The 487,587-nt window shown below is 35.8% G+C and overlaps 1 protein-coding gene and 1 pseudogene across 37 annotated transcripts; both read right to left on the bottom strand.

The window, feature by feature from the left end:
- Positions 1 to 304: 304 nt before the first annotated feature.
- DTNA (dystrobrevin alpha) lies at positions 305 to 330,328 on the bottom strand. 37 transcript variants are annotated; one of them, XM_016153932.2, is made up of 25 exons: positions 241,387 to 246,456; positions 178,507 to 178,633; positions 118,961 to 119,028; positions 106,057 to 106,137; positions 86,607 to 86,820; positions 76,478 to 76,563; positions 70,208 to 70,362; positions 67,338 to 67,443; positions 64,783 to 64,949; positions 62,358 to 62,482; positions 59,913 to 59,921; positions 57,451 to 57,534; positions 55,647 to 55,736; positions 48,518 to 48,595; positions 47,864 to 47,956; positions 37,733 to 37,820; positions 36,142 to 36,239; positions 32,255 to 32,368; positions 24,793 to 24,889; positions 15,751 to 15,907; positions 13,267 to 13,356; positions 11,800 to 11,968; positions 8,758 to 8,890; positions 6,832 to 6,880; positions 305 to 3,953 (listed from the first exon to the last, which is right to left on the bottom strand). In XM_016153932.2, the coding sequence occupies exons 3-24, from the start codon at positions 119,025 to 119,027 to the stop codon at positions 6,863 to 6,865; spliced, it is 2,319 nt and encodes a 772-aa protein (XP_016009418.2). In that variant the 5' UTR covers position 119,028; positions 178,507 to 178,633; positions 241,387 to 246,456; the 3' UTR covers positions 305 to 3,953; positions 6,832 to 6,862. The 37 variants fall into 37 exon arrangements, with proteins under 37 accessions (XP_016009418.2, XP_016009423.2, XP_036085827.1 ...); XM_016153937.2 differs by lacking the exons at positions 47,864 to 47,956; positions 48,518 to 48,595; positions 241,387 to 246,456 and adding an exon at positions 330,117 to 330,328; XM_036229934.1 differs by lacking the exons at positions 59,913 to 59,921; positions 178,507 to 178,633; positions 241,387 to 246,456 and adding an exon at positions 157,762 to 161,875.
- Positions 73,444 to 73,990, bottom strand: LOC107515302 (annotated as a pseudogene).
- Positions 330,329 to 487,587: the final 157,259 nt, after the last annotated feature.

Genomic DNA, 487,587 nt, shown 5'->3' with positions numbered 1-487,587 from the left:
TGAGCATGTAATATTTGCCAAGTACCTGGCTAGATGCTCTGGATTTAAAGGAGGAAGTGAAGTAACTTACAACAGTGTCTGATATAAAGTAAGCACTAAATATGTTAGCTGTTAGTATTCTCAGACTCAATCCCATATTGATTCCAAGGCTTTCTATTAAAAAAATTGTGTTCCCAAAGATGAGATATTTTGCCTCAGTTGCTTGATACTCTTGTTGCAGGTACTGATTTCTCCTTTGAACAGACTGACTCCATGTTACTTTAGAAAAGATTCACTGAAACAAAGGAATACAATATACAAGATATAGTGTTCTTAAAAACATTTTTTAATGAAGAAATAATTCCATTCCAAAATATAGACACACAATTAAATAGTTTAATCACTTCAAAATATAACATGTCCCCAGGAGGTTCCAACACACACACGCACACACACACACACTCACACACACACAAAACAATACTTAACAGCAATACAAAAACTCATATGATTGTAGTTGTGTTACAATACCAATGAATATTGTGAAATCTTTAGGGTCTCTGAATTGGTTATTTCAAATGGTGTCAAATTACAGTAGTCATAATCAAAAATGTCTTATAGTTAATTAGCCTCAACATGTAATGCTTCTGACTTTTTTTCTTTTTGGTTCAAAAGTAAAAATGCCCTTTCTTCTGAGGACACAGTGGAGTTCTTGTTTGTGGCTCCTTGTATGGAATCAAACCAAGGTGACGATTGCAGCAACCAAAGTTGCCGTTATTTACAAGGTTTATCTACAGTTAACAGCCAAGAACTAATAAGAGTAGACAAAGATGATCAAAATAAAAGCAGACATCAGTGCTAAATTATGATGCAACAGTTTGGCTCATGCATATAAGAAAATACATACTATATCACAACAAAGGCCACACTCTTATGCATTTCAGTTCACATTACTACTTACAAATGAACCTTCCCTGCCTTATCATCCGAGAGTCCATTTTTCACAATCTCCAGCACATCTCCCTCTGACCAACCAAACTTACCCCGACTTCCGTCCTGACCAACCACAACTGATTCCTGAATCCATACAGTAGATTTCACCCTCTTTTCTACCTCCATTAACAAGATGCTGTGGAGGAGGGTTGGCTGTGTTAGACCAGTGCTCATTAATAGGTTATCATCTCTGATGGAGACAGATGTGCAAATTCATTGTGGAATAAGAAAGAAACATCCCTCAAAAGATATAATTGTATCCAATGGACAGGACAGGTAAGACCTGCTGGGTTTGCACTTAGAACAGGCCCCAAAAGTAAATTTGGAGAGCCAAGGAAAGAAACCCACCAAAAAACACAAAAACCCAAAACAATACACGCCATTTTGTCTCGATTACAGGACAAGGGTGCTTGAGTCTGGTCTCATTGCTGACGTGGAGCTAAGAGAAAGAAAAGGTGGCTGGTTAGTCAGGAATTGGTCATTGGCAGCAGTTTCCAGAGTCCTTGCAATGGCTCTGTATGATGGTATCAACAACCGTGTGATGGAGCTGGCAATCAAAGCTATGACAAGGGAGAAGATTATCAGCAAAACAGTTCAAACCTTAGACAAACGTTTTAATGTAGAAACATAAAGTGACAACAGATGTCAGCTCGGTCCAGTCAATGACTAAATGTCACTTGCAGGGCCAGAGATTCTGAGTTCAAGAACTACCTGGCTAGGATTTAGAGCTGACAGCAATGTAGCTAACTGGGATGTAGTGGTTTTAAGTACTGAGTATGAGGCACCACGGACCACCTGCTCCATCTAGAGAGGTATGGTTTCACAGACGATGGGCAGTGGAAAGGAGATGAACATTAAGAAATACCAACAAAACCCGCAATAAAATCCATCTGTGCAAAGAAATCTGAGAACTGTACAGTTGTGCCACTTTGGTGTCAGCCTGTTCTCAGGGACATTCTTTCGAAGGAAGTATGATTAAGTACATCAATGGACAGAATGGTCTCCTTGCTAAGGCCAACCAAGAGCTTTACTGTCCCAAAGGCAAGTGATTTCGTTCCAAAGGGCAGCCAAGGAGATGATTTCTGACCAAATGCAGAGACAGGAACATCTCAGAGGCCTCTGAAGAGGGAGCTGGAAGATGACAGGACGTCAGTTTTCTCAGGCTGGGCACCTACCAACTACTGACTGTGTGGGTGGGAGGTTTCTGCCAGCCCTGGAAGCAAATTCGAATCGCTGAAGCTTTGAGGTTGACTCAGAACCTTTCTTATTCAGAATAGGCCTTTTCAGAGATTTTATTATACAATTTTATTCTAAAGCAGTGCTTCTCAACCGTTAGTGTGTATCAGAATCACCTGGAGGGTTTATTAAAACACAGATTGCTGGGCCCATCCCCCAGAGTTTCTAATTTCATATGCCTGGATTGGGGCCTAAGAATTTGCATTTCTAAATAAATTCCCAGGTGATGCTGATGCATCTGGTCCAGGGAACACACTTTGAGAACCACTGTTTTCTCTTTTAAAGGAAAAGCAGGAATTCCAGAGAGGCTACCAATTTAAGTATAATGTATCCAATATGTTGCTAGATTTTTATTTCCTCAAACCTTGAAAAAATAGGTTATTTTTTCATTTCCCAAGAATCCCTAAGGGAAGTCTTTAGCACTCCCCAAAGAAGGCCCTACCTAATAAAGGACCATCAACAGAGCATTTCATTCTCCCTTCTTTGACAGTTCTTTTGCACATCAGCTTTTCCCTGAGTGCAAAATCCCAACTCAACTTAGAAGAGTCTGTTTCCTTTCCCTTGACCACAGAAGGCTGCATGCAGAACACCAAATAGCCAGCTAAGGCAATAAACATTCAGAAATAAAAGGAGAGTGAACATTTTTGCAAGCGCACTTTAAGCCTGTACATTTAAAGCTGAAGGCCTCCAAACAACCTGATCGGGGAACTTGTGGATGAGCGGTGCTGTTAGAGACATGCTCCCTAAACCTAAGACAAGAGGAACAAGACCATGGAAGAGCAGATATCACTTTAGTCCGTTTGGGGGTTTTATGGCACCTGTGGTTTATAAACAGCTTTAGTAACGAGTATTTCAAAACATAGTTCACAGTTTTTTTAAAGAAGATCTGTGCTGATTTTAAAAACTAGATTCTATATAATTTGAATGTTGCCTTTTTTGAATATGATATCTATTTGGAAAAAATATTTACACTAAATTCTATGGCTGATTCATTAGAGTATCTTGAAAGAAAACAACCTCAAGTTGGAAAGAAGCCCCAGAGACTGGATTATCCTGATGTTTGGTTCAAGTCACTGCTCACAGAGACTTGAAGACAACTGCAGACCATGCAGGCCAAGCGCCCTTCTTGGCTTTTGGGCTCTGAGTTTGTACACTCAGGAACCAAATCCTTCAGGGCCAGGGAATAATTGCAAGTGGTTGTTTTTTCCCAATTGCTGTGAAAAAAAAAATGTACATTGTATAATAAACTGTTTTGCTAAAATCTCAAAGAATCCAGAAATCAAACTTCTAGCTATAAACAGTATTAATATTGTCATTGTAAACTGAACAGGATCAATATCATGTGCAAAGTTTTTAAATGCTTTTTAACACTGCCATCATGAGTAACAGCAGCATGGGTTTTCAGCCTGTGGTTTTTTTTGTTTGTTTTTAACCAGGGATGAGCTATGTTACAGAGGATGTAGCTGATAAGTTAGCTTTGAACAGAAGTATTTTTTTTTTCCTTCTTAAAACACACACTTATAAACTACAAATCTTAGAACAAAAAGTTAGCTGCACTATAGTCAGCAGAATACGTCTTTAGGAGTGTGGGGGGAGGTCTGTCAGGAGCTGCTGCGTGTGGTGGCTCCTCTCTTCGGTGAGGATGCTGTCAGGCTGCTGTCTTCTCCTCTGTGTGGGTGGGTGCAGCGCTCCCCTTCATCACCAGCTTTCGTGTTACTGTCATCATCTGTCTGACTATAGCTTGCCTGGGAATAAGGAATGTGTAATTTCTTTTTAAAAATGAAAACTGTTCTCTACATCAGGGTTATGAAGCTTAAGATTCCCCCTTCCCCTGACACACACACACACACACACACACACACACACACACACACATGCTCTACTCCCTTCCTCTGACAATTGGGAATGAATGTCCTGGGACACTGTATGCTATTGCACTTTCTGAAAGAAAGGACAAGAATCCTCCATGTTGAATCTCTTCCTTAGTGGATATCTGTGACATATGGGGGGCTAAAGCAACGTAAACAGAGATATTTGTGCTGTCCTTTGGACAAGGAGAGGAGAGCACTGACTCACCATGAGAATGCCATGCTAATTAAAAATATTTTTTTAAGTTCACTTTCAGTCTTGCGATCCTCCAATTTCTAGGAAGTGGCTGGCCAAGGAGCGGAACACCATATGGCCAGAGAAATGGACAAGGGACAAATCCAAGATTTAAGTGGGCCAAGATGGAGTTTTGGTGGACTCTAAGTCGAGAGCTAATCTTTATGTATACTGTTCCTTCCAAAGTGGCTAGATGAAAAAGCAATAAACCAGGTTTTACTCTATTCACTCTTATTAGTGTGTTAACAAGTCTATATTTATCTTCAAATAAGCCTAAAGCTCTCTTTGAGCAGAGGATGAGATGGGTCTTCCATGTCTCCGATGTATCCCTTTCTGCCCCTTGCCCGTGTAGGGTTTTGTCGGTAGATATGTAATTGAAACCAATGAAATCAGCTTCAGGACCCTTGGATAAGAGAGGCATATATTTTGGATGATATCTGGTCTTGCAGCACAGTCAGAAAGTCAAACAAACAGATTTTTAATACCATAAACTGCTCTAAAATTCCAGCTGTATTTCTTAGCTACATCAAGAAAAATTACAGTAGAACTATCTGCAAAGAAGAAAAGCCATTAGCTTCTGCCAGGTTCTATCAGGCTTTAAATTAATTTTGCCTAAGTGGTTGATTGAGTGACAGGCTGGTTCATGTTAAGAGTCCTGTGGAATGTCAGCTAGGTAGGTACAAGATACATTAAATGGCAGATGCCATAGTTATGTAAAATTTTCACTGCTAAATTTATACCAAAGATTTAAAATGGCCTAAGAAGTTTCAAAGTACTGAAATTTTTGGCTTTTAGGTATAAGAACCAAAAGCTACTTTTTATCTGGGTTTATGTCAAGGACAAATTATTAGGCTTTTTTAAAAAAATATATTTTTCTAAGAACTAGCTACTACTCTTTAAATAATGTGCAGAATAAAAATAATCAAATCGCTGGAGCTAAGAGAGAAAATGCTATTAAAAGAAAAGGCTTGCTCCTCTGGGGCTAGATTTGTTATAATCGGAGTGAATAATTTCAGAAACAGCCCCTGGGAATTTTTTCACTGTAGACATAACGTATCAGGAGAGCATGTGGTATAGCATTCTCCAACCCAAAGGAGGCAGAATAAAATGCAGTCAGTTAAGATCCTTCCTTTCACACAAAAAGGGCTTCACAGCTCAAAAAGTGTATTTCATAATAGCAATTATGCTATGGTTTTTACTTAATCTTAACCTGAAGACCAAGATGGGAGGTCAGTAGTATTTGAGCTAGAATGTAATCTTTACTAATCAATATGTCATTTAGAACATATATATTCCTTTTCTAATTTAGCAGCCAGAGTCAAGTCTACTATCAACTGCTCTATAGGCTTATTGGGATTCCATGGTTGGGAAAGACCATATAACTACAGTAGATACATACAAGTCCTTGGGCCAGTGCAGCCAGATAACTGTGAGAGGTATATTGGCTGTGAACTATAACGAAGGATATCTAACTGGCCATTAGCTGGAGCCAGAGAAACCATCTAGACTTTTGGAGCAGTGTAGCTGAAGGTGTATCGAATCATTGCACGTAGCTGAGTCTTAGCCTTGTTTATAAAAATAGAGGGAGCAAGCTAGTTCTGAGTCCCAGGGGTTCCCATACATCATAACTATAGCGGCTCGCAGGAACTGACTTGCTTGTTTGCACGTGCTCATTAAAATTATAGTGTGCCTGCCACTATGTTTAGTTCTTTAAAAACTATATCCCAGTGAGGACAACTCCTCTATGAGGTAGGTATTATGATGTATGTTGTATAGAAAAAATGACAGCTCATAGAAGTTTAATAATATGTCCAAGGCTATACTGCTAGGATTTGGTAAAACTCATATTTGAAATCGGGTTTAATAGAGTTCAGAGCCTAAATTTCAGATCACTACACTCAAGTGATCCTGTCAGTCAAGTGATATTCTTTCTCTATTGAGCAAATGCCACATAAATGATATTCTAAATTGTTATATCTTGTTGAATTCCACAATGCATTTGAATCAGCTAGTCCAAAAGATATAAGGCTATTGGGGTTTTCCTCTATGTTTTTTTTGTTTTTGTTTTTGTTTTGCTTTCACTTGTTAAGGGACACACTTTTGACTTTTGGGCCCTGAGGACAGCTTGACTAAGGAGCTGACCCATCTCTGGAAGTGCTGCGCAAGCCTGGACTTTTCCTTCTCAAATGATAGGCTTTAACTTGGGTGCTGTTATGGATTGGTGATGCAGCTTCATAGCCACGGAATATTTCTAGGGCATCTCTGGTGTTATAGACATTTCTGTGCCATTTTTTCTAATTAATAGAGTTAAAAAGTTAGTTCCCAAGGTTGTTTGCCAAATCTCCACTAGATCATAATGAAATGCTCCATAGCCTGAGAAGATTCTTTGACAAAAGCAAGGAAGGAGGATATGTTATCACATAGAAACACCTAAGAGAGAGTGATTGTGAATTTAGGTTACAAGTTATCAGAATTCGGTGTACAGTGGCCACATTTCCTTCTAAATAAGAGGGTACTTACTTGAGAGGAGAGTGATAAAAGGATATTGTATTCAACCTTGCAAGCTGACCTGTGGGTGACAAAGGACACAAACAAGAAAGGTGACATGTCAAGTCCGTGATGCAGTCAAGCCGGTGAATTATTTGGTTGGAAGCCATGCACAAAGACAGAGAGAGACAGAGTCCATTGACTGACAGTAGCATTCTGATCCATCAAACAATTGTATTCTCACAGAGCAGGCAAAGAAAACCACTTTAGCGTTCTCCAGGGCATACGTCTTGAGTGGGGACGTATCCTCCCAGCCCTTTGCCTTTCCCTGAAGTCACTGGGTATGGTAAGGAAAAGAGAGAGAGAAGAAGCTTAAGATTTACCAGAGATGGCAAAAACTCCGAATGGATCTTAAGCTAATCATAGAATTTCTCTTCATTTTACTCATGTAAGGTGAAATTCCTAATTCATTAAAATAAATCAAAATATAACATTTTATATAAAATGGCTGCCTCTCTTAAAAAAAAAAAATCCCTAGAATTTTAGTTACTGTTGTATCAAAATCCAGAAACTTACATGAAGTCAAAGAGGAAGGCCTAAGAGGCACCTCTAACAGCATGAACCGGAATATTGATTATTTAACCGCATCTCTCTTCTCTCTAGGTCACAAAGCCAAATGAGGTACGTGTAGGATTGCCATCCCTCAGACCTCCCAGAGACACCCTGGCAGCTTCATCCAGGCTAATTTCCTTCTGTAGATGGGCCAGAGAAGTCACAAAGAGAGAGCCTTCTCCATGGGTCTGTACTTCTGGAGACTTTGACTGTTTCTGCAGGGCTGAAGCATGGCATTATATATAGTGACTGTTTGGTTATTTTTTTGTATGACTGGGCCACCATTTAACTTGCTTCTGAAATGTGGCTGTTACACCAAAAAGGTGAATGGAACATTCCAAAGAGGCAAAACTTTAGTTTCATATTGTCAGGGTGGGGTTGGTGGGCTTCAATTTCTCTCTTGCTACATTCTTCTTGGGAAAATATTTCAAAGCTTAATCTATAAACATATGAACAGTAGAAGATAATTTATTCTCTTTGCTTCTCCTTCCTTCATTACTAGAATAAGAGAGGGCCACTGCTGACTTGAACATGAAAAAGCTTCTCTGGCCACTGGACTGAAAGCCTGAGAGTAAAATAACCCACTGGGGGCTGGGGAGCAGCAGGTCTCAACCATGTAAACATCTCTGAACTCCTGGAACCCCAAGGAAACACTGGAAAATTACAGGGAAAGGAAGCATACAAGAAAGACAAACATAGCAGTAGAACAATTTCCTTGGGGAAAATGCATCCCCTTTCAGATGTTGCTAATTATATTTATTCCCAGTTGCAGGTGTTATGTTCAGTAAATTTTCAGAGGGATTAACGTACTGCACTATTTATGACAATCTGTCCATCCATACGCTGCTGAACACGGGGCCTGTAGTCCCCCCAACATTTCTTAGTGGTGTTTGTCACTCGCCTGCTTATTTACATTTGACACAAGGTAGGCAGTGAAAGCGGCTGAGGACAAATGATTCAAGGGAACAGATATATTCATATTTATTCAGTTTCCTTGTGCTTTGTTCTCTGTATCTTATTTTCCCCTTCAATAAGAAAAAGCATCTTTCCTAATGATCTTGGAGGAATATGGACTGTTAGTCACCAAGTCTCCACTGACGTGACAAGGCCCCTTTTCACTTTCTAGATCGGCATTTATAAGAATACATGGTGAGTGACAGATATAAGAAGTATTTAAAATTTTTAGTGTCTAGAATACACAGACTAGGGAATATAGTCAGAATATTCTAGAAAGGGAGGGTAGAAAGAAGGAGAAGGCACCGATTTGAAAGACCGGTAATGCGAAAGACCCGGCCACGGAGGGGCTGGGGCGGAAGTCACGGGCGGTGTGGGCCTGGCTCCCCGTACCTGATACGCTTCATCCTGCAGCTTCTGTTTCAGGTACTCCTCCATCTTGAGCTCATTCTCCAGCTGCTGGACCGAGTCATTTTCATAGTTCTCATCCTCGGGCCGCACGTAGGGGTCCCCGTCTTCTGTAGCTCTGGGAATAAACCACAGACGGAGTTTTGGAGCAAATCTTAAAATAAAAGTCTAAGTGAACTCCATGTGTCAGCTGTAATTCTGGGGGCACATTTACTTTGTCTTCCACTTCTTCCCTTCGATTCACTTCAATTCCGCGTCTTCTGTTACCTAACAGAAAACTTTAAAAAATCTTTGGAAGTTTAAGAAAATATATAATCAAGGTATTCTCATATATAATTTTTTTATGGCATTACGGCGATCATTGGTTATCTGTGTTTTTGTAGGGTGCACAGAAATGAGTTGTCTTTTAGATGTTTGTTAGTCTTTAAAAGGTCAAGCTTGTCTTTTGAGTGGATATAGTTTTCCCAATCTGGGGCCTTTTTTTTTTCTTTTTCTTTTTTTAAATAGAATCCAAGAACATTTTCTATAAGGAAAGTGAGCCCTCTAGTGAAATAATGATTAAGGACATTTGTTCATAATTTAACCTTCTTTGTGGGAAGCATGTGTGTTAGCATGGGAACCCATGTGCTTTATTCTTATAGTAGAATCAAATCTCAGAATATCGGCTAACCAAACTCAGGAAGGCTAATACTCTAACACATAGCTCTTGATTTGAAAAATTTATACTAGCTCTAAATCTAAGAAATCCACTTAATTTTCTAATTCCACTATGAAATAAATAGATAATTATGACCTTATTCACTAATGTGTGACTCTATCTCCATCTATTCGTCCTGGGATATATAAAGCTCTTGCTGGAACTACCTGAATTGTATTACTAAAATATTCTCAGGGTAAAATACGATACATGTTTAGATAGTACAGATTTTAAAATAGCCCCTAAAATGAAAAAAGTGGTCAAGGAGAAGTTTCTGGATTGGAACTTAAATGTCAATGCACATGTTTATTTATATCTGTACAACATGTTCTTGTTATTTTTAGAGGTTTGGGGTCAGCCTAAATAGGTCTGAGGCCCCTGTGAACTCTCTTTCCCCAACTCCCGTACCCATATTGGTAGGTGGAACTGCCACCAGCATCATGGGGACAGTGAGTGAGGTGGCTTTAACTGCAGTCTTGGAACTAGGATTAGCACTAGGAAATTTTGAGTAATCACCATGTAAATGCTTAATTATCGAAAGTCAAACAGATATGTGTTAACCAGACTAAACTGATGACAATTACTGCACCGATTTGAATAACAAACAAATCGAGTAATTCTAAATTATAGAGGAAAGAACAAGAGAGCAAACTAAAATTAAAAGCAGCAGCCTACTGCCATTTTAAATTACATTAAAACGATTTTGTTTTGATCTTATGCTCTGCCTTTCCACAGCTGGCTTTCAAACCATGTCTATTTATAATTCCCCATTATTACTGGTCTTTTACTCACTACTTGGATTGAGAGCTAAAACACCAGAAAGGCCTATAAAGGCCTCTGGTTATTTTCTTCTTTGGGTCTTTAAAACAGCCAGTTTATTTTTGTAGACCAGTCTGCAGTACTTTTAACATTAAGCACCGTCACCCTTCTGTAGTTTTTTAAACGGTTAGCAATTCCCTTTCCCAGCTTTTCAGCGAGCCTCTGCCCACATTTCTCACAGTCCATGAGCCTCATGCTCCTGAAGTGCCCTCCTAAGCTCAGCTCTGAAGCTGTCTCAGCTTCATCTTTATTTCTCAGCTTTGGTTTCCTCTGCCTGACTACTTTGAGCTGATCCAGCATCACAGAAAGTCGAGTGAGTATGTCACTAATTCTGCAGGCTTCTGTCAAGCTACAGAAGCCTAATTAGGTAAAAACCTTTGCAAAATGTCTTTCGAGGGTCAGATTTATATACATTCAACATGTCAACTAAATTGGATTTCTTTATAATGAGGTTTGATAAATTTACTGTCACGCACCACATAACGATGTTTCGGTCAAGGACGGACCACATATATGCCAGTGATCCCATAAAATTATAGTAGAGCTAAAAAATTCCTATTGCTTAGTGGCATTGTAGGTGTTATAACATCATAGCACAATGCATTGCTCACGTGTTTGTGGTGATGCTGGCGTAAACAAACCTATTATGACTGCTAGTCATATAAAAGTATAGCACATACAATTATGCACCATACATAATACTTGATAATAAACAACTGTTACTGGTTTGTGTATTTACTATATTATACTTTTTATCATTATTTTAAAGTGTACTCGTTCTACTTATAAAAAGTTTGCTGTAAACCAGTAACTTTGGCAGTAGCCTCATACATCCCATATTCACTGTGTTTCTTGATTGCATCATTTTCTCTTGTGCTTGATTTAATCTTGTGTTGTTTTGTGCATTAACCTGCTGTAGAAGCTTGTAGCCTAGGAGCAATAGGCTGCAATTGCTAGGTGTGTAGTAGGCTATACCGTCTAGGTTTGTGTAAGTGCATCTATGATGTTTGTACAACAATGCATTTTTCAGAGCTCGTACCCATTGTTAAGTGGCACAACAGTATACTTATTTGGGTTCCTAGTGCTTTTATGATGCTGTCCACACCCATTCTGAACAGAGGCCTCTCCAGCATCACGGGATCCTCCAAATACAGCTAGAGTAACTTCAGAAGATAGGATGACTTATCTCCCAACCTAGTCTGTGAATCCTGGAAGGCTAGGAGCGATTTTTTTATACTATTTTATACAAAATTAGCACAGTGCCTTGGGTGAACCAAGTTCTCAATAAATACTGCTTGGTTTTGATTATTGATACGCTCTAGAAATTGTGATGGGGTAGGGAGATAGTCACAATGACGAATTTAAATGCAGTACCCTTTATCTCTTCTCGCAGAAAAAGAAACTGCATCATCCCTTTCCAGAATAAAGAATGAAGCAACAGTGTTTTCACTTTCTCATGCTCCCTGCGGGGCTCTGCTCCTGAGAAATAACCCCAAGCAGAAGATACTCACACATCACTGCGCATAGTGCTTGGGGTAGCTCCACTGTGAATGTACCCCGGTTTCCGGGCATGAATTTGTGCTAGAAAAGCCTTCTCAGAGGTTGGCGATGGAACCAGATCCTCAAATTGAGTCCGTGCGAATTCAGAATCCACGTTACTCTCTGTTTCACTCCCCACTTCTGTTAGGCACAATTAAAGAGAATAAAGAATGACTCGTTAGATATTTTTATGATCAGCAAATAAAGGGCTAAGCTTAACTTAAACACACGGGTGCTATATAAAACATTAACGAGTTACTGTATGTAGGTCAGGTGTTTATTTTTTTCTAAATGATAATTGACACTTGATAGGAATTACTATAAAGTCATTTGGTATACAGTGTTGTCTTTTTTTTATCTCAGTAATGATATGAGGAATTTTTTTTGTCTTAATAACTGACTTAACTCATTAAAACTTCTGTTTTTCTCCCTTTAGTCATCATTAAAACTGTTACTTTTGCTTAATATTAATTTAGAAAATACAAACCTAATGTATCACATTCACTTAGTATTTCAAAGTATTTTATAAGAGTATAAACTTGAAACTTCCACAAAAAGGATAACATTTTTAGTCATCACTTGCTAGGGCACTGGGTACATACCATTGATCATGATATATTAAATAATGTCATTTTTATCCTATTTAGTAATCTAAATCTAAAATAGAAGCAACAATTTTCATTAATTCTAATTATAGAGGTTTTATGAAATTTAAATCCATTTTTTTTTAATATTGAAGTTTAATTTCTTATGATTATATTATCAACTATATGACCATACTCCTGCCAGGTGAATATCTTGCTAGATGGTCTTTAAGAAATAGATGATATGTATTAGTAAGTGGTAAGATAGTTATTTGAATAATCATACTGTTAAAGTTTACCAAACTCTGTGTATTATTATTAGGATATAGAGATTCTCACAGTTTTGTGCTATTTGTTTTCTGGGTAAACCTTTCTTTAGAGCTACTACAAAGGTAAACTTCAGGTTAGCCTCATTCAATTAGCCATGCATTCCAAATGAAGAGAGTCTAAGTTAGTAATTAAAATATTTGACCTTATAAAATAACTTCAGCATCATGTCACTTTAGATCATGATAGATGTTAACAAAGTCTATCTTCGGCTTCTAGAAATGTCATTTTTAACATTTTTCTCTATTCTTTAAGCTTCTGTATTAAGAAGCATTAATTTTTAAGCTTTTTTAAGCATTAATTTTTAAGCATTTCTAAGCTTCTGTATTAAGCATTTATTAAGACTTCTCATCAGCAAAATATAAATATTAATTTAAAAATCTGAATATATCAACAACATATCACATAGATCTTTAAAAAATCTTTTCATATTTCAACAATGAGCAGATCTCTAACAGAAGCCCCTAACACTTTCGCGTTGCCCTGCAATGAACAGACAAATAGGAGGGGACCAGGGAAGGGACGCACCAGAATTCAGCTCTTTCACGAGAGAGGACATGGTGTTAGTGATGGAATCCGCTGCCACTAGTAAGTCGTTCCTTAAATTTCTTCTTGTACCTTAAGTGAGGAAGAAATGACAATTAAAAAAAAAAGAAAAGCTTTTTTTTCTTTTCTAAGATTTTATATGGTTTATCATTTCCACTGACATTCTAAAGCAAAAACACTTCCAAGACTTCTCCTTTTCAGATGTGCTTTGGTTCACTTCCTGAAAAAAAGAATGTTGTGCTTAGGCAGTGGACTCTGATGTGGGAAGACATGGCAACTGACGAGGGTTCATATAATTTATTGTCTAAATTGGGGCAATTCTGCACGTGAAGGGGAGTGGTATTAATAATAAGACTGGGTGACCCGGCACAAACTGGGATGGTCCCAGGTAAATCGGTATTTGTGGTCACCTCTCTTAAGAATAACCCACACATAAAAACACCGCTGTGCCTTCCTAGCTGCTGCTATTATTTCAGCTGTTACCTGGTGGCTGGGCCCTTTGGATTCTGATCTTCTTCACTACAGCCTCTGTCTCCCACCAGGACTCCCAGAGCTCCTCCTATTTTTACGGGTACCTCTTGGAAATGGGAACCCTGTGCAACAAATGCCCCCAGAGTGTGAAAAAGGGGCAAAGATTCTTGCTCTTGCTACCAGGAGGTGGGCAGAAGATAAATCTGGTCCTCTGAACTGGAACTTAGACCATGTTTCTTTATGGTAGAGAAAGATTATGAAGTTTCAGGCACACTAAGAGTTAAATGGATATCTGTGGGCTGGCCTAGGGCCTGGTCAAGGTGAAAATGAAACAGAAGGTTAATCATCATAATATCTTTGGAAAAAGGACTCAAGATTCCAAAGACCTGACTTACAGATGAACTGATGCCGCATAAGCTCTTTGTGAGCTAGGCCACATGTCATTCTGCCATGTGTCAGAAAGTAGAACTAAATAAGCAGAATAATAAATACATGTAAATTAAAATCAAAGTAGTTTGAGAAAACATTAATTGTAACAGAAAGCTCAAATTGATTTAAAATACTGTATAAATTTCTTTACAACAGTATTTAGGGAAAAGACATTTTTCCTTCTAAAAATTAAATACAGTTATTTTGTATAACAACACACATTTGTATAACTTAAATTATTTTCTTTTTCAGAAGAAAACACGCTTTATGGGTCGCCTCTTTCCTTCATAATAGAGAATATATCATTCTTTTACTTTAAAATGTTAGATTTTGTCCCCTATACATGATGGATGAGAGGGTCTGTTTCCTCACACTCTTGCTATTGGAGGATATCACTGAAGTTAAATATTTTTTTGTAACTGCTAAGTAAAATTTTTATTTCTACAGTTATTTTCATATATTTATTGGCAATTTATATTTCTTCTTCTTTCTGTTCATATTCTTAACCTATTTTTGTTTTGGGGATGTCTTTTTCTTACTGATATCTATATGTTTTATATCTAACTGAAATTATGAACTTGATTGTCATATATGCCAGAAATGATTTCCTCAAATCTGTTTTTTAAAAAACTTTTTACCTTGTTTCTTTTTGTCTTAAAGCTAGTAACCAAATATGTCTCTCTTCCTTAAATCTATACGTAAAGACCGGGAAGAATGTTTATGATATACTGCTAATTTAAGAAAATGCAAATTGTGGACCAAAATATGATGCATGATCTTATTTGTGTGAAAAATAAAGAGTATGTGTCTATAAAAACACACATAAACACATATGTTTATATATAAGGGAAAAGTTGAGATGGACCAAACTGTTAATAGTGGTTACTTCTAGGAATGAGATTGGCAATGTGAGAATCTGCAGGAGAATTTTTTCCCCTAGTTTTCTGTAAATTTAAAAAGTGATGGCAAGAAAAAGTTCTAAAAAGTGTTAAAATATTTCCCAATGAAAAAAACCACTTGTCTCCCCAATCCCCCGTGTGTAAATGGAAGAGGCAGCTTGAGGGTGAATGTCGTTCGTCATCTCGATTCACTCTTCACAATCCTCTATTAGCTGTGGGGTCCTAACCATGTAGCCCCATAATGGAGGCAGTGTTTCAACTCTTTAGGGTACCTGTAAAATGACTAAATGTCCTTCTTCATCACCTCAGCGCTAAAGAGCCAGATTATTTAATCTCGATCTTGAGTTTGCTTCAATGTAAAGAGAAGAAAGCCGGAAATAAGATCTTTTAGAATTTTAAAATGGATTGTATTTGTACTTTCCTGAGATAGTGGAAGAATTTCCGTTCCCTTAATGAACAAAGACTCATAAAAACAGTGGACGGCAACAGAAGCCAAAGGAAGGTAAGGTGGTGAGGCGAGAAACAGAGTTTCTCAGAACTGCCCGCCAAGTCATGGAATACTCTAGAACGTCCTCGGTGTGGCTCTGATGACCCCACACCACGCAACAGACTGTGATGACTTATTTGTCACATAAAAGCAGAACACACCAAAACCAAAGCCACTTACTTTGTGCAAATGCCTCCTGTACATCTCCCCCTACTCCCGTGAGAGAGTCCTGAGGCGTGTGAGTTGGGGTGGAGCAGGCCGACGACCGGAGCGGCATGGGGATGGGCCTGCTGATGGTGTGGCTGGGGGAGGAGCGAGGAGAACCTGCCCCCTGGGTCTGAAGAGACAATGCAAGCCATTAATTTGTTTTTCCAAGAAAATACCATCCCCCAAGTCCTCAAATGTTAAAAACCATAACAATGAAATTTCAAAGCAGGAGGAAATCCTCAGTAATTGAGATGGTCATTCTAAACTTGAGTTGCAAGTGTAGGTAATTTAGGACTTTATTATACATTATTTAAAGTCTGGGTTACGTCTTGAAAGCTAAGGATATTAGTACAGCATTGTTCAATAATATATAAGATGTGTCCCCAGGTGATGAGCTACTGTTACGCAGTGATAATTACAAGGTGTGTCTATTTTCTCCTTGAAGGGAAGTTCTATGTAGAATGAAAAGTCATTGAAGGAGAAAGTTTTAAGTATAAACTAGGAGACTCTCTTAGGATGGATATGGTTTACAGGCTTCCTAAATTTTCAACCCATCTGTCCTGGCATCATCTGTAGAGGATAATTTATATTTCAAATCATGCCATGCAATATTGTGCGTACTAAGTCTCAAATTAAGAATCAAACAAGGTATAAACTGTTTAATCTCTATTTTACAAAGTTGACTTTGTCAAATTGCTCTATGATTTGGGGATTCCAATGGAGAAGAGAAAGAAGAAACCTTGGTTTCTAATTTTGGGCTACTGTTTCCCTGTAGGAAATGCCCTTCTCATGGCCTATGAAAAAGCAGTATTCTAGCAGAAAGAATAGTGAGAGTTAAAAGTGAGTAAAGAAAAAGGAGAAAACAACTAAAAGCCGTTTATCTTTGCACTACAGTTTTCAGCACGAAACCGTTCTGAGACTGTCACACCTTGAATTTCACAGCTTTGTCTCTACAGTGAGGTCTCTTAGAAATATTTTCTCTTTTTAATAATTAGTTTGCAAAGGAAGTCAGTCACTAACGAATAAGAAAATGCAACTGAGACCCTCAAGTGCATACACAACAGATTAGGTATTTGTTTAAGTTCCATTTCGATCTGTTGGGTCTGGCCAAGGAGTGAAGACTCTGCCACGGCAAGGCCCAGAGGTTCATCAACCCATTCAACACCCCTGCGATGTGCACCAGGAGAGCAGTGCTCTTAAATATTCGATTTAGATCTTTGCTGTGGGTTCAGCTGCTTGCAGTTAAAACACACAACATCAATCCTGTACAATGCCATGCTGTTAGCTTTCTAGGGCTCAGCATCACACATAAAAGTCAAATCTAAAAATTGAGAAAAGTCCAGAATTAAAAAATGAAGCAAAACAGAACACAGACTCATGTGTTGCCCAATGGGCACAGGTTTACACTCTTTCACTCTCAACAATACCTTGGAATGGTCTGTCCGGGCCCAAGGAAGAGAAGTTTGCCCGCGTGCGATGCCTTGCAGCCTGCTTGCCCCAGCCCGCTCGGGGACAGGGATGACGGGTCTGGTTTTCCCCAGCAAACTTTGGCAGCTCAGTCTCATTACCATGAAACCTTTGCTTCTGAGCTACCATGGCCTCCCACTGCGTCCCACGCCAATAATAAACGACTTATTTGATTTGTGCTTTGCCATGGACGAAGGGTTTTGATGTTCATGATTTCTCTTCGATTTCTCTCCACCACCACTGAAGTAGGTATCACTACTCTAAATGCATGGTTGTAGATCCCAGTGCTTAGAGAGGTGAAAAGAATTGCCCAGGAGATGAATCAAGAATGTCTGTGCTGGTATCTGAGCCCAGGTGCTCTGAGTGCCCTGGGCTGTAGGGACCTGGATGACCTATGGTAGATGGAGGGTCTCTCAGAGAAGACAGACGTTGGTCAGGTGCCCTGAGGGCTTGTTCCACCTCCTTTCTGGGCTCTATGCCCAGTCTTTCTAACCTTCCCGTCTGTGAGTCTGTGAGTACGTTACCTCTGGTAATGCTTTCCTCTTCTGCCCCTGTACTCAGCTCTCCTGCTAACTATGTTTGAGGCATTCTCAGCCTTACCTCTCCCTGCTTAATGCCTGGTCTCCAGACCCAACTTTCCTTACTCCTTTCTGCCTGCTTCCTTTCTTCAAAACTCTTTAATGGTTCTGTGTTAAGAGAAAAATAATAGACTTGTAGTATGTGTGAAGGAAAAACAATTGACTGAATCTAAATTACATCAATGTGTGAATGACTAATAACCACCGTCTCCTAAATGAATATCCAACTGGTGCAATTTCAATCAATTCTGATTATGTGAAGAATTTTAGTGGAAGATTCTGTGCTGAAGAAAAGATTCAGCGGTATCTTACTTGCAACTTGCAACTCCCAAATCATGTCTGGTCTTTACCCAGATTTTTGTGGGGAGGACCCTGTCTCTCTGGGCCATCATGGCCCCATAGCTCTTTGTGAGGACGCCATCCAGTTTGATGAACAGTACCTTCCTAGGACCTACTGCCAGCTCTGGACTCCCTTTCTGCTGTTCTTGTAGGGCCACTCAGAAGAGGGCAGTTGCCTCTTGGCACTGGAGTAGATCAGTGGGGTAGATATCACTGAATTTCACTTTCACAGGGAGTGGCTTCTATAGAATGATGGCCTCTGGCCAGGTTATAAAACATGTTTCTGCTAACTACTTTAGAACATTTAGGGTGAATAATCTCTGTGAACATCCTTTTCTGGAAATTACTCGATGATTAATGGAGCAAAGACTTAAGGGATGATGGTCCATGCAGATCAATATATAGATCTAAAATTCCTGAGAAGGGAGTTGATTTATGGAAGAAGGAAAACATACATCATACTTGGCAAATTTAAAATAGCTCTCTTCCTAGAGAATAAATAAAAAATTCATTTCTACACTCCATCCTCTGAGTTCACTCAACATGCTGTTTTATCAATTTTTAAAAAGTCTGACAAGATCCATAAATTTTCTGATTTTTTTTTCCAGGAAGTATTTTGGTTTCCACTTAGCACCAGAAAGGAGGGATGCTTTAAGGAAAGGTCCAAATGTTTAACTGCTGAACCAGCACTGCCTGGAGAAACGGCAGAGGGGATGACCATGAGACAGGAGTGGGTGATGTTATGTACGTCCTCCTCCCAACCTGAAAAATCTGCCTCTCATGTTTGGCTGAGAATACAGCCTAGTCAGGTCTGGTTTGCTTATCAGCTTGGGAAGGTAGAGCAAACCAGTGGTTAGCTACATCCAACCCTCTTTTCATCCTTTCCCCCAATACACATTCACTGAGTATCATCATAGGGATTGTTGTGTACAAAGTGTTATGGGGACACAGATGAGGTGACTTCTGGTAGGAGGCCTCATTGGACTTGGGTCTTAATGGCTGAGATTTTTAGGCAGAGAAGAGAAAGTACTGGGCGAAGAGAAGAACATCCCAGGCCTTGGAGTATCATGAGCAAGGCATGGGAAGTGTGAAGGATATTGCAGATAGGGTTGGGAGGGCAGTATTGTTGAAGCGCCGGGTTCACTATGGGGAGTGGAGGATAATGATGCTAGGAAGGGGTAGAACTGGGTTAGGGGGCCTCCAATGTCATAAAAGGAGGTAGACTTTATCTTGAATTTGAGGGCCATCTTTCAATGTTTTAAAGCAGAGAAATAATATTTAATAGTTTTCTAGAATGAATTAACCAATCTCTAATTTTTAAAAAGATGTGTGTGTGTGTGTGGTGTGTGTGCATGCATGCACGAAGGATGAGATGAGAGAAAGAGAAAGAGAGAGAGAGAGAGACTGGGAGGGTATGTTTTTGAACGCTAGATGTGAGTCTTTATACAGCAATTGATTATTTATGATGTGTATTATCCACGTCCCCACCCTCACTTTTGATTGCTTCACTACTCTATTGAATACCCACCAGAGACAATGAGCAAGGGGAATAGAGAAAGGTGAAACTTAAACTGGTAAAATTGTCATTTCGGGTCTGCTCATATTTTTTATAGCTTTGTGTGAAAGAAGTAGTAACCTGAGTGACTATGACTTCCTGAATTAACTGGATCATCCAGTTGTAAATAGAGAACAGAACGAAGGCAGGAGATGACATTTGGAATGATGGTTAACTTTCTCCTCCTGACTGAAACTCTGTTGGTTAACTGTAAGGAAGAGGAGTGAATGCATGAGTGTTTGTGTGTGTGTGTGTCAAAATATGGGTCAAATTAGAAAATTTACATGTACCCATATATATGTATATACGCCCGTACATTCATATTTATATATGAAATGTATGGTATTTTCCAAAGTGCTTGCACATCCATAATCTTTTGAAATCCATACAACAATCTGCTAAATCATGTATCGCCTGTATGTGTGAAATAAATTACCAGGATGTGAACTGACTTACTCATCTTACGCTGTGACAGAAGAGCTGGGACGGGTATAATTCTTCCTAAGAAGTTATTATTGAGATCTTATTTTCTGAACTCAAAGTCAGGATGCTTGGTTTTAGACCAGAACATAATATTTGAAACTAGAAGTATACCAGAAACTCTGGAACATGCTGTCACTGCAATTATACCCCAGCCGCCTTCATTATTAAACTTTTTATGAGTGTTCTTTTTATGGTTCCTTCAATAAATCTTAAAAGTACACAAAGAAGAAAGAGGGTAGGATAATTTCAATTCAAGTTTTGTAAAAAAAATTTATTGCTTATGATATCATAATCATCGTTTTATATTACAGGCACTATTTTTAAAAAAATTCATGTTCTCTCCTCAAGGGGAATAAATTCATGCATTACCTCTAACAAGAAACAGTATAGTTAGGAATTATATATACCAATATAATAAAATACATTGAACCACACAGACTTAGGATAAAGCAAGTAGAGGCTATTAAATCAAGCACGACTTGTTGTGTGCAGTGTTTTAAATCTGATTTTACAAAGAGAATGTCCCCAAAGGGGAAAAGCTTATAAATGAAAACAGAATTTAGAAGCAGATGCCAGACTAAAACCTCTAAATTCTCTCCTTAGATCATGTTATACCATGAGAAGTCTGTATATTTGGATGGCATTTGTTTATTTCCTCGTAGAACTGCCTTTACGGGACTGGAACATGGGAGGCTGTCTTTAATTCTGACTGAAGGTCAGTATAAGTACCAGCCATGTGAAAGTTACTATTGCATTTGTCTGTTTTTTTTTTTTTTTTCAGTACTCCTCCTGTAAAGCTCCGAGAGAGACTTTCTTTTCATATTTTATGCCAACAGAAATTTGGTCCCCTAAGAACTAGACTTTCTGTTCTAATAAAACCACCAATATGCTTTCCTTTTTTGCCTCATTGCCAGAAATCTCAGAGCAACACACCTGTCCCTTATAATTTTTGATTTTTCTATTTTTATTTTATGAAGTCATTGTTTATGTCTTTTGTTGTTAGCTGCCTCGGGTCCTTTTTGAAAAGAGGTTTGTGTATAAAAGCAAATGAATGACTAAAACAGGCAAACTCGACCCCCTTCCAGACAATGCACTGCTGACATCTGGGTGTTACCAATAAGGGCCCTTAAGTAGCTATGCAGCAGTACTCACTGCAGGCTGACTTTAGAGATGCAGCAGCTGTTTCGGGCTCAGAGGGAGGAGCTGGAAGGAAAGGGGGCAGTAATGCTCTTATGGGTGCTGCCATGGTTTGGCTCTCTGCATCCATCTGTTTATGAACTTCCAGCCTCTGTGCATCCATCTGCTTATGAACTTCCTGGCTCTATGCATCCAACGGTTTATGAACTTCCTGGTCCTCTGAGTCTTTCAAGAATGCGTTGCCCCGGAAATGGTAGAGGAATCCCCGTGGGAAATGGATAAAGCAAGGCTGACCGATTACAGGATGATTGCCCTCTCTCTCCACTAGGAGGAGGAAGGTTATATTGGAGTCTTATCTCCTTTTTTGATGCACATGCTAAGTAAGAGACAGAAAAGAAAAGAGGCTGTTTGCAAAAAGAAGTGCCACAGCAAGGCATTTTTCTCTACCATGATCTAAGTGTTGGAAGAACATAGAAATACCCCATGTATGCATTTATGGGCAATTATACAGCTGTCAATGTGTGTCCCTCACCAAGGGGCACTGTCTCATTAAAACTGGACTTTATAGTTTTAGTAATTTTTTTTTCACAAAATACAAAATAATGTAATACATTGTCTTTATTGTCTGACATTACAAGTTAGTTTTACACTTTCCTTTTTTACAGACCATGGGAATAAAGGGTAAAAATGTGTCCAGCATTTTGCAAACATTCTTTGTTACACACAAACACACACAATGAATAATAGGAAAGAGAATACAGAAGAATTAAAAAGTAGGTTGAAATTGGACAGGCTACAGTTCTAATTGATCCATGGAAATAATGTGAAAATGTTTGATAATACTAGCAGGTGGGGTCTATTGTCATACACAGCTTGGTACATGCACTTGAAATTACAGCAGCTTTTATTTTTTTTTTCATTTTATTATTATTATTTTTTGAGTATGCTGCTCCCTCTGCTGGCTTCTGAACCTGACCACAGAGTTAGGTACAGGGCTTCAGTTTAGGCTACAGTCACAATGGCCCGATTTCTGGAGCTATATTTGAGGACCTTGTGAAATCCCAGAGCAGAACGGTTCTTGGTGATAAGAGAAAGGCTGAAAGTTACCTATTCTTTTGAGATTTTTTCAACCAACGGTAGGAATTCTGCTTGGGAAGAACTAAACAGTGGAAAGTGAACAATTACTGAGTAGTCTTTCTCTCTTAAGACTGAGTACATTTGGGTGAGCAGTGGGGGAATTGGGGCTTAATAATTATATAATAAAAAGAGATGTAATTGGCCAATTTTTATAAAAGAGATTCTACATCTTTTCAGTTAAATGGAAACTGAACTGGATACTCACAGTGTTAGGGGATGAGGAAGTTCGCTTTTGAGTGCTGTGGGTTTTACCTAGTGTAACTTTAGGGACTGCAGTGGGTATCCTTCTATTAAGAGAAGGGTTTGGTCAACAACCCAGAAAAGCACAAGACTGGTCTGAAATTTAGACGCCTGGAGATCTAAAAAGTGTCCAACAAATTACAATTTGTTCCCTCTTCTCAAAGATGTAATAGCTCTTCTTTTGATGCCGACAGTAGTAATAGTTATAAAAAATGCTAATTTTATATATCTCAATTCAAGCACTACATTGAAAAGGAAGCAAATTAGTATGATTTTTTTTTTCTCTTTCCAAACTGAAGCATGAACATACATTAGAGGCAAAAGCAATGACAAAAACAGCAGGACGGCAGGCCCCTCCACAGTTAGTTAAGACCTGCAGTAGGGAACATAACTTACTCCCTGCTTCAGTTCTTCTTCCTACAGAAAGATTGAACCAATAATAGTTAGATTACCCAGGGTTCCAATAAGAGCATGTTCCAATACAGTGTAAAGGAATGCAAGGTAGGGAAACATCAATACAGCTTTGATGGCAGGTCAAGTCTCTTCTACCTCAGTGACTTTAGTTCTAAGTCTTTTTAGGTATTTGAAACTAGAGACCCATCTCCTTTCTTCCTGTGTCCAACCTTCTTTCGACACCATCTCTCTGCCCTGGTGTTTGTACATCCTGATACAACGAACTGCTCAGTTAGGCCAGGTTGATGCCAAGATGGCTGGTGGTAAACAGACTCGTATCCCAATGCTATGGTGATAGAATCTATAGCAATATAAGCAGGGGGATGTTTTCAAAGCTTCCTGTCATTCAGTGAAGGGAAAGATAGGATCAACTTTATTCATTTAGTATATTTGAAAAGGAAAGCAGAAAGAGCTTTTCTGGATCATCAAATGAACTTACGGGCCAGAAATAGCAACAGGTTATTAATTATCTAGTCCTGTCCTAACATATATAGTACAACAAAAATTGAATTCTACACTTCGCATTTTGAATACACTGAAAAGTAAGTTTTGCTTGGTAAATAAAGACAAAGTATTCCCAACACTGATGGCAAGCAAGGTTGACTAAGGAATAAAAAAGTAAAGAAAACAAAAGAAAGAAGTGTTACACTAACAGCAGTGCCTGGGACACAGTAGGTTTCAACAAATATTTGTTAAATAAAAGAAATGAAGGAAGGAAAGAAGGGAGAGAGAAAAAAGGAGAGAAAGAGGGTGTTGATAGAGAGAGAGAGAGGAGAGAAATACAGAAACAATAAATAATGGTGTGTCAGGGATGTGGGGGAGCCGTGAACTCAGTCAGGACACCTTTGGCATGTCACAGTTTCAGTCCATACTGGTTCATGCTTATTTACATCAGGCAGGATGACCACACAGCACTGACACTTCTATGGGGCTGACTGTGGACATGTGGCCATAATTAGTCTACTTTTGACTTAAAATGTAATTTAGTGCACATTGAAGAAGAGAATAAGGATTTATGAAAGGAAGAATGCCACTTTCCAATGAAAACAACAGATTACAGCATTCTGCAGAGGAATTCTACAGATCATCATATTAAACACTTTATCTGAAGAATAGTAAGATTTCCATTTACATGTTGCATTTGAGACTCATAGAAGTTATGTGACTTGCTGCTAAAGCCACAGAGATAAAGTATTTTACTGAAATTAAAGTTACTCCTCTTAAACTATAACCACCAAAGTTATTTAATGGCTATCTTCATTTTATAAATTAGAGATTAGCTTTTTTTTTTTTAAATTTAGTCACAACTGATAAAAGCTACTAAATGTAAAATATTTCTAAATAAATCCAGTTTTATTACTTTCAAGGACATAAGAAACTGGAAATAAGCTAAGAAATTTCCCATGAAGGTCCTCAGTGGTCTGGTTCCAGAAAAAGAGTAAGAATGAGCCCTATAATGGATTGCTATCATTTGATGCATTTGTGAACAAATCCTTTATTTGAGTTTAAAACCACATGTTGGGGGAAATCAAATAATTGTAGAAGCTGCTGCACATTATGTGCAAAAATTTTACGAATGTCATAGTCCTAGGTCCAGAAAATGTCTATTTATTTGAAACATCTTACCTTTAGTAGCTTCATGAGACCTTCCAACTGGACCATTAGCTCTCTCCGGCTCTCCTGGAGAGCAGACATTCTCTGTTCCAGCTCATCCTTGCGCTGTCTAAGAAAGAAGCAGCTGTCATCAGAAACAGCAGTCAACTCACTGACTGAATCACATGTTCCAATCTTTTCGGACTAGCGAACCACCAGAAAGAAGGCATCTCTGGGTCTTTGACATGGTTACTAGGCAGGGAAATGTCAAATGAGTGAACAATTATAGCTTGAGGTGTACATTAATTTATTAGAAGTCATACTAAAACAGAAATTCTTTTAGACACCTCCCATTCTACCGTGAATTAGCCATTTAATGAAATCTTTTCTGAATGCTTCCTATGTCATGGCCCTGTGTGGTGCTTTGGGTTTCCTTGGGACGACAAACGAAAACTAAACTATCACTGAAAAAGGCCAATCCCACAGACCCTCCAAACCCAAGGATTCTTGTAAATCTCACAGAAAGTGCTGATTATCTTAGTATTTAAAAACTGGATTTAGAAAAGTAAATTTTTCATAGTTTTCAATCTTAATGTACAATGTGGTGCCTTTCAGAAGTGAAATATTAATGGAACACAGTTATTACAGTCAATATAGATTTTCTGTTTTGGGTTTTGCTTCATAAAGTGAAACCAGAATAAAAGAGTTCCTACATAATTGTTCTAATTGAAAATAATCTACAAGGGTCGTGTCTGTTCAATTTCATTTTGTTTCGTAGAACTTCTATTAAACTGTCGGTAGAATGGAAACCACAAAGGACAATCTATACTCTATCGCTGACGTTGATACTAAGAAGCATTAAAAATATCTTTTAAAGGGGAAAAGAAGTAAAACAGTTTGGAGAACATTAATGCTCCACATTTCTAACAAACATAGATGTATATTTTCAAATCAATTTAAAGTCTATTATTTATGACCATTAGTATAAGTAATATATACATTTTTTCTTGCCCCAAAGGCTTCTGAGTTCAAAATATTGAAACTTATATTTCAAAAATGTGTGGATATGTTAACTATATATACATTAAAGTGCGAACGAATATGCCAATCTCAATGGCATAGACACAGCATTAAGTGAAGCTGTAGCAGAGACTATGATGAAAAACCGACAGTATAAAAATGTCACAGTGAGTTAGGTCAATGGCTCATCCAATTGAAAGATATTTGGTGGGAGAACAGGTTATAGATAAAAATGAGACATTTCTTCTTTGCTTTCATACCAGCTTATTTAATAATAAATTATGAATTTAAAATTTATAAACATATCTCAACTAATTTTTAGATACTTATATTTTAAGCTTTTATGGCCACTTAAAGCTTACTACCAGAGCAATCCTTCCTTTGATTTCTTTAACAACTGCCTCTTTTCTGAATCCTGTGGACAAGAAACATCATAATTTTATAGACTTTAATAATATCTTATTTTAATCTTTATCTTACTGGGCTGCAGTATTCTAATTTAGAAAGTCTTGCTGCATTAAAAAATATTCTTCAATGACAAAATCATTAGTTGTTTTTTCTTTGATTTTCTCTGTATATGGTGTTTTGAATACATCCAACAGTAGAGTTTGGTAGAAGAGTAAACAATCTTTCTGATTTGTTTTCAGTTCTCTTCTAGATACTGCTCTGTAATTTTTGGCCTTTTGGCCGCGGGAACACTTTGAGAAGAAAGTTGAGGCAAAATTCTAATATTGTAGGTAAGAAAACACTAAGAGAGGCATCTAAAAACTATCAGAAATTAACTATTATTAGTTTAGAATTAATCAACATTAAAAAACTGATTTGTACATTTACCTTATAGTTGTAATCTTTCAAAACATGACATTTACTTTTTCACGCATTTGATTGAAATATATATATATATTTTAAAAAACACTAATTTGACATGTCTTTATTATTTATTTTGTGTGCTTACACCAGTGGTTATCATATGTGAGTCTGATATGAAATCTGCAGTGTAGCCTCTATTGTTCAAAGCAGAAATGAGAAAACAAGGTTAAATAGTGATTTTATTTTCATAGAGCTAAATATATTAATCTCTAAAGGAGGATCTTTTACTCTGATATTTTGTCATTGTATCTCTAGTTTTATATGTGTTAAAACCCTTTTAGGACAGTGTTGGAACAATAGAAAAAATTTTAATATAAATTATATATTGGATAATAATAAATATCATATTAACTTTCCTGAATTTGATGATGATAGCATGGTTATATAAAAGAATATATTTTTTCTTAGGAAATATATACATACGTACTTAGGGGTAAAGGATTATGATGCCTGTGACTTACTCTCAAATGGCTCATCAAAAATATATATGTGATATATATCTATATAAACATCTATAGAGAGCTAGAGAAGGTGTGGCAAAATGTTTGAATTTCTAGGTGAAGTGTAGAAGGAAATTCATTGTGATATTCTTATGACTCCTCTGTAGGCTTGTTCAAACTAAAAATTTAAAACATATAATATCCTTCATGAAACTGTTGTGACAACAGATGATGGTAGGTTTTAAAAAATGTCATTATATGGTAACACAAAAAGCACTCAACTTTATGCTGTTTCTCCCAAATAATTAAGAAACTAATCTGGTCTATGGTATTCAAGTCTGGAAGCCACAGACTTGAATCAGAGATTACAATTCCATTTTAATTGGTAAAACAAAAAAAAGTTACTTTATATTAACAAGTTGTCGCCAAGAATAATTTTATATATGTTGAAAAAAGTGCGATTTGGGGGGCATAGAATAAGATACTTATATTTTAGGCAAGGGATAGATATTTCTTTTTTTGAGATGTGTAGGGTGAAGTTAGTTGCTTCATAGTTTTAAAGAAATGTTTTCTTCAGGACAGAAGATGGTATTGTCTTCACACAGTTCTTAGCTGTCTCTTAATGGTTGTACAGTTTATCCATTCCATCTATTCAGCACTTTTAAGATACTGTAAATAAAATAATGAATAGGATACAGTTTGTGTACTTGGGTGAGAAGGAAGCAGAAATGAAAAAGTTCAAAACAACAATGGTGAGTGTATCATAAAAATGAGAACAACATGCTACACGTAGTAACACTAAGAAGAAGACAGCAAGTTTTATATGGTTGGGGAAGGTCGGAGAAGGCTCACCAGATCATCTTTCAAAATTTGTCTCAGAAGCTACATCTCATTTGGAAAGCAAAGGCCATGGGAAACCATATGGAATGTTTCAGACCCTTCTCTGCTTCATCTGTGCCTCCTGATTGCCTGATATTCTTGAAATCATTAGTAAAGCTCAATACTGGAATAAAAGCTCTGGTTCATGGGAGTCTGACTTGGCAAACTAATCCAGTATGTTAGCTCAAAATGTAACTCTCACTTTTCAATGGCTTCCTGTTACAGAATTAATAGTAATATCTTCATGGTCTGAAAGACTACAGAATCATGGTCTATCCCTACCTACATCTTTTTTTTTTTTTTTTTTTTTTTTTTTTACCATGAACCACTTCATTCACTGCACTTTAGGACTGTTTAGTTCATAAAAGAGCGCCGGATTCGCTCCTGCCATTTGGTCTTTGTACAGATAGTCTCTACCTTCCAGGAAGACCCTTTCTTCAGTTGTCCCAGCCCCTTTCCCCATCCTCAATCTTCATTCCTTAAGTTCCATCCTTCATATTTCAACTCAAACAAGCCTTCCCCATGGTAGCCCCTTCTGACTCTAGTGAAGGGCAGGTTTGAAAATTATGTTTTTTTTTTTTTCTTTAAAGGAAGAGTCCTTATAGCACTTATCTCAGATTTATAATTATATTCCTATTTGTGTGAGTTTTTGATTTATATCATTTTTTTACTAGACTACAAATATCGTGAGACTAGGGACAGTATTTCTTCTAATGCATTATGGTATAAGGTTCCCAGAAAAGTTCTGGGCATTCTGCATTTCAGAAATATTTGTTGAGTGAGTAAAATGAATAATAAAGTGAAGAAAGATAATTCTGATAGCAGTGCAGATGAACTAGAGGCTGGGAATCAATTAAGTGCTCATTATAATCGTTCAGGCAGGAGATAACATAATTAACACCTAAGCAAAGGTATGGAATCCACCTGTGCTACTCGTCGTCAGGCTCTTGAGAAAATTATTTAACTTTTGTGACTATTAGTTTCCATATTTATGAAAAGAGTATAATAGTGTCCATCTCCCATGTTCATTATGGCACTTGTAGGGGACAGTGTATGCAGGGCTTAGTGCATAGGAAGTGTCACATTTACACACAGACATGCCTACTATATAATCCTAGTCAGCTGCCAGATCTGGATTGCAAGCTTGGCTTTCAGCTTTCTTGTGGCTAAAATGATAAGGAAAATATGATTGTTTAAAAAGGTCATAGTGCTCTTAAGACAAAAATAAATGATGTGTTCATGAAAAGCAAAGCTCTGCTCCTTTCTCCCCAACCCTGTCCTTGAGGTGAAAGAAATTTCTCCTGTTGGAGTCTCCACAGAGGCCCTGGGAAGGATGTAATGCAAGAATATTGCTATCAAAGCTATAGCAAGGTGTTCCTGTGCCTTTACATGGCCACCCGTCAGTGTGAACTAAGGCCAAAGTTACTGTGCAAGAGGCCATTGTTCTGGAGAGCTTTCGATGTATAAAATGACTAAAGAATAAAATTTAGACACCCAGAGTGGGATTATTAAGCTGGAATGTCAGGGTATCTGTGAAATCTACAAATTGTGAAAGTACTTATCACAGAATAAATGGTTTATAAATATCTAGAGGACTACCCTTAAAAGAAGGGTATTTTTCCTTCTTCCAAGCAAAAGAGAGGTATAGAATAAACAGGTAGGCAAGCAAATCAGCTGGGATTTAGGTGTCTCAGGCCTTAGGCCTCAAGCCTCAGGTGTGGGCCACAAGCCCACACTGAGGGCCAAAATTACATAAGTTCCTATAGAGCCAGACTTCTTAATATAGCTTTGGCCTTTGCTAGGGCCATGGGAATGCCCACAAGTCAGGGCCAGATGATTATCAGTCTTATTAGAGAGCGACATCAAGGAGGGAAGAAATATCAGCTGGAAATATCAGTGACCCAGAAACATCAAGATGCCTTCCCAGACTGCATTATCCAAATAGAGCTAGATATTTTGGAAAGCAAATGCTAACTGGTGGGAACTGATAAGAATGCTTATGAAAAATTTCCAGTCATCATCCCTGTGCTAGAGAATGGGGCAACCAATGGCAGAGGCACAAAGGATATTTCAGGCAGAGACAGGTACTCTGATGTGTACATGACGGACTACTTACTCTGTTTCCAAGTTGGTTTATTCAGTTATATTTCTGTATATATTAGGCTTAACTTTCAACTTGTGAGCTTGAAGGGCCTACATAATCCTATTTTGTGAGAGATATTTTCAAGCAGTGATTTACTTTTATATACCTTTGAGAAGGAGCATGACAAGAAACATCACTTTTCCCTTCTTTTCATTTTCAGCCCTTTTGGGGTAATGGTGTAGTAGAATATACAAGGATTTCTAACACATCTCTCTGAAGGTAGGACCAGAAATCATACAGGTCAAAAAGGAAGAGTTTCTGTTTCTTCCATTAAATTACTTTGTTATTTTAAAGTATGATGTCATCTCTTCACCTCAAGCAGCCCCCACCAAGCTGCAGGTTCTGTGTGTTTCCTTTGTGTACCTCAGGCCTTTGCAGGGTAGGCCCCTACAGCCAAGTGCATGAGCCTGGAGGGGCTGGGCCACCCCTAAGAGCAGGCATGGCTTGCATTGGGGTCAGGTGTGCTGCGGTGCCCCGATGTGAACCTGTCCAAAGGGGAGGGCTAGAGTGGAACCCCTGGAAACACCCGCGGCTACAATCAGTAAGGACTTGGTACACTCCAAGCACAGCCACATAGAATCTGCTTAATTTAGTCTCCCTGTATGGAGAAAGCACATGGCACTCCAGTTCTGACAAGGGTTTCTGAGAAGAGGTTCTGTACAGCCATGCCCCAGTTAACAATGCAGATGTGTTCTCAAAAATATGTCATTAGGCGATTTTATCATTACGTGAACACCACAGACAAATCTAGATGGTACAGCCTAATCACACCTAGACTAAATGGTAAAGACTACTGCTCCTAAGCTATGAACATGTACAGCACGTCACTATACAAAACGAGATTAAATCAAGCACAAGACAATCATATAATCGAGAGAGACAGCAAAAATGAGATGTGTGAGGCTGCTACTGTCATAACACGGCATACTGTTTTACAGCAAACCTTATTTATAAGTAGAAAGGGTACACTCTAAAATAATGACAGTATAGTATAGAAAATGCATAAACCATTAACATAGTCATTTATTCTCATCAAGAATCATGTACTGTACATAATCGTACGTGCTATACTTTCATACGACTGGCAGAGCATAGGTTGGTTTACAGCAGCATCACCACAAACGTGTGAGTAATGCGTTGCGCTGTGTGCGACATCCCAGTGGGTATGACATCACTAAGCAATAGGAGTTTTTCAGCTCCGTTATCTATGGAACCACTGTCATATACGCAGTCCATCCTTGATTGACACGTTGTTGGGCACATGACTATACCTAAAAAGCATGCCTCAGAGTTAGATATACCTAAAATGTATGTGGCAACCAAACCAAAAGATGGGGAGAATGCTATACTTGCCAACTGAAAGTGCCTCGTGAAATATAACATTTCTACGCGGGAAAATCTTTGAATTTATGTTTGTTTTGTTTGTTTCAGAAAGGGCTGAGTATGTGCCACGTCCAAGGCATGAGGAGGAAGCCAGTTTGACCTGGAGCCCACAGCACGTCTTTCCTTTTACACATGGGTGTAGGGGAAGCCACAACAGTCCTCATCCTTGTCCTGCTACTTTCTACCTTTCCAACTTCGAAAAGTACACTGAAATTCAGGGGTTGAACCAGATGACCTGAGATCCTTTCCAACTCAAATATTTTATGATGACAGAGTAGGTAACACCATGTCTTTTAACCCATTTTCAGAACAAGAAGGTATGAAGTCTATTTTTAAAGACCTGTAAGTAAAGTCATCAGGGGCAAAGAAACATCAGACTCCCTTTTATAGGTTACAGGTAAATTTTTAAATGTAAAAACCTGTGATGTTTACTTAGCTGTTTATGTATTTGTTTTATCGATCACTTGTATCATAAACACATTGTTGATAGGGCAAATAACTATAAAAAGGGTTGAGTTGAATTTTTTCTAGTGAGAGATTTTGTTTTTGACCTAAAGAACTATTCCTTTTTCTCTGTATCAAATGAAAGAATAAAATATAAACATCTTCTCCTTCAAACCCTCAAATCTCATCAATTAGGTGTGTGCTATTGAAAAAAAAAAAAGCCAATAAAGGTCAGAAGCTGGCTGGACATTGGTAGACATTACTGAAGATCTTGAGTGCTTGGATCCCCTGAGACGCCTCTGGCTCCCTCTCTTACCTGAGGAGCCGGAGTTCTGCCAGCAGAGTGGGGTTTTGCTGCGCCTTCTCTGGAGTGGGCTGAGAAGCTTGTTCATGTTCCAGCCGCAGCCTCTGGATCTCCTGTAAGATTTCTCTTAGGAGAGAGGAGAGTGATAAGGAACCAGGGTCAGTTAACTTCTAGGTTATCCGGGATCTAACATCTGAGCATCTCAGAGCCACCAGAGAAAAGAAGGGTCATCCTATGTTTCTGAGAAGTACTGACCCTCACAAAACCAACTGTGTTTACAAGGCATTGGCTGTAGCTAGTTGGGTGCTATGGGTGAGAGGATTCTGACTTTATTTCTAGTACACACGACCCATGAAGATTCTGCAGTGTGTCATTGGAGTCTTCAAGCTGAGTGTTCTCACCAGGACCTATGATCTCTCTAGTAATAATATAATGCCATAGTAATGTGTGCAGCTTGAAAAGCACACTGCTTGAGAGAAAAAATGTGTCTTCCTATTATTTATGATCACAGTCTGACACCATAAAGTAACTGCAGCTAAGTAAGAGGTGCTTGGAGGGAAAATAAGGATAAATGGTGCTCATTTCATAAAACTTAATAACCTCATTCTCTCACCAGGAATGAAATTCCTCTCACTGAATTTATCTGAGAAGACCGTGGTTATGCAAAATGTTCTCTCTTTTTCTTAACATTTTCAGCCTTAACAATGGATCTCAACGAGGGCAGTCTTAGAAGTAAAGTGCTTTTAAAAGGATTCACTATAATTGAGTCTGTGACCTAAGAGTGCTCTTGGTGTGACCTCTCTCTGGGGTGAGATGTGTCAGTTACTGGTGTTGGGGCCTGGACTGCCCTGCACCGAGGTGAACGTTAGGCTGGCCATAACAGATGGGTGACCTGTGTAGGGCAAATTATCCCTAAGTGAGTTAAAAGCCATTAAGCAAGGTTATAGGTCATGTATTCTTGGAAGAGGGGTCAGTCTCCCAGCCAACAAAATGCACAAGAACCAAGAAGATGGAACAAAGCACCAAGAATGGAAGGTGAACTTGGCGAGCAAGAGGGAGGGCTTTCCATTTGAAAGGCTAATTTACAACTGCTTGTGCTTCACAAACACATCAGCAGCAGTAAGCTAATTACCAGTGACTACACATCTCATGACTATGGTGAAGAGGCTGGACTATAATTCAGTGGGTTTCAACCTCCTTTTGTCCTTCTCCTTTGTGAAAACCATTCTTTAAAAGAAATCTCCCATGGAAACACCATGTGTCAAACAGGAGAGAGATACTCTGGTTAAATATAGGATGGGCCCTGTGCTCCTAATCCTTTCTCCCCACTCCACAGAGCCCTCAGGGTCCCAGAAGGCTCAGTCTGAAAATCACTGTACTGAGATCTTTTCCAGGGCTGACACCCTGGATAGTCTATGACTCCCAGTAGTTCTTGTTGGTTTTAAGGACAGAACCATGACAGAACCGTGTAGCCCAAAGAAGCAGCATCTCTGAAAAGAAAAAATAATAGTAAGATATATAATGAACATTAAGTGCTTAGTCTATATCCAGGAACAGTGCTGTCTTCTTGAATCTTATTTAATCCTCATAATAATTCTTTTATCTATAGGCGCTACTATTATATTTGTTTCATGAATGAGGAAATCAAAGCACAGATCAGTTAAAAGACTTGCCAAAGTTCGATAATACATAAGTGATAGAGGTGATTTGAACTCAGGCTTGTTAGCCTCAAGGGCCACATATATTGGACTCCCTCAGGCTTTGGTACTTGCTCTGACAGGCGTAGGCTAGGCAGGCTGTGATTTGAAGAGTTCTGCTATTGCTAATACTAAAACCAACTGGCTTCTCCCAGGGTGCTGTAAGGAAGCACTATCTTCTAAAATTGTTGATGAAATGCCCTCTACTGCAGCTCAGAGATCTGATTACTGAGTTAATTACCACCTTGGAGAACATGAGACTCATGGGGTAAATTTCTATGGTGCAGAAGTGTGACCTGGATAAGCTTCTGGGATGGGTTTCTGGGGTCTTCAAAAGAAATGAGGCCACTGGCTTAGTTTGGAATGGATTGGAGGCTCATCAGCCTAAGGTGGGGAAATCTAGAGGCCATGAAAGAACTCGGGCATGGGATGGGGCTCTTTTTCTGCCATCTCATTCCCATTTCTTTATTCTCTCTCTGGTCCTGAAAAACATGCATTCAGACAGTACAATCCAAAAACATCTTAGAAACAAGCAGGAAGAGTGGTATCACCGCACAGCCAAGGCCATTAGAATATCCGTGGTGATTCCTGATTCTGGAATCCCACCAACAGGCAGATATCCCCAGGTATTTCCTTAAAGGAAGTCATGATTTCTCCTCAAGTATGTTATCCCCAGGCTGGGTGAAAGAAGAGGATGGGAAGGGAAAACAAAGTGCTTTGGACAGGCGGGGGAGTAGGTTAATACTGCAACCAAGATAAAATATGTGTGGGCTAGTGAGTTTTCATTTTAGTCTTTTCTCTTTCTAAGAATATAAAAACGTGACAACCAAATTTGTACCTTCCTTTAAATTTTTTTTTCTGTAGAACTTTAAAGAATACTATGACCATTTACTCTAAAATTTTCAGGTCAAACTATATAGGTATGAAACAATGATCACAACCTTCTCCTTTACCAGTTTGATCTCAGAAGTGACATCAATGTTTAAGAATGGAATTAAACATTAAGACATTTTGGTGCTCATCTAAGAAATGTAGAATGTACAAGCTGTTCCTTTGTTGGGCTTTCTCAGCATTGAGTTTGAGATCTTACTCAGCTATGTATTATTTTTTTCACTCTATATTTTTACCATGCTTCTACAATGTACCAGGCATGGTTCTGGAACCCAGCGGCCATTTGGCATGGCCTCTGTTCTTAAGAAACTCCCATTTCAGTCAGGGAAGACAGACAATAAACAAAAAAACAAACAAATAAATGCAATTATTTCATATAAGTCATATGCCTCCTCCCTGGCCCCCTTGCTCCCCCTCCCTCACAGGGCTGTAATAAAGAGTGGTTCCTGGGGTAGGAGGTAGTGGACAAGATTAGATAGGTGGTCTTTGAGCTAAGATCTGAATAATGAGAAAGAATCATCCATGCAGTGGTCCTGAGAATGAGATTTCTAAGCTGAGAAAACAGTGCAAAGGCTGTAAAGACAGAAAGAAGCAGGAGTGTAATGAGCAAAGTGGGCTGAGGCTAGAAAGGTAGGCAGGACCTTGAAGACCACAGTAAGAGAAATGAGTTTTAGCTGAAGTGTGATGAAAACTCATCAGTGAGTTTTGGACAGGAAATCACATGATATGATCTATGTTTTGTAAAATGGCTGCTTGGATTGAACGGTCATGGCGGAGATAGAGTGGATAGTTTTGGGGACAAGCTGTGGGAGTAGACTGTGAATCAATCTGTGTTGAATAAAGAAAGGACCTGCTAATGGACTGGACATGAAGATGTTTAGCTTGAACACCAGGGTGATGGTGGTCAGTTCAAATGCCTCTTTTAGTCTGGGGTCCTTACAGGGTCCCTCCTTGAAGAGCCTTCTATTTGTCTCTGGATGGTAAAGATAATTTCGTCTATTACTCAAGTAGGCCCTTCTGCATTAGATGGCTCCTTAACAAAAATAAGTGTGTCCAAAAAAGAGAAATGAGACTGTCTAGAGAGAAAAAATTAATTTTTTTGACATCTCAGAATTATATATGTTTTCTCATGAAGCTTCTGAAGATCTAAAGTCTAAAGACTAGCTTCTACTGAGCCAACATCGCTGGCTCAAGATATCTTCCCTTAAACATGCATACGGGGCAAAAACCTGGATATTTTAAAGCATGACTATAGGTTATCAATGAACGCACATTTTGATCAAAAAAGCCAACACATCTAAGAAGCCGTACCTGTTCTTATTTTCTAGTTCTGCAATCAGCTGCCTTTGTTGCTTATTTGCATCGATGGTGAAGGAAATGTCAGGAGCACTTCTCTGCTGAGTTGGTTGCTGTAAAACATGTGGTTTATACTACTTAATATTGGAAATGGGAACCCACATGTAACAGAGAAGACAGGAATTATGAGATATGCAGACAAGAAAGAAGAAACTATTTCTCTCAAAACACAACAACAAAAAAGCAAATACATAAAATCAGATTGCTATTCCTCTCCTAAGGACTAACTTTTCTGTGGATCTGGAGCACATCTATGCAATGGAAAGCAGAACAGAACCTTTGGCAGGCAAATACATACAGAAAACATAGAAAAAACTGCTCTTTTAACTTTCTGATTTGAAGTCTTTGGGGAGCTATTCCATTCTTGCCAAGCTCTCCACATTGCACCTGTCCTCTCACTGTAGGTGGGTATAAAAAAAACATTTCACTGTTGAGATAACACTTTCTCTAGAATTACTGTTCAACCACTGTAATGTACAATTAAAAATGTCACAGTTTTAAAGTCATATTTAATACATCTTTCTTTTCTTTTGGTCAACATACTTTTAGCATTTCTTCATATATACAATTTAATTTTGATGAGATATATATATATATTTCTTTTACATTTATACCTCATCATTCTGATCATGTAACTAGCTTTAACAACTGGTGTATATGCAGTCATAGCTTTCTCTATTCTTATAAAATTATATATATAAGTGTACACATATGTATATATATATACACACACACAAATTATATGTGTAATACATAAATTAGTCCTTGATTAAATACACATGTAAACATATACATGGTGTGGGATTACATGTCCATATGTACATCTATACATGTATATATAAGTAATAATATGTCATATTTATATATATGTACATATGTACATGTACATGTGTATTTAGTCATGGGTTAATTTGTCATTGTTCTACAATACCAAGGTTGATTATGTGTACTTTACTGCGCCTTGCTTGCTTTGCTTTACAGTACACTGTAGAAATTTCTGTCAATATTTATTGTTTTTAAAACAAATTATAAAATTCACGACTTATCTTTCTACCAAAGAATACCAAATTTTAAAAATGGCACCTGTTGCCTAAACCCAAGACATGGAGAAACTCAGCCTGCTTTTTACTGTATGGAAAAATGACTGGAGGAAACATAAGTATGGTAAAAACCTGTGACCCAGGTTTTTCTTCTGATTTCATGACATAATTTTTCTTGTATGTATTTTACATGGCAATAAAAGTAGGAACTTAACTGAGCCAGTTGTGAATTGAGTCACAGCTTTGCTCTTTATATTAACTGATCGGGAATTACCCAGATAAATTAGATGTTAGGCTGGTTCCGCAACGCTGTAATGAAATATTTCAAACTATGATTTATGCCATATCAGCATGAGAGCTGAAAAGGGAAAAAAATGGAAGCAGTGGAAAGCCAGACCATTTTTAGTTCTTGCAGACTGCACAGTAGCAACTCTTGAGCTCTGCTGTTATAGCACCAACTATAAGGATGACAATGAACATGACATCCTCTCACTCAAACTACTTACAGATGAAGTGGACTCTGCTGCCAGTCTTGCTGCGTACCTGGCAATCAGCCTGTGTTCTTCATCAAGCCGGTTTGAACTCTCAAGCATACTATTGAACACAGAGCAAGGAGACTGTTAGATAATGAGAAAGATACATGTATTTATATTACCACTAGGGGGATTTGCTATTTCAATTCTTTGGCATTAAAATTCTGAAAGCTATACAAAACCTGTTAGGTTAATAATCTCAGATTTCGATTCACAACATGATTTAATATGTGGCCAGGAAAGTCATTAATGAATCTTGACTATATTCAATTTAATTGTCTTACTAAGAAAGCTCTGAAGAAGAGTTACTTTTCTGATCAATATTTCTTACAAAATAATATTTTCTCTTTAATTTTATTGCCTTTAATGTTTTTATTTCCTTATTACATAGGTAATATATGTGCAAAACAGATGTGTTAGAAAATATGGAAGCTAGATTAAAAATGACAACCACCACCACGAACTGTGGTTAGCCTGGTGTGATGCCCACTTTCTGGTATTCACACTTGCATTAATCCTCTCCCTTTAGGAGATTTATGGACTTGCTTCTAATGAACAGACTATGGCAGAAGTAATGGAATGTCACTTCCAAGGTTAGGTTATTAAAAGACCATGGTTTCCATCTTGGGCATGTTTTCTCTCTCTTGAGCTCTTTTTGATTGCTTACTCTGTGGGAAGCTAGCTGTCATGTCATAAAGTGGCCTGTGGAAAGACCCATGTGATAAGGAAATGAAGCCAGTCATAGCTTCCTTGTGAATGAGTCCACATGGGCAGAGCCTGCAGATGGGATTGCAGCCCCAGCCAACAGCTTGATGGCAACCTTGTGAAAGTCCTTGAGCCCCAGGCACCTAGCTAAGCCAAACCCAGATTTCTGACCAACTGTGAGATAACAACTGTTTGTTGTTTTAAGCTGCTAAGTTTTGGGGACAATTTGTTATGCAGCAATAGGTAACTAATGTAATTCTCATGAATAATACTACTACCTAGGTAACTTGCTATTTTATATTTACTTCCAGAGAAGTGAAATTATAATAGTGGCTTCTAATGACACTAATGAGAATTGTTTAATGCCTCCTATAAATTTATAGAAATTGTACTAGAATAAAAATGAACCGAGTCTCTAAAAAATTAATGCAAATAGAAGCAAAAGCAATAAAAACCCACTAATACAAATATCAACTTTTCCATATTTCAGAAGGCCCTACACTCAAGACTAAGTTTTGGGTGCCATTAAAAAAATTCTGTGCAACACACCAGTAACATTAATCCTGTTAACAGATGAGTTGGTCAGAGTTTGGTTCATCAGTTATTACTGTGAGTAACAGGTCAGAATCAAGATTAGAAATTAGTTTCTCCATTTACTCTTATTCTTATGTCTGTTTCTTAAAGAAAAAATGAGTACTTGTTATACATTAACAATGACACACTTCTATGCCACTACGAAGGTTGTAAGGAATACCCAGTGCAAAGTTTTGGATCCATATAAAGTAACATACATTTATATTGTTTGTATGTACATTTACATATAAGTAAATATGGAACACAGTCTTTAAACCTTTGTTCTAAAGCGAGAACATGAGTGAAAATCATTATGTGCTTCCAGTGACATATTAGTTATCTCTTCCTTGGTTGGCTGAATCCATTATTGTAGCATTTTGTTTCTCATCATTTGGAAGACATTCCTGTATCCATTATCTCTGTACTACTCTATACTCTTCATATGTGTAAATAATACCTGTTCTTATCCTAAAGACTTCTGCTCTAGGTTTAGCCCTTTTCTTCGGGCTGTGATAAGTACCTAGAATATTCCTGAATTTCTCCATTTAACAAGTCACTTCTTCATCTTCAGAAAGAGTCTTCTCTTTCCTTTTGCCCCCCCAAAATGCATGTAAAAAGCATCAATCTAATATGATGCCTAGAACACAAATAAACAATTTAATTTGATTTTAACATGTTTATCATTTCTGGCTGGTATATGAGTGACTATAAGCCTAATTCGACATTATGTAGATAACAGGGCCCATTGCTCCAAGCCCACGACAGTGATTTGTTTGACTGTCTGAAAGTGACTTTGTCAAAAACACTTGTGAGTGTTTGATACATAAATAATAAAAAAATCTTGCTAATAAAACCTCATGATAAAAGTGTCTTTTATCATGAATGACCAGCAAGTTTAAATAATATGAAGGTTACATAAAAAAAGCCTTCTGGAAATGTAAGATGTGAAGTTATGGGATTCTGTCTAGTAAGCTATAACTCATACTTCCACGGCTTTCCTCTCCCCTAGCACTGACAGAACAAGGGGTGGAGTGATATATTACCTCTTTGTGCACACAAACGATTTATGAGTCCACATGTGCTATTTCAGTATGTTCAAATTATACAAGAGTGAATGAGCCATTTCTCTGATAAATTCCATTATTTCAAGACTTCAATTACAAATATTGAAAATAAATGGCCAATAATCCCTAAATCATTAAAGAAATACTGATTCCAATACTTTCTCCATCCCTGGATATTCATTTCAAGACTTTATAATCAGTAATCTTGCTACAAGGCTATGATGGATTAAAACCTGGCTGCTGCGTAGACTGCATTTGGAGTGGAAAGATCTATTATTTTGAAAGCTCTTCACTTTCTACCTTAAATACATGGCTAGTGGCTGTTGCCAGTGATTTCAAAATGGCATTCTAGAAGACTCGAGTGGCCCAGCTAAGCTAGGGCTTACTAAATTATGATTTAACAAAGATTTCTGGGAACTCAGGGTTTAGTTACATTTTCTTTTTCTTTGCAGGCATGTTCTGACTTCTAGAGGGGGAAAGTCAATCAAATAATAATGTTACCCAAAGGCCACCAGAACTACTTCTATGTTTTCCCCTAATATTTTTTCCATTTGTCTAAATGGTAATAGGAATTTTATTACTACAGATTAATTTTTAAGGTCATTAGGCTTCAGGTACTACTCTTCTATTAAAATGCAAATAGCTAATAAGAGGATTGCTTCCTGAGAAGGCATTACTAGTTAACACCAAATGGAGGATTACTTTATGAGGCTATATCCTATTTTTGCAGTTGGTTGAGAGCAAAATGCTTTGGGTTAGAGCCCTGTTCAGGTCTTTAGGAGTCTGAGCAGAAGGGTCAAGGTAGAAAAGAATGAAGTGATACTGGGCCCCAAGAAGTCATTTTTTTTTTTTTTAACACTTTAACAGTAAGGCGTATATATATGGCATATATATATTTACACTGTGTGTTCATCTACCATAGTTAGATTTCTTTCTGTCACCACATATTTGACCCCCTTTACCCTTTCTACTTCCTCCCTCCCCCCACTCCCCACTCTCTGGTAACCACTAGCATACAGTCCATGTTCATGAGTCTCTGTTTGTCTGTTCATTTGTTGCTTTTAGGCTTATATCCCACCTATAAGTGATATCATGTGCCAAGAAATAATTTTATGGGACTGAAGAATGGGGAGGGAAATGAACTAATTCTCAAAGCATCAAATGTTTAATGACTGGTTTGAAAGGAAAAGACAGGAAATCAAGAAGTGGCAATCTTCATGGATAATAATAATAAACGTTAGCATAATAATGGCTTCTCTATAGGGATGCTAAAGTTTATAGAAATGTCATTACATACATTTGTATTTACAAACATTAGATCTTCCCTACCCCCCATTATGGCAAATTCTCTTTTGGTTCACATGTTGTTGTTGTTTTAAAGATTAGGAAAGCAGATGGCATCTGAAAGGGGTAAATAAGATCCCACTCAAAAGAAATGCTTATTCTTAGAAGGGGTGAACCACTGGTAGGGATATTATAAAAGAATGAGTGGGAAGTTGGTTTAGATTGTTTCTGGATTCAAATCCCAGCCCTCTCACTTACTAGCTGTGTGATTCTAGGCAGGTCACTTAACCACTCTGTGCCTCAGTTATCTCATCTATAAAACAGGGATACAATGGTAACTTATCTCATGGCTTTTTAAGAGGAGTACCATGTAAAGTGCTTAGCACAGGGCACATGGTAAGACTGTGAGACTTCTTTCTACTCTTACCTCTAAAAAGTAGGTAACACTGTCTTGATATGACCATCTTTGCACCATCATTTTGTTATCTATAAATTAGCTTTTTGTTCAAAGAAATATGATTGGTTATTAGGCAGTATATTAAGTTATACCAAAAAGAAGACAGTTTAGTTGAATCAATGAACGACTTTACATAAACAATAGGTAGTCTTTATCTCTCTCATTTCCTAGACAAAGGGAGGAGTTAGTTTAACAGTGATGGCTTCCATTTCTTTCTCCTTGCTCCTGTGTGCAAAGCTGCACATCGCCATGAACTTGTAATCAAAATGTCCTTTTTGTACAATTTATCGAACAACATAGGAGACCATATCCCATTCTGAACTCTTTATTTTAGTACATTTGGAGAAAGCATAATCTGAAGTTTATCCATTCAACAATATTGATAAACATACATGAGCTATCTGCTTATTTCTACCCTATTATAATGGACAGGTTTTACAAAATAAAAATTTAAAATCTAACTTTTTATATGCCTTCAGACCTATTCAAAATTAAGGGAGGAACTAACACTGAGTTATTCCCATGTGTCCCAGCACTATGCTAGCTAATTTACATCTATAACCTCATCAGATTGGTACTGTCATTCTCATTTTCCATGGAAACTTAAAATGTATTAGACTCTATAACAGAGAAGTGAACTCATCTTAAAATCAATTTATCATCCGGTTATGCTAAGAAAACCTCTGTGAGTACAACATAATTAATGCAGATATGCACATTGGCAGTGTGACGTTCTTTAGATTTATATTTCTAGGTTTCTAAGGAAATGCCTTTCTCAAAAGTCTAGTCCTATAACTAAAGCTCCTAAACATTTTACTGGAGAAAAGGAGCACTGTTAACAAGGAAATGAAAACTCACGTAAAAAAAAAAAAAAACTGTCAGTAAGTGTAGATAATTTCCTTTCTCTTCCAAATGTAGGTTGTAATAAACCTACATTTTTCAAAATTAGCATTTACCGAAAAGAGTTGATCGAATCTTAGCCTAGATATTAAAAATATTAAAGGCATAAAATGCAGTGAATACAGTGTTGAAATGTGTTATAGACTGAATTATCTCCCCTGAAATTCATGTGTTAAAGCTCTAACCCCCGGTACCTTAGAATGTGGCTGTGTTTGGAGATATGGCTTTTAAAGAGGTGATTAAAGTTAAATGAGGTCCTAAGAGTGGAGCCCTAGCTGAATATGACGGGTGTCTTTATAGAAGAGGAAGAGAACTAGGGTTGTACTTGTGCAGATAAAAAAATCATGTTAGGACACAGTAAAGCGGCCATTTGCAGGTCAAGGAAGAGACCCCAGGAGACATCAACCCTGCCAACACCTTGGTCTTGGACTTCTAGTCTCCAGAATTGTGAGAAAATAAATTCCTGTTGTTCAAGCCACACAGTTGGTAGTATTTTGTCATAGTAACCCTAGTGAACTAATAATACAAAATGGAAGAGACAAGAGAGCACGTGAAAAGTGTTTTTAATTCTTGCCCAATATCACTTTTAGTTTTTTTTATTTTGCCCCCGTCAGTTGCTTTTCCCACATCAATGAATTGCTAGTGCTTGTCTTCATCCAAGTTTACCACCTCTCTATGCCAAGCTTAATACTTTACTTTTTCATCTACTTTATACTTTTACACTAAATGTTCGGTTTAAGGGCTGATTTATAATAGATGATTTTTCAATTGTAAAAATATTAATTTTTTACTAGTAAGAAAGACTTTCTGAGGATTCCTAAAACTTTTACTTAGAGTGAAAAGGAATTTTTACCTAAAACACTGTCAATATTCTACAACATCTACAGATGTTTTCTGGGAACCTCTAGTGCACCAGACACTGTGCAAGATGCCAGAGAAATGCTGGTAAGCAAGTCAGAGAAGGTCCCTGCCTGCTTGTCAACCAACCAACCAACCCACCCAACCAATCAACCAATGGTTACAGTTATGGTAAGAATGAAAGAAATAGTTGCCATGATAGAGACTAACATAGGAGACTGACCCAAGGAGATGCCTTCCACCTGAGATTGGAAGCCAGGGAAGGAGCCAGTGCACTCATGTGTGGAAGGAGAAGAAAGGGGTAAAATCAAGAAGAATGTCCTAGGCATAGGGTAGAACTAGCATCATGGTTTTGAGGCAGTTTTAGGAATTGTTTTTAGAAACTGATCAAAAGCTGATGTGACTAGTATTGTGACTGAGTGGGAGAACCCCTGACAGCTAAGGCTGAGAGATGGGCAAGCAGGGGCTAGACCACACACAGGGTTTGAGGTCGTGGGGAGAACGCTCTGGGTTATAAACTAAATGCAAGAGGAATCTACTTAAAGGGGCCAAGCAGTGAAGCCAATAAAAATTTAGACCTCGTATATGAAACCTAAAAATAGGCATCGAATGTATAATTTCTTGTCCTTGAGAATAACTTCTAAGCAGAACAAATTTTAACCTGGTTATGTGAGTTCAGGAGTCTAAATGACTGCAATTGATCGTGACGTAGACTGTAGTCTTTTATTGTACCCCTCTCTCCCTTACTCAAGGGGGCTTTTCAGAGTTGAGAGAAATGTGCCAGAAACTTCTGAATGGTAACTATGAAGGCTATAATTAAGGTAAGAGCTGGAAGTTCTGGGCTGATTTCTGATCCTTTGATCTGTCTGCCACAGTCAGTCCTCATAAACCACTAGCAAACACAGGCACTTGATAAGCTTTAGGGAAAGGCAGAAAAAACCCTCATGGTATAGCATCTTGAGACCCATTCCTCTCTCACTGGAGAAGGTGCTTGAAAATCATTAAGGATTTTAAAACTTCACTGAATTAGGAATAAAGCAGAAATTCTCCCTTGAGCTACAGCTTATTTATTTGGCTTCTCTGACATCAGAACCAACAATGATACCTAAGAGTTTTTTTAATTTAGCAGCAGACTATCTACCAATGAGTCAATTTTCCACTGTGTTAAGCAGTTGAGGTGGGGTAGAAGGTCCTCACATAGAATTAATTAGAAGAAGCATATATGAATAATTACAAAAACAAACCTTTTAACCAAGAACACCTATATGGTTCCTATTTGTAGCACAGATAGGAAGGCTGAGGAATGACATGGAAAACAGATGGGACCTGGTGTCAGAAGACCTGTGTACAAGCCCTTGCTAGCACATGACCTTGGATAAGTCACTTAATGTCTCAGAGTGACTTATCCAAATGGATAAGGCTTTGACAAGCAAACTAATTAATGTGTGGGAAAGGGCATTGTAATTTTTGAAGCGCTTCTGGTTCCATAGTGTAATGGTTAGCACTCTGGACTCTGAATTTTTGAAGTGCTTCATAAATGTAAAATTTACTCATATTCTGGTTGCTGTGATGAGATACAAAAGTCTGAAGACAAAATTCCTGCCCCTCTGAAGCTTATAATCAAAATGAGACATCACAAGGCATAGAAAAAAATACAAAAATAGTAACTCATTATCACCATTCTTATTACTAGGATGTGCTCCAAATGTTTGTTAAAAGGCAATAAAATACCATAGTAGAATATGTAATGTCAGGAAACAGATATGTGGTGGCTGCAATGTGGAGGAGTGTCCAGAAAAGCTTTCTGGAGGGCATGTGTTTATGTAGGTTTTATAAGTGGCAATGTTGCCTGGTGGTTATGAGCTTGTGATAGGGTGAAGAAAGATAAAAATCTCTGCTCCACTATTTAGTAGCCGTGTGACTGTGGGATGTAACTCTCTTAACTAATATCTTTACTTATCTATACAATGGGGATGATATATAGTATTATTTTACAGGCTTACTCTAAGGACTAGGGGAAATTATGTAAATAACTCTGTAATTATAAATTATGTAAATAATTTATGTGTTATGTAATTTGTGTGTTATTATGCAATACGCAATTTATATAATATTATGTAAATGAAGCTTTTAACACAGTGCTTAGCATGAGGCGGGTGCTTTTTAAAAAAGTAGCTCTTATGATTATTACCATTACAAATCTCACCACATTTGAATGATGGTAAAGGTTATAGCTATAACGATGATAAAGAAGGTGAGAGATCACCTCATTACTTATATAAGCATGGCAGGTGTGGAGAATTGTTAGGATCTAATTAAACAGAAAGGAAAGAGAAAGAAAAATGATAAATTTGAAAGAGAAGTTGGAATGTTTTAAGGACTAAAAAAAGCTCTGAGAATATAGAGGGCAGCAGCTATTAAAACGAAGTCTGCTTCATTGATCGTCTTAAATTCTGCTTTGTTTTCAAAATACAAATCACACCTAGCTTTCATCACGTAGATGTAAGGTGTCTCAGATGAGACAGTTTTATGGTCTTAAGTGACCATCAAGTCAATATGATTAATCACTTCAGTAGGGAAGAGGGCTGGTAGTAAGAAAATCTAAGGTTTCCTCTTTGGAAATTTCTTTGCTACAACTTTAATTAACAAAAGGTCAGAGAAAAGTGATAGAAATAATCAGAGTGTGCTTAGAATTATGGGGGAGAGGACACTTTTTGAGATCATATCATTGCCTTCAGACATAATTAAATCTATATCGACCATATTCTTCTTTGATGATTACTCATACAACTTTTTTTTTTTTTTGTAATTCAGTATTTTTAGTTCTATTGTTTCAGCCACCATATAACATTGTGGAACCAAACTCATTGGGAATAAGATTAAAGCAATCACTCTTTCCATCTGTAGTTTTGTGAAGAAGAGGAACTTGGAATTACAAGCATGGAAAAATTTGAACGAAGAGATGGGCTTAGCTGAAGAATCCATTTTTATCTCTTGAAAGAGTAGGAATAAAGTATAAAATTAAACTAGCATTCTGGTTATATATACTTTAAAAATACAAATTAAGATAAATATGTAACTATTAAATAAATTTCATCGATGAGTCACCTAAAATCATCTTATGTACTAATCATGCAAAAAATAGTTCTAAGTTATCAGAAGCAGAAATAGGAAGGAACTTTGGAAATAGTCAAGGGAGGAATGTTCTAGAAAAAATAAGTAGCTAACAATACCAAGTGATGTAGGTGATGAGCATTAAGTGTTTGGTGGTGCTTTCTATAATATAACAGAGGAAAGGGGGACCAGCTATTTTAAAGGCAATTTTCTCTAATGGCTCACTTAATAGTTATAACTGCAAAAAATCCATGGGCCCTTAGTTCAGAGAAAATTAGTTATTAAGAAAAATTAAAATATTTCTAAGGAACTAGTTTGTTAAACACGTTTGTAAAACAGTTGTATAAACAAGGCTGAAATATATGATATATATATACACATATATATGTATGTGTGTGTGTGTATGTATATAAATAGTCTGTCCATTTATTTTCATTCAAATTGGAAATGTACATTTATTATTAAAATAAAGTAACTAACCAATGGGGGAAATCTCCTTGGTCACTATTAAAATTGAGAAAAACTTTATGAATACCTTTATCCTAATACATAGGGCTATCTGAATCCACGCATTTAACACATTTGAAAGAAAGCTTTGCATATTCTGGGACTTAGAAGGAGGCTCTATGGAATGGCCTCCCAGAGATATTTGTAAGTAAGAAAAAAGTTGAAAGGTAATTTTCTCACTGAAATCACTGTTAAGGAAATAATTTTCATGCTATGATCCCATCTCATTGCTTTTCCTCTTTTTCACTTTTATCTTAGGTGAATGGAGCATTGTTTTCCAAATCAGCAGAGACACACAGATCTTTGGAATAAGACACAATCTTGCATCACCATTGTGCGGTATTTTGATATGGCACTTGTAACACAGAACTGACTGGTGTGACCCAGAGTTCTGCATCCGCCTGAACGGCAAGCATTGTATACAAGTTGTCCCTTCAGCTAAGATAAACGAAGATATCAACTCTATGAGACATTAATCAGAAATATCTAAATTAACATTACCAATGACGTTTTAATTGAATCAGTTAAAAATTGCCTTAGGGACACCTCTGGCATCCAGTGCCTTCACCCCTTGCTGAGACTGCTTGTCAAGAGATGAGACTGCTGCTCTAAGGACAGTCAAGCAGCCAAACCTGCACTAACCATGATGGGTTGTTCCGGAGCATGTTGACATACAACCCGATGAGAACATGTTCATCAGCTAGCCTGTCTGCCACATTCAGGCTGTACTGTATCCTGAAACAAGGCAGGAGGAAAGAAAGGGTATTGTTAGGAGATGCGGACAGAAATAAGCAGAACAGGTAGGAGTGAGTTTGTGGTAGAAAAGACATTTAGAAAACCAAGCGAGTGAAGGGAAAATAAGTGATGTTCTATGAAAAACACGAAGTCCAAGCAATGAAATTCACAATTGCATTTCACTAACTTTAAAAACAAAGACTTACATTTAGGTAAAGAAGCTTTTAAGAAAACAGATTGGCATTCTTTAAACCACTTAGGCCAAGAAATTCATCTGTACAGTAAACACATTGAAGTGGGTTGCAAGCAAAGATTAAGTAGGCTTTGGAAAAATCAAATCTGAAACTTAGTATTTAAAAAAAGAAAGGAAATCAGGGAAAGTCAATAACAACACAGATGTGTCTACTCAAAATAACTACTTGGTGCTGTTAATGGAGTTATAATGAAGCTGCTTTTACTAAATCAGAAATGGTCTTTCGAACACAAAGCATGTTGACAAAAGAAATCTCCATTTTTAGTTTAGTTAATTCAGGGTTCCAGTACACTCTGGCTTCAACTTACCCTTTACCCTTCAGAAAAGCCGGAGCAGCCCTAGCCAGCAGTTTGTTCTGCTCTACTTCACTGTCCTTGGGAGGAGAGCTGGTTAATAAGATGGGAAAGCCAAGAAGAGCGTAAACACGGCAATGCATTCAAGGATAAAACTGGCAACAGAAACGCCAAAGTCTAGATCCAAGCTCCATTTGGACGGCTCTCTTATTATTTTGAAACGTTCGGGATGTTTTCAGATTTCCAGAGTCGAACTAGGAGTAGAAGCCTGGCCTGAGAACCACAATTAGAATTACACAAGCCACCACGGTCCCAGATTTGACTTCTGCTACTTGCTTAACAAATAGACTGCACATGCCTAGACATATGAAAATTCATTCAACATTCATTACAGACGATAATGTAAACAGTACAATAGTTCTCTAAGTCCTGCCAATATTTAGATCTCATTCAAGAAGTTTCTCTATTCAACTTTCTGGGTTGAAAAGAGACTTGAGAATTACCTAGTTAATACATTACTGTCGTATTAGAAGTGCTTCAATACTTCAAGCACAAATCACCTAAACTTGGCTGTGAAGCTGCAAAGAAAACTTTCAGAGAAAGTGAAAAATAAACCTATGAGACTTATAAATATATATTCATAATTCCTGTGTCTATACCAGGTGAATGGACTTCTATCAATATAGAAAATTCTTAACATTTCAGATTCATTATGAGGTACGCTCATTTTATTTAGTAATTTAAGTGACATTTTAAAAAGTTTAAAATGTAGTTTTATTCAAGGACAAATATAAATATAAATATTAATAGAGTGTGGTCAAACCAGTCACCTAAGATACACTATAATGAATATGCACGCTTCATTGAGAAATAGAGTATTGATTTGTAGTATTACAAATGTACTTGAAACATGCTTAAAGAATTTGCTCCTTTGTAGGTTAAGCTCTACAACTCTGGCGTACCTAAAACTATCCTACCTCCTTCATGGAGAATACAAAATTAACTATATGACTTTGTTGAAATACCAAGTTTTTAATTACTGGGATTGAAATTATGAGGTTTACCACAGATTTTTACAACTTTTCAAGAAGTTCTGAATCTTATATATGTATGGCTTATAAAGTAGTTAAAACTTTAAAAAATTGAATGATATGCTTTAAGGTTTCACTACAAATACCACTCTTTCAAACCATGAAGTATTGAAAAAATAGAAATTTATAAATGCACATATTAGAATTCTGCACATTATAATTGAAATCCTTGTTTTATAATAGCATATACTACAAGATTCCTTAAATAGCAAAGTTTCTGGTAAATTTAAAATCAAACTTTATTTGTAGAGAAAATGTCTAGTAGAGAGTAGGCAGTCATATTTGTTAAATGTATGACTTCATTCAGCTTTTCAAGAATCTGCTATGACACAAAGTATTGCTGTATTTAACAAGTACAACTGCGCACAAACAAAACTGATGTTAAAAAATGAAATGATTAATGTTCTAGAAGAATTTATTATCCTGATGAACTTAAATATTTTTTTTCCAGCATACTGGTCTCCACCTTCTAAGACTATGGCCTTCAAGGCCAAATAGCCACTTTAAGCCGTCATAGTTGGTGTTTTCCCATCATCCCACCAAAACAGCACTCCAAATCTTGTTTCTTGAAGTATATTCCTCTATGTTCATTATCTAGTAAGTACAGTCTCCCTGCTGCCTAATTACCTCCCAACTTTTTTTTTTACAACTCAAGATTGATGTACCTACTACATGATTTCAGATTCCTGCAAAACCACTCCAAATGCTGTGTGATAAATTGATGATTCTTTCCTCCAAATTAAACTATTTCCTTTCCTTGTTATGTTTTTATGCCCCCTGACTCCCAGAAATTGTGGCGATATTTCCTAAATCAAAAGCCTAATCATAATTGCAAAGATACAACCTCTGATACTGAATTCACAGGAAGAAAGGACCAGTAAAGAAACACAGGAGGACCTATTAGAGAATGTGTTTGCTAAAAATTACATCTGGTGAAGTCTTATGAGAAGAAGATGATGTGTCAATAAAGCCCCAGAAGTGCCATCCCACCACCTGGCCAATGACAAGCACTACCACTGCAAGAGCCCTACTCAGTATGGTGCTGGGGCTGGTGGCAGGAAGGGAGCAGGTGTCCAGATTTGCCTTTGGTGGTCTTATTCTTTCTTTCAAGCTCTTTGGGTTTCTCTCTGCTTACTCTATCCCATTAGTCGGTTTACCCTCTTCCCTTTTTCTTCCTTCTTCCCAAGTCTCTTCCACCCTCAAAGGGATGAGTAGATGTTCTACGTACACACATCTCTTTTCCTTTTGTTGTCATCATCTTTGCATGGGTCCCTGTCAGTTTTAAGTCCTTTCATGTTCCTTTTCCTTCTCACATGAAATCTTGGGAAAACCAATTCTTGGAAAATATGGGGATGATACTATGTACATTTATGAATCTGTGGAATTCAACCATTTATTTTGTTTTGCTACAGTTGGTAATATCCAGTGCCAGAAGTACTTTTGAGTTTTGGTACTCACTGTCTACATAGTTTCCATACTTCCTAGAACTAGCCTCAAATTTTTCTCCTCATCAATTATTTCTGGGAAGCCAAAAATATGACTATGTATAGGCGAAGTCAAATATATGACAAAAACAAGAAAAAAAAGGCCATTCTTTCAAAATGAAATGAATCTAGAACTTAGAGAGTTGATGAGGAGGCAGGTCGCACCTAAAACTTGGGTCTATAAAGCCTTTTTGCATGAAATATTTTTATCAGAATTTCTTCTGCAGCTCCCAAGGAGCTTGAAGAAAGGATGCAAAGTGAAAATATGTTGTCCTGCATTCTTGTGAAGATAGGAACAACATGTAGTTTATTACAATCTATTCAAAGGAATACACTCTCATGATATTTTACAGAATAATTTAGATGTTTAAACTTTCATTTTGTAGCTCAGCAGTTTGTTTGGAGAAGGTAGGTGATATGTCCAATTCATTGGCTTTGGGATCAGGCACACTGGAACCTATGTTCTCACCAAGAAATGTGTGCTTCTGGTATGTCAGTGCATCAGAATGCAACAGTAGCTTTTGCATAAATCTAGCTCTAGAAGTTTCTATATCTTGTAAATTCTCTGTCTTCAAATCAAAATGCATCCTTCCTTTTAACTTTCAAAACTGGAAACTACTTGGAACTCCCCTTGATTGTGAGTAATAAAGCATTTTTAATCTGAGTTTCAAGAAGGAGCAAGTCTGCCATCCCTAAAATTTTATGTATACATATCTTTTCTCTTATTATCATCTTCTTTTCACTAGGCCCTGGCCAATGTATAAGCATGTTCCTTTGCATTCATATTACCATTGATGAGTGTGCTGAAAATTATACCCTGGAGGGTATGACAAGGTAGATTTTGAAGTTTATGTGTTCTGCTGAAAGAAAAGAGGCAGAAATTTTCCTGTAGACTATTGTTTTTCAAAAAAATTCTCTCTTTCCTCTGCAAAATAGCATATGTAAAGATAAGTACTCTTCTTCCAAATTTACACACACACACACACACACACACACACACACACACACGGTTCTGGAAGGCTAGAACAATTTTAAAATATTTCATATTTTTTAATTTAAATCCATCCTTTAGTTTTGAAGGGTGACAACTTATTGCAGTAGTTTTGCTTAAGTGCAAACATTTTGGGGGTATTCTAAGATAACAAAATCACACACAAAAACTCCCTGTATTTTTGCTTAAACCTGAAATATATTTTTAAAAACCACCTTTGCTTATGCTGGGCTACTTATTAGCTCTGGTCATAGACTTTTTTTCTTTTATAAAATATGAAAATGAAAGGGTTTAAATAAAAGTCCTGGATGCAGTCTCATAGAGCAACACTATTATATAAATTATATAATGTGCAATACTCATTATCATAATGGTTGATAGGAAAATGATATTTGAACTATCACAAATTAAGAAGGAATATTTTCATTTTTATTGATTTTAAATAATTGGTAAACTTGTGCAGTGTTTGGACTTGTAAAGAATCAGTTGTAAAGTTGGCTCCCTCCTAAAGTAACAGTCGGTGTGAATAAAACTTTACTTCTCACTATAATTAGTGTAGCTGACGTATATTTAAAAAGAGCCCACGAGTCAGTTTTTTCAGGAGATAATTTCTTGAAAAATTGTATTTCCCTTTCCTGTTCTAGCTTTCAAAATGTTTGATCTGAAACATAAAATATCTGCCACATGCAAATCAGCAAATGAGCATAAAAAATAGCAAAGTGTCTCAGTGGGAAAATTAGTTGCCGTCAATTCAGGCTGGCATGAAAATCAAACCATCTTAAATAGGTACCATGGAAGAAATAATAAGAATTCTTAGCTCCTATTTGATTCATTACATTTGCTATGTTGTTCCCCAGATATCATCAAGCCATATCAATTGTATTTTTGTCAAGAGAGCCTCTAGAAAAGTTGGCTGGGTACAGAGCATGCCCAGACAACGAAAGCAACTCTAATAGAGAATAAAGGTTACTGAGGTGAAAAGAGAGGTGACTACAGTTTTAATTTTGCACTAACATTTTAGTATAGGAAACAGACTTGAGTGTGAAGACTGGTTTATTTCAAGTTTGAAAAAAATCTAGTATATTAGTGGAGCTCTGGAGCTACACAGAATAAAGAAATATCTGCAGAGAGCAATTATTTCAAATTTCATGAAATTTCAGATAATGTGCCCAGAAAGTGTAAAAAAGAGTAAAGAAATCTTCATGGTGGTTGATTTATAAGTTCATCTGTTTTATGATGTTGATTTGTAAATTTATCTATTTTTCTTAGAAAATATTAACCATGGAGAAAACTTCAATTTCCTGATCAAAGGCTGAATTTAGTGCCTCAATTTTATTTCTATTCAATTATGATTACCAAAGCATAAATGTTTAAAATTTAGTTTGAACATTTTAAGTCAGATTAAAAATCTTGGATGTTAGGTACGGAATCTTTGGTTAAGCAAAGTGTTTGAAAAAAAAAAAAAGCCCTTGAAAATTAAAGATACAGAAAATGAACCTTTCTGTGGTTGAAAACCCAAACCAATTAACCAACTGACCAACTAGTCAACCAACAAAAATAACTCACGAAGTCTGCTCCACCGGGAACAATCAGGATTTGGAAAGTGTTGGGGGGGGGGGGGTGCCGTGCACTACTGAACCTAATGTAGTATTAAGTAATTAACCAAATGCTATTGTGACAAACCAGAAAACAGCATATTAGATTGTGTTTAACAAACTCTATGACTCAAGCAACTCTTTAATATTTGGGAGAAGGATCTGGCTAGACATTATATATCATAGCTAATGTGATTCTTTTTCTGAGTGGTTACTATTATAGAGGTTGCATCTATAGAAATATCTGTGAAACCTTAAAAAAAAGATATTTCTAATACTGGAGGTGAAAGAATCTAGCCATTTAAACTTTCAGAGTGTACCTGATGTGGCTAATGAAGATGGCTATAATTAAAAAACTTATTTTACATAGGAAAAGACTGGTTAAGTTTCTCATATAAACTAGACAAGGATTTTGGCGAGATACTAACGAAAATAGCAGACACTCAGAGACACACTGCTGTAGGCAGTGACAGGGAGGTAGGGCCTTTTGGGCCTGACTTTGTGTCAGTGCTCGCAATAATATTTACAATAGTGATAGACTACATTTCATAAGCTTAGATAATGTTGCTGCCTCACCATCCACAGCCCTAAAAGCTCTTTTCTAATGGCGATAATAAATTTCCATTGATACAGCCATTTTTAAAAATAAATTCATACATTTATAAGAAAACAATCTTGGTTTAGAATACAGTTATGATCAAGAAAATGAATGAGGTGAATTAGTCCACGAATTGTGTTATTTGACCCACATTCTACCTAATTGCTAATGAGCATTGAATACACACACACATACACAAAGACTTAAAAGGGTTAAGGGAGAATGCCTTTGAGAATTCTCTTTTTTTCTTCTAAGTAAGGAAAAAGTAAATCAAGTATGTAGCTAGAAATGGATATGAGAAAAGGGGATGCGACAGATGGTGGTGGAAACCAAAGTTATACACTCATAAATCTATGTGAGGCAGATCACAAGGATGTCAAGACTTCAAAGATATACCCTAGTGTCCTCTGAAGATCAAAATGGTGTGCTTGCAAAGGACTCTAGGTGAGAATGCCAGAAGTTGATAGGGAGGATTCTGGAGTGATTTCAATTCTTCCTCATTTCACTTTATCTTTCTAAGATGTGTCACAAAAGACTAAAAACTCAGGCTAAATAAAATATCTGCATGGCAAACTTCCCTGCTTTCTTAATGCTGCCTTAAGACTGATCAGCACCATTCATGGCTTGTTGAGCTTTTAGGTTTTATCTGATTTTAAAAGGGGCAGTTGAGGTGGATCAGGAATGAGGGCAGAACTCTAGGTCATATTTATTTAGTTCCACTCCAATCATAGCAAGAATAGCTCCTTTAGCTTATGCCTATATTTGGCATGATAGGTTTCCATCAATTTTAGTGTATAGACAGGTTAAGAAATAAATAGTAGATTATCACCAGCATTATCAAGTGATAGAAATTAAGCATTAATGAACTTGGTTTTGAAATTGCTACCTTAATAGGAATCAGACTGCCCTACATTTGAGAAAAAATGGCCAGGCCCAGTGGGACAGAATAATTTAAGTCGTCAAGTCTTTTACTGCAATATGGTCCAGCCATGTGGCATTGTCCTGGCCTGACCCAATTAGTGATAAAGGTCATTCCAAGATGCTCTTTCATTCAAGAATCTAAGAAATCACCATCTTGGGTCTTGCAAGCTGTATAAAAGCAGAAACTCATCCAAAGAAAGAGAGCCAGCTTGGTACTCTTTAAAAACACACATGTCATGTATACTGGTATAAGGCTACTAAATCAATAAAATAAGTGGAAAAGAGAAGAAAGAGCTAAGAAGTCCAGCTCAAGTAGGGAATTTTCAATGGAATCTCATGAAAACCCAGAAGATCTCTATCTCCACTAAGACACTACAAGATGATTTTAGTGATGGAGTAGAACAACTAGTAGTCTAGCTATGGAACTACTACTACGATTAGTGATTTAGGGCTCAAATACTGACCGTGTGCTGTGGTCAAACTGATTTACATAGAGCTTTATGAGGGAATGCTCCTCAGCCACAGGGCTGGATACACTTAACCCCTCAGGTAACCTGAGGGATTCAAACAATGAGACCTCATTAAAACCTCCCATGGACAGAACAAGGCCCATTCAGAGAGGAAGGACTTCAGCGTATATAGCTTTATTGAACAGCACCCTTAAAAGAGAAACCAGAGGCCAATCTCCATGGTGATTAGAAAAACTGCAAACTTTAAACAACATGTCTGTGATTCATAGGGAACATTCCGAAAAGAATAAAGATGAGAAAAAGGGAAGTGATCATATTTTGAGTTAATAGGTACCATGCACCCTGGAGGAACCAGAACAGCTCAAAGTATTATAGGAATATTTTAGAGTGGAGGAAGCCATGTTATCCATCTAGACGCATCCACCATAAGCACCGTCCGAGCTGAAATGATATAAAATGACCTTCAGTAAGGATGGGGTCTATCTCTGCTTGACACTTGCAGAATGAAGAGCTTCCTAGTAAACGCACAACATCTTTCTAAACATCATGCAAGATCTCTATATAGATGCACAGCCTATGTCTCTTATAGACTTTATAATTTGTGACTTTGTTTTAGAAAAGATGGTTGAATTAGCTGGTTCTGAAAAGGAATGCTAAAATGCTAGGGCCTAAACCATATTATTTCACTGGGAGGTTCTGTCATTCTAGTAGGTCTTCATTTCCATCTGTTACAGATTTGCTTAATTTATAGGAAGGAAATACCATAAACTGCCACATTCCATTTCTTCTACTAATTACGATTATGGGGAACACCTTCAAACTCAGGTTCCTGTTCATGGGCACGTACAGGAACTCAGGGTAAAAATCGCCAGTGTTCCAAGTCTCACTGTCTTCGAATCCTCACTAGAATGTACCAGGATATTACAGTGAAATTGGTATCTCAGAAAACTCTTCGGGGAAAAAACTGACTATGTTTGTTTTGTGAAATATGAGTCTGTATATCATTTTTCCTACTGGAAGTCATTTGAAATTTTATGTTCATTTACTCACTCCAAATTTCCCTACCTTTGTTTCTGCTTTCCTGTGAGCCTTCTCCATGTATTTGTAAAATAATTCTCTGGTGCTTTATTCATGATATTTGATCAAATGACCTGGAATACCTCTTGGGCCCTGCATATTTGTAATGCTAGCTCAAAAAGAAGTTATCAGCTTCACCTGTTCTTTGCTCATAATGGGAGCGGATCTTGTTCACAAAGATATTCACCATTATTTAAAGTTCTTGTTATTACCCATGAAATTATTTATGTGGGAACTATATTTCCAAGTTTTATCTTCAGCGTCTAGCCTCAGGAACTCCAGAGTTTAAGAAGAAGACAATTCTTTTATATCTGGAGCTTTAAATTAAGAGATATTTCATAATGTATATAGTAATTTCCCCAACTGTACCTTGAAATTCCAATTTCCTGCCTTAACTGGACCATTCTAAGTGCTATGAAAGTGACTTTCTCAATGAAAGAGAATGCATGCATGTCAGTACTAAAAGGTAAACATACCCCACATTCTTACTATAGATGCGTTGTAAATGCAAGTTTCCAGAAGGGACTTTAATATCGAAAGCTATACCCATTCCTCTTTAAATGTATCCAAATGAATGAAATGGAAAATGTGTGACAGATATTTACATAACTAGTTTCTAACAATAATTTCTGCTCTTGGCTTACATTAGAATATTTTTCTTGCTACAGAATCAAGGCTCATTACCAGAGAGGGCTTATTATATGATAGGATTGGAACTTACCTCCTGGTAATAAAAGGACTTCCTGAGGAGGGGACAGAGTGGGAGAACAGGGTGTCATTCATGCTGGTTACAGGTCTGGGCGGCCTAAAATAAAGTACAGTATGATGCAAAGTAAGAACAAGTAAAAGTCACAAGTTAAAAACTATCCATCATCCTTCAAGGAGAGGGGCTAGAAAGACCAGAGAGTTCTGTGTTACCCAGGATCAACATAAAATTTTACATTTTCCAATTAAATTCTTTAAGTGTTTTAAAGTTACAGTTCTTGAGAATATAGAATCTCAGTTAAATATTGTGAGGAAGATCTCTGGACACCATAGGAATGTTTATCCATGAGCTTCGAGCCTTGGCGTTGCACTGAGTCATATTCTCGAATGAAGCGAGGATTCTGAGGCAGCCTTACATCTCCTGCTTTCTAAAGGGAGAAGCTCTGAAAACTTGGTGATAATCAGAATCTACATCCCCTTGGAAAGAGGAGGATTTCTGAACCTTTGGAAACTTTCTCCTATGTTTTTCATGACAGTGGCCCTCTCTCAATATGCCATTTGTAAAGATCAAACTGCAAAATCATATTGTGCTTTATTTGCTCTTTGTTCAAAGTGAAGATGCAATTAAGCACCACAAGTATTTAGTAACTTTCTGTTATCAGGATGATTCATATGACAGGGCACACAGTACAAGGCATCCCTTAAACTTCACCTTTTTTTGTATGCTGAGAGAGAAAATAGGGTTCAGTATTCTTCAGAATTGTCCATGACTCTAAATATCAACTGAATCTGGTTTGTAATCCTGTTTTTTTTCTTTTCTTTTTTCATTTTTTCAATTTCTTTCTTTTCTTTTTTAAAAATTTTATTTATTTAAATTAGTGTCAAGTATACGGTACATTGGTTAGACATTTATATAGTTCATAAAATGATCCCCATAATTGCTCTTCCTCTCCCCTGGCCCGCCACTTAGCCATCATATTCATGCTAACTGCATTCCCTCTGCCATGCTCCCCATCCCCATGACCAGATATCAAGTACTAATTTGTACTTCTTTAACCCTTTGCCCCAGTCTCTCAGTGCCCCAATTTTTCATTTCATCCTGTCATTCTTTCCTTATCACTAATGTTTTAGTTCAGGTAAAATGACAGAGCAAAAATCCTTATCTCAACACCAAGCAGTTTCAGTTTGATTTTAGGTTTACTGTAAAATAACCCATGGTAAAATGGAATGGGATTTATAGTTCAGAAGATGGAGGATGAGGCAGAGCATCATTTTAAATCAGAAGAAATTTTTATTTCACTATATTTTTTATTTGAGCTTGACAAGGTAGAATTTTTTGAAGATGAAACATTAATTAGAGTAGCCTATAGAATCTACCTGTGTTGGCCTGATCAAGACCCAAATTTATAATGGTTTAATTTTTATCTTAGAGAATCAGAGTTTGGATTCTCCAATGAAGAGATTCTAGGAAAAAAGTAGACTCGTTTATCTCAATGTATTTATGGGAATGAACATGATGTTATGCAGTTTTTAAAATGTCAGCACTATATGCAAAAATTCATTGACACTTTGGTTCCTGGTGTTAAACTGTGGTCTGAGATTTTTAAAGACATATTGTTTTTGGATGAAGTCAAAACAGCAGGTTCACTATTTGATCTAGTCTAAACATGTACCCAAGTTCTGAAAATGATCTTAGTGTTTTATATTACTTATCTGGAATGCATCTTTGATACATGAGGCTAGCTTAAAACTAATTCTGCCTTGAATAGAACTTTTTCTCTTTACAAGAAGGATGCTGATTTTATAGAAATGTCCTCTATGAATTTTGAAAGGTATATCAGATTTTAAAACAATAAACAGAATGAATTATCTTACACAGTAGCTTTATAAAAAGTTAAAAATAATCAACTAGACTAATATTTCTGGTATTCTTTTTTCTCTTAAAAAAAACTTTTCCCATTTTTCTTGAACGCTAGACATAGAGAAAACAAGTAGATTTTGAATGCTTTTTAACTAGCCTGGTAAACTTACTCTATTAAACTTGGTCACTGCAAAGCTGAAATTGCAGTTTCTTAGTGAAAGGCTTCACGTTTAAGGTTCATCATAAGAATGTTGAACTTGCGACCAAATTGTGGCTTTCAAAGGGACAGAAGTGCCTATTTCCTTTATAATCAAATGACGAGTTACCTTATGTAATAAATAAGTCACTTTGGACATTTTAAACATAGTTATTCTTATGAAAAAGAAATAGCTCCACAAGATAAAGCCACAGGTATGTAGTGCAAAATCTCCTTTCTGGACACAACCTTTGCAGGGAACATTTTTATAAAACTGGTATTCTTCTTGTAAACTGAAAGTGTTCAGCTCAAGGCAGAATTCGTTTTAAACTAGCCTCTGATCACTCATTTGTTTTATGTCTCATAACCACTTATGATTACTAGTCTTTAGAAATACCCTGGGGACTACTGAATTACTTACCAAGTATCACTTTGGGCAGCAAAAAATTAAATAGAACAGAGACTGTTAATCATGGTAACATTTACAAGCAATACAATAGCCAAGAATAAATGTCAAAATACCAAAATGTCACCACTTAAGTGGTTATGATTGTGTCTACAATAATGTAAAATAGATAAATGAACAGCATATTTCTTAGGTATCCCCATGTAGAAAAAAAAAAAAAAAGAAGAAGACATAGATGTCTGTTCAGGGCACTAACAACTGAAAAACAAATGAAAAGAAAAATGTTTAAAGTCAAAAACAGAAAAATTATTCTGTTCTAATATAAATGGGACCTTCTGCATCCAGGATTTCTCATGTTATTTCAACAATTAAATATTTTTCACAACTTGCATTTTTAAATTAAGATCTTATGCCTGAAAAAATATATTAACAGTAAGTATAGATCAGTATTTTGATTCGAAGGCTCTTTTGAGAATCTGGTTAAATATATGGAACCTTTCTCAGAAAAAAGGTACATTTTGTGTAGAATTTTAAGGGAATTCTGAAACTCTATGTGGAATCCAAATTGTGTAGATTTTGTCCTCAGTTCAGTGAATAACACAGATCATATTGCCACTATAAACTAAGCTAAAAAATTTTTACTCAGCTAATTAATGTGTGTGGGCGTGTGTGCGCACACACACACCCACACCCACACCCATACACACACACATACACACACACCAACCCTGAACCAGCTGGGTACAAGGCCTGTGCTAGGTGATACTGCAGTGTGACTGCCTGTGCAACCAACTTTTATTTCACACTGCCTCATTTTGTAATTCTTTAAGTGGGGGGTGGCATTCTAATTTTGTTCTACTGCAAAGCTCTTAAGAGCCAGGCCATTCACGTCCACTCTCTCCCTCTTCCTCACACCCAACAGCTCTTATTGAACGCTGTCCTCTGGGAGTGAAATTCCAGGCAGGTCTGGTAGAGAGTGACTTTCAGGCAGAGCACAGAGAGCACAGACTTGCCCTCACTTCGTTTTGTTCATTCATTAAAGAATTAGTGACTGTCTCTGGCTGTGGGAAGGAAAGTCGAGACAATAATAAGAATAGCTCGTATGAGATCACTTTCTTAAAGTGGCTGGCCCTTTGAAACACTCCTCATGTTCATTTACCCTGGTTTATTTTAAGGCTTATTTTTAGGGGCAAAATTTCCAAAAATAAGTTAACCGCATTCTACATAATTGGTTTACATTAGTTTTTTGGATGTTTAGCCCATGTCAGCAACGAGCCTCCAGACTGCGTATTGCTGAGGACAGTGAACCCTCAAAGCCACTTGGGAACAAACCAAACAAAGCTCCGGAGTATTTATACAAAGCTCATGGACATGCAACAGCACAAATCATTTGACGGTGTTTGCTTAGTTCCATCAGAAGAAAGAGTTATTGCTTTCATAAGGGTCTCATATCCACCCCAGTGCTGCCTATGGGTTGTGTTCTGAACTGTCTGAAGCATGAACTTTGCATTGGTGAATTTCTAAGGCCAGTAGGTCTAATGGGCCCACCTCTTGACATCAAAATGTAAATATTAACCTTGCAGTGTGGCAGGTCCCGCTAAACTGGGCAAAAGAAAAGTCAGTTCATAAGGAGAGGGATCCACCTCTTCTAGAGGTTTTCTGAGGCACCTGTGTGTAATAACTCCTAATTCTGCATAGAAGCAGACAATGAGCTTCATTCTTCTTCTGAACCTAAGATAACACCAAAGAAAAAATACTTTCTTCTACCTAAGCCTTTCCTGTTTTCTTGACCACCTAGTCCTGAGAGAGGCTCTAGGGTTTGGGAGGAGGAAGGGATGGGAGATAGAACTTTTCTCTGGCTCTACTCCTTCTGTCCGCCAAACTCACATATACTTTGGAGAAACATTTTTTAAAAGTCTGATTTTGGATGTTTTGATGAATTTTCCCACCAACCCCTCTCTTCAACCTTCCTTTGCGCAGGTCATGAATCTCCTAAAGTGAGCTTGGGTTAAAACAACAACAAATTTCAGGTTTGCTGCCATCTTTAAGAGGACTGGCTCTTCAGAGAAATGAAACAAAGGGATTTTATATTGGAAACTCAAAGCACATATGATATTAAGGTATAGTGTGCTTTAAAATTTTCTTACTACAGTAATTACACTGATTGTTAACTTCCAATTGTGTAAACTCCATTAACATCCATATTTTATAACTACGCTTTTTGAATATTTTTCATCTCTAGGTGAATTACATTAGTGTTGCACATTTGTGCAGGTAGGCTGAAGTACTGTATACCTTTACAATAAAAAAAATTATAATGATATTATGTTCACTCTTTTTTTTTTAAATTAAATTTTCAAACCTGATCCCTGATGACTGTAATGAAATTGCCTTTGTATAGTTCCAAACATGTGTCAATGAAGAAAGATTTCTCTAATTCCGGATGGCAGAGATACTTACACGATGTGGGCCAAGTTGAGTGGCTTCTCTGGCTGGTCAGGGAACATGGGGTGCAATGGTTCACGGCTGGAAGCACAGCTCAGAGACTTGCTTAACGCATTAGTTAGCTTCTTAGCAGGTGATTTCTGGAAAGAAGAGGACAGTATAGAAGTGATAACAACTGATGTTTATGTAACATTTTATCAGATGATTTGCTTCACAGTAGTCATTCATTCATTCAAGAAATCCTCTTTGAGTATCAAATTTAGGGAGTTTGCTCAGTGCTCAACAAGCCACTAGGGTACCTGCCTCCTGCTGCTTAGTGTCAGCAAACACTGATAAATGAAAGTTCTCATTGTTCACGGGACACCTGGGCTGGAACTTAATGGACTAACAGGAGTCCTTCTGATAAAAATTCAGGAAACTGGGAAGGTAATTCCTGGAGGAAGTAGAGATCCCGTTCTGGAGAGGAAAGCAGGAGGCAGATAATCAAAATCCTTATATGTAACATCAAGGACTACGGTCATTATCTTGAATGCAGAGTTTAAATTACGGGGGTGACAGGATCAGATCTGATTCTAGAAGGACTGCTCCCACTTAAGAAGGAAAGAAGGACGGAAATGAGCAGGACATTTTGCAGAAATCCAGGTGCAAGATAGTTCAGGGGTGTCAGAATATATCCAATTAACAGTAAAAGGGGAAATTCAGTCCGAATCTTGAGAATTTAAAATTCATTTTCTTTTCAGAGCATCATGCTATCTCTTTTTCATTTAGACTGTTGGAATGTTTATCTTAATATTTCCCAGCCAAAATTATCAAAAATAATAGACCATATATATGTGGTCTATTATTTTTGATATTACATGTAATAAATCTTAACCTAAATTTTCCCTTTCCATGAGAAGCCATTTACAGTTTTGTCTTTTTCTTTTGTGTATGGAGCCTATAATTGGAAAGATAATGAATTGATTTTGTCCACATTATTAAAAAGCTAAGTAGTAGGAGCATTGTTCCAGAAGTCCCTCTTTGGCTTTTGCTAGGAGAGGTAATTCTCAGAACACTTAAAACATCAGGGCCCCTTTATCCTCTTGAGGAGTCTAATCCTACTTTGTAAATACATTGCTTTGCCATATAATTTTTGCATCCACAACCCCTAAGAAAGAGGCTCTTTATCTGACACTAGCATTTACATACAATAATGATTAAAAATGACTAGTTTTCAAACACCAACAATCCAGGATTTGAGACAGAAGAAGTAAGAAAATACATTGATAATAAGAAAATAGAAAATGTTTTCTCTCATCTTCTATACAAAATTGTATTTCATGATCTTTCTTAGTATATCTATCCTTAGCATATGACATAATCAACAGTAAAAAGTGGAATTTAAATTGGCACGAAGCACTCAGTGTACAAGGCCTTAGCGAGGAACTGTTACTTGAACTCAGAATCTGACATGTGCTAAACAATTAATATATCTATGCTGAATATTGGTTCCCAATAATTCTTAGAAAGAACATTTTGATTTTAATGGATATTCTGAAGATCTGTTTTTTTTTTAAAGTTACTTTTTAAGTAAAGACTATATATTGAATTGAAATACATTGAAACATAGAAAAAAACTCATAAAAGTTTGTATTTTCTTGTGGAAGAACTATTTTAAGAGGGGTTGGCAGGGATTATGGTATATCCCACAAAAAGCAATCTGTACATAGAGCAATACTTTCACATCAACATCACGGAAACTGATTTTGAGTTTAATTGAGACACAGGTCAGCAAACTGTAAACCATTTGAACAGCAAGCTTATGAAGTCAAATCCTTCCCATAGGCCTAGAACCATGTGCTCCTGAGAATACATCTATCACAGGGACATACTCTCAGAGGTCACCTTTAGCGAGTTGCTCACTTGCACTATTTATTGATTTATTACTATAACTGTAAACTCCTTTTCCTCCAAAAAAGTAAACTGGAACAGCATCACTAAGCCCACATGCTCACACATCTTTTCATTATCTTCTAGTCATGCACTTAAGAGAGCTCCAAGAATCTAAGAGAAAGTAAACTAACAATCATTTTAAAGTAATTCCCCCCACCCCACCAAAAAAAAAAAAAAAAAAACTTGAAAAGAACCTTAACTTACTGTGCAAATGAGATTATGCTCCAGAAGGTACTTGCTGTTCAGTTGTTACCTAGATTGATACTGAATTGCCTGTATTTCAAGATGTAACATAGTTTGAATCTTCCTATATTTTAAGTCTTGGGAAACTACACTGGGTTCAGATATAATAACTTAGACATCCTAGTAAGATGGGGAGTGGGAGGAAAGGGGGAAGGAATGTTAGACTACAAGGTGAGTTTGCCCCCTGAATCTGTCACCATCCTTGACATTCTGAGCGATAGCACTCATACATGCAACTTTAAATATTGCCTGGACCTTGCCTTACCCATGATGTATACTCTTTCATTTGGTGCTGGTTGCTATGGGAACCACCGGCATGTCCCCTCCAGAAGCAGTCCTGACAGAGCTGGTAATTGTGACACTGCTGGCATCGGTATCGAAATCCCATCATACTCTCACTGTGGCAGTAGGAACATTCAACTGGATGGAAGACTAAGCAGGCAGTAAATGAAGAAAAAACAAGAAAAACAAAGTATGAGCCAGAATAAGGAAAAATGCAGCCTAATGAGAATTGCATTTTTCTGCTGTTTGCCATGATTTCAGATGATAGTCAATTTTGGCTGAGAGAAGCATTATGTTTTTTCCTGGAGTCTTACCACCCTTTTCAAGTATATGTGTGGAGGTAGAATAAATGAAATAGGATGGAAGATTGGTGTTCTTTTAACAACAAATCTCTGTAATGCCATTTGCTCTTTCTTCTCCCATCTCTTACACTACAAGAATATAAATTACCCAAACTGACTTGCTTTTCCCCCAAACTGCTATGTCTCCAGGAGACCAGAACAGCACACTGAAGACTCAGAAGCACAATGGCTGAACATAGCTGACTATCCAGTGGGTAGAGAACAAATATTAGAGAAATGGAAAACCAGAGGAAGAAAAAAGAAAGGGAAATGGAGGGAGAGTAGATAAACTGGGTGAGAAAATTGAATTATTTTTTAATCTTTTAAATTCATTTTTCAATTAGAGTTGGCATTCAATACTATTTTATATTAGTTTCAAGTGTACAGCATAGTAGTTAGACATTTATATGATTTATAAAGCGATTTCTCGATTAATCTAGTATGTACTTGGCACTATACATAGTTACTACAATATTATTGACTATATTCTCTTACGTTGTACTTCACATCCCTGTGACTATTTTGTACCTACCAATTCATACTTCTTACTTCCTTCACCTTTTTTCCCCTAGCTGAGTTATTATTTTTTAAAATGGAGTAGCTAAAGGGCTTATTTAATGAGTGACATTACCTCCATTTAATAAGTAGATTTTTTCTTTCCTAAGAGGCAGATGGATAGGGCCCAAGGAGGTGTGTTCATCATCTGAATACAGTTCTAATTCAGATAGTTCGAGAGACACTTAACTTTCTTTGGCAGAAAATTTTAATTTTTAAGCAGGCCAGGTAAAATAGCTAAAATTTGAAGCTAACAAATGATCAAATCCAAGTAATTGTTTACATGCGGTGAGCTAAAGATATTAAACAAGAACAAGAGTTCTTGCCTTTGGTAAAATTATTTTCTGGGTAACCAGTTAGGGAAAATAATGTAATTGATAAAGTTAATTTCTGGGTAACAAGCTAAGGAAAATAATATAATTGGTAAAGTTATTTTCTGAGTATCCAGCTAGGGAAAATAATGTAAATAAGAATAAATGAAGATGAAATGTGAGTTGTTAAAGCAAAGACATAATGAGTTCTGGATCTATCATCTTCTGAATAAGCATCTTATCCTCCCTTCTCTGGCTCTTAGGAAAGGCTGAATGAGACCTGAATTTAGAGACAACTACTCTGGGACATGACCTAAGACATTAATTTCCTGCAACAGGAAACAGTGAGCAGAGGAATGAAATTACGACTTTATGATTGGAAGATGACTAGTTCTGGAATTATAAACAGTAATATTAACTCATCCTGCACGATCTGGACCTTGATTGCTTTTTGCTTCTGCAGATGAGTAAGAAGCATAAAAAATATATCTATGTTTGGTAGTGATTATAGAGAACCTAGTGAGTTCATTTAATCTCCGTGAGCTAAACAGGATAAATTTATAACTTAACTAAGAGAGCTAAAGGCAGATGCTAAAAGCTAACTTTACCCCAAATGTATATTAAAGAAATGTACAGAAATTAAGATTCTAGTAAGAAATACAGAATAAATTATTTTCTATTTAAGTCCAGAGAAACCTCAGAGTTAAATAATAAATAAGAGCATCTAAAGATTAGATGAAGGCACTGAATTGTTGCATGTTTAAATTTCTTTAAATCTTGTTCTGAACTGTAGTTCATATTTAAATTTGGATATACCAATACTAATTACTTTCATCCTAGAAATACTTTTATTATAAAAGCATGTTACAAAAGTTTACATTACTTTAATCTTTTACATAAATACAACCATTGAAAGTTTATAATTTGTAGCATATGACAGAAGATTAGTAAGGCTCTATCATCCAATTTTTTTCCTTATTCCTGGTTGAATGCCTAGGAAGAAAAATAATCAATGTCATGTATATCAATATTGGAAATTCATACCTAAAACAAATATTAGAAAATGTCACATTCCTATTGAGATTCTTCTGTTGTATCAAGTCTTTAAGCCACACGTGACTTGTAACTGAGATGTACCAGTGAGATTTAATCAGCTTTTAGAACTGACAGTCCTCGTTTTACATTGCACCTATAGGGCCTTACTGATCAGGAAGACTGGTTAGTTCCATTACAAACAAAGCTCAAAATGACCTTGGCTTAATATCTATAGACTTGATGGCCTAATTTCAATGATTTAAAAAATTGTCTTAGCTCCAAAGGTAACTACTCACCATTTTCTACATTTGCCAGTCGATGCAGAAGGGGCAGCCAGACCAGACACTGCGGGGGAGGATCTGACATGAGGGTGTCCAAGAAGCTGTTTAAAGTGACTTTTTTCTGCGTCAAAAAACCCACAAAAATTTAGAACAGAGAATAATCTTAATTTATCTGATATGTAGGTATCATTTGAGATTGAAGAAGCAAGACATTCCGTTAACCTTTGACAGATAAGAAATAGAACTTGAATTTAAACATTAATTGCAGTTTATATTTATACACAGAACTGAATTACCTCCACTGAGGTGGAGTCAATATTATCATAAGGAGAAAAGCCATTTTCAGAGCGTCACTTTCATATATGAGGGACAGTATGAAAATGATGAGGAAATATGAATAGACATTCTCTATAAAGTTTTACCTACTAGTGTGTCCTGGTGCACTCTGTTACTCCTATAGCGGTCTTCTAAATTTGTAGAGTAACTATCCTTTCAAACTTCCACAACCTCCATAAGTACTAAATATTTCATGGTTAACGTGAATGGTTCCACTATACAAGATTAGGAGGGAATCCTGTTAAGAGGAAGTGATCTCTCCTTCTTAGGAGAGAACAATCTACATTAAAAAAATTTTTTTTCTCTCCTTTCCTTATAAACCTTTCCTCTCAATTCGGTCTGCTTCTGTCTCATTATTCTAGTCTCTTCTGATGTAGAAAATGAATGTATTATATCTATAATTTTCCTTCAAGATGACAAAAATAAAGTTATATTAATACATGATATTGTAATAGTATGAATGATAAAAATTACATGTTTATATGCAAAAAATCATTTTATTTTGGGATTATGAATTATAATATGAAGTTAATGAGACAGTTTTTTTTTTTCTTTTAAAGATAAGAAATCAGTCCTGAAGAGCTGGAGTGCCTTTTCAAGGGCTACCCCTTATACTTGTCCTTGTAATTCACAAAACAACCCTTTTGGTACCTTTTAATTAATCTTCTTTTTTTTATTAGCAGCTATTCATGATTTTAGCCTTTCCTCATAATACTAAATACTTTAAGCTTTTTGTAGGATTGATAGCAACATTATTATTAAAGATAAATTATGTAAAGTATGTCATGAGGCAGTATCTGTTAAAAAGTGACCACAATTTATGTATCTAAAATAATGTTATTTTTCAAAACAATCACTTGGAGTTGCTTGTTCTTTTTCCAATGAAGCAATTAAAAAATTAAAAAATTTCATCATTCATACTACTGTTATAGCTAGTTTATAAAGCCCAAAAAATAAATGGGTCTCATTATTTTTATATGTGTGACTTTTTTTGCACTTCAAATAATCTTATGCATTTTGACCATTCATCATAAAACTCACTCCTGGAAGTCAAAAAAATGTTATTACGAGTTTAACATATATAAATTTCTCATCATTGAGGATATATACAAAATTATATCATGTGACAGTCTATAGGATATTTCAAAAGGAATTTTGAGCAATGTCAACATCTTATATAATTCTTTTTGAATATATGTCCTAATAAATTAAATAAAGTCCTATTATACCTAGTTTTTAATGTGAAAAATTCTAAAGCATTAGTATATTTACTAAGTGTTCTACAATACACGACTACCTAAGATCAACAAATGTACAAATAACAAATAAATTCAGAGGCAGAGAGATTAGTTTGGGGCTTAATACAATAGGCCAGATGATAGATAATGATGAAGGAAGAGAATTGAGAAACTTCTAGAAGGTAAAATCAGCAGGACTTGGTGAATAAATCCATTCTGATATCACCAACTCAAAAGGGAAATAAAAAGAGGACCACAAATCCATTCGCCTAGGCCTCCTTCTTTCCAACTTCATCGCCTAGACTTTCTCAGAACTGGGGGCAGAGATAGGGCACCTTAAGCCAATCTTGGTGTGGGGGCATGGGAAGGGTCAGAAAGACTTCCTGGGGGAGATGCCACAGAAGAAGAGTTAGCACTTATTGTATCAAACCGTCCCTCTCTTATTGAATGTATGGATATATTTATGATTCTACATAAATCCATGACTATTGAGATACCTGATATACTTTTGACCTCCTAGATCACCAAATGAACAGACTGATTAAGTTTATTAGCTGGATGGTAAATGCAGTTTTGTACTGGCTGCTATGCACTGATTTCTTATTAAAGGGATCTTTTCAGAGGACATCCTTGGTTAGTTTGGATTTTAAAAAAAATTTGAAATAATCCTGCAATTTGTGGATTGGTAAACTACCACCGTGTTGTGCTGGACAATGGTGCTAGACACGAAGATTTCCTACATGACTAGGAAGATATAAACATGGAGTGTGCCCGAAGCTAAGCAGCTTCCCCTGGGCTTTTACCCAGTGAAAGCCCTAGTTAAAACATGTCACTCTGAGTCCCAAATGTATCATGTTGTAGGAGATTTAGGTAGCCATGTCTATCATATTTTGGGTCTCCTAGAGTGAGATGTGACATGTGCCACATCCTTTTTTGTCTCTTTTGCTAAACATTAGTGAAACCTGATGCTGGGTCAGACCTGTGTTTCATGTGAGGCTGAGTGACACAGTTCAGTCCTTTCGAGAGTGTAGTGATAATAATGATACTGAGGCTAAAGGTTGTTATAATGATTAAATTAGACAACGCAAGTAAAGAACTTAGCATGGTATCTGGCTCACAGTAAGTAAATATTGCCTATTATTATCATCCAGGTGTATTGGGTTTTGTTACTGACTCACAGGTCATTTGTCAGAGGCTGGAAGGTACATTACAGGTCATGAAAAAGAACTGTCTAAGTTGTGACTTGCAGTGAGATGAGAAGAAGATCAACCATTGTTTGAAAGATAGTTCTTTAAACGCATTCTTTCCTACCTGTTGAGAGAAACAGGATCTAGCTGATTGTTCTGTATAACCAAAGGAAGGACCTTCAAAAACTGCTGTGGGTAGTTTGAGAACTTCTCGCAGAAACTGATCGTATCGTCCATAAACCATCACCCCACTAGAGTCAGAAATCATTGAGAAAATATCTGATGGAAGGAAAAGGAAAGATATTTATATATTCATCACATAAAAATTCCCTACTGTTTCAGTTCGACATATCTGCTGCAAATAACAAAAAATGTGGCAGAATAAATAATACTTATGAAAGAATAATATAAAAAGTAATTTTTATGCTGACCTATTCTTGGTATGGTGTTTTCTTTGTTGTGTCTTTGTAGATGAGTCTGGCCCATTGTATTAACTAGTAATTTGGGTAAAATCAGCATGTTTTGATAAGAGAACATCATATTGTTATTTTGGGGTCAATTATCCACTCATATATAACTCAATGGGAGAAGATTTTGTGTACATGAGAAATATGCTAACCTCATTTGAAATGCACAATGAAAATTTTACTATAGCATTGGTGTGTGTGTAGCTAGTTAGCTCTTTACTCATCTATGATATCATTAAAAGTTTTGAGTTTTAGTTTAAGATACTGAAAAATGAAAGACACAATGGGAATAAGGATGTAATGAAAACACTTGATTAACTCCCCACAGAAGCAGAAAACTTTCTACAAATCACAGTGTTCTGGGTGGAAGGCATCTGATTTACAGCGAAGGGTCTTTTGACTCATATAAGTAAAGAGAAAGCCTGGCCTTGTGGATGATCAATGAGGTAAAGTCAGGGTCTGAGATGATTCTCAGCAGAGACTGTGGCTTCACTGAACCTCTGTTCTTTAGTTTCCACCACTATGTGCACTTAATGAATATTAATGGCATAATTTCCCAAGGTATTTTATAATTCCTCTGTGGAAAACACGATTGAAATAAAAGGGTTTGCTAATGTATATTTTGTCACCATGCTAGATTGTAACTAGGCTAGCACGGCTGCTGGAATAAACTGTTGTAAATTCAATGTGCTACCTCTATTCCTTTTGGGCTTAAGTTTTCAAGGTCAAAATATAGTCCGGAGATACTGTTTTTACACTATAGTCAGATGCTCGGTATGTTACAGGCTTTTATTCAATTATGTTTCAGGGTGTGAATTGGTTCTCATTTTCTTTAAATACTCCAGTTATAAAGGATTTCCACTGTGCTTCAAATAGTTTATCAATTATGAGGCTACAGAAATCTACCTGAGCAACAAAAATTAATGTGGTTATCATCCACCTTCACAATATTGTTTACTTAGTGAATTTTATCTCTTATGTTTCATTAGAACTAGTCAAAAAAAAAAAAAAAAAAGGAAGTGCCAAAGGGGGAAAAACTCATACTACTACAGCAAAAAATTCTTTATAGGAACTCAATAATAGGAAAAATAATAGACTTTCTTATTAGAGCTGCCATTTTGTTTGTTTTCAAGCAGGTTGATTAACTAAAATTGGATCATCCTCATGATCTTCTAGGCTTGGATTTTCTAGGTCAGAACACATTTTCAAAAGTAAATAAGGACTTTCAAATCTCACACTGAAAGAATTTAGACAACATCTCTAAGTAGAGCAAAAGCAGAAGTACCAATAATGATCTTTCATAAATTTGAAGCTAATATTAGACTAAGTTATGTTAATGAAGTTTTGTAAAGCAATAGGTAAACTAGGGCTAGGTCACTGGGATTAAAGGGAAGTGACTGGTAATGCCATTCAGGATTTTCAAAAGAAATGAAAGGACTCTGAGGACGCTAACAAAATATGTGTTTGTACCTTAGTTCTTGGCCCTCTGTTTTACATATATTACATATATACACATACATACATAATATGCTTCTAATATGTAATATACATGTACGTATATCAAATAGAGGGCTATTTCCAGGATTATATTAGTTAATAGGTGAAAAACACAGCGATTTAAAGCACGCAGAATAGTACCTGACATCTAGTCCACAGGAAATGTTAGCTATTTTTATTATTAAATTTAAATCACATTTTTCTGTCGTTTACTTTAGGCTTTGCCTCCCCACTGGAATTATTCTTTAATGTTCCAAATTATCCTCTAAACCACCATTGTACTTCCCACAGTACCATGGAATGGTAGATACTGCAGAAGATTTTACATTCATTAATTCGTTCAAATAAAATTAACTTAGCACATACAAAATTGTGTGAAATTGTGCTAAGCAAGAAATATACAGAAAAATCAGGAAGTCCCAGTCTTGCCCTCTGGGAGGTCCTGGTCTACTGAGGATGACAGAGACATGCTCACATCATGCATCATATGACATCATCATACTGTAACATGGTAGTGTGAATATGGAAATAGGAGGGTGTACAGGATGCAGCAGGAGCTCGGAGAGCGGATTCTCAGAGGGAGTAGTGAGTTGGGGAAGATATTCTTACAAAGGTGATATCCGAGCCAAGAATAAATGACAATGAGGGGCTAGTCAGGCGTTAGGAAACTGGGTCAGGATGTGCATTGGTATGCTCACGCATGACGCATTAAAAAATCTTGAAGCGGTTCACTGTGCCAGGGGCTTGCGTACACATAAGGGCATGGTGGGAGATGAATTGCTTTGAAAGCTCTACTAAGGAGTTTAGATTGTGTCCAGAAGATGTTGGGGGAGATACTGAAGAATTTAAGGTAGACCAGTGAGTTAGAATTATTACCCTGGGGGTAGGCATGGAGGCTGAACAATCGGTTCAGTAATAGAAACTCAACAAATACACTGTGTTCGCCATAACGTAGTCTTTTAAGCAAAAACAAAACAAGCCCTTCCCAGAAGCTTTAGAACAGTGCCTGGCATGCCAGGCGTATAGCACTGGATTCAGAATTTCATAAGATCTTTAAGACTACCCAGGGGTCCCAAGGCAGAAATATAAACAAGCGTTTCATTTCATTAAAACAACAGGCTATATTGGGACCAAGAATAATTTGACAGAGTGTATTAGGTCAGTTTATGTTTAGGTTGCCAAGTCCTATGACCTCAGGGCATGCCCTCATATCCTAGGCTGCCAGGAGGTGCGTGATGAACACCCTGTATATTGGTTCCTTGCGGCTCTGAGTATTGGAAATAGTGGTTGCTGTCCCATTTAATGCATTTTAAAGCAGATTTTTAAAAAGTTTTAAATTTTCTATTGTTTTCTACATTTTCATTTTTTATTAATTTTATTACATATATTTTTAGAATTTTATGGTTTTATTAACACAAATACAATGTGCACACAAGCTGTCTACTCATTTTCCTCACTGAGCAGCCTGGCTTTGGGACTGGTGACTCTGATAGCCAGTCGGGCTGCTCTTTCCACAGTGGCTCTGCGGTTCTTTGAGGAGACATTGTGAGCAATCTCAGCACAGTAAGATTTGTTGCACATCGGCAGCACTTCAAGCTCCTTGACATCATGGACCAGCAACTTCCAAAAGTCACTGGGCAGCATGTGCTTTGTTTCCTTGTTACTCCCATAACCAATGCTAGGTGTCGGGATCTAGCCCTTGAATCTTCTGTGCGCTCTATTGTCAATGCCTCTGGTTTCCGCTAGTTACGCTTAATTTTGAGAAATCAGTCTAACTGGTGCCAGATAAACTTCTCGGTACTCTTTTTCACGATCTTGGGTTTCACGTGGGGTCTGAGGGCAGGCAGCCATGATGCTGAATAGGAGATGGACACCACCTCCTTAGGCAGTGCCGAGAAAGAGCCATTTTCGCTTTTTAAAACCTCTGATTTATTGCCAGCCAATTACTCTTGCCCTGTGCTCTCCAGCATTAAAAGGCTGGTTGGAACAAACAAAACATCCTTCATTTCTGTGCACAAAATCAAAACAAAAAAAATTGCCAAACAAGCACAGCTGGCATATAGGCTTATGATGAATCAGAATTAAAAGAAGGGAACACAAACCCCTCAAACCCTGAGAAATTCCATAACCTTTTATTTTATTTTTTCTTATTACAAAAGCAATGCAGAAAATCATTACTTTGCCTGTTCTATTATTAAATGCAAGCTGGCAAAAGAAGACTAGAGAAAACACCCACAAGCCCACTCACCAAGAGTCAGCCATTGCTCTCTGTGGGTGGATTTGCTCGTGTTTGCTCATTTGGTCAATAATTATCACTGGTGACTAAGAATGTTCATTTTTGACTAATTAACATTTTGGAGAGGTTCTTCTAGCCAAACTACTTTCATTTAAATAGTCTGTGGTCAAATCGCTTTCAACCAACTTACCTGGAACTATTAAAATTACCTTCCTGGGATTAATTCTATGAAGAGTGACTCCTTAGCCAGAGAACTGGGGACACATTAGCCTGTTATTCAGGTCCACAGTTCTGGGAGATGGCAAGATAACGTATTGTGATCACATTATCTGTGTTTCTACAGAATTTGTGATACCATGAAGCTAATTTCTGCAGACTGGAGAACACAGTTTACTTCCAATGGGACTCATGCATTTGTTACTTCTTCTACCATACTGAAGAGGAATTGGCAACAAGATAGCATTCTTTGCTCACCATTTGTGGGTTTTTTGGTGGGTAATGAGGATGGTGTGAGGAAAAAGCACTATAGCAGTTACATTGTTTGCTCTGAATTCATGGACTTGCAAGAGAACTAAAGATCTCGTCAGTTATATCTTGAGCTTTGTAATTGTGCAGACATTGTTCCTTGCTTACCCAACAACCATTCCCTTCATTTTTGTTGGCCTCAAATTTCTTCCTAAGCTAAGGGAAAGCAGTGGCCCTTCTTAGGCTAGAAGGTGAGAGTGGACTACTCTATGACTGTCAAGGTTATCCCTTTCCTATTATCAGTAACTGCTGTAGCAATTGGCCTATGATGCCTCCCTGAGCAAAGAGACTTTGGAGTGAGATGTGACTCCTGAAACAGCTATACCCACTCTCCCCAAGAGAATGATAAAATCTGACACTGAGGAAAGCTGAGAAGAAAGATGGAAAGCTCTTGGGTTCTTGATAGCACAGAATTAACCTGGTTCATGAAAGGCTCTGAGTTCTGAAGTGCAGAACATTGATTCTCTCAGTTTTCCTCAAACTTATTTTAATGGGACCTTTTCCCCATGTACTTATTGATATAACATTGAATGAGTATTTGGAAATGTTTCTTTAGACTTCTATGTTTAAAATTAGTCACATAGCCAGGCTTTCAATTTTGGACTCCCATTTCTCACAACAGTGTTCTTTCTCACACAGCCTTATAAACAAAACTCATACTATTTGGGTAAGGGAAAGGGTTAAATGGAAATTTTTATTTTAAACAGCAGCACGTACATCATTTTAAACTAGTTAGAAATGAAACTTCTTGCTCCCTATCCCCACAGTAGGCCTACTGAATCTAAAATTCTGGGAGCAGGACCCAGAAATTGATGTTTTAAAAAGTCCCTTTAGTATGTATAGAATCACATACATACATACATACTATGTGATTCTATACATACTAAAACTTGAGAACCTCTGGTACAGGGGGAAAAAGTCAAGGTTCAAATCCTGGTACCATTTTAGCTATGTGATTTACTTTAACTTTCTGAGTCAGCATCTTTACCTAAAACGAATGAACCAACCAACCAACCAGTGAACCAACCAAAAAACTCCCACTATTTTGTTGGTTAAAAACTCTACCACATTTAGTGACAAAAGGTACTTAAAGGGCTCATAGTCACTCGATGTACTGTGGTTATCCTGTGTTTATTGGTACCTAGTTAGTTCTCAGTCCATAGTGTCTCTATGCAGTTACTATGCTTCTGCCCTGGCAAAGCTTACTTAAAAATGGCTGGAGTTCTAGTGATTTGATCAGCTCTCACTGAGAAGAATGAAGAAACGTGCTGGGAGCTTTGGTTTTTAGATTACTTTAAAAAGAAAGGTGGTTGAACAAAGCCTTCATGTCCCTATGATGATGGATTTATGCCTGTAGGGCAGTACAGTACAAGGAACTTGAAAGAATGTGTATCTTACTTTAATATCAGAGTCTAGTTGGTGATGTTGAACAAGTTATAAATAATAAAGAACCTGTAAGTAGAAGGATAACATTCATTTCATTAACATTTATCTACTATGAAAACATTTCTATGACAAAATCCAAAGATCAATGAAGATCATATTTCTAACAGCTCTCATAGGATGCGGAAAGTCACAGACAGGCAGGGGGATGGGGCAGGAATGGTGGGGAAGGAAATGTGGTATGTAGGAAAAGAATAAGCAAAGAGAGACACAGAGAGTAACTTACATCTTAATTTGTCCATGATCTTCCCTCCACACAATGTAGCTAAAGCCATTTTGACAGCAAATACTGAAATTTTGCCATGGCCTTCCCTGTTTAATGATAATAGAAAAAAAAAAAAGATGCTATTTAGAGAACTTCCAGTAACAAGGTTTGACATTTTCTATTCTGTAAAATTCATAAGATGTTGTAGCTGCATGCATTATGTGACCACATCCACTTTAAAAAAGGCTGTGAATACAATTCAAACATTTCAAAAAAACTGTCTAATCAATGTTTCCTTTTTTCAAGAGATAGTGGCATCTTCAAGTTATTCTTTATATATATCAAACTTCTCAAAGCATGGACTGGAAGCCAGAGGGATATGTGCCATTTAACTATGGATTAAAATTACAAAGCATGCTTTTCATTTTGGATTCCATAAAATACTTTCACAAATGATGATTTCATGTTTCTATTAATGTATTTAAACAAGACTTCAGAATATACATTTTTTTTTGGGTCAGGGAACCAAATTTTGTTAGGGTAACTATGGAGACTTTTTCCCCATACATTTTTTTCACCCATCATTTTTTTCCCACAAGTCAACTACACTATGTCATACATTTACTTTTCAAATGGAGTTGGTGCTTTATTATATTTTATTAAAAAATGTTTTTTAAATTTACTTTTTATGGTGACATTGGTTAACGAAATCCAGTGTTTCAGGTGTACGATTTAACAGTAAGGCGTATCTATCTATCTATCTATCTATCTATCTATCTATCTATCTATCTATCTATCTATCTACCTACCTACCTACCTACCTTCCTACCTACCTACCTATCTATCTATGTATATATATATATACATATATATATACACACACACATATGTGTGTGTGTGTACATCTATATGTTGCATTGTGTGTTCACCTCCCATAGTTAGATTTCTTCCTGTCACCACATATTTGACCCCTTTTACCCCATCTACCTCCTACTCCCCCTACCCCTACCCTCTGGTAACCACTGGTCTATTATCCATGTCCATGAGTCTGTTTGTCCTAGTACTTTAAAGGGGGCAAAAATAAGAGCTCTGAATCATTCTCCTTTCACCGAAATGACACTAGAGCTGCCAAATCTTCATTGATATACTAGGTATAACTAACTTGCCCTTCACAAAATGTGATGTAAAGGGCATACTGTAAGAAGTATAATATTTAAGCTTAATGATTTTCCAGCTGGAATAAACTGTTTATTCTTATATCCTTGGAATCAGAAAGTGTATCATATTAGTAATTCACTGTTTTGGTAGTTGCTACCCTTTAGAATGATCAAAAGAGTTATTTAAAATAATAATGTGGCTGAAAGGTAAGTAAAATCTGTATTGGTAAGGGTTTAGTATATAGAATAAATCATTTATATGAATAAGATTCATAGAGCTGATGTATTAGAAGAGTAAGATAGAATAAACAGTTGTGTTTTTCTTCCTTACTAGACTTCAGAGAGAGATCATTTGCTATTCATCTTTGCCACTGTCATTGTTAGCATAGTACCTGAAAAAGATCTAGGTAGGATGTAAAACTGACTGTTCCTATGCTAGTGGCTCTTTCATTTATATTTCTAAGCCTGCCCACAAGACTTATTTATTGGAAATCTTCAATTGGATACCCCAGGTCAAACCAAGTGTACTCAAAATAGAATTTATCATCTTTACAGAGCTCTCCTCTAATAGCCAGGTCAATCTTATTACTGACCTGCTCTTCGTCTTACAGTTAGGTACAGGCTGTTAGGATCATCATGTACCTAGTTACCCAAAAATGAATCCTGCTCTTCCTCAATTCACTATTGCCCTGATCAAATGTCTGAGGAACTCAAATACACCTCTTCACCATATATTGAACCCATTCCCATCTTTCCATTCCCACTGCCATTTCTTCCATCAGTTCTTGCTTTAACAGTGTAATAATATCTCGAATGATTTCTCTGCTGGTACACTCATATCACAAATTTGGCCATATTATTTCATTATTTTAAATCCTTACTGCTGCTGTTAGCCTACAGGATATAGTTCTAGCTTTATATGCCTTCTCCATTCTCATCTGCTACCATTTCTGGTGCATTCCATGCCACAGTCACACTGTTTAATGGCCTTGCCCTTTCCCAGCATGATCTGCCCAGGACTCTCTCTCCCAGTCATCAGGACACAGCTCAACAGCATCATTCACTCTGTTCTGAAAACAGTTCCCACCCCCTTGATGTGGAGGCAATCGCTCTCTCCTTCATCTTTACCTATTATGTGGCACCTATCACACTATATGACCATGACTGGCTTATTTACATGTATGCATATGAATCCACACTGAGAAATTTTGGGGGGCAGAGATCCATCTTCTGAGTTACTTGTACTTTGTCTCACACAGAGTTAGTGTCTTGCACTTTGTCTCACACAGAATTAGTGAAAAATAAATTTATTATATTACTTAACGACCATTAATCATAATAGGTGCCCTTAGAATTCTGAACGACCATTCATTAAGTTGTTTATTAATTTTAGAGCAAGCAGCTATAATAAAAATGTAATAATTTTCATAAAAACCACCTTGTTCAAAATTATTCCAAGACCCCAGCATTCTCATTGCATGAATACCTGGAATTATCAAAAATTGCATTTTAGGAAAGAGTTAGCTTCTCTTCCTCAGCCGAAACATGATTCAAATAATAACAGGAAAGTCTATGAGGTGTGAAAGAATAGGAGTAATATAGCTATAATGTGTCTTTGAAATACAAAGAAATTGAAGAGCATTATTTATGAGACTTCAAGAACAATGAAAGTTTCTTTCAATGAATAAGAGAGAACAATTTAATTCAAGGAAGAGAATGGACCACAGATGATGTTGGAATAGAGCAATCTTCAAAGGATAAAATGATAGCTCACGAGTGAATTCTTAAACTTTAGCTTTTAATGATCATAGGGATACTGTCCATCCCGTATTGTTCCTTGAAATGCAATATATATGTATATATATGTATATATACATGTATATATATGTATATTTTGTATTTTTGGAAATGCAAGATTAATGCTATTAAATCCAACAGCTGTTGTAACAGAGCTATTCTGCCAAATTGACATAATAAATCTAGATAAATCACCAAGTGGAAGGCAGCTCAATGAGAGGTTTGCAGGAACTCAAGGGTGAAATTAGGCCACCGAAATGTACTGTTATGCAAGCTACTGTGCTAGACTGCCAATGTGACCCCTGTCAGGAAGAAAGATTCAGGGGACATGCATGAATGTAGGTCTTGGTAAGCACACCAACACTGGGTGAGCTCAGACCTTGCTCAGCCCTGGCATCGATAAACCTTTAAGGAGTTTAAAAAATGAGTGGAGACAGCTACTCCACAACGGAAAATGGGGGGATCAAAGACTTAAATACAAATGGTTCTTTTTAAAGAACATTTTCAGTAGATAAAACAGGATGAAGAAAAGGGAGGGGGTGATGGGGAGCGGGGGGGGGGGCGGGGAGGGGGGACAGATCTTCTAATGGCCTTTGACAAGATTCCCTAACAGAGGCTATTACTTAAACAAGGTCACCTTGGCCCCTTTCATTAACAAAAGAAGCAAGCAGTAGGGAGAAGTTGGGACATCCCAAATGGAGCTACTTTCATTACAAACCATCCTTAGGGTAGTTTGATTCACTAACAGTCAGTGAAATCCCTTAAGTGTCTAGGAATTAGAAAGTTAAGCTTATGAGGATGGATAACAGGAAGCTCCCAGGAGTCTTATGCAAACTGGCAGGAAAGCGGCATCTTGTTACAAAGTAAGTATGTTCATGCAATGCCTCTAGGAATAAAGTAGTAAAACTAAATATATGGAATATTGGCTGTTGGCCACAACTCAGGAAGCAGACCTGCCAGAGTGTATTGAGGATGAAAAACGTAGATTGGCCCTAATGCTGCAGGCCAAATGGCCTCAGCCGAATGGGTAATACTAGGGAGAGCATTAGAAAAAGTCTATGTTATTTTCCGGCTTATATAAAAAACTATGGCAGCAGATCTTCAATTTCATGTGCAGTTCTACTGGCATGTAACAGAGCCAGATGTGGTTGAGAGTACTGTGTATAGTACACCGTGTATCCATTTAGAAGCACTGACTTTTGGGGTGGCCTTAGAACCAGTAATCAGTGACATGACCATATAAGATTTTTTTTGTGAATAAAAGCTGCTAGTGCTGCTGATTTTTCAGTAGCATAAAAGGTAACAGCAAAAGCTTTAATTCCTGTTTAGAAAAAGAAAGTGCAGTTGCTGCCAGTGTAAATTTAACATCACACATAAGAATGCTATGTTTTCTAGGATTTGACATTTTCAGTGATTGAGAATTACTAAATTTTGTAAATGGAAATACCTCTACTAAAAACAGAATGCTATAAACAGAATGATGTCACTGGTTTCCAAAGACTATCGTTATAGTGGAGCGATATGAAAATAATATCAAAAGTGAGATATTATGGTGAACTTTGGAGGTAAGGTTAGGACTGTAATCTGTGAATTATCTCGGGGTAAACGCTACAGCCACAAGCACCTCCGGTGAGTATTCTCAGGGCAAATGGGAAATGGGTTAAAAAGATATTTGCTAATAGCTTATCATTTTTTTATTAAAGAATAATTTTATTTCTAATGTAAAGATTTTACTTGTTTTGGTATTTTCCCTTTCATTGGAGAGCAAGAACACAATGTGTCATGCATACTTCGCTCTTTTTTCCCACTATTTGTTTTTTGGCATAATGGAATATAGTCCATTTGTAAGCCAATTACCCTGAAGGTTTTGCCTGTGCAAACTTTATTTCCCATTCTAGCTTGATGTCAAAAAAATACCCAATTAAATTGTTATATTGGTATTTAAGTAATACCTAAAAGGGTTTTTAAGAGAACACACAGATTATCAAAGGTACAAATTGAAATTGCTCCATTCAATGTTTCTTTAAATCTTTTATTTCCCTTTTATACTTTGTTTTCTCACTCTAAAAATTTTCAAATTTTTCTGAGGGCTAACTGATTGAAATGGAAACAAGGAAGCACTTACCTTTTGGTTAAAATACATAGATTTTTAAAGTGTCTATCTTAAAAACACGGATTACTTCAAAGTTTGATTCATCATAATAAAAAGTGAATAACTGCATTATCCTAGGCTGAATTTTCCATGACTTTCAAAAAGACAAACAGATTTTTTAAAACTAATAAGATATTACATTCAGGGAAAAGTTGTTGGGGAGGGAAAATCTGCTTTAGACAGGAAGGAAAAACAACAAATAGATACAGATAGGTCTGAAATGCCAGGCTAAATTTGGAATAGAATGTAAATTTTCTCCAAATTGCCAAGAGTGTTTCCTGTTTGAAGTTAAAGGATCCTCTCATGAAATTTCAAGCTCTTGAAAGTGAGATTTGAATTCTGACTGATTCTTTTTTGAACAGGCTGGAGGGATTATTTCTCTTTTTAAGAATACTAAAATCAGAAGCTCTTATTTTACCAACATATTTTACAAAAACATTTGGTAAGTATTTTTGATAAGCAAAGGCATGGCAGTCAAACTGCTCTTTCTCATACATTCTAGTGGTTTAATTAACAGAGAATTGTTTTTTCCTCTGGCTTCTTTATCTGGGGATTATTTTGTTCATAAGTATCACTCATTCAGTAACTCAGATATTTACTGGCAATGCTTAAGAGGCTGGGGATATTTACTCATGGTCTATTATGGAGAAAAGTAAAACAAACAAACAAACAAAAAAACCAGTTAATTTTAATACAGCACATTTTTACAAAGGGCAGGGACCTCATCTTATTCAACTTTCATCCCCAGCCTATCATAGCACCTACTGGCACATATAGCAAACTCGTAATGTATATCTTAGTTAAATTAATGAATACAGAAGGGAAAACAAACTTTCTGATTTACCACTTAAGTTTTATATTGAGAAATACTAAGTGTTTGAGTAAAATTTCAAAGATTGACTTTAATGGCCCTTAATATTAGATTGTACAGTCATGTGATACCTTGAATTTAGACGTGATCACATACGTAATTACTCTTGCTTTTGATATAGTGAAATTAACATATGAACGTACAGAAACCCCTTTTCAGCCCTGGCATCTCTCTGAGCTGTCCATAATGTTAGCAAAAGGTCAGGGAAAAAAATTTCTCATAGCACCGGGCCAGGTGAGTTTGCCAGGAGTTTCTCCAGAACGAAAGGGACCAGTACTGTTGACATGTCTCTCTTACCGCTACGAAATCTCACTGCCTCTCATCTGAAGTATAAGTCCGGTAGAAAGATGAGTGACATTTAAGATGTTCAATTCATCTACAATTGTGAAAATTCTTCAGAAGAGATTTTATTTTAGCAACATGTAGGAATCTTGGAAAAAAATATTTTCTACCTCAAAATTTAGTGACTAGAGGAGAACGTTCTGTGGATATCCAGAATTTTGATGTGTAAATTAAAAAATCACCAAACCACATAAGCACTATTTAAAATATTTAGTTTTAGCCATATAGATATAAAAAAAGAGAAGAACATTTAGCTTCCTATGACTCATCTTTTTTTTCTTTGCTCTCACACATCTACATAGCCTCAGAATTGAACAATATGTTTTGTTGTCACACGGAGAAATGGCTGTGTACTTTGTAAGTACATCTCACGTTAAACATCAGAATCATTTTTAAAACTTAATAGGCAGAAGGATTTTGGCAGAGTTATAGGATTATTTCATATCTATCCATCTAAAATAGTGCTGTGGTACCTTTCCTAGTGCTGGGGGTGGGGTGGGGGCTCAGCAGAGGGAATAGATGTTCAAATGGCTCAGCGAGGTACGATACGTCAAACATAGAGAAAAAAATACCAGCATTCTGTATTCTCTGTAAAAGACGATTATACCATGAATTTGGAGTTCTGGGTGGCTGTCATAAAACTGACTAAATCTACGATGCAAAACTTGTTAAGTCTAAATATTTCTTTCATATACAGTCTGTCAAATTATGTCTAAATACCACACACTGAAAAGGTGAGAAATGTGAGTGTAATAACAATATCTTGTAATAAGTAGGGTAAGCCTAGGAAAAGAAGTACATTCATTTTCATTAAAAAAAAAATGAAACACAAAACATGAATAAATCTAAACTTAAACTGATTCCTGAAACAAAATGATTTTTTTTTCTCCACTCACCTCAACTGGTATGAAGCTATATGACTTGTGAATTATTTAACCTCTCTGTCTCAGCTTCATCATTTCCTCAACTTAGAAAACTATAATAGTTCCAAACCAGTGAGATTGCTGGCATGCAGTAAATGAGTACATTTTAGCTATTGTTACAATTATTATATTATTATTATTAGAGAATTGGCATTAAGAATATAGCTTGAACCCAAAAGTAGGAAAAATCACTGTTCCTTTTAATATTTGTCATTGTCTACTATAAGTTTTGAATGGCTGAATATATGTGAAAATAATATTTGCTAAAAACAAGGCCATAATCTATTTTATGAGGAACTGTCTTAAGAAGAAAGATTCTCTTGAATTGCAATGATTCTCTGAAAGCAAGTTCATATACTTCTTGAGTTTAAATTGCTATACTGTCTCCCCCATCCCTCTTTTTTTTTCTTTACATTTCTTTTAGAGTTCAGGTTCTTAAGGTATCTCTAACTTTTATTTAGAATTTTTTCCTGTTTTTTAAAAAATCTTCATTTAAAATACAGTAAATAAGGGAAAATTTCTTAAATGTTTCAGCGATTCATTGCATTGAAATTTTGTTAACCAATGTAACCATAATAAAAATTTTTAAAAAATTTTAAAAATATTTCAGTGATTCTATAATAGAAGGAGCATATCCTTGATCTACCAGTATCAGGCTCATTCATGTCTACCAAAATGTAGAAGGCTCCCTTAAACACCTGGGTTCTGTCATTCTGTCATGGGATAGGTGGTAGGAAGTGACTTCAAATTTCCATGCTGGATCTCATTCGGATAAATGGAAATTTACTATTGTAAGAAGTAGAATTAAACTTTCATTTTATTCTTGTTTCTCTTCTTATATTCACTTCTAAGTTGTATTTTCAGATATCAGTACTTACTGATGGCTTACATTTCCTATTATCTAAAATTTAAAAAGCTATCAGATGGAAAATTTGAGTATCAGAAGAACTGCTTAGACTCATTTGCTATGTCAAAGGACAGAAGGCAGAAGTACCTGCAGACTGGGATCTCTATGTGGATGTGTCTAAACATCTCTTCAGTGAGATTTCTTTATGTGGATATGTTTGTAAATCTACAATGAGACTGCTGAAAGTACACATTATGGGTCTTCCTATCTGTACGAAGACTAGGGACCAAACAGATATTTCTTCTGAACATTTGTGTGAACTGTTCCTTACCTTGGTATGGTCCTTAAGCTTAGCATTCATCGATCTTGAAATAATTCTGCCATATTATCATAGTTATTTAGAGAACATTTACAGTTCTACGTTTTTGAAATGATCTTCTCAATATTTCTCAACAAAAGTGAAAAATCTAACCCTATGAGTTTAACTCCCATATATTTTACAAAATCCCCCTTACTCATTGTTAATCTGACCCTTTTACTGTATTTATAGAGTGGGGCAAAATTATTCTTTAGCTTTGATTCGTTATGAATCCTCTAGCAACACTCCAAGGTTTAGCAGAACATTGTATTTCTCTTTTTACATTTTTTGTTGTTACGCTTATAACCAATCGATCCTCTGAAGACTTGAATGGAAAGTTTGAAAGCTGCCATGGTCTTGCTAAGGGGCCAGGGCGGAAACGCTGTTATAGCAATTCCATAGCCTGGTTCCATTCTGCTCCCTGCCATGTGGAACCACAGCCCAGCTACCTGCCCCGCGTTTGCCACAGCGATGAGCCCAAAGCAGTACGTTGGTTCTGAACTCTGCACAGGTGGAGAACAGAATCTATCACACCGGACTGCTTGTTTCAAGGTAGTTTATTTTAACTAGAGACTTTCTCAAAACATAAACATCACAGAGACAATAATATATACTGTTTGAACTGAGCACAAACAATTCTGCTACCACTCTAGGTCACAAAGTGACAGCTGGTGACTTTTGTACTTAAGTGGCATAATAACATTAGCCTGGCTGGAACATCTCCAGTGCTGGGCTTAAATATTCCCAAGCATTGGCCAGACATTGAGACTGAGAAAAGTCTTCCGAGAGTCTTAAAATGTGATTGCTGAAAGGTCAAGTTAGTAAATTTTCCTTTTTAATATTCAAAACCAGTAGTGAAAGTAGAGGTGTTGATATGATATCCAGACCAGGGGCTATTAGCAAGAGCCCCTTTGAAATTTTAGGCTGACAGTATAATTCAGGGGAGTTTTTACATTTCACAAGGCTGCCACATATGCATTGGAAAAGAAACCTTAGCTGAATACCTAAGTCCCCACTCTGCCACTAACATGCTGAGAGGCACTGGACAAGTGACAATCTCTTTGTTCTTTAGTTCCTTCATCCGTAAAATGAAAGGTTTGGAAGAACAGTCCTTAAAATCTCAGCCAACTCTAAAATCCTCTGATTCTATGAGGGGAAATTATAAGATAATGAGGCCGAGTTTCACTTGTGGTGCATGGATGGCATCGTGCTGTTTTATGTGGCAGACTGTTGACCAGTCCATTTAACGCAAGTCATGGCTACTTTCACTAGGCTGGTCAAGAAATCCTTTTTAATCTCTCACTGTTTGCTCTAGGGTCTTGTTATGACACCTCAGAAACACTGTGTTAGGCAATTTGCAAAGAAGAGAGTTAAAAAACATCCTCCTGCTTCATGCTTCATTAAATTGCTTCACAGGCATGCCATCACACAACACTTTCAAGTGTCCACAGTTTCTAGAAAGTGTGGGATGAGTTACATAAAGGTCAGCACATAAAATTGTATTCCATTTCCTGGCACTATTTTACTCTCTAGTCTTTTCCACAGCATTTAAAATTTATGTTAAACACATAGAAACTTTATTGAGATAAGTATCTGATCAAGAAAAATAGAGGCAGTAGGTTGCTCTAGAAAATTATTTGGAATAAAGACCCAGAAGGACAAGAGGACGTGCAGAAAGTAATAGATATTCGGAAGGCACTCACGGATCAAAGGCTGCCAGCAGGAAGTTAAGCAGGAGGCTGATGGACTGCTCCACGTGGATTTGGTGAGTGGTTGGCATCCGTTTGTTAAGCTGGTAAAAAATGGTGGAGAGCACAGCCTCCAAGCGGGCCACATTGAGTTCTATGTTTGGGTCCAGGTTGTTCAGAGCATTTTCCCGCAACGCTTCTATAACGTTCCAAATGTCCACCAGGTGCACTACATAAAATTAAAACAGAGTGAACACATCACCCCAAAGTGCACGGAAAGGCTATCTCATTATTTTACATGTACCACCTGTCCTGTTTTGTCAAGGTGCCTCAGGCTTCCACATGTGTTCAACTACTATAAGGGCTGACATAAGTAAGTGTACATAGTGCACGATCTCAAAGACTTGGAGTACAATGTATAATAGCAAGCAAATGATTTACTGAACACCACAGTGGATGGTTACTTCTAATCTTCATAATGACTCTTGAGATACAGCTATAATCCCAACATTAACGTGAGGAAGCAAGATCAGGAAAGTTAACTGACAAAATGCAAAGGTCCAAGTCAATGACAAAACAATCATTCAAGCCTCAGTCTATCTGGCTTCTTTAAAAACATTGACATATAATTGTCATATAACATTGTGTAACTTGTATAATGTGTTGATTTGATACATTCCTATATTGCAATGTGATTACACCATAGCATTAGCAAACACTATATCTTATATCCATCATATTCCATAATTATCATTTCCTTTTTGTGGTGAGAGCATTTAAGATTTAGTTTCTCAGCAACTTTGAAGCAGATACTAGTGTCTATAATTAACAAGTCTATTTTGCTTAAAAGCATTTTCCCATTGTACATCCTAACCCCTAAAAATAAGAGAGAAAAACACTTAAATCCGTAAATTCTATTATTTGGAAGGATATCAAAACTGTATTTGAGAATTTAAAATATTTTCGTTTACATATTTTTAGTAGTATAAGGTTTGAAAGAAGTAGAAAAGGGAAAGTTAAGGTAGAAAGGAAGATGGAGGAAAGGACAAGTTATCTATATATGCAGGAGCAGAATGAAGTCACAGATCACTTCACTATGCTGGTCAAAAACAAACAGTTTCTTGGCTACATTATTGACCAGCTCATTTATCTTAAGTCATGGTTACTTTCACTAGGATAGTTAAGAAATCCATTTCTATTTCTGTTTGCCCTGAGATCTTGTTATGACATCCCAGAAATCACATCGCGAATAAGGTAATGAATACATCCATCATCCCTAAAAGTTTCCTCATGCTCCTTTGTAATCCACCCACTTCCCATTCCAGGAAACCCCACAGATCTGCTTTCTGTCATGATTTGATTTTCTAGAAGTCTGTAGAGCTGGGATCATCCAGCGTGTAGGGGTTTTTTTTTTTTTTGGTCTGAATTCTTTTACTTAGTGTAACTATTTTGAAAGCCATCCATGTTGTTGCACATATTAATAGTTTGTTCCTGTTTGTTGCTGAATAGTATTCTCTTATATGTCAACTCACCTTTCGATGGACATTTGTATTAGTGATCATGAATAAAGTTACTATGAATAATCATGTACAAATCTTTGTATAGATACATGCTTCTATTTCTCTTGGTAAGTACTTAGAAACGATGTAATTTTTGAGAAACTTCCCAAGTGTTCTCCAAAGTAGTTGTACTATTTTACATTACCATCAACAGTTTATGAGAGTTCCAGTTTCTCTACAACTTCGTCAAGTTCAGGTTTACCGTTCTTGGATTTGAAAGTACAAGGCTTTCCTACTGAAGTACAGACTTATGTTTCAGTCCCTGAGAAACGTGCACTCCACAATGCTTTTCCACTGCCAACTCCCAAGTTTTAGTCTCCTACATCTTTGCTCATTTCTGAAACTATATTTAAAAGACCTAGGTCCAAATATGCCTCTTTTACTACAAGTGCATACCTTCGTAGCCTCAAGACTTAGACCCTCCTTTCTTCACCTAGGAAGTGGGGATGGTGTTCCTTAAATGGGAAATACATGAAGTCAAAAGCAGTAGTGCCTGGTATACAGACACAATACACGAAACAAAAAACAATGTGAGCCACGTCAAAAGAAAAAATTTTGACATAGCTCTGGTTTAGGGGCAAAGGAATACAAATCACTTTTCCAACTGAATTACTTCAATGTTAAATCTGGATGAATTCCGATTAATAGGGTTCCAAATTTGTAAACTTCTCTGTGTATCATGTAAGGAAATTATTTGTATTTTAAAAATATTATTTGTCTAATTTTTCAATTTAGCAACAAAAGCACTCCCATAGTGATGGTATCGACAAAATGAATTTATTTATTTAATTTTTTGAGGGAAATATCTGGGATTTCTATCATTATTCCCTACATATTTGATCTATAGGTCTTTTGGATCTAGTCCTTGGGGATATGTCTGGGTCCGGGATACAAAAGGAGCAGTAATGATAAGATCTGGCCTGTCATTCCTGATTGGTATCTGTGGTCGGGTCACTATAAAAAGCAGGCTACTGACCTATTCTCATCTGGCTTCTGGCTATGGATCATGTGAAATAGGTACCGGAGAAGAGGCACAGGAAGGAAATGGCTACAAGCCATGAAAGAGAAATGGCTACTGGCAGATGAAAGGAATCTGGATGCCTAGGTCTCTCCAGGTTGAGCCTTTGCAGGGCATGGGGAGGTTTTCAAGACTCCCAGAGGTGAAATCATACAAGTCCATGGAAGTGGCCAATATGCCCATGGGTATGGGGTTCCCTCAGGCACTTCAGCCTCTGCTCGCCCAGCCTATACTCATCTCCTCTCTGTCAAACCGACTTTTTCTGGGGTTCCCCTCCCACTGAGTGGCCCCAACTCTCTTATCCCTCCCTCTTCCTCAGCTAGAATCCAGATTTCACCCCTGGGTCCTCGCATCGCACATGCTATTGATGACTGAATCCCATGGACTCTTATCTCCTAAATATCACTTTAATTCCTTAATCTCGTGGACCCTTATTCCCACCACCAAATTCCACCACCCAGTGTTATCACCATTATCTCATACTGGTTGACTAAGTCAGTTCTTTCATCTCATTCTTTCTCCAACTCTATTCCTTCTAAATAAACACTGCAGCCAGGATGATATTTCTGAACTGCAAATCTGATATGTCATTTGTATAATGTGTAAAGTCCTTTAATAACTTCCGATTAAGTTGAAATCCAACTCTTCAACATAGCTTGCAAAATTCTTTTTGATCTGGCTCAACTGACTTCTCCTCTACACCTCATCCATCATCATACCTTAATGTCAGTACCACTTCTTTAAGGATGTCTTTCTGGATCTTCTGCCTCTAGGTTTTGTATCCCTGCCACATGCTACCTCAGAATGCTGTTCGTACCCATCATTTACTGGACTCTCTGTGCAGACCAGCTGGTTGTCTGTTTCCCCCTCTGTATCATGTGTGCCACAAGAAGACTCTGTTGTGAAAACTGTTCACACTCCCAGCCCTGTACATCATAGGAGCTTAATGAATATCTGTTGACTAAGTTAGCACATGACACGAAAATGACTCAACAGTGAAATAAGGTCTTCTGAAAATGTGTTTGATCACTAAAGAGCAATAAAGCAGTCATGAAGAATCACAAAAGCCTTAGTTTGAGTCCAATCATCTGTCATGTTACTTGACTTCTTTGAGTCTTCATCTTAGAAAAGTGAGCTGATAATAGCATCTACCTTCAGATGACTACTAGGAAGATTAAATGGGGGTAGTGCCTGTGAAATGCTTGGAATAGGGCATGTAACATAGGAAATAATAATATGGACAAATAAAATGTCCAGAAACCATATGAAAGCTACTAAAAATAACTGATCTATATTTGTGTTTCCACACATTTACGGTCTCAATATAAGGAAAAATAAAATACTAATTCTGACTAGGTAATTATAAATGACTTAAATAAAACTAGTTTTCATAACTATATATATGGCACTGTGGTAGGGCCTGAGGACTCGATGGCAAACAATGCAGATAAGGCTCCTGCCTCAGGGAGCTGACAGTCTGAAGAGGATGCAGACATGACTCACAGTCACACAAACAGATAATTGGAATTATGACCTACTCTGATATACACAGTGCTAGATACAAAACTGGATTATGTTATGGTCATGAAGGGGCCAGAAGCACTAGATAAGGCTAGAGGAGCACTGTAGCCATGATAAGGATTTTGATCTTTGTGTTGAGAGTGTGAAGACATAGATTTTAAACAAGAGAGAGAGTGATACAAACAGAAGTGAAGCTTAAAAATATCCTTTCTGAGTATAAGGGAAGAAAGGAATGGAGATGGACAGGCATACATAAGGAAGTAGCTGCAGCTGATTGCTTTAGTCCAAGTAAGAGATGGAGGCATTCTTGCACAGGGGGTGGTAGTACACAGAGAAACTATAATCATGCATATTTTATGAACTTATTTTCTAGGAGTAGCAAAGTGGAAAGAATACAGATTTTATAATCACTAAGACTGAGGTTTCACTCCTGGCTCTACTAGTAACTGTAAAACAGTGGGAAAATTATTTCATCTTATAAATTTTATTATTCTTTCTTTAGATATGAGGAAACTAATACCACCCAGAGGGAGTTATAGTGAGGATAAAAAAGAAAAGGTATATACAAGTGCTGACCACCGGGCTTGGCACATAATAGGTGCTCAACAAATGACAGCTATTAGTGTTAAAATAATTGAACAGCCTCTGATCCACAGCCATGCTATGCTACTATTAATTTACCAGATCTATGAATCCAAACCTAAGTTTTAGCCCAGTCCTTCAAATTCAGTAAACTAATCAACATATAATTTTGAGCATTTATTATGTGAGTACTATAAAAGAAGCACAAATCAGATCCTAGCCACTAAAGCAGATAGATACTTATTCAGTTTAGTTGTCATAAATCCCAAGTTAGTGGAGTTTGAATTGATTTTACTGCCTTGATACTTAGAGACCTAGTGAAAAAGGCCTTTTTCATAAAAGTTTTTTAGAAACTTTATTTCATTGGTAATTACTTTGGAAGGTGCAGATCACTGTGCAGAACAGTGCAGATTCCCAGGCATTCAGTTGGGTTTCGACTGGCTTCCCCTACTAGTTATGACCTTGGGCAAATCACTTAATTTCTATAAGTTTCAGTTTCCTCATCTGTAAAGTAGAGACAATAGTTCTTTCATTATAGAGTTATGGGAATTTTGGAAATCAGATGAGATAATCCATGTAAAGTACTTCATACAGTGCTTAGTGCATAATAACTGTTCACTACCTATTAATTACTATTGAGGAAGATAAGTATCGCAATTATTTTGCTTAGTCAAATAGGAACACTGAAAAATGTGCTAATTTGAGAGTCATTGGGAAGCTATTAAGAGGTCTGTTTCAAAAGTCTGACAGTTGTATAAATACATTGCTTGACGAGCTATTAAATCATTTTAGAAAAAGATGTTTAGGTTTGTAATAATGATGACATACCACTAGATGGCAGTGCGCACATTTTACTAAATAGTTTCTAAGCTGTAACTCTATCACAGAGCACCTGCTCTTAGGTACAGGTGATAGGAAGTGGAGTTTCCTCATTTACCTAACTGTATACATCTCATACTAATATACTAGAGAAGGCATCGGTTTGCACAGTAAAATTATTTAGTTCACATTAACCATATCAAGAATAAAATGTATTCTTAAAAGTACAATTTAGTATTTCATAGAATCTTAAAAATATTAGTGCTAATTTTAGAAAGTAATTATTAATGCCTCACAGTGGTTTGCCTTTGTAAATAAATAGAAATAGACAAAGTTTCAACAGTTTGCCTTAAATCCAAGAAATCTCAGGTTGAAAGGACTGGGTCAGAAGGAGTTGGGAGTGTTTCCACACTATTAGAGAAGAGCGTGGATCTCAAGCAATGTTTCTTATCTTTTGCTGATCTTATACTACTTTAGTAGGTAGTAGGAGATGGACTCTTCATAGTTAGAGAGGACTTAAATCCAAGTATTCCTGGGAAAAGTGTAAAAAAGCCAAACACATTTAAAATTAATAGGAATGACTGGCATCATAAACTTTATTAGAGAGAGTAGAATCATGTAAATAGGGTAAAATATAAAAGGGGATATCAAAAGACAAATTCAGAATTTAGTCTATCTCATGATTTAGTCCAGGACTAGCCTTCCCTGGACCACATCAGAGAGACTGGGTCCAGGTCAGTGAATCTAAGCACGATGTCCTTTTTCTAAAGCACTTGGAGATCTCAAAATTCCAAAGTTTAGGAAGGTGGGAACAGGTTTTGACAAAGCTCTCCAGGTGATTCTGACAATCTTACTCATTTACATACCTTTAGAAGGCTCTCAGGGGGCCTAGTTACGGAAGGTCAATAAACAACCATCTCATAGTGGTTTCACTTCTATCATTTTGGAGGAGTGGTTCTCAACCATGCTGGCACACTGGAATCACCTATGAGGTTGGAAAATGGCTCCCTGGTGATGCCGCCGTGGCCGGTCTAGACCCTACTTGGACTTTCAAGGCATCATCGGACTTGTTAGAAACACAGACTCTCAGTCATTCCCAACCCCCATACCTAGAGAATCAGAATCTGCATTTTAACAATATCCCCAGTTTGTATTTACATTAAAGTATGAGAAGCACTGCTCGAAGTCAGTCTTTTCGCACCAAGATTGCCTTCTGTGTCCTATTAGGTTGTGAGGTGTGTTGCAAGAAGATGGTAATTACCAATTAATTTATGCAGTTTAAGAATGATTTATATAATTATGTGTATACATATATTTTTAGAGGGTTTAGAGGTTTACATCTACATTTAACTAAATGCAGAGAGAGAGAGAGAGAGAGAGAGAGAGAGAGAGAGAGAGAGAGAGTTAGTTCTGCTATTGATTTACACATCAAATCCCATAGCAAAGGAAACAGGTTTTCTCTCCTGAAAGCTCATCTAATTTTCCCTTCCTTAGACCGAAGTTTCCTGACCTTCAGTGCAATATCCCCAGCATGCTTTTCCATTGTAAACGCTTCAGAGCATGACACCCCAGTTCTGGTGGTATTTCTGATTAGTTTATGCTGTAAGTTTGAAGTGCCAAATTGTGTTCATTCACATAGCAGATTCTTAAAATATGTTTGTTGGCTTATAGAAAAGTTAATTATGGGGACTCATTCTTTTATTATCCAATAAAGTCCTGATGTCCTTAGAACTAAAAGATGAACACACAAATAAGCATTGTCTTTTTCCTTTGATAACTCTCAAATGGAAATTCCATTTGGTATTCTAAATGCCAACTCGATTTTAAGTAAAAACACTCTTAAGGGGCAGCACACCTGGGTTAGGCAGCCGCAGGGACAGGGTGTGAGGAGGTAGGGGGAGGAAACTATCCTGTTGTGAGTGGAAGAAATGACTCTAGGTTTCTCTTCAAACTCATTACCCTAAGCTATCAAGTAGCCTTCTTTTTTTATTTTTATTTTCCTACTGTAGAGGCTAAAACTTCACTCATACAATTAGCACTAATGCAGCCCTTACCTTATTATGTGGCAGCACTGTTCTGGGTTCTAGAATTAGTGTGAAAGGTATAGGCAGGTTTCTGACCACATAGAACTTATAGGTGGTGAGGAATAGAGATATTTAGCAAACAAGTGCATTAAATGTGCACAATACTTTATTTTCCTCTTACAGAGAAAAAATTGGCTTAGAGATAGTAGACTTAGATTTGGGTGTTTCTTCATTCACACAATGGAATAATATTCGCCCTTTTTATCTTACACATGTTCTAGGGAATAGTAAACATTTACATGAAAAACAGGAAACTGTAAAGTACTATATACATTTTAGATATTATTTTTGAGAGAAAACAGGAATTAAAATTTACTGTCATGTTTGGATAGAATTATAAAACTTTCTCCCCTCAAATTCTCTCAATTTTTTGTTTCACTGTGTCAGTTATAAGTAGACAAGTTTTCAACTATAATTTGAGGTTTGTTTTCCTCTTAATGGATGTGACATATCATAAATCTATGAGAGATTATATCACAGTGATGACTATTTTAGTTCACTTCAGATCAAATACTTATCTTGAAATTCAAAGAGCCTCAGCTCATGAGAAAAAAAGAATATTTCAATGTATCATTAACTTACCACACATCTATTGCACATATAGACATTAACATATGGAGAAAGACTGCCATATGCCTCTAGGCACGAATTTGGAAAAGGAAGTAAGAAATGAGATTCTAAAATATTTTCAAAAGAAATGAAATCCAACCAGTAGTTTTAAAGATTCTACAATACATTATTCTTAATGTTACAGGTGATTTAACAAGATATAGGAGCCTGGCCATAAAAAAGGTTGTAATTCTCATGGAAAGAGACACTCAGATGGCTGAACCAAAGATGAGGACAAGACACTAAGTTATTAAAAGCTCACATTCATAGTGCAGATTTAAAAAAATAAAAAAGCCACTGCAGCTTAAAATACAGGGACACTATTGTGGGCTGGGAGCACTGTAAAGGTTTGGAGGAGGAGGAGGAGGAGGAGGAGGAGGTAGGGCTCAAGTTGGTTCCTGAATCACAGCAGGATATGAATGCATGTTGAGGAGGAGGGGAGGTACTCCAGGAAGAAGAAAACAGAGCGATCAGTGGCATAGTGTAGCAAATGGAGATAGTGCACTCAGATCTTATATTGTCCTAACTGGTCCTAGGAGTTTGTACAGGGGGTAATGGGGGCGGGGGGAGAGGTGTTATTGGAAAGCAGGGTCTGTAACTAAGTAACTTTTCTATTGCTCATTATTTTACCTTTCTCTAATTTTTCAGTAAGCAAATAGAAAGACTGGGAATTTGTAACCTATAAAGTTTAATGCTTAGTTTCTTTTTCAAAGCACCATGTCAGATAATTCCCATTCCCATTTAGAGTTAACTAGTCCAGTGGTGAAAACCAGAGGTGATCTATTGAGCAGTGAGCAGGTCTCACATTGTGTCTCTGATTCCATAGGTCTGGGGTATGGCCAGGGTATCCCTAGATATAAAGTTTGAGAACCACTGCTATGGAATATGACTTTAAGGATCGAGTTAGACAAGAGACAGGAAAAGCAGGAAACTGATGTTCATTTGATTCAGAGGAATATATTTAAAAGGTATCATGAAAATCTCAGAAACATGATGGTCAAGAAATCCATGTGCAAATTAGCCAGTTAAGATGTCCTTAAATACATTTTTTTTTTTTTACAGTTATTTAGGCCTTTCATCATGACAGAATAACATTGAAAAAGCTTTTGGGAGGGAGAACTCAGTTAAGTGATATGGTTAACTGAATCAACAAATATATTTTGATGTAATTACATTGACAATATTAGCTATCACTCACATTAACGAAGCATTTATTAAGCCTATTTTGGGAAAAAATATTAATAGAAGCACAGTTTTCAGATTTGATTTCCACTAGTGAGCCAAACTTTTCTAAAATATGAATCTAAACAACATCTGAGTAGTTCACCAAATTATCTTATTCTTCCAAACTTAACATCTTCTTTGCTCCCAAAGTATGCCTTCATCACCAAGATAGTTCTCTTTGCTAAGAAAAGCCTCATATCCTACAAAGATAACAAGTTAAAGTTTTACATTAATTTCTTGGTTAATCTAGATGATGTAATAGAGCTTCAGGAAAAGGTCTGTAACATATTTTTGGTATAAAATCAAACTGAATATCACACCAGTTCTTAGAGGCCCTGGCAGTACATCCACATCTACCAGGAAGACGTATTCAGTGGCTTAAATTGTTTGTAGACCATCATCATTATTCGAAATGAGATCTAATAATTGTTTGCTCAATAGCTGTTCAATTGAACAAGCATTTATTAAGCCTATTTTTTAAAGTATTGTACCAAGGATTATAAAAATAGTAAGAGTTAGTAAGAGAAGATAAGTGAAAAGAATGCTTAAAACAATAACTAATTTATCATTGCTAGCATTTAACTTTGTCCAGAATATATTTAATAACTTTAGAACCAAGGACATCTAATATCTTATCTCCCCTCTGGCTAGTAATTTCAGACTTCACTGGATAACTCTGTATAGGTTCTTTTACTGTACTCTTATTATTCTCTACACTTCAGCCCCAAGGTTTGGTATTTTACTGTCTTCGGGATTTGTACAGCCAGCCTCCTCACTCATCTCCAGTTTCTGCCCTTTTCCATCTATCCTAAGACATATTATAAGGCTCAGCTCTGGTGACGCCATTGTCCACTGCCTATTGAGTAAAACACAAGAAGCAGGAAAAACCAATGTTGGACTTGAGTCTCCTAATGTCTAGCCTCATCTTCCATTACTCTCCAGCTTCTCCCGAGTCCCATGCTCCAGCCACACTGGACTTCTTACAATTTCAAAATATGCCATTGGCTGTTTTATATGTTCCTTACTCAGCCTGCTCTCTTCATCGGATTTCAGTCCGCTATCTCTCAAGGTATTGCACACACGCATGGCCCCAAGGAGGCCCATTCTGATGCCCTCAGGTGGAATTACTTTCCCTTTTGTTGCTGCCTGATACCTTCACATATCTCTTAGGCCAATTATAACACTCTGCATTTCCCATGGTTATTAATCAATAAGTTGTCCCTTCCATTTTTTAGATTAAACCTTTGATTGGACTTCAGGGCAGAGGAAGATCTCTGAAATGATGAGCTAAATTTTATGCTGAAGGTCATGTGTGTTTTCAGGGAAGAAGGTCAGTGATTTTCATCAGAATCTCCAAAAGCTTCATGGGGAGAGAAGCTTAAGATCCACAGCACTAAATTAAGAGCAAGTTGAAGACAGGGACTATGTCTTGTTTATCTTTATATTCCTCACAGCTACTCGCATAATGTCTTATTCAAACTGAGTGCTCAGTAATGCATGGGGAATGAAATACAGTGCCTATTTTTTGCCGGATACTACATGAAATCTCTAGAAGCTTTCCTTTTGCCTCTTTATTCTAAGAGAGCTCAAGGGATGTATTGAGTATGGTTTCCCACAGTACCTTTATTATTTCTTGCATATCGTGACTTGAACAGATGGCCAGAATCTTAGGTGCCAGAGGCCACATTTCAAGAGAAAGAGCATCCACAAGGGCTGGCAACCATGAGGACTGTCTTCTACTTTTCCTCTGTAGCCACTGATCTCAGTGACCCTGCATCATGTGCCCTCATCTGGCTAACATGAACACTAATTTAAATAAAGTATGCAGGGACACTGAAGAGTTGGTAAGCAGCAATCACCTTGGCAGTATTATTTTTGTCTGCACTCACCCCGTTCTGTTTAAATATATAATTAATTGTCTTTGTGCAATGAGAGTAAATAATAGAAAATAGAAAATGCACTTCATTCATCCACTCAGAAAATAGCCATGGCCCAGTTTCCTAGTGCATGGAAAATTTTTGCGAGTTGGGCTAGCATTTGAGATGAAGAGATCTCTGGATGGCTAATTTGCAGTACAGATGATCTTTCCTGAGGTCAAGAATATGGGAAGTGTATCTTTGGTAAAAAAAAAATCTTTAAAAGTTAGTAGAAAACACTGATGAGAAAACCTCCAATGCAGAAAACCAAGGTACACAATAGGTAATGTTTCAAACATCTATACCTTTTCAAAATCTTGGCTCCACCTCTTTCTCCAGCCCTTGCAGAAGTGACTATCACAACACAAATCAGCTCTGGGCAGTTACAACCAGACAGCACTTGGCCTCAGGCTCTTGCTGCATACCTTTGATGCCTGAGCATGAACACCTGGAACTTACCTAACACGCATGTGCAACCCAGAAGTGCAGGGCTGTTAACTCATGGAGATGACCTTTGACCAATGCAGGTCAGAGCAACTGGATTAGTACCTCTTCCTTTTGTCCCCTGGGTGGACAGTCTTGGGGTGCTTTTCATAAGGATTTTTAAAAGTTCCTGCACTATCTACTGATTTTCCTTTCTTGTTCCAGTTCTGCTCTGGGCTCAGTATCTAAATGAGAGACTTCCATAAGCCTTGTCGTGGAGTTGGCCTTTGGGAAAACGTAGGCTAAAGCACTGATTCTAATAAAATCCCTGTCTTTTAGTGATTGAAGAACACTCCCAAAATAATAAATGAGAAGAAAATGATGATTTTGACCATGTTCAGAGTAGATTCTGATTCTATTTGATTATATAAATTTTCCTCAACTTTTCCTTCTTCACAATATCACTGTCTATTCAGCAGTGCCGATTTTGAAAAATAAAATGCATTGCATTTGATATTACATCTAAGTTCTTATTTTTTTTGAGATACCAAGCTACTTAAAGTTGGTACCATTATTATTAGCTTTGCAGCAGGCTCACTGGTCCACATACTTGTCTTTTGATGACAAGGCTTGAAAGGTATTGTAGGAAGTGACTCTGTTTACTATAGCAATTAGCTAACACTTGGAAGTTAAAAGTTGAGTTCTCAAGTGTATAATTTTTTCCGGTGTTTATCCAAGGGAAGCTACTTAATATCTCTAGTGCTATGCTCTCCTCACCTGAAACCAACAGAACTTTTCAATTGCTGACTGTAAAGGACGTAAAGCAGAATTCCTAGCCCAACACTATGAATGAGTAAAAATAGCTACAAACTTAACATATTTCAAAGTTACAGATACGCTTGATTTCTTTTAAACACCATACTTATAAGTAATTATTTTTCTTCAGAAGACAGTTTGCTTTGGGGATGAAAGGTAGATATGTTTATATAGCAAAGTTTTAGGGTATGTCTACCATTTGCTATTACAAAATCAAAGCTTTATAATAAGTAGAACACATTTATTAGATTCTAAACTTGAAGTTATTCTAATACTAACTTTGACCACTAAGGGATATCGCTGCACTTTTTCCCCCATGGTCTAGCAAAATGCAGTCCATATTTGCTGAACGATAACTAAATGAGTGACTGCTAATAATAACAAAATGTGAATAACACCTCAGTGAGGAGTAAATCAAGGTGGCATTAGGAATGACTTTCCTGCAGTATCAGGTGTGGTTATGTGGAGGAGGCCATTCTCCCATCCCTGTCCCCCTGCCCGTCTTCTCTTCTCTCAGTGTTCACCAGAGCCCCGGGGTCCCAGGAGTCAGGCTGTGGAACAGCACCTTCTGGGTTTCCCTTCATTGCTCTGCTGACTGGCTCTGGGCTGATCGGCAGCTCCTACACACTGAATCTTGCTTTGGCACTCATCCGGCAGGGTTGGGTTGGGAAAGCTTGAGAGGCATTTCTCTGTGTGCATCACTCTTTCCCAACTGCCTGGGGCCTTTAAAGATAATGCACTTTCCTAAATTGTGAGAGTAAAAGTGCTTGGTTGGCACAGCTTCCTGGCACAATGCAGAAACGGGAGAAAGGGATGAACGCTGATGGATGTTACATCCAGAAGCCTGGAAACAAGACTAAAGGTGTCGGCTTAGTTCACAGGTTGGGTAGTGGGAGCAGTTTGAGCAGACAAACTTCTGGCATTCTCTAAAAACAAAAATACTAACAAGAAAACGAAACCCTGAATCTTTAAGATATAAAAAATGAAAGTAACTGAAGGGCAGAACAACTTTAGTTAAACCCATATCACAAGCACTAGGACTTTGAAATTATAGTTTTTCTCTATCAGAAGTTTGCTCTGATTAAGGGGAAACAATTTTGCTTTAGGTCCAGGGTGCCCAGAGAGGGGCAGGTTTGTTACTGCCTTATGACACAGGCATCTTTATGGGTTTGTTTACGTTCTGCTGCCACTACCAACTTCCCCGCAGGGAATTTTTGGGAACCTTGTATTAAAGCAATGAACTTTTCATTATTCTAAACAAGTGTCTAGAATGATTCAACATCGGGAATGAAAATGTGTGTCAAAAACAGTTGGAGCAATACAAACAAAGATAATTATACTCCAAGGATTTGTCATCTGCCACCTTATTTCCCTAACTGAACATTCCTGCTCTTCCATCTGACTTCTTGACTGGAGAGAGTACTTCTAACTTTCTCTTTTAAATACATCTCTATTTGGGGATCTAGTTCTCTGACAGCTTTTATTCTACACTTTATTTTTTTATCCAATGTTCTATATGTCATTATCTGGAAAACGGGAAAGTCTACATTCTTGGGCAGTGTGACAGGCGGAATCCTAAGGTGCCCCTTCCCCACACCCTCTCCTGTTGTGTTTACACACCTTCTCTAAGTTATTCAATCAAACATGAATTTAGGTACTGATGCGAAGCGATTTTGCAGATGTAATTAAGGTCCTGAATCAGGTGACATTAAGATAGGGAGATCATCTGAGTGGGCCTGACCTAATCACACCAGTTCTTTAAAAGTAGAGAGTTTTCTCTGGCTGGTCACAGAGGAGGAAGAGAAACACCCTGTAGATGACCTGGAATAAGAAGCAAATATTTACTCTTAATGGCCCATGGGGGCCATGTGGCCAGAAATGCAGGTGGCCTGTAGAAACTGAGAGTATCCCCTGATTGTTAGCAAGGAATGGAGGCCTCAATCCTTCAGCTACAAAGAAATGAATTCTGCCAACAGCCATTCTCTTGGAAGAGGACTCTGAGCCCTGGATGAAAACCACCACACAGCCGGCATTCAGATTTCAGTCCTGTGAAGTCCTTGAGCTGAGAATCCAGTCATGCTGTGTTGGTTTTCTGACCTACAGAAACTGTGAGATAATAAATGTGTGTTGTTTTAAGCTGCTAAGTGTGTGGTAATTTGTTATGCAATGATAGAAAACTGATACAGGCAGCCAAAAGTCCACATATTTAAAAATGAAGCAGAAGGAAGGAATATGCTGGAACATTAGCTTGATGAAAAAGGAATGGGATGTTAGTATTTATTACTAAAAAAATACCTCACGGCTACTTCTGCAGCATAAGATGAGTCACCTGGCTGTTGAAAAACGAATCTAGTAGAGCATGTTCCTTCATTAATAGAAAAACATTTATTCAGGACCTACTACATGTACAGCACTCTCTTGGGTTAATTTTGCAGCGATAAAGAAACATGTAGGTAAAGAGTATCTGTAGTTTTTGGTTCATGAGATATCCTGAAAGCAGTTTGGGTCTTTTAAAGACAAAAGTATGTGTTCTAACCTTAAATTATATCTAGATGAATGATACTTTTAAAAATGCTTATTTATTAGAAGAGATATTTGGAGAAACCGAAAATTCAAATGCAAATATATCCCTTTGCGCCCCTTTTCTTTTAAACCAAATTTTAATTACATTTTAGTTGATATAAGCGATAGAAAGAAAATTCAGATTGTGATCAGAAGAACTACAGTGTGGTGCAATGTCAGCTGTGGGTATGCGGGAGAGCACCCCCTTGTCTCCTTACTTTTATTCCACTATTAAACAGGAGGGGTTTGAGATTCCTGATTTATTGCTCTTGTTGCCTTTTATTGTTCATGAACTGAAGGCTGCGTTTCATTGACTTCAAAGTAATTTCTGAAAAAAGATCTGCTGACATTACAGGGTATCTGGATCATTAACCATGTCGATGCTGACCGAAGAAATAATGTTCCAGCAGAAAACAGTTATTTGTTAAACATAAAGATTGAAATGCTGCTATTTGCATACATGCTTATAAATAGTATACAGTATATTTATTTTTGTGGAAAGTTACCAGGAAATCTGGTAGCCCAAGAGAAGGCTGTTGATTAGAAAGGAGTATTAGAAATATTATTTGTGTCCTCCATTCTGTTCCATTCCTCCTAGAAAATGAAATAGCTAACTGCTGTCCCTTAATTTTTAGAGACATTCACTCTTTTATTCTATTAGCTAATGTACTAATTATGGCATGGAGAAGGAGTATAACAGGGTGCAAAAGTGAATGGCAAGGGGAAGAAGCTAATTTGGAAAATAAACCCTATGGAGAAAAGTTGCCTTCAATTATTTATGTATTTTTTGCCTTAAAAATGGGCTTCTTACAAGTCTTCTTTTATAGCAGAGATTGGTAAATGTTTATGTTGACTGAGAGGCAATATGTAGATATTATGTTAGCATATATATAACAAGAGAGAAAATGCATTTCCATAACATTTTGGCAATGAAATTCAAATATAATAATTGAGTACAAATTTATTTTTTTTTAATGCTCATTTACCAATGAGAAAACTGGAATTCTTTCTTTGTGAGAATAACATTTTGCTTAACTGAGGTTACAAGTTAGTGTTTCTAATTTTCAAATCAGTTGTAAATATTCATCTGTAAAACTATTCTTAGTTCACAGTCCATACAAAAATATATTCTGGGTCCATTTAGTCCATGGGCCATAGTTTTCTGGCCTCTTTTTAAAACACTGGGAACCTGTTATTCTCAGCATCCATCAGGAAGTGCATTACAGGAAATGAACATGTCAGTGTTAGGAATCAATGCCCTATATGGGAAACCATAAACAGAGTCAGCAAGAGCTTTGGGGAAGAAAATATGGGAAATATAACATTTCTAATCGTTAAATTTAGATAAAAAAGAAATCTCCTAAAAATCTATAATGCTCCATGCTGTATCCAAACAATATTTTTTCTAGGTAATGACTTTACATGTGTTAGTTTTTATGTTTTTTTCCTCCATTACATAGTTTTTTAGTTCTGGTAAAATACAAAATAAATTTTACCTATATGTAAGGCCTGAACCTAAAAATAAACAACCTGTTCTCAGTTAAGGTCCATTGATTTCTATAAATACTATGGAAGAGTTTCAAATAAGGCAATGCACTTATAGACACAGTACCTGAGTTATTTTCTTATTTCTTTTATTGTAGAGTAAAATTACATTATAAGGTACCATAATTTACCATGGGCTAGGATTTATTGCAAACAAAAATTATCTTCCTCTAATATGGGGGTAGATATTCAATATTGATGAATATTATGTCATATAAACACCAGTGCTTCTGGTCATCTTCCTCAAAGGAAGGCTTTAACTTTGATTAAAGTAAGCCAGTCTCAATTGTGTTAGCATTTTGCAAGCATCTCAACATCACAACTCTTGTATTTATTGTCAGAAAGGAAAACTCAGCAAACATATAGTACTTGCCTTTAACACTTCTGATCAAAGTAGAAGTTATTTGAAAAAGAAACTCAATTTTAGCAGAGCATTCAACACACTCTTGTTTTTCTTCCTTGGGCCTTAGTTGTGTCTAGTTTGCAAAGAATGTAGTATCTTTTCTCATTCTAAGATGTATGAAGTTTGTAAAGCAAATAATACTTCTCTGTCTGATGTCTACTAATTCTTTAAGACTCAGCCCAGATGTCTCTGTGCTCTCAGAGGCCCCCAGGCCCAGGTCAGGGTGCTGCCTCCTTGGTCCTCTCATAACACCATGCACATATTCCTGTCGTTACACTTCTACACTGGTTTATGAGTCTGTTTAAAAGTCCATCTACCCACTTAGACTTTGGTCAGCTTCAAAGTAGGAATTGCATCCTATTCGCCATTTTTCTATCTCTGGTACCTAGCACAGTGTTAAACATGTAGTGGTTCATCATAAGATTACTAAATTAAGAGGTAAATGAATGGATGCACTGAAGGCAACAGGACAGGTATATGAAGGTTTTCTTTCACCCAGGAATGGACTATTACTGTTTTCCAAGATGTATGAATACTATTTTCCTTACTGTTTCCTAAGAAGGACAGTGTTGACTATGCCACGATTCTGGATATAGGATAAGAATGAGTGCCAGCAAAGAATAGGAAAAGGAAAAATAGACGTCCAAGAAGGAGAAAGAGCCTTTATCAGAGAGCAGGTGGAATGAAATACGGCCTACGTGTGGCTGGAGTCAGTTAGGGCCAACATGGTGTGTGCTCTCTGTAATGTTGGCACAAGGTTGACAAACTAGTCTCACTGTGAGCCCTTTTCTTTCTTTTTCCCTTCCTTCCATCCTCCCTCCTTCCTTTTCTCCTTTCCTTCCCTCCCTCCTTTTTTCCGTTATTTATTTGTTTATTCATTCATCCTTACCTTTTTGTAGTCTTTTTGAAATATCCTATTTTTAGTAAAAGTAGCCAAAGGAAGGCTCTGCTTGGCAATACTTTAAAGAGAAAGAATTCCTACCCCTACTTTTTCTCCCCTCCCTCTATTCTGAGGGCCACTGGTAATGATGTAAGAAAATGGGAGGATCTCATTACTTTCTCATTGCTGAAAACAGAGATTCTTCCTTTGGTTTACATATGGATGGGGCTGAATGGGAAGGGAAAGCTTTTCTTCTTTGGGAGCATTTTCCTTGTCCCTTAACACTAGTGCTAGAAAGAGATTTTATTGACCCATCAATACACAGGCCTGCAGGCACAACCACTGATTCCTTTCCATATCTGTCGTGCTCTTCTCGCTGGTTTTTGTTGTTGTAGTTGTTGGTGGTGGTGGCAGTGGTGGGGCATTAGTTTAGCTTCCTGTGAGGAGTCAAAACATCTTTGATGTTTGACCAACCTATGTTTTTTTCCTCCATTATTCTCTTGCCCCAAACTTCAGCCCCATATCTAGCTACTGGTGCTGGAGAATAAGCTGCAGATGAGTAACTTGAGGAAAATAGGCACATGGCCCATCCCAGAGTCACAATTCACTGAAAGCCTAGAAGCCTGGGTCTGGGGGTGGCCTGCACAGTTCCACCAGAAACATCTGCTGGAAACTCTCGGGGGGGTGGGGTGGGGGGTGGGTAGAGATGTGGACATGGCTCGTTTCTACATTCATGAAGTGCCTAGTCCCCATGGCAGTTATTCAAGAACTATGTGTATGTACTCGGGAGAACGTGATGGTTTTCATTTTTTAATTCATCCACTACTAATTAGAACAGAGAACAGTTTTCAAAACAAAGTAATATTTTTTTCCAAGAGATAATAAATGTAGTGATATGATGGAAGCACTGAACCAGCAGGGAATGTAGATCTGCTCACTGTGATTAGTGATCTAGCTTGCTGCTTACATTTTAAATTTTGGGAAAAAGCTGAAACGAGTTTCCTTGTTTCTTTAAGTATTGTTGTCTCTTCTCTTGCTATTGTCTGATGTTGGCAAATAATGTAAATACTCTGATACAAAGGGTGAATTTTCTAGTTTCAGAAAGAAACTTGATTGTTTTCCAGGAGCTTATGAACATTTTCTTATACTTGTAAAGGAAATACAAATATAAGGAGGACTTAATGTTTGGTATTTTAAGAAGTTCTTGGAAAACATTTTGATGGTTTGGCATTTTCAGTATCGAGACTAAAGAAAAGAAGAAAAACATCCATCCAGATTTAACCCATTACAATGGCAGGATGGAATACATTAGCAGTTTAGAGTAATTAAGCCTTCCGAATTACTTAGGAATAGTCTCTCTACTGTTTGTGTATCACAATACTTTTTTATTGTATAAACATAGTTTTATCAATATTGCAAGAAAACCTAGTTTTAGTATACTAAGTAACAAATGTAAACTATAGGGTTTATGAATATAATTAGTCCAAACAACAGGAGTACTTACGATTGCATTTCTTCTGAACAAACCTAAGCTTGCATGCTGTTCTGTAGGTGGAGAGTCGGATACGATCCAGATCTTGAGCCCCTGCAGGGAAAAAATGTATACACAGGGTAGGCCATCTCTGTGGGAAGTATTTTATAATGTTTATAAATAAAACAACTAAATATATAACCTATACACTTAATTTTGTTTTTATCAGAACATAAATATAACTTTAAGACTTGAAAAGGTCTGATCTGCATCCCTCAGGATCTAGTGAAGGAGGGCACACATAATCAGCGCTGGAGGGCAGGCTGTCAACTGTGTTCACCGCCCACGGAACACAACCTCAGCCCTGTAGAGTCTGCCACTTCAGAGAACAACTTGCTCAAGCTGTGACTGAAACAGCTAGATGATATCAGATAGCACTATCATCAAATAATCATTTTAAGTGCACTGTGATTGAGTGTTAGAACAGGCTGTGAGAGGAGCACACACTGAATGTTGGGCATCTTTTCTGCCTGACCTTAGGCCAGGTGTTTTTAGAAGTCTCAGTTTTCTAATCTGGAAGATGGGGATGATGATCATACTACTATTAATCCATAGTTTGTCACAAGGATAAATGAGTGAATATACCTAAAGCATGGAGAACACTGCCTGACTGCAGTGGATGCTATGTAAATATTCATTGTTATCACCGGTATCTTTCCCATAAGCTTTTATGTCTATCTTAGACAAGACTCCTTTCTAAAAACAATCACTAATCTTACACTGTGGCTTCCAGTTCCTTCCTAATATAGAGGCGCATGTTCCCTATATTCTTGAACTACTTTTCCTATTCCAGTTTTCCACTCAGGAATCCAGCGTGGCTCGCGATGCCTACAGCAGTGAGTCTGAATGTTCTGCTCAGAATGCAAGCCCCTCTCCAGGCTCTTTCCATCCTGTCTACCCAACGACAGTTCCCACTACTCTCCAGTCTGAACCTCTGTTAGGTTTGGTCTGTTTTCCTCATAATCCCCTGCAGATGTGCTGCTTGTTACATGATACTTGAATTTCTGGTAACCCTCCCACCCTCCTCTGAGTGAGCTAATCTCTAGAAGATGTCTAGAACATAGTACTTTAAGCAAACATCTGTTCTTCTCTGCTTCTAAATACCTGGCTTTCCTCAAGCCATGTTTACAGTTCATAATAGATATAAAGGCACATAGGTATATTCTGGCATGTATTGAACTCTTTCTTTTTACCAGTAAAAGTGCTATATAAATGCTTCAGAATATAATAGGGTAGCAAGTAAATGAACTGGCCTGAAAGTTAGTATATTAGGAGGCTAATTAAGTGCTTTTCTAGTGAAACTCGGGATGAATTAGCAAGTGACCCTCACTGAGAGCATTTAGCATTCCCTCAACTCAAACTGATCTCTTCTGATTCATTTAAAAATACTATCAAATTCCTATTACTTTGTGGTTTTATATTGCAGGTAATTAAACATCCATTCTTATGAATGTTTATCACTTGACAAGCAGACTCACTGATACTGAACACTTGAAGGATAAAGGAGGTAAGGACTTACCCTCACCCAATCAAGAATTCCCCTAAAACATGTTCTCAAGAGGTAGATATTTAGCTAATGATCATGGAAGATTATTTTTAATGATAGGGATGATTATAACTTAGTGAAAATGAATGTACTTTAAAGTCAGTAAAGCCTTATCTGTCACTTCTTAGTTGTGTGAACTTCGACAGGTTTTTTTTACTTAGTGTCCAATTTTTTCATGTATAAAATGGAGATAACAACACCAACTTTACTGGTTGGTAATCTCAGTAGCTGGTACTTAACGAGTGCTTAACAGCAGACGAGCCTCTTTAAAGGCTTCCTGTGCCATTTCTGAGCAATAATAAGTGTCAGATTTTTTTTTTTTTAATTTGAGCTTTAATTTGCCTCTCTGCAAGCTCAATCTATTTGATCTAGCTTTCATTCTGGAGCCACATAATCTTTTCTCCCTGTACTTGATAATTTATTTCTCAAACACTGGGAAGCCACTATCATTATCATTATTAACATCTTCATTACCATCTGAAATGTACAAAAGTCCTGTCATTGTGGAGTTTAGAGTTTAGCTGGGGAAGTAGCTTCTTCTTGACATTTTAGATTAAAGATGTTCAACTGCACAATCATTTCAAGTACAATGTCTACCACCGAGCATGGCACACAATAGGACTTTAATACATAAATGCAACTATTATTATTCTCGTTATTATCAGGCAAGGTATTGAGACCCTTAACCATTCTCATCATCCTATTCCATAGCTGGCTAATATCTCTTTGAAATGATTTATACAGAATTAACCCAAATGCCACAGCCAATGGCTCACCTGTATAGAATATATAGAAAGCAATTACTACCACGTTTGATGAGGACAATTACTAATAATTTTTTTTATAGATGACTCATTCTTTGGGCTCCTATTAAGCCTGTGGTTCTTTAAAAAGCAAGTTTTAAAAAAATCACATGTGCTTATATTAAGTCAGATCTTTTCTGTTTTCTATTTAAATGCTTATTTGGGGGCTAAAGGTAAGATTTCATATGTTTCTGATATTTTAAAAAATTTTGATTTTGTCATTAGCATTTCAAAGGGGCTTCCCAGTTTCATGTCCTCTGTAAATCTGAGATGCTCATGGGGTAAATGAACACTCTAGGATGCTGGATAACCAGACAGAACAGCTATCAGAAATACCTGAATGCTAAATCTGCCTTTTCCCCTGGATGAGGATGTCATTTTACTGATGCTGTGTTTGGTTCAACAATCAGGAGAATTTCACTATCTGTAAATAATCCTTTAAAAGAAGACATTAGGGGCATAGATTATTTGTGTTAAGTTCTTCAAAAATGATTTAAGCTCCAGGGCAAAGGACTGTGAAGCAGCAGACAATTAAATTTCTTAGTTACAGAAAGATCTTATCCTCTAAGAACAGAAACCCTGGCTCCTTTGCACCTCTCTCTCATAGATGTCTAGAGGCAATATGGAAAAGGTGCACCTCTTCAGGATGCAATAAGAGGGGAGTAGAGACGATGCTTAGAAACAGAAGTGCACTGACTGCTCACCTGTCCTATTATGATAGAGACTTAACTGACCCACTACTTTATTTAAAAATCAAGAAGGGGTCTGGAGGTCTGTCAATGTTTCCTATTTGTGTAAGTTTTTAAGTTTTTCCTGGCTGGGGATATAAGCTCTGATTGTTAAAAGGGATGTGGTGAAGAATGAAATTTAGCTTTTTAGATATAATAGTACACTACATTGCACAGACAATGTAAGTGGCAACAAGATTTATAATGGGTTCTGGGACTAACAGACAAACAAACAAACAAATAAATGAACGACTGACCTGAAACATGGTGTGCAGGGTCTTGCTCTGTCTATCTATGAACCTTGTTAAAATAAATTTCTTTGTGTCTGCCCCAATAAACCAGGAAGTTAATTCAGTTTTATATGAGAGGTCTCTTCTTAAAAGTCTATAAATTCATAGCCTCCCTGGGTATAGCTGCATGTCTTCTATGTCCAAGTTATTGCTTAAAACCAAGGACTTGACAGGTCAAGATGGCATAGCAGGTAGATGCTGTGCTCGCTTCCTCTCCCTACAACATCAGTATTAGAACTAAACTACAGAATAATCATCATTGGGAGTCACCGGAGGTCTGGCTGAAAAGAAGTCCTACAACTGGGGACATATATAAGAGATGACTTCGATACTGGTAGGAGGAATAGAGACGCTAAATGGACTGGTCTCACAACTGCATGTGATGGTTGAGAATCAAGAGGGATATCTTGGCTGCAGAGGTCCCCCTGGAAAAGGGGGCACAAACTCTGGCCATGAAAACCAGTAGAGCTTGTGGCTGAGCAAGACAGAAGGTTGTGGGAGCTGGAGACATTCCTCAAAGGCGTGAACTTACTCACTGACATACCACTTGCTCTGAGCTCCAGCAATGGGTCGGCTGCTCAAAAAGCATGAGGGACACATGGGGAGGAAATGAATTGTCTGGCGTCAGGGTGAGGGCTGGAGGGGCAGCTTTCTTTTAGACAGAAGTGCTGGCGGAAGCCATTATTCCTGTATTGAGCCCTCCCACCTCTCAGCATGCAGATGTAGGAGGCCACCATATCTGAGTCTCCATCAATCTGGCTAGCACAGGTTGCCTTGCCCAGGTGATTCTGTGGAACTGCGTCCCATCCAACAATTGAGCCCACCCAAATCACTTGCAGTAGCTTTCCCATACAAACAGTGTATCTTGGCTCATGCTGTACACTTTTCTAAAATCTCTCAATGGTTCACAAATTCCCAGCAAGCAGTATCTGGCCTTGGCTTGCCCTGTACCTCTTGCAAAGCAGACCCAAGCCTGGCACTAACGGCAGCTAGCCTTGGTTCACAGCTTACCCTCTCCCAAGCACCAAGTGGAACCATCTGCAGATCACTTTTTAGCTTTTACCAAGTGGCTCTGGCAGGGGATAGGCAATGGCTAACCGTAGCCTGCAATAGAGCCCCTCCCCAAAGGCCTCAGAACCAACACACCTGGTGGCCAGCTTCAGACCACAATGGCACCATCCAACCACTCCCACAAAAGACATACTCAAAGGGCAGACTGGGCAGGCACCAGAGGCCTGCTAAAGCAAATCCTGCTCCACAGGGTTAGGCCCTGCACACAGCTCTTCCGCTGTAGTTATAGCCAGTCCTCACAACCAATCAGCTTGAGGGTCAATCCCTCCCACTGATCTGCAAACAGCAACCATGGTTCTACTATGGCAGGAGGGCATACACAACCCACACAAGGGACACACCTGGAGAACCCAGTGCCGGTGACTAGGGAGACTGTGCCACTGGGTCCCACAGACGCCTACTACATACGACTACTCTACTAAGAGTAAGAGGCATAGCAGCTCTACCTAATACATAGATACATGAGGAGACAAAGAAACATGACCCAAGTGAAAGAACTGAACAATGCTCTTGAAAAAGAACTAAAGAAAATGGAGACAAGCAATCCATCAGATGCAGAATTCAAAACACTGATGACAAAGCTGCTTGATGATCTCAGTGAAAACTTCAACAAAGAAGAAGAACACACAAAAATGGAGATTAAAAAAACATAAAAAAGAACCAGTCAGAAATGAAGGATGTAATAACTGAAATAATACATTAGAGGGACTCAACAGAAGATTAGATGAAGCAGAGAACTGAATCAGCAATTTGGATGATAAGGTAGCAGAAAACACCCAATCAGAACAGGAAAAAGGGAAAAGAATTTAAAAAATGAGGATAGTTTAAGGGGCTTCTGAGACAACAACAAGCATACCAACATTTGCATCATAGGGGTACCAGAAGGAGACAAGAGAGAATAAGGAATTGAAATCTATTTAAAGAAATAATGACAGAAAACTTCCCTAAACTGGTAAAGGAAATATGCATATAAGCCCAGGAAGCACAGAGAGTTCCAAACAAGATGACTCTAAAGAGGTCCACAAGACACATCATAATTCAAATGCCAAAGTTTAAAGACAAAAAGAGAATCTTAAAAGCAGCAAAGGAAAAGCAGTTCGTTACCTGCAAGGATGCCCCATAAGATTGTCAGTAGATTTTACAACAAATTTTGCAGGCCAGAAGGGATCGGTACGAAGTATTCAAAGTGATGAAAAGTAAGGACCTACAACCAAGATTACTCTACCCAGTGAAGCTATCATTGAGAAGCAAAGGACAGATAAAGAGCTTCCCAACAAGAAAAAGCTAAAGGAGTTCATCGACATCAAACCACTATTACAAGAATATTAGAGGGTCTTCTTTAAGAAGACAAGAGAGTAAAATATGATAACATGGCAATAACTACATATCTATCAATAATTACTTCAAATGAAAAAGGAGTAAATGCTCCAGTCAAAACATAGGGTGGCTGAATGGATAAGAAAACAAGACCCTTACGTATGCTGTGTACAAGAGACTTCAGGTCAAAAGATACACACAGTCTGAAAGTAAAGGGATGGAAAAGGTCTTTTAAGAAAATGGAAATGAAAAAAAAATCAGCAGTAGCAATTCTTATATCAGACAAAATAGACTTTAAAACAAAGACTATAACAAGAGACAGACAAATCCAGTAATCCCACTTCTGGTTATTTATCCAAAGAAACCCAAAATACTACTTTGAAGGGACATGTGTACCCAAGATATGGAGGCAACCTGGGTGTCTATCAATGGATGAATGGATAAAGAAGAGGTGGATACATATATACAATGAAATATTACTCAGCCATAAAAAATTTTAAAAAAAGAATGAAATCTTGCTATCTGCAACAACATGGATGGACCTAGAGGGTACTGTGCTGAAAGGAGTAAGTCAGACAGAAAAATTCAAATGCCATATGATCTCACATGTGGAATCTAAAGAGCAAAATAAACAAAAAAAATATAAAGAAACTCAAAGATACAGAGAACATTTTGAGGGGTGCCAGATGGAAGGGGGTTTGGGGGTTAAGTGAAAAAGAGGAAGAGATTAAGAAATACAAATTGGTAGTTACAAAACAGTCATAGGGATGTAGGGTATAGCATGAGGAATATACTCAATAATATTGTAATAACTATGTATGGTGTCAGATGTGTACTAGATATATCAGGGTGACCACTTTGTAAGTTATATAAATATCTAATCCTTATGTTGTACACCTGAAACTAATATAACATCATATGCCAACTATAATAGAAAAATTTAAAAAATAATTAATCTGCCCCTCCCCCCCAAAAAAAACTCAAACCAAAAAAAACCAAGGATCTGAACAGGGTTGTAAACAGAGTCTTCCGGTATAGTACTAGAGCCACCCTCCAAGTTGGTTGACGCATTACTTATCTTACTGACGTGGCTACAACACTATAAATCTACCAAATCACATGGTGATCCAGCCCATGTTCCTCTAACACATGTACAACCTAAGAGATTTTGTCAGTATCTTGCTGAAATTAAAGTTCAATTTATCCTATGGTATTTTCCTGAGCTAATAGTCTAGTAGTCTTATTAAAAAGAAAAATTAGCTGACTTAATTCCTTTATAAAAAAAGATGGACTTTGAATATATGAATAAGACGACGAAGTCAATAGAGAATCCTTGTTCTTAACATACTGAAATATCTAGGATTACAATTATCTTTTGGTCATGATCAAAAAGAAAAAAAAATCCACTTATCATGAAACCTAAATCAAGTTCATACCCTAGACTCTCAAGAATCAATATTATCCCTTTTTAATAAAAAATGAGTACAGTCTTTCCCTGTTTTTTTTTTTTTTTTGATAATGTCCTTCTTCTTCGTTATTTCTCAAAATCATGGATAGCATTTTTTCTCCATTATTATTATATCATTGGGATATAATTAAAACATAGATATTCAATTCATTTAAATAAGGTTTGAGATTTGCTTCATAGTAATGCAGCGTGGGATGGGGTAAATAAGGGTAGAGCTGAATACTACTTTTCAGCTTTTATATGTATTTGAAAGTTTTCATAATAAAAAATTACGGTTAATTTATTTAAGGCAACTTGATGCTCTTACACCATCTCCTCAAACCTTTCATACCCACATCACAGTAGAAAGTGATAAAAATTAAAGCAAAGATACAATTAAGAAATTCTAATTGATCACACTGTTATCTCCTGCAAATCCTGTTTTTCCTCTATTTAGCTCTCCTTTTCAAGATTTTTTCTCTTTCTTTTCTTCCTCTGCTCCTTCTTTCCTTACCCTTTCCCTCCCTTTTCCCTTTCTTCCTTCTTCCTTCTTTCTTTTCTTCTATTCATCCATCCATTCATCCATCCATCCATCTATCCATCCATCCATCCATCCATCCAAACCTACCAACCAACGAGTCTTACTGTAGCTTCATTACACTCTGAACAGTTTAATACAATTTATGGATGTTTGCCTTCTATGTTTTGACAGCTCATTATAAACTCTTTTATATAGTCATTCAGATTCTGAAATATCTCATTCATTTTTCAACTCAACAAATATTTACAGAATACAGATGAAGCCTATGAACCCTGTGTCTAAACTCTTTTCTATACTTGGCGATTTGGTGATTGACTGGATGTGTGTGTGTGTGTGTGTGTGTGTGTGTGTGTGTGTGTGTGTGTCAGAGAGAGAGAGAGAGACAGAGAGAGAGACGGAGAGACAGAGAGAGACAGAGAGACAGAGACAGAGGCACAGAGAGAGACAGACAGAGACAGAGAGACAGAAAGAGAGAGAGAGAAGTAGAATGAGAGGTAAAGAAGTTTGAGGATCAGAGGCAATGCTCAAATTTCTTAGACAACTTAATGGGGTGGGATGCCTCTCACTACACAAAGGTACAAACAGTGGGGAACGGGTTGGTAGGTGGGTGAAGATGAAGAGTTTAGTTAGAGTTTGAGTTGCTTGTGGGATGTCCAAACGAAGCTATCCATTGGCAGTTGGATACATGCATCTGAAGTCCTGACTATGAAATACATTTCAGGAATTATTATACACAAACATATAAAATGTAACAACGTGTCTTGACTGGGCCAAGATTGTAACTATTTTCCCAATAGGAGTCTGTGTGCACAAGTAAGTCCATTCCACATTCTAGGTGATGAAATTGTGAGGCACACAATTGGGAACAAGAACTTCCTTCCCACTTCTCAACAATGCCAGGCTGTTTGGTAGTTGTTCAAGAACTGCATGGCTTTGGAAATCCTGGATGGCAGAAGCCTTGGTAGGGACATTCCTTTTTTGGAGATGGGTACTGTTACTGCAGTTAATGGTGAGCTCGTTTCAAACTGCTTCATCAGCAGAAGCTTTGATCAGGAGGAGGCAACGCTGGAAGGGACATTGAGTATATATGCTGCTAATTCCAGATAAGCTGGTTCATGAGAATATGGGAGGTTATTTTGAAGGAATCCTTGGAAGCTATAACAATAATGGTGAGGTCTTGAGAGAAAGTCAAATTGTATGTGGAAAGAACTTCTCAAGAACAAAACTTTGGTAAAATCTGACTTCAGGGGTTCTGAGAGGTACTAAGAGACAGAAAAAGAGAGATAGAAAAAGCAGGGGCCCAGACTAGGATGGTGATGTAAGACAGAATTTGCAGACTAATCACCCATGGTGGTAACATTTTAAAGTGGCTAAAAAGCCTGAGAGAAGCAGCGGCAAGTGAAAATGATCACTGTATCCACCAGGGTGGATCATTCATGTCCTCCTGAATTTTTTAAGTTTTTAAGTTTTTCCTAAAACTCATAGTGTGCATTGCAAAATCACGTTCTGGAGTCAATTCCAACTGTGTATCTGCTAACTGCAGTCAGCATTCTGAAGGGCTGTCTGCCTTTCAACAACGCAACAGTATTTGTCAAATACCTACATGTGTCTCCCTTTGATTTCCAGTCCCTTCTTCACTTAGAGGCCACTCTGCTTTCTCCCCAAGACTCTGCTCCTCTTGTGAGGCAGCCTTCCGAGTTCTGAATGAGTATTTGCCAATCACTTTCCCCTCATTAAAACCTACCTATCTGGTGCCATGAAGGCTTTTAAACTAACATTGATTCGGCATCTAAAGTGAATAGATTTGAAGGAAAATGTCTAGGGTCCGTCCCTAAGTAGGAAGTCATGATAGTGAGTGACAGGGATATGGTCTCAGGTAAGCATTCACCAGGCAGAGTAAATGTGCTCCAAATGTAGGAAAACAGAAAAGAAGGTGAGTTTAATGCCAAGGACAAACTATTTATTCTGCTAAAAGGCAGTGTGATAAAATTGTTTGAGTTGTTAAACTATTTCATGGTTGAAAAGGTCAAGGTGAAGATGATATTTACATTTAACTAGTCTTTTCAGCTTTAATCTAAGGTACTAGACAAACTCATAATTAGGACATTATACTGAAGGGACATTTTGGTTAAAGGCAACTTGGCCAGAATTTCTTGAATCAAAGTAGGTGGCTATAGACTTGCTATTATTGTTGTTTCATATATAAAGATAGTACTTTTTGCTTATTTGTAATTTTCTTTGCCATTTCTGCTTTCTGCTTTGTGATTATGAGTTTAGTGTAGATAATTAAAGCATATATGTTGCAATCACCTGAATTTACCCAAATTTCTCATCAATTGTTCTTTTTATTAATTGTTATTGTTTGTACTCTGTTCTTGGTCTTTGTAAGGCCAAGACGCCTTAATGTCCCCCTCAGCTTGATTAAACTTTAGTTGGCTTCTTCCTGACTCTATCTAACCTCTGACCTCCTTTTTCTTAGAGTATTTACTTTAGAAATCTTTACATTATAAATTCTTTGTCTGCCCAATTGAGATATAAATCTCCCAGCTTCTTGTCAGTTTTACAATGCAAGAATATCTTTCTCAAGCACCTGGGAGCCATCCCTTTGAGATGTAATAATAGGAGATCTTCCAGTCTCTGTGGGGGCATAGAAACCTAACTTTCTAATTGTGACAATTAGCAAACACAATTGACCAGCTTCCCACTAACAACCTCAATACTTTTACACTAGCTCACCCTAGTGCTTAAAAACCCTTTTGCCTTTTGTTCTTGTGGAGTTGAATTCAATCTCTCACCTCTCGAAATACTCTTGAATAAAGTCTTCCTTGCCCTCTTAACTCTTTCACACCTAATTTTTGGCACTTTCTTTTGCTGTTAAAAAAATCATTTCTAGATAATACTTAGCTGACCAGATTTACAACTTCCTCCTTCTTTTTTTTTTTTTTTTTTTTTTTTTAGCTCCTTGTCTAGACATCATAGATTCTTAGAAGAAGTTACTTTACAAGTCTCTATATAAGTGTTCTGTGGTAGTAGCTTCCTTGTCTTTCTTTGGTGTCCTATGGTTGGTAGACCTGGGGTATAACCCATATATTTTTTCAACTATTTAACATGTTCTCATTGAGATTACTTTTTTCTTTTGTATGACAGTCTATCTACCAAAATCAATTCTTCGCTTTGAAATTAGTCAATTGTTTTATGTGGCAGAATCTCACTTACTGTGGACCTGTCCTACTTAGTGTTAATCTAAACATGATGCTCACTAATGAATTGTTAAGGTCAGATGTGTTTTTGACCAACATCTGAGTCTATTATTTAGCATACCCAAGGAAAAAAGATAACATATTTGTGTGGCTTGCTTCGCTATTCTGATCACTAATCAAGAGAACTTGTGAAATGATTTAATAAAGCACATGATAACCCTGAGAAGTTTCTATAAAAGGTAAAGTCACAATCTGGGACGTTAATGCACAATTTTCCTAAGTCTCTCTTGCTTGAAACATTTAAAGCTTTTCTCTTTCTATGGCTATAAAATTTATGTTGATCTTTGAGTTGTACAGTTTTAATTCAAAAGACATGTATGACATATGTATTTTTCTGTGCCAGGCACTTCACCAGGCACAGAAGGAATTGAGATAATGTACTTAAACTCAGATGAGTTTAAAATCGTTAAAATCGTTAAAGAAGCACACTTTTATAATTCTTACAGTGTGTTTGCCTATATGATCTAATGTAACAATGACAAATTCAAAGATTTCCCCCAAGACATGACTGTTTTTTTTAATATTATATATTAACATATTTTTTCTTTTTCTGTCAAAACTGGCTCATGATGTACATAACTTTTGCCTTTTCAGTCTAAGAATCTATGATATGAAAGGATACCTGTGCTGTTTAAGATTTTGTTCAGATGGCCAGGGAATAACCAGGTTCCTTGCTCTGTTAGAGTTGTATCAACAAGGTCATAATTCCAGGTGACCAGCCATGCTAGAAGTTGACATATAGTACCAAACATGGCCTAAGAAATTGGAAGGTCATGGCTGAAACACTCATAGGCACTCTAGACATGTTTCTAAAAGTAGAAAAAGCAAGGAGCATGATTGAGATTCTCCACATCAATTTTAATTTTCTTTTCTCTTTGTTAGTTTTAACACTGTCATGGTGCCACCAGATTATTAGGAAATGATAAAGGTAAATATAAATTTTATTATCTGAGACTTTCCTTTATCTCCTCTGACCCTCATTGTTGCCAATCAGTTCCAATCTTCAGCAGAAACCTAATTTCATCTACCGCCCTCTCAGGGAAAATGGCTTACAACTCACTTCTGCTCATCCTCATTCTTTATGCAGGGAAGGAGAGAATTGCACTTTTTTTCTCTATATTATTTAATTTAGATATATGTCCCCCCCCCCATGTCAAGTTCTTCTTTATGAAAAAGAAACATGGTCTATAAGGGAGACACTACCAACCAATGACTCATATGGCACTATGCATTTACATAAGCCAGTAGCTTTTATTTAGTGGGTTCTCCCTTGGAGTCAGTAAATACAGTCTTGGTTTGGCTTCCCTTGTACAGCAGGTCATTCCTAAGCTCTTCGTAACTTCTGTTTTCCTTTTCATTTTTTAGAAATTGGATTGTAGGACAGATTCTCCCCCCTGCATGAAGTACAAATGACAGCTTATAGTTTGTTCTGGTAATCATGCCTGACTCTTGTTTCCAATATGAACATAAGATATAATTTTGTAGGTAAGACATTTAGTGATTCATTTCACAAATGTTATCTAGTGCCTATAATAGTGCAGAGAAATGTACACAGACTTTAAAGTTTAGTGGACTCTTTTAGTGCCAACACTAAATAGAGTTTATCAACTGTTCGTATGTGTATGTATGTATACATTTGTGTCCATGACACTTTTTCTTTCATATAAAATATACAGTGTAGTAAGGGATTATGATGATTCACGAACTAATTTTTACCTAATAGGAGGGAAAAATACCCAAATGTACATTTTATGCAAGAAATTTAGGATTTTAAGGAAAAGTACACGTGTCATAAAGATTAAGTGGTTATTTCTAGCTTTCCCATGAGTATTCATTGTTAACTGTAAAGTCTTCCTTAAAAGTTCCATACTTACTCATCTCTGCAAACAGCTGTCTTCTTTCTGCCATGGTATTTCCTCTTTTCCCACTATCTTCAATCATTCTACAAGACAAAATAGTTACAATGTGTATTATCCTCATGCTAATGAGGCAAAAAGCCATTTCTATGTAAACACACTTGCTGTAGTTATGCCAAAAACATAGAGACAAACTATTTAAAATTGTGTATTTCAAAAGGATAGTTTTACTTTCATTAACTTAAATTGCTGTACATATTTTTCCACATATAATGCTGTTGTTGTTGTTAGAGGGATTATACAATTTTTATTTTCTAACAAACAATAACTACAATGGTAGATGCCTTGTGCTATAACTTAATACAACCCTGAATATAACAGTCTACAATTGGTTAGGCGATTCATTTCACATATAGCCTCTCTTTCAATCTTGAGAATACCTATGAATAATATAGCAGATATTAAGGATCCCTTTCAACAAATGATGAGATTGATGCATCATATTAACCTAGTGAAGTGAATGGCACAGACGTTTGGACTCCAAGACCAGTATGTCTTCCACCACGTTCTGCTGCAAGTTGTTCTTTGTATACTCCAAAATCTTAATTTAGAAAGAGGTGATTTTCCCTGCAAAGAATGAAACTAGACTGTTGTCTACCATGGATTAAGGACCTGACTATAAGGACTTGAAACAGTAAAATGTATAGAAAAAAACATAGGAGCTAAACTCAAGGACCTTGGACTTAAAGAGGATTTTATCCATTTGACCCCAAAGGAAAGGGAAGTAAAAGCAAAAATAAATGAATGGGACTACATCGAACTGAAAAGCTTCTGCATAGCAAAAGACATCATCAATAAGATAAAGAGACGACCATCTGAATGGGAAAATATATTTGCAAACAACACCTCCAATAAGGGCTTCATATTCAAAATATACAAAGAATTAATATGACTCAATAACAACAAAAAAACAAATGATCCAATCAAAAAATGGGCAGAGGACCTGAACAGGTACTTCTCCGTAGAGGACATATAAATGGTCGATAAATATATAAAAAGATGCTCAACATCACTAGCTAGTCAGGAAATGCAAATCAAAACCACAATGAGATACCATCTTACACCTGTTAAAATAGCTATCATCAACAGGACAAGTAATAACAAATGTTGGAGAGGATATGGAGAAAAAGAAACCCTCATACACTGCAAATTCGTATAGCCACTATGGAAAAGAGTATGGAAGTTCCTCAGAAAACTAAGAATTGATCTACCTACCATATGATCTACCAAGCCCTCTACTGGGTATTTACTTCAAAGACTTGAAAACCCATATCAGAAAAGATATTTGCACCCCGATGTTCATAGCTGCATTATTCAGTGGCCAGGATATGGAAGCAACCAAAGTGTCCTATGATAGATGATTGGCTAAAGAAGCTGTGGTACATATATATACAATGGAATATTACTCAGCCATAAGAAGAGATGAAATACTGCCATTTGCGACAACATGGATGGACCTCGAGATAATCATGCTAAGTGAAATAAGCCAGACATAAATAGTTGAAAATCACATGATATCACTTATATGTGGGATATAAACCTAAAAACAACAAATGAACAAGACAAACAAACAGAGACTCATGGACATGGACAATAGACTAGTGGTTACCAGGGGGTAGGGAGAAGGGCGGAATGGGGTGGTATACGGAATAAGGGGTCAAATATGTGGTGACAGAAAGGAATATAACTATGGGAGGTGAACACACAGTGTAAATATAAATATGCCTTACTGTTAAAGTGTACAGCTGAAACTTACTGGCTTTCGTTAACCAACGTCACCACACACACACAAAAATAGTGTGTATCTATATATGTATATATAGAGAGAGATATATCTCCAGAAAAAAAAAAGAAGCAGGTGATTTTTAAATGTTAATTTCTAAGTTGAGTGTGTGAAACCTGCAATAGTTTTTCTATACATAATTTCATGCAAGGTGGTTAGGTTCACATTTCTCTACTTAAATGAAAATACTGTTGTCCACAATGGATCTATTTTAAAAAATACCAAGAATCAGAACAGAATATATATAAAAAGATACAAAAAATTAAAATTTGACTTGAGGAAAGAGAAAATAATAAGAAAGTTAATGGAAATGTTGTTTAGTCAGACCAAGGGTTTTGGGCTAAATATGAAGGGTTTTATAGGTTAATGGGAATTGATTTTTTATTATATCTAATTAAACTTAAAAAAAATAAAGTTCCCTCTCTCATACACACACACAAAGTATGTATACCACTTTGTTTTGATTCTCAAGCATGGTAAATGTAAGACATAGCTGACCTTTTTACCTGCTCTTTCTCACATATGGGTTTTTGTCCATGCTATTTTTTTTTTGGTCTGGATTGTCCTCTCCCTAGGCCTAGCTAACCTGCAGTTACCTTTCAGGTATCAATTTAGGTGTATCTTCCTCTGAAATTCCCCATAACTCTCTATGATTAACTTTCCTCTGAGCCTCCATACCCTGCCACGCCTTTTTCTTAATGCTAAACTTAACGAACCTTTATTGAGTACCTTCTATACTCCAAACAACAAAGTTCTGGGTATAAACTGTGATCAAGTCACAGCTCCTGCCCTCGAGGTGCTTACACTCTAGTGGGGGAGATACGAAAGCATAAGAGCAATGAAAACACAATGAGGTAACTACAGCTGTAGAACTGGAAAGAAAGGTATGCGAATGTGAGAGAGGCTGATTACCTGAGGTAACTTTACAGTACTACTTAGAAAAGACTGCTCAAAAGGTAATAACGATGTGTATAAAGTGACTCACTCGAGGGTAAAAAAAAAAAGATGGTGAAACCATTGTGATATCAGTTTAACTGCTCAAACAGCCTCACAAGTTGCTTTTATGAGTCAAGGATTATTTGCCTATTGCCTGGAAGGAAAAGAAGGGCATGAATCAGCCTTGGTTTACGTAGTCAAGGAAAGTATTTACCCATTTGCAATGGATAATAATATAACCAGGGTCAGGTTAAATATTAATTGGAAAGGGTTGTTAATAATTGGAAAGAGTTATTAATGAAGCTTTGATAACAATTCACCACTGAAAATGACTGAATCCTTTTTATAAGATTTTAAATATGTAGGTATGGTTGATATACAGAGATATGAAGAAAAACACACATTTCCTGATTCACTTAACTCCATCTCCTTTACCCCAGAGGAAATGGGGACATAAGAATCTGACATTCAAAAATAGTATGGATATAGCTCCCAATCTTTATTTCAAAAGATCAGAATGAGAGCTGAGTCAAAAGAGAAATAGGGGACAGAACCAGTGATGTGTTTCTGCGTCTACCTATATGTTGGAATGAGATGAAAAAAAAAACATTAAAAATAAATCACAAGGGATGGCAGGTTGGAAATTCTGACTGAAAATGTCAGGGAGGTAAAGACTGGCTTCTGAACTCCTGGCGCTTGCTGCTTATGTTGCTTTTTGTACTATTTGTGACATTTCTTTTTCAAGTTAACTTTTTGTGTGTCTCTCTAAGGTTTTTGAGGGCAATGTCAAAAATTTTAAATTCTTCACAGTGCCTAGCAAAATCCAATCAATAAATGTATATTTATTGTACAAAAAAAATAAAAACAAAGAAACAGAAAAGTAGAGCCAAGTCTGCTTTCTACGAAATGGACTTTCAATTATATTTCCAAAAACTGACTCATAGAAGAGTGAAATTCAAATTGAACTAGTTTTAGAAATGATTATTTGAAATGAGAGAAACTAATTTATATCTATTATAATCTAAGATAATATATTTTAAAGCAAAATCTTGTCTTATGAAACAGGAGTTGAAATAGATGCGAACTACACTGATGTCACCTTTTGGTCTATTCATCACCATTTTTTTTGGTTAATTAACTCATAAAAGAACCATCATTAGTTACACAATAGGTATTAAATCTCACTTCTAAGTAAAACATGTACCTTATGAGGAAAAGAAGAAAAAACTCATTGGTTTGAAATAACAGAAAGCATGAAATATAATTATAAATATAAAAGGAAAAATTACACATTTCATTTTACCCCAGAGTTCCTGAGAAGCAACATTGTTAGATAAAATTGAGAATACTCATTTATTACCCATTGATCACAGTCATAATAGTGAAAAACGCATGCTAGTTTACAGCCTACACTGATTCAATAGTGGGACTCGTGGACAAAGCAAGCTCATGAATCCAATAGGATTCACTTTGGGCGCCTTAGTTTCCAATTTAACTCTGACCAGTAAGACTTGAGACACATAATGCCTGACCACATTCTCATGGCTTTAGAAAGAGAGAAGAGCAACCCTTTCAGTAGGAGAAGGAGGCAGTGCTTGTACAGAGCAATTTTACTCTGAAGTTGTCAAGCTTGGCTTTTCATGAATTTCAGTATAAGTATAGCCACCCAAAGTCATATGGAGGAGATGAGGAAAAAATAATCTACTTCTGATACAATGTCACAAAGTACGTGGCTCACCAACAGGCCTAATTTGGTTGGTTGGCGTTGCCCTTTCATGTAGATGCAATGCTTACAACCTTAGAATTTACCAGAAGATTACATAAATGTCAAAAGAGTAGAAAAGAACTAATGGTATTAAAGAAGTGATGAGCCCCATCAGATTTTTTTTTTTTTTACTAGAGATCAGATCAGTCTCACGAATTATACAGGGTGTATGTTTTCACTTATAAGAATCTATCTATTATTTTCTTAAAAAATATTTATAACATAGCTATAATTTGTCAGACAGACACTCTGCTAGTTTCTCGAGATCCAAAGATCATAAGATACTACCCCTGCCCTTAAAAACTCACAGTCTAGAAAGGTAAACAAGTTATTCTAACAAATAATTACAATTTGGTATAATATGTACAATAATGAAAGTGCATACTGCTAGACACAGTAGTTTATTTCTGGAAAGATCTAAAAGAGGCATCACAAAAAGGGTGACTCTGGAATAGAGTTTTAAAGGATGAACAGGAATTTTCCAGATAGAAAAGAGTGAAGGAAGGACAATTAGAGTTAGAAGAATCATGCAAGAGCTTTGTGCTTTTAAAAGGGTACACAGCACCTTTGGGAATTGGAAATAGCTCAGTATTGCTGAGTGCAAGTGTGCGTGGAGATGCTGGAGAGGTGAACAGGCATCAGATCTACAGAGTCTCATTTGTCACATCTAGACAGTACAGGGCTTTCTTATAGGAGTGGAGGAGAAACTGGGTAGGCAGGAGGGGAGGGGATGGGAGCACATGACTAAGGGAAGAGTCCAGTTAGGAGGATATTTCTGTGATTCAGGAGTGAGAATATTCTGTTTTGTGCTAAAGGATTGATTTGAGAGAGATTTAGGACACATTCATTTGGGCCCGGTGATTGGTAGGCCTCATGGGGAAGCACAGAGGTGAGGACCTCAGCTTTTGCTCTCCCACAGCGCTTCACACATATTAGGAAACAATCTGCAGCCCTCATGGCAATAATGAGTTTGTAGGAGGTGAGTTCACTAAGTCACCCTTGTTCCACTCTAGTCATTAAAAGAGGGCTGAAAATTGAACAGGGAGAGTTCAAACTCTTTTCCCCTGTAGATGCGGAACGAATAAAATAGCAGAGTAGAACTATGTGGGAGACAGCAAGATATAAAGAATAAGTTTAATGTAGGGCATAGAGTGTTAGAAGAAACATGAATTGTATTTTGGCACACTGAGAATAAATTCACATTGAAATATCACATCCTCGAGTTACTTCCTTCACATCTTTAATCCAACGTCATCCATAATAAACATATATTTCTATTACACATGACATAGAAGACTTTTTAAAGGTAGAAGCTTAACCTAATGGTGTCTTATATTTGTATAAATTTCTGAAGATTATAAAATGCTTTTCCCTATAACCCCTTGAGGAGGTGTTTTTTTTTTGGGGGGGGGTATTCCCAAATTATAGTTGAACCTAAGGATCTGGTAGGTAAAGTAGATGCCCAAAAAACATACATGGTATTTTCTGGTAGAACAGGAAATTGAATCCATTTATTTTTTGCTTTTAATTTTTAAATTCTCAGGCTAGTATGAATTCTAATAACCAGTAATCTTACTCCAGCTGCCACTGTTCAACACAGTTTAAGATTTTTGGAAACTGGTAAACTGAAAAGAAGTTGATAGAAGTTGATGATTAACAGGTCAAAAGGAGGATGGAGAAGGAACGGGTCCACAGCTTTCTCCAATTTCACTGAGAAATTCCTGTGTGACACTTTTTAGTAGAATCCTCCTATTTTAAAACTGTTATACTGGAAATAATCATGGTGATTCAAACAATTTCCAGCATCTAGGTTTGTGTAAACCCAGACAACGCATAAACACACCAACGAGTCGCACTCTCACAGTTTCAATCCACAAAAGCCAACAATGCTTTTGGAAACGTCTGGCTCTACTTTGCTTCTGCTTCACTTTATCAAACACTTAAGATTTGCAGACTTTGTGTTTAGTACGATGAGACCGTTCCCATACTTTATTCTTGTCCGTTTTGCTCCAGGTGGATGACAAGAAGATGCTGGGTTCAGCAATCACCAGCTGCTGTACTCTCTGAAGTTAATAGCTGCAATGAAGGCCATTTCAAGCTCCTTTCCTCCTTTAATTGATTTATTGGTGGTGTATAAATGCCTGTTTCCATTTCTGTTAATAAAAGAGGCCTCTGATATGACTTTCTCAGATTTACATTCTAGCCCTAATCTTTGGCAATATAATAAAAAGAAGTATTCAGAGCTCTTTCCCGAGGCAAAGTATAATTGCATTTGCTTTTATTTCCTAGTCCTTTATTAAGATGAGCCCCTGAAAGCAGGAAAATGCTGTTACTAAAATAAATGGCTAAATGGGTTTCCAAGTGTGTCTTTTACTTCGAATGTCATCTTCTGGTCTTGGAACCTGCATTTTGTTGTGGGGGGCAAGGGACATGAGCTCACTATTTTAGCGTAATGACTTCCTGGATGTGTTATCACGCATTTGATTTCCCTGGAAAGTATCTGGCATAGTAGTTCTCAAATGTGGTTCCCATCACACCAGCCTGGAGACTGTGTCAAAAAAATGCAAATAGATGTCTAACCAATGCACTGTATACTTGAAACTAATTTAAATAAATAAATTTAAAAAAATCAAATACCTGGATTTACTGAATCTGGGTTTGGAGCTGAGCATTTGTGCTTTTAAAAAGCACCACAGGTGCTCCTGATATACAGCCAGGTTTGAGCTAGAAAAATGATGCTAGTTGAGTTTGACCATGAACTTATTTGTACAACATTAGGTTGGAATTCTTATGTTGCTTTGTAATATATTTCTCTAACTTGTAAGACACACTATAAAATATACTTTGCGCCAAAGGAGAAGATAATTAATTCTTTGGGGAATGTACATATACATATACATACACATCCATTGATACGGGCATGTAATGAGTCAAACTTCTAAAAATAGAAAATGTGATTAAAAATGAGAAAACCTTTCTTTTTTTTTTTTTTTTTTTCTGGGAAAACAAAACTACTGTCAGTCGTACTTTTAAGTCAGGCAGGAACCTGCTAGTCTGGGGTAAGAGTATATATGACGTTTAAGGATATTTGGTTTTATTTGGTTTCATTTTATTTCATTTGACTTGGTATGAAGCTAGGACTCCTGCTCAATAGCAGCTGGTATCACTGTAACCTCCTTCTTACTATTAGTTAGGGCTTAAAGCTTGCAGAGTGAGGCTGGGAGCAACTTGGCATAGGTAAAAAGGAACTTTTTGGAAGGAAAATGATCAAAATTTGGGCTCTGTCATGTGAGGTTCAAAGTTATAAGAACGTCGTTAAAATACTTGGGAGCCCTGCCTAAGCACTTTTGATTAAGTTGCTCAAGGGTCCCTAGGGGAGACGACCATAAGGAGGGTATCATCTGTTTGCTGCACTGTACTGGGACCTAAGATTTTTTTAGGGAATGATGTTTTATTCAATATGATGTGTCTTTGGGACAATATGGCTGTATCCCTCTCTCCTTCTCCCCCCCCCCTCTGTGCACATTTATATTTCTTAAGAGTAGTAATGCTATATGTATAGGCCCACTGGGTCATGGTAAAATGATGGCTGACTCTGATACTGTCTGAGAGTCTTCTCTGCCTTCTTGCTGGGATTGCCGCGGGCTTAACTTCTGTGGGGTGGATGTTAGGAAATGACTACCTTCTCAGCATTTGGAACATTCTCAGTTCAGCCCAAGATGGCACTCTTTATAAATGTATGTCTGTTTCTTTTTCCTAAATATCTAATATGTGAAAACAAATTAATGAAAATTGTTTTCCCTCTATAATTAGACTAATTATTTTTAATTAATCTTGCAAATAAGACAACCTTGAATTTTGTAATTGAATTTTTGAGCCCCACATCTCATTATAGTGGGATTATACTATATATATGTATATATACACACACATACATATATATACACATGCACATTTATAAAATATTTTGGAAAACTAAAGATTGTAATTCCAATTTTTTCAAGTGACTGAGTTAAATTTAGCTTCTCAATAAAAGGCCATGACAAGACAGACTGTATTAGCTAATTAAGCACTGTAAAGCTGTCTAATCTGTAATTTCTTTTAAAGTTTAGACCCTTTTAATGATTTGATAAAAGATATGGACTTTCACCCCACCAAAATGTTCATGTCTGTGGGTGCACAAATAAAGAATTATAGTTCCTTGCATGGGCTGGTTTAGGGGAAGAAGGCCAGGATTCGATAAGAAAACAAAGATAGCCTTATTTTACAGGCAGAACCAACTCTCAGTGAAAGGGAGCAGCCAGTCTCAATGGAAGCATTTACAGAGCAACTATCCAAGGGAGAGGGCAAAAAGGCTGGCGCTGGCTTTATAAGGCCAGGAAAAGAGGGGAGATGTCAAAGCGGAGCAGAGATGATGGGAGAAGGCAGGGATGGGCTCCTCACGTGGCAGAAACCAGAGTGGCTGGGTATACAAACTCGATGTTCAGGTTTTAGGCAATGACTCCCATCTGGGAAATTCGAAGTGCTTTAGGACACTACCAGCAAGACTCCTAGTGCTTGAAAGGATTCTAATTCATCTCTTGCTTTGGTTGATCTTAAAAAGAGTAGTAAAAAGAAAGAGGACCTCTCTGGTCTAACTCCCATGTGCTGAGAAAAACAACTGGGGTTGCTACTGACCTGGGGTACCTGTTATCTCAACTTCCATGAGTGTGATTTCCATGGAATTGGGAAAAGGAGAGTGAGAAGTAAAGTGCGCTATAGAACACTGAGCATCAAGACGTTGGCCAGAGAGGCCTATGTGCTTTAACATTTCCTTTAAAAACATTTTTTTAGGTTCGGAGAGTGTTGAGTTTGGAGAGGTAGAAAAAGGTAAGGCAGTTAAGTATACTATTTTCTACAACAGGACAAATTTTCTGCAATAGTACAAGAAAACCTGACTTTTTCTGGGAGAAGAAATAGGAATGATGAGAATAAAATTAAGAAAAATGGTCATGACACTACAATTACTATTACTAAAAGTTTATTATGTTCCAAGTACTATGCAGAAATTTTCTCATTTGTTTTTATAAGAACACCATAACGTTGGTATTATCATTCCCATTTTACCAATGTGAAAACCGAGCTTTAGAAAGATTAAGTAATTGGCCAGATGACCAATTTAGGGTTTAAATCCAGACATGTCTGAATACAGTGCCCACTGGGCCTCTTAAGAAAGACCAAAGTGGCATCGTATGAAATAGAACTCAAGGGAACTGCTCTTTTTTTCCTAAGGGTAGTGGTGGTAGGTCATTGCCCACATATACACACACCAAAATGGGCTAAAGCAAAATTTAAGATACGCGTTAGTGGATGTCAAGGGGAGCTGGGTAGGACGGAGTTAATGAGCTATGCAATGCCACAATTTCACTAAGGGAAGAGACTTGCATGTCATAAGATGTCTATATCCTCTGCATTCCCTCCCCCTTCATTTTCTTCCACCTCTCCTCTTCACATCTTATTTTTTCTCTAATTCAGTCATTCCTTTTTGCCCTTTGTTTTATTCCCTTAACTTAGCTCCTTTATTTAATATACTCATTTCTGTGTATTAGGGAATATCATTCAAACCAATGAAACAGTTCTTAGCTTGAGAAGGAAAGACCCAGCAAGTTCAGTAAAAAAAAAAAAAAAAAAAGTGTTGTACGATGAAATGATGAATAAGTTCTGAGGCTCTAATTAACGGTGACTGTAGTTAATAATACTGTATTTTAAACTTGAAATTTGCTAATAGCTATCTTAAGCGTTCTCATTGAAAGTTAAAAATTTAGAAAAGGTAATTGCGAGGTGATGGATGTGTTAACTAACTTGAATGTGGAAATCATTTCACAGTGTATAGGTATATGAAGCCGTTATGTTTTACACTTTAAATATATTACAATTTTATTTGTAATTATACCCAAATAAAGCTAGAAAAAATTAATTTTATTCCTGTAAATGTACAAATTTCCTTCAGAGAGTCTGAGACTTCACCTTAACATAATTAATTTAGTTGCTTTCTTTTTAATACCTGGCTGAGGACATGGCAATTTTGCTTGACTGGGACAAGGAAATAATCATGGCTCTCACGTGCTTCCTAGGGAGGTCAGATTTGTATGACATACACCAGAGGCCACATGAGGAAACTGTCTTTTGAGATAAGGGAGATGGGAGGGTAAATGGTAGAAGAGGGCTATGGTAGGTAGGTGGAAAGATGTCAATATGACCATTACCATGTATTTATGCATTCAGGACCAGTAACAAAGTATAAGAAAAGAGAGGTGTAAATGCAATTCATTAAGGGTATAAAAAGATCATAGGGTATATTTACCGAATTAAAAAATCCCTTTTTTTCCTACTAATTCTTCTATAGTCTCTGAAAATTCATTTATGCCAGAACAAATATTTTTATAGGGTAAATATCAAAAATTCTAGATTGCAGAAAGAGTTATTTTGTTCTCATTTAAAATGAGGACTTGAGGGAACCTATATTTAACCACTTTTCAATCTAGTTGTATGTCTCAGTAAAAAGTGGAATAAAGACCAACCCATAGCTAAATATTAATTAACATCATGATATTTTTTCCCTTTCCCTGCTCACATTCTATCTGTGAAGAATATCTCAGGCTGATAAAATATAAAAACAACTTAGAAAATAGCAAGGATATTGCAGGAACTCTGATGACTGCTATCTAATAAAGGCATAGCCAAGTGTATGGGGTTAATGAATGCACATGCCAAAATTAAGTAGGCCACATGGAAAAGAAACAGGCAGAGTGTATGAGTAGCCAAAACTTATGGCTGCAAGATCCCCAGCAATAAACAATGGCATTTTGCACACCATGGTCCTTTCTCTGAGACAAGTGTTGACTGGCATGACAGGAGTACAGAATGGAAAGAGAAGAAACAGAAGCAGTCCTGATTTCTTGCTTCCGGATCTGGTTCTATGAATTATAAGGCTCTTAGTTATGTTCCTTCCATCGCAGAGGATTTTGTCTGAAATTAAGGAACCCCTGGAAGAAATCTCTGTTTCTTGAGAGAGCCATGGCTCTAAGTTGGTTGCTGCCAAGAATTTGAGTGGGAAAGAATAGCTGGTGGGAACGCGCCTTCTTTTTCACTCTTGAATAACTCAGGCCTTCTGAATCACCCTGTTGAGGCAGGGGCATGAATGCCTGGGTAATGTAGCAGGAAGGGACAGTGAGATTCATTCACTGGTAATGATAACAAGAACAGTCAACATTAATTAAGTGCTTACCATGTGTGAGTAGGCTCAGAACTAAGCATTTTACATAAAATATCTCATTTATTTCTGTCTTAACTCTGAGGTAGGTCATATAATACTATCTTGTTTTATAGATGAAAAAAAACAAGGCTAATGAGGTAAAAAGAATAATGACCCCATCCCCAAGGATGCCCATATCCTAATGCCCAGAATTTATGAATATGGTACCTTACATGGCAAAAGGGAATTTGTTGATGTGATTAAATCAAGAATCTTGAGATAAGGAGATTATCTTGAATTAACTGGGTATAATTTAATTATAACAGTCCTTATAAGGGAAAGAGAGAAAGCTTTGAAGATGGAAGGAAGGCCCACAAATCGAGGAATGTAGGAGGCCTCTAGAAGCTGGAAAAGGCAAGGAAATAGATTCTTCTCTAGAATTTCTGGAAGCAAAGCAACCCTGCCAACATCTTGATTTTAGCATAGCCAGAACCATTTTGGATATCTGGACCTTCACAATTGTAAGACAATATGTTTGTATTGTTTTAAGCCATTGTATTTGTGATAATTTGTTATTGCGGCAACAGGAAACTAGTATAGCTGAGAAAGTTAAAGAAATTTTCACGAGATCACATTTCTAGTATCCACGAAACCAGGATTTGCACTTCCGAAGTCTCTCAGAGGCTATATACTTAGCTCTCATGTTGCACTACCAACCTATTCCTCCTGAGACTCTATTAGTTCCTAAGTATAATTTATTCATTTATTTAGACCTACTATGTTAATTACTAATTTTCGTGATCTTATTTAATCCTCAGATCTAGTGGTGTTAGTATCCTCATTTTACAGACGAATAAAGTAAGACGTAGAGATTTTAAAGAGATGAAATTTAAACCTAGGTTTGTCTGACAGACTCTCACTCCAAGCTTTTAGCCTCTTCATCCTACTGCTATATATGTTTGACCGGCATTTATGGATAGCTAAATGTTATCATAAAACAAACTTAAATTCAAGTACTTTCTCTCTCAGTAATTCTTGAACACACCTGGACAGCTCATACAGGAGTCACGATATCAACTACACTCTAGAAATATTCTACTCCAGAGGTTTAGTGCTGGAATCCTTGTACAAAAAGTTACCATTGACACAACGCTTTCAATTGGGGCTTCCTGGTTAAAATTAACCAGGCTTGCACACTGATCCCATCTCTATCAATACATTTAATTAGTTCTCATTGCTTAATTAGTATGGTCAAACTTAATAGAGGTAAATATAGTAAAGAATATGTTCAGATTATTAAAATATGAGCTAACACATCTGACTATCACAATACAAAAATCATTGGAACTCTAGTCTACCACATATCTAAAATCATCTGGATGGGAGAACACCCTGCTTATAATAAATAGAATATTCTGAAACATAAGAGTAGCTAGCTAACCAAGAGGTGTGGAAATGAGTTGCCTACTACTGGGAAATTTATGATCCCAAAAGCCAGTACCACAATGAATTACATTAACCTGATTAAAGGATCACATACTTTTATTAGGTTATATTATTCATATGCTAATATTAAAGACAAAGTGATATACAATACAATTGTGTAGAAAACAGACCTGCCTAGAAAACCAGAAAACAAAGCTAATTTTTGAATTATAATTCCTTCAAGTTAGTGTTTGTAAATGAGACAAATAAAACACACACACACACACGCACACACACAGTGCTTTTCTGACTCATGCCCATACCTCAAACTACCCCCATTTCACAGACATACTACTAGAAACAGTCACGGTGATACAAAATAAGAACTGTAGCATCTGAACAAAACATTTTCAGCCAAATAGCACTAACACCACTGTGTACATACTTTTGAGATTGTAAAAATCACTCTTGTGATGGTTTCATATGTGTTCACTCTTTGAATCTGTGAACACTGAAAGCCAGCGTTCCAGATTCATGCTTCAGTATCTGCATTTATGGAAACGACTGTCCAAAGACGTCATGAGAATATAGCAAAGAGTAATAGCAGCAGCTTCAGTGTCCCAGACAGAATAATCAGTTCTCTTTTAACAAAGGCTTTTTTTCTGAGGGGTACTCAAGCCATTTCCTGATGGTGCTGGGCACACAGACTAGCGCCAGTCATTTCATTCTCTTTCAATGCACCAGAGCATTGATGCCCCTCAGTGACTTCAGAGACTAAACGAGCCTAAACTACTCCCTAAAAACGATTAGGCACTGATAGAAATAACTACGAAAAAACTGTTTTTTAAAAGCTCCACAAGGCTGTTGAAAGGGATTCTGGGACTTAGGAAGTTTACTATATGTGACCAACAGTATCCTTTGAGCTCACACAGTATAGAAAGCCATCAGTCTCTTCAAGCTGTGAGCTATTACATTATCAGGCTTGAAATAGGAGTCAGTCCTGTTACATAAAGCCAAGTTACTTCAAATAAAAGTCAGAGCCTACATAACATTTCAGGAGCAAACAAAAATGGTGCATAAAGGAGTCAGATCACAAAGTTTCTCATCATTACTGTTTTATTTGTAATATATGTCTGTATTGGCGTTCCCCAACTTTATGGTTTCACTTTGTGAGAACAATGAAGCTCATAAGTCGAGCAAGAGGTCCAAGGCTGCATAGTGACATAGAAAAGCCAAGATTAGAATGTAAATTTCCTGAACCCAAGCTAGAGATGTTTTTCAACTATCATATTGCCTTTTCAAGTCCATGCCACTCTTTGTCCGTTTTGATTTACAAATGTATTTCTTTGAGAATGTAAAGACTCTCTGGAGATCTCCTTTCAAGAAATAAATACAAGGTGATACGGATAGGAGGAGGAATGAAGAATGAGAACCTTGGAGTTCACAAACTATGGTCACAACCACAAGGGTCCACAGAAGTCCTTTCAGGCAAGCAAGTCACTGCCCTGTGGCACCATCAGCCTGGAAATGCTTTAAAGATGAGTTATTGTTCTCTAAGGTCCATTAATTGTCTGCAAAGTAGCCAAGCTAATGAGACCTTGAAATGACAGAGCTTTTAAAAGTTTGGCGTGCCTTTGTTCATCCAAACTTTAGGATTCCATCATTATTTTATTTGTGATAGTGAGAAAACAGAAAGAGAACTGGACTTCTCACCTCCAAACAAAAGAAAAAAGTCATGGTCATTTTTAGTTTTAAAATGTCACATATGACAAATGTGTTTATTTTTAATATAGAGCCTGCTTATATCTTAATCATGTGGAATCAAAATCAGGTGTTTTTTAGTTTAAAAAGTTCAAGCTAATTACCTAGCTTTTCTCTGTAAAACTTGTCAAGAGTAATTTGTAACACTGATCTGGGAAACTTTCTCTAGAACAGCATTTTGCGGTATTAATCCTCCATTAATGTGCTGCTCGTGGCTCTGGGCTCTCAGAACCAGAACTCTTCCAGGACTGTTAACTCTGGCCAAAACTCTAGACATAAGGGGTATTGAAAGGGGAATTACTATTAGATCAGCAGCATTACTTACTGTCAAATGCTCTCCTCTTACAGACATAGTAGACTCCTGATAGTGGAGAGAAGGGGTTCGTCATAGCAGAACAGCAGTCGCCATAATGAATGAATGAATGAATGATTAGATGATTAGTCAAAAAAAAAAAAAAGAATAGACAGAAGGACAAAATAAAGAGGCTAAGGTGCAATAAGTGAGAACAAGAGAGAATGGAGGTGCAGGAGGATGATGACTCAACCTCAAGAACGTGTCCAGATTTAGCCTGGTTTACTTGGTAATTTGGGTTTTAATAAACTGTGTATTTTGAATGGCAAGTAACCAATACAGACCTCTCTGTTTTGAAAGAAGTTGGCACATTTCATTGTTTAATTTATGAGGACCTCGGATATTGTTCTCACCAGCTAAGCCTTTAATATGTATGCCTTCCTTGTTCCTTGCACTTCTGTAACAGCAGCTTGTGATTACATGAGCTAACTTAGCAGCCATGCATGCTGTGTCTAATGGCCTCTGTAGTAAACTAAGATGCATTTTGTAGAATAGCAAGTAAAAGCATGATGGACTTCCTACAGACTTTTAAAGTCCAAAATCCTTAAAATGGCTTCGTAGGTTCTGAGCAATCTGGCCCCTAGTTTCGTCCAGGCCCATGACTCTGGTTCCCTCACTGCATTGTAGTTATGCATGTCTCAAAGCTTCCTTTCTGCTGATTCCTTTGCCTGGAACATTCTCTTTTTCCTTCCTCACATATATCCCAACCCTGTCAGCCACAAATCTGGCCAGCTCTGTTATCATCACTACCCCAGAGTGGCCTTCCCTAATTTCTCTCATACATTCTATTTATCTGTTTTCATTATGCCCTCATAACTTACTTTTATAACAGTTATCACAGTTAGAGTCATAAAATAATCTATGAAATAGTTTTTTGGAGTCTGCATCACTCACAAGACTGTCAGTTTCATCGATGGCATGTACCACCTCAGCAATATTCATTGGAAGATTTCCATGCACAGGAGTTAAATAATGCAAGTAGTAATTACAGAATATTAACCTGTCAGTAAATATATAGGATAAACTAAAGATGAAGAGAGACTAGCAGCTTTGGAAAATTAGACCTGAAAGGGCTAGCAGTGGAACTCACATAGGGAGAGCTGTTCCCAAGAACTGGAGGGCTTCCTCTTGCTGAGTCAGCCTTTGGTCATATATACTGTAAGAGGGAGGACCATGACGGAGATGACTTAGCTGCTGCTAAGAGAAATTACTTAGAAATAAAATGAGATAAATCATTCACTTTTGTAGCTTCAAATATATATTTAAGAGCTGGGGAGATGTGGTGAAGAAAAACAGACCATCTTAGAAGAAATAATTAAGATTTGACTTAAATAAGTTGCGTTTCTTGATCAATTTACAAAATTTTTGCATACATATATTGTTCAAAATTTTACACTATATAATTAGACTAAATGTCTCTAATAAATGTTACCTCACTCTTTCTTTGATGATTAAGGCAGTTTTTATATACATCGAAAATCTATAGTTCTATTTCAGTTACGCCTCAAATATTCAATTTTGGATAACTCTGAATATTTTCAAAGCCAAATACCTTCAAATACTAACACTTTCTCAATATAGCTGGTTAAAAATGAATACAAATTAATTTTCACTACTCTCCAGTTTTGAATGGAGACACTTTCCCGAGTCAAAGAAGATGAGATGTATTGCTTTGAAGAGCCTTATGCTCTTCTTGATGAAACTGAGGATGTATGGCGAACCTGGAAGATTACATTAGATGAGGAACAAGTAGAGAATTATTCCTTGTATTTTGTACTTTTTAGACTCAAATAGGCTATTTTTAACTTTTTAAAATTCGCTACTAAATTTTCCATCATTATCTTCAAACAGGACTTACATTCAAACAACTTAGTTGATCCATTATTTTTTGGGTTAAATTGTACTATGAAAAATTTTCAGAAGTCTATAATCTCTCTCTTATTTTAAAAACACAATTTTGAGCAGCCCAAAAGCATGTGTAAAAATGTCTTTTAATCCTAAGAAGTTCAAGGAATATAAAGCCAAAAATGACAGAATACTGAGATTTCTGCCTTTATAAAGCTGACTCCCCTTCTCTCAGTCCAGCCTAGTGGTTTTAGAACCTGGAATTTAATTCTATGTGTACAATCATTCATTCTTCTCCCCTTAACTATGACTTAAGGTTTATGACACGATGGCTATGGAAAGCAATTCAATTCCTCATTTGGCGACAACTGTTTACTATAAAACCAATGGGATATGTACATCTTAAAACGTTTTGCCTGGCTGGATGTATTCATTTTTGTTATGGCTCATATATAATTTGTTTGAAAAATATCTATCTGCTACAGATTTTAGAAATAAAACCTCTAATGCATGGAGATAAACAATAAATACTATATGCACGTGTACATGCAGTGTGCAAATACTAATTAGGGGAAGTAACATTTTAGAATTTAGTGTGGTTTTGCTCCCTTGTGATTATAACTTTATCAGTGCTAATGGCAAATTTGAAGGTACCAAGTACAGTACTCCATCATCGGTATTTTTTAGTACTTTCTACATGCAGGGCATTGAACCAGAATTTCAAACTCCATGGTCTAAACGTTTGCTAGGTATATTTGCTGTAAAGTTAAATTCTGTATATTGAACCTTATTTTCCTATTGATTTCAATTTTCAATTGAGAAATAAATCCCAGAAGTAGTAAAGTCATAGGAAGTAGTCTTTGGGGGTGGGCGGCATGAAAATCCTGTACGATATAATAAAAGAAGGCAGAGAGGAAGGTGAGGAAGTGGCTAGTTTCTCATGCACAGTTTTAGTGGCCTCGTGTGGACAGTACACCTTAAAAGCTATGTCCAGGTAGAGCTGCCTCTTCTGGCTGGTAAGTGGAATGACAGTGTTGAAATGAGACAAGACAATGAAATAATGCAATGAATTTTCAAAAGCCATACTTACTACTACTACTACTACTACTACTACTACTACTACTACTACTACTACTACTACTACTACTACTGAGAAAATCACCTGCAAAAAAGTTCAATTTAATTTGTAATGTCTTTTTGCTCTTCTTGGTATATAATCATCACCTCCCATTCTCAAAGTGCCTTGTATATAAAGTTGTCAGAGTTAGCAAATAAAAATATATTTTTAGTATGTCTCAAATATTGCGGAGGACTTACTTAAATACTAAAAGTTATTATTTATCTGAAATTGAAATTTAACTGCATATCCTTTATTTTATTTAACAATCCTACTAATATAGCACTTTAGATGCAGAAAATATTTCTTGGGTGACTTAATTTTCTTTACTTTGAATTATAGAAGAGTCTCTTCCCCAGCTTTATGATGTTTATTTTTGCCATGGAATGTTTTCTTCAAATTAATTCCTTAACTGGAGCCAAGCATCTAAAACGGACAATCGAGGAGTTGCTCTGGCAGGGGTAGAAGGGCTGATCCCAGCTCACTCAGCCTCTCATCCCTTGTTACTATTTGAAATCCATTTCTTTGGCTCAGTCTCCTCATTTTCGATGAGAAAAGGAGGCCCACAGAGGTGGGGGACTATACATCCAAGGTCTTTGCAATATGCTGTCACTGCATATGTAGGCCACTTTGTAGTACAGGAATGACTTATATCCTCTAAGGTTAATTTATAAGCTTCATTATAGCACAGAGCACACTTTCCTGTTCAGAAAATACTATAATATTAAAGTTAGATTTTTAGGTTCCAACAGGTAGCTAAAAAGCAAAGTATCTGTCATGGGAAAATACTAGGGCAAAAAACCAGAACTATTTCAAAGAAATTATGGATAACATAGGTTTTTCTGGACTAGTCTGTAAATGTAATGATCATGGGTTGTGTTAGTGAGGCAATGCGGAGGTAGGCAAACAAATACTTCGGTTCCTTTTTTTTTTTTTTTTTTTTTTAGCTTCAGAGAGACCAATAAACTCAATAGGAATAGGTAAGAGACTAATATGGTGGAGAGCAGAAAACTCACAGAAACAAGGAGTGAATGAAAAAATTGAGGATCCGCTAATCATTCATTCTCACTCTTAGCTCACCACATTCTGAGAATATCTTACACCTGCTTTCACCCTCACTCACCTGCCCTGTCACTCCTCCTTCCTATAAAGTCACTAACCTTAAAGAGAGAGAAAAATCCTCCACATCTATCTATTTATTCCTTCATCCATTCATTAATGCAACAAAGAGTGAAATATGTGGGCCAGGCACTGCATGAGGCATTGGTGACACAGTGGTTAACAAGACAGAAATAGTCTCTGCCCTCAGGAAACTTACAGTCGTATAGGGGAGACAGACATTAAAATATGATTGCAAAAATAATTAATGATAATTATGAGAAGTGATACCCACAGAGGTATAGCTAGTGTAAACACTGGCTACCTAGTAGAGAATTATCATCGTCATTATCATCATAATTGTTTATTACGCATTTGCTATGTGCAAACTATTTTACATCCCTTACATCTAAAATTCAAACAAATCTTAGAAAGGAGCAAGGTCGGTATTATTATTACTATTTTAAAAAAGATAATGGAAAATTTCCTTTTTTCTATTTATAACTTTGTCTTCCAAGGAGGCCATCGGGATGCTCTTTGTTCTGCTAGCATCTTGATATATCTGAGTATGAAAGTTTGGAACGAGAACAGAAGAGCTAATTTTTCTGCATAGCGAGAGGGAAAATATTTGTAGTTTCCAAGAAACAATCTGGAAGCATGTGAGAAGAGTGAAAAAAAAGACAGAGGTTTCTGAAAAGACGAAAAAAGCTGTGTGCCCCCATACCCCACCCTCTCAGTCCTATCAGTCCTTGCCAACACTAAACCTTCAGTGAAGTTACTAGACGTGCCAGTGTGAATGGATTCTTTGGTGGACATTGGAGAGGGGAAAGAGTTTCACTTGCAATATGATAAAGGAGGAAATGGGAATACAGCTTGCATAATATTTGCGCCAGAGGAATAATAGGGTAAGGGCCAGTAATCCCCAAGAATTCCCAAAGGATGTGGGAAGGGTTTAGACTTTCCCATGCATTCACACCAACTTTATCTGACTCCCCAAGGGGCTAGGAAGTCTCAGCTGACAAGTGAATTATCCAAATGAGAACCTGTGGACTCAGAGAGGCCCCAGAGCTAGTTATTACATGAAAATTATATATGAATCTAAATCTGACTCCAAGGTCTGTACTCTTCTTACTTTGGCATGTTTTCCCAGTTTTGTCAAGAAGGGCACCAGGGGCCACAAAGATTTATTTCTCACCTTCTCTGGCTCCAGAAGGAATTAGCTCCAGATAGACCAGGGTATAGGCTGGCCATTCTCATGTCAGAGTCCTGCAATTTGGGTACTGCTTTAAAGCTTAAAGTTCAAAGCGCTTTGACATATATTACTTAATGTATAGAATTTTATTTCTGAATGAAGAATTAAACAAATTGTGCTAAACAAATCTCAAGGGTTTTTTAGTACTTTTTACTACAAATTACTCATCCAGCAGTTCCTTCATGGGCATTATCTACTGATGTGCAGCTTTGCCAAGAACAGACGCTCAGCTGGAGAGCAAATGTGAAACTTGCATTTGCTGTGCTTGTGGACAGACTTCAAGAGCAACTTGTACCTCCTGTAGGCTCTGAAAAGAAAACTGGGGACATAATGTCCTGGTTCAAGCAAATGCCTATATTTATTTTTGGAATCATTTCTTAGATGTGGGGGGATGAGTTTTTCATGCAGAACTGAGCACAGGAAATAAGAAGGTTAAGGGAACACAAACCTCAAGGTCTTAGAGCTCTGCTAAACTTATCTAGTGTGTCCTGGAGATTTAATCACTAGGTAGAGTAAAACCTCAGCAGGTATAAATAATCTTAGGTTCCTTTTAGATTGTCTGCTTTGGTTGGGAAACTGCCAGATCTTCAGAGACTATTATTTCACTTTGCCATTTATGTCTCTCCACCTTGAATTTCCTATCTCCTGTCTTTTCTCCGTGTCCTAATTTAGACTATGCTTACTTTTATATCTTTGAGAGCACCTAGCACGTTGTTGAAAACACTCTTTGGATGTTAATAAGGAACATACCCAAGCTTTTTCAAAAAGTTTAAAATTTTGAGCAAGAAATTCTTTTAATATATTTGAATCCTAGACCTGATTTTAATATGTGGAAAATATCCAACACTGTACCTAAGGCACACATTCTGCTATATTATTCTCTTCGTTAGCTTTCTTAAGCAGTGTTCTCAGGGGAAATAGAAGCAAACAGCCACCCAGATGTGTCATTCGGAAGGCATTACAGCTTCTGTTTGCACCTTTGTCATTTCTCATACTCAGAAACACAGAACATCTCTCTTTGTCCCTTGACTGCAGATGAAGCAGTCATAGGAGCTTAAGACAAGCAAACATTTTGGAGGGAAGGATAGGCTATGGCGTTAGACATACGTTAGTTCGAATCTCCTCACTGCCATGTGTTGCCTGCATGTTCTTGGGCAAATAAGTTTTTCTTGCCCTCAATTTCCTTCTTTGAAATTTCAAGAGGGAAATTTACCTTATGTAATTCCAAGAGGATTAATGAGGCAATTTTGTAATAAAATGTCTGGCGTTGTACCTATTAGTTTCTGTTACTGGCATCTGTCATACTGTACTTCTAGCATTCCCTTTCCTCCTCTCTCTTATAATCTGTTTCATGTGATTGTTGAGAGACTGAGTTGTTTTTTTCCCCCTTCAGATGCAGAAGTGGACAACTGAATGAGGCCTGGGGTCAAACCACCCTGGTCATGGTGACTGTTCCAAGTTGTGCGTACATCTCAAGCCAGCTTTTGCCACTTACTTGCTGGGATATTGTCTGAGTTACGATGAAAAATTTCCTGCTGGTGATTCGAAGGGGCTGGTATGTGATTTGGGGGCCACTTCAAGGAGTGAGAGTCACAAGATCTGGTTATGCTGGTTGGGTAGGACTTCCTGGGAATAAAGCTAAGCAGAAACAAGCAGAGCCTAGAAACAGGGAAAGACAGAGCTCTGGGGTATCCTCGGGGTCTCTGGATTTGAACAAGTCTGAAGCCAAGTGTACATGGGCTCTGTTTATTTACAAAAGGTAATTCCTCCTTTTAAACTGGTTAGAGTGGTATTTCTTGCTCTTGCAGCAGGAAGAGCCCATTATAATTCTCTTTTGTTCTCAGGCATTACTTTTCACAGATTAAAGAGAGACTTGTTTTTTCCCCTTTCTTTCTCAGAATGATTTTTGCCCTGATTCCTTACAATTTAGAAAAATTCTGAGGTGCTCTAAATTAAATTACAGTGGCTGGACAAAGAGAGAAAGGGACAGGACTAGTTAACCAGTTAATGGCTGTGGGCCAGTTAACAAGACTGCTCACATTCCTGAATGTATGTTGGAGCTTTGAGTCAACCTCTAGGCATCTGTTAGCTGACCACTAGATGCCACTGCATCCTGAATATGCATGAGCTTTCTGGACTGTTGCTGTAACCATACAAAAGAAGTAAATATTTCTTCCTTACAGACCGTGCTCCTATCATAGAACTGTCCCCGCTTCATCTTTTCCCTCTCCCCTTATTTGTAGCCAATGAAAAATTTTTTCAAAACAATTTACATCTTTCTTCCCCAAAACATAACTTATAAAAGTGCTTGTCAACTCCAGGACAGAAGACAAGTTGCTTTCCCCACCTAGTGCTGCTGCTGGTGGTTTAGACTTCATGCCCTAGTACCTGGTCCTTTTCAGCTAGCATATGGCTCAAAAAACCTTTTCTTTTAAGCAGATTTTCAGCGGTGGAAGTTAAATTTTTTTGTTTACCAACATAATGTTTTGCCTCTTTTTCCATACACAGCTTCATTCACACTGAGTATGTAATTTTAAATTCTGTCTCTACAACCTAATTTATATCACGGCACTTCAAAAGTACTATATAACCACAGGAAAAAAATTTAGAAAACACAGGAAAGTAAAGAGAAAAATTAACCTATTACCCATAGATTAATCATTACTAACATTTTACTTTCTTCTAACTTTTTCTACTTTTTAATTTCTAATATTAGGAGTTGATGGTGGATGATGTTTTATAAAAACATATTCTCTCTCACTAAACATTTTTATAAAACATTTAAAATGGTTTTTATCAGATGAATGTATCATAATTTAATGTATTAAATAATTTGCTAAATTATTTAATTTGTCCATTGTTGGGCATTTGGTTGCTTTAAAATTATTATTAATTTAAACACTGTGATGAATAACCTCGTTCATTAATTTTTGTGCAAAAGTATTTCCATTTTAGATATTCCAAGAGTAGAATTACAAGGTCAATGCTCATAATCATTGTAAGTCAATTAAAAGATTCTCAAACTGCTCTCCAGAAAACTTGTAGCACTTCTCACGCTTACAAATACTTTGATACAGCTTGATAAACACCCTTTTGGTAGCTGCATAAGATTTCTTAGTTATGGAATGACTAGCTATTAATTTTCCTATTATGAGACATTTGGTCGTTTTCAGTTTTTAACTGCTATAAATAATGCTAAAAAAAATCTCTGAATATATATCTTTATGTCCATTTCATATTATTTCTCCAGGTGAATCCAAATTGAAATTTCGATCAGAGGTGCAATTATTTCCAAAGTCAATAAAATTTACTGATACTGTCAAATTGCTTTCCAGAATTAGCATATTAATTTATACTTCCACCAATAAAGTATGAGAATGGCTTCCAACCTCACTAACGTTACATGTTACCATTATTAAAACAAAGCAAAACAACTCAACACCAAAATATCTAAAAATATTTGCTAATTTCAAAGGTGTTATAGGGTTGTTTTACATTTAATTTCTTTGATTAAAAGTGAAATTTAATATTTTTCATATATTTTTACTTCCACTTGGTTGCAAACTACCTATTTATGTCTTGTTTCCACTTTACCACTGTCTTAAGTATTTTCTTACAAATTTCGCATAAATTCTTTATATATTAAGGTTATTGACTTATTATTTCACATCTGTGTATCAGACATGAACATTTTATGAATTATTTTTGTTTTACATATCCTTTTACTTTTCTATGTTAGAATATGGAATATTTTCTGAGGCTGCCTTTAATAGGGATAGCAGTGCCTACCGTTTAGGACTGCAGTGAGGATTAATTGATACAACAGATGTACAATCCTTGCTGACTTGTCTATAGCAAGTCTTGCCACTTACATGTTTTCCCCAACAGATATGCAGAAATTTAAAATGTTAATGGTGTCAAATATAACTTTTTTCACTCTGAACCTTCATTTTTATACTTATAAAACTCTTTCCTTTCACACATCATTTAACATTCTTCTAGATGTTTACTCGAAAGAAAGGAAAATATATATCCACTTAAAGATTTTCACATGAATGTTCATAATGGCTTTATTTGTAATCATCAAAAACTAGAAACAACCCCCACGTCCATCAACAGATGAACAAATAAAAAATAAACAAAGCAATAAAAATGAACATATTATTGATACCTGCAATAACATGAATGAACTTGAAAATAATTATGTCGAATAAATGGAACTAGACAAAAAGGGTATATAGTGTATTATTGCATTGATATGAACTCTAGAAAATGCAAAATAATCTAAGTGACCCCAAGTAAATTTGTGGTTGCCTGTGGGTGGGGGAGGGGTGGGTGGAAGTATTGCCAAGGAGCATGAGGAAACTTTCGGGGATGATGGAAATGCTCACTATCTTGATTCTAGAGATGGTTAAAGTGTATACGCATTATGCCAAAACTTATTAATTTGTACACTTCAAACAATGTAGTTTGTTGTCAATTATATCTCCTAAAGCTGTTTTTAAAATTCCTCGATAGTTTATTTGAATTCTTATAGTTAGATTTATTATAAGTATTAATGTATTATTATAAGTGTTAAATATTATTATGTCTAATCTAGTTGGAATTTCTTTTGTAGCATGAAGACCTTTTCCTTCCAAATATGATTTAATTTGTTGCATAATAATCATCTCCCCGATAGAAATATATTGCCTCCTCTAGCATACATTAACACATATGCTAGTATTTGTTCATACTCCAGGGTTTTGTCTACACCACACGCTCTTTAATTATAGTTCAACTTAATTATAATTATAGCTTTATAATATATTTTATAGCTGGTAAGAAAAGCTCTCCTTTATTTTAATATTCTTTTCTTGCCTAACCCTAATCCTAAACGAGAGTCTCAGATCTTGGCATTACTGTCAGAAGAGAACATTTAAATCCAAAGAATTATTTTAATACATTTTAAATACCAGAGGTAATATATGTTGTAATTCAGAATGGCTTTTTTACACAATAAGGAAAAGTATTAGCAAAAGGAAGCGCAAATAGTAGCAGTGCTTGCGAAGTAAAGAACTTCAGTTTAGCCAAATGGAAAAACCTGTTGCTGATGTTTGTTGTTCTGGTTTTGTTTCTCCTGTCCAGACTTTAATCTTTGGTTCTCACAGAGAGTTAGCCTGTGGGTGGGGGCATTTTTGATATCTCTGATAGACAAGAAAGATAACTAAACTCAAGGGCAATATTGGGTAAAAAAAAAAAAGGTTGTAAAGAAGATAGATGGTGTGTAATATGAAGGCGAAACACACGCCTAGGAATATAACGGGATCGTATCAATAAGATAAAGCTGTATATATTGTTTGGTGGTTGTGTGAATACGAGAGAAAGTAGTGTGGGGCTCATAATAATTCCCTCTTATGAGTTTTACATAGGCATATAGTGGCTGCCTTTCTGTCTTTTCGTTTTGGCCTTCTGAGTTATTTTAAATCTGCTCATTTAGATGTTAGAGGTTAGAAAAATGAATTGCTTCACATTTTTCACCCACATTAGTTTCTCACACTGGGAATTATAATTGTTGACTATTTTCTTCTAGTTCAAAATAATCTTTTCATCATATATGCGAGAATCAGAATGATTACTTTTGAGGAGTATGAAGAGACTATAATCAGGCAGTTAACACTTATTAAATATATACTGTATATATAAATTACATTGAAAGTATAATCTGAATAATGTGAATAAATGCAAGTTCTCTTTATCTGTAATAGTATTTTTCTAAAGCCAAATAGCTATCTCTGAGGACAGTTTTACTTTCAGAGGTGAGAGGGGCTTTGAGTGAAACAGCATCCATTAGTAGATCAGTAAATTAAAATCTATGCTTTGCTTACTAACTCAGTGTCAAGAAATTCACTGAGCTTGATTTTCTTCTTCCTTAAAAAGAATGATGATAATGTCATCTTCCTTGCAGGATTGTTAGGAGATTCAAATATAATGCAATTGAAATACTTTGCAAACAGTAAATCACAATACAAATGTTAGTTATTATGATTAATAAAAGCTTGTTACTTCTCCAGATAATAACACATAACATCTGCAGAGATGAATCTGGAGACCCTGTGATTTACTGACATTATCGACACACTCCCTAACAGTTGAAAGAAACTATCTCATTTAAGTTCATGGAGAAGCAGCCATCTGAGATGTGGGTGATATAACAGAGGACAAACATCTAGAGAGAGATTTTCCCACCCCACAACCCCAGCCCGCCCTTCCCTGGTAGCAGAGCGGTGGGAGGTCTGTTGGCCTCTTTCCTTGTCCTCAAATTGAGATAGTTGCCTGGCATATTTACCCAATGACATCATTAGCTAAACCCTTTGAAGTCACAGATAAAGACAAGGGAGCGGTAAGAGTGACAGATATAGAAGACAAGGTATCTGCTTGTCGCCCAGACTTGAGGCTTCACCTTGCCCTCTCTCTTTTGCAGTCTCCTGATTCTCTCTAGAGTCCTCACGTATCTGCTGTCCTCAGCCATGGTGTCCTCCAACCTCCTTAGTTTGGTCTGTTGCTCATTTCTCACGCACAACCCAGAGCTGTATCATTTTCTCCAGGAATTCCAGCACAACAGAACTGTTGTTCTTGCACTGCCTGTATCTATAAAGTTTAAGCATCTTTAATTCTGCATCTGTTGACATTCTAACTTCACTAAGATTACAAGTCACCTAATTGCTCATAAAATTCTATACAGAGGATGATAATTCACCTACCCCCAACTAACTCATATTATAGGGAAAAGAGAATAGAACCTAAGTTCATACCTGGCTTTGTTACAGGGTCTGGTTGGGTTCTTCCTGCAACCACCCATGTGACCTTGAGAACTCTATAGCCAGTCCATCCCCTTAGATGATTCCCCTTATGTGGAATCAGCCTCTGGCCCAATTCCCTTTCCTGGCTGCCAACCTCTTACTTGCTCCCTTAGTTTATGCAAATGTCAGAGCATTTAATTCCTAGCAAGATCATAATGAACAAATTGATATACTCTCGAATACCCAGTGTGGATGGGGGATCCACTTGCTCTCAATATCAGTACCGTTAGCAGCAGTCACTCTCTGTGAAAAGGTCGGAAGTATGTAGATGTGTATATGAAACATTCCTATGAGGCACATTCTTTGAAGGTGCCAATCAAACAATGGATAGGATTGGGTAGAAAAAGTAACTCCCCAATTTATAATAGGCATACTCCTAAACAAAGCTTTACTCAAATTTACATAAGAAAAATCCAAAGCTGCCCTAAAATCTTATTATTTCTGAGCAGTGTGGTGTAGGACATAAATACCAGAACAATCTTCTAAATCGCATTACATAGTAATAATTGCTAATATCTTTAAGGATTTACTATATGTCAGGTACTTTGTAAGCAAATTACAAGTATTATCTCCACCTATAAGAGACTTTATATAGATTAAGAGTAGGCAGGATGGCTTAGTAGTTGAGCTATTAAGTGGTTGAGCCATTAACTAGAGCTCTCTCTTATCAGGTGTAAGCTTTTGGAGAGATTACTTAACCTCTCTGGCTTTAATTTCTTCATTCGTAAAATAAAGGTGATAAATAATCAAAGTACCTGGCTCATGAGGTTATTGTGAGGATTAACAAAGAGATCACTGCTTACGTATATTCAGTGATTCCTATGTGCTAGGTATTTTTCTCTAAATAAGAATCTGTCAACTCTAAATTAAATGAATTAAATGAAAAGTATTTAGAATAGTATCTGGCACTTAGAAAGTGTTCTATTTATTATATCTGAGAAGAATTCTCATATCTACTGTCACCCAACATACTGGAAAGAATGATATGACCAGCATCTTCCCAAGCGGCTGCTATTTTCTCCTCACTCCCTTTGCTGGCAATTACTACCAAAGTCCTTCTTACAGCCAGGCTGCTGCGCATCTCCTCCGACAGCCTCCTTTCAGCTCTTGATCGTCAAGATGACAACCCATCTCTTCTACTTTGTTCTCCACATTTTTCCCAACACTCTTCTCTAACCACAGTAATCATAAGACTTTGGAAGAAATCAAAAGTAATTTCTCATAAAACAGTGGAGGTTCTGATACTGAAAAGAATAGCTTCTATTATCTTCCAACCTGTAAATGAACCTGGATAAACTGCCAAGAGAAAAAAAAAATTACCTAAATGGGGCAAAGGCAGGGCAATAATGTATTCAAGTTAAAAATTCAATTTGAAGACTGCTTCCGCATGATAAAGGCAACTGTTTTTTGACCTTTCTAAATGAGCTCTAATGATATATTTTTTAAAAATTCGTATGTTGAAAAGAAAAATATCACTATTTGTCAATATCAAAGAATATTAAGATTTTAATGAAAGGAAAAATTTCATAAATTTCCCACCTCAGTTATATCATATCCCCAAACAATATTGTGATGTCGCACACATTTCAAGAACGTAGATGATGTAGTGTCTTCTAACTGGATGATTAATGCATGTTGGTCTTGTTAGGAAAACTTGTATATTATAAGATATGTTCTTTTCTTGGTCACAACAATTGTGCTCTAGTGCTTTATGCAGTAATTGGCAATTTTCAGGGAGGTTTAAAAAAATAAGTCAGATGTTCTCTACCTGACTTACCCTAAAGACAGACAACTGACAAAATGCCCCTCAAACTGACTCCTTCTCAAATTCTACTTTCACTCTCTTAGCTCAAACCTCCCTCATGCTTGCTCTGAATTATAGCATTAACTTCTTTACTTATCTCCATCCATCTAATACGGACTTCCCCTAATCTATTTTCTTTGCTGCTGTCAGTATGAATTTCCTCATGTGGCTTCCGAGAGTATTCAGGATAAAGCGGTTTAAATTTCAAAGACGAGAGACAAGAACACTCAGAGGAATGGAGACTCAGCATGGTTTAACAGGGCTGCCTTTGGTCTGACACTCCACTTAGCAATTACTGGCAGTTCAGTTTTATCATCAATAAATGAGGACGATATTTGTATCATCGGTTGTGGCAAGAATTAAATAAAGTAATACATGAAAATTATTTGTCCTAACACTAAATGACCTATACATGGTCATTTGTGATTGTGATAATGATGTGATGATGATGATGATGATGATGATGATGATGGTGATGATGATGGTAGTCATCATGACAATGATGGTATGTATGATGACGATGATCTAGTCCTTGGATGTTTTTTGAGCTCTAACTTACATGGCTAACTTATATTTCATGACTAACCTACATTTCCAGGGATTTCTGATTCTCATCCATTCCTGATATTTTCATACTGTTTTCTCTGTATAGGTCCTCCTTTCCCCAGCCTTCTATTTAATGTCCACTATTTTTATGATTCATTTCGGATATCACTGAGTTTTTTCAGAAGTAGCATCCTGAATTCTCTGTCATTTAAGTCACATATTTCTATGTCTGTAAGCTTATTTTCTGGAGATTTTTCTCTTTCTTTCTGAAATGCCTTGTCATCCTGGTTGTTCTTGGTGTTTAATGGACTATTTCTCTGCCTGAGCATTAAAGAAAGTGTGTTCTACTCCTCCCCTCCCCACCCCCCGCAGAAAGATTTATTATATAATGATTCCTAGCCTGTTGCAAATAGATGTTTTTCTTTTGGTTTCCAGTAGGTGGCATCTAAGCCTCTTGGATCCTTGCTTTATATAAAGTGTTAATAATGTTTTTTATCCCCTTATAGATGTTTAATCATGCACGCTACCCTCAGTCTCAGTTCCTGTCAGTGTTAGTGACAGTTTCAGTAGCATTTGCTCAGATTCCCCTGGGGCTCTGTGGTGTTCAGTTATGGAGGGCATGGGGGGGAGGGGCCCTCTGGGTTGGGGGTTAGGGGCTGTGGCTCAGCCTCAGTTTTGCAACTGCGGCTGGTCAAAACCAACTGTTGTTTCTCTTCTGTCCCCACTTTTCTGCCGTCCCTGTTTCTTTGCCTTCTGCCCTGATGATTGGGCACTACTGCTGGCCACGTGGAGCTCACAGCACTCTCAGGCAGGGCTGTTCATGGACATCGCCGTTCCTTTTCCCCTCCCCCTCCTCCTACAGGGAGCTCCGGCTGCAAGAGGCAGTTTCTTTGTTTCTCCCAGTGCACCACCTGACACCTGGGATTCTGACAAATGGTAGCTCCTATGCGCAGATCCCACGCTCAGACGTGCTGGTGTGCAGTTTGAGTGTTTTTTGTTGAGTGTTAAGTGTTCATCTTATTGCTTCAAGGGGAGAGATCTGGGAACGTCTCTCATGCCACCACATTTCTAATGCTCACTCTTTTTAAAGTTTGTCCCAGAGCTTCCTTTTACAGCAGCATTTTCTCACCCTTCCTCTATAGTAGCTGTGCTGTATCACATGACTCCTAAGCATATTCCAAGGAAACTCTGAATCTAGGGACTCTAGACAGTCATTATCTTTTAAAGGTCAAGTACAGTGCCTGACTGTAAAATAATAGAAAAATATATACCGATTTCTGTGTTTGGTCCCTAGTACAGAGCTCCTAAGACCCTTGCAATTTCCTAAGTGCTAAGGACACTAACGACATCTTTTGTTCTGATATTTGATCTTTGTTCCTGGTTCCTAACACAGAACTCCTTAATCTTTTGGAACAGTCCAGGTATTAGAAGTGTCTTCTGTTCCAATGATGTAGCTCTTGGTGAGCATCTGTATAGCTTCAACATGGGGGCTGTTCACCAGAAGGATCAAGCCATGATTTGAAGCTTGAAGTTTTCAACCTCATCCCCATCCTCCAAAGAAGTAGAGAAGAGCTGGAGATTAAGTCAATCATCAATCATGTCTACGTGGTGAAAACTCCATAAAAATTCCCGAAGCATGGGGTTCAGAGAGCTGCTGAGTTGTGAGCACATCCATGTTCTGGGAGGATGGTGCACTCCAAATCCACAGAGGTAGAAGCGTCTGAGCTCAGGACCCTTCCAAAGCCTGCCCTATGTATCTCTTCATCTAGCTGTTCATCTGCATCCTTTATCATATTCTTTGTTATATAATAAGTGTTCCTCTATGTTCTGTGAGCTGTTATAGCAAATGATCAAATGAAGAGGGGGTTGTGGGAACCTCTGATTCACAGCCAGTCAGAAGCGCAGGTGACAACTTGGACTTGCTACTGGCATTTGAAGTGGGAGTGAGGGCAGTCTTGAGAGACTGAGCCCTCGACTTGTGGGATCTGACACTCACACCAAGCAATTCCGAATAACTGCCTGGTGTGAGTGTCAGATCCCACAAGTCGAGGGCTCAGTCTCTCAAGACTGCCCTCACTTGTGGGATCTGACACTCACACCAGGCAGTTATTCGGAATTGCTTGGTGTGGAAAATTCACACATTTGATGTCATTTGGTGTCAGAAATATTGTAAGTATGGTAGTAGTGTGAGAATAAAGGAGAATAGTGTATTTTTTCTTGCACACTGACACATATAAATTCAAATTAAGTTTTTTTTCCCCTAGTAAGTGAGAAAATGAATGAATATTAGAATTCTTAAGTGAGCAAGGCTATAGACTATTTAAGACCAAGACTTCTCTTGAAAATCTTGGACTTATGAGTCACCAAAATCAAAGGATCTCCCTGATCAGAACTTCTTTGAATCGAAGAGAAATTTCACAAATTATATTCACCTTCTTGGGTCACCCTAATTCATCAGAGATGCTTGAAATGAATCCCCGCATTAAAAAAAAAAAAGACTATTTATTGTCCTTAATTCTAGGGGTGCACTGTCCAACAAGATGACGCTAGTCACATGTGGCTCTTCGAATAACTTAGCATTAAATAAAATTAGGAATCTGGATCCTCAGTCACACTGGTTACATTTTGAGTGCTCGACAGCCGCATGTGGTTAGGTAGTTACCATACTGGATGCTGCAGACACAGACCATTTCTAGCACCACAGAAGGTTTTATAGATCAACACTGCTCGAAATTGCCAGCTTTTCCATGATGCCTAAGTGCTAGGTTCTATGCAAGACAAATGATCTGCTGGACATCCTTATATGAGCAGAAATTTATTCTGAATAAGTTTTGAACAATAATAATTGGAAAGTATATATTATTCCAAATATTTTACTATTTTTCTATCAAAATCAAGACATCTGGATTTTACCACTGGGCACTACGTTTCAGTGAAATTTTAAAATTGTACCCTCTGTCCGCCATTTGATTTGGGACTTTTTATTTGCAACATTAGTTGTGAAGACAAATGAATATAGATGAATAAAAAGATTCAGACTTTTTTCCTACTCTCTAACATTAGGATTTTAATAATGCCTTATATTTGTATGTTTACATTAACTCAGCTTGTCCATAGTAGTGTTCAGGCATTCTAAAACTTAATCCAAGACTCTTATCTCTATACTGTGCTGCCTATACATGTTCTATCTAAAGACTAAAATAGTAGAACAGTTAGGAAAGCATATAGCCATGCCTATGACTTCTTACCACTTTATAGATATCAGATTGGAAATATGAGCTGGTGTGTTTGTTACATTTCTCAGAAGAAGATTTTTTTTCCTGAATGATTTCTATTATTTACACTCATAAACACTATAATGATGAAAAACCCTGCATATACAGTTAACTATTTCGTTAGGATATTTTCTTAGCAGTACGATTGTTGGGCCCAAGGGGATGTAATTTTTAAAGCCTTTGCTTCACATTGCCAGGTTGAACTCCCCCCTCTAAATTATTAATTCGTACTCTCAATAGCAGTGTACAGGAGTTCACATTTTCCACATCCTCCCTAACAACAAATATTATATTCCTCTCTTCATTTTTCTCTTTTAAAAATATTTGCTAAAGATTAAAATGATATTTTTTTTGCTTAATTTGTAGATGTTTTAAAAATATTTAGTGAATACAATACCAGAGACATGATCCATGAAAGAAATAACTGATAAGCTGGACGTCATTAAAATTAAAAACTTCTGCTCTGTGAAAGGCAGTATCAAGAGAATGAGAGGACGAGCCACAGACTCAGAGAAAATATTTACAAAAGACACATTTGATAAAGGAGTGTTCTTCAAAATATACAAAGAACTCTTAAAATTCAACAATAAGGCAAAAAATAACCTGATTAAAATATGGGTAATGACCTAAACAAATACCTAACTAAAAAAATACACAGATGGCAAATAAGCAGAGACAAAGATGTCCACATCAATGTCATCAGGGAAATGAAAATTAAAACAGCAATAGGGCACCACTATACACCTATTAGATGTCCAAAATTCATAATACTGAAAACATCAAACGCTGGTGGGGATGTAGAGCAACAGGAACTCTCATTCATTACTGGTGGGAATGCAAAATGGTACAGCCTCTTTGTAGGACAGTTTAATGGTCTCTTACAAAACTAAACATACTCTCCCCATATGATCCAGCAATTGTATTCCTTGATATTTACACAAATGAGTTGAAAACTTATGTCCATGCAACAACCTGTACATGGTACATGGGTATTTATAGCAGCTTTATCTATAATTGCCAAAACTTGGAAGCAACCAAGATGTCCTTCAGTAGGTGAATGGATAAATAAACTGGTATATCCAGACAATAGACTATGATCCAGGGCTCAAAAGAAATAAAACTACAAAGCAATTAAAAGACATGGAGGACCTTAAAGGCAAAGTACTAAGCAATCAATATGAAAAGGGTACATACTGTATGATTCTAACTATATGATATTCTGGAAAAGGAAACACTATGAAGATAATAAAAAGATCAGTGGTTTCCAGGAAGGGACTGGGGAGGAAGAGAGAAATATGCAGAGTACAGAGGATTTTTAGGGTAGTGAAAATACTGTATATGACATTATAATGATGACTATGTATCACTATATATTTATTCAAACCCATAAAATGTATAATGCCAAGAGTGAACCCTAAGGTAAACCATGAACTTTGAATGATTATAATGTGCTATGTATGTTCATCCTTGGTAAAAAAAAAAAAAAAGTGCCATTCTGGTGAGTGATGGTGATAATGGGGAATACTTTGCAGGTGTTGGGGCAAGGAATACAAGGGAAATCTCAGTACTTCCTCCTCAATTTTGTTGCAAACCTAAAATTTCTATAAAAAGTCTTAAAAATAATTAGAGCTATTCTTTTTTATTGATTTATGAGGCCTTATAGATGATGAATACTCACTTTTTCCCTTTTATTTATGTTGCAAAAATTGATTCTAGTTTGCTATTTTAAATTTTTGTTTAAAGCATTCCCCCTACTCCCTGCCAAAGTAATAACTTTTTATCTAACCATTTCTAAAGGAATGGTTTCTGCCATTTATTTATTTGTTTGTTCGTTTGTTTGTTTGTTTATTTTTAGGCGGGCAACCCTTGGTCGACCTCACAGATTGCAAGGACCTTGTCAGCTTACAATCTCTTATTATTTAATTTTTTATGCCTACAGAACCTGGTCTTCCTAGGTGTTCTTGCATCCAAGTACTAACCAGGCCCGACCCTGCTTAGCTTCCAAGATGTTTTCTGCCTTTAAAGGTGTGTTTTTCTATCTTAAGTTCTTTATTTTCTTCTATTACTTTGATGGATCCACATTTTATACTGGAATTGCCAATCTAATCCATCTGGTATTTTATTTTAAGTGAGAGATAGGTAGAGGCAAATGATTTTTCTGAGTATAATTATTACTTATATAAACCCAAATTGATAGGTGTTATATATGAATTATTGTTTGTTTAAAACAAATAATTTACAATTTAGAAAGATAATCAAAATATTGAAATACTGTCAATAGTTAACATATAAAACATGCAAGCCAGGTAATGGGAAATTATTATAATATTGCTCTAAAATGTATCAAGCTAATACCATGAAAGTGAAATCAATTGATTTTTTATTAGAAATGTAACAAATTGTTCATTCTTAGCAATAAGTTTATTCTTGATAGCTCTAATCATTATTGATAACCCCCCCTACTGCTTATTGAACAAAGTCGACATACTTTATTGCTGTGATAAGAACCATAACAAGCAGATCTATTGTTAGTGATCTCTAAATGTTATTAATGGAATTAAATTGTGGAGTAAATATCATACCACTCATTAGAAATTTCCACTTTCTAAAAACACTGGCCTTATATTACATACAAGACCATTTAAGAATATTAAAAAAAGAGTCCAGTTCTTTTCATACAAAAAATTATGTGATTATTAATAAAATTCACTTTAATGAAGTCATATGTTTAAAAATAGTAATTCCTAAAAATAGAATATCTATCTGATATTGAATCACCATTCATTTGATTGGTCTTCATCTATTTAGAAATATTGTTTTCATGCTCAAAGATTATTATTGGTTTTACAGAAGAGGCTACAATAATTAACATAATTTTTCTTTATCAAGATTCTGTTGAACACGGTAAATGTTTGCAGATAATTAGATATTTATCTGAGTGGCTAGAGAACCTGGAGGAGATATCTGCACTCCCATATTTATTGCAGCATTATTTACAATAACCAAAATATGGAAACAACCTAAGTGTCCACCAACACATGAATAGGTAAAGAAACTGTGGTATGTACATACAATGGAATATTATTCAGCCTTAAAAAAAAATCATCCTGCCACTGGCAACAAAATGGATGACGCTGGATGTCATTCTACTAAGTGAAATAAGCCAGAAAGAAAAATACTGCATGTTTGCAATTATATATGGAATCTAAAAAAGTCAAATACAAAGAAACAGAGTAGAATGGTGGTTACCAGGGGCTGGTAGGGTGGGTTGGGGGAAACAGAGGAATAGATGTTGGTCAAGGGTACCAAATTGCAGTAATGTAGGATGAACAAATCTATAGACCTACTGTACAGCCTGGTGACTACAGTTAATGATACTGTATATGATATACTGGAAATTTGCTAAGAGAGTAGATTTCAGGTGCTCTCATCACACACACATAAAATGGTAACTATTTCAGAAGATGTATAAATTATCTTGATTATTATAATCACTTCACTATATCTGTATATCAAATCATTATGTTGTACTCCTTAAAATACACAATTCTTTAAAAAAAATGTAAAGAATAAAAGTTTAAAAATAAAATTCCATCTTATGGACCCCTCAGTTATGGTGACCTCAGAAACGACATGTACATATGGCCTAATGTCAGGTGAAGAAGACCACAGAAATTTGGGTATATACTGAATTTTACACATTTCTAGCTCTAATTTCTAATCTGTCTGATATCTTAGCCCACAATATCAAGGACTGAAACAAATTCAACTACAGCAATTTGTTTTTATTTCAATCAATAGAAAGGAACTATCTGTGACTTAGCATGCACTTAAAACATGGAGTAGGGGAACAATAGTACTTTTTACTAATTTCATCTCATCCACACTATTCTACTCCTCTTCTTTTATTTATATTTAATCCATTCCAGTGATGGGAAAGAAGAGAGCTTGGTTAAGAGATCACTTACACTTTTATCTTTACCTTTTTCTCTTTCCTTTCTTGTGTCTTCTGTGTCTGTCTCTAGCTTCTTCTTTCCCTCCCTCTCTCGTTCATTTTTCCTTTAATAAAAACTGACCACTTCCTACCTCAGATATTGTCAGTATTGAGAATTTCACCCTTTAAAGTATTTTACCAGGTACCATCTTTCATTAATTCTCGGGAATTTCCTATTCTTAAGAAATAACTTATGCTTGTGGAAATGTTTTATGTTTTGAAGGACATGCTTATAGCTTGCTTGCTCTGCATTCAAAGCAACAAAGGAGAAAAGGAAAACATACAAACATGGGCATTTTACAAACGCTCAGTGCTATTATGCTTTTGATATTTGTTATCATGGAAATAGTTTCCTTTATTTGCAATTATGGCAAAAAATGTTTGAATAATGACTCTAACTTCTTGCTCAAATTTAGAAGATGTCCTGGACATATAAAAACTAGAGACTAAATAAATAGCAATGGAAATTACAGAGCATAAGTGGATTTAACAAAATCTAAGTAAGTATCCTTTTGAAGAAAGAGTGGTATAACACCAAACTTGTAATAATTTATTGACTTTTATCCCAATCAGTGCCAATTATTGGCAAATAACTGATTTTAGTCTAAAAAATAATTTTCAAAGGCTTTCCTAAATAAAAACACTCCAGTGAATACTGAACATTGAATATACTTGAATGACAGTGAGGCTCTGCTACTGTTTGGTTAAGTTTTGTCTCTAAAGCTGCCAAGTCAACTTTGTTCTAAGGGGAGAGAAGTTGCATAGATTAGATCTTAGCTAAAAAAATTAAAGTAAATCATCACATCTTATGAGAAAGCCAGACATCAAACATCAGTAGAAACCATGAACAAGAAACTAGATTAAGCGATTAATAAAGAAATGTTCTTCTTTAACTTGCTCTGTGCCTATCAAAGCTTCCCCCTCGGAAGCAAGCTGCTCGGGTGATCTGTAAACAAGGCAGGAGGAGGCTTCTGCGCTCTGGGAATTGATGCTTTTAGAAGCCACACTGAATTGTTTACATTCAGCTCTTACTGGTGTGTAAGCAAAAGATTTCATTTTACACGAACCCATGTTTTATTTACTTCTATTTTTAAATCTCCTAAGACACATACGACCACAATGCCTGAAAGAACAGAACACTAATGGAAATAAAATATGTTGTAAAAATGATAGATAAAAGTGAACTATTCATGTTGGATGAGGCTAGCAGTAATATGATGAAAGCAGAAAAAAAAAAGCCCAGATACAATAAATATACTAAATAACATGCTGGAGAACTTTGTCCTACCACTTAATTTAGTATAAGAGCCAAGCAACTCTGGACCAGTGCCACTAATAAGATGTCCTCTAAGAAAAGTGGACCGTTTTCAAAGAACAAAACAAGGAAACGCTGCTCAGTTTTACATTGGTCTGACGACACTAATCATCGCATTCTTCTTGCTTCCTTTCCAGTTTTCTTTTACTTGCACAAACACTCTCACACACATTACTGTAGAACTATAAAAATCCACAACGTTTATCCTTTTAAATGAAAAACAGATGAAATTGAAGGTGGGGGAGTTGGGTGGGGGAGGAACGAGAGAAATCTGTCCTGTGCCTATGTGGGGTTGGGGTGGGGGTGGGGGTGGGGGTGGAGGAGGGGGCGACAGTGAAATTCCACCCAGCAAGTTATGCCACTGCAACAGAAGAAGTAAGAGGAGTTCAGTTTCATAGATTCAATTGTACCTTACCTGGTTTTGTAGTTAAATGCACCAACATGCCCCTAATTCTTCCTCTGAAGTACTACATATGCTGAAAGCTACAGTATTTGACCTTACACATTTCCACAGGAGAAACTCCAAAGTAACCTTTAACTTCAATAAAATGCTGTGTTCATTCTTCCCCTTGTACTCAACACAGAGCAATCTAATACACCTCATCATGTGGTCCGTTACCATGGCAGCAATGAATCCAGCTGCTGAAATACAAAAGACTGACAAAAAGTTGCTTTTTTCCCCTCCACCCACCCTGACAAAGTCAGATTTTTTTTTTTCTGTATGACAAGGCTAATTTGAATATGTTTCTGTTGCTGACTCAACTTTGCGAATAAGAAAACAAAAAAAGAAAAATGAATAGAGGTATAAGTATAAAAGATCTCTAAAACTTTGAAACCAACTAATGAAACAACTATATGCATATTTAAGTGGCCTCTAATCCCTTGAAATACTGATCATTTTGTACTATTTTTGTCAACCAAGTATTTTTAAATGCCAGTTACCAACTCTATAGGAAATGCAGCAATAATCTCATAGCTCCTTTAAAAATATAAAAATACACTAAATAATTCAGTAAACACAGATACCAAAGACACTACTACGTCAGTATATAAAAGGCTAGTCTCAGAGTGTTTTTCTAGAGCAAACTTCTAAGATGGGAGGTAAAATTTTTTTATTTTTTTTACCATCAAAAGCCTGTGTTTAACTATTGGTTAAACAGATTAGGTCTCAGTTCTCTTTAAAATGATCAGAGATTTGGATTTGTGTAGATACAGCCTGCTAGAATCAACCGAACTATATTTGGGCTTCTACGTTAAGAGTAGGGGTCTTGCAGTTGGGACAATATCAACTCTGAACAATCCTTGGACCTCCCAAACCAAGGACTACATAATTAAGATTTAAAGAATCACCTTTAGTTTATTCCTAGTACTCTAAGGAAGGCTGATGGGCGTCCTAGGTGACTGGGGCTTCCTCTCATGTTAGCCACTGTCCCTCTCTCTCACCTTGGACATCTTTCACAGCTGGTGGACCCTGTCCTCAGCCAGAGACTGCTTTGTCCCTCAGGCCTTGCATTGTCACCTTGCTGCTTCCACAGCCTTGCTTAATGCTCCGATTTAGCTCATATTTCATTATAATTTGTTTACATAGCTATCGTTTCTCTTTAGACATGAACGAACTCCCCTAGGAAAGGGAACACTTTCTTACATGTCTTTCTCTACCAAGGAACTAGCAAAGGATTTGGTATAACATAGGGCTCAGTGGTTATTTCTTAAGTGGATAAAGCAGGGAATGAATGTTTTGCCTCAGTGCAGTGGAGGGAACCTCTCCTGCGTTTGCACCTTTACCTGCTGTGGTTAAACTCTTAAGGGATCTGCACAGGTGTTTTCTTAGTATTCCACACCACAAAGGGAGGCAAGGAGCCCTTCCGGGCAACTGTGAAGTTACACAGTCGTGGGTTTGAAACCAGACTCTCATCCTAATGTGGTCTTGGATAGATTATTTAAGCTCAGTTGTTTTTCTGTAAAATTCCTACTTTAGAGTTGTGAAAAAGTATTAAATGAGAAAATACCAGGGACTGAGCTGGAAACATACTAAGTGCTCAATAAGTTATTGCTAGTATTATTTAGTAAAAATGTTTATGATTTTTGAACAAGAGGGACAATGAATAACCTCACTGACACTTAACTTTCCTTTGCTGATAAAACTATCTTTTTCAATGAGATACACATTGCTCATTTATAACATGAGTTTGGTAATGACACCACATAAATACAATGACCATTTCAGATAAAGAGCAAGGGTTGTTTGCTCCTACCTAGAAACGAGTCAAAAGGTTACACATATTCCCAGAGCAAAAGGAACTGTGGGAAGAGTGTTAAAGTTGGTAGTTGATTTAAAGAAAAATTTAAAGCTAAGAGAAAATTACACTAAGTAAAGCAGTTCATTTTAATATTTATAATGGATTCTCAAGAAATGGTCTATAGGTTATTTACTGATTTTTTTTTCAAATTAAAATGGAGTAGATAGCATTTTAATTATAAAGAGCTTCAGAATAAAAATTGTTTCTCCAGTTCGCATTTTTGACAATTTACTGACGTTGTGCTAACAGTAACCTTTAAAAGGTCACCTCGATCTGTAACAAGAGCTGTAAACTGCTCACTAATACTTTTAGGTGCTTTTCTCCACAGTTATCTAACTCAGGAAATTACCTGCCACCAAAGCCAATTGCATAGGAAAATTAGCATTAAAATCCCTTTGAAGACTTAGAGCGGGAAGCAGCAGCCAGGGGTTAAAAAAAAAAAAACTGTGGCAGAGAAAAAATTTTCATTGCAAGATGTTGCCAGAAAAACATGAATGCCGAGCTTTGCAAGATTTCTCTATCATTAAAATAAAAAAAGCCCTACAACAAATCAGTCGAGATTATTAAAATAGCTTTGGCGCTGCTATAACTCTGAAAAACCCTTGTGTTGTGACTCATGATGACAGTCCCATAAAGGGTGTAAGTAAGGCAGAAAGGGCAAAAGGCAAGAAGCACATGCGCTGGAAAATCAGCACCTCCAATCTCTCTTCAGGACAGCTGATGAAAGAAAGACTAATAAAACCACAATTTGAATAATTCATAACTATTCTCATGTGTGGCTGGTTGAATAGCAACTCTTACCGCTTCCTTTAATTTCTTTAGGAGTCTTTACCTTGTGCCTTTTTTCTCCTACAGATTGATTACGCGTCTAATTGTTAATGTAGACTGCTATTAGAGAGTTTAACATGGTTAGCAAACATCTTTTGTCAGATTTTAAAGTAACTCGTTTGATTCTTTTAAGCATCAGGGAATATGATGTCAGTGTGTTTGGTTTCCCAAAGTTTTAAATCCCCTTTTGCAAATGTTAAGATTAGTTTCTTGCTCAGTGTGAACAAACTTTGTAACATAATCTGTGCTGGTGTGACCCACTTAATTTCATACGAAGAATCCAATCACCGAGGGAGAAACAGTTTTTGAGACATAATGCTTCAGAAAGTACCCCAGGAAGTCAATTTGCCTATCCCTGGACCCATAGGGAGGGGAGAAAATCTACAAGGTTATTTGCTTCTCTGCTCTCTCCTCAGGAGTGAGGGCACCTAATTTCCTACAAACTCAAGGTAATATGGGCTGAGAGGTCAGGAGCTTGAATTAAGCAGGATGGCTACAAAACAAATAAACAAACAAACCCCAAGACAAAACAAAACAAAACAAAAAACAAACAACCCCTCCCTCAAACCTAACAGGCTGCTAATGTTAATACAATTCAAAAAAGACATTTAGAACCTCTATAAATGCAATTTTCGGAGTTACTTTCAAAAATTATTACTTCTTTTACAATAGCACAAAGTGTTTTATTTTTAGGGCACTGGTTTAAATCAAACAAGAAAACTTAACAGCAGCAACAACAAAAAAGACTGATTTACTGAACGATTCTTTTAAGAATGTGATTTCTTGAGCTGCTTTTAGCAGCTGACCTAAAAAAATGTTAATCGCGTTAGTATCTTCGATTCAGGATAATTTCTTATGAAAGAACAAGGCTGTTATAATCTACCTCAATTTATATAACTCAGTATCAAGACAGTCTATTTTATCCTTAAGATGTTTTTTAAAAAATGTACTCCTCTTTTCAATTGTATTAATGATGCTTTAAATAATAAGGGTTTCTTTGTGTTTTTCTACTGTTGACACATCACAGAAAATAGCTATTTTTAAATAGAACTGAGAAATCAATGGCTACATATCCTATAGATAACTTATTGTGAACCCTGAATCATTTTGCCCCACTCACTTAAGGAAATTTATTCCCAAATGTCTGTTTCTGCACTTTTTACCTCTTTAAAATTCATTATTATACAGTTATTCTAGATTTTTTCTTAGTGAAAAGCATACTTGGTTTTCAAACTTAACAATATAAAGTTACACTTCTCGCCCCTTTTCTCACTAAAAGTTAATATCACATGTCCAGTTGAAAAATTATGAAATAACATTAAAAGCACACATGATTCGACTATCAGAGAAAACTAATATTTACATTTTGATGTATTTTTTCAATGTATATATTAAAACCCTTGAGTAACTTTGAATATTGCTTTCTTTTAATGAAAGATATATATAAATACAGTATGGTATTATATATTCTTTGGAAATATCTTTTAATGGTTGCATAAGATTTTACTATTTGAATATATCATAATTTATTTAACCATCTCTTATTATTAAAAATATATTTAGGCTTTTCTAGGTTTCTTTTTTATAAGCAATATACCTTTCTTTATAAAGTTTTGGTAATATCCTGGGTTATTTCCTTTGAATAGATTCCTGTGGGGGAGGGAGGTTGTTGAGTTTAAGTTAGAAAATCTAAGCACAGAATTTTAGAATTGGCAGGATCCATACCCATAATTTAGTATAATACTTTATTTATCTTACTGATGAGGAGACTGAGGCTCAATGAGGTGAAATAACTGGCTCAAAATTCTGCCATGATTTCTTCTAGCGCTAGACCAGAAACTGGGGTTTTTTGAGAGTTCTCTTTGCTTCCTGTAATTTCACCATGCTGACTCTAAATGGCAGTTCATCTCTGAGAGCCTCCTTCCCTGATCCATTGTGGTGTTATCTGTGAAACTCCACTAATGTGCTCTAGAGTCCAAGGCAGGAATGAGAGTTCCTTGGAGGTGGGCAATGCTAGCTCTCCTGTCAGGGACAATCCACATGGTACGATTTCTAAAGCTACCTTCCACCAATAGCAAAACAGAGTGGATACTGAGAAGCAGCAAATACATTCCTGGGCCAAAATCCGTCCTGAAGAGAAAAAGATTCCAAGAGAGTTGGGAGGTCAGGATGCTCATAAAGTTAGAGTTTAAACTGCTATCAAATTAGGCAGAGCTTTGTGATGGGCTCTGAGTTCTTTCATGGCCTTGTATTCTGTCAGGAAAATGGAAGATCTGTGTGATTTCAGTGTCAGACTGTTAGGTAAGTCATGAGAGAACAAGAATGTGCCTAGTATTCCTCTGTGACAATCTCATATCCTGTAAACCCAGGTGTCTTTGCATAGCCAAATGATATCTTCATTTGAAAGGATATATTTTTTTCTTGTCTAAAGGGAAAAGAGAAGGACATCTCTGAAAATCAAGTCTACCTGTGAAGTCAAGGGAACAGCAGATTCCTGGGACCTCACTCTTGAAAGAATTCATTTTTTTAGTCTGAATGCACAGTATTTAGAGATTTTTTTTTTGTCTGTTCTGTGTGGCTTATATTAATTCAATAACTTTTAATTAAGTGCCTTCTAAAAGCACATATTGTATAAGATGTAGGCGAGAAATATAAATGGCTTATATCCTAGATGGGGAGATAAGAGTATGGATAACAAAAATATAGCTGTAGCTATATGAAAAATATATATAATTAATTGACTTGACAGTACACAGTGAATTAGGCAGAACACTAAGGGGGAAAAAGCACGAATTCATTGTGCTCTAAGCTTGGAAAGCATTTGCTGTTGGGATATTAGGTGTGTTCCCCAAGATTTTTACTTTGTGTTCAGGGACTTGGAATATATCAGTACAGCAAACATTCTAAAGGCCTATGGAGGGATGCTATGTACTGTAAGAACATATTCAGTGACTAAGAGTAGATGTAGGACTGATAGAAGCTACTGAATTTCTCCCTTCCTTTGTAATGTATCCCTGGGTAAAGACAAGTAATTAAGTAGGCAGTGGCAAGTTGATGGGGGGAGGGTGGGCAGTAACTGCCTATGAAGCAATATGTGTATATATCACAGGTAATGAGATAAAGAGACCAGAAAGCAAATGCAATGTCATGCACCCAGTAGGCACTCGGTGAAAGATAATTATTGATGACAATTATGATAAAACTATTGTATCAGAAAATGAAACAAGTTAGAAAAATTAAGGCAGGACTGTAGAAGAATAAATTATTATGGAAAAACACCAATTAAATGATAAAATAGAAGGTGATTTAGGGTGAAAGATAAAAATAGAAGCATATATGGTTCAAGAGAACACATAGGAAAATTATCCAAAAAGGGTAATAAAAAAAGAATCCTGAAGAAATACATACTATTGAGAAAACTGTTTGAATAAACTGAGACAAATAACAAACTAATATTTAAAATTTTATTCTATATACTTAAATGAATTCCACTATTAGCATGAGTAAGAAAGGTTCATGTGGTAAACACATTTTATATAAACTGATCTATAATATAAAGATATTGGGCACTTTGGACCTTTCTAGATGTCTGTGGTGGCAAATACTCCCTTGGCAGGGATCATCCGCATTAGAGAGGGTCACAGTGAACTGGGTAGTTCACTGGAGTCAACCTCGGCAATATTATCTGAGCTCCACACTTCCCACTGGTCAATTCTTCATCAGGCCACTGCATTCTGTTTATAGCCCCACAGTGACATTTCAAATGGAGAAATTGGAAAAAACCATTATACGATGGTGAGTAATACACAGGAAGGGAAGTGGCATAGGAAGCCTGTGAAGGAGACACTTAAACATTTGAAAGGATAGCTGCACTTAAATAATGATGAGCAGGTATTCTTTTTTTTTTTTTTTTTTTTACTGAAGGCACCACAGTATTCCTTTTCCAGGTGAGACATTAGGACAGACCTCCTGCTATCCTATCAGGATTATGGCTTACAATTAATACGGGGCAGAGAAGGATTCACATTCTAGGGTGCTTATCAGAGATCAAAAGTGTCTTCAGAGGATACTAGCCACTCGTATTCATTATGTATTCTGTTTACAGCCTCGTAGTGACATGTGAAATGGAGAAACTTATGTGTTTATATGCTCCTATCCACACACACTGAGCAGAAACCCTAAGTTACACATTAATTCCTGTGGTTTGGACTGCCCACTCATATTGTCATACTTGTAGCAATAATATCCAAAGTATTAAACACAAACACTATTTGTTTGATCTATTTTAGGCTTCGGGATATCTTTAGTATAAACATTGTAGATCAATTAAAGAATAAAAGTAAGCAAAAATATTTTATGTTCACTGTAATCCCACCAAACATAGTTAACATTTTTTTGTGTGTATTTACCTATACATAGCTGTTTCTATGTAAATATGTAGCTTGACTTTAAAACGATTTGTTACTTTTTAAACTGCAGCCTTTTCCATATTCTAAGGGAGGCTACAGGCTTTATGACTATCTTTGAGATTGCTTTTTTTTTTTTTTTCTTTTTTGAGTAAACCTTAATGGGCCTACTGATTATATAATGCCTAGCCTGGAACACAGTGGTGGAGAGAAGAGAAACTAAGCCACTCAAAAATGCTGTGCTGATTACGGGTTGAATAGCTGGAAGATTATGAGTTATTAACTGGAATGGGGACGGGTCCAGGAACTAGATCTGGAGAGAATGGGCATTAAAGTTCTGAACATGGGGAGCAAGATCCAGGTCAAAGGGAACGCTGTAAGGGAGGCAGGCTCTAAAACATGGTGGCCCAGGAGGAAAGAACCAATATGGGACCCCTTCTGAAGGATATGAGTAAGAAATAATAATGCTGATGACTAATTTTCAATATTATGACTTGTATTATCTGTCTGTTGTCAAGATTTTAGAAAAGCCTTGAGAACTGTTCTTAACTTCACAGTGAATAATTCAGTCTCTGTCCACGCTTGGAATGGGGTATCAGGAAAAAACACCCTCTTGGAGGTGATTTGGTGGTACCTCAGAACTCTCTAAGGAAGTGACATTTGAGATGACACCTGTGATGGATGGGGAGGAGGCCTTTCCGGCAAGGGGAAAAGCACATCTGGGGTCTCTGATGGCGGGGAGCACCTGATGTGTTCCAGGAATGCGTGAAGACCGGTGTTTGGAGTGCTGTGGGTGAAGGGCAGGGGTCATGGCATTAAAACACTGGCAGGGACCAGGGCTTCGTCAGCCATGTTGGAGATTCTGAAACATATTCTAAGTGCAGTTGGAAAGCTTTGGAAGGATTGAAAACATAATAGTAACATAATCTACCTTTTATTTTTAAAATAACACCCTGGCTATGGTGTGGAGAATGATGGGAGAAGATCAAGAGCCGATAAAGTAAAACCAGAATGGAGGCTGACTGATGATGATGAACTAAAATGCTGACAAAAGAAACAGTGAGAAGTGGACACATTTGACATTTATTTTGGAGGTAGTGTTGATAGAAATCAGTCATAGACTGAATGTGGCAGGATGAGTGAGAATAGAGTATAAGGGAAAACCCCAGCATTCTGAAACAATTGGAGCTGCCGTTTATTACCACACAGAAGCTGGATGCGGGAGCTTGTTGAGGGAACGCGATGAGGAGTGAGGTGTGTGTGAGGGAAAGTGTTGAACTTGAGATGTCTGTGAGACTTTAAGTATCAATGTCACTTAGGCTGTGTCTATATATACCCAAAGCCCTGAGGATAGGGCTTGGATGGAAATATACATGTGGGAGTTGCAGGTACAAAGGGATTTTTTAAAGCCTTAGAAATAAAAGGACATAGATAGAGAAGCATGCTTAAGCTCCAAGACAGAATGCCAAGAAAACGTTGTGAGTGTGCTTCTATAGAAGCTAAGACAGAGGAGTTTTTCAGGAAGGAAGGGGTGGTCTTTGAATTGAAAGCTATGGAGAGTTTGAGTAATATGAAAATGGAGATAGGATTCATTGGCTTTGGAATATGAAGATAATGATGACCTTCATAAGAAACATTTTTTTTTTTTTTTTCTGGAAAGGTCAGGGACAGGAAAAGAATGGGAGGTGAGGAATTAGAGTCAGTCTTTGTGGACAAATTTTCTTTTCTTGAGAAAGTTGGATTTGTAGGGGAGAGAAGTGGGGTAGTAACTCAAAGGAAACATGAAATCAAGGGAATATTTCCCATATAAGAGACTAGAAAATACATGCTGAGAGTGGTCCACTAAAGGCAGAGAAGCTGGAGATGTGGGAAAGGAAACGGCTGATTGAATGTGCTCAGTCCCCGAGAGAGAAATTACCTCCCCTGAAATGAGGGAGGGAGGAGTCGAAGGGTGCAGATATAGGTATATTTGTACATTTGGGGATGGAAAGTTCCTATCAAATGGCTTCTTTCATCTCAGCGAAGTAAGAAGCAAGACTGCCAGCTCAGAATGAGGAATGGAGAGAAGAGGTTTGATGCAAGTGGAGAAATAACAAACTAGTCATTGGAGAGAAGGAGAGTGAGCAGACTATAGAAATAGTAGGATAGCCATGGAGTGATGAAAGCACATCTGAAGTAGCGATCAGGAGCCTAGCATAATACCAGAATACTCAGTTGTGTGGTTTTCTTTAACAAAACTCAACCAAACAGGTACAAGTATAGGTAAGCCAGGTGAGTGGGTTCATCCAGGGCTTAGCTATTACCTGGTGAATGTGATGGGAGGAAAGACATGCAAGGGAGTTGATGGTACCTAAAAAGGAAATTTACATTAGAGATGGGCCATGGAACTAGGACCAAAAGATCCTGTAATGAACACAAAGAATTGCAAATGTAGAGATCAGAGCAGAAGAATTGGAAGGGTATGTGGTGCTCAGAGAATGGGCATTTTACTTTCTGATTGCGGAAGTAGTTCAGTTTCTGGAGATTACTAGCTTCAGTGGTCAAAGAAGTAAATAGCTGATGTCAAATGAAGGGTTCTTTTTTTTCTGGATATAAGGAAGGTATCAATTAGATCAACCCATAGGTATAATGAAATAATCAAGAATGGAAATACAGGTTGGAGTTGGGATGGGTATGTGACCTATGCAGAGCCAATCAATGTCTTTTGGGAGACAGAGTCAAGCTCTTTTTTTTCTGTGATATATGGCCGAGTAGGTTATGTATGCTTAGAGGTGCTGGTGGCTATTTTTTTTTTTTTAATTTTAATCGTTGCATTGATAGAGCTTCCTTCCTTAATAATCCAAAGCCAGAGGAAAATAGGGCTAAGAAAGGAGAAAGAGCCAAGGTCCTGAGCCTAACTTTGGAATCCCTGAATCTACTCTTTATCTAAATCCTGACAGTTTCCAAGTTAACCTAATTTGAGTGATTTTTTTTTTAGTCACTCGCAAACACAAAGCATAAACTAATATGGATGTGTCTGTTTCACAATAAAGAAAAATATGGAAATGTAACAGATTTGTTATCTATTCAATTTCCATTCCCTCCACTTTTCTTTGCTGGCAGAACTGTTGTCCATGCCCCCACCACAGGTCTCAAGGAAGGGTCTAAATCAATCACTGTTGTTGCCATCCTTTTGCCAGTGATGCCAATAAAATATGAAGGAAAATCTGTCAAGGGAAATGTAGTAGATTAAGTAGTGTGATAGTTAATTTTATGTGTCAACTTGACTCCGCTAGGAAGTGCCCAGAAATTTCATTATACATTATTCTGAGTATGTCTGTGAGGATGCTTCTGGATTAGATTAACGTTTGAATGGGAGATTTAGTAAAGCAGATTGCTTACCCCAATGTGGGTGAGTCTAATCCAATCTGTTGAATGCCTGGATGGAACAAAACACTGAGCAAGACATTATTTGCTCTCAATTCCTGGTGGTCTTTGAGCTGGGACGTTGGTCCTCTCTTGCCTTCATATTCAGACTGAAACTTACCTCTTCAGCTCCTCTGATTTTCGGGCCTTTGGACTACAGATCTAGGGGCTTCTCAGCCTCAGTAACTGTGTGCATCAATTCCTCATAATAAATCTCTTTCTTTATACATCCTATTGGTTCAGTTTCTCTGGAGAAGTCTGACTAACACAAGCAGTGCCCCTCAAAAATTCATGTTCATCAAGAAACTCAGAATGTGGCCTTATTTGGAAATAGAGTCTTTGTGGATGTAATTACCTAAGGATTGAGATGAGATCATACTGAATCAGGGTGGGCCCTAAATCCAATGACTGGTACCCTTGTAAGAAGAGGAGAGGGCCTGGACAGAGGCACACACACAGGGAGAAGGCTATGTAAAGATGGAGGCGAAGGTTGGAGTGATGCAGCTACAGGCCAAGGAAGCCAAAGATTGCCGGAGCCACCAGAAGTTAAGAAGAGGCAAGGAAGGATTCTTCCCTAAGGTTTTCAGAGGGAGCACGGACCTGCCAATACATTGATTTCTGACTTCTCTCCTCCAGAACTACGAGGGAACATGTTTCTATTCTTTTTAGTCAACAAGTTTATGGTCATTTGTTACAGCAGCCCTGGGAAACTATTATATAGGGTTTATGGGAAGGTCTCTTCATTCAAGTGAGAGACAGAGAGAAACCAAAAAGCTGGTGGATTTTCTCTCTTGCTTATATATATGCAGGGCAGAGACCACATAAATTATTTTCTGATGAGTAGTGACATTTTTCTCATTTAAATAAGAAACCATACTTTTTCCAAGCACCGAAATGTATATCTTGTCTGGGTTACTTTAAATTTCCCTTTTGATGGACATGGGAAGGTGAAGTATTGGCAGTACACGAGGATGGGGTCTGACCTCAGAATTTCTTCCCAGTGCTGACATTTCTTTAATGTTCTATTTTTCCCCTTAAAAATTTTGCTTTCAACTGAATAGTATATTCATTACCATTTTTATAAAAATGTAATGTCCCTCTTCCCCTTTACTTGAGTAAAACATTTTAACAAGGAACGAGATTTCCTTCTGGGATGTCAAAAGCCCAGGCATACAACCCAGTGGCCCAAGTAGAACAGAACAGCATTATAAGGATGCACTTTGAGTTGTTGGTGTTTTCTTCCCAAAGTGTAAGGTATTTTTTATTTTATGGGTTAATTTCGCCATCTAGCTAAAAGTCCTTTTCCTATCCATGCTTCCTTTGCTTCTATACTGCTTTTTAAAACAATGGCCTTTCAAAACAGAGAGAAATGTTTGGAATCCATAAAAACTAAATTTGAAAAAGATTACACTATCAAACAATGAAGTAAACACTAAAATATTTTTTTAAAAGTACTGAAAAATCACAATCACAAACATCTGGAAAAAGCTGTTTGGGCGTGTGAGTCCTAGATGTTTTGTTCTATATTCTGTAAATATTGTATCAAAGATACTAGGATCCAGCCCCTTTGCTTCTCCAGTCATGCTCTGGACCCCTATCGGACCATAGAGAAGGACATTACGTTAAATGCTAATTCTTATTTTTCTGATTTAATGAGCTAGTTCTGAGAAAGCTACTGTTTAACCAGGCCATTAGAAACGTCTGGGATGGCTAGGGCAGAATTAAGGCTTGGGTCACCCAGCTGAAACTAATGTCAGTGTTTCAGTTATTCATTTACGTTCTTCAGACTTTTAGACACGCCTACACTGGTTACTAGGCAACCACAGTTTACAACGGCTAGTACACATTAAGCATGAATTCTATGTGTATAAAAGGAATCTGAATATTTTAATGAGAAGGCAATCAAGAGCTGACCTAGGCTATTGTCTTTGTTATTAGGTGAGGCAAAACATGAGGGCCTTAAGCATCTTTCAGAAAGGGGATTAATAATATCTTACTGAAAAGCCTTTGTGCTAACAGGTGACAACAGCCTCAGAGCTGGATGATATGGAAAATCTCAGCGTCCTTTTTATTAGATAGAGGAATTTTTGTTAAGAACTGAGTTTAGAACACAGAACTACCGGCTCTGCTTCTCAGGCCCTTCCACTCCTTGTGTTGTAGGAAGGGAGAATCCAAGAGAGCAGTGGTCCCCAACCTTTTGGCACCAGGGACTGGCGCTCCTATGAGAATCTAATGTCCGATGATTTGAGGTGGAGCTGAGGTGGCGATGCTAGTACTGGGGAGTGGTTACAAATACAGATGAAGCTTCGTTCGCTGGCCTGCCATTCATCTCCTGCTGTGCGGCCAGGTTCCTAATGGGCAATGGACAGGTCAGAACTGCTCTGTGCCCTGGGGGCAGGGTGGGGGCTCATGCAAGAGAGAATGAGAAGGTTTTTACACTAGAGTAATTTCACCTCTATGCTTAATATCTGTAAATGTTTCTTGCCAAAGGAGAATTCAAGGTACTGTGGGAATGTGCCAGGGATTGAAGTATGGCATGCTCTCTCAGTTGTGGTGGCATCCTTGGTGGTGGAGACGGTATATGAACTGAAGGGAACTAAATCTGTGGTAGTATAAAATGGGGGTCTGGTGAGCTGAGGTTATGAGAGGCTCATTTGCTTTGGCTAAATGGGAAGAATGTAGCCTTATCAGGAATGTAGTGAGGATGTTTTTCTCTCCAAGTGTGCCTTTTGTAGATGCTACTGCCCTGGGAAGAGATTCAACTTCAGAAGGAAAACCACGCGACACTTGAGTTGCTTATATATGTTAGGAAGGAATAGTATAATAATAAAGACCTGTTCTTAGAAAAAGACAGCTACCTTACTTATCCACGCAACTAGAATGAGAAGAAAAAATACATGTATTTATCTGAGTCTGAAAGCATTTTATAAACACAAATAACCACAGTAAAATTTCTAGTCCACTGTTACAGAATTGTTAGGAATTAAAAGAACAGAGAGCTACATTATTCACCTGCTTTGATAATTTGAAACTATGAGATTGAAAGTTTAAGATTTTGCTAAAAATCAGGTTTTAGAAGTTACAAAAATCAATTGACGGTTAAAATACAAGCTAAAACAATAAATTGTCGAGTTCTGATAGAAAAATATTGCTCCATCCATTCTTGTGATGATCACAGCTTTAAAAACCATACTTATGTAAAGATAAGTAGCATGATGCAAATTCTTCTGGGGAAATAAAGGGGCAATTGACTAACCAAAGACAACTCAACAAGGCAGGGACATAACCTGGGAATGTGAATGGAATTCTTATTTTTTCTAAGACATATACTTATCTTACTCAAAGATAGACATAACAGTGTATATAGGCTACTCATATTTTTAAAAATTCTTTTTCACTTCTGGAATGTTAACAAGTTATCCTTAAGACAGTAGTAGACCAAAGACATAGAAAGGTATCTTTTTGGTTTAATACATCAAAATTATGGAACACGCTGTTTTATATTTTTTCAAAGAAGTGAATTCATATGTCATAATCACTTTTAGTTGCTGTTTTTAGCATCACATTATGCCTGTCATCACCTGGACTATTATAGTATTCCCATTAAAAGGCAGTTTAGGACTTTCGTGCTCGGTTCTCTCTCTCTCTCTCTCTCTCTCTCTCTCTCTCTCTCTCTCTCTCTCTCTCTCTCTCTCTCTGTCACACACACACACACACACACACTCACTCACTCACTCACTCACTCACTCACTCACTCACTCACAGTCATGCACACAAGAGAGTAAGCAGGACGAGGGCCAGGAAGACATTTCTGGTTTTCTTCAGCAATATGTCTAACACCTAGCAAAGCTCCAGACATTCGCTTAACTCTCAATAAGTACTTGATGAATAGTAAATATAATTCTATGTGTTATAAATAAAAACCAAAATCAATCTTATTTTCTCAGTCTTTTCTCCTTCAGACACAAAACTTCTGTTGGGGGGAAAAAGATCAAGAATATAAGAATATTGGCTCATTTGTTGTATGGTAGAAAGTGACTAGGTGGTAGGAGTCTCAGATAGTTCTTAGTTGTGGCTTTGTTGCTAATTATTGGGGTAGTACTTAACCTCTCAACTTCCTCGAATGTAAAATTAGAAGTTTGCTATGATCTGAGTGTTTGTGTCCCAAATTTATATGTTGAAATCCTAATGCCAAATATGACAATATAGGAGGTGGGGCCTTTGGGAAATGCTTAGGTTATGAGAGTGGAGCCATTATGAATAGGATTAGTGTTTTATAAGAGAGACCCCACCCACAGAGCTCCTAGTCCATTCTACCAGCAATGAACCAGGAAGAAGGCTCATACCAGAGCACGACCAGGCTGGCACCTTGATCTTATACTTACAGCCTCCAGAACTGTAAGAGATAAATTTCTGTTGTTTATAAGCCACCCAGCCTGTGGAATTTTGTTATAGTGGCCTGAATGGACTAAGACAAGGGTCTAGGATAGACTTTCAGAAATATTCCTTCTGATGCTTAAATTCTGTAAGTCCAAGACCTAATCTGTGGTAAAATTAACGAGGGTATCACTTGGAATAATTATACTTTATTTATCTCAGGCTCTCAGGTGCCTAGCACAGAGCCAGGGAATATAAGAGACACATAACATACATTTAAAGAACAAATGAATGAATGATCCTTATAGGTATAAATGTGGCCTATGCATAATTAGGATTTTTCACAAAAGGAAAGAATCCTTCTCTATGGATACTGGTTTTTGCAAATAAAATGAAGTTAGAAGAGTGTTTTTTGAAAATTTTGAGTTTTATTCTTATCAATTATTATTCTTACATAGTACTTGAATAGTGTGATTAAAAATAATTCACAGCACATTTATGTGCCCTCTTAAAAAGTGTTAATAGTATTGCTATGTCTAGGGAAATTTTTATTTTGCATTCTAAACAAACCCTTTCATAATTAGTCATAAATATTCATTTTATAAATATTCTTAAAGAGGAAGAAAAAGAGAGACAAAATCCTTGCCTTCAAAAGCTCCCACCTCTAGTGGTGATTCTGGATAACATGCAGCCTTAATATCCTATGAGTCTACAGTTTTAGACATCATCATTTTCAGGCATATGCTCACATCGAGAAATGAAGTTTCTGCATAAATAGGTCTCAGACCCACAAGGTGCTACATCTTTTAAACTCTTGTTGCACAGGAATACTGCTAATTTTGGCATCAACCTAAACATAAACTTATTTGCCAATAAAAAAAAAAAAAGATCTGTAGACTTATAAATAGCTTACTCCTCAGGAAATACTTTAAATGGAAAAATCCAGGATTGTCTTACACACATATTATTATAGGATTAAATTGGAAAGCTCTTTCAAAATTGCAGTTTGCTGCAGTGAAAATATATGGCTTAACATTCTTGTTCTGCCACTTACCAGAAATATGACACTGGCAAGTTACCTAAACCCTTGGAACCCTAGTTTTCTTATCTAAATAAGGAGAGAAATAATAGCTAATGGGAAGGATTATTAAAAAGATTAAATAAGATAATGTTCACGGAGCAACTTCTTCAGTGCTTGGCACAGAGTGGCACAGATCCTCTCTGTAAGGTCCCTTTTTCTCTAAGGGAGCTAGCTCTCTTTTTGCTTGTAATGATTGGGTGAAATGTTAAAATCTTCATCACACTGGAACCACTCAAGCATACCTAAAAACATGACCCTCCACACTTCATCCAACACCAAGAAGGAGACTACTTTGAAGTTGGTACAGGAGATTCAAGGATAAAAGACTTGGTATTTGCCATTGATGAAAGTTTCAGATTGAAGACAGATACCATGAGAAATTCCAGCGCGAGCCTGTGAGCGACTGAACGAGTTTATTTTTCTGTCTATTGTCTACAACAGGAGCCAATCTAGAAATAGCTATGTGAATTCAGAGACAGAATTGATAACTGTTGACTCAGGAGAGGTTTATCAGTGACTTCACTGTAACGGTAACAGCAACAGCTGTGACCCATCTTGAAAGATGACTAGGATGTTGCAAGCCACTGAAGAGTTCATGTGTGCTTGCGGGTGAGGGGGTTTGGAGAGGGTTGTGAGACGAGTATAGTCAGAAGAACCAGCATGAGCAAAAGTAAAGGCACAGAGCATGGCTGAGAGAAGACAGGTCATTCTCAGGTTAGCAAAGGTCAATTGATGAGCAGCAGAGGTGGGCAGCGAGACTCAAGAGGCTTATTGTGCCTATATTATGACATGCTAAGGAATACAGGACATAGAACATGCTCGGTAGTTGATGGGGCAGCAAACATTGGCTTTGAGATGGAAGTGGGTGAGGGTTATTAGGTCATGTTGGCTACTGTTTTTAGGCATCTATTACGTACCTAGAACTTTACTTGGTTGTTTTAGTTGTTTTATGAACATTGTTTTCTAGTACAACAAATTAGACATATCTTCTCATGCGGTGAATCTGAGGTTCAGAGAGTTTAGGTAACATGCTGCTCAAGATTATACATTTTAAAATTAAGCAAATGGCATGAAAGGAGCAATAGGATATTTAAAATATGAATTTCAGAGCACAGCATTAAAGAATGGAAATGATGAGATCTGAATGTAAATTAGGAAGTTGATTTAATACTCATGCTTTAAAAGGAAAAGAGAGTAGGAACAATGACAAGAGAAAATCTGTTTTCAAAGCAAAGCAATTCAAGGTTTGGGCAAGATTTCTTAATATGGGTATATTCTGAAATAACTTCAGTTTGTTAATAATAAGCAATGTTGCTTCTGTGTTTTAAAATTATTTTATGACTATATTACATGAGAGACAGTGGAGCAAAATAATTAAGCTCTCAGGCTCTGAAAACGGACTTGAATTTTCACCCCATGTTATTTAAGCTTGGATAGATCATTTAATTTTTCTGGCTCTAGTTTTCCTCATCTTTAAGAAAGGAGATTATTATTACCTATGTTATGGGGTTGTTTAAGCATGAAATGAAGCATATGTGTATACAGAACAGTGTTTGGCATAAAGGAGGAACTCAGTAAGTATCAGCCAGTGTTGCTCTGTGCCTTTGTCTTTATTCACTAATTTTTTATTTAGACATTATCTGTAGTGTGCCAAGCACTGGGCTATTTTCCAGGGATAGGAAGATGGATAACAGATGATTTCTGCCTTTAAACACATTTGATTTTTCCCACACTATACTCTGTGATTCAGCAGAAGTACTACTGACCGTGTCTTGGTTAAAGCACTTTCCTGAACTATTTGGGCACCGGTGATGTAAAAACCTCAATTTGTAATGTCGCTCATTTGTGTAAGAACTGATTCCTCCATCTCTCCTTCCCCCTTCTCCAAGATGACATTGAGATATGTTCGGCCTGGTTATCTATGAAAAGTGTTCCCCTTGACCCACTAGGCAATATTATAAAGTTAGTGATATTATTTTGGCAGTCTCCTAACTTGTGTGTACCAAACCCTCAGAAGTTGAGATTTCGCACTGCTGGCCCAGGATTCTCTTCCTTGCTAATTCACTTCCTTCACCTATGATGTAATATCCATTATGAATGGATGCATTTCTTTCCCCAAGAGTATTTTATTTTAAACATGACTATAAAGCCTCACTTCCAGAAGCTGGAGGGAAATGCTAATGACTAGAATTTTCAGTGCTGTACCAAACCAAGGAAGATGTGTTTTGAGAACATCAGTTATTCACTGCATCTTAAACCATACTATAAAGTTACTCATCCCTGTGTCTCCCAATTTTAGGTTATGAAGGGGCATCCAAAAGTAATTTTGCTTCTTATAGTATTTTCACACTATTTGAAAGGATTCGCAATCAGGCACTGCATTGGTTGAATAGACAAAAATTGTTGGTAGTGGGGCAGCACGTCCCTTTGAGAGAACTCACAATATGTTAAAATGGGCAGATGAGCAGTCATGACGACCTCCGAGAAAAGACTGAAAAGGGAAATGTCTACATAAATAAATGAGAAGGAAATGAAAATAGCAAGGCACTTGCATTTAAAATAACCAAGTAAAGTGACAAAATGATTCAGTGAAAAGCTACTTTAAACCAAGGAAGCCTTTTAAAGTGAGTAGGATTGTTGATGAATTGTTTACTTGTCAAATAAGACAGACATTGGCATCCTGATCACTTTGCTTTCCAATATAGTCAGTATTTATTATAAGAAATATGAAATGTTCAGATCATAAGGCATCAAATAGCAAACAACCATTACTGAAAGAGAAAGGTCAGATCCATAATAAAATAGATCTGAAGTTCTAGATTTAAATGTGAATGCAGGAATGAGGCTGATACTCTAAGAAGAGGTTCTTTTATCATACATATAGAAGTTTGTGAAATGTGAATATTAAAAAAGTAAAAATCATATTTGCAATGTAGCTGAGAATTTAAAAATCTTCCTATTAATTTGATATGCAAGATAGAAATATCAACAATGATTTTATTAACAGTAACAAATTAACACTATGACATTGTATAGCTTAGAATATGGCTTTCAATATATTAAGTTACATTTTTTTCAGTGTAAAAAACCCCATTTTACATTTAACTTTAAATTTATTTCCTGAGAATCATTTATTTTCCTTGAGAGAAGCAAGTGATACCTGTTTGCTTTTCTTTCAATAATTTTGGAAGAAATTAATGAAGTCCTGATTGGTTAGCTAGGATCTAACCAGGAAAAGAGAAAACACTTAAAATATTTAAAACAGATAGAATTTAATCCAGGGAAATGATTATACAGATGATGAAAGAATTGAGACGCTAAACCGGGGATAGTGAGTCAAACTAGAGATTAGCAGCAGTAGAGAGTTCAAGACACTACCACCCGCAAGTCTCAAGAGACACAGGGAAGAGGTGATATTACTGCAGCCCAGAGTTCAAAGTCCCTGGGGGAAGCTAGAGGTAAAGGGTAAAAGGAGCTGAGTTTGGGGGCCAGAAAACCCAGCCAAAAGGAGTCAGACCACCATGGAAACAGCAGAGTAGAAACGGGGCAAGGAATGCAGGGTAAAGGTAAAAAGAGGTACAGAGTGGCACAATGGGAAAATAGAAAGTTAAGTAAATAAGTTTTCCATTTTCATTTTCTCCACTCAAGTAATGTCACGCTAGACAAACTGATTTACTGATATTTTTAAAGGGCACCAAGTTTAGTTCCTGGGAACTGCATCCAACCAATGTCTTGCATATAAATGAAATCACCATTTTCGTTCCACATACAATCCTAATAAACCAAATTTATAAACCCTCAAGAGTATGAGAAATTATCCACATTCACTTCGAAGTTAACCAAAAGTATAAAGAAAGTATTACTGTCTTTTGGATTAGATTTAGACAATGATCCATGCTCTGTGTTTTACTCAGAATTGTGAACAGAGGTATATTCTGACATTCTGGAAATTATCATTCTTCAAAGCAGATAATAAAGCCATACTTTGAAAACTAGACTCAGGAGGAGGTGGAAAGATACACAATTTCCTAAAAAAAGACCACCACTCTATTTCTCTGTTTTGCTGTGAAATGACAACGGCATATTGCAAACTAATTGTAAAGCAACAATTTGTAGGCTCATGTCTTTTGCAGCATGGAAGGGTAATTATGTACGACGATAGAAAAATATTTATCCATCCATTTTATGGCCAGGTAAAACAAAACTTAATATATGTGAGCATGTGTGTGCTCTTAATCGTACACAGGAGTTAGAAACTGCACCTAACCTAAACCATACCCTCCTTTAATTTAAGCATTATAAAACCTCCCCATGAACAGCCTCTGAAAAGTTAGCCTTTTCTCACACAGAGACTGTTAATAATTAAACTGCCATTACCACCATGAAAATTTCCTCTAGTTTATGCCATTAAAACAGGGTTTTGTCTTATTTTGGCTTACTACTCTGAAATTAAATGCATTGATATATTTTAAAAATTAGATGGCCGTTAATATAGAATGAAGTACTAGAGTATTTGCTTGATAGAAACCAGGAAGCGATGTTGAGGCCATTGCTACATCTCACGCCTCATACTTCAGATGGTTTCTGATAATAATAAAAAATAAACAAAGGCACAGAAACTAAGTCTTTCACTCTCTGGCACCTCACTAAGTACAAAACGTTGATAATATTTAATCCCATTTTCTTTTCATGAAAGGAGAGAAGCACTTTAAAGGAAAAGGGCTCTTTGTCCATCTTAAATTCTTTGTCTCAGACACACTCACCTAAAATTCAATGAAGAAACAGCATGAACTTTCCGAAACCATCTATCTTTTCTCTGAAATGGCAGTTGACTATGGCATTTAAAGACTTCCCAAGCACTTCATCCAGGGACTGGTAAGTTCTATTTATCTGCAATGAGAAAAAAGACTTTCATTTAGTTAAGCAACTCACACTTACATGTTTATTACAGAAACAGGAAGGAGAACAGGCAGATCTAGAGCATAATAATCAACTCAGAACCTTGGTTTTCACTTACTATAAGAAAATTTAGGAAAATGGACATTGTGCCAGAAGTTTTTTACAGATGAGGATGGTGAGGCCCAGAGGGGTAAAGTGTGCAAGATTAAGCAGCTGGTTAGTAACAGAGAGTGGCCTTGAACCCTGGGCTTCTAACCTAGCTCTGTATTTTAAGTCGATTAAAAACTCAGAAGAAGAAAAATATGGAATCTTCTATGTTTTCCAAGTAGGTAATTTTCTAGAATACCGTATTGCCACAATTTCTAGCAAAGCCAAGAAAATTAAAGTTGAATCAGTTTCCTAGACCAGCATTTCCTCTACTGGTTTAAGCTTAAGCAGCCAGAAGTGGATATCCATATGATTTATTATGTTGTACAGTAATAACATAAATAGCAAATAGTTCATAAAACTGTTATGTTTCTTAACGAAGCTGAACAATTTTAAAGCTTTTGCCTTCTGGAAAAAAATTACAGATGAGAACTGAAAGAGACTGTAGTTTCCAATGCACAGACTCCCTGTCCCTCTGCTTGGTAGTGACCCAGCCACCCTGCTCACCACCTCCCATCAGCTAGTCTTTCCCACCACTCTCTCTGCCTCTTTCTCTGTCCCTTTCCTTTTTGCCAACACACAAACTGGTGTCACTTTCCCAGGGGCTAGATGGCTGGAACCAGCAGAAATTTGAAGCACAGGGAATCCCATGTTAAGATGAAGGAAAAGAATGGGGTGTAGAGGGGAATCATGGAAAATAAAGGGGAGAAGTCTTCTGACGGCAGTGGGAGTGGAAAAAGAAGAGACAGAAGGAGCCTAGCTCTGAGTCCTGGGTGGGGCGAAGGTGCTCTCTGTCTCTAGCTCCACACCTGTGCTTTCCTCTGCCAATTATTTTCTTTCACCAAGGTTATTTAAACTTATTACAACAATTATTTAGCTTCATGGCTTTGGGAAACCTATAATTTTAGGTTCATAGAGAAAATTCTATGAAATAACTCCCCCTGCTTCTAATCCAAGTTCTCAGATATATTTATTATTGCATGAGATTTATTTAACAGAAGATGAAGAAGTTTTTATGACACGAATAACTTCGTTCTGCCATATCAGAATCCAACCATCCCTCTTTGTATTTAGATTCTAGGAACATACATGTATTTGGAATTCTTTGAATTAAATATATTATTATAATGGTAGTACTTTCAGATACCTTTTCATAAAGTACATACTACTTTTTAAAAATTGAGGTTCAGGTAAATTAGATCTATGCATCTGGGAAAAAATTATATATTAAAAATATTATCCCCCTCTCACGAATTCAGCTCTCCAAGCCATTGCATCAGAAAATACATGAAAAACCTTACAAATCTTATATATACATTTATTTATAAAGTAACAAAGTTATATATAAAGTTCACACACATAGATAAACTTAGAGCCAATTATATTTGGCAATATAATTGTTCAAGAAATCATTTGGTATTGGCCTAGAGACTCTTAGAATCATGCTACTGGTTGCTGCTCCTCTACGTGGTAATTTTGGGAAGGATATTTTGCATTTTATAATATAATGCCCAGTTCCCCAGGTCATCCCTGTTCCCCAGGTCATCGCAGACTACAACAGACTGGGAGAAAGATTAGACAAGGCTCAAGTAGAGACTCTGTGTTAAAGTACCCCACAGGATGGCTCGGGTTGCACACCTTAACTGGGACCTATGACTGACGTAAAAGTTGCAGCTTCGATGGTATCTTGATCGTAAGCTGGCTTTAGTTTTTGCTCTTCTTCCTCTATTTCAACCTGTTTCTCACAGGCAGTAATCAAAAGCAGTTGTCTAATCTGGAGGCAGCTCCATCTCTAGCCTTCCTGGCTTCTGTCTACCGGGACATTTGGCAAAATCTAGAGACATTTTCTATTGTGGAGGGAGTGTAGCTGCAACTGGTACCTGGTAGGTAAAGGTCAGGGATGCTATAATGCACATCCTATAATGCACAGGACAGCCCCCCATGAAAAGTAATTATCCAGTCCGAAATGACAGCAGCGCATAAGCTAGAAACCCTGGTCTGGATTGTTCAAGTCCCTATAATTCTTTATACTATCCTATAATTTTACTACAGGTCCCATCCAGACCTCTGGCCTACTTCCTCTTCTGAAGCCTCCTCCAGCTCTACAGCACATCAAGCTCTTTCCTGCACGTCCCAGCTCTAAGAGCTACTTTTCCATAGCCAGACCTTGGTTCTTCCACACCACCCACCGAGTTCCTTTACTGGAGCACATGTTACCATGTACAACTGCCATCAATTTTCTTCTCTCTCTCAATGTGTACGACTGGAGGGCAAGGATTGTCTTATTTATTTCTTCATCATCTTTAACAAGTCATCTTTAACGATGAATAATCCTCACTGAATGTTTATTTGATTAATGGTGGAATAAGTAGCAAACACGAAGCTCAGCATTTTCTCACTTGGTTCCTACCTAGAGTAGTGGTATAAACATATTTAGGTCATTTCACCAGATTATTAGTTACTGGCCTAAGAATGTCAAAGTGGCATAGGAAGCTATGGCAAAGTGGTTTTTGAATGGTGGCCTTTGGACTAAATTCAGAAGCAAGGATGCTAGGCCAGAGTCAGGGCGAGGACAGCTGGGAGATGAGCCTGTCTGCTTTAAGGCTGGAGACCTGGGCAGCCTCTCTGTCCTAAGATTTGTTCTTGTTGACACAGAGCTCAGCCTGAGCAACAGGAAGGTCTTGGATGTCTGAACATATTTCCTATTAAGGGCATAGATTGTTACTTCAAGCTTCTAGGATAAAAAGGCTGCAGCATTGGGACAGCTCAGCTGTGCAGACCCAGCGTGGCCCGTCACAGAAGGGCAAAACCGCACAGTCTGGTGGACCCTGCCGCCAGGGATTCTGGGCGCCAAGGGAAGTGCTGTTGAGACTGGCTCCATCTGCTCTGTGCTCTTCAGACACCTATATTTCTGTGAAGTTTTTAAGTCTTTGGCCAAATAATCGGGCAAATTAATCTGATCTCAGAGGGAGCTGTGCTTTTGTAATTCCTTTCCATCAAGTTATAGTTCAAGGGTAGCAGAAACGTGGGCTGTACTTTACAATTCTACAAACTAGGTACCTATCCAGGGAAAGCAGAGTCACGGCCTGCATCACTTCTCAGTCACTTACTTTAATGTTCCCTGTAATACATAACAGGATCGCAAGACGATATTTGAGCAAGTGAAAGACAGTAGCAGAGTACTGCATTTCACTTTTGACATTTCACTAATAGGCAGGGATAAAAAAAATCATACTTCATCACTTAGGTTAAAATAAGATATAGTAGAGAGAATAATAACATTTGGACAAAATAGCTGTCAGAAGGCACGAACATATACATTCAGCCCTGAATGTAGAATATTTTTACACCATAAAGCTAGAGTCCTGCTGACATTCAGAAACACTTAAGAAAAAATATGGTGACTTGCCTGTCAACATCAGTTTAGCTGGGTAATCAGTCAACTCTTTAAAGGTGCTGAGAAGCAAGTAGGTGGTTTATAAAGGATTTCTCAGTTCTGTTTCCTACATGGAATTTTTTTTTTTTAGAGGAAATACCTTTGTGTTCCTTTTTGTTGCATCTTACTATAAGGTTAAGGCAGTTGCTAACCCAAATGATACTTGTATTTTAAAAGAACATTTTTTCCCCATGTTTAATGACTTGCCCAGCACCTGCAGATGAGCTCACAGAGGAGCTCAATTGCTAAAAACTCACTTTTTTTTTTCTTTTTCAGAATAAGAAATGTAAAAAAAATTAACTACATATCGGTATTTATGAATAGGCAAGTTTAATAAAAAAATGGATCAAGAGATGGCTGGAAACTTATAAAGTTGTTGTTATTTTTAATCGAAGTAACTTTCCTTTTAGGAAATGTGGAAAATACAATAAATTATAAGAAAAATCCTATCATCCATATTCCCCTACCTAGAGACAGTTTCTATGAACCTATGGAGACTTTTTACACATTACTTCCAATTATATATACACATATAAGTATATGCACATGCACATATACACAAATAATTTTAATAACCTTGAGGAATTATAAACTATATACATTTTTGTTTCAAGTTTTTAAAAACCTTTTTGTGTCTTCCTATTATTAGTAATCCATAAATATTCAGCATAAATACTTCCTCTTTTATGGTTATGAGATTATTTTATCAAACTTGCTAAATAAAAGATATGACTCATATGAAGATATAGAACCTACATAATCATCAAATGCTTCTTTCGTTTATTTATGTACTTCATATACACTCATTCACACAGAACACATTTTTGCTACATTTCAGAGTAAGGCAGTAGATCATTTTATTTTATAGTAGTGATATTTGGTTGTAGAAACCTCTACTGTACGAAACCCATGTATCCCAAAATATCAGAGAATAGTCATTGTCTCAGAATACACTTTTAAAAAGAATGATTAACTCATTTTGTATCTTTTAAAATATACTATTGCAAAATCACTTAATCACTACACTGAAGTTCTTAAGTTTTCTTAGGTGGAAATCTCTTTTTAATTCTTAAGTATAACAATATGCAACCAAAATGTAGTACAGGCCAAAACTACCCCATAGGGGTGATCTCATTAAACCTTTAAATTCTTCATGTTGAAATTAATTCCAAGTAAGGCAGAAAGATTACCATATTTTTACTCACGAGGAAAAAAATGTTTACGCAAGTGCAGCCCTTTGTCTCTTGCAGCTCAGTACCCTTGCTCAGTACCCTCCAAAAAAAAAATGATTAAACTTTGAGGGTTAAATCAAAATGTGATGTGTCAAAGATTTATCCAATTAATTTTTTAAAGACAAATTTTTTACTTAGCCACATGCAAAATAGCATAGATTCTAGTGAAATTTCCCTGGTAATATGTGACCATTGATGTCTTGATCATATTATATATTTATTCATTTGTTGAAGTCCTGATCACTTGTAAGACATTAATGATACAATGTGATTTAATATAAGTGTGTCTGATTTTACCATGATGTAAAGAGCAAAACAAAAAAAAAAAGAAAAAGAGAGAGAGAGAAAGTAAGGAAGAAGGGAAGGAGGGAAGTCATAAAACTGGATTTAGGGGGGGAAAAAGCAAAAAAAAAAACTGTTTTCTAAGACCTTTACTGGTTACATTAATAACATTAAAAATGGGAAAGATGGATAGGGGAGTAAATGTTTGCATGCACGGTACCATACCTCCCACAAACATCCTAAATTAAATTTTGTACTAAGCACATAGAATTCTACATTTTTTGAAAACATGACTTTTCTCTAATGTGCATAAAACCTAATCAGAAAGCTCAGTTTCATAAAACAACATCTATGCTACCGCAGTGCTTATTTGGACACAATTTCAGTGACAAACTCTTTGGCAAGAGAACCAGGTGCTTAATTTTTTCTTTTTCTTTTTTGGCTTGCAATATATCTTGTATATTTTGTTTCTCCAGGAAAAAAATAGTTACATGTATAATATGGATGGGTGTTTTCTTAGACAAAGAAATGCTATTTTTGGAAATCATCAAGAGACAGAAGGATCTAATTCTGGGAACGAACATGTAGGCTTTGCCCTTCAGTGACGCATTTCTACCTTGACTGATGGCCTCAAATATGCCATATGCCTTAGTAGCCACCTGAAGGTTACTGGAAGCCTGATTTACCATTTTCATCTGACTCAGAGGGGATGAGTGTCTTTTTTAAAAATGGAGATATAAGATATAGCATTTAATTTGGCATTGGTAAGTCGCCGTGCCAATTTAGAATTAAAAATAAAAATGATACTATACCCTGCATCATATAGGTTCTCAAACATTTTGTTCTGAGGACCTCAAAGATCTTTTGTTCATGTATGTTACACCTATCAATATTTACCTTATTAGAACTGGCTTAGAAATTAAAAAAATATTTATTTATAAATTTATTTACATAACAATGATAAACCATTAAATGGCACACAAATAATAGCTATTTTTAATAAAATAGCAACATTTTCCCAATCCCCCCAAAATGTAGTGAGAAGTATAGCATAGTTTTACCTTTTTGGAAATCTCTTTAACATCTGGCTTAATAGAAAGAAGGTAGCCAGATTTGCATATCTGCTTCTGCATTTAACCTAATGCAATATGTTGTTTTGGTTGAAGAATATGAAAGAAACTTCAAACTTACAATGATAGGTAGTTTGAAAGGCAGAATATTTTCAAAGCCTTTAGATAACTGTGAACAAGTGGCTGTTTCTTAAAGGTGAGCTGAAATGTGGAATCTGGACCATATCAATGAATTTCACATAGTCCATTACATTAAAATCTATTATCCCATATTTTGTATAGATTTTTAAATTTTATGTTTTATTTTATAACAACATGAATCAGTTGTTTGAAAAGTATTGGTTCACTGATTTATGCAGACCTTTCAGATGTTGAGACACTTCAATAACAAAAAAGTCATATTTGTTAATATCACCATCAATCTCATCAGAAAAATCTTTTTAGTATTAGGACACTTTCAAGCTCACAGTGGCAGATGTAAGTTTTCCAAAATTCTAATTTTTATTTAACAGTTGGAATTTTATCTTTGCCAGAAAACACCGTTAAGTGATAGGCTTGCTTCATTTATTTTCAAGGAGATCATTCCCAGATACCATGCCTAAATAACCAAGTAAATATGTTGTTCTAAGAAAGAAGTGGCTAACTCAGTTTGCATACAAATCTCATTTCCAGACAACCACTGTCCCTCAGTAGTTTTACCCATCATTACTTTTATGTCATCAGTGAAAATGTCCACATAGAAAAAATTCCAAATAACATATTAGAGTTACTAGTAAAATAGTTTTGACCTCAAGAACCCCCTGAAAGTGTCTTGGGGACTTCACTTTGAGAACCATTACCCCAAAAGAAAAGTAATATAGTAAGGTGTTTGGGTGAAGGCTCTGAGGTTGAACAGACCCATTGGGAAATTTCTTCTCATTCCTGATTCAATCTCTGTGTGATATTGGGCAAGTTACATAACCACTCCAAGCTCCATTTTCCACACCTCTAACACAGAACTAAGAACAGCTCTTACCTCACAGAATTGTTCCAAGGATTAAAAGAGGTCACTTAGTATAGTGCATGACCCACAGTAAACTCAACAGATGTCAACTATGATCATTAATATTTACATCATCACTTCTTTTTGAGATCAAGAAGCAATGTGAGTAAATCAGAATATCAGCTGTGTTTGTTGTAATCTGTTTATCTACACCAATCCAATTTTAGTTCTGCATTTCCTCTGAGAGTACAAACTACATGAAGATACGTGTTTTTCCTTCTATGTTGAATACAAAGATGGATTTTTGCCCCTTGTGAGAGGATTTTGCAAATCCTTGCTTGCGTAGTCAGTAATGAGAGATAGTTAGTCATGAGAGATAGCTCTTGGTAGTTAAGAGTTAGACCCAGGCACACTGCATATTTTACCTGAATATTTTTTTACTGCCTCAAAGAAACATGCTCTCTCTTATTTTCCATGAAATTATAGGAGGTTCACTTGATCTATTTTTATTTTTACCACTTGGCTATTGACATGAATACGAAAAAAAAAAAAAAAAACCAGAAAAGCAAAACAGCTCTTAACAACAAGAAAACAACGATGTAAACTTATTTGTAAGTAACATGATATTTGGTCTCAGTGTTGGAAAAATAATAGGGAGCGGTAGTGATGGAGTTTCAATGAGTGTGCCCTGTTTAAAGACAGCACCACCCCTTTCACTGTGCCATGTGGAGAGGCAAGGTCCCAGGATGGCCACATCTTCCTATTTTCCAGTTCAGGGCACACTCATTGAAACTCCATCACTACCGCCCCTTGTGAGAGGATTTTGCAAATCCTTGCTTGCGTAGTCAGGTTTTTACATGAAATCTTCAAATTTATAAATGTTGCCTGAAACTGTATAGGACAAACGAAATGTTGGCAGAGTCTGTAAGCTGCCAAATTTTGGATTTCTCCAAAGATGATTTCATTTCCTGTCCATCTCAGGGACCAATAACCTTTGCACTTGACTCATTTCTATCACCACTCTTTCGGGGCACGAGGGTGGGAAAAGAGGTTAGAGAGGAGCTTTGATCTCCCTCTAGTGGTTAGAAAGTGCCAAAACAACTAGCTGAACACTCATTCATTCTGTTTATTTATTGAAAACTTTCATCAAAATAAAATTCACTAAAATCAGCAACACGGACTTTGGCTATTGTGTGTGAGACCTGAACCCCATGGTAATTCTACTATAAGTTCATATTTGACTCTGAGATAATAGGCTACAGAAATAATGAGCAGAGAAAACATCTCGAGTAGGGCTTGAGACTTTGAAGACATGAGTTCTATCCTTAGTCACCAGGAAGAGAAGAATCTAAAAACTTGCACTGGAACAGAAGACAGGGTCAGCAGTACATGCTGTAAGGTCTATGTTGTGTTTTATGTGTATAGATAAGTACAGTGTGAAGGATCATCCTATTTACTAGCTAAAGTGGTATCTAGTAGTTACTGGCTAATTTGATCCCTATTTTAATTATTTAATAGTAGCTCAGCACTTATAATTAATGAAGAGCATCTTATATCTTTTTATTTAGAAGCTTAACTTGAGGAAAACATTTTTATAGTGAGAAATGAGATAAATTTTGAAATTCTGAAAAAAAATAGAATTTCACATAGATCACCAATCTAGAACTAATAAAGAGTCTTGAGAAAGTTAAAAAATAGATTCCATGACAGCTTTGTTTCGTCTGGATGCCCATGTTATCTTAGGACACTGCCCCAAGTATAATCTGCTTGTAGCTCAAATGTCAACTTTTGAGGATGGGTCCCTCTGTATGCTCATTTTCTTGCTGTTTTGACCTCCTTGACATACGTAGATAATTTAAAGAACTAAAATACAACTGCTTTTAGAAGCTCAACACTTCATTATACTTTTGTTTTAAAAACTGTTTTTGAGTTGAGAACATGTCAGCAAAACCATCCCAAAGAATGTGGATGTTGTTACAAGGTCAGCTTTTCAGAAGCCGTGGGCAGCCCGTTACTGGCATTCTGTCAAACAATCACCACGGGCAGCAGGGCCATTCATGGGCGGTGAGTCAGCAGCTCTGATAACACTAAATACGGTAACCCATTAATGTGCAAGATAATAGGAACACATGCTCCTTCAGAAAGCACTGCAGAGAGGAAATATTTTATTTTTCAGGTAAATTTAGAAGGAAATCCAGATAAGTCATTACAGCCCAGCTTTTAGTTTGTGTATACGTTCATGTGTGTGTTTGTTTGTCTGTGTTAGAACCTAGATTAAAATATTTATATATGTGGACTTCTTCTGTAAAGAAAAACATGTTCAGATTGGGAGCTGAAATATTAGAAGGCAGGCATTTTAAATGGGATATTGTTGTGCTAAGGAGCCATGTTTTAGAGGCACACTGTGCAATCTAATAGCAGCTGGCCATGTGTGGCACCTGAGCACTTGAAATGTGCCTCGTCCAAACTGAGACGTGCTGTAAGTGTAAAATACATACTGAATTTCAAAGACACGGTACAAAAAATTAATAATATCTCACTAATAACTTTTTATATTGATTACATGCTGAAATGATGTTTTTGATATATTGGGTTAAATAGAATATAGAAATTAATTTCGCCTATTTCTTATAATTTTTTAATGTGGCTACTGGAAAATTTCAAAGCACCTATGTGGTTTACATTGTATTTCAATTGTATAGTGCTGTATTAGAAGAATATATTTAATATTTCATTCTAGTATCTCCTCTTCCCCTCGCCACACACACACATATGAAGAGATAGGAAGGGGTCATGGTAGTTTCAAAACTCCATTTAAGGTGCTGATTTGAAGATACCAGTTCTCTATGCCAAAGAATGGGTACAACATGAGCAACAGCACTCAAAGACATCCTACCCTGAACAGCCAGCCAATAGGCCTCGGCATTGGGTCCAGGGTTGAAAGGGTATTATTTGTCATAGTTCGTTTAATCCTGGCCATTTACTAAGAATGAAAAGGCACTGCCAAAGATGCTGAGAAATATTTTCTCCTTACCATTCTTATAGAAGAACAAAATAAGCTCTGTTGAAGTGAATTGGTGAATAACTTCCAGAACTATTCTGTTCTGTTTTAGAGTTGGATGCTCTCAAGAACATTTGACTATGGTAGTCAAAACTGTATTATAACATATTGAGTTAAAACTTTGACTTAATAAAGATTTTGACAACAGTAAAATCTAGACACTAATTTGGCAATTTAAATCAACTAATGGAAAATCATAATTTCTAGATATGCCTGAATATGGTTATTTTTTTTTTTTTTGGTTTTGAGTAGAATTTGGCACCGCTACTAAATTATCTTTCTGGATTCTGACTAGTGTTGAGAAGTTTCTAGCAGCCTTTCTCCAGAACCCTGCTGTGTGTGCCATTCTTTTTAGTTTCAGTCCTTGAATCAGTTGTATCTCCCATGTCCTTTTGGCTTCTTCTTAGCTAACATCTACTTTAAGGACTTTGGAAGATGTCAGTTTGGGGTTCCAAAGGCACCCACCTCTTTTCCTTAAGTTATTCTTTCATTTATTTTAATTTTAACTATTGACTTTAATTTTTATGAGCACAGCTAGCAAACAAACAGCTGAGCAGAGCTTTCACTAACAGTGGCTAGGCCATTCTGATTGATTGTCTAATGGTGTATTCTAGCAATAAGAAGATGGTAGTGTTCCTAGCTCCTGAACTAGTTTGAAAAAAGGGTGAAATTCCTCAAATCTTTCTTAATTTGGAGTCATGCAGTATCTCTCCTCCTTCCCAAACAAATACCTATTTTTTCTTTCAAATTCAGAAATTCGAACAGGTCTCTGGGGACTTTTTTTGGAGAATGACTCATCATGCTCCCCTAAAATCTCTTTCTAGTATTCTCCTTCTCTAAGTGGAAAATATGTGAAATGGATATATGTGAAATTTAGTGCGCTCATTATAAAGTTATAAAAATATTTTAGAGAAAAATAAACAGGTTTATAGTTTAATGATTTTTCATATATTTTCACACACATGGTTTCTTACCCCCCAAAAGTTGAGTATTACAGTATGAACATTTTCATAAGGGCTAAAAAGCAGATAAACATTTTTGGCACTCTTCAGAGTAATTGCTTTTTTAATTCTTTCAGTTTGGACAATGAAAGGAAATTGATTTATGCCACATTTCACTTTTTGACAAGTTTTTGTTTTTAAATCTAAATTCTTTACAAGCATTTCTGAGCAATACCAAAAGAAAAGCACCTATATCTGAAAAATATAAGAAAGAAAGAAAAGTCAGGAAGCTAAGACAAGCTTCCAGCCATCTGCAGAATAGCAACCTTATATTATCTAATTCTAATGGTTGAGATTAAAAAGATGCTGAGCAAGACTATGCAAATATGGAAAGATTATGTAAAAAAGACTAATGACTTAACTTCAATAAATGTTAAGACAACTGCATTACAGGGTTAAACAAAGCATTTCAACATTTAACAAATAGAATCTTACCTTCTCTTTATTCTACATTTTATTACTGAGAAATGTAATAAAAAACAGAATCCTATTTATTCTAAGATTTTATAGGTTAACAATACTTTTTCAGAGTCACCAAACAAAGGTCACACCACTGAAGGCTGTGACATCTGTAAAACGTGGTTTGGGAAACCTCACAGGCCTTGGAGGACTTCATTCTGAGAGTTTTTAAAAAGCACCTTTGGATTGCTCTCTGACCTGTAAGTTCAGGAAGAAAGGGGCTACTGGTGATTAGCAGCTTACCTCAAGTCCTTTTAGCACCCCATCGCCATCAATGAAAGAAGGAAAATGACACAACTTTCAGACATTTAAGGTAAGAAGAGCCCCTCTATTCTCTTAATGTGATTCCTAGCAGGACAGCGTGCAATAGATAAAACTCAAACTATGCAGCCTTGCCTGGTTTAACCAAGATGAATCACTTTAATGAATGGCTTCCTTCACTTTTTCTAGGGTTAACAGTTTGTGCTTAGTGTTTAGCAACACTAAAATTGGAAATAAAATCATGACTATATCTAATTAAAGAAATAAAAGGAATTTATGTTTATAAAAAAAACTTATAAACTGTGTTAAAATTTGGTAATGATACAAGCTGTCCTGTAATGAGGTTCCTCAACCATAGAATTACTGTGTAGATGGGGTAAAAGAGGTCAAATATGTGGTAACAGAAAGAAATCTAACTAGGGGTGGTGAACACACAATGTAATATATCTATATCTATATCTATCTATATCTATATCTATATATCTTACTGCTAAATTGTACACCTGAAACTGATTTTCTTTAACCAATGTTGCCATAAAAAAAAAAAGAACATAGAGTCTATTCATGACTTTGATTCTTTCATTTGCAGCAAGAGAAACAATGACAACCAAATATTACTGTGTGTGTGTTGTGTATATAAACATATGGGCGTGTGTGTGCGTGTGCATGTTTGGTCGTTTAAAGGTAGAATGTAAACTGATAAGTTAATTTCTTTGTATATAGGAATACTGACTTTTTTCTGTCTGTCTACTCTTACAAGACTGTAAGACTCCTGGAAAGACTGACCCATTCATACTCCAACAAAACAATTTTTATTATACTCAACTGCATCAAGCTCTTTGATTAGAAAAATACTTGGACAGTCTAACTTACAGAAAATTTTATATATTATTACTTATTAACAGTAAACCTACCTACTTATAGAAAAGAACATAATTTCACCTGAGTAGTGATCCTTTGGATGTTTTTAGGAATTAATACCTATAAAATTCTCTGAGATAAAATGTAAAAACATAAAAAAATTAGCAGCTGAGTGCGCAAAATGCATGAGTATATATATGTATATATGTATATATATATAAGCTTTTCCTTCTCATTTAATGATAGTTAAAGATGAACATAATACTCAAAAATCCTTACCTGCACAGCTGTGTCTTTACCCACTGTTGCATTTTCCAGATAAAGTTAAGCACATAGGATTCTGAGCATCTCTAAGCAGGGAAATTATGGTGTGAGTTAGGGGAAAGGAGGCCCTGGGGGTGGTGGTGATAATCTGAGTTACACTAGGGTCATGTTCATTTTACTCTTATTCTGAAGTACCACCAATGTGTAAGAGAGAGGGAGGCAATGGTTTCCAATACTGACCCAGAGAGGGATGTGGGTGAGTGAGTGCAGTGTGGGAAGATCAGCTCTTGGACCCAGAGGTTTACTTGCCTGTCTACCTAGACTGGGGTTTTCTTTTTCGCCTGGCTGAATGATAGAATAACATATGTTGTCAGAATGCTGTGTGGTTCTGAAAAGTTACAAATATTAATTTTAAAAAATAGTAAAAGAATTTTTCGATATTATATATGTGTATATATATAAATATAAATGTGTGTGTGTATAATTCTTTTGGAGATTTAGAGTCAACTTTCTAAACCTATACATAGTGGACAATTATCCCACATGGAAGATAAATTCCAAAATCTCCTGAATTTTGGGTTTGAAATATGAAGCATATTTTCAGAGTGTGCCTAAGAAATTAATTTTCACAACTAAGCTTTGTCCCAGCTCGTATTAAGATTACCTCATGTGCTCTGAGTTTATGATTGTGCAAAATGCAGGAGTATAGCATAGTGATCAGAGCATGGAATTACAGCTTTCATTTATTTTCTCTACAGGTATTTCCTTATATCTGTAATATAAGGATACAATAGTGCTTACCTAGAGCAATCCTGAGGATTGATTTAGATAATGAATGTGTTGTACTTAGTACACAGTTGTCACTCAGTAATTGATAACTGCCTTAGGATTATTAATCAGGATAGGGAGTGAGAGGTCCCTAAATAGAAATGGGACACAGGAGATTTCCAAAGAGTCATTTCTTAAGTGAACATCTCTCCCTATCAATTTGCAACAGCCCTATTATGGCAGCTAGTTGAGGATATACCTGATCCAGCTGGAACACTATAGTCCAATGACAGAAAAAATATTGAGTACAGTGACCAGGTAAATGACTGAGGCCACCCAAGCTTTGTAAGCCACTACCTTACCCAAGACCTCCTCTCTGAAGAATAATCTGAATGCTGGTTTTAGCAGATTTTCTGAAATGGCCTTCTGATAGCTGTCAAAGAAAATCCTAAGACTGATTTAGTTTCAAATAAAACTCAAATAGCATTAGCAAGCAAGGGTGGGGTCAAGCAGGCTGAAGTGGGCACTGTGTCATCTGAAGACATGTTCAACACTATCTGATAGTTCATCATGAATTCTTCACTGGTACTTAAAAATTCCTTAGGGTTAAGTGGTTTTTTCCTTCTTTTATCCAAAGAGATCATTAATACACTGGAGGGAATCAAGCCTCAACTACAGCATTCACTGTGGGCATAATCAGGATTCAACTCCAGTATTCACTGTGAAACACAGAACCTGCCAGAAGTATAACTGTTGTGCCTAGGAAATGCAGAAGTAATCACTAAAAATGCCAGTTGTGAACCCATGCAGACAGCTTGAAAACTGAAGAAGCTAAAGATAAGATAGAATTTTATTTTTAGCAATCAACAGGTAGAAGTCTATTCTATTTTTCTTCTTTTCTGATTTACCATGATTATAAGAATATACAAAAGACATGAATAAATGCATACTACAGAGTGGATAGTAGATAGTTTTAAGTACTTTAGATGAGTAATCACTAATAATGTATTACTCATCTATGGGGTTTTTACGCAAATCTTGGAATCCTGTTGGACTGATTTTTTTTTTTTTTTTTTTTTTTTAGAGAAACTGAACTAGATTCAGGTTTAATCATTTTGAACAAATAATTTAATTGTTCTGCTCGGTAATGTGTGTCATTAGCAAGTATCAAAATAAGGTTATTACTACCCATTTTCAGGAAAATGTGTTCATTTGTACTTATATTTATTATGAACATTGCAGCTCCTAGACTAATTCAAGGTTATAAGCTCTGGAAAATACAATGATAAATTAGACCTGGACCATGTCCCCCGTCACACAGAGACTTGTCCACTGAAAAACCACTGAAACTTCAAAGAGGTAAGTTTAAGATCCATAAAAGTTTTGTACTACCAAATATTACTAAGAGTAGGTTGAAAGTAGAAAATAATTTCCAAATATTCAAATGACTTGAGTCATAGAACTGTAATAAATTCCTAATGGACATTAGGATTTAGAGGGAAATTCTTAATCTGAGTAAGAAAAATAACTACATTCTTTCATAACATGCCTCCTGGTGCCACTTTATAGATATAAAAAAAAACACAGGTTTTTAACAGGATCAAGAGTCTAATTCAATGTACTAATATTATGTTCTTTACTGACATTAGAACAGATATTCATAAACACTCAACTGAAGCAGCTTTTTCATCTAACCCTAGTACAATGTCTGTCTCTAAGCTCGATCGACGTTCGTTGAATAGTAAGGGAGTATCCAGGGGTGCTATAGGCTTAGAACCTGAATTTTCATTCTGTTCTAAGGCAGAGATATTGGCTTCAGATCCAAAAGATGACTAAGAGCATCTAAAAAGGAAGGGATCTAATTACCACAATTACTATAAAAAGACTGTGTCCCAAGGGGAGAACAGGAGCAAAGCAGGTGTGTACAAGGAGAAAAAAACAACGCACACACAAGCGCGCGCGCGCGCACACACACACACACACACACACACACACACACACACACCTCTTTCACTGTTTTCAATTGATTCACATAACTGGAATTTTTCACCCTTGAGGTAGAATGAAGAGTTCACCTGATTCATAGTTTTTCTGCTTATGTTTCATTTTTAGTGTTTTGACAGTAAACCCAGATGTTTGGAAGGTCAACTTTTTCTCTTCGAATACTTTGCTTTTAGGATGTGAGGATTTTCATTTTCTGTGCCAGGTGCCAGGAAGCAGTGAAACCAGAGATGTTTGGCTGATCTGGACAATGGGGAACCTTAAAAAAATGTAAGGTTTCTTTGACTGTCAAGTTCTCCTGTGTCACTGACTTTCTCTAAAAATTTGAGTTCTGAATTTTTTTTTTGGTAGGGTGAGAAGTACCAGTTTTGAGATAAGTGAAATATGGAAATACCTAACTGGAATCATAAATTATATCTTGAAATTTGAAAGCAAGCTTTATGATATTTTATATTCTTATCCTACTTCCACATACAAACTAACATCAGAATAACAAAGTGAATTTACAAGATTCTCTCACTTTCCTACGGCTGCTTTGGATCACATAAGCACCACCTTGAAGTGAGGTGGCAATATGACAGGAAAGAGCAGGAACAAATAAAGAAATAACTTTAAAGATTTTTTTGGAAAAATATGTTTCTAAACAGAATGGGGGCACATATCAAAGAGAAAGTGAAGAAAATCCCAATAGATATGAAATGAAAAAATTGTTATAAACCTCAATGTGCATGGCAGAAACAATCAAATGTTTCTTTGTAAAAATAATGGTTCTAAGTTTTCTTCTCTGGAGATCAACAGGCAACCAAAGAATTTTATCCATGGACTTGTGGCTCAAAATAGCACATTTTGGGTGAAAATTATTCAAATAAACTATTTAAAATTGAAACAACATTTAACGCATATAAATGTCATTGCCAGAAGAGTCCCAGAAATGACGCTCTATCTTTAGAATGAGGGAGGGAATCTACCAGATGTATTTCACTGATTGTGGGTATGATGTCCCTGTCGGAAAGCTGCCTGGGCTTCACGGCATTCTCACTGCAGCCCTTTTGCAGACATATCAATTCCCAAGATCATAATATTCTTTTACTCGTATCATCCTAAAAGCCGATTGATAAACACTAAAACAGCCCCCCTAATGTCTCTGGGAAATCACTATGATGTCTCTTTTCAAGATGATAAATACAGACACATATCAATTTGCAAGCCAAGAATGAATGGGAAGAGGGAGGAGAACAGAATGGAATTCAGGAGCATCAAATTTCCAGTCTTCTGTACAGAGCGTTCTTATCTCCAAAGAAATTCTAATAAAGGCCTGAACCATTAGAACTAACTCTGACATAGAACCCTGGCTTCAAGGATAAAGTTCTGACATTATTACAATATCTGAATTACTGTTTAAAACAGTTAATTAAAAATTAAAATGGAACCAACAGTACCACATTAAAGATGGTCTAAAAATTACCTTTTAAAAAAGTTTTGATGGGTAAAATATTTGGATGCTAAAGATAAAGATATATTTACACACACACACACACACACACCACTCTACTAGAATTATTCAATATTCCTAAACAATTTCTTGAAGATGAAGAAAAACAGAAATACAACATAACAGAGAATGAGCTTTGAAGAACTCCAAGAATCTGGCCCAAACTTAAATGTCTGTATTTGACCCATATTTTAGCAAATCTTCAGAGTTGGGATAAAGGTTCTAAAAGAATTTGCAGGAAGTAACACTGAATGTCTTGAAAGGTCTAATTTAAAGGGTAGCACAGTCACTGTACTGACATTTTAAAAAGAATATTAGTGCAGCATAGAACCAGAGGGCTCCATTGGTGCATGTGTACATCTCCTTCAATTTCCCTTCAACTACAACATGTACTTCAAGTCTCTCCACCTGCTGTGCCTTTACCTCATTCTAAATCACTGCTCTGTTTAGTGATCCTATTTTAACGATATTCTCCTAAGTAGTTCCTCTGTTTCTACTCTTACCCTACTTCAACCCATTCTTCACAGAGAGCTGAAATGATCTTCAAAAATAAAAATAGGATCACGTTACTCCCTTTCCTTCTTGGTACTTTTCACTGGCTTTCCATTGTGTCTGCAGGAAAGACCAAGAGGTTAAACATGTCATGGAATCATTGCCTGGCATAGCCTTTGCCTACTTCCATCATTTCCACCCAGCCCATCCAGGTCCCTGTCATGTCAGCCACCTTTTAACTCCTTAAATGTATCAATCTCTTCCCAATTCAGATCCTTCGAACTTAGTATTTCCTCTGCCTGGAAAATTCTGTCCACTAATAACTCTTCTCTTTGTTAACTCTTACTTATCCTTCAGGTGTCAATGTCAATATAATTCCCTCAAAAAGATAGTCCTTGATAACCCAAATAAATCGAGATTCCCCTACTGCTTTCTTTCATAGCACCTACTCTCTTCTGTCATCTATTTTCATTCGTTCATTCACTCATTCATTCATACCTTTTGGAATGCATTCATTCAACAATTATTGTTGTGCCCCTACTCTGCACCAAGTACTGTTTTAGGTGCCAGAGAGGCATGGTCCATGCTCTCATGTAATGTAATTATACATTTATTTGTGTGTTTATTTGATGTCTGTCTTTTCTTTCAGACTGTGAGCTCTATGAGACCAAATAGTACAAAAGGCAAAAAGATGAACCTGTTAAATTTTTCATAACTCTTTAGTGACAAAGGTAGCCCCAGAAGCCAGTCCCTAGTCGGTTAGTGCTTTTCCTCTTTTTATTTATTTTTTTTTAGGAACCTATAAAATAGTACATGTGGCAAAGACCACAACCACGAGCTTTCTCTTCTTGGGAACACAGCTATACTACATTTTCCAGATTGCCTTGCAGTTAAGTCATGTGATTAAATTTTAGCCAATGGGATATGAACAAAAAATGATATGAGCCACTTTCAGTCCTGCCCCTATAAAGCTTACTTATGGCTGGAAGCAGAGGGCTCTGTAGTCTAAGAGGATGGCAGTGTCATAAGATAACATGAGACTGGCTCTCTGAATCATCATATGGAGGAAAGCCTCTTGTTTACCAAGAATGCTTACCTGAGACTGGCACATGAAAAAGAAATTTTGGGCATTATTTGTAATACAAAAGATATTACTACCTAATTTGTGATAAATGTGACTTTTTCACAAACATAAGCATTGAGGGATATTAGCCAAAGTGGTCACTGTGCATTATCCCCGTTTTGAATCCTGGGATATTTCCTAAAGGAGGCTGTTGGGCAGTTTCCCTTATATTCACATTCACTGAAATGAGACCACAGGTCACCCTAATTCCTCTCAGAATTCTGTGAACCTTCTATGCATAAAAATTATCAAAGTCAAGATCTATAGAGAACAATAAATAACTTGAATATTCGGCCTATTCTTTACAAGACATTTTAGCATGAAATTTGGTACTTCTGATGTCATATTATTTATAAAATAAAAGTACTGTAAAATGGCCATTTTATCCCAGACATTGACTTGTGCTGAACCAAGTTGTTAAAAGTTAAACTGGTGATTACTCAGTAAATCAATGTATAGTTGACCCTTGAACAACACGGGTTTGAACTGTGCAGGTTCACTTATACTCATATTTTTTTTCAATAAATATACAGCTGGCCCTCCATATCCCTGGAGATTTTACATTCGCAGATTTAACCAACTCCTAATTGAAAGCAGTATTTTTGATCCACAGTAGAGAATCTGAGGATATGGAGGGCCAATTGTATGAACTGTTCTATGCCATTTTATAGAAGAGATTTGAACATCCATGAATTTTGCCATCTGCAGATGCCCTGGAACCAGTCCCACAGGAACTAAGCGAGGACTGAATTTTTGGTGGAGTCAAAAGATATACACAGATAATTGACTGTACAGGGGGCAGCACCCAACTCCCATGTTGTTCAAGGGTCAAGTTTAATCTGCTTAATAGTCCAAACTGACTTTTGGACTATATATACATATCCATACATATGTATATTATACTAAACACTAAAATAGCCCTCCTAATGTCCCTTATCAAGATGATAAATACAGATATAGATCAATTTGCAAGCCAAAAATGAATAGGAAAAGGAAGGAGAGCAGAATGGAAAATTGTGTGCTTGAGTATGTATGTGCGCATGTGTGTGTGTGCATGCGTGCATATATACATACATACATATGTATGTCTCTGTGTGTGTGTGTGTGTGTATAAAAAATATCATACCTGGACATAAAATATACTTTTTTCAAATAAAATATAAAATATGACACATATGGTTTCTTATTATTCTTTATATAAGATGTATCCTAATTTTAAAACTGTCAAGTTGAAAATGTTTAGATCTACAAAAAAAAGTTTACTGGTAATCCTAAGTATAACTAAATTTTGAGTTTACTATAGACAAATAAGAGAAAGGAGTTTGAGTAATATGTCCAGTTTTTCACTATGATTTTTCATCATCCAATGAGAAATGTTTTCTTGTTATTTGGGCCAGTCTGATATAACTGAGACAACAAACTTTAAAGGTGTTGAATTAAAGGGTAAGTGTTGTTCAAAAATTAAGCACAATCAAACATCCTCCAAAATAACAACAAAATAAGCCAACTATGCAAATAGATATTGAGTCAATGCAATTAAAACAATCAGTTCAGAACATAAATAGAAAGGCATGGGATGTCTGGGATGTATGTCTCCACCTCTCTTTCTTGATCTCTTGATTAAAGAAAATGTGCCTAAAGGAACTATTAATAAATGAGACCCGATATTTCACAAAACAGTTACAAGACTAGGAAATGAGTTAAAGAGTAGAAAATAATGTTACCCAGCTTCTAGAGTCCATAGAGCTGAGGAAGCATTCCAGGGACTCTCCATTTGCTTCAGTCACATTTATTGCATGTGCTTGCTCAAAGGCCTGGTCGAGGAATTCCTTTCTATGCACTGAGTCTAGTGTATGCACACACTGTCTATATAATCTGACCCCTTCTTGAGGTCTATTCTTCACCTTCTACATATAGAGATACATATTTATAGATTATTCTATGAACAAAAATATCTAGAATGGAGAGGGCCTACTGTATTTGAAAGTTCATACCCCTTTAACAAAGCTTAAAGTAATTTTTCTCTTCCCTCAGTCAACAGTAATTCTCAATTACCTGCCCACACTGCAGGGTGGGATTAATAACACACTCAGCCTTTTCATGAATAGACTCAAAAAAACCACATGCAGGTCTTATTAACAATAAAGAACACTACCATAGCAGGTATATCCAGAGTTTACTATAAATGCACAATATTGAGGATAATAAACACCTCTAAAATCACACCATTCATCTAAGTCCTCCAAATGATGTAAAAATCTCCCAGCTAGAGCCTGGCTTTATGATAATCTCAATTTCTGGTTTGACAATGCCTACATTATGTCAAAAAGACTAAGTAATAAATAAGCTTGAGAAACAGGAAAAGATTGAATTTTCTTCCAATGTGAAGGTGATCACAATTAATGTATTTAGTTCACAACTTCATAAATGAGTACTAAGAACTCCTAATGGGCAACAATTAAAAAAATGAATTTATCATTTGAAAACAAATTCAAATACTTAGTATACATTAAAATATGTTCTTGAGTACAAGAAACATTCAGAGGAGTGTGATGAGCTGTTTAGAATCTTATGTCTTTTTATATTTACTATAATAAAGGATTTATTATGGAAAGGTCTACAGATTCTGGCAAGCTACAGCAATACTAGGAAACACTAATTAATGCCTGATACATTTTACATCCATAATAGGCTACAGAAAAAAGATTAGTTGAAGTGAACTTCAAATTATGGTTTTCTTTTACTCAAAATTTTAATAAAACATCAGTGATGTTCTCTTTAGATTACAAAGTGAGGTTCTAAATTGTATATTTCTAGAGTATTACTAATGATTATAAGTACACAAATCAAGAGTGACTAAACCAAACATGTAACTTGAAAATAAACTTAGAGATCTTTAAGTGACTATGAATCCTGAAGAGCCTTTTATCTCCCCAGGAGGATTTAGGATACATTTCAAAGTCTGTCATTCCAGAAAGTCTTTTGAAATGATGACAATGTTAAGCTAGAATCTTACAAAAGTTATTTTGATTGGCTGCCATGTAACCGTATTCTCTATATACCTCAACTAATAAATAAAAATATTATAGTTATCAATAATTAAAATTCACGAAAATATCCTCTTGATAATCACAGGGTTGATTCCAACATGCTCCATGAATCATTCGGCTTTGTAACTATTTGGACCGTCTAACTCCTTTCTTTCTCTATAGTTCATTCCCTCTGTATTTCCACTGCTTATTAAGAATTCCATGGTGAACACACAATGTAAAATATGGATGAGGTATTATTGAATTGGACACTTGAAACCTATATAATTTATTAACCAATGTCGCTCCCATAAATTTAATTTAAAAAATTTAAGAAAAAAATAATTCCACTAGAGGGTGAGTAGGGCAATAAAAGGATACGAATAGACTTGGATCTGTTGAGGGAAGGCTAATATAACTTACTCGAATGAGGTTTGGCTTATTTGTAGATTTCAAATATCTGTGTTATTCCTATTCTTTGTTATCCTCCATAATTACATTGGCTATGATACAAATAATAGATAATTTAGAGAAAAAAATCTAATACACAGTTGAAGAAAGGTGTACTATTTGATGAGCTATAGAGTTTTGTTTCACCAATTTATGTTTGGGTTATAGGAGTTTATAACTTTTACAGGTATGTAAAGATAATGCTTAATGTTATGTAAGAATTTAACAAATCATGTAATTAAGGAATATACAATCTGATTGCTATGCATTATATAATAATAATTTTATAAGATATTATATTGGCAACTAATCCTAAAAGAAAACATAATTTTGGTTTTTAAAAAAGACAGCTTGTATCCTAACATACATTTAAGGATATAATTGAGATGATGGTCAGATACTTCTGGCCAACAGCCCAGACAATGAAACTGGATCTAGGTGAGACAGATGCCACCATTTCTGGTTCACTCAGTGAATATAGCCTCAACACTCTGCAAATAATAATAATAAACAGATTTCATTAGAGCTATTAAATGTATGGAAATGCAGGTATATCAGAACTGAGCTAATTAGCACATCCATGATTGATCTTGTATCATACTATATTTTAACTTGGAAGTTGAGGCTAAGCTACTGTCATTGAAGAGTGTTTCTTGTAGATCCTTGTCACAAAATGAGAATGTGTTAGTGCAAATCACATACTTTTTAAAAAGAGTTAATTTTGAAAATCATGCATTCTGCTAACATTAATATTTTAAAATATTTGGACACTTGTCTTACTAACCATGATGAGAAACCATGGGCTCTGACTGTGGTCAAAAGCACCAGTGGTATATTTGGAGAGGCCCAGAGGGGCTAAGCAACATGACACATTTTGCCACTTGGCTTTCAAGTTACATATTCATTCTACCCACCAAAGTCTGGCAGTGTCCCCAAGTAAAAGAATGTTACCAGAAATAGCCACCAAATTTCTTTTTTTCTCCCCTACTCACAGGCTTCAGCCCAACCTAATATCCTGAGATGTTTTATAACAGCCTGTTGCTGAGTTATGGCATGCTAGTTATTGGCATGGATTCCAGGTTAGTGTTCAACAAGCCTGAGACACGGCAGCAGGGCTGTGACATTTCTGGGAGGGTTTAAAGCAAAGAGACTTAGCACTGGAGCCAAGGCAACATGATTCCCCAGGAAAGCCAGCCTGAAGTAAAGTGGAATGTACAAGCTGTTTTCCTGTCAGGAGACTGAGTTCCCTCTACTGAGGTAGTAAGATAGTGTACTTGAATAGCATTCAAGAGTTTTAAATAGTGAAGAAAGGTGCTCATTCTCAATGCAAGTGACTCTTAGAGCCCCAGGGAATACCAACATGGATGGTGGGAATTGCCTAGGGATGCCCAGGTTCTATTTGAGCAACACAGAGGCAGACCTCAGTGCAACTCCAGTGCCTTTGTTCTGGTCCTCGGGTATTTGGTTATCTAGGCCACACTTTTTGAAGTACCGATATCTGTTGGGAAGTAGAAGACTGAGTCAAAGGATCGAGAGAATTCCTCTAGAAAAGAGTCTTATGCCAGTAGAGGATGAGTTGATTAAATAAATTATTAGTAATGTTCCACCTGGAGAAGACAAGATTCTTTTGATTTGCTCTAGGATGCTTCACAGGATTCCAAGAAAGCCTCAGTTGCCCCTCACAGACTCTCTATTGTAGTGGAAAGGATGTAGAGAGACCTTCATTGGAAAGTTTTTGCCTACTACAGTATTACCTCATATCCAGCGGGTAATCAATATATCTTACTTGAAAGGCAGATATAGGTAATAAATAAAATGAGTGTCCTGAAGGTAATACAATCCCTTTTGAGTAATGGTGCTAGGAACAATATCAATGTCTATTTGGCGGGTTACAGTTTTCCAAGACTTTGCTCTATGTAACCGTTTTTCAGGGTAACTATTTAAAACTCTGCATGCCTGAAATCATGTAATGCAATCTATTCCACTTAATTTTCTGGCACGCAATGTTTTTTGCCTTTGCTTTCTGCCTCTTCTCAACATCTTTCAACTCTAAGCTGCAGGCTCTTATGTCAACTTATTTACATTGAAATAAACTACAGAACCAAAGAGAGATTTCCCCAGCACTATTCATACCAGAAATAACAGTACTTGGTTATCTAAGCCACACTTTTCGAAGTGCTAATATCTGATGGGAAGTAGAAGACTGAGTCAAAGGATCGAGAGAATTCCTCTAGAAAAGAGTCTTATGCCAGTAGAGGATGAGTTGATTAAATAAATTATTAGTAATGTTCTACCTGGAGAAGACAAGATTTAAGAGAAATACGATTGCTGTTGTCAAAGACTTAAAGGGCAACCACATGGAAGAGAGACTGGGCCTGCTTAACCTGTTTAACCAGGTTCTGGCGGGTGGTGGGGGGGGGGTTTGACAACGAAGGCAAGGGTGGAAGGTCTGGACATGATAACAGGAAAACTCACTCAGAGTTGCCCTGAAACATCCTGGGCTGCCCTTGTCAGTGGTGAGTTCCAAGCACTGGAAAGGACAGTTTTCCAGGATTAAATTATCTGAATCACATGCCTTGCTCATAACAGGGTATACATATTAGTCAATAAATGTTAACTATCACATAATTAATACTTATATTTGTTTTGAGATATAGGATTTGATAAATGACTAAAAATTTCCTGTTGATCTCTTAGAATCTATGATTTGATAAGGTCTTCCCGTCATTGGCTTAGGTTAACATATTATCTACTCTGGGTTCCAGAAATCTCCTAGAAGATTTTTAATTTAATATTTATTCATACTAGTAGTAAAATTTATTATGTATTATCACATCGATTATTTGATTATTAATGAAGTCTTCATCCCTAGACTAGATATATGTAAATTGACAATATCTAACAAAGGTTCAACTTCCTTCCTAAAAAAACAAACAAAAAAAACACAAACAAAATACACACACACACGCAAAACAAAAAATTAGTTCTTCATATGCAATGAAAAATAGCTAGAAGTCCATTGGAAAAAAAGCAACCCTTTGTTTGAAGAGTAATTTTTGACATTTTAATGTGAAAATAGAGAATTGCCAGTTGTGGGGTAGACTAGGTAAAGAATGGAAGGAATCTAAGTTCTGGTTTAATTTATATAGATGAAGCAAACAATCAGGCTGGGATCAGATGCAAATAATGGGAGATATCTCGGCACCTGGAAAAAGTATGGTGCCAGACAACCTGGCAATAAACAAGAGGTCTAGAAAGATTGATAGGAGTATCAAGGGTTACCTTGCTTACCTTGGTTCGGTCATAAATTCGAGTGAAAATTGTAGCCAAGAGATCAAGAGCAGGCTGAGACTTGAAAGGACAGCAACAGAAGAATTAGGAAAGATCACCAAGAATAAAGATGTGTCACCACAGACCAACGCTAAAATCATCCACATGCTTATATTCCCAATTACTATGTATGGATGCAAAAGAAGAACAGTGAAGAGGCTGACAGGAAAGTAACTGGTTCATCTGAAATACAGTGTTTCAAAAAAGCTCTACAGATGCCATGGACCATGAGAAAGATGAACAAGTGGGTTCTGGAGCAAATTAAGCCTGAAACATCAAAACATCACTGAAGGCAAAAATGACAAAAATTAAGCTGTCCTATTTTGGTCACATCATGAGAAGACAGGGTTCTTTCGAAAAGACGGCAATGCTGGAAAAAAACAGAAGGCAGCAGGAAGAGTAAGACCAAATATCAGATGGACCGACTCCACAAAAGAACGCATAGGCATGAGTCTGCAGGAGCTGAGCGGGGCTACTGGGTACAGGACACTGTGGACATCAGGCATTCATAGAGTCACCAGGAGTCAGAACTGATTCAGTGGCATGTAACACTCACACACTTGTACCTAGCATATAGCCTGGATTATAGCAGCATTTGATGAATGTTTATAGGATGAATGAGCAAACAAATAAAAGAACATATGTCTGCAACTGGGTAGTGGGGATTCTTGTTGTGTGTATTAGGTCTTCTTGGTGAAGCTGCTGACCCCATGAGAACAGAGATAAAGGGTGGGAAGTATGACAGAGACTGATTACTGGACCTGGGCACCAATACAGAATAAAAGCAGGACAATTGTCTAAATACCAAAGACAGAGAATTGTAAATCTGTAGACACCAGGGCAAGAAGAGGTAATGAAATGGTCTGTAATACAAAATGATGTTGATAATATGAAAATATAAAAAGGATTATTATCTCTGATTGTCCCCAAACTGCAGTTAATAACCGTTTCTGACAGAAATTTTCATCAAAGGCTTCTATTGGGACTTTTAAAATATCATTATTTATGTCTTAAAAGACAGCATATTTTCAAGTATTCACTGGGATGTGCAGAAAACAACCTCAGAACTATTAGGAAATCCCATCTCAGTGAATCTCAGGAAAATGTGTCCAAATAAAAAACAGACAGAAATTTAACAGATCCTCTATTTGTAGTTGTTTGGCCTCAAAAGAACTAGCATAGTTTAGAAAGCTAGAGGAGCCAAGCCGGTGCTCTCACGAAATACCCTGTTGATATCCGCAAGCCATCAGCGGACCCTGCAGTCTACTCTTCATCTCCAAGCAAGAGGAATGCTGTGACGACATGGAAGCAGGAGAAGAATTAGATCTCAAACACCTCCACCCACTCTGACTTCAATTTAACCTGTAGTTCTTTCCAGAGAGCTGGAGTAGATCAAGGAGAGACAGGTTTATAGCTTGAGTGTGAATCATTTTAATCCAAGCAGGCCCATAACAGTCTTTGCTGGAATGAGTTTTTGCATTACTATGTCATTTACCAATCAGAGGGAGTATTGTTTTAGAAGTGGTTTGGGGTGTGAAAAAGCTTGAAGGTGAGTGAGGTCTCTGATGACCTCATTTAAACAGGACCCTCCTCCACCATGCTTATCACTTTATTTTGATATTACCTGAAATTATATTACTTATCGCTTTTTCCTCTTTTTTTTTTTTTTTTTTTTAGCCCAATCAGATGTAACATCCATGAGAGGAGGGATGAGGCCAGTGGGTCTCAACCAGGGTGGTTTTGCTCTTTCGCTCCAGGAAATGTTTGGCAACGTCTGAGACATTTCTGGTTGTCACAACTGGGGAGGGGGATGCTACTGGCCTCTTATGGGTAGATGACAGAGATGCTGCTAAACATCCTATAATGCACAGGACAGCCCCCGCAACAAAAAAGTATTTGTCAAAATATCAATGAACTCAAGTTGAGAATTTCTGGTCCAGGCTGTATCTCTAGTTCCTAGAATAATGCTTGGAAACTGGGAAGCGATTAATAAGTACTTATTAAAAATATGAATAAATGTCAGGAAATATTCTTCCACCTAGGGAAATAAACTTTTTGTTTTCATTCTGGGTATGAGCACCACATTTCTGCACACTTACAAATAAAGTAAACATAAATGCTTATAAACTAACGCGATGGTGAGGCGCTCCCACCAAGAGCATAGAAACGGAGAAACTAAGATGTCCTCTGAGACTATAAAGCGACACATAATGAAGGCCTCCTTGAAGATAAACAATGGTGCTGAGGCAAGTCACACCCAAGTATCGGCGTAGAGCACCATCTAAGAACATGATTCAAATCTTCACCATTTTCCAGGCAGGTAAATCAGCTAAATATCAAGTCTTAGTTTCCTCTTATATAACAGGAATAATTATAGCAGTTGTCATAGGGTTGCTATGAGGAGTAAATGAAATAATGTATTAAAATGGTTTAGTAAATGCAATGACTAGTAAGTGCATAGTGTGCCCTCAGTAAATATTAGCTGTTGTTTACAAGGCTGAACTATAATTCAGGATATTAGCAGATCTAAAAAAATAAAGTTAATGAGAACTGTGGGGAGAGTCTGCAATGAAGGCATGGAAACCCTAGAGTCAGAGAATTAATATTTACTGCTTTCCTATCACATGCCAGGCATTTTCTCATGTTCTGTAACCATTACGTCATTTAATTCCCAGGGATAATCCTCAGCTAAAGAAGGCTAAGTGACTAATTAAAGGACAGACAGCAGTACGAAATGGCATTGAGATGCCTGGGACCTATCTGACAATGGGTAATCCCTGCTCTTTGCATTACAGCAAGAGGAGCTGCCCAGTCAAAAAATGACAATAATCAATCCACATGGAAAAGATTCTGATGGCAAATTTACCTTTGCTGTTGAAATATATGCTTAGCTCAACACTCTCAAATATTTTAACGACTTCAGTTAATTTCCCTTAAACTTATTTAATCTTATTAAACAACTTTCATTTTATTTCCCTTCCTACTCCTGCCCACAGATAAAGAATGGACATTTAGCCAATGAGAGTAGACGTGTAGCATTTACGTCCATTAGTATAAAATTTAATAAACTGCCTTGTGGTTTCGTAAGTTCATCTCTGTGAGCTTAGATAATAGGAGTCTACATCTGAGAGAGAACTCCATAAACAACAAGAGGTCCAGCCCCTGCTGTAACATTCAGCAGAAACACCATCAGTGGCCAGACTGAGAGCTCTGTGAGGTAGAGACTCAGATCCATTCAATTCTTTTTGCCTAATAGTATCTGAGAGCCAAAAGAAATGACATTTTAATTAACTAATTTACCATAGTAATTCATGTCAAAAGTTCACCTCTGTATAAATCGTCCTTTTGGGTACTTTTTTTCTTTCCAATTCTGGGGTGGAAATATATTATGTTTTCCTATAATTTCCTCCTGCATGGGCAGCATTTCTTAAGGCAACAATAGTTGCTTTATAATTTGAAGGATCTGATAAGAGCTGCTGAAGGGAGGCAATGAACTGCACTGAATTAAACCCTGGTTGCTAAAAGTTAAGTAGAAGAATGTGCCACTGATGGCGACGATGACTGACTGTAAGTCAAATTATACTTGGGGCTGAAGATACGACTAGTTTTTTTGCTCTTGGCACAATATTATGACAGAATTCCATCCATTTACTTTCTCTTGGAACAATTTAGGGGGGAAAATCAGCAAGTAAGTAAGTAGGGCATTGTGTAAGTAAGTACGGCATTTATTCACTTAGATGCTCCAGTCTTCCTGGAGGCTACCAATAGCTGGTAGGTACCAAGTATTTCATCCTCTTTTCTGGGCTAATTTAAGAAGAAATGACCTGGGAGTTGGGATCAATGACAAACATCATCAAACAGATAACTCATTTGAATCAACACAAATAATCTCCATTTTAGCTGACAAGTGCCTGTGCTTATGACATAGTCATGACTTTGGATTCCGTAATTTGATAACTTAAAAGCTGTGGGTAGGAAAAAGATGCTTTAAAATAAAACAGAACAAGATAAACTTAGAAAGAAGCATTCTGTACAGTAGTGTTTTTTCAAACTGTGGTTCACGGGCCCCAGGGGGGTCCCTGAGACTCTTTCAGGGTATCTACAAGCTCAATACTATTTTCATAATAATACCAGCATGTTTCATGCTTTACTCATTATGTTATCATTTGCACTGACAGTGGAAGAGCAATGGTGGATGACACTTTCAGCATCTTAGTATGAATGGAGGGAGTTTTATTAGACTGTACTAGCAGTTTTTCACTGCAGTTTTACAAAAAGCATTTGCTTCACTTAAGAATGTCCTTGGTGCAACAATAAAAATTATCAAATTTTGATTTTATTGAATCTCAATCCTCAAATATATGTGTTTTTAAAATTTTGTGTGATCAAGCGGGAAATACGCATAAAGTACCTCCGCTGCACACCAAAGTGTGTGTGTGTGTGTGTGTGTGTGTGTGTGTGTGTGTGTGTGTGTGTGTAAAGCACTTGAGCAACTCTAAGCTGAATTAGCTGTTATTTCATGCAGCACCATTTTAAGTGAAAGAAAGACTGACAGGCAAACTATGGTTATTAAGGTTTGGGTATTTCACAAATATTTTTTCAAAATTGAACGAAGTGAGCTGTCACTTCAAGTAAAACAAATGACAGTATTTGTTGCCAATGATAAAACTGGAGTTTTCAAGCAAAAATCAGAATTTTGGAAAGCTGGCATCTGTCACCATGAGCAGGACAGCTTCCCAATAACTAATAGACTTTTCTAATGAGAATGATGGTGATATTAACAAAAGTATTTAAAAAAATATTTTAAAGTGAAAATGTGTTAATATTTAGAAGCTCTGCATAACTCAGTAAACCAATATTTTCCATGATGCATGATGTTGTAAAATCAAAGGTAAAAAATTACAAAGTATGAAGCAGATAATGGATTTTAATATAACAGATTATGCAAAATTCATTGATATGGTTTAAAATTCCACACTGCATCTCACCTTTAAGAAACAATCACTTGTTGAGTTTAGGTGTCATCTAAAAATAGCCACAAATTATCTGAAAAGGCTACGAAAACGCTCCTGCACTTTCCAATTATATATCTGTGTGAGTCTTGATTTTCTTCACATACTTCAACCAAAACAACAAAACACAGAAGCAGAAGCAGATATAAGTATTCAACTGTCCTTTATCAAAATAGAGATTAGATTTGCAAAAATGTAAAACCATGCCACATTTCCTAATTTTTGTTTATAAATTAGTTCTTTTAGTAAAAAGATATTGCTTACATTAATATGTAAATGTTTTGTTGTTTTGAATTCATAAATAAAACATTTAAAATTTCTTAGTTTTAACTTCTAATTTAGACAATATTAGTAGATGTTACCTACACAAATAAAAGTTCTTTGGTGCTCTCACTAATTCGTAAGAGTATAAAGAGGCCCTGAGATGCAAAAGTTTAAGAATTGCTGATGTACAGAAATGAATTGCTCAAAGAAATTAAATACTTTAGAGAAAGAATGATGAATACGAACCACGAAGAATGAAAATAAAATCTCGGGAGGTTATGTTGTCCAAATCTCAACCTCAAATCCAAAAAGTGGCTTAAAATACATTAAACAGATAGGCACTACCTTTCTTTTCTTCTTTTCTTTGGTTGGGGGTTAGATAAGCCCCTCAAGTTTCCCCAGTAATACTGTTAACTCCCATCTATTGAATATGTACTACGTGCTGCACAATCTACTATGGATTTTGCATAAGTTATCTCAATTATCAACTGAATTGATACCACTCCTACTTAAGCCCATAGAAATCAATTTTAATGATGCCCAAACATTTAGTTGAATTTTAAAGAAAGACAGCCTCTGTTTTTCCATTTATTCTCCTTTTTCTTAAGGCGAAATCTTAAACTGCACACAACTCTAGTCTTTCAAGTGTCGGTGTCTTTGGATCTACTGCAACTCTTTTATCAATATATTGATGGGTGGTTAGATAAGGATGTAGAAATGTGGTGTGTTTCTCCATAAAACATATTACATTTAGCAATTATAGGAGTCCTTTGAGTGTATGATTGTTAATAATGTGCGTATTCAAATTTTTTTCTGCATACCAGCTCTCCTTCTCCCATCCCATCTGCCTTCTTTTCTGTTTCTCAGCTTGCAACTTTTCCACTTCATTAGATGTTATCATGCCTTATAATGTGCCTGATTCGGTCCCTTCCTTTCTACATTAGTGCTTTATATATTTCTTTATTTTATAATTAAATTTAACATTTATCCAAGCAATACTATTCCAGATTTTTTTATATAAAGTTTCTTATTGTTGTATGTTTTCTTTGATTTCTGACATTACAACATCATAGCCTCCACACTGGCTACTATAAATACATTGCATTTCAACTATTTAAAGTTTAAATAGGATTTTGTGATTGGATTATACATTATGTTGTATTCTGAACAACAAATAATTAACTTGCAGTGGACTCTGGGAACTCAACATGGTTGTAAAGAATTATCTTAATGCAGATATCAAAATAGTTACCACTGCTTTATCACAAGTTGACTTCGAATTCTGGATCTTCCACATTTATCAAATATGGCACAGCACTTAAGTGTTCTGGGTCTGGAGTAAGACTATCTAGATTTCAATATTGGTTTTACTTATTACTAACTTACAAAAATTTCTTCTCCTTTTTATGTCTCAGTTTTGTCATTTACAAATAGGGGCAACAGAAGCACCATAGGAATAAAAATTAATAAATATCTGGTATATAACATCGCAGAAGACATATTGACCTTTGATTATTGTTATTAATTGCAGGTGGGACTGTCTGAAAGAAAAAACAAAATCTCATTTCATTGATTAAAATGAAAGTAAGCATTCATGAGCTTTAAATGGTGAGTTGAAAAATAACAGAAAATCTTTCATGAATTAAATTTTTTTTCTAAAAAGAAAAAAAATGTGATAAAGGCTGAAATTCCCTGATCAAACACTTTGCTTCAGAAGCTCTTAGGATGCACAATTAGGGTAAGCTACAGTTGGCATATTCCACAGGAACAAAATTTACTAGTAAAGTGCTGAATGATTTTTGAAACAGATGAGAAATCCCGCTGATAGAAAGATTCTCCCTGACAGGGGACAAGAGTTCAAGCTGAGTTCTGGCATTTTCTGCAGAGGACTTTTCCAAAATAACACTAGGGAACTGTTCAGTAAGGCACCAAGCCCAGAGTTATGTAGGAGTCCACGACTAAGCACAGACTCAGAGAATGCAGCTAACATGGGAAAGAGCCGAATGCAATAGGAACCACTCCGCTTGCTTTCTAAATGATCCTCCCCTTAAATGAGCATTAACAAAGGGAATGTAGCTTTTTGGACTCATTAAAGAAAGTTGAAACAAAATGTCCCAAATGTACAAGCCATTTATGTTGGCGCCATCACACAAGCAGAAAGAAAAAGTGTAATGCCAAGTATTCTGCTTCTGAAACCAAAGGATTTACAATCCCTAGTGTGAAGTTCATATAAATTCTACTTTCTTTAATTAAAAGCATATTAGATTGAAAATATTACGAGACACAAAAGATGATGTTGATCTATAAAGTTCATTAGGCTGGTGCAAAGCAGTAAGCTAAAGACTGCAATTCTTCAACCTGGAGAATGGATAGAGCCATGAAAATGTGATTAAAGACAACACAATGCGATGACTCAACGTGAGGATAACCCAGCTGTCCCACTGCGTTGACGTAATAGGAAATCATGCCTCGAACTCTTCCAGGCACAGTCACTCTTGGGTGATGACCAAGTTTGTACATGGGAATCTTTGGTACATAGCTCAGGTTAGGGGCATAAATTGGTTCCTACTAGCTCATCTCCCAGGTAGTGAAAGCAGAATGTAAGTGTCCAATTTTGAAATCATGTTTTTTCACCAAAATCTTTGTTGCTGTTTTTCAACCTGATAAATCAGAAGAAGTGGGCTTACAAATTATTTTCATGACAGCTTTGCTGCATTTAATACAACTAATCACTCTCTGCTTAAAATTATTTTGTTTGTTTGTTTGTTTGTCTGTTTTCTGTAACATCTTTTCTTGCCAGTTAAATAGATGGGCTCCCAGACAAATGCTTTTCAAAAACCAGCTCCGATACTAACTTGCAGTAAGTAACGTTATCTTTTGAATTCAGTCTCCTCAATTGAAAAAATGGGTGTAATCATACCTCCATGTCGAGTTATTGTAAAGATTAAATAAATTAAAATAATAAAAATAAATGTTAACCTTTATACAGAGCTTTCTGGGAGTCAGGCACTGCTGTGTGTGGTACAATAATCCAAAAAGGTTGGTACTCATTATTATCAAGCTGTAGAAGCACAGAGAGTTTATGAAATGTGCTAATGGCCACAGCTAGTAACTGACAGAGTTGTGATTTGAACCTAAGTACTATCTGTGCTCTAAACCACCACAGTAAAACATTTAGCAAAATTGCTTGGCAATAATAAGCGCTCAATACATATTAGCTATTACTATTGTTTTCATCACTTTAATCTGTAGCCGTTCCTTTCTTCTCTGGCCCTGTAATTGACTCTGTCTCCTAGCCACTCCTACAATGTTAGTATTCTTCAGAAACTTATGCTTTTTATAATTCCATATAGTCTCCTTGGGTAGTTTCATCTACTTTTATAACTTCAATTACATTATGTATTGATGATTTCACAAGCTTTATCTTCTATTTTGACCTTCCTTCTGAACTCCAAACACATATTTACATACCTTCTTTTTGCATAGATTGACTAGAAATCCCTAAAATTTATTATCTGTTTCACTCTCCAGCTCCACTATTAGGGCTACAATCTAATTAGTCTCCCAAGCTAGATGCTCTGGAATCAGCCTTTACTCCTTACTTCTCTCTAACTATAAGAGGTTACTAAATTCTACCAATTCTTATCAATACCAAATTCTCATCTCACTCATGTCTCTGGAAATGGATGTTCTCCACTTTCTATGTTGCTGCTTCAATCTGTCCTCCCAAGAACATCTCTGTTGCCAATGAAACTGAATTTTCACTAGCATTTTGCTACTACTCTCTCCTCTTAAATTCTTTCAGTCACTAGTGAGCATTTCATTTTATCTTTAACTAACTCTCACAGCAACTCAGTAACATGTGATTACTGCAGAGTAATCATATTATGTATGACTGGCAACTGAGGCAGTGGGGTGCCTGAAGTAAAGTAGAGAAGATGGCTGGCTAGGAGGCCAAGATTCTAAAAGGCTATGGTTTTCATGGATTACCCACCTCAGATGTGATTATCACTTAAGCAGATAGCAGTTGCTGAGAGTGTGAAGATTACCGTGTATTGGCTTCTAGATTCACAATGATCGACAGAAGTGGACTTCACAAGCCTTAAGATGAGGTCTTTATCCAAGGGTTGTATAGAAAAATCTGCAAACCACTTTGGGGAGGGAGGGCAATGCCAACCACATTATCTAATCGTGTGGCAGAGAGGATGAGGTAGAAGCAGCAGCTTTCTCTGGAGGGGGCTGTTGGGGAAGCCATATAATCAGAGGCCCAGAAGGTTTCCATCAAGGCCAGGAGATAAAGAGATGCTTAGTGAAGAGAGTGGCAGTGTGGAAGGTTGTGGGGAACAGGAGTTAGTCCGAAATAGAGAGAGTTAGGAGGAAAGTAGTGCAGGATGTTGTGTCTGGTGATAGAAGTCAGGAGAGGAGAGGGACTGGAGGGATTTATCTGTTGGATTGTGGCTGACCAAAGGTAACAGGTATAAGTAGCATGGAGGATTGAGGAAGCTGTAGGTTTTCACTGGCGCTCATCTCAGAAGCCCAGGTGTTTAGGGCATCTTAGGTTTCCCTGGAATGATTTCACTAAGACATAGATTTAGCATTTTTCTGAAGAAATCCTAGCCCAGGAAGACAAGTAGCTTATTAACTGAATTTCTAAGACCAACACTAGAGACCCTTTGAATTAGTATGGAAAGTATCACAATTATCGGGAATCAGAACAACAATGGCAATAAGACAAAATAATGGTAAGATAAATGGATAAAAATCAAATCTATTCTGAACTCTCAAGCCCCAACCTACTTACTGACTCATAGTTCAGGTACTTATGGAAATTCCTTCAAGTCAGATAAACAGATTACACTTTGGTAAGTGTTGGTTTGATTGAAGGAGCTTCTGAGGCAATACAATAAGAAAATTGTTCAAGCACCAGGGAAAACCTCAGTTGTTTTTAAATATAAATAATGTAGTAAGGTTTTTGTGCTTTAGTTGAAACTGAAATTGAACTGTAATGAAAACTGAATTTTTTTTTTTATTAATTGAGAAACTAAAAGAACTTGTGTAAAACATAGGGGAGAATTGTTTTATTGTTGCAATATTTTATATGATATGTTATTTCACAATTTAATGGAACATTTGATTTGTAATAAACCATATGAAACTATGGATGTTACTAAAAAGGAGTAAATAAAATGAATAACATTAAAATGAAGAAACATTATATTGTGAATATCATACATTTTAAATAATCGATGGCTTATAAATACAGTAAGGTATAAAGTATCTCAACAAGTTGAAAATACAAGCATGTCAAGTGTGACAAGTTCAAATATGAAAAAAGGAAAAGTACAGAGCTTGAAAGAAATCGAGGAAGCCAATAATACTTCACACAGCTGTCTTTCTGTATTAGCTATATCTTTAGGAACTTTGAAGCTTCATAATTACAATAAATAATACTGTTATCCAGGGAATATGCAATTTTGAAATGCCAGAAGGTTACTGGAAATTCTCTGATAAGCAGTTCTTTGAAAAGGCATCAAGCAAGATTTTTCTGGATCAATGAAAAAAAAAAATCTCAAAGAACATAATGCAATTTGAACACTATATAGTAGAGGCCAAGGGAAATGGAGCACTAACCTGATGGCTAGCTTTCTTTATAAAATTGAATGTCATGTCTAAAGATCCTTATGGTAAAAGAGGATTAAAAGGAATCACTGTGTCACACGGATATGTGAATCCCTTACCAAAACACTTGAAAATATTTCAGTGGAATTCATTCGGCACAGAGCCATTTTATATCTTTTAACCTACTGTTTTATTAATAATAAGATGATTTAAAGATGATGGCTAACAGAGAAGGAATGCATAAGAATGTCATATGCCCTTTTTTAAAGCTAGAGAAATGACCTAAAGAAATGTCTGAGTGTTTAATAGCTACTGTAGAAAACTTGATTATTCTTCAAGATTAGAATTCATACTTTTAGAAATAGGATATGGCCAGATAGAAGATGTACCAGAAATTCCTAAAAGTAACAAATGTTAGAAGAAATGCTAGCAGTATTGGAAAGTCATTAATAATAAAGACACAGAATGAAGAATTTTAAGGAAAATCTTTCATATTTTGCCCAGGCTGAGCAGACATCCAAAATAAAGGCCGGGCTGTGGGTGGAATTCTCAATAAGCACAGCTGCACTGGTAAAGATCAAGTACTGCTTCCTTCCTTCCCAGACACAGGAAGTTGAGTTGAGCTATCATGTTCCAGTGATGCAAAGGGCAGAGACTATGGGAGAGGGCATTATACAGATGACTATGCAAAGCCTGAGAGTCATTGCATTTGCAGAGATTGAAGAGGCCTTTTCAAGTGCCATGTCCCTTTATTATCTCTAAGACATATTGGTATCAGTGGACCTAAACTTAATGGCCTGAATAGATATGTGGGCACTAGCTAGGAGCAGGCAACAGGGCATAAAGATGCTATGGAAACCAATGGGGACTTGGAAGGAGTGGATTCAGAAGAAGCAGGGGGGAACTGGGAAGAATTAGCTTTCTGAGACTAAAGAGAACAGTGGAAACTTCAGCAGTGGGATAAGAGAAAGTAAACACAATTTGTACGGGCACCACTTGGTATGATTGTTGGTTCCCCAACTGTGAGATGTTTGCACACAAACATTCTTGGTCTCAAGGGTGAATTAGTTTATTCGTTTTGGCTAATCAAGTGAAAAAAAAAGTTCAAGTCAATTAAACCATCAGCTTCTTTTGCTGTGGCAGGTATTTTGAATGAGGTGATGGGTTTTTTGACTGTCAGACTCATCTGTGCTTATAGACTTTTGCCTAAGCAGGATTTAAGGGAATTTTTTCTTCTAGTAATGATGGCGGATTTATTTTGTTCAATCATTCTTGTCTGGTTCCTCTAGTGACAACAAAATACACTGTGATTCAATAGGAAAGAGTGAGCCCAGCTAGTAGTGTGTAACTCTAGGACAAAGTGAGTCCACCTGGAGGGCAATTCCATTTCTTAGACAATCATTAGCATGAACTTTTGATCACTGAATTTTTCAGCTACAGAAAAATGTTTCCATATTAAATGGTGAGACATCCTTAAAAAAAAGTAACATCTTAATATAACCTTTATCAGCTATGCCCACATGCAAGACCCACAGACTATATCTGTGTTTCTTATTAAAAAGGATGCCAAGTAGAACAGACACTAAAGTCTTATGAAAATGTAGCCACATTATAACTTCCTTATCACAAAGATCTATTTCTATGTCTTGGGCGGAAATTGAATTGATCTGCCCTGATTTTCTCTTCATAAGGTCTTGTTTATTACCACCTACAGTAAATGCTCTGCTGGTTGCTGCCAACCTGTTGAATCTGTCTCTCAGATACTAAGTTGAGACAACCAGTTTGTAATTCGCAAACATTTCTCTCTTTTAAAAATTTTGCGAAAGGAAGTTCTTTTTTTCAACTAATCTTCAGACACCTTCTGAAGATTCCTAAAATACCTGAGATTGGTCCCTTTGGACATAAATCTTTTCATGAAACGTTTCCACTTCTATCTCTCTCACATTGTTTTAACAAATGCTAATCCATTGTATCTGTTTTTCATCTACTCCTTTATAGTAGAGCAGGCTGACTAAATGATTTCTTCTACATCTTAGTTACAAGATTCTACAGAACACTTTCTGCAAGTGTTAGGGTTGTATACATGCTCATTACTTCTCTGCATGCATCTAAGGTCATAATAACACTGTACATCTGTCTAATGCTTTATAGATTCGAAACCGTTTAGATGAACTTTATGTAAAACAATTCTTCAGAAAAGCAATAACTGCCAGACTAATCTAGTGTGTTTTCCACATGCCACTAGGCGGCTGGACAAATGACAGAAATTTCCTGTTCCTATCAGATTAAGTCTGGATTCTTCATCTTGGCATTCATGGTGCACCCCCATTCCACCTTTTCTAATATTCCTCCAGTGCTCCCCAAAGAAGGCCTTCTGCATGAATCAGGTTGACTTCTGAAGGTCACAGAACAGGCTATGGTCAGTCCAGTCTGCATTGTTTTCATTATTTTAGGTTTTCCCCTTTTCTGCTTCTGCAAGTACCTGCAGCACTTCCCAGACCATCTCACGGTCCATGTTCTCCAAGGTATCATTTATCATTGGTATCTCTCCAGTCGATACCAATTTCTCCCTCTCACGAACTCTTAGAGACTTTCTGCTTAGAGAACTTTTGTTCGTTTGTCTGCAATTGTACATTTCATATTTTCTCTATAGAGTCTTCTAACTATTCTATGTATGAGTCTTATCTCAAGAAGATGATAGGTTCCCCGAAGGAAAGGGGCATGCCATACATTTGTGCTATTGTTCCCTGTTGCACCTAATGCTCCACTTGGCATATATCATTTAAAAGGTTTAACCCAAGTGGAATTAACCTCTCCTCTCTCTGCCATACTTTCAACCTGGATATTGTTTATTCAGCTATTAAAGCATGTATCACAGCTGTTTCCTACTGTATACTGTGAGGTCTGGATGAGTCGCAGACCTGTCTAATTCATTTTTTTTCTCTCTCAAAGTATTTAAAACAGCACAGTTTATAAAATGAATTTAACAATTCTTGCTAATTTTCTATTAAATTTCAGTTTTAATATGGAAGCATTCTCTATAGCCCTCTTTTTGAGGAACAAACATTTCCAGTTAAAAATGACTGTACCTGAAGAAATTATGTTGACATTTGGCACGTGAGAAGAAGTTTGATGCTATCCTAATTCATTTATTCAAAAATAATGTTAAAGTCTGAGTTTAATATAAATTAATCAGTTGTGTTATCAGACCATAACTATTTAAGATGCATTTGCTATATCAAAAAAGGAAAAATAGATATTTAACATAGTCAGTAGGCATTTTTATAGAGACATTTATTTATTAATATGTTATGCTGTTCTCAGCATAAGATTTTATATCAGTGTTAGTTACTTGACTTTAATATCTTTATATGTTAACATATCTGTAACTGGCAAAAGTAAACTGAAAATTATCTTTCCATATAATATTCAAAAATACCTTATAAGTAATCAATAAGTGATTAGCTTCTATATTCTTGCTATCTTGATTTAAGTATGGCATTGTCTTTTTTGGGGGGGGGGTACAGAACTATTGATGGACTCAGATAGTCATGAGAAAACTGCCCACCATCCCTTTGAGTAATTTTAATTAAAATTCAGTTCAAATCATTCTCTTAAACTTAGCAAAAGCATCTGCCATGTTTTCACCACTTAAGAACTTCGAGTTGAAAATATGAGCATTTTCTTGTTATAAAAGTGCTGTGTCTGTATAAAGTTAAAATAGCTTCTGAGGACAATTTTCAACACATTTGGAAAAATTATGGCTTTAAAAATGCAACTTTCAGAAAACAACATTGATGGTTCATTCAGTTACGTGACTACATTTCTAGCTACACATAATGCTTTTTTACTCAGAATGTACTTAATTCCACTTTGCCTGGCCCATGGCCAGAACACAGCATATACTTGCCACATAACAGGTGCTCAAAAGCATGAGTTGAATAAATGAATAAATTAATTAATTGAAGGGATATGAAAACCTTGCCTTAGTCCCTTTATGTTCTTGTACCCGTACTAACTGTAGTTACTGGTTCTAGAATAGAAGGGTGTCCTAATATAATGATGCCCTTGAGCCCCCAATGACTAATTAGTGAAAATTGGATAGAGAAGCAAAGTCTTCAGAAAGACAAAGTGCTTTGTGCAAACAAGGGGACAAATTGTTTTATTATAAATTTTCTTAGAAAAGGCACTTTCATCTACCAGAAAATCCTCTAAAAATCCAACTCTAAGGAACATACAGTATGAATGAAATTCACTTTGCTTCTAATGTTTATTGCAGCTCTTACAGAACCAAAAGGAAAGTCCTGCAAAGTCTGCCTGTCTGGTTTTACTTGAGGCTCAGATTCTGGTTCCTGAATCAGATTGTTCCCCATTTTGGTGAAGCCTGCATCTTTTGGCCCTGGCAGGGTTGCTGTGTTGTGCGTCTCTAATGCATTTCATGTGAATGGTGTCTCTGCGAGTGCTGGCCCATGGTGGTCCTGTCACGAGCTGAAACACCTGGACATGTGTTTCATCCCATGGCAATTTTATATATAGGTATGTATTTATATATACACACACGTATATATATTTATTTATTTAAATTAGTTTCAAGTATACAGTACATTGGTTAGACATCTATATAGTTCATAGAACGATCCTCCCAATTGCTCCCTCGCTCCCCTGGCCCTCCATCTAGCCAACATATTAATGCTAACTGCATTTCCTATGCCATGCTCCTCATCCCCATGACCATCTATCAATTACTAACTTATACTTCTTTAACCCTTCACCCCATTCTCCCAGCCCCCTAACCTCCCCACCCTGGCCGTCTCCAAATTGTCCACTATATTTATGAATCTGTTTTTGATTAGTTTGCTCTTTTTTGTTCCTTAGATTTCACATATAAGTGAAATCATATTTTATTTATCTTTCTCCATCTGACTTATTTCACTCGGCATAATAACCTCTAGGCCCATCCATATCATTGCAAATGGTAGGATTTCGTTTTTTAATGGCTGAGTAATATTCCATTGTATATATGAACTACAATTCTTTATCCCACAGTAATTTTTTAGAAGAAAAACCTTCATATTTTCAGGAGAGTCTGATGTTACCCTTATCATAATATCAAACTGGCATTCTGGATTAAACCAGTGTGGCTTAGTGATAACAATTCAAGCTGTTCTTTTGATGGTAAAACACACTTGATGAAAACATGAGTTAGATGTAACATTTTTGTAGGCCTGTTCTGTTTTCTTTGTTAAGAATGCAGTGCCAGTTCTTAATTTAGTTCTTTCTAAATGTTTTCTGCTGAATATATATTGTTATAATAAATAAAGATTTTAAGAAATCTTGTTTCAAACATAATATGATCATTTGTAGAATTTAAAACAGGAAATTTTTCTGGACCAAAGGCTAGCATTGTATCTATCTATCTTCCCTTCATCAAGAAACAGTGGCATATGAAATTCGCAATAAATAGCTGAAGTTTTTTTTAATGGTATTTTCATGAAATAGCCTCCAAAGCAATTCAATCACTCCAAATAGGGTTTTCTTTTTAATCATAATTTTAAAACATAATCATAGGCCAAATACAGCAGCAATGTGCCTCTTAGTTTTTAATAAGTGAGCTATATTGCACACAAATGCCTGTTCCGTGGATTTTCCTTTTAAGACTTTTCTGGAATTTTATCAATTCCCCCTTTCTTTTATGAGTCTCCAAATTATCCATGTTCATGAACTCTTTTCATACAAGCAATTCAAATATTTTCAAGCCGTCATATTTAAAAGTGATATTAAAAAGAAATGTCTTGCAGTTTAAGTTCCCTTTTGGTCACCTTCTCTGAAAGCTGGTCATTTAATTGATCTTTCTTCCCCATTGAGGGGAACTCTTTCCAGCTGGAGAGTTCCCTCTTGGCACTGTGTAATGCTGGCTTGGGACAGGATGATGCAGACATCTTAGGATTTTTGTTCCACTGTGTTCCTGAAGTTTCTTAAGTGGACCCCAGAGCTCTCCCAGAGCTGCATTTGTCAATGGATAGATGACGAATTATTGATCTTTGTGGAAGTAATGGAGGCCGCCATTTTGGTGATGTCATTCTGGATAATTTTTTCCAATTCTCTTGAAGATGCTCTTCCTCTTCCTCAACCCAAATCACTAGTGTTCACTGGGTTCTTCCTCAACATTCTTTTCATTTTGGCATACATCTCCTTGAGATAACATACTTTTCATAGCTTTAGCCACCTCTACACAAATGACTTTTAAATCAGTGTCTCTATACAAGGCATCACTCCACGCCCCCTCTCCCCCCATTTATCCAGCTGCTTGCTGGATATCTTTACATGGCTATCCCACAAAAGCTTCCAACTCAAAATGTCCAAAGCTACTGTGCTCATTCTTACCATAAAAGTAAGCCTTTCTCACATTTCCTATCATCACAAATGACATTATCATCCAGCCCATTGCCAGATCCAGGATGGGGCAACCATACTTGATATCTCCTTTTTCCTCCTGGCTTCCTGCCCGATCTGTAAATCATATTGATTCTATTTATGAAATTTCTCTTGGATTTATCCTATTTTTCCCTCACTGATAGTATCACTGTGGCTTCCTTAGAACAGCGGTCTCCAATCTCTTGGCACCAGGGACGAGGGCTCCTATGAGACTCTAATGTCTGATGATCTGAGGTGGAGCTGAGGTGGTGATGCTAGCGCTGGGGAGAGGCTGCAAATACAGATGAAGCTTCACTTTCTTGCCTGCTGCTCATCTCTTGCCATATAGCCTGGTTCCTAATAGGCTATGGACTGGTACCTTGGGGGTTGAGTACTCCTGCCTTAGAAGATTAAGCTCTAATGTTTCTTGCGTGGGATTGGTAGTGTATTGCCTTTTTGCAGTTATTCCTGGTTTGGGGTTCCTTGCCCTCCAGGCTTTCTTCAGACTGGGGCGACAGTGGATTTTCTAACATTCCGATTGTTTATGCCATTGCCTGATCATAATTCTTGAATGTTTTCTCATTGCTTCAGTATAAATTTTAACCTTGTTTAGTATTAAAGACCATTTATGATACTTCCTCCTATCTGTCCAGTCTTATCGTGTATCACTTATTATGATATATTTTGTTTTACTAATACTAAACAATTTTTTATTTACTAACAAATATCACACTTTCTTACTCCTCTAATACTTTTAAATGTTTACTCCTTCCAGTATATTATCCTGCATTGATATTGTGCAACGTTTCCCCCAAATCTGCCTGTCAAACGTGGAGTCATCTTTCAAGTTTCAGCTCACTTATCCTTCCTTCTATTAATCCTCTGCCCTATTGTGCCTTTTGGGGCTTATGTTGTGGTATCTGTTACATGAAACCATCATGATTTGCTCGTGTATATTTCTTCCCCCTACACTCTGTGAGCTCCCTAAGGACAGAGATGGCATCCAGAGATCTCATACAGTAATTGGTACCTGGCTGGTGACCAAAGTAGACAGTGAATGAACGAAAAAAGGAATTTAAAAAATACGAATTATCTTGGTGATTCATTTTACCAATGATTTTATGAAAGTGAAAAATGCTAAATCATGATTGCAAGTAATTTTTTTGTTTCAACATGACACTGATTTGAAGTTCTCTCTTTACTCACAGCATGAAACCCTTAAAAATATCAAAGATACCGCTTCCTAACAATGACCAGTTTAGTCTAAGCCTCCGAAAGTAACACAGACAGAAAGGAATAATCAAAAATGACTGAGAAACTGAGAGGATTGTACTGCTCATCACAGAATTATGACCTGCTGCTCTAGCCTTTCAAAGATGTTTTCCATTTGCCTGTTTTATGTACAATGATCTGATACCATGTTTGAATAAAACAGTGAGTTATAGTCACTACTGATTTAGAATGCTTTACTGACCAATTTTTATTCTTCTGTCCCTAGTATTTCATTTTCGAAATGATGTCATGATATTGCCTACAATATTCCAAAGCAGGATGAACTACATAAAAGAGAGTAGCTTAGGTTGGCCAATCATTATTATAAGGGCCAAAGAAGGGTTGCCATAAAATTTTAAAGGTACCGAAATGTAACAGAACAAAACTGGACTGGGTTCTACTCTTGGTCCTTGTGTTCTTGGATAATCTTTCTAAGCTGTGGTTTCCTCTTCCATAGAACTAACAGATTAAACTAGTCACTAGATGATGTCTACGCCTGCTCCCAGATCTAAAATTTAGTGATTCGGTCCAGAGATGAGCTTCTTTGGACCCACTAAAATATTAGAAAATTCTATTATCAAAGAGGTAGGGGAGGTGTGCAAAGGAGTAGGTTCTCACAAAATTATGCGTACTAGTTTTTAAAAGCAATGAGTATAGCATGAAGACTGACTCATTATAATTGATTTATGCACTGAGAACTTTGCCTGTCATAATTATTTTCACAGGTATAATATCTCCATTTAGATTAAAACATATAGTGTTTCATAATTATAAGGCACGAGCAAGGCACACTGGTAGGGAAATGTTTACAGGTAAGCTGAGCACAACTGAAAATGTCAAAGCGCAATAATGTTTACTGATGAGTGTTAAGTGCTGAAAAATAAATCACAACAACCTTTCCTTGTTTATTGCTCATCAATACAGCTAATCACAGCATGGGCAGAGAAGATTCTTTCTGGTTCTTTGTATTTCAGTAGTGATGAGGTGCTATAGAATATGTCTGAAGTCTGAGATGTTATGTTACTATAGTTATACACCTCCATGTTTTTCAAGAATACATGATTCTTCAGAGCTTTTACTTTGCTGAAAGAATGACAGTTTCTGGGGAAGGAAATGAGGACCAAAAATCAAGATTTATAGATCTCAACATCTAAGAGTGGGGAAACTTCTCAGAACAGATCACATCACCCAGTACTTGCTAAATTTTCATTACACATGAATTAACTGGCCTATAGGGCTGGAAAGGATTTAGACTAGAATAGGAGGATACTATTTCCTTAGTGTAATTTAGATGTACACTAACAGGTAAATATTTGTACACAAATAAAACCATACCAGTTCCCTTCAAGAATCCAAGAATTGTTAAGATCAAAAAGAAGGAATTTTAATGGGTTGAGCGTTATTTTTGTGAATTATATATCTTCCTAAGAATATTTTGTATGTGTTTTGGAGAAAATTTGTGTTTATAGGAGATTACAAAGAGAAAATAATCTCTACTATCTCAAGACTTAAAGATACATGCAATTATTTCCTTCTAGGCTTTTTGTAGTAATATATCTACATAATTGTGATCCACTGTGCAATTTTTGCCCTCATTGTTATTGTTATATTATGACTTCAGCATTTTTCCAAATCATTAATATTTTTTATAGATATCATTCTACTATGTGCAATAGGCTGAGCTCATAAATTCTTTATATGGATTTATCTTGTGGAATCCTCTCCACAACCCTAGAACAAAGCTTTTTTAGTATCCTCATTTAATAGATGAAAATAAAAAATTAAGAAGTTAAACCAACGTCACACAGTTTACAGAAAGATATTTGGTTTAGCTCATGAAAGAAATGTACAAGCATAAATGCATAAAAGACAACGTAAGATTTTACTAAGTAGACTGACCATAGTTTTCATAGCTATTTCTTTTTCGAGCATTATCACTTGGATTGTCCCTCCCCTGACTGCACTCCCTTGGATCTATTCATTTTTTGAAATGTACTTCAAAGCGATCTGTCCGTGACATTGGCATGAGAGACGAATGACCACACCCCACAATCCCAAATAGTGGTCTGTATGACCATCTCAACAATGAGGAAATGCTGGGTCATCTTTTTTTTTTTTTTTTCCTCAATATGCTGTTTCAGAGAACCAATGAGACACATCTGAGGAGTATCAGAAAGAACTCTGAATTATAAATCAGGAGACCCGGATTTTAGACTGCCTATTAGAAGGAGTTGTTCTGGCCTTTGACAATTACTTAATCACTCTAGCCTCAGTCACCTAGATGTCAAAGACTTCTAGGAGGGAAACACTAGCCCCTAGAAATGACAGTCTGACTCGGCCAGTTCTCATATAGACAGCTTCACAGGTGAGATCTTCCTTAGCCTATAGAAATCTCCTCACATACATGGCTAATAGCCTTGGTTGCTAGAATAGGGCAAACTGATGACATAAACACATTGTAATCAAGCATGACCTTTTTGCTTAACTATTCTGTTAAGAGTCCTCTAATGCAAACTCCAAGAAAGTTAAAATTTGGCAAAAATAAAAGTCAATAAAATAAAATGTGACCTGACTGCTAACAATAAATATCCACTCTGAGAAAAATTGGAGTGGAGAATAAAAGAATATCACCAAGTTTTTTGGGAAAAACAAATTTCAAATACCCCTAAGAAACATTACTAATTTTATTTATTCATTTTCTCAACAGTCTTGTTAGTTAATCCTGATGGTTTAAATTTTACTTTCTATTATCAAAATGGAGTATTTTAATATTAAGAATGTACATGACATAATGTGCAAAAAAAATAAATTAGACCATCTTCTTATTCCATATATAAGAATAAACTCAAATGGATTAAAGACTTAAATGTAAGACTCAAAACCATAAAACTTCTAGAAGAAAAACTGTCCTAATGTCAGTAAACTCTCTGACATTGCTCTTAGTAATATTCTTTTTCTGACATATCTCCTCAGGCAAGGGAGACAAAAGAAAAAAAATTAACAAATGAGACTACATCAAACTAAAAAGTTTTTGCACAGCAAAGGAAACCATTAAAAAAAAGCAATCTATTGAATGGGAGAAGATATTCACCAATGACACAGCTGGTAAGTGGTTAATATCCAATATTTATAAAGCACTTACACAATTCAACATAAAAAAAAAAAAACCCGTACCAATTCAATTCAAAAAATGGGCAGAGGACTTGAATAGATACTTCTTTAGAGATGACATACGGATGGCTGAGAGACATATGAAAAGATGCTCAATGTCATTAATCATCAGAAAAATGCAAGTTAAAACCACAATGAGAAATCACCACACACCTGTCAGAATGGGCATCATCAACAAACCAACAAATGAGTTTTGGCAAGGATATAGAGAAAAGGGAACTCTCATGCACTGTTGGTGGGACTGCAATTTGGTACAGCCAAACAGTATGGAGGTTTCTCAGAAAATTAAAAATAGAACTATTTTATGGGTATTTTTCTGAAGAAATCCAACACACTAATTTGAAAAGATATATACACCCCTATGTTCACTGCAGCATTATTTACAATAGCCGAGATATGGAAACAACCTAAGTGCCCATCAGTAGATGACTGGAGAAAGAAGAAGTAGGACACATATACAATGAAATATTACTCAGCCATAAAATGAATGAATCTTACCATTTGAGATAACATGTATGGACCTGGAATGTGTTATGCTAAGTGAAATAAGTCAAACAGAGAAAGAGAAACACCATGTGATCTCACTTATATGTGGAACCTAAAGAACAAAATAAATGAACAAACACAACAGAAACAGACTCATAGATACAGAGAATAAACTGATGGTTGCCGAAAAGGAAGGGGTTTGGGGAAGATGGGTGAAAAAGGTGAAGGAACTAAGAAGTACAAATTGACGGTTTAAAAAATAGTCAAGGGGATATAAATTACAGCATATGGAATATAGTCAATAATATTGTAATAGCTATGTATAGTGCCAGGTGGGCACTAGACTAATGGGGGGGTAGAATCACTTTGTAAAATATATATATTATCTAACCACTATGCTGTACATCTGAAACTAATATATGATAATATTGAATGTCAATTGTAACAGAAAATTGAAAAAAAACATATAGGGCAGTGCAAAGTACAGTTAATTCAACAGATATTACTGTCTGCTCAATGATGAGAAAGTGGAGCACTAGGCAGTATCACCTAAGTCAGACATCACAAGCGGAGAAAGCATAAATTACACCCAAATGATATAGATTAATGTCATTGTAAAAGAGGAGGTAAATTGGGCTTTGCTAAGGTATGATTAGAAACAAATTTTCAAGACAATAACTATCTCAAGCACTGAAAATTAGATGATTAATTTAACTCAGCATTCAATTTAGCTCTAAGAATCTAGACGGTCACAATGAAAAAGGAAATTGATAGATTATATAGTATTCCTTGTAAAAGAAAGAAAGCTAACAAATTTATCTTGAGAAAATTTTTTCCTGGTAAAAATTCCTATGAGAATTGTGTGGCATATCTCCTTATTCTGAAGACATCAAGTAACATTTAGCTCTCTATTGCTGCGGTTATTCAAAGTCATTCTTTATTTTCACAAAGTGACGTGTATTTTGGTAAACTACAACAGTATTCAAAGGCACAAAATTAGTTACTCACTAATGAGTTATATGTATATGGATGGGGAAGGGAAGAGTTAAGACAAGCGCTATGTATGTAAGCTAATTTACTATAGCACTTACAGAAGATGTACTTGGCATATTCATAGTACAGTCAATTTAAGGTTAAATCTTTTGACAGCTATTAGAAGTGCCAGTATTTTACGTGGTTGATAGAAGAAAGAGCTGTATGTTTAAACAGCAGTTAAAAAGGCTGCAGAGTTGACATTCTGATAGAAAAATTAAGAAGCCTGACATATTCTCAAACAAAGATGGTCACTCCGAAATACAAACAGTAGTATAAACTTTTTATCAAAAAGAAAAAAAGTTCTGAATCTCCTCTTGTGATTTTATAAATTCCTTAAAGCATGAAAGAAACAATTTGGGCCTATACATTTTTATGGGTAGTTCTCAGTATTACACCACCTTAATCCTCAAAAGAACTTAAGAAATACTTTTGTCAACTACCTGAATATTTGAGTAGAGAGACATGATGATGGGCTCCCCAGAGCATTAAATGCTTCAAGAAGATGAAGAAACTGATATAGTAGAGTTATTTAGTATTGATCATTTGAATACTAGAGGATGTACATTTTATTTTTAACACTGTTAATGTAAAGTCTTTCTTCTTTATAGCAATTTGTAAAAGACATAGCTACATATTAAGAGCATTATTGGTTGTGATAGCTAAACCATGTAATCATCATAGCTCACACTGCCTATATTTCTGTAGGCTTGGGTATATGAGCATGTCTCCAATTCATGTACATACACATCCAGTTACTGAGATCTATAAAATGAGGAGGACATAGCACAATTCCTTTTATAAGACTTAAAATTGAAATTGAGTCTGTCAAAAGAGCATAACGTTTGGGTAGCTTTTTCAAGGATTAGGGGTTCCTCTTCTGAGTTCCCCTTACTTGGCATCATAGCCACTTAAGATTCAAATCACAGGAATTTAGAGTCATAGACATGTTCAGATTAAGCACTGAGATAGTCTCCATCTCACATTTCACTATTTATTAAACAGAGCCATCTGGAAATAATTTTCCTCACTGAGTATCAAAATAGTATCTCTTTTGCCTTTCTCCTAGTTGATCTATATAATTCTGGTGGGTTATGTGAGTGAATGAAGAACTGTCCAGCAAAACTCAGAACTTTAAGTGCTTATGGAAGACTACCACAAGATGCCAAGAGGGCATAAGGAGACAGGACAAGTACCTCTGTGCTGAGAGTGCTGATTATGGTGGCAAACATTTTCCTATCCTTCTTAATAGTTATTTACAGTATTGCAGAAGGGCTGAAACTATGAGAAAATACAGTATAGTCTCTTTTTCATATAAACTTTGCTTAGAATGTTCATTTAAAACTAGGTTAGACAGTATTCAGCTTATATCAAATAGATTTCTGAAGAATTCAACTTAAAAAATATGGGAACTCCCCTCTTCTTAGTGGTCAAAGTAATATTCCATATAACTAGGCATTATGGAATAAGTTAAAATTCCAACATTTTATGAGCAGACTATTGTAATACCCTCCCTTTTCTGCCTCCATTCTTATTTTTTAAAAAATCACCATCCAGAGTGATCAATTTACCTAAAATGCATTTCTTGCAACTCAGTACCTGCAGCTTGCTTCTCAAGCAAAGGATTTGCAATCAAAAGAAATTCTAAAGGACACCATCAATGTGCTGGGAAAATAGGAACCTATTGGATAGACATAGTGTATCTTTCTGGAAATTTGGAGAATACTTTTATGTTGACTGAAACAAAGATTTATTATGGAATAAAATGGAAATACATTATAACTTCAAATGCATGGCAGACCATTTTGAACTCCAGCTCTAGACCCTTCTTTGAGTATGCCTTCTTTCTCTCTTCTCTCTTTCTTTCTTTCTTTCTTTTTTTTTAGGGGGGGGAGGGCTGGGGAAGGAAGGAAGGAAGGAAGGAAGGACGGGACGGAGAGGAAGAAGATGCAGGACGGGGGGCGTGAGGGAGGGCTTTCGTTATGGAGTTCTGTGCTGGAGTTCTTTAGTTATTGATGTTCTTCATACTTCTTCCTTCCTTCCTTCCTTCCTTCCTTCCTTCCTTCCTTCCTTCCTTCCTTCCTTCCTTCTTTCTTTCTTTCTTTCTTTCTTTCTTTCTTTCTTTCTTTCTTTCTGCTTAGTTTACTTTTGGGGAGAGGTTTGGATCTCAGAAGCACTAAGTACTCTAAGAAAGAGAGAACATACCTCTTGGAATGACATAAAGAGCCTTCCATGTCCGGGTATTTATTTATCTCTCCAAATTCATCTTTCACTCTGGCTTCAAATTCTAGTAACACCAAACTGTTGATCATCCTCTATTTACACCATGCAATTTCCTCTTTGCTCATTCTAGTTCCTCAATCTTGAATGCCCTCCCATCTTTATTTAGGTAACTCCTATTCATCTGTCACAATCCAGTATAGTTGTAACCTTCTTCAGGATATCTCTGAGCACCTTAATTTTCTACCACTTCATACATTATAACTAAATTAGGCACTCCTCAAAGACAGGCTTGGCAAAGCATAGGTCACTTAAAATGTCAAATACAGGGTCTAACTCTGAAATTCAGGAATGTCTTACTTGAAAATACAGGTTGTGACTCACATAATTTTGACACGACTCTTGATTATGAAATGATTATAAAAAATAAGCACATGATTAATTTCTTTTTTGTTGTAAAATTTTTTTGTTGTCGTGAAGTGCTGAAAGAACACTGTAAATTAAACCTGATTTTTCTTTCATTTTGTATTTTGAAAATATATACCATTATATGAGGTGGAAGACTATATAGACTTTATATCACCACGATTTAAATTTGTTGTACTGAAGTTTCAACTATATCAAATAGATTTCTAAAGAATTAAAGTAAAAAAATCCGAGAGCCCTCCAGTGGTCAAAATAATAGATGCAAATAATCACAGTTATTTACTTGATATTTCTCCCTCCAAAGAAAACATTTCAGTCTTATTTTTAGAACAATGTGTGCTTTGATTACTTTCTTATCTTATTATTATATTACATATATTTTTTTTAGTACTACAGCAAAATAGATGGTTATCCAAATCATTTAAATAAACCACAGAAAACAGCAGCCCAAACCACCCATTTATCAATGAAAGATTCTGAGTAGTCACTAGAATTAAATTGAGGGGCAATCCTAAATCTTGTCCAGATATGAGTAATTGAATTCCTTCCACTGCAGCCATTGAGAGACATGTGGCTGTATATTAAAAACAAAAAAAACACTCAAGATAAAGAAAGGATCCAGTCAACCTGAACTGTGTCTGCTACTTCTGTGTTCCCAGGAAGCACAATTGTATTTTAATGTGTATATTCCTAGACTTGTAAAAGCACTGTGTATGTGTATCTAAATTGTAATTTTGATGGTTTGCATAAAAAATGTGTTAGATTCTCATTTAGCAAATGCATATCTAACTAAGCCAGACGGCAGCACTTATATTTCCTTCATCTCTTTTCATCAGATTACCAGTATTGTTTTGGCAGAGGGCCTGGAGTGATGTTTCTGTCTTGAAAATTATCAAGCTCTAGCATTTACTGAAATGCTGCAACACTGATTGGTGAGGGTATTTTTTGTTTGTTTTAATTAAATTCTGATATTACCTTCTTTTTTAGAAAGTAAACCTTGTTTTAAAAATTCCCATATACATTTCGAGTCATACATACAGTGTCCAATATTATAGGATTAAGATTCTTTTCTGCAGACATAGAACAATATATTTCATTATTATTTCCTAAAATCTTTATAGACTACCTGTAAAAAATCCATGCTTATTAATTTTAATAGCAACACCAGAGAAGGAATGCTAAAAAAAAAACTTATGCCCTATAATTTAATTTCTTACTGAGAATTTTTTTGCTTGCTTTTTAAATGTTTTAAACAGAAAGAAAATGTTCAGTTTTCTCTTTCATAATAGTAATGTATGCAGACTTACCACTTTAGTCAATGTTCCTAAGTTAGGGCGGGGGTGGGGGCAGGGAAAGGCAAATTCAGTTAGTGTCTATGAATGACCTTCAAGAAATTCAGCCTACTGCAAGAAATGTTATGGGTAATTTTCAGAAAGCGTACTCTCATGGAGTAAGTTATTGCCTAAGACAAAATTGGGCTTTTCTGGAGGCTACATTCTTGGGCATGTCTTTGAGGCCACTGGGGTACCATACAGGAGACTGAAGCAATAATTTACCCTTGTGCAATGAAAAATATAATGTAACTTGCACACCAGGATCCTCTGCCTCATTAAGTTAAACACTTCCCTCATGTCATTTTAAAGGAGATTATAGTACTGTAAATCTAAGTAACTTAGATTTATGTTCTGGTGTCTGGTAAATGGTTACACAGGATATTTGTCAGCATTCCAAATGTTTTAGGTGCGAGGCAATTTCAGAATGTAGGCAAAACCGACTTCAAAATTTGACAGACAAAAGACAGAGACAGAATTGCAAAGGAGCAGCCCTGCAATGCTGAGAAGAGATATTCAGATCCTGCTGCATGAATTTTTAGAGGTGTTGCTGATATCATTATGGTTTCTGAATCTTATTATAACCCCAGGCAAAAATATAAACAAAAATCAATCAGAGAAAAAGTGTGTGCAAAGAATTTATGCCACTCACACTTTTAATTGAAGTGATTTCTCCATGGTGCAGAAAGAAGAGAGATTCCCTAAATAATTTTCTTTTAAAAATGTATTGATTTACCTCTTTTAAAATGGAGAGAGGAGAACCGAAATGCTGATAAATAAAAAGCAGAATGATATTGCCAGAGTGGACAAGGTAATGAAAGTACACATGCTCCCTGTCACACATAACCTCCCAGATGCCTATAACTACACCTAATATCTAGGATTTTCTTTGAATAGAGTTGCTAATGGTATAAAAGTTAATGGAACAATTGGTCCATTTTAAGTGGTCACAACAGTTAATTGAGTACAACACACATTCTAAAGAAAAACATGAACATTTTGTTATTAGTCTATTATCTCTTGTTACACAAAAAAACCTCCCATAGATAGTATCTTTCATAGAGTATCTTTTGAAACCCAAAAGTTTATTTTTCCTTTCTAAGCTTCAAAAAATTTGAACTTAAAGGAGGTAGACAAAGAAAAAAAATCAAGCAACAGATGCTGAAGATGACTTTTCACAAGGTCTTTGTAAAGGAAGGATAACTAAGTCTAATAAATCGATATTCTAAAATAGAATAACAGTTTTAGCGTTTTGACTGAAATGGGTAAAATGGTACCAATCCTTTTGAATTCTGGGTTCTGATGAACATAGCTGGTCTCCTTATCAGTGGCTGTATCACAAATTATATGCCTCAATAAAATTAAACAAATAATATTGAATGACCTATCAGTTTAAAATTTGATTTCTGTTGGTATTTAAAATCAATGTCATTTATCAAGAGAATACAAAGTTCCCAAAAGTAAAAATATTTTTAAAAGTCCTTTAAAATTCTAAGCTTTACATTATCAAAGTATTACAAACTACCATATTATCAGAATTTGTTATTGATACAATTAACAAGGAATGATTTAAACCAGAATTTACCAAGTATGTTAAAATGTGTGTTAAAAAATGAGAGATGTATACACACATGTGTATATGCATAAAATATCAATATATGTTAATGTGTATTATATTTGTATATTCAAATTATATATATTCACATAAGCTTGAGAAAAACTGGGTTAAAGATAATCACACATGTCTCTTTAGTGTGAAACTTTAACAACCTTTAATGCTAATGGTTGCCTAAATCTCCAAGAGAGGAATACAGTTTGCATATAACACTCCCCAAATTCATTTCAGCCAGGATACTCATCTTTTTTTAATTCCATATAGCATTTCCTGGAATTATTGCTCCTACGAACATAAATTGGATTTGCTGATTTATATTAAAACCCAAAAGACCTTAAATTATTGGCTTAATAATTTTTCACCTTTTAAGTGTCTCATTAATCTTTGAATTCCCCAGTTTTACCTTGTTATTACTTAAAACTAAATGCAAAGCAAAAAGTAGAGCATACGAGTGATGGAAATGCTATTCAAAACTATGCATATCTCATAGAAAAAGACATAGGAACTAAACTCAGGGACCTTGGGCTTAAAGAGGATTTTATGAATTTGACCTGAAAGGCAAGGGAAGTAAGAGCAGAAATAAATAAATGGGACTATGTCAAAATAAAAAGCTCTGTTCAGCAAAAGAAACCATCGATAAGATAAAGAGACAACCATATGAATGGGAAAATATATTTGCAAGCAACACCTTCAATAAGGGCCTAATATCCAAAATACACAAAGAACTCATACGACTCAATAACAACAAAAAAACAAACAATCCAATCAAAAAATGGGCAGAGGACCTGAACAGACACTTCTCGCTAGAGGACATACAAATGGCCAACAAATATTTGAAAAGATGCTTAACATTGTTAGCTATTAGGGAAATGGAAATCAAAACCACAATGAGATACCATCTCATACCTGTTAGAATGGCTATAATCAACATGACAAGTAATAACAAATATTGGTGAAGATGTGGAGAAATAGGAACCCTCATACACTGCTGATGGGACTGCAAATTGATATACCCACTATGGGAAGTGGTATGGAGGTTCCTCAAAAAAACTAAGAATTGACCTACTGTATGATCCAGCAATCGCTCCACTGGGTATTTACCCCAAAGACTCGAAAATGCATATTTGAAAAGATATTTGCATACCAATGTTCATAGCAGCATTATTCATAGTGGCCAGGACATGGAAGCAAGCAAAATGTCCTATGATAGATGATTGGATAAAGAAGCTATGGTACAAATAAAAAAGGAATATTACTCAGCCATAAGAAGAGATGAAAGATTGCCATTTGCGACAACATGGAGGGACCTTGAAATAATCATACTAAGTGAAATAAGCCAGACAGAAAAGGTTGAAAATCACATGATATCACATAGGTGGGATAGAAACCTAAAAGCAACAAATGAGCAGGACAAACAAACAGAGACTCATGACTAGTGGTTACCAGAAGGGAGGGGAAAAATTAAAAAATAAAATGTTAAAGAAATTATGTATATATAGTATGAAAAAAATAAACTGGCAATTAAAAAATAAGTAAATAAGTAAGTAAATAAGTAAGTAGGTAAGTAAATAAATAAATACATAAAACTAGGCATTTCTAATGTATAACATAGATCATTATTCCTGTGTGGCATCTTCCCTAAGCTTAGTTCTTTTACTTTGCCTCTTGAAAATAGGGCGGGCTGGGGATTAGAATTCCATTCAATTACCCTTTTCTCCATTTCTGTGCTGCTACACATGATCAGTTCTTAGGGATGGAAAGTGTTACCATTTGGTATCTGCTCCCTACATCCCATAGGAACTGCTTTATCGGAGTCTCTTTTCTCTTTCCCAAACTGCTTCTGGGCAGGACTCTTTGAGAGAGAAGTGTGAAGACTGGTAAAAATGCTAGGATTCCAAAGTACTGGCAAAGCTGTGGTAGGATAGGTCAAATATATTTTGGAAATGGCAAAGATTTAGAGAACCAAAAAGTCTCAGGGGGAATGAGAGTCGAAGGATGTAAACAGACAAAAGTCAGCAGCATTAGATTGAGGATAGCTTGCCTACAGGTTATCATGTATGGAGAAATTACTGTTCACAGGTATATAGGACTTTTACTCGAAATCTCTCTTCTTCTGGGGGTTTGGAGTTGTCCATCATCCATTAGTGTGGAATTCATTAGAGTTCTTCATAAATATTTTAGCCCCTTCACTTTCAAGACGTGTTAGGATTGTATTCCTCACCCAAATATAGTTAGATGTGAACCTGTGGTATGCTTCAACCAAGGAAATGAGAGTATAAGGAGAATGGATTATTTGTCACCTCAGGAGACCAAATGTAATATATATCTGGAGTACTTCATATGTCTGCATCTTAATTTTATCATACATAGAAGAAAATAACAACATATGTTTCTTATCTACAAAACAGTATGAAACATTGGATGCATCTTAGAAGAGAATTGCTACACTTATCTGAGGTGTTAAAAACAACATCTTTTATGTAAATGTTTCTACAAATGTGTAGTAATGAACAGTCTAAGACTAGGAAATTCATATGCATTAGAAGATAAATTTAATTCGAAATTAATCTACATCTTTTAATAAAATTAGTAAAGGCATCTGTATTCCTCAACTATGATTAATTCAGTGGATTCATCTTTCAACACTCATAAATTTGTGTATTACCACACTACATAGGAACAGGATATAAAAAGTAATGAGAGACTAAAAAAGGAAAATAATAAAAATAACTCTCTTGCTCTCTTTAAAATACAAAGAGCTTTACAAAGCTTTTGTGATTCAGAGTGTCTCTGAGTCATCTTTACACCATATATATTTTGCAAGAATGCAAAGTCCAGCTTTATTTGTGCAAATAAGTGTACTTTTATTTAATAGTAAGATACAACAAAATTTCCTATTTGACAAAAATACATGTTCTTCTTAATTTTTTTTTTTAAAATTTGTGCAGGTCTCTAAGCTATTTTATAATGAAACCAGTATTGGCTAACTATGGGAGTTAAAGTAATTAAACTAATCTCAAGACTATTCTAATATTTGGCTTTCCGAGAGGAAAACACTAATTGCTGAAAAAAAAGACAAAGAGACTTTTTAAACAAGAGTGGAGATAAGCACAAATAAGTTAAGAATATAAATTAAATAATAATACAAATATTTAAAAAAATTAAAACCATTGTTTTAACACGACACACCTCAGTGTTAGTGTTCAATGAAGGAGGCTAAATAATTTCATTGTGCAGCACAACTAAGGCGCAAGGTAGGAGCTGGACAGAGATTTGTTGAATTATTAAGACAAAGTAGCTCAGCTACTTGAAAACTACAATTTTAAGTCAGCCAGTTTTCAAGAGTCTAGTACTAGTTTATCAGTGAGGCAAAATGGAAAAGGTTAATACGATATTTTCATATTTCGTGAAGGCAAATTCTGGGTTTTCATCTAAATATTGACTTTGAACATTTGATTATATTCATAGTTTTTTTAAGATAAATTTTGACCCTATCCATATTGGGGATTTTATCTTTGTGGAGGTCTGAGAGCCCTGTTTGAGAAAAAAAATATATAAATAAGCCAAGTTTCTTATTTTTCTAAATCTCAGAAGTTAGCATATCAAAGGCCTATAATAAATGAATGAAAAATTTATAAATGATCTGAGAAATATAAAGTTAGTTAAATAATCTTAAAATGTATAAGCTATATTTCATCTTCCTCTGGTCCCTATATTCAATTTTTAACAAGTAAATGTAGGGTTTTTTTTGTTTATTTGTTCATTTTGTGTGTGTGTGTGTGTGTGTGTGTGTTTTACTTAGTATCACTAAATGAGGTTAACATTGCTCATCAAGGCCCTAAAAATTAAAAAAAAAATTTTTTTGCCAACTTTAAGATTAAGTTCATAATGTCATCACAAAAGCAATCAACTGCTTTCCACTTATCACCACCCTGTGATTTTAAAACAATCCAATGTTTTCTGATATTTCAGATTCAGATTGTGTGCAATGAGATCATTTTAATTTAGTTGTGTTGATTGACTTTTTCCATTTGTGCTATCTAGCATTATGGACTAGATCTGTTGAAATGTCAGTTTTCCAACTCTACGACTTTCTTTTTGATTATAAATCTCTGATAATATATAGCTAATTTATCATTATTTAAACTTTTATCACCTCTCTTGTCATCACAATCAAGTTATATAGTCTCATCTGGCAAAAACAGAAATAGATAACCTCTTTCTCTACAAAATGGCAATAACCAAACAAACATATTTTTAACTGATTCTATTTGACATAGAGGACCATTAGTGATCATTATTCTTGAAAAAGAGTCTAAAGTCAAAGAATAATGATGTTTAGAAAGAAAAGGAATAGAATTGTTGAGGAATACTTCCTCAGAATAGTAATTTGTTCATTACTTAAAACATGTATTGATTGAATGGTTTCTATGTGTCAGTTACCGAGAATACAAAAATAAGTAAGACACAAATCCTGCCATCCGGGGTTCTTAGAATAGTGAGTGAGCTACACAATTAAAGAAAGTACATTGAAGATAACTTATGAGATCAAACTTGAAGAATTAGGTTTTACCCACAAAGAAGATGAGCAATGGTCATTCTGGGCCAAAAATTTTAAAAAACAGGAGGTAGACTAGCACAAAGGTATGCTAGTGTACGGAATATACTGAAGGGAGCAAGTATGTGTCATTAAAGTGTTGTTTATAACCAATGAAGTACTGGAGATGACATTAGAGAAACAGATTGAGGCTGTGTGACCGGCCTTTAAGACATACTAAAGAATTTGATTTGAAGAGTATGGTGAGCCACTAGAGATTTTTAAGTAGGGAAGCAATCCATTCACGTCTATGATTTGTAGAAGATAGGTGTGTTGGTGCTAGTGTGGGAGATGTGTTGCGGGGGGAGGGGTAGGGACTAGACTCAGGAGAACTGGGAGACCACAGCGATACTCAAGTGAGACGATGAATACCTGAACCAGAGCAATTGCGAAGAGAATGGAAAGGAAGGAATTTATTTCAGATAATTCTTTAAATCTAGTGATACTGGATATAGGCCAAGAGAAAGCAAGAAGAGTCAAGGTCAACAGCTGAGAGCCGCTGCAGTGGGGGAGGATTAGAGAGACTAAAAAGATTACTAAGGAAAGGGGCCAGCTAGGGACAAATAAAAGAACTGTTAAGTATTGTTGACAACTTAAATAAGGTTGGAAAACATGAATCTTCTGATCAGCATACATTTGCAAATTTTTCCAAAAAAACCTACACAGATCAGGTCACAACTAAAAAATAAAATCAGAAAAAAACCCTGAAATTATCAATGATAACAGCAGACTGCCTGATATCTTCTCTAGAATGAGTAATGTGGGCAGAAAAAAAAGATTATAAAAGCAGTAGAGTGAATTTCCATTTCTGGTAACAGTAATAAGATAACTTGGATTGACAATCTCACTGAGGTAACTAAAAATATTTAAAATATAAAAACAGTAAAGAGCTAATAAGAGGGTAAAGACTTTGCACATGGAAATTAGGGGAAGACCAGAATTCAGAGAAGAAAGCTCATCTTTGAAAGCTTTTGCCCTTAGGCATGTGAATATCAGCAAGGAAAGATGTGAGAAATCAACTACACTTTGGGCAGCCTTTATGGGTTTCCTGAGAATGTCAAAGTCAGTGGTCCTTTGGTTAATAAACTAACCAAACTTAAACTTGAGATCTCAAAAGTCCGTAACATCCATCAGGGTAGGAGGGAACCCAAAATAAGCCATTCCTCATGCAGATCTGCTGCCTTGTTTCTTGCATAGGAGTGATTCGGGGAACCTCGGTGTTGCTTTGACCAAGGTGACTCTAGTCTGACATTGCCCCCAGGTTCCCGGCAGAAGCAAACCATAGTCCTTTCTGGAGGAAAACATTATCACCACTAGGTCTCAACTTATTCTTACAGATAATTTTAAAATATATTCCAACAGGTAGTCAAGGATATCCAAGCAATCAAGAAAACAAGATACTATGAATGAGAACCGACAGGAACAAGAATTTTAGAAACAAATCCAGTAACACTTGAGATATTAGAATTAGCAGATACACATTATATAACAGCTATATTTACAATATTCAAAGAAATAAAATCCAAGCTTGACAATTTCAGCAGGGAACTAGAAACTATGAGTGACATAATAGTAGCAGAGAAACATTTGTTTGCCTCCTTTCTCGTCAACAGTATTTGGCCACATAGTTTAAAATTTTTATATGTTAGAATTAAAAACTTTTATATTCTTTTGACACATGGAAAACAAAACAAACCCCAAACCCATAAACCTAAAATAATTCTATTTATATTTATAATTCAATAGGAAATATATTAGTTAAGTAAAAGGTAAATCTACATGTGTTTGCATGTGTATATGTGTGTGTAGTGAGCACACATGCGCATGCACTCATAAATTTCTTGAAAACACTTATGATATGCGAGGCTTGCTCCTGTCAATAGTTCAGGATACAGCTGGGTAAAGCAAGGAGAACAGGTGTTCAATGTCACCAGGGAAAATTTTCAAAGGTACCAACCACTTGCAGAGAAATGAAAATTAATTGCAACTTTTACAACCTAACGGGTTAATTATAAGTATTAGGGAAGGTTAACTATGATTTAACAAAATTGCCTATACAGTTTGGAGGTTAAGTATTTATCTTGAACTGCAAATATTACTAACTGACTTAGTGCATTGACTTTAAAACACTCTACAGTCAGATTCTTCTTTGAAGATAGGTCTTGACTGCAAGAAAAGGAGACTACTGAGCAGTGATGTTCATCAGGGTTCCAGAGGGAGGAAGGCTGAAGGAGGAGAAAGAATGCGGGCAAAGTAAGGACGGAAGGAACATGAAAACTGAGCTCTGCCAACTTTACATTTTGTTTGGTTTTGCTGGATTATTCAGTAGTTGTAAAATCAAGTGGCTCTATCAATATAATGCTCATTTTTCATTTTAGAAGGGTAATGCAGTATATTTTTTATTCTTATCAAAGTTGAGTGAAACGTCCATATTAAGTCATTCATTCTTTGTGCCTAGTTTAGCCAACTTAGTTCATTAGAATTCGGTCTATTTAGCAGAGGAAAAAAAAAACTGGCCAGTTGCATTTAACAACTGCTCAGCCTCACACTTTGTAATAAGAATGTCAGCAGATTTAGTTTCCCCATATAAAGTAGAATTTCCAATTCACACCATGTACTCTGTGACTATTATGGACAGTATTTATTCTGAAGGAATGCTGTGCAAGTTTGGAAAAGTCGTCTCTAAAAGCAGAGCAGAGAGGTCATTTGACAAAACAAGAAACCAAACCTATACATGGTCAAAACATGAAGGGAACTAAAGTTTGTCATTCTTTTTTTTTTTAAAGAAAAAGTTCTGAAATTCTTAAAACAGTCAACACAGTGTGGCAACAGCAAATTAGACAACTCTTTCCCTCCTCCACTTGCAAGCTCTGGATAATCAGAACACCTCCCTTCACTTAGCAAATACCAGCTTTTTGGGGGAGTAGGAGAATCTGCTTGGAATTAATGAGGTGATACCAAAAAATAACTCCTATTAATAAACTGTTCTCTTCAATGGAAAATTGCCTATTTTTTTCTCTCTTTTTTTAAAAAGAATATCTTCTAAAGGTTCTGTATTTACTTTAGATCACCTTTTAGACTACTTCTTTTTCCCTTTTTGAAATATTTTTCCTTTCTTCATTTTTTTTTTTTTAAATTAGGAAGTGCCATAGCGCCATACAAGGGAAATAGCTCCATCTCATAACAATACAGTTGCATCCAGTGGCATCACAGACACAGTAACATTCAGTCTGTGTAGTGACATATAACTACTGACCCTGTAATTCAATAAATGCAGGGTGTTTAAGGAGGAGTTAATAGAGAGGAAAGTAAGTAAGGGTAAGAAGTTACAGATATGCAAGGTAAATTTCAAAACTAAGCTGAAGTACTCTATTTCTTTCTGCTCCACAAAATGTAAAATGCCAGATATCTTGAGAAAGGTAAGAAAGCACAACATTGGAAAATCTTCATTATCACTTTTCCATTCACGCAATTAAAAAAAGGAAAATTCGACATTAACGTTCCCAGAGAAGAGATGCGCCTTAAAACCAGTCTTTTCACTTACCCTAGAGTATGCACAGCAGGGTCTCTTAAATCCCTTTAATTCCAGTACATCCAGAACATTTATGGATTCTTAGCACATTCACTTAAAGAACAAAAGTTAACCAAACTATTCCTACAGCAGAGATCATAACAGATCTCTCTGAAATTCTAGGGAGAGATATGAGTTTAAAATCCAGCTTCTAGATCCTGGTGTATACTGTGTCTATCTTTAACTTGAAAATGATTTGGTTTCACATTCCACTGAAGTCCCACTGGCACATGCCTTTGGTAAACTCACCAATGGCAGGCTTTCAAACGTCCTCCCTTCACCCCCTCCTCCCTCAGACTGAGCTTCCGCTGTTACATCTAACGCTGGTTTACTTAGCTGTCTCTTTACCTGTCTCCGCGTGGGTAAAAGGAGATGCTTTCATTGATGGCTATTACGGAAACACTTGGAAACTGAAGATCAGCCAGGAGGACTCACTGTGCTTTCCCCTGTCATTCCCTCCCCCTACTGACTGCCAGAAACCAACTGACTTCCAAACTTGGCTGTCTGAAAAAGAATGTTCTCTGATTGGCATTCCTGGAAGCAGAAAGCAAGGCAGCTCAAGTTTTATTCTGTTACTCAGCATGAAAAACTCCCCAGGTATACGTAATACAAATAAGTAAGTGTTCTGCATTTTTCCCTAACTTTGAGGAGAATAGAGCAAATATTTGGGGGCATTACAAATACTTTTGTTGTCACAGAGCATTTAAGTTTCAATAGTCACACATAATTTTACCACGAATGGCTATGAATACAGTTAAAAAGTGAAATGACAAATCTTTAGTTAAAAATTGAATTTCCTTATTAATAAATGAGTTGGGTCCCATTAGAGGAAGAAACTGCCTGCTTGACAGTTTTCTGGAGAGCAACTGTAGCTTTTCTGTGAGAGAAAAATCTTGCTTACAAAATAGTGAAAACACTGATTTCGATTGTCCTATATTATGTATTGCAGACAGTAGGAGGAAAGAGAACAAATATTTCTACCTTGCTGTCAAAACTTTTTTCCAAGACAGTCTTGCAACTGAGGACTGGGAAAGAAATTGTGCGTGCGTGCATGCGTGTGTGTGTGTGTGTGTGTGTGTGTGTGTGTGTGTGTGTGATATACACATACCTTAAAGGAGAGAATATAACTGAATGGAAATGAGAAAAAAATACGTTTCATCAAATAAAGTCTGACAAGAATTAATGATGTGGGTTCCCTTTAAATCATTAAATAAACTTGTGTTTAATATTTATTTAATGGTCACTGAGGTCTAAAGATCTACTGCTGAAAATAATTTACCTCGTTATCATCAAGAGTGAATTTATTACATGCAATTTTATAGATTAGACAACTTCTTGAAAGGTCTGATTAAGGACTTATAATTTCAGTAATCAAAGAGACCACAACCCCAAGCATTCTGGGGTTTCCAAATCAGCTGGCTGTGGCTGCCAACTCTAGGCAACTGTAGGCTGGCAGGCTCAGGGTAGTGGTGTGGCTGCAGCTGCTCCCTGAAACTTGTACAGACATCTCGAAACTATTCAATGGCAAAAAGTTAGCTCTAAAAAGAAAGCTTTTTCTTTGTTTATTTGTGGTTGGTTGTAAATCTTCTGTTCTAGGTGGTCTTTTACCACATCTAGAACAAATCATTTTAGGGACCCATGAGTGAAAACATAATTAACCGGCGCCATATTACTAATTTATTTCAGTGATATTTTGATGTCCCATATAGGCTGGGATCTTACCAGCTTGCTCACTCTTTAACCTGTTACTTGATATCAAAGAAGGAGGAAGTGAAGGAAGAAACTTTCCTTACTCTTATTCCCAAAGTTTGGCGAATATTGTCAAGGCTTTATAGAGTGATAGATAAGGGCGTCCAAATGCCTTCAGAAATAAATAGAAAGACAGACTCACCCAGAGAGCAAGCGTGCCTGTCCCTGAGTTTCTTCTTCCCTCTTTCACAACCCTCCTCCCCAAAGCTAACAGATGGCGTCAAAACACATGTGAACTAAGCAGAGTGGACAGAGTTGGCGGCAGGCCATCTGGTTCTCATTCAGCCACACTATTCACTCATGCTGTACTCGGAGTGGACAGTAGCACATAACTGACACTCAAGAAATGTTTGTTGAAACTGATGAACTGCTTGTATGTTTTAACCTATGGAAAATGGTTATATTTTGGCTCACATTTTAGATAAATATAGTTTGCATTTTTCTTAATAATCTTTTTCATAAAAAAGTTGTCTCTTTTCAAGCCATTAACCAAAAGATTATATGGAAGGTATATTAGGTACTGTGTACCTTCGCTAAAGCCCTGCCTCCAAATATCATCATGTGTTTTGTGTCTGTTTGAGTGAATATTGTTAAATTATTTTTGTTGATTTTGTTGGCTTCCAAGAAAAAGAGAGAAAAAAGGAAATGTTATATCTTTGCAATATTTCACATAACTAGTAAGCTACAATAATTTTCTTTACTGAATTCTTATCATCCATCCCTTACAGTGCAACATTCATTAATCAAATATCTTCTTAAGTTCCCAATTTTATCCCCCCTTATATTTCATCTGTGCCAATCATGGAAATTCCAGAACAGTCTGCAACAGTAGTAGTAGTCCAAACTCAAGGTTGACTGAGCACGATGAGAATATTTTTCTTCCTTTTTTTCCCCCCTAATCTTCATAAGGCAATTGATAAGATTTATAGTGGCTAGAACTTAGTATTTATCATGAGTAAATGTTATTTTTCTCTTTCATAAGCACTAACAAAAGAGTTAGGATTTGATCAGAAAAATAGCTTCCAGGGCTTGCTTCCAAAGAAAACTGGGCATGTAACTGGCAAATCAAGTACCCTTGATTTATCATGAACAAGCAGTTAACCTCTGCACCATTCTCCAGGAATAGGCTGTGTTTGCACAGTTCTGTGGATGGCAAACGCTGGTAGCAGGTTCCTTGCAGAGGTGAACAATGTGTTCAAACTCAGGTCTTAGCAGATCTGTGAGGCATCCACGTTTATGAAGATTCTGGTCATCGAAAAACAATGACACTTATTTTTTTCTTCACTGTGGTCCTTCAGAGACAGGCATAAGGGATATTCTCAGGTGATGGTTTTGCAGATGATTTTGTCTTCTGCATAGCATTTATTTTTTGGAAGCATATACTATTTGCTATAGACTGAATATTTGTGTCCCCTCCCTCCCAATTTGTATGTTGAAAGACAACATGGTATTTGGAGGTGGGGGCCTTTGGGAAATGATTAGGTCGTGAGGATGGAGCCCTCATGAATAGAATTAGTGCCCTTATAAAAGAGACCCCAGAGAGCTCCTTTGTTCCTCCCATGATGAAAGCACAAAGCAAAAAGACAGCCACTTATGAGCCAGGAAACTGGCCTTCAAAAGGCATCAAGTGTTGGAGACTTAATCATGGACTTCCCAGCCTTAAGAACAATAAAAAATAAATTTCTTGGGTTAATAAGCCACACAGTCTATCATATTTTGTTATAATAGCCTCAATAGACTAAGACACTATGCATAAATGATGTTTTTCTGGGGGAGGGAAGGTAGGTGACTTAAAGTAGAAAAACTGTATATAAACATTAGAAAACAGATATGGAAGGGAGCCAAAACAGCAGCATACTATGTATAATCTTATTAAATGCTAATTAATTTGAAAATTGCATGAAATATACACCCGCTGTTAATGCCTATGGCATAAAAATAGCCCTAATTATGGAAAGGGCCATATGTATAAAAATACACATCATAACATCATGCCTGGTAGAGAAAAGCTAGGAATGATGACAGTTTTGATGACAAGAGACATGGGCTAATGCTTAGGTTAAAAATCATAGTATATAGATATATACACATCATGATTTCAACTATATTGGAACATCTGTGGTCACCAGAAGGAAAATATTGGCTAGAAGGAAACCTATCAAAATGATTTGTGGATATACAAACACACACAAAATATTCAAGTAAGAATAATTTCAGCCTTACTTTCCTCCTTGTCTTTGAAGAGGCATCTCTATTTCTCCTCTCTGGGTCTGCTGTCCTGCAGGTGGGCTGTTGCGAGGGGAATGGGAGGGGTTTAGGGAGGCTCTCCAATATGGAAGGAGACACGGAAAAGGCTTAAAGGGGCTTATGTTGATTTTAAGAAAGGTCATAAAGGAAAATGCCCAAGAAAAGAATGATTTTAAAGGAACCAGGGAGAACAAGGAAAGAAAGTGGAGAACAAAATCTGACACACTTAGAAGTGGAAACCAGACCATAAGCCAGACTGGGGAGCAGCTATTTTAATGAGGTTATTTGGAGGAGACCAAAGTCTGAAGGCGGGGTTTAGGATGTTTGGCCCTGGGATATCTGGCTGTGTGTTTTGTGATTTCTTCTCATGAGACACTTCAGATAGATTTTTCCTCTCAAGATCTGATAGTGTCAAATTCGTGTCTTTTGGACACTTCATAATATTGACATGGATCTTAAAATCTATAGATACATTTTGTTACACAAACATTCTTGAAAAGTTACTGCTAATTATTTTATCCTGTTGTGGTTGCTAAAATTGGTTTTCTTTGCTATGGGTAAGAAATCCTCCATACCCTTGTCTAAATATACTTTCTTCATCACTTTCCTCTACTTGCATTTCATTTCCTGTATCTCTCTCAAATCCCATGATGGGTATCTCCTACAGCCTCTTGGGCTGAGGACTATACGTAAGAAGACTAACCATATCCATTGACTGGAACTGAGGGATTTCCCTGATGCAGGATACTCAGTGTTAAAATCAGAAAAGTCCCAGGCAAACCAGAATGCATTAGTCACTCTATCTATGTAATCTTTAATTTTTTACATTATATGTATGCTTTTGTAAAAAGGTTGGCCTTTTTATTAAGAGCTGTTTGGCCCAAGTCAAACAATACTCCAAAAATGTAGATTTTCTTTGCTTCTACTCTCTGTCAGCCATGAAACCTGGGACGAGCCATCTCCAAGGGCCACTATTTCCTAATCTCTACATCTCTACAAGGAGAATAAAATAGAGTTGTTGTCAACCTCAAATGAGATGTGCATATACAGTAAGAAAATACAAATTTTATAAAAAGAATAAATCTATATTTTATACTTTATATAAACTTTATATAAAATTATATGTAGCTATTTTTCAAAGAAGCTTTCAGTTATTTTGGATTGAGAAAGAATGGAAACCCACAGAAGCAGTATAACACTTCAAACTGTGTGTATGTTGGTAGGGGTAGGAGGGGAAGAAAGAGAAGGAGAGATCGATATTGGTCGACTAAGGGAATCAAGAGTATCTGTTTCAGCATTTGATTTTTCCCTAAATTAAACTGACCAAGATAAGGATGCTTTGTTTTTGAGAGACTCTATAGCACAGAAAACAATCAATATTACATATTTACAAAAGATATGGATCATTCTCAGTATTAAAAATAAAGATTTTATTTGTATCTTTTCCTTTAAGCTAGGTAGGGGTATTTTTCCTTTGTGGGACCAAAATCAACCCTAATTAGAGCATGATCATAAACATATCCATCACTAGGCAAAACAAGAATATCCAACGTCATCCTAGGGACAGGGAGATACTGCTATTACACCACTTATTTGAACTCTGGCAGCATGTACCATATCTGATGTCTCTTAAGAGTGAGGGTGCAGTTTGGTATGAGAGCAAAACAAAAATGTATTTAATATCATCATTTCAAACCTCTGTAGATTTTCATAATCATACAACCAATCCATATCTGAAATCCAAACAAATGTTTCTATTCTAAGCTTCTTGAGATTTATCAAGAATTAGACATAGGACAATTCTGCTTTGTGTGGTAAAGGAAAATGACAGGTGATAGCCAAACTAGATGAGTCTGGTAATTATTATATTCAGCTTATTCATTTGGGAGCAATTTTTCCCCAGATAATTATATGACTAATGAGTGCTTTTCAAATTTGTTTGTTGGCGTTGTTGTTTTGCTATGAAACCTTTGTTCAAAAGAAGTAGTTAAATGAAACTTAACAATGACAGGCCATAGTTCCTTCAGCAGGAACTTAGGCGTGAGGCCTGGGGCCCAACCTACCCAGCTCCTCTTCCATTAGGCAGTCCCTCCAGAAATACAGGAATCTGAGAACAGCCTGAAAATGACTGAGCTCTAGTACTCACAGCATTCATTTTTTAATGTAACTACTATATATTAAAAAAAAAATCTATGTACTTATTTTAGAAGCCGTATAGAATGATAGAACTTAAAGGAATATCCTTCCCTTGAATTTCAGAGGCAACCACCTTCAATTCTTAATTGTTAATTTTGATGACCATTCTATTTCCAAAATTATATTTTCATATACCTATTTTGTGATTTTTTTCAAGTGCTGATAATATCTACTGGTCTCCTAGCATGAAGATAAAGATTTAGTTCTCATACACACTTCCTCCAGCATGTTTCTCTCTCTCTAACTTCATCCCTGTCTCTCTTTCCTTCCATTCTTCCCTCTCTCTCTCTCTCCCGCACCCACTCTTCTTTCCTTAATCCTCTCAATTTAATTACACACAACAGTTTTAGATAAAGCACTAATTGGTGTTTACATTATTTTGGCGAGATATATATGCTCATATGTAAACCACATGGGATTTATAGTTTCATTGCCCTTATACAGTTTTCTTTTTCCTGATATTGTAGTTGTATCATACATCTATTTGCTTAATTTTCTATGTGCCCATGTTTAGATTTTTTTCAAACTCCCCAAAACATTCCTCTTAATATAGACCAATACATTCATTATTTTTCTTCAGACACCTTCCTCCCCTACCCTAGGCCTTTTTCTGTGGCAATAGTGTACTGAGCTGTCCTCCTGGGACTGCCCTTTGTTTCTCTGCAGTGTTGGGTCCCATTTTCGGAATTCTTTGTTCTCCTCTCTGCTAATGGACTCCCTGATGGGGAGGTAGGGGGAGCCTGTACTCTGGCAGCTTCCTGAGAAAGATGCTTGAAACATACAGTTTTGGAGAACTTGAATGCTTGAAAATATTTTTATTCTCTTTCATTAATTGTCAGCTTGACTTGGTTAAAATGCATTGTTGAGAACTACTTTTCCCTCAGACATTTCAAGGAATTTCTTCACAGTCTTGTAGTTTCTCATGTCGTTATTGAGAAGTCATTCTGTTCCCTGATCCATTTATTTCTTCTTTATCCCTGGTGTTCTAATATCTCATGATGGTATGCTTGGGTGTCATATTGCCTATATCCCCACTGACTGTGTTTAAAACTCAAGGGACTTTTACTTATATCTTCCAATTCTGGAAAAAAATTATATTTCTTTAGCAATTTCTCAGCTCTATTTCTTCTGTCCTTTCATTCTGAAACGACACTCTTTTAAGTTGGATGTTGGACCCCTTAGACTAATCCTGTAATTATCTTTTTTTTTTCTCCATCTTTTTCTGTTGTCTCCCCTCTGGAATAATTTCTCATCTCTCACGTTGAATATGTTATTACTGCTAACATATGTTTAATATCTAAGAATGTTATTTCTAATTGCTCCTTTTTCATAACACCATGTTTTGTTTCATAGACATGATTTTTCTAATATCTATGAGAATAGATATTTCAAGATTTTTTTAAAGTTTCATCTCTTCCCTAAAGTCTTTGTTTCCTTCAATTTCTTGTTTGTTTCTTTGGGTCTCTTTTATGCTAGAGACTTTCTACCACATCTGGTATTCCTTAGTTATCTGCTCAAGTAAAGTTAGGATGTTACCATACTGCAATTAGACAAACTGAGCTTTCACTGAAACACTTTTGGGTAACCAGCTTTCTCCCCACTTGGGTAGTCAAGTATTCTGGAGAAACCCCCCCACTAATGTCCTATCTGGGAGGGACAAACGTGGTTGTCAGTGTCCTGGGAGCAAAGCTGGGTAAGAAGGCTTGGAAGAGAGAAAGGTTTATTACCATTCAGCATGCAGTTTTGCACTTAATCTACCAGACTTCAGTTTTACACATCACCCCCACTTGCTACTGTTTCCAATATTGTTGAGTTTTCAGCCTCTCTAGTTAAGTCTCTCCAGAGAATAATGCCTCCTACCATGTCTCCGCAGGGTGAGAGAGGGGTGGTATCTAGGCTGCACATGGTTGAAAAGGGCATTTCAGAGTCCAACCGGTCTTTTTTTTATCTATCTATCTATCTATCTATCGATCGATCTATCTATCTATCTATCTATCTATCTACCTATCTATCTATTTGTTTAATTATTTATTTTTCCAGCAGCTCTTTTTAAGACTTTCAACCAAGTTCTATGTCCAGCTCCACATCTCATCTTAGCTTCAAAGTCTCTTTTTCCTCCAGCTTTTGAGCTTCCCAGGGTTCTCTAGGGAGCCTCCATGTGCATCTTGTTGGCATCTCCTCTGCAGGCACCTGAGTTTCCACATCTCTGCTTAGCTGAATCAAGTACCACTCATCTATTCCCTTTCCATTTAAAAAAAAAATGTCATCAGCTTTCTGATGTTCTATGTTCTCTCATTTTATTCAGTCTAGTAAGTATTTATTCTTTACCATCAGTATAGGGCTGCTCTGGAGGGCAGAGTGTGAAATTAAGTGCATGTTCCAACCACAAATCTACATGTAATTCTCAACTTCTACTCTTTGGCACTGCTTTAAAAAGGGAATAAATTTGCTGACCTCCCTTGAAAATGATCTCAACAAATTCAGAATTTATTTTTATATAGGAGGAGGCAATATTATAATATTTCATAATTCTCTACAAATATATCCAATGCTAATATGAAAGCTAAATCTCAGTAAAGAATACAATTATTCATATCAGACACAGTGAAGAATGGCATTTAATTAAAATAAAGTTACCTCTTTATTCTGAAATGAGTCGTGGTCCCTTTACATTAAAATTTTCATCATATATAATTATTTAGGAACACATATAATTATAAATAATTTTTTCATATGCAAAAGCTATGTATCTTAAAAAGTAAAAATAAATATCTGAAGTTCTGCCTAAATTATCAATTAAACAATAACTAAGTAAAGATGAGTAAATTATCTTAAAATTATCTTGGCAGTCATTTTGTATTTGCTTTTGGTTGGAATACAATGTAAATATGATAGTGAAGTCATTTTCCTTTTAAGTTGTTATGATCATTCTAATATGAGCCAAATTTGTGTATTTTATTATTTGAGGCTAGCTTTGTCCTTGAACCATTTTATGCATTAGTTCTGTCCCCATCCTGGAGATACTGGTTTTCTAGACATTGTATCCTTTGTCCTTAAGAGTATCCCTTCAATACTGAAGGGAAAATGTATACATCTTATTATTTCTGCATCTATGAGAGTTGACCCTGGGCAAAGGGTTAAAGGTCATCCTTAGGATTTTTTGTTTTTCTTCCACATTTGCCCTCTCTCTCTCTCTACTATGTAATCATCAGCACCGCTCTTAGACCTAGGCAAGCAAGGGGGGAGAAGCGCCCCACCCTGGACTTCACACATCAGAGGAACTCATTAGTCCAGTCTTCCTCTACCTGTGTCTTTCCCCACAGAGCTATGAATTAGAAGAAGACCCAGAGACCCTCTTCCACATCATGCTCTTGGTACTTGGGACCCTGGAGTTCCTTGCTCAAAAGACCTACTTCCAGGTCTGCCTTTTATGGTGGACCTGCCTCTGATAAGTACACCTCAAAGACATAGGGATGGCTGAAGGGTGTTTGTTTATGAGAAAGTGGCTGCAGTAGGTATGAAGTAACTCATCGAATAGCTGAAGACCCAAAGAAACCTCAATAAATTAATTTCCAAAATGGGATTAACCCTTTGCTGTAGAGAAGAATTCTATGGTTTTTAGGACTCCTGAGACATGGTGAGAGGAGGGGCACATTTACCACATTGTTGTAGGGGGGACGTGTGGTGGGAAAGGGGAGGGCAGATGTAAGAATGGCCAGCCCAACTGTTACAAACTTTTAAAAGATACTCTTTCCTGCAGGCTTTCACTGAGTGTTTGGGGGTGGTTAAGATAGGCTAGGGCAGGGCAAAAGAGCTGACAAAGATACCCTCGAGGTAAACAAGGTCTTTACTCCATTCACTGCAGTAGCTGGGAGTCAAGGAAACATCGTGGAGAAAGATATCTTTAGGCCTGGACAGTTGGGGGCTGGAGTCCAAAGGAGAGAGATCTCCTGTGGTTCAGATATGTTGTCAGCTAGGCTAGACATAGAGACATCTCTAGAGCATTGCTAAGCTCAGTCTAGAAAAAGGAAAGTCATATTTCCCTCTTTAATACTTCTAAAGCCAATGGCGAACTGAATTTAACTAAAGTTGTAGCAAAGGCCAGGTTCAGATCCAGTACATATTAGATTCAGTCGCCCTCATCCCCCTGCCAAACACACACATTAGTGGCCTCATAGAGGAAGGTTTGGACCTTTTCTGGGAGTAAATATTATTTACTGCTATGTTTTACCCCTGAAGACCTATATATAATAAAAATTATAGAACAGATGAAGCAAAAAAAAAAAAAAGTGACTTCCCCCAACTAACGAAAATAAAAAATAAGCAATAGAAGCAGACCCTCAGATGGTCCAGATGTTGGACTTAGCAGACAAGGATCTAAAAAAAGCTATGATAAATATGTTAAAAGGATATAATGGAAAAAGTGGGAAGCATATATTAACAGTTAAAGAATTTCAGTAGAGATATGGGGTCAATAAGAATGAACCAAATGAAATTGATAAAATGAAAATAACAGTACTATAAATACAGGATTCGTTCAGTAGTTTGAATAGCAGACTGAACCAAGCAGAAGAAAGGATCAGCAAAATTTAAGACAGGTCAATAAAATCATTCCAATTAAAACATGAGAGAAAAAAAGTGAAGAAACAAAACAGAAAATCTGTGGTTGTAATGCAATGTCCAATGTTCTAACATATGTACAATTGGAGCCCAGAAGACTAGATGAGAAAAAAATGGGGCAGAAGAAATATTTAAAGAAATCATAGGTATTTTCCAAAATCGAAGGATTTCAACCCACGTATGAAAAAAGCTAAGTGATACCCAAGCAGCATAAATGTAATAAAAACTCAGAACAAACAAAACCTAACAACACACTGAGGCATTTTATTATTAAACTGCTGGGAAAAAAAGAAAAACAGTAAATCTTAAAAGCAGTCAGAGTTAAAAAATACATCAAATACAGGAAACAAATGGAGAACAATGTCTGATTTTTCCTCTACAGCATTTAATGTGGTAAGAAAATGCCACGTCCAGAGAGTGATGAAGGAAAGTACCTGTTAATACAGACTTCTCTGTTCAGTAAAAATATCTTTTAATATGAGGGTGAAATAAGACAGGCAAAAGTTCAGAGAATCCATTTCTAGCACAGATGTACCACAAGAGATGAGAAAGGAACTTTCTTCAAGGTGAAGAGAAATTATCCTTGATGGAAGCCTAGATCTACACAAAGGAATGAAAACCACTAAAATGAATAAGTGGATAAATATCTGGGTAAGTATCAAAGACCTTTGAAAAAACGATCTATCTATATCTATCTATCATTTATCTATCTAGTCACATAAAAAACTAATGACTATTTAAGATAAACATGATAATAAATTTCGTTGTTTATGAGTAAATAAAATATATAACAAAAAGAAAATAAAGAGCATCATGTGAGTAAATGGAATTATACTTTTGTAAGTTATTTGGACTGTTCTTTTAATTATATTCTATGAAGGCAGACAATGATAAATTAAAGATGCATATTGTGAACACTTGTTGAATATGACAGATTTCTCTGCTATCCTCGGAGATGGCATAGATGATGGTCACTAGGAGCTATAAATAATGTGAAGGGCAGAAATTGGAGATCACTTAGATGAGAAGCTTTGAAGACATATGTATGTCATCAAGCAAATGCTTCCTACGACCTTTGAAAAAATTAATCAAATATCTAGTAAATTAGCTAGAGAAGATAAAAGAGCTTACATATTATATTGAAACTCATCAAAGCAATTGTGCATCTTTAGGATCAAAAAATGCAAAGATTGAAAATTAGTTTGAAAAGCTTTACAAGAAACTCAGGGCTGAACTGTATCAAGAAAACGAAATAAACCTCACAGGAAATTAACTGTACAGGGAAGAAAGAATTGAGAGAAAGAGGAGAAATGTTCCCCAGAAGATAGGAAGTTCAGTCATGTCCCTGAAGAGCCTCAAATCTATAGAAAAGAATGATTTCCATCTGATTGCACTCTCTATGTAGTAAAAATATCATATTATGACTTGATGAACCAGACCAAAATAATTAAGAAAAATAGGCATTTTTCATGAACAATATAGCACCTAGACACATTTTGAAACGTTAGGGCTGTTTTGGCTTGCCAAAACCTTATTTTCTATAGTTTAAGACTATAGTTAAGTGAGCTTAAGCACAATTTTATTTGTTAAAAAAAAAATGTATCTGCCTTTTCCCCAGTCCTTCACCTGCTCTCATTATGCGTATTACTAGCAATGGCTGTTGCGGTGCCAGCAAACATGGAGCCATGTCTCTGATCTTTTCTTAGGTGAGGTCTGAAAAGTGGGTATTTTAGGCATTTGGAGAGACTGGTAGTGGGAAGGCGGTGGTTAAAAGGTTTTAAGAGGCATTTTTGTTTCTAATATTTTTGCAGTCCTGAAGTCACATAGGTAGCTCTCTAACTGGCAGGCCTTTTTATACATCCTTGGCTGCACCATTCAGCCTTTTAAACAGAAATGTGGAAGCTGAACAAAGGTTGCTGGGTACAAAGCTAATTGTGTATGTGGAATGGGAGCAGAGTAAAAAGGAAGGCAGACCACATATACTGAGACCCTACTACATGCAAAGGAACTTTATAGACGGTCTTTCTCTTAATTCTATAAAATCCTATGACTTCGGAATTATTATTTCCATTTAATGGATTAAGTAACTGAGCATAAGATTTAATTACTTGTCCTTGGCCCTAGAATTAATAAATAAAGGTATATAATTTGATTTTGTATTTGATTCCAAAGCCCTAAATTTTTCCATTGTATTGAGAAATAAAGAGGTTTCCTTTTCAGAGATTAATTGCCTACAGTACTTCCTTGAATCTTGAAGACTTAGTGCTATTTCACTGCAAGGCAACCTCTATGAGTGTGGGAGTTAGATGTCAGTGGGGAGGACTCTTATGGTCTTTATTACCTAAAAATTAGTGGGATTGGTGAAACTGTACCAAGGTTAGACTCTGCAGAAATCAAGAAGAGGGAAAGGCAACCGATGGGAGAGGTGGGATGACATAATCTGGTTTATTTCATAATATCATTTGAGGATATAAGAGTATGGGGTCCTGGAGTGAGACTCTGGGTTCACATTCTATCACTGCCAAGTCTCGCACTGAGTTACATAACCTCTCTATACCTGTTTCTCATCTGCAAAAAAAGATGATAATAATATTGCTCTTATAAAATAGCTGTTGTGAGTACTAAATGAGTTCCTATATGTAAAACAGTTGAAAAGTTGCTTAGCACATAGCAAATGCAATTAGAGTTACTGTTATTATTATCATTATCATTATCATCACTGATAGTAAATATATGAATCAGAATATTCTCTCATTTAATACTCATCTTCACAGCAGTGAAAGCTCACCTAGGGAGCTTTTAATACAACTGTGACTGGGTCCAAAATGGACCAAATGAATCAATCTAATCATTCTTGGGAGAGAGGGATGAGTTGTGAGCACTTGTTTGTTTAAAAAGCCCTCCTAGATTCTAACTTGCAGCCAGGGTGGAGATCTACTTAATATTATCTATTTTTATGGTTTTCCCTTAATATTTCTTATTGAGATTGAGATTAAACTGATCATTTTACTATATATCATGCATCAAAATACCTGATTGAATTTTGATATGATTTCAGGGACTTGTAAAAATGCATTTTATTTCACAGGAAGTTGGTGACCATGCACATTAGCTGCAAGTTTTTATAATAAAAAGAAATATTAGTTCTGTTTTCACTAAATTAATAGAATATCTGACTTTAAACTTAACAACTGCTTCACGACATCTACCATGCCCTGTTTCATTTGTGGGGTGTGTATGTCCCAGTATTACCTATTTTTGGAATATGAGAGGATGTACAAAGTATCAGCTGTGTATAAAACCCACAAAGGGAGAGTGGCACTGAGCAGAATCCTTTGTGGAAAATCAGAGACTAGGCATGGTGTAATCCATCCTATTACCTCAAAGTAACAACAGGATAAAACTCCCGCTAACATCAAAGCAGGCATCTATTAAAAGCACCTCAAATTACCTGGCAAATGTGTGACCATTCAGGCTCCCTTATCTGAATTTAAGGCAGATCATTCATAAACTGATTGAGTCAAGTCTTTTTTTCCTGGATGAGAGGACCTGTGAGCCCACAGCGTGAGGCCTGGCAGAATGGAGAGGGAGTTATGTTTGTAGTAGTAGTTTTCAATCCTGGCAGCACTTTAGAAACACTAATGGGATTTTGAATAACAGATTCATTCCTGGGCCTCTTACCTGGAGATTCTAACATATCTCAAATGGGGAATAGATTTAGGTACTTCCACTGTGCGATTAGGGTTGAGAATACTTTTGCTGTGGAAAGAACATAAACTTGGTATCCTCATATAGCCCTGACTTCCACAGAGATACCTAATGTTTTAGGTAACACCCTCCACTTTTACTATATCTAGTACAGGGATCTCCAACCACTGGGAGCACCTGCAGGACTGTAAAAACTGTTGATGTCTGATTCCTACCATCAGTATTTTCTGATCTATAATCCTAGTTGTTAATATAATTTTCCCACACAAAAGCAACGCAAATCTGTGTAAATTCTTCAAATTTTTATTTTTTTTTAATATTTAGAATAAAATTAAAGTAATCAGGGATAAGGAAAAATATGCAGCAAGCCTTTGGTAAGTCAGTTATTCATTTACTCCTTCAGTAAGCATTTATGGAGCTCTTAATTTGTGCTTGGTGTTGAGTATAAAAAAGTAATTAAGACTGTCCCTGCTTTCAAGGAGTTCATAGCGTAGCACAACTGACAGACATAAATTAGAAGCAATTCACTCCCCTATTTATTATCGACTTTTTATTGAGTACCTATGATATAGCAGAGTTTGGACTCACCAGCCTCCATCATCATGTGAGCCCAAATCCTTAAAATAAATCTTAAAATCTCTCTCTCTCTCTCTCTCAATCTCTCTCTCTCTCTCTCTCTCTTTCTCTCTCTCTCTCTCTCTCTCTCACACACACACACACACACACACACATCCTATTGGTTCTTTTTCTATGCAGAACCCTAATACGTACATATTTGAGTCAGATGAGTCTTTTCCTGTTCTCAAGACTTAAGTCCCACCATTGACTTTTTGCTGCTTCACCAAGAAACAGATACCGCCTAACATGATTTCTTTCAACTCCCTTTTTATTTATTTCAAAAGTTCCTCTATCTCTACTGGTTCACTCCTTCCGTTTCAAAGAAAAAGTACTCCCTTTCGTTCCTAAGACTAATCTTTCACATGTGCTCCAGACCCTTCTCAAGCATTCCTTTTGGAGTTTAGTCCAATAATATTCTCCTCTCTCACAACTGCAATTTCTTCTCTGCTTTCCCTTAAGTTGTGCTCAAGACTTCCTATGCTAATGTACATCTATACAGATGAATGTTCATGTGTGTACATTCAGGAACATGATCTAATCTCCCAGTGGGCTACATCCAGTGACTTCAGATCCTGTCAGGCCATTTCACAAGAAGGTGAGTGAATGGTAAGTGGCTTTGCATTGCAGGAATCAACGTTAAGGGTTAAAATTTGTGCTGGAGAGGACGTGAACTCAGAATGATAACATGAGTTTTCTCAGGCCAATCAAGTTATGAGCATCCTTGAGTAATGAATTATCACTTAATAAATGATGATTATTTGCAGATAAACTTTCAAAAGGAATAATAATAAGTGGAACCCTTTATGATTATGCACAGAGGAACTAAAGGTTAGAGAACGAAGCAGGGAAAATAAAAGGACAAAAGAGAAGGAGGAAGGGAAATATGGAAACAAAGTGAAGATGTGCGGCAAACGGGAGACTTGGGGGTAGTGAGCTAAGGCCTGCACAAAAGCACAAAAAGATGATTTCATCTAAGAATTTGAATCAATTTCTTTATAAAATAACATCATTTATAAACAAACTTCAGTGGAATTCTCTGTCTCTCTCAAATCTGTAATGACTGGACAAACCATAGCACTGTACACATACACGCACACACACACAATGTAGTGCAGTGTGGTTTGAGACTATATTATGCTGTGTTATTGGTAGTATAAAATGTTTGACTTCTGATAAACTATGAAATCCCAGATTTCATTTTTCTTGGCCTTATTTTTGTAAAATTACCCTTCACTTAGTGTGAACAACAAAGACTCAGATTCATGTTGAATGTGTGTCATTTTACTATCTATTGCTCATGAAGAATATTCCTATTTCTATAGAAACAATAGTTTTTATTTTCATAATATTTCAAAGATTATTTTCTCCAGAAAGCAGTATTTATATAAAGAAAATTGCATAATTGTCACATGTAGAAAAATAACATGAAACTGTATCTATAAAAAAACAAACCTGCAGAATAAAGAACTCGATAGTGACATTATAAGTAGGGCAAGGATAAAAGCTTTACAGAGATCAGAATTCTCTCTTGGGTAAAAAGCTTATTAAAGTCTAATTAGCTACATATATGTAGTTTGTGAATATAAATGCTAAAAGAGTAGAAACTACACTGCTGGATTTCTCTAAGCTGCGCCGAAGTCTTAGAATCATGCCTTAATTGAATTTTATATCAAAATAGCAGTAGAATAATAAAAGATCCATAACATTGTATGATTCAATCCTAAGATAAAGATGATGTTTATCTATTGACTTGTTAGTATAAATTACAAGTTTATAGGTTTATATATATACCAGTTATTACAGAATGGCATAATAAAACAGCATAATCATATTTTACATGTTCCAATTTAATTATTTCTTATTGACCCATATACTTTCTAATTCTGATATATAAAGTCTAAAACAAAATCTTTATATAACAAAATTTTAAATAATTCCCTTAAGGATCACATCCAAATTCTAACATTTTTAAATATGTAACAGTTAAAGAGTTCATTTTAAATAAGTTCTTTTATTTTGCCAGATTTTAAAGCTCAGCTTGTTAAGGTAAGTCATAGGAAGTCCATTTTTAGTTGTTTTTTTTTTAAACTAACACACTTGCCATAATCATAGTTCATACAGGAGAGACGATGATTCGAAACCTGCCAATGATTGTTAATATTTAAAATAACATCCAAAATGTCCAGATTTACTTTTCTTAAAAAAATTAGTTGACCCAAATGAACTATAGAACATGCCTACTATTGTTACTAATTCAAGAGTATTGTGGGTGAATATTAAGTTATTAAAAAAAAATGGCCATGTTCAACCATTTCTTAACACAGATGTGAAAAAGTCAAATTTGTGGCATACTGACCATATGCCATGGAAGTTTGCTCAGTGTCCTTCCAACAGATGAGATTATAGCCACTAGGGTTTTTTTTTTTCAGTTATTAACTTAAAAAAACCTAAATTCACATAATAGCAGATGTTGCAAAGGAAATAGCTGATGATAGTATCAAAGTATAATATGGTTTTAAATCTCTAGCATTTAAAAATGAACAGTCCTCTTATTCTTAATACATTTTACACTACTTGTCTGGAAGGCCTCTGAGTCCATGTTATTTATATATGTGCCTAACTGATGTTTTATAGTAGATTCAATGGGGTGCCTGGAGAACATTCTTTTACACGGAAGATCAGAGTCACAATCACAGTTTAGAAACTGTGTTTTCCCACTGTGCACGTGATAAGACGTCCTGCATCGAGCGGAGAGGTTACGAGTGAACACTCCGGCACAGCGCCTCTGACAATCTGTAACAACTTGCACAAAGGAGAGAGGTCAGGGACATGTGTCCTCACATAGAAAATTGTCAAAACTCTCTGAAACATGTACATTGGGGATTGTGGTAGGAAGCCTATGTACTTAGTTTAGCTTCCTTGTCCATTAGGAAATTTTAGAAAATGTTTGCCAAACTTCCTACCATTTTAAATCCACTGAAAATTGGCTTCAAAACTTCTGAATTGCTTATATCAAAATTCCCAAATCCAGGCTCTATATTACTTATCAATTTAACAAAACCTGACACGTTTTTTTTTTGCCTTCTTAAAGATTTTTTCTCTCTTGTCTTTTGTGCCACTCCTTTCTCATGGTTTCCCTCTTTTTTTTCCAGCAACCCCTTCTCAGTCTCTTCCTCAGCAAGTTCCTCAAAGATGAACTGTCTCTTGATCCTTGCTTCACTCTTTCCTGTTCTCCCTTGGTAATCTTATCCATTCTTCTGCCCAACCCAGGTCTTTCTCCTGATCTCTAGATTTATACGTCCATCCATCCACCGAACATCTTCATGAGTATAGTTTATTAAGAATCCCATAGCCGTGGAGTGCTTGCTCTGTGCCGGGCATTGGGCCAAAAGCTCAAAAGGCTTGAGTCTATCACACACACAGTCAATGCCTCAGACAGAATTCACAGCATTTCTCCCCTCTCCTCAAACCTGGTGTGCAATGGAGGTATCATCTCTGCTGGATAGCTACAGGGAGTCAAATGGTAGCCCCCAAAATATATGTTTACCCAGAACCCGTGAATGTAATGTTATTTGGAAAAAGGGTCTTTGTAGATATAATTAAGTTAAAGATCTTAAGATAAGATCATCCTGGATTAGGGTGGGCCTTAAATCCAATGACTATGCTCTTGTAAGAGACAGAAGACAGCCATGCAAAGAAGGCCATATGAAGATGGAGGCAGATTGGAGTTACGTGGCCACAGACAGGCCAAGGATGCCTGGAGATACCGGAAGCTGGAAGAGGCAAGGAAAGGATCTGCCTCTGGAGCCTCCGGCGTGTGGCTCCGCTGGGGCTTTGAGTTTGGATTTCCAGCCTCCAGAACTCAAAAATGGGAGAATAAATTTGTTGTTTTAAGCCATGAGGTTTGCTACAGCAGCCCTAGGAAACTGATACAGTACCCTTTCTTAATTTCTCCCACCCCAAGTGCTCCAACTCTCTATCTAAGCTGATTCATAATTGTGTTTATTATCCCTGTTGGCTATTAGACTACTATTCCTTGAAAGCAGAACTCTGAATTTTTTCTCTCTCCCTAATACCTAATACCACACAGAAGATATGCTGAAAGAATGAAACAAAGTAGTTGTGTTTGTTTGAATGGTTAGTATAGAAACAGCATAAATCTACAGACAATAAAGATAGAACTTCAAGTAGTCATACTTAATAGTGTCATAGTCAGCATAATATTTTAAAATCTATTCCTTATACAAAAATATTTATCATTTACACTGATTTTTAAAAGAAAACTCTAGCCACCTTAGGATTTCAAACTGCACTACCACTGTTAGATTAAAATATGGTATTGATCTTACTGTGCTGAGGGAATTGTCTGACAATATCTTTGAGATCTTATTCTGGCTCAAAAATATAATTGAAAAATACTAGAAAACCATAGAAAACAATGTTGACAAATTAAGCATGTTAAAAAAGTTTTAGGGGAAACTTGAAACATTAACAGATTCAGAAATGAGAGCTATAGAAATGAAAAATGGAAGAAAGCACAAGAAAAATCATGCTCTTAAACATCATGTTTTTAAATATTAAATTTAACAAATCTTTAAAAAGATAGCTCTTTTAAGTCATTTAAATTATTTTATCAAAGTTGCCTTATTAAATGTTTCTTTCAATTTGTATTAATTGTTAAAAGACATATTTGTGTATTAAAATGCTTTGCTAAGTCATTTGGGGGGAAAAACATAGCAAAGGAGTACATGGAACTATTCACATAAGGAACAGTCATACAAATACATTTCCTTGAGGCAGGCTACCTAAATATACCATTCATAATTACATGTGCTTTGTTTTGAAGACACAAAGTGCCTTGCTTGGTAAATCTCTATTCTTTATCTTAGATCTATAGCTGGCAGCCACCATACACACACATTCACACACTACTCTAATTAACTCTGTTTGTGGAGGTCGGTGCATTTATGACACAACTAAAACAGCAACAGAAGGAGACACAGATACACTTAGTAGTCTTAGTTATTTGCATATAAAATGATCCAATTAAAAGGCTTGGTGTATATTTGGACAAATGAGTATAAAGCAGCTTAAAAAACATAATCCACCTCAATCTACAATTTTACTGAAAGACAGATGGATGGGAGACAATAGGCATAATTTCTAACATAATCTGTGTATTTCTAAAAATACACAAATGCATTATCTCTCCACAGTGAAAAGGATTTGACATTTAATATTTTTTCTAGGAAAGTTTTTTTTTCTTCAATAATAAATAATAATATGATATTCACAGCTAAAGCTAGACTTTTAGAAAATCCTTTAAAAGAGTGGGGTGAATGAGCAGAGGAAGAGAGTTGAATTACCAGAGCTGGGAGGGGTGGCAGGGCAGCTTTCTTTACAGAGCATATTTTCATAAGAAGGTCTTTATGAAGAAAGAATAAGCCAAAAAATACTCATAAGATATAAACCCTATAAAGTCTCATATATTAGTTTCAACAATTTAGCAAAGAGTGGTTCACTTAAAAAAAGATATTTATTCTTTCAAAGTTCAAGAGGTCTAAAGTCCATAATCAAAGTGTTAGCAAGTGCTTCTTGTGGAACCTCTGGGGATAAATTGTATGTGCCTTTTTCTTAGCAAAGATGTCTGCTGGCACCCCTTTGTGCTCCTTGGTTTGTGTGGTAGCATAACTACAGTCTCTGCCTCCTAAACAGGGCCTTCTTCCCTGGGTGTCTCTCTACATGACTTTCTTATGGGGATACCATGCCTGCCCTAATCCAGTGTGACCTAATCTTAACTATTACATCTGCAATGATGCTATTGCCAATTGAGGTTATTTTCTGAGGTTCCAGGTAGACATGCATTGTAGGGGAGGCTATTCAATCCAGTATAACTCTTCAATCTCTGGAGTTCTTAAACCTCGTATCGTATCTTGTGAGATAAATGCCCCACAGTCACAATTGTTTGGGATAAATTGTCTTAATTTGTAATATGTTCAAAAGCACAGGACCTCATCCCATTAATTTTTCCCACAGTTACCAGAAACGTTGGGGGAAGATCTTCAAGGACAGCACTCTCTAATGGGCGATTGTCATGGTAACTATTCCCTAAATTGGGGGTCCTAGGACTGTAAAGTGCTCACATCACCTGGAGGCTTGTTAAAATACAGATTTGCTGGGCCTCGCCCTCGCAGTTAGACACTTGTCTTTCTAACAAGTCCCTGGTGATCCTGATGCTCATGCTTAGGGACTGCACTTTGAGATTCACCCCTATTACTTTCAGGAAGGGAAGTCTTTCCCCTCATTCCCTAGCTCCCTCCTTCTACAGTTATTATTAAAGGTGAAGAGAAGTAGAAGGCAATAGTGATAAAAGAAAGAAAATAATAATAATATATTTATCATTAACTTCTGATTGATGAAGAACTGTAAGAATAGAATGAATTAACTGATTATACCAACCTTTGGCTACTTCGAGGTTCCCAAAGAACTAGAATTTATATTTAAAAAAATAGGAAAAGTTTTTTTTCCCAAATTTTCTAAATGTAGCTTAGTGTCTCTAAATTTTGGTGGACTTAAAGCAACTACAGTGAAGAGTAATAAAAATAGTGAAACTGTACGTGGTTTACTTTCTTTTATTCAAATAGAGGTGTTGTGTGTTATGTGTTAAACTTTTAGCAAAATTGACTATTATTTTAAGAAACAGTTTTTGAATAAATGAATGTCCTGCAGCAGTTGAGCAATAGTTAACAGCTCCAAATTGGTTTTATAGAAAACATCATAAATACAGCCATATAACTTTACCATAGGCTCAACATTTGGAAAAAAAGGCAGTAATAGAAATGTCTTAAAATACTAATAATGATAATTTAGAGAATAGAAAGAAAAAACACATGTAATCGTCTAACTTTTAAATTTGCTATAATTGAATAGTTGTTGCAATACAGCAGTCTCCATTTTTCTCTGCATAAATACGAGTAGACAAAAATAGTTGTGAAAATGAAACTAAATCAATAAAAAAATCACAGTATGCAAAAACTGCCAATATAAGGAAAGTTATAAATCAGGATATTGCTATAAGTATATATTTATAAACTTTAACGATAGGCATATGCAGCAAAATTTTAATATTTTTCTATTGGTTATGAGGTACAAAAAGAATGGATTTTTTCTTATACAGTTAAATAATTCATTTGTGAAGAAACCAAAAATTTTCAGACATTAATAGCATTGTAAGAAAGTCATTACTCCGGCAGACTCAACTATCATGTTGGGAAGGCAGCAATATCAAATATATAATTTTAAAGGAAAAACAGGTTCCTTTGGCAGTACTTCAAAACTGTAAAGAATATAATTGTTTAGCATATATGTATTTTAAAATACTTGTAAATACATCCTTAGAGGGCAGTGGTTTCAGTTCTGAGTACTTCTGTAAAGTTCTTAAGGATACCAGTTTCAAATTTCATCTCGATTTTTTTTAAGGATATTAGGAACACAGAATATTCTTAGAGAAACCTATTTCATCTTTGAAAGTGATGCTAAAATCTGTTATTGTCATTGCCATGTTTGCTCTATTATGTGTTTACAAGAGTATTGCTACATCTCGAAGGACGAAAAACGTATTTTTTTGTCTTGTTTATTCTCTTCATTATCAAATGACATATCTTATAACTATCAAATTCATTGTGTAGATTGTAATGAGTATTCAATGCAAATAGGTCAAAATGGGAAATACAGAACTTAAAATGTTAAACCAAATCATTTTAAATATTTTTGTTCACTGTCAATGTTTAAAAAGTATACTGTCAAGAAATATTATTCAAACTTTAAAAATGCTGTAGATTCTCAATGACTACCATAAAAAAGTAAGATGTATAATATATTCAGAATATTCAGTGGAATCAAGACTCAGCTCAAAGAACTTATGATAACACTATTGTGCATTTATTTTAAAAGGAATTCTAAGTAGCAAATATCTTTATGGTCTTAGAATTTACTATATCTTTCTCATTATTACATTCATATTAAATAATATAATGTTTGTTTTGGAATTGTACTTGTTCAATCATTCAACAAATATTTAGACCACCTGGCTTTATGTTATATATTGTGGAGATAAGAAAAATTAAGATATAACCCTGTATTCAAGGAGTTTATTGTCTCCTAAAGAAGATGTATCTAAAGCAAAAACCATTGCAGTGTGTTAAATTCTATAACATAAGTACACAGAGCACTAAAGTGAAAAGAGGTACCTAAACAAAAACGGATGATTAGGGAAAGTTTACAGGAAGAGGTCACTTAAAACCTCAGTCCAGAAAGATAAATAGGCAAAGTGCAACTGGGTGAGGGAGGAAGGCATCCAAATAAAGGGAAATATCTATGTGAGCGGTTATGAATGAAAATAAAAAAGAAGCAGGGTAAAAGAAAGAATCTCTGTTGGTTTATTAAGGAGAGCATGATCTAGTGTATGATTATAACTATGAAAAGTAATATGTTCAAGCACTGTATAATTTGCACTTTTGCACATATTTTGTGGTTCAGTGCATGCAACGACAAAGGAGATGCAGCATTAGTCCCAGGTTATTAAGGAAGAAATGGATGGCAAAGACTGAAGACCTCTAGAAAGTGGCTCTCCCATCTTCTGATTTCAGGAGGAAGGAGAGTAAGAAAAAATAAAGATGAAGTATTTATTTTCTGTTTAAATTTGACCTAGTCGACATCAGATTTAAAAGTCTTCATTTACATGAGCCTGGGTGGATGAATGAGGTGATAAATACACCAAAGAGGAAACGGGCCAGTTCTTTCCTTTTGCATCTCCTGTCCAGGAAACCATTAATATTCGTTGTAGTATTAGATATGACATTTAATTTTTATCCCATATTTACAAAATGTGAATAAAACACTGGATTACATGTGCATTAAGTACAGTTTTCAAGTTTCAATTAAAAAATAAAAGATTGTATGCATTTAATTTTCATTTGGTATTTCTGGAATACATTAATTCTTTTTTTCTTTTTTCACTTATCCACAGAACTTGATTCAATTGCCTGCACTGGTTATACTGCAATATAGGAAGGCAATTAAACAACTGCGAGTTTGGAATTTTAAGTAACTTTGAAACAATTAGTTCATTTCCTTTTAGAACCATTTCTAATTACTTTTTAATAATTTGCCCTAATTATCTTTACTTTCTCTTCATTCTCTGCCTTCCTAGAGTCATCTAGGGAAATTAGTCTCAATAGTTGTCATGTATGTAGTATTCTTACAAGAACTTCAAGCTATCGAATGTTTTAAATTAAATCTCACCATACAGCTTGCTTCTACAGGTGACATGTTCCATGGGTAGTACTCTTAGTAGCCAGCATTAAGGATGGCCATGTGTAACAAACACATGCAGGTTGTGGTGGTTAAAGTCTGCGAATGACCTTCATTAATGGCCTTACTGTGGGTACCCCTCTGACCTCATCCTTCCCTCAGCCCCAGCTACCCAGTTTCCTGTTCCTCGATAATGACATATACATTTCAGTTTCAGAATAGCTGTCCTTTCTGTTCCTTCTGCTTCCTCTAAATGGTTGTATGGTTTGGTTCCCAATTTCATTTAAGTTCCTGCTCAAATATCACCTTATTATAGAGAGGCCTTTCTTGACCACCCTGTGTAAAATATGTCTATTTCCTGCAGATTCTAACCAATTTCTCTTCTCTTACCCTGTTTTACTTTTTATACTCATTGCACAATATATTACATATTTCTTTCTTATCAAGTAATTTACTTACTTACTTACCATTTTTCTCTCTTTATTAGAATGTATGCTCCATAAGAGCAAGGACTTTTGTTCATTCTTCCCAACATCGAGAATAGTGCCTGTTACAAAGTAAGCAAACTAAAAAATAACTAACTAAAATAAGCAAACTAAAACTAACAACTGAGCCTACGACGACATATTGGTCTATAACTTAAAGCCTTTTTTTTGGTGTTTGTTAATACAATGGTTGATTCTAATACACTAGCATTCTAAAATGAGGTATTTATTAAATGTATCCTCAAAAGATCAATGGCCATGTTGGAAATCTGTTTACATAGACTATGAAAAGTAATGACTGAAAATATGATTTACATTGACTCCTGAAGAACATTTAAACATAAAGAAAGGATGAGAATAATAATAGGTAGGATGGCTAAGGAGGGACATTATAAAGGAGGCAGCATTTAAATTGAAGGCTGAGATGCAGCCGAAAAGAGTAGTATTGATGACATATAGCCAAGACAAAGAAACTAACATGAGATGAGATTCTGAATGAGAAAAGAGTCTTTGTACATTCAAAGATATAAAAGGCTAACTGCCACAAGGTAACTAACTTGTTGAAGAAACAGACCAAGATCACATTATTGTGGGTCTTGTACATCACTGACCTATATTTGCACTGCATACTAAGAACAATGGGAGCTCACTAAAAAGTTTTCAACTTGGAAGAGGATACAATGTGATTTATGTTTATAAATGGTATTCTGGATTTCCAGGTCCACACCAGATATAGTAGATACATTTTTTTCCCTATTTCTCCTGCTTAAAATCCTAGACAGTATACACAAAACAAACATAAGAAGACTCTGACATAAGAAACATAAGAAACTGGAGAGAAAAAGACATATTGGCTAGGGACCTTGAAACCTGAGAACAATACAACATTGAGTTTCTTGGGTTTTCTTTTTGCCTCAATAATCCATATTGGGCACTGGAGAATAACAACCTGGAAATGCCAATAACCACAGACCAAAAAAAAGCTCCTATAAAAGTAAAATGAGAAAAGTATTTTGGCTGCTGTGTGAAGAGTGCATTAGTTGAGTGGCAGGACCAGTGCAGAAGATGCTACTACACTTCAGGGAAGAAATGTTGGTGCCTTGGATTTGAGTGAATGACTGTGCAGAGGTGAACACCTGTGGGGTATAGTTTGGAGGCAGAACCACTTGACTTGCTGTTGGTTCAGACATGGGCAGGATGGAAGATAGGCAAGGGACAGCCTGAAAATGAATGGCTCACAAACTCTAAGAATTTGAGTGAGAAATGATCAATTGCTGTGAAATAAGACAGGAGGACTAAAACAAAACTTTTTTTGTTCTGAGGGTTGACAGGATAGATCCATCAAGATAGCATGAATAGAGTCCAGTCTAGTCTCAGTGATGATGAAAATAATGTCAGACCAGGCTCAGCAGATGGCCTTATATTTCACAGCAAAAAAAATAAAAGATCCATTGCAGTGTGGATTAAAAGGCATTTCAGTTAATGTGGGATTAAAAGCAGTGCCCAAGGAGGTGCTCTATTGAACAATGCAGAATATAAGCGAAGTCAGCAAAGAAAGCTGTACAATGAACTGAAGAGCCATAGAAACAAATGTGGTGATCAGGAGAAGTGTGTATAAAACATAATATAGTTAGAAAATAGAAATGCTTTCTTTTAGAGGGTTGCAAATATTTTTGATTGGGAATGATACATTCAAAGCTATACTGGCATTTATTGCATCATGAAAGTAATAAAAGAAAGCTGAAGATCTCTGAATGACAATACAATGAAAGAACTTAAAGAGCTGAAATAACTTGATATCTTAATGACTTTTAGGTAAATAGAACCAGAACAAAACCAACTAGTTCTTATTCTTTTAACCATGTGATGAATTTATTACATATTAAAACGTATATGGATCTCAAATAGAAATTCTTAGACTTAAAGGGCACCTAAAAATTTAACTAGATAATTTTGGAAAATGTATTTAAAAACATGTTCAATACAATGTAAATATATATATGAAAATGTACAGCTGAAACTTATCAGATTTCATTAACCAATGTCACCATGAAAAATAAATTTAAAAAATAAGTAAAATAAATAAAATAAAAAGAAATAAAAATATGTTCATACACCTGCTTTTCACCCTAATGTAAGCACTAAATTGATATCTGGACTCTTTTCTGATAATCCAGCATCTTATTGTTACTTTCTTGGTAAACAAGAAAAATCCAGTTGGCACTGTGTTTAGATCGCCAAACCATAAAACAATAAAGCAACCAACCAACCTCATGTACCTTTTAATGGTCACAGCAGTACTCTTTTTGCTCGTGTGTCTCTTGGAAAAGAGTACATATACGGGAAATGCTGACTGAAGAATTTTTGAGAAAACTCTACCTTTGCCCTGCCTATTCATGCAACCTTCTAGTTTATAATAATATTGAAGGCAGCAGGTCCTTTTTTTTTGTAATTGTAGATAATTAGCCTAAATCAGCTAAGGTGGCATACTAACATAAAAAAAAGGATACTAGTACAAGCTTTCTGGAGGACATTTTAAGATTCGAAGGCAGAGAGGAAGAACATTTCTTTAATATAACCATTCTGAAACATTTCATCAACAACATACCAAAGGTGTAAAATATAACATCTGAAATAAGATAATACTTACTTCTAAGTTATTTTTTAAAGGCCAAAGTTCATCAAGACAAATTCATTCATTCATTCAATTTCAAAGTTTGATTTATCTGCCAAATATACCAATCATGAGATCAGATTCTAAGTTACTTTTTAGGAGACCCCTTTTAAGGACTAACTTTCAAAGTAACTACAATCATTATCATCAGTGATAAAGTCAGTAGTTGCCACAGATAATAATCTTATCTAATCTGTCTCTAAAATAATGTTCAGAGAAGCAAATACAAAAAAAAAAAAAAACAGCAAAAGACAAGGAAATAAATTATAATGAACGTTAATAGGAAAAGAAACAAATATACTGAAATTAACAGAATGGCAGGTCGATGCATGGAGCAATTCACCAGTTATCAAAAACTGACAAACATGTGTTAGATGACAGCCTAATGTTAATGTATATGTAAGTGACTGCAACTAAAAAGTAAGATACATTGCAACAGGTTCTAGGACAGAGTGAAGTGCTGGGTACTGAAGGGCCCAAAGGGACATCTCACTCACTTTGGAGTAAGGGAATTTCCACAAAGGAAAAAGTGACTGAGTTGGGCATGAATTACAAGTTGGGTGTATCTACTAGACAGAGCAACATAAACTGCACTGGCAATCGAGGTTCCTATAACACTGGGATAAAGGGAGTTAGGAAAGTATATGGTCAGGAAAGGGTCCAGATCTCGAAAGGCTCTGTGAGCTAGACTGAAGCTTTTTAATGTTATTCTGTAAACCAAGGGGGATTCTTCTATGGTTGGATTTAGGGAAGATACTGGTATAAGATTTATGTACTAAAGAAATCCCTCTGGCTGTGCTGTGGACAGATCATAGAGGGGCAGGAGGTCAGTAAGCGACTACCACTTTTATGAGAGAAGTGACTAGGCTCTGGTAACTATCTTGGTAGTGGGAGCAGTGAGAGGAACAGTTTGAAGAATCATCAGGAGGCAAGTCTACAAGGAGTGAGAGAGAGCGGCTAGAGATAACATTTGTGTCTGGCTTGGAAGGAATCTGTCAGAAGGTGGTACTCTTCCTTGCTAAGATGGGAATAAGGAGAGGAAACACCACTGTATGATAAGATTGCTGAAGAATCATTAGCATAATTGTTCTACAGATTTGACAGGTATCATAGGTTCAAAAATTTTAAGTGGGCCAGACACTTTCACACTTGCTTCCTGTTTCTCCTCCAAGGCACAATGGTTTTGACTGACCAGGCATTTATTTCAAAAACAAAGGGACAATTACAATGCCAGTATGCAGTCTTCCCTGTTAGTGAAGTTAGAATACCTCTATTAATATCTAAAGGTACTTTTGTTCAGGGACCAGTTAAAGCTTTTAAAGAACCAGGAGGCAGAGCCAGTTAGTTATTAGCAGTTTTGACTCCTGGGTTGGGATGCTTAGGGGACTAACTCAGGCCTACCAGGGATCTTGGTGTTAGGAAGAAGTATGCACAGATATGACCAAATGATATATATTTCCTTAAGCTCCCTGAAATCAAAGCACATGGTTTTATTTCCTTTTTAATCACTTGATACCTTCCTTTTAATACTTTAGCTTTTAACGCTGAAAGAAATGCTTCAATTATAAATTGCTCTGCATAATGTTAATTATCACTGTCTTCATATTAGATTGTTTCTACTGGGAAAAAAGAAAGGAAAAGGAAATAATTCAGTTCAAGAAAGACAGAGCCTACCTCTTTGGATCGACTGTTGACCCTGATCCAGCTCTGGTTCCCTGTCTGGGAGTTCCTCTAACCTGCATGAATAATGAAAGTGCATGAACCCAAGCAGACCGCAGGTAGATGGAGCACAGCTCTGTCTGTTTAGGCAGGGGAGGCTATCTACTTCTCAATTAAACATCCATTTGCTAAATTCCTTGCAGAGAAATGCACCTAAGGAAGCATGGAAGAAGAGGAGGTCATTCTTTAAAAGGGAAAAATCAGTCTCCACAGAATTATAACCCCAAGGGTAAACCCCTCAGACCTCAAGGAAACAGGAAGTAAAAGGCTGCCTCACCTTTCAAAAGTATTTACTCTTTAATCATTAAAATTTAGCTACATTTGTATGATACTCTTTTAATCTTTCATTAAATCTTGTTTAGTTTCATTCATTTTTGATTTATCTCAAACCATCCAAGAAAGCTTCTGGCTGCGTCAACACTTAGTTTGGTTGCTGTGATTACAATATGTCTGATATACGTAGGCACATATTGTACCTAAAATAGATTCAAACTTACATTCTCACAACCAAGGCATAATAGTTTTCTTCTACACAATCTTTTCCAACTATCATCCTCTGAGCCCCAATCTACGTTTTTTTTTTTTTTTTAGAAGTGATTTTCAAATGCTGAGTTTGTCTTCCTATATCTATAAAGAACACAGTTCACGTAAGCAGAAATGTTTTGTTTTCTGATGAAGAAAAAGTGAAAACAGCTCATTCAGGGCAAATAGTAAGGTACATTTCTAAGAATCCAATGTAGTTTGAAAGATAATAATGAGTGTCTTTCATAAACTTCTCTGCATCAAGGCAGCCTGTAATTTTCATCGAGCCATGCCTTATGCATGCAGGTCAACACACAGAGTAATTCTTGCCTTGTAAGGCTTCTCCCAGGACATCTTGTGGTGACACTTACAATAGAGCAATTCCTTGGTTGGTTGCAGCTCAGAGCAAAATCCATAGCAAGATCAATTTTTGCTGCTTATAACTCTTTGATGGAGGCACAGAAAAAGTAAAGGCAAGAGGATGACAGGTTGACTGAGGCTCCCTGGCAAAAAGAGTTAGAAATTTAATAATTTAAAAATTATCATTAGAAGATAAAAATAGGTTCTCTATGCTTTTGAAATATATATATATATATTTCTTTTGCTGGTGAGTGACAGCGCCTGATGATCAAATTTACAAAAGGCAGAATATAATTTCTCTCAAAATATTATCAAAATCTCCAATCTTTGTGAAAATTGCCTATATTTGTAGCAAATCTTCAACATATAGTAATTTATGTTATAATTATTCCTTCTATATAATTTTATAGACAATATAATAACTTATTTATAATCATATGAAATTACAACAAAATAAGAGCAGGTAATTACTAGGTAGCTTCCTCTCCCCCGTGATCCTTTCATAAATGACACATTTTACCTACAAAAGTCACTTCAACTTTCTTTAAAGGTTTAGTGCTGACTTGATGTTTATGAGCTAATGTTGGATGCATTGATTGTGTTTTGGGTTTTGCATTTCTTGGAGAATGGAACTTATGTAACTAATTTGTTGTTGGTTTACTTATTAGCATAGAGTTAGTCGAGCAGGAAGTCATGCCTGATCCTTGGTAATCTCAATCTTTGAGACTCTGCTCCTCACCTATTAAGGAGGTATGATTAATTTAAAGTTACAAAACTAAACTAACTAGTAATTTTATTGAAATCTTAAGCTGATCCTTGTCTGATAGAATGTGAGATGGGTAAATAAGGGCGTACTTACAACATCTCAGAATGTAAAAATGGTGGATAGTTCCTGTTTTATTCAGATAGGGTGTTTCAGGACTGAGGCACAATGCTGGATGGAATGAACCATGAGTGGTTTAGAGTCCATATAGCTATTGGACTAACTGGGCTCAGTTTAGAGGACAAATCTCCAAGTAAATTAAATACAGGATAAATAACTGTGTAAATTAGTAAATACCACTGATCCATGTTGCCAAGTGAACCCAAGTCTTCACTCAGGATGAATTGAAATTCATGCCTTTGGTTAGACAGGGGCCAGAAAGAGGTAGCATGTGAACATTAGAAGAAATTTCTTACCACTAGAGGCAGGGAGCCCCATGTTTTTCCTATCATGGGTAAATAAAATCACTTTTGAAAGCATTTGGGCATTTCTTCTGTGCTTGTGACCAATTTACAGGAAAATTGTATTAAAAAAATATTTCTATATTATGTAGCACAGAGCCGAGCAACTGTAGATCCTTAATTAATGATCTCTGAATAAATGTACTGCACAACGTGCTTTAAGAAAGCTATACATGCTTGGCACCTAGTGTTTTGCTGAAAATGATGACACAAAAGAAACAGATCCCACGAACAATAAGTCCTACAACTTGCCATGAGAAGTCAAAAAAATTACTTTCACCGTCTCACTATAGAAAAGGGGAAACTGAATTGAACAACTGTACTAACCTCCCCCTACTACCACTGATAATAAACTTATTATTAAAACTTAATGTTGTTAAGTGTAATCCAGGAAATCCTAAAGTTGGGCAGAAATTTGAGTCTACTAAGCAATGGGTAGTTCTGTTATTCAAACTGTGTATCTGAAAATTTTGTCACACACGTTGCTTAAACAAGGAGGGTGGAATAAAGGTACACGCCAGACCATTTCAATATTTTACATGCTACTGTGAAACCAAACTGCTAGATATATTTTTCTTAAGGTATATATTCTACATTTCTACATTTTTTGTTGTTGTTAACTATCGTGGTACCTGTTGGAGTTCGTCGCACATAAGATACATAACAAAAATATAACTGAGATGCTAAAAATGTTTAACAATTTTCTATGCAGTGAATGTCCTAGTAGGAACAGAAAGTTGGGTTCAAAGCATATCTTTGTCCTCCACTGTAATACTGTGCACTGTTTTTTTCCTTCCACCCCAAAGGGACTCAATTAATTGGGACTTCCAGACCGAACACCCATTGGCGAGTCAGACTGTAGGGGTTTTCATGTCACTGTCATTTCTTCTACTGCCACTCAGATCCCCTATTCTGACTGGCTGCCTTGATGCATACTTAACTGTGTCCCCTTTCCATTAGACCTCGACAAGCTTTACCGTAAGTTTGGTATCCTGCCAAGGACTTAACCAGCCCCGTCCTGTGACAGGATTCTGCACCTGTGCCTCCTGCACTCACTTTGTAGGGAGCAGCCTCTGGGCAAGGAGCTATTGACTATCCCTGAACTATCCTTGCCATCTGCCAGAATCATAGATTTCAACATGACCACATTTTCCTGAGGCTGCATCTGATGTCTGGATAACCCAGTCAGAGGCAACCAAGTGCTCTGACACTATCCTAAAGGCATTGGGTATTTATTGGCCAATGATTTTTACCCGTTACAAGTCTCCACACTTCCTCATCAACACTGAAGACCCAGACCTCTTTCTGCCTAGTGGAGTCAGGGTAATTACCATGGCAATCACACACAACACGATGCTTCCTCATGAATGCATAGGCAGATACCTAAAACTTCTCTAAATAGGTTTTAAAGGTGCAATAAAAAATGGTCATTCATTTCCCAAATAAAATGCCATTAATGTAATTATAAATGTATATATTCTCTAATTTAATATTCTGACATATCAACTAAGCTTTTGAGCTCTCCATAAAGTGTTTACGAGTATATGGCGAATTTCATCAAGACTGCATTCCTTGACATTATTCTCTACTTCTGTTTTAAGATCAAAGGCGGTTCCCAAATATGATTTTATTTGGTTAGTTGAACATTGTATAACTTTCTTTCAATGGATAGTGTCCACTGAAACAGGACCTTCTTAATATTACTCAATTATGTCAATAGGTTTTCAGGATAGCAAAAGTTTCTATTGTTATATCAAAAACCATTCTATTTAACCATAGACTTAAGATAGGAAATATATAAAACCGTAGTATGCTATGTTACGTGCTTTTAAAAAGGTAAACTGGAGTGCAGCATGATTTACATGAAAAAAACAAAACAAAACAATCTTGCCCTAACCTCTGCTATTCCTTTAACCTATAAATGATGCCACCAATGATGGTTTACCTGTGGTCAGTGGCCAGAAAATACTAATCTATACAGTCTAAGAAAATACTTTCACTTCCTGTTCGCACAGTTAAGATTTTCCTGTACTCACAAAACTAATTGGCCCTTTATGTGAAAGAATCGACCACTTTCACACTTGTCACTCTTCACAGCCACTGCTTATAATTAACAGCTGGCCTCAAAATTTTGTACAAAAAAAAGCCCCCATCCTTCACATCCTTCCATTGTGATTGTTACAGTTCAGGCAAATTTTTCTCATCTTTCTGATTTCCCAGGTCCAGTGCACCAATATTATGATTGAATTAATAAACATTCATTCAGGACTTATTAAGTTCCAGACATCATGCCAGGGGCTTTCATATATTCTATTTTACTGTGGCAAGCAGGCAGCTACAGCACTGGGTAAGAGGTACTGTCCTGGTTCTTCTTTTGGATGATTCTGTCATGCTGTTAAACTTCCATAAGAATTAATTGCAGGAGCAAATGTAATACTCTCCAAAGTAGATAGGTACCTGGGTCAGGACAGTTTTCCTAGACAAGAACAAATGTCAGGGGCTAACAATGCTCTGTGGACTTTTGGCTGCTTGTAGACTTTGTGACATTTTATACACACGTGGTCTACTATTTGCTAAAGCCGACTTCCTCAGATTTCTTTATTATCATTAAAATTTGGAGGGGGGCAATTATGTATTATATATGTAATGGTTTATGGCTCTGTATTTCTTGTGCTATTCTGGGCCATATGTGAGACTTTGCATTGACAGGGAGGCATATTTTTAAAACTTTAGAATTTGGATTCAGCCTGTGTTTGCATCTGGCTCCATCTCTTAGTAGCTAATGGCCTTGGATATACTTGACCATTCTTAATTTCATTTTTATTATCTATAACATGGGGATAATAGTAAAGTGGTATCACAGGGTCTGAGAAGATAATGCATGAAAACTACTTACAACATAAACAGTCAATAAATATGGTCAATGTAATCAATAACAAATTTTTATTTTTGTTATGTCAGACATAAGTGATCAAAAGACCATTCTGAACTCTAGGAAACAGACCACAATCTTATAATCAAATTGATATTTTATGAAAGTTCATTAAGGAAGAGAAGGTTATGAGAAGCAGGAAGAGTTTGCTAAGTAAAAAATCAGGCTTCATTTCTTAATGTCCCTAGATGAGAAAACTAAGTGGATTAAATTAATCTGAATTGCCCAAGGCCTGAGAGAGCCTCTGTAAGCTTCCCAAGGGCAGGGAGAGAACTTTCTTCATCTTTATAGGTTTGGACATATATAAAATCTTAATGGAAATTATTTATAAGTACTAATATAGTCAACAAAGGCATAGTGGATTTAAAATTTTGTCTATGAAATAATTGAAAATGGAATTCATAATCAGTAGTTTTATGTAATTGTGGCATATATTATAGGTGAAAAGATGGGTCTATAACAGCGTTTACTAGGATCCAATGAATCTATGTACAAATCAATTTAATAGCCCACAGAAATGAACACAATTCTTTGCATAGATAGATAATTTTAGAAATTTGAAAACAACATGAGTAATGCTGACAGGAAGACACGAGTTTGGAGGATTTCATCTGGAAGGCACTGATGAATGAACCTCTGACAGTGTAGAGAGCTGAACTATTTCTGGCAGTTCACATGCTTCCACCTCAACCCTGTCATCATCGGTTCATTTATGGCTGGGGGTTTAGGGGGATGGCGTTGGAAACAACTACCCCAATTAGTAAAAGGAACACACCTGGGAGGGATACAGACCCACAGAAGGGAGATCTAAAGTATTAATAGCTGGAAAAGAAGGGTTAAATCTACAAAGTGAAATTTTAATTAAATATGCCATATAAAACAATATAGGAATAGAAAAATTGTGGAGAATCTATGAAGTTATTAGTTGAATGTAAGATCTGCATCAATCCATAGTGTGATGTACTTGGGGGAAAAATAAAATTAGATTTTATATACAGAATTCAAAAGCGCTAATTCTATCGTATTCAGTGCTGGTTAAACCATCCAGAGTACTGTGTGGAGCCAGTGTCAGACTGACAAATGGGAAGACATTTTATGGAAAGAATCCAGACTATTGAGTGGGCTTGAAAACATTAGGGGAGTGGTAACCATAAAAACTGAAGATATTGAGTCTGAAGAGAACCTGAGAGGAGGAATGATGTATGAGGTTGAAAAGCCATCATACGAAAAAGCAATAAGTTTCTCTGTGTGGTTCAAGTCCAGAAAAAGGATAGATGTGTGGAAATTACAGGAAGCTATATATATGAAAAATAAAGTTAACTTTAGAGATGGCAGATAATAAAATGGGCTTCATGGAGAAATAGTGGATTCCCCATCACTAGATATTGTCAAGGTAAGGCTATAAAGAAAACTCAAGTGTCCACATGATGGGGTTAAAAATTGATGAGCTTTTATGTATTTTATAGACCTGAGAATCTACAACTCAGTGAATTTGCTCTATTTTTATGAGTATCTTTTGTGCTAATAGGTGTGCTCATGTACGTTACGGTGACAGCATTCAAAAATGTAAACCTATTCACAAAAATACTAGGTAATACCATAAAGAGAAAATATTAAACTTAAGACAAATTATGTATGATTTTTTATTGTAATTTTCTTTCAATGGTATCATTGAAAAAATACCATTTGGAAAGAAATTTTACAAAATTATTACATTAAAATATATTTATATTGGACAGTCTGAAGGGCTAGCTATATCAGATCTTGTAGCAATGCTTGAAGATGCTGCAGCAAAGTAAATATATAGAGAGACACCTGGATATAGATGATAATATCATTTCTGTAAAATATACTGAAGCTCTAAGTGGGCTTAAAGAAGTAAACAGAATCAAATACACAATTTTTCATACTACTGAATAATATTATCTTGGCATATCATGTTTGTAAGGGCTCAGAGTTCAGCTAATTAAGTTTCTTTAATTCTTTTCTGCAACTTGTTTTCATGAGTACATGATATAAAGAAGAAAAAATGAGGACAATGTGATATGTTTCTCATAATGTGAAATGTAGTCAATTTTTAAAGTGTGAAAACACCAATTTTTAATGAAATGTTGGTGAAAATAGGTGTCAGTAGTTTTTTTAATGGTTGATGATCCTGTGTCCACTTTTCCATTTTTAATTTTTAAAAATTATAGAGGTATGTGAAATCCCAAAGTCTGTTAACACTCATTTAAGTGATAATACCTCCTCATTCTTAATTCTTAAATTTGCACTTTTTATGAAAGAGAAGCAGACTGTCCACAGTCTCTCAACATTTCTTCAGCAACTGAACGACTTTGAAATTTGAATTAAGTAATGATTCACATTATGAACACCTCGGTTTCTACTTCTGCCTTGACTGGCAAGTTTGTGAAATGAAACACTTTGGCAACATAGATTGGACTTTGTCAGAAGTGAATTGTTATGTAGGCATTAATCAGTAGGCATAATATCAAAGAAGCATTCAGTTCAGAAAGAAGAAAAACAGTCCATGAGAGGGAATGTGTCACCACAGTACAGATTCCTGTCTACTTAATTTCTAGGAATTCCATAGATTCATTTCAGGGAGCTGGGAAACTTTATATCATTTAAGCAATTTGAAATTGGACCACTGTCCTCTATTGTACATTCTCAGTGGTACACTACAATGCTAAAAGTGAATGTAGAATTTTAGACTTGAACGATCAGAAAATACTTTCTGAAATATAAGGTGAAGAAAAGAATAAAAATCAATGGTGGCAAGAAATGGAATAGTTTACTCCATGTTTCTCTTAAGTTCTCTTCCCCTCCATGTACTCCAGCCTACAGAAGACACTGTCCACAGCTAGACTGAAGGGGAGGACCGCAGATTTCTGTGTGCTCCCATGAGGCCAACACTCCTCTCTGCCCCTTCCCCACTGCCACTAGCTTCTCCCTATCCCTCATGCCACAAACTTCCTATAATTTTCTTATTCCCAAAAAGGAGACATTAATTAGAATTGTTTACCTTTCATCCCTAACTGAATGCCAGGACTAGATCCACCACACCTTGTAGCTCTTCGCTCAGTTACCCCAGAAGTCCAGGGCTCCTAAGTCATCCCTCTCCTCCATGACAATTTTCTCCATTTGTTTCTGGACATCTGGACATTCTGATCTTATCTCTTACTACTTACTCACTGAGCCCTAGACAAGCAGTCCCCAAGCTTTTTGGCACCAGGGACCAGTGCTTCAATGAGAATCTAACACCTGATGATCTGAGATGGAGCTGAGGTGGTGATGCTAGTGCTGGGGGTGGCTGCAAATACAGATGAAGCTTTGCTCACTGATTCACTGGTCACCCCTTGCTGTAAGGCCCAATTCCTAAAAGGCCACGGACTGGTACCGGTTCCAGGGGGGTTAGGAAACCCTGCCCTAGACTCTTCCTTTGTGTTCACCATCAACAAAATCCTCTATTTTCTTAAATTCTTTTGTGAATGTTCTCATTATGTTCTTGTATTAACTAAAATAATTATCCTTTGAGACTACATCTCTGCACTCTGGGCCCAGCCTTCAATAAATACCCAGCTCACTTCCTCTCCCAGGTCCTTTTCCTTTCCTCCTTAAAAACAAACAAACAAATGAACTAACCCAACTCCTTTGGAGCTTGTGCCATCAAATTATAGCACTTAACACCTGTCCTGGTTCAATTATCTACGGCTCCGGTCAATTCCTTCATTTGCTAAAGATTTTAGCTTTGGCTTATTCTCCTTCTATATTTACAACTGTGAGTGGGCTTTCAACACTGCCTAGGAAAAAATCTTGCTCCTCTTCTCTGGTCAATTCTCAGCTCCATGTATGAAGGCTGTTTAATACCATCTCTTTTCTCCTCAAATCTCTACTTTCTTACCATTCCTCTCTTCCAGCTAGTGATTTGCTTTTTACTTCATTGCAATAATACAAACGACAAGAACATTCTCATTTTCCCACCACCATGTCTACAACCTGGTGACATCTGTAGGTACATAATTTGCTTTCTTTCCCACTATAGTGGATACATTTTCAGAATTACTACCTCAAGCTGGCGCATCCACACACCCACAGGTTCCCATACCTTCTTACCTCAAGCATTTATTCTTGCAATTATTCCATTTTTCATTAATTTCACTTCTCTATTGGATCATTCCTATTAGCTTACAAAGAAATATACTATATCTCTACCTTAAAAAAATATATATCCTTAACCCTATATACCCCTCTAGCTACTGTCACATTTCTATGTTCCACTTTATAGCAGAATCCCAAATTTGCTCTTTCCTTTTCCATTTTCTCTTTAACTCGCTGTAATGATACTTCCCACTACTCCATTGTAACAGCTCCTAACAGTGTCAATAACCTTCATGGTCCCAAATCCAATAGTTAAGTTTCAGTTTTCATCATTGCCAACCTTTCAGTAGCACTTGACATACTTCCTCACTGCTGAAATACATGCTTCAGTTAAATATCTTATTTCACCATCTTTCTTGGCTTCTCAGACTCTCCTGCTGGGTGGAGTTCCTGATCACAACATCTAGATGTCGGACTGTCCAGAAATTCACTACTCAGCTTCCTTCCCTTCTCTAAGCACACTCACTCAGTGAACTATCTCACCCAGTGCCCCGCCTCTGAAGGCAGCTATTTCTCACATTTATAACTTTGGCCATATATTCTCCAGGAAATCCAGGTTTATGTATACAACTGACCAGGCAATATCACCTTTGGATGACTGATAGGCTGTTCCAACTTATGATGTACAAATTTAAACTCTTGATCGCACACTCCCCCACCATACAGTAGCTTTTCTCACTGTTCTTTTGGCTTTTTGTTTTCTTAGTTTGCACGAACCTTTACTGAACGCGATTTCTGTTGGTCAGTCCCTGTTTATTTTTTTAAATTATTAATTAAGACTATTTTTTAGAGCAGTTTTAGGCTCACAAAGAAATTGAGGGGAAAGTATAGAAATTTCCCTTATGTCTTTTGCCCCCACACCTGGATAGCCTCCTTCATTATTAAAATCCCCCCACAAGAGTGGCACATTTGTTAAAACTGACGAATCTACATTGACACATCATAATCACTCTGTGATTTACACAATGGTTCACTCTCGGAGTTGTACATTTAATGGGTTTGGGCAAATGCGAAATGACGTATCATAACATCACACAGAGTATTTTTCACAGCCCTAAAAGTTTTCCGTGTTCTGCCTATTTATCCTCCCGCCATCTCCAACTTCTGGCAACCACTGATCTTTTTACTATCTCTATTGTTTTGCCTTTCCAGAATGTTGTATAGTTGGAATCATACAATATGCAGTCTTTTAAGATTGGCTTCTTTTGCTTAGTAATATGCATTTAAGTCTTCTCCATCTCACAGTTTCCTCATCTCAGAAAATCACCTAGTTACTCAGGCTTTAAGATGTATTTTATTTTTCTCTTCCTTACATATCCTATATCCTATCCACCAGCAAATAATGATTTTATATTCGAAATGTATGTAGGTTTAACCACTTTTTACCACCTTGTTACACAAACATCTTTCAGTTGAACCTTAAGATAGACTTTTAATTGGTCTCCTTACCTCCACTTTTGGTCTCTTCAACCAAATCCCAACCCCCATCCTTAACCTAAAATCAATTCTCACATAATAGCCTGAGTAAACTTTTAAAAATATAAATCAGATCATGTCAATCAGCTGCTCCAAATTCTTCGATGGCTTCCCGTAACTTTAGAAAAATATCCAAACGTCTTACCATGGCTGTGAGGTCCCGCCTGAACTTGCTCTTGTTCCTTGCTCCTTCCTTAGTTCCTTTTACTCTTTTTGTCTCATTCATGCTGCTCTGTTGACACAGGTGTTCTGTCAATTTCTTAAAAAATTCAGGCATTTCCTTGTCTCAAGAACTCTCGCAAATGTAGAACCCTGGTGAATACAGGTGACCCTTGAACAACTGTGCGGGAGTTTGGGGCACCAATGCCAGTGCAGTCGAAAATCGTCCTATAACTTTTGACTCCCGAAAACTTAATGACAGCTGGTCTCTTGCATCCGCAAGTTCGACCAAGCGCAGATGAAAAAAGTATTTTCACATTCCCAACCGCAGATTGCCAACCTCCTAGCTACACTACTGAACCGAGGTTGGGACTCTGTCGCTGGGAATGTAAAATACTGTTTTCCATCCCTGCTTGGTTGAATCCGCAGATTCGAAACCTGTGGATATAAAGGGCCAACTGTATTGAAAACATCCACATACAAGTGGGCCCCCTGCAGTTCACATTCCTGTTGTTCAAGAGTCAAGGGTACTCTTTCCCCACAAATTCAGATGATTTGTTCACACTTTTTCTTCAGGTTTCTGCTCTGTGAGGCTTTTCCTAGCTGCTTCATCTAAACAATGAAGTTTAGTTACTCTCCATCCAATTACTTGGCTTAAAAAAATTTTTACTTTTTTATCTATCAGTATCTCTGTGGGGGGTGTGTGTGTGTGTGTGTGAGACTTTTACAACTCTTTTCACATGTTTTGTTGTTTGATTTGGTCTTCACTAGAACAAAATTTTGATGACTTCAATAAGATGGTGAGATTGGACTTTATCTGTTTTGTTTACTGTAGTAGTTGCTCAGAATATATTTGATGAATGGGTTCTCAAAGACATTTTCAATATCTATGTTTTAAATGCTGACATCATTTTACTCTATGAAATTGTGCCAGTTACTATAATATGGTCCTTGTAAATATATATTTCTTTATAAGATTTAAATTGGAGTAGCATGATAAAAAGTCATGAAATAATAAAGCTTAAAACAAAATCGAAGTAATGTTTACTACGTTGGTATCATCACTTGACTTCTAAAACTGTGTTGTGTTTGACATAGGTAAAATTTTTTCAAAACTAAATGTTTTATGGAAGTAATTTTATGTGTTTTCAGACAGAAAAAGGATTAACACTTAACCATGTTTTTAAAATCTCATTTGGCTCTCAACACTAGAGGATGTTATGTCTTCCTGTGAAATCTATTTTTCACAGACAACGAGAATGTTAATCTCATTGAATCCAGCCACTATACCTGAGCTGGTTTACTAGATACTCAGGTTTCTTCTGGATGCAGAAGAGCTGCTATGCAACAGGAAGACCCTGCCTTTTTAGGAACGATATGTCTACAGAAATTACTTAATATGCCAAATATGTACAATGACCATAATAAAACCTCAAACTCTTGGTTGTACAACACATCATAAATCTGACTTATAGTGGTAGTATATATGGGGCATAATTTAAAGAATATGAAGTCTTTTTTTTCTGGAATGTTTAGATTTTGCCTAAATGATCTAGACTGTTCCTATGGATTAAACTAGACTATTAGAACATGTTATCTTTTAGCCAAATCATCTTGGCTGCTCACAGACCTTCTTTTATTTAGTTCTATACTTTGGGGCCACAACCTTAAATATCATTGAAAAATAATACTAGATATCATTTTAAGGAATCTGATAATGCATATGTTGAAAAAATATTAATAAGGCTGCTGTCCATCCACTGTATGTTAGTGTCCAAAGCCCCCAATAAGACTATATTTCTATATTTTGTACAATGACAATCAGATAAATGATTTCTATTTTCACTGTGTCCAACAGAAAGCTCAGACAGAAATGTTAATTTCAATCATTAGGAGGTATGTAGAATCTTATAGCCTGCATGTTTGTGCTCTGTTCTCTCCTTTTTTCAACTTCTATATTTTTCTGTTCATATTTAAAAAATTCTCTTTATCATATAACATATTTGTGCAATAAGGAAAAGGTAAGTAAGTAAAAATATAGTAATTAGATATTCCATTTTCTTGGATATTCTCATTTTTATGCATTATTTTCGATAAAGGTAATTTATTAAGTGTAAGGTTTTAATAATTTAATATTAATATGAGATTTTTATAACTTCAAAAATCAGCAATATTTATAAAATTTGTCACTTGATTTAAAATTCATAAAATAGAGTGACTATATTGATGAGGTTCTGACAACATATAGCAACAATTAATGTTCTAGTGGTAAATGGTCAAAAATAAATAGAAAAAAACTTTTTGAAGAAGATATAAAGTTGATGTCACTCTTTCGTTTGGGGTTTATATATTGTCACTTAATAAATATTAAGACGACACATTACGATTCATGGAATCCTTAAATCCATTTAGTCAGTTTATATCTTTAAAAATCCTTGCCCTAAAAGAAAAAGATACATGCTACAGCTGTTGCTAGCAACTAACAAGTCAAAACTGATACAGCAAACAATACCACTGCTTCCATAGGCCAAAAGCAACAATAGGTGTGTTAACAGAAATGAAATCCCAAGCATGATGACAGTGGTAATCATAAGAACTGGGCTATTTGGAACCTCTTACTTCTGACCTTTCATTACATTACTTGAACTGGTAAATGTAGATTGCCTCCAATTTTTCTAAATTAACAAGTCAATGAACTGCCATTGCCTTCATAGCTCATAAAAATTTCAGTGTGAAGCTAAAATTAGTCATTTTTTTCCCAGTCTAACTTTAGGAAACTAGAGTCAATATAGGGTAAAAGACAATAATCCTGTAATTAACTAAGGCAAAAATCAATACCAGTTTTAAGTAAGTAACCAAGTCATTAGATAGAATCCATTTTAGAAAATTTTTATAGGAATTGTAGTGATTTGATTGTAAAGGGTTATTAAAAATAACCATACATTGATTTTATTTGGCTTTTATTTCCTGAATTTATGTAGATTCCCATGACATCCTATTTGAAAGTACAATTAATTGCTAGTTGTCTCCCAATATCCTTGTTTCTTTCTTTCACACTAATAGAATTTATGTGGATGCATGGGCACTCGGCATAAAGCTCAGCTTTCCTTAGACTTAAGCATGACTAACTAAGTTCTACAAATGTGATGTGGGCAGTAGTGCTGGGTGCCACTCTGAATCTTGCTGTTAAAATAATTGTGTGTTCTCCCTCAACCGTCTTCTCCCCTCTTCCAAGCTGGGATATCTTTAGCCCACAAGTAAGCACCCCATGTTGAGGATGGCAGAATCACCTACCAGCCCAAGACAGTTTAGCTACGACTGGATTGTTACATGAGGAAGAGAAACATCTTAGTTAAGCCACTGTACTTTGGGGTCTCTTTGTTACAGTAGCTAAGTCTGCTTTCTAATTTGGAAAGTTTAATTGGAAAGTGTAATTACTTAACACAGAAAATATATAGCATGAGAATATATTACCAGAATGTACTACATTTTCCTAAGGCATGATCGAAAGTTAAGTTAAAATTACATTTATATATGTTAATAGAATGGAAAAATAACTATGTAATAGATGAATGAAAATATTTAAGACATTAAAATATGTATAATGAACGATATGAAATATGTGAAAGTGCTTTGAAAAAAAATGCCTGGAAGGAAATATGCCAAAACCTGAGTTAATCTCTGGAATTAGGATTATAGGTGCTTTTGCCTCTAATTTTATAAAAATAGAGCATTTATTATTTGTATAACTTACAAGAAATTATACAAATAATATAAATGACTTCTCTGCACAAGTGTTTCTAATATTGACTCATTACGAGTAGAAAAGATAGCCCCTGCAATGCTATTGCCACACACATCTTTTAGTGGCCCGCACTTTGTTAACCACCTAACCAACCAACCAAAGCACCTACTTCTAATTTTTTTTTACTTTTGAATTTCTGAGGATGTGTAGTAAATTTAAAAATCTACTGGGGTTAGAAACAACCCCATAGTGTTTCATGTAGTTCAGATAATGTGCACATTTCTATCTAGGAAAACAAAGTCTGCTAGTAAAAGACGTAATCAAGAATAATTCCTACCAGTCTCTTAAGGAAAGAATGGCATATGGCATTATGATGTAATTGGCTTAAAACCCCATATAAAATAGTATAGCTGCCATTCTCAATATTCTTTACACGGAGGGCAATTACTTCCCCAAATCTCTGAAATATCCTCTCTTTCTCTCTCTCCTCCAGCCAAAGCTTTCCCTGAAAAACCAAACCCATAGATCTTCTCTTTGGTTCACTTCTTTCTTTCTTTCTTCTTATTCTTAATTAAAAACTGGACTTTTAAATGCAAATCATTTATCTTTTCATCACAAGTCCTATCTACCTTATGTCTTGCCATTACTTCTACAGACCAAAATCCTAAGAAACAAGCTTGAAATGATACAATATTCTTTTTAGGCATTAATGCTGTTAGTGATTTTTATTTTTTACCTAACCCTAACCTCACTGAATCTCAGGTAATGAATACCTTCACCATTCAACCTTAGCCCTACCAAATTCTCTTTTCCTGGTTCTACTCATTAATCATATTAATCAACATAAATTCATAGCAAAAAGCTTTTCACCCTGTTTAACATCGGTTCCATTGATAATGATTTACAGCACGTTAAGAATGATTCTGAGGTTGCAGCCTTGGTGCGATAGGGCTATAAAATGGCATGAATGAATTCTGTCACAGCCACAGGCAAGAAAATTTGGTCAAATAGTTTCCATTATTGAGCCAGATATACATTTTATTGAGGTTATAAATATTACCAAATCAAATATTCCTCAGTAGTAGTTTTATGTATATATTTTCTTCAAATTTACTTTTGATTCATAATGTGAAAATCAGCAAATTTTTCTCAAATCCTAGTCTTTGCTATAAACACATCGTCTATGTATTCTTACTTTATACATAGGAAACATATTCAATTTTTAGCTTATAATAAAGTATGGCTATCATCTTATTTGGGTTTCTTTTTCAATTGCCTTTAGAAATATGTATTACCCATTTACTAAATTAAATAAATAAAAACCCATATACCAATTTACCCTCTTCTCTGTGCAATAACAATAATATCCTTAATGCTTGTATAAAAGTGTTCAAATATATCAGCACTAAAATGTTCTCTTTTGTTGAACAGCAAATGATATGGGAGGGAAGGAAGAAAGAGGATGTAAGTGCCTTTGTTGAGTTTCAGGTACAGAGATAATGTAAGTCGGTTAGCTGCTTTTATAATAGCAGAGTGCTATGGATAAATGGAAAAACATGTCAGGACAATAAAAGAAAGATATTCTCTTCTTTGCTCCCTTGAAGTCAAACTCTGTACTATGAACTATCAGAACATTTTTTTTTTTTTAAAATCACTATACCTGTCTAAATCCACATGACTATTAGGGCAAAATCATTTCCTTTTAAATTTTTGAAATGCTATTTTTTAAACTTTTAAACTAAGCCCCTTCAGGTAAGGAGCTTAGACAAATTCTTACATCTTACTAAAGTTACTAATACCTCAAAATATGAATATCTGATGTACTCTTAACATAATGGAACGTATTTGTGATTTTTCTATTAACTTACTCACTACCACAGCAAGTATGACAATCTGCAGAAAAAATTTGTAATTCCGAGAATAAGAATATGAATACCACAAGAAAAGCCACATAAATACCACTTGAAGGCATTTTTAGGAAAAAGGAGAAATCTAAGAAAATTCTATTACCAGCCATGTGCCTCATAATGACATTTCAGTCACCTATGGACCTCATATACCATGGTGGTCCCATAGATTATAATGGAGCTGAAAAATTCCTATCATCTAGTGGTGTCATAGATACCCTAATGTCACGTTGCAGGTGGTACCATCTATATTTGTGTAAGTGAACTCTATGATTCTTGTGTAACAATGAAATCCCCTAACAATGCATTTCTCAGAACATATCCCCATTGTTAAGTGGCGCATGACTGTATATTGGTATATTAGAATGCGATGCTTATTAAAAATGTAAGACATCATGTGAAGGAAAACTAAGAAGCACATTTACAATATTATACTCTTTACAGAGCAAGTTATAATTCTCAGAAACTTACCTCAATACATTTAAATTCTGAAATTTTAGTCACTTCAAATGTGATTAATGGCATTAAAATAAGAAAGAATGGCTATAGTACAATACACAGAGGAAAGGTTCATGGTAAGATTAACAATAACTTAGAACTATAATTTCAAATTTAGCACATAGTTGGAGTCCAGTAGAGAGGGTAGCATTAGAAAATGAAGAAAAAGTATGCTAAGGCTTTTAAGGGAAGGGGAAAAGGAAAGTAGATTAATTTTAGACTTGGATGAAAGATTATAAACTTTGAAAAGTATGTCGTAAATTTATGAGTAATTATTAGATTTTAAATAGAATATATAACTTCAGAATCATTAAAAAGTAAAATCAAAATAAATTCTTCAATATTTTTGTTCAATATTTTTAAAGGTAGAAAAGAGGCAAAAAGAAGTATTAAGAAAGTATAATATATGTAAAAATAAATACAAAGAATGAATCCGAATTGTTAACAATCATAATAAATGTGATTAAACAAAATAAGTTATCTGAATTGCTCAGTCTGGGTAAATATGTTGCCTACAAGAGCTACGCTCTGCAAATGGTTAATAAAAGTTGAAAACAAAGAGACTGACAAAGGTAGACCAAATGAGTACTAACAAAAAGAAAGTAGTTGGGGCATATAAATATTAAATCAAATCAAAAGAAAAGAGCTTTAGAGTAAACAAATGGAGTGTGTTTCATAGAAAAGAAATGAGATATGGAGTAATGATAAATGAGATGGTTTATCACAATACTGTTCTTTCTACAACTGACAAATCAAGTAGAGAGAAAAAAAATTAAGAGGGTATTCGTATGTCCTGGTTTGCCAGATGGTCTCAGTTTATGACTATTCTTCCTAAACAATTATTAGTAGCATCCCCTTTCTCACGTAAATGTGTTCTAATATGGACATGAATTATTATTTATTAAGGACATAGTAGACTTTTGTAATACAATTAATAGATTTATTCCTGCCTTCCTCTCTCTTTCTTACTTATGTCGCTATCAATAACCACCACATTGTTCCTTCTGTCTGTAGCCCTTTTCTCTTGCATCCTTGTATGATTGGCTCTTTTCCCTCATTCAGTTCATAGCTTCATTATCCACTCCTTAGAGCACTGGTCTAAAGTAGCCACTGCCATTACTTGTCTCCCATCACATCATCCTGTTGCATTTCCCTCACAGCACTTATCATCATCTGATATCCTATTTATGATTAAGTTTATTTCTTTAGCCCTACCTCCTCCTACTAGGATGTAAGTTCCTTTTGAGAAGGAGCCTTGTAAGCTTTACTTTTTGCTATATTAAAAATTTCTGGTGCCCAAAGGTGCTCATTCGAAAAAAATGTACATATTTTTGCTGTTCAGATTAATCATCATGGGAATAGTTCATATTCAAACTTATGGTTACATATTCAAACCTAATATGATTAGAGCAGTGCTCAAGGGGAAAACTTTAACAGTTCAACACCCATAGAAATGGCAGAAAACCGGACAAAACTCTACACCCCAAAATTTGTAAATTCAGACAGTTTTCAAGGTGAGGTTCCAGAAGCAAATACTTCTTATAGGAAATAAACTATTTCAAGCCACTGAAAAAGTTAATGTCCTAGCATGATAACAGTTTCAAAAATAGATGGAGAGTAGTAGGGGGAAAATAGCATAATATAAGCTATGCACATAACTGTTAGAATCTTAAATATGATATTAGAACATAAAATTCAGTTATGTATTAGGAGATCAAATATATTGGTGAAGCAAGCTTTTTCCAGAACTAGCAGAATAGTAGAGTTAAGATGGTTAACAGCAGCATATACATTAGAGCAAAATAATATTAATAAATTAAAAGAAGAAACTTCTCAATGGTAAAAACAGTAATAATTTCTCAACTGTAGAAAACCTCTTTGCTAAAATGTAACATCAATTCCTGACATAAACTCTCTGTAACATGTGATCAGAAGAAACTTCCTATGAAAAATTCGACCCATAAGAAATTAATAGCAAACTTTATATTCACTGATGAAATATTAAAAATTTTTCCATTACAATCAAGAAAATATCAAAAATGCCCATTACCATTACTACTATTAGACATTAATCTGGAAATTTTATCCAAGGCAATTAGGAAGGGGGAGAAAACATCTTTTTAAATGTTTATTTAGAGAGAACATGGTTGACAAAAAAAATCTAAGTCAACTATAAAACTATTAGAATTAATAACATCAGAATTTTAAGAATTAATAGCTTTATACCAGAAATAACACAACAAAATGTAAAAGTAAAATAAATCCCTTCAGTAGCACAAGACTCTTTTGCAGAAATAAAGGAAGACCAGAGTATATGGAGAGAAACAAACAATTTTTTTTTCTGGAAGGATACATTTTGGAAGTACATTCATGTTTATTTGTGAATTTGATGCAATCCCAATTAAACACCCATAATGGAATTTGGAAAGATACATCTCTAGATTATCTGAAGGATAAGCTAGCCTAGAATAACTTCAATTATTTTGGAAAAAACAAAAAACAAAACTTCTGTTTACAGGAGAAAGTTGCACCATCAGATAGCAATAGTGTTGAACTAAAAAAATATAGTGATTAAGATAGTGTAACATTGGCTTAAAAATAGACAAACACATTAACGGAATGGAAGATAGTTGAAAAATAGATACATATACATGTAGAAATTTAGTTCATAGAAAGCAGTGGCATTTTAGATGAGTTAAGAAAAAATGGACTGTTTCAAGAACTGTGTTTGAACCACTTAATTCTTCATTAAGACACTAAGACATAATGATTCATCATGTGTCAGCAGCATCCGTATCTCCTGGTAACTTGTTAGAAATGCAAATTCTCAGGCCTCACCCCAGATCTCGTGACTCAGACACAATGGGATGGGAGCCTCCAATCCATGTTTTAATAACCCCTCCCAAGGACTGTGATGCCTGCTCAAGTTTGGGAACCACTGTTTTATATATATCCTTGATCCAAAATTCCATCTTTCTAAATTGATGTGGAATTAGAACAAAGATCGTACAATCAAGAAGAATATGGCACAGTCATCTCTTAAGGTAAGTTTACTTGTAAAAACTGTTTTAGAGGAAAAGTTAGTAGTATCGCTCCACTTCTAGAAATCTAGAGTTGCAATGAATATAAAGATGTTTGTCCAAGAAAGACAAATTCACTTTTTTTTTTTTTTTTTGGTTTAAAAGGTTGAAATCAAGTAATAGGAATAATTTTACAAATTACCAGCATATATTTATGTTTTATTAGGTAACCATTAGAAATCAGAAAGGTTCATATATTCCAGTATAAAAATCACTAAAATAAATGAAGCAAAGAAAAAATGTATGTACTTCACAGCCGATTTTATGTTAGAAAATCGTTATGTTGAAATTACAGTTTTCTGTGACCCAAATAGCACCCAAATTGGGGAAGAGAGAGGAATTGTTTCTGAGGAAGAGAGAGGAATTATCAGAGTGAAAGAAGACAATTTTACTCTATAAACTTCCGTATTTAAATTTTTATCATGAGAATGCATTCATATGCTATTAGTATAACTAAAATACAAAATTCTGGTATTTAGTGGGCAGGAGTCAAAGATGCTTGATGTCCTGCCCACGTGCGTGGAACAGTGTTTCACAACTAAGACTTGTCCTGACATTTCCCACTTTCAATCGCATTGTTTTGAACCTTTTATAGCATTGCAACAGTGAACCTAATTTACTCAGCAGAAATATTGTTATTTTAAAATACTGTTTTAAGTTACTGTCACATAGGTCTAAATAATATAGAGCAGTGGTTGAAGACACAGGTATGCTATCAGACTATCTAGGTTCATACCCCAAATTTTTCCTTCTAGTTGTGTGACCTATGACCTTGGGCAATGTACTAAACATCTTTGCGCCTCAGTTTTCTTATCTGTAAAATGGAGATTGTTGTGAAGATGAAATAATTTAATATGTATAAAGTACTTAAAATGTTGTCTGGCACATGGTAACCACTCTATAAGTGTTAGTAGTTAATGTTAATGCTGAAGGCATTTCAGAAATCTCTACTTTATCTTTCATTAAGAAGAAAAGTATTGTTCTTTTCCTTTTCCACAAAATGTGTATTTTGGCCTAAGCATTCTTAACATGTTTTTCTCAATCCTATATTACTACATATTTTCCTTTCCACATTTCCTTTTGTTTATAAATGATAGTATTTTAGTCCATTCAACTGTAACTCAAAACCTCTTTGTTGTTGTCTACCTTTGTCTTAATAGGCACATATATAAAAGCTGGAAAATATATTCCCTCCCTTCTTTCTTTTAATAATCAAATATTTTTTATCTTCTAATATGTTAGACAATGAGGAAACAAGAGATCAAAAGATAGTCCAAATTCCTGTCTACTTAGATAACTCAAACTAACACCAAAACTCAAAGTAAAATAAACACACAGCTCAATTTCATTTTGAGTACTTTAAACCAAATAAATATTGTGCTCTAATATGAAGGAAAATAGTGAGTCTGTTAATTTACCACAGTGGTTTTCAAAGCAGGTGATGGCTCTTCTCACTATGCAGCTCGCAGAGGCCAAGGATGCTTGATGTCCTGTCATACGCTTGCCTTATTTCTTCATAAGAAAAGCTGCCCCAAACTTTCCAGATCTTTAAATGCCCCCTGGGACATTCATATCAGTGAAAAACTGTTTACCATTTTCTGAGCCTATAACCTAAACAACAACAACAACAACAACAACAACAACAAAAACACCCACAAATCAATTTTTATATAGTTACCATAGGATTTGAAGGAAGTTTGTCCTTTTTTGGAATATTTACCAAGTCTCGTTTACTAGTCTGGAAAATCCTATCACCAACAGCAATGACACTAAATACTATTTGAGTCATCAATATATCTGTATCAACACAGATGTATCACATTCTGTATTTGTAGCTGTCACCTCCATGGTACATGCATCTTAATATTTCATTATGTTTTTTACATAGTGAGATCTGAGCTCTTAGATGTTGAAATATATGTTATTTCATTTTAAATTGTTTTTCTTTCATTTCTCCTTCATGTTTCACTTAGAGGATTACCTTTATTTTGTGTATAAATATGATTGTATTATCTAGGAATTTTATCTCAGGTGAGTATAAAAAATGACAAAATATATATTTTAAAGAGGGCTTTGAATTTGATAGGCTTAAGAACTGGAGTTACTGAGATCGGACATCACAGTAGCCACTTCACTGGGAAAGATGAAGGATGGCTTTCGGTGACGTTTGTTTTTGCTTGACTCCAGAAAAACAAAAAATGAGTAATTTAAAGCTGGAAGCAAATTCAGAATTACTCAGTGCAACCTCTTTATTTAACACATGAAGAAACTGAAAACTAAAGAATATGACAAATGTCAACTACTAGTTAGTGGCTGGACATGGATCAAAGTTACAAACCAGTGACAACTCTTTGGGTAATCTTTTTAAAACACACACTGTCCTCAGTAATTGAGAAAGGGAATGAGGGTAGGTGAAATGGAGAAAACCAAAAGGGGCTGGGCAAGCAATTAATTCCAAAACTGGTAGTTTTTTCAGAGATTGATTTAGTGATGAGAAATATTTAATCCTTAGCCTTTAAGGTTTGCTTGTAAACCTTACAAGGAAAGTGATGAAAGAAGTTTGAGAATAAAAAGATATACAAATAAAATGGAAAAGTCAGTTCTAGAAACACTGACATACAAAACCACACTAGCTATTTTGCTGTATCTAATATGAGAGTCAATTACCATTATTTTCACTTTCTCTTTAAGTATGGATAGTTAATTAAAGAGAGAATTGGGAGAGCCTTCACCTATTGGACACTTTAGATTACAGTTAAGGTCAGGCCATTATCATTGCATAATGCCTGACATAAAATATTCGTTGCTTATAAATGGTTGAAATTTGAGGGGTAGCCCAAACCACCTCTTACTGGAGGTAGCTAAGATTCCACTTCCTGAAGCATGCCAACAAGAATACAAATTTTGGGGGAGAGAGAAAGAGAAAGGTGAAACATTATGATTTTGACCACTGTTGTATCCACAGTGTTAACATCAATATCGCAACCTAAGAGGGGCTCAGATATTCACAGGGGAGAGAGGGAAAGGAGGTGGGAGAAAGGAAAGTATTAATCTATTTTTGGCCCTATCCTAATATTCAAAGACGCTTAGAAGAGATAATTTTTCCCAGCATTTCTGGTTGTAATGGCAAAGAAATATTGAACTGATGAGGCTTCCATCTAGTTTGCTTCTTTACTGGTCATAAATTGTTTTGACTCAACAATATCTTATATTTGAAGTCTTTCTCCATAAAATATTTTCTTCGAGCATTATTTAATTAATTATCCAAAAGGATATGTTTTTGAAGTTCCTTCTGTTCACACTTTGTGCTAAGGAAGCTGAGTATCAAATAGTTAAGGTCTTATAAGACTGATAACCATGCAAATCTTTATTCTCTTTAAAATGTATTGTTTTGTTATTTCAATTGCTCTTGCAGAATCCAAACAAAAATGTCTCATCAAATTTAAGGAACACAAAAAAGCTAGAGCCCTGTCTTGTATTTAGAACAACTGTCATCAGATTTTCATCTGTACCATGAGGTGCCTCCATCAAGACCTTTTAATATAATGTCCCCAAAAGAGTCAGATATTTACATAATAAACATATATTTTGGCTTTTGTATAGTTTAGGCATATATGACATGCATTTTCACAATGATGAAAGGACTGCCCTTTAGAAAAGACTGAATTTTCAGAAAATACATGCTGTAAATGAGTCACTAAATTACAATACTAAATTACAACTCATATCCTTGAAGATCTCCTTACAGAGAGGTGTACTAAAAGGCTGTTTTAGCAATTCCTTTTGGTGGACAGTTGCCCCAGCTACACACATAAGTCTCCTAACTAGACTTAACAGAGAATAATTGTGGAATACGGCAGACAAAAGGGCCATTACACTTGGTGGGTATCATCATCTCTCACTGTGTGCATTTTAATCAATGAAATTGTGAGTCTATTTTCGACAGCCAGATTTTGGGAGAACAAAAACCTATCATTTTGCCCATCTCCCAAAGTCTTCTACATTATTTCACTAATGAAAAGTTCCTGCATTTCTGCATTATGGTGTTATAAAGTGGTGAAGAGCTCAACCTCTTGGGTTAGTCCATGGAGATTTTAATCTTGGCTCTAACACTTAACTGCTGCATGAACTCGGGCAAATGATGTAACCTCATTTTCTCATCTGTAAAAGGTAGGTAATAATAATACTCATGTTATTGGGTTATTTAAAAATTATGTGAATTTATATATGTATTAGTGCTTTAAAAGCATCTGGCATGTTGCAGGTAAATAAACAATATGTTGATGGTTGTATTCTATTGCTTATCTTTGACTTTGCATTCTGTAAGTGGAAGAGACTAAAGATTATAGTAGTCATTTATGTGGTAACCATGAGATTGACCATATCCAAAATAAAATTTACCCTCTCCTTCACCCACGTGAGTCCCCAAAACCTACTCCTTCTACTCTATGCCCTATCTAGCTAACAGCATAGTAAGTTACTTGTTTCAGAAGCTAAAAAACTCAAAAAAATATTCATTCACTCTACTCCCTCTCCTTTACTCTCAAATTCACAAAATCGCCAAATCTTTTCCAAATTACATCCTCAACATCTTGCTTCAGGCCCTCTTTCTTCCTCCCAGGAAAGCTGCAAAAGCTGTGTTCGACTTCTCTTTACTTCCCACCTTCCACTCCATCCTATTCATCATCACCAAATTTCTCTTCCTAAAATACGATCCTGACCACATGGCTTCTAATTTTTTTAATGTGTTCATTCTATGAATATACTGTGTATAAAGTAAAAATTGGTAGTCAAAAAAAATGGCATAGATGATAGAGGTTCTGTTTATCCCTCTGATGAAAAAATCAAAGTTGTGACAGAAACAAGGAGCCTAGGATCTTGATGAACAATCCATACTAGTAGGGAGGAATATAAGAAATCGTTCTGCAATTGTCAGAAGGTAGAATGGGGTGAGGACTCGGGGCTGCTGGGTCTCCAGTAGCTGAGTGAGACGGAGGCTGCAGCAGTGGCAGAAGCCTCTTAAAGTGGCCGTGTCTAGAAACGGATTTTTGTGGTGGTGGACTGGCTCGCTCTGAGCACCAGTGCCCATTCAGCTGTGCGCAGGGGGCGCCGGGAACTTACAGGGAGACACTGTCGGAGTGAGGGACAAGGCAATACTCTGTACAGAAGTGCCGGCAGTATCCACTGTTCCCTGTTGAGCCCTCCCCCTCCCAGTGTGGGACACAACACCAACATAGCCAAGATGTCAACAAACTGGATAACAGAGGTCACTCTACCCAGAGGATTCCCTGAAACCCTGCCTCCCTCAACTGGATGCCCCACATCCAGGTGTATCCTCAGCAAGTCAGGTGCTCCTTGCTGACCAGCGCCTAGACTCACACTGGAGACAGCTGGCCTCATTTTCAGGTGTGGCCTTTTGAGGCAACTATAAGCACAGCATCTGTGGATTGCTTGCTGAATCTTAACCGGTGGCCCCAAGAGGGGTAGAGGCTTGGACTAAATTTGGCCTGCAGCTGAACCCCTTTCAGAACTGTGCCACTGCACACCTACTTCACAAATCCACACTAATAAGGTCGGGAGACTTAGGAGCTTGGCTTAGTACATAGAAACAAACATAGAAAGGCAGCCAGAATGGAAAGACAAAGAAGCAGAAACCACATGAGAGAAGAGAACAGAGATCCAGAAATAATGGAGTTAAGTAATCTAACAGATGCAGAGTTCAAAACACTGGTTATAAAGATGCTCAATGAACTTCTGGGAAGAGTAGATAAATTCAGTGAGAACTTCAACAAAGAGATAAAAAACATAAAAATGGAAATGGAAATTATAAAAGAGAACCAGTCTGAAACGAAGAACACATTATCTGAGATGAGAAGTATATTAAAAGGAATAAACAAAGTGAATAAAGAAAAGGATCAACTGCCCTATCTAGAGGATGGGAAAGCCAAGGACACTCAATCAGAATGGCAAGAGATGAGATGCCAAGACTATAAAAATAATTTAAGGAGTATATGGGACACTATTAACAGTACAAATAGATGTCTGATCGGCATAACTGAAGAAAATCAAGATGTTAAACAGTTGTTTGAGGAAACAATGATGGAAAACTTCCCTAACCTGGTGAAGGAAATGGACATAAAACCTCAGGAAGCTCAAAAAATCCCCAAAACCAGGGATCTAAAGTGGCTCACATCAAGATACATCATAATATTAAAAAGCAGCAAGAGAAAAACAGATGGTTACCTATAAGGGAACACTTATAAGACTGGCAGCTGATTTCTCAAAAGAAACTATGAAGAACAGAAGGGCTTGGCAAAAAATATTCGACGTGGCGAAGACCTAGATCTACAACCAAGAATAATTTATCCAGGAATGCTACCATTTAGAGTTGAAGGACAGACAAATAAAGAGTATCCCAGACAAAAATAAGCCAAAGGAATTTATCAACACTAAGCCAGTATTACCTCATAATTAAAATTCCAAAGGTTAAATACAAAGAAAGAATATTAAAAGCAACAAGAGAAAAACAGATAGTTACCTACAAGGGAGCACCCATAAGACTGGCAACTGATTTCTCAAAAGAAACTATGCAGGACAGAAGGGCGTGGCACAAAATATTCGATGCGATGAAGACCCAAGATCTATAATCAAGAATACTTTATCTGGCAAAGCTGTCATTTTAGAGTTGAAGGATAGATAAAGAGCTTCTCAGACAAAAGTAAGCTAAAGGAATTTATCGCCACCAACCCAGTATTAAGAGAAATGTTAGAGGGACTTCTTTAAGAAGAAAAAACATGTATCAAAAACAGGAATAAAGAATGGTAACAACTACATTCCTACTAGTAAGTACCTCAAATGGAAAAGAATTAAGTGCCCCAACCTAAAGATAAGAGTGGCTGAAAGGATAAGAAAACAAGACCTCTATATATGCTGCCTACAAGAGACTCACTAGATTAAAAGACACACACAGACTAAAAGGAAGGAGATGGAAAAAGATATTGCTTTGATGGACCTAGAAGGTATTTAAGTCAGACAGAGAAAGATAAAACACTATATGATTTCACTTATATGCGGAATGTAAGGAATAAAAAGAAAAAACTCATCAAAAACAGACTTACAAATATAGTGGACAATTTGGTGACATACAGGGGGAGGGGGAATAGGGGGCTGGGGGAATGGGGTGAAGGGTGAAAGAAGTATAAATTAGCTGATGGATGGTCATGGGGATGGGGAATATGGCATAGGGAATGCAGTTAGCATTAATACATTAGCTAGGTGGAGGGTCAGAGGGGAAAAAAGTAAAAATCATTTGTCTCCCATACTATATACTATACTATTATACTAGCTAGATGCTGATACAGACACAGATCCCACTCTCAAAGGGTTTACAGCCTAGAGCTAGAGGTAAGTGAGTGGGCAATTTTAACACCTTGCAATACACATTGGTGGCACGCATAAGGTCCTATGACATTCGTAAAGGGGCAGTAACACGGACTAGGGGAGGGGTGAATAAATAAGACTTCCTTTCAAGGTGTTAATTGCAAAAAAAAAAAAAAATGAAATCTTCAATTGTTTCTTATTGCATAGGGTGGATTACAAGTTCCGCAGTTGCAGTCTGGCATTTGAGCCCTTCGTTTCTCCATTTTAGTTTCTCAGACTAAAATGGCCTATTTATCATTTTCGAGGAACAGTTTAAGTGACCCCACCTCCTCAGTGAAGCCTGCTAAAACGCCCTAATCAGAATTAATCTATTTTTTCCTGCCTCCCTTACATCACTTTCTGCTTCCATTTAATGCTATCCCAGTCTGCCTGGTTTCAGAGTAATTATGCATGGGTCTTTTTCTTCCACTGGATTGTGTGCTAATAGAAGGTGGGGTGCCACTCTTGTTCATCTTTGCATTCCCCAGAGGGACTTTTACAATAACCTACACCTAGGAGGTGCTCAGTAAATGCTTGTTGAATTAAATCAAATTAAATAGTTGAGAAGGCATGTTTATTCTTCATGATCTCCTTCAGGCACTTCCCTGTAGGGCCCTCTATTCAAAAGATCTAACCTTTTGGCTGAAGAGTTTCATGTTTGTTTTAACTCTGATGGAGAGAATTTTTCACAGTATAGATAAAAATCACGTTAAAACAAAATATTATTTTTCTTTGTTCCAGGGCTTTTCTGATGCTTTTAAAAAATTCTTGAGATCCAGAGTCAGAAATAGTTTATAATTCTTACCTGATTAGACAGAGAACAATGAATGAATTTAAGATTAATTCAAAAAACTGGACTGAGACTGAGGTATTCCAATGGCTTTGTACCTTCAAATTACAAAGTCTTAATTATTCAACATTTTCTGTTTGCATTTGCAGTTGAATAATTTACACAGACTATAGACCAATGAATGAAGTGATAGTAAAACAAAATAAAATTTTAAAAAAGAGCATAAAGTTATAAAATGGAAAATGAATGTGCAAATAAAGGCAAAAGGAGAATAAAATATTTTTGTTATCCTTTACTTATAGCACAGTTTTAAACTTTCAAAGGAAAAAAAAAGAGCTTATTTAATCGTGTCTTCATAACGTTAATGCAATGGGGAGTCTAAGGAGATTTATGAATGTTTCTATAAGAGAGATGAGGAAACAATCTCTGGCTTAAAGCCATACAGCTAGTGAGAGCTAGAATGGAATCCTCGTCAACTGACCATCAGCCCTCTGCTGTCTCACTAGTGTTAGGTCCTGATGCCCCAGTGAGCATCATAAATTACACTCAGAGTCAAATACACAGTTCATAAGCTGAGGTAGAGATTTCCAGCAAAACCATGTTTCTCTTCTGTCCTTCACTTTTAATACCATGTTCCCATCCAGACTAATCTCTTGAAACTAAGCGACTGTGTAATCACCTCTACCTCACATCAGTGGCTTTCCAGAATCCTCTATAATTTTAAATTTATTAGAAAAATAAATTCCCTAAGTTCTAGCTACTGTGTGCTTGCACAGAAATCTCCAACTGGACATTTGAAACATGCTGTCCACAACATTCTGGGAGTGGAGGTGGGGGAAGAGTGAGAGGGAGGGAAGGGATGCTGATGTACGAGGAGAAGGCATTCCCTGATGCTTCCTTGGTAACGATGACAAAGAACTTCTGTTCTATTCTTTGACTGTCAGCTGGACTTCTAAATGGAGGAGAGTAGAAGGGTTAAAGAGTAGGGGAGCCGAATCAGATAGCTTGGGTTTGAATTTTGGCCATTTAAAGTGACTTGCAAAAGTCTTCTCTACCAGTAAAATTGAGATAAAAACAGTTATCTTCTTTATATCATTGTTCCATGGATTAAATGATATAAAATAAGTAAAAGTGTATAGCAAAAATGTTGGCATCTAATAAGTGAAATAATTTAGCTATTAGTAGTAGTTGTATAGAACTATTTATTTTTCCATAATTTAGCTATCATTTATTTAGCTATTGTTTTAATAATAATTTAGCTATTATCAGTAGTCGTAGTATAGAATTATTGATTTTTCTATAATTTAGCTATTATTTTTAATAATAATTTAGCTATAAGTAGTTGTTGCAGTATAGAATTATTAATTCTGCTTGTCCATGTATGATATTATAATAAAAAACAGAGATGGGGGATTAAGTGAAAATGGGTATGGGCAACTGCAGGAAAGGAAAGGTATTTGTGAGAAGAAACTAAAAGTGATATTGGAGTCAGATTTCCAAGTGACAACTACAACACAGTTTTGTCATGATTTCATTTTTCTTGAAGAAGAAAGGTACCTAGATTGATGAAGCATGAACACAGGAGGACTAAGAGTAAATGGTCCATTTAAAAGATTTAATGTCTTTATTAAAATGCGATCATTCTTTAAAGTCCAAATGAGGATAAATGAGTCTTGATGAAGATGTTCACATCCTCATTCTGAACATCAGGCTTTGACTGATCATTGTGGGAGTTTGCTCTGTCCTGGAAGATGGTGAGTTGGCCGACTAGCTCACTCTCCCCCTACCATGAGTGATAACGCTAAATAACGTCAAATATTTTTTCAAGGATAAAGTAGCTTAGAGTGATCTACACAGCTCCTGCCTTCATTTATAATCGCATAGTGTGAAGGAAACACGCTATCATATCTATCTTCTCAGAGAATCCAGATAAGGCCTCATAATTATATTTATGAAAAATATTTTGTGACTCTGTTTCTTAGTTACTACCAAAACTCTGGTTGAAAGAAACCACTGAAGGAGGACTTAATGAAGCACATTTTCATATTTCATTTTTCTAAATACTCTCAGTTCTATCCTGGATTAAACCAGACTTTCAGAGAAGCATGAATTTATATTGCATTATACTGGGGAATTATAAAGTTGTTTTGTTAAAGTGTATTTTGGCATGATAATATCAGCTTATACTAAGAGATAGCCCAAGGGAAAAAAAACTATAAAATGTTTAACTGTATGAAAACAGTTGAAGATTTTGTTCTTTACAGTACACAATGGCCACTTTGTGGCTTTCTTTGGGGAAAATGTCTCTCATTTCCTAATCAGTAGCAGTTGGCCTTCTGCTAAGCAACGGGTTTGTTTTTCTCTATGGACATTGTAAACTGTATAATTTATCATGTTTCCTCGTTTTCACTGGATACTGGAAAGTTTGTGCCAAATTTTTGTCTAATCTCTAAAAACATATCTAAACTTTCAGGTATATTTTTGTATTCTTTTGGCTTTAATTTTCTTTTTAACCATTATATTCTCTTTGCCTTATATTTCTCATCACTAAACATTAATTTTACCTTGCCATATTGTATGCTGACTTGAGTCGTGTTAGAACTTAATGAATAATGAATAAATGAATGATCAATACTTCTGATGATAAAGTTATACCATGATATTTAACAGGATAAAGGACAGAGGGCATATCAATCGATATATAGAGAGAGAGTTCTAAAAGTTCAGATAACAAGGCTTCTAGAAGCAGGCAGTCACTGGTGTGGGTTTAGTCGTTCACCATGTTGCACATAAATGTCTCAGATTCTTTAGGTCTTTGCCTCATGGTGGCATGATGGTTGTTGCAGCTCTATTAATTCTGCTGTTCATCAAAGCAGGACGAAAGAAATGGAAGCAGTGAACAGTGTCAGCAGTTAAAACTCACACTGTCACCCACATTTAAAAGGGAGACTAGAAAAGACAATCTGTAACATTTACAACCTATAGAGTAGGTTCAGACAAGTGAGTAAGTTTGAGATTAGGTACCACACACATCAACCATGGAAATATTGCAATTTACCAAAATGACCCTAACTTTCAACCATAAGGTCAAGTGTGAGTCATATTCTCTATTTTATAACTTTTTAAGGAAAATAGAGGCTCGTGTTTAAAATACAGAGGCACATATACAACTGGTGGTTTGTTTAAGGAGTACAATAAAGCCTGATGATAGAAAGTTATTTCTTTTGCAGACAACTTAGCAGGCCCTGCACCCAGGAAGGCTGAACTCATTATGGAATATAGCACCAATGCATTAATTCAGGGTAGTGATTTTCTTTAAGAAAGTTTTCAACCTAAAACTCTTTCAGTAAATAAATCATTATTTACTTAGCTTTATTTAAATCAGAAAGAATATATGAATATGTTTAGTGCTTCTGAAGGTGAAATTAACAGGGCACTATTTCTATGAATATTGCCTTTACTACAACTCCCATATTCTGTTTTGTAGGTATACCCAGTTTTAAGAGCTGACACGGATAATCCATGACTGTTCATCTGTCTGGAGTAGGCACAACCAGCTGGTTTAGCAATTCTAAAGTTTTTAATGGAACAGACTCCAAGTTATTAAGTTAACAATGTTCCTCAGTTCCAACTTTGACAATCAGTTCTAATAGATTTAGAAGTTCCCTGAGCTCAGTCAATTGTCTAATTTCAAGGTCTCGTGCAATGCATAATAGTTGCAGAGGAAATACAAGTTTCAAGGGCAGGCTTTCATTGCAACAATGTATTAGAAACAGCTGGGTTTTAAAGGCAGAAGCATGAAGATTCCCACTCATTAAAAGAGGAAATAAAAATAGAATTAAATAATAAATTAATCACAGTAGCAGGTATATTAACATTCTTGTGTACACCAAAAAGAGAAAACACTCTTCTCTCAAATCCTCTGCAAAAGGCTGGGCATAAGAGCACTCTCAATGGACAACAAGGGTCTACGTAGTAACTTCACTTCAGGGAAAAATTCACAATTTTCCCAAACAGGTGACTTTGTTGAGCTTGAGACAGGCTCAAGCAATGTTTAGAATTTTAACTGCAGTATCTGAACTCATTTATTCTGGCTTAGTGGTCTAAGTAACAGTCTAATAACTGAAAATTGGGTGTTACAATCTCTGTCTCACCAATGATTTTTTTTGACCTTGGACTAGGCATTTGACTCTACAGAATTACTTTTCCAGGCTTTTATTTTTCTCCTGTAGAATAAAAATAACTTTAAAAAATGGTAGATCAAATATACAAGTCGCAAAACTGGAGAAATTAAACTAGTAACAATGTGTCTCCACTCTAAATATAGATTTGTTTCACCGCTGAAACGATCTCACCTTTTTTTGTCTGAAGCCAGGGCATTGAGTAAAAACAAAATGAAACAGAGATGCTTTACTGAGGTTTTTGTCTATATCTAGAATGTCTACTATTAAAATGTCATTCTTTATTAAATGTTGGCAGCATCTGGTGAACCACTAAAAATACCCTTTCGTATGGGACTAAAGGAAGATAAGAAATCTATTTCTTGATGAGTAGACAATTTTCCTTAGTTTGTGGGAAGTACTACTTGAAATAAAAGGGTTTGACTAAATGACCTTTTGAGTTCCTATCCGATCAGTCTTACTGCTATACTTCTTTAGCGGAAAGAACTTACCTACCAGATCCAAGGATGGTAACAGGCACGTGCATGCGCGTGAGCATGCACACACACACGCACACACACACACACACACACCTTCCATGTATGCAATATATCTATGTGTTTACATACATAGGAGGTGTTATAGAAAGGACAGATATACAGAGAGAAGAGAGAAGAAAAAAATGATGGTCAAACGCTTTACAAGCAGTGAGCCTGAGAAAAACAGCAGGAAGAGCAAGCAGAGTCTTTCACGAAATCCTGCCTAAGATCAGTGTCTATTACTTATTAGTGGAATCAATAGATGATCCCAGTCCCTCTTGGAGATTAAAACCATGTACACTTGGAAGATGATGTTCCAACTTTAAATTTAAAAAAAGTAATCAAGGAAAACACCTTGATTACTTTTCTTGCTCATTGAGAAAACATCAAAATTTCAAGAATGAGTAAGAATAATATAATGCATCTTTAAATAATAGGTCAACGCCTTATGCTAGGAATGGTCAGATATTGTTTGCACGGGATTGAGTTAAGTGTAAAAAATGATTCCACAAGACTATAATTTACATATTCCTCCTATTAGAATTAATATTTCTGTGATGATTTAAATATAGGGATGTAGCATCTTTCTTTTATTGGTTAATTCTAATAATAATAGTTAATACTTAGAGAGAATGCTTAATATAGGCCAAGTACTATTTTTAGTATTTTACATTCAGTATGCATATACTCACCATAACCCTATGATATAGGTACCATTATCATCTCTATTTTCACAGATGAAGATTTCAAAGCAAATTTCCCAAGGGCATGCAAACAGTAAGGGTTAGATGTTAGGCTCTGAGCTCAATCTACATGGGTCTAGAGTCTCTGCTCTAAACCATGATACTGCACTACCATCTAAGAGTGTTTTATATTCACCATATTTTTTAATCAATAAATCTTAGCCTAGTGAGTGGAAGGATAATACACTGAAAAAGACAAAAGACAAAAGCTATTATATCACAATTATTTCCTTTTAAGTTTCTTCCTTCTTTTCTGTGCAACAAAATTGCATGAAATTTTGCTAATCTCTCAAAACTCTAACAACAAAAGCCCAGGTGAATAATGGATCTTTGTTTTCTAACCAAAACATGTGTCATCACCATGTTATTTCATCATATATCACCAGCCATACCTTTCTACTAGAAAACATTCTGATAAAGCATGGCTCAGTGTTCCAGAGGAGTGCTGAGTTCAAGGGTGTACCAATTATTATAACTCTACAACACTGGGAATATGGGCTAGACCACAGGGGACTTGAGCCCAGCTTCAGTGCTGTGATGTGGAAGTGATTTTAAACCTGTTCCCAGGAAGGGCCAATGCATGAATGATAGAAGAGATGCATGGATAACTTAAACTTCTTGGAAGCATCTTGCCTACTCAACCTATTGCCTTTTTGTTTTCATTATTTCCAAATAATTCCATAAGAATGATTATAGATCACGTTCTTTGGTTTCCATTAAAACCAACTGGCCCTTTCTGGATCAATAAAACTGTGTTGAGGAGTTACTTATTTCTCTTTCTACCACCATGTGTCAGAGGAGTGGTTTTCTTTGAAAAGTGGAATGGCCTACTATAGAATAATATGATTTCTGAATATGCTTGCTCTCCTTTAAAAAAAAGTCCTAAAGAACAAAGAAGAACCTGTAGTCTTACAATACTTTTCCAAAACTTATGCATCTAAAGTCAAAATACTCTCTCAAGCTAGGATAGATTATACTCAGTGTAAGGTAGGCACTAATGAACTCTGGGAATAGGACAGGAGGAGCTGCAAGACCAGTGGAGGGGAAAAGGAATAACTGAGCTGGAGAAAAAACAGAAAGCGAGAGGAAGGGAAGGGAGAGATGGAAGAGGGAGAGCAGTGGAGAAAGGAACAGAGCAGAGGAACAGCATCTTGGCCCTGGTTTTTCAGAATGATTCCCCACATTTTGGGGAGTTGGGCAGAAGCAAATGTTGTCACTCTGCCTACACCACTGGACACCCTGATGCCTTAGAGAGTAGAATATTTATACATTCCCACTATGCTTATTATTCCCTTGGAATTCATGCAGACTTTGAGAGTTGAGCAACAAAGAATTGTCTTGGTACCCACAGAAATGGAGGCTTCCACATGGACTACAAAGGAATCAGATATCAAATCTGATTCCTTTCAAAAATGTGTCACCTTGAGTATATGTTAAATTTAATTGTTGTTTCCCTTTTTTATGAGGCAGAATTAAGGAATTAGTGGCTGTTAGAAATGTAGCTGTCATCCAGTCCATGGTGTAATACATCTATTATGTACAGCTCCAGTATGCCCCAAACTCACTTGATCTTGAGTGCTAGGCTCTCTGCATAAGTGATTAAATTTAGTCCTCTATCAGAGACAAATGCCCAAGTTGTCATAGCTTCCTGAAATATTTTTCTTTTAGATTCTGAGACATGTATAAACCTTTTTTTAAAAACCCTCTTGTGTCTCTACAAAGTCTTAAAAAAGTGTAATTTTTCTGCGAGCCACTGAGAATAGAAAAGGCACACTATCTTTGCATGTCAGTGTGTGAACCACCCTAAGAAATAATTCTTCTTTGTCCAAATCCAGTACTGAATATCAATTACTTGGAAAACTGTCTGTAATTTAACTTACTGCTATCTCTTTAAACACGTTATTTACAATAGGAGTCAGATGATATCCTCCTAAGCTTCAGGAGGAGAGTGGTCTCCTGAATTTCTTTAAGTGAGCTGACTTTCAAACGATTTCTTATTGGTTCTCAAGCCTGGAGTATTGCATTATCAGCTTCAGGTCCTAAACAAAAGTCTACAGTTTTTAATGATAAACGTAAACAGTAATTACGGCTTTTTTTTTTTTTTTGGTAGCATGTTAAAATAAGAAAGTAATATTTCCAGTTGGGGGGAAAATCACAAAGTTAGGCAAAGTCATACAAAATGAAAATTTGTATTTTTTTTTACAAGGACATTTTCATACAAAGGAACCTCAGGGCTCAGCAATTTACTACGGAGTTCTACTTATTGCTGTTATCTTATATAAAGGTCACCATCTGAGTTGTAAAGCAACAAAAGCACCATATGGTTCAACCCACAGTTCTCTGGAGCAATGATATTGTTTTAATATCTCTAAGAGGAATTAATAGAGAATACAGTAAACCAAAGATCAGGAAAACCATCAGCATGATTATTAAAAAATTTAACACATGCCGGGTAACCCAGTAACCTATCTACTCAAACCCCAGAAGACTGGAGTGTTGTCAAAAAAATACACAGAAGTCAATATGCAGCTCCAAATCAGTGGCCGAGCCACTGGAAACAAAAGTTCCCCTTACATCTCCATTGCCAGTTTCATTAACAAAATAAAAAATAGCAAGACTGTAAAGATTATGACAACTTACAAGTCATCACTAGAGCATTTGTCATTGTATATTGGCCCCCAAACTAAAGTTACAATGATAAAAGACAAATTACCTTAAAGTTTGAGCTGAGTCATTTTTATTTGCATAATCTTTGGTTTCCCCAGTTGCAAAGTGAGACTAACAGACCCATTTCGCTTTCCTCTCAAGGTTACTATGAGGCTCAAGAGAAGCAATATATGTGAAAACTATGTGGGAATTATAAGGTGCTATGTAAATGTGAAGTATTATAACATGCCCATGGATTATGTATAGGATCAGTGAGAGATGTTTCTGTTTTTGTTTTCTATTTAGATGGATACAATGCTTTTAAATTATCCAAGGTGATTTGCATATCTTTTAGTAAATCATAATTCTTCTTCTCTCTTTCAAGTTTTCCTCTTGGGCAAAAAGGACACTACACAGGTAATATTAAAGAAGACTTTCAACATGTAAATATTTTTGCTTATGTTACAATTTCAGTTCTCTAACCATATAGTCATCTTCTGAGGTTAGCAGTAAAAGAAATAAAATTTATTCTTTGTTTTATTAAAACAGGAAAATTAAAAAGAAAAAATAGTTTGGGAAATAATTCTAATAATATTTTCAAATAGCAAATATATTGATAAAATTAATTCACTGCGGGCAGTGATTCTCCTTTTTTTTTTCTTTTGCAAAAAAGATCAGGCTACCTCATGAGTTTGCAAGTGAAAAACTGCTGGCATAAGACAAGGCATCCCCTTTAGTGATGAGCAATTTGGGATTGAAGAGGGTCTGCAACAAGTTATGCTATCGGCTCTACTAAATGAGATCAAAATGTCGATTTCTTTGCTTGACTGTTTTAATTAAGGGCTGAAAGCTCATTATTTCTGACTCTTATTTTGTGAGCTTGCCTTTCTGTTCCAGAATTTGTCTCCCGTAAATTAAAGACACAAACAACAAATACGCATGTGGCCAGAATGGACATGCGTGCTCTGCTGCTTGCCTCTGCTTGGGCCCATCTGCTCTGATGGCAAGGTGCCCACTGGCAAGCTGGCCTATTCTACTTTATCAGAACTGCCAGCCTTCCAAGGGTCTGTGTGTGGGTGCACTGTGATGAGAGCTAGCTTTCGGCAAGGAGCCCTTCCACCAAACCTGCATATGGGTCTGTTTGCACTTGACCACACTTGTTGGCTCTCATGTGTCATAAAACAAATGCTCCTAGTATGAATAAAAAGAGGGCAGAACTGCACTAGTACTTCAGGTGTCAGTGGATATAGAACACATGCAAAACTTCCTGTAGAAAAGGGCTCTTGGTGGACAAGAAAGCCATGCAGGAAAGGGGAGGAAAATCATCCATTTATACATTTTTAGTGTTAAAAGTAAAAAGATCTTTAACCTGGAGGTCCCAGAGTGAGCATTTTTATTGTCCTATTTAAAGGTATGTTTCCCTCTCTTATATACCTGTCTAAAGGTCTGGGAGAGACAATGAGTGTGCATGGAGTATTTCCCTGTCTGGGGTGGGGGGGGGAGAACTGATCACCTGATGTGCCATGCCCTCTTTATAGCCCTCTTTCAACCTAAATCCGAGAGCACTGAAGCAAAGGACAGGAGGCAAAGCCGAGAGACTTCAGAATGGAGGGATAATAGCAAAATATTTTAATGACTAACTGATCTAAGAATGACTCTGTTCTTTATAAATATTAAAGAGCGGTAACAAAAGGAAAACAAGATCATGAATAAAATAATTGACAAAGTCACGACATATGTCATCTACATTTATAGAAATTCCAGTGTATGTCTGAGGGGAAAAAAATCATAGCCATTACTACAGAAGAACCCAGAGGGTAACAACTGCTATATTTACTCATTCATTCATTCATTCATTCATTCGACAAATACTAAATGAGCACTGACTATGAACCATGTGCTAAGGACACCAAGGTAAACAAGACACTGACAGATTCTCTTCCCTCATAGAGCTTGTATTCTAGTGGGGGAGAGAGACAACCAACCAAATAAAGGTATGCTACAATGTTAGGTAGTTGTAAAGCCTGAGGAGATAAACGGAGTAAGAAAAGGGGCTAGAGAATGACAGGAGTGCTGTTTTGGATGGAGTGGGCAGAGAATGCCTTACTGAGAACACATCTGAACAGGTCCTGTGTGAAGAGAGAGAATGAGCCACGGGACGCTCTAGGGGAGGCATGTTGCAGGTAGATGAAGCAGTAAGTGCAAAGGGCCTGAGGCGGGCAAAAGCTTGGTTGTTTTTAAGGAACAGTAGTGAAGTAGAGAGAGAGGACAAAGAATAGAGTGATAGGAGATGAAGCTGGAGACAGAGACTAATCAGGCCATGTAGAACTGGTAGGTAATATTTGTTAAAGATGTTGATTTTTAACTTAAGTGTTATAGAAAGAGATTGAAGGTTTTAGGACAATGGATGAATGGCTTCTCTGATTTGCACTTCTATACAATTATTCTTGCTTCATCCCTGAAGGGCTAGCCATAAAAAGCAAAAGTAGAAGCAGGTAGTCCAGTCTTCCAGCTACCAAAATAATATAGAAAAGAAATAATAACGACTGGAATTGAAGGGCTCTTGATGGCACAGGTGAGAAGTGGTTAGACTGGGGTGTATTTTGAGGGACCAGCTGACAGAATTTACTGCTGGATTGGTTATGGATGTCAGAGGAAACAGAAGACAAGAATCACACTGAGATCTTGGTATGAGGAACTGGTTGACTGCTGGGCACACACTGAGATGGGGGAAAATTGGGAGAGAAGCTTATATCAGGGAAGAGGGTCAACAAAGAGTGTTATGTTTGAAATACTAACTCAGCAGTTGTTAATAAAAGTCTATAGTTCAGAAAATATAGTGAAAACATGAAGAACTCATCTGTCACGTAGTGAATGATCAATAAGTGGTGGCTTCTATATTGTCGTTGTTATCGTTGTTACTGCCAAACTGACACCATCTTTTGCCTCTAAGATGTGACTTGAGGAAAGGTTTGATGAGTGGGTACAGGCTGCCTCAGATAGGGCTGAACAAGTCCTAGTTTTCTTCTAGAGAGAAAATCTGGGTAATGTTATTAAGCGTTTAAAAGCACTAGTTATCTAGAAAGGAAATGGCAGGATCATAGCACTGGCAACTCTGGAGGTCCTGTGATGCACCCCAGAGCAATGGTCCCACAATTCTAGCCTCACCTGGGAAGCTGTAGAAGATGAGATTCTAAAGATCCAATTCAGTTCTACTGATTCAAAATCTTGAATCTCAGAATATATAATTTAATAGTGTTCCCTAGGCATAACTGAAACCACTGCCCAAGGACACACTATTCTAAGCCCTCAAGACATAAAGTGTTTGCTAACACTGGCCATTAAGAGAGCAAGATGGAAAAAATATCATGGTCATCTTTCATATAAAATGGGTGTATAAAGTTCATTTCTTAAATACACCTGAACATTCCTATTAAAAATAGGCTTGCTTTTCAGAATGGTGCTTTGGGGACCACAGGTGACCCCTAGAATGCCACTGTACCTCAAAGATGTGCTTTGACACTGGCTAAAATAAGACACTAGCTAAAATAAAGCAAAGTGATAATACCAAAATGCTGGGAGGATACAGAGAAACTTGATCTTTCAAGTTGGAGGGGATGTAAAAAGGCATATCCACTCTCGAAAATAGTGTGTCGGTTTCTTATAAAACTAAACATCCAGAAATTGCAAAGTGGGTGAATTTCATGGACTCTTAAAACATCTCTTTGGTCACATCTCAGTGGTCCATTTCTTCTTTAAGGGTGCTTTAGATATTATGTTTAAATAATGTACTTTATAATAAAATCGGTGTAATTCACCATGGTTCTTATATGTCATAGCGATGGCTCTCAAAAGTGTGATCTCTGGATCATCAGCAGCAGCCTCACCTGAGAATTTGTTAGAACTGCCAATCCTTGGGTCCCACACCAGATCTATTAAATCAGAAACTTTAGGTGTGGGGCCCAGCAATCTGTGTTTTCAAAAGCCCTTCAGGTGATTCTAAAAGTTTAAACCACTGTTTTTATATCTCTATCACTACCCCTAGCTCTCTATCTCTATCTCTCTCTATATTTCCTGGGTCCCCAATTCCTCTCTGAGTTGATGTGGGATTAGGACAAAGTTATACAATCACGGGTTTCCTTAAAAATGGAAATTTATCCTTCATCCTAATGAATTCCTTTGAGAGCTGAAAGCAAACTTTATAGGCCTTAAATATCCACTGTGGAGGAAATTCTTACCAACTACAATCTCTCTGAGCACAATACAGGCCACATTTTATATTTTCTGTTCCATTCCCCCAGTTCTCTATATGCAGGAGAATCTCTTCTGTCAGGAGTCATAACTCAAACACTGTGGTATGGACAAAGAATCCAGAATTTGGGAGCATTCAGGTAGGACTCAAGTTTTTGCTGGGCCACTTACGAGCTGCTTGATCTTTGACAGATCACAATTCTGAGCATAAAGAAGTAAGGAACCACTAATTCACAGGATTGCTGTGAGGAAGAAATGAGACACCATGTGGGAAAATTTCCTTGCAAGCTATATTTCACTGCACACACATTAATTTAAAAACATTATTCTCCTTCCTCATTACTATTTCCTTTCCAGAAACGAAGCTGAGTACAATGTATGAACTCTTGCAGTGGACCACAGGACCGAACACCTACTACCTTTCTCCTGTTACATCTTTTCTATTTCACTGCATGTGAGTCTAGAGACTTAGGACACCTGTGTTTGTTTTCATTGCAGGGATGTGAGGTAGGTTACAGACAGTAGTTAACGGTGATACGCACTTGTTCATGCAGTTCTTGACTTTTAATCCAAGAAAGCTATCGAGACATCACTTACCTCCTGACAGCCTTCCTGATTCTTGGAATTCCTACATATATCTCATATTTCATGCAACAACACAATTTTACCTTTCTCTATGTCATGTTCTTTCACTGATTATTTCTCTTCTTAATTGCATCTCCCAAGTAGACTGTAAGCTCCCTGAGGACAAGGACCTACTCTGTGTGGTCCAGCCTTCATGTAGACACTGATGGACACCTTCATCTTTCTCCAGTCCCACACTGAGTTACCTGGGTAGCTGGGATGTCACCTAGTAATAGACTGATGATTTCTCTAATGTGAACTTAGAGCAAATCAATCAGTTGTCAGCTCAGCACCTGGCAGGGCCAGAATAACATTTCAGGTAATATTAAAGAAAAATATTTTTGTATCTGAGATCTGCCATACTTTCCTCTTAGTCTATCAGTATGTAAAGATTGACACGTGTTTTAACCATATAAATTCTTTAGTTTGGTAATAATTCTATGTCAAATTTACTATTAGCATATATCTGTTGTAAATCTTTGTATTTATCTTAACAGGTTTGCATTAATCTCAATCAGAGTTTTCTGGGTTCATGGACATGGAGATTAGTACAACAGATCTAGCCCACAATAATATACACCTTGGTAGTTTTAAAAGATATAGGCAAAAGACTTTTGGAAAATAAATTGAGCTCTAAAAGCTATGTCTGTTTAAAGGCATGGCAATCTAGAACAGTGCGGCTATTACTTTTGCCACCAAATCTTAAGCAACTTCTGAAGTTTTCCATGAATCATTAGATCCATGCAAGTTAACTAATTCATTGTAACCATCCTGATTATAGCAGTGGTCACATCTAATGTGAAATAAGTATCATTCTTCTAGGCTGGCTTGCTAGTTTGTATCTCATAATTCAGTTGCTACTTTTTACCACAGTAGAAAATTTCTATTTTTTTCTACCAAATATGCAAAATCCAGTAAGCCATAACATGGTGAGGGGCAAACATGTTTATTTAAGTTTTGTTACTAGTCGTCTCTCATTCTGGAGTTGTTTTATTTTTGAAAAATGTCCATTCAAGGATATATCATGTCTTCCATACCTAGATCCCTAAAGTTTCCCACTCTCAGCAGATTACAAACTTCTCACAAGTCTTGTTCAGTGAATGGTACGGCCACAACTGCTGTGGAGTTAGGGTTACACTCTCTGACTTAAAATGGCCTCAAAATATTAGCCAGAAGACCAGGAACTGCAACTATGCTATTTGTCTTCTGGATTCATTACTGGAGGATAGAACCTTTGTATGTGATGAGGTGTTTTTCAGGGACGGTTGTTTCATAAATAAGCTGGCCATTTGCTTTGCTTTTCTGAGATAGCAAGGGTTATATTTCAAAAGTAGCTAAAAATCTGATAGACAGTTCCTACCAGATACATTGAGGAAAACAGAGAATCAGAAATATGACTTACAAGTATATATCTACCACTTTGAGATAAATCTGTACATTTAAAAACAACTTTATTTCTCACCTGGTGAGATGCTGAAGCATAAGTTAAAAACACAAACTAAGACTTTTGTCAGAAATGGTTAAGGGTTTTAATACAAGAGCATGTAATATTTCTATTTCATAATTTAACTCCATTGCCCAAATCCTACAGCAAAGTCTACTAAACACAGAGCCTGGAGCTGGTGGTATTTGGGGGAATAAAGGATCAAGGGTCAGTAGATGATCTCATGTGCAATCGGGCACTGAACTTGGGAAACAAAACTTGGATTGGTGACCAGGCATTCAACAGATGAAGACACTTAGAACAGAGGCACAGGAAAACTATAACCTCCATGAAAATCCATTAAAATGATGGAAAATATGCTTGAGTGGAGCTAGCAGAAGTTCAAGCCAAATCCGTTCATACTTTCTGAGACAAGTTCACCTCAGGACATGGGGATAGCCATGAGGCTGATATATGTAAATTTGTTTGCTATATTTAAATATGGCTATATTACTACTTATTATTTATGGCTTGCTATTTCTGTAGGGCTGTGATACATCTTTAAAAAGTGTTTTTGAGAGCAGAAACTGATTGTACAGATATTTCACTTAATCACAACTGTAAAGAGGTCAGTTAAATAAACAACAAACTCTGCCCAAGGCATCACTCTTGATCCAACCACTGGCTGCTCATCCTAATTACTCATGACTTGAACGCATCCTATCTACACGAGCAGTAGTTTGAACATTCCTTTCTTCTCCATCAACTAGCAGCTATTCTGAACCCATCTGATTGCATCCTCAGATGGCAAGGGCCCAAGCAACTCTAAAGTTCTTCTTTTACTAATAACATAGTCATAGAGCCCAAGAATTTAAGCTCTATCACTTGGTAGCTCTGCCATATTGAGCAAGTTACACAGCCTCTTTCTCTCTTTTTAAATCTTTTTCTCATCTAGAAATAATAATACCAGAGCTAATAATACCACTGCAAAGGGTTGTTGAGGGAGATTAAGTGAAATAATACATGTGAAATATTTTAGTAGAGTTCCTGACACACAGTAATTCTTCAGCATATCTTTTATTCAACTAATTTTCCTTAGTTTGACTTGAAATTCAGGGAACAAACTTCTGATGATAATTTTTCTTTCCATGGAGATTCTTGCCTACAGGGCAAGACTGCACTAGTCATGCTGGTCCTAGTGACAATGATAATTCTAAAACTGGCATTCTTATTTATAGCTCAGTCTCTATAAGCTAAGTTCATGTGATTACGCCCTTGAGAGAAAGATTTGGTTTCTGAAATTTATAAAAGAGGATCAGTCCCCGGACTTTGATAAATTCACTGAAATAATGCTTCTCTGTCAACACCAATCTCTGTTCTTTCCTTCCAACTGTAGCTCATTTCCGATTGTTAACATATGCTGATGGTAGAATCACACCAGGCTTTTTAAATTAAAAACTTGGGGATGAGATCCATCCATTCTGATTTTCGAAAAGCTACCCTGGGTTGTGAAGCATAGATCTAGACTAGTCTCCATAATTAGTGTTAACCTTAAAATCTTAAAGTCAGAAAGAGAGATGCTGATTCAGCGGGTCTGGGATGGGGTTTAGATGCTTGTCCTTTTAGCAACACTCCAGACAATGCTGTTACAGGTAGTCCCTGAAACATATTTTGAGTGACACTGCAAAAAATAAAATGGATGGCCAGTTTCATAGCCACATGGAACCAAGAGCGCAGAAGGTAAGCAGGATATGAACTATGCAAACACTAATTCCCGCACAGAATACCATAAAATACCAAATCCAAGTGAAAAATAAGGAATGACTGATGATGAGAGAGGAGGGAAAATTAAAGATGTAGTTTTGTCATGGGCTTGGCGAGAGCTTGGAGGAACACAAGCCAGGGACTAAAATGTTTCTAGTTTTGCAAGGTTACTGCTGAGTCTCCTTGCATGGCCATCCAATTCAGCTGGATTCTGGCTGGGGGTACTGAAAGAGAGAAGCCGAGAGAAAAACAAAATGAAACAAACAAAGACGATGGAGAGAACAGATGAATTGGTAGGACAGAACAAATGCTATTGGCATCATACATTATCGCCTGTTCACGAGTGGGCAGAAGCTATCAAAACAAAGAAAAAAGTGAAGCACTGATATCTGTTACCTTTCCCACCTTCATCACCAAACTCAATCCTCAAAACAAAACCCCGAAAACATTCCACATGCTCACTCATGTGAAATCACAGGGCTATTTTTGTCTTAAACCACTGTGATTGGGTGAAGTTGGATTATTTTGCCTTTATAATTAATTAGTCCACAGGACTGGTAATCGAGCGTCACAATTTTTTGGGTCTCGTCTGTTGTTTTTCTTCCTTGTCTATATAAGAATCTCAACTGTATGAATACTGAGCAACTCTCAATCTCACATTAAAAATATTAGAAGTATTTAGAGGACTTTTCATTTATAGCTGTTATGTTATATGCTCCCAGAAAATAGGCAAAAAAGAAAAAAAATTTTAAGCCAATAAAGAGAAAAAAAAAAAAAACGAAAGGAAACAAAAACTCCACAAACAAACAACAGAAAAAAGGAGGCGTAAGTACTACACCAACAGTGAGGAAAACAAAAAAGAACAGCCAGATGCTTTGAAATGTTCTCCTGTTTTGAAAATCCAATTCACAGTTTCATCAAATTTAAAAATCAACCTGACTCACATATCGCTTCCTAAAAGTTACTTAGCGGCATTAGCAAAATGTATTATTTTGTATACATTCTAATGGTAAATGTTACTTTTACGGTGTTAAAGTTAAAAGGAAGAAGCAGAATTTATCTGCATATGGAAAAAAAAAATCACCTGACACATTTTGTTTATAAATAGAAGCTAACACTGTAGGGGAAAATCTGGACTGCCACCCACAGAACACACAAGGTGCACTCCTTACCTTTCTGAATCCCCCTCTTCTTGCCCCCATTTATTGTGTAAGAGCTTTTTTTTTCTTCACATTTCAACCTTACCTAAGCATTGTGGGGATGATTTAACTGCCACATTTTAAAAAAGCCAACCAAGTGATTACTCTAAGAATGCAGATATCTGGCTAGCATTGCCAGGGCTGGGGGCCTTTACTTTATAGAGGATGACTGTGTGAGAGAAACATCTGCTGCACCATTTAAAAATATGTTCTTAAAGGGATGTTTCTTCCAACCTGACCAAATGGTATTATTGAACAAACATTGTATAATGAAGGTTTGGAAAAGTCTTATCCCCAAAACATTGCAGAGGCACACCACTTAAATACCCAAGCAAAATGAGTAAATGAGAAATAGAATCAGATTGAATGCACGAAGGGAACAGAAGGAATGAAAAACATAGTACAACTGGTAGTGGGGGAATATTGAAAGGATGAGAGAATAATATTTCGTAAGCCGAGAATGCGTGTCACTTTAAATAAAAAACAGATAAATTGTTCATGAGCCATTTCCCTAGCTTCTCAAGAACAACATACCTTTAAAAAGGTGTATAGACTAAAACGTATATGGAATTGAGATTTATGAGCTATAGAACTAAAGAATTCAGCTTAAAAATTATAATAATCAAATATGATAACTAATCAAAAAACTAAAATATGAGTAACCAAAAATGGTGGATATTAAGTGAACTCAAATCTATTATATTCTCTAAGTTTAGTGAATTGTCAATTGAAAGAGTAAAATAATATAAAATACTGCCCTTAAAATAAAAGTGAATCATATATAGGACTAGAAGCCACAGAATAGTTCTCAAATCTGTTTCTATCTATATTTTATTATAATCACAAAACATTTTTAAATCTTTTAACCTTTTACTTCTCATTGATTTTGTTTTACCCCATCCAGGGTTTTTAAACTGTACCCCAATTTGAAAATCTCTATTCAGAAATGCAGCTCCTCAGGACAGCCTTGTAGTCAAGATTTCTTTTAAGCTCACATGACCCCAGAGAAAAATGCCAGCGTGCAGTAGACAGTGAATCCCCCATGGTAGAACTGATGTGGTAATGACAATGATGAGATCAGACATCTGCATATGCATCTGTCTCTAACAATATTGTGTGACAGAACCTCCTAAAAAGCTTCTCTGTTAAGGGATGTAGAGACGTCCCCACCCCTTTCTCCAAATATCTTCATGACTGGTGTCAGCTCTAGAAAAGAACATAAAAACAGCTTTAAAAACCCATTGCTCTATGGTTTGGCAGCTCTGGAGGAACAATGACGGGGAAGTGTAGACATGGCTCATGTTTTTGATCACAACCACAAAATCAGATATGAAACAGTTATAACTCTTTGGATTAAGGATACAAAACAACTGTGCAAATCATTAAGATGTATTTCAAGAGGCCATGGGGAATAATACAACTTTAATTTCTTTACTATATTTACTTGAGAAAATTTATAATTAAAGAACACAAAATGTAAAACACGATAAATAAATTTTCAAAAAAAAAAAGAAACTAATGAGTCAAGAATGATGAAAAGCATAAATTTAGTGTATTCTGCAATGGCTGGAGGTGTTATTCCAGTCCAGTGGTTTCCAGCTTTAGCATACATTGGAAGCACCTGGAGGGCTTGCTACAAGACATTCCTGGGCTTTATCCCCAGAGTTTCCGATTCAGTACATCTGCAGTGGGTCATAATTTGCATTCACAATGAGTTCAAAGGTTGTGCTGATGCTGCTTATCTGAGGACCACACTCTGAGAAAGTTGCTCTAGTATAATAACTTCAAGGTTAACTACAATGTCAATAACTTGATTTATCATTTGGGAGAATTTCCCTACACTATTTTTCTTTGTGATTGCCTCCCTGTCAACTGTTATCTCTCAGCATATTGGTTTCGAGCAGAAAATTCTTAGCTCTATCTCTTGTACTTACTCTACTGAGTAGTGATCAAATAATTTGACAAAATCAATACATTTATTTTAATGTATAATTTTACATTAAAAGAATTAACATGAATGCTTGCTGGTGGGTGCTCCTTAGTTACAATTTAAATGTGGATTTTGAGTTCACTATTTTCTTTCTTAGTAACACTTTTCCACACATTTTCTGGTTCAAAACTGCATTTCAAATGGAAAATGTTCCCAGGTACAAAGAATACTCAGTGAGAATACAGTCAGGGCTAAGATGATGTAGTTCTAGAAACCTGCCAGAAAGACAACCTATGAGAATGGGGGAAATATCCAGTTTTGCTACAGTTTGCAGCAATATTTTCCCAAGAGAAGAAAAAGCATTGATTTGGAGGAGTGAGAGTCCCTCCACGTGGTCCCTGAACCTCAGCACAGATGGAATGTTCTGTGATCCTTTCTGCATCATTGTCCAAGGACTCCCTCATCCCACTGACCTGCAAAGTGCTTATTATTCAGAAACAGATCAGCAGTAATCCCCTGAGATTCATCCTTCAGAATCAATGTTGATATTTTCCAGTTTACACTTGCAGAAAAAATATGGATTAGACTTCTGTGAAGGAGTAGAAGTACTTTCCCCTATTCCTACCACTAAATTCAACTAAACCCCTGGACGTTATATATAAAATAAACATATAAGACTCTGAAAGTTAGAGGGATGGCACACTAGCTATCGGAGCCTCAGGGCACAAGGAATGACAGGTGGTGAGTGCCCTGGATTTTTGTTTTGCCTCATATATCTCAGACTTGGAGTTAAAGAAACCAGAAACCCAGAAATGCTAATAAGCACAGATAAAAAAAAAGGGGGGGGGGATGGGCGGGGAGTCCAAGAAAATCATGCTCTCTCTAGCCAAAGGATTTAGAAAGAAGCAGCATAAGAAAACCCAAACCATTTAGATAACAATTGCTTACTCCAGCCATATAAGACAGAAAAAACTGTGGCTCTACCACTGCCATGCCAGTAAAGGCTGAGCTTATGCTTCCATCTTCACTAGGCTGTAACAAGGTGCCCCAACTCCCCTCATCCTCACCAAGGCGATATCACACAAGATCAAGTAAGAAGCTGAAACTTTCATCCCCACCATGTGGAAATGAGACTCCCCACCTCCCACCACCATGGAGCTGTCCACGGAGACTACGTGGGGAGTCTGGATTTCCACCCTCACCCGGCAGTACTGAATTTCCCCACTCCTTCTCCAGTGGGTGATGTTATAGGAGGCTAGTAGACAGTCAGGATTATCATTACAGCCCAGCAGTAATCAGGCTGCCTCCCCATTTTGTCAGTGGAGGCCAAAAGGGGAACGAAAAAGAGGCGTTCCTACCACTCCCAGCTAGGAAGGTGTCAGTGAAAATGTGGTGAGGAGTGTGAATCCCCACCCTGCTTCATAGTAATATGGAGCCCCCTCAAGTTACAAGGGAGGCCTCTCAGGTTACAAGTACCCAGTTTAAATATCAGAGAAAACAGACTGAAAACAACAACAACACAGCCTCAGACACCTGTATGTGGCAGGCTGAATAATAGCTCCCAAAGATGCTCAGATTGCTCCTAATCCCTGGAAACTGTGACCACTATTTTAGGTGGGAAAACAGATTTTATAGATGTGATTAAATTGAAGATCTTGAGATAGGGAGATTATTTAGGTGGGCTCTAATTGTAATCACAGCATCCATAAAAGAGGGAGATGAAGAGAGATTTGACTACAGAAAAGGAAGTAGGAAATGTGATGATAGAAGATTATGACAGACATGATAATAGATATTGGAGCAATACAAGGAAGCAATTGCAAGTCAAAGAATATAAGTGGCCTCCAGAAGCTAGAAAAGGCAAAGAAACATATTATCTCCTATAGTCTCCAAAAGGAACTAACCTTAACACCTTGACTTTTGCTCAGTGAAACTGCTTTCTTACTTCTGGCCTCCAGAGCTATAAGAGAATAAATGTGTGTTGTCAAAAGACACCAAGTTTGTGGTATGTTACAGCAGCCACAGGAAACTAATGCACTGTGGGACTACAACAAAAGATATAACATTCATACTTGGAGACCTGGAAGGAGAGAGGGTATAAAGAACAGAGCATACATATCATAGTCAAATTTATAAAAACAAAAGACAAAACAATTCTTGAGAAGAGCAAGAGAGAAATGACACTTCACCTTTAGGAGGAAAATCAATTAGAATGACAGTAGATTTCTCATGAGAATCCATGGAGGCCAGAAGCAACTGGCACAACATTTTTCAAGTGCTAAAAAGAAAAGAACTGTCAATTTAGAATCCTATATCCAGTTAAAATATCCTTCAGGAATGAAAGAGAAATTGACATTCTCGGATAAAGGAAAACAAAGATATTTTATCACCAGCAGATCTGCCTGCTCTAAAAGAATGGCTAGAGGAGGATCTCCAAACAAAAAGAAGGCAATAAAAGAAGGAATGTTGGAATATCATGAAAGAAGAAAGAACAAAGTAAGCAAAAATATAAATAAATACAATGGGCTTTCTCCTCTTGGGCTTTCAAAATTATATTTGACAGTTGAAACAAAAATTGTAACACTGTCTGATATAGTTCTAAATGTATGTAGAGGAAATATTTAAGACAATTATACTATATATAGAGAAGGGTCGAGGGATAGAAAGGGAAGTAAGGTCTTTATCTTCACTTCGATTGATAAACTGGCAACAGTAGTAAACAGTAATAAATTACACGTATATAATGTAATATCTGGAGCAGCCCCTAAACAATCTATTCAGAGATACACTTGAAACCATTATAGACAAATAATAATGGAATTCTATAATTGCTCAAGTAACTGACAGGAAGGTAGAGAAAAACCACAGAGAAACAAACAAACCAAAAAAAAAAAAAGAGAAAAAAAACAAAAAATAAAATGACAAACATAAGCCCTAGCATGTCAATGATTATAGTAAATGTAAAGGCTTCTCGTAGATAAAGCTCATCAAACATAACAATATAGGCAGATTAAAAGTAAATGGATAGAAAAAGAGATATGCAAAAATCAAAGAAAAAAAGGATTGTCTGTGTTATGTTATAGTAGACTTTGAGCAAATGAAATTACTAGATATAGAAAGAATAATATATAATGGTAAAAAGGTCAATATACCAAGAAGACATAATGATGCTAAATATGTACATGACAAACAACAGAGCTGCAAAATATGTAAAGTCGAACTGATAGAAGTGAAAATAGATGGATCCACAATTATAACTGGAGACTTCACATACTCTTTCAATAATCAATAGGACAACTAGACAGAAAATTAGCAAACATACACATCAGTAACATCAACCAATAGTATCTTATGAACATTTATAGAACACTCTAAGCCAAACAGTTAAATACACAATCTTTTCAAGTGCATGAAACAGAGCCCAAAATAGTAAACATTTCGGGCCATAAAATAAACCTCAATAAATTTTTAAAAATTTAAAACATACAGAATGTGTACTCTGACCAAAATGGAGTCAAACTAGAAATCAGTAACAAGAAAATTTTAGGAAAATCTCCAAAAATTTGGGAACTAAACAACACACTTCTATATAATCCATGGATCAAAGAGGAAATTTGAAAAGAAATTTTAAAAAATACTTGAACCAAATTAAAATGAAAAGACAACACATCAAAATTTCTAGGACATGGCTATGGCAGCACTTAGAGGGAAATTTATAATACTAAATGCATATGTTGGAAAAGAGGAAAACCTAAAACCAATAATCTAAGCTCCCGCTCAAGAATATAGAAAAAGAAAAGCAAAATAAACCAAAAGGAAGTAGAATAAAGGAAATATTAATTATAAGAGCAGAAATCAATGAAATAGAAAAAAGAAAAAACAACTGAGAAAAATCAATGAAACGATGTGTTCTTTTAAAGATCAATAAAATTGACAAACCTCTAGCAAAACTGACAGGAGTGATAAGACACAAACTACCAACATCAAGAATGAAGCAAGGGATATCACTACAGACCCTGCAGACATAAAAAGAACAAAAATAAATACTACAAGCAACTCTACACAACTCAATTTGACAACTTAGATGAAACGAACTACTTCCTTAATAAACCTTAAATGAACACAGCTCACGCAATATGAAACAGATCATTCGAACAGCTTATAAGTATTGTTATGGGCTAAATTGTGTTCCTCCAAAATTCATATGTTGAAGCCATAACCTCTAGTACAGAATGGGACTATAATTGGAGATTTGGCCTTTAAAGTGATGATTAAGTTAAAATGTGACAGAATGGTATCCAATCTGACCGCTCTCTTTATAGGAAGAGGAAATCTGAACACACAGAAAGACACCAAGGATGGGCGTACAGAGGAAAGACCATGTGAGGGCACAATGAGCATGCAGCCATCTACAAACCAAGTAGAGAGGCCTCAAAGAAACCAAACCTGTTGACACCTTAACCTTGGACTTTCAAGTCTCCAGAATTATGAGAAAATACGTTTCTGTTTAAACCACCAAGGTTGTTGTATTTTGCTATAGCAGCCCTAGCAAACAAATACAAGTATTAAAGAAATAGAGCTCATAACCATAAAAAAAAAAGTACTAAAAAAGAAATTACTTAGCTCAGCTGCAGTCACTGAAGCATTCACATTTAAAGAATAAATATCAATGCTATACAATCTTTTTCAGAGAATAGAAGAGGAGGGAACACAACCTAATTCATTTTATGAAGCTAGTATTACTCTGATACTAATAACAAATATAGTACCAAAAAAAGAAAAATAGAGACCAATGTCTCTTATGAATATAGATGTAAAACTCTAACAAAATACTGGTAAATAGTAATGCAGACAAAGAATTCTACACAGTGGGGTTTATTATAGAAATGCAAGGCTGGTTCTAGCCAAAGTCAATCAATGTACTCCACCATATTAACAAAGTAAAGAAGGAAAATTAAATGATTATATCACTTGGTAAAAAAAAAAAAACATGTGACAAAAATGAATACCTATTAATGATAAAAAAAAACTCAGAAAAATTGGAATAAAGGCAAAATTCTTCAATTTGATAAAGAACATCTACAAAAGAAAATAAGAACTGATTTATATTCAAAGGTAAAAGACTGAATGTTTTTCCCTGAAGATAAGCAACAAGGTACAGATGTCCACTCTCACCACTCTTATACAATATAGCACCAGAAATCCTAGCCAGTGCAGTAAGGCAGGAAAAGAAAACAAAATACATTCAGATCAGAAAGAAAAAATACAATTGTCCTTATTTTCAAATGACATGATGGTCTACATAGACAAATTCTAAGAAATCAGAAAAACCCTTTAGGACTGATAAATTGAGCAAGTTCCCAGGATACAAATAAACATACAAAAATCAATAAATTTTTATATACTTGCAATGAATATTCCAATAGGTGTGTAGTGATTTCTCATTGTGGTTTTAATTTTCATTTCTTTAATGATGCTGAACATCTTTTCATGTGTTTATTTGCCATTTGTATATCTTCCTTGGCAAAATGTCTCTTCATGTCATTTGCACATTTTCTAATTGGATTGGTTGTTGTATTTTCCTATTCAGTTTTAAGATGGTGCCATTGCCCCATTGGGGGTAACCTGTGTAAATGGAACCATGGGCTCTCTCTGTGTTATTTCTTACAATGATCTCTAACTCTCCCATTATCTGAAAACAAAGGTTTAATTTAAAAGATGTAGATTAAATATATTCTAACTTTTTAGATTATATTTGGCAATGTAAAATAGACACACAGTATGATTTGTACGTTTAACTTTACTGCTTTTTATAATATATGGTAACACCTATGATAATTTTGTCCTTTTTGGTACAGGTGGCAAAAAAAGATACATACATAGTTATTCTGCTTTCTGTGCCATGTTGATAATATCAAAGCTTTTCAGAAAACACAGCTTTGCTGCTGTATGCAGGTCTTGGCACTGTTCTTGGCTTGTGCTTGCTGTCAAATGAGCTACCTCATGCATTCACTAAAAATAAACCATAGCTTTTATTATCATTCCTTGACTAAATACAATCTCTACTGAAAATTAAGAATATCATCAATTTCACAAGTTTAGTATCTACTTTCTTTGCTGGTGGTTTTATGCAGGAATTACCTTCCCATGCTGAAGTTCTAAAACACAGTTGTTGGGTGATTCTATTTTTACATTAAATGATAAATAATTTTTTAGATGATAAAACTATTAAATGAAACTGGCTAATACATGTGTCAAACATAGGTCTATTTGTTCATCTTACTGTTTTCTTCCATCTGGGACGTGAATGCTTGACTTACGAATAGAAACAGCCATATGACTTGCTTTGGTCAATAAAATATGAATGGAATTGGCCAAGTACTGCTTCCTGATGAAAGCCTTTAAAAACTTGTGGGAGATTCATTATGTTCCCATGTGCCTGATGACGGATGAGGATGTTTTTGATGATGGGGGTTTTATCAACTTGAGTCCCTGAGTGAAAAAGGTATAGTTTTTTATTGATCAACACAGGGACATAGTATTAGCAGAAATAAAGCTTTTTTTTTTTTTTCAGTCATTGAGATTTTACAGTTGTTAGGACTCCATAACATAAACTATTATAATGATGGATGTACTTTATATTTACATTAAACAAACAAAACTCTTTGGAATAGGATATTGCACAATGGCATGAAATCGTAAACTCCAGTTAATGAGTTATTCTTTGGTGCATTTGAAGGCATCCTTCACTCTGATAACACATCCACACACACACCATGCACACAAAAACCAAAATCAAGTCTTGCATCTCTTTCCTTATGGTATAAATTAGAGCAGTAGTTTGCTGGTTACTCTATGATATAAAGCTTTGTATGAAGCTGAGCATACAGAGAAATGATGTATCACATTCTTAATAGGGATACATGAGTCATAGAAAATATAGGCTCTACTTTAAGCATGTTCGAAAGCTTCAGAGCAGCTTTTTATATGTGTATTATGTATGAATTATGATTCATGGTTAATGTTAACATTAATTGTATAAACTACAGATTATCTATTATTTGCAAGGAGAAACAACATTGACTAACATTTATTTTCAGACATAGTGCAAACATCTTTATGTTTTAGCACATTTAACCAATCAGTACTTTACTTTGCTAATGACATGTGCCATCTGTCTTAAATTAACATTATTTGGATAATATTTAAAATGACTAAGTTTTTTAAAAATCATAACAATTATTATGATTTCTGTCGAAAGATCTCAATGTAAAAATTAACAGGGCTTTTAAAATTTTACCAAGATAATTTAATGGATGCTTTTATGTTATACTTTTAGCCTCCTTGTACCATATACTCTGGACAAAGACTTGGGGGAGATAAAACAAGTGACTTAAAATTCTTAAGTTTATTAAAGCTCACAGAACTGTCAGCTGTTAAAGATATTTCCCTAATTTTTGACATGCTAACGTACATATTCTTGATGCTAAAAATTTCAATAGTTTCAAGTGGTACTCATTAGTATTTTTTGAATTTTAAAACTATGTAATATATAATGAGACATTTCTCATAATCTAACAGTCACCAGTGTTTGTCTAGGTATTCATATGTCTCTTACTTCTTGATATATATATCATGGCAAAAAGCATTGATACAAAGAAAGTCTTATTTTTTTCCCCACTGATTTTTATGAAGGAAAAACTAACCAAAAGATCAAATCAAGAAGTATTATTTTTAACAATGATTGGAATTTAATGCACCAGTAAATTTATGAACCAGGTGTTACACATCGATAGTTCACAGTATGCACTGTGGAATCAGAAATCTTGAGTTTAGGGCTCATCTCTACCTATGTGACAGTGGTAATGATTATTATCCTTCTTGTACTTCAATTTCCCCTTCTATAAAGTGGGGATAATGCAAATACATGCAGACTTCACAAGGCTATCGTGAGGAATACATAAGTTAATTTTTATAGAGCCCAAAGAATGATGTCTGGCACATAGTAAGTATTCAATTAATTTAGATATTATTATGTTTGCTTTAAATTGTTAATACCCATTTCCTCAGCATATTAAACACTTAATACCACCTCCTTTACCTCAGGGCCTCTTCTCCTTTGGACACTTCATAGAGTCTTAGGCACTGGATGATGAATCACAAACCTTCCTGTTTTGAGACATTCTATCACTTAAACAACACACACACACACACACACACACACACTACTTTTAAAATTTCAAAGTAGTTGTTAAGGAAAAGAAAGAAAATGACTACCTTTCATTAAACTTAAATAACTCTTGGCAAGTAGGATAATAACCAGATAAGGCTATGGCTCTGTGTGCTTTAAAAACTATTAATAGGGGTTTTTCAAACCTCTCCATTTCCATAGGTGGATAATGAGGGGAAATAGTATGTCTTCTGGTAAACAGAGAAGTGTAGAGATAACCAGAGTGAGACATAGGTCTGATTCAGAAAACAATTCAGAAAATATTTATGAAAGCATTTAAGAAAACCATCTGACTTAATGAACACTTCCTCACACGTCATTCCTCTGTAAATATGCAATTTATGGGCATCCTGCTTTGACCTCCCTGTCTGGTCTAGAATCCTTATTACACATTCTTATAGAATTCCTTCTTTCAGAGACTTTACCTCAGTATGTAAATAAAGATTTATCTGTATCATTATTTTATTAACATCTGATTCTCTGTGTTGGCAGGGCTCACTCAACTTTTTGCTCACTACTGATTTCCAGTTCTCCACTGAACAGAGATGCTCTCAAGAAGTTGAGACAGTACTATTCTCCCAAAACTAGAGGTAAATAACTTAAAAGGAAAAAGTCATGTCAAATGTATCAGGAGAGGTAAAAGTAGCAAGGGAATGCTTTCTCTAAAATAAGTAACAGAAACTAGAAAACTGAAACAGCTCTGATTCAGTTAAGAAAGGACTTATGTATGTGTCATAGGATTTATGCCTTAAAGACAATCAACATTCTATATAAATAGTCTTGGAAAATTCAAACTCAATTTCAGTATTAAAAACACTTGTGTCTAATGGCATGCAACTCTTCCGACCACAACACTGCACTCCAACATCCCAAAATAACACTATAGTCATAATTTGGGGGTGTACTGCAAGAGGTTAACCAATGAAGAGCAGGAATTTTTTTTTTCACATCTAAAGATCATGGTTCCATGTAGTTCCATTTGGATTCTAGTCTCTCTTCACTTATAATGTTGAGTAGGTGTGGATTTAGAATACACGTATTGAATTTAATTAAACAGAAAAAAACAATAATTAAGGAAATCTATTAATGTCAAAATAATTTTCAAACTTGTTATGTGAAGAAGCAATTAAATTTACTTGAAAACATAACAGATAAAGACTTAAGAGAGATGTCTGTCCAATAGAATAAATATCACAAGAGCTCCATGATAAGCTCAAATAAAGAGTAATTCTCCAAATATGTCTAGTGAGAGATTATCCCACTTGACATCTTTTTCAACATTATGGTTCATTTAAAACAAGTGAAGATTTAAAAAGTATTTCGACTTAGATCTAACGAGAAATTTGATTTCCGTCTTCATTGTTCCACAACTTCATATAGCGTATATATAATTGGCTAAAAGGCATGACACACACAAATACCCTCAAAATATAGCCTGCTTTTAATTACTGATACTTGAAAGAGAATTACATAATTCTTCCCTTAAAACTGCCAAAGCTCTTGTGAGAGTGATTGGATTAAGGATGATTAAACTTACTCAAAAATTTTTACAAGATGAGATTCTGAAGAAAACAATGACCATGCTTTGAGCAAAGGACAGACTAATATCTTAGAAAGTTTAAAATTAAGTGCAAACAAATACTTACGATCAGCTATCTGCTTTAGAATAATTTACTTTGGTGGTAAATCTTAGCTGCTGAAAATCTTAACTTTGCTAGTAAATACTACATTAATCTATAACTGTTGTAGGAAATGTGATTAATTGTGGCAAAAGGAACTACTCAAAGAACCTTCGCCATAATTATAGTATTAAAAATTAGAAAAAGTTAATTGCCTCCAACTTGTAACACATAGTCAGTTAAGGGGTTCATCTTGGTAGAGAAATGTGGGCAATATATCAAATATAGAAGACTTTAGGTACAATTGGATCTTATTTTTATAGAAAAAAAAAAACATGTGAGTTGGTTAAGAGTATACCAAATGACCATCTGGGTTCTAACATTTCATAACTATATGACCATAGTTAAATTATTTCACCTCTCTGTATCTGGCTTTCCTCATATGTAAAAAGTGGATATTATTACCAACTCCTACGGTTGCGTAAGAATAAGTGAGAGAATAAGGCTTAAAGAACATAGAACTGTGCCTGGAATATGCAGAGAGCTGGTTTTTCGGTTTTGTCAACCCCCGCCCCCCTCACCACCACCACCACAAGTTTCTACCTTTGGCAATAGTAAAATAAATGAATTTTTTTTTTGTTAAAGAAATGAACAACTTTTCATACTTCAACAATTACTGTATATTCAAAAGGAAACACAAACATATATTAAATACCAGGCGATACCAAGTGATAACAGATAACTGAACAACTTGAACGTAAACATCAATTCAAAGAACCATTTTTTAGAGCAAGAATGAACCTAATGGTTCATAATGGTTAGCTTCACAAGTGTATAGCTAATATTTCCCCCCTAAAATCTGCAGTTATCTTCTCAAAGCCGTACCCCAAGCCTGCTAAAGGGAAAGTTTTACTTTACCAAGTCCCAGCCATGGTACTTTTTTGAGCCCAAGCACTGAGTCACCACCCCTCTTCTCTCCTTGGCTTTGGTCTTCTGACAGACACTTCTCCTACCACTTCGGGTACCAGAACCAACCTTCCGTCCGCCTTCTGTCCAGCGGAAAACTCCAAAGTGGGCAACAGGCTACAAGAGCGGAAGACACTCACCCCCGGTACCCAACCGCCCCGCGCGACCCCCGTACGGAGTGCCCACTCCCACACGGCCATCCACCCGTGCACCGCAGTGCACTGCAACACGCGCAGAAGCCGCTAGCTGTTAAGGAACCCATCGTGGATTTCCTGGTCAGTACTCCCCAGACTGCTCCCCAACGTGAGTGTCATCCCTAATGGATGTGGCCACGCCACCGCCCACCGGCTCAGCCCGCGAGGACGACCCAAAGGGCAGCAGTGACAACAAAAACAACTCTAACCGCGACGCGAGGGAGCCGGCTGCCATCGCCAGCCCGGGAGCGGCGACAGCGGGGGCTGCGGCTCTGCCCCGCCTGGGCGGGCGGCTGAGGTTTACCTGCGCGGCCCCGCGCGCCCGGGCCGGCCATCCTGCAGCAGCCGCTACAGCCGCCCCGCGGGCCCGAGGCGCCGCCCGCCGCCGGGGGAGGCGCCGCGCCGCAGTCCTGGCTGCGGCGCCCCGCACATGCTTCGCGCTTGCCGCGGCCCGCGCCGGCGCACAGGTGGGAACCCCGCGAGTGGGCGTTGGGGTGATTCCCTGTCCTCGCCCGCGCTCGCCGTCCGCTTCCACTCGACTTTGCCGGGTGCGCGGCGCCTGCCCTTGCTCCAGCAGCCCAGGCTCCTCTCTGCCCGCGCGCCCCGGCGCCGTGGGCGGCTGCGGTCCTTGCGCAGCTGGGGCTGCGCGTCATGTGCATCTCCCGCCTTGCAGCTCGCTCCGCGGCACCCCGCGGCCGGGGCAGCGCGCAGCGGCCCGGCCCGGCACCCACTTCTCGCTGGTCACCCCGACCCCCTCCACCCCCGTGCCCTCCCCCACTCCGGAGATGTCAAGAGGAAAACGCCTTGCACACACCTTGGAATGGACGGGCGCCTCAGTCACCGACTCGCCAAACTCTTAGAAGGTGTCCATTGGTCTGTAGGGAGGTTCGGGCATGGAGTAAGAGCTGCTTTCTTATTATTTAATAATGTTAGAAGTGCCGGGTCCGCTGCCAGAGTTGTGGGTCATGTGGGCACAGCAGAGGCTGGCTGCTGCCAGTACCAGGGTTTCCTGAGGATCCTGAAACTATGATCTCATCCTCCTCATCCGCCTCCCCCGCCCCTCTCCGCGGGCGCGCACGCACAGCACACACTCACACACACACACACATGCACACACACGCACATACACACTCACACTGCATGCGCTATTCTCCTTCCTGGACCGAAATATTCCTCCAGGGAAATACAGTGTTCAAGCTCTTCATTGAAAAAAAAAAAAATCCTTCCTGATATTTTTCTTTCAAAGCTTGATTTATGTGCTTTGTTTATTTTCCTCAGTTTTACCTCACACGTGCGAAGGATCCGAACAGAGCCTCAGAATTAAAATAAAAAATAATCATCCTCTTATGTTGACCCATATTTTGGTCAAAACCCAAGGACTCAAACAATTTAAATTTAAAACAGAGACAATAGTATACCAAGCTTGAACATGGAATAGTAATAATATCTGAGAGTATGAAATAGGTTTCTTTCCCAAGCTGCAAACATTACCTCATTTATTTGCAGAGCATCTTTGCAGAGGAGGCGGATGAGAAGGCAAATAAGTAGTCACTTCAGAGACACAGAAGCATAGGTCAGATAACATGACCTATCCAAGTACACATAAGTCAATATCTCACTATCAATATTAATTGTACAGCTACTCACAGGTTGCTTATTCATTATAATCAATTCCTGGAAACTTAGGTTTTGGAAACTAATGAAGATAGTCGTGATTATTTTTAAGTTACCTACTAAGATTGCAAATTAATGAATGAATTTTTCTATATGTATATGTTTTTATATAATTTTCTCGTGCATTTGTATATATCTCCGGTTTCATTTTTTTCATATAATTTTTTCTTTTTGAGGGGTATGTGTATGTGTTGTATGTCAATGTATCTGTGTGTGCATTCATATTCATTTGCATTGTTTAACTTCTTAGATTGCAATAATTTCAAGCAATTTCAGTCAGTATTTTGGGGTTGCTCACCAATTTCATAATGATTTATATATTTCGCTCAAACCTCCTAAGTGCTATGTCTTAAAAGATATAGAGAAGTTTAATATTTGGAACCTTGCCTCTGTTAGTTTACATCTAGTTATTGAGACAAGATATATATATATATATATATACTGGAAAGTCTACAGGTGAAACTATTTTTGATGCTATGAATTGTCACAAAGAAAGTATAAGATACACTCCTTTTCTTTTTACCTATTTAATTTCTGTTCCACCTTAAAATTATTTCATTTGTCTTTCTGCCCCATATTTCAGTCCGTCTTTGACCGCCCCCCCCAGCATTTCAATGGGCGAGGTAATAAGTTTACCTTGCCCTGCACCTACATATACATCCTACTCACATAAACACTACATGAGGATTTTTTTTTTTTTTTTAATGATTGTAAAAGTTCTCACAAAGAACACCTTTTGTTTAGGTTACATATGTAAGAAAATTCAGCAGCCTTCTAATAATATGAAGAAAAGAGAAATGGTGCAAGAGAGAGAATGTATCAAAGAGAAGATAGGAGGGTAAGTAGTGAAAAAAGGTGGGGGGAAGAGAAGAATAAAAGAGAATTGAGGAATTACAAGATGAGGGAGAGGAGAAGAGAAAAAACAAAAGGAGCAAAAAAAGAGGATGAACTTTCAAGTGAAAGCTAAAAATTTCCACATTTTACCATATGGAAAACAAATTTAGGAAATGTTAGAGTTTCTTGGTTTCTTACTGCTATCAAAAAAAAATTTTTTTTGATACGCTTACAGAAATTTAATGGCAAAGACATCAGATGTCAGGCCTGCAGAGATTACACTGAATGATCTCAATTTTAAAATCCAAGTATAGGATTCAATAGAAGAAATAAATAGACTGACCTATCAATATAATATAATAATAAAACTGACAATAAGATTATATAGCCATGGTACATAAACATTTTAAGAAGAAATTAACACCGAAATTCAGGGAAAACAAAGGCACAGGAATATTAAAGCAGGAAAAGAAGTGTTAGGCTTGCAGTATTTAAAGCAAAAAAATAGCAATAATAACATTGTATATTTTTTAAAAGTACTTCGAATTGTTCAAAGTGCTTTTCCTGCAGCCTTTATGGAGCCTGATATTAATTAGAGGTAGGCACCTTGAACTTCATGTGAAATGATAATTCTCCCTGATTTTCTATATGTCAAATAGAGACATGCTGAAATTTTCAGTCATTGTTTTGGAAATATTATTTATATTTTTCAATCAGTCAACCTTAAAGATGTTGCTCAGTATCCCTTTCTCCAATCTTCATAAACAATACGGTTAGATGGATTCCTGGGCATAGGTCGCAACAGTGATTTATAATCTAGGCTTTTACACAGACTACTGGAGTTAAACTAGAAGCTTTAGCATGTAGCAGACACTAATGGCTTTGCAGTTTCTCTGGGAGATTTTTGCAGAAGAGGTGGTGGCCCGAATTGTACAACAATATATTAAGAGCACTTTCCTTTTGATCTGCACACTCATGGCAGGATTTATTTTAATTAGAGGTGTATTTAGATTTGATGATTATAATATGTTTCTGAAATCCATTATAACTTCAGTGGCTTAACAGTTACTAGCAGTTTGTGTCAGAATACCTTCAAGTAGGGAAAACTATTTTTAATATGGCTATGTATACATATCTATGGTTCATGCTAATTTAGGCCATCTCTACCAAAGAAAATAAATTACCCATATTTACTATTTTGCTCTTATAATTTATCAAATTTTAAAATAGTTCATAGTTAATGAGACTTGCTATAAATAAAATCAGAATATTCACTGTATTATGGTGAAACCATGTGTGTGTATGTGTCTTATAAACATAGTGATATATAGAGTGTATATGTGTTATAGGTCAAATAAGAGTGATTACTATTATCTATAAGCTGCTAATAGTTTTGGGGCATGAGGAATTAAACATTTCAGAGCCTTCAAAAGACTCGAATGACAAGAGTAGAAAAGGAAATGGATTCAAAAGAGTTGAAGAAGTGAAGACCACTATTTTATCACTTAGAAATGCTTATACTCCCTTGGTGTAAACTGTTGTTCCAAGGAAGGATTATATGGGGACTTGAAAACACAATATGTACATTAATTCTGCTTCCCTAAGAAACTGATTAGTTTTCAAGAATGAAAAGTTCATTAGCAGTCCAATACAAAACTAAAAATGATGAGCTGTGACTTGATGGATTCATGGTTAGATTTTTTTTTTTTTTTTTTTTGGTGTGAGAGCTATCAAATTTTGAGGCCAAGGTGGGCAAGAAGAGCCATTGCTGTTCTCTCACTTTTCAAGATACCCCCATTTTGGAATGCATCAACCCAGACAGAGCCATCTTCTGACCTCCACTGAAATGTATAAATTGTGTCCTAAGCATTCATGAAAGCTGAGGGGACATAAGTGTGTGCTTGCATTAATAAACACCAAGGCTGGTCATTTAGTCTCTTTATATATCACTTCAAAATACGTATTTATAAAGTTAAAGTTAATATTTAATTGCCTGAGAAATTCTACATTGAGGCATAGTCCTGTCAGCTGTTAAGGAACAATTGCTTAACAGAGGTATTCCTTTCATCCCGCCTGTGCTCCCTGCCGCCTTAGTGAGACTGAAGCCTCCTGCACACAGGGCAGGGCCTAGTAATTCAGCTGCTCTGGCAGTATATATTATGGTGCCACAGTGTCTCCTTGGTTGATCTTTCTGTCTAAGATCCTCAGGAGAAATGCTGTTTACCCTTCCCATGTTCTTCTGGGACTGAAGGGGACTAAGAATGGGTTTAAGCAGTCAAGTATATTTTGTTTTCTCATGTTAGTGCGGGCAAATCTGCATTTTAAGTAGCTTTGATTCCACCCTGTAGTGGCAATTCATTAAATACATATGGTGGTTCAGATCTCTCAATGGCATCACACTAGTGTGCCCTTTACTCTGGGGAGAATTTATTTTCTCAGTGGACCATAAATAAAACAAATGTTTCAGATGAAACTTAAGTGTCACAATGAAGACAGTGAAGAAAAGCCAGCTAGAGACACAGTTTATCAGAGGATGCTTATAATCTACTAACTTTGCTGCTAGAATTGTTTTTAACTCTATTTTTAATTGTTTTAAAGCGGAATGTTTTGTTTTTGTTTTGCTCAAGAATACAGAATACCTTGATACATGGAACCAAACATAATATTGAATAAATAGTAAACATCACAACAAATAAATTTTGATCAATACTGATGATCAATCCAAATAATTAGGACAAAAAAAATGCTATTTATTGAAGAAAAGTTATTTGAATAGCTGTCCATATTATTTCAGAGAAATGTCAAATTTTTTTGATGATTCTAAATAAAGCCTAATGTTTTTAATAATACCAAAGAAACCTGCTACAAAGTGAAAAGCTTTGTGAAAACAATTTTGTTTATATGAAATTAATTTGCTTAACTTATTTCCCAGTGAAATGATTTTTTACATATTATATAGATATAGCCCAAATCTCCTTTATATCGTCAGGAAGCATGTTAACAAGTGTGTGTTTTAATTTAAAAGTTAATTCGTACAGAAAATATCACATAATTATTTGATGTTGCAAAGCATTGCGTTTTATGAAAACTAAATGAAAAAAATGGGGGATGGTCAGAGGAAACTAAATTCATCAAATTGTAATCTTTAAAACTGTATGACCAATATGTGGGTAGATCTATAATTAAAATTCATTACTGAAAATAATGCTATTTTGCCTTATATGGAATATATTTTGAGATAGTTCAAAGTGTATTCCTATGAGGTGATTATATATTTACTAATATGAAAATTTTCTTTGTTAATTAAGATGCTTATCTTTTATTTGTGCCACAAATATCATGTGTCATTCTCCTGGTTTTATTTTTTCTCCTTTTTATCCCTGACCTGCATCACCGTTATCACCTTGAACATTCTTCATGGTTTCAATGCTTTTTCATTTACGTATTGCTCTTACGTTTTCCTTTTCTTATGCCATTCAGCTAGACTGAAAGGAACAGGAATATTTTATCATAACCACAAAGCTTATTTTGTACCCAGTTCTTAATCAATGGTTAATATTGCCTGTGCTTCCCACTACACATACATGAACATTTCTTGATTTTGAAATTGTCATTTTTTTTTTAAATTTACACATATCTCAAAAAGCATTTTACGATTCTCAAGGACAGAGGCCATGATGAAAACATCCTTTTTTTTTTTTTTCCTCCCTAGAGAATTAAGCACGTTTATCTCATATAGGAGGTGCTTGGAAAATACTTGTAGGCATAAAATAAGGATGACGGTGAGGAAAATTAAAATCTTACTTCTGGCCCTATGTAGTATATAGAAACAATTTTTTTAAGCTTCACTTCTGGCCCTATGCAGCATATAGAAACAATTCTTTTAAGCTTGAAAACACCTTTGACAGAACACGCTTCTGTGTGTTTTATATGAACAAAATGAACTAAATACTATGCGTGGCTTGCTTTTGCTATTGGGATACATACAACTTTTTCTTTGTATGTTTAAAAGAAACAAACCAAAAAAGTTTTTTGGATGACAGAATTATATACATGTAAGGATATTCATTTAAATCTTGTGATTAATAGTGCAGTATATTTCTCTTTGTAATGACATTTCTTCAATTTGACAAAGAAAAATAATTGTAACTCCACTCATCTATATCTGTTTTAAATGTTTAGAAGAAGAAACTCTCAGCATTTAAAATATATTTTATAGTTTACATTAAAAGAAATAGTGGCTATTTTAGATCTGTTTTTTAATCTCAAAGATAGTAGAAATAACTTGCTTATTTTATAGGAGTGAATATTTTAAGAATTATACGCAGAACATAAAGTATTCTGTTTCAAACCCTTTCTCTCTGTCCTTTTCTTACCATCATTCCAAGTACATTCCCCAGCCCAGTGTTATCTAACTCTCTTTGAACTCATATGACTTACTCATGGAAACACTGTCTTAAAACCTATTCACATAACGTGTTCTGTTTTTATCTAATCATTTTTATGTATATTAGACATCAGGATTGTCCACTCCTTCACCAGGATTGTGAACTCTTTATCTTACATATATTTTGTACATTTCATAGCATCTTGTAGTTATTCAGTAAGTACTTGTTGATTACTTTGTTGATTAACCAAAAATAGGTTACTGTTTTGACATGACATTACCCCCAAAATGAAAGTAATGTGTTCTCTTTCTACTTATTATTAATCTGCGTGCATTTTTCAAATCTTTAGATATATATTCTTAGGACATTATTAATATTTTTATAATAATGACTTCAAGTTTGATAACAAATCTTCCTTCTATGTCTATATATGAATAAGTAAGAATTAAACCCAAATCAATTTGTTGTTTAGTTGCCAGGAGTAATTGCTACCTACGATCTTACCTTAATAAGATAAGATTACTATAGTATCATTCATTTGAAGTAATATAACTTTAATTTTTACTTTAAGAAACTTTAAAAAATAAACGTGGAGGTATTTAAGTATAAAGGATTTTCTTTCTTTGGTATTTTTTCTGTGTCATAAATTTTTGCTAATATAAAAATTTAAGCTGATTTATTTTTTTCAATTGTTTGCTCATCATATTACAGAATGGCTTATATTTGTTCAATGAACAAATATTTCAACTCTGAGAATATGTATGGAATGCCTAATGACTATTAAACACATTTGTTTTATAATAGGTCATATCAGAGAACTGCAATCTACAGTCAAAATAGTCTTTAGGAAATTCAAATTTACTACCTTCTTTTTTATTTTCAAAATCTCAATTATAATGTTCTTTGTGTCCTTAATAGGACCTGTTCTGCTGGTACTTCTGCCTCATCTGACGTGAAAATATTTCTGGTCCTTTCTCTTATTTGCTGGGATGCTTCCTACCAGGCAGTGACACAGGATTTGGGTCCTTCTCTTAGTTTTTATTTGCACTGCCCCAGAGGCTCGTTTAACTTGTGAAACCTTCCTGAGATAAGACAGTAATAATCCTCAGTCTAACCAGAATGCGATCACCCAGTAGGTATGTTCTGTGTGGGTTTTTAACATTAGTAACAGGGGCACTAAAATAGTTAAAAGATATTTTTTAAAGCTTCTAAGTAGTTATTCATGACAAGTAAATAAAAACTTTGCTGGTCTTACTTAACACATTTATTTTATGGTTACTAAGTTTTCTTTGACTTTCTTTCAAACATACATAATGGTACCCATTATCCAGCTGTAACGATTATTAAATCATGACCAAATTCATTCACCTACTCATTCATGTCTCCACCTATATTATTTTTGAAGCACATCCTAGATGTCATATATATTCATCCATAGATATTTCAGTCTACAGTTGCACATAAGGGGGGACAACCTGTAAATGGAATCATATAGTATATATGCTTTTGCGTCTCTTTTAGCTCAGTTTTATGTCTATGAGATTCATAAGAACCAATGTCATTGTGTTTATCAATAATTGGTTTCTTTTCATTGCTGGTTTCTAGTCCACTGCATAAATATATACCAATTTGTTTATCCACTCCCCTGTTGACAGACGTTGGGTTGTTTACAGTATTTGACATTTACAAATAAAGCTGCCATGAATATTTATGTACAAGCATTTTTGAGGGTCTATATTTTCATCCATTGAGTAAATATGCCTGATTGTTTTTATTTTTTTGAATCTATCTTTTCATTGCTCTTTGGTAAATACTTGATGATAAGTCTTATAGAGATTATCAATGTTCTTTATCCATTCAAAAAATCAGCTTTTGATTTATTGTCTCTTTTGGGGTTCTTTTCTTTTTAATTGATTTCACTCTTTATTCCTTTTTACTTATTTGAAGATTGATTTACTCTTCTTGTTCAAGTCTTTTACGATGCAAACTTAGATTATTGATTAGTGATTTGAGATGTTTCTTTTTTCCTAATATTAAAGTTAAATGTTATAATTTTCTAAGCACTACTTTAGCTGCATCTCACATATTTTGATACATTGTTTTTCATTTCTATTCAGTTTATAGTTCAGAATATGATCTATCCTAATAAATAATCTGTGTTCATGTGAAAATAATTTATTTTCTTCTGTTACTGACTGAAGTGTTTTGTAAATTACATTTAGGGTAGATTGGTGGATATTTTTAGCATCTTCTATATCCTGATTTTCTTTCTGTTCACTCTATCAATTATTGAGAGTGGGGTGTTGATACCTCCAGCTATAATAGTTGCGTTAGTTATCTATTTCTGCATAGCAAATTACCCCCAAATTTAGTGGCTTAAAATTGACAACACATATTCCTTACCTCTGAGTTTCTGGTTGCTTTCACAATTTGTTTGACTGTGATGCACTGATGACTGCTTTATATTTTTCCTGTTTTTGGTTTTCTGAGAATGTGGAAACTGTAAATATATATATTTTACCAAAACTCGTAAATAGTATTATGTATTCAAATATTATTTCTACCTCATTCTCTTACTCTTCTCCTTCTTAGTTTTAATTACATGTATATTAAATCTTTTGACATTATCTCATAGGATCCTGACACTGTCACTTTTTCAACTTATGCTTCAAATTGAATAATTGATATTCACATACCTTCAAGTTTATTTTCTCATTCTTCTGTATTATCCATTCCACTGCTGCTAAGCTTATCTTGTGAGTTTTTATTTAATATTTTATATCTTTTAAGTTCTAGAATTTATTTTCAGTTCTTTTTGACATTTTTTACTTTTTTTCTGATTCCCTACATTGTATTCATTTTGAGACTATTCTTCTTATGTCAATAAGCATAGTTAGACTAGCTGCTTAAAAATTCTTGTCTGCTAATTCTAATGCTTGGGTCATTTGGGGGTTGATGTCTATGTCTTTCCTCTTGAGAATGAGTCAGCACTATTCTTGTTCTCTGTATTTTAGGTAGTAATTGGAGTTTATTTAGATACTGTGAATGTAAGTCTATGAACATATTTTCTTTTAAATTCTTCCATAGAATGTTAATTTTTTCTTCATTTGTTTGAGTAGGTAATCATCATGGTTGGACTTGAACTGCAAACTTGGTCTCTGTTGCAGCAGATCAAATCTGAGTTCAAATCTTTCATCCTTAGTTGACCTCTGTGATCTGCTTCACACATGTGTGATTTAGGGTTCTGCTAGGTAGGTGAGCACAGTTTGTTTACAGAACTAGGTGTCTTTTTTCCTGTCTCATTCCTTTTTGGTGGTTATCCTCTCACTTTCCAGAAGCTGTGGTTTCCTTGAAGCCTGTCCTCTGCTTCTTTGGGTCAGAAAGTCTGTACATTTTCTGCAGGAATTTTATACATTCTGTGCATAGTGACTCCTGAAGCATTCTTTTGGGCTAAGAGCTGTAAAAAAAGTAAAATCTACTTTGTTATTCCATTTTGCAAGTATTGACCTCCTTCAATATCCACCTGTTTTTGCTTTTGTTTTGTGTTTTTTTCACCATACATTACCTTCAGATGGTTGTTTCGCAATGTGGGCAGTCCTTGCATGCACATTACTATGTTAACTGAAACCTATGAATTTTGTGATCATACTCTCACTTTACACTATAGAACTGCATAGAGCAAGGATGCAGTTCCACTATGGACAAATTTCAGTTACTGTGGTGTATTGTGCAATATGAGGGCTGCCTATATCTTATCTAGAGTCTATCTAGTTATCTGGAGGGTAGTTTTTCTGCTTGGATCCTTCTTGTCCACGCCAGAAGAGGAACCTCTTTGCTGCTAATTTTCTCTCGGGATCTTATACTTTCTTTTCTTCATAGCACTTTTCACAACTTATAATTATTGATTTAATTTATATCATTTTCTTATTTATTTTTATACTCTGCTATTAAAATTGTATGACAAATAGGAAACACACAGTAGATATGCATTGAATGAAGGAATGAAGCATCACGTAACTAAATGATACCTTCCATGATGCCAAAACTTAGTTTGCAAAATGATTTCAATTATACTCCCAAGGTACTTTCAGGGACCACACTCAAATAAACAGCATCATTATGGAAGCCCAGATAAGATCCCCCTGTGTATTTAAGATCTAAGATAGACACTTTGGATATTATAACAATGAGATTATCTGATCTCTAATTTTATAGAATAATTTCTTAATAATGTCTAACTAGGGAGAGGGAAAAGGTCTGGAAGTGTTGATAGTTTATAATAAAGCACAAATTTTTAATGTTATTAAATGATTGGAAAGTTGTTTTTAATAGTTGTGACAGATCACAATAACACCAAATTTATATGATAGAGACCAGATCTCAAGTTTAACATTTTAGAGACCCTGATTCTTAATATGAAATATCTAGTGTAGTATTAAGCACAGGATAGATGTTCAAGAAATGTTAGTTTATTTCTTTGTGTCTCTCCCTCCTCTAGCAAAGCAAATAAGTACCCTGTTCATTCATTTCAGTTTACTAGTTTCCAAACATCATGGCAACCATATATTTTAAAAAGCTTAATGAAGCTTACATAAGAAATAGTCCTTTGTGTGTGACTTAAACAATTTCTAAACAAACCTGTAAAAGAATGAACTATTTATTACAAAATTAGTAGGAACATGTGTATCTTCTGCATAGCTCTCCATATTCACTTTGTTTTTGCTCTGGTAAATGAAGGAACTTGGTCGAGATTTTTTTAAAAATTTTATTATTAGTTTTAAGTATATGGTACATTGGTTAGACATTTATATAGTTTATGAAACTAAATTTCTATGGATACTCCTTGTCTAGAGTAGAGGAGGTTTCCATTGAGGGCCTGAATCATTCTTTTTTTCCCCCAGTTTTATTGAGATATAATTGACATATAACATTGTATTGGTTTAAGGTGTACAACATAATGATTTGATGTATGTATACATTGCAAAATGATTACCACCATAAATTTAGTAAATATTTATCACTTCACATAATTACAAATATTTTTCTAGTGATAAGAACTTTCAAGATTTACTTTCTTAGCAACTTTCAAATACACAATACAGTATTACTAACTACAGTCATCATGCTGTACATTACATCCCCAGAACTTATTTATTTTTGTACTGTTTTTATATGGAATCTAATTCAAGCTATTTCCTTCAAGATGGATCTCTTCAGTTGTGCATATCTTCTTTTACTAAGTGTATGACATTAGGGCAAGTGACATTATAAAGTTTGATAAATTGAAGACAAGTAAGACAGAGGTGGTACTCTATAGGTGGATGTTATAAATTTCTCCAGTGAGTGTAGATACAGTAGAAGTGTTATCAGTGTTTCTCAAATTTTAATGTACAAAGGAATCACCTGGGGATCCAGGTAAAATGCAAATTCTGATTTAGTAGTTTTGGAGAGGACTCTGGGATTTGGCATTTCTAATAAGATCCCAGGTGTTGCCTATGACCTTGAGGAGTACACTTTGACCGCCTAGGTTGTACCATTGACTTACTATGTCAACTAATGTGGGGCTTAGAATATTCGCTTTTATTCTCTTCCTTTTAATATTGTGATTTCTACAACCATAGAGCTCATTAAGCTGCCTGGATAAAAAGACTATGTAAAAAATTCCAGATAATATCAATCACAACAGTTTGTGATTTTAGATTTTCTTGACAATTGTTCCTTCTGGCATATTTTAGTACACCCAACATGTTCAATAATAAGCTATTTTTATTTTCTCAAGATTTAGTGTTTACATATAATAAAAAGAACAAACTAAGAGGAAACTTAACTGTCTAACTTCTCACTTCACAAATGAGGAGACTAAGGCTAGACGAATTATGTGACTTGACTGCTTACATGTTTTGAGCTTCTTTAACATACAAAAAATTAATGTTTATTTATTTGGAAGCAAGTTATTGTGGTTTTATCTATAAAATTATTAAATTTTTAATTATGATTTAACCAATAAATTCCATAAAACAGAATATTTCCTGTTGCCGTGAACCACTTAGTTACTTTTATATTATGCAGACATAGCATATCTAGAGACCTCTTTTGCTAGAAAAATAAACACTCACATTTTATTGGAGGTATTATATGGGAACATTCACTTAAATGGTAAAAAGAAAAAAAAAATCCCCTTTGATAATAAACATTCAGTTGACTAAGCTAATCTCTGCCAAATCAGAAGACATTGCTTATAATGTTCTAGCAAAGGACATACATAAAAAATAATAATAATAATTAAATGCAGAATCTAACCAATATATTTGAGTATAAATTTAAAACCTGATAAGTAATATGAATGACTATATTCTGCAGTTTTCAAATGTGATGTTCAAGATGAAACTTTAATATTTATTTGCCTGTTTTTTTCAGTGAAGTTTTATTTAAAATTAAAATGGATACATCCCTGACCTCTCACCCAGTTCTGCAGTTTCCACTGCACACAGCATATTTCCTCCTCTCATGTATCTACTTATGCTTCAAATTAAAAGTCTCTATCACTGAACTCGCATTTTCTATTTTCTTTAAATGCTTTCCATGTTGAACTAAGTGGAGACATAATTCTCCCAACATTAAATTGGAATTGTCTTTGACTCTTTCTTCTCATTAGCTCTGTATATTATATCAGCCAGTTTCACGGATTCTCTTTTCTACATGCTTTTGTTATTCTATAAATTTTACTGGCATCACCTTTGCTCAAGCCATCATTAGCTCACACCTAGTTTCGAAAACGTCCCCTCTATTGATTTTTCTTCTTTCAGCCTCAGCTTTCTTTTAATCCATACCTAATTGTTAACACCAGATCATTTCTTTTAAAACCATTTTTATGCTCACCTTAACCTGAATCTCTACAATAGCTCTTCATTATCTGTAGAATAAAATACAAAATTCTTTATCCCACTATTCAAGGCTCTTTAAAAGCTGGCCCCAACCTACCTTCTAAGATTTACTTCATACTAATTCCAACCTAAACCCTCTACTATAGTCAAATTGCTTGTCTGTCTCTCAAACATGCCATGCAGTTTCCAGCCCTTATGTCTTTTGCCATTTCCCTTACTTTTTAGGCATTCCATTCTCTTTTGTTCCCGTGGAGATAAATTTAAGTGAAAACTAAAAAAATTTTGACTGGTAAGTAGTGTTAGATCTAATTGAATTCAACTTCTCATGTCTTCTACCATTTAAAAAAACTAAAAACCGTAAAAATATAAGTTCACATTTACTAATGTCTAATGACCATTGTAATAATCATTACATAAAGTCACTTATTTTGAAAATTATGTGGTTCATATTATATCTACCATATTACATAAGTTTATGATAAATTTTCATAAAGATCAAAAGTTTACCAAATTTGACCATCATAAACTATCTCAAGGACATTCAAATGAAACCTAATTTCCTATATTTTTTATAGACTAGCTAACGACAAGTTCTGAACTGATTTTTCATTGTATCTAAGATGTTCCTGGTCCCAGGAAAAAAGTGCTCACACTTTATACCCTGCAAATATCATAAAGAGTCTAATAAATTCAGAAGGTGGGCTTTAAGTGGCATATTAAAACCTCTCAAACTTTATTAGTGTGTATGTGTCTGGGGTGAAAGCAGAAATTTGCTGATTAGAAAAAGTAAATCAACTCATATTCAGTGAGAATAGCCCTTAATAGGGTATAATAGTGACAGAGGAGAATTATTCTCCTCTATACTGAGGACGAATGGAGTTTGCCACATATAGGTTAACATTCTTAAGATTAAGAATGAAAACATATTCCATTGTGGCAGTGAAATATCTATTCCAGATGATTTATTCCAGATAATTTTATTCACTTTATAAGTTCCATGTGCTTAACAATATTCTGTTAAGCACATGGAACTTAGAAAGTGAATCAGCTGCAGCTGTTAATGATTTCCTATAATGTGAGATTAGAAAGGATATGATTTTCCAGACAACTTGTGTACTGTGATATGAATTTTAAATACAAATTAATTGCAGATATTTGATAACAACCTGTTATAGTTAATGGAGGTACTTTCGGTTGACAAAATAAAATAGTATGTAAGCTTTCAAAAGAGAAAGAGCATCAATGATATGAAGATATCTTTAGGAAATTATCTAACTCAGTGATGGCCAGCACAGAGCAGAACAAGATGTCACTTCCTCACTGATGTAACAGCATTATATACACCCCAGAACTTAGAATCAGGAAGGGAAATTAAAGAAACAAGGTGAGTAAGAATATGAAATCTTTATTGACTGGGTGAGTTTACTTGGAAATGACTAAGATTGCACACGTGGTCACCAAGTCAAATCGTGTCTCAACAGAAATGTAGTTTTAGGAAGATAAACATACTTTTATGTACTCTTGAGTTAATGGCTTGAGCTATAAGAAGTGACTGTTCTCAGGCTGAAGTCCACCAATAGTTAAGTTAAATATTCTCAAGTCTCTTTTCTGTAGACAATGTCCAGTCGGCTCTTGCCAAGTGAGTCACAAAGTCAGTTATGCCATGGGCAATTCATTTGCTGTACAGGGGCATTGTTGTGATCTATTGTTTAATCTGGATCTGGAATTATAGTCCAAAAGCCAGTTAAAAGAACATTCACTACAGCTTTATTCAAAATGGGCAAAAATTCAAAACAATCCAAAAATCCATCAACAGGCAAATGAATAAACTAACTGTGGTATATTTACATAATGGAATACTACTCGGCAATAAAAAATAATAAACTGACCACTTCCTATTTCAGCTCTAACATATTAAGAGCTTAAAAGTCACTACTTCTGTTCATATATCAAAAACAAAAACAAAAACAATAAAACAGAACAAATTGAAAATCAATGACTTTTCTTGGACCCCATCAAAGAATTGAGGTTTCAGGGAAAACTATTGTTACCCTGAACTCTTAAGAGAGAGGCAAATGCAAGAATCACAGTCAAGATATACTTATATGTAACAGAAGCCAATGAAGCCATTAACTGGTGGGAAGATTTAAATGGTTAATTTAAATGGTTAGAGGCTGATTCCAGACTAGTGTGAATGAGAAATTCTTGGCCTTACTTTGCGGGCACCCCAATCCTTTTAGAGGTATTACTTTTAGGAACCCCTCCAGGTTCTCATGCTACAGATCTAAAAAAGAACCTCTTACAGAGATACACTTGTATAGGTCACATCCCAGAGGCATATGCCTACAAATTTAATGGAAGTTTAGGTTCCTTGGAAGTCACAAACTACTAAAACTCACACAAGGAAAATTGATAACCTGAACAGGTCTGTGTCTATTAAAGAAATTGAATCAATAATAATTAACATTACAGAAAAAGAAAGTACCAGGCTCAGATGGTTTCACTAGTGAATTCTAATGAACATTTAAAGAAGTGAGACTTAATCAAATTCTGGCTCTGTTCAAGGAATAGTTTCTGAGGTCAGTGTTTGATTTTATTCTGACCTCAGAAGAACTTCTCCCAGGTGTCTTACTCCTCTGTTCTCTCCTGCAGACTAGCTGGTTTACATTTAGCCTATGTCTTGAACATTCTCCCAGTATCTGCCAGGTCCAGCAAGTGGTAAATCCTGCTACATCCAGCGCGGCCCTGGAAAATAATCCTGAGTGGGATTGGGAGGCCCACTATCCACTGATGATAGAGTAGAGTGCAATTTTATTTTTGCAAGTTGCAAGGACCTTGTCAGCTAACAGTCCGCTCTCCACAAGTACCCTTTCGTCACAACCTCCACTTTTCTTCAGAGCGCCCTTAGGCTTGAGCTTCTGTCTCTTGTAAATAAAATCAGTTCCTTGGGGGAAGAGTTTAAGAGCTACTTGTTTTATGGCCTGTTTCTCCCCCATCCCAGCAGACGAAATCTTTGAGCTGGGGCTCTAAAACTGAGGGTAGGAATAATGAGAAGCTTCTAACTAACTGACACACCCACTCTAAAAGGACACACCCACTCTAAAAGTGAGCATTGGGTGAGTGGGGGCCAGCAACCTGGGCACTCTCCACTTGCCTCTCCTGGCATAGAACCTCTGCTTCACAAGCAGAGGAAGAGCAATTGTTGCTCTAATATTTCTGGCATACTACTCTCAAGCTAGAACTTCTGTTTCATTAGTGGGGATTGACCGGAAGGGAAAGGCACCTCTCAACCATACTCAACAGGGACGTAACCTCAATATTCCTAACTCTTCCTTGGGGAGTCAGTGTGTACACATTAGACAGAAATGCACTTTCTCACCTTCATCTAGTGACACTAACTTCTCTTCCTGAAACCAATGGTAATCAAAATTTTGACTATAGGGGAGCTGAATATATATATATATATATATGTATATATATATATATGTATGTATATATATGCATATATATATCCAAATAATAAAATATCTCTATTTATTACTAATTTACATTATTCTACTATATTTATTTTTTAAGTAGAAATTGTAAGGCCAGCGCTCCCGGAAAAGGCTCCAGGGGAAAGTCCCCACCCCTAGCTCCCGCCTGCAAGCCACCTGATGCCCATGGACCAATCCGTGGGTGCCAGAACTACACCCGTGGGTGCCAGGACTACACCCGTGGCGCCACACCGCTGCACCAATGAAAGAGCCCCGCGCTGTGGCGCCACACCGCTGCACCAATGAAAGAGCCCCGCGCTGTGGCGCCACACCGCTGCACCAATGAAAGAGCCCCAAGCTATGCTTTTTGCCTGTTTTGAATCCTCCCTTTCCTGGACACGACCCTTAAAACCCTGCCCTGCCCCCACCCGGGTGCGACTTCTCTGGCCCTGTTCCTCTTTCCTCGGGACCAGAGAACCTTTCCGGGGACCACTTGCCTTTCAATAAAGGACACCTGTTAATCATGAGTTAGACTCTGTCTGCTGAACAGCCGAACCTTACAGAAATGAACCAAGTTGGAATGACGATTAGGCTTATATTAACATGTCTAAGGGAGAGTCACTGAGGAGAGAATGTAAGCAGCAGAGTGTTTTTAATTAATGATAAGGGCTATAAAATATTAGATTAACAGATTAGCATGTCTCATATCTTATTATTTCGTCAGAACAAAATACGTAGTGTTAAATGTAGTTTTAATAAACCACTGCTTAGATGGTGTCAGCCTTCAAGCTGCTCCTGCAATGTTTACTGTAGCAGATTTTACATTGGTAACCTTAACATGCTGGTACATACATGATGGCTTTTAATTTATTTTCTCTTCATAATCCTGGAAAGCAGATAAAGCTGAGGGTTCACCCAACTGAGAGGTGAGTGACAGAGCTTAGGCTCACATCTTTACCTATTCCTGATTATTAATTCATTTGATAAGCTCCCAGACACTATACGTTATTAACAGACATATGCCTATATTTTAATAGGACTTCTTTACTCTGCTGCTACATCATTTCTATAGCAGCTGCATTTAAAGTTTAAAATCAATGAGTCTGATAAGACAATAAGAGATACCGTAGTTTTAAACTCTTGTTTAAAGATAAACTGAGATATATTAAAAATTTTAAGAGTTTATTTGAGCAAAAATTGATTAGAATGGTGCAGCACCAAAATGGAAGTGGTTGGGAGTGCTCCCCTGACAGAAGCTCAGGGAGCGGTTTTACAGAGGAAGGAGGAAACAACGTAAGGAGATGATTGATTAGCTAGATCTGAAAGCCTAGATGGCTGTTTGTGATCCGTTGTCCTTACGTTTCAAATTTATAACCATAAGGCGTTTACAGGTTTAAATTTGGGTTTCCTTATGTAGGTGTCATGGCATCGGAGTCACCTCAGTCTAATGTCCTCCTTGTTTAATTAATTAATTTAATACTCTAGATGCTTAATCTCCATTCTTAGTTGGAACATCTCTCTCTGACCACAATTTTTTACCTTGATTATGAAAAATTGCCTTTCCTAGGAGGTATCTGGTTTTACCTCTTTTATAGTACTTAACACCTGATTACAAATGTTTCTTCTCACTAGAATTAGCACAGCGTTGGGCACATACCAGATAGTTAAGGAATGTCTATTGGGTGAAGAATGGTTGACTGCATAAATATGTATAGTTCTACCTCCTCTTAATCAGTTTCTGTTTTCTAGTTGGTTGATTTTTTTCACCCTTGTTTAGCCTCTTGGTCATTAGCATTGTGCCTTTTTATCCCTCTCTCTAAACCACCATCAATTATATGCTTCTAGGCTTGCTAGGGTATTCCCAGAGGAACTGAAGCAAGTGGGTAAAATGTTATGTCAAACAATTTTCAAGAAGAAACATTATATCAATGTTATTTTATCTTAGGGAATTAAGAAATATTTGCTTAGTGAATAAACAAAGGAGAAAACACTAAATTTTCTCAATGATGCAGATAAATGGGCAGAGACAAAATCCAAAGTAAATTCTGTTCCCTAACTCCAACAGAAGCAGGAGAAGGTAACTTTTACTAGAGGCTACATGATTCTATGAAGGCCTTTTGCAAATAAGTAACTGGGGGAACTTAAATAAAATTTAACCAATCTTCTAAAAGCTAACATTAAGTAAGGTTGGAAAACATTTTTTAATGTAAGTTTTATTTACAAATTTTAAAACTTATTTATATATGTTAAATTTTATATTTATATATTATACATTGCATATTATATATTATATAACATGGCACGTGTAATGTAATACTATGATACCATTAAAATGATACTGGTAAATCAATGTTTAATCATATGTAAAAAAATTTGCTATACATTAAGGTTATACAAAATGTTTCTGTGTTTAAAAAGTAAATATCTACATGCTCATATACATCTAGACTACTCTCTGGAAAGATGTACATCAAAATATTAATTATGGGTCCTCTAGGTAATGAGATTGAAGGTGACTTTTACTTTCTTTGTATTATTTTGTCTGCATATTTAAAAAATAAATAATTTTTTTGAAATATTTTTTAAAAACAAAATAAAAGTGTATATTTATTTTCCACAATTTGTAGTAGAAGATGAGAAGGAGATGATCCATTGTTCTAGAATGATACTCTTATTTCTAGCAGGTAAAAACATCACACAATCCACTTATCTGGTTTTTAAGTTTCAAAGAAAAGTGGAATTAATTATTTTGAAATTTGCTTATATCAGCTACTTGGAATTTGTTCAGTGTCTCTCAGCAAATTAAACATATGTTAAACTAAGTAGAACACCTATTTTTAATATATTTCATTCCTAATGAAAACAGTAGTTCTACAGAACATGGTGATTATCAACTGCTAAAATTCACTAATTACATTTTTTAAATGTCACCATATTCTTAAAGTAAAATGAAATTGAAATATTAGTCCTAATACTAGTGCTTTTTTTGTTTGTTTTTTAGGGGAAAATTATCTGGGGATTGGGGGATAATCCAAAGGGAGCCTGTAATTTTTATGGTGTTATTGTTGACAACATAGAAATACAATAAATGAGAAAACTTAGAATCAAGAAATTATGCAGAGTTTGAATTTTTACTCTATATCATTATTAACTCTACTGTATAATGGTATTACTGTTGTGCAGAAATAACCAACCAATTGAACAAGTGATGTCAAGGTCAATGACGATAAGAAATAGGATTTATAATTTTCAAATGGTTATATTCACAATAGATAATCAAGGAAGACGTCAACATCCAAGTGATGAACTGAGCTGGCTAAAAATTTTGGCGACATCTAATTTATGGGTTTATCACTTCTCTTCCTTGATCATGTATGAGGCAATTTCCTTGTAAACCCTAGAACCCCAGTTTAGGTAGTGGCCCCCATATGAAACTTAAGCTTATAGTTGTTTAGAAAAAAATATGCTTTCTCTAATTTAGAGACCCCAAAAGGGGAAAAGATGATAAACACAATTGAATCATTTAGGCTTTTCTACAACATAAAATATTTTATTAAAATAACAGTAATTGACAACTGTCTACTTTCTAACACTTGCATACATATTGTAATAATCATTATTTAGAAAACTCGTTAAAATATTTAAACTATTAACTACAATTTTATGTTTTCCTCACCAAACTTTATCTGCTTACCATCTTGCTCTTTTCTTTTCTTCAATATTTCATCTGAAAGTTGGATAATCACTCATTCTAAACTTTGAATTGGTCACATTTATTCTGTCTCCATTTCAACTCTATATTTCATATTTTACATCTAATTTACAACTCGTTAGGGGAAAATAATTAAATTGCTTTTCTAAACCCCTATTATTTATGTGAAAATGTTAAGTAACTATAAACTGTGACTGTATTTTAGTTATTGTCATTCTTTTTTCCAAGGGAAAAAAAAATGTTTGAAAGTAACAGAGAAAAGTAATATAGGTCACCAGAAATGATATAGATCATTGCTACCATTCATGTATCTTGATATGACTCACATTTGGTGGGAAATAAATGATTAACATAACAACTTCAGCAAGGCAGCAACATTTATTGTTTCAATGAAGAAATAGCCACAGAGGAAAGACTTTCCTGGCAAATGAAAGGGTTTTCTGATATGCAGTGATTATGTACACTGGTTTTAAAGTCAGGTAAACCTGAATTATTTTTCAAAACTGTATTAATTTTTAATCACACAACTGACATAAATAATTTTTTCTGTAAGAATTTAAACACAACAGATTATATATATAAATATATATATAATCTGTTATATATAAATATATATGAATATATAAATATATATAAATATATATATATATAAAAGCTCCTTTGACTATCTTTCCTCACTCTTAATCCTAGTCCCTTAGCAAAAATAATTATTGTCATTTTGGATATATCCCCTTCAGTTTTTCTAAAACTTATATAGATGTAAATATATTATAGCTGTTAGCAGATATAAATAGACCTTCATGGAAAACATATGCTTTTTGTTGATATTTTATTCACTCAACAGTATGTGTCAAGAATGTTTTCATAGCTAGCAATAAATACTAATAGTTGTTTCCATTTATTTGCTAACAGTACAAATAATAACAAAATAAATATCCTCATGTCAGCTTTTTTTATGCAAATATAGGAGGAATGTTATTGCTGACTTAGAGTGTGTTGACATTTTCTATGTTTACTGAGCACTAATATGCCTGGCACTCGTAACTGTGAGGTGGCTATTATTTCCTCATTTTCCAGATCATGAAACTGAGGCATAGGGTGGTTAAGTATTTTTATTAAGAGATGAAAACCAAGATATGAGATATTAAGTAAGTCACTGAAGATGATATGGAGATTCAATGGCAGAGCAGACATCCGAGCCCAGAGTATGTCTTCGCTCTTGACCATGTTGCTGCACTGTCTCTGGAACAGATACCACCAAACTGAACAAATGGTTAAACGAATTTGCACTCTCCCTAGTAGTGGGTGTGAGTTCCCCTTACCCCTCACCTTCACCATATGTGACATTATAAAATGTTTAAATATTTGCTGATTTGATGGGCAAAAATTAGTATCTTGTTATAAATTTTCATTTCCGAGATTTCTGGCATTGTCGAACATCTTTTAGTGTATCAGACATTTGTATTTCCTTTTCAGGGATTTATTATAAATGTCTTAAAACTGAAGAATTAAATGTAAAGCGAAATAAACCCATACTCTGGATCTGGATCTTTCTCTCTCTCTCTCTCTCTCTCTCTCTCTCTCTCTCTCTCTCTCTCTCTCTCTCTCTCTCACACACACACACACACAATAAGGAGTTAATATGTGTTTCTATGTTTAAACAATTATATATGAAAAAATACATGGTCAGTATGTACACCCACATAATACAATAAAATGATTTACAGACATATAAGGTGGCCTTGGTGTTAATGAACAATACAATGCATTGGTTATTGCCAGCTAGTTCCGTTGTCTCCCTTTCTATGTCCTGCCCTGGGAGAATGACCTCTAAGGACCTCACCAGGCTGGCTCCTTTGCCCTTTGGCTTCTAGCTTAATAGAAGGAACTGCAGGAGTTCAGAGGGCAGTGGGAGAGAAAAGTTCAGCATTTCTCTCTTCTCTTCTGCTGTCTCACTGTGGTCGTAGGGGTGGTTGCCTACTCCATGGCCCCAGTTTCTTTTGGGTAGACCACTTTAGAGCTTCAGCTCTCATAGGATTCAGGTTGTAAAATGTTCTCCCCTATTAGGTTCTGGACTTGTCACGGCTTCCAGCAGTTCTACCTCCTGGGTGTTGCCTATCCCTGTCACTCTGACCACTCTTCAAGTAGTCCTTTCATTACAATCTCCTCAGTTAGACGATTTTGATTATCTCATTTGTTTCTTGCCAGGCCCAGCTTCTAATTAGACTACTAATCATCTCCTAATCTAAGAGTAGCTAGAAAAATCTCTTTTCTGATTTTGGTCCAAATCCTCTTCTTTAGGAAATCAGATTCCACATAATCTACTTATTTATTCCGCATTGAGCAGATCTATGTCAGTCAGCACCATACTGAACATTTGTATATCTCATAGCTGTGATTCTTTCTAGCAAGAGTACAATCTGATGTTCAAGCTGATGTTTGGATAATATCACCAATTTTCTGTTACAGGATGCATGTCTGTCCCAAATAACATATATATTCTTTGGAATATTTCAAACATATACAAAAGTAAATAGAATAACATAAAGAACTCACATATACCTCAAACTCAATTTCAATAATTATCAACACATAGTCGTTCTTATTTCATCTATACCTCCACTCACTTGCTCTCTTTCCATATTATTTGAAGAAATTTTAGAAATTATATCACTTCTTCCATAAAAATTTTGGTGGATGTCCTTAATATCATTAGATACGTAGTATTCAACTATACAGTTATCTTATATTACACTTTTAATAATTTGGATTAATTCTCCATATTTCAATTATGTCTTTTAATTCTCCTTTAATCCATTGGTTCCTCACCCATTTCTCTTTTTTCTCTTGTAATTTGTTTGTTGAAGACATAATTGTTTAAAGGATATCCTACAACTTGAAATTTGCTGTTTACATCTCCATTGTGTTTCGCAATATGTCTCTCTAAACTCTGTATTTCCTATAAATTAGTAGTTGGAAAGTGGTAAGGGTTTTCATCGGTTTTGGGTTAGTTTTGTATGTTTTTAAAAGACCATGTAAAAAATGGTGTTTCATTTTCCCATCAAGAAACATCTAACCTAGTTGCCTCTCTTTTATTGATGTTAGCAGCCACTTATTCTCAAAGCCTTGGTTTACTTGGAGTTGCAAAATGGTAGTGTCTGTATTCTATTATTTCTCCTTCATTCGTTGTCCAAAATACGTTTGCAAAAAAAAAAAAAAAAAAATCTGAAGTAATTTTTCTTTTATCTACTATTTGGTTACCCAATGGTATAATTCATACTGAGAAGGCAGGAGAAATGTTTATTTCTTTTGATTACTATTTTAAAAATATTGAGTTGGCTCATTATATCCTCTGGTGGTGACTAATTTCTTTATTTTAATATAATTAGGAATTCATGAATTCAAACACATTGATGTCTTACAGTTATTATCTTTAATGAAAATCAAGTTGTCCCATCTTTGGCCAGTGGAACCTTCTTCAGATTGGCTATACATCTTATTGACACAACCCTAGTAGCCTTTGATAACTTTCTTGGCATCCAGAATTTCAAATTCTCTTGTACATTTCTGGCTCCAGATCTAGAATCAACCTCTTCTCTCAGGATCCTTGTTGCCATTGATTTGCTCTTTGTTTCGAGACTTTCCATTGTCCAAATTCAGGAAAAAATATATAAAATACATCATGAGTTCTTGTTTATACCTTTAATTCAAATTTAGATCTACATTTTAATCACTTTTTTCCTGCACAAAAATTAGGTCTCAAGAAGATTGGGAATAAGAATTAGAGCATTACATAATTTTGTTTTGTATTCCAAAAATGTATGTATAACAGTTTCAGGATTCCATCAGCAGTACTACCACCGAAAATGTGATTACTTAAAATAGTTGAATTATTATTAAGTTTCTAGTTCTTTCTGTCTTAAGTTATATCTGAGTCAAATTTTTATGCTTTGAAGTCACTTGGAATTGTGCCTTTTGGTGTAATTATGCCATAGACTCTATTCTTATTCAGGTACAATTATTTTATATTCAATTTTTTAAGTCTCTTTGTTAAAATTAGGTTCATAATTATGCAAAGATATTTATACAATTTCAAAATCAAATCAGCAATCCTTGTGTTGCTATCTTTTCAGTGCTTTTGGTTATCTGAAGCTTACTCCCTAATAGATTTCTCAAGATGGATCTTTATTTCTTAAATTCCTAGTTATTAATTAAAAAATTTGTAGCTTTTATAGTAAAAAGTGATTATCTGATTTTTTAAATTCTAATTCTTTTAATACTGAACAGTACTCCTTACAGAATAGAATCCTGATAATGGCTTCTTCTTGCATACACATGACACATGCATAATACGTCCAACAAGGCTGCCCTTTTCTAATCAGGGACTTCCCTGATAGGTATTTTAGTGATTCTTCCTAATTCTCACATCTTTCTTTTTATATCTGCACTGAACTTCAATATATATGTCTTTCATTCTGCATATGTCCTTGAAACTTTAAAATATTAAAATCTAGTGAATTTTTATATAGAATTGATACTCTTAAAAGTATATTTTAACAGACTATATTTTAATTTATGCAAACAGTATAAAATAGGCATAGAATATGTAGGTACATATTATGTATAATTAAGGATATGCAGTCAAATTATACATAACAGAATATTTACTATGTATGTATGCTCATGGGCTGCTTCTGGGGAGAACAGGTAAAGAAAAAAAACTCAATTTCGGGTATAATATATTTAAGTGAAAATATTCTATAGGCAATTGTATATGTGTACATACATACTACACACACATATAGTACATAGTATATAGTCTGTTTCATATACATAATTTGACTATACATTCCTAATGATATATAAAGAAAACACACATACACAAACATATCTATAATGGTTTTCTCACAGTCAAAAATCATAAAAATGGCCACAGGTTCCACAGAAACCAGTATTTTTAATTTCTTTTAGTCAAGATACTGTGTTAATAAATAGAATCAAATTAAAATGTGCTTCCCAATGTATGTCTCCTCTTAAATGTTGTTACTTTCAAATGCTTCTAAAATATTTTCACTTAATTATACCCATAATTGAGTTCAACTTTCTCCTTCACCACTTTCTTCTCTCACACACATATCACACACAATCCACACACATATCAAAATATCACCCCAAAACAATTTCCCTTCACATTTCTCATTTCTATCTTGACCAATCTTATAATCCTGCAGGCCCAAAACTTTTTCATCATCTGTGATTCTTCTCTCTCTTCTCTTATATCTTCCATATTCAATCTGTCATAACTCCCTTGGGAAGACTTTTCGGATTCATTCCTTAATCTCTAGTTCTGCTACATAGTTGCCAGTATGCAGCATTTGTAACACCAAAGCCATTTTCTGAAATGAGACTGAGCTTTGAAACAACTGAGGCTTTGATTCAAGGCATCTGGCCCTACCATTTACTATTTGTGTGATTTTATTAATGGATTAGTTTCCTTGTCAGAAAACCTAGGTAATATTAATTCCTTACAAGGCTGATATGAGCACTAAAGAAATGAAGGTCCTGACAAGAGCACTGTGCCTGGGATGTATTAGATGTTTATTAATGTGAAACTATTTATTTCTGGACTCTTATTATCATGCCTACATGATTCCGAATATTCTGCTTTCTTTCTCTTTTAATGACTCTTGGCATTTAAACAGTAGGCAAGACCTGTCTCTAAAAACTCTGTGTATCCATTTTTACTTTAAACTGGTGAATAAAAAGAAATTCAGCCACCAAATAGTCTATTTCACACTATTTTTTTCTCCTTTATGTTCCCCAAATCTGGACTGACCCTGATTTTCACATTGCCCCCAATACAATGAGTAGATCTTGGTTTTACTCTCTGTCCTCATGCCCCCGCATTAATAATCTGTTTAGCGATCCAGCTCCTCCTTGACCAAAGCACCTGCTTTGGTCTTGTCAGTATCTCGTCTAAGGGCTGGATCTTTCTTCTCAATCCTTGCTTGTTAATTGGAGCTTTGCTAACTATTGGCAGATTTTCCTGATATTAGCCACCAGTGCTGCTTACCTTCATGTTCAGGTCTCTAAATATCATATGATCGTGGATTCTTCACTAACTCTGTTGCAAACTTCGTTTGGTTCATGTTTGATTGCCTTAATAATAACCACCTCGTAGAACTTCTGATTGCCATATCAAGAATCCACCCCAAATATATTGCTGGGTTTATCTGCTCAGTGTCTAGTCTTTCTGGTTCAAAAATATAACTGTCTTTATTTGTTCTTTCTTCCTAGTTAATTGACAAGGAGACGTACCCTCATATGTGACATCATTACCTTGTCCTTGGAGTTTTGAAACATCTTACCTTCTTTTCCTGCACCCAGATATCCTTCTCTTAAAGCTAGACTAATATCCAAAACACACAATTCTTGCTTTGTTTTTCCTTACTCAAGGACCACCCATACTTCCTGTGAGATCATTCTTATGCCCTCAAGCATGTCTTTGAAGTTCCTTTGTAACCTGACCCGGTTTAGAGAAATGATCTTCTACAGACACCCTTGATTCCCTCAGCCCTGTCGACACTCACCCTTATCCGTCATATTTCTTCTTATCATCCTGCCATTGCTTATGCTGTTCCATTCAAAGGAAGCATCTTCCATTTTTCCCTCTGACAAATACCACCTTTCCTTGAGTTCCAGCCAAGCTCCATTTTTTCTCAGAAGACTTTTCTAACATTGAGCCTATCCAAATTCCGCTTTTCTTCTCAACTCCTACAGTCTACACAGCTCCACTTACATCGATAATATAATTCATTATGTATATAATTAAAATATATTAGACACGGTTCAGTTAATGACCTTTACAGAGTAGGTCAAAGCAGAAACTTGGCAGTAATTCTGGAACCTTCTTCAATCCTTTCAGATTATATATTCTTATCAATTTTCCCCAACTGTCCTGAACCCATTCCTTTCTAACTATACTGACTTTGCCAAAGTACTCCCCATTTCTCTCTTGGTTAGCTGGACCTTCCTCCTAACTGGACTCCCTCTCTCCAGTGTTAACTCATAAACATCTATATTCCATGTAACAACTGGGGCAATCTTTCTAAAAGGTGAACTCCCACGTTTAAACCCTTAAATGGCTCTCTTTCTCTTAGAGCAAAATCCACACTCATTCACATGACTCAAAAGACCTGTATGTTTTGGCCTCAGTCTACTTCCCTATGTTTACTTTTAACAGTTCCCTACCTCTCCCCATCCTGCATCCCTTGTACTGCATGCTCCAGGACTTCTGAACTCCTTGTAGTTCCTCTTGTAAGCATTCTCTATCCCTTCAGGGCCTTTGAACAGGTTAGTTCCCCCTCTGCTAGGAAACACTGCCTTCTGTCTGGCCCCCTTTTCCTGGATAGCACTTTTCTTTCCATTTTCAACCTAGACATCACTTGCTTAGAGAAAGCTTCTCTGAGTCACCAGATCTGGGCTAGCCTACCCTTTTCTGTTCTTCTGTACCATAGTTTGTCTTTTTATACAACCTATCGTACTGCTGGTGATTACCTCTTTACTTCACCAGTTAGTAAACTCCCTAAGGATAATGACTGTGTCTATTTTATTCAGTATTATATTTCCATTGTCTATCACAGTTCCAGGCACAAAGTAAGCATATGGTAAATATTTATTCAAAGGAGAGCAGAAGAAGGGAAGGAAAGAGTAAAGTTTGAGAGAAAGTAATGAAAGAAGAAAAGAAAAAAGGAGGGAAGTAAAGAAGTAAAGTAAGCTATAAACTCTTTAAAAGGCAGACAGAATCTATACCTTGTGCTTCATTTGAATAACCCACAGACTCTCTTAATCTATTGACAAGACCCCAGGTATACTTAGGGTCTCTGTAGAGGTTCTCACTGCTGGAAACTTCTCCCTCTGTATATCCACAAGCCTGGCTCCCTTGGTCTATTCTACATTTTACTTAAATTTGGCCAACTTTTAGATTTTTATTTCCATCCATTCCACTCCCATTCCCAGTATACCCTGTCACATCACACAAGGGTAAATATCACTGGGGGATATTTTTGAATTGTCTACCACAAATACCACATGATATCCTTGTTTGTTTGTTTATTGGCATCAGTTTTCTTCCATTAGAATAAGAAAGGAGACTTTCATATGTTTTGTTCACTGTCGTATTCCATTTGTGCTTAGAATAGTGTCTAGACTATCAAAGATGTTCAATATTTGTTGAATGAATGAATGTCTCAGATGCACAAATATAACACCTTGCCATGATTTTGCAAGTTTTTTGAGAAATTTGTGAGATGCAGAAATGAAGTTTTAATATCTAAGTGGATTTAAACTCATTTATTTATGTAATAAATACTTAAAAATTAATTCTTTGTGTCAGAAGAGATAATAGCGGTGGTGGTTTTCTATGTATGTTCCCCTTCTGTCACCTTGAGCATGAAGCAGAGCTATTCTGGCTGATAATGAAACTATTCATAGTAGCTTTTATAAAATTTCAGTGTTACATTTACTTTGATTTTCTAAACCTTGAAAATCCAGAAGTTGGCATTCTCTTCTCTCTCTCTCCCTTTACCTCTCCCTCTCTCTCCACATACTACCAGGACACTAATAAGAATTGATTTAGCATGGCTTTGATTCAAGCCTTGAACTCTCATTGGCCTAATGAAAGAATTAGTTATGCATGTAGGGTGAGAAATTAGGTTTATATATAGCGTTCTAAAATAAAATAAAAAGTGAAGCAATAGCATAAGGTACTATTACAATGAAAGAAATATATTAAGGTACACTATTCTGGTAAAATAACACATTCTATAAAAGGAAAAGAATATATTAAGAAACTCATACCTAAATATGAAGCAGATATATTCTACATTATAGAAACAAGATTTTCAAAAATGTGAATCAATTTCTTCTTTCTAATATGCTTAAGAAAGAAGAACAAAGTTGGAGGTATCCAATACCTGATACCAAACTGTATTACAAAGCATGGTAATCAAAACAACAGAGCACCGGCACAAAAACAGAAACATAGATCATTGGAACCTAGAAATAATAGCCCAGAAATAAACCCATGCTTATATGGTGAATTAATCTATGACAGAGGAGGCAAGAATACGTAATGGGGTAAAGACAGTTTTTTCAATAAATGGTGTTGGGAAAACTGGACAGATACATGCAAAAACAAAAAATTGAAACTAGACCAACTTCTTACACTATATACAAAAATAAACACAAAATGGATTTAACACTTAAATGTAAGACCCCAACCATAAAATTTCTAGGAGGAAACTAGGCAGTAAACTCTTTGACATTGTTCTTATTAATATGTTTTTTTGATATGTTGTCTTGGGCAATGTAAACAAAAGGAAATAAACAAATGAGACTACATCAAACTAAAAAGTTTTTGCATCTCCAAAATGGAAAGAGAATCTACTAAATGGGAGAAGATATTTGCTAATGATACATCTCATATGGGGTTAATATTAAAAATATATAAAGAACTCATGCAACTTAACACCAGAAAACTAACAATCCAATTAAGAAATGGGCACAAGACCTGAATAGACATTTATCCAAGGAGAATATACAAATGGTCATTAGACATGTAAAAAGATGCTCAATGTCATTAATCATCAGAGAAATGCAAATTAAAACCACAATGAAATATCACCTCACACCTGTCAGAATGCCATCATCATTAAGTCAACAAACAACAGATATTGGTGAGGATGTGGAGAAACAGAATCCTCATGCACTGTTAGTGGGATTCCGAATTGGTGTAGGAAAATAGTATAGAAGTTCCTCCAAAAGTTAAAAATAGAACTACCATGTGACCCAGCAATTTCACTCTGGGTATTTAGCTGAAGAAATTCAAAACACTAGTTCGAAAAGATATATGCATCCTTATGTTCACTGCAGCATTATTTACAGTAGCCAAAGTAAAAACAAACAAATAAACAAAAAAACAAAAAACCAACATACGTGCCCATCAAAAGATGATTGAATAAAGAAGTGGTACATATATACAATGAAATATTACTTGGCCATAAAAGGAATGAAATCTTACCATTTGTGACAACATAGATGGACCTGGAAGGAATTTTGTCAAGTGAAATAAGTCAGACAGAAAAGGACAAATACTCTCACTTATATGTGGATTCTAAAGAACAAAATCAACAAACACAACAGAAAGAGACTCAGATACAGAGAAAAAGCTGATGGTTGTCAAATGGAAGAGGGGTTGGAGGTGGGGTGAAAAAGGTGAAGGCAAATCGGTAGTTACAAAATAGTTATGGGAATGTAAATAAAGTAAAGCATAGGGAGTATAGTCCCTAGAGTCATTACTATGTAATGACTATGGTAATTACTATGTAAAGTGACCCATCACGGGGATCACTTTGTAAGTTAACCACTATGCTGTACACCTGAAACAAATATAAAATAATACTGAATGTCAACTGTAATTGAAAAATCAAACAGGGGGAAAATGGTGAAGGGAATAAGAGGATCAAACTTCCAGGTATAAAACAAATAAGTCACGGGGATGCGATGTGCAGTGTAGGGAATATAGTTGATAATATCGTTATCATTGTATGGTGTCAGATGTTGCAGGACTTATCATGGTGCCCACTTTTTTAGGTATGTAAATGTTGAATAACTATGGTTTACATCTGTAACCAATACAATATTGTATGTTAGCTATATTTTAATGAAAATCCTTTTTTAAAAGGAACATACATAAAAGGAAAATGAATTGCAAGGGAAAAAGTAAAGCTATCTTCATTTTTAGTAATGTTATTTTTATAACAAAAAAAATAATAAAATTGGAGGTGGTGGGAGAAAATGAACTATGTGAAATTTTTACCACCTTTATCGAGTTTGTGGTCAATGAGTAGGTTGAAAGTATTTTATTTTTTTAAAAAGACAAACCAATACAGACAGAACTAATTTCATTAGAGAGAATAATAAACATGCTTAATCCATATTCTTTTCAAACCACATAGCATCAAAATATCAATAGATATAAAACACTTTATCCTGCAAAGTCAAACAGTCATGAGAGTACTACAACTGATCCTTGAAAACAGCTAGATCAATGAAGCATGGGGAAAATTACTTGCGGAATAAACAAGTGTGGTATTTATTTTCTCCCTTCAGACTTATCCATGTAATTTAAGCATTAGTTTTAGTAGATAAGTGATTTAAAAATATGGAAGATAAAATGTAACTGCCATATTCTCTATATTTTATTTATTTTATAAAGAAAGAAAATATAAACATAATCATGTCTGGCTCATAATTCAGCTTTTAAACATAGATTGTGTAAAATTACAGTGAAACAACGGGTAAGTATAGGTAATGATCAATCACAGAGGTGATTTCTTTTTTTTTAACTTGTATTTTCAGATTGGCTTTGTAATAATTGTGGCTTATAACTTCTGTTCTAAAATTTCTAATGGAAATAATGCAATTGTTATGATTGTGAATATAAAATTAGATATTTTGACACCAAGTATTTTCTGTCTTGGAATTTTATTATGAACAGTAAAGAAAAATGTTGTATTAAATAAGTAGTAAGTTAAATTGCTGGGAAAATACTTTACACCCTAAACATTATAAAGAAATTTTATCATAATTCTTACCTTACAACTAGTAAATGGCCTGTTTTTTTTAGTATAATTTTTCATATTCAAAGATTTACTTTTCATGTTCTCCAGAGTATAACAGCATCTATGCAGTGTTTTCTTATTTTTGGAAAGTAAATGTAGGAAAACACTCTTTCTTTCACCATTTTAGTCCTGGTAACCACTGTCTGGGTATCTGCCCAAGTACGTCCAATAACCTCCATCACTGTGGGTAATATTATGAAGTAGAAAGCATACAACTAAGGATATATAGGCTGTAGTTTTGTTTGTGTCATTAACTTGTTATTTATCTGTGGACATTTGAATTTTGGGGGCCTCCGTAGTCCTGTCAGTAAAATAATAATTTCTTGTATATTTTAGATATGAAATATGTGAGAATTATTTCATTCATATAAACATACCATTAAATGGGCCATTTAAATGTGATTGACAAAATCTTTAGCCTCTGTAAACCTAGTCGTTAGTTTTTTTCTTAAGAAGAGGAAGTAGGGAGCAGTAGAAGGAGCAGTTCTTAGGATGAATCAGATCTACATTTGAATCCTGGCACCATCCTTTACTAGCTGTGAAATCTCAGGCAAGATAACTCAACCTTTTTTAGTAAGTCTGGAAAATAAAATCAGTATCTTCTTTTGGAGTTTTGGATATTAGAGTTAATACATAATGTATATGGCACACAATATATAGACTTAATATAGGTGCACTTATTATTAGATGCATGATCTTTCTTCTGTGCTTTAGGAGAACATTTCAGAGCTGGAAACATAATGAATATCTGTTTCATTACTTTATATGCTGTGAGCTTCAGGTGGAGTATGGAAGCAATATCTGCAGTAATATCTGCAGAGTAGTTATAATACCTGGATGACTTTGAGTAATATCTTTAACCCCTCTAGTTCCTCACCTGTAAAAGTGGATAAATACCATTATATATATATGTATATGTATATGTATATATGTATATATATGTGTATGTATGTATGTATTTCTATATATATGTTTCGTACATACATATATATGGTCACTTAGCACTGTACCTGATACATAGTAAATGATTGATAAACAAGTAATTGTTTTATTAAACTTCGTAAGGATAGAAAGCATGCATTTTTTCCATTTTACCACTGTTCATTATACTTATTCCATGAATTCATTTTTCTTCTTTCCTCTGTGAGATTTCTGATATGCACTATAGATTTTCTCATTCTTTTTGAGTCACAAGAACAATCTCATCTGAACAAAATAAAAGTCTCTCTGATGTAATAAGCAGACTTTTAAAGTCACTCAAGTTAAAGTACCTCCCTGTTCCCAGCTAAGACCAGGAAGCCTACAGCAGAGGGAGGGAGCAGGACTGACTTATTATCCTCTTGTTTATTTTTCTTCCCCTCTTCCTGGTTTCATAGCTGTCCCTCATTTGGTATCCAGTGTTTCTGAGCCCAGGAAAGAAGGCACTGGGGAAAAAAGCACTGTACTGCACGACTGTTACTTTGGGGGATGCACACAGACGCTGACTCTTTCTCTCATGAATGCACTTTTTGTGATTTTTAGAGAGCCCGCCAAGGCATTCCTTGTCCACATAAATGCCTCTCTTATGGCCGTACATTTCCCACTCTCCCTTTACCTGCTGGTGTTTTGGCTTCTGCCCATCATATATTATCTCTGTTGGGATCTCTTTGTTCTCCAAAAAGTAATCCTCTTGAGGAGAATCCATTTCAAAATGAGCTCAGGTTTGTATTTTCCAAAGATTAGCAACAATTACCTTAGCCCAAGGGAATATTCATGCTTCATTGCCCCACTGTTTGTTGAAACAGTTAATTTTCACTTCTGTCCCTCACCTCCTTTTTCTTGCTTCCTGCTTCAGGCCAGATTCCCTGGGACACTGTCAGACTCTCAGAGTGAGCTTCTTAAAACTCCTGTGGCTGTGCGTCAGTTAATGCTCATCCTCCCTTGCAGGGGTTGAGTAGGGGGAAATAAATGCAACCCACTAACAACTACCCCCAAACTCAACTCACTTTCTTTTGACCTCCTTATTTTGCAGACTTTTCTTTCCTTAGCTTGTCTTAAGAGGGAAGCCTTTAACACTTCAAGGACTCTCTCCAAAGTTCTCTTCTCCCCTCTTACAAAGGAGTGAAGGGGGTAATCTAAAGTTGGTAGAACCAGTTTCACAGTCCAGTAGCATGTTTTGCATTAAGTCTCTCACTTTAGGATCTGGAAAATATTTGGTAACTATCATATTGTTCTTAGACTTTCAGGCTAAGCCTAAGGCAGAGTAATTCCATTTTAGCTTTTTGTTAAAGATATTAAATATTGTTACTCAAATTAAAGTTGGTGGCCTCATGCCCAGATATAGCACCATTCTTTTTTTTTTCCCTGTTGCAAGAGCAATTAGATTAATTTTATTGAGAACAACAATGACAAAAAAGAATCAACAATTGGGTTGCTTGCCAAATACTGTCAATTTTTTACTAGTTTTATTGAGAAATAATTGACATATATTACTGTATAAGTTTAAGGTGTACAGCATGATGGTTCAATTTATATGTATTATAAAATGCTTGCCACAATAGGTTTTAACCAATATCCATCATCTCATATAAATACAATAAAAAGAAGAAAATTCTTATGATGAGAACACTTAGGATCTATTCTCTTAACAACTTTCTTCTATAATACAGTAGTGTTAACTATAGTTATGTTATATATTGCATCCTAAAATTTATTTATCTTATTATTGGAAGTTTGTACCTCTTGACCACCTTCCATCAATTCCCTTTCCTTCAAACCCCCACTCTGGCAACCACAAATCTAATCTCTTTTTCTATGAGTTTGTTGTTTTTGTTTTTAGATTACACATATAAGTGAGATCATACAGTATTTGTTTTTCTCTATCTGACTTATTTTACTAAGAATAATGCCTTCAAGGTCCATTTATGTTTCACAAATGATAGGATTTCTTCATTTTTTTAATAGCTAAATAATATTCCACTACATACATATATCTCACAGCTTCTTTATCCATTCATCTAACAATGGACACTTAGGTTGCTTCCATGTCTTTGTTATTATAAATTATGCTGCTGTGAACAGGGGTATAGATTTGATTTTGTGTTAGTGTTTTTGTTTCTTTGGAGATATTCCCAGAAGTGAAATTACTGGCATTTCTATTTTTAAGCTTTTGAGGAACCTTCTTATTGTTTTCCATAATGACTACACCAATATACATTACTACCAGCAGTGCACAAGTGTTTTATTTTACCACATCCATACTAGCATTTGTTATCACTCGTCTTTTTCATGATGACAATTCAGACAGACATAAGGTGATTTCTCATTGTGGTTTTAATTTTCATCCTCTTATTCACTATTTAAGTTAGATATCTTTTCATATACCTGTTGGCCATTTATATATCTTCTTCGGAAAAAGTGTCTATTTAGGTCCTGTGTTCATTTTTTAATTATTTTATTTATTTTATTTTATTTTATTATTATTATTATTTTGCTATTGAGTTGTATGAGTTCTTTATATATTTTGGATATTAACCCTTATCAGATAAATGATTTAAAAATATTTTCCCATTCCATAGGTTGTCTTTTCACTTTGTTTTAGTGTATATGCGGCCAAAGCGAGCACTCATTTCACTTTGTTGATGTTTTCTTTTGCTGTGTAGCTTTTTAGTTTGATCTAGACCCACTTACTTATTTTTGATTCTGTTGCTTGTTCTTTAGGTGTGATTTCTAAAATTCATGCGAAGCATTTTTTTCCTTTGTTTTATTCTTGGAGTTTTGTGGTTGCAGGTCTTACGTTTAAGTCTTTAATCCATTTTAAGTTAATATTTTGTGAGCACCATTCTTTATTTAAAAGACATGTAATACCAATATCCGTAAAAGAGAAAAAGCATTAAACGGTCATTTAAAACTTTAAAAAAGATTCATTCCTACCTAAAAATTCCAAACTTGGAATTACATCGCATCAATTGTGCTATCACATTATTATTAACTAGTATATTAATAGTTATGAGAGAGTATATTAGTAGATTAGCAAATATATTAAGTTTTTATAAAATATGAGAGAGAGAATTAGAAGGGATAAACAATATGACTTTCTTCAATTAATGCAGAGTCTAAAATTGTATAATGATCCCATAGATTTTTTTTTTTTAAATAACATAGAAGGGTTTCTCTGGTTACATAGGATTACTTTAAAACCTAATTCTCTATAAACACATTTGAAAGGCTTTTTGTTTGCTGTCTATGTCATAAAGAGATATTGTAAACTTTTGTCCGATGTAGACATGGTCGTAGAACCATTGTACTTGCTTATAGAAAATTTATTCCTTGGTGAAGAAATTTCTTTTAAAAAAACAACCAACCAACCAACAACCAGATAAGAAAAGACATTATTATCTCTGCAAGTCTTTAAACAATTGAGCATATTTTATGTTCTAAGCACTATCCAAGTGGAGTTCATAATTTAGTCAAGGGCGATAGGAGTAAACCTGGTCAAATAATTGTCAGCAGTGGCAGAGATATTGGGGAGGCTAGAAATAGAGATTTCAGAGCTTGAATTTTAGTATGGTTTTATATTAGAATTTGGGCTGGGAAAAGAGGGTCATCCATAGAAAAGATTTGACATGAAACTGGATCATGCGGGCATGTTTACAAATTTAGACCTTATCTTAGAAACAATAGACAGTGAATTAAGAATTCTAAATTAGATAATAATCTTATGTGTCGACTTCCTTTACAGACTGTAAATCCCTTGATGGCAGGGTTCATTTTGTCATGCTTTCAATAATATAAACATTTGTTCTAGTGTTGTGCACAAAGTAGCTGCTTAAAAAATGCTCATTAATAATGACGAGGAAGACTTGCTCCTAGAACATTAATTTTATGAGAGCACATAACTAAACATAGTCCCCTACGAGCTACTGGATTTTAGGTTAAAAGAGAATGTAAAATATACTTCTAAAAAACTTGAGAAATTTTCTCTGTATATGAGATGTTGGAAAAAATAAAGGTGGTGGAAAAAACACTAAGTTTAAGTTTTTATTCTCTACTTGAACATATCTACTTCCTGTGTGATCTTGGTTCTCAGCAGTCTTCATCTATGAAGCAAAGATAATGATACTTTATTAATAAAATTGTTGTGAATAGTAGACAGCAAAATGAGTGTAGTAAAATACCTGATTCGATAAATAATAGTGAGATTTTACATATACATAATATTTTAAATACAGTTGACCCTTGAACAATGTAGAGGTTAGAGCCACCAACCCCCTATGTAGTTGGAAATCTACACATAACTCTGACTCTCCTAAAGCTTCACTACTAATAACCTACTGTTGTTGACTGGGAGTAGTACCAATAACATAAACAATTGAATAACACATATTTTGTATGTTATATGTACTATACACTATATTCTTATAATAAAGTAAGCTGGAGAAAAGAAAATTTTATTAAGAAAATCATGAGAAAATATATTTATTGAAAAAAATCTGTGTAAAGTATATCCATGCCATTTAAAACCACGTTGTTCAATGGTCAACTGCATTTTTGTTTCACAATTTAATAAAATGTTTTACATCCATGGTAACACTTGTTCAAGTAATAGAAAAAATTCATTTTTTTCTGATTACAAAATAACACATACAACTCAAATTGTAATTTTTTTTCCAGAATTTAATTTTAGTTTATTTTCTCCATGGCCAGTAAGTAGTAAAATGTTGAATAAAGTCCATATACAAATAACCTGTGTAAGAAAAGACAACGAATTCAGACACTAATGGGTGAGGGACCCAGAGGGAACATTATTTGGGACAAAACTGTGTATGTTCTGAAGAAAAGCTCTTAGTGAGGGAACTCACTTATTTAAGCTGACTAAACCCAGGGTTCCTTTGGAAATGTTAATAACAGTGTGTCTAAATTTTGTTTTGAGAACATTTAGTTGAGAAAATTTTAAAGTAATTTCTGCAAATGATAAAATTTATGTGCTAATAGTTTAACATTGGCAGTGAAAATTAAAGGTAGAAAATAGATTTTGTGCTCACTTCTTCAAGGATAAAAACAACTATTAAATATACTTTTATATTCAAGAAAGGGGGGGGGAGAGAGAGAGAGAGAGAATTCCTAGTTACTCTATCATTTATTTATTCCAAATAAAATCGATAAAAAATATTTTTTAATGAATAAAAGCACAGCAAATTTATTTATCATGTAGTTCTTTGAACATCCAAGAGATTCCATCATTATCATCATGATTAGAAATTGCTCTTTCACAATTTATCTTCTTTAAAATATTGGCGTTCCAGATGGATGACTGGAAGATAATATAGGAGCAACGAAAGGCCATGGCAGAAATAATGGAACAGCAGCAAACACAACATATACCAGAAATATGTGTCTCTATTGTTACCTCTTCATCCTTAGATGTCAGCTCAAAATGATCTCCTTGAAAAATTCTTTCCTTACCCTCCTATTGTGGACTGAATCATGCCCTCCAAAAAGATATGTTAAAGTCATAATCCCCAAAGGGAGAGAGATTTGGAGACACAGAGACACAGGGAAGAAACTCATATGACAACAGATGCAGGGATTGGAGTGATGAAGCTACAAGCCAGGAAATGCCAAGGATTGCTGGCAACTACCAGCAGCTAGGAAGAGTCAGACACTCTTCCTTAGGGCCTTCAGTGGACCCTGACAGCACCTTGATTTCAGGCTTCTGGCCTCTAGAACTTCTAACCAAAGGAGAGAATAGGTTTCTGTTGTTTCAAGCTACCTAGTTTGTGGTTATCTGTGATGGTGCCATAGAGAACTAATATACCCCAGACTAGGGCTATTTCCCTGTGATAAGTCTCCATGAGCGTCTGTTCCTCTTCCTCAAAGCCCTTTCCAAATTGAAGTGAATGAATTAATGTGTAGTTAGTTTTAAATGTCTTTCTTATCTATTAGAATGTAAGCAAGACATTCCTAGGAAAGGGATCATACATGTTTTCTTTACCGCTGTATCCTCAGCACTTCTTCATTGCCTGGAGGAAACAGGTATTCAATGATTTTTTTAAGATCTGGCTTTTCTGTCCCTCTGCTTTGCCTCCACATCAGTTAGCTTCATCTTCAGACTTTACATGTGGCTCCCCTTCTGCTCACAAAATACCTAAGACAAGCCTCACTCACATCCTTAAGGCATACCATCTAAATGTAGATCAATTACCATAGCTGTGCACAGGTCATGGGACTTTTTATTAATTGGTCCAGAATGGGAAAAATTTCAGAGCTTAATTCCAGGGCTGTACCTAGGGATTAATCCCATCCCAGGCAACATTTATTGATTATTTATACATATATACATATACAAAAACAAAAAAGCAAAAAAACAAAAACAACCCATAGCTCAAATGCCAATGATACCCAGGATTCTGAAATCTACTCAAAATGTGCATTGATTTATGCTTTATTATATGTGGTTGTTATTTTCATGTTTTTAAAAAAAGCGAACAGACAAATGTGTATGCATATGCAGCACTCTTCTAGGAGAACAGAGAAAAGTGTCCTAATTTGGCAGGCTCAAGTACTATGTCTCTAAAGATGGTTTCTCTGTGTTCGGGTATTGATAGATTTCCCTACAAGTTGAGTGAAATATTTTTCAAAAACATCTAATGATCTATTATTTTATGTACACTGGATAGAGTTTTCTAATTACCATCCTCGATGCCTGATTTGTAGGAAAAGATTTGCCTTGGCTAGTGGGCAGACATATTGATGTGTATTCTAATTTAAATTAATAAACTGGTGTTCTCGTTTTCTAAACAGTGTCTTGTGAGTTTGACAAATTTGCATCTTACCAGTTTGGGGAGAACTGATGCAACTACATTCCTGGCCAGGTGGACCCAAACATGGTACTGTGCTGACTGCTTCACAATGTGGTTCATTTGACAGGGATTACCTGAGTATCTCACTGCCTCCTTCTTTAGTTGCAGTATTAGGACAATTAATGTAAAGAAGAGTAATAGGAGAGGACAGGCAATTGTCACTTTACAAGGAAAACTAGAGAAGAAAATAACATGTTATAAACAAAGTTTCCTTAATATGTTTTATGCTAAAATCCATTGGCCAGTTTTGCACTTTGAATAGATGTTTCGCCCATGTAAGATTTTATAATATCATGCACTGTTCATTGGAGTGATACAGATCTAAATATGGACATTTCATTATGTATTTTAAAAATCATATTTGTTATATCGCTGCCTGTCTTATCACAAAATTCATTAAGTATTTTAAAGCTGAAAAGCTCATGATGGCAGATACAAGTTTTCCAAAGTTTGAATTTTCCCTTGAAAGCAAAATTTTATCATTGGTAACAAAATGTGTTGCTTTACTCAACATGAGATGCTCACCTTTATTTATATTTTTAAAAGTATGCCAAATACTCAAATCTGAATAACTATAGTATGTCTGCTAATGTTTCTTACAAGAAAAAAATGGTGTCGCATAAAAAAATTTAGTTAGTGCAGCTTGCAACTCAATCGCACAGGAGCTTTTCCTTGACAGCCGTCATACTCTGAAATGCAAAGGAAGTGCTTTATGTGAACTTTCCATTTTGTCACACAGAATACTCGAAGTACATATACTCAAGGTCTAAGATGTAGTAAAATTAATTTTTTCTTCTTAAATGCCATTTTGAGTGAATCTGGAACTTTTACTGTGAATGCAGATCTGCTGCAGGTACTGTTTGGTGCTACTGCCTTGAATCATGCTAAGGTGCAGCAGTTATACTCACCATTGTTTCTCTACGATCTGCAAATGTCAGCACAATGAAAAAAGACAAACATTTTAGAATTATTAGGAAAATAAATGAAAGGTTGAAGTTTTTAAAAGAGAATATTGCAGATATATTTGAAATTGTATCTCCTCTGATCTAAAACTTATTTGCCACCCTTCCTTTCTAGACATGACTACTATTCTTAAGTGGGTATGCATTCTAACCATTGTGCTGGTAGCTTGTATACTTTCACTACATATACACATATTGACCAACCATATATACCATTTAAGGTTTCAAACATTATCTAAATTACATTTATGATATGACATGCATTATTATGCAACCTACTTTTTTTCCTGTCAAAAATATGACTTGAGGTTTAACCATATTGGCACATGTAGATATACTTCATTTCCTTTAATGCTTGTACAATATTTGTACAATTATAATTGTACAAAAATTTTAACTGTGTAAAAATATTATAACTGTGTATAAATAAAAGTATAGGTCATATGTATCTTTTTCCATTCACCTGTCAGTAGATACTGTGTGGCTTCCAAGTTTTGGTATTACCAGCAATGCTGGATTTAATACCCACAACACATATCTCCTCTACAAATGTGAGAATTTCTTACAAGTATTTATTTAAATGTAGTCCTGAGTAATTCTGGTATGTTACAAAAATAATGTAATATACAATGGTAAATCTAATCTACATATTGATATTATAAATCTGTATGTTTATTGGTTGGCTACATTAAGCTTTTATGGTTTTAATCTACTTTTCTTTTTTCTATTCTCTCCTTTCCTTTCCTTTTCTTTTTTTCCTCTTCCTTCCTCCCTCCTTCCCTTCCTTTCTCCCTCTCACCCTTTCTTCTTCCCTTCTTTCTTTCCTTTTTTTTTTGAGAGAAATGAGGCTTTATTGGGAAGAGAGCATTGCACTTGACTAAGGCAGCCTAATGGGCATACATTGAGCTCATAAAGATACACAAAATATTTTCCCAATAATATGATCAACAGGAAGGTGGATTTCTCTAGGTAACTTCCCCAATCTCATTCCTCAGAGGAGTCAGGACACTTCTAACTAGTTCCTTGAAGGCAACTGTGGTTTGCTAGAGATACAATTCCTAGTAGTGCCTTCTTTTTTTTTTTTACAAAGAAAATTTTCTTCAAATTTCTTGAAGTCTTAATTTGTTACTTTAATTCTAGGTTCTCCCAAGCCAATCAGCCTAGCTTCTGTACAGATTGCCGCGATTTCAGCATGAGAGACATCATCTCTAGCCTTGATCAAGTCTCCCAGGGTTATGTCATCAACCAGAGTTGTCCTGCTGCTGTGATGGAGATATGTACTGCTCAGTCTTTTCGTCGGGCAGAGGAACTTAATCTTCCTGGGAAGATTTGTGATATTACTTCAACAAGAGAAAAAATATTTCCAATATTAAACAAAACAAAATCATGGTACAATGTTTTGGACCATAATGTGCTTTTAAGTTGAGAACTGCTTTTCTTTTTAATTTTTACTTGGGAACCTAGCAATATGATAATAAGGAATAACCTTTAGAAATAATGTTAACATTGGCACATTCATCACTATAAACCTGTCCTCAGCAAAGGTAAGTGCAAAGAGAATCCCATTTCCTCCTATGTAAGAGAATCAAAGAAAGAAGATGGGAACTATTTTTCACTAGAGCCTGTAATCATTGTTCCAATTTCTGAGGACTGGAGGGTAAACTAAAAATATTGGATAATGGAGATTCATTATCATGACTTAAAGAAGTTACTCACCCATAAATTCTAGGTAATTTGTCTTTTCCAAGCTATCTAATAATGAATTTCTATTTGTTTACAGATTGTGTAGGAACACGTTTATGAAAATGGCAGGAAAACTTGCATCTTTTATCTGTCTTCATTTATCTGAAGCTTGTGTGCCTCTGGAATTTTGATTTTTTTGACCACTAAGCACATAGGTAAGTATATAATTCTATATTTAATGACTAACAAGGCATAACCATTTCTAATGGCTAATTTCATTTAGTCACAACTGTACTATTTCTTCAAGAAAGATGTAGTGGAATTGTCAGTATATGGGGAAAACCTGAACTACTTCGTTGGATATGATATAATGAAAAAAATTAACTGCTTCCTATTAACAGAATATTCTTGTTAAAAATTCTCATACACTAGAGAGAAAAGACTTCATATTTTTCTAAGCAGGGAGATGGTAAATTATTAGTTGTCTGTGGTTTATTTATTCTTCATGAAAGATATTTACAGCCTGTGGGAGCTTTTAGGAGGCAGTTAAGTTTATCAATTCTTACAGTACACAATCAGAAACTTCTAACACTCAAATTAGCTAAAGTACCTTTCAAAAAAATTTAATAACTGGTTTATTGTTAATTTCTAATAAACAGTCTAAAAGTATACCAGCTTTTCAAAGCTGTTTATGATTGCATTCTGCAAGACTCATTTTAAAGGAAAAGCTAAAAGCCTGCCTAATCTCCTTAAAAATATGAAATTTGGGAAAGTAAATGTAACTTTTTGAAGATTACTGACAATTGGAATAAAAACTCACAGAATAAAATCAAAAGATTTAAGTAAAAATGTAACTTCTCTTTTTACAGTTGTTATATGGAATAGTCAAGAAATTTATTCCTGACTGCACACAGATATTTTTCTACTCAGTTGTATCACACCTTTAGATAGAAAAGAACCAATGCAATAAAAAGAGTACTGTATAAATAAGATTAAGCTGTTCTCTAACTATGTTATGAAAATTTATACATAAGTATTAAGATATTATAGGTTCATAAGCAAAAGCATAGAATGAGAAGGTATACAGAAATAGAAAAGTCACTTAGCACCACAAACTTCCTCTAGGACCTCCAAACTCTTCTGTCCCATGGGCTAGAAATTAAAAAAAAAAATTTAATAACTGTTAAAACTACATGAAAACAGCTATATAAATTATAGAACATAAATCATGTGTTTTTTTCTGTAGTAATATAAAAATCAGAAATATTTACTAAGTCAGAAAATAAATCACAGAAAAGATGTGAGGGCCTTTTCCTGCAGATATCAGCTCCTAGAGTGCTAGCAAAATGATGGAAGATGAGTGAGGTAAGAAAAACATCTTCGATTATAAGGGATATAGGGGGCCAGGACAGAGTGGCCTACCTTAGGAATCAGTCACTGTGTTGATCACCAGGGTGAATTCGGCTGATGTGGACATAGATGTCTCACAGGAATCTAGGTTTATTTTAGGAACTAGAAAAGAATCAGGCACAATTCCATTTTATCGGTCTTGTTTCTGATCTGTCCCTTCATGAGTTTTACTGAATAGTTCCCTCTGTTAGGAAGCTTTCAGTTTTCCATGGCTGCACCATCTTTAGTCCAATATTTAGATTTAGTATTTGGAGGCTCAAATGTGTCTTGTTTCTGTCTTGTCCTGAGGCATAAATCACATTCTCCATATCAATTCTATCGAAACTGAAAGAAATAATTTTATTTTCCCACCTGCCTTCTCATTTTTCTTCTTGTGTAATTGGTTCAGAATTTGGGGGAAAAACTAAAGGATGAAATTTATCGAGCTCTCTCATTTCCTGTTATATTCTTCCCTATTCTTTCATAAAAACATTAAAAGAACAAGAATGCATTATTTCTAGACAGAGATTTTTCACAAAAAAACTTGCAAACATTGTGTGTTATTTCTGTTATTACTAGAGAGAGGCACCAAGATTTTTCTACACTTAAGAATAATGGACAAAAATCATACTTTACCAATCCCAATGGATTCCCATGGGCGAGATATATGCCCTTAATTATATCGTAAGAATTAGAATTTCAGGCATATAAAGGGATATATGAACCTAACCTTTATTTGAAGTGGTTATCTACCCAGATTAAGTAAGTGCATTCTTTAGGCACAAGTATGAGTACTTTCTGTGCCTGGTAGATCCAACAAATAAATTGCACGTGTGTATCAGGGCGATGGCAATAAAGATGGCATGCTAGGGGCTCAGCCCTGGAAAGTCTGGATATAACTTTTCAGAATTGGTTTCTCCTTCTGATATATGCTGAGAAAAAAAAACAGATAAGATTGTTTAATTAACACCAGTTGAGAATAGGCTGGTAACAGATGGAAGACAGACTTATGAATCCAACTGCTTATGTTTTTTTCCAATTCCTCATATGTAAATTCTTCCTCTCTTCAAGTACCACCTTGCGTTTTACTTCCTCAATGAAATGTTCTGTCCACCAAGCAACCAAAGGACCTATTTTTCTCTCAGCCATCACAGACATCTCTTTTTTCCATGTCAGTTTTTTTTTTGGAACTGCTAATGCATGGAGTATTAGGGGACCCAACACACCACAGCTACCTCTTTTTTATCTGAGTTTTGAACAAAATGAGAAATAAAAATCTAGTAGATGGGAATCAAATGGCTCCTTAATTACCAATAAAGCAAAATGTGATTTCTAGCACTGCTTACCCACTTTGTCACCTATAACGCTGTCCCTGTAAAATCTATGGTGTAGAGGAAGGCACTATTTTGTGCTTGTTGTAGGCAGCCGACTTGCAAGTGGAAGGGGAAGAAAGAAATTGGGCCTCAAATACCCAGCTCCTCTCTCACACTCTCAGGCAACTTATTTAAATTCTGTGGGAAAGGCTGTGCATGAGTCAAGAAATGGGTAGTATTTAGTGATAGTCTTTCCTCATGAAAACCTAACACTGCTTAGTTTTTCAGTTCCTTAATCCTTTTCATTTTATCATTGAGCCTCTGGTCATCCAGAGGTGTGTCTATATCTAGGAAACCGACCAGCAGACTATTGGGAAGTCCTGCTCCTACCTTCCTGTGGCTGCTTTCTGTACATCACACCTTATGGATTCTCCAGGAATGCTGTTGAGTGAACATTTTGTATCAGAAGATTTAGAAATATACCTAAATAGTTCATTATCCTGAAAGAGTCCAAGGCCATTCTGTATTCAAGACTGAAATCTCACTTCTTATTCTATTCCCATCCCAAATTATGTCCAGCTGTGTTGTCCCCCTGAAAAGTCACAACTCTTCAGTTGCTGCATCTGGGCTGAAGTTCACTGGAATGGCTGCAGTTCCTTCTGGGCTCTGATGCGTCTCACTGTTAGTATCCAGATCACACACAAGTAATTATTACAAAATGGAATCTCACTCACGACGTTTAAGATGAAACACACATTGCCAATGCCTAATGAAGTAGTCTCAGGCAAGCATATGTTGCCAGGCCTGTTACTTTATATTGGCAAAGCAGAGATACAGTGATACCTGAGGGAACGGGGGTAGACAGGGAAAACCTTGGCTTCTGCTTCTCAGAATTCTATTCAGTCTTATCCAATTGTCCAGGGTTCATGATCTGCAAACAAATAATAGGGAGAAATCTTCCTGCATGAGTGAGTCATTATATAGGGGGAATAAAAGTTTGCTTATGCACATTATCTTCTATCATCCAAGTGGCATTTGAGACCTGGTAACTTCTTTCAATTAAAAAAATTTACAATTCTGTTTGCCCCAGGCAGGGGTTTATTTTGAGGCATATTTTTAATGAATCATGTGCAGAGCCCTTTAATTTCCACTTCTCCTTTCAGCTCCAGGGATGTGTTCTGAGAAGATTTCTCCAGATTTTTTCAAGAGGTATTTTTGGTCCTGTGCCTTTGCCATGTGCTTCTAAAACTTTACGAATGTTTCAGGCCTTGCCTGAAATAGTAAGACCAGTTAGGAGTTTATTTAATTATCAATTGAGAGATCTTAGTGGCATGTATCCAGATAGCAATAGTGGAAGTGGGTGAGATGACCAAAATCTGGATTCATTTTGAAGATAGAGCAGCCAGGATTTGATAATAGATTGCATGTGTGATGTGGAAAGAAAGGGAACAGAGATTCCAATTTTCTTGGCCTCATCTCTGGAAGTGTAAAGTTGCTATTTACAAGGAGTATTTCCTAAAACCTACCCAAAATGCTGTCAGTATTGTAAGTTCTGCCCTCCTCATCTTATCCCTTAGATTTGTCAAGAGATTTTACAATCTTGCTTGGTTTATCTGTTATCATTAAGGGTTTTTTTCTCAATTACTCACTCTGTGGCTTCTCTATTTCAGTCTCTACCAGTAGTTTTTAGCAGTCTCAATATGGACTCTCTCTATGCCGGCAGCGGGTGGTGGGGGTCTTAATTATTTTCTACATGTACCTTTTTGTGAAGTCTGGTATAGCCTAGGGACTTCTTCTCAGAATAATGCTTTCAAAAGCATAGAACAAAGTATAAAGGATTAAAATATTACAAATAGTTACCAAGAAATGCTTACAATGTGTATCATAGTTATATTTGTGCTTCTTGATTAACACAGTAAATAAAAAGATCTAACACTGAGTTCAATAATGACTTTAATTTCAAAGTGATGATAAACATCAATAATATTTTGAGATTGTAGCAACAGATTATGTGATAAGAAAATATATGTGATTTATGTTGGAGAGAAAGTCATAGGTACTGCGAATACTACTCTGGCTTATTGTGTGCTGTCATCATTGAAGGAAATGCTAAATTTCGGTTCTCCAACTGAAATTAGTTAGTAAAATGCAATGTATTTTTTTGTCCCAATCCAAGTATATGGAACTCCTTTGAGGATACAGGGGCTGACCTGAACATGGGTTGTACAATGGAAACTGTTTGAACTTTAAAGTGAGGTGAACCTAGTATGCAAGAGGGGAAAGTAGATTTCCTCACTACAGCCTATTAAAAGCAGAGCACTACACCAGATTTTTAACATGTCATTCTATTTAATTTTCAAAATAATGTTACATGTTAGATATTATTTTCATTTTATAGATGTGGATTTGAGACATTGAAAAGCAGCATGATTTACTCAAGTTCTTATGACTATGAGTTTCTGACCTAGGATATAGAGCTAAGTTGCTCCCATCCCAAATGACATACACTTTCATCTAGAATCACAATGACCTCTGAGCATTTGGGTAGAAATCTTATTACCTCCACAAGATTGTAAACTCCTTCATGCCAGGACTCAAGTTGAAGTCATCTCGACATACCTCACGACTTCGCAGTGTTTCACATCTCGCTTTAAGCCTCTTATGTTTTGATTTGTAATTGTTTACATAACTGGATATCTTTAGAACACAATAAAATGTCAAAATATTTTAAATGCCTCTATTCTTGCCATTTTTATGACAGAGCCAGTTGAGGGAGTGACTAGGGGGAATCTGATCTCTGGTAAGATCATAGATAAACTTATTCTGTATTAGCTACTGAATAATATTGTGAATTGAAATCCTTCCTGGAGTGCTTTACCATGCTAGTGCATGTATTGTTGGTTATGAATTATATATAGAAGCTGTATAGGAAACAGCATCTAAATGAATGATAATCACACCAAAAATAAACAGACTAATTAACATGAACTATAATGAAAACACAACTACTGTTCAGTGGTCCTGATTATATAGTTTACTAACTAAAACATAGGCTTAGAAATTTCTTTAACTGAGGGAAGTAATGATTGTTCACATTAAATCTTCCTTTTTTCCATTAAAGACTGCTAGTATATTAATTGCATCATCAGCCCGTTTATTGATTTTAATGCCTTGCAGTTTGCTAAAAATGAAATTCTCTCTAGTTGCTTTAGGATTCCTTGAAATTTAATACATAGAGTGATTTGGGGATAGAGAGGTTCCACTGGCCAGTTTTAATTAAAAAATACAATACAATGAAAAATAAAACTCTAGGTTCACCAAATTACTTTTTGTTCAGTGGGGAAAAAAATCCAGAGAAATCAGACTTTCTTGCACATACTTTACTAATGAGGAAATACAAGCCAAGCAAAATAATGTCTTTTTGCTGAAATGGCAGTTTGCCAGTGCTGGAAGTTTTATTTCTTATTGATTAGGTAATAGATATAAAGAGACTCATTACTCTTGAGTGCTCTGACCTGAAGAATGCTAACATGCAACAACTTCAGAGAGAATTTGAGTAATTCTAGGAGTCCATCTATAAAGTATATGTGAGTTCTCTTTTGCTGCTGTTTGTTTTTACTACATTCTTTTTTTTTTTTTAAAGCAAGTATAGTTGACAAATACCAGATTTTTCAATTTAATTTTAAAAATCCAATTCAGCACTTGGAAGTACACTGAAAAATACTTTTTGTTCTAATAATTTAAATTCCTCAAGTTTAATTCTTGGTTTGTTCCCCCAAAGCACAACTCATTAGATTATCAAAAGGCATCTGGAATCTTAAAGGCTTGAAAAAAGTAAGATTTCCAGGTACATCCCTGTGTGAGAAGCAATCCTCAGACTCTGAAGTAATATTTACAAGTACAATGTGGGAACCATTCCTGAACTATTTCTAATTTGACATTTTGAGGAACATCTTTCTATTTTTTGCTGTTTGGCAGAGTACGTGACAGAGTCCAAAAAGCATTAGTCATTCTTATTTTTATTGTGCTGCTGTGTGATTCAATAGTTTGACACAAAGCTATTCTTTGAAGAGTTCTGACTCCACTCAGTGGTTTGGTGGGACATTAGTGAAGCCAAATTAACTAGTCCTTCTATATAGTTTGTTTTCCACTAGAATCCCATTGTATTACTTTAGGAAATAGGCATGGCCATCTGTGGATTTTAGGAGTTACTAGCCAAGGCAACAGACCTCAGTCTTTTTGATTTAGAAATCTGATCCTATCAAATTATCCTAGACTCCTCAGGCTGGTGGCAGGGAGGGCTAGACAGTGGGCTTAGGGTCCAGACCCTTTTAACTGGGCAAGGGTTCTAGCTCAGGCAGATAATAGCTCCTTTACCTAGATGATTTGGCTTAAGCTCTTTCAGCTGCATTTTCTTTAATTGTGACGTGAGGAGAATTAGATGAATACTATGGGCCCATGGTGAGGAAAAGTGATAATATAGGTGAAAACCATATTATCTGACTGAATGCCCAACACATAGAAGGTACTCAGTGTGGTAGCACAGCATGGTATAAAGGAATCTTTTATTTTAGAAAATAAGACTGAGTGAAGGGGGTGTCAATCCTAGCAGCAGAAAGATGAAAGTCTAGGATAATAGCCTAACTCAAAAATACAAAATGCTAATTTGTTTATTTGTGCTGGGGTAACTACAATATTTACGTCTACTACATGTGATATTGATATTCTCTAACTTAAAGAAAAAATAGTTCACAAATTAATAGGGATGCAATATAGTGTTAATGATTTTCCAGTGTTAGTTCTACCCACAACGGCACTGTCATTCTTGTCTCTTTGTCAAGAGAAACAAAGATTGTGTTTCATTTAACAGTTAAATGAATTGTGCATTTCTCAAGAGTCTAAAGGGCACTTGAAAATTACTGTCATGAGCACTTTATGCAAGTGTGACCTAGCAAATGATACATTAGAAAAAAAGTGAAGATGAACAGGCCCACTGGGTAATTGGCATTCATTTTGCATCAGTTTCATTTTCCAGATGGATCTGTTTCAAGGCCTTTCTCTCCCAGCTAGGGTTCCAGGCTGACAAATCCATCTTTCCTTCCAGTGAGATTTAACCAGATTAATTATCGTGTTCTGCTGGCAACTAGCACACATCTCCCTTGATCTATGTAAAATCATGAGGCAAGGTGTTCTTCCTGGATGTAAATGAAAAGTATGTCTTGGTAATCACCTAGCCTTTAGCACTGAGCTCACCAGCACCGTTCTCCCATATTTGGTTATGGTTTGAAGCACATTCTTTCCCTAGACACTGTTTGTCATATGCAGTCCAAGGACAACCTGCTTCAGAATTATCTGAGCTGCTTATTGAAAATTCTGATTCTGGAGTTCAGCTCAGACCTTTACAGTCACCTGAGATAGGTTCTAGGAATCTGTGCTGGATCGAATGGTGGTGATGGTGATGGGAAGGCTCCTAGGATCCTTCCTTCCCTCTGCTGCCAGGAGGAGCTCTGAAACTCTCCGGAGTCCACCATGTGCTGAGCGTGGGAAGAGCATGACGTAGCTTTCTCTCTTAAGACCTCTCCCACATTAGCACATGCAGTAAATGGGCCCAGATGTCCATCTCCACTCATTAAAGCAGAATTAGAAATCACAGCTGGGCACCGAAGAGGAAGGAAGGGAATTCCTAGACACGCAACCGGCCTAACTCAGTTCACAGGGTTGGGGAATTAGACAGAGTCAAGGGATCCAAACTTCAGCAAGTTATAAAAATGAGCATTTGTTAGACAAGTGATTTTCAAACTTTGGATCTCAGTACACCTTTACACTTTTAAAAATTATTGATGATCACAGAAAGCTTTTATGTTCAATCTTTCAATGTTTACTGTATTGGAAATGAAAACTGAAGATTATAAATATTAATTAATTAAAAAATAAACTCATTAGAAGTTAACATAATTAGCATATTTTTATTTGAAAAACTATATTTGTTCAAGATAGTGAGAAGAGATGTTATATTTTACACTTTTACAAATATCGTTGCTATCTGGCTTGATATAAGACAGTTCCTATATCTGCTTTTGCAACTGACTTGTTGCAATATGTTGTTTTGTTTGAAGTATATGAAGAAAAATGTGGCCTCATATAGATATGTGATTCAAAAAGGGAGAAATATTTTAAAAACCATTCAGACAATTGTACATTCTTCTTTGATATGATGCCAAAAGTTAACCAGTGGTAATTTTTTAAACCTGGGTTGTAATATGTAAAACCATATCAATGAACTCTTTGTACTATTATAGTATAACTTATTAAAATCTTGAATGGATATTTTGCCCACATATGATTTTATAACTTTACACATTGATATTGGAAAAATGTTACTCCATCGTAGTATACAGAACTTTGATATATTGACACATTTTATTTTACAATATAGAAAAAAATACTGTATTAGTTTCTTAGGGCTGCTGTAACAAAATATCACAAACTGGGTGTCTTAACAGAAATTTACTGTCTCCCAGGTCTAGAGACTTGAAGTCAGAAATCAAGGTGTCAGTAGGGCCCTCCTCCCTCTGAAACCTGTAGGGGAGGACCCTTTCCTTGCCTCTTTCTACCTCTGAGGGTTTGCCAGCAACCTTCGGTGTCCCTTGCCTCGTAGACACATTGCACCAATCCTACATCTTCATGTGTCATCCTCCTTGTGTGTCTTCACGTTGTCTTCCCTCTGTGCATCTGCATCCAAATTTTCTTTCTTTATAAAGATGCCAGTCATATTGGATTAGAGCCTACCTTAAGGACCTCATTTCAACTTGATTATTTTTGTAAAGAACCTATTTTCAAATAAGGCTACAATTTTAGGAGCTAGAGGTTAGGACTTCAACATGTCTTTTTCTGATGAACACAATTCAAGCCGTAACAACTGTAATCATTAACATCATCACTGAATTCATTCTGAAAAGTCAGGAATTACCATGAAGTGGTCAGGCTCCCAGTGGGGATACAAGTTTCCCAAAATTCTAATTTTTGCTTGGCACATGGCATTCTCTCATTGGCAACAAATACTCTCAGTTGTTTTCCTTGAGATGACAAGCTCACTTTGTTCATTTTCAAGAAAATGCTTGCCAAATACCTAAGTTTCAATAACAGTAGTTTGTCAGTTGTTCTTTCAAATAAAAATGGTACTTCATAAAAAAGGACGTAGTTCAGCCTGCAGCTCAATCACTTCTCCCTGTGACATTCAATAAGTCAGCTCCTGGTTAAAAACTTATGTGTGATTGTTTAGGCCTGACCATAGGCCATTATAAAGGCTTTACCTCCCAGGCCTCACAGGGGGAAGCTTCCCTCCCTACACCACACTCGGTGCACAGCCAGCACGTTGCAATCTCTGAACAGGTTGCGGCCAAGCGCTCAGACCACCCTGGTCTGTCATGCTCTTTGCATAATATTTCCTTTCCCAGCTCATGCACCTTCATTCCTAGATCTTTTTATCTGAGGCTTTGGGCAGAGGTCTTTCTCAGGTGCCTTTGCCTGTGGGGAAGAAGGGGAAACCGTTGCAGACATATTCCTCCACTCTGATTCAGTACTAGTACTTTCTGTCCCAGTCCTGACCCTGAGCCCTTCTCACTGACCTCAGAGTCCATAAGACTGCCAGAGCCTTTTGTTTGAGGCTCTCTTAACAGTGAGATGACCCCCACATCTGTGCTGATCCATTTGACCCTTGACTAGTATGCCTTTCCATGGGAGGACACAGCATTTTCTCCTGTTTTAGTCTCTTGCGTATACTATTGCAGTAAGTGACTAACCCTTTCATTTTTGGCTTGTTGCTTTAGTGGGCCACTCTGACACATGTCACCTCAGTTCTCTATCTTCCAGCTCAGCTGAGCTCTTGACACACAGAAGACATTTTCTTGCAATAACTATCACACTTTGGAGTATAGCAAAAGTACTTTGTGTGTGCCTCTCATTTAGTCATACAGAATATTTAAAAAGCAATGCACTCATAGATTGAATTTAATAATACTTTAATACTTTTTACTATACAATCAAGGACTTTCATAAGTGAACTTGGCCCTTTTTTTTTTTTCTTTGCAAATACATGGCAGTGAAGAATTTAAAGACCTCCAGTATGGTAGCTGCCACTACCTTTATTTGCTCTAAGGTCATGGTAGTTTTATCAACCATTGCTTCTGTATAGTCAGTACAAATATCAATACAGAGAAAAGCTACATTTTAGTATTATTATGAAAGTAGTTTTGGCCTCGAGGACTCCCAAAATGGTTTTCGGGACCCCCTTGAAAATGGTTTCAATTCCACCCCTTGCAAGGATCTCTGTATCATACTTTAAGAACTACTATGAGTATATTCTCTGAGCTACATATCCTCCCCCTTGGTAACCTAGCAGGGTAACCTAGCAGGGTGGTGTTATAGAAGCTGATGGGGGGGTTTCAAGATTTGGGAATTCAGGATCTCAGCTATCCTTTCATCATTAATGTCTGGTAATTTGTCAGACTAAGTGAGTATATAAGCGCTATTCAAATTCAACTGTAAAAGCTAGGCATATTCGTGAATACCGAGAAAAATCCCTGAACCAAGAGAGGATTTGATATGGATTTGTTCCTTGGGCCAAAGGCAAAACAAGAGAAGGCATATTTTCTTTCCTATGGACCAGATTCCATGTGGAGAGAGCACAGCATCTGCCACAGGAGGGATACTCTAGCAAATATCTCGTACTGGCAAGAGATGCTGGTTTTCTCAGAGACCACTGCAAATTCTTTTAGAGCTCTCCAATTGTATCTGAATATTTCTATTTGAAGTGTCTCCACTGCAGAATCATTGGAATCTGTGATGGTTCCACAGTAGTAGCTGGTGATCCACAGTGAATGTGTACAATAAATATAGATCTGACAAAGAAATGGGAGTTTTGGTTTTGTATTAATATTTGTAAAACAAAAATACAGTCATTCCATTTTCTTGTTTACAACCATCTAGGAGAGTGTTTAGCCATAAGTATGATAACCATACTTAGCTGAGAACACAACTCAAAGCCCTTAACTGATCACTCTAGTCCTGATTATCTTTATAATTTCGCCTCTTTTAGGTTCGTGTCCTGGCTTCCCATGTGCCAGACACTCAAAACAACAAGTCACATTCTCTTGCATTCCTCCATCATTACCTATCCTGTCCTTCTGCCTGTGATGGCTTTCTTCCCCCTCCCCTAACTTCCTCAGTTGTCTAAACTCTATGTCATCCTTCAGTACTCAGCTCACTGAAAATCTTTCTGGTGCCTGACATTTTGACTTTGTAGTAGACCTTTTGATATATGAAGTACTTGTGACCCTGGAGCATTTTCTAATACCAACAACCAATTCTCTGATTCTTCAGACACCACGTGGGTATTCTGTAATTAAATTCGGTTCTGACACTAACTACTTAGAGTTAGCATCATATCCCACAAGTTAAATGACCCAGTCCCACAGTCTGCTCCCACTTCAAATATCAGTTGCAAGTCCTGACTGACTGGCTATAATTTGGGGGTTTCCATGACCACCTCCTCAGTTTCAATAATTTGCTAAAATAGCTCACAGAACTTTGGAGGCACTTTACCTATATTTCCTGTTTTGTTAAGAGGATACACATGAAGAGCCAGATGAAGGGGTTTATAGGGCAAGGTCTGGAAGGGCCCTCAAGCACAGGAGCTTCTGTTTCCATGGAGCTGGGGTGCACCATTGTCCTTACACACAGATGTGCTCAATAACTCTGGAGCTCTCCGAATCTCATAGTTCAGGATTTTTATGGAGGGTTCATTACATGGGCACGATTGATTAAAATTTTAGCCATTGCTGATTAACTCAGGCACCAGTCCATCTCCCTCTCTGGAGCCTTGGTCTTTCTGGCCCCCACCCCCTATCCTGGATCTACCAAGGATCCTGTCAAGAATTAATACCTCAGTAGTAAAATAGATACTTTTGTCATCCTTATTACTCTAGAAATTCCAAGGGTTTGAGTAACTCTGTGCTAGGAACCAGGGATAAAGACCCAATACTGTTTGATTCCAAGGGTTTGAGTAACTCTGTGCTAGGAACCAGAGATAAAGACCCAATACTGTTTGATGATAGCAAAGACCCTAAAAACCAAAGTGTTATAACTCATCTGTATCAGTCACTCACTCAATTCCTGCACTCAGTCCATTCCCATAGTTCCATATCTCAGACCAGGGCTCAGGGATGAGGTGACAGCTAGACAAGAACTGAAGCTCAAGGATGTGATGACGAAGTCTACGGCATACATCGTTTGATAATTTTGAAAAGGTGAAAATTAAAAAAGTTTTGACTATGAAATGTTTGTAGTCTTTAATAGTTGCATCTAGCCTTTCTGCTTTATAACCTAATTTCACAGGCTGGTTTAGTAATCATGATGTGCATCCTGAGCATACTTTGCCATAACACCACATCATATCATTAAAAAGTTAATTATTAAGTCAAAGGTAGCATAACATTAATGGATAATTTTTTTAAAGAGGCTTATTCACTTCTTTTGTTCCTTCAGTATTTATTTATTATCTGCTACATTCCAGATGTTGTTCTAGCTCTTTTTTGCCCTCTAGGAGTTTACAGTGTAGTTGGCTAAACATACATATATAAAAAATGCATTATGGTATATTTTATGATAATTGCCACGATATTATTTGCATATTTATTCAGAATATATTGTTTAAGCCTCTACTATGTGCTGGACACAGTTGTGATGTTAATGAATCATGACTTTTGTACTTTGAAGTTATGTGATTTTAAAATATTTATTAACACCTTCGTTAAATTTCATTTTTTATTAATAGCTTCAAAAATAATTAAAAATTCACTGAAATGGTGAAATCTTATTAAATAAATAATAATGAGTTTAAAAGATTGTTGATATTCCATTAAGAGAAATTTTAGCTCTTCATACATTTTGTAGGGGAGAAAATAGTCTCTTTAAAGAATTAATCAATTCATCTATCTATAAGGGGACCACAATACCATTGCTTATGAGTCCTAGAAAAATAATATTATTTTAGTAGTAAGTGGATCCTTTGAAATATGAAAAAGTGGTTTACTTGTTTAAATGAAAAGTTAGCTAGTTTGGCATTAGGAGAAATGTTTATATTACTTAACTTACCAACAAAGATTATAATTCGCCATGCTCTCAGCATGAGTGTATTTCAGTGGCATAAACAAAATTAACGATGACTTTAAGTCAGATGGAGAAGATAGCGCATTAGTATGCCTATGAACTGTTATTTCCTTACGGAACAAAATAAAAAGAATCTAGTACCTTTTTGATGTATATACTTATTTCTTGCATCAAAGGAGAGTTCTGTTAGGAAAATAATGGATATTTTTTCTCCCAGGGAGAAAGGACAGCTTTAAAATAAAGAAGTGAAAATTGGCTCTGTAACTCAGTATAAAAAAGAATCACTTTTGCTTGAAACATCCAGAGGCTCAGAATTGGAAACCTGGAAGCTCTCATGCCAGCGTTGTCTGGTTTGAAACCAGAGGCACTTAAGCCTTAAAGTGAAAGGTGTCATCACTGGCATTCCTCATTACAAAGAAAACCTAGTAAGTCGCACATTGTGTGGAATATTTACTTTTAATTGAATACATTATTAGAAAATAAAAACTACTCTCGCGTTTTAAACCATAAGGTTTGTAAAAGTACCATATTCAGGACAATAATTTCCCAGACATGTGAGAAAATAGAATATTACTTCTAAGGAGATAATCGATGCTCAATGGTTTTAAATGGGAGTAGTTAATCTGAGGTTCAATATTTTCATTTTTATACTCAATAGATTTACTCACTAAAATGATAATTTTTATGATTTTAAATAATTTTATAATCATTATGACAAAAGGAAAAAAGGGTTTATAGTTTTCTTTAAACATTTTGGCCTACTAGATTTCAGAAACCAAACAATAGAATTGCTATTTAATGCTTTTAGATTTATGTGTTATTGTATTCATTTCTGCCTTCTTAACTATTCCAATTCCATTGTCTCTGAGAATATTAAGTGAAAAGATTAAAAACATAAATTATCATAACTAATAAAATGCTTTCATAGGCAATGTAAGAGAAAAAAACTATCTATGGGAATATGGTTCATACTGACCATGCTAATTACTACTCTGACCAAATTTTGTTGGGTTGGCATATATTTTGTAGCAAAGGAAAATAGAAACCTTTGAGATCTTTGAGCTAATCCTTTATTTAATTATTCATAGCCATCATAATGGCTTATATATTTCCTTTTTCCATTTATTTGAATCAGGATTCAAATAAGTCATATTTTAGGATTGATAGACATGCTTCTCTAAACTTTCTCATAGTCTAGATTGTGTAAATCATATCCTTGCAGAATTGCTTAACGTGTTGCTCTGTGTTCTAAATTTTCTATAAATTAAATTTAGCTCTCGAGGATTAATTGGATTCGGGTTTGATTGCCTTGGCAAGATGGTGAATTCTTCTATCAGTAGGCACTCAATGTCTGGCATTTCTCTTTTGGTGATGTAACTACCGATACTTAGTGCCTAAATTTAACTGGGGGTTTAGAAAATGGTGACATTATAAAACTATCAAATTATCTTTTTTATGGTTATTTTTTATTTGGGATACTTTTATAAATATTTTTTCTCTTCATCTCTTATTTGACTTTACCCAGTGGTATAGTTCATATAGGAAACAGAGGATAAATGATTTGTATATTCCCTTTAATTATAAATATTCAAAACAGTGATGATTCTTTATCATTCTCCAAAAGTGACCAATTCAATTATTATTATTTACTACCTTTGTGAACTTATGAACTTATTCTTACTGGGTTTTTCAAATCATGATAATTATTATTATTTTCGAAGCTAAACATAGCCTATTTTTGGCCAGTTTGTACCTCTTAAGCTGTTGCTTAAGTCCTGAGATGACCTTAATAGTTATTGATAGCTTCCTTACTGTTATGACAAAATGTTACAGATTTATTTTATACATTGTGTACTACAGAACAGGAATTAGCCATTTTTCTAAGGATGTCTGTTTCCTTTTAGTGGGAAATGTATTTAGAGACCATAATCTGGGTACTAAGGATGCTCATTGCTACTGGGTTCATCACTGCTTTCAGTTTTTTTTTCTTCAGAGGATAAAGTGAGGAAATACAGATACCTAAAATATACAAGTATAAATAGATATTAATATAAATACTTATGTAATATTATCATGACTTTTATTAATATATCTAATCAAATTCAGGACTATAGTGATTTTTTTTTTTTGCCTAAGATTTTTTATTTGCACTTCTTTTCCCCACCAACAACCACAATAAGGATAAAAAATCCTGGTTTACAGCCACATAAGGAATATAAACTAGAATATAATGTAATTACTTAATTAGTTTATTCCTCAATCCACATATAATTATTTCAGAATGACAATACCAACCTGCCAACTACCAGTGCTACTGTTAATATATGATTAATAGAATTTAAAATTTTTTATTTTAACAGTTATTTTAATCCTTAAATTATATCCCAATAGGCAGTGAAATTATTGCTTTAATGTCACTTGAAACAATTTTTTTCTACGTGTCACTAATTAGATACACATTTAGTTTTAATTTATTTTCTGTTTTTATGAATCCTTAATTTTTAATTTTATCATATAAGGGCCAAATTTAATCTTTAAATATTTTTTCAGGTGAGGGATAAGTTAAAGAAAGAAATCAAAAGTAAAGAAAATCTAGCTTCAGTGAAGTCTAATAAATCATCCAAGTTAAACAGCTAGCATTTTGAACTTACATTTCTGCAGAAGTCCAAAGTTTTAATATTAAATTACCATAATGACTTTGAATAAATATCATGTTACTTTAAGTGAACTATCAAGTTATAATCAGTAAGTTAGTTTCTGATTTTGAGTATAGTTTTTACTGAATGCTTAAGTAAAAAAAAAAAGGAATTTTGCTTCTGCTCTAATGACACAATAGTTTTGTAAAATTATGCAGTTTGCTATATATTTATTGTTCGGATTTTGGATATATAGCAGACATAGTTTATAAGAGTGTGTCCTTACCATCGATTGGTTTCTTTATCTGTAAAATGGTGCCAGCATTCATTCATTAACTTATTTAGCAACTATTTATTGTTTCTACTGTGCTAGATAACATGCTAGTTATTGATACAGAATAATAAATAAGACACTTTCCACTGTCAAGGAAACTGTACTCTATATGAGAAGACAGAACTGTAAATAAGTGATTGTAATATAGTATCACACGTGTCAAACTAGAGTTATGTTCTAGGTGCTATAGGTACATGTAGGCAAGGCAAGGCACCTTGTCTTGTAAAACAGATACAGGTGGAGAGGTAAAGGTGAGGTTCCTCTTCACTTGGTTGAGTGCTGAAGGAGCAGTTAAAATTAACCAGGTTGGAGGATGAGAGAAATGAGATATTTCTATAAAAGAATATAGAGCATTAATATTTTAAAATATTATCTAATATGTGTTTCTGTCCGTGTCTCTGTGACTCCTTTCACCCTGAAACCTTTTTAACATTAAAATCAGATTTCAAAATACTAAAAATCTTCATGAATTAATGTATTTAAAATTAATGTTAAAACGGGTTTTGCTAACTTATTAGAATCAAAGTTGAATTATTTTAAAGAAAAGCATTAGTCTCCTACTTCATTTTCAAGATATGTAGAAAGAAGAAAAAAACAGTATTTATTTATAAAGTACAAAATAAAATAAGATTAAGGAGTTATTCAGCAAATTTCATCTTTCTAACCAGGCTGGGCAGACTATAGTGATAAAATTTACTGTATAATGCCACATCATTCATTGCATAAGAAAGATACATTTGTTTTACTATCTTTACATTCTGCCATTTTCTATCATTGTACAGGAGTTCTTACTGAAAGTCTAAAATTGTAATTTTTTGTTGTCATAAGTGTGTGGGTGTCAAAACCAATATGTCTCAGTAATCTATTAAACCTATGTTCTAACAAGGTAACATTTTTTTTTTCACATGCTTGAGTGTATACAAATCTTTAAATTGTATGGACTGTAAAATGGACTCTAGCCAACATATTGTTCTTTAGATCTTTTGAATTAATATAAATGTACGTATTCTAAAAAAGACTTTAAAGTTTGTTACTTAGGCAAAGGAGAGAAGAAACCCAACGAGAATGAAGAATCAATTTTTTTTAACTTTGAGTTTCATTATGTATTTTTTGATAAGTCTATAACAAGCAGTATCTTAAAAGCAATTCTGAATTGCAAGAGGCAAGCACTTGAGAAGAAAAAATGCTTTGGCATGTTAAGGACTTTTCTTTGCATGTGAAATACAAAGCCTGGATGAATCAGGGCATTGAGTTCTATATCTTAAATCACAGAAAAAAGAACAAAGTATAACAATAAAAATTAGTTTTCCACTATTTGGAGGGCAGATTACGATCCTTCTGAATTAAAGTGGCACCCGAAGAACATTGATAAGGCTAGAAAGAAAGAACACTTAGATCACTGCTACCATCCTCTCGCCTCTTCTTCAGAGAAGAAACCTTGGAGAAGGAGGGGCAATAGAAGTTCTAGATAGGGATGGAGATCTGAATTCTGGAGAGAGGCCATATGGTAGCCTGCCTTAATGCCAGTGGAGTAGGGTGCCTCCTCAAGCCTTTAAGCTCCTGTGGAAAATAGTGGCGATCCAAAAGTTCCAACGTGCCAAAGTAGGGTGCAGAAGATAGCTGAGATTTAAGAACCTCTGTGCCTCCCAGGGGGTTTCCCTAAATAAACTCAGAGAATTATTAATAGGAGATGAGATAGGGGCTGAACAGCAGGAAAGACCAGTAAGTGCTAACTTCCAACACAATGACCACCATACTTTATCCATGCAGAGAAAACAGAAGTTCTTAGAGTAGTTAGGGTCATCGGCAGAGCAAACTCAGTGCAACTACTGAGACAAAAATAGATAATCCTTCCACCAGTAGAGACTAGCAATAGAGGATGACACTGTGACCAGATGCCTCTTTCCAAATACAAGGAGGGCATATATCACTGAGGTGACAAGAGAAAGAGAAAGGAGATGGCTGAGAAGTCTAGAAGTGTTCTTAAACCTGAAGTCTTCTTCATAAGATCCTTTTCTTAAAAGTGGGTACTTACTAGGATTCTGACCCAGCCCTTTTATCTCCTCATTTGTAAACTTCTGGGTGATCACATTCAGGCACATCCTGCACTTTTGTCATTCTTGCAATAATGCTGCTCAAATCTCTCTCTTGACCAGATATCTCCTTTTAATTCAGACTCATGTATAGCCTTGACCTGTCCAAAAGGAAACTCATCTTTGCCTCTAAATGTGCTCCTCATCGTGGTGAATGATAACCCCTTGTCCATAGGCATCTAGATTTCTTGCATTATACCCTCTCACTCCATTGTCAGCCAATGAATTACTACTCTTAACACTCTCGAATGCGCCCATTCTTGTTTATCCCCTTTGCCACTACCTCAGAGTAGATCTACGGTCTTGTCTCATCTACAGTATTAAACAGTCTAATTGTTTTTCTTGTCGAAAGCTTTTCTCTTTTTCCGATATTCTCTAAACCACAGCAGAAGTGATATTTTGCAAACTCGATTTTGATTAAGTTACTTATGACTTAAATTCTCCATTATCAACAACTGTGTTTGTTTAGACTCTTTAGCTTGTTTAACAAGTCTTTGTGTGATATGGCCCCAACTAACTTTCTATTTCTCGTTTTATTATTTACTGCATTAAACTATAACCTCCAAGTGTATTGAATATCTTTCATTTCCAGAATCTCTTGGCTTTCTGAACATGGTAGTTAAAAGACCTATAGCTAAAATACCTGAAACCTTCTTCTCCACACTCACACATCAGTGCTGTAGTTTACCATTTGTGAGCCTTGTTTGATGTTCTCAAGCATCTTCTGGGTCCATCCACTGGGGAGACTTCTGGGACATATTTATAAATAGTTTTCTTAAATGACAGAAAAGAGAGAAAAAGAATTAGTCTTTGTCTTGATTAATGGTACCACCAAGTTCCTGAAACTAAATCAGAGACTAAGGTCTTCTTTTCACCCTTTATATATAGTTTATCATAAAGTTGTATTAATTCAGTCTCCCAAACATTGCTTTTGATCCCATTATAATTGTTCCAGTTCGCACCTTTACCATCATAACCATTTAATAGTTCTCTTTCTTTATAGCTTTGCTCTTTGAGTTATCACAAGTGAAAATCCAATTTTATTGCTATACTATTTAAAACTTTTCTGCTTCACTAGCTCTCCATCACATGCAGTCTGCTTGTATCACATCTAGGAAGGATGCTTACCTCAAGTCTCACTTCCTCAAGACTCTGTTCCAGTCACGCTAAACCAGGACATGACATACTTTCTATAAAGAGCCAGATAGTAAATATTTTAGGCTTGTAAATATTTGAGGACAAAAGGTCTCTGTCATAACTATTCAAACTCTCCATTGAAGAACAAAAGCGGCCATAGATAATACATTTTTTTTAAAAAAAGCCTTTATTTATAAACACTGAAAATTTAATATTAAATAATCATCGTGTGCTGGGAAATATTATTCTTCTTTTCTTCCCTCCCTCCCCCTGCCCCCCAACCATTTAAAAATGTAAAAAGCATTCTTAGCTCAAAAACTGCATGAAAACAGGTAGCAAGCCACCTTCGGCTCATGAACAATAGCTTACCTGCTCTAAGAGCACTGAACATACCAGGCACATATTTTCTCTGCCTGACCCCACCCTGTTGTTTAGACTGGAAAGCTTTAACTTAAGTGGAGCTTAAATAGAAGCTAAGCTTCATTACCATCTCCTATGAGGTTTCCCCTAATCCTCATGCTCCACACCTGGGAGAGGTCATGTCTTTTATTATGTTCTTAAAGTATTTTGTAGATACTTCTACTATAGTATTTTTCATACTTTATTGTAACTATTTGTTTACTTGTGTGTCTCCGCCATTCACTCAGGGTAATTGATTATGTTTTATGTGTTTTTTGAATTTCTGGCTCCTTGGTACATAAAGTCACTTAACATTTTTGTTTTATGGGATAATCAAGGAAAAGGACAGCTGGGAGACTAAGACTATTTTGCAGATAATCATCTGATGAGCAGAAAAGTTTCAATATGTACAGTCAGAGAAGTGTTTTGGGTGGGGAAAGAAAATAAACCAAGTGAGAGAGAAAATAAGTGATTGGATGAGTGGTATCTAAAATAAAATTGACTAGTATGTACATTAAAATATACATTCTTTTTCAAAAACAAAGGGAAAAATCTTTGGAGATTAAAATAAAAATTTTCTTCAGTTGTACAAAATTAAACAAGTTGTGGCTCTATGTCTTGCCTTTTCTTCTATTTTATATTTCATCAAAAACTCAGTTTTTAATTTTGAAACTTACATAGATAACAGAAACAAGAAGGTACACACCTCTTTAGTCTAGATTTAAAATTTCATATTATCAATTTAGAAAAGTAATTTCTCATTTTATAAATTTATTTTATTTTAAATGAAGTTGACAAGGGTCTTGAAACTTTCTATGTAACTTTTTAATGATAATGTTTTTCATATCATTTGGAGTATAATATATGTAATTATGAATGGAATTTTATAACTGTCAGGCAGATTGTCAAACAAAGTTTGTTGGTAAAAAAATACCTATGCTCAAGGTAGACACCTGTTATTTTAGCAACCAGAGGGCCATGATTAAATGAGTACCAAACCTATGAAATTACTTATAGATAAGTAAAACATCTGAGAAAATTTTCTCTAGTTAACTACATGTGTAATGTAGCAGTTAAACTTTCTCACTATTTAAAGTTTTTTTCTCAACATTTTAGTGGAAGAAAGTTTTTAATAATGAGATGGATTTTGGTGAGGGTCGCTTGCTGGGACTTCGTTTTGTCTTGCAGGTATTGGATATTGCTTCACATAGAGAACTAACTTATAAACTCTATTTCTCTTTCTAATGTACAAATCTCTTGGGGGGAAAGGGTGGGTCTTTTAAAATTCCTATCTTCCATACCAAATACCTAACACAATAAAGTGAAATCTCAATGTAAAAGCTAAGTCAACAGCAGGTTGAGGGTTAGAGTTTAAAATTTGCATATAAAGCAATAATTGAACCTATGAAAATGCTCTTAAAAATACGTTACTAATAAAAATCAGAAGGAAGACAACATCTTTCAATAATTTCAGCACAGTTAGCTTTTTCTTGTAGCTGTAGAACAGATGTTGGCTGCAGAACACATGAGGTACTTTGCTTACATTTTAGGGACCAAGTTGTACCGCCTAAAATGCATTGCATGTTTATATGCTCTCACGATATTTTATGTTTACTGTATAGAATTGAATTTCTCTAGCTTAAATATGTATAAAGTGTGACCTTATGCACCAGTGTCCCCAAACTTTTTAGCGCCAGGGACAAGTGTTCCTATGAGAATCTAATGCCTGATGATCTGAGGTGGAGCTGAGGTGGTAATGCTAGCTCTGGGGAGTGGTTGAAAATATAGATGAAGCTTCACTTGCTTGCCCACCGCTAACCTTCTGCTGTGTGGCCCAGTTCCTAACAGACCACAGACTGGTACCAGTCCATGGGCCGAGTATTGAGGACCTCTGTTATATACGATAAGAGCTCAATGATATTTGTTGAATACTTGATTGATTGAACAAATTAAAATATTACTTTTTCTAGAAGATAACAGATAAATACTTTTTAAAAGTCCCTTGATAATTTTGTCAGCCTTCTCTGTAGTAAAGAGCATTTATTTATAAGATCAGTTTATGCTTTTCCTAGAAATGGTTGAAGTATTTGTTTTGAGGGCAGGTATTATTCCATAACTCATGATAGTAGGAGCTGTAGCCCTCTTGAGCTATGACCGTTAATAATAGCTACAGATATGACCTCAGTTCTGTTGGCAGCTTTACAATTGAGGGGCCATGAAATGTACATAATTATTCTGATAAAACCCCATAGATTAGTCCTGCCTTATGGGAAAAAGTGATGTCTTTGGAGTTTTGCTAAGATGTCCATACCCATCAAAGATCTATACTTGTTAAATTAATTGTGTTTGGAAAATCTGACTTTTCTTAGAACCCACTGCAGTACAGTTGGCATGGTGCCTTTATATAAAATGGGCTTGTTAAAGAGGTCCAGAAACATAATATGACATCTGAATAGCTACCCATGCTGTTAATTTCTTTTTGTTATTTTCTGTGATAGAGTTTCAAAACTCATTGAGTTTATTAAGGAAGTTACCATCCCCATATGGGCATTAAGGAAACATGATTCATTATTTTATGGGCAAGAGATGAATAAGACTGGCATTGAAGCAACATATCACTGGAAAACTTACTTTTAGAGAAACCAATAGGATTTATTTTTCTCCCTGATGTAAAAACAAAAGCAAAATCGGAACTAAACTTATAATAAGGCAGTAGTAGGCTTAATGGTAATTTTAAAAAGAATATTTTGCAATGAAAACTTGCTTTTCCATTCTTAAGAGGCTTAATGGAAATTTTTAAAAGAATGTTTTGCCATAAAAACTTTCTTTCTCAGTTATAATGATTGATTTAGAAATATGAAGATCATGGATGCCTAGTCTACTCTTTAGAAGAATGATAAGTCACCAATATAAATAAGAAACTATCATTTTCCTTTTGGTAATTACTATCTCGGCTAAGGAGCATGTTTTTTATTGTCTTATATGAAGTTCTTGATAAACCTAAGTGGATTTCTTTTAATGGTGGAGATGGTTTTTGGAACTGTGAATAACTCTGAGACAAGGTGATAATAACAAATATGTTATCTCTGCCTTCAGATAGGTTGATCTTTATTAATGCAGAGACAAAATTACTCAACAAATTCAGTGGAAAAAAATTCATAGCAAAATGAAGCCATTAATTTGAGTGGCATAAATGATCAAATATAAAGAAAAAGAAATTGTGTGTTTTGGTTGGTTTATCTTTTGGGCAGATTAATTCCTGGTTAGGGAAATATATCTGTCCCTCTTAGATGTTTTTGCCTGCATTTCATGTAACTAATTTTCATAAAAATAAAAATTTCACTCATATAACAGAAAAAAACAGCAATATACACACAATAAACATCATTCCCTTAATTTTTCAGTGTTATTTATTTTGTAATGGGGAACACAAAATGTGTGCAACATGTAAAAATATTGTATAAATCATAAAGGCATTTCTACAGCTTGCATGAGTCTTATACATATATTTCTTTTAGGATACAAAAAGATGATTTGGAAAATCAAGATAACATTTTCATTAAACTAATTATAGAATCAATCATCTAGTAATACTAATATTTCATATTTATATAGTGCTTTAAATTTGCGAGGCACTTCTATATATAGTATATCATTGTGGTTTTAAGAAGTATCTTCCCATTACAAACAAATATGTATACTAAAAGTTATCCAGGTACCACAGGTAGAAGGAATCAAAAAGAGAAAACCAGTGAAAGGTGAGAAAATGAATTAAAGACAGATGATATATTAGAAGCCAACTTGGAGGATATCAAGGAGTGAGTGTTAATGCTACCTATATTAATTACAGGGAAGGGATCAAGTAAAACTCAAACTTAAATTTGTCCATTATATTTGGCGATTAAAGAAAAAATGGGGGAGCAGTTAGAGAGAAATTGTGCACAGAGGATTTACTGTGAGGATCATGGAGTTTAAACATCAGGACCACTCAAATGCATATGCTCCTTCATATTCCTAACCTCATATTCCTAATTTCATAATCTGTCTTTTTAAAGGAGACTTCAAAACTATGTAAGCTTTAGGTCCTACAAACCTGATTCCTTCCTGATTTTGGAGATGGAATCCTGATACAATGAGTCAAGATATGAATGGGAGAGGAGAGGACAGGATGGTGAGTGTGGACTATTTTTCAAGAAGCTTGCCTGTGGTCAAGGAGATGGTATATGTACACTCAGAGCTGGCTTTAAGGGTGTATGGCCAGTGCATCAGCATAGGGCCCCATGCTCACAAGAGCCCTATGCTTGGGGTTTAATGCTCTTCCATAGCTGTGTTGATATTCTTAACAACTTTTAGTTTGTGTTTTATAAGTGAGGTCTAATCAGACTGTGAAATATGCACTGGGGCTAGGGATTTGGCTCTCCTGCAGTCCTATCTCTTTCAGAGGAGAGGTTTTTCTGTTACTTGATCCCCAACTCTCTGGAATTCTAAGTCCACTTGGAGTTCATCTTCCTGCCACCACCCTGTAATGGCTGCTGCCCTCTGCCTCTGGAAAGTGCCTGGGTGTGGGCATGAAAAGGATCAGGGTTGGGTGTGTAAATCCTGCTATATCTCGGGCTGGGCATAGAGACAGGTGTCTCCACACCAGCTGACTGCATCATGGGGTGTTTGGTGAGTAGCCAGCCAGAGGCCACCTGTCAGTGGGGACTGGCTTAGAGCCCACCTTAGACCCAGGTACTTAGTGCTTCCCAGAGTGGAGATTTAAAGATTATTGGGTTTCACCCATTCGTGCAGCTTGCAGTGACAGGCCTGTGGGCAAGGGAGATGACTGGCTAGACTTCTACAGACCCTGCCTCCCTGGGGTGTAGCATGAGGAGTGGAGGCTGGTGGAGGGGCATCAGGGTCATCATAAGGCTGCAGGGAACGCAGCCCTCCACGAGGTAAGAAGGAGCACCCTAGTGCCTATGATGGTTTCACTCAAAAGCGTTGTGACTGGAGGGATTCTCTGTTCCTCCTTCCATTTTCCCAATTCTAGCTTCATTTATCTCTTCTGGCCAGCTCAAGGCATGCTTTGGGGACAAGCAACAAAATAGGAATTTCATAATTTTGGTGATGTCACATATAAGTTAGATACTCGGATATTTGCATTTAAGACTGGCATTGCACAATATAAAGATGAATAGTAAAATTTATGCTAAAAATTTAACATAGGTTTGAATAAGTTTGACTCACAAGAGCTAATGCCACTCACATTCCAAGACCCTACCAGACAGTAGGCTCCAAGCAAATGCCTATGCCCACCCTTTACCTTCCCTGAATAAAAACATTTTTGAAAGTGCATCAATTTGAAAGTCAAATCTCCTGATTTTAAAAATCTTTTAGATATTATTTTACTATATTTAGAATGTCATTAAATCGCAAAGAAAAAAACAACATGAAAGTCTATAGATTACAGAAGATATGAAAAAATGCTTTACGTGTACCTGAAAGGTGCTTTTCCTCTGCTCTGAACAAAAGCCCACGTTTTTATTTTGCACTAGGTCCTACAAATTTTGTAGCTGGCCTCGTGTGTTTATTGTTTAGCAGGAAAAAAAAGATGAAGACAGAGTAGGAAAAGCCATCTGCTTGATGTGCTAAATATGGTTATGATAAGTTACTGCCATCAACTTTGATGAAAGAGTTTTGCTGAACTTCCTGCTTAAATCACTCCAGTGTGTCTGATTGGTAGAGCGTAGCTCATATAAGGAGACTGGGAAAGCAGGCACTTCAGATTTTATGTTTTCATAGTGCTAAGTGGTCTTTGGTTTCTACCAAAGGTCGTAAAATAAGGAATTATCCAAAGCTGGCAAGAAGTTCAGATGCTATGTCAGGAACTGTAGATGCCTTACTTATATCCCTTGAAATTTACCGCTTCCGTATGCTCTGACTGACCTTGACATTCAGCTACCAGTGTCTTTACTTAAAGGTTAATTACTGGTTTCTAAAACCAGTAAAGAAAGTTTTGCTCATTCATTGGGCTAGCCGTAAGTGCTAGAGGAACTAAGTGCTGATGGGAGTTTCCCTCTCTCCTTGGGTGGATTGACTATGAGATTTATGTTTTAAACCATTTCCTAGAATTCCCAAATGAGAGTAAGCTCTAATTTCTCACTGTGGCAGTTATCTTGATTATGCCCTTTATTGGCTGCCTTTCCTTCTCTGATCCAACTTCCCTTCCCTAGTAATGTTTCTGTTATTTCCCAAATAATCACCTTGTACTTGAATCATTTTCTAGGGTCAGCTTATGACTAGGATAAATGCAGAACGGGCAACAACAACAACAAAACAAACAAAAAATGTCAATCCTCATGATATAAGTATATACTTCTCTACTTCAATAATAGCTCTCTGTGCATATTTCTTTAATAACACTTATCTTTCTGTCAGAAATTTGTCTATCTAGTCCCATGGTTAGGCTCACAAAATCCAGGACCACATACTTTTGGCTGTGTGTCTCCAGTGTTCATATCAGAGGTTGGATGTAATGGGTGCCCAATAAATATCTGCCAGTGCCCAAGTGAATGAACTGATGAATGATTACGTATTTATCCAGACATAATGGCTCATGAAAGATTTATATGAAAAATGTACATCTCGTTACTGGTGTCTCAAATCTTGATTGAAGGGATTGTGATTATCTCTGTGTCTTCCAATCTGCCCAATTTTATTTTTGGCCTGGTTGCTGTGTAGTTGTAGGCATGTGATCAGCACTAATTTGTGTATGTGAGGGTGTGCAAAGAACAATGCCCTACTGTTTTTTTTTTTTTTTGCTTGAAGTTACAGAAAAAAATGTCTCTAAAATCTGTCTTCAACATGGCAAATGATATTAAGCAGACCTAAACTAGGTGGCAAACCATGGTTCTCTTACCTGGTACCTGAGAGATTTTGAAAGAGCCATGAGGATGTGTATCTTTTCAGAGACTCAGCTGTAACATATTGTTCTATCCCATGAGTTTGTTCCTAACATTTTCCATAAAGGCGTCCTTTAACATTTTTTTTTTTTTTTACTGAGTTTTTATGCTGAATTTAATGCTGGTGAAATTTGTCAGCTCAGAGCTTCTCAAATCAGAGGATTGGCTTCCTAGAGAATAAGGTTAACTCATAATAGCTAATGCCCAACCCACATTCCAGGACCCTACCAGAATGTAGGCTCTAAGCAAATGCCTATGCATACTGTGGGTCCCAGGTCTGGCTAGGGATAGGACTCCGTATTTAAAATGTTACATTAATATAGTAAGGTGCCTGCGCCTAACTTATGCAAGTATGACTCAGCTTATTGTTTATTATGCATGTGTGGCAGAACGCGTATTGTTCTCTGACATATATAAAGCCCATGCGGTCCACTAGCACAGAAGCATGTGCTCCTGGCAATAAAGTTGGTGCCTGCCATTTCATTCTCATGGCAGCTAGCTCCTCGCGCATTCTTTCAACTGGGCGTCTCACTACCAAAGCCTTCCCTTCTTGATCAGCTTGGCACTGACACATACCATGTACCTTCTCTGAATAAAAACATGTTTGAAAGTGCACCAATTTGAAGGTCAAATCTCCTGATTTTGTAAAATCCTCTCCATATTATTTTCGTAATTATTCTTTTTCTTCTTCTCTCTTCTCTTTTTGTAAAACAATAAACAGGAAACCATGGAGAAGGTAGAGTGTGTTCAAGGCCTTAAGCAAGTGACCATTAGTGTTGAAGGATGTAATAGTGAGTTCTTCATTCACTTACCTACAGCAGAATTTGCTAACAAAAGGAAAGCAAATTATGCCTTTCAGTGTTCTAAGTTAAAGATTATTTCTAGTTTGAATAATGGAACATGAAATTTTGAATGGAGTTATCTCTAGGATGATCCTAGCAGAAAGAGTATCTATAGCAGTAGGAGTATCTCTAGGATAATCACCTGTCCCTAAAGTAAATAAATGAATAGCTAAAACTTCAGTTCTAATTAAGGATGTAAATAGAGTTGTGTAAGCTTTGAATTTTCTACTCTGATTTAATATTTGAACTTTCACATACTTTGTTACTATGTTTTTAAAAAGTTGGTGACTGTTTTAAAGAAACTTTATTTAAAAATCACCAAGTTTCAAAAAAGTTTTTTTTTTCCTATTATTGTTTTAATAAATTACCAAAAACATGGCTTAAAACAATACAAATTTATTATCGTTTAGTTCTAGAGGTCAGAAGTCAGGAATGGGTTTCACTGGGCTAAAATCAAGAAGTAAACAAGATTATGTTTCTTCTGGAAGCTGTAAAGAGGAATCCATTTCCTTTTCCAGTTTATAGAGGTTGTCAGTGTTCCTTTAACTTATGGTGTCTTCTTCATCCTCCAAACCAACAATGAGGGTTTGAATTTTCACATTAAGTCACTCTGACTTTGACTTTTCTGTTTTGCTCTTTTACTTATGGGGACCCTTGTAATTACATTGAGCCTATCTGGATAATTGAAGATAATCACCCCAGCTCAAGGTCAGCAAATTAGCAATGTTATTTCCATCTATAACCTTAATCTCCTTTGCCGTGAAATAAAACATATTCACAGATTTCAGGGATTAGGATGTAAACATCTCCGGAGGCCCTTATTATGTCTATCACAAGATGATTTATAAAACTATACAAAAATAGCAAAATAATATAGACGAAAACATAATAATACAATAAAGAAATTAGTTGATTGGGGCATAAAAGGGATTCATAAATTAAGCCAAACAGAAAAATGCACCATAATGAAGTCCTACATCTTCTTTGAGTATAAGTCAGTAATTCTTAAACTCTGGACTTAGATCATACTTTTGAATACTGTAGTTTTTGCTGGCATTCTTGGAGGGATTAGAAGAATCAAAATAAGACTAATTATGTAACCAATAATTATGTCATAATCACTCCTGCAGTAAAATGCTATCTCCCATTTTTATAAAAGCAATCACAGTTAGAAAATTTACCTGCCCTTAAGCATAGTTATTATTTATGTAGAACTGTTTACTGCTTATACTTTATTCTCCCATTAAATGATGAGGCAAAAGTCTTGCTTGTTCTGTTAACATCTTCCTTTTGGTGCCAGCCTTTATGTCTCTCTCATCTTATTGCATCAAGATAAACCTACATTTTATTAAACAATTTGCTCAATAGAACATTCCATTCGATAAAAATTTCTATGACAGTTGGTATACTCAGCTATAACCAAAAAAAGTCTAAAAGCTGGTCAAAATATGGGTGCACATCCATGCAATGCCAGAGGGTCAAAGCATACCACTTCTCAGCAATTTATCATCAAGCGTAAAGAAAGATACATACATTAGTGTACATATGATCTATAACATAATTCATAATTCATAGCATGTATAGGACAAAAACAGATTAAATCATAGCAGAAGGCCAACTGTCTCTGATAAAAGCTATTATTCCTATTGTACGTACTGTATCTCTGATATACCTAGCACTCTGTAAAGTGCCTTCACATCCTTTAATTAATTTAATCTGGCTTCTGCTTTTATTCCTATTTTACAAATGAATAAATTAGGGAAAGGAAGGCTAATCAACCTCCCCAAGATCCCACAGATAATAGGTAGCAATTTTGGATGTGAATTTAGCCAGTCTGGCTTCAACTCTGTGCTTTTACCATCAACAATATTGTCTCAATGGACAAAACCAAAAAAAAAAAAAAAAAAGTATTCCCACAATCCTCATAAAGAAGATGTAGTGCTAGGCTTTTTATGAAACTTTACTACTTTGTGTAACTCCATATATTGGATATTTTTATCAATGGAAGGTTGGATGAAAATGATACCTCAACATTGAAGAAGATCGTATATTCTTCCAGAAAGCTCCTTCACTTGGAATTCTGTCCTGTTTTCTTTCCTCCCCCCTTCATTTGTTAACTCCTTCTATTGCTGATCTTAGAATAAGTATTGCTTCTTTAGGAAAACTTTCTATACTCTCCTGTTTCCATTATTTAATTGCATTTTTGTGTTAACTTCTTTAATAAAATGATGTTCTTTTTACTTCATAGCAATCACTTTAGGTCTGTAATTAGCTTTATGAATTTGTGCTTTATTGTTTCATTTGTTTGTAATTTATTTTAAGACACATGTATTCTATCAGACTGTAGCATCTGTGAAAGAAGGAATCATGTCTACTGTTTGCTCCCCATTGTACCCCTAGACTTAGCATAATGCCTGTCACATAATAGGTGATTAATAAGCATTTGTGGAATAAATGGAATCTTCATTTCTGTTTATTTGTCCTTTATATTTTATTATAAATAATTTTCTATCTCAAATTACAGGATAAATTAATTTAGATGTGTAAATGATTTAAAATATTTTTATTTCTGAAATTCTGTATTTAATACATTTAGTAAAACATTATTTACATAAATACAAGATGAAAAATGATGTTGCTCTTACTACTATTCACTGTTCCTTGGACATACTCTTAAACCCCTTGCCTCTCATTGTATTAGCTAAATCGAAATTCAGTTAAATCCTGTCTTTTTCATCCACTGTACCTTCGCCCACAGAGTTTCCAATGCTAAAGAAAAACACAACAATGATAACTGATAATACCTTAGCTCTGTGATCCCTGACTCTACGTGGCTTCTTAATGTTTTCCGGCAATTATACCATATTTCCTTTGCCATTTACTTGCATTCTTCTAAAAGACTATTTTCCTATTTGTACATCTAACATAATCTTCCTTTTCTTTCCGTTCAACTGATATCTTTGTTCAGATTTTACTGAAACGAAGACTCCCACAAGGTCACACTACCACCTTTATCCACTTACTTGTGTTTGTGCTTGTACACTCTGTCTGCTTGCCTGCTACCAAGGATGAACCATCTTAACTCTTCTACTAGGTCCCAGTCGCTCATGATTCTTTAAGCTCAGTTCTCTAGCAATTCTCTCTTTTCTCTTACAACTTCAGTTTCTTTCTCTTCTACTGAATTATATCCACTAGTCCACAATATGCTTTTATTTCTCTCATCTTGAAAAACAAAATTAAATAAAACCAACAAAAAAGTCTTTCTTGACCCATTTCCCCCTCATTTTTCTTTTTCTTTTTCCTCTAGCAAAGCTCCTTTAAAGTGTTGTCTATGTTCCCTGTCTCATTTTTACCAGCAGACTAGATTAAATCCATTTCAGTCAGACGTCCATATCCTTCCCTCACAGATATTCCAAATGGTTCAGTATCTTCTATTCCTATTTGTTCATAATACTTTGAGCATTTGCATCTGCCACTGGATAAGCAAAGCGCAGTCCAGAGTCAGAGTCTGTTCCAGTCAGGGCCTATTTGTAGCCCCCAGGGCTACTAGCACCACTCTGCCTTGCCAGCTATGTTCAGGGCCTTCCCACTGGAAAATCTGCCACATAGCCATCTGCAGTCTTTGTCTCTCTTATTGGCAGACAGAACAATTTTTAGTGGCATTTTGTGCCTCAGAGGGTGCAAGGGGAATATGTCTAGATTCATCTCTACACTGCAGCAGTATCTCCCATATCCAGGTGGCCATTTCAAGGGAACGCATGGGGATATCTGCTGGTCAATTTCAATCACCTTCCAAACCTGGGAGGTTGTTATTCTGATGGGTATCCATATGTTCTACTTTAATGCATCCCTCTAATTTCCATAGGGCTAAGCCCCATAAGGGTATCCCTTTAATAGGCCAGATTTCTATTGCCCTCCTGCCTGACCATATGGCCAGGTCATTGGCCACTGCCAATGAGTTAGTAAAAAAGCCAAACACAGGTGCTTTTACCACATTCAATTCTTCCATCACTGCTAGGAAAGCAGCATACAATTTAGCTCCAGAGCTGATTGTTTTTTTTCCTCTTTGCTCAGAGTGATGGCTTTCCAAACAAGATGTCCATTCACTGAGGCGCTGCTGTCCACAGACCAAGGAGCTCTTTGTTGATCAGTTGAGAGCTCTTCACTGGGCACTGTCCAAAGAACAATAGACTCTAGCAACTCTTCGCGCAGTTCCGGAGTCATTCTAGGGGAAAAGAGGCTCTCTGCTTGTGAATATCTCCTCTTTGCAATTCCCAGGCAGCATGATCCTGTATAAACCATTTCTATTTTATTATAAAAATTTCTGGGCACTACCATCCCCACTAGAGCATTACTCTGTCTTTATGCAAGACATTGTGGGTATTTCAGGTTTCAAGATCTTGTTATGTCCTTTAGCCATAGATGTAGCTCCAATTAATGCCCAGTAGCAGGGTAGAAAATGCCCCTTGCATGGAAATTCTCTAATCCATACTTCTAGTGCTTGTTGGGAGGTACTCAAAGGCTTTTGCCATAAGTCCTAATCTAGGCTCCACATAGGACCAGAGGATTTGTCCCTACCAGCACTCCAGCTTCTATCCTACCCTGTGAGAGCTCAGGCATCTTGCTGATTCCCATTTAGCACGTCTAATTAACATAGCTTGAAGGGCAGACTTACATGCCTTCTGTTTTACAACACTAGGTAGGGGAAAGTTTCCCAGTCAGATACAGTGTTCATCCCCATAATACAATCAGGTAAAAGAGACACAACCACTTCACATAAAGCCTGTTCAAACATACCAATTCTCCTACAAACTTTTACCTTAATTCCATCAACTCTTACATTCCTAATTGTGGCCCCTAATTGTTAGGATTTCATGAATAGGTTTTGATTAAACAATATACATAGGGGAAGTGTTCCCCAGCTAGACATCCCCATAAAACATTCAGGTAAATTTTCTGCAACTTCTTTATATATCTGTTTAAACATTTCAACTTCATAATCTGATCAATGGTTACATTTTTAAATTCTCTCAATTTAATTCTAGCATGAATTGAGGCTTCACCAATATACTTTCTATATCAAGGAGTCTCAGAGACTTCTCTTCTCCACCGCCTGACCATTTTACCTACTCTATACAAACAGTTTTGGGTGTCCAGTGAGGAGTTGAGCCAAAGGAGCCTGGTCCTTTTGTCAATTTTTATTTTGGTTAATCTGCCTAACTACTGCTGTACCTGACTACTGGTCAGGTTTTTCATAATAATCTCTACCTCCGACTTTCTAAATTCTACAAACAGAGTTAAATAGAGTGGACTTTGGGGGGCCTTTTAATATTGGGGACCCATCGTGGATTCCTTTGGCTCACCCAACCTCGGGTAATGATGAATTAAAATCTTTGTTTTAATCCCATCAATGTTCATTTTATTCATGATATTTTAGATAACTGTCTAGAGATTTCCACCCTGCTGGAACGAATCCCATGACTCTCCCCTTTCTGATTCCTCTTTGTTTTTCTCTTGTCAGTGTTTGATTTATTCCTTTTCATTTCTTAATAACCATTTTATAATTTCTACCTTTTTGGAAGAACACTTTGACTCTTCCCTTGGTCTCTTGTTAATCACCTAATGCTTTTATTAGTATCTATAAGACCCATGAGTAGGAGCTGAGACAGAAAATTCCATAATGCTTCTAGAACTGTTTTTCTGTTTTGCAGTAATAAGGTTATATGGGGTGCCCAGGTAAAAGGAGCCCCCTTAACCACAGCATTTATCATAATTTAGGTAACTGTCATATTCAGCAGGTGAACATCCCAGTCATCATGAAGCCATCACCCCATGGCTTTCATAGGAAGCTTATCAGCTGCTTCACCTGGGGTGTTCCACTTGGCAATCATAGGAGGAGTCTGGCAGTTCTCTTTTTCAGGGTAAACAGACTTTATGGTGGCTTTAATCCAGTCCACCAGATTAGCTGTTCCCTGGGGAATAAGCTCCTGTGTGTCTGGATCATGTATAACCATCTGTGATTGTTCGATAGAGAGCTGAGTGTCCTGTATCAACCCACATGTGCTCTTCCACTATGAAACATTCAAAACCAAAGATATTCCTCTTAAATTAGTCACTCTCACAATCCATTTTGGTAAAGGTTCCTCAGGAAGCTGACAATACTGATTTACAAATGAAACAATTTCCTCACACTGCATTCTCAGGTTTCAATAGTTTCTTACTTTTGCCTTTCTCCCACATTAATTACTACCTTCTGATAACCAGAGTTCTTAGAGGTACTTTCTGTTTTCCCTTTGCAATGTCTCCCTTGGGAGTGGGGAGGGGAGGCTTTGAGGCTAGTGACAAAAGCTCATACTCACTGAACTCTGAGCTTGGTCTAGCATTAAGATCTGACTGCTCCTTTTTCAGTTTAGCTATTACGGATAACAATAACCAAGGGATTGAATATTTTGCCTTTTTCTTATTAGTTTGCATTTCGTTATGCATCCAGTAAACCAACACACCAAGAGTTGGATTCATCTTTACATTTATTGATAACTTTTACTGATAATAGTTGTAGCACAGATGCTACTCCATATGATGGATGACCACGTAGCTACCCAGGAATCAAAACTGCTTCATCCTCCACTGTTTCATCATTTCTCTTCCCAAAGTACATGTTTCTGTGAGCCAAGAATGATCTAGCAAATTCCACTTCATTGACACCAATTATTTTAGGTTTCTTGAACCCAATCCCAATGCATGTGGGGTTGGGGGAGATTTTCCACACAATACCAAGCAATTCTTGACACTAGCAAAGTGTCTAAGAATTCAACTGAGTTTTGACACAGAGATAGCATCATATGCTTACCATTCCCGAATTACCTCTCTTACCTGGATCTCTCTCTTGAACTTTAGGCATAGCCATTTGCCTATTTCGCATATCTAAATCTATTCAATGATGCACTCCCTTCTCAAATTCATTTTACTTGCCGATGGCCCCATTTTAGAAAATGGCAAGCCAAAATCCTAGGAGCCATTCTTAACTACTCCTCTTTACTTTCAGATAGATATCTGAGATTCATGTATTTTTAGTACTATATCTAGCACCCTGGTCCAAGCCACTGTATTGACCACATGGAGCAGTGGCCAATTCTACCTGATGAGGTCAAGAAAGACTTGCAGGTTACACTTAGGTTGAGTCTTGAAAATTAAAACCAGTTTGTTAGGCAGTAGAGTACAGGAAAAAAAAAAGTCTAGGCAAAGGAGTGAGAATAAAGACATCATGATTCTGCTTATTATGTTAACAGTGACTTTAAAAATAATAAATTGCAATAATTTAAATCTCTTTGATTTGTTTGGGTATAAGATGTTTTAAAGAATGGAAAGAAAAACTAACTTTGTAATGACTATTTTGGTAATTATGTTAAAAAAAAAAAAAAGAAGCCCATATGGGGATGTGAGCACTATGGATTTGTTTTTTTTTTTTTTAAATCAAAACTTTTATTTGGATCAACAGGTGAGTAGGCTCTGAGAAAAGTCTTAAGTAGCGCAAGCAGAAGGTATAACATGTTGATCTCCAAGGATGTATTGATTTGAGTACGAATGCGCATCAACTTTGCAATTAATTTCTCAAAATCTGGCTTCAACTGGGAGAGTGTAGTTGTGATTATTTTAAGGCTCCAGTGCACAAATGGCTGTACAGCAAGTGCTAAAGCCCTACGGACAGAACTATCCACCTCTGGATGCAATAGATGTTTAACTCTTTACCAGCAAAGTCATTTCCTGTGTTTGGACGCTTGATAAATGCCTGCATGAGCTTGGACCTATGGTTAAGGGGTATCCAGCAGGAGGGAGGGAGGGGAGAAATAGTTTTGAGTGAGGAAATAGGAAAAGGGAATGAAGACCTCAAGAATATTGAAATTTTTGGTTTTAGATAATTATCAAAATTTCAGTGTACTTAGAATTCAAAACTGAGTCACTTTCTCAGCATTTCTTTATAAGATTTAACTTTTATTTTTATTAAAGTAGCACATATGAATAGCGTTTTTCAAACAGGCTTATGAAAACCAGCAGTTTACTTACCTCACTCCTCTCCACCCCTAATTCAGGCTTTCCAGAGGCAACCACTTTCAATCCCTAGAACTTCTGTTATTTTCTCTGTACTTCCAAATAATATGCTCATGTTGTTATTTCTTTATTTTTGAACATCCGACATGTTTTAGTGCATCTTGCTATGAAAGAGGAACAATTAGCCATCTTACCACCACGCCCCCCACCTACACACAACATTTTTTCCCACCTTCCGAATACAGTTATTCTGTAATTTGGGGTTAAGTCAATGTTGCATTGTTTACATTATTGAGACCATAAGTTGGCATTTTGTGTGTGTGTTTAAGATAGCAGCTTGTGTACAGATAAAACAATATTTGTGTTTTTCAGGATTTTAAACAACGACGTAATTCCTTGATGTTATAACTTCTAAAATGTTTTACTCTAAGCTTTTAAGTTTAACTTACAAATTTTATTGTTCTATCCATAATTTGTTAGTATTAATCATCACTTATCAGGTGGTCTTTTATTAATGTTTGGTCATATTTATAAATTTAGTTTATTAAAATCCTATAAATAGTTTAAACTTTATTTCCTATTTAATATGATTTTGATTTGTTAATTATGGTTGATGTTAATATTATTTATATTAGTTTCCGTTGTACAGTATGTGGTTAGACATAATTCACAAAGTGATCTCTCTAATAAGTCTAGTACTCATCTGGCTCAATATGCAGTTATAACAGTATTATTGACTAAATTCCCTCTGCTGTACTTTATATCCCAATGACTATTTCGTAACTGCTAATTTTTACTTCTAAACCTATTCACCTTTTTCACCCAGCCCCCAACCGCCCCTCACATCCAGCAGCCATCAGTTTGTTCTCTGTATCTATGAGTCTGTTTCTGTTTTGTTTGTTCATTTATTTTGTTCTTTAGATTCTGCATATAAGTGAAATCAGATAACATTTGTCTTGGACTTATCCATGTTGTTGCAAATGGTAAGATTTCATTCTTTTTCTGTGGCTAAGTAATATCCCATTGTGTATATGTACCACTTCTTTTTTATCCAATTGTCTTTTGATAGGCACTTAGGTTGTTCCATATCTGGGCTATTGTAAATAATACTACAATGAACATAAGAGTACATGTGTCTTTTCAAATTAGTGTTTTTGAATTATTCAGATAAATACTCAGATGTGGCATTCCTGGGTCATAAGGTAGTTCTATTTTTAATTTTTTGAGGAACCTCAATACTATTTTCTGTAGTAGCTACACCAATTTTCAATCCCACCAACAGTGGGATTCTGACAGGTGTGAGGTAGTATCTCTTTATGGTTTTAATTTGCATTTCTCTGATTATTAGTCATGTTGAGCATCTTTTCATATGTCTATGGACCATCTGTGTGTTCCCTTTGAAGAGCTATCTATTTAGCCTCTGCCCTTTTTTAATTAGATTGTTTTTTTTTTTTTTTTGGTGTCAAGTTGTATGAGTTCTTTGTAAGTTTTGGATATTAATGTCTTATTGGATATATCATTGGCAAATATCTTCTCCCATTCAGTAGGTTGTTTTTTTGTTTTTCTGGTGGTTTCCTTTGCTTTGAAAAAATCCTATTTAATATTTTAAAATATTTCATTTTGCTAACTAATAAATAAAAATAAGAATTTAAACAATTCTGGTATATCTAGCAAAGTAAACTTATAAATATGGTAATTCCCCAGTTATCTTAAATATTTCAACATAGCTAATGTATTTTATAATATTATCTTATCCTTTCCAACTAAAATCTTCAAGACAAAATCAAATACTCCATAATATTAGGACTAATTTTTTGAATTAACTAATCTGTTGGAATGCTAAATTCTTACACAACTAACTAAAACAAATGTATTAACATATAACATATTTGTTATGGGCTAAAATTAATATAATATTTTATACTTTACTCTAAACTTCCTAGAGTTAAAGACTGTTACACTAATGAAACAATTAACTTCTTCCTCAGTAAGTTAGTATTCATGTCTCAAGGGACTGTGTTGGCGCAAGACCAAGCCAAAAATTATTATATTTTTCAGTTAAACCCTTAAAAAACAGTTGATCTAGTCCATGTTCCTGGGATTCCAGTAACTCATTACTTAATTTTTAAGTTTAATTTTTAAGTTTAAGTCTGGATTTCTCCACCCTCATACCTTTAAAATCAAATTGTTTTATCACTTGATTGTATTATTCTGGTTGATGATGTCCCAAATTCTTATGATATTCTTCAAGTTTGGTAAGGTTACAACATCTAGAGATATTCAAATAACATTCAATTTTATTTTATATACTTTTCATGTCTCAGTGTCATTTTAAATGATAATCACTATGTAGGTATTACTCTAGCTGAACCACATGATGTTCTATTATAACATTCTCTATCTTGAAAATATTATTATTTTTTTATTTTTTCTTGCTTTTGCTTTGTTATTTTGCTTCTAGTATAGTCTATGGATTCTACGACATGCCGTCTTTTTCATTTACATGTTAATACATCTGAAATCAGAACTCCACAGATAAAAGTTTAGCAATACAATTATCAATTTATTTTGTTTGTATTTCCTCTTTTATATATTGTCAGTGTGATAGAAATCTATGTCTACCTAAGTCTAAACATTCATAAATATAAATAAAACATTAGACATAATTAGGGGAAAACATTTTTTTCTTAGTATATAAAATGATGGTACATTTTAGAACCTGTGCTATCTTAGATTTGAGGAAATACAGTCACTTATTTATCCTAAAATTCTCTGAAGGCAGTGTAAAATTTCTTCGACATTGCCAAGCACATCAGATCATACCTTGGCATCTCTCCTTATTCTAGTCTGGTCTGGTTGTTGTCTGAGTCTGCTGCCCAGCTGTTGTTGTGGAACTTCCTTCACCATTATTTCTGGAACCTCATTCTCTCTCTCATCTTGAATTCCCTATTCCCACGATCTCACATCTTCTTCCTTTGGTTATCACCTCATTTGGGAGACTTTATCCTTGAAATCTTGAATTTCTGGAAAATATTTTAGCCTAGCCTCATATCTATCTATCATCTATCTATCTATCATCTATCTATAGATAATTTCCTCATCTGTTCTTTTAAAGAAAATTTGTATGCTTTATTTTTGGGGGAACACTTATTATTTAGATGTTATTCTACATAGAAAATAGATTTATCTTCTATTTTTTGTATTTCCTATTTTCTATTTTTCATTTTTTTTCTTTTTTCAGAATCATTTTCTCAAATTTATCTTTCAAACCTTCAATTGAATTTTTAATTTCTGCTTTCCTGTGTTTAATTTCTAAGTTTTTAAATTTTTTTCCAAATATTTTTCCAAATATTTCTTCAAAAATTATATTACTTTTTTGTTCTCTTATCTCTTTTATAATGTTAAACATTAAAAATTTCTTCTTCTGTCTATATCGTTTCTATTTTATCCAAGTTCCTTTTTATGTTTGTTTGTTTGTTTCTCTCTCTCTTACATTAAGTGCTTTCTTCCAAGGTCAGCATCTTTGGCTGGCCAATTTACCCAGAGAGGAATCCTCCAACCTCCATCTGATGGCTACAAACCCACTACTAGCGTTCAGTGAGCTGAATGGGGTAAGGAATCAGGGAGAGGGCTCAGTTAATCCCACTTTTCATCATGGTGCGGTTCCTCTCCCTAGTTCTCCCTCTGAGTTTCAGTCTAGAGGTTCTCAGTTCAGCCTTTCCAGAGAGAAAGCCTCTATCTTTACTCTGGATTATGGGGAAGATGGCTCAAAAGCAAATGAGTCTAATCCTGGTGCTTCTGATGGGATATTTAGGTAGAAGAGAAAGGTATAAAATGCACTTTAATAAGTGAATAGACAAATAATACCAGAGTAAAAACCAGTCATATGTATTTTTTTTCCTTTCCTCTTTCATTCACTCAATAAGTATTTATTATTTACTTTGTACTTGTAAAAGGCACATGAATACAATGATTATCAAGAAGCCAGTTTTGATTCCAGTTTCATGGTGCCTAGAGACAAGCCAGGGGAAGAACATTAATGAAATCATTACTTAATTAATCAATGAACTAATTACATTTGCATGAGGTGCTATGAAGTAAGAGGTCATGTCATGAGAGTATAAGAAAAGAGGAATAAAGGATTCTGATGCTTTAGTGTATATCTGTAGTACTAAGAGTTAACTGGACAAAGTTGGGCAGATGGGGTGGCCTGGGGGAGGGAAGGCATTTCAGGCAGAAGAAATAGGATGCTTAAAGGCCCTGCAATCCAGAGGTTGGATGAAAATGGGCTTTTTTAAGAATGGAAAGGAAGCCTGTGTGGTTGGAATACAGTGAACCAGATGGAGAGCAGCAGCAGAGGAGGTAGAGAAGTGCATGGGACAGTGTATGCAGAGCCCCCAAAGCCAGGCTAAATATTTGGGGAGGCATTGGATTGAGTTTGTTTTTTAAGAAGATCATTCTCTTTACTGATAGAGAATTTTCGAAGGGAGAACATTTGGCTGACTGCTATGCGGGTGTAAAATACATAATCTTTCTGATAATGACCTGGTAAAAATATATCCAGAGTCTTTAAAAATTCATAGCCTTTGGCCTGTTGATACAACTTCTACAATTCTACATAGAAAGGTAAAAAAAAAAAAAAAAAAAAAAGACAAAGATTTATATACCCATATATATTCCTATTTGTTTATAGAAATGAAAAATTAGAAACAGTTTAAAAATCAAATAACTATGGCAACAACTACATGTGTTGACTATTTGCTGGTTTTAGCTATTTATGTTTATTAACTTTTAAATCCTCTAATAATTTTATGAGGTAGGTAATATTAATATCTCTATTTGCAGAGAAATAATTTTATAGGGAAAGTACTGACGGGTCACAGAGGTGGTGGATAGGAGACCTGGGCTGTCTGAATCCACATCTTGAGCTTCTCATAGGAAATTCCCCTTTGGCGACCAGTTAAGCAGCTACTAGACCAGAGGATGGAATATTCTACAAACATCGAAACGAAGTCCTCAAAGAATGTTTTAAGACTTGGATAAAATGTTTACAGTATAATATTCAATAAAAAAGATCAAGAAGCAATATTGGCTATGTCAGCTTTTGATTATACCAAAAAAGGGTACATATACGTATGGCTAGATTATTAATCTATATTAGGCTATAATTCTTGTGAATCTCTCTCTCCTCCCTAGATCATAGAATTCTCTCATTCTTACTCTAAAGGTCCTTTTTCCAAGCCCATTTCACGTGATAGGCATGCACCACCCACATCAGTAAGTGCTTTAAAGATGGTAAATCTCAAAGACAGAAGTTGCAAACTCCTGATGTGCTGCATAAAAATATTCACAGGCTTGTTCGAGGAGCAGGTTTTTCTATTCCCTGAAAGACAGAACTGTGAAGAGGAAGAAGCAGCCTGAGAACAAGCAGATGGGAGGAAGGAGCTAAAAGACCTCAGTCCTTGGGAAGGAAAATAGAGCTTTCTTTTGCAAGTACCAGGAAAATGTAGACACTCATTCAGTGCCAAGCAGTCCTCTTGTTGCTAATTCAGGAGTTTCACCAATTACCAGCTTAGGGTCCCAGAACACCTCCCCTATCCAACTGGTACTTAGTCTACTAACTGAATCCTGAAGGGGATTTGGATGTCCAGCACGGAGATGGCTGGAATAAGCTGAGACAGCAGCTAATATGCCTCTCCTGTTACAGGGACATAGAAACAAAGAAGGTAAGAAAGTACAGCAAAATGTCAACCATGTTTATGTATTGATGTTGGTTATAGGTTATTTTCTTTGTTAAACTTAATTGCATTTTAAAAACAGTCTATGATGTGCAACATTCAGAATACTTTGTTAAATGAAGGAAAGATAATTTACAGTCTTCATGGGGTATGTGCCATGATATATGGTACCTTCATCTCCATGCTGGGTTTAGCCAAGAGAGCACCTGCTGCAATGCCAGGAGTTTTCTTTGAAAGTCCATCTGAGTTCAGTGACATTTATAAGTAAACAAATTCAAAGGCCCATAGTTCCTAACTGAAAAGCGTAGGCGTATGCTTTTAGTGTGGACAGCCAGAAGCAGAGTGTAGAAGGAGATGAGCAATCTGAAAGGTCCTAACTTCAAGAAAGGATGAAATTAAATTTTTTCAGTCTGTGTTGTACTCTGGACTCCTGGCCTAAATTGCGGCCTATAATCTCTACTTGGTACCTTCCTCCATAGCATTTATCCCAACTGCACTTACTCATGTGACTAATTAATACCTGACTTTTTCAGTAGATTTTAAACCCAAGGGAGCAGAAACTTCATTATTTTTGAAAAATTCAAACTAGAGATTATACTTAGTGCACAATTTTTGCTCAATAAACATTGGTGGACTGAATGAAAACCCAGCCCTCATTTATCTATAGCGAAAGGGAGGTTCTTCTTGTAATATTTTAAAGATCAGCGAAGGTAAAAAATAAAAAAAAAACTCCAGGAACTTCTTATTTGTGATCATATTCCACATAGCGGTATTGCAAGGCAGGGCACTAATTAATTGTCCATGCTGTTGGCCAAAGAAGACTTCCTAGAGGACTAGGCACCTAAAATAAGTCTTAAAGGATAAAGAAGAATTAGTCAATGAAAGTAGAGTGGATCGTAAGGCTTTTTAAAGCTTTGGGGGAAGGGTGAGAGATTTGAGGGCTAATCAAGGAAAAAGGTATGACGACGATGTGGCAGGAGCACATGCAAGCTTTATGAGCAACACTTTGCCAGGTACACATGCAGGGGAGGTTCCTCAAAGCAGGAGTCTGTCCAAGACTTTGGGACTAGTATTGCTACTCAGAAGGGGAGGAGGGCAAGAGAATTTGGTGGGAATGAAGACAGGAGAGGGAGCTCAGAGAGTTGGAGAGGGGACTTAATGTGTCTAGATGATATGGGCAATCTCTGAGTCAGAGAGCTCTGAGGGGCAAAGAGCAACTGCAACTTGGGATCGTTATGGCCCAGGGTTTATTTATTCCCAGAAGTTGGGAGGTGAAGTTTGGGGGGCATGCAAAATGAGCATGCTCTAAACAGCTAAAAATCTACTTGTTTGGTTGGGCTATTTTAAAAATAAATAGATGTATAAAAGTTTTAGTTTGGCACTGGCCGGTTTTTGAGCTAACAGATCTCAGCCTGCCGTGAAGACGTAAACAATCTATGAGCCAGTACACAGAGGCGATCTTTGGCTCATTTGTACAGCAGGCACTCTGGGCTGCTTGGGCATTTCAGTAGCTGGAGTTGTTGGTGGAAGTGGAGCAGTGGCAGCAGAGCCGGGCGAGGATTATATATGAAGCTTTGTGTGTTATTCTGAGAGGTCCGAACTCTAGGCTAAAAGCAATATGTGAGTCCCTGAAGGAATTTAATAGTCCCTAACTATCTGCACTGTTTAAAAAGCACTAAAATATGTAGCTCGCTTTGAAAATACTATACTAGAGTCTCGCAACTCAAAATGTGGTCTGTGGACCAGCAGGATTGGCACTGCCTGAGAGCTTGTGGCAAATGCACTATGTTAGGTCTTACTCCAGCCCTAAATTTTGAACAAGACGCCAGGTGAATCTGGGCATGTTACACTTTGAGAGCCACTGGCCTAGAGGAAATGGCCGTAGATTTACCTTTATACTTCAAATACAGACTTATTCGAAAGTGGTTCTCTCTCACTAATTTTAGTTCCTTCAAAGTTATACATGAATACTATTTAAATGTTAGAGTAGATCTACAAGGCTTGTGATGAAAAACAGCAGTATCTCGCCTATTTCTCCATTCTAGTTTCCCAAAGACAATCAGTTTGTGCTTTTTGGGGTTATTGGTTTGTATCCATAAATATAATGCTTGTACCTCTATTTTTTAATATTAAGTTTTATCTACTAATTTTTCACTGTACAAGATGAATATTTAGTACTCTGTCACCTCTACTCACATAATCAAAATTCTCTCTTGTCCTTTCAAGTTATTATTTTTATATAAACGAATATTCAGTATTTATGTTGATATGGCTATGAAAATCTTATTTATGATTGTAGTTTAATATGATTTAATTTTCTTTCTTGCATAACTTTTTCTTATTTCCTTGGAGCATTCTTTTTCCATGAATGATTATTCATTCATCCACTACTCTGTCTTAAGTATAAAATTCCTCAAGTTAGATCCCTCTGTCTCTGTCTCTGTCTCTCTCGTAATCTCTCCTTGTTTAGAGTCAACTGACATGCTCTGCATGGATCCAATTGCTGTCTAAGCTCAGAACACAGCCCTCAACCTGAAAAATCCTCTCACAACCATCTTGGAAACACCCTCCAATTGTCTCTTATACTGGGTTTTGTTTCCTGAGTCCAGAATCTTCCTCTCTTTGTTTATTCCATTGTTTTGGTGGCCCTTATCATCCTATAGATGCTTGGGAAAGGAAATGTTTGAAACTTCATGTCTTTATTTTACCCTAACACTTGATAATTTAGTCTTCTACACTCCTCATAAGCTTTTAGAATCTTTTCTCTATCCTCACTCAAGTTCCCAGTCAATGATTGGACTTTCATTTTATTTCTATCTAAAGGATAAATCTTCAATTTTCTGTTGAGGTGGGGCAGAGGTAGTTGCTGAGTAAGGGTGGGGACCTCAGGGTCTAACTGCTCCTTAAAATGACACTTGAATGGTACCCTGAATTTCAATCATTACGTTGCCCTCACAGCCATCAGTTTCTGATCCATTTGAAAGTTCTTCAGTTATTTCACGTTACTGAGCAACTTCTACCACAGAAGCTTAGAATTTATCTTTCTCAAGTTTTCTAAGTGGTTACCCCATAGCCATCTGCTTTCTAGCTTCCAGAATTCAGTTTTGGTTATTCTCCTGTTCTTTTTTGTCTCTGGTTTTATGGCATTTAAGGATTACTTTATTTTGGTGGAGTATCTTTAATCAAGTCCCTAGAAACCATTTTTTTAAAAAAGGGTATTGCTCATAGCAGAACAGTGTAAACAAAATAAATAGGGCTTTCGACCAGATGAAAACTAATTACTTTAAAAGAGGTAAATCTGAAGGCCCACTTTATAAAATCTGGGACATCGGCTTCAACTATTGGAATTCCCTGAAGGACTAGCTTAGGTACCTTTTCAGTTTATACTTATACAAGACAGTACTCAGTCAGGAAAAGGACATGCATGAAAACACCCTGCCAGGGATTCTGAATAAATATTACTTGGACTTAGAATAAAATTTGAGAGGGATTTGATTTGGCTCTTCCTTTCCCTGGAGCTGTCCAGCTACAGTGCAGTTCTCTAGTTCATATATACTTAATGTCACATTCAGAAATAATTTGCTACAATAATTCTGCTACAGCTTATTATGGAAGGGTATTTTTCTGTCATAAGCAACAAAAATAACAGTGCCCAGCTTCTTTCAAGATGAGTCATATTTTTTGAGAACATAGCCATGTATTCTTTAAATTTTTAAATATATTATTTTGCTTTTAAAAGCAATAGGACTGTCCATAAATGGTTCACGAGAACAAGAAAACTTGGGGAAGCTATGAAGGACTGAATTAGGTAGCAAATAATTTAAGCTATTAGGATTTCTCTTTGATTTTTATGTCTGAAAATATAGTTTTAGTTTATTCAAGTCCTTAATATAATTTAATAAGGAACTCTCAGACAAATCTTTACTTGTAAATGTAGTGTAACATGACTATCATGAGGCTTTAATTTTGAGTTAATTATCATAATATGCTTGTAGCTTTCATAAAACCTTCTAGAATCTCTTGGGAATGAAAGTATTACATTCTGCTGCCCCCTGGCAGACATTTTGTTTACTGAATATTGTGAATTGCCCCAAGGAAAATGAAAATAGGATAGAGGCTGCCCTGTTTGTACATCTCCACAGAAGACAGAATATTCTTTTTTGTCCTATGAACAAATATTATCACTGGAATAAAATTTGTTTGAATTAAGACTTTACTGAAGCAGAGCTGGCTCATCTAAATTCTTAGCCTCACTTTCTCCATAAGTGGGAATAGTTAATATTAAATGAATTCCAAAAGAGAATGAGAATTATAAATAGATAATAAAAGAGAAATACTCTCATCACTGTTTTAGGTACTTTATCATAAATTCAGCCCATGAATCATAAGACTAAATACAGGTAGCATTGAAATCCATGCATATTTTCAAAGGTTCCTGGGATGATGAGTGCTTTCAAACCACAGCCGTTAATTATTGCACACCTGCTAGAAGAGAAGAGGAAACATGTCGAGCCGGTGGGGAGGGGTGTAGATATCATCCCCTGTATCATATCGACTATGTTAAATTGATATTGGGGCTTATGAGAAATAACATGTGGTCTGCACACCTCCCACATGAGTATCAAGTCCACATGATCAGAGATCTGTAGATGATTTACAAAATGAAGGCAAACTAAAATATAAAATATTGATATTTCCTATTTCCACTTGCTGTTTTTGAATGCCTAGGAGTTGTTATAACTGACGTGATTGTGGGGAATATTTATCAAGAGGTTAAGTGGGCAATAACCCAATTCTCCTTGTATCTCATTTTGTCAGGATGGTCCTAGAGCTGGAAGGTGAGGTAAGATTCAAGGATATCAGAGAGGTATCTAATTTGAATATCAGCCACCGACAGCTGTTAGCTGCTTTGGTCCAGATTTTTATTGATTTCTAGATAGGATAGAGTAGTTTTGCTATAGGTTTTATTTCAGATGATTAGGTCCTTTTCCAAACATTGAATCAAAATTTCTAGGTATCAACCAGAGAAACTATTTTAACATCTTAAGATGATATTTAGGCAGTAATGAATCTTGGTGAAGCAATTTTTGTAACACTGAATATTTTCAACTGTATTTTCTCTTTGAACTTTGATGGTAAAGAATATGTCTGATATTATATTGTAGATTGTGGTGTATTTTCTAGATTTTTCTGATACTCTTTGTACAAAATCCAGATATGAATCCCAAGTGAGTATACTCAATGTAAAATCTGCTTGTGTTTAAAAAGTAATGTATGGAGAATTATTCCTCACTTTAATGAAAGCCTTCTCAGAGTTTCAGCTTGAGTTCTTATTCCAGGGCCAACATTACTGGCCTTGACAATCTTTTCATTTATGGAGTTCTATGGACTGCTCTTAGAGTAATGAAAATAGGTTAGAGGGATTAGCGCCAAAATTCTCAAATACTTCTATTTGTACACTACCCCCAAGTTAATGGATTTTTTCTTTCTTTCTCCATACAAACATAGATACACATACCCACTTATATTTATGATTTATATGTATTTTATATCTGTGTCAATGCTGATTTATTTGCCCTGGATTATGTGTTGTGTTTTTGTTATTTAGATTCTTGGTTATTTGTTGTTATGTGTTATATATTTGTAATATGTATCTTGGAGAAGATTTATCGACTAAGGAGGCTAAACAAGATGATCTCTGAATGTCCATTCTTATTATCAGATATAGTGATTAAATGATAACTTTCAATTCTTATGAGCTAGATTATTTCTAGCAATTCTATGGATTCAAAATAGGTAGTAAGGACTATCTTTACTAGATTTTTAAAATTTTTATTAATAGGCTTTATTCTGTTTTAGAAGTTTCAGGTTTACAGAAAATTTGCACAGAGAGTACAGAGAGTTCCCCTATGCTCCCTATTCAACCCCCCCGCCATAGTTTCCTTTGTTATTAGCTTCTTGCAATAGTGTGTACATTTAGTATAATTAATGAACCAATGTTGACACATTACTGCCAACCAAGGTTTACTTTAAGGTTCACTTTTTATGTTATAAGGTTCTATAGGTTGTGACAAATGTATAATGCTGTGCGTTACCCCATTACAGTTTTTACTATTCCAAATATCTCCTGTGCTCCACTTATTCAACCATCCCTTCCTTTTTCCTTCAACACCTTAGGGAACCACTGATCTCTTTACTGCCTGTATAGCTTTGCTTTTCTTAGAATGTCATAGTCAGAATCATACAGTGCTAGACTTTTGGACTGACTTCTTTCACTTAGCATTATGTATTTAAGATTCCTCCATGTCTTTTTTATAGCTCATTTCTTCTTATCCCCAAGCAATATTCCCTTGCCCCTTTTGGTGAATGTTCCATATGAGCTTGAGAAGAATGTATATTCTGCTTTCGTTGGATGATATATTCTATAAATGTCAAATCAAACGATGTGATAGATGGTATCAGTCTATGTATGCCTCTTTCTTTGTGTATTGTGTGTATACTTTAAACTTAAATTTTTACTATTTTCATTTTCTTTTAGTAGTTAATTTTTATTAATTATGACTCTCATTTACCTTCACTTCATGTGATTTATTTTTGGTGGGTCAAACAACACCAGCAGCCCAGGTTGCATAGTAACTTGGTGGCCTATAGTCAAACATTCCTAGAAGTTGGCTACAGTTCTTTTAGAGCCCCACACTCTGAGGGGCTTCACATTTGGATTAATGCTCTATTATTGTTTCTGTCTTTAAATTTATAATTATTTTATATGCAAATTTGTGATTGGTATGTGACCTTCAGAAGGGCAATGAAACATGTCACGAACAGAGGAGATGTGAACAGTAAGCACATCTGCCTCTCCTTGCCTCTTCATTGCATATAGCCTTCACTTCAGCGTGCCCTGTAAGTACAGAATTTTGGCGGACTCAATGTGTGGAGCTTCATCAAAATTCAAAGGGTGTATAAATTAAGCATGTTATACAGAATAAGCAGGGCCACTGATGGGCCAGAGAAGCCATGCTTTCCTTTGAAATAGGAACTTGGTTCAAACATAAAGAAGGCAATGGTGTTCTAAAAATAAATTACCGAGAAACCCTATCCTATTCTTTCTTACTTGTGTTATCTCTCATATTAGCCAAATACTTAAAAAAGAAAATGATGACAGTGGGAAGGGGAAACATAGGGCAACTTATGATTTCTTTTTCTTCAGTTCTTCCTTATTCATCAGGAAGCCGAAGGTAGAGAATGTTGGTAGAATATGTGTATATCAAGAAGCAAAATAAAAAACAGGTGAGTTAGTTTTGTGCACCATCTCTAGCATTTTCATAAGAACAAAATGCATATGCTTGTATGAGCTATAAATATGAATTGTGGAATTTCAGTGACTTAACATGAAAGTTAAATGCCCTTATATTTGCCTTTAAAATTGCTCTTGAACAATATAAAGACAAATAATAAAATTTATGTTAATACTTTAAAATTTTAATTATTGTTTAATCAGAATAACAAGTAGCAAATATAAAATACCATGACAAGTTAAGAGAAACACCATGAAAGAAAGAAAAAGATTTCAAATTTAGTACTTTTAACCACACCTTTTGTTTGTTTGGTTGGTTTTTGCACAAGGGCCCCACATTTTCATTTTTCATGGGGTCCTGAAAATAGCATAACAAGCCTCGAACTTTTGAAGAAAAAACATTTATTATAAAGAACAAAGGAGTTCATTGTACTGAAATGAAGATTTCCTTAAAAGATTTCCTGAAATTAATGACAACATGGCAACAGAGAAACAGTACAAGAAATTACAAAGAAAATGATAGATTTATTTGACAATTCAAATTTTAAAACTTTGGTACCTAAAGACAAATATTAAATTAGTGATAAATTGGTAAAATACTTGTAAAAATAACTGGTAAATGATTGATGATTTTATAATGATTTTTTTCAAATCAATATATAAAACATCCTAATAGATAATCAGCAACATTTTTCAACAGACAATTTCATAAAAGAAGAAATATAAAGTGTTAATCATATAGGAAAAAATATAACTTCACTGATAAAATACTGAAAAATTTCTTAAATGAGTTTTTAAAAAAATACTAAGTTGACATTGGCTGATATTCAATAAAATAATCATATACATCCATTACTCGTGAACAAATCCAACTTAATAAAGACTCGTTATGAGCCTGGTTTGCCATGTATAATGGAAACTGTCAAAAAATTGTTATGCTTTGATCCAATAGTTAATTTTTAGGAATTTTATCAAAGCAAATCATGAGAGATATGTTCAATATTTTTGTATAAGGCTGCTGATTTTTATTTTTCATTATTATAAATAAGGTATGGTAGGAGTTTTAAAATATGTCCCCAAATTTTCAACTTCTCTCTCCAAAAGGGGAAGCCCAATTCACCTCCCCTTGAGTGAGGGTGGGACTTAGTACCTTGCTTCCGAGTAGAATATGGTAGAAGTGATGGGTGTGTAACTGAATTGTAAAATGTATCTGTTTAGTTCCTGCTTCTCTTTTGGTTTATTTGCTCTGGGGGAAGACACTCAAGCAGCCCTACAGAGAGGCCCAATTGGCAAAGAACTAGTGTCCTGCCAAGAGCCATGTGGGTGAGCTATCTGAGAAAGGAATCCTCCAGCTCAACAGGTCCTCCAGCAGATTAAATGTGACTTGAAATGTCAATAATGGATAGGAATGCTGTATAAAATCTTTGGCAGCATCTTATAGAGGAATAATCAAGAAGATTATTATAATGTTGGAGAAAACCTTGCCATCTTCTATGAGAGAAAATTCTTTTCTATTGAGAAGCATCTTTTGATTTGCTACTGAGCCTAAGAAGAGACTGAACCTTTGACTACCGGCCACGAAGTTACCATGGAACCTGAGCTGCTGGTTTTACCCATCATGCTATAAATTGGGGCACACACGGGAGCATCCTGTTATCAAATGCAAGGGGTTTATACTAAATTCAGCTCAAGTTGTTCCTGAAGGCACAAGTCACATGAGGAAGTGGCCCAGATGCCCATGGCCTGTGCCTCTACCACATTGCCTTCTTTTTCTAAGCTTTCAACCTATGGTCTCCGAGAGTTCTCTATGATCAGTTGACTGTGGAAGAATTAAATTGGGCCTGGTTTTACAAATGTTTCTGCAAAGCATACAGGCTCTACATAAAGGTTAATAGTTGCACCATGAAAGGACCACTTGGAATGCCCCTGAAATACTGTGATAAAGAGCACAAATTCAAATTGCCCATTTTTCTTAAAAGGCAAGATGATGGGAGTTATTGGTTTCTGGACTATGACTAAAGGGTTGGCTGGATAGTTAGGGACTTGGAAAGACTACAATTAGAAAATTGGTGACAAGAAAGTCTGAAGAAGAGGTATGTGAACAGACCTGTTTTAATGGACACCCAATGTGAAGATATTTGTGTTCCATGTGAATGCTCACCAATGGGTGAACCCAGCAAAAGCGGATTTTAATAATCGGGTAGACAAGATAATGTGTTTCATGAATGTCAGTGAGCCTCCTTCCCTAGCCACTGCTGTCACTTACCATTGAGCTAAGGGGGAAAAAAGGTTATGGTGGCAGGAAGGGAAGTTATGCATGGGCTCAGCAACATGAATTTCTACTCACCAAGGCCAACCTGGCTACAGCCATTCCTGAGTATTCAAACTGCCTTCCAAATCTCCTTGACTGTTGGCAGTGCTTCTGCCAAAACTACCATCTATGGACTGATAGAATTCCCTATCCATTATCATGGCTTTTGTACAGCATTGCTTATGACCAAAGAAATCCATTCACAGAGGATGAAATGTGGCAGTGGGCTCCTGCTCATGGAATTCACTCTTACTACCATGTTCATCGTTGCCCTAAAACAACTGATTTGATAGAATGGTGGAATGACCTTTTACGGATTCAGTTATGGCATCAGCTAGGGTGCAATATATTGTGGGGCTGGGTCAGTGCCCCAGGATATGGCATATGCTCTAAATCAGCAACCAGTATATGGTACTATTTCACTCATATCCAAGATTCTTATAGCCAGGGTCCAGAAATCATGGGATAGAACTTTGGGCTCTGCTTACTAGAGTTTATATTTCCAAAGGCAGGAGTGCTTCCATTAGGGGTTATACTCTATTGAACTGGAAATTGAGAATATCTGACCACTTTGGGCATCTCGACGTTGAACCAATAGGCAAAAAAAGGGGATTACTGTACTTGGGTGGGGTAAATTTTTTTGACTCTCAAGGGGATGACGGTTGCTTCTACACAATGAGGGTCAAGAGGAGTATGTCTGGAATGCAGGAATCCCTGACCCCTGACCTTTTTTATTCCGTTTTAATTTGAATGCAGCTTGCTCTGGTGAAGATGGTTGCTTATATGTTCTGCTTTGTTTTTTCTTCTGTTTTTCTTTAATCATTTATTACATGCACAATTTGCTGAGTGTAAAACTCACATTCATTTATTTTGCAATCATTGAATGAATAAGGAACAGGGAATTTATAGTCAGAACTTACCTAGCACAGTAGAATGAATCAGGATCATTTTCCTAAAATCTCAGTTTCTTAATTCTCCCTTATAACTGGCAGTATATTTCCAGAGTAATAAGATAAAATGATCCATAAGTAGTCACTCCTTACCATGGTGGTTTTAATTCTGTACACATTCTTCCACATTTTTGATCCTTTCTTGTTGCCCTCAATGCTCCTTTCCTTTATCTTTACCTTAGCAATGTGGTTTCTGAACAAATTGCTTCAGGCTTTTGAAGGGAATAGACAAGACTGCTTTTTGTCTTGATTAACTTTGGAGATTTATGAGGGAAGCTGCTCACAAAGTGTGGGCAGAAATCAACCACTACCAGTATGTTGCTGGCACTGATACCATGTAAAATCTATGGAGTAAGTCTGCACAATCAAGCTTGCATAACTATCAAGAACATTTCATTTGAAGCTTGAATATTTGCTTTATGTCCTTTTACATTTTTCTTTTCAATTATTTAACTTCCAAAGGAGTTACACCATCTTTTATTGTCTTGGAAAATATTGTAAAACAGTATAAAAATAGGAAGAATTAAATGGATATGGTGAGAATGAGTTAGACATTTTGAATCCAATTCAGTTTTAGGAAACTCATAATATAGATCAACCTAGTTCAGTTAGTAACTAAGTTATAAGAAAATAAACACCATTTATATGTGGGTGGAAATGTTGATAGAGCTTTTATTGACTTCGGTCTTAAGTATGAATTGTATTCTGTTATTTATATCTATCATATCTCTTAAAGGTATTTCAAGGAAAAAGTCTGACTCAAGTTCTATAGGTCAAATATTTCTATTCCCGCTTTGAAGAGGAGAGACTACTGAAGTTCAGAGAACTAAAATGGAAGGTCCGTAAGTCATATATGTGATGGGACGGGACTTAGATTCCAGATTTTTTTCACCCGTGCCCATGCTTATGATGGTTAGTCACATTAACACCCAAGGCATGTTGGTAAAATGCTTTTCTTTAATAACTGGCCTTTGATTGTTTCCTACGTTCTCACAGTCTGAGTGATTCCTGGCACATCTACCACTTCAGAACATGCAAAACATAGTGGACATAAGAATGGTGATAGATGATGGGGAAACCAGCTGAGAAATGGATGATATCCAAAGAAGGGGAATTGTCCATTCTAATGCGCAGGTAGTTGTAGAGACAAATTTCTATTCTCTTAGGAGAAACCAGTGTGGTAACTTCAGAATTCAGTATGTCAGAACTAGTTTCTAAAACATGTAAGCCATTCTCAGGTCCTTAGTTGTGCCTGAATTTACTACCTATGTAGTTTTGGCATGAGAGGCTGCTTTCTTTGAAATCTACAGTATTGTTAATACATAAGTAAATAAACTTTACTAATATCCTAGATTTTATTTAATTAGAAAATATAGATTAGTTTATATTATGAGAAATTTTACAATATAAGATATAACCAAGTCGTTTTTAAATAAATGATTAAATAAAGAAACACAATTTAAGTAGCAGTCTCATTATTTAGACCTCTTTGAGAACAGCTGTATAGAGTAGAGAGAGGCAATGTAAAATAGCAGCTCAGGAACTGAGACTCGAGTCAAATAGATAATGATTTGAATGTAGGCTTCACCACATGACACCTGTGTGACCTTGGGTAAGTTATTCATCTCTCTGAGCTTTATTTTTCTCATGTATAAAATGTAGAAAACTGCAGCTGCCTATCGAGGTTGATCTGAAAGTTAAATGACAGTTCACATTAAATATAAACTTTTAGTACTTTATATTTACTTTTTGTGGCTCATGGCACAAACTGTTGGTCAGAATTAGAAATATATTTATTCTCTTTGTGACCACAAAAACAAGATCAGATACTGTGAATGTGTATATATCGCATAGAGTTGAAGTGACTAGACGGTTGGCTTGATTCATGTTTGAGACTTTGCAGGGCAGGTGAATCCAAACAAGAAGGAGGGATTGAGAAGGATGGTGAAAAAGTGATTAATATAATGTGCCTAGCGGACTGGACTGAATGTGGAAAGAAGCGAACCCCTTAACAGGATGAAATATGGGAGAAATTGGTGAAGCTCAAAGTTTGGATCTGACTCTAAGTAGAGATTGGAAGTATAATAGGTGAGAGTTGGGAGGACAGGAGATTACGCAGGGCTGGTTGAATTCTGGTGCATCTGCTTTCTGAGTTGGAGCAGCTGTTGATAACAACAAAGCCCAAGTTGTAGTCATGAGGGAATAATTGGAATTAATTTTAGGTTAAAGAACGATAAAGCCAAGGTGTCGGATGGGAGGTTTACATGTTCCCAGAAGTCCTCAGACTGATGGCAGAAGATGGCTTGGAAAATGAAGGTGGATAACTAATATTAATGAGTAAGGGTAAAGGGTACAGTAGCCTCAGATCTCCATGAAAGAAAGGGTTGCTGCAGGAAGTTCCTTCAGCGTTTAGTAGCTAAAAGACAAGTGACATCCCCTGTCCTGAGGCATTTGAGATTTCTGAAAGAAAGCCTGAACTTGAAAGCACTCAAAGGCAAGCAATATTTGGAGGGGGAAATGAAATTTAAGATAAGACTAGGAGGTGAGGATTGTGGAAGGTAATGATTGCCAACTGACTAATTAGAATCACCACCAGGGCTTATAAAAATCACCCATGTCTGAGCACTTCCCCAAACCAACTGAATCTAATTCTCTCAGATTAGCATTGTCAACTATTTTGCAAAAGTTCAAAATTGCTACTTAATGGGTTGTTTAGGTGAGAAGTTGCTTAGGTCAAGAATGAATCAGCTGGGAAAGAGCGATGACTTAAGGAATTGGCAGTTAAGGCTGTAATAGGGATGAGAAACATAGAATTAACTGTTCTCTGGACATGGAATGAGACTCTAAGTACCTCGTGCATTTTAACTGTCTCTACACAGCTTCCTAGGGGCTTTCACTACTCCCATAGGTGGATATTGTGTGGGCAGGAAGTCAGGACAGCTGAACAGCTGCTGTAGTGAAATGCTTGGGATGAAAGGTCAGAAACAATTCATTTACTTTCATTTCCATCATGTTCTCATTTTCTTTTTTTTCTCTCTCCTTTTTGTCTCTCCAAAGCCCAGCGGTCAGTGGAACTTCACTGCCCCTGTGAAATATAAGTAACTTACTGAGCTATGGTCATTGCTGATGGTGGATCCTGCATCTGCTTGCACTATTGCCTTTTCTCTCTGCACTCAGAGACAAAGCCCAGCCCCTTCACCAGTTTTCTCAGAATCTCTTCTCACATAGCACTGATCCAAGGTTCTGAAGCAATAGCATTTGCATTTAAAGGTGACCTGAATGGTGGCGTATAGCACTCCCAGGAGAAGATGCTTCAAGGCACCCTCTACTTCCAAAACCATGGACATATGTCAAACTCGGAGATAAAAAATGTCAGGTGGCTCCTGGGTCATCTAAGATCCTTCGTTCAGAGTCCTCGGTACCCACACCTTTCTCTTTGCCAGTACTTTACTGAGTTTTTTCATTTATATAGCTGTATATATAGCTGTATGTGTCTAGTTTGCTTCTCTAAAAATCTACCTTGGCCATAAAATTCTTATGCCCTGAATAATCATTTATTAAAAGCTAGGTCTTTTTTCTTACCACATAGAATATATTAATTTTAATTCTCCCTCCTAGAGCTACTGTATTCTAAATAAAGCCTGATAAATACAAGGGTCAAAGTGCCCATACAGCTGTATCTTTCCGAAAATGATCAAGGCCCTACACTAGAAGCCAAATGGAGAACATGGATTCTGATCAGCCTCCTAGGATCATTTTGGGAAGCCTTTAGATCAATAGTGATGAACATGCTTATGCTGGGACCTTATTTTTCAAGGATTTGTCCTCTGGAGGCTGAATCATATACCTTCAAAAAAACCAATTCTCCAAATCCAAATTTGTGTTTTAAGTTCTATCATAAACAAATGTTGCTCCCAAATTATATTTAATAGTTCTGCATGATGGTTTGTAGCAGAAGACTCTTTGGTTAGAACAAATGCATGGAGGCTATGTTCCTTTTATATCTCAGTGTGCTCAGAAATTTTATATGTAGAGCTAGTTACCTTCCAAATCATTAAATGCCCCTTGTCATGTTCTCAGGATTTCCCTCACTGTACCCCATCCCTCTTTCCCACCTACACTGAGAGTATCCTGGGCATACAGATCAAAGTAATACCAGTCCTCCTACAATGACCTTGGTGATGCCTTTCCATCTCCTATCCCAGATTCTTCTTTTTCTAGGAGGCATTTAATAATCTAGTCAACAAATATTTATTTGCTAGGTCCTGGGAAACCAAGGTTAAAAAAAAAGGACAAATTTTTGCCCTTATACTGCTTACATTCTAGTGAAAGAAGTTAGACAATAAACAAAATATTTAAGGATAAATACAGATGCTATTACATGGTGATAAGCTTTGAGGAAATAATAAAGCAGGGAAAGGGATGAAGAATGTTGGTGTGATTTATTTTAAGATACAGTTTAAAATACAGTGGTTAGGGGAGTCCTTACTAAGAAGGAAACATCTAGGAAAGATCTCAGAAGACAAGAGAGCAAGCCAGGTGCACATCTCAAGGAAGAACATTTTTGTCACAAAGACCAACAGGTGCAAAGGCCCTGAATTGAGAGAATTTCTTGTATATCTGAGGAACAGCAATAAAACCAATATGTCTACCATGACATGAAAAATGGGGAAATATAAAGAGATGAAGTCAGAGATGTAGCTGGACCAGGTTGGGGAGGGCATAGGGGATCCGAGGGAAATTAGATCATAAGAGACCTTGTAGGTGATTGTAAGGCATTCTGAATGAAGAGAGGATATGGTGTAGAGGGGTGACATGATCTGAGTGAAAGTCACCAGGCTGCTGGGTGGAGAAATGCCTGCAGGGGAAGTTAGGACAGAGCAGTGAGATCGGTTTGAAGCTGATTGCAATAATCCAGAGAAGAGATTTTGGTGTGTTGGACTCTGTGGTAGCAGTCAGGGTGGTAAGCATTAATCAGATTAGATATATAGTTTGAATGTAACTTTGTGAGATGTGTCAGATGTTGGGTATGAGACAAAGAAGAATGCAAGATATCTTCAAGGGTTTACAATTGGAGGAATAGGATTGTCTGGAACCAAAAAGTACAAAACTGAAGGCGGAATTAGTTTGTGGGATGATGAAGAGCTCAGTTTTAAACATATGTTGAGTGTGAGATGTATTTGACATCCAAGTGAATATCTTGAGTAGGCAATTGGATTTATGAGTCTGGAGTTTAAGGAAGGGGTTTGAACTGAGGATAAAAATTTAGAAGCTTTCATGTACATTTTACTTAATGCCATGAGACTGGATGACATCATGGGGGTGGACAAAGATAGAAAAGGCTGACTGATAGTTCAGTAGGTAAATTCATCTCCTTAAAAGTAAATAACATCTCTACTGAGAGGGGTATGGATTTACTCTAGTAGCCCCCAAACTCATCGGAATAAACTGATCTGACCTCAGAATCTTTCCCATAGTCCCATGGGAATGGTGAGTCACCAACAGATCTGTCTTTGTGGAGATGCATCGAACACAGATCTGTCCTCAGATGTGTCCTCCCTCTCCTCCAGTGCGAGGCCAGAGATATACATGCATGTCCAACTAGAGTCCCTAGGGTACTACTCATGATTTTTATAATGCTGTTTGGATAAAAAGAGTATCTAAGAACAAGTAAGGACAGTCTAAATCCATAGGGAGGAAAATGTTTATCCAACACAGAATAAGTGTTTGTAGAGACTTAATTTATATAACTCCAGAATATTTATTGTCTCAGACTAAAAGAATTACATTTGGATTACACTACATCGAAGGGGCTTCCTCAAGAAAAATGTGTATCAATTGCTTTATCTTTGCAAAACTTAAAGGCCCATTTGGTGGTTTCCCAACAAAATAAGACAATTTCTCCCACAGATATATTTAAGATATTCTTAGGAGATGGAAGTGTGCAAGTTATTTAGACTGTTCCAGTTTCTTAGAGTCTCATTATGTCAATTTATATACATGTGAATAAATAAATATGTACGAACTCACGCATATACTTCTAAGAAGTATTTGAGGCACCTAATTAGAATTAAGACTCTTTAGAAAGAGAGCAACCTTTAAGTTGTACCCTTAGGTAGTGATAGATAAATAACATTAGATTTATGTAAAATTTATCTTATTTTATGTCTTCTCTATTAAAATTTCTCTTGGGTAAATCTAGTAAGGAAAGATTTTGAAAATTTTTATTATCAGTAAAATATTTAAATTTAAAAATAGAATAATTAGGAGGGGGTAACAGTCGCAGAAACTTGATAAGCAGTTGAAATTCTTAGGATACTTTTAAAGCAATTATACAAATAGCACATGTTGGGAATCTAAATTAAGAGCACCATAGAAAGAGGTCTATCGGTCATTTCAGAAAGCACATTAAATATGAGTCAGTACAGCGATTTTGTTCTGGAAAAGGTAATTATGGCATTGAAATGCTAAATGAGAATTCAGAATGTAAGAAACACTTGGCACTTTTCCCATTCTATACTCAAAATTGTCAAAACCTCTACATGCTCGATTCTGCTTCTGTAATTAAATATAGCAGTGTACATGGAGAATATTCAAAGGATGCCAATATGAGACAATGCAAACAATAAGGAAGTTAACAAATTGATATTATTTACCTGAGGGAAGACATGACATGAGAGGTATGATATAGTCATCAATTTGCTGGAAAAGAAAGTCTTTTGTCAAAGTAAAACCACATTGTAATAGGAAAGAACACTGAGTTTCAGAGCCAAACAACCATGGAATGAAATTCTGGCTCTACTATAATTTTTATGACTTTGGGGAAGTAACTTAATATCTCCTAATTTCTTCAGCTGTATATGGGGATAAAATATAGCCCTTCATGAGTTATTATAAGGATTAAATTAAATTATATAATGTAAATAAAATACCTATCAAAACGTCTGGTAGAGAGCAAAAATAGAAATGACAATGATAAACTAATAAAGCCTGCTGGTGGCATTCGCATTCATTCTGGCATACTGGACAATGATGGTTCAGAGCATGATTTCTGAAGCTGCATTTTCTGAGTTCATATTCTAGCTATACTACTTCCTAGCTGTGGGATGTGGGCTAGTTATTTAAATTCTCTCATTTTTGTCATTTGTTAACTCAGGATTGTCTATATGGATTTCGTGAGGATTATGTTAGTTAACATCTATAAAATATTTAGAATAGTTCCAGAGACTATTCTTTTCTGCTTCTTCTCTTCCTTTCCCCCTCCTTCTTATAATTGGTACAATTTGAGGGCAATACTTTTGATATTTCTGATAGGTTGTAAATATGGATATTGAATCACTGAACAAATGCATCGACACAGGTCTAATTTGGCTGCTCCTCCTTACTTCCCTTCCATTCTATATGGCAATCCCAAGAGCACGCTCTGCATGCTAATCTCTAACTAGAGTATACTTTCTGGGGAACACAACACATGACAGTTATTGCTATTGCCCTCCTACCAATAATGACATTTTCACAACAATAATAATAACTAATATTTGAGTACTTATTATGTGCTGACCACTGTGCTAAATACTTCATGTTTATTATCTAATGTAACTTTATATATAATGTCCATTTTTTATATGTGGCTAATGTGGCTCAGAGACGTTAAGAAAACTTCCTTGGTCACCTAGCTATGAAATGGTGGCGCCAGGATTCGAAATCATGTAGTTTAGCTCCAAAGATTGCACACTTTACCATACTATGCTGGTGTTTAGTAGGTGCTCAATAAATATTTATAGAACATTTTGAGGTGATTTGGAATTTTCATTGACTTATTTTAATAATCCTCTCATCATGATAAATTCCTACCCTGAATGGACCCATTATTGTTGATAATAAATGCAAACTGGGTGAATGGGTAGTAAAAATGGGAAGAGAGGCAGAGAAATGTCAGGTCAAGACATTTCTCTATGGGAATGTTTTGCTCATAATATAAATGTGTTAGGGGATATTGAATGCACAATACACACATAAAAATATATTCTATGTAAAAATAATTGAGGTTTTAATGAATTAGATTCGCATGATTTGTGAGGAACTGATAATGTCAATGTTGGCAAAGATGCTGGAAACTGAGCACCGTCATAGGCTGCTGATTAAAGTTGTAATCAGTACTTTGGAGAATAATATGACACTATCTGGTAAATTTGAAAAATGTATATACCTTACAACTTTGCAGTTAAACTCATGTACCTATAGAAATTTTTGTACTTGTGCATTAAGAGGGAAATACATTGATGCTCCAGCAGAATTCTGTGTGTGTGAATGCAACAATTTTTTTTAAAAGTTCAAATGTCTACCAATAAGGAAATAGAAGATATATTGTGGTGGTATAGTTATATGGCAGAATGTTCATATAGTATTTAAGATGAATTAATTCAATACATATGCATCGACATGGCTAGATCTTGAAAATATAATGGTGAAAGAAAAAAGTGAGTTTCAGAATGTTAAATATGGTAAATTATTAGTGTAAATTTAAAAAATAATCAATGTGTATATTGCTATTGGATACAGATGTGGGGTGAAAGTAGAAAATTATTAACTGTTTATATAGCAAATCTGTGACAGTGTTTAACTTGTTGGAGAGGGAGAGATGGTAGGTAGAACAGAACCAGTGAGAGAAATAGAGGAAACTTAAGATTTCCTCCAAAATTTTATTTCTCAAAATAAACTGACAATGACAAAAAAGATCTGAGGCAAATAAAAAAATAAATCATCATATTTGGGACAATGTGTTTTTACTTTTACACTTTGCCCTTTTATTTATGCTTTTCAAAATGCTTAAGAGTAAAAATAACAGTAAAAGAGAGAACATGCGTAATTTTAATAATGAATTGCTTTGTGAGGTGAAATCTTAATCTAAATGTAGCTATTTAAATAGGCTCTAGATATGCTGATTGTTTCTAGGTGGGCTTTGAAGTGTAAATGTATTTTATACTAAAAACCAGAACATTTCTTTCTTTAAAAAAGGGGTCTTTGTCTTATAGGGGGTGAGTTAGGAGTGGCCTTTTCTGTGTATTCAGGGGTAGCCTTTTCTGTGTGGGGAGAATGGAATGGATCAGTAGTTCCTAAACCTGACTGGGGAGCCCTTTGATATGCAAAAGTGGGAGCCACACCCTAGTTTTAAGAACCTTACTCTCAGGGGGTTGAGCTCAGAGATTTGTTCCTTTTATTTCTGTAGTCTCTGATGGCTCCCAGGGGAGTCTGATAATTAGCCTGGCTTGGAAATCTACCTCCAGATGTCTTCTCAGGTTCTCTTCCTCCTCATTATTTTTTAAAGAATTATTAGTTTAGTAGAGGAGTGGAGTGGAGTTGTCTCTCAGAGACAAACTGGAAGAGGGCAATTGAAAAAGTTTCTGGTTTATAAAGTGGGCGTATCTTGTAATAATGATCCCATTAGGCATGTTTCTCCTGACATTATAAGTCAATCCAGGCTTAAGGAGGTCCATTATGCTAAAACAAACAAACAAACAAACAAACAAACAAACAAACAACAGATACTTTCAGTGTCCTTTTATTGCTTTGTGGTTGCTTAGTCATTTTTTTCCTCTTAGTCTTCAAGAATGCTACAGAAAGCTGAATATCGGTAAGAGCATTACAATTTCAAGTGCCAGAAAAATAAACATCATTGCAGTTCTATTTGTATGAAGCTCCTTGTCAGTACAAAAAGTAACTAGCGAGCACAGATTTTTGATTCTGAATTGCAGTGTTCTTTGTACTTTACTTGCAGGTGAATATAACCACCATTCATAACACAAAATAAAAACAGGATAATAATTTGTGCCTGGGAGGCATTTTCTTTTTGAGAGAGGCCTCACTATAAATCCTTCTGTGGATTATTGGAGGAGTTATATGCCTTACAGTGCTTCAGACTGTAAATAAATGGGTCATAAAGGGAGTGTCTCCTGACAGACTTCTCATCTGTATCTGCCTTATAGGGCTTTTCTGAGGGCTGGAAAGAGGGAAGACAGCAGAGAACAAAATATCAGAGAAGCAGTTTCCTTGTAGGTGCATTTTGTGTTCACCAGTTTAAAGACTATATACTCAGAAGTGGCCTAAATGTATGTTTCTAAATACTTTCAACATGAAAAGATAGAAGTAGCAGGTTGCTATAAAGGATGATTTGATGTTTTTTGTTACTTCTTTCCTCCAATCTGAACATGGAGTCTAATGTTTGCTCTGACCTTGTGCCTTTAGCCCATTCTGACCCACACACTTTCTGCTTTGTCATCATGCAAGAAAAGGGAACTCTAGGAGACACTGTGTTCACAAAGTTTTGGTTGGACCATTGTCATTCATTCTGTTGTCCCCTGTCCTGCTTCTCTGTTTGTTCCGCTCCTAACCTATGGCTTTCCTGTTAATAGCCTATTTAGCCCTGAGATCTAACTCTAGATTGAACTTTTCCAACTGTACACTTAAGTCTGCTCTTTGCTTCAGTTTTGCCCCCATTTGACCTTATCTGTTAGATTTCTGGATCCTACCTACCAATCCAGTGTCGTCTGTGCTCTTATGACTGACCCCTGAAAAGAAGGAAGACACCCACCTCCACAGTGGTGAGGACTGATGCTCCCTTGCCCAATTTTGGTCTGATGATCTGAGTTTGCATCAGTCCTCCAGTCATATCTGACTCTATGTGGCTAGATGTTTAATATCAATGATTATTTTAATATAATTTTAATAATTTTAATTTCTATGATTAAAATTTTTCTTTTATAAATATTCATTATGTGTTTACAGGGCCTCATATGTATTCTTATGATGCTGCATTCTCATAATATTTTTGAAACACCCCATTTGGAATCACCTTCTGAACACTTCTTGTATAATGAGAACTCAGCCAGTATTTGTTGAATGAGCTAATTACAAATACGTACAAGAAAAAGTTGCTTTATAAGAATACTTTGTTAGAGTCAAAAGAACATTTCCCAATTTTTATCTGCTACCTTATTCATAACACATGTCACTAGATGTCTTTGGAACATATGAGAAAAATAAACACTCCTTCACCCCAAGGCAGAGGATTTATCACCATTGGAGATTGTTAAATTCAAGTGCCACAGACTGGGAATGAATTTCCCAAATAGATAATTTGAACAAGTTTCGGTTAATGGAATTTCTAGAAGGAGTATATGGTCTCTTACAATGAATTTTTTTTTAAAGGATTGTGTTCATTTAGTTGATATATTTGATGGTGATTTTTTAAGTCAGTGACAATATTTTATAGACAATCTTTTTACATCGAGTTTCCTGAAAGTAATGTAGTCTTAGGCCTTTGTTGACTACAGCATCATTTGATTTTACTTTATGTAAGCCTTTTAAGTTCGAGAAAAGTTGCCCCCCCCACCAATCAAGAAGTCTCTAATCCCTGTAAAGCTATAACAAATAACATACTCAAAAAAAGTAGAAGACATTTTGCTTGCCTTATAACTTTCTGGTTTACATGTTTTAATTCCTCACATACTTTATTTATTAGGCCACCAACCTAGCCGGAGCACTTTCTCTTTCAGGCATTTCACTAGGAACTGGTCATATAGCAATAAATAAAGTAGTCTCTATCTACAAGGAAGAAACAGTTGCTTTGGGAAGGATAGATGTATAACCACATTTGCAAACAGAGGTAGATACTCTTTAGTGTCTTGTCAAGAGTGCTCTAGAATTACATAAATGATATGCTGATTAGGAGACTAAGATGGAATGATTACTTCGTAAAAAAAGTGGTATTGATGTAAGTTGGAGGTCAGCAAGTTATTTTTATAAAGAGCCAAATAGTAAATATTTCAGGCTTTGTGGCCAGATAGTCTCTGCTCTAACTACTCAATTTGACAGCTGTAGTATGGAAGCAGTCATAGATCATAGGCAACTGGCTGTGTTCTAATAAAACTTTATAAAAACAGGCAGAGCAGCAGACCAGATTTGGTTCATGAACCATAGTTACTGACCCCTAATCTAGGTGATGAGCGATGAGTAACATAAAGGTATTTCAGGTACAGAGAACAACATGATAAAAGATCAGAAGCAAGAATGTATATGTATCCCTGGGTAATAGCAACATGAGGATAACCAGAAAAAAAAAAAATGCTGGGAATGAGCTGAATTAAGAGTGACGAAGGCTATGTTGTGAAAGGCCTCATATGTGAACTTAAGGAGTTGTACTTTACCCTGTGGAAAGTCACAAAATGAGCTTCTGTACTGTAAAACTGGTTATGAATCTACTTGTTAATCTTCAAAAGGAAGGAATGGGAAGTTTATTAGAAGAAAAAGCACAAGGTGAATATAAATTCTTATTTTTAACATTTTTAATCATTACCAATGGCTAGATTATTGGACACATTATAATCTTTTTTTTCTTCTTCAATCGTGTACTATTTTTTCTGCACAGCAATTACCAAGAACCTCACAAAGGCAGCATACACATATATCAATGATACATCCCCTCAGCTGATTCTCTTTTCAACCAACAAATTGTTTTTGCTGTTTGCCTAGAAATAATAGGACATTTTTTGAGAGAATTATTCCCTTTAGTGATTTTTTATAGAAATTAGAAAAAAAAAAAAGCTGTTGTAGAGAACAGCATTTAGATGTAATGCTAAAATGAATCAACTACAGAGATGAAAAATGCCCTGTAGCTTAGTAGATTTTATAGTATGACAATTTACCATGAAAATAGTTTAAAAAATAATTCTCTAAGAAAAAAATCTCAGGAATCAACTATTAAAAGCTGTAATACAAGAGAAACTTGAAACCTTTTTCTGCTCAGAAATTAACTGAACCTAATAGCAACAGTTTATAAATAGATTTTAAAGCTATTTAATATTTGATAGCACATATATGATCAAATATTCTTTTTAATTTTAATATATTAATATTCATTATTTCAATAATTTAATAATCTTTCACGTTAATAATTATTTTATATAATTTTAATAATTTTTACTTCCATGATTTTAATAATCTTTATTTCCATGATTTTCTAGGAGAATAATACTATGCGGACATCAGTGAGGGGAGAGATCACAGGAGAAGCGGGGCAGTGTGGAGAGAGCTGCGGCTTCCTGGAAACAAGTCTGAGGGCCCACAAGTCTGGACTGTCTCTCTAGGGCCGGGTGTACCAATTCTTTGATTCCAATAAAATAGAAATCATGAGATACCAAAAATCTTAGTTCTGGAGGTCAAAGCTTCAGGGATTGCCGGAGGCTTGAGAATGCTACAGCTACAACTGGCCATTCTGGGGGCAGGAATGTTCTGACTCCCTTTGTAATTTCATCCAGGTGATAAATTAAGTGGCCAAATGACACTTTATAATAATTTTTTTTTCTCCTTGGTTTGGGACACCGATCACAGTATTTTTTTCTAATCTATATATAGACTATATAATACCTAAAGAGTAGTCAGTCATAAATCCTCAAAGAATGGGAAATTTGTTTTTTTGTTTTTTGTTTTTGTTTTTGGCAAAGAATATTTAAACAGTGTAAATATCAAAGAAAAACTTTTACTAAGGGATCTTCGCGCACTACATGAATCTGTTTCATCATGGGCAAGTTCTATCTTGGAAGGGGCACACAGACATTAACACAATTTTTAAAAAAGCAACGGCAACAGTATTACTGTTGCCTTAATCTTCTTACAAAAGGGAAAAGTCATTTCACTGAGGTGTCAAGAGGGCCTCAGTTCCTTTGTGGGTACTTTCCTGATTTTTCCCATTGAAATAGGGGAAAATTAAGACGTAGGTCAACATGCAGCATTAAACCAAATCACAAATGTCTCATGTCAGAAATGGCCCTCAAATATTGTCTTCTTTGGGAGGCTTATAATCAAGTGACAGGTGACGTCAGTGACTTTGATAATGAAACTGTAATTGAGGAGCCCACGCTGGCAGAAGGCCCCTGAACCAGAAAACTTCCAACTGATCAGAAGAAGCTGTGTATCATTCAGCAGGTAGACACTGGATGTTATGGCACATGCGCTACACCTTCGGTCCGTGGCAGTATCCAGAGGTGGACTAGTCCTGGAAACGGCACAAAGTGTGTTTGTCATCTGTTGTTTATTTTTAACCTGTTACTTTGCTACTATTAGCCTAGTTTCCCTTTTAGGAACTATCCCTTCATTGCATGTAGTTTTGGTCAGTCTAAAAATCAAGATCCTTGGGTAAAAGTTGATTGGATAGTCTCAAGTAGAGCTAATCAAATATTCTCTTCCAGAATTTAAACGTAGAGCAGAGTGATAAAAGGACATGAAATAATAGAAACTGACCACTCTAATTGAGAAATGGGGTGACATTTTTTTATCTGCTCAACAATAACAACAACCTACAACAACCTACAAACTATTAGTGCCTCTATCATTAGTGACGCTCAAGTATTAGCTGATAGCCATCAGGAATTTGCATAAATGTGGTTATTCCTGAACCAGAGCAAACACCATTATGTCCCATGATGGGCGCTAGCGCTAGTCATGTTCTTTTTGAAAATAATCAAGGCAATTAAATAAAATAATTTCATTTTCAAAATAGCATCAGTGATAAGTTTGTAGTATTAAGTATAAAAGTGAGAGTCATGGTAACACCTTCTAGGAATGTGATGGTTAAAAAAAAATCAAGCCTATCACTAAGCTTCGGAAGACACATAATCTTTAACATTAAGTTTTCTGGTTTTTACTGCAGTGTGTTTACTCATCCTTACAAGTTTTCTTCTCTTGCAATAATCCCTCAGTCTGCAAGTTGCTGTAAATCCGTGTCAATCCATAAAGGTTCCACCACATGGTGGCACTCTGGTTGTGCCTTTAGTGAAATTCGCTGGCGTTTTCTTTTTAGGAAAACGGTTGATCAAACATGAAATAAAACAAAAACAAAAACATCTACTCCTCAGCTTTCGATGGTCTCAGGAAAAAATGGTCTCTTTAGTATTTTTTCTATATCTTCCCTATAACATTCTCCTGTTTTAGAGGCCTCCAGGTGCCCTTGACTTTGACTCATGCAGTTTAGTTTCAGTCACTGATCCAAAAGTGAAGACTGGAAACTGCATGATTCTGAACAATAGGAGGCTGATTTAAAGATACTCTTAATTCTTTCTTGTGACTGTTGCTGTCCTTGTCCGTTCAGAGCCTCTGTCATTCTCTTCATAAATGAATCACTGGGAAATTTCCAGCACACCCCAGCTTCCTGACCAACAGCTTGCTGACTCCTAACCAATCTAAAATAAAGGATGGAATCCTGGGATAAAGTCACTCCAATTTAAACTTCAAATCTGCACAAAGCACAGCGGTCCTAAGGTAGGAAATGCTGTGGAATAAAAAGAAATGCCTTTGCCTCTGCGGAGCCTATGTTTTCTCCTGAGAGCAAGTTGCCTTAAGGCAGAGGAAGGTCCAGTTCAGCATACCTGGAGAAAGGCTGACTTTGTGATTCCTAATAGATAACTTAAAGAAGGCAGAGTAACATTTCAGCTGAGCCATATAAAGAGGAATTTATAAATTGATCAAGAACTATTTTTTTGATAAAAGTGATTAAATTTTCTCTAGTCGTGGAAGTGTGTTAGATTTCTATTGCTGGTAATAAATTTCCATGAATTGAGTGGCTTAAAAAGCACTCATTTATTAGTTCACAGTTTTGTAGGTTAGCAGTCTTGGCATGGTGCAGCTGAGTTCTGTGTTCAGAGTATCACAAGGTCGAAATCAACATGCCGACTAGAGTGAGTTCTCTTCTGGAGGGTCTAAGGCAGGTGGGGGGACGGCGGGCAGCGGGGAATCTGTTTCCAAGCTCAGCAGTTGTTGGCACAATTCATTTCCTTGTGGTTGGATGACCGAGGTCACATTTACCTATTAACTGTCAGCCAGGGGCCCACTCTCAGCTCCTTGCCATGCGGCCCCCAAAGTCAATTAACCACATGGTTTTTGCATCTTCCGGGCTATGCAGAACCTATCTTTCTGACATCTTCCTCTAATACCAGCCAAAGAAAAAAATCTCTTCGGTTTTAAAGGGCTCTTGTGATTGATTAAGTCACACCTACCCAGATAACCTCGCTTTCCTAAGATTAACTGATATGGGTCCTTAATTATATCTGCAAAATGTTTTCATATTAGCACCTAGATAGTGTTTGATTGGATATCTGGGAGAAGGCGTGTGTACACCAGGGGTTGGCACACTATTTCAAAATAGTTGCTTCCTTTAACTCCATTCCTTCGCCCTGGTTCTGCTATCAGCATTGCTGCAAGACTTGAAGGATGCCCCCCAGTGTACTCTGCTGTAGGAAGAGTTATGGTCTAAATCCTTATCACCCTCCTGGGTTGAATCGGAGCATATAAAAGAGCTGGAAAAGTCATCAGAAGTGGAGCCCAATCTATCTGAGACCAGGAGAGGTAGAATCAGAAATGTCTCAGGGTCACACAGAGGCTGGCCTAACTGGCTCTAGCCAAAGCCTTCTTATTTCCAGTCTAGTCTCTAGCTTCTTCCAACCAGCCAGTGCTGCTCCGTGGTGGGCTTTTCACCAGAATGAGGGAAAATAAGGAAAATCAGAACAATTCAGTACATGTATAATAATACGAATTTTTTTTATTTAAATAACTGTTAATTATACTGCCTATTTATATTTGTGTGTGTGTGTGTGTGTGTGTGCGCGCGCGCGCGTGCTGCTGAGGGATGAGCTAGCTGAAGTGTAGAGAAATGATTTGTATGGTTAGTCCTTATTTTTTTTTTTTTTTATTTTAGCCTTGAATACAGTATAGGTTTTTGATTTCTAGATCAGGACGTAAATATGACATCATACTCTTCAAAGTGTGGGGGCAGATCTTTTAAAAGAAGAAAAAAAAAGAAGAAGAAAAAAGAAAACCACATTCAAAATGAAAATAAAATGATACAACTATTTCAAGTGTTTAGTCTGCATTTTAGTTATTATTTGCTTTTATTGTTTAAAAAGTTCATTACCTTTATACTCTTCAAATTATTTTACACTGCCCCCTCCTTTATACTACATACCCTCTAGTGGTGAAGAAATTTCACCATAAAAGAGTCAGTTATCATTATTATTGTCATTATTATTATTGATATTCCTTTGTGTGAAGCCACAAAAACCCTCAATTTCTAATCTATCCATTACCTTAGTTTCTAACATGTTTGGAATACATTATGGGCATAGTTAGTTTTCCTACTGGGTGGGTAAGTGTATTTGTAGGGATTATTAGGAATTAATAGGATAAAGAAAATGGATAAATACATAAAAATGATCATTTACTGACTTCTACTATGTGCCACCAGGTACTCTGAGTGAATTAGTTTCTCTAATTCGCTCATCAACCTGCAAGGTAGATATATAATCCTCTTCACTCCACATGTGGATAACAATTTTCAGAGAGATTAATAACCTGGCCACAGTTACAAATCTAGGAAATAGCAGAGCTGTATTTTGATCTCAGGACTCTGTAGTTCAGGTTCATTCTGCTACATACAGTGTGTGTGACCATAGACCAGCCACTTCTGTGTATGTGTATGTCTCTTTATCACTGCATAAGAATAATGATTTTATTCAGAGAAGAGAGCTTATACTGTAGCCTAGAAGCCCTGAAATAGTGAATGGGGTCTAGACCTGACACTGTCAGTTACTGTGATGGACGTGGTCCAGCCACTTTGTTCAGTTCTCTGAGCCTCAGTTCTTTGTCTGTAAAATGAAGTAATTGGATAAAGTGATTCCTGATGGTGGCTATTCACCTTAGTCTGGCGCCCTTACATCTAGGTTAACTTGTCTTACTTTTTTTCTTTATTTAATCACCTCTTCCCTTCCATCCTTCCTTTCTCCTTCTGCTATTTATTTCCGTGGCTATTACAATTGCCCTAGTTATTATCAACATTACCGTGGCAACTACCAATGTGACTGCTGCTGTCATGTTTACGGCTGTAGCAACTGCCTCCAGTGTCATTATTAATTTCCATTGCATACATTCTCCTATTTGAATTTAAAAATCTCTATGAAACAGTTATTATTATCTTCCCTTTACAACTGAGAATGAAAATGTTTGGAGAAGTTTTTAAAACTTACTAGAGACTACATTATTAATCAGTGGTAGGTATAGAATTTAAAACTGTCTTCAAAGCCCCAGATCTTTATGATAACTACCAACATGGCATTTATTAGATTCTCCTTATCCAGTGTTTGCTGTAGTAGAAAAATAATCTTTTATACCTGGCTTAACAGAAATAAAATAGACTTTCCAGGAATATGTACTATGTTTTCCCTGTAGTTTTTACGTTCCCTGGCACATAGGAACATATCCTGTGAGTACATATACTTGGATTTGAGAAACTGAGGAGGAAAATATCTAATGCTGGGATTTTGTTTATTCAGTAGATCTTTACTGAATTCTGTTCTGTAACAGGCACTGTGCTAGGCACACAGATGAAAAGATGAATAAGACACAATGCCTGCCCAGGGCAGTGAGAACATTAACTTAGTTTTCTAGTAGCTGCTCCATTGGCTTTCTAGGTTCGAGGGCCAAGGGGCAGGTTACCACTTAGTAATTTTCTGAGAAGGAAGCTTCTGAGGACTCTGTGTCACCTTCCTATAGCTTGGTGAAAGATGTATGAAACAGGGTCTTTAAACCAGGCTACATATAGATGCTGCCCAGTTTGGAGAGAGTGATTTTTTTTTAATGGAAAGATTTGGCTTTGGGGCCTACTATGGAAGGGGTTATGGAGGAAACAATGGGAAAGAACTTCATTGAGGCACTGAGAAGAGTTTAGCTGAAGATGATTATTTTCAGTGATGAAAAGAAGCCCAGAGGCCTAAAACAGGGCATAGGAAGACAGATACCTTCTCTCAGTGACCAACTGGGGAAGTGTGTGTCTCTGTATGTGTATACATGTTAAGCGTGCATGCACATGTGTGTGTGTCTCTGAGCCCATGCCTGTGCACATATGTGTATGAACATATGTTTTGCTTGTGTATGATTTTGCATGTATGAGAATGTGTGTGTGCATGTTGGTGCACAAGTATGTCTCTCTGCATGTGACTGTGTGCTGGTTCATATGTGTATGTAATGTGAACATGTCTGTGCATGTATGGGTGCACATGTACAGTAGAGAATCCGGCAGGAAACATTCCTGTTGATGCTGTAGGCAAATGCCTATTTACTCTTAGTCTACAATGGGTAGAAACTTGAAAATCTATGAATGGATATGTCTAGGACACATAAGAATAAAAACAATTTGAAGTTTAATAATATTTTTGATGTCTAATGATTCAAAAACAAGCTGATGATTTTAACCACTAAGATTCACAAGGTATGTGAAGGAGTGGTGTGGGGGTAAAAGGCATTTTTTTTCTGTTATTATCTATGCTTTCTGTAATGCAGTCCTCATGCCCCCGACTTGCCAGAAAATTGCTTTCTTTGTCTGAACTTGTTTACAACAGATGCTTTATTACAGCCTGGGTTTTAATTGTCCTTATGAACACTGAAAACAAAATGAAGGGAGAAAAAAACAATACCAACAAACAGTATCTATCTGTAAACATTTTTAAACAGAGCTGGAAGACATGACAAATATATTTCAAAATGATTTTAGTTTGATAAGGATAGAAGCCTGTCCTTTTCCTGAAGGGGTTAAGTCCCCAGGGCAGGGATAATTATGACTATTTGTGTTCATTGTACACATGGAGCTGTAAGGATCTGATACAGTCTTTCTCTCTGGTATATGATTTCTATTCAAGTGGCCTTCTGCTAAAACACAGCTTTTGTATTTATTTCTGAAACCAATTTTATTCGTTTTGTTTTTAACGTCAAAAACCAAAATATTGTATTTCAGGTACTGATTTAATAATAGTGAAATTCCAGACCTGGAATGCAACATATTTTTTTTAAATTTTGATTACGAGTTTATTTTTATTTGTGCATATAAGTATGGTATTGTGTGTATTAAGAGAAAGCAGAGCCTTTCTTCCTTCATTTACAACTTCTAAAAAAAAAAAAGCCAAATGTAAATCTAAAGCCAGAAATTATCAAGCTTTGGGAGCCTAATTTTTAAAACAGTGTCTGTCTCAGAAGGCAGGCTTTGTACACAGCTTTGACAGGCCTTCTTGAGGCCCAGGAGCAGTTGCGGTACAGACCCAGGCTGTAGCGTCATGATCTAGCTTCCAGGGTAAGAAGTGCCTCTCTTAGCTACTTAATCAGTAACTCAGGGAACCCACTAATTAGAAAGAGGACCGAACACCTCCTGCATTCACTTTGCCTTTGCAATGGAACATGTTAAAGTACCTTTGAATTGTATAGCATTTAGTCTCTACTTTGATTAAAACAGTATACTGGGAAAAGGGAGAGATGCTAAGTATCTTGGCACTCCTGGGTACTAACAGCCACACCTTATCCTTTTCAAAGTGCACAATACATTGGTATTAAAGAGTAACTCAGTGTGCAGCACAGCAAATAACCTGGCCAACCAGGATAGAGCTGGAAAGTGACAGAATGTGCTTAAGGATAAGGGACTCCAGTGAATGGAATATTAACATCCCATCGAGGTCCTAGCTGAGAGGTAGGAAGTAGGCAGGGAGAAGAAAGGAGGTCAGGAGGGCTCTGATGGAGGTCAGAATACTGCTTTTAAAACAAAACGGCATAGGAAAAGTTTGTGTAAGCAAGCATGCAGAGAAGAGCGAGTTAAACTTCAAAAAAGATATTCGAAGGATAGCAAGCAGGGCTGACTTCCACAGTAAGGAAGCTGGCACAAAGGCAGGAGATGGAATGAGTCGTTTAAGATGACTGACCATCAGCAAAATTGTGGACAATTCTTGGCAGGCCAATACGGATGAAATATTCCCTAAGAAGGTATTGGTTTATGATTATAGGTGAAATATAAACAGGGATCATGGTGGGGAATAGTACATTCAGGGAAATGGGAATAATAGTGTTCAGATCTGTGCAAGCAGGAGTCGCAAATGGAAGAAGCCACGACTTGGGTTTTTTTTCTAACCCTCTATCAGGGTAACTGCTGCCTTTCCTTTGTGAGGAATTGTTTGGGGCCCCAAGTCATACAGTTTAAGCTATAGAAGTCCATATCCAGTGGGGGCATGCAATGTGAAGGTATGTGAACACGTGGTAAGGGGTTATGGTGTTCCTGAAGCAACACATTGGAGCTGGAGGGAATTTTACATATCTCATTAAACTCTTAAGTCACGGATGTGGAACCTGAGGCTCAACAAGGTGAAAAGACTTGGCTAAAATCCACTTATTCAGGCAGTGGCAGAGCTGATGTGATATTGGGTCTTCTGGCAATTATTATTTCCCTCTCTTTCTCCCCCAAGTTTTCCTATTGCTCTGAGACAAAGACTACATCTCTTTTTGATCAATGAGATTGATTCTTTTTTAAAGAACAGTTAACATACCTATCTAAACACTAACAGAAAATACATGTTTCCTTTTACTTCTGTTCTGAACTCCCATGCATCATATTATCCAAAATTGGGAGATAGATTTTCACCTTGGCATTAACTCCACCCAAACTGTGGTATTATACAATATGCCAAACAAATGGCAGTCATGTTGACGAAAACCTGAGCCAATAGTTTCTCCCATAATAATAGATCTATCCAATCTCTAGACTTATTTACTTAAACCTTACTTTAAGGCATGAAACCATGAATTTTCACCAATGAATTCATTTCAGAACATCCGAGCAGCTACCATGTACCAAGCAATGTGACAGAGCACACTGCAGAGATGCAGTTCCCATCCCGACATATGACATGGAGCATGCAGTCTAGCATTTGTGTAAAACCACCAGTGCATATCAGAAACACATGGTGATCAGTGCTATGGAATAATCAATTGTTTCTGCTGTAGCATTTTTATTCATCAAATCTCAACATTTTGATAAGCCTATGGACTAATGGAAGACCACTTAGAGATAAGTAAGCTACTAATAGCATAAGTATGAGAAAGATCTCATTCATGGCCTCTTTTTATGGGCCTTCATTAAGTGATTTGACTTGAGCCTGCCATTTTGTTTTGTTTTGTTTTCAAAGCTTCTCAAAGCACTTATATAAAACAGTCAACTCCACAGCCCTTACACGTACCATTGTCCTTGTTCTGTTGAAGAACTCTAGCTATTACAAAACCAGTGTTTCCCCTTCCTTTGTACTCAGCTCAATCTACCATCTATGAAAATCTTGGTAATTTTGACACTGCTTCAAGTAAGGGCTTGAGACCACCAGTTTGCAGATCTACGTCAGTTCTCAGATACAGACAAACTGATTGAGGTGGAAGCAAGGTCCCCTTGAGGGAGAACCCTGCAGGGCTACTGCAAATATATACTCATTCTCTTGTTCTTCCCTTAAAATGACCTTCAGCCATTTACTTGGAGAAGAGGAAATTCTCAGAAATTTTAAGTGTTTTTAGATACCAGATCTGACCTGACACTCAGAAACCAACAGTTCAACATGATTCAGTAATTAGAGTGATTAGAAAACAGGAAGTAAAGTCCAGACTCGAGTCTCTCTGATGTTGGGTTTGTTGGGTTCATGGATCCACCCTGTGGTTATTTACTCCATTCCTGAATGCATAATTTGTGTGCGTATACTTTGCAGTTGGCAGAGCCCTCATTGGCTCCTTGGCCTATGGAGTAGTAGCCATTATTGTAGAAAAGGCCAAGTGGAAGCCCCTGAAACTGTCCTCCTAATCCCCTAACTCCTAGCCCAGCCAAAATAGTAGATCACACTCTAGGAAGAATTACAGAGATTAGAGCTAACACGAAAGTCTTAAAGGGTGAAGGAATGGTATTCCCATTAAGTTCTTATTCAGTTTAATCGTAAGGCCTCCACAAAACCTCTGTGGGTTGTTGTACGTGATGGTGAATGGCCATCAACTTAATCAAATGGTAGTCTCAATTGCAGCTGTTGTGTTGGATATGGAATCTTTACTAGAACAGTTCAATGTGACTATTGAACTGGCATTTTTCTTTATCCCATTAGTAAAGACGACCCAAAGCAGTTCTATTGTGTGGGAAGGCCATCAGCTCTCTAGCTCCAAAGCTCCAGTAACTCCCTTGTTTTCTGTCACAATATAATTCTAATGGACCCCAATCAATTTGCTATTCTAAAGAATAGCACATTGGTCTACTATACTGATGACAATATGCTAATTAAACTTAGTGATCAGAAAGTGAGGAGTATTGTGTATTCCCTAGTAAGACATATGTGAGCCAGAAAGTAAGAAAATAACACCATGGAGATTCAGGGACCTGCAATATCAATGAAATTCAATGGTCTGGGGAATATTGCCATTCCCTCTGAAGCAAAGGATAAGTAGTTGCCCATGTACTTCTACCAAAAAAAAAAAAAAAAAAAAGAGATGTAGCTCTTGGTGAGACTGTATGTATATATCAGAGGCTGCATATACTGTGAGTCCCTGAGTCATCCTTGTCTGCCCATCCTCTTATTGGAATCAGGTTTCAAAATAAATTGCCTGAATGAAAGCTTTGTCTCATGCTGAACATTGTGGAGTGACTCAAGCGAAGACAATAGATGTCCTCTAATTTAACTTTTTCATTTGCTTGTGTCTCATTCACGGAATGTGGGAGTGGGAATATAATTTCATAATTACGTGTGCTCGCTATTACTGTGGTCAGGTTCTCTTGCTCTGGCTGTGCATTTTCCTTTACAACTTTAGGTTTTGCTTAGCTTTGTGTGCTTTGTTTTTTCCCCCTGTCTTGGATTTGTTTTCTTCCCAAAAAGGCTTTTCCCTTTTCACTTCCCCAAATGTGGGCTCTGGTATCTATGTAAAAAGTGGAACCATTTGTGAAGGTATATATGAGATGAAATTCGCATGGTTTCTCTTCATTTTCCACCCTTAGAAGTTACTGGAAACTGTGAATATATTTGAAAAGAAGAAGTTATTTGTTGCATAGTCAGAGTATTTTAAGATTTATTAATGTGTAATGTTTAGATAATCATATAGACTCTGTGATAATCCTAATTTAAATAACTAGCTCATCCATGCTATAGTATGATTGCTTAAATTTTAAAGGCACAACCTGATTCTCTATAAATAATTGTGCTGAATTGATTATTTAGGAAGATTTTATTTTATTCTAGGTGGAGTTGCATTTGTTCTGAATCAGTGAGTAGCTGTTCAAAAGTGCTATCGCTTGATTTTCAATATCAATCAAAATTCAGAAAACCAAAGCCATATGTTCCATGTAGCTCCTGATTTTGATTAATAAGTTAATGCTGATATTTAAATAGTATGTCAGAGAGAGAAAAGCATATTTCCACATTTCTCCTTTATACATATCTATACACATATCGGTAGCATGTGTAATGGTGTGTGTGGTGGAATCAATCTCATCTAATTAAGCTCTCCTTCAACAGTATCTTTCAAGTGATGAATACTAAAATGACTTATAAATGGCTGATAAAATTAATGCTAAAGGAATTCTACAAAAATATAAGCCAAATAGAGCAACTACAGATCAAACTTGAACTATAAAATTGGGAAAAAAGACTCCCAAAATGAACCCCAAAGAAACAGCTCCAAGAGTAAGGTGAGTGGAAAGAGCCTATCTCAGAGATGTTTTAAGCTAGCAGAATCACAGATACATCCAATATCAGTGGACTTCAAGGTATATCATATAATAGAAAACTTGACAATCATTACTTTTTCAATGCCAGTATGTCACTTTAAAAACAAAATATAAAAGGCTATTTATTGAAACCTTTTAACTTTCTAGCATATTTATGATAAGATATTAATAGCTATACTTCTTTAAAGTGTTAAATATTAATTTATTTTCCAAAGAGAATGATGATGCAACTTAGAACTAAGATCTATACTTCATGTTTTTACTTATTTATTAAATTTAATTTAGGTTAGATATTTAAAATATATTTTTTTCTCATCTCTCTCACAAATATACACAGTCACATATGTACACACACTCATGTACACACAGATAAGCACACATATACAGTATTTTCTGAATAACAATTGTAATTTTTTATTCACCCAAGTGTTAGATTACTTTTCCATAATTTACACCTATAGACATCGGCAGATTTTTAAAAAATAGTGTAAAAATCAATAGAAATAAATTGAAATTTTCCATTAAAATGTAATACATACCTTACTACTTAGTAATGTCCAAAGATTAAAACATTCTCAATGATCTCAAATGTCTTTAATTTATTTAATGAGTGATAATAATAACAAATATTCGATGTTATTTGAATAATCCTCAAAAGATAACTAAGTAATACCCATATATGAAAGGTAGAGTGGCAGTTTTGAAAGAGTCTTTTTGGAGTGTCATGCCTGCAATGTCAGAAAAATATTTAAGAAAACATATTAAAATCAAAGACTTTTAAATTTGAGTTTCATAATAAAAAAACTTTAAAAGGAAATGAAATATTAGTTGTTTGTGTATCTATCCCCCAGAGAATTTGAACCACAGCCTTATCACTTTCAGATTTCTAACACCCAAATTGGTGTCTGACACAGAGCGGTGTTTAATGAATGCACGTGGAATAAAAGAAAACCTAAGTATAATCTGCAAGTTATCCTTCTATGTCCATCATTATTTCTAGTTGAGGGTAATTATTTGGTTTTGGAATCTTATCCCAAAATACAAAACTTTTTCCTTGATTCAGATAGGCAATTCATTGTTTGGAGAATATGATTCTGTGATGCTTAAGTACACAAAAATATAACTGTGCCTCATGAATTTAGAAGCTAGTCTTTAAGGAGCTAGAAGTATATTGAAAGTCTAAACCAGAAAAATAGACTCTGGCAGGAAGGAACAGCTCCTGGGAAAATGCTGTTGGAGAGTTTGAACATGCTTCAAAGATTGTGTCTGACCAGAAGGAAACAAGTTTGGTTTTAAAGCCAAGTTGCTGGTGTGCAAGTAAAGGTGATACAAGAAATGGGTGAAATGAAAATGAAAAAGAAGTCAAGATAAAGAAGGGAAACAAACCAGCAAAGAGTGGAAGTAAAGACTGGCAGTAAAGAAAGTGAAAAGAGGTGGGAGGCAAGTTCTAATGGCATTATCGTGTTCACCTATTATTCTCCAGAGCATTATGGTGGGATACAGGAATGAGGGTAGGACTGACAAACCTTGTAAGCATGCAGATATCTTCATATACCTCCATGAAAAATGTTAAGAGAGAAGGTAAGCTAAATCCCATTCATTCTGATTATCTCAAAGCACCTCAATAGTCAATATCATCCTTAGGGCAACCCAACAGCTGCTGTGGTCTATTCAGTATTGTTCAGAAGAGTTAACCTTAATAAGGTAGAGTGCTGATGTTAGTGGTGCTGTCACATGTAAATTGTCCTGCACTGTGATTCAAAACTTCCCCCAACTACCAGCAAACACCTTCCTTTGCACTCATTGCAAATTAAAAAAGCAAAATATTTTATATGCAAACAATGCTGACTGAATTGTGTGAGACACATTAGAAGGCTAGGTGTAACTGGTTAAAAGAAAAACAAAAACAGAAATCCATGAAGTTGTAGAACAATTTTGTAGCTCTGCTCCCCCCACCACACACACAAAAAAACAGTTTAGCCCCTTAAATATATATATATATATATATATATTCCTCCCCCCATACTGATGAAATTGGTCTATTTTGGAAAAGCTTGCTAAATTCCAGCCTACCAGGGGCCAGTGAGTCAAGTGCCTGAGGGTGTAAGAAGAATAAGAAAAGGTTGACTGCTATTATATGTACAAATATTTCAGGCTTCAAAATAAACTCCCAATGATGGAAAAATTCCACTATTCTAGAATTTTCATAGGTGTCACCATTTTTATATTGTTTATAGGCTGTAAACCTTTTCATAAAGGGACATAAATTGTTCAATTCCCTTTACAGGTTAGTTCATTTTATTTTTTGAACTCATACCCCAGAGAGTGGACCTGAGTAAGCTGTACCCACCCCAAGAGAAAGGGCAGAGGAGATTGTTTCAGTGGCGTTTTAATATTGAAAGTTCCGTATTTTGGGAGCTGTTGGTCCCTGGCAAATCAGGACTTTTGCTCATATTATTTCCTCGTTTATTTATACCCCTCTTTTTCAGGGGCTATTTGTAGATGTGATACCTGAAAAGTAGGAAATGCAATTGATCTAAAATAAGGAACATAATCTCCAAAAGGAAGGGCTTGGTAGCGTTTTGGATGGTATATATGGTGGTTCTCAGCCTTGACTGTGCATTAGAATCACCCAAGGATCTTTAAAAACTAATACCTGTGTGCCTCCACCAGGAGTCTTTCTGTAATTGTTCTGGGTGTGGCCTAGGCAAGTTCCCTGAGTCCAACTTGTAGCTAAGGCAGAACCACTGATAGAGGGAGGCATTTAAGTGTTTTCTCTATTTGCTGTTAAACCTTCATTGTGAATACTTTTTGAGTTCATTAAACTTACTCCTATTCGATACCAATTATTGACAGAAAAATATTTAAATTTCACTTTATTTGCTATCAATTATCACACAAAACAGCCTGTAAGAAAGACAAACATGATCTAGTTGAACAGAGCTCCTATTCTCTCTTCAACAAATGAAAACATGTATCTATTTAGTTATAATCAGACCATTGCAATTGAATAATTTAAATTATGCGTTTTCATGATTAAGCCTTTCCAACATATGACCCTTTTATATTTCATATCTAATAGTTAATTTATCTTAATTTTTTGATGAACAGTTTCTATTCTAATTGACTAATTATTTCCTTCAGAATAAGTTTAATGTTTATTTAGCTCATTTATGACTCAACAAAGTTATAGAGTAGAGTGATAGTCAAAATATTTAACTACCAGGAAGGTAAAGGTACAAGCACTGACCAATTAACAAGGACATGTTCCTGGCTCTGGATCAGAGTCCTGAGGAAACTCTAATGGGGCAGAATTAACCCTTTAATGCCTGAATCAGTATACAGTCCTGAGGTTCTCAACCACATCCGAAAAGGGTACTTGTGGGGCTTTGGAAATACTGTTTACCAACCAAAACAAAAGTTTTAAAATATTTAATGATTAATATCATTTTGCCAATTTATATCCATTGAATCCTAGTCTTAATAAAAAGTTCATCAAAACCTCTAATTAAAAAACATCCATAATCAAAGAATCCTGGTGAAGCCAGTGTTAGAGAATATCAATCCAACCCTTCATTCACTGTGTGAAATCATTTTGTAGCTGTCTTTGTGTTTTGCAATGGATTTTAGATTCAGGCCAACCCGTATATGGATTTCAACTTTGTCACTTACTGCTGTATGATCTTGGGTAAAGCAGCTCTTCCAGCCACGATTTCCAACACTACTTAGGTTTAATGAAAGTTAAATGGAGGCAAGGGTCTAAGACCTTATTATGTACTTAATAAATGGTAGGTTTTTTTTTTATTATAATGGTGAACATTTTTTAGCAGTTGAGATACTTTTATTGCTCACTGCACTGCTCTTCATCTCTAAGTTCTAGAAAGTTACACTTCATCATATTTTGGGGGGTTGTTAAAAATATTCACTGTCTTCATAAAGGGAATATTTACCTCCATCCAACTGACATCGAGCTTGGCCATTGGACTTGGTTTGGTCATTGATGTATGAATAAAACTGCCATGTTTCACTTTCAGAGAATACCTTGAAGCACCAGAATTTGTTTTTGCTTTGTTCTCTCTCTCTCTCTCTCTTTTTTATTACTATAAGACTATCAGCACCTCAGATAGACTTCTCAACTGGCCTGGGTACCACAATGAAGAACATATGGAGTGAGGTGATTTACAGTAGACATACAGTGAGTGAGATGTGTAATTTCATTTTTTTTAAGCCCAAGATTTAGAGTTTCAGGCTACTATGACACTTTCCAATACAAAAATTGGTGCCAGAAGTAGGGTGCTGTAATAATAATAATAATAATAATAATAATAATAATAACAACAACAACAACATAACCTAGATTCTGTGAGAGTTCAATGAAGCATACAAAACAAAGATTATAATAAATGACCGTGTTTCAAGTTAAGGTGTGATATCTAGTAATATGAGTTTTATAGCTTTATTTAACATTTGTATTAATTACAGAAGGAGCAGCCAGTGTGTCAATTAAGCTTGCCAATGATTTTAAATTAGGAGATGCTACAAATAATGCTAAAAAACAAGAAGTAATGGTTGAAGTAAAAGGAATTCATGGGAAAACTTCCATTAAATAATACTCAAGGAAAATAAATCAGTAAGAAAGATTTCAAATTCTACTTCTGCTTTCTGATTTTCTGAGGCAAAAATTAAATACATATCTTAAATATAATTTTTGAGGCTAATGACTTTTTTCTTTGAAGGAAGATCATAAGTTATTTTATATTTTAGAGTTCATCACTCTCAATTAGGTACTTAAAGTTATACTTAGAGAGCAAATTGGAGTAAGTTAGAATGGCAAATGTCACTGTATTTGTAGAGGAGGATTTTAATTTGGATCTTCCTGGTGCATATCTTATACCTCTAGACATGTCTTTGTTTTGTTGTCTAGATAGTTATTCCAAATGCTCCTAAACAGTGAGACTCTATCTCTGAACTACAATTCCTGAACTACTGCTTTTGTCTTCTTATGCCAACTGGCCTGTCTGAACTTTTGCTTATTACCTAATGTCTGACTTGCCTGGTGCTCAACTTATCTTCCTTCTATCTTTAATTATTGGGAAATTTCTGGCCCTCTATCATCCTCTGGAGGGTCAATGTAGTTTCAGCATCCTACCCGTCTCACTTGGGGTGCTTAAGTGTACTAAACACCCATCTGATAGCTTACAACTGTCCCTGGAAACATCTATTTGGAAATTCTATTATTGCTGCACACTCAATGTTTCTAAAGAAAATTATTATTTTTTCTTTCTGTTCCCCAAAATAGTTTATATCCTGACATTCTATCAATGTCAGTGGTGAGATTTTTACCCAGGCCAATAGGAATGAAAATGAGAGTTGTCCTTGACATTTCACATTCATGACCCTCTGTTTTCACCTTGTATCTTTGAGTCTTATTTCCAAACTCCTATAATTCTTCCTCTTTTGTTTCTCACTTTAATTCTTCTTGTTCAGGTCTGTATAATTTATATTTCTTTAATTATATTTTTATATGTCTATAATTATATTTCTATAATTTTATTTTGCTCTCTTTTTGAGGAGAGCAAAATAAAAATAATAAACATAGATTTGATGTTCCTATAAAAGTAGGCACACATATCTAAAGAAAATAGATTTGTATATGCCACCCTTCCAAAAAAGAGTACTCATATGTTCAACTACAAAAAAGAAAAACAAAAAAACAAAACCAAGTCACTTTAACACTACTTAGACACTACCTGGTACCTGTAAACTATAACTAGTAGTGAAGTTCTGGTGCTTGCATGGTTTTGATCATGCATTATTACATATTCTTCGGAGAAAAACAAGAAAACTTATAGTTAGCATATAAGTGTATCAAATTAACACATTGTATACCTTCAACTTATACATGTTATGTCTCAATTTTATCTCAGTAATGCCGGGGGAAAAATGCATGGTCTTATAGGAAGACGTGCAAGCACTGAGGGTCTCCCAGGCAACCTGGATGTAGATGAGAACAGAAACAGGGAAAGCAGTGTTTAGTTTATTTTCATCTTTTAAAATAAGTTAACATGTATTGAGCATTTACAATATGCTGAACAAAGTTGCAAACTAGTTATAAACATTTTGTTCTGACAACAACTCCATGATATAGATATTATTATTAACTTTGTTTTCTTACTTGATGGATTTAAGGATCGAAATATATCCCAAATATGGCCCTTCTCTCCCTCTACATAAGTGCCACCATAGCCCAAGCTCCCGCCATCTCTCTTTGTAATGTTCTCCTAATCTGTCTCTTTATACCTACTTCTGCCATCATAATTCTTTCCCACTAAAGCATCCAGAATGATTTCCTAAAAATTTATATCAGATCACATTATTCCTCTGTTTAAAATCTTTCAGCCGATTCCCATTATACTTAGAATAAAATCTAAAATCCTGAGTAGTTGGTGTGAAACCTTAAATGATCTGATGTGCACCTCTTTTGCCATTTAAATTGTCACATTTTCTTCCTTTATAACGCCTTTGCCACATTGACTGCAGGTCACTTTCTTTAACATCCAAATGCTCCCTCCTCAGAGCTTTGCCCAAACTTTTCCCTTTGCCTCAAACATTTTTTCTCCAGTCTTTTGGCTGGCTCATTCTACCCGTCCTTCAGGCCTCAGCTTAAACTCTACTTCCTCAGAACGCTCCTCTTTTGTCTTGTTTTGTTTTTCTTTTTATAAAATGTTTCCTTATCTAATATTTTAAGTCCATTTTTTTGAAATATAATATAAATAGAGTAAAATTCATTCTTGATGAAATTCAACAAATATAAACAATCATATAACCACCAATGAGCAGAATATAGAATATTTGAATTGATTTCAAAATGATCCCTTGTGCCCTTTTGAAATCAGTTTCCTTTCCTTACACTTAGCCTTTGGCAACCATGGATTTCTTTCTATCTCTATAGTTTTGCCTTTTCCAGAGCGTCACATAAATGGAATTATATAGAATGTAGCCACTTGTATCTGGCTTCTTTAACTGACATAATTATTTTAAGATTTATCCATGTTGTTTCATGTATGTATCATAATGTATCCATCTACCAGTAGATGTATATTTAGGTTGTTTCTAGTATTGGATGATTAAAAATAAAACTACTATAATAGTTGACACAGGTTTTGTGTGAATATACATTTCATTTCTCTTGAGTAGATACTTAGGAGTAAAATTATTTGGTCATATGGTATGTGTATATTTGTGTACATTCACCTTTATAATTGCCAAACTGTTTTCCAAAGTTTATGGAAAAGGAACTATACCAGTTTGCATTTACCTTAGAAATACAACAGATCCAGTTGCTCCTTATACTCATCGGCACTTGATATTGTCAGTTTTTAAATTTTAGTAATTTTAATTGGTGTGCAATAAATATATGGTTTAACTTGCATTTTCTTGATGACTAATGTTGAGCATATTTTCATGTGCATATTTGCTATCAGTAACTCTTCTTTGGTGACCAATCTGTTCTAGTTTTTTGCCCATTTTTATTGAGTTGTGAAAATTATATATTCAAATAAAGTCCCTTTATCAGATACACGGTTCACAAATATTTCTTACCAGTTTGTGACTTATCTTTTCATGTTCTTAAAAGTATATTTTGAAGAGCAGGAGTTTTTAATTTTGGTAAATACAATTTATTAATCCTTTTATGGTTCTGTTGTGCTTTTTGTATCCTTACTTCAACCAAGGTCACAGAGACTTTTTTTACTATATTTTATTTTCTAAAATTTTAGATTGATTTTTGCATTTTAAACTATAGGTGTAGATTCACTTTTTTTTTGCACATGAATGTTTATGTTTTGGGATCGGATAAATATATAACATCTAAATATGCCTATTTTAAGGACTCGACTAAACTGTGGCCTACATCAAGTTTTCCACAGCCAGAAAACATCAAGTAGCTATATTCTTCAAAACTTCTCTATATCAACCCCTATTTTATCTACTTAAAACACTACTTTAATTATGTTACTTCCTTGCTTAAAAACATTTAGTGCAGAGATTATTTAATAAATGGTGTTGGTACAATTGGATTTTTATTTAATAAAAAAGTCAATTCAGATCTCTGCATCTCATCATATACAGGCACAACTCCAGATGGATTTAAAATATAAATATAAAAAATATATAAATATTAGGATTATTAAAAGTATTAGAAAACTATAGAATATTTTAATATTATTGTTATAGAAAGTACTTTCTAAGTAACATAAAATAACGAAAGACAATGAAAAAAAATTAATGTTTTTGACCGCATAGTATACAAAGAACTAATTCATATACGGCAAAATAAAAGTAAACTAAATTGAGAGAGAAATGAAATATTGAGAAATATATTTGCAATATGTAATAAAAATACAGAGTTGAATACTTCTAAATTAAATGGGCAAAGGACATAAACAGTAATTCTCAATGCAGCAAATATCCAATAAAAACAAAATATAGATAATAGTCAAAGAATTATAAATTAAAATAGCAATTAATTTTTTATTATCAAATAAACAAAGATTAAAATGTTTTATTATGTTTGCTCTTAGTAGATGTTACAGGGAAGCAAAATCTTATCCATAATTGGAATGCACATTGATATACCATTTCTGGAGATCAATCTGAAAAAATACATCAAAATCTTTTCATTATAAATATGTTTTGAGTAATTTCATATAGAAATATTAGACAAGTGTGAAATAGTTTATTTATTACAGTTAAAAAGCCTAATCATTCACTAAAAAAGTATTTAGGAAATAAATTAAGGTGCATCAATTCAATGAAATAATTTGCAGCTGTTAATAAAATATATCTATATATCTATGTCTACATCTATATCTCTATATCCAGATATCATATCATAGAACTTAGGTTACAGTATGGTAAATATAAATAATTGATCTATTTTATATTTACATATTATTTGTGTGCATGTGTTACTGTGTTCATACCAGAGTTTTAATTATATTTATCTTTGGGGAATATGGTTTGCAATGAAAAAAAATTTATATTTAAACAAATTTGATAGTGTTAAAATTTCTTTTATCATGAGTGCCATGATTTTGGTAATATAAATTAAGGTTATTCATATTAATTTTAGAAAAATTGAAACAAAATATGATCATACAATACAGCAATAACTACTGTTCTTATTGCCTTGTATTCCCTAGTACAATGTTTCTATGCTTACATATGTATGTTTAGACATATTTGAGATCATATCATAAAGATATTTTATAACTGATGTTACTCATTCTCTCATTCATCAATACATTTATTTGGTACTTATTACCTTTGACAGAAAACTCTGGTTCATACTGTGGGGAATAAAGACAAGAAAAAGGAAATATTGAGAAGAGAAGAAATCTACCACCCAAATACTCTTAATTTACCCAATTTATTCATTTAACAAGTATTTATTGAGAGCCTCTTATGTTCCAGGCACTGTTGTAGATGTGACGAACATGTACCAGAAAATTTTTTTATTCTTAATGGAGACAGAAATCATCAAAATTCATTTGACATGTCGTAGTTTTAGAATAAAGATATGTTTGGTCTTCAGATGATGTAACACTAACTTAAAATTCTTGAAATGACTAGGGTTTTCGTTCTCTTGAGTCTAAGGTCACAATCATTTATAGGTCTTTCTGTGAACATATGCTTGCAAACCCACACCAACGGAATTAATGAGTAGAAAATAAATGTGTCCATTGATGCAAAAGAAAGGACCAATAGAATGACACTTGTAGTCAGAAAATGAATTCAATAATCACCTTTGTTCCAAGTGCCAAAAAATCGAATGAAGGCAAAGATCATATGGAAGAAAATTCGAAAGTTAATATCAAGGATAATGCGATAGTTATAAAGATTTCTTCCTGCTCCTTGCTCTGATGTTCTAGATTTCTCCTCTTTCTTGTGTTCAGGAATTGGCTTCCCTGATGACAACCACAGGTGCTGACAGGTCAGATGGAGCCCAAGACCATAGTGACTAGGGAGAGGCCATGGTCCAGGAACCAGGCAGGTCCTGGCAGTGGAAAAGTGATGAGAAAAATAAGTACACTGAATTTAAGGGAGGAACTGAGACATCATAAAGATACAGTAGGCAATCACTGTAGATGGGATTCAAGATGGGAGCTATGTTTCTAGAGCAAGGTAAGGGCTTAGTTAATAGAACAGAATATGAGGCTAGGGAGACACTGAGTATGCGACTTGACTCCTTGTTCCTTTTTACAACCTGGTCCCAAAGCTACAGATGTGGCTTACTCTGCAAATGGAGCTTCCCCCTATTTAGCTATGGAATCTAGCTTTGGGAGAAGCTCATTAGATAGGGTGGCCACGCCTCTCAACAGAATGAAATTTAAGAACTTGTAGGAAATTGGAAAAATCACATTCCTTAGAGTTATACCTTTCTAGATCCTCTGATTGGTTACTAGCTTGGACCAATTACCTTAGCTTTTTGAGCCTTTTGTTTTCCTCCCCATATTGTGGTGCTGCTCTAAGGATCCTCTTTTCCTTTCTTTCCACTTTTATTTTAGATTAAAATGAGAATTATATTGAAAACACCATGATTGTAGAGATTATTAATTATATCTTGGAATTTGTGTCAAACGCTGACAACTGCTTGTTATCTATGAAGAGTTTTAGATAATTTTGTCATCTGCTTAGGCTGGGGCAGTTAACTAGATAAATTGGATTTAATGTAAAGGGCATTTATCCTCCCAAAACACTCAGGGTGCAGAGTCACTGCTGCTGAACTCCAGGGTCCCCATTCTCACTTAGCTCAGAATATGTGGGGTTCTCTGAAGGTATACTGTGTACTGCCTGCATGGTTGTATAGAGTGACCTTGTATACTTTCATCATGTTATTGGTCAAATTTAATTTCCCAAAGATCAAAGTACTCTTAAATTATTTCACGTTTGTGTACCTTACCTTTGAAAAGAGAAGATGGTAGTCAATCCCTTTGTCCATTAATTCAGTGTATCCTTTGGAATTTCTCAAATGGTGATAAAGAAAACTGCATTTGTTATAAGTGGAAGGAGCTTAATTGAGTGTTGATTTTGTTATCGACGGCTATTTGTAAGTACGCAGAAACTAAATGCCACCTGGGAAGTAGAAGACACTGTTTCCAGTGCAGTATTTTTAATTATGTCTTTTCACCTGAGCTTCAGGGCAAAAGTTCCATTTTTCTCCCGACTCATTATTAGCAAAACCCACAAGGACGGGGTTTTTTAATTTCATATTTTTAAGTGAATTTAACATGCAGAGTATTCTAAAATGACATTAGATATGTAGTTAAGATAATATCTAGGCTCTGGAGTTTCTGCACTCCCTACATATCTTTACATCCTACCCAGAATGACTTTCCTTGGTTCACACAGAAACATTTAATCATACAATCTGCGTGTTACTGTAAGTGTGTTTGCTTGTCTGTTTGTTTAATTTGTGTTGCGTATGATTTTGTGCACCATGCAGACTTGCAAACATTTTAAAATTAATTAAGCTGAACAAAATTGAATTCACCAATCTAGGTTCCTTAATAATATTTTAACTAAGACATTAAATAATAAATGAGAGGAAAATGGAAATAGTAACATTCCAAGAAGAGAGAACAAAGATTCAGGCCTCCTGAGTTTTTAATCCCCATCCTGCCGTTGTTTTCCCCTGTGAATTTAGGCTGCCTTTCTTTGCTTTTGTTTTCCTGGCTACAGCAAGAAAATGATAGCAAGCCCAGGCAGTGTTGCAGTGAGGGCGAATGAATGACTAAAATGTGCTTTGAGAGCCTCAAGTAAAACACTCTATGCTGCATGTGGAAATGATTATTAGTTCATTCTTCATGCACTTTTAGTCCTTGCCCTCTAGGCTCAGACTGCCAGCCAAGGCACCAATTACTGTCGATGGGGCTGTTGGTCCTTGTGATGTGAACACCTGTCCTCCAGCAAATGTACTGAGATAATACATACCAATTTACTATGTGTGTCATATACCCTACAAATTGAACCTCCAAAATACACTTGGAGTTGAATAATAAATGACACTGGATTTAAATGACAGGAAATAGACTCCATACAATTGCTTAGGCATCTGTGTCCACCCAGGCCTTTGTCCATCCAGTCTGCTGCTGAAACGCCAAGCCAGACTTCTCTCTGCGTTCTCAGAGCTGACTAAGGGGCCATCTGTATGGAGAAAGTCACTGCAGAATGGCTGGCTTCCTGGGACAGCCTTAGGCTGATTAATTCAGTCAAGCCAGGGCTTGGCAGACCCAGCTCCACACTGCTCATCAGATAAGACAAAATTGCAACTGGATACACAGTTCCAGGGACCTTCAATTTCAGATATTTAAAGAAATATTCAGTAGGCAACTGGATAAGCTGCCCTATACAAATTGTTGCCCTAAATTTTACAGGAGAGAAAATTTCAGAGTGAAAAAGGGAATGAAATAGTCATATAGGATAGTGTTTGAGGGAATGAGCTTAAAGGTCAGACAGGCGCCGGTGTGAGTCTTGGCTCCACTGTAACTAGCTGTGTGATTTCTGGTGTTACAAACTATAATTTCTCTAAACTTTCATTTCTTCTTTGGCCTCTAAGTTAGGACAATACCTAACTTGATCACCATTATATCCCTAATGCCTGGCACATTATTTCGCATATTGTAGCTACAGAAAAACAATTGGATGAATGAAGATTTTTCTAGAGTCACTTTTACTGCTTGCTACTGCTACTAATTTAATAGTCAGAATAAGCAATGGTGGTGCACAGCCATCTGTATCAACTCGCTCCTATGCTTTCCTTGTGGTCTCTGTGGGAACCACCCCTAGATGAGAGAGAAAAAAGATTCTTCAGCATTTGGCCTGCTCAGCCCAGGCGCCCAGCCAGGAGGTTAAGCAAAATGCTTGGGCTTGTTTTGTGCAGATCGACACTCCTCCCTCAAAAGAATTTTTAGTGCACAGCCAGGGCTTCAGATTTTGATACGTTTTACTTATTCACACATTTGTGTATAAGTAAAATTTTGTAGAGTTTCTCATGGCTTTCTTTCAGTAATAACATGACCTTCAAATTCAGGCCTATGTACCTCCCCTGGCTGTATTGGATGTGGACACACAAGTATGTACAATTTTTCTTTCTTTCCTGTTTTAATTATATCTTAGTCAGTCAGAACTACATTGATCCAGATACTACCTATTTTTTATGGCCATATTCATTTTCAACATCCTTTACAGATCAAGAGGAAAGGTGGAGAAGAGAACAAATGCCTAGGAAAATAGAAGTAAGACGATGAGAACGGACAAGGCTACTACAATAATGTTAGTCTTCTATAAGTAGACATGCACTTACTCTTGTGTTTATGTTTTTTTTTTTTCTCAACTAATGCCTACATAACCTAAAAAGACTTAGCGTATTTTTAGTTCCTATGTCACCCCACAAAGTGCCTTTGTTTTGTTTCGTGGGCTCGTCACTGCAGCGAGGGCTGTTAACACGTATATACTCAGAGAAAAGTGCCTGTTCTGCACCAGTTCCCATCGCTGAGCTGGTGGTGAGCATGAATGCATGAAAGGAGGCATCTACAAACCTGTTCCAAGGGCTCCACCTGGACCGTGAAGCTGCTGGAGTCTCCCGACTCTAAGAAAGATTTCTTGAGAACGTTTGTGTCATGCTCTCCTTCCATGCTTTTATCTCACTCTTACTCACCTCCACCCAGGATAAGCCCTAAGAACCTACCCTCTGCCGCTTCCTTCTAATTTACCCCATTTTCTCATTGCTGCCACTACCTGAATTCCCTTTCTCTATCTCATTCTTCGACTATTTTAGGATACTGCACAGGAAGGTTCTCTGTTGCTTCCGTCATGTTCTAAGATCTTCTCTCTGTCTGGACATTTCTTACAATATACCTGTCGGTCTGTCCGTGTTCCACTTCCTCACAGTTCTGCTAAGTGGCACCGGGTGGTATTAGGTTACTGTGTTAAATATAGGATAGTGAAAAAGAGGGCTCTTCATTGATTAGTTCCAGTTTTAAATTCCACCTCTGCCACCTAATGTGTTATCTTAGCAAGTTAATAATTTCTCTATGCCTCAGTTTTCATTTATTAAATTTTTTAACCCTTTTTAATGCCCTACAGTCTCTAGGTAGCACCTACCTTTGGCTGAATCTAGCAGAAAGCCGGCTGACAGAGCATCCTGAGAAACACATCCTGCAGGTCATGGCCCACTGTGTTACAGAGGACAGATAACAGGGCAAGGCTGGGGCATGCATCAAAAGGCAAACCGCACCAGCACACAGCACTTACTATGTTTATGTAGGTGTCTGCTCTCTAAGTATGTGAGGAACTGCAACTTCGGCTTTGTATTCATTCCCTGCACACTACCTCACATAGACAGCAAGCTTAATAAATGTTTATTGAGTGGACATGTAATCTTTTCAGGAGGCATGTTTGCATTTTTAGTTAGTCTGTCACTATAGAAGTCCATGCTGCCAGTAATGGGCTCCGATGAGCATGTAGTGTGGTGGAGAGGATCGGTGAAAGGACCAACTAAGATTGTTCACAATTCTTCAAAAAGTCCTATGAACCTGGACAAAAGACATGTGAGTTTTAATAACAAAAGAGGAATGCAATATTTGAGAATGCTGGACGTCAGTGCAAGAATACTAGACGGGGGGGGCAGTGCCGTGGGCCCGGACAGATAGACAAGGTATAACATGAGTTCCTGATGTTGGAGATTAGTGTAAGCAAAGAGGCACTGCCAGGAAAATAAATATACAAACCATGAGGCTGGTATCAAAGGCAAAACCACATTTAATTTCTTTGCAACATTGCCTTGGATCAATCTCATAAGTTCTCTCCTCCCCCTATTTGTTTCATTCTTCTCTGTAGCAAATTACTCTATCCCGTGTTTAGGGCAGTCCTTGGCACGTTAATGTGTATTGAGCACAAATAATATAAAGGGAAGGAAGTTTTAAGTGTAGAATAATGTCTATATAGGTTTATTTACTCCTGAAGCTGGAGATGTAAAAGCACGTGTAGTTTAAGATTTTTCTGTATTATTTTTCCTTAAGAACAGGCACTCTCTGTCTCTTTGAGGAACCATGGAGAATAGAACATATTGCTTTGACTTTCTCAGGGATGGTCATTTTAGCTTAGAAAAAGGTGGATAGGAAAATTTAGCTTTTCATCACCTTGATACACTGTTCTTCAGATCTGTGACAAGCTGTATTATATATTTGCCAATTACACGTTCCCTTTTCTTCTACCAAGTAAACCATATCCTTCTCATTCCATTACTTTCATTTTGGTCATGTGGGACATATTGCATATCTGAGCAAAATATTTGAATATACTTATTTTGTTTTGGTTTTACATCTTTCACGCCCACCGTTTGCTTCAAAAGAGCATGAGCCAGATTGTATTTCTTTCTTGGAACTGGGGTCTACAATGAGAAAACTCATAGAGTAGAACTGAGCAAAACCCATCAGAGCCACAGCTGGATTACTGACCTCAGATAATCAGAGCAAGAAATAAGTGCTTGCCACTGTAAGCTAATAAAGTATATGTATTAGTTTTCTACTACTGCTGTAGCAGATTACCATAAACTAATCAGTTTAAACAACACAAATTTATCTCGCAATTCTGTAGTTCAAAACGAGTTTCACTGGTTAAAATCAAGATGTTTGACAGGCTGTGTGTATTTCTGGAAGTTCTAGGGGAGAATCTATTACCTTGCTGTCTCTAGCTTCTAGAGGCTGCCCACTTTTCTTGGCTCATGGCTCTCTTCCACCCTCTGCAAAGCCAGCAATATTGCATCTCTGACCATTCTTCCATAGTTACAGCTCCCCCTGATTATCTGCTTTCCTATTTCATTTTTAAGGACCTTTGTGATGTCACTGGACTCATATAGATAATTCGAGATGATCTCTCAGTTTTAAAATCAGTTGATTATCAACCTAATTTTCTTTTGTCATGTAAACAACATATTCACAAATTCTAGAGATTAAGACATGGACATCTTTGGGGAAAATTATTCTGCAGTATGGATATTTTAATCAAGGAGAATGTGAGTATAAAGGCAGAGAACTAGTAATTACTTTGTAAGTGAACATAAAACTGCAGCTACCTGTGGCTGTTTGAAGTCACAAGATGAAATATATAGCAGAATGATATTGAATCTGATGACCTGGCTCCATGATTCAGAATATTATAAATACCCCTAAAATTTGTACCTTTCTACATCTTTTATTTTTTTGCCTGCTTTTTCATATGCTTTACTATTTCAATATGTTTAATTAAATGAATTCCAGTGAGTGCGTACCGAAGTATGTACATACGCACAATAGGTGCTATTTTTTCAGATCTAATTATACTTGTCTAGTGACAGATTTGCATTTTTAATATGCCACTTTCAAGAGATTACAAATTTGTTGGTTGGAAGCTAAGCTTTGTAGCAAAGCAATGCAATCAGAGATATCCCTTGTAAAGAATGTTTTCCATATTCAAGACAGGAGCCTAAAATCATTTTATGGACTTTGAAATTAAGCTATGTTGTGTTAAACACAGCATAAAAATTAGTCTAAAACATGACACTAATAAACCAAAAAAACTTACAATATTTAAATTTAAACTTTACAAAAAATAATAACTAAACATATATTATGCAGTGTGCCATGATGGTACCAGATGTCCTCAAAAATAAAAGGATTAGATCTTTCTGAAAAAGTTCTCTTGAAAACTAATGTCTAATAAAATGAAATCTCTCTGCTTTTGCCCAGTTCTATTCTCTAAAATTAAATATTTGAAAACAATTTTTGCTTTGTGCTTCACTCTAGTGCTAAGCATTATATTCATAATGTAATTATTCTATTTCTTGATTTATCATATTAGGTAGTAACTGTCTAAAGTAACAAAATAAGATATTGAACACAATATATTTTAAATAAATTAAAATTACAAGAATACATAATTTATATTTTATGAAAAACATATAAACAAAAGGATGTATATTAAATATAATAGTGGTCTGGGCAGAATGGAAAATGAGAGTATGGCAGTAAAAATATGCATAAATTAAAGAAAGAATAAAACAAGAGGAATATGAATTAAGAAACATGATTAAGTTAACCTTCTGCATCAAAGGTTAACAATATTAATTTGTTTTCATTTTAGCTTCTTCTGGAGGCAGTGGTTCAATTTTGATGACAATTTATGATGAACCTAGAAGCTTTTTAACAAATGCCCACAGTTTGACTCAACTCCTAGGGTTTTTGATTTAGTAACTCTGAGGTAGAAATTAGGCATGTGTATTTTTTTGTGATTAAATATTACAAAGTGAATATATCAGCATACTTAAAATTCAAAACGTAGATAGAACGCCACCAGCATCCCAGATGTTCCTCTCTTTGGGCAGTACTACTTTTTAAAACTCCAGATGTATTCTAATGTTTATACAGAGTTGAGGACCATTCTTTTAGTTCATGCTCAGACTAATGCCTTCTTCACTTATGGCATTCTTTTCTCTTGCATTTCTTTTTCTTATTTCATAATAGTCCAAGTGTCATCTATTCATGATGGATAGAGATGATTTGTAAACCTTCCCTGTCCTTATATCTTAAAAATGTATTTATTTTCTTAAACTTGATGAATAGATAACTAGATGTAAAATTATTATTTAAATAATTTTCCACTCAAATTTGATAATACTTTCCATTGTCTTTCAGCACCCAATTTTACGAAAATCAATTAAGTTTTATTTGTTATACATATTTTTATTATTATCTTTTCTGGGAAAGGTTTCTTAATTTTATCCTTATCCTTGAACCTCTGAAATTTCACTATAATGTATCACTACATGAATTTCTGCTATATACATACCAAGCTCAACATCTCATAGGTTCTTTTAATTAAATTTTTTTCTGTTATTTCTTTGATTATTTCTTTCCCTTCAATCATCAAACCCTCCTGGAATGCTTATTAGATTAACATTGGCAATCTGGAATTGAACCTCCATGAGTTAAAATATATGTTAAAAATATATGTCTACATAACTTATTTATTTGTAGATAATATATAATTAAATTTATATATATATATAAAGTTCCCACAATGTAGAATATTCTACATTGTGGGAACTTTCTTAAACATGATCTTTCCAAAACTTAGCTTGGTTTTGCTTGATTGTTCTCTTATTCAGTGTATTAACTGATTTCGTTTATAATCACAATTAAAATTTTAATTTCCACAGACTCTTATTCTCTGGTGGTTCCTTTCTTTATAATAATCTAGTCTTGTTTTATGGATGCAATATCCTCTTAAACTTCTCTGAGGAAACTAATTAGAATATTTTTAACTTTCATATTGGTTCCTAAAGTATTCGTTTTCTGTAAAGTCAATTTTTTGGTTTATTCAGTTTGATTTTTGCCATGAATGCTATTGCTTTTCCTCCAGTATGAATGTTATTGTTTTTCCTCCAGTATGTGGTGATCCTTAGACATAGGTTTATACTTAGTGAATAATAGATTAGAATGAGAGCTAGGTGTGACAGACCCTCCATCATGAAAGGTATTTTATTAATTAATTAATTAATTTGTGGAAGAAGGGCTCTGTTTACATGGATACGATATGTCAGCTACTTACTGCTCTGTAGGTTACTGAGCATGGAACAGTCTAGATGACTGGGGACTTGTATAATTAGACAAAGTAAAGAGGGCTTTACTGTGGGGTTAAAACTCTTTAGTGTATATTGCTTTTAAATGGAACTGCTTCTCCTCTTCACTTTCTTACCTCAGCGTCTACCTGGCTATCTAAATCTCCTCTCTTAGCTTTTCTCTTGGGGCTCCTATATGAGTGGTAGGTTTACTCTGTAGCTAGATTAACTCCCACTTTTACAAAATTAAAAAAACATTATTTACAAAGTATTTTGATTAAGTGGTCCATTCCTTCTCTTTACTTTTGCTGAGTTGGAATTTGGAGCTAATCCTTGGTTATTTTGAGAAGGAAAGAATTTTCATATGAACTTTAGGCCTGAAGCTCCTCCTATTCTGTTTCCTCCTTCCATCTGATCCTATTTATTAGCTAGGATTTCTTCAAACTTCCTTGGATACTGATACTTAAAAAAAAAAATTATATATACAATGAAATATTATTCAGCCATTAAAAAAAATGAAATCCTACCCTTTACAACAACATGGATGGACCTAGAGATGATTATGCTGAGTGAAATACGTCAGACAGAGAAAGATAAATACCATATGATTTCACTTATATGCGGAGTCTAAGGAATAAAAAGAACGAACTAATCAAAAACAGACTCACAAATATAGTGGACAATTTGGTGATGGACAGAGGGGAGGGGAGTTGGGAGGCTGGGAGAATGGGTTGAAGGGTTAAAGAAGTACAAATTAGTAGTTGATAGCTGGTCATGGGGATGGGGAGCACAGCAGAGGGAATGCAGTTAGCATTAATATGATGGCTAGGTGAAGCGCCAGAGGAGGGAAGGAGCAATTGGGGGGATCGTTTTAAGAATTATATAGATGTCTTATCAATGTACTGTATACTTGAAACTAATTTAAATAAATAAATTAAAAAATTTTTTAAATACTATATTAAAAATATGTATATCAGTGGGTTTGAAGACAGTGTAGAGAGTGTTGTTCGCATTAAATTTGACATCTTCCACTGAAAGTCCTGATGAGTTTATGACAGATTTTTATTAATTGAAATGAAAATGTATATAGATATTAGTTAATTCTAGTACATCATTGATCAGATTCACTAAGTTTATGACCAAGAATAGGGCGAGATATTGCTAAAGGAAAACAACAGTGAAAATATGAGACACCAAACATTTGAATGAAAAATTTAGAATCATAAAAGTAAACAAATCCAAGATGTATTGGTAATTGCAGATCTAGTATATAGATTCACTGTATTTGCAAGTAGATATGCCAACATTTTGGAGATATGCATATCCATTTGTCTATTAATTCGTTTGTCTCTCTGTTACGTTCTATCTATCTATCCAGCAGGTCTTAAAGAAAACAATAAAAAATGCTCAACTTTCTTAACATTTCAGGTAAAGATAATGACCCTAAGCTCTGTAATATTAAAATTGCACCAAAGGTTTACAACTTTATTGTATCATGAACCACTGAACCATTTTGATAGTCTGGTGAAGCCTATGGACTTCTTCACGAAATAATACATTACATTTAAATGCACAAAATAAAACACATCAAATTACATAGGAAGCCAAGTACATTGAAACTTATTTATTACAATAACTTAAATATGTTATATATGTCAAATTTCTGTTGCATATTCTTTTTCTTTATTAGTCATACCAAATGATAATCAGATTATTAATCTTTTCCAAGAACTATTCACACAAAAATATTGCTATTTTTATTTTTATGAATTTCAGAGCCATCATTTTTATTTCCTTTTTTTCTATTTTAACTATATTCTATATTTATACTGTTATTCTTTTTTACTAGCCTTTTAAATTGGAATATTACTTCATTAATTTCAAGTTTTTTCCTTTTCACGTATAAGAATGTTGAGCCTATAGGTATTCCTGAGTAAAGCTTTACTACATCCAATACTTTTTGATGTATAGTAATATGAACACTGTCCCAATTCTTTTTAGTATTTACACACTGACTGAAGTTATTTAATAGCATATTTAAAATTTTTCAGGTGTATGAGTGATTAGTTTTTCTGAAACAATTTTACTTAATTTTTAAGGATATTCATTGTTCCCTTAGTAAAGTTTTTTGTTTTTTGTTTAAACATCATCTTGACTTCATCTTCATTTTATTGTTGCTTTCTAAACATGTCTGTATTGCGCCTTCATTCCTAAATGATAGCTTTGGCTGGCATCTACTTTTTCCTCTTTGGAGATATTCTTCTAGCTTTCTTCTGGCTTCTATTTTTGCTTTGGAGAATTCAGATGTTTTGTTGTTCCTTCATAAAAAAAAAAAAAGTCTTTTCTCTCTGACATTTTAAAGTCTTTATTGATCTGTAGTTCCGCTGTAGTTTCTGTGTTATGTCGATGTGCCTTTCTTTTTAGTAATCCTGTTGGGAATTCATAAGACTTTCTGAGTCTGAGACTTGGTATCTTTATCGGTTCTGGAAAATTCTTGAATATTTGCCTGTTACCATTCTTTCTATTCTTTTCTTAGAAACTCTGAATAGAGATATAGTGATTTTTTACTTTATCCTCAACATCTCCTAACCTCTCTCTCATATTTTAATTTCTTTACAACTTTGTGGTGCATTCTGGGTGATCTATTAAATTCAATGTTCTCCTTGATGAATTCTCCCTTCGATCAATGGTAAATTAGTGTTTAGCCTATCTAATGAGTCTTTCAGTTTAATATTTATATTTTTTATTTCTAAAAGTCTTATTTTAGAAATGATCATTTTTGAAAATCTCTTGTTCCATATCATACTTTGGCCATTTTTTTTCTTTAAACCTGTTTATTTTATATTCCTTATCTGATAACATCAGCCTATGTAGTTTTCGAGGTATTATTCTGCAGGCTTAAACATTTTTTTTTTCTGCTAATGTTCTCTCTCTCTCTCTCTCTCTCTCTCTCTCTCTCTCTTTCTCTGTCTGTCTCTCTCTCATGGTGACTCCTTTCCTTATTTTGGGAATTTTGTGAGGCTGAAGTTTAAAAGTAATTTATTTTTCAGGGAAGATTTGTTCTGGTTTCTGCAGATGAGTGTGGACACTAACAACTTAGGATCACTTAATATTTGATTTATGGACTTGGGGGACCAGGCAGATAGCATTAGTAATTTCTTTTCAATTTAAAGTAAAGGTATACTTATCTTAGAAAAATTTCATGGGAAATTTTCCTTTTTTCTATGTAGCTCAATATAGATTGATGACTAAGCTAAGCAAATGTTCTACCATGTCGCGCTGTGTGTGTGTGTGTGTGTGTGTGTGTGTGTGTGTGTGTGTGTGTGTGTATTTCCTGCTTTCTAATTCAACCACATAGTGCACTGCCTTTCAGGACCCCAGCATCTATGTGGTAGTTTCTGATTCAACTTTTCTCTTTTGAGAGCTCTCTAAACAGTAATTTTGATTGTTCTCCATGTCTGTGTCTCATTAAAGCCTCAAGCTATAAGCCAACATAATGTTCCCTTTCCTCTCTAGATGTCTCTAAAACCTATGTCTGTGCCAGTTTATCTATGAATTTAAACATTATTTTTAAAATGTCCAATGAGCACACCTGTGACAAGATTGTGGTTTCTAAATACTATTTTGGAGAAATGTCTGCTCTAGGACTGGCTTAGGGAAAGTACACAGTGAGCCTGATACAGCTTATTGTGCCAGAAAATAAGCAACCTCTCAAAGAATGAAACATGTCACAAGGACCTAGAAGCCAGTTTTGGAATAATTTGAGCATTAAAAAAATTAATGAATATAATTGACTGTAACCATTAAATATACAAAAGCCTATGAACCCAACGTGGTATCAGAGAGTGAGAGATATGCTAACAAGGAGAAGACTATTATATTAACTCCTTATCCTCAAAATTAGTCATTAAAGGCAAAATTAAGCAGTTAGCATAACCCTTGGAGAAAGTGTAGTTCAGCCCATGGGTAATGAGATGAAGCTCTCTCTCTCTTTTCTTAAGCAGAAGTTTTAAAATGCCAGATAAAAAGGAGAGGGAATGATAGAATTAGAGAAAGACCATTTTGTAACCCTAAGGAAAATAATTCAGAAAAGGAATCACTAGAGACTAAAATCATTAGAGGAAATTTTGAAAAATAGGATACTCCCTGAGACTGAAATATCATCCCCCAGCCCCTACCCCCTATCACTTGCTAAATTCAATGGGCAGGGAAAAAATACCTTTATAATGGAGAGATATGGAAGTCACCATCTTGACCACATGCCGAAAAGTGGTTTCATTAATAGTGGACTATGTGACATTGTGTACCTCCTAATGAAGTATCACAGGACATGCAGTGTTCAGATATAGCTCTAAGTGCTATACTTGAATACTAGCTCTAAGTGCTAGCCGAATCAAATCGAGCCTTTGTATTTTATCTTCTGATTGTAGAAAACATGGGAGGCGGTTAGAAAAACAGGAAAAATGATACCATGAGGAAAATGTGGATTCCCAATATGTGACCTTGTTCAAAATGTCAGATGACATAGGAAAAAGCAAAGTAGGAAGCATGATTTTTCAGTGAACCAAAGTAAAAAAAAAAAAAAAAAAAGGCTAAATATATGATTTGGAGAATACTGGGGAAATTTTAATTTTCAAAATGAAAATTTTAAAATTTAGAAATTATAAAAATAATGATAATAAAATTCATATAATAGTTCTCCAAAGGGGGGGGGGGGATCCTATAGGATGTGTGTGTGTGTGTGTGTGTGCATGTGTAAATTTCTGTACATATAATTTTATTATTATTATTATTATTATTTATTATTTATGCCTACAGCACCTGGACTTCCTAGGTGGTCTCCCATCCAAGTGCTAACCAGGCCTGACCTTAGTTAGCTTCCAAGATCAGACATTGGGCTTGTTCAGGGTAGCATGGCCATAGACCATGGACCATGGTTCCACTGGGGTGTGAACCAGGGACCTGCTGCATGTAAAGTAGACGTGCTAACCACTACACTATGGAACCACGTCCATATACATATAATTTTAAGAAATTAGCTCATGTGATTGTAAATGCTTAGTGAGTCCAAAACCTAATGGGAAAGTCCGATGCTCAGGAAAGTTACAGTTTGAGGCTAAAGGTAGTCTGCTGGCAAACCCAGAAGAGCTGATGTTGCAGGTCAAGTCCAAAGGCCTTCTTCTGGCAGAATTCTCCTTAATCAGAGAGTTCAAACTTCTGTTCTATTTAGGCTTTCAACTGATTGCATGAGACCTACTCACATTACTGAGGGGAATCTCCTATATTCAAAGTCTACTGATTTAAATGTAAATCACATCCAAAAATACCTTCATGGAAACATCCAGAATAATGTTTTCCCAAATATTAGGAAATGTAGCCCAGCCAAGCTGACATATAAATATAACTATCTTATTGTTGTAGTAATGTAGAAGCAAGTTCTTAGCAGATGAATGCATATTTAATGAGTAACTGTCATGATCCCTGCAGCTTGCTTTCAAATAACTCAGAACATATGTATATATGTATATGTGTACACAAATATACATATAAATACACATATGTACATACACATATACACCTACATATACTTATGCATACATAGAAAAATGTGAACAATTGTTTATTCTAAACATTGGGTATTACAAATTAAAGCTTTGGGGAATTTTTTTTTTTAAATCTAGACTTGTTAGTTGTTCAGTACATTGGAGGGTTTTTCTGGATATGTACTTTAAGATATATCCACAAAATAGGTAATATAATTCTATTTTTAATTGTTTTTGCTAAATGGTCTAGCTTTATAATCTCTTTAGTAATTTGCTATATCTTTTAGAAATTAAAATTTCAAAACCCAATGTGTGAATTTATCTTTTCACAAAGCATTAAATTAATGCTTCCATAATTCAGACTCTAGTTTATAGGAACATGTTATAACTATTTATAGAGTACACGATATATGTCAAATATGTATTTATGATTAATTTAATTAATATTAGTCTTTCAGTAACTATATATTTCACTTATCACACTTTTTTAGTATGTATGTTATTCTTTTTTCATGTTTTAATATTTTTATTTTTAAATTTTATTTTATTATTAGTTTCAAGTATACAGTACATTGGTTAGTCATCTATATAGCTTATAAAATGATCCCCCCAATTGCTCCCTCCCTCCACCTAGCCTTTTCATTAATGCTAACTGTATTCCCTATGCCATGCTCCCCATTCCCATGACCATCTATCAACTACTAATTTGTACTTATTTAACTCTTTCTCCCATTCTCCCAGCTCCCCAACTTCCCTCCCCTCTGACCATCACCAGACTGTCCTTTATATTCGTGAGTCGGTTTTTGATTATTGTTTTTTGTTGTTGCTGTTGTTATTTAGATTCCACATATAAGTGAAATCATATGGTGTTTATTATTCTCTGACTTATTTCACTCAGCACAATAACATCTAGGTCCATCTATGTCATTGCGAATGGTAGGATTTAACCTCTTTTAATGGCTGAGTAATGTTCAATTTTATATATGAACCATAAATTCTTTATCAAGTCATCTGTTGATGGGCATTTAAGTTGCTTCCATATCTTGGCTATTATAAATTGTGGTGTCATGACCATAGGAGTGCGTAGTTCTTCACAAATTATTATTATTATTATTTTTCTTTTGCTTAAATACCCAGAAGTGCAATTGTTAGATCAAAAGGTATATCCATTTTTAATATTTTGAGATTATAATTGACATACAATATTATGAGTCTCAAGTGTACAACTTAGTGATAAAACATTTATATACATTACAAAGCAATCACTCTGATAAATCTAGTACCCATCTGACACCATATATAGTTATTATAATATTATTTACTAGATTGCCTATGCTATATTTTACATCCCCATGACTATTTTATAACTGCCAACATATACCTCTTAATCCTTTCCCCTGCTCAATCCCCCTTTCATTTGGCAACCATCAAAGTATTCTCTCTATGATTTTGTTTCTGTTTTGTTTGTTCATGTATTTTGTTTTTGAGAGTCCACATATAGGTGAAATCATATGGTATTTGTCTTTCTCTGTCTGACTTAATTTACTCAGCATACTACCCTGTAGGTCTATCCATGTTGTTGTAGATGGCAAGATTTTATTATTATTTTTTTTTAAGGCTGAGTAATGTTCCATTGTATATATGTACCACTTCTTTATCCATTCGTTTGTTGATGAATACATTGGTTGCTTCCATATTTTGGCTATTGTAAATAATGCTGCAATAAACATGTACATGTACAGTTCTTTTTAAATCAGTGTTTTCGGTTTCTTCCAAAAATACCCAGAAGTGAAACTACTGGGTCCTTCTTTGTCTCTTGTTATAGCCTTTGTTTAACAGTCTAATTTTTATTGTATAAGTATTTCTACTCCAGCTTTTTTTTTCATTTCCATTTTCATGAAATATTTTTTTCCATCCCTTTACTTCTAATCTATGTGTATCTTTCTATCTGAAGTGAATATCTTGTAGGCAACATATGTAAAGATCTTATTTTTGTATCCATTCAGCCATCCTATATGTTCTGACTGGAGCATTTAATCTATTTACATTTAAAGTAATTGTTGATAGATATGTAGTTGTTACTATTTTATTATTCATATTTTTGATTGTTTTTTAATTTTCTTCTTCATAAAGAAGTACCTTTAACATTTCTTGTAATATTGGTTTGGTGATGCTGAACTTTAGCTTTGTCTTGTCTGGGAAGGTCTTTATCTCTCCTTCAATTCTCAGTGATAGCTTTGCTAGGTAGAGTAATCTTGGTTGTAGGTCCTTGTTTATCATTACTTTGAATATTTCCTGCAAGTTCCTTCTGGCCTGCAAAGTTTCTGTTGAGAAATCAATTGACAGTCTTTGGGGGAACTCTCTTTTAAGTAACTAACTGCTTTTCTCTTGCTGCTTTTAAGATTCTCTGTCTTTAAACTTTGACATTTTAATTATGATATGTCTTGGTATGGGCTTTTTTGGGTTTATCTTGTTTTGGACTCTCTGAGCTTCCTGGGATTATGTCTATTTCCTTCATCAGGTTAGGGAAGTTTTGCATTATTATTTGTTTAAATGGGTTTTCAATTCCTGCTCTCTCTCTTCTCCTTATGATGTGAAATAGGTTTTAAATTCCTTGCTCTCTCTCTTCTCCCTATGATGTAAATGTTCGTATGCTGAATGTTGTCAGAAGCCTCTTAAGCTATTCTCATTTTTTTTTAAATTCTTTTTTCTTCTTGTTCTTCTGATTGGTTGCTTTCTGCTACCTTATTTTCTAAATCACTGATTTGGTTCTCTGCTTTATCCGATCTATTCTTGATTCCCTCTAATGAACTGTTTATTTCAGTTATTTTATTCTTTATTTCTGACTGGTTCTTTTTTATGTTTTCTCTCTCCATTTTTGTTTCCTACTTCTTTGTTGAAGTTCTCTGAGATCGTCAAGCATCCTTATAACTGGTGTTTTGAACTTGGTATCTGGTAGATTGCTTTCATCCATTTAGTTTAGTTATTTTTCTGGACCTTTGTTCTGTTCTGTCATCTGGGACATGTTACTTTGTCTCCCCATTTCGGCTGCCTCCTCACATTTGTTTCTGTGTATTAGATAGAGCTGCTATGTCTCCTTTGTAGAGTGGCCTTATGTATTAGGTATTCTGAAGAGCCCATTGGCACAGTCTCTCTGGGTGCTGCAGCTATGTCCCTTGTGTGGCTTGTGTGTGCCCTTCTATAGTAATAGAGCCTTGGTTGCTGTTTGCTCGTCAGTAGGAGGGATTGGCCCTCAGGCTGATTGCTTGTGAGGACTGGCTGTGACTACAGTGGAGGAGCTGTTGTGCAGGGACTGACCGTATGGAGCAGGATTTGCTTTAACAGGGCTCTAGTATCTGCCAAGTTTGCTGTTTGGGTATGTCATTTGTGGAGATGGTTGGGTGGCGTTCTGTTGTGGTCTGAAGCAGGTGTTGGTTGTGGGGTCTCTTAGAAGGAGCTTTATTGCAGTCCAAGGTCAGCTGCTGCCTGTGCTGCCTTGGGCCATTGTTAAGAGCTACAAAGTGATTTGCAAAAAGATTTCACTTGCACTAGAATTGGAGGCACTTGGGAGAGGCTAAGCTGTGAACTGAGACTGGCTGCAGCAAGCATTGGGCTTGGGGCTGCTAGCAAGAAGTATGGGACACATAGAGGACAGATGCTGCTTCCTTGGGGTTTGTGAACCTTTGAGAGATTTTAGGAAAGTCCTCTGCATGAACCAAGACAGGCTTTTTGTATGGAGGTGGGTTGGGTGGGCCCACAAGTTGGGTGGGGTAGGGTTTCAGAAAATCACCAGAGCAGGGCAAACAGTGTTACCTAGGTGATGGAGACTCAGACATAGTGGCAGCCTGTACTGAGGGCTGGGTGGTAGGAGGGCTCAACAAGGGAGCAATGGCTTCTGCCAACACTTCTATCTGGAAGATAGCTGCCCCTCCAGCCCTCTCCCTGAAGCCATACAATTTAGTCCCTCCCTGTAAGTCGCTGGCACCTTTGGAGTTGCTGCCCCAGTACTGGAGTTCAGAGTGAGTCCATCAGTAAGTCCATGCATGAGCCTTTTAAGAGGAGTCCCTGGAACTCCAGTAGCCTTCTATCTCACTCAATCACAATATCTGATGTTTTTTTCAGCCAGAAGTTATGGAGTTGTCTCTTTCTGTGCCTGTGCCAGGGAGCCTGGAACCCCTTGCTCTTTAGGAGAGATAGAGATTCACAGCTGAGATAGTCCTCCTGACTTTTAACCACCACAGGTGGGTGTGGGACCAGCTGAGTCTGCGTCTCTGCCATTCTTAACAGTCTCAATGTGGCTTCTGAATATTCTTACTTATAGGACCATTATTCAGCTAGATTTTAGGTGATTCTCAAAGATGGTCATTCTGTAGGTTAGCTGTAATTTTTGTTGTGGTCGTGGGAGAAGAACACAGGATTTACTTACTCCTCTATCTTGAGTCAAACTCTGTATGTTATTCTTTTAAGTATTGTTTAAAGTAATAAAATTATATAATATTTATTGTACTTACATTTATTTAGCCTAAAATTTAACTTTTTTATTATAAAAAAATATTTTTTTCATTTCAGAATATTCTTTTACTTAAGAGCCTTTGACATCTTTATTTTTCTCTTAAATCTCTACTAACAAGGATGTATAATTATTAGAAATATGGCAATTAATGGATTAATGAGGACAATTAATAAAATTTTATATTTATAAATTTTCCTGAAGAATAATAATCTGTATTTAGGTATTATTCTATTGCATGTTTATAGCTGCCAGTATATGAAAATACTAAGTTCTTTGCTAAAAGTATACAATTCAAATATTCTTTTAAATTCCAAATATATGATCACTTTAGACCTAGTCAAATAAACTTAATGATTTCCAAAAAGCTTACTTAAGACAAGCACATTGACATTTTAAAGTAAAAGTCCTAAAATAATAAATTTCTAGTTATTTTCTCCTTCAAATCTTGCCTTCCAATTAGTCTTTGACTCTTACAGATGTTTGATTAAAATCATATTCAATTTGTAAGTGATTAACTTTCTTAAAATAATCAGTTCTACTCTAGAAGAAACTAATGGAACACAATAAATCTAAACAATATATTTTATGTTTTATTTCTGTTCTTTTCTTTATTATTCAGCAGAGGCATTTGAAGTTTTCAAAAGAAAGACATTCCAAATAGCAGTGAATGCATCTCTTCTCTCTAGGAATTTCTGGTAAGCAGAATTCTAGGTTAAGTACACTTTATTCAAATGAATTCTGTGTTTCCACTGAGAAAAAATACTTTGAAGTGAAAGGATATTTTAGTTTCACCCTCACTTTTTAAATTTCTCATCAAAACAATGACCATCTGTAAGAACTCCTATTTATTAAGAGGTGAGAATTAAATTCATGTATTATAAGCCACATAATTGTAAAATAGTCAACACTCTTAAGCAAAAATAACTTCACAAATAATTTTAAATCAGAACAAAATCAGCTACTAGTCTGATTTTCTTAGGAGTTTTAAAAGCCCGATGTTGATGTAATTTTAGGCACTATTTCAAATTCAATTTTTTACTACAAATTTAGGAGCAATAAGGTGCTTTAAATAGAGATAAAAAACAGAAATTCTGGAATCAGAATAGCTGTATGACATAAGATAAGCACTCATCTCACTATCTTTATTCCTTACAAAGAGACAAAATAGTACCAACATTCCCTACATGTTGGTTTAGTGTTTGAATTGGCATTGACTTATAACTTGATTCAACATAAGAATCCTCAAATTATTCTTGGTTAATGCATATCATAATATTGTCACAGTGTCTTCAGCAGCTTTCACCTTATTCTCTGCTTTTCTTACTACATATCTCCTGTCCACCAATACTAAAGACAAAGTTCTACAAGGCCCAATATATATTTTTCTTCCTAAAATACTTGTTTTGTTATCACAGATGAGTATCTAGTAGGCTTGTAAATTTAATTTAATGTTTTTCTTATATAGGTACCACTAGATTGTCAAATGTCAAGCTATGTGTATTACATAGTGACATCCCTAACTTTCACGGGCCAATTTTAAACATTTGGACATTAGTTAAAGTATAAATGTTTTATACTGTCACCTAGAGGAGATTGCTTATCCACCTACAGCTTAATTTTGGTACAATTGCTATTGTTATACAAATGTTTGGGTAATTATTTGAATACTCTAATCAATAAATTTTTATTGAGTGACTAGTATGTCAAGTCCTGTTTCAGGCACTAGGGCTACAGTTGAAAAAGAAAATAAAACACCAAGAAATAATCCTTGCCCTTATGGACTATATATGCTATTACAATTTGTTCTCTTTTCTAAATAAAAATGCAGGATAAAAAATAGAAAAATCTTTAATGATATGCAAAGTATAGGATACATAATTTTATGCAACTGAAACTAATTAGGTGCTAAAAGTGGAAAGTTTAGACCTGGGGGAAGTTCATTGGAATGAAGATGTTCAATTATGTGTTAAATAGTGATACAAAATTCTGACAATATATAACCATCTAAATGTGAAACATTAAGGACTTTACAATATGGTCTTTTAAATGTACTGCACACAAATACTCAACTTTAGACTATAATTTATTTCCCACAGAGGTATGTGTTAATAATTCTGAAACCATTTTATGTGTGGTCTGGGATAGAGAAAATAAATATATTTTGGATAATGACAGCCAAATGTCTTTTTTATTTGTAATGGAAAGTAGTTATAATACTTAACCCCTTTTACAAAAGAGTATATAGTTAGAATGAACCACGTGCTGCTAGATTGGACGTGGAGGCATCAGTATTAACAATGATTTCACATGTACATATATATACATAACTACATAGATATAGAAATAAACATAAATGTATGCAAGTGTGCATACATATGTTTCTGAACTCTCCATTGAGAGGGCTTAGAAGTTGGACTACTTAGTAGCAATGAACATGCCTAATGGCCAGATTGTATTTTCTAAATGTCATTATTTAATAAGGAAACTAGTGTTTTTTGGAGAAATATTTAGTCCAGAGTTGGGACAGAGAAAGGGAATAATGTGTGGTGTCAGAAAGTAAGCTAGTGCTCAAAAATTATGACAGCACATTGAAGGGATGCTGGAGCCAACTTTAAGTTCCCAGTAGCTGAATCTGGAACAATTTGAGCAAAAAATAAATAATGATACTGATGGAGTATAACCCATAAAATAAAAGAAATTTTTATGAGTTTTTACTGGTACAAATATATGATCAAATACAAAATTAAAGAGTGATAATGAACAGCTCTTCATTATAATAGAATTTCAATTAACGAGTAAAGAAGAATTAATGGAATTTTAAAAAATCACCACTTGTTAAATACCACAGTAATAATTGTTGCAGTCAAGTATCATCAGTGGATCCTAAAATTAACAGGAAAGTATCATGAGAAACAATAAATCAATAAATTCAAAATATTCTCCCATAAGACATTTACTATAAAGGGAAAAATAGTAACTTTACAGTGGATAAAACTGGCAGATGTCACTTTAACCAAATGATCAAAGATAACAGCACCAGTAATATATTGATAATGATGTACTGAGAAGGGCATAATATCATTTTGGTATCAAAAATGTATAACTTGAATTTAATCACAAGAAAATAGACAAACCTAAATTAAAGGATGTAAATAACTGGCTGACCTGCACACTTCAGAAATTTCCAAGTAATGAAAAACAAAGAAACAAAGAATCATCCAAGTTTAGGGACAATTAAGGAGACATGGCAATTAACTGCAATGCACAATCCTGAATTTGATTTTGGATTAGAAGGAGGACATTAATGGGACAATTGGTGAAATTTGAAAAAAGTTTGCAGATTATTTAGAAGTAATTTTATTTCCTAGTTTTGATCATTGCCCTATGGTTATATCAGATATTATTTGTTGTAGTAGCTGAATGAAGGGTATGCTGAAATTCTTTGTATCACTTTTTTAAGTAGGAAATTACTTCAAAATGAAAAGTTTAAAAAATAAAAATCAAATTAAAAATATTTTAATTAAGAAATATTTTATCTGGGAAAATAGAATCTTCTCTTCCAATCTCAGTAGACATAAAACTTGTAAATTTGCCATTCTATTTTCACACGTTCAAACCTTGTATGATTTTAGGAACTCATTTTGTGACTGCTTGAGATAATCTCCAGAGTAATAGAATCATTAATAATGACTAATTGAGTAACATTTTCTTTTACAACAGGTACAAAGCTAACAGACAATTTAATAAGAAAATTATAACTATATTCCAGGTACAACTGCAATTATAATTTAGTGTTGATCAGTGGTTTTCATACTTGAGATAGTATCAGAAGCACCTGGATCCACCACCCTGAGTTTGAAGTTCAGTAGGCTTGGGAAGGAGCCTAAGAATTTGCATTTCTAACAACTTTCCAGGAAAGGCCTGATACTTACTACTAGTCCTGGGACCACACTTTGACAAATGTTGATCTAGATAAAATTTGAAATTATACAATAATAGGATTAACATATAAAGATGAATAAAAAGGCTCATTTTAACTGCATTTTAACCCATTTGCTAATCCAGAATATACATATTACAAAACTACAAACTATTTTCATGGTGACCTTGAAATTCTAATGCCCAATGTCATTAGTAGGTGGGGCTTTGGAGAGGTACTTCAGTCATGAGACTGGAGCCTTCATGAATGGGAGGCTCCAAAAAGTTTTCAAAGAGGCTCCAGAGAGATTTCTAACCTCTTCCACCATGTAAAGACAACAGTGAGAAGGTATTATTGATAAACTGGAAGTAGGGTCCTCAAGAGAGTGTGACCACGCTGGCACACTGATCTTGGATTATCCAGCCTCCAAATTGTGAGAAATAAAGATTTGTTGTTTATAAGCTACCCAGTCTTTAGTATTCTATTATAGCTGCCTTAATGGACTAGGACTCGGTCTGATATTTAAAATATTTGCAAATCCTCACTCCTGTCCTTACAATAAAAACTAAGCTGGACAGACTAAAAATCAGACTTTTCTTGGACTCATCAGAGAACCAAGGCTGCAGGATAAATGGCAAGCCTGAAATTTAGAGAGACAGACATATCTAGCCAGATACAGCTAAGATTTGCTAACTGGAACACAAGCCACTGGAATTATAAAGTGGTAGAAACACTTAAAATGTAATTTTGATGAATTGCTTGAGGCTGAGTATGGACTACTATGAGAGTGAGAAGAAGTTGTGGGGACCATCATCTTAGGAGGTCCTCCACACTCTCCTAGTCTTTCCCTCCAAGAATCTCACCAGGTTCTCAGGGTGAAGATCAAAGAAAGATATACTCAAAGCTCCAGCAGGGATGAAGAAGAGTAATCGTTGTGAAGCATGCCTAAAGTCTTCAGGTCCTACTCTTTAGGATAGAAGACCCTGACAGAGACTTATCTGAGCTGGGGGAAGAATACCTCTAGTCTTCCTGTCTCACCAAAAGGGGAGAAACACAGTTATTAGGGGTCAGGGCTTCAAGGAAATAGATTGAAAATGCTATAGTCTGGTGGCAAGAGAAATAAAAAGCTATTCCACTGGAAAATACTTTGGATGATCACAGTCTTGAGATACAGGCTGAGGAAAACACTAAGATTTAATTAATATATATGTCCCCCATCTGCACCTTCCTATGATGCTCATCAATCCAATATAATGACAGTGATTACAGCTGAGAGAAATGAAAACAAAGACTATGTCTGGGGAATAGTAATACTTAGGGAAGAAAAAATCAAGAAAGAGACAAAAGCAAGGACTAGAGAATTGTGAAGCCTCCAACACCTACAGGAAAAATTAAACATAGCCAGACTCCTACCTAAATGAGCATAAATCCTCACATTAATAAGAGGTTTGTTTACCTTAATTGCTATGACCTGATATAACATGTCCAGCTTTCAATAAAAAACTGAAAATGATGCCAAGAGGCAAAGAGATAAATGCATTCTGAAGAGTCAAAGCAATCATTAGAACCAGACTTAGGTATGAAAAAGATGTTAGGATTATCAGACAGGAAATTAATATAACTATGATGTACATGTTAAATGCTCTAATGGGAAAAAAAAATATAGAAAACCCACAACCCACAAGAAGAGATGTAAGCAGAGAGATGTAAACTCTAAGAAAGACACAGAAGGAAAAGTTAGAAATCAAAACACTGTACCAAAAATTAAGAAGGCCTTTGTGGATCATCAATAGACTAGACACATCAAGCGAAAAAAAAATCACTGAGCTCAAAGACATGTCGATAGAATCAAAAAGCCATAGACAGATCCTGGAAGAAGGAAGCTCAGAAAACACCAAGTAGCATAACTATAATAAACAAACAAACAAACACAAACACCAACACATACACCAGCACATCATATTTAAACTAAGACAATGAAAAACAAAGAATATCCTAAAGCACACCTTAACTATAGAGTAAATAGAATGAGAATTATAGTAAACATCTTGTTAAAAATCAAGAAGGACTTTCTCAGATAAACAGAGAATTCATTATCAGTAGATATTCCTTGTAAGAAATGTTAAAAGAAACTCTTCACACAGAAGGAAAATGATTTAGATCAGAAACTCAGATCTATACAGTGTTGGAAAAGGAATAAATAAAGATAAAATAAATTTTTTCTTTGTCTTATTTTAATTGATCTGAAAGATAACCATTGGTAAAAACAATAATAGTAAGAATTTATTGAATTATTATAGTATATGGATACTGCAAATGAATGACAGTAATGTCACAAGCAGTGGAAGGGAGAAATTGGTAATCCTCAGTTATAAGATACCAAGATACTGGAAGTAAACATGAAGTGGTATAATCTTATTTGAAGGCAAACTTATTTTAGTTTAAAACGCATATTATAAATACTAGGGTTTCCATTAAAAATTTTTGAAAGGAATATAATTGGTACATTAAGAGAGAAATTAAAACGGAATCATGAAATGCTTCATTAACAATAAAGGTGGAAAAGGAAGTGGGAGAAGAAACAAAAAACAAATGCAATGAATAAAATACAAAAATATGGTAGAGACTAATCCAACCATATCATTAATCACTTTAAATGAATGTCCAAATACACCAATCAAAAGACAAATCATCACAGTGGATAAGAACACAAGACCCAACTATATGCATTGTACAAGAAACTCACTTTAAATGTAAAGGCTCAGATAGATTAAAAGGAAAAAGATGGAGCAATATATACCACCCTAATACTTACCAAAGAAATGTGAAGCATAAATATTAATTTCAGACAAAGCAGACATCAAAGCAAGAAAAATATCAGTGATAAAGAGGAGCTTTACATAATGATAAAGAGATCAATTCCCTAAGAATACATAATAACCACTAACATGTATGCAAATAACAACAGAGTCTCCAAATACATAAAACTAAAACTGAGAGAACTGTAGGAAAATAGACAAATCCACTATCATTGTTGCGTACTGCAACATCCCTCTCTCAGTAATTGATAGAGCAGGCATAAATAAGGATATAAATGACGTGCACAGCACCATCAATTATCTGGATCTAAGCTGCATTTGTACAACACTCCATCCAACACGGCAGAATGCACATTCTTCAAGCTCATATGGACAATTACAAAAATAGACCACATTTAGAAGTATAAAAATCATACAGAGTATGCCCTAAGACCACATGGAATTAAATTATGAATCAATAACAGAAAGATAGCTGGAATGGAAACATATTTTGAGTTATTTTTTGTATAAAGTATAAGGTCTGTGTCTAGGGTCATATTGATGTATGTGGACATCCAATTGTTCCAGTGCCATGTCTTGAAAAAGACCACCTGTCTGTTGAGTTGTCTTTGCATCTTTGCACAAATCAGTTGGTTTTATTTTCTTTGGGTCTGTTTGGTGGCTGTATGTTTTGTTTCATTGATCTATATGTCTATTCTTTCACCAATGGATTATCTTGAAATTGGATAATGTATGTCCTCTAACTTTGTTCTTCAATATTGTGTTGCTTATTCTAGTTCCTTTAACTTCCCACATAAATTTTCGGATCAGCTTATTGATATCTACAAAATAGCTTGTGGATATTTTAATTAGGATTGCATAAAACCTACAGATAAACTTGGAAATAACTGACATTTTAAAAATATTAAGTCTTCCAATACATGAATATGGGACACCATTCCATTTTTAAAGATCTTTGATTACTTTCATCAGAGTTTTGTAGCTTTCCACATATTGATTTTGTGTATTTTTTATAGTTATATGCAAATATTTTTATTCCAGTGCTATCTTTCTGTTACTGATTTCTAATTTAAGATTCTAGAGTTTGTGCAGAAACAGCTCCAAAAATTCCATGAAGTATTAACCACTAAACTGTTTGGAAGGCAGGAAATTCTGCCAAATCCAAACTGATGATTCTGAAGATCAGGATCCACAATATGTTCTATAGGGTGACAGTTTAGGACAAGAATGAAAAAGTAGGGACTGACTGATACAGTACATTTGAATATGTATATTATATATTAACATTATATATAACTTTATAGAGATGTTTGTTGTATATATACGTGATACATACATGTATGCAAATATATGGTATGTATACATTATATGGTATATATACATGAATATAATAAATATGTATTAATATATAACATTATATATAGAGAATATAATGTTAGACTGTTTGAAAATATGTCTCAACTCTTATATCCACCTATTTAGATGGGTTCAGTTGAGATGGAGAATAATACATTAACATTTTCAGGGTATGAGCATGGTAGCATACATCTGAAAAGTACTTCTTTCATTGTTTTAATAAACTTAAAAGCTTCTTTTAGAGAATTTTCTCTTTTGTTTTGGGGACTACTATACCTCCCAATAATCTGAGATACAGGTTTTACTTTTCATTCTTCAAAGGCTTGAAGGAGACCTCAGGTGAAAATTCTAAATAGTGACAAGGAGATAAGACTTTTCAGTGTCTTAGAAAGGCAAGTTTGATTCTGACTCAGGCATTGACCTTGCATCATGGTACCTTAGTATGACCTTCTTTTTTCCTTAAGAGAGCCTTTTTAGAATAGGTTGTAGAGATAGAATATTGAACTTTTAGTTTTGTGTGATGATGATGATAATGATGATGATGATGATGATGATGATGATGATGATATTTTATTTTTTTCACTTTTGTAGGTCCGTATTCTTCTCAGATTTGTATTTGTTTCTATGATTCTTATGGTTCGAAGACAATATAAACAGCATTTGTTTTTAAACAACTGCATCATAATAACGATGAGTACTGGAAAGAGAGTTATGTTCTTCCATCCTTAGGAGAGCTACAGCAGTATTTACAGGTGGAATGATGGAGGTAAGCTTTAGTTAATTCACACTTTTACAAAGCATGAACACTTTATTGCAGAAAGCACCTTTCTGTTTGCTCAAATTGTCTAGCTTTGGCCATTGGGAGCTTCTGAAAATAGCTCCTATATCCCTTTGACACACACCATCTCGGCTTTTTAGTTTTGAGTATTTTCTTTGTTTTTTTTTTTCTTTTTTTCTTGTGCTTCCTTTTTGGCATTACAAAATGCTCCATGCTCATCTATTTCTTGACCCAGTCCCATAACCATCCATTACTCCAAGCAGCCCTGATTTTTTCTATTTTATTTTATTTTATTATTTTATATTATTATTATTATTAATTATTATTATTATTTTGGTGAGGCAATCCTTGGTTGACCTTAC

This window comes from Rousettus aegyptiacus, unplaced genomic scaffold, assembly GCF_014176215.1.
Source record: "Rousettus aegyptiacus isolate mRouAeg1 unplaced genomic scaffold, mRouAeg1.p scaffold_m13_p_12, whole genome shotgun sequence".
NCBI lineage: Eukaryota > Metazoa > Chordata > Mammalia > Chiroptera > Pteropodidae > Rousettus > Rousettus aegyptiacus.
The sequence above is the reverse complement of the archived record's forward strand: the minus strand, read 5'-3'. Positions and strand labels throughout refer to the sequence as shown.

Coding starts and splice junctions, on each gene's coding strand:
- DTNA (XM_016153932.2), bottom strand. CDS start 119,027: ATGATTGAAGATAGTGGGAAAAGAGGAAATACCATGGCAGAAAGAAGA. Junction 76,564..86,606: donor CTGCTGGCAGCCTTTGATCC/GTGAGTGCCTTC, acceptor ATCATTAAACAG/GGAAGGCCATGGCAAAATTT. Junction 70,363..76,477: donor GATCATGGACAAATTAAGAT/GTAAGTTACTCT, acceptor TCCTTCCATCAG/ATATTTTCTCAATGATTTCT.